Source organism: Panthera pardus, unplaced genomic scaffold (assembly GCF_024362965.1).
Source record: "Panthera pardus isolate Hobbes unplaced genomic scaffold, ASM2436296v1 HiC_scaffold_8, whole genome shotgun sequence".
In the NCBI taxonomy this organism is placed as follows: Eukaryota; Metazoa; Chordata; class Mammalia; order Carnivora; family Felidae; genus Panthera; species Panthera pardus.
In genome coordinates, this window is record NW_026527013.1 from 120,279,344 (window position 1) to 120,856,059 (window position 576,716).

The following is a 576,716-nucleotide window of genomic DNA, read 5'->3' on the forward strand; positions in this document are numbered from 1 at the left end:
CTTCTAAACTGTGGGCCTTAGGATATAAGGACAGCTACTGGCCAAGGAATACCTTTGCCCAAAATGGAACCACTTAAATGAAAACCAAGCTGAATTTTATGGTAAATAGAAAAATGAATCACACTCAAGCATAGTTATTAAAGATCAGGGTGTCGCCAAAGTGTTACTGGAGTTTTAACGACTTCAGAGGTATAAATTGCTACAACTTACAAAAACATCATTTCAAAGTTTAAATGTATTTTACACTTATTTAGTTTTGTGAATTTTGAGTAACACGGGTTTTTTTTTTTTTCGGTTTTAATTTTTGTTTCAGTTCCCCCGAGTGAAAAATGGCATACGTTGATTCAAAGGGGGAAAAAATGACATCTATTAAAATGATTAAAAGCCAAATAATAGAGTCAAAAGAAGTAAACTTCCAAATGACAGTTTTGTAAGTTTGTGGCATTTATACTTCTGAAGCTATTAAAGTTTAAAACTGCACTAACATATTTGAAGCACCCCGTATCTGTGGTGTGTAAGGTTTTGTACTAGGTACCGAAGCTTAGATTAAACAAAAAGGGGGGAGGGGAATAAAGAAGTGGTCTTCTTTAAGAAACTCGAAGTTTAGTTGGAGGGAGGAACCAGTTAAATTGATCCCATAATACAGTATGATAAGGGCTGTAATTGGGGCCTCTAAAGAGCATTGTAGGTGCAGAGAACAGGGACCAAGTGACTCTGCCTAAGGGGCCAGGGATATCATTCCTGAGGAGGTGCAGTGAAGCTGAGCATGAACAATGAATGGACATTGTGGGGAGAGGGTACCACGTGTGAATCGATGCTGTGTTCTGGGAATGATTGACTGTTCAGGGTCAAATACTAGATGTATTCGGGATGGGTCAGCAGTTGGCTAAAACAGAAGGAAATCAGAGTGGGAAAAGCTTGAATGTCTATCTACAAAGACTGATGTCATTCATATTTGAGGCAACTTTCTTAATGAAATCAACGTAACGAAATAGGTTAGAATAGAATAGAATGGGTTTATTAGTTTCCTCGGGCTGCTATAGCAAAGTACTAAATAACTGCGTGGTTATAAAGAATGGAAATTTATCGTCTCATGGTTCTGAGGACTGGAAGTCTGAGCAAAGGTGTCTGCAGGGCCATGACCCCTCTGAAACCTGTAGGGGAAGGATTTTTCTTCTCTCTTCCAGCTTTTAATAGCACTGGGATTTATGGCAGAATAATTCCTGCCAGAGGCATCTCTTCATCCGTCTTCAGGGATGTCCTCCTATGTCTCTTTACATTATCTTTCTCTTATGTGTGTCTTTCTCTGTGTCCCAACTTCCCCCTTATATCAGGACACCATCATATTGGATTAGGACCCACCCTAATGACCTTATTTTAATTTCATTACCTCTGTGAAGACCCTATCTCCAAATAAGGCTACGTTCTGAGGTATGGGAAGGAGGGGGGGTGAGGACCTCAATGTATCCTTTTTGGAGGACACAATTCAATCCAGGAAAATAGGAAAGAAAATAGAGTAAGTCATGCTTTGTGAAACTTTCTTTTTCGGGTGCATGTGTGTGTGTGTGTGTGTGTGTGTGTGTGTGTGTGTTAGGTCATTGTATTAGTTTCCTTTTGGTAGCACAACAAATTACCACAGAATTAGTGGCTGAAAACAACACATTTATTCCCTTATGGTTCTGAAGTCAGAAATCTAAAATCAAGGTGGCAGCGGGACTGCATTCCTTCTGGAGGCTTCGGGGAAGAATCTGATTCCCTTCCCTATCTTTTTCGTCTTCTAGAAGCTGCCCACATTCTTTGTCTCCTGGCCGCTTACTTACATCACTCCAGCCTCTTGCTTCTGTCCTCGTATCTCCTACTCATTCTGATTTTCCTGGTTCTCTCTTATAAAGATGGTTGTAACCACATTTGCCCCACCAGATAATCCAGGATAATCTTCTCATCTCAAAATCCTTAACTTAGTCACATTTGCAAAGTCCATCTTGCCATGCAAGTAATATATTCATAGGTTCTGGGGTTTGGGGCATGGACATGTTTGGGGAGTATTCAGCCTACAATAGTCATAATGAAAGCTTTATTTATTATATGAGATATCATCAAAATAGCTTGAAAGCCACTGCACTGGAAGTCTAAATTTTGATTAAGATATATTGCTTATTTTCTTATTATGAGCATAATACATGATCATTATAGAAATATGAGGATATACAAAAAGGTCATATAAAATTTTGTTGTGACTCCTTAGAGATAACCAAATGATGTTATTTTTGTCTAATCTTTTATCTATGCAAGCATGTTTAAAACAAAATTGGAATCGTATTATATGGTGTTATTTATCGTGCTTTTAGCAGTTAGCATTACATCCCAATTATTTTCACATGCCGTTAATTCAAAAACATAATATCAGTGGCTGTATAATGTTCAATCATACAAATCTACCATAATTTATTCAACCGTTTCCAACATTTGGTCATTTGAGTTGTTTCCAATTTTTCCTTATTATTAATTCACTAAGAAATAGTCTCATATAAATAATTATGTGCATCTAATCATTTCCTTAGGAAAGAAATCTGGAAAGCACGATTACTGAGTCAGAGGGTCTTTGGAAGGTTATCCAAGTATAAAGAAGAGAACTCTGTTGGCAAAGTAAAGTACATTGCAGGACGGGGTTGTGGATGGAGGTGACAGCCACAGACCAGACGAGTTGGGAGAGAATAGTACAAATGATCCCTGTAAAAGATGATGAGCCCTGGGGCCAAACTGTGTGTGGTAGTCCCTGTATGAGTTTCCTAGAACCGCCATAACAAATTATCACAAACTGGGTGGCTTAAAACAATACACATTTATTCTCTCACAGTGTGGGAGAAGTCTGAAATTAAGCTTCTGGCCCGACTGCTCTCCCTCCAGACGTGGGGGAAAATTTGCTGTGGGGGAAAATCTCCTGCCTCTTCCAGCTCCCAGAAATCCTTGATGCTCCTTACCTGGAACCTGCATCTCTCCAATATCTGCCTCCATCATTATGTGGCTTTTTCTCTGTGTTTCTGCATGTCCTCTCCTTTTCTTATAAGGACACCAGTCATTGGATTTAGGGATTTACCTCATCTGCAAAGACCCTCTTTCGAAATAAGGTCACGGTCTGAGGTTCTGGGTGGGCATACATTTTGAAGAGAACACGATTCAACCCACTAGAATCCCTATGGAAAGGAGGGTACAACGGTGAGAGGTATTTAGATGAACTGAGGATATGAGCACAGCTAAACCTGGGATGGGCAAAATGGATGAGTCTGTATATTTTCATTAAATAGTACCTACCCTGTCGCGTCTGGTGAATCTATGCACAGATTCTGTTCAGAAGCCGCCCTGCAACAGAGGAGATCATCTGTGCAGGCTGTGCAGGTACAGTTATCAGCAGCATGGCAGAGATGATTTTAGTGCATGTCTTTCCTTAGAGACAAGTGTATTCCTTCTCTTCACTACTGACTAGCATATCTTGGCATAATTGGCCCAATGCTTCTTATCTTTTTTTTTTTGTTAATGTTTATTTATTTTTGACAGAGAGACAGACAGACAGAGCATGAGTAGGGGAGGAGCAGAGAGAGAGGGAGACACAGAATCGGAAGCAGGCTCCAGGCTCCGAGCTGCCAGCACAGAGCCCGATGCGGGGCTCGAACCCACGGACCGCGAGATCATGACCTGAGCCGAAGTCAGATACTCAACCAACTGAGCCACCCAGGCACCCCTTCTTATCCTTTGAGGAGTGTTTCTGTACATTTCTCCCCAAATGACCATAATTGTAATCAGCTTAACAATTGAAGAATCAAAATATGTAACTTGCAGAGGAGAATCAAACTGCTGAAAATAATATTTTTAGCCTTTGTATTGAGTACTCAAAAGTGGGCAAAAGAATGGTTTTACAAAGAAATTGGTTAAACCTTCTTCTCTGATTGTCTTTTCTGAATGCAGAGATTTAAAATTGTTAGGTTGATTGGGGCACCTGGGTGGCTCAGTCGGTTAAGCGTCCGACTTCGGCTCAGGTCATGATCTCACGGTTTGTGGGTTCAAGCCTCACATCAGGCTCTGTGCTGACAGCTCAGAGCCTGGAGCCTTCTTTGGATTCTTTGTCTCCCTGTCTCTCTATCCCTCCACCGCTCACGCTCTGTCTCTCTGTCTCTCTCAAAAATAAATGAACATTAAAAATAATAATAAGTAAAATTGTCAGGTTGGGGCATCTGACTGGCTCAGTTGGTAGAGCATGTGACTCTTGATCTTGGGGTTGTGAGTTCAAGCCCCACATTGGATGTAGATATTATTTAAAAAGTAAAATCTTTAAAAAATAAAATAAATGTCTTCGTTTTGAACTTAAAAGCATTAAAAAAATAATAATAATAAAATTGGCAGGTTGATCAGACCAGGTGATTTCAGGGTTCCCCCAAGCACTTGTGTTCTCCCCAACCGCATATTCTGAGGAGACTCCGGTTTCTTAGGCCCTGATGGCACATGAGTTGGACCCAGGTTCAAATTTAGAACCTGCCATCTGGTGACCTCACGCAAGTGACTTCGTCTCAGTTCTCTCATCCCTACATGGCAAAAATAATATTAGCTACCTCAGTGTTTTTGAGAGGGTGGAGTGAGATAGCGTACGTAAGTACTTGTCATATAGAATGGGCTCGATAAATGGTACCTATAGCAATAATAATTATGATGACGCAGGCTTATAACTCATTCTTTTCAACTGTCTCACCCAAGGTAATGAATCGTATTCTCTCCCCCACTGGTTTTCATTGTATCAGGACACCACAGAAAGGCGTGCCCCTCCCTGACCTCTGGCCAGAGCACTGCGGTGTTCCTTATATTCCAATTAAGAAGACCCAGAGAAGAGCCCATTTACACATCTCTGGCAGGTAAATACAATTCCAATTGCCTAGCTTCGGAGCTTTGATTTCACATTAATAGCTGCTGCCTCCAAGATAAATGTGGACCTGTAATGAAAACAAGGGAAATTGATTAATCTTGTAGACAACCATGCCCCTCTTGGAAATGTCTGTGTCTCTCCCCGCACTTGTCAAGGCTTCTGCCGTTGTTCCTTTTAAGTGTTGTTACATATCTTCGACGGACACCTCACGGCTTTGGAAACACAGCTCAGAGGCACACCAGGAAGAAGAATGTCACGGCCCGCGCGGTGTATTAACTTGTCCAATAAACCATAAACCACGCTGCTTAAGAAAAGAAGTCAGATGTGTCACATTCACAGACTCGCAAAAATGTCATTGTGCTATTAAAAAGGAGGGCTAGGGGGTGCAGCTGAAATGACCTCACAGCTGTGCTGCACCTTAGCTGTAGCCTTGAGAAGTAGCCCCAGATGGCGGTGATACCCTGTAAGACACAGATGCGTGTCCTGAGAAATTTACAGAAGCGCATCAGTCTCCTTGCACTTGGTAAGGAAGGGCCACCTCCAGAGATGGGCTGCAGGCTACAGACTCAGGGAAGTTGTGGCTAATTACTTGGTAATTATTTATAACAAGTGCTTCTGCTCCCAGCATGATTATCCTTCCCTGGGTTGCTTGCCTCCTTGTGCCTGGTTTATGTAGGGAAACAATGTCCAAATTTATCTAAGTCTTTTGTAGATGAATCTGTTCTCTGATGATGCACCACCCTTCCGCAGCAGGTGTTAAGCCTTGCTAACAAAAGACGTATTTTCGGTTTCCCTTTGGCTATGCTGAAAACCAGGCAAGCAAGACTTTGGTGGATTAAGGATGAATTATGGGATTAATATAGACTTGGCCACCAAGGACAGTAGAGCTAGCCCTGTGGAAAACCATGAGAAATAATCACCGTGAGCTTTTGCAGGGTTTCATGGTTTGCCTAGCACTTTTCACATACGTCATGTCTTTAATTTGTACAACAGTCCTGAAATGCTTATGTTGATATTATGATGAAGCTGCCCATGTGCTCAGTACAATGTCTGATTAAGGGCACCGTGAGGCTTTAGGACTAAACTGGTAGGGATTTGAATTCCAGCTCAACCACTCATTAGCTGTGTGACCTTTGCCATATTAATTAACCTCTCTAAGCCTTAGCCTTCTCATATATGGAAAGAGGACAGTCCTACAGGGCTGATCTGAGGATTTAATGAAATTGCGTATAGAGCTGTTAGCACAATGCCTGGCCCATAGCGAGTAGGCCATTCATTTGTTGAAGGCAAAAATTTTGCAGAGGATAACCAGAGATCAAAGGGAGTAGGGGAGATACCATGTGGCATCGCTTCTTTTTTCTTTTATTCAGATTTCATTTTATTTTCCTCTAATGCAGACAGTGGTTAGCCCAGGTGCTCTACTTACTAATAAAATATTGTGCCTATGATTGATTGCATGATTCAAAGAAGTTGACCTAGAAAAGTGACTTTTCTGGTTCTGTAGCCTCTTGAGGGCTGTCGAGAACTTCAAGAACTAAGTAGTATCACCAAATAAAGGAATACAGGTAAAACAGGTGAAGGATAGTCCTGGGTAGGAAGACTTCGGCAATTACCTTAAACCATTTGTTGTGTTTTATGTGTGGCAGTTGAGGCTAAACTGCTGAGGACCTCCTGCTTGGCTGGCTTCTGTGGATTTAAAGGACTCTCCCTTGACTTTGAGATGGCTACCCCATAGGAACACACAGCAGCTGGGGAGAGAGAACACACGGGAGGACCAGTTCTCTCTTCCTTCTCTATTCTCTGTCCCTGGCTACAGCCTTTCTCTTAACCTTGGTTTTCTCATCCGAAAATGGAGGCTGTAACAATTGTCTTACCCCATCCACCCTAACCACCTTCCTCGCCCCAGAGGCTGGTGAATCCTAGGTGAGATGAGGGGTATGAGTGCAGGGGCTGACAGCACTATGCGTGTCCTGTGCAGCACAGTGGTCCCCAGTGCCATGTAAATTGCCTGTGTTTAATGTATTCCCGTCCACCCTACCCGGAGATCTATCAGTAATACGTTCTTTCTTAGAAGAACTCAACACTGAATTCTTAAATTCTGGGCTTCTTTGCACCATGATGGTTGGAAGAATTACAACCTCACCTTTCTGTGCACCTGTTTCTGTGCACCTGTTGTTAATTTCTCCCAGGAAATTTTTGACAAAAATGAGCAAGCAAAATAAAATACAGTCCATCCTCTTACTTGTGGATTCTGTATTTGCAAATTTGTTTCCATGGTTTGGATAACACGGTCCCTCAGAATTCCTCACCCAAATGACCACAAGCCTGCTGCCAGAGCCTGCATGGATGCATTCTGCCCCTGGGGGGTGGCCAAGAGGCATACTTACAGAGTTGGATGTGCAGGCTGGACTGTGCAGGCGGAGGACAGGCTAAAATGCTATCGAGCTTTATACAACCGTGTTCCAGACCATAACTTTAAGCAGTCTCAGAATTCTAAATTCAAATCCGGTTTCCCAGGTTGTTATAATGACATATTTTTTGAGCTAAGAAGGTAGAGCGTGTTTCTTTTCTTGGTTTGTTACCTTCATTTATAATGTTTAAATATTTAGACACATGGCATGTGGGCCTCCATTTATACTCTTATGCCAGGCCCCCCAAGAAAGAGGCAGGCTTGGAAAGAAATACACTTCTGTGGATTTTTAAAAAATTTTTTTTAACATTTATTTATTTGTGAGACAGAGAGAGACAGAGCATGAACGGGGGAGGGTCAAAGAGAGAGGGAGACACAGAATCTGAAACAGGCTCCAGGCTCTGAGCTGTCAGCACAGAGCCCGACGCGGGGCTCGAACTCACGGACCACGAGATCATGACCTGAGACGAAGTCGGCCGCTTAACTGACTGACCCACCCAGGCGCCCCACACTTCTGTGGATTTAAGCTGATAATATTTGGGGCCTCTTTGTTACCACATCATAACCTAGCTTATTCTGACTGTTGTTATACATCGGAAGGAGGGGGTGGGTTTTTCAGGTACAGAAGCTCTAAAGCCATATATTCTGGCATAGGAACGTCAACATGGGTACCAGGAGGGGCTCAACCCAACAAGGAGTCCTGGGAGCCTCTGTGAACATTCCTGTGATCTGTGATGTGGGCTACGTGAGGGGTGTCTACGTAATCTGCCTGGGGCAGGATGCCAACAGGCAAATGAGGGGCACTAGTCAGCTGCACTGAGTAAGTGAAGGAACAATAAGGACAGGGAATCTTGAGAATCGGGCCTCTTCCCATTTGTATATAAGGAATAAGCCCCTAAGGTGTTTGTCAGATCTAAATGAGAAAGGGATACCCTACCCTCCGAACTGATCGATCTTGGACTTCTTCCCAGACTCACCAAATGTGAGCTCAAATTGGATTCACTTTCAAAAAACTAAAAAGATATGGCATTTCTTATACTCCAGTATCACAGAACAGCACACACTTGACCAATATCTAAAGTGCTATTGTTATTACCTAAACTTGGTTTACACCATTTCAGAGAAAACAAATGCATCTTAATAGCCTAAGAGAAGCAGCAACTATCAAAAAAGTAAATCTCTTTCCAAAGCCAGAAGGAAAGACACGGTAGGGCACCCTGTCAAGGTCCTCACTCTGGATGATGAGCCCTGAACTAATGGGTCCAGAGGAGGCCACATGCTCCCACAGAGTGGACCAAAAATTCACCCTTTGGCTATTGGTTAGAAAAGTTATTTTTACATTCAACCTGTTTTTCTTCCCTTAAATCTCAAGAGGCCCAAGGGTTGTAGAACAACAAAGCAGGAAGAGATGGAGGAAAGTTTAGATAATGTGTACAAGATTATTCCCAGACCTCAGAGGGAAGCAATTTGAAAATCATCTTGTGTACTTTGAGTTTCTTTTTTATTTATTTATTTTTTTTTACTTTGAGATCTTTTCTATCTTTCCCTGTGCCCTGGTCTAGTCTGTATTTTCCTCTAGCAAAGTAATCACATCTCAGTATTAGGTTCCATGTTCTAGAAACGTCAGAACAAATCTCAATGATTAAATGCCGTGAATTAAGCTTGTTACTTACTTCTCTAAAATTGATATGAAAGATACATTTTAATTAGAAAATTATAAATCTAAGCTGCTATACCACCAAGCCACCTCCAAAATCTGTATGAAGTTCTAATTCTGAAAAAAAAAAAAAGTTAAATCCTATCTAAAGACAATGATCGTATTCAATAAATGGGGCTCAGCTTATTTCATTTGGGTTGAAATTTTGCCCTGAGGCATGTGATGGTAAGCTATCTCTTGTAAAGGTCATCTATGAGAAAACCTTTGAATTTTTTCTCTTTGGATGTCTATAAGCTCTAATTAAATATGCATTTATTGGTGTGATTTTGACCAGGGAGCTCTTCATTAGTATGGAAGTGACTGCTCTCTGACATAGCTTACACAGAACATTACACTAAGTTTTCAGATCTTTCTGTGCTGCAGAGCTAAAGACAAAATCCAAGAAGTCATAATTCTTTATCAAAACTGACAGTTGTTTCATGCATCTGGGGATTTGTCTAGAGAACACTGCTCTGCGTTTTCAGCATTCAAATCCTATGGCTGCCCCTAGCCCCATACATTTAATTTTAACGCAAGAAAGGATGTCTAGCAAACATCAAAACAAAAGCCACCCTTCAAGCTTAATTTTCTTTTTCACACATTTGGCCACCATACCCCCCCTTGATGTCAGCAGGAAGTAATCTCACCTATGGAAAAGAAGCCAGCACCCCTAACTGTGCTGACAAATTGTAGGGAAGTGAAAGGCTTGATGATTGCTGAATTTTATCCCTTTATATTTCCAAAAGAAGAATAATGTAGAGTTTTCTTTCCTCCCACTTACCATTCTAATCGCCCATGTCCGCAGTTCACACCGTGGCTCCCCACACTTCTGCATGGGAAGATAAAAAAAAGAATGAGATGTGACCCCTCCCCCACCCTGCCACACCCATTGGAACCTGTCGCTAGCGCATCCTTAATCAATCCCCAAAATCACTGTGGGACTGTACAGTCCTCCCTCATTCCATGCCCAGCTCCTGCTGGTATAGGAACTACACAGCTTGTGGTAAACTGCTATCCATTATTCCTCTATATTTAGAGCTTCTCCAGAGAATTTCGCATTATCTCAGCCACGAAGCTGAAAGCTGCTTAAAGTTAGTTTTTCACAGTTGTTTATTCAGTCTGCTTCAGGCACCCTTCATTTACCTTGCATTAAAAAAAAAATCAGATCGATGTCCAACTACAGAAATGCAAACTATTGAAATATCACCTCGTAGAAAATTGACTATGATTTGCATTCCGCTAATGTTGGAGTAGGTCAAAATGTTATTTCCCTCTCTCTTCTCACTAATGTTTCATTGAAGGTAAATTCTACTCCCTTCCACCAGTGAAAAGCCACTCAATGACCTGAATAAGATCTGGTGATAGGAAACATATTTTCAGTAATGCTGAAGTCATTTTTCTGCCAGAACAAATTAGTCAGTAGCTATGGAGTATGTCACAGAGGTTTTCAAGAGGCACTTAGGAGGATGCTAAAAAAAATATTCTTCTATGTAGATTATTAGAAATGTCACAGTGCTAATGTAAAAACGCTGTGGTAATCTTTCTGTTTCACTCTTCCCTACAAAAATCCTGCTTCTTGCTTGTAATTCTGCTCCTAAAAAAGAAAATGTCGTTTGAAAATTATTGCAAAGAGAACCAGAAAGGAAATTTTATAATTTAACCTGGAAAAGGCAAGATGGAGGGGTAATCAGATAACAGACGCAAAGACACAATTGAGCTATTTCTCTGAGTTCCCATCTCTACTGAGAACTGAATAAGAAAAGGGGACTTGGGCTGCATTTATGGGAGGCTTTCCGTAGAAGAAAGTGTGTCAAAAATAGAATGAGTTCCTGAATAAATGGATGAATAAATAAATGTATGCATGAATGAATGGATGGGTAAATGAATGAATGAATTGAATGAATGGAGGGTTATCGTCAAGGACCATCTTCCTTCAGTGCGCTTTGGCATTTGAAGGAAAGCAGTTTATAGCACACACATAATACCTTGGGACCTCAGTTTCTATCATCATATAATAGAACAAACAACTGCTACTTTTCTGAGCCATTGAGAAGTTTGCATAAGATAATGTGAACAAAGCGTCTAAAGGTACGTCTGGTTCATAATCATAGAAAACTAGAGTAAGATGTAAGGCTATGATGCATGTGTGTGGGGTAGGGCGTAGCTAAATCCTGAAGACTCAGGCAGAGAGGCTGACTTTATTTTATAGGGTAGCCTGGTCTTTACGTGATAGCATTACTATCAAAAGTTGCCAAAGAGGAAAAAGGGCCTCCTGAGCATCCTCTCTCCATGATCCATTTTCTCATGTTGACTCTATGCTATACGGGCGATGTATGCATTTCTCCCAACTCTGTTGCTATTTGATATGAGACATGACCATAGAGTTAACAGTTTAATGTCAAAGTGTTCTCTGGAATTCTCCCGGTTCCTTTTGGCTTCTATTCAAACTCAAAAGAGATCATTAGTAGTAGTATTTGTGACTTTACCATTTTAAATGTTACAGATGCTTACCTCTTAGGGGGAGACTTTGACATTCCAACAGATTTAAACTCGAAGTGTAAACATTCCTTTGGGGACTTTCATTTTGTTCCGGTGGTAAAAACTTCTGAGGAATGTGACTTACACCTGATTTTCCAAATGAGTTCTCCTCCAGCAATTGAAATATCCTATGTGCTTATTATCCCACTGGTTATTACACTTTACCCTAGGGAATGTGCTATAAGTGAAAATTAAAATCTAGCTGCCCGTATGAAAGCTCATGAAGTCATTGGGTGGCTCTTCAGTATTTGTGAGCTTGGTTCTCCTGCTGGGCTGCAGGGCACAGGGAGCCCTCCCGGAGCTGGTTGAGAAGGGCCTCCTGCAGCCTCCTGTAAACAGATCTCTTTATCCAGGAATCACAGAATTGAGACCTGCAACAGATATTGGGCATCATTCTCTTCAGTTCCCTCAATCCACAGAAGAGGGAACAGATCACACAAGAGAATCAATGGTTTTTCTAAGATCCCCAGGTGGTTAAAGAAAGAGTCAGAATTAACACCCAATCCCTGCAGTATTCTGAAATCACAGAACCCACCTGGTCTTGAAAGAAGGAATTGTTCTAGACAGATATGCTTTGGATGGTGGAATTGGGAAACTGTCCATGTTGATGGTGGCTTCAGATGGAATAAAATTTGCTTTTTTTAAAGTAGAGCATTTTACTTTGTAACATATAATGTTCTATCATTGACCCGGGTCCATGGTGTTGTGATGTACATTTCATGTGTATTTCATATGTTTAAAGAAGTACCATTGACCACTACCTTAAGACTAACAGTTTGGAAAGCATGGTGTTTCAAAATTATTAGTGCAACTCTTTCAAAAATGCAATTGGGACTGTAATAAAGGTCTCCAAAGAAGCAGAAAGTGGAATCTGTGCATGGCTTAGTGGAACTATTTATTTATTTAATTTATTTGTTAGAAACATTTTTTTTAATGTGTATTGGAGAGAGAGAGCACGAGCCAGGGAGAGGCAGAGAGAGAGGGAGACACAGGATTCGAGCTGTCCGCACAGAGCCTGATGCAGGGCTCGAACCCATGATCCGTGAGATCATGACCTGAGCTGACGTCGGATGCCCAATGGACTGAGCCACCCAGGCACCCCTTGATGGAACTACTTAGAGTCAAAGGATCTTCGAGCTGGAAGAGATCACACATACCAGCCAGCCCAGCCCTTCATTTTACAGAAAATAAAACTAAGGCCCACTGAGTTTACCAAAGTCATACGAACCAATAAGTGGCATAACTGTGACGTATGACATTCTAACAAGACTGTTTTCCTTTCCTATTTGACTGAAAAGTCTCACTTAGAGCAGGGTATAATCATGATGACTTCATAAATGTTTTCTAAATTTGTACAGAATTTATAACTTAAATCTTAAGTATAGTGCATTGATCCAGCCTACGAGTTAAGGACAGATCATCCTCATGGCATTGTCCCGATTACAGTTCTCACAAATGGACATTAACTAGAAAAGACCTATTAATGTGATAATAACCAGCAACAATAAAATTAAGGAGATTCATTCTTTTTTTTTTTTTTTAATTTTTTTTTTTTAACGTTTATTTATTTTGAGACAGAGAGAGACAGAGCATGAACGGGGGAGGGGCAGAGAGAGAGGGAGACACAGAACCGGAAGCAGGCTCCAGGCTCTGAGCCATCAGCCCAGAGCCCGATGCGGGGCTCGAACTCACGGAACGTGAGATCGTGACCTGAGCTGAAGTCGGACGCTCAACCGACTAAGCCACCCAGGCGCCCCAAGGAGATTCATTCTTAATGACTGAAATACAAGTGCTACATTTTGGTTTCAAGTGTGAAATGACAGTGAAATATCAAAACTCATACCAATGGGAACATTGCAAATAGGCCTACAGAGGTCCCCAAATTTGTTTCAAAGAGAAGCAATGGCTCACTTCCCTGAAATATAGAGATATCTCAAGGAAGGTTTGGGAGACCCATCTTTCTAGAAGGCTACAGGCAGGGAAGGTACCAATAATAAAGTCTCTATGTAGAGTGGGAAAATGGGCTGTCTAGTGTTAGGAAGACTCTTCCTAAAAATGTTCCCAAGGCTCTCCTTCACCTCCTTCAAGATTTTGCTTAAGATGTCCCTGACCACCATATTTAACCTATCCCACAGCACCCAAGTGGGGACTACTGATTCCTTTTGGCCTACTCTATTTATTTCCCCTAGCACTTACCATTTGCTCATTCGTATGTAATTCACTCATTATTGTGCTAAAAACATAAGCTCCTGAGAGCAGGAAATTTTTGTTGTTTTTGCTCACTAATGTAATGGAAGTGCCTAGAATGGTGCCTGACTTATAATAGGTTCTCAGTAAATATTCATGGAAGGAGTTAATGAATTGTCCCCAAATGGTATGCTTTGGACTGCCAAAGGTACATCATTTTTTCTTCTTCTGATCGGTGGTCACCTTCTTCTTACTGGACACAGCTGGTGACGGTCGGGCATGAGGGATACATTGTGGAGCGTTGCATAAAGCTCCCTTAATTTCCTGATATTCTCCCAGTCAATTCTACCGTACTTCTCTGTGGCAGACAAGATTACTACTTGCTTGTTCATCAGTCGTGCTTCCTGTTTGCTATCTCCATTTAGTTTGAGCAACAATGTGCCCAGGAGATGAATCACACTTGGCCTTAGTCATGGCAACCACTTTCCTTTCTGTCAGCGATTGTTCGACAAGTGGGTACATAGCCCAGTCTTGGTCAGTGAGATGTAATGAGAATTCCAGTGGAGGACTTGGGAAAGATTTTTCTCTTAAAGACTAATTGTCGATAAAATGTTCATTAGGAGAAGGTCGATAAGAAATTGTGATACACATCCAGTAACGTGATCTTCCATGGTATACACTGGAAAAAAGAATACCTTTTTATAGGCAACATGACTCAGGTGAAGTGACAACTTGAACCTTTCTGTTAAAAGACAGACTGAACGTCAGTATTTTTAAAAAACACACCTTGCAGATGTATTTGAGTGGCTGTTTGCACTTTGTAGAGTTGTGTGACCCTAGACCTGGGTGGAACAGGAGGAGACATTCGAGGTTCTCCAGGTGGGTAAAATCAGGGGGAGTGACTGAGATTTCTGAAGAGTCTTTGGAATGTCCTGCTGTCAAGGAAAATCTCAGGGCTGCTTGAGATGGAGGTGTGAGTGGTGTTTTGGTTGTGCCATGAATATTTAAGCAAATTAACCATTAGAGCTGGAAGAATTTCCAGGGGGGGCATCTGGCCCTGTTCATGGTATATGAAATATCCCATTGTTGTTTTAATTCGCCTTTTCCTGCTTACTTAATAAGACTAACCACCTTTGGATAGTTTGTTCACCACTTTTTATTCTTTTCATAAATTGCCCATTGTAGCTTTTATCCATTTTTCAATTGGTTTCTTTGTCTTTCTTTTATTAATTTATAGAAGTTCTTAAAACATTTGGATTCTCACCTTTTGTCAGTTTCATTCGAAATGTCTTTCCCTAATTTATGGTTTTTCTTTGAATCCTATGGCTCTTAAAAAACCTTTGCATTTTAGAGAATTTCAAGGATATGTAAAAATAGAGAGACTAATATAATGAACCCCCGTGCAGCCATTACCCAGTTTTCACAATTATCGACTCATAGCCAGTCTTGTTTCATCTGTGATCCCCACTCATTCCCCTTACCTGTGGATTATTTTGAAGAAACTGCGACATCATGTAATGTCATCTACATGTCTCTAAAGATAAGAACTCTTTGCTACTTGAAGACACAGCTCTGTGTTCTGATCTACTTGATAAAAATCAAAGTCCTGGTGATTGTTAGAGGAGAATGAACTCAAATTGTGAAGAGAATGAACTCAAATTGTGGCTTGATTTTCATAGATAATTCTATTGGCTATAAGAAGAAATTTATCTCATAGGGAATAAAATGTGGGCTTTTTCCTGTTCAGCTCACTTCCTGTTCAGCTCATTTTTTGTTTTCTTTCTTTAATACCTAGTCTAGGTGGTCTATGCATTGTATGTTCAGCACTGTTGTATTTTAAAGGTACTTAAGTCAAAATACATGGTTGTGCTATGGTAAAGGCACTGCACTCATGTTACAATTATAGAAGAATCTGGAAAGAGCATTCCATCATTCAGTCCCTGCAAATGTATCATCTTATCAAATTACCTCTTGTAAATTATTCATGTACAGGGTACTTTGTCACTCAGAGTTTCACAATTTCATTTGCATACCTCTCGAAAATGGTGTTTGTAATTGTTATTTTAAGCAACACTTCATTAGTGATTTCTGTTTTTATAAAAATGTCTAAATACAATGATTTTCTGTATATGGAAAAAATACACACAACTGTTTTATTGTTATACTATCTTTCACTTAAAAAGGAGGAAGAGAATATTAAGTAGCTGACAGTGTATTGAAAAGTAACTAAGACTAGCACATGACCACTGGCTTTTTCTGCCTTTTCTCCTTTGGTTTTGTGTCCTTTAGGGGGCTGTGCTTATTTGCAGCTCTGTTTCTTTTCCTCAGGGCCTGCTTGACACATTTGATCCCGAAAAGCTCCTCCCTTCCCTCTGATGCTGCTTGCACGCTTGCTGTGTTTATAGCTCGCCTTGTCCTTATTTCATAGTTGTCTGGCAGGGATAAGAATTGTGTCCTTTGGATCCTTGTATTTGACCTTGATTAATCTGGCACTTCCAGACTTCCAGCTGAAGCCCGTTCTCTGTAGTTGTACCGCAAGGAAGCTTATGGGGTAGGGGAGCTTCTCTGAGCTCTTGGACCGTGGTCATTTGGTGCTTTCTCGGCCACTTTATGTTTGGCAATTGATTGCTGCTGATCTAATGAAACTCTTCTCTTATTCCAATATCTTGACACATGTCTTTCCAATCTTCATTACCAGAGCAACTCTAGGGAACAGGGAATCTTCAAACAAGATTTTAATATGCCTTCTGTATTAGTCAGGGTTCTTCAGAGAAAGAAAAACCAATAGGATCTATATAGAGATTTGTTAGGAAGAATCAGCCTATGCAGTTATGGAGGCTGAGAAGTTCCATGATCTGCTGCCTGCAGGTTGGAGATCTAAGAAAGCTGGTGGTGTAATTCAGCCTGAGTCCAAAGGCCTGAAACCCAGGGAAAGTGATGGTGCATATCCCAGTCCAAGGGCAGAAGAAGGTGAGATTCTCCGGTTCAGCAGTGAGATGCGTAAAAAGGGGCAAGTTTCTTCTGCCTCCCCCTTTTGTTCTGTTCAGGCCCTCAGTGGTTTGGATGACGCCCAATCACACTGAGGAGGGCAGTCTTCTTTACTGGATTCTCCAGGTCAAATGCTAATCTCATCAGAAACACCCTGAGAGAGACACCCAGGAACAACGTTTAATCTGCACACCCCAGAGCTCACTCAAATTGACACACAAAATTAAGCATCACACCTCCCTTCAGATGTCTATCCCTTATAAAACATTTGTTCTATTTGATCCCAGAGACTTGCCCTTCCTTTAATTAATTTTGGATGTTATAAATATTAGTCCCCCTCCACCATGCATTGTTCATATTTTCTCCAATTATTCATCTGATGGCTCATTGAAGGAACGTCTGCCTAGCTCCGCTTTATAATGGCTTTGTATATTTAGTGAATATTTTGAAGAAAGACCATCATTCATGACCAATGTGTATCTTTTAGTACTTTTGTTTCCCAGCTCCATAGAATGCGTCTGACTGACTTTCTGTAATATCTACCCTCAGGCAAAAACAACTTGCACTGCTCTGTGACTCAGCTGGTCCATTTCTCTAATGGATACAAACCCACATTTCTCTTTTCCAAAATGACTGTTTATGAGGTTTGTCGATCAAGATAAAAGGTGCTGATGGGGCGCCTGGGTGGCTCAGTGGGTTGAGCATCCGACTTCGGCTCAGGTCATGATCTTGCGGTCCTTGAGTTCGAGCCCCGCATCGGGCTCTGTGCTGACAGCTCAGAGCCTGGAGCCTGTTCCAGATTCTGTCTCCCTCTCTCTCTGACCCTCCCCCGTTCATACTCTGTCTCTCTCTGTCTCAAAAATAAATAAACGTTAAAAAAAATTAAAAAAAAAAAAGATAAATGGTGCTGAACACAATGAACTGTCGATTTGGTTCCCAATTTTAACTCGTGATTGCAGAGTCCTGCTACTACTTATATATGCGTTGCTTCTTCACATGAAATAACGGACTGACACTACCTTGCAAGCTTCCCACTACATTCTTTCTGCCACACTCCTGGCAACTAAAAAGCCCTTAGGAGCACCCAGGGGATTTCACAGATCTGTAAGAAGAACAACCTGTTAATTGAGCTTGGTTATTCTGTGGGGAGATCATCCAACATAATACATGCATAATGGAATAACATACAGCATTAGCCAGCTTAGAGCCCTCAGGCTGAGCTTGCCTGAAGAAAGAGCACCATGTCATGAATAAGCAAAGAGGGTGGGGAATCCCAGAGGGAATGGAATTTGCCCAGAATCCTCCTCAGTTCAGCCCTGAGGTTTTTATCAAGGGTCTTCTGTGTATGGAGTGTAAGGTCAGAGACTTGTAATATTTCTTTCACTTGTGGGCAAGGAAGACAAGCTCTAAAACCTTCTGGGATGCTATTTAATCAAATTCCACAAACTAAGTATTTGCCGAGAGACAAACAATTCGGAGCATAGAACTTGTTACAGCCAAATCCAGCCGTGAGACATAATTAAGAAAATGATCAGTGTGTCTCCAAATAATACATTTTCTTTTCAAATAATACATTTTTATTTTTCCCTATAAACTACATGCCGAAAAGGAGGAGGCCAATATCAAGTTCAAATGTCAATATTGCTATTTTAAAGATGGTTATCCTTTGGGGTGCCTGGGTGGCTCAGTCGGTTAAGCATCCGACTTCGGCGCAGGTCATGATCTCACAGTTCATGGGTTCGAGCACCGCATCGGGCTCTGTGCTGACAGCTCAGGGACTGAAGCCTGCTTCTGATTCTGTGTCTCCCTCTCTCTCTGCCCCTCCCCCACTCATTCTCTGGCTCTCTCTCCTTCAAAAATAAACATCAAAAAAAAAAAAAAAAGATGGCCATCCTTTGATTTGGAAAATAAAAATATGGTTCTTTCTCTCACATGGCCATGGTGTCCTGTGTCCGTAGTATGACAGATTGTGTGACAGGAAAACAAATATGTTCTGAAAAACAGTGCAGAAAAGCAAACTTGTATCAGTTGTTTTCCAGTAGGAGTTATAAGGTTGTTGGGGTTTTTTTTTAAGGTACAGATACAGGGGCGCCCGGGTGGCTCAGTCGGTTGAGCGGCCGACTTCTGCTCAGGTCATGATCTCACTGCTAGTGGGTTCGAGCCCCACGTCGGACTCTGTGCTGACAGCTCGGAGCCTGGAGCCTGCTTCGGATTCTATGTCTCCCTCTCTCTCTGTCCCTCCCCTGCTCATGCTCATGCTCTGTCTGTCTTTCTCTCTCAAATATAAAATTTAAAAAAAAAAAAAAAAACACATTATCAGGTACAGATACATGATCAAGGCCCTGTCTTATGAATAAAGGGAATGATAATTATCTGAAATTTAAGATGTACCTGTAAAAGGATGCCCAGTGCAAAATATTTTCTCTATATTTATATCACAGTACCTGAAATTCATTATGCACTCTTAGGAGCTAGAGTGTCTCTCCAGTTTCAATTCCTAATAGGTTTTTTTTTTTAATGTTTATCTATTTTAAGAGACAGAGAAAGAGTGCATACACGCACAAGTGGGAGAGGGGCAGAGAGAGAGGGAGGAGAGAGAGAATCCCAGGGCTCAGTCTCATTAACCATGAGCTGAAAGCAAGAGTCAGACACTTAACCAACTGAGACACCCAGGCCCCCCTCAATTCCTGATAGTTTTAATGAGAAAGGTAACTCATGAGCGCATTAATCAACATTGTCATCCTATGTAGGGTTTTCCATGGATACATGTCTCCTTTCCGAATCCTCAGAGTTTGAGATTGGAGACAGGAGGATTCATCTAGAATGTGAGGTTTTCCTCTGGAGGGACCAAAAGATAAATAAAACTGATATTTGAGGCCTATTATTTTCCAGGCATTGTGCCTAAGGCCATCATGATCAGCTCAACAAGTATCCTTTGCAACCCAGGGAAACTGATATTTTATCAGCCAAGCCTCTTGTAGCGGCTGGGCACAAAACCAAACTTAAACAAAAGGTTGTCTTTGTTTATGTCTTTTAAGTTAGGTAACTAAAAAGTCTAGAGGTTCTTTGTTTCAGTTATAGCTGGTTCTGGATGCTTGAACTATGCCTTTAGAATCTCTTTCCTTTCTTTCTTTCTTTTTTTTTTTCTTCTGAGGTATCCTTATTTTCAAGCAAGTTCTTTCCACACAGAGGATCTCCAGGTTTACACGTCCCCCATTTTGGTTTGTCATCTCAAGTGAAGAAACTTACTCTTTCTCTTAACATCCCTGTCCACCCCAGATGGAACTTTTAAGGGACTTGGATGGGCCCTGCTTAATTAGCCCTGTGCTCACCTCTGTGGTATGGCTTCCTAGACCAGCACAAGAACCCATGAAGGCACAAGAATGCCGAAGCGGAGTCAATACTGAATGAAGCATGCAGTAGGCAATGAGAGACATGAAAACGGAGAGAAGCGTTAGTTTTCTAGTGTCACTGTAACAAATTGCCATAGATCTAATGGCTTTAAGCAACACAAATATACCATTACATACTTCAGTTGATGAGTCTGATATGGTCTCACCAGCTTAAAATCAAGGTGTCTACAGGGATGCATTCTTTCTCAAGGATCAAGGGAGGAATCTGTTTCCTTGCTCATGCCGGTGTTAGCAACATTCAGTCCCTTGTGGTTATAGGACGAAAGTCCTCATTTCCTTGCTGGCTGTTGGTCATGGTCTCTCTCAGCTTCTAGAGGCCTCTGCATTTGCTTCCTCGTGGCTTCTTTCATCTTCAAAATTAGCAACAGCGGGTCAAGTCCCTACCTTGTTTTGAATCTCTCCTGCCTCTTCTTCCATTGGCTTTCTCTCAGCACCGCTAGGAAAGGTTCTTTCTTTTTCAGTATTCACTTGATTAGATTGGACACATTCACATAATCACGGATAATCTTCCCATCTCAAGACTTACAACTTTAATCACACCCACAAAGTCCCTTTTGCTATGTAAACTAACATATTCACAGGTGTTGGAGGTTAGGAAGAGAGGCCATCTTTTTGGGAGACCATTATTTGGCCTGCCAGACAGGGGGGTAGGCAAATGCCAAAAATAGACTCTCAAATCCATCATTTTTAAGGAAGGAGGTAGTTATAAACTGAAGTTTCCAAGCATACCCTCACATATAGTTCCCTCAAATGGAACTCAGGTGGCTTAGTGGGAAGCCCCCAATGCCTATATCTTTGACTGTAAAGAATAATCAGTTCTATCTGAAAAGGTGGTCCCCTTTACCCCAGTAGTTGGTGTGCATAGGGGAAGAATCATGGAATGGTGAAGAAGGAAGGAGACAGCCATCTAGTCAGGCAGATCAGCCAAACCTGATGTAGGGTCTTCTGGAGCAGGTAAACATGTGTGGATAACAGTGCCTCCTGAATGGAACTCAAAAGTACCTAGGTTTTCTTATTTGGGGAATTCCTGTAATAATTCAGTCCTTTCGTGAAACACGTTAATGTAAGTCATTAAATCTTAGCATCACCTTCTCTCCAGGATCCAGGCTCACTGCTGGCTTAGTAGCATAAGTGCTGTAGGCACTTGGCTGATTTCTCTTAGTTGATGTGTCACATCTAATTGATCAACGTTCTGGCTCAGGAATCCTCTGACCTCTAAATTCAGGCTCACCTTTGGTTACGATAAGATCAGTGTCTAAAGTTCACATTCATATACTATAACAACGATCTGTTTATCAGTCTATCCATCTAGCTGTCATCATGTAACCATCCATTCATCCTTTGTCAAAAAAGTTTGTTAAAAATAACTAAGCTTTTGGACTCAGCAAAACTCTCAAAATCAATTTTATTTCTCTTGCAGTTGGAAAATGAATTTTAAATTATTCATGTTAACACCCTCCAGATAAATTGAACTTTTAGCGTATTTAAGAGTATTTAAGAAAAGCTTAGTAAAGTCAATCTTTTACATTAATGGATTTCATTTTTTAAATATTAATTTCACATTAACCGTTGCTTTTTTTTTTTTACTTCTGCAGCCGTCTCATCAACAATTTCAAGAATCATTAATGTTAATAAGTAAAAAAGTAAATAATTAAAATTTTAACATTATAAAACATTTTTTTTTCCAACATTTGTTGCTGGCTATAGGACTCACCGGCTGTCTGGAAGACGTTTTCTGTTATGGCCTAAAAAATGCTGGATAAGATAGTTTGTTTGTTTGTTTTTTTTTTTAAGAAAAAAACGTCTTTTTAAATGCATGCCTGAGCTTACAGGAAAATAAGAGAAATTCTCTCAGGCCAGCAAAATAAGAGAGCAGGAACCCGGAGAGGCAGTGAGCCCTGTCGCTGGCATTGGCCTGTAGGCGTCTGCCAGGGGCTTTCGGCTTTGAGCTCTGGCCTTATCTTGAGCTGTAACTTACCCCAAAACCCAGAGTGTTTGTGAAGTGCAAGGTGGTGCTGCTAATGATAATACCGGGAATCCCGCTCTTGCTTGGGATACAGAAAGCTGCAGGAGAAGGTCACTGCCATCTTGATAAGAAAATGCTGAACAATGTACAAAATCCCAACTCTCCTGAACTCATCAGAGAGCTGAGGCCACATAGGGCAAGCAGGAAGCTGAATTTCAAAGGGTAAAAATCCCCTCCACCCCAAGGAGAGTCAGGATGCGTGAATTGTTTTGCCTTTGACAGTGTCTGGGAGGAAGAGGTGGCTGCCATAGACTTGGGGCTGGGTGGGGGGTGGGGGGAGATATTTAAAAGAAAAAAAAGAATTTCTAAAGGCTGAGTATATGCCAGTGTATCAGTTTACAGTAACTGGAGGCCTCACATACCCAGACACAAGGGGGGTTTTACCCACCCTCAAGCTCCTCTCCATGGTCTCCACTGGGTGCTCTTGAGAAAGACTGGCGTTAAGTCAAAAGGCTGGAGAGAGCCCCTTTTGGTGGCGCAGGATATGGAAGGAGGTTGTCGCTGCTGTGCCTGCTTAGAAGCAGGATTCTAAAGCTGTTGGGGAAGAAGCAGCAAACTCTTTGGTCTTCAGTGCCCTGAGGAAGGGTGGAAGCAAAGCCATGTGCGTTTGGAGGGAGGACAGCACATCTTTGTCCTCATATCAGTATTCAGGCAACGATTTACTGTTTCCGAGGAAAGCAAAAGTAGAAACAAAAGCCATCTGCCCCTTGGGAGAAGCAGGGAAACTCTTTTGGGTCTGAACGCTGCACCAATAGCAAGCAGAGGTCTGCGAGTACTGAGGAGGAAGCAGGAACCTCTCTGGACAAGGGAACCCATCCGTGCCATCCAGCTGGTCAGCCTCTCAGGGCACAGAGCAGGGTAGAGTAAGGTGAAGAGTGGATTTAGAAGAGGCAGGAGGAAAATTTCCAGCACAACGAGTAAAGAATGTGGGGGGAGGGGTATCAAAAGTATGTTAAAGGAACAAGAAACAACCCAATAGGCTTGAAAAATAATGAAATTATAAAAATGAAAAATTAAAAAATCCAAGTTATATATTCAGTGCAGTTGATAAACAGCAGATTAGATAAATTGATACTTTAGTTGATGGATAACCAGCACAAGAGAAAATTAATGAAGGGGAAGATAAATTATCCACAAGAGAGCACAGGGAAACAAATAAATGAGAAATATGAGAGGAAGGTTAAGAAGCATTGAATGGGGAGGTTTGACATATGTCTAAATCACTGATGTTTTTGAATAGGTAATATTCAAAGAGTTAACAGCTAGTTTCCAGAAATGAAAAAAGATATAGCTCCTCGGATTCATGAAGCCAATGATCTTGAACAGGATATGTCACAGCTAGGCACACTGTAGGAAAACTTCAAAACCTCCAAACAGACCTCTTAAAAGCAGTAAAAAAGAGAATATAGCCAAAAAAAGAGCTAATAATTAGATTGATGGTGGACTTCTTTTTGTCGAGAAAACATGTCAGAACACAGTGAAATAATATGTTCAAAGTGCTGAAGGAAATTAACTGTCAGCTTGTATTCTATACCAAGCTAAATTTTTATTCAAAAGAAAAGACAAAATGAAGACATTTATAGGCAAAAATTGAGAGGGATTACTACTAAGAAATCCTCATGAAGACACTTTAAAAGCATATGCTTTAGGAAGAAGAAAAATAATACAGAAGGAAGGTCCAAAGTACAAGGAAGAATTGTGAGCAAAGAAAATCACAAACTTCTACTTAAATCTCTCTATATAGTTACAAACAGAGATGGAAGCAAACCATAAGGGTCTTTTAAATACAGAGAACAAGCTGAGGGTGGAAGGGAGTGGGGATGGGGCAGAGGGGGTGGGGAAAATGGGTGATGGGCATGGAGGGGGGCACTTGCTGGGATGAGCACTGGGTGTTGTACGTAAGTGATGAATCACGGGAATCTACCCCCAAAACCAAGAGCACACCATATACGCTGTATGTTAGCTAACTTGATGATAAATTATATATATAACTTCTCTCCATTCTGTGGGACCTTGGGCAAGTCCCTCAACTTCCATAGATCCCTTAGAGTTCAAATTTGCAGTACAGAGACTCTAAAAGTGACTGCTACAGTGTAATTGGGGAAAATAAGGAAGAACACGCCACCTAGAACTCTTGGTGCAGCTCTTGGGACTCGGTTCTCATTAGCATTTTGGCAAAGGATGTGAATAGGCAATCTGCAAAAGAAGAAATATAAATAGACGCAAGTAAAAATTTAAACCTCACTATGAATCAAACAGATACAAACGAAAACAGCGATGAGCATTTTTCCCCCACCAATCTGAGTTTAAAAATATCTCGAATTCTTAATTCTGGTACATGTGGGGCAAGTCTTGGAATGAGTAAAAATTGAGACGATTTTTCCAGAAGGCCATTTGGCAAATTGTATCAAGGCCTTTAAACATTTTCATAGCCGTTGACCGTGTTCAGCCGTTGACTTAGCCCAGCAGACACCTCTCAAATTGTATTTTGAATTTGTACCATTTATGTAGAACATACTGCGTCTGGGGCTTTCTAGAGTTGTACAGCTGGTGGCCCTACCATTGCCATGTTCAACTTAGAGCAATGAAGCCTAAGAAAATAAACAGAAAGCCACCCATAGATTGATGTGCAAGGATTTTTATCCTGGCATAAATCAAAAAAGCAGAATCGGTGGAACAATTTAAATTTCAATCAATAGAAGAATAATGAATTAAATTATTGTAGATTCGTACAGTGGAATTTTAGATAGCCATGAAAAACCACATTAGGAATATGTAATGACATGGAAAACTTTTAATACGACTTCATTCCAAAATGAAGGTAGCTCTCTTGTCTCCAATTATAAAAATAAAATACCATCATTAAAAAAATTACACAATATAGAAAAATTAAACTGCTCATAGTAATTTCAATACACAAAGATAGGCACTTTTTAAAAAATATAATTTATTGTCAAATTGGTTAACAATTAACATTCTGCACTTTTGATGCAGATCCTAACAAGTTTTTTTTCCACGTGTATGTTCATATTCCTACATAACATAAAATGCAAAAAGCAGACTACAAAAGTGTTAATCCCCACAGGGAGACAAACACAACTACAGCATTAATGTATTTATGCATGCTGGTGGGAATATGGACGGTTTTTATTTTACTCACCTCTCTTTTACTTCCAACATGCCTACAGTTAGCGTGAGTACTTACCTTCTAAGAAAAAAACATTTTAAGTAACATACAGGCAGTAAATGATTTGATATTGAGCTAACTTAGGACTATTTCTTTCAGTGCTTTGACTATAAAATATAGACATATTCCTTTTGCGAAATGAGAAATAACACTCATTAATCATGTTGCCGTCTTCCTCTTAATGAAGACATGCAAATGCATATGCAAACAAGCTGAACTTCTATTATGAGGCTGTGACAGGAAGCTCTGCAAAAGAGAAGGTAATGATACAGTTTGAAAAGTGGGAGGGCAGAGGAAGGTGAGTGGTGGCAAAAGATTTCCACTCTGAATGCCTTAAAAGTGCTGCATGAACCCGATAGTGGTCTAACAATAATAAAAGAAGACGGCAACCAGCATTAAGAAACGAAAGCTAGTCATTATGGTCTGACACACAGAGTGTACCAGGATGGGGACATGAAGACTCGAATCCAAATGAAAATGTAGAAAGTTGTAATACTGCTCAGACTTTTCCCTAAGACTTGCCAGATCATCATACTCAACTACTTGTCAAGTTCAGTCAATATTACCCGTGTATGACTCTAGGATATTTTTATCTAATATCACACATTTGGATCAAAACTGAGAAAGGCATTTCAACATTGAAACATTTTGTCTACACAATTCCATGGGCTCACATGTCTAGACATACAAATTGAGCAAACTCAGCATCCCCCAAGATCATTAACGTTCAGTAGGAAAGGCCTTGATGTCACAAGAGGGTATGAAGCATTAACGTTCTCAATATAACTGTCCCAGAGAGAATTGGAAGTAGGCTTATAGAAAATTAAATTCCTTGGACGGGGAGAAGACAATATCAGACAGCATCCTATTGTGTTAATTCGGCTTCTGCCCTTTTGTGTGGAAAATCAGGACAGCCTGCTGCCTTTAGATGGCTTGGGAAACCAGAACAAAGATAAACACTCGATTGATTCTACAAACGTTTTAAAAATTCTATTACAGGAAAGATTCTTGGGTTTGGGAAGGGGTGATTCTACAAATGTTTTTAAAATTCTATTACAGGAAAGATTCTTGGGTTTGGGAAGGGAGATGCAAAAATGGCAAAACACCATTGTTGCCCTCCAGAATCTTCTCATGCCATGAGAAAGCCAGGTGGAAAGACAATTGCAAAACAACAGAATTTTTAAACGGGCTGAATTGGTGGAGTAAACACAGGAAGACATTAAAAGACAGTTGCTTAGTAAGGGACTGTGATCTCTTACGATTATCATAGACCTTGCTACTCAAAGCAGGGTTCACGGAGTAGTAACACCCGGGAGCTTGGGAAAGACACAGACACTTAGCTCCCACCCCCAGACCTCCTGAATCAGAATCTCTGAGGGTGGGATCCAGTCTTAACAGGTCTCCAGGTAATGTTTATAAGGTTCTGAAGTTTAAGAAGCAACATTTATCTGAAGTACAGACATTTGTGATGTAAGAGGGCATATGAGCTTTCCTGTTGCTTGTTTAACAATGCATAATTTAAAAATCAATGATTATATATGCCCATTATAGAAAAATTAGAAAGTGTGGAGGGATACCAAAGGTGCCAAAAATCACCTTTATGAATTATTAGTCGGGTTTCTCCAGAGAAACAGAACCGATAGGATATACGTGTGTATATATAGGTGTGTGTATATATATATGGACGCTCATGCCAATATATACTGGCTCATGACAGTTCTTTTATATATGGAGGCACATGGTTATAGGGGCTGATAAGCCCCAGATCTGCATCGTGCATCAGCAAGCTAGAGACCTAGGAGAGCTGATGGTCTATTTACCATCCAGAGGCCAATAGACTGGAGACCCGTGACGAGCCAGTGCTTCAGTTCAAGTTCAAAATCAACAAAAGAACTGGTGGTGTAGTCTGAAAGCTGTCAGAAAGAGTTCTCTCTTACTCAAAGGAGGGGGGTCTGCCTTTTAGTTCTAGTCAGTCAACTGATTGGATGGAGCCCACCCACATTAGGGAGGGCGATCTGCTTTCCTCAGTCTACCGATGTAAATGTTACCCTCGCCCAAAAACACCCTCACAGAGACACCAGCCTACTCTTTGATCAGATACCTGGGCACTCCATGGCCCAATCAAGTTAACATATAAGATGAATCATCATGCCTGAATGAACCAATATAACCATTTTGGTTTATTTAACGTGCCACCTTTTCAGTTTCAACCCTGAGGACTGGGAGGGTATCCGGAGGAGAATAAAATCTTCGGATACAGGGAACCAGCTAAGATACTTTTCGTCTCTCTGAATCTGGCATCAATGGAAGTAGGAGGCAAATGCATTCACCTATGATACCACCTCTTCCTGTCCAAGATGAAGGTTTCACTTTCATATATTCATAACACATAAGAAGTGGAGGGTTTTTTTTTTCCCCAAAGCAATTTTTTTAGCTGTGGCGTGAAGTATTTCTCTGGCATAAATATCACCCTTCAACCCCATCTGAGCTGAAAATCCCATTTCTAATCTTCTTTCTGATTGAGAAATGATAGAGTGGATTTGCTGGCAAACATCTGCCTCACTGACAGCTGGCTGCTCTAGAGGGAGTGGCCCTAAAGTAAGTGCCTAGTGTTTATGCTTATTCATCGAGAAATGTATTTTTAAAATCATAACGCGGACAAAATTGAAAGACGATTCGCCCCATGTTGATTAAGAAATTTTTGTGCTAATGTTAGATTTTATTCTATTTTCTCACATCAAGAGGGCTATGGTTACATGATCTTATGAAAGATCTTGACAAGAATTTGATTCTCTTTTCCTTGCCACCAGAGACAGTCCCAGCAAAATCATGGAGCGACATTAACCCTTGCTGGTCCCCATGGGCCCTTTTGACATTATAATCCTATCTTTCCTATCAGTGATTCCAAACTTTAGCAGCACATTGAAACCACCTGGAACTTTCAAAAATACTAATGTTTGCGGGGGCCCCTGGGTGGCTCAGTCGGTTAAACCCCCGACCCTTGGTTTCAGTTCAGGTCATGATCTCACGGTTCGTGGGTTCGAGTCCCACGTCAGGCTCTGTGCTGACAGTGGGGAGCCTGCTTGGGATTCTCTCTCTCCCTCTCTCTCTCTCTCTCTCAAAATAAATAAACTTAAAAATAAACAAATAAAACAAAACACTGATGTTTGTTTCGTACCCACAGGATGCTGATTGGCTTGTTCTGTGGTGCATTCTAGGCATTGGGATTTCTAAAAGCCTTCTGGGTGGTTCTGCTGTGCACCCAGAGTTGTGAGCCATGCCCTAGGCGATTTGTTACTCAAAGCGTGGTGACATATCACCCACATCACCTGGGAGCTTGTTAGAAATGCAGGATTTGGGGCCTGTCCCACACCTGCTGAATCTGAATCTGGTTTTTTAATTTATTTCTGTATTTATTTATATATTTATGTATGTATGTACTTATATTTTAGGGAGAGAGAGCACGAGTAGGGAGAGGGGCAGTGGGAGAGAGAGAGAGAGAGAGAGAGAGAGAGAGAGAGAGAATCTTAAGCAGTCTCCACACTCAGCACGGAGCCCGAGGTGGCGCTCAGTCCCACGACCCTGGGATCGTGACCTGAGCCAAAACTAAGAGTTGGATGCTTCACTGACTGAGCCATCCAGGGGCCCCATGAATCTGTATTTTATAAGACCCCCAGGTAGCCTGTAAAAATATTCAAGGTTGCATACCACTGTTCTTTGTGTTGGTTTTTCCCTTGGTTTTTTTTTTTTTTTTTTTTTTTTTTTTTTTTTTTTTTAAATTTTAACGTTTATTTATTTTTGAGACAGAGAGAGAGAGCATGAACAGGGGAGGGGCAGAGAGAGAGGGAGACACAGAATCTGAAACAGGCTCCAGGCTCTGAGCTGTCAGCACAGAGCCCGACGCGGGGCTTGAACTCACGGACCGTGAGATCATGACCTGAGCTGAAGTCGGATGCTTAACCGACCAAGCCACCCAGGCGCCCCTTTCCCTTGGTTTTAAAATCAGCTTTTGGGAATTAGGAAACTTATTTAGGTGAAAATAATTATTTACTTGAATGTCTTAGGTCCCCTCAAAATTGATCGATTAGAACATGTGTCCATAGCACTGTTTAAATCAAAGAAGTGAAAGTTCTAATTTTGGAACTTCCAGCATCTGGAAGCTGGATAGGAGGGAGTTTTTTGTTTTTTTGTTTGTTTGTTTGTTTGTTTGTTTGTTTTAAAGTTTATTTATTTTTGAGAGAGGGGGAGGGAATCCCAAGCAAGCTCTGCACTGTCAGTGCGGAGCCTGATGTGGGGCTCGAATGAGCTGAATACAAGAGTCAGACGCTTAGAAATCAAGGGTTGGATGCTTAACTGACTGAGCCACCCAGGCGCCCCTGGGATGGAGTTTTTGATCAGGGAACATTCTTGGTTTCCTTGGGCAAACACCCTCTTATTCTCCCTAACACTATGCCTGTCACTGCCCAGGGTCAGAACACAAGTCCTGCAAAGCCTGCAGAGTCTGGCTTGCCCAAAGATTTGTTTTAGGCAAGGAAAATGACAATGTCCTTCCGGGTTCAAATAGAAAACCATGAATGTTTAAAGCAAAGAAGATGTATCTTAAAAGACTTCATTTCTCTCCTAAGTGAAGGCTCAAACAGGAAAGTATTTACTGAAAAAGCAAAAAGAAACTTCAAACTCAAACTACTGGGTAATTTTGTTTTGGCATGTTCTGAAAAGTATCAGCCAAAGCTGTGTTCAAATTAATGCCTGTATCCTTGATAGATTATTTACCCTCTCTCATTTTTGTTTTCTTCACTAAAGGGGGAATGATAATACCTACCACCAGGGTTATGGCACATTTTGATTAAGATGTAACACGAGTTTTTTGGCCTCAGTTTCCCCAAAGGAAAACGGAGACCGTGATTCCCACTTCAGGCTGGTTGTGAATAGATGATAAGGGCATACAGAGTGCTGAGCATGGTCCTGGCACATGGTAAGTGGTTATTATGTGGCAGGTGATTTTTCTGTATCGCTCGCGGTAGGGAACGTGTGGAGAGGGGTAAGGTAATGGCAGTATTAGCAAATCATCAAATGTTGGTTTCCTCCCCTTTATCACACAGGGGCCAGATGTGGCAGACAGATGAAGTAACCTGCCTGTCTCTCACTGTACCATACTTTCATATTCCATCAGGATTCTTATCCAAAGGTGCTGGTGGGGAAATGCCCTCACGGGAGACATTACCGTTTTGTGTGGGGTGTGTGTATGTGTGTGGTACGTGTGCATATATGTGTAGGTATGGGGGGGGGGTGAGAGGGAGTGAGAGAGAGAGAGAGGACTTGAATGTACTTTCTTATAGGCCACGCTCTACTCCCTGGGGGTTCTGAAACATTCTACCCTAGCAACATCCACCCATTCCTCAGGAACTGCTATAGTTAAAAAGTACGTGTTGCACATTAATATTATTTACTACGCTCATACACTGTCCTTTACCTAAAGATGAGGCATTACTGGGGTGCCTGGGTGGCTCAGTCGGTTGAGCATCTGACTCAGGCTCCGGTCATGATCTCACGGTTCGTGAGTTTGAGGCCCACATCGGGCTCACTGCTGTCAGCGCAGAGCCTGCTTGGGATCCTCTGTCCCCCTCATTCTCTGCCCCCCCTCCCAGTTGCTTTCACATGTGCTCTCTCTCTCTCTCTCTCAAACAAAAAAAAAAAAAAAAAAGAGGCACTATCATCTCCATTTTAACAGATAAGTAGACGAAGAAAGAGGAAAAGCCAAGTTCCCTGTCCAACCTCACCAGCGGTGTGTGGCAGAATCAGGATTTGAGCTGGATTTATCTCCAAAGCCCAGGCCTCTCTGTCTTCACATACACTCACACAAGTGATGTAACACAGGTAGAGGTGGAAGTTACTTTTGCATCAGATCATTATTCTCCCAGCCTGCTCTGGAATAGCAGGTGTAAGCACAGCATGTTGTGCTCAGAACTCCTAACTGGGCTTCTATACAGCAGACGCTCTATTACACCTATTATTTCATTTGGCCCGCACAAATTCTCTGGGGTATTATTACCCTATTTCAGAGATCGGGAAACTAAGATTCAGTAGCGGGCTCAAGCTCACAGAGCTAATAAGTGAGGAACTAGGATGGAATGGGGTCTGTCTGACTCCGTAGATACGCACGGTACTTTTCCAGAATGACTTCTTCACGCCTCATTTTACAAACCAATGTGGAATATTTGCAAAAGGCTAAAATGTGTTTCCTAACGCCAGAAGACTGACCCAGATATAGTGTCTTTTAGCTTTCCTCCAATGCCCACTTACTCTCCCTCCTTAAGAAAATTAAAGAGATTTTTCTGCTTTGTTATCAAATCTATAACTGCCACAGGGAAAGAAATGAAAACACTGATTCACAACTTTTTCTGGCGGCGGGGGTGGGGGGGGGGTGGGGGTGGGGGTGAGGGTGAAGGCACAGAACATTCAGAATATCTGCTTGGTTCTCTGAGCCGACAAGCTAACCCCGTGGATGAAAATATGCCAGTTATCTAGTCGACTTTGAAGCTTGGGTTTGGAGGTTTTATTTTATTTGTTTTAATCTGCTGAAAAGAAAGCGGATGCCAGCATGGATAATACCCATACTTCCCAATTAGAGATCATTTCTATAGCTTGAAACGTTGTCCCAGTAGAAATAGAAACGCCCAGGAAGAGGTGGAGGGGATCCTACTATAGGATAGCCCAGGGCAAGGATGCAGTTTTCTTCCCAGGGCCTAGTATACTTCCTGACACATGCTGAGTGCTCAAGAAACATCACTGAACGAATCAATGAATGCATAAATGCATGGACAGTTAGCAGGGAATAAATGCATTGGATACTTTTATGAAAGCAAGTGTTGACAGTAAAAGAGCATAAAGGCACAGACACTCCCAGACGACGTGAGAAACAAGTTCACTGCACACTTTCGCCCAGAGGAGACTTGGGGCACTCTTCACTTTAGTTTATCCTAGATTTCTCTTATGACATTGAAGGCAGAAAAGATTTTTGCAGTCGCAAATGTCAGAGAACAAAGCCAGAGGATCCAACATGCAGAAGAAAACGTATTCCGTGAGTTTCTGCGCTCCGTCGTGAGTTTCTAAACTGATTTTTCCCTTCAGAAAGAAAAGCTCCTGTTTCTCTCTCTGTCTCCATCTTTCAAGTCCAAGAGGTTGTAGCTGATAGCACGACGCAGTGTGTGTGTGTGTGTGTGTGTGTGTGTGTGTGCGCGCGCGCACGCGCGTGTGCACCACACATCTGATCCCCTCAAGTTAAGTGGCCAAATAGGAAACTCAGGGCCATACTCCAGGAGCCCTCTCCACTTCAGTGGAGAGCCAGGAACACCTGTGCTTGTGGCTTGTGTGTCGCCACTAGGGGTCCCCAAGCAGCAAGCGATGTGAACTGGGAATTGGGTAGCTGAGGCGGCCTTCCTTTGTCTGCACCCCAGGTGTGGACTCCTTTTGTTCAGAGGCCGGGCTGCTACCTGCAGCGTCTGAGCTGTCTGCAGGGTAACCCCACCCCGGGCCGCCTGCACACCTCTTCTGAGAATAGGGAAGTTTTCTCAGCTTCTGCCTTTAGTTACGCCCGATGTTACCCCCGAAGAGCCAGTGTTTCCCTTTAACAGGACTAGGAATCTTTGTGGTAGAAACACAGCTTAAACTACAAAGGGAAATATTTCTCACTACAACAAAGAGTATATCGATGTTGGGAAATTGATAGCGAAAAGACCAATTTCCAGGGTACAGTAGAGTATTCGCCATAAAATATTTAAAGCTAGTTGACAAATAGCCCCACTATTCTTCCTGGAATGCCGGCCACTGGATTAATCTTGAAAGTGAGGAGTATTTCATTCTGTGCTTAGCACAGAGGAAGGGAATGACCTTCACAAAGAAACACCCCAGAGTGCCTGAATCATGGGAGCCCATCTCCAACCACAACGGCCACATTCACCCTGTGGTGTTTTCTTGTCTGCTTTTAAACTTCAAAGGAGAGCAGAGCAAAAATAAACAAATTACAACAACATAAGAGCTACTCTGTAAACAATAAATTATACCAGTTGAAACAGCCGGTGACTGGGGGTGGGGATTATAAATATTTGCTCCATTGGGGCACCTGGGTGGCTCAGTTAAGCGTCCGACTTCGGCTCAGGTCACGATCTCGCGGTTTGTGGGTTCCAGCCCCGTATCCGGCTCTGTGCTGACAGCTCGGAGCCTGGAGCCTGCTTCGGATTCTGTGTCTCCTTCTCTCTCTGCCCCTCCCCCACTTGTGCTCTGTCTCTATCAAAAATAAATAAATGTACGAAAAGAAAAATTTTTAAACAAATATTTGCTCCATCAAAATTTTACTCTTATATTCTCACCGTTTCAGTTTTTCTTGTTCACAGCAAAACAGTGTCATTGCATGCCCGTCGACTTCTTTTTGTGCTCCAAATGTGTTGCCTGTCATCTTGTTGCCTGGTGGTCAGAGCTACTGATATGAAAAGTCATTGCTGAACATGAGAACCTTTCCTGGATTTCTTCCTTAGTTTACTCCCTTATTCCACAAATATCTCCTGAGCACCTACTGTGTGTAAAGAAAGCCTCATAGGGAATACAAAGGCTGGCCAGATAGGGATCCTGTCCCCGTCCCCAGGCTCTTAATGGAGTAGGGAGATAAAATATGTTCCAAAATTACCATCAAAACAAACCAGAGCGTCTGGCAAGTGAGAGGTACAGGGGGAAGACTGGAGGAATTCAATAGAAGAAAAGCTGGATTCTGGCTTAGGGATCAGGGAAGATTCTCCAAGAAGGTGATTTCTACTACACCTTCAACAGTACATAAGATGCTCAGCAGGGAGAGCGCAGGAAAATGTTAGTGCTGCCAGACCTGGGTGGTACTGGGCACAGTGAGAAGGGGTTACATGTATGAAGGGAAGAACAGGACATACGTTTGGAGAGGGAAGATGGGAAGGCTTTCAATGCTAAATTAGCTTTCATGCTAACAAAACGGTCATTGTTAATCCTCGATAGACCAAATTATAAACAAAATTTCTTTCGTTCCATGAGTCTTTTAATAGCTGAAGAAAGAAGGTAGACATATCTTTAAAAAATCCTGCTTTTCAAACAGACCTAAGATTTTTGCAGCACCAATATTCCCTTTTCCACTGACAAATTGGCATTAGCTAGAATGAATGCCCACGAATGAATGAATGAATGAATGAATGAATAAAATGTGTGAACTAATATCCTTATTGTTTCATTTGGAGAAACACTTTGGAAGGTCCACAATAGGTTCCTGAGCCTACTTCATGAGGCGGGGTTAGCAGCTTATTTCAGCCACCTGCTCCTAACTTACTGATATTGTAAACATTTTTTTTTTTTTTTGCAAGGAACAGCCAGCCTTTAGGCCCTCTGAATCTAAGTGATAGTGAGCAATCCTGCCTGCTGAGTTTTTCTCCATTTGTTGTGGCTTTAACAATCTAAATTATTGATCAACTTTCAGATTTTCATTCTGAACCTGGAGCTTTCCATTTGTTCTTCAGAATAATAGGCCTTGGAGTCACGGTCTGTCTCAGACCAACAAGCTAGGTTTCCCCAGTCATCCTGTTTTTATTCGGTAAACACGTTTGTGGGCCTTGCATCCTTCTTCTGGCCTCTGAACCCCGTGGAAAAAAGTTAGTCTGTGTTTTATTCTGCTTGTGTACAGCACAGGGTGGCCTTGGCCTGGTGCCTTCCCAGCAAGTGCCCTTTTTCCCCTTTCATCTGTCAATTTGAGATAATAGAAGTAATCTATTTCACAGGGCCATGCTTTACTTTCCCTAACTAAGGACTGCAAAGTTCTGTGAAGGTAAATGTTATCATCCAACTACAGAAATAGAACTTAACATCCTTTTGTGAGACTTCAGAGATGAATGATGACACCTGTTGTGTATTGCTCAATTTGGGACAAGCAAGACACAAACCCTGGGCTAACTATTAGACATTTCCCTGACAGAGCACATCACGGCTGATCAGTTATCTCCAGACGCAACGGAGAAAGCGGAAGTTGTTCAGATCATAGATGTGACCTTTCAAATGCACAATTTAAAGTCACTTACAGGGCGCAAACTGTATGCTGGGTACACTGTGGCTTCACACCTATCATGTCATTGAATCCTCGGAACACCCTATATTATCAGGATTCGGGCTGCCGGTGGAGGAACTGAGACTCAGTGAGTGCAGGTAATTTACTCCAGGTCACGTAACTAATAAATGGTGGAGCCATAGTATGAAATCATGTGCTGTCTCCCTTCTTCAAACTGACAGAGTGTCAACCCTACTAGGTGACACGGCCAGGTCAGTCCACCCGCCATCTAAAGATCTGGAGGGATCCATAGATTACTACTTAAACAACTAGATGTGCCTTTGATCAGAAGAACTTTGGGAAAACAGGAAGTCGGTTCTGATGGAGAGGTTAAGGTTGTGATGGACCATATACCCCTGAAGGACTCTCGGTTAGGCTGCTTGGGTCTCCTTAGAACAGGCAGGGATGTTCTAAATTCCATGTAGATGAGGGTCAGGAAGACTCCATGTGGCTGAGGAGGGCTCAGAAAACTGCATTTAAAAAAAAAAAAAGCCTTATTGGGAAGACATACTGGGATGGCATCCTGAAGGGAATGGAAAAAAAAAAAAAGTTTAAATCAACTAGAAAATGTGACATGAGTGCATATTATGATTATTCAACATTTATCATTCACGGTACATGGGGTGCACGGTTGATGTGGACCCCCTAGGACTGTCTGCTGTTCCTGTGTCACTCCTGATAATTTTTAAATTGACTATGTCCTTTTAACCATGTTTTTAAAAATTGAACTACCCCAATGCGAACACTTTCCACTTTGCTACATAATGAGAGTACTTTTCATTCCTTTAGTGTTTGCTTTTTCCTTTGATCTAACAATTTCTGCTCAAATTTCACAGTTTTCTGTTGCTTCAGGATTGAAAGAACCGATTACCCTGCTGGGAGCGTGAAACAGACTTAAAAAAAAAAATCTGTATATTTTCCCCTGGTGAAATTAATTTAGGCTTAAATACAGGGGGAAGGTACACACCTTGGGCTCACATCTCTTTCTCTCCCACACCTAAGCAATTCCTTATCCTGAAAGGGCACAGGCAGACCTGCTTCCAAGTCTTTTGTGAGGATCCTTCACCAGACAAAGTCAGAGAACCTCTCTCTCTTGACACCCGGCTTTGTGTGGGCCTGATGACATATTTGGAACCTATCTCTTTGAAGGGCGACCTCAAAAGCCCAACGGACCCGTTAGTCACTGTCCGTGGCTGGGGTACTTAAGTGCACCTGGCTTGGGCTTCCTAGGGTGTTTTGAGGGTGTTCTAGGAAACACACCTCCTTGCAGGGCAGGGACCATCATCAGCTCCGGAGTAACAAAGGACAATTTGGAGCGGGGTGGAAGGAGCGCTCCACAGCCGCTCTGGCATCCCAGGCCCCTTTTTACCTAGCATCCGTGTCCTTAGTGACCTCGCCTTCGCCCTCCGTATCCCCCGCCCCGGCTGGCTTCGCCGCTCCCTAGCCTGGCCACGGACAGCGAGCCCCACCACCTTCTCCCCACTCCCGGTTGCCTCCAAACCGTGGAGCCAGCGCGGCGCATCGCAGCCGCGCTAGCTCCGCGCCCCCCGGTGGCCTCCCCAGCACCTTGGGGTCCCGCGCCCCGGTCCAACGCCCCCGCCCTGCAGTCCTCAGCCTCCTCCTCCAGCCCCAGTCGCAAGAGCTGTCAAGCCCGCGGCAGCTGAACCAGCCCCGGAGCTCCCGCGTCTCCTCTCCTTCCTTTGTGTGCGCGCGAGCGGAGTTGGGGCGGAGGGAGAAGGGGGAGGTCGCTCTGTCTGTCTGGCTCCTGCCGCCTTTGCCCGGGCTGCTCGAAGGGCCGCCGGGGAGGCGGGAGCCCAGGGGAGGGCGCAGGAGCTGGCAGGGCGCCCCCCGGCCGCCGGGGCGCGGTGGTCCCAGCCGCGCGCGAGCGTGCGCGGACCGCGGCTGGGGCTCCGCTGGAGGCGCGATTAGTCCGCTCGGGCCGCCCCTCGGATCTCCCTCCGCTCCTATCTACCCACCGACACCCAGAGAAGAGCGTGCAAAGGCGCCGAGAGGGACGGAAACCACAAATAAATAGCGGCGGCAGCAGCGCGTCATCTGGTGGAGCAGGAAGTGCAGGCAGAGTCCGGAGGCTGGTGCTTTCTGCGCGTCCCCAGGACTTTGCCATGGGCTGGGGGCCGCGAAGGCTGCGAGCGGCCGGGCGAGGGCAGCGGCGGCGGCGTCCGCACCGGGGCTGAGCCAGCAGCGACGCGCGGGGCGCGCGGAGATGGCAGCGTCCAGCAACTCCAGCCTGTCCGGCTCCTCGGTGTCCTCGGGTGAGTTTCAGCCCGTCGGACGCGGCTGCCGCGCTGGGTCTCTCGCCCCCCGCCCTGGGAGGGGTAGAGCCTACCTGTGGCCGTCCTGCCCCCTCTCTCGGAGTGAGGGCAGGCGTCCGGTGTGGCACTTGTTTGGTTTGCCGGCACCGCGGGCGCCCACAGCACCTCTGCGCCTGACATCTGACAGCGCAGAGGTGGGAGAGCGGTGGCGCCCTTAGTGTGCGAACGGGAGCCTTCTGGGGACTTGGGGAGCAGCAGGCGAGAAGCGAGACGAGCAGGGCAGGCTCGCACTTTCTGGCGCAGCTGGAATCTGGGCTAGCGGGGCGCGGGAGGTTTGGGTGACGCTGGGCGCCCCGGCTCGCCAGCGGCGCGGCGCCCGCCAGGCTGGTTGCCCAAACCCCAGGCTGAGAGAGAAAACCCTCGCTCCTCGCAGACTTGATTTTCTTTGTTTGTTTCAGAAATTAGCTCCGTGGAGACACAAGCTTGGGGCATGGTTTGAGATAGAAGTAATGAAGGGATTCTGTCTTTCTGGTCCTGATTGAAGCGAGTTAGAGGAAGGGAGGTCGAGCCCAACCTCTGCCAATTTGTCGGTTTACAAGTGTGTGTGCGTGCGTGTGTGTGTGTGTCTGTGATTTTCCTATGTGGCCTCTTGAACATTTTCTTATGATACTCTCCGTAATTTCACTTTCCAGGCATACATTTTGTTTTCAGGTGTGGCTGAGTAAAGGGAGGGCTCCTTTCAGCTTTTTTTATGGTTGATCAGCAGGTCTAATTGAAGAGAAAAAAAAAACTGCTAATGAATCTGAAAGAATAAGAATCAACAGAAACAGATCCTCTGGTTTCTGTGTATGACAGATTTCTAATCAGAATGATGCATTAGGTAGCATTCTTCTACGTCTCTGGTCATTGAAAACTTTAATGACAAACCCCAAAGGCATAGCTGATAAGACCTTCAGTGTAGCGTGCAGTATTGAGGGGTCCAGAAGGTCTGGAAATGCTAAGGAAAATATTCAGTATGTTAATATCGTATTAATTCCTATTGTGTGTCTTTTGTTACATTACTTAAAAATTAAACTCAGAGGAAGCAACACCTCGGTGGGGCCATTGAACAGCAAGCCGGTCATAAATTAACCATATCTATGGGTGTGTAACTAATTTAACCATAAACGCAAGGTGAGTTTGACTACGGTGCGATTGTGATGTGGCACAAGGTGATCCCTTGAAAGCCATCTGTTATCTTTTTTGGCAGGTTTAGTTCCAGGGAAATGGCACTTCCTTTCTTCATCACTGCCAACTAATGAAAAGCACAGTGTTGTTAGGCATATGATATAGTTCAAGTTTCTGGTAGTAGCAGCCAATGGGGCAGAACAGTCATATCTTATTAAGAGCAGCAACAAGTTGACCGCCTGTGGTTTTAATTCTGAGAACTCAGCAAATGCTACGGCGTATTTTTAGTACCCCCAAACCACTGCTGCTGCTTTTCAATTCATTTTGGTTGACTAACATTGAATTTAAAATACAGTGATGTTGGCTTACGATTAGCAAGCATATGGTTATTCCTCTCAGAAACCCATCCACTAGGAAAGGAACGGGTGGGGGAGAGAGGAGGCAAGGGGAAAGAAGAAGAAGAGACAAGGAGGCAGTATTATCGCACGATTTACTGATGGCATAAGTTACAGATGTGTGGCACCTGGAAATTCAGCTGTTGGTGTAGCTGAAGAAACCTGATGAAGAAACTGAACTCAGCCTTAAGAAGGACACGTGGGTTTGAAGTCACACAGGAGCAGCTCTAGGTGGTGGTAATCGCCTTGCAGATTGGATGGAGATGCCTCTGATGGTTCTCCTTCCTGCTTTGGTTATCACTTTTTTAAATCCCAATGGGAACTGGGAAATTCGGTGGACACCGAAATTCAAAAAGTGAGCATGGATATATTCTTTGATGTGGATCAACCAGGCCCATGAGCTTCGATGGCTTAGTACACCAGTTAGACACTTTGTCTTGAAAAATACCAGAAGCCCGAGTTCTCTTTTTAAGCACACTTAACCATCATGTGGCTCGTGAATAATTCAGATGGTGCAAGCAATTCACACCTGTGAGAGGTGTTGCGCGTTAAAGAATAGAGCCTGTTTGTGGTGGCAGCTGTGTTCTCCCAGGCAAAGGCCAGAGTCTGAGAAAATAGGGCACTCTATCCCTGTATTAATTTTCGCAGAGGGCCTACTAGGTGCCAGGAAGTACATTATAAGCCTCAGCCGCAAGGAGACTAAGTGAGGAAGGCCATTTTAGGATTCCCAATAGTGCTGAAGTTCTGGGATGATTGTTCTTGAGTTCTGGCTACACCACTGCCCAGCTGGGTAATTTGAGGTGAGTTACTCCACCTCTCCAAGCCTCAATTTCCTCGTCTGTAAGTAAGGCTAATGCTAATAATGGGACCTACATATAGGAATGCTGTGTGGATTAAATGAGATAATGTGTGTATGGCGTTGAGCACAGAGTGTGGTACTTAGTAAGTGTTTGGGGTGAATACATTTTGCTCCTTTGAGGCATGAAATAGAAGGCACTTCATGGCTCAGACTTTAGGGGCAGAAGTAAGTCCAACACACGTAAAACTTGCCTCTTACATTGCATGTTAAATTTGATCTTGTGGTTCGAGGCCCATTAAATAAGCATTTATTAAGTGTATCTTAGGTTTCGGGCACCGTCCCAAGTGTTTGGAATAGAAAAATGAATCAAGGTCCTTTCCCTCACCATCCAGAGGCAGAGATGGACAATACATAGTGATCTGTATTCCAGTTGGATAAAATGAATTATGTGGAGGAGAGTACAAGGAAGAGAGTGATTCCTTCAGCCTGCAGGGGTCAGTGGGGGTGACCTCTGAGTTGAGGCTCAAAGGGTGTGTGGGATTTTTCCAGAGGGCACGGAGGGGGAAAGGCATTTCAGGAAGAGGGAAGAGCTTAGACAAAGTCCTGGAGATGGGGAAGTCCATGGCCTAATTTTTAGCTTCCTTTCTTAGGGCTAGTGATCCATTTTCGAGGTGGTGTCTCTTCTCCCGACAGTTCCGCTTAAGACCCATAAGCAGCATCCTGCATGGAGGTGCTATGGCACTTACTCTTGCTGCTGATGTGGGGGGTTTTCTTTCTGTTCAAGTAGCAGTGGGTTTGATGGAACAGCTCTGGAAGCCTTAGGACGCGTTTGGGCAACTGAGCAGTAAAAAAGGAACTGTCGATTTTGTAGTGAATAGCATATGGAGAGGTGAACTCGAATAATAGGGGTTAAACCTCTCTTGGAGGAATAGATGTGGAAGATTTAGGCTTGGTTGTGTTTGCACAGGGAGTAAAGAGCTAATAACTTACTCACTAGTAAGTTCAAAGTTATCTGATTTTCCTGAGAATACGTTCTCACTTGCTGGTGTTGAACCCCAACACCCGAGTGTGCCATTTATCCTCCGTTATCAGCTGAGACACAACAAATGAAATAATCAGGTTAAAATTAATTTTTAAACACATTTTCCAAGAACTGTTCAGAAATTTTCTTCTGGAATATTCAATTATGTGTAGAAGAAATTGCTTTGCCTTTGTTTTAATGATAACTGCTAGTAATTAAATTTCACAATCACCTAGATTGCCAGGATGGTTTGATTACCTTTATTATTTTAAATGGAAAAAAAGCCACTATCCCTATGCTTTTACTCTAGCCTGTGGTACTTGATTATATTCTGAAATAAACAATGGTTAATTTGCAAAACAGTTTTCTTAATAATCACGGGTTATATTTGCTTTTATAATTGAGATAAGAACTTTTTGCATTTTTAGTGATTTGATTGCCAAATGGTAATTTCACAGAGTTAAAAAAAAAAAACTGACATAAAGTAATAAATAAAGAAGCTCTGAGATGTTTTCCAGTAACTGAACAAGGTAAAAATTAAATATTAAAGGGACCCCTGGGATATGAAGTTGTTAAGATTTTGAGAACATAAAGACACTGTATTATAGAAATGAAATCAACCCAGACTTCTGAAATTAAAATGCAGATGGGAAAAGGTAAAAGGCAGTATTTATGTGCAGCATCATTGAAACCTTAATTGGGAAAAGAGCATTCCTGAATGGATTGAAGGATTTATTCCTCCAGATTTTGTACAATAGTAATGTGGGCCAAATAAATAATGTTATTTTCTGCTGTCACACTGGCTTGATCCTAGAAATGATAAATAGGAATTTTCATTACTCATTATTGGAGGGTCCGAACCAGTGACGTATACAAATCTTTCATATCCCCAGATGCAGAAGGTAAAGCTGAACTATAATAATGCTGCTAAGACATATCCATGTGATTACAAACTCCATGGATCCACTGCTACAAAACAGGGTATCTTTGTTGAAACAAGCCCTCTTTTGGATCCCTGAATGATTCAGAAATATCCTATTTTGTGCAAAAGAAATTTCCTTACCATTGCTTTAGTGAGATCTGCTGGTAATTTAATTTCACCATTACCTAGCGGGTCAGGAAGATTTGCTGATTTTTGTTATTTTAAATCCCCTCCCCCCCCCAAAAAAAAATTGCAAATAAAAAATCACAAAGCTAAAACTAATGTCCTGAAAGAAATCATTCGCTTCCATGGGGAGTATTGTTCTTTGCTATTTTTCTGGCGACCTTCCCACACCTCATTTTAACTTGTCAGATTTTTTTCACTGTCCCTTTGTGGTGATCCGGACAAACCCAGTGATAGAGAATCTGAAAGGAAAGACTTTCTTAAGCGTGACCGCATGTTTGCTGGGTTTGACAAGGGCCCACAGATAGGTGTGCTTTTACTAAAACACCAGATCCCCCCTATTCCCACAAACCCGACGAAGTGTTTTGAAAGACCCTGCCATTCGCTCAACTTTTGGGAGATGCAAACCCCAGGTATTTTCTGAGGCCAGCCCGTGAGGGATTTAAGTGGACAGTGTGTTCTCTGAGCTGCGCCCCGGGGCTTGGCCCGGGTGTCAGTCCCGCTGAGGGCCGTCTGCTGCTCTGCGGGGTCTCCTGCTTTTGCACAATGGTCAAAATAACCGGACGTTAGGTTTGGACAATCTGTACATGAGTAGTGTCACATGGGTGAGTTATGGAAAAGAGTTTTTTGCCAGAAGATCAAGATTCTTGCCAAGATCGTTAGAATTGGGGAAAGAGGAAGGGACCCAGGGATAGACGTATGATTAATAACACCCATCTATCACCCACCAATCATGTATGTTTTATGAATGTTGTCACATTTCATGGCTCCTGAAGTACGTCATTTAATTTTCACAATGAATGGCTTCCTTCCTTCCTTCCTTCCTTCCTTGCTCTCTTCTTTTTCCTTTTCTTACCTGGTGTTGTGTTGGTCAGTTTTCTATTCAGAATTTTTTTTTTCATAAATCCTGCCCTTGGTCAGCTCTACTGTTAATGGTTTCCAAATCCTCCCAGTACCTTCCTGCTCTTCTTCCATTTGCTCCGTGAGGTTGGAAGCTGGTATTCTGTTTCTCACGTGGATTCTGGTCGGGCAGTCAAGACGGACGTCTGTCTGTCTGGTGCAGGCCGATTGGTGTAAGAGTACACATTCCTGTGTCTCAAAATTACTAGCAAAAGCAGAGGTGTATTTAAAGTCTTCATGGCTAGAGGAAAATCCAGTTAGGAATGTGCCGGTCCCATAGGCAGTCTGCTCTGACACAGGACCCATGTGTCTGTTTGCTGGGATCTGAGCTTGAAGACCTGGCCTGTGTTCATTGCCAAGTCGTGATAAAACTTTTCAGCTCTGTACCCACGGAGGGTCATTCACCAGCTGCTCGGGCGAACAGCCTGCTTTTCCCCTCATTTGTTATTAATCGAACACCTTTGTGGGGGCCGATCTTCGAATATGGTCTTTACAGTATGGTCTAATTACAGCCTTGCCTTGCTTCAATAGTTTGGCCTGTCAAAGTCACCCAACCTCAGCCCGATAAAGTGTTATTTTAAATCATCCAATGTCTGCGTTCCCGTGGACATTCTCTAATAAAGGTGTTCGGTGAATAGCCTTATTTAAAATGTAATCCCTTCAGGTCAGAGGTTACATTGATGAGATTTCTGGAGTTGAGACATTGTCTACACATTGTACGATCACTCCTTGCCTTGGTGGGCCTGCTGGAGAGAACAGTTTTTCAGGAGGAGAGGCTAGATGCTGCTTGCCTGGCGGAATCCCCTAGATCTGGATAAACAGTCTGCTTCCTTGAGCTGGCAAGAATTTTCACATTCTGAAATGCATCTTCATTAGATGTTGCAGGAAGAGCCTTAAACTCAGAAGATCTGGACACTGAAACTTTTTTTATAAAAAGTTTATTTATTTTGAGAGAGAGAGAGAATGCAAGTGAGCCATCAGCAGAGGGTCAGGGACAGAGAGGGAGAGAGAGAATCCCAAGCAGGCTCCACACTGTCAGCCCAGAGCCCGATGTGGGGCTGGAACTCACGAGCCATGAGATCATGGTCTGAGCCGAAATCAAGAGTCAGATGCTTAACTGAGCCACCGAGGTGCCCCTGGACACTGAGACCTTTAACCAAGCCATTTAAACCCTTGGCCAGGATACCTAAACCCTTAACTAAGGCTCTTAAACCCTTGGTCAGAGGCTTTAAGCCCTTAACCAACACCCTTAAACCATTAACCAGGACCCTTGAGCCCTTAACCAAAGTTCCTAAACCCTTAATGTAGTCACTTAAGCCAGGTAGTTAACCAAGCCCTACAACTAGCTAGCTATGTGACCTTTGGTGAAATTAGCTTCTCTGAGCCTTAAATACCTCTCTCTGCAAATTACAGCTGTGGCAGCCTGTTTCAAGGAATAGATGTGAGCATTAATAGGGTGAGGGAAGCATTGTCTCCCACAGATGGGGCTATCATACTTGCTCAGTAGATGTCAACGCCCCTCCTTCCTTTTCTCCCACCCTTAATATCTTGGGGCTTTAGTTCTCTGATCTTTAAACCGGAAAGCATGCTATCTGATGAATTTATCCCACAGGATTGTCATTCCTGAAGTACTGTTTGGGGGAAATGCTTAGTAAATTATAAAAGCAACAATTCTGAATGGTTGCCCTGTGTCACTCTGTTTACATGCAATCCTCAGAGTATTCTCTGAGGTAGACAGAGTATCCCCTTTTTGCAAACAAAGAGGTTACGGTCAGACAGGGCACAGGGCTGGGGTTCAAGGTTGCCATGATAGAGCCAAGTGTACTTAGTTTCAAAGATCCTGTTTTTTTTCCTCTTGAAATGTACGCTGTTGGTTTTTGTCTCTGTGTGTTTAAAAGTGTCTGATATTAAGGTTTAAGGCTGAAATGCATGCTCATTGTTAACAGAGAACATACAGTAACACAGTTGTGCTTCATTCTGTTGTCCTCGGTATCCAGACCCACATCCAGCCTGACCAAAGCTTATTCTCACTGGTGTTAGGGACTGGGAGGTGTTACCAAGGTACCTAGGGGATTGGATTTAAGGATATCTGTACTTAAGAATGGTCTCCCGGAGTGAAGGGGATATAGGTGTTCAGTGCGCTATTCTTGCCACCTTTCTAAGGTTTGAAAATTTTCCAAATGAAAGAAAAAAGACAGAGCGGGGGTAGGGGAAGAATAGTACTACTGAGTAATTAAGTACTAAGTACTAAGAATAGTACTGCTTTGCATCCAGTTGATTTCTTCACTGGAGCTTTAAAAACATTCCATTTTGTGTGAGCTTTTCAAGTCTTGTGGTCACCTCATGAACCTCCCAGATTCTGCATCTTCAGGGGGAAGAATTCGTATTTCTTTTAAGCGAAAAAGTAAGGGAACTGAAATTACAGAAGGCGTTCAGGTAGACCGTGTGGAACATTTCCTACCTGAGAATGTTTTCTTTTGTTTTTTGTTTCATTTTGGTTTTTTTTTTCCCCCCTCCCAAACTGGTTTAACCTCACATTGCATTGGTGGTTTCAAGTGAGGAGGGAGCCTGCAGGTTGTTGAGCAGATTCCAGAATTACCGAAGAGAATCGGGGTCTGAGGAGCTCCGGGAACTGTCCAGGGCTGCTCAGCAGGTTGATAGTGGAGCTAGAACTGGAACTGACCTCTAGGACCCACATTCCCAGAACATTCATTCTCCATCCCCACTTGCTGACTGATCCTAAGGCGTAGCATTATCCTAAGAGATTTTCTTACAACTGTTTTTTTTTTTTTAGGGGGGGCCGGGGGTTGGCTTCATTGAGGCTGTTCTGTTTAATTATTTGATATTTTCAAAACAGAAGTTATAAAGTGCTTTGTATTTTATTTTATTTTTTATTTATTAAAAAATTTTTTTTTAACATTTATTTATTTTTGAGACAGAGAGAGACAGAGCATGAATGGGGGAGGGTCAGAGAGAGGGAGACACAGAATCCGAAACAGGCTCCAGGCGGTCAGCACAGAGCCTGACGTGGGGCTCGAACTCACGGACTGCAAGATCGTGACCTGAGCCGAAGTCGGGCTGCTTAACCGACTGAGGCACCCAGGTGCCCCAAGTGCTTTGTATTTTATTTTATTTTATTTAAAAAAAAATTTTTTTTAACGTTTATTTATTTTTGGGACAGAGAGAGATAGAGCATGGACTGGGGAGGGGCAGAGAGAGAGGGAGACACAGAATCCGAAGCAGGCTCCAGGCTCTGAGCCGTCAGCCCAGAGCCTGACGCGGGGCTCGAACTCAGGGACCGTGAGATTGTGACCTGAGCTGAAGTCGGAGGCTTAACCGACTGAGCCCCCCCAGGCGCCCCAGTGCTTTGTATTTTAAATGAGGCTTAAGTCTCAAGGCAATTGTGCCTTGAGCACAACTTAAGCACAGACTTAAGGACCTAGCGTCTGCCCTGACTATATATAGCTGTGCTGTCTAATATGGTAATCACTAGCCACATGTAGCTGTTTCAATTTAAATTGATGTAAATTCAGTTCCTCAGTTGCATGAGCCACATTTCAGGTGCTCAGTAGCACATGTGGTTAGTGGCTACCATATTAGACCACGCAGAAATACAACGTTCCCATCGTTCTGTGGAAGATTCTATTGGGCAGCCCTGGAAAGAAGGTGGTTCTAAGACAGGGATATTACTGATGTAAAATTAACAAGCTAAGGATAGGAAATGGTCTCCCATTCCTGTATTTGCTCTGTGTGCTACTTAGGTTATATTTCACTAACTTTGCAAATTAGCTTTTCTTTTAAAGTAATGTTTTCATAACTTTGAGGGGGAACAATGGAATGACAGCCAGAGGATGATGTTGGGGAGAGTAGTTAAAATATTTATAAACTCTTCTAGTCTTGCAAGCTTTTTAAAAAATGGTCTGCAGTTTCCCTAATGACAACTCCGTTTCTTTAAAAAAAAAAAAAAATCCTACAGTGAGTTATAATTTCACCCTCAACGAGGAAAAAAAAAACACCCATAATCAGAAGTAGATTGGATCTTATAATTGTAAATCTTCCAAAACATCATAAGGAAAATAGGAAAATTATCAATGTGTGGACTGAGGTTGCTAGGGGCATATCCAAGCCATGCTATTTAAAGGAGATTTTCTACCAAGTTGGCCATCAGCAAACCATTTGCCTAGAAGTATTTTACTTCTGCAGAAGGCCCACATATGGGGCAAAGCAAATGGACTGGTTTTTAGAAAATAAAGTTAGCTTTTGGAATTTTCGGCACATTTAATTGGAAGAAAACGTGTGCCAAGAAGATGCAAAACATGGCAGTTGCTAAGAAAAGGAAGCTGCCCTCCTCCTTGAACTTCTGTTGCCGTCTTCAAGTGCATCAAGGAAATGGAAAGGTAGATGGTGTCTTTAAAGGGTCAAACAACCGTCAAGAAATAGTTCAAGGCCATTGGATTCAAACATAATAGCCAGAGGACTATGGCATGTATGGCTTGGTCCTTATTGACATAACTCAGATCATAAATTTAGGGCGGTGTGAATCAAAGAATCACTTGATCACTGCCTGCAATTCTTTTCTCATCAGAGTCCTGGTACCTGGATTTCATCTTATCCTCTGCACCCTTGGGACTGGCTGAACACTGTGTTCTTCAAGGAAACAAAACCTGGCATTCTTTATTCATTTCACATATTTGCATACTAACAATATAAAGTAATTTTTCTTAAGTAATTTTGCTTCTAAGAAATACACTCAGGCGATCAGTGTTTGAGACAACAAGGAACCAGGCAGAAGGGAATAGGGCTTTACTGGTAAATCTTCTGTAGCAAATACTCGAACGTGCGGCTGCCACACTGACCTATCACAGTCTCGAGGCTGAGCTGTGCACTGCCTTATACGGTAGCCCCACGGGCTGTTTAGGTCTCGAAATGTGGCTAGCGTGACTGGAGCTGTGCTGCAAGGGCAAAATACCCAGCAGAGTTTGAAGACTTAGTAGAAACCAAACAGGACAAGAAGTGTCTCACGAACAACCTTGCTATATGGCGTATACATTGAAATGATAACATTTTGTGGATATGAAGTTTAAAAAAAAAAGGTATTTTGAAGATCGCTTTCACCTGTTCATTTAAACATGTTTGATGTGGCTCTAGACTATTTAAAACTGGAGGCACAGCTCATGTCATACTTGGATCGCCACTGGCCTGGATGGCTCCAGTGAGAATCCACTACACAAAACCTGCTGATTCACTACTCCATGGCTCCCATAGTTGGAGCCCTGTGCACTCTCTAAGCCAGAAAGGTACCCTCCCTTCCCTGAGGCCCCGGTCAGCCCCCATTCTCAGGTCCCTGTTCTGTTTTAGTGCCAGGCCTTGAGATATGTCCTTCCTTGTCTGGGTCTGTACAGAGATTTTGAAATGAAATAATACAGAGAGGAACAGAGTGGAACACCATCAGATTCTTACTGATACAGATTTTGTGCCTTGTTCTATGCTGGACTATAGCTCTAGACTTCGCATATTTACTTGTTAGAGTTCTGTGCATCCCTCTTTCCGAAGAAAGCTTGCAGTGCTAGGAAGTTGGGAAGAGAAGCCGAGAGAACAAGGGACACATTTTTCTCCCAACGTATGTAGAAAATTCTCCTGTGATCATGTTCTCCAGGGGCTCCTTGCCATGAATATGTATATGTGTATAAAACATGTCCGTGTGTGATATATGTCTGTAGGCATGTATATATGTCTGTGCGTGTGTTTGTGGGTATATGTATATACGGAAAGCAGAAGTGGATTAGGTTTCAAAAAGTTATTTCCACGCAAATATATATTATATAAGTTAATATCAAGGGAAAGGCAAAGTCAAGCCTAGCGTTACTTTTAGTAATGAAAATATTCACTTGGGATTATGCTAATGATGTGTAGATATTAATACACATAATTCGGCTGCCTAATGTTGATTTAAGTTGCTCATTCAAATTCACTTTATTACAGAAAAATTAGCCATTTGTTTTATAGTGTTTGTCCCTGCAGACAGTGAAACCGTTAAGCCATGTTTAGTGGGTAAATAACACTATTTTGCTGACTTTCATATGCAGAGAGAGCATTATCCTGTCTCCCACAGGAAGTGTCCTGTGAGTTATTACTTTCTGGCTGGGGACCTGGTTAGTTCAAGCCAGGTGTCCTCTCTGTTATCGCCCTGGTGATCAAGGTCCAAGGTTGAGGTACTGTCAGTGATCAGGGCACAGAAGTTTTTTCTTTTATGTGACGTTAATATGCCTAAGGCTTGAACTTTATCCACACGAGTGCCCTGTGCTTGTTTTAAGCAGCCAAACTAACCCACATGCCTTTTTCTTTTTTTCCAAACATGAATTCTTCCTCAGCGAAAAAAAAGCAATTGACAGGGACTTTGTAAACTTTCTTGCCATAATATCAGATTAAGATTAGGAACATAACCACAGCAAATCCTAGGCAATCACAATCGGAAGACATGATTTGGAATTAGACAATGCAGTTTGTCGTAAGAATATAATAATTGCCATAGTACTTATTTGGTTCCGCGTTCTAACCCCAGTAATAGCTCTAAGGATCTTCTGTAAAGATGCTCAGCAGCTTTTCAAGGAAAAGATGCCCTGCAGACATCTTACTTTTCACAAATAGCTGAGTGTAAATCTGTCACTCTGGAATTCATATAGACATGTTTCTGAGAGCATATGTAGTTTCAGCTTGTGGTCCCTCCTTATAGTAACGAGTTCCACCCATTTTCCACCCCTAGAGTGGACTGCTATTTCTTTTTATTGCTTTAAATGTAACTCTCTGAAACTTATTTCTAACATCCAACCTCGGGTTTTATAAATAAGTGTGGGTTCATTTGAACCCTGGACTTCAAGAATGGTGTTGTGTATGGGGGCGCCTGGGTGGCTCAGGCAGTTAAATGTCCGACTTTGGCTCAGGTCATGATCTCGCGGTTCGTGGGTTTGAGCCCTGCTTTGGGCTCTGTGCTGACAGCTCAGAGCCTGGAGCCTGCTTCTGATTCTGTGTCTCCCTCGCTCTCTGCCCCTCCCCCACTCACACTCTGTCTCTCTCTCTCTCTCTCAAAAACTAAATAAACATTAAAAAAAAAAAAAAAAAGGATGGTGTTGTGTGACAAGCGTTGGAAAGCTGGGGAGCTGGCCCAAACACCAGCACCAACTGGCTGTGTTAAATTTGGACCCCTCTGAATTTTCTCATCCATAAAATGGGCTAATAATACTTGTGAAAATCAAATGGGATAGTGTCTGTGAAAGAAATGTGAACATTGAAAACTTGGGAACAACACATAAAAACCTCTGGTCTCATGAAGTTCCATTCTTGTAGAGATGCTCTGTTGGTTCCTTTTCTGGGTGATCGATGATCACTCAGAGTTCATAATTGTCTACTGTAACTTGAAAAATCTCCTCTAAATATATCACCTTGCTCTTCACCAGCCTTTCAAAGCCTTGAAGGTAAGCCTATCAGTTTAGAATCTCCCTATTCGGCGCAGGATTCCACTAGGCATCCCACTTTCCCATAAACATTTTAAATTAGCCCAGACAAATCTCTCACCCAAAGAGACACCACTGTTTATACTTTCTGATCGAGAGGAGTGTCTCTTTTTGAAATTAAATTTGGTGTAATATTCAATCTATGCAAATACATCCCTGCAACAGACATGTAAGTTATAAAGCACAGCAAGAGAACTCTCGTAAGAGAGTCAGTCACTCAGTCTGGGAACATCACCTACTCTGGCATCTTCCTGGGAACTCTTCTCTTTTCTCCCTTCCCTCCCCCTGCCTCCCCCCCACCATCTTCTTTCACTCCCTTCCTCCAAAAGTAACCACTATGAATTTCCTGTTTACTGTTACCTTGGTTTCCCTTCTTTCTTCAAATAATTTTGTCACATCACCAAAAACCCATGCTTCCCAGACAGATGTTTCTGTCTGTTCTGGTCACTGCCAATCTTCAGTACCTGGAACAGTGTCTTGCATGCAGGAGGCACTCAATAATTGTTGAGTAAATGAATATGTCTATATCCCAAGCACTCCATCATAGGAATGCTGCAGTAGCCCCTCCTTTATCTTTTGTATGTAAATCAGCTCTGTGAGGACCCCATCACTGGTTCACATTAGCCACATGCCTTTAATGACTTTTATAAAGTTAGGGTTTCTTGTAAAAACTTGTAATGTGGAATATTTGCACTTAGGTGCAATAGAAGACTCCCAGCAAAATCACATGGACTTTTCTGAACCGAGACTGCTCCTCAAACCTGATGTGTAGTTCACAACTACTTTTCGGGAGTAAATAGTGAACCACTCAAAGAATATAAGCAGCAAAGCTAGAGCTCAATGGGGAGAGCTACAGAAAAGATTTTAGAAAGTGATATAGTGCATGTGCCACAGCAGTAGCAAACCTTGAAAACAGTATGTGAAAGAAGCCAGTTACAAAAGCCCACATATTGTATGATTCCACCTGTATGAAATGTCCAGAACAGGCAAATCATAGAGACAGAAAGTAGATAAATAATTTCCTAAGGCGGGGTGGCCTGGGGGGAAATTGGAGTGATTGCTAATGGGCCTGGGGTTTCTTTGGGGGATGATGAAATTGTCTGTGGTAAGGGCTGCACATGTTTGTTAATAGACTCAAAGTCACCAAACAGTATACTTTTAAACAGGTGAATTGCAGGGTATGTGAATTATACTCAATAAAACTGTTACTTAGAAGAAGCAAAAAAAAAAAAAAAAAAAAAAAAAAAGGGCAGAGTAGGGCTGAGAAGGTGAAAAGTTTGTAACGTTAGCAGACGGGGTGGCGGGATGGGATCAAGTCCTACAGATCAAGTCCTTCCTGGATGGATACTCATAATCACATAGGAGACATTCATTCCGTATTCACTGATTGCAACACGTGGGGGTGTGTTCATATCCTCTTCCCATTTTTATTTCCAGAGTTGTCTTTTTCTGACAGCCCCCGACCTCCTTAGAAGGTGTTCTCTGTGGTTGTTGGTTCCTGGGGTCAGCTCAGCCTGCACTCCACAATGCCTCCTTCCCCAGTGCCCCCCAAAGGCTGCGGTATTCTCTCCTTCTGGCTGAGGAATGAGGGCCAACAGCAGGTCTCCTCTGCTGATGCTGGACAAAGCAATTAGTGCATTTCTCATGACTAGTTAATTAGATTTTTGTGCAGCTTTTCAAGCCCCGGGCACAACTCTTACACCCTCAAAGCAGAACATGAGTCATCTGGGAACCAAGATTCCTACCGTGTAACCTTGGTACTGCTGAGTTGACTAGTCCTGTGATGCGTCTGCGGCTGCCTCCAGATGCCCCCGCTGGATGGATGCGTGTGTATCATCTGTGGGCTCTTTTGTTGTTAATAATCAAAGAACGGGCACGCTTTGATCATGTCAGATCACAGCATTGTACTGTAAATACTTTGTTAGAAAGACTAGAATATTACACGGGTACAGTTGTCTCAGATGTTAGTAGTGTTTGCTTTAACCCTGAACAAGCAAAGAAGCATGCATTTGATCAGATTTGATCCACGATAGGAACACTTCAAATATGACGTTTTTCAGAACCACATATAGTTCATGATAATAAATCTAATCCATATGAATTTTAAAAATACCTGCTGCTTTTCAGTGGCAGATTGTTGCAAAGGTCCCTTTCCTCTCCCCTCAAGGTCAGTGACTCGTGGGATAAGGTATACTTTCTGCTGGTTGGAGGAAGATCGGGCTCTGGTGGGGAGCTTTTGGAGCGTCTTTGGGGACCAGAGTCCCCGGGGCAGCCACTTTCACCGCCAGGCTGCAATCTTCAATGGCCCTCGGGAGTTTATAGCAAGGCTGGCACCACTTCAAACTGTTCATGGCTTATCCTTCTTACTCCTCATGGGACGACAGAGATGGGCACCTATTCATGGGAGTTTAATGGCAAAGCAAGTACTAAAACATCCTCTTCGGGTCTCGTTCAGAGTGTTTTTCTGGCAGCCGGAGGAGGAAGTGGGCATATGCACTACAGTGGATTTGCTGTTCTGCGTCCTCCCTCGGGGACATCCGGTTGCCTTGGGTTCCCTACAACAACACGCGAAGGCAAGGTATTGTGCCAGGTGTTGGCCTCTGCACCTGCTCTCACATTTCACCCCAGGGACGGATCTGACACCTTGATCCTCCTACAGCGCTCCTGCTTTCTCCGTGGTTTTGCTTTCTGCGGTTTCACTTCCCTGTGGTCAAACAGGCTCCGGTAGCAAACGCTCCTCTTTCTGATGAATCGGCAGGTCAATAGCAGCCTAACTCGAGCTGCTCACAGAGCCCAGGTCATTCACCAGGTCTCGTCACGTGGGCATGTCCTCGGCTCACATGATCCCAGGAGAAAGGGTGCACACGGTGCAGTATTTTGAGACGGAGATCGTATTTACATAACTTTTATTACAGCATACTGTTAACAGTTTTCTGTTTCATTATTAGTTACTGTTTTGAATCTCGTACCGTGCCCAGCTTACAAACTGAACTTTATTGTAAGTGTGTGTGTGTACAGACACTTATATATATATATATATATATATATATATATATGTGTACAGACGTATATATATATATATATATATAGGGTTCAGTACTATCTGTGGATTTAGGCGCCCCCTGAGGGTCTCCGAAGACGCCCTCCCCACCCCACCCCTGCTCCATAGATAAGGCAGGGACCACTGTGGTCTCTAATGTCACAGGCCAAAGTTTCCTTAACAAAAGCTGCTGTTTATGGAGCTTTTCTGGTGCTGACACCAAAATGCCTAACACATTCACACCTCCTCACTTCCTCTTTAGAACATGTCAGGGTGTAATTATTGTCTGGGTTAGGATGTTTCTGCTGCAAATACAGAAAACTCTGAAGGAGGTGAGAGATAGGGGAACCAAACCACTGTGGCTGTCAGCTTCTCTGCAGTCTCTTGGCGGAGGACCTTTGTCCTCATCACGGTCTGTGGGTCCAAGACCTGCGTCGGGCTCCGTGGTGAGAGCATGGGGCCTGCTTGAGATTCTCTCTCTCCCTCTCTCTCTGCCCCTCCTCCTCCCTCAAAATAAATAAATACTTAAAAAAAAAAAAAAAAAAAGAGTAAAGGAGTACAGGTTTCCCCCACTATCTGGAACTAGAGTCCCTATGAAAGCTTTTGTAAGCAAAATGACGCAAAGCAAAGAGGCATTTACCATTCATTTATATGGAAAAATTTGTGAGCATTCCCAGACCCCCAGAATAACCTCTTTTTGATTTCTCTGCTACCTTAGGACACATCTTGCTAGTGGTTGTCCAAAATAAATCACGGTAAAACACAGATGCTCACAGACACGGTTCAAAGCTATGTGGTCAGATGCTGGGACGCTGGGTGTAGTTTTGGGGAAGGAACTCGGTGGGACCACTCTCGCTGCTGGGGGTCTGCTCTGCCTTTGTAACTGCTCACTACAAAACTAATGCTGAATGCTATCTTTGCTTTTCAGTTTTTTTTTTTTTTTTTTCAAACTGCACAAAACCTTTTTGGATTTCTTTTGGTTAGTGGAAATGTAGGTTAATGTAGGTCTTTTGTAAAAGTGAAATGGCATCATGCAAACTTTTGAGCGGCAGGGGATATCTGTAGTCTCCTGCTGCTGGCTGTGTGAAAAGTGAGAGAACCTTTTTCAGAAGCTCCCCTTCCCCCCAGCAGACTTCCCCTTGTCTCCTGGGTCACAGGCTTGTCACATGCTCATCTGCAAGGCAGTCACTGGCAAGGAGACTAGGATTTCCGTGTTGCATAGTGTCCAGTCATAAGCTCCTTTCTGGAATGGGGGTGGGGCCAGCCTCTTCTAAAGGGGTGAGGACACCTGAACAGAACGGGGTTCTGTGAAGGAGGACAGAGGAATCTAGAGTGTCGGGCACAGCAACGTCACCAATGTCCTCAGCCCTTGGAATCTTTAAGGCCATCACAGAAATACTGAGAGTTCTAAGAAAACTGGCCTTTCCCATTCAAAGGACTCATTTTAGTCTAGTTGAGAACCAAACAGTTGGTGATCTTATTTAGTCTGTACTAATATTCACTTTGGGACCAAGATGTTTCTGCTTCCCTTCCAAATTAAAGTGACCAAACAGCTTTTACTGATGCTTTGCCTTTACTTGTTAGTGCCGTATGGACTGAAACACTTTGTGTTATGGTTATGGAAAAATACAGAGTTGATTCTGGATAGATTCTTTAGCTCTGACGAAAAGTTGGACCGTAAGGATTGAAGGTTTTGATTCTTGAGACTGACTTTAACTTCCCTGGGCCTGGCGTAAGTTGAAATTGTTTTATTAGAAATTCAGGGAATAATAGTAGATAATTCAACCACTCCTGGTTGCTATGGCAAGGAATTTTTAAAGCTTTGATTTATGAGAAATGGTGATCATTAGCAGCTCTTTGTTTTTAAAACAGAGAGCCCTGCAAACTGTCAAGTCTTGAGTGGAATAGATGATTGGCACCTAGTTGGAGAAAGAATCTGAGGTTATTTCCGAAGAAAAAAGAACAGGTGGAAGGATTTTGGAGAGCAGGTTTCCATTTTCCATTAAAAAATTTTTTTAATGTTTATTTTTGAGAGGGGGAGAGAGAGAGAGAGAGAGAGAGAGAGAGAGAGAGAGAGAGCAAGCGAGCACAAGTGGGGGAGGAGCAGAGAGAGGGGTAGACACAGAATCTGAAGCAGGTTCCAGGCTCTGAGCTGTCAGCACAGAGCCTGATATGGAGCATGAACCCACAAGCCAACCCACAAGCCATGGGATCATGACCTGAGCCCAAGTCATACGCCCAACTGACTGAGCCACCCAGGCGCCCCTCCCATTTTTCATTTTTATGGCAGGCCAAAGTGTGTAAAGATCATCGGACACGGAGTCATATGACCCAGGTCTGTGCCAGTTCTGTCTCAGCATTTGCTTTTCATGTGGCCTGGGGCAAATTACGTTATCATTTTGTAACGTTCTGATGCTCATCTGTAGAATTATTAGGTTGGACCAGATCATCTTGAGGGTCTTGAAAATTTTGTGATATTCTGACTCTGCCTATCTCTTCTTGTCAATTTATAGTGCGTTGGCGGTATCCCCAAGGGAACAAGCCTCCCACCCCATACACATACTTTACATAGCAATTACCATTGACATCATTGGTCCTGGGCGCCCAGGGTGTAAGACATCACAACCATTGGGTGTCTGTGCTGCACTCACGTTTCAACCCTCACTCTGCTGCATAAGCCCAGAGATCTTCCAAGTGTGCTCCAGGGCAGTATTATCCAAGCCTTTTGGAATGCAACTCACACTAAGAAGTACATGTTATATCACAAGTCAGCACATACACACACATACCATGCGCACACACACACACACACACACATAATTTAATGTGTATTTATTGAGTATTTACTGTTAGAGATGTTACTGCAGTGGACAAAAAAGACAAAAAACCCTGATCCTCATGAAGTTTCTAAATACAGAGAGAGAGAATAAGCAAAAGAAACTATATGTAATCTATGAAATATGTGTATCATTGTTTTGTGTATTTATAATGTAGATGAATACTAGTTTGTATAGTATATTAGGAGGTGATAAGTTCTATGGAGAAAAATAAAGCAGGAAGGGAGATAGGAGATACTGGGGTAGGGGTGGGGTGGGGTCTGATATTAAACTATGCGGCCAGGGACGGCCTTGCTGAAAAGCTGACATTTGATGGCGAGGGAGCCAGCGTGCAGATACCTGGAGGAAGAACATTCCAGATAGAGGGTAATTACAGATGTCTGGCTGCAAGACAGACTGGTGTGTTCCAGGAACAGAAATAAGTTCAGTGGGGCTGGGGTGAATATGAGGTAAATAGAACTGGGCAGAAATGGGTGGGCCGATCATGGTGGGCCTTGTAGGCCATGTTAAGGACATCGGCTTTTGCACTGGGTGAGGTAGGTTGTCCCTGTAGGGTTCTAGCAGAGTGACATTGACTTGGGTTTTAACAGAACCACTCTGGCTACTATAGTGAGAATAGATTAAACACAAACACTGGGTGTGTGTGTGCATGCGCGAACACATACACACACACACACACACACACACACACACACACACAGACAAAAGCTCCACACACAGGGCTTACCCCTTCCTGTGATGTGCTCTCCTATCTGCCTTTCTATTGCATTTCAATTGATTCATCTAAAAACTGGTCAGGGCCCACAAATTGATTTCAGAATCCGCTAGAGGGGGGCAACTGGCAACTTGAAAAGCAGATTATAAATTGGCCTAGAACCCCAAAGAGTAGATTAAGTCTCTTTGCTGAAGGCATGGTTGTGGGATACATGACACCCTGTCTCCATATTATTAAAGATTCATATTTAATAATAGTTTTCAAGGCGCTTTTGTTCATTTTTTAACTTACACCGAAGAGCACTATTTTGTTGAATGATCACTTAAAAGTTTCATCTTTTCCTGCAACTCGTATATTAAATAACTTTGTATATAGAACATTTCAAATGTATTTAAAGAGAAAAGTACAACACACCCTGTGTCCCCCGACTCCAACAATCAATAGTTTATGGCCTGGGGTCATCTAAGCATCACCTGCATCATTTGGATCATATTGAGGCAAATCTCAGGGCCAAGGTCACTTCATCTGTAAATATTTCAGTTGGTATCTTAAAAGATGAGGACTCCTTTTTTAAAAAATATGCCGCGTTACTATTATCTTGCACACGCACACACACTGGCCATAATTCTGCCTTCTAGTGTTATCACCAGTACCCGGGTTCAGTATTCTGAGGCGGGAAATACAAGTGACTTTAATGAAAGGAAGCTGTGGTCATGCTTCCTCGCCGATGATTCTGAAGATGGTGTTTCTAGACACTGCCAAAGCTTCTGTTTAAGAAACACTTTCTTTCAAAAATGAGTCCGTTTGAGCCTATTTCCCTTTTGTACTTTCACTTCTACTTAAATATGGCCTTTTCTGTGCCTCTTGACTAATCGACGGTAAGCAGTTTGCGAGAAGGTCTTGGTCTCCCGACTTTGTCCTGCCCAGTGGCTGAACACGGTTCCTGGCCCAACAGCCCTCACGCTTTTGTCAATGTTTGACTTCCTTCCTAAATGCTGCTTGGAGTAACCTCTCCTCCACCCTCTGGCCCATCACTCCTTTGGCCGTATGTTGCAAAGCCTGACTTTTTTCGGAAGCCTCATCTTTACCAGGGTGGAGAGCTTTCTGGATCGGCACTGACGTGTTGACTGGAGCTTTCAGTGGTCTCTTCTGTTCCCTGAGTTTGCTATCCTCAATCAGCAGGGCGTGGCATTCGTCTTCCTGTGGTATCTGCCCTAATCTCCACCAATTAACTGACCAGAGACCAGTTTGATGTGGCCTATATTCCTAAAAACATTGTCATTTCTGAATATGTGTAACCGGCATAATTTTGGATGGAGGTAAGGAAATATTTTTATGTTTGAGTATATGGTGTATACTAATCCTATGTTCAGTATCCCTTTTCACCTAATTAATTACCCAAATGTTTTCTCTCTAAAATTGGTAGGGATAGGTGGCACGTTCCGAGTCTTAATCTTCTCATCCTTGTTTTCCCCTTCCTTTTTCCATTCTCTTTTCAATGAAAATGGAGTGCATTATTTGGTGTCAGCCACCATGAATGGCTCTGGTGACATAGAGGGATAAGAAACAGCCTCCTTGTAACTTCTTATTCAGAGTGGGCTCCCAGTGAATTGTCACACCGTCAAGGCGGGGCTCCCAGTGAATTGTCACACCGTCAAGGCGGGGATCCTTAGGTCACCGGGTACTCAGCAGAGGGCACCTTCTGGGCGCACATCACACCTTCTTAACATTTTTGGATGAATAACTGCATGAATGGAAACATGGACTTCACCACAAGGAGTTTACAGTCCCAGGTGTGGTAGTGAATGTGGACTTTGTGGAACTTTATAGAACTTGTAAAGTCATTCTCAGTTATAATTATTCATAGTTCAAAACACTTTCCTTAAGTTGCTACCCGTCTTGACCACGGTCCTCTGAGTGTTTTGTACTCTCTTAAAGATGCCAGAAGGTTCTGCCTGCGGATCCTTATAAACAGTGGCACCTGTCTGGCCTCTAAACTGGAAACAAGCCTGTGAGGGGAAGCTGTCCCCTGCACTCGCTGTCTACCTCTCCTGTATGTGCAGTTCTGCCAGACGGGGCCCTCCCAGTTGCTTATTCTCTCCGGGTCTGCAAACGTCACAGTCTTGGGAGGCCTCCCGGATGTCCTGATTAAGGGTCTTGCTTAGCCTGGAGGCAGGCGTGTAGTTGTAAACTTTTTACCACGAGGAAAGCATTTTTAAAACCAGCACACGAGCCTAAGTCTGTTTCCCAAGGCTTTTTCGTGTGAGTTACAATTTTTTGTTTGTGCTCTGCTCGGAGGTATTTACTACTGGTTAAACAGAAATTAAAAATTCTTGTTGCTATGTCACCCCAAGGATTTGCTGTGGTGAAAATTAATGTCTTCAGTGTGTGTGTGTGTGTGTGTGTGTGTGTGTGTGTGTGTTTGAATGTCTGTGTTTATGCATGTGCCGAGTGTGTTGGTGCATAGCTGTATGCGTGTACATGTGTGCGTCTGTGTCTGTCTGGGTTTGTGTGTGTGTCAGCATATGTGTGCATCTTTGTGGGATGTGGGACGTATATGTGTGTGTGTGTTTGTGTCCTAAGGCAGATTTAATTTCCAGGGGAAAGAAAACTTTCAGAAGACCATAATCTGTGGGGCAAGTTTTTAGCTACTATCTTTTCTTTTGGTTTCAAATTATTTACTCTTCTTCTTTAAGTGACTGATTCTGAATATGAAAGTTCTTCTAGAGATTGGAAATGATATCATTTAACATTTTAATGGTTATATATAATTAATCTTATTATGTAAACCAATTATTTTTAACCCCCAGATGGAGTATATAACGCAGCCTATGTGTAATTCTCCAGGTATGATGAATGACAAGTCATAGGATCAAAATTTCAGAGAAGCAGCTACTTTGGGGGGCTGGAACATTTTTTTTAATAGACGTTTTAGTTGCTGAAAGAGTCCTTGTAGATTTCCCTCAAAATTAAAAAAGCAAGAGGAAGAGGAAATTACAATTAATAGTCTTAAAATTCCAATTAATCTCTCAAATAGTGATTAATTTCCAGAGACACGGAAACTCTGCAGTGTATCTGAGAGAAAGGAAAAGACAATTAGGATTGGGGAAATTGGCAGGACACTCGGGTAGGTGGAAATCCCATCAGGATTGAAGATTGCACCAGCACTGAGATAATTGACAAGGTGGGAAGCCTGCCAAAGCCGTGTCTCTTGTTGGTTCTCCTTAATGGAACAAATGTGCCCATTTTGAAGCCCACTGACCGTGTTTCCTAAAACCGTCTATTGTCTCTTCATGGAAATCCTCAAGTAAGATCTGGTATCCAATGAGAGTGCTTTCTTTGTCACCTTTTCACTCATTATTTGGCTGAGATTTTGTCCTCTGCCCTTTAAATTTCTGAGACTACTGGTGTAACTTGGGAATCACAAGGACCAAGTGATGCATCAACTTTTTCCTCTATGAAGGAAAACTTGCAAATTTTGGGGGTGCAAGTTATTGAGGGCAGGAGAAATTGGAACAGAGGGATAATTGGCTTGTTCTCATAGAGCTGGCTCTACTTATAAAAATAATACTGATTTTAACATGCAAATGCGAAGTTCGAATTATTGAGTAGGTTCAGTTTTAAATCCTTTGGAACCTAGTTGTATGTACCTCCGGGTTTAATTACATGTTAATGAAGATGATGTTAAGTTTTTACAGTAGCATGGCTTTGATCTGCTCTTTCTGCCCAGTCTACTAACAGTCCTCACTGGGTGGGAGGGGAACACCCTTCAGAGAACCAAAAACGTACCTCACGGTCCCTTGAGCTTCTAAACATATGCAGCACTTTACAGAAATAATGGGAGTAAACTCACCATTTGCGGTCAGCTGGAAAACTTAACTTTCAGAGAGATCTGACCAGCTACAGTGACCTAGAAAACTAAATAAGCACTTTGGAAAATCTGGTTTGTATGTATAATTATTTTTATATTATCTCAGGCTGTGCCTTGCAAAGAGCAAACCACAGTAGTTATCTGACCTATTGCTTTACCCTTGCCTTTTCTCCAACACGGTAATTATGTAAGACTTAGCATGTTTTTCACTAAGTATATGTATAGGGGACATTCCTTAGCTCCAGTAGCCCTCTGTCTGGAGGCTACTCAAGCACTCTGCAGCACCCTCTCAGTCTGAATGGGAAAGAAACCTTAAACCAGGACCGGTGGCGACATTTAGGGACAGGGAGGACCGCTGGGAAAATAAAAGCATTTGGCGCTATTAGCTGCCTTGAAGGTTGTGATGTGGCAGATATTTTTAATTAAAATGGAAAATTAATCTTCAACATGAAAGGGTCCTAACAATGCTTTTCATTTGAATATAAATATTTAGTTGGGATATAGGTAACAGGATGTCTGTAAGGCCCTAAGGTCTTTTGGGTTGACTGTTTTTAGTCCAGGTTCTTCCTCTAGTAACTTAGAGCAAACACGAATGATTTCCTTTAGATTGTATGCATGCTTCTAAGGATATCTGAATAAAAGATACATTTCTGATAATTTGCCATCTCAGCTTCGTCCCTTGGGCAGCAGGCTGGAATGCAAGGACCTAACGTGAATGTGAATTAATGTGTATGTGCAAGAAGGGATGTATCCCTTCCTGGATTTAAGGAACTGGCAGGAAAGCAGTTTCGTCAGGATACCTTGGATGGTTTATTATCCTGATTAGCTAGCATTGCAATTAGAAGGCACTTCACTTTTGTTTAAAACACGAAAGTGACTGGTGGAGTTCAGATATCAATAAAACAAGGCCTAGCCTATAACTTTAGCCCTCTTTATCTCACATTTGAAAAAAAGGCAGTTCAAGCAGAACAATGAATTGGAATTAATTACAAAGCTAGAAAGGGCCCTGGGCCCCGGGCCCTTTTTTTTTTTTTTTTTTTCATCTTATTTGGATTGTGACATCCCCTTCCACCTCCCCCCGCTCCCCCCATCCTTCACCACTGCCACATGGCTGCACCTCTGTTCTCAGCTCCTGACTTGGCTCCTTTTTCTTTTTTTAAGTGTGCACCACAGTCCTAAGTGCTAGAGAGTGTAAGTCATGCTTAGGAAAGGTAGGCATGAGGACTGGTGGGGTTACATAATATCTATATTCAAAGGTCATATCCCCAGAACCTTTAAAGGATCAGAGACTGATTCAGTGGTTCTTAATCCTGATTCGCTGGAATTGGTTTTGGAAAAAACAGTGGCCTAGACCACATTCAAGACCTAAAGCATTAGACAGAATCTCCTAGAGGTAAGGCTGAGTGATACTCCTGTGCAGCTAAGGTAATGAAACACTCAGTGTTTCCCCAACGTAGTGAACCCATGAGTCACCTAGAGCGTTGAACCGTCCAAGGATGGTCCTTGATGCCTGTACCCCGTGGACGTTGGTTAGAATTGCAGAATCTCAGGCCTACCCCATACCTACTGAATCCGAATCCAAGTTTTAACAAGATCCCCAAATACTTTGTGTGTACTTTAAGAAACATTTACTAAAAGCCATGACATAAATGAGAGGGAAATAGGATAAAAAAAAACACCAGTGATTAGGACAGGTGATTAGGATCAAGTGAGGAAAAACATATCCATGCAATGAAATTTTGCTACCTTAAATGAAGTCTGGGAAGAGTTTTTGACAACTTAGGAAATACTTATACTAGAAGCTGAAGTGAAAAATAGAGAATTGTATCAATAGTATAACAGTATTCATAAACATTAAAGAATTCCACTTTCGAAGTCCTGGAAGTGATGGTATAACTGATATTGGACCCAGCCTCTTGTGATGAAAGACTGTCAGAGCTGGATGTAGACCACTCTTTCAGGCATTGGATAACAACCAATACAGAAATACAATCATTGAGCAAGAGGTAAGATCTGGGAGATCCCATAGGCACACTGGCTTTCTCTCAGAGCATTTTTCAAAGCAAGATTCAGGAAAATAAAACCCATATCGAACTTCAGTCCCTCGAGGCAGAGGAAACAAAGATCAGGCGTCAAGGATTTGAGGGTCAGAGTTCCAGAGATGGGAGAGCGAGAGCGATGGAGGAGAAGCCCTAAATCCACATAAACATTTCTTTAGGCTTTTTGGCTCCCCCTTAAACTGTGCATGTTGCAGGGTGAAAGGCAGGAAGGTCTAGCAGAGAGAAGCCTGGTGAGAAGGCTGGGGGTTTCAAAGGCTGTTGATGCAATAAAGTACATATAAAAATAGACTGAGAGATGAGCCAGATGTTGGAATCACTAGAAATGGGCCTCAAAATACTTATAATTGGTTTGATGAAGAAAATGGAAGACCTGTATTAAGAAAATGTCTTCAGGCAGAAGGAATGGTCTTTAGTAGGAAAACATAATTACAGGAAGGAACAAAGACCTCCAGAAGTGGCAAATATGTGGGTGAGTATATATATTTTGTAAAGTTTATTTATTTTGATAGAGCAAGCAGGAGAGGGGCAGAGAGAACGGGAGAGAGAGGATCCCAAGCAGGCTCTGTGCTGTCAGCACGGAGCCCAACGCAGGACTCAGACTCACAAACTGTGAGATCATGACCTGAGCCGAAATCAAGAGTCAGACCCTTAACCGACTGAGCCACCCAGACACCCCTAAATAAATATTTTTATAGCAACAACAACAATAATTTTTGTTGTATTTATAACATCTATACAAGTAAATGAATAATAGCACAAATGATGGCAAGAGTAAATGAAGTTAAACTGTTACAAAGGTCTTGCATTGTTTAGGAAAAGGCAAAATTACTAATTTAACAAAGATGAACTCAAGGATGCACTTTGTTATCTTTAGGGTAACTATTAAAATAATCATTTTAAGAGGGTAGAACTGGGGGCGCCTGGGTGGCTCAGTCGGTTAAGCGGCCGACTTCGGCTCAGGTCATGATCTCACGGTCCGTGAGTTCGAGCCCCGCGTCGGGCTCTGTGCTGACAGCTCAGAGCCTGGAGCCTGCTTCGGAGTCTGTGTTTCCCTCTCTCTCTGCCTCTCTCCTACTCATGCTCTGTCTCTCTCTGTCTCAAAAATAAATAAATGTTAAAAAAAAAAATTAAAAAAAAAAGAGGGTAGAACTGGAATGCTAACAAGGGAGAAAAAATTCTAAAAACCAGATGATTGACTTAAAAGGAAGAGAAAAAAGTACAGGAGAGAAGAACAGATAGGACAAATGGAAGATAAATTGCCAGATGGTAGATTTAAAAGCAACTCTATTAGTAATTACATTAAATATAAGTGGTTTCAATATTCAATGAAAAGATAAAGATTGTCAGACTGGATAAAACCAATTGTAGAAGGTTTACATTTTAAGGCATTTTGTAAAGACACAGAAAGGTTGAAAGTAAAAGGTTAGAGATAGATATACCCTGCAAACAGTAACCAAATGAAAGCCTACATCAACACGTTACTATCAAAGTAGATTTATTTTTTTTAATTAAAAATTTTTTTAGTACTCTCTACACCCAACATGGGGCTTAAACTCACGACCCTGAGATCAGAGTCTCATGCTGTTCTGACTGAGCAGGCCAAGTGTCCCTCAGAGTAGATTTTAAAGCAAAAATTATTATGAGAGGTAGAGAAGGACATTTTTAAACAACAAAAGCAGGTTATAACAATCCTGAGTCTATAGGCACATAATGATACATCTTCAAACTATATAAAGCAAACATGGGCAGAGCTCAAAGGATAAATAGATAAATCCAAGGCCCACAGCCTTCTCATGTCACCCAAGTAGCTATAGCCAATCTACGTACGCTTTCCAGTGAATCAGTGTGTCGCTGATTCAGTGATTCACCGTGATTTGTCATTGCTACCACTCCACAAATTAACTGCTCTTCTGACTTTCTCATCATAGATTAATTGTGGTCTGTTTTCGAATTTTATTAAAAACAATTTTTTTTGGGGCGCCTGGGTGGCGCAGTCGGTTAAGCATCCGACTTCAGCCAGGTCACGATCTCGCGGTCCGTGAGTTCGAGCCCCGCGTCGGGCTCTGGGCTGATGGCTCGGAGCCTGGAGCCTGTTTCCGATTCTGTGTCTCCTTCTCTCTCTGCCCCTCCCCCGTTCATGCTCTGTCTCTCTCTGTCCCAAAAATAAATAAATTAAAAAAAAAAAAAGTTGAAAAAAAAAAAACAATTTTTTTTAACATTTATTCATTTTTGAGAGACAGAGCACGAGCAGGGAAGGGGCAGAGAGTGAGGGTGACACAGAATCCGAAACAGGCTCCAGGCTCTGAGCTCTCAGTGCAGAGCCCCATGTGGGGCTCGAACCCGTGAACCGTGAGTTCATGACCTGAGCCGAAGTTGGATGCCTAACCGACTGAGCCACCTAGGCGCCCCTGTTTTTGAATTTTATATGCATAGCATCTTACAGTATTCACTTCAAAACTCTTTTGTGCTGAGATTCTTTCACCCGACATTATGTCTTGAGATTCATCCACATACTGTTCCTACCCATAGTTCATTCTTTTTCACTATTCTGGAATATTGCAATTTCTGTACATTTATTTCCATACACTTATGTTTTCTGCTAATGATTTGGGTTGTTCCCAATTTGGGCCTACTACAAAAAATGATGCTATGAATATTTTGGTTGTGTATGTGCATACGCTGTCTATTACGTATATGCTCATATGTGGAATTGTTAGGTCATGGAATGTGTATATATTGAACTCTGTAAGATACTGCCAAACGGTTTTCCAGAGTAGTTTCACCAGTTGAGTGTTCCACCCAGCAGTGCATTAAAATTCCAGCTGTCATATATTTATACTACTCCCATGCCTCATTTCTTGTGGCTTAAAACTCTGTTGACTTGGTTCTCTAAAACTCTATGGGCAATAATATCAAACGTTTTTCTATTTTAAGAATAGGAAGCCTTTTCATCAAGAGAAAAGTAATTATATTTGACCAGAGTGTCAAAACCGTTGCAGTAGCCGAACTAAAAAACAGACATGACAGGAGAGACAGTCCCAACTGATATGCTGAAGTCAGATCATCCTAAGGCCACTTAACTGAAAGAGGCACAATTAGGTGAAATTACTGTCCCAATTAAGCCCTTACTTCTTACTCATTAACTTAATTCTTTTTCCCCCAGAAATGTTCCAATTATGAAAGATTATGAAACAATCTCTGGTAAAGTGATATTACATGTGAACACAGTAAATATAACTGAAAAGGATAGATTTTTAGGTCATCATATACTACTAAATTTTAACTGAGTTACATACATAATTGATTAATACAGTGAAGTTATGATGAGAACAAACCTCACAATACAAGCATTTTTTTCTGCGTTGAGTGGAAAAACTGTTCTTTTTTTTTATTTATGGTTTTTTTGTTTTTCGTTTTTTGTTTTTTTACACCCTGTGTTGTTACTTAAGGAGAGATCACAGGAGAGAAAGTCAGAAGCCATTTGTGTTGTTACTAGCTGTATGATCCTAGTCACTTAATATCTTTGTATCCGTATTTAAGCATCTGCAAAACTATGGAACATTATATCCTGTTTACCAAAAAAGATTATTGTGAGAAGCAATTGAGGTGCCTGTAACAGCTAATCCGTGTAGAGATTGAAAGTCAACAAAGCATTTTCCACATATTTTCATTTTTATGTTTAACATAATCTTATAGTTGATAAAGTGCTATTCAAATGTATTTTCATATGATAAGTCATATTTTTCATATGATAATCTTATTGTTATACATCTGACGTCACGAGCAGAACCCAACGTAGTTCAGTCTATAAGTACATTTTGCTCATTCTCCTTCGCCTTAGTATAAGGGAATGGAGAGTATGATTCATAATGAGTAAAACACGTATCATCTCCTGGAGATAGAAAATAAGGATAAAGGCAGATTTCCATTCGGGAGAATTTATTTGGGCTTTGGAAGTAATTTAAAATGGCTATTCCCTCTGTTGGCAATTTGTAGCCTGCCCGAGTTGACACCTCCATTTTCAATCACAGCAAGATTGCTTTTAGTTGCAGGGAATTGCTAAAGCCAGAGCTCTGAAACTCTGAAACGGAACCCTTTTCAAACTCCTTATAGATTTCAAGCTGATGGAGTAGGAACGCCATCTTCTTTCCTGCTTAAATGTTTCACGAATTATTTACATTAATCCAAGATTTGTCTCCATCAAGAGCGGGGGGGGGGGGGGGGGATGGGAAATGTGGCCTAATGGTAACATTGCCCTGTTATATCTGGACACGGTGGGTTAGCTGGAAAGATATGTTAGCTATCAAATATGCAAACTTTATTGCAAAGTAATTGCTGGACTTTTTATGTGCATATGAGATGGAAGACAATATTGTCTATTATCATTAAGTTCCCACATTAGTCAACCAAAACCAATATATTAAAAATTGTGTGTGTGTGTGTGCACGTGTGTGCACGCACACGTGCCTTCTGATTGTCCATCTGTATGGAGATAAGTACACATGCGTTTAGAGCAATACCTCCAAAGATTCTCTTTGTAACACTAGTTAGATTCTACAGGATATTAGTGCTGTAGTTTAGCATCCCTCTTGATTTCTGTCTTAATTTTCCATGATCTAGAGAATCTAGAAGTACAACAAAGCTGGTAATCTCACCACATCTCTAAGGTATAAGAAGCCTGAAGCTCATCACCAGCTGTAAGCTCTTTGAGACCCATTTTGAGGACTCACCATGAATCACGCTAGAAAAGGCAACTTACCTCGCGTAGGGGACAGTTATAATTACTGAGTGGGTGTTATAGTCACTGAGCTTTACTGTAGTTAAAATATTATTCTAAGACATGTCCTACAAGCCATGGGATTAGGTCTTTATTAATAAAACTCCCCAAATGGTATTTGCAATGTGTCATTCCACTTGAGAAGATAAATAGGGCGGAATTAAACTAACACAGAAAGATTACTTATCTTATAATTAAGAACATTGTACAAGAATGAATTTTGAATTTATAGCAGTTTCTGGGTTGGCCAGGGAGACATATTAAATAACCTTCCTTTTTAAAAAATATCTTTTGAGACATAAATTCTCTGTGGGGAAAAAACATAGAACAATGAGCTGTCTTTTCTCAACTGATTGCCTGTAGCATTCCAAATGCTTTGAAAAATGAAGGGAAATTCAACATTTTAAAATGATCTTTCAGAAATCTATTATTATGAGTGTAGAAAAATGAATTAAAGTCTTAAAGAATGTAGACTTTTTGGAAACTTCCATGATGTAAGCTAGGTAAGTCCAGGCTAGACCAGCCCACAGAGCATGATAGCAAGAAAACACAGAGGTGAGTCACTGATTTTTGTAGTCAGCTAGAAGAGAAGCACTTTCAATGTGATTTTTAGAAAACGAAAAATAGACACTATTTCCTGACATGAAGACAGTTACTATCTTAGTTTCTCCTTGGAAACTTCAAAGAGCTTTATCCTGTTTATTTACCATGCCCAGTGACGCTGAGCATCAGATTGGGTTTGTGATTTTTAAGATCTTGGCTAAGATGTCATATGTGGGTTTTTTTGAAGGCTTGATTTTTAAGTAATCTCTACACCCAACATGCGGCTTGAACTTACAACCCTGAGATCAAGAGTCATATGCTCTACTGACTGAGCTGGCCAGGTGCCCCTAAAATGCTGTATGTGTTCTTAAGCAAAGTAGCGAGTTGAACAGTCACTCAATTTATACCATTAAAGTAAAAATGTCCACTTATGCAAATCAGAATCAAATTCATAGTAATTTACCTATAGTATGAATTTTCAGGTTTTCTCTGGAATCATGCTGAGGATTTTAATTTTGCTTTTAATTTTCTCAATATATGCCCAGAACAATTAACATGAAGAAGATAATTTTATTGTAAGGCTAGAAGACAGATTTGGATGATCCAGTTTTTCCCTTTGTTCCTTCTGAAAGAATTTATTTTTTTTAAAGTGTAATTATTTTGAGAGAGAGAGAGTGAGAGTTCACTCGTGAGAGAGCGCACAGGGGAGGCGCTGAGAGAGGGAAAGAGAGAGAGAGAGAGAGAGAGAGAGAGAGAGAGAGAGAATGAATCCCAAGCAGGCTCCACACCGTCAGCATGGAGCCCAATATGGGGCTTGATCCCAGGAACCTGGGAGATCATGACCTGAACTGAAATAGAGTCAGACACTCAACTGACTGTGCCACCCAGGAGTCCCTAAAATGAATTTCTTAAGTTGGTCTTTACTTTCCCCATCTGTAAAACAATGAAAAAGCCTGTCTGATGCTGTGCAATACAGAGAGGGCATTCATGTTTTCAGAAGCAAATTTTAATGCATACATATAGGCAGTTTCTGTCATTTTGTGCTTATGGAAGGAATAATCGGAGTTCCATGATTTCAAGTCATTAGATCTGCTGTGAGATGTGACATGTTGTTGCCATTTTGTTAGAATATTCTGGAACTATGCCACCTCAGTGTTTAGTTCGGCATTAGCACAGACCATAACCGTTCTGGCAGAGTTTGTGGGTCTTATTTCCCTATTGGCTCCCACTATAACGGCATCCCACTGACAGCAGGCAGTTCCTTGTTTTTCTTTATTTTTTTAATATAATTTATTGTCAAGTTAGCTAACATATAGTTATACAATATGCTCTTGGTTTCAGGGGTAGATTCCCATGATTCCTTACTTACATACAACACCCAGTGCTCATCCCAACAAGTGCCCTCTTCAATGTCCATCACCCATTTTTCCCACCCCTCCAACCCACCCCCCCATCAACCCTCGGTTTGTTCTCTGTATTTAAGAGCCTCCTTGTCTGTTTGAAACTATTTTTTTTTTCCCCTTCACTTCCCCCACTGTCTTCTGTTAAGGTTTTCAAGTTCCACGTATGAGTGAAAGCATAGGGTATCTGTCTTTCTCTGGCTGTCTTATTTCCCTTAGCATAATACCCTCCAGTTATATCCATGTTGTTGCAAATGGCAGGATTTCATTCTTTCTCCTTGCCAAGTAGTATTCCATTGTATATATAAACCACATCTTTATCCATTCATCAGCTGATGGACATTTGGGCTCTTTCCATGATTTGGCTATTGTTGAACGCACTGCTATAAACATTGGGGTACATGTGCCGCTATGAATCAGCATTCCTGTGTCCTTTGGATAAATTCCTAGTAGTGCTATTGCTGGGTCCTAGGGTAGTCGTGTTTTTAATCTTTGAGGAACCTCCAGACTGTTTTCCAGACCGGCTGCACTAGTTTGCATTCCCACCAACAGCGCAAGAGGGTTCCCATTTCTCCACATCCTCACCGACATCTGTTGTTTCCTGAGTTGTTAATTTTAGCCACTCTGACCGGTGTGAGGTGGTATTCTCAGTGTGGTTTTGATTTTCATTTCCCTGATGATGAGTGATGTTGAGCATCTTTTTATGTGTCTGTTGGCCATCTGGATGTCTTCTTTGGAAAAGTATCCATTCATGTCTTCTGCTCATTTCTTCACTAGATTATTTGTTTTTTGGATGTTGAGTTTGGTAAGTTCTTTATAGATTTTGGATACTAACCCTTTATCCGATATGTCATTTGCAGATATCTTCTCCCATTCCGTTGGTTGCCTTTTAGTGTTGTTGATTGTTCCCTTTGCTGTGACGGGGCCCCAATAGTTCATTTTTGCTTTTATTGGGGCACTTCAAGTAAAAAGTTGCTGCAGCTGAGGTCAAAGAGGTTGTTGCCTATTTTCTCCTCTAGGGTTTTGATGGTTTCCTGTCTCACATTTAGGTCTTTCATCCATTTTGAGTTTATTTTTTGTGCATGGTGCATGAAAGTGGTCCAGGTTCATTCTTCTGCATGTTGCTGTCCAGTTTTCCCAGCCCCATTTGCCAAAGAGACTGTCTTTTGTCCATTGAATACTCTTTGCTGCTTTGTCAAAGATTGGTTCGAGCAGGCAGCTTCTCAGAGAGATGTTTCCTTGCATTTCTGGGGACTGTAGCCCAATAAAACCATCAACTTTTCCACCTTCATACTTGTTTTTTTTTTTTATTCAGAGTCACTTTCCCAACTCCGTGATCTTTTTGCCAGTAGCCACTCACACTCCTTTAAGTTGTTCTTTGTTCCATAGAAATGGAGGTATTGAGTTCTTTGATAAAGGTTATCTCCTGTCCAGCATTACTCCCTACTTCTTGTGGCAAAAGCTCCCCAGTTTTCATATGGGCGCCCACTTTTTCCTAACTTTCTCAGGTCTGGAGCTTCTGAGGGTAACTTACGTCCAGCTTCACTTACGTCCAGAAGGGCTTCTGGGACCAGGCTAGAAAGGACACATGACCCCACTGGAACCAGAAACTGTTTGCTCTGGCTTTTACTTTCTGGATTTAAACTGTGGTTATTTGCAGTTATCCCCTTGGGACCTGGGATAGACTTCACCCCTTTGGGGACAGAGCTGAGAGGTGGAGAATGGAGTCCCGATTCATGGTGTTTGAACCTGAATCCAGTAATGGCTGAAGTTCTACTCTTGGCCTTCTAGCTACCATAGCTTTCCCCCTCTGGTTTAAATCAGTTGGAATTGGGGCTTCTGTCATCTGTCATTTGCAAAAGAAATAATGCTAAGTGATACAAACCTAGAGTCTATTGTCCAAGTTCAAAAGAATTTCAATCCTTTGTTTTATCCTGGGTATTCCCACTAATACATCAAGGCTGCAAAACCTTTTCACACTCATGGATGCTTGCACCCACCAAGCTGATTATTGGATTTGAGGCCTTGGGTTGCACTACAGGTAAGTTTTCAGCTCTGAATATATTTGAAGTGCTAACCATGGTATCATGTTGCTTAAAATCAGGGTACCTACAAGCCATTGCTTATAATTCACAGAGAAGCTATCTTAAAACACACACACACACACACACACACACACACACACACACACACACACGTGTATATATGTATATGTGTGTGTGTTATACATTTAGAATGACTAGGCCAACAATATTTGATTAATTTCACCTATAGATTAGAAAAACCCAACCTTCCCACTGGGCAATACCAGGAAACAAATACACCAAGATAGAGAACTTGATGTGACCAAAGTCCAAGATGATTTAGCTGCAGGCAAAATAGGAAAGGGGGTTGTTTGTTTCCTATGACCCCAGGTTTCTAGGAGGCCAGTCCACCCACGCATGTCAGGGCAAGGTGCCAGGTGAGTGGGCCTCTGGCACTGGAGCCCGATTCTCCTTACTGCACTCTCGTTTCACGCCCTCTCTTCCGTTTGCTCCTACTCTGTTCCAATTTGGCCTGATTTCCAAGCAGACTGACGTGCTTTCCTTTCTGGCCCAAGAACTCAAGGATGGATTTAATATCTGGCTTTAACTCTTAGAGCTCCTATGCCCCCCAGGTGGTTGGACCAACGCCTGTCCACTCTTGACCTCTTCCCTGGGCTGAGGGTGCTATTTCTGTCTTTGCAAGCACACGGTGGGGTGCGGAAGAAGGTTGAGATGAAAAAGTAACACACAGAGGGACAGAGGTGGTATCTTCCCACACGTGTCTTCACCTGATCTGAAAATGCTTCCCATAGGCAGACAAGTGAAGCCAAGCATATGGCTTATGCTTCCTAGTGCACCAGACTGTAATATTATACACTTGGATTACAAAGTCTGGATATTACAGCCATAAACATATGTAAACATTTTAATGTGTTGTTAAAAAGGAAAAAAAATCACTATGACATATTATCTTAGTGAGCTGATTATGAAGATTCATTAATCATATTCCCAAGATCTAGGTGGAAAGAATGACACCCACTTCAGCATACAGCTTCAATAGTGAGTATGATGGTATTTTTTATTTGGCTTGCCTGTCACCGTTTGCTACAGCTGTGTTTTACAGATTAGGGTCCTAGGACTGGAAGGAACCTTTAGCTGAGGGATTGGAAAACTTGACAGCCTCCTGGCCCAATCCAGCCTGCCACCTGTTGTTGTAAATACAGTTTTACTGGAACCCAGCCACATCCATGAGCTTTTAAATATTGTCTAAGGCTGCTTTCACATACACCAGCAGAGCTGAGTACTTGTGACAGTGACTGTAAAGCCAACAGAGCCTAAAATATTTGCTAAAGGACCCTACCCAGAAAAACATTTGCTGACGTTGCTTTAGAAAGGCGATCTGAACTCATTTGTTCATTTTCAGGAATGATTGTATTTTTGTTGCCTCAGGAAAGTATTTTTTGGGGTGCCTGGGTGGCTCAGTCAGTTGAGTGTCTGACTCTTGATTGCGGCTCAAGTCATGATCCTAGGGTTGTGAAATCGGGCCCTGTGTCAAGCTCTGGGCTGATGGCATGGAGCCTGCTTGGGATTCTCTCTCCCTCCCCCTCCCTCCCTCTCCCTTCCTCCCCCTCCCTCCCTCTCCCTTCCTCCCCCTCCCCCCCTCCCCTTCCCTCCCCCTCCTCCCCCTCCTTCCCCTCCCTCCCCCTCCCTCCCTCCCTCCCTCTCCCTCCTTCCCCCTCCCCCTCTCCCTCCCTCTGTCTTTCTCACTCACATGGGCTCTCCTCTCTGTCTCTCTCTAAAGTAAAAAAAAAAAAAAAAAAAAAAGTATTTTTCCAGTTAGTAAAGATTCTAGGGATGAAGATTGAATTGCCTCGTTGTATTAGCAACCAAAAATTCTTTGTAAAGGTAATTTACCTAGATCCCTCATGATACAATGTAAACCCAGTTCCTCTTTTTATTTTTTTTTTTAATTTTATCTTTAGTTTGGTTGTTTTTGTTTTAGCTGCTCAATGAAAGCTTTTCATATATTTAAAGACGATCAAATGGCCCAATTTTTGTCTCTCCCCACTAACCCCTGCCAGAATGAAGTCCATCCCTTTAAACGTTCTCAAACCTTGGAACTTTTTTCTTCTGCATTCCTTGTAATGATATTTCTTTTACCTCGAACTGGACATTGTACTCTGATAACATTTACCTGTTACAAAGTTCATTAAGGCATATAATCCGTTTGCATCTTGGAACACCTTGGGAGGCCAACTAGTTTTTCCCATGGCCGTTTTGCAGATGCGGGGCAGTGAGGCTCAGCAAGGTTAGGTATCTGGCCTGTGATCACACAGCCAGGAATTGATAAACCTCTTCAAGTGAACCCCACTGCCTGGCAGGAGGCCCCATAACAGTTCCAAACTATACTGCATGTGTCTGACACAATACTGCTTGATTGAGGGGGAATTATCCTGTCCTTCATTTTATAGCTACTGTTCTGCGGCCACAGCGAACAGGTTATGTGTTAGCAGAGGAACAGGGCAAGAGTGGGGTTAAATTTGCAAAAATGCATCACCAGTTGGAGAAGAGGTGTGAGCTTTGGGGGAGGAGTGGCTCCATCTCTGTATACGGAAGTAATATTATCTACATGTCTTTTCAACATTTCCATCCCCATGTTCTGGCTGTGCTATTTGTTTTCCCCTTCTGATGTACTGAGTTTGGTAGTCTGCCCAAATTACTTGGATTTTGGAGTCTATCTTTGAAGATAGTCTCTACAGTTCTCTTTTCTCATCACCGTTTGGTGTTAATTCTCTTGGAGTCCTTAATGAAGATGTTAAGCAACAAAAACAAAGAGATATCTCCTTAATAATAACATATTGTTCTCAGCCAAGTACAAAGATGGCAATAGGGACACTGCTATGTAAGTATGAAAAAAAACAAAAAACAATCGTTATTGCACTTTTGGGGGTGGATGTTTCCTGACTTATTCACTTTAGCCTGTTAGATGTTTCTTTGGGGACCAAATTATAGCCCTGATACTATCATTAGCACTTTAGATTATTGGTTACAGGCTCTAAGGGAGATGTAGGCTGCTTCTTGAACATTCTGCATTTTTAGTTAACACTGCTTCCTTTTTTGGTTGTGTGTTGCTTATTGTTCACCGTTTATCATGGTGTATGATCATGATTTCTATATGCAGAGATCATCTTACTAATTGAATTCCTTATTGTATGTCTTCAGGTTATTGTAGTTTAAGTATTTATTTTTATTACAATATAAGTCAATCATTTGAAGCATAAACCACTTTTCGTTACACAAACAGCAGCAAAATTTCCCCCCAGTGTCTTTGTTTCTGAATCCTATAATTCCTGGTGACTGTAAGGAGCGGAAAGGACACGCTTTGACTACTGAGCCCCCAGTGTCCCCCCCTGTGGCTGAGAGAGGCCAGTGAGGAGGTTCATCTTTGGATTTGTAAGCAGATTTGTAGACCTAGGACATTTTATGAGGACATCATCAGGAGAGAATAGATTCAGGACCTTGCTGTCATTTTTACAGAATTAGAGTTAGATGGGACATTAAAATAAAAATTTCTCTTTTCTGACTCTTAAAAACCGAGAACAAACTGAGGGTTGATGGGGGGTGGGAGGGAGGGGAGGGTGGGTGATGGGTATTGAGGAGGGCACCTTTTGGGATGAGCACTGGGTGTTGCATGGAAACCAATTTGACAATAAACTTCATATATTGAAAAAAAAAATTTCTCGTTTCTTACCCTGTCTTCTAGTCTTCCTTTAAAAGCTACTTAAGCAAAACAAAACAAAACAAAAAACACCATTCCTTTGCATTTCCTTAACCTTCTCTCTAGCTTAGTGGCCAGCTCTTATTCTCATCTGGTCAGATTTCTTCTCATCCTTTTATGTGTACCGCCAGGAAGCCTTCCTAAATCATTCTCCCAGACTCACAGCTGCCTTCTCCCTTTGAGAAACAATGTACGCAGGCTCTGGGGTTTTTTTTTTCTTCCCTGTAGAGTTACATTCAACAGATACAATTTCCACCTCTAAGAAGCAGTCATCCTTAAATTTCACCGACTAAATTTCGTTCTGGAAGTTTCAAACCTGCAGGACGTGAGCGACCTGATATTTATTTCCATTTGAGAACAGAGAGCATCTTTTTCAAAGTGTTGGGGTTTGACTGAGGCTGTCTCTTTCCCTTGGCACTGACCGTGTGTCCCCTTTGCGTGCACTCACATATCTTAGACTTTTCGAATGTCCGTTGAACACGGATGCCCTTAAATTTTGCAGGCTTCTTTCTGAACTGTTATTTATGTGCCCTGTGAAAACTTCAGTTCTTTTTATGACAGACATTATTTCAAAGGGACAGTGATGACAATGAGTATTCATTGAATTATCTTCATGTATCTGTAATATGGTCAGTCTTTTTAACGTTCCTTGTGATAACTTATCTTAATTTCTATTATCCTTTTTTGCTTGAAGGTTTTCATTATTTCTACAATTTATATTGTTTTTGTTTACCCAGTTAATGCCCTTTTCTCTTTCATTTTTCTCAGTGTTACATTAAAGGACAAACGAATCACGGAGGTTCAGAGCTTGGGTTCCAGAGCCCCTCCTGTCACCAAACTAGTCGCATGATCTGTGCAAGAAACATTGTCTCTTTGTGCCTCCCTTTCCTTTTCCCTAAAATGGTTGCCATAAAATTACCAAACTCCTTCGGTGGTTGCAATATTGCATGAGTTAAGTTATATAATGTGTTTAGAAAGGAGCCTGGCATATAGTAAATGCTCGACAATGGCAGTTATTATCATTTATTTAGTTTTGATTATTTATTTTTGAGAGAGAGAATGAGAAAGAGAGCAAGCAGGGGAGAGGCGAGAGGGAGGGAGACACAGAATCCGAAGCAGGCTCCAGGCTTCGAGCTGTTAGCACAGACCCTGATGCGGGGCTCAAAATCATGATCATGACCTGAACGAAAGTCGGACGCTTAACCTACGGAGCGACGCAGGAGCCCCTAATATCATCATTCTTATCATTGTCTCCTGAAGAGTACGCACCTGGTCAAACACAGTGTATCTTCAAAATCCCTTACAAAACCTCATAATAGAAGCAGGTGCTTAAAGAATGTGTTAAGTAACTGTAATAGGCAGAACGATGGCACGATGTCTGTATGCTAACCTCTGGAACCCATGACTATGTTATGTTACATGGCAAGAGAGACTTAAGGCTGCCGGTGGAATTGAGGTTGTTGTCAGCTGACTTTGGGATGGGAAATTTTCCTGGATCTTCTAGGTAGGCCTGATGTATCCACGAGGGTCCTTTAAATGTGAAAGAAGGAGGCAGAAGAGTCAATGTTAGAGGGATTTGAAGTGAGAAAGTCTCAATGGGCTATTGTGGGCCTTGAAGGTGGAAGGGGGTCACCAGCTAAGGACTGTTGGCAGCTTCTAGAAGCTGGGAAAGGTGAGGGAATGGATCCTCTTTTCCCTAGAGCCTCCAGAATTAACACATCCCTTCCAACACCTTTATGTTAGTGAGACCCATTTCAGGCTTCTGACCACCAGAACTGTTATATAATAAATTTGCATTATTTTTTTTTAATGTTTATTTTTGAGACAGAGAGAGACAGAACATGAGCAGGGAAGGGGCAGAGAGAGAGGGAGACACAGAATGTGAAGCAGGCTCCAGGCTCTGAGCTGACAGCTCAGAGCCCGACGCAGGGCTCGAACTCACGAACTGTGAGATCATGACCTGAGCCGAAGTCGGACGCTTAACCGACTGAGCCACCCAGGCGCCCTAAATTTGTATTATTTTAAGCAACCAAGTAAATGGTAATTTTTTAGAGCAGCCAATAGGAAACTAACACAGCAACCAACTGACCAGATGAGAAGATTAATTGTTTAAGACAATGACACCAAAGAAAGATACCAGAGAAAGAACTTGGACATTAACAAGATGTAATGGCTAGAACCATTTCTTAAAGCACTGGGTTCTAGACCTTCCCCGGTTAGACTCACTCCTTTAAAATAGCTCACATGCACAGAGACATAAAATTTTCCATAAAATTTTATTGAGGACCGCAAACCACACAGAAGCCCGCCGTGACTCCGGGTTGTAAATGTAGGTTTGCTTGGGATCTAGTAAGACTTAACCAATGACGAGGCTTTAGCAATGAGTCTAGGAGCATTCACTTCTGGACTGTCAGAGTGGTCTATTGCTTTGAGGTTCTTCTGAGTAGCCAGAAGGCTCTATGAATGTGAAGGTAATTTAGAAGTTTGGGCTCCTTTTTCAGTCAAATTGAAAGCTTAGAACCTTATTCTCTGTTTCTCAGTCTGCCGTGACCATATTCAATCCCAAGTCACGTGGCCCTTCTGTACTCCTTGTCTCCTTTTTTAGGAAAAGTTTGTCGTCACTAGAGGAGTTTAACTTGGCGTTTAAAAAGTAATTTGAAAGCTAAGGTAACACGAGAGTGATCGTTACTATAATATGCCTTATTTCCGAGGTCTTGTTTGTTTTTGAGCAGTCATGAAGGCAGGTTCTATCCCCACATCCTAGGAAGCGCTGATGTCTCTAGAAGATGGCATACGTATTCTGTCTGCTAGCATGATTTCCTTCATTCATTCGGTAAGTCTTGATCCAAGACTGACTAAATTCCAGGCATGGTATTAGGAATGAAGGATGCCAGTGGTAAAGAAGGTGGATGTAGACCTTATTCTGACACTTACAATCTTCTTCGGATCCTTGTTAAAAAGTAAATACCCCTTGGAGGTATGGTTTAAATGTCACAGTCCCTGTGCCCTTGACAGTGAATGTGTTTATCAGATCTCATCCTGAAAATAAGCTTTCACTGAAGAGAATATGAAGTTAGAAGTATGATAAGAGCCTGAGGGAGAAGAGTGGGATTGCTGTACGAAGATAAGAAAGGATGATAAGAGGCGGGTAAATAATACCTTCACTCATCTTGGATTGCTCTTCCAGTGGATCCAGACTATTCTTTAAAAGTCCCTGTAAAGAGTGTGCAAGTGACAGGCCATGGAATGGTCACAGACCATCAGTATGACCCCAGACCTGGTTTGAAGCACGTCTCTGGGACTCGGTGAATACTTGGGTCACATAGCGTGCCTGGCATTTCTCACAAGCTTATGCTGGGGCTAGACATGGCTGTTGGTGAGGTTTCTTCTTTACAGAAAGATAAAAGCTGCCCCGAAGTGACATGTGATTTCACAGACAACTTCAACATCTTCCACCTTGGCCAGGTTGCGTGAACACGTAGGACATTCTCAACCATGATTTGCCAAAGGAGTCGATGAAGTGAGATAGTCTCAGTGGGCTCTTATAGGCCTTGAAGATGGAAGGACATCACCAGCCAAAGACTGTTGGTGGCTTCTAGAAGCTGGAAAAAGCGAGGACATAGACTCTCTTTTCCTTAGAACCCTCGAGAATTAACACATCCCAGCCAACACCTTGGTATTAGCCTACTGAGGCCCATTGTGAGAAAACAGAGCCTTGTATTCCTTTCCTGTTGCTGCTGTAGCAAATGACCCCAAACTTTGTGGCTTACAACACAAATTTCCTTTCTTAGAGTTCTGGAGGGTCACAATTTTAAACTGGATTGAAAGAGCTGCATTCCCTTTGGAGGCTCTAGGGGAGTATCTATTTTCTTAACCTTTTTCGCTTTCTAGAGGTTGCTCACATTCCTTGACTCATGGCCCCCCATCACTCTGGCCTCTGCTTCCTTTCTCACATTTTCTTTCCCGCCTTCCTCTAATAATGACTCTGGTGATTATATTGGGCTTACCCTGGTAATCTAGTATAATCTTCCCATCTCAGAATCCTTAACTTGATCGTATCTGCAAAGTCCCTTCTGCCATGTAAGGTAACATATTCCCAGTTTCCAGAGAATAGTATGTGGACATCTTTGGGGCCATTATTCTGCGTACCACAAGGCTGACGGCATCGAAATAGCCAGAGTCCTTGGCTAAAGGCCTTCAAACTAACACCTCAGCCCCATCCAGTTTTGGAGCCAGAAAACCTTTATAACCCCAAGGTGGACCATTTTTCCATTACAGTCTATGTGATATAAAATGTTTTAATGTGATTAGAATTAGCTATGTCTTATCTCACATTTGGCTCAGTGGGGGAAAGTGGGGAAACGGCAGATTTCCAGGCTCTGTGCCTTGCCTTTGCAGGTCTGTAAATTCTTCATCAGATTCCTGACTGTTTCAGTAACCCCTCATCCTCTTGCCTTTTAGAGTATACTGCACACTGCATTTTTTGGACAGATAGGACATACCTTTTCAATATGTGTTTTTCTAAAGCCCAAGATTTTAACTTCATGTTCTCATAGTTAGGTGTCATCATGGAGCTTTGTGTTTTCTTCCAGATAACTTCAAAAGTCTGGTAGCAAAGAGAAAAGGGGAAAATAAAGCATTTCGATGGAGCAAGGACCTTTGCCAAAACCGTTCCTGGGTTCTTTTCTGTCTAACATCTACCCTCTAGGCTTAAGCGGAGAGGAAAACAGGTCTCAAGGCCAAGCCTGGAGGTAGGAGATCAGCTTTGAGCCAGGAGATTAGGCAATGGGGCTGGCCTAGGACCAGACGAATGGATGTTTCAAAACCAGAGAAGAAGAGAGAAAAGTGGGACAAAGAAGGAGCTGAATAAAGTGGTACAGAATGGATACATCTTGTGCATGAAAAATTCTGACCACAGTGTCTTTTGAATGTGATTCTAAGGGGCCAGGGCAAGGTCTAAAAGGAGCGAACCTGAACTTTTTACTGCACAGCACAGCGTTGTATATATGGTGTTATAAGTTGCTGTCACTCAATCATTTGAATCTCTATTACTCACTTACATTTTGACACCCACCCCTTATTACACCCCTTTTATTTTATTCTATATATTCATTTATTTTTAAATTTACATCCAAGTTAGTTAGCATATAGTGCAACAATGATTTCAGGAGTAGATTCCTTAGTGCTCTTTACCCATTTAGCCCACCCCCCCCCCACAACCCCTCCAGCAACCCTCTGTTTGTTCTCCATATTTAAGTCTCTTATGTTTTGTCCCCCTTCCTATCTTTATATTATTTTTGCTCCTTCCCTTGTGTTCATCTGTTCTGTGTCTTAAAGTCCTCATATGAGTGAAGTCATATGATATTTGTCTTTCTCTGGCTAATTTTGCTTAGCGTAATACCCTCTAGTTCCATCCATGTGGTTGCAAAGGCAAGATTTCATTCTTTTTGATTGCCGAGTAATACTCCATTGTGTGTGTGTGTGTGTGTGTGTGTGTGTGTGTGTGTGTGTGTGTGTGTATACCACATCTTCTTTATCCATTCATCCATCGATGGACATTTAGGCTCTTTCCATACTTTGGCTATTGTTGGTAGTGTTGCTATAAACATTGGGGTGCATGTGCCCCTTCGAAACAGCATCCCTGTATCCCTTGGATAAATACCTAGTAGTGCAATTGCTGGGTCGTAGGGTAGTTCTATTTTTAGTTTTTTGAGGAACCTCCATACTGTTTTCCAGAGTGGCTGCACCAGTTTGCATTCCCACCAACAACGCAAAAGAGATCCTCTTTCTCCACATCCTCCCCAACATCTTTTGTTGCCTGAGTTGTTCATGTTAGCCATTCTGACAAGTGTGAGGTGGTATCTCATTGTGGTTTTGATTTGTATTTCCCTGATGATGAGTGATGTGGAGCATTTTTTCATGTGATGGTTGGCCATCTGGGTGTCTTCTTGGGAGAAGTGTCTATTCATATCTTTTGAGTTTTAGGCCTAATATGTGTATTATCCCCAAATTTAATGTTGTCAGGCAGACCACGCATTTTTTCCCCACTGGGAATGATATATAAGTATGATCTTAACATATATGTATAAATTCATTTATTTAACAAATATTTATTGGTCATCCAATATTTCCCGGACTGTGTACCAAGGATTCTTCTAGGCACTGAGGATACAGTATTTAGCAAAACACATTGATGTTCTCTCTTTGAGGAGCTCATATTCCAGCTTGGGTGACAGACAACAAGGTAAAATTTAGGGAAGGAACAAGAGGGCAAGAACAGAGATGGAGAGTGCCAAGGAGGGTTGAATTTGAGATAGGGTGATCAGAGAGAGCCTTTCTGAGAGGGAGACCTTTTAGTAAAGTCCAGAGGAAATGAGGAGGTTGGTTAGTGGGTATCTGGTGGGGAAGAACCTCCTGGACAGAGGAACGGCAAGTACAAAGACCCTGAGGGGCTACTCTGCCTGGAGTGTTTGTGGACTAGAAGAAGGCCAGCGTGGCTGGAATGGAGTGGGCGAGAGGGGCAGGGCTGGTAAGAGATGACAGCGGTGTGTGTGAGTGGAGTGTGGTTCGCAGGTCATGGGAGGTCTTGTCGATCACAGCAGGGGCTGTGTCACTCCACGTGAATGGGAAATCATTAGAAGGTGTTGGGCAGAGCAGTGGTGTGACCTGACTTTCTTATTCACTGGATCATTCTGGCCTCTGTGTAGAGAATGGACTGCAGGGTGCACGTACCGAATCAGGGGTGGCCTTTAGGTGGCCGTTCCAATAATCTAGGAGACAAATGATGGCTTGAACCAGAGCGATGGCAGTGGGGCTGGTGACATGGGATTGAGCTCTGGGAATATTTTGAAGGTAGAGCTGGAGCAGGATTTGCTGACGGGCTAGGCAGGAGGGCAAAAGAATGTGAGTCAGGGGTGCTGTCAAAGTTGTTAGCCTGAGCAGCTAGAAGAAGGAATTGGAGGTACATTTACTGCCGTGGAAAAGTTGGTAGAAAGAGCAGGTTTGGGAGGGACCGTCCATGGTCCAGTTTGGACATGTTTAGTTTGATGGTACTCATTGGACATATGAGGTAGGCATGCCAATCTATATATGGCCCTACAGTTCAAAAGAGAGGTCCTGGTTGGAGATATGAATTTATATTCACATATATGCACATACCATAAGGCCACCAGTTCTAGTCTCCACGATTATACTTCCTAAAAATCGTTAATTCAAGCTTTCACTTGTCACTGCCTTTCACAGCACCTTTACATTTGGCTTAAATAATAAAGATCCTATAAAAAGCTCTTGTTGGGGCGCCTGGGTGGCGCAGTCGGTTAAGCGTCCGACTTCAGCCAGGTCACGATCTCGCGGTCTGTGAGTTCGAGCCCCGCGTCAGGCTCTGGGCTGATGGCTCGGAGCCTGGAGCCTGTTTCCGATTCTGTGTCTCCCTCTCTCTCTGTCCCTCCCCCGTTCATGCTCTGTCTCTCTCTGTCCCAAAAATAAATAAAAAACGTTGAAAAAAAAATTTAAAAAAAAAAAAAAAAAAAAAGCTCTTGTCCCCTCGGTTCCAGGCTTCTGTCCATATTCTGGCCTGTTTCTTCCCGGACCCATCTGCTTCCATCAATGCTTAGCTTTTCTTGCTGAGCCTAGCCCCGCAGAGGCTATATAGCGTTCAGGCAGTGAAAGTTCTTGAGTCACATGGGGGAGGGGGCGTGGTAGACTGAAAAACACATGCCCCGCCTACAGAGGGCAGCCCTGTTCTGCTCCCACACGTGTATCCAACCAGGGATGGGGATCCAGTGTTGCCGGTTCTTCCAAAAATCAAGCCAGAAATCTAGATTTTTTTTTTTTGTTTTTTTAACGTTCAGTCTCCTAATATTTACACATTGGCAGCTAACTTCATACTTTTTTCAAGACTCTGGGCCAAACAAAATATATTTGGGGACCAAATCCAATCCACAGGGCAACCAGCCTTTTACCACTGAGGAGCCTGTTAGGCCAATGACTGCGTTTGGGGTTTGGACCCTGGACAGAACCTCTTGGATTGTCTGCCTTGGTTTCCCCCAGCACAGGCAGAGGACGTGACCTACGTACCCTGGGGAATTCCCAAGGGACGCTCCTCCTTGAGCCTAGCTCTTAAGGGTGCTGCTTTTCTGGAAAGGACAAGACACCTTCCCCAGGACCTCTCTGAAGAACATTTTGTGTCCTGTTCTCCTGCATCCCCTTCCCTTGTGATTCTGTATCTCGCTCACTTCAAAAGCAGAATGAGTATTGAGCCCATCTCATAGGTGAGACAGATAGAGACGACTGAATCAGCACCTCTGTCTCAAATGCCTGATGGTAGAAAGGATTGCAAAATAGTAGCTGAGAGACAATCTGAGGGAGAAAGTTAGTCTCAGGACGGGTGGAAGAAACTATATGTTTTTTTTCAACAATTATTTACTGAATACGTGCTGGGTGCCACTTCTTCCGCTATGTGCTGCGTGTGCAGGAAGAGGGTAGAACACAGTCTGCTCCTAAGAGCGTTGCAGCCTCGTCGCGGAGACAGATAACGACAAGAAACACATCGCAGCCCGTGCGAAAGAATCAGCAGGATGGAGGTGCCACAGAGCAAAGACCGGGGGTGGAGTGAGAGTCTGAAAAGGATTTTTTGGGGGCCAGTGAGAGCTGGGCCACGTTTTGAAACACGAAGAGGAGTCTGTCATGTAGACCACCGGAGGAAAGCATCCTAGAAAAACGAATGAAATGGGCAATGGTTGAGAGGTATGGAGCCACATGGAGCTATTAAGGAACTCTAGTCATCTCGAGAGCTTACGCTGTGAAGAAAAGGGGAAAGCCAGGTGTGGTGGGACAGGGTGGGAGAGGGTGCCAGGTTCCAGGTCCCGAAGGGCCTTGCCAAAGAGGATCAAAGAGGGGCCACTGTTTTCGCATCTTCGCTGGAGGCTCCTGTGGCCAGCTCTGTCTCAGTTGAGAGGTAAACCGACAAAAATCCCGTCTTGTCTTCCATAATTTATGTCAAGAGGAGAGCCACTGTCGACCTGAAGCTGTTGAAAAGGAAAGGTTGACGTAACTTTCACTAATTGCCTTGAGGCCTCAGGCCGTTCACCTAAGACATAGAACATAATAAAAGTATCAAGAGCTTATAGGGTGTTTGCTCTGCAAGGCATTGTTTCCGGGGCCCCATGTACAAATGCATTTCTATTCCTCTTTGAATTCTCGAAACCACCCTATGATGTAGTTGGTCCCAGTGTAGTTAAGTGACTCGTCCGGGGTCATACAGCTTGTAAGTGACAGAGCAGGCGTGGAACCCATGCCGGCCGCCTGTAGAGTTCTTGCCCTGACCTCTTCTTCTATGATGCTGTGTCTGCCACGTCCTGGGCTTTCTCGCCAGAGGCTTTGGAAGGTGAAGAGTAAATGTCCGGCAACCAGAGATGGGGCTGTTGTTGTTTATATAAAATCATCTCTTTGGCACTTGCTGATGGCAACAATTAAAAATGCAAATGATCAGAGACCCTGCCTTAATTCAATTTTTAAAAAATGTTTATTTTTGAAGGAGAGAGAGACAGAGTGTGAGTAGGGGAGGGGTAGAGAGTGAGGAAGACACAGAATCCGAAGCAGGCTCCAGGCCCTGAGCTGTCAGCACAGAGCCTGATGTGGGGCTCGAACTCACAAACCGCGAGATCATGACCTGAGCCAAAGTCGGACGCTCAACCGACCGAGCCACCCAGGCGTCTGGACCCTGCCTTAAGTCAAAGCACATTTAACTATGGCTGCCCCCCTTCATACTGCTGGCTTCAATGTTATTCCACGTGTATGTGAAATAGTGCAGCCCACAGCCATATTTTCTAAGGCAGTCCGCAATCTATCTTGATGGAAACAGAATAGGTCTCTTAGTAATTTGATAATTTTCTTCAAAAACTTTGGAGGGCTGGGTTCAGGTCGGTTGACTCTTTCGGTGGAATAAGTATCCATTATGTTCAGAGAGCATTGCAATTTCTCTTTGATGCTTATTGTGCATTAGTTAAGAGCCGTCTTGGATAAAGGCACAAGTTTAAACGCTGAAATCCCAAAGTGAGATTCTTTGACTGTTGCCTGAAAAAAGTCTGCAGCACTGACTTTTCTTCTTGGAAAAAAAAAGAAAAGAAAGGACAGAAAAGAGAAGGAGTCAGATGGCATTTCTATGAGGAAAGCAGTAATTTCGGTTCTCAGGGCAAATGCTTGTCTTCTTATGGCATGACAAAAAAATTTTTTTTTTTTTGCAAATGAACTTCAAACCTTCCACACACGTTAAAAGTATTCCCACATGCAGGGAAACAAATTTATTTTCATTAATGCCTTTACTGTTCATGTAATCAACAAACAGGGGCATGGAAAAAAAATACCACTGAGAGGCATTTGTAAAAACTTAAAATAGACGTATTTTGTGTTTTCTGTAGGGTAGCTTAGTTATTTAGAATTCCATTGTAATATAATCAGTTATTACTATATTTAAGAAATATGGTAAGGGGAGGAAATTACTTTTCAGAAAATGGAACTAGCTGATTTTTTTTATGCTATGGAGAAATGCAAAGAACAACAACAACAACAAAAAACCCCACAATCTTTTGTTGCTGCTGCTGCTTCTGTTCGTCTGTTTCATCTTTCATAGCACAAATCTGATTTCTGACATTTTTCATCAACCTGAGATCATTGTAGCCTACCTAATGTAGGTGCATTTCACTTTGGGTCCCAGGCACTATCCTCAACAGTTACGTACAAATCAGTTTCCTAAGTTGAATCTTTTAAAATGCACTCACATAAAAAGAACAGAGAGAAGAGAAAGAAAAGAGAAAAGAAAAGAAGAGAGACAGAGAGAATCTGAAACAGGCTTCAGGCTCTGAGCTGTCAGCCCAGAGCCCAACTGGGGCTTGAACTCAGGAACAACGAGATCATGACCTAGGCCGAAGTCCGATCGATGCTTAACCAGCTGAGCCACCCAGGTGCCCCTCAGTTTCCCTATTTCTAAAATCCAGATGTCAGTATTCCAGTTTGTCATAAAGTAGGCATGTTTGTATTGACAAGTGACATAATTTTACTCTGTGTATGTTATACAGATTCTGAATTAGAAGAATCTTAAAATACCCCCAGAAATTTGCTTGCAAAATATGTGTGGGTAGGTGTTATCACTTGTTGGGCGGAACAAATTACAACAGCGAAACAAGAATTGCACCAAGCCTCAAGGCTATCGAGGGAAGAGAATCTGAAGTTCCCACATTTTTTGTTAGTGTGCTTGCCAGAGTAGCCTTTCCATCTAAAATTCCATAATCTAAGTAAGTCTGAAGTTAACTGCAGTTCTTTGCGCTCACAAATCTATTTTTAGACACCAAAAGTACACCTAAGTCAAGCTACCAAGCAGGGTCCTGCAGGATCTGAACATTTAGTGCCTCCTTTTTAAAAAGAAGTTGCCCTGAGTAACGGCACACTGGATTGTTCTATTGTTAACATTAAGGAGGGAACTTCCTGATTTTTTTTCCTTCGTTTTTATTTGGTGGTTTCTAAACTAAAAAGGAAACATTGAAGGGTGCTTAATTTCAGGTCTGTGGGTTAATGTGTTATTTTCCCTCCCCACACCCACTTTCCCCTCTCCCTGCCATAGCGTAAGCAGTGAGTTTTCTTATTTATGCTGTTTTGCTCTCATTTCCGAGCGTGGGATTTCCCCTGCTCCTTCTTGGTTGTAGTTTTGACATAAAAGACAGGCTGCTGGGGAGAGACGGTGGCATGGAGGGCAGAAGGGACTGGGGTTACCTACTGTCCTTGGCTGGGGAATGAAACGTCTGTGCCTATGATGACCTAGTTCGCCTCCCACACAGCGGGATGCGTTAAGCAAGTGACTCTTGGAGGTGACTGAAACCTCCCTAGTCATTTCCGCTATCCTCTGTAAGAATTTTAAGGCAGACATTGGTACATGAAGACAACAAACGTGAGTCCAGCATGATGGCTGATGGGTCATGTCTCCAGGAGCAGTATAGCCTACTGACAACAACCGGGGGGCTGTGCCGAGCATGGTAAGGCTAGTCTGGACTCAGTAGGAAAGTAGGATTAGAAATGTCCGCATTGGGTACGGGAAAAGGAGATGGTGGTGTATACGCTAAATGTTATAGTCTGTCTGTGGTGGGGGGCGCCGGCTCCTGACTGTTAATGGGGAAACCAGCATTTTCCTCTCAGTTCCGCCCCTAATGAGCAGGGCAACTTTGAGCAAGTTAACTTCCCTTGGCCTTGCTCTCCTGGTCTCTCAGGGGGAGAGTAGACTCTCTGAACCTTCCAGGCCTCAAATTCTGTGATCCCAGGCCAGGCTGCTAGGGAAATAAGGACTCAACCTTCGTCTTGGCCTTGTAGGTCTTTCTCGGTCTGACCTAATACTACTTTTCAGGCTGTATCTTCAGTTTCCTATACGTATTGGCCAGGCCAGATACCCACGGTTTCTCAAACGTGCTTCGTATTTTCACACTGTGATCTCTTCTCTTCAGTAATCTCTCTACATATAATATCTGCGCCTTCCCCTCTTCTCTGATGATCAAAGTTCTACTCATTTTTTTTTTTTTTTTGAGACTCTGAGCCTGTAGAACGTTTTTCTTTGTGGAACCTTTACTACTTGACAATATGTGTCAATCGTCTACGCGCCTGCCAGGTTGCCTGCAGATTCGGCCCCAAATGCACGGTGGGCAGAATTTGCGTCTCGTGCATTCTCCTGTCCGTGGACTCTCTTCTGTGTCTGATTAGGCTTAAGAAAAGTAGTAAACATTCCTTTAAATGGCACAGCGAAAACCAGAGCATAGCAATAGAAATAAACTGGCAAGGAGAATCTTTTTTTTTTTTTAATTTTTTTTTAACATTTATTTATTTTTGACACAGAGAGAGACAGAGCATGAACGGGGGAGGGTCAGAGAGAGGGAGACACAGAATCTGAAACAGGCTCCAGGCTCTGAGCTGTCAGCACAGAGCCTGACGCGGGGCTCAAACTCACGGACCGCAAGATCATGACCTGAGCCGAAATCGGCCGCTTAACCGACTGAGCCACCCAGGTGCCCCAGGCAAGGAGAATCGTTTAAGTCAACACGCAAGTCCCTGTTGAATTGGGGCCAAACAGGATGGCAGGTACTTCAGTGGTCGCAAGTGAGAGTAAGAAATAGTCTCTGTCTTCAAGGACCTTATGGCTCATCATCCCAACATCGTCATCACCATCATTCATCATATCTTCCGTTTATTTAGTATGTATTCTTTTTTTAAAATTTTTTTTAATGTTTATTATTTTTGAGGGAGAGTGCAAGTGGGAGCAGGGGAGGGGCAGAGAGAGAGGGAGACACAGAATCCGAAGCAGGCTCCAGGCTCTGAGCTGTCAGCACAGAGCCCGATGCGGGGCTCCAGCTCACGGACCGCGAGACCATGACCTGAGCCGTAGTCGGATGCTTAACCGACTGAGCCACCCAGGTGCCCCTATTTAGTACATATGCTTTACCACATCTCTAACATACATCCTAAATTCTTAGAACAACCATACCGGGCATTATCACCTCTATTTTACTGGTGAGAGAGTTTACCCAGAGGGTTTAAGTGACTTTCTCAAGGCCACACAGCTGTGGGATGACTGGCTTCATAACCTGTGCTGATTCTAGAATACGCCACTGTCGCCCTAGAGGGAAGCATATGACGAGGACAGGCGGTTCACTGAGCATGCTTTCTACTTTCTTGTCTTCAAGCCTTTGCCCATGCTCTTAGGCCACTTGGAATGCTCTCTCCTTCCACACCTCTCAGCTTGTGCACATGCTTCCCACACTTCAAGTATGTCAGTCTCAGATATCTCCTTCTTAAAAAAAAAAAAGTGTATTTATTTATTTACAGAAAGAGTGGGGGAGGGGCAGAGAGGGAGAGAGAGAGAGAATCCCAAGCGTGGTCTGTGCTGTCCGCACAGAACCTGCCGTGGGGCTTGAACCCATGACTGTGAGATCGTGACCCGAGCCCAAATCAAGAGTTGGATGTTTAACTGACCAAGCCACCCAGGCGCCCCTCAGATATCTCCTTCTTGAAACCTTTTCTGCCTCACTCTTCCAGCTGGGCCACTGATAATGTGGGACTGTCTACACTTATGTAAAACGAATGGATTAATCCCAACTTCATCTCTTTTTTTTCTTACAAAGTTTCTCAGGGTGAGGTAAGAACATCTAATGAAAAGTGACCAGGGAAGTCTGTTCCATTGAACGAACATCTGTTGAGCACTTGGCAAGACCTTGGTAGCACATACAGGAAGACTCTCCCAGTATTAGAACGACTGTTCTCTGCTTTATAGAAGAGGCTGTGTTGACACCCATGATGAGATCATTGTCTGGGATTTATGTTGCACGGAGAGAATTACTCTTGCCTCAGGCAGAAGCAGAGAGGTTCCCAGAGTGCTCCTGTCCTCTTCCTGGTCCTGGTCCATGTCCATGGAGCCCAGAGGGGTGAGTGGTAGGCACTGGGGTGCAGTGGACAGCGTCTGAGAAGGAACTTATTTGCTTGGAGTTGCAAAACCAGAATAGGTTTCTGGAAGAGTTTTAGAGCTTCTTCCCTCCATCCGGGAGTGAAGGGTCAAAGTGAGGCCGCTGTTGGCAGAGTTTATATTCATTGATCTTCCTATGAGTAAGTGGTGAGGTCGGTGTGTGGTTTCTGCATCTTCCACGGTGACCATAGAGCCATTGCCTTTGCAAGTGCTGTGGATTCAGAGGTAAATAAAGCACAACTGGGGCCAAACAGCAGCTTACGCAACTTCAGTACAGTATGGCACCTCGCGTGTGGCTCATAATGGCAGCATGCATGAATACCATTGCAGCCCAGAGGAAGAGGCAGTCTGTTGTGCCTAGGAGCGTTAGAGAAGATTCCAGAGAATCTGGACCCCTTTGCCTGGACTTGAACGCTGAATAGAACTTTCCCCAGGCTGAGAAGGGGTGGGATGCCGGCTCTCCAGGAGAGGGGGAAAGCAATTGCAGAGAGGAGAGAAAACAGGATGACGTATCTGGAGCCGGGGGACTGCAGGTTTTTTTCTGTTTCAAATATTGCTGGTGTTTACGCAAAAAACAGAGTCACCCGGAGATACCCGAACAGGCATCTCCTCCCTGCTGTATCAGACACACGGGCATGCTGTCAATGCCTCCTTCCTCCCCTCTTCACCATTTATGAAAGTGGTTGCCCAACACCCGCCAGAGAACAAGTGCCCATTTGTCCTGTGCCCACATGCCTTCCCCAGCCTTCTGCCCATGGCCAGCCTGCCCTGCTTCCTGCTCTCAGCTTGCCAGAAGGATGCGGGCTGCTGCACCGTGCAGCTGCGGGGGGGGGCGGGGGGGGGTGCATCATGCCCACAGACCACCCTGGCGCCCCGGCATTGTGCGGTGCCTGGATGTGGCCTTGAAGGGGCCAGAACTTGTTTGTTTTGCTCCCTTACAATGACTGCCAGCCCCTGAGTTACAGAACACAAAACAGAACAAACAAAAGCTTTACTGGCTCCGATGGTGCATCACGAGTCCTGACCTTTTATTAGCCAGTCTTGACCTTCATCGTATCACAGCCTGATCCACTGAGACAGGAGCGTTGACACTGTTCTATTGTTTCCTCTGCCAGCTTTCCCTCGCCGTGGCTTTGCTTTCCAATTAAAGACAAAACAAAGCAAAACAAGGATCAAACTCCAACTCCTCCCCAACTTCTAATCCTCAGGTGGCCAGTGTTACACTTTTAGTTTTGGTTTTGTTTCTGCTGTCAGTTTTTAGTGGAGACCGTTTTTTGATAGAAAGAGTATTACTGCGTGCGGGCCTGTGTGCTTGCTCGGCCTTGTTCAGGCGTCCGTGCCTGAGATGAACCAGCACACCATGCCCGTGAGAGCAGAGCTCAGAGACCAGCCGGCTAACAGGGGATTTCAGGGGGGCCCTGGAGGGCGCCTGGAGCTTGGAAAGCAGACCCTGTCCACCGGAGGGAAGTGCACTCATTGGATCTGACTTTCTTTCAGGTGATGGGAGGAAGTCTGGCCGGGCATATGAAAGGTGCAATCCAGAGGGTCTGGAGGCAGTACTCGAGCAGGTAGTGGCGATGTCAGCAGGAAGCAGCATCTGATATCTATCCACCCGGAGACCTGAGCTTCAGACTGGCCACCTGGACCCTGGGCCCCGCAGTCAGACCTGCCTTCAGACTGCTCACCTGCCAATTTGTATCTCTGTTCTGCCTCTAGCTCATTACCCAAGTCCTTCCCAGTTCTCTCTCTAACACTCTCTTCTTCCTCTCGACTCTGCTGCTATGCCCTTACAGCAGTGCAGACCATACATTTTCCCCAGGTTCCTGTTCATGTTGCGGTGTTCCTGTTCATGTTGCGGTGTTCATGTTCATGTTGCAGTCAAGACTCCCTGACTAGAGTCTTTGCCCATCACATCTGCCCTTTGTTTTTTTTTATTTTATTTTATTTATTTATTTATTTTTCAACGTTTTTTATTTATTTTTGGGACAGAGAGAGACAGAGCATGAACGGGGGAGGGGCAGAGAGAGAGGGAGACACAGAATCGGAAACGGGCTCCAGGCTCCAAGCCATCAGCCCAGAGCCTGACGCGGGGCTCGAACTCACAGACCGCGAGATCGTGACCTGGCTGAAGTCGGACACTTAACCGACTGCGCCACCCAGATGCCCCACATCTGCCCTTTGGATACTGCCAGGCCTTCACCTGAAACACAGCTCTGATCACATCGTTCCCTCACCCATGGATCTCGGGTGGTTTCCATACTCTTAAGCTTGGCATTTCAAGGCCACGGGTGGTCTGTGTTGCTTCTCACTTCACCTTCTGTCTCATTCTCTACTTAGAATACAACCATGTCTTACGCCCTGAATATTTCCTGTGGACTTCTACTCTCATCTTTTTGTCCAGAGAATCTAATGGGAAGCTTGTTAAACATACAAGTTCTTGGGGCACCTGGTGGCTCGGTCAGTTAAGCATCCAACTCTTGGTTTCAGCTCAGGTCATGATGTCACAGTTTTGTGGGTTCAAGCCCTGTGCTGGGCTCCATGCTGACTGTGTGGAACCTGCTTGGGATTCTCTCTCTCCCCCTCTCCTCCCACTCATGCTATCTCTGTGTCTCTCAAAATAAATAAATAAACTTTAAAAAAAAACATACAAATTCTCCACCTTGAGGGACACACACCAGTAAATTGGGGACTGGAATCTGGATACTTCACGTTTAGAACTCTGGCCCCATGACCGGCTGAACCAGGTTCAGGGAACTAGCGCCTTTGTCCTATCTTCTGTGTCCTGGTGTGCCTTCCCCCATCACTGGAACTTGATCTGTCCTTCAGTGTTCAGATCAGATGTTATTTTCTCCTTGAAGAGCTTCATGATCCAGGTAGCCAAACGTGATTTCTTCTTCCACCCCATAGGTTGGTCCCGTGGCCTTTCTGTTCTAAGCCATCTGTCTTTCCTTGGTTTGATTGCAGGTTCCTCATGTAGAGAGTATATCTTATTCATCCATGTGTATCTTAAAGCATTAAGGAAACTAACTTATATTTAATAGCTGCTCTAATGTAAAAGGTGTTACGTACCCGGACAATCAAGTAAAAACACACAGATGTTACATTCATTTATATGATAGTTTCCATCTACGAGAGAAAAAAAAGGGACGATCTCTCAGGAGTGGTGGTGGCCTGAGTACCTGTAATCATCTCCATTTTTCCCCTAAATTTAGAAATGTGAGTTTAAACAAGTCACACTTTGAGTTGTCATTGTTTTGCTTAGTAAGAGAGTGTCAGGCTTTTGAACATCTGTATTGTCAGGCCTTTACTGATGTAACCTTATATACCACAGGTTTATGATCTTACTGTCCATCTGCAATCTTTATTTTTTTTTTCCTCTTATATCTGCTTTTGTTCACCGGCAGAAACCCCAATGAGCTCAGGTTTCTGTTAACAGGCGTACTTCTATGGCATTCTCTGAGACGAAAGGAAGATGATAGGAGTCAGCTGTTCATAGCTGTTATAGCAACATCTTTATTGATACATTCCCATGTTTAATATCCTTGTATCTGCATCTCAAAAATGAAATTAGATATCCATTACCAAAATTAGATAGGAGATTTATTGGATGAGAAGTGCTCTCTTCCTAATCCTTCAGTGAGCAAAAGGTACTTCTTTGATAATTCTATAAGAGAGTGAAAATTTCTTTTTTTTTAATTTTTTTTTTTTCAACATTTTTTATTTATTTTTGGGACAGAGAGAGACAGAGCATGAACGGGGGAGGGGCAGAGAGAGAGGGAGACACAGAATCAGAAACAGGCTCCAGGCTCCGAGCCATCAGCCCAGAGCCTGACGCGGGGCTCGAACTCACGGACCGCGAGATCGTGACCTGGCTGAAGTCGGACGCTTAACCGACTGCGCCACCCAGGCGCCCCGAAAATTTCTTTTTATTTTCAAATGTTACAGATAGGAGATTAACCTGGTTAGGCTTCACTGATATAAGGAGTGCATGTCTCAGGGAACCAGGGATAGCCAACGGAAGTTTCTGATTCAGGAACGTACAGAAGATGTGAGACTTGCATGAATTATAGCACGACTCATTAAAGGGTATAAAGGTACTTTGCAAATAATTAAATATTTTAGATTAGGGACTGAATTCCCATTAAACCCTGACATTTCCTACTATGAAGGCTCTTCCCTCTTTTGCAGGCCTGAAACTTCTTTACAATTCAGTAATATTTCCGTTATATGTTAATTATAGGCAAGGGTGGTAAAATTGAATGAAAATAATAAAAATAATCCAAAACCATTTGTTATTTATCTGTCTCCTGTGCAGGATACTTTACAAGGCATCGTGACTTAAAACACTTGCCTCTGATACGACCACTTTTTAGGGTTGTTCTAGGAATCAGATGTCATAAAATATGTAGCATGTTGAATGCTGAGTACAGGCTAGGTAGAATTTTTAAGATAGCTTTGTGTGACATATGTGCGGAAGGTAAGCGAATGAGTTAAGACAACCCACACATATTACTAATGTTTGACTCTGAACAGAGATTTCACTCTTTCCCCACATACCGTTTTAAGATTCAAGCGTAGGGGAATATATATCAGTAAGTGTAAACTGTGAACATTTATTTTCAACTAGGAAAGTGAAGCCAAATTTAGAACTAGTAAGGTTGACATCATAGAAATAGAAGTTAATTATATATAATTCAAGACAATATAGGACCTGGTGCATGACACTTATCTTGAAGATCTAAGCAATTAAAAATCAAGTGATAGTGGTTTGCTTTAGCTTTTTGTCGGTGTTTTAAATTTTATATGTCAAGAACCCTCCATGCTGGATGTACAGGTTTAGATACAAACTCATTGTCTTTAACTCCTAAACAGCTGAAGAAAAGCCCCGAGCGAAGGCTTTGCCGCTGTTGTGAGTTCAATAGCAACCCCACCCCTACCCCCCGCGCTACACACACTTAGAAGAAAAAAAAAAAATCATGTCCACCTGGAACCTCAGACTGTGACCTTGTTTGGAAATAGGATCCTTTTAGATGTCATTCGTAAGGTGAGGTCATACTGGATGAGTGCGGTTCGCGAATCTACTGCCGATGTTATCATAAGAGGGTAGAAGACACACACAGGCAAGAAGGTCGTGTGAAGACAGAGGCAGACACTGGAGCGACATTGTCACATGCCAAGGGGCACCAAGAGTTGTCCTTGTCCTTGTCCATCCGAAGCTGGAAGAGGCAAGGCAAGATTCCTCCCTGGAGCTGTCAGAGGGACCATGCACCTTTTGACACCTTGATTTCAGACTTCCAGCCTCCAGAACTGTGAAAGAATCAAGTTCTATTGGTCTAGGGCAGCCAATTTGTTACGGCAGCCCAAGGAAACGAATATGGTCACTTGTCAGGGGTGCGCTTAAAGGCACCGACACCCTCTTTTCTATCCTCAGGTGGGCACAGTAAAACCTGTGACACAGGATAATAGGAAGATTATATAAGATCGTCTGTGTACAAGTATTCAATACATGGCTTTTGGTCTTAAATTTCACTCTTGTGCACCAACGTGCTATCTCTTGTACAGGATCGAATTGTACTTTAGGGAGAGGAAACGCTATTTTCCACAAGGCCAACCAAAAATGTGAGTGACCGCTTCGGGCAGTCAGCTTCCCATCGTGGAAACGGTTTAAGCAGAGTCTTAGGCATTTAGAGTGTTGTCTCTATCAATTAGAGAATGCATTCAGTCCAAGTTACGGAAACCCAACCGCAGTGGCTTAACAAATAGGGATTAACCAACAAAATTCTCACATAGTAAAATTCCTGAGTGAACCCCCTCGGTTAGGATTGAGGCACCAGGGTACCATGAAGCACCCAGGCTCCCTGTCTCTTTCTGCCCCTGCCCTCCTTACGTGTCCTTCATCCTGGCTATTTGAAGTTGGTTGCCCTACCTTGAGCCACACATGCTCATTATAACAGGATGAAGAAGGTTGTGTCTAGAAGGGACAGCCCACATTAAGAAAGCAAATATTTTCCAGAAATCCTCAATACCTTAAAATTATTCCTCATTAGTGAGAACCGAGTACATGACATCTCCTAAATATGAAAGTACCCAGGAAATTTAGTTTTTTAGCCGGGTGCAGCGCTGCTTTGAACAACATAGGTCTTCTATTTGTAAGGAAGATGCCATGGATTTAGGGTAGCCACTTAGCAGAGTTAGCCATAAAAGAGATTCTGGAATTGGTAGAAGATTGGACTACATGAGCCCTTCCAACTAGAAGATTCAAAGACGCCGTTAGTAAATCATTCCCTACCCTCAAGGCATTTACACAGTTTATATTGAAGGGAAGTTCTGCAGTCTGTTACAAGATATTAAGAAACTTGAAGAATGAAGACTGTTCTAGAAGTTACTCCGTTGCTCATACTCAGCCTTGGTGTCACTAGGTAAGGGACGTAAGAATCTGCCATAGCTGCCCAGACAATCACACACACCATGTCTGTAATTAGAGCCAATCTCCCTGCACAGCCACGGCTCGGTACCTACTCCCTCTCAATCTCACGTGAATGTGTGTGCTTATCACAGTCTATGTCACATGTAGACCCGTAGCTGCAAGAGAGACTGGGAAATGTAGTTTTTAGCCTCTCAGCCTCTGTAGTCCAGGCAGCTTTGCTAAACGGCGATTGGACAGGGTGCTTAGCTAGCTAATGCGCAACGTCTAGCACGGATGTCGTTCTAAGCAGCTGCATGTAGTTGCCCCAACAAGACAGCCCGCAGGTCACAGAGGGGCGAGGCCATGTGCCGGAGGCATTGGAAGACCAGAGGGACGCAGTGAGGAGTTCAGGTCCACATACACCAGGAGCCTACAGAACAGGCACCCAGGACCAGACAGTGGGTTGCTAATGGGGGGCTGAAGAGAGTCAGGGGATGGGGAGAGGTGGAAGTAGATGTCCCTGGGTGTGCCTGTGTGGATGGGGTGCAGAGGGAGACACATTTCTGCATTTCCCTTCACCTGGGCCCTGTCCCAGCTGCACACAGAGCTCACTGCACACGGAGCTTTGGGTCCAGGTAGGGCCGGCAAGCTCGCCTCGCTGCCCGACCAGCCCCATACAGTCCAACAAAGCAGGGATGACAAGGGAGGGGCTCATGTGGTAGCTATGCGATGCTGTTCCCGTGCCCTGGCCTGTATGACCTTCCAGCTCATCCTAAAACATGGGCCATGGGAGGAGAGATCAGGAGGCAAGGAGGAGAAGCAGTGGCCTCCACACTAAAGAACTTTTTGTTAGTAACTCCCAGGCATGAGGTCGGAAGAAAGAAGCCGAATGATTTTTCGAGAAAAACCTAGAAACTTGATTGGAAGTGTGCTTTTCCTTCCTTCCTTTTCGTCTTTCTCTCAGTGTCAGTCATGTTTCGTAGACCGTGTGACACAGGCAGTGGGACAGCCTGAGCAGTTAGTTAGAATTGATCTCGTAGGGGCCCCTGGGTGGCTCAGTGGGTTAAGTGTCTGAATCTTGATTTTGGCTCAGGTCATGATTTCAACAGTTTGGGAGACTGAGACCCACGTTGGGCTCTGCACTGACAGCACAGAGCCTGATTAGGATTCTCTCTCTCCCTCTGCCCCTCCTTTTCTCTCTCTCTCTCTGTCTAAAAATAAATAAATTAAAAAAAAGAGAATTGATCTTGTAGACAGTCAATATGACAAGCTGGATGATTCAAGTTCAGAAAGGATCTTTTATAGAAAAACAAAAAAAGCCCCCAAAAACCCAGTCCTGATTTATCCCCACTCCACCCCTACCCCTTTTGCGTACTCTTTTTCGTAGGCCTCGTGGAGGATTTGACTGATTTCCCGACATCCTTTCTTTCTTTGCAAGCTGCATGCATCTAGGCCCTGCACTCAGGTATACCTCCTGTAAGGACAAGATCTATAAATGCAACTTGCGGTATGCAAACCCCATTTTCTAGAAGCAGATTCCGTGTAATGCCATTAAATGTAATCAGAAGTTACCACGCATCTTACTGGAACTCTCGTCCAAATGCACCTAATCCAATTTACCTTTCCTTTGGTATTTAAGTCCCTGACAGCTGGAGTGGACATTTCTCAGAGCAGTTGGGCTTGTAAAAGATGCCCCGTTTTTTCTTTCTCTCCTCTTCTTTGGTCACTTCCTGTTAACATCTCAGTGCACTGTTACAGCGAGCATGAAACCATTGGGTTACCGTCAGTTCTAGACACAGAGAAGCTGCCACATCAGAAATGTTCACTTGACTTCAGCGTCGTGGATGTGTCAGGTATCTGCTGAGTGAGTGAATGAGGCACAGTCCCGTCCTCAAGCCCCAGGCGACTTGTCATCCTATTTCAGAATTACAGAAGCTCGTGATCATGTGGGAACACTTTAATAAACGTGGAGTTTCATGACTCATTCGCACATGATTTTAGTGTTTCTTTTTCAGTTGAAAACGTTCTTTTTTAAGAAGGAAAAGTTTGCGCATGAACATTCGCAAGGGGGGGAAAAAGCCATTTCCCATTCTTTCAGCTTGAACACAATTACAGTATTTTAACTCTTACCTTATGGTTTTGAATTTATGTAGAGCAACATGCCCCCGGGTGATTTAATTATCTGCTTCTGATCTCATCACTGGGTAGTGGAAGCCTAGGGGGAAAATCTTTTCATTCCCCAATATCTTCTGTTAAGAAGCTGGTGCTCATGGATCATTTGTTCAAGGAATTATTTAAAAGCCCATTTTCTGTTCGACATAAATTATAGCTGCATCAGGCTTGGCTAGTAAGGATGATCTTCAATGATCTTTTGAGACCTGGACACATGAGATCTAGGGTAAGGGAACTTAGATAGTCTAGGAGCCAATCTTATGGCCTATGAGGAGAAACGGACATCCCGTGGACCTAAATCTACCTGTAGGACCCTCCATTAACCAAAGACTCTTTAATGGTAAGGAGTTGTGGCTGCACATCCCTTTTGTCATTGGGGAAACAAACCTGAAGGAATAGAGTACTTGCTAAGACTCCAAAGCCATCCAGATATAGGCATGGCTTTACCTTAAATACGTTCTGAATAGAAGCAGTCCATTTCCTTCAGAGTTTTTGACAGTGGCTGGGACTGTCAACTCATCTTGCCATTGAGAACCTACCCTTCTTTCCCGGACTATCTGGCCTGAAGCTCAGGCTCCCACTCTTCATTTATTCACCTCTGGTCTTTGCGTCAGACCTGAGCACCATGAGTGAGTAACACCTCCCCTCACCGAGGCCAGTCGCCAGAAATCTGGCAAACAAGAGAATAAGCAGCCCGACCCTCGTTTCCATTTGGCTCGGTTACATCACGGTGTCCTCTTACAGGTGTCTTTAAGTGGCCACCTCAGTGGCCTGCTGGTCATCTCAAACACAGCACGTGTAAAGCTAGCCTCACGGACTGGGTCACAGTTCAGCTCAGGCGTCTGCGTCCCTTTCATCCATCAGCGGCAGTAACTCTCCTGGCCTTGTCACTCGTGCTCAGCTATGCTGACTGTTCCCTGCCCTTCACCATCCCTTCATCTTGTTTCCACTCGTCCACATGTCCCTGCACCTAGACCGGAGCGAGAATCTCCTCGACCCTGGAGTGTTAGAACTGAAAGGGCCCAGGGGCGCCTGGGTGGCTCAGTCGGTTAAGCCGCCGACTTCGGCTCAGGTCATGATCTCACGGTCTGTGAGTTCAAGCCCCGCGTCGGGCTCTGTGCTGACAGCTCAGAGCCTGGAGCCTGTTTCAGATTCTGTGTCTCCCTCTCTCTGACCCTCCCCCGTTCATGGTCTGTCTCTCTCTGTCTCAAAAGTAAATAAACGTTAAAAAAAAAAAAAATTAAAAAAAAAAAAAAAGAACTGAAAGGGCCCTTTTGCGACTCATCCAATATCTTCAGTTTACAAATGAGGAAATGGCAGCTCCAGAGAGGTTAAGCAGATAGCTTTGTTTCAAACTAGTCAGGCCTACCGTCCTTCCTCCTGGTTCCGCATTCCTGCTACCCTGCCCGGTGACGTCCTGGTCGGCTGCCTCCTCCAGTCTCTGTCCCTTCCTCCGGTCTGTGTGTTTGGTACTCACGTTTATTTGGCTGAAATATTTCTTTTGTCATCTTTCTCTCTCATCCACAGATTTTTGATGGTCTCTGTTGGCAGGATGACTCGTTATATACTTTTAGCATCTAAACTGGGATTCTTGAACGTGATAGAGATAATAAGACAACAGACACCAACCGGGACGGCCCTGGGCAAAGCAAGATGGACAGTCCACCCATCCTACAGCCTAAATCAGAAATCCTAAATCAGAATGACCAAACTTTGCCCCATGGAACGTAAGGTCCTCCGCATTCGTGACCCGGTTACACGTCTAGGATCTGTCCTCAATTACCTTGCTGCAGTCCACTTGCCCAGCCTTCCCTGTGCACTTTATGTATATTTCTGCTTGCGAACCTGAAGGTTTTCCTCTGCTTACCTAGCACCTCTGCTTTCTTCAAGGGCCTCGTCAAGTCCCTTTTCTTCCATAAAATCTTCTAAGTCCGATGCGTCTGCCGAGAACGTCCAGCTCCTATACAGTCTCACACTTGCTGTCTGTACTACCGATTTGATCCTTCCAAGCAGTGAAATGAGGCGTTTTGATCTTTTTTGCCTTAGTAGTGAGGATATAGTCTCTGATCAGCCCCTCTATAAATATGTCTGTTTTCAAAGGACCCACACGATAACACAGAAGGAAAACATGAAAATGAGCAAAACCTTCAGAATGGAAATCAGAATTTTTTTTTACCCCGGAGGGTGGGAGGCTGGGCAGCCTCTGGAAAGGGGACCTCGGCATTATCTGGTGGAAATGCCAGTGCCACCGTACTTCCGGCCGCCCAGTGAAGCCACACCTGCATCGGCTCTTTGCCTGGGTAGTGCTGTAATCCTAAAAGGTTGGGAGCAACCAAGCATCCAGCAATGGGGAGCTAGTTGAATAGACTGTGATATGCACACAGTAGAGTATCACCTAGCAGGAGGGAGGGAGAGAGAGAGAGAGAGAATGAAAGAGACAGAGAATGAGAGAGAGAAAATGATAGAGAACGATGTCCTCATATGAATATGGAGAGATCTATAGGACATACACAAGTCCAAAACAAGGGACAGAAGAGCGAATATTGTGTGCTATCTCCCGAGTACCATTAAGTACTTTATTTTATGGAATTCTTTCTTTTATAAAGTGGAAAGTGTGATCAATGCTGCTTCCCCTCCTTGGCAGGACTTTCATGCTTGAATTTGCGGGGCCGAGTAACCATCCAGGGAGGGATAGCAGAGCTATGCTTTAGAAAACTCTTTCTGCCACGAAGGAGGGCACTTTGGAGCAAGGAGGGGAAGCCTGGAGAAGGCATGACCACTGTGTGGGATCAGCGCCCAGGCTCCCATCCTGCAGTCCTGGATTTTGCTCTGTGAACCAGTTTTCCTTATAAGAAGTTTATCCATTTTCTGGTTTCGTATCTCAGTGCACCCCTCTTATTGCCCTTGGCCTTCGAGAGTTTAGAGTTTGGGTTTCAGGTGAACATTTTATTCAGCAGTGTGATTTTCCAGCCTGATAATTTTGGACACCAGATTTGTTTTATTTAATGACTGATGAACGTGGTGGTTTCTCCCAGTAGCAGAGGCAGGGAGGAAATAGATCCTTTGTTCCTCTCATCAAATGTAATTTACAGCTTTTTAAGAATGTCATTTAGAAATAATCCCCAATTAATTAACCACCTTGCAATTGTATTCTATTTTCTTCTAATGTACTTTTTGAAATTGTGGGGAAAAAAGGTTAGGACATGATTTTTTTTTAAGGCAGATGTCTGGAATGACCTGTTCTAAGAGGAAATTATTATATCATTATTATGATTATTATTATGATTATTATTATTATTATTATTTAGGATATAATGATTCCTCACTCCCAACCCCCGCATCCAATCAGTTACCAACCATAACGGACATAGATGTCCTTGAGGAAGTGTCTTTAGGAACACTCTAATCAGCTGGCTTTTTACTTTTCTTCTATGTGATCTTATTCTTCCAACACCTCTCTTATGAAGGAAACTGAAGCACAGAGAGGTTTCGTAACTTGCTCAAGGTCACACAGCCTACTTAATGACAGGCTTAGGTTTGAATTCAGGTCCCTCACACTGTAGAGTTGATGTTTACAGTATATTCACTGCCTCCGTAACTCTTGTCACTTCTACCTTTGCTAGTACTTTTCACATCATTTCTAAATGTACTGAGAGCAGTTATAAGCATCATCATTAAATCTCTCCTGGAGTACTATGGTTTCCTCTCAGCCGGGCTCTATATTCAGATTTTCCCTCTTATAACCTGGAGATCGTCCTTACCACCCTGAGCTCTGTCTTTCTAAAGGACCGCAAGAGGGGTGCGTGGGTAGCAGTCGGGTAAGCCACCAACTCTTGATTTCAGCTCAGATCATGATCTCACCGTTAGGGAGTTCAAGCCTCATATCGGACTCTGCACTGACAGTGCAGAGCCTGCTTGAGATTCTCTCTCTCTCCCTCTCTTTCTGTCTCTCCCTGCTCATGCTCTCTCTCTTTCTTAAAATAAATAAACTTTAAAATCAGAATCATTCCTCTACTTTATACACATTTTCCAGAGTACCTACCCAAATTTATGGTGGCTTTTTTTCCCCTCAAAACATTATTCCTCAGAACATAGGACTTTGTTTTAAATTTGAGTCCCGCAAAGTCTTGTTTTAACTAGAATGAGAGCTCACTTACTTACCTTTGAACTACACATTGTTAGAGCAGGACACATTAGCTTAAATATGTGCTAAAATAAATGCTCATAGAGCTCATCTAATGGAATGATTTTAACAGGAAGCAAATTTAGGGGTGCCTGGGTGGCTCAGTTGGTTGGGCGTCTGACTTAGCTTGGGTCAAGGTCTCATGGTTTGGGAGTTCGAGCCCGACGTCGGGCTCTGTGCTGACAACTCAGAGCCTGGAAGCTGCTTTGGATTCTGTGTCTCCCTCTCTCTCTGCCCTCCCTGGCTCACACTCTATCCAGATTCAGGGGAGGGAGAGCGTCACTACCACATTGTAGGAGATCATGTGGGATGGGAAATATTGTTGTAGGCCATTTTTGGAAAATAGAATCTGACCTGAAGAACTTCGGATGGCCCATCTCTAACAGTAACAGAAGATAAAAAACACATTGGAAGTGGTGTGGAGTTAAAACAGAGTCATGGGTGGATGAAGCTTGCGCAAGGGAGAAAGGGGTAGGATGTGGACATTAGGGAAAGTATTGACAGCAACCAGATGTAGAATTCATGAGAACCAGGCAACTGGATGAGGGTGTGGGGTTAGGGAGAGAGATGGCTAGATATTTTGGAGTCTGGAGGTCAGGGAGTCGAGTGTGCCTCAGGCAAAACCAGGAAATAGAGGCAGACAGGCAAGCGTGGGAAGGAAGGCAGATGGGATCTGGAGAAGGAGGTCCAGTAGCTGTTCACATGAGCACTTATCATGTCCAAACCCCATCTCCTCATTCCTGCCCTCAGCGTTCTGGCCCTGCACCCACCACTGTCTGGGACTCCTCTGACATCTATACCTCTTTGCAGTTTAATCCCAATGGCTGTTTCCATTGGCCTTTCTGTCCTACTCACCTCTGTACATCTATGGTATCTGCCCTCCAGCCTGTCTTCCAACAGAGCATGCTTGATGGTTTCATAGGTCCTGCTGTCTCCTCTTGACCATCTCCAATGCCATTGTTTGGCCAGTTCATCGCATCTCACTCTGCACTACCCTTTTCTCTTAAAAATTCTCCCGTTTCTTGCCTTCAGTTGGCTCTCCTCCCACCTCTCTGGCTGCAGCATCCAGTCTCCTGGGTTGCTCAGCTGGCTCATTCTTTGTTGGTGTTCTCCAGGGTTTCCTCCTTGGCTGCTGTCCCTGCTTATTCCGCACTCAGCAGGTAAAGGTGGGCTTCTAGTGGACCAAAGGCCCCTGCAAAGGGATATGAATTTGGTGAGCATGTTTGAGTAGACATGCATTTCTAGGATATGATCCAAAACGTCATCACATTCTCCAAGTGGTCTCCGAATAAAGAGAAACCAGAAGGCTGATTTATGCATATTTACTCCATGGCTTCAAATTGATAATAAGCCCATATCACTGCTTTAAACTTAAGGATTCCTCCATGGTTGCACATGAGGCTCTTTAGGGAAGCTTCAAGAAATACTGGTAATCAATTGAATCAGCATCTGGGGCGTGGGGTCCAGCGGGGTAATGCCTTTCGAAGAGAATGTTAGCCCTGCTTTGCGTCAGTCCCAAAGATAACCCACATGGTTAATACTTGAAACTACTTTCTCTTTACTAGGCTACCATAAGTTACACCACCTTAAAGAGAATTGAATTATATGAGGATTAAGCTGTCAATTTCAATGACAAAGATCTGGCTTTTTTTTGTTTTGTTTTTAAACCTGTCCTATAGAGAATAGATTGAATATAATTGTTTTCTTTGGGTTGACTTCATTCCGCAAACTAACCCCTTTCTTCTTTGCCCAATTGTTTCTTTTAGTTTTGTCTATTAAAGGGAAACTTCCTGACTAAAAGGAAGGTACAGTTTTTAGTTTCTGACAAATGGAAAGAGGTTGGGAAACGGATGGTGGTAATGGTTGCACAAGAGTATGAATGTGCTTAATGCTACTGAACTGTGCACTTAAAAATGGTTAAAATAGTACAACTTACGGTATGTCTAACCAAAAATTTTAAAAATAATTGAAAAAATTGAAAATGGACAAGACCGTTGACTTCACAGGAAAACAACTAGAGTTGGATGGGATAAGTCATTGGCCTTTTAAAAAATGTCTTGTTTCTCAGCAAAAATTCAATCAATTGAGAAATGATACCGAATCTATTTCTCTCAGTCAGAGTGAAATCATGAGAGTGGAAAGTACCTGTTATAGAGAATTACACCAGCAGACAAAAAGACAGCAAAAAACCCTCTCTCTGCCTAATTCAGTTCGTGGTAACCAGACCATAATTTTCCTTCTTTCCCCGTGTGTATTTCCTAGACAAAAAAAAAAAAAATTGAAAACTCACATATTTAGTAAGCTATAATTTAAGCACTAGCATAAATCCTACAGATACTTTCAGTTGGGGAGTTGGGATGGGTATATTTTCAAAAAGTGATCGAGAAATTACCCAGAGGACTATATTCCCTGTGGTTTGTGTGCTGTTGTGGTTGAATTCACAAAATCTGCAGCCAGAATGCCTGGCTTTTAATCCAGATGCCACTATCAATTACCAGCGTGATCCCCCGCGAGTTAGTTTACCTGCTTATGCCTCAGTTTCCTCACCTGCCATATTGGTACCAACCTCAGAGAATTAAATGAGCTAGTACACGTAAAGCACTTAGGACAGAGCCCAGAGCATTTCTGTCCTCATCACTCTGAGTTTTAGGGCTTTCTGACTCAGCAAACATTTCCTGAGTGTTGACTGTATATTGCTGAAGTCACAAACCATACCCTGAAACAGACTCTCCCTTGAGAACCTCAAAGACCCTCCCCTTCCATCCCAGCTCTTTGCACCCCCGCCCTTCTCCTGAGGTGCCATGCCTATTTTTCCTGCCTAGTCCATGACATAGCCCTTACTCCAAGGTCCCCTGACTCCACACAGCATTCACCCATTTACTGAGCTTCAAGTTTTCTTTTTTTTTTTTTAATTTTTTTTTTTTAAATGTTTATCTATTTTTGGGACAGAGAGAGACAGAGCATGAACAGGGGAGGGGGCAGAGAGAGAGGGAGACACAGAATCGGAAGCAGGCTCCAGGCTATGAGCCATCAGCCCAGAGCCCGACGCGGGGCTCGAACTCATGGACCGCGAGATCGTGACCTGAGCTGAAGTCAGAGGCTTAACCGACTGAGCCACCCAGGCGCCCCGAGCTTCAAGTTTTCTGAAGGCTCCGAATTGCCTCCTGACTTGCTTCCTCTGGGCACCCTTGTCTCCCGCCTGGCTTCCTTACCCTCCTCCCTCGGGAAGCTGTGCTCTTTGAGCCCTCGATGTCCACTCAGCCTTACATGATAGCACATGTTAGTGTTCATCCCACTCCGTGAGTTTTTGAGTCTTAGGGTTTCTGACTGAAGTCGGTTGTTCCACTTTTCATCCACTGATGGTTTCAGAGAAAGTTTATCAAGGAGGGGCTCTTTGTCAAGATATCATGCAAGGATTCGCAGGATATTACTGCTCTTACAAAAATGTGTCTCAGAACCTAACTGAGATTCCATCTTGACAAAAGAGAGCAAGAATAAGAGAAGCCATGAAGTGACTGGGACACAGGTGAGAGGGAACACTATGCTTAAGAAACCACCCGTTTTCATCCAGGGACGAGGAGGCAGCAGGTGCATCTATACTCTGATACCAGAGGAGAGAGCACAACTCTCATTTGCTCTTCTCGACTAGACTGACCAAACTCACTGTCATAAAACCTCTTAAAACCTTGGTCTGTTCTGAGCACTACTTCTGCCTCCTTAAGGATCTTGGCTGTGGAGCTAGGCAGGCTGTTAATTAACTAACAGAGCTTTGTGTAAACTGTTTAGGAGATGTGGGTAGGCAATAGGGGCTTCTAGAACAAAGACGAGATGATTAAATAAAAAGCTTCTGTGATTAGGGTAGATGTACCTGCCTTGTCACTCCCTGAATCCAAAGGATTTTGCTGCAGCTTGGAGGAGTCTTCTTGAGGGAAATGAGATGAGGGGCGTCTGTCCGGGTCCAGGAGAGCGGGAGCCCAGGGCCTCTCTCGAGCATGCAGGGAGGAGAGTCTTGCAGCCTGGGCATTGAGCAAGAGCTCAATAGTGAGTAAAGGATATTGATGCCAACTAGACTAAGTACAATGACACCCTTTGCCATGGTGGATGAGTATGATGAGAAAGAAAAGTCTTACGTTTTGAGTCAACTGAATAGAGTCTGTTTTAAATGTAAAAAAAAAAAAATTGACTGCCACCTGAGTGAATAGTCACCTCAAAAATGTTTGATTCAGGTATTCTGCATGCCGTTGGCCTTGTGACACGTTTGCCAAAATGCCTGCCAGATGTGTGTGTCTTCTACAAAGCAAACTGCCGATACGTTTATTGTATGAGGTCTCCAAGCAGAGTTTCCTAGGAAACTGGGCCATTGGCAGGGCTTACTCACTGAGCACACACCAGAGGGGGACATAGTTCCTTTTCTCCTAAGTTCTCCTCTCTCACCTCCTCTCTATCCTACCACCCCCCCGCATCAAAAATGTCTAGAGAATGGATGATCCAATAAGATACTAAATAGGCACTATTATTACCTATGAATGGAAAGAATGCATTTGCTAAGTCTCAGGTTGGCCATATTGCCTGTCATATGGACCAACAAGATAAGAATTGTGAAATTAAGCATTTTCCAGAAAAATCCATGGCTGGTGATCCCAGTCTTTATTCCAGTGTGTGGCAAGATGATGTGAGAAGAGTCAGGTGAGATGTAACATTTATTAACTATTTGTACGCAAGATACTGTATTCCAGGATATACATGCATTATTTCATGCTAATGAGCTCCCTACTGTGACAGGCACTGCCCCATTTCACAGTCCAGGGAACTGAGGTTTGGGGACAGAGGACTGTAATTTAGCCAGGGCCACCCAGCCAGAAAGAGTGGAGTAGGATTTTTGAGCCCAGGTTTCCTCCCCAAGAGTTCCCACTGTGGCACATCTTCAGTGTGAGTGACAGGCTGGTTATGAATGCTGCCCTCCGGCTCCCTTCCTTCCGTCTCTTCCTACATAGTCAACAGCAAGAACCAGAACCCCTTCCTGAAGCCTCCACCTCTTCTAGCAGTGACATCCCTCACACCCAGCCTGGGGCTTCACGATCATCTTTTGCAAAACGGCCAGTTGACTATATTGGCCCTTCTCTCCATTTAATATGAGAAGCTAACTAAAGTCATGTTCTACTTGAGGCTCTGCTCCTCTCTTAAGGGAAGAACTCAGTGTGGGTCAAACGCCTCCTTTTCCTTGATGCTTTCCCACCTGGCTCAAGCCCCAACTCCCCCTGCAGCTCCAGGAGCACTTAGAACTTTGTAGGCCTTTGGCATTTCTCACCAAGTGCCTTCTGACCTCTTCTGTATTTCTCCCTGGCAGGCATGTCACTGGGATACGCTTCTCCATATCTCTGAGGGGACAGCCCAGGACCTTCTGCACATTAGGTACTAAATACACATTTCCCACAGGTCCTTTAACAAAAGGATGCAAAAAGCAAACTGCTTCTCCCCAGGGAGGAACTCGTGAGATGTGCATCCTAGCATCCAGAACCAAGCACCGGCCCCCTTTTGAATTTTCTGTAGTTTTCCACGATGTGGGAGGTCAGCGTGTTCCCGTTCCGGGAGTCTGGTATTTGTCACCTGTATGAACAGTTTGTGTTGAGTCAGGCCGCAGAATCTTCTGCCTACCTTAGGATAAGGAGAGACTCCAGAGCATTCTGTCTACATCTGCCAGCACCACCCAGCCTGTGTTTTGGCTGATCTGTAATTTGGATGACTCTCCTTGAAGCAGGACAGCCAAATCAGCATCCTGCTGATAACAGTAATCAGATTTTATAGCAAAGTCCCCAGTTGGGCAGGGCAAGCAGAGGCAGCCCAATCTATTGATGTGTGTTGTGGAAGGTTCTTTTCCATTGAGATGGCTGAATATTTTGTGCTAAAACCTTTTTCTTCCCTGCACCCTGCCTATTTCTCCTACGCATGTTATGGGACAGAAGTCATCCCGATTATCTTCCTTTATTTCATTTGCCTATTTAAAACCCTGGAATTAAGGTTTGGGAAACAAATTGCCCATATTTAATGTATGTGATTGCCTCAAAAGTGTCATTTATTTTTAGATAACATGGGAGGAAGTATAAATTATTGGATAGTGTAGCAGCATTTTCAGTGGTGCTTTTTATGTCTTTTGTATTTCATGCCATTAAAAAAAATAGTGTCTTTTTGGATACCAACATTGGCTATAGAGTGTGGTTTTTTTTTTTTTAATGAAAATTACTAACTATGCCATGCATTTTCGACTTCTCTTAATCTTTGCATTTGAAAGAGAATATTCTCTAGGTAGCTTTGAAGATAATAATAGCAGCGAGAATGCCTGGATGCGTCTGTACCGATTCCCAAGGAAGGCTTCTCCAGATGTGGAATGCCATGGGGAGTCGATCTGGCTTGCATAATTCACAGCTGCCAGCCTGTAATCCTCTGTGCTAAATTGGGGCTGTGGCCACAGAAGGCAACACAGCAGCTGGGCTGCTGGGAGTCAAGTCCCTGCACTTGCATGGCTTTCCTCCTATAACCATGTGCAGGGTCCCCGATCCTGAACACGGGGTGCACTGCTCTGGGAAGGGAAGGAAAGGGTAGGGAAGGGTGCCTGTAACTCCTGCCTGGTAGGTGGGAGGAAACACCTTGAGTCATTCAACTGAACCACAGTTGGATAATCGGGGGGTTAGCTTTTTATTGCATTGACTTTGGCATTTAAATCTTAAATCCTTTAGAGACTGGTTCTTAAGATGAGGCAGGACCATAAATTAGAAAGACTGAGGATTTCAGCCAAATGGAGAACACAGCTCCCTTTCACGACGGCCTTGAGCCACGTGGCTCCTGTTCTGGTCCACCTTGCTCCACTTAATGATGGTTAAGCCATACACCAAAACCATCTCAAGAGCTTTCTGGCCCTGAGGTGCCTGGGTGGCTCAGTCAGTTAAGCGTCAGACTTTGGCTCAGGTCATGATCTCACAGTTCATGGGTTTGGGCCCAACGTCGGCAGCCTGCTTGGGACTTTGTGTCTCCCTCTCTCTCTGCCCCTCCTCTGCTCGTGTTTGCGCTCGCTCTCTCTCTCTCTCTCTCTCTCTCTCTCAAAAATGAATAAACATTTAAAGGAAAAAAAAAGAGCTTTCAGGCCCTCTGTCTTGTCCTGGTTTATCGAGTGGGATAATGTCACCTGTTCTACCGACTTTCACAGGTTTGTTCCGGGGATCGGAAAAGTTAATGTAAGCGCTTTGTCCACTGTCAGGCCAATTTAAATAGAACACACAGATGGATTAACAACAATCTCTGGTATGTATGGTGTCTGTCTTTCTAATTCTCTTCCTCTTTTGAATTATGGCCTCAGTTGTAAATACTTCCTGATAATAACGATAGCTATCATTTGCCGAGCACTTTTCATGTGCGAGGCATTGAGGCAAATGCTTTGCAGGCATTATTTTTATTTAATCCTCATGGTAACCTTGCTGGTTGGCCCTCATTGCTTCAGTTCACGTCGACACTGGGTTCCGAATCCATCATGGTCTTCTAGAAAAGCCCTTCCCACTGCCCTTTAAGCTGCTTTCGAAATGAAGGGGCTACATTCTTCATTTCCAATTTTTAGTTTAATTTAATTTAATTTAGTTTTATTTTATTTTATTTTTTTTTATTTTTTTAACATTTATTCATCTTTGAGAGACAGAGAATGAGTGGGGAAGGGGCAGAGAGAGGGAGACACAGAATCAGAAGCAGGCTCCAGGCTCCGAGGTGTCAGCACAGAGCCCGACGCGGGGCTTGAACTCACGAACTGTGAGATCATGACCTGAGCCAAAGTCGGACGCTCAACCGACCGAGCCACCCAGGCGCCCCTTCATTTCCAGTTTTGACACTTTTCAAACAGCTTAAAATTTTATCGATTGCTGAATTTTATCAGCTTCTCCTGTTTGCACCGTAGGCCAATGGGCATGGAGTGCTAATGTGATCACTGAGCAGAGAGAGGGAATGAGAGGGTCTCTGGAAAGAGAGGAGAGAGTAAGAGAGGAAGGAAGAAAGAGAACATATGACCGCCAGGAAAAGATGTAGTTTTTTGTGTGTGAAAGGAATAGTGATTTTCTAATATTTTAGGTACAGCTAATCCTTAAAAACATATAATTCATTAGTTAATGGGCTTTTGATGTTCAGAGTACAAGAGATTTGGAAACACATGATCTTGATAAGCTTCATAAAAGATTAGAAGACGGTTACAGTGAGACCATTTCCAGCATCGAAAAACCTTGCTGAATGGAAATGATTGCAATCGAGGTGGGGTGGAGGAGGTGAGAGGCAGGGAAGTGGGCAGGGGAGTGAGTGGCAGGGAAGGAGATGGGTAAAACGGCTTCAGAGATGCTTCTCCAACAACACTCCTTGGGTCGTCTTCCTCGTCGCCACATACCGAGTGCATTAAATTTGGCTGTGGCGGGCCCCTGCGTGCTTCTAATAGCAAGCGCCCAAGTTCAAGGCACTGGTGGTCACGTGTATCTGGTGAAAAGCCCCCTGGTTGTGTGCTTCTGGCCATGATGAATAAACAGGTTACCTTTCGGCAGCCCATTTTAACATAGACCTTATGATTCCAGAGCCTGCTTTAAAGATGAAGCCCTTTTGCCATTCAGAAATGTTCCGGGTCCCTTTCCATCTCTCAGATGCCCTCTGGGCTGGGTGTCCCACTGGCTGGATGCCTCTGAAGAGCCACTTAGGGGAATCCTGCCTGGGAACCTGAGCATAACCAGGTCAAACATGGGAGTGTTCTAGCTTGGTAGTAAATCAGGTTGTCTCTGTCCAGGCCAACAGTGGAATGTGAGGTGAAGAAATACCATTTGTAAAGGAGAAACAAAGAGTGGCTACTTTTGCAGAATCATTGCTTGTACTTTAGACGTTGATTATCCAGTCTTGTGCAGTATTTAGGGCTTCAGTTTCTCCACTTTGTTTGGCTGCTTTGCCTTCTCACACTGCCTACTTTCATTCCCTCTAGAAAATAGACCAGGGAAGAGACAGGAGCTGAAACTCAAGTCTGATCATTTTGCTGCTAATAAGCAGCTCCATTAACGATTTTTTTCCTGCTCCTGGAGTGCAGGGAGAGAACGTTTCTTATTAATCTTTGCACTTCCTCCCGCCAGCACTTACCCAGGTGTCCAGGAGGAGCTCAGTGATTGTTTACAGGTGGATTAGGTTGAAGCGAATATTTTTCTGTGATTTGCAGGAGAGCGATGGAAGACAGTGCTCCAGCTTTGTTTCTAAGGGGGGTTCTGAGGTCCCTGGAACCAAAGAGAGAGTGGCTCTGCCTGTAGCCTTGCTCTGTCGCATGGAAGGGGACACTCGATCTGTGTGGTCCCGTCCGCCCACTCAGTGACGGGCCGGCATCTTGTGTCCGCCATCGCCGACACGGGGTTCCCTCTGTGGCTCAAGCTCAGGGTCCTCTCTGATTCCCCTGGTTCTACGTGCACCACCCTCCCATTGTCGACCCATAGATGTGCATCTATCACAATCCTTTATGAATCGTCACTTTCTCTCTGGCCCCTGTCATAGCATTTGTTGATTGAGGGTCCAGGCAAAATCGGCAGTCCTCATACGCATCTGGGCACTGCCTGATTGAGAGCTGAGAGGCTCTCGGAGAGGAATGCTACTCTCTCTGCCTTGCCAAGGAGAATGAACCACTGTGAACCTCCTGCATCCACGTCATGGGCAGAACAAAGGCATTTCATCAGTAAGGATTGGGGGTAAGGCAGGTGATAAGGCAATAAAGGGGAGAATCTGCACCCAAACCAGGAAGGTGGTGACCCTCAGGCAGATGGATGCTTGGCTGTGGAGCTGGAGAAGGAAGGCATGCTTCTGCCCAGAGAAAAATAACCCGGTTCTTCTAAGTTGGTGGTTCTCATGCTTTTTGGGTTCGGGACCTTGTTATTCTTTCGAAAATGATGGAGGGCCCCAAATACTTCACGTGGGTTATATCAGTCGATATTTATCATGTTGGAAACGGAAACTTCGAAATTGAAAACATAAAATTATCAGTTTATTTCAAACAAGATACCAACCGGATGTTAACAGACATTATTTTTATCGAAAAGTTATGTTTTCAGCAAAGAATTAGTCGAGAATAAGGTCGTTTTACTTTGCTGCAAATCTCTTTAGCATCTGGCTTAATGGGGGACAGTTGGAGTCTCTTACCCGTTTATGCATACGATCCGTTGCCATATCTTGTGTCATGTATGTTGTGGGAAACTCAACTATACGCTTGAGAAGGAATGAGAAGGAGCCAAACCATGTCATTGTGTTCTTAGGAAAATAGTTTTGACCTCTCAGACCCCGGGGCGGCTCTTAGGGTCTCCCAGGGTCGCCAGACCATCCTTTGAGGACCGCTTCCCTCGGTGTAAGTTCTCAGAAACTTGCCTCTCTCCGTGCCTAACACGTGGCTATCTTTAATCACGACATTTCTGCACTAGCAGAAAGTGGGTAATGTGGAGCCAAGTGGATAATTCCTTTCAAATCTTTTGCCCTTTCAACAGTGCATGTGAACATTCCACAAAGCATCACAGAGACGAGCCAGGGTAAGATAGACGTCAAATGTCCTGTTGGGCAGTCTGGACAAGTTTTTGCTCACTGACTGGCAAACAAGATAATCCAGACCAGGAGACAGTCTCCTCTCTGTGCTTTTCAAAACGCGAATCTCCAACCGTATGGGCTCCGCTTAGCTTGGACAGCACATATGTTTTTCCTCTCTACGATCACGAAAAGCTTTATAAGAGAGCGACAGCTGCTCCAGAGTCTCTCCGAGCTGTGTGTTTCCAGGACCCCAGGGCAGCTTAAATCTGCTTTCCAAGTGACCAGAAACTGGCCAGTTTACCGACTCATCTGGTATTTCCTGGGCAGCACAGACTCGTCTCACTTCATCTTGACTCCCTTTTTTCCTGCACTAATCAAGGTAGTGACAGAGCTGTGACACTAGCAGGATGAGCATGAATGGAAAGTGATGATTTATAGGGATTGTGATCTAGCTTCGCCCAGGCCCAGACTCTGCCCGCTGGGGAAGGACAGTGGATGCGGCCAGTCAGCAGCCAACGTGCAGATCAAAGAAAGGCTGCTAAAAGGCAAAACGGATCACATTTGTGTTCTACAGCAGAAACGTCATCTCCCATGTGGCTAGGAAAAGATTCAGCGTCCTTCTCTGTCCCTTGAGAAAACAGTAGCCTCGCCTCCCCGCCCCCGCCCATATGTGGTTTTGCTTTCCGAGGTTTCCGTTACCTGTGGTCAACCACGGGCCGGAAGCAGATGCTCCTTCTTCTGACATCTCGTCAGAAGCTCAAGAGTAGCCTCACTGTATGTCACGATGCCTATGATATTCTCCTTCCTTCGTCCCCTCACGTGGGCATTGTAGCATCTCACAGCACAGCACAATAGGAGAGTTAGACCACCTTCACATTACTTTTATTTCAGTACATTGTTGTAACTGTTCAATTTTATCATTAGCTCTTGTGGCCATAAGTCAAATGCTGTCGTAGGTTTGTATGCATGGGAAGGAACATAGTGCATCGTTCAGTACCCTCTGTGGCATCGGGCACCGGGGTGGGGGGGGGGGAGTCTCAGAACATATCCCCTGTGGATAGGGAGGGACTACTTACTGTTCATGCATCAAAGCTCAGGCCTCTCCAGAACTGGCATAAGGATGGTCTTTCTAGATTTTGCCATAGTCACAGAATTTTTTAGCGAGAAGGAGGGTTGGAGATTCGCCCTGTGTGGAGAAAAGGGTGTGTGTGTGTGTGTGTGTGTGTGTGTGTGTGTGTGTGAGTGAGTGAGTGAGTGAGGCGGGGGAGGTGCAGGGTAGGAATAGTGCCACCACAGCAAAGGGCCAGGGATATTGTGTTTCCTTGCCATCTGCCAAGCCTAGCGTGGAACTCAGGCACCACACTAGGGAAGTGGAATTATCCATTTCCCATTTTCTCTGTGATCCTTGCTCCTTAGGTGCTTTGTTAACCTCTCTGTGTCTCTGTTTCCCTGTCTGTGGAATAGATACAACAGTAACATCTATGTCGTGGGAGGTGCTTTGTTAACCTCTCTGTGTCTCTGTTTCCCTGTCTGTGGAATAGATACAACAGTAACATCTATGTGGAATAGATACAACAGTAACATCTATGTCGTGGGGTTGTTTTGAAAATTGAAAGGCAGTGTGTGTAGAAGTTTCTCCAAACAGGAAGCACAGAATAAATGTTACTTACCAGTTGTCGTTGTTGTTGTTATTGCTTTTGTTATTACTTGACATCTCTGAACCTCAGTTCCTCAGTTTTCTTTTTTTTTTTTCATTCTTTTTTCATGTTTATTTATTTTTGAGAGAGAGCGCGCGAGTAGAGGAGGGTCAGAGAGAGAGGGAGGGAGACACAGAAATGCAAAGCAGGCTCCGGGCTCTGCGCTGGCAGCACAGAGCCTGATGCGGGGCTCGAACCCATGAACTGTGAGATCGTGACCTGAGCCAAAGTCGTACGCTTAACCGACTGAGCCACCCAGGGGCCCCTGAACCTCAGTTTTCTCATCTGCAAAGAAAATTTTCCAAGTTGACGTGGGGATAAGTTAGAGAACATATGGCCAAGTCTTGGAAAAAATGTCAAGTGCCTTTCACAGTAATACACTGTATTTTGGGGGCGAGTTGACAGAACAAGTCAATTTTTGGACCCGGGTGTTTTTCCATGTGTAAGAGTCCAGTCCTTGAGCAATGACACATGGTTTTCTACCCTGTTGTGAAAATAGGGCAGCTAATTTTGATTAAGTGAATATATAGTACCAACCAGAGGAGAAAGCAGCAATATAATCCCACCCGGCAAGAGCAGTTAATATTTGTGGAGTGTTTATCCTCTGCCAGCACTGAGCTAAGTACTTTACATGTACTAGATTGTCTTACCGCCCGTCACAGCTTCTTGAAGGAGATGCTGTCACTGTCCCCGGTTTGCACATAAGTAATGTGAAGTTGATGGTTGACTCAGGGCCCCTCAGGGAGCTCATAGCCAGGCCACGAATGACCCCAGGCAGGCTGGTTCCCTGGTCAGTATAGCTCCCTTTAACCAGCATAGTATGAGAGCTGGAGATCCGGAAGGAGGTGAACAGGGATTACATCCCTGTTTGGTCTGCACCAGCCACGATGTTGTGCTCTGTACGTGAAAGAATTAGGTTTTCCGTTCTCTTTAGATAAAGGTAAAAGATATGATGTTTTATCTGCCATCAGTATTTCTGAAGAGAAGCCGTCTTAGCTGAGTAAACTGTTGCCCAAGCATAACCCAGGACTGGAGCCAAGAATAGATCCTTGAAGTGGAGCTCCGATGCAAGACTTTAAGAGCTCTGAGGGGGCCCTGAGAGCCTGTAAAAAAAAAAAAAGGCACACAGAGTCTAATCCAGGGCTAAGCCTCAGGTATGAGGTAGAACCTTCGGGGGTAGAGACGCAGGTTTTCTCAAGTTGACCAGAGGCTCTCCTATGGCGCATGGATATCATTTCCCTGTCTCAGTCCAACACTATTTGGTGGAACAGCAGAGGCATGTATCAGTAATATAGATATATAGCGGCTGTGTTAGTAATATAGACTGGGAGCTTTAGAACTAGAGAGGCCAGAACTTAAACCTCAGTTCTGCCATTTAAAAGCTGTGTGGCCTGGGTGGCTCAGTCAGTTAAGCATCCGGCTCTTGGTTTCGGCTCACATCATGATCTCACGGTTTGTGGGTTTGAGCCCCGCATCAGGCTCTGTGCTGACCGTGTGGAGCCTGCTCGGAATTCTGTCTGTCTGTCGTCTCTCTCTCTCTGCCCCTCCCCTGCTTGCTCACTCTCCAAATAAATAAATAAACATTAAAAAAATAAATAAATGAAAGCTATTTTATTATTTATTGGCTGTGCAAGTACTTCATTCTCCAAGTCTTCCTAGAACGGCTGTAAAGATTAAATGCAAAATTGGGGCACCTGGGTGGCTCACTCGGTTGAGCGTCTCACTTCGGCTCAGGTCATGATCTCACGGTTTGTGAGTTTGAGCCCTGCACTGGGCTCCGTGCTGACAGCTCAGAGCCTGGAGCCTGCTTCGGATTCTGTGTCTCCCTCTCTCTCTGCTCCTAACCCACTCGCATTCTGTCTCTCTCAAAAATAAATAGACATTAAAAAATAATTTAAATGAGAAATTACATGTAAGTAAATCCCTTAGCACTTCATAAGCCCCTAATAAACGAAAACCATTAGCATCATTGTTATCCATATAATAATAACTTCCCACTAGCTGGTTCCTGGATTTTCCAGTAGTGTTGAGGGACTGTCCCTTAACCATGGCTTGACCCCCAGCTGTTTTAGATCATCAAATGCGATGTCAATTTTAGGTACAGGGCGCCATGGGTAGGGGCTGGTATGGTTCTAGCCTCCCTTCCTTAATGTGCATTAGGCTCAGGATGGTGCTGGCTAGGCTTTTCTGGAACTGGCCACTCAGCTTGATCCTGTTCTCGCTCAAGCCTTAAACCAATGTGCAGGAAGAGATGTCCTACAGCAAACTGAGTCACGCCCCTGGCTCAGGCATAAAGGTCCTGGCTTACCGTTTCCTGATTTGGTGGGCCCCCAAATCCTGCCAGCGTTCCTGAGGACTCTGGTTCTGCGTTTAAGGGGCCACCCATGTTGACATCAGATAGGAGAGGTTACTAACTGAACAAGGCATATTGTGAAATGAACAGACCACCCTATCCGCCCGACACAGGTTATTAGCTGAGCAAGGACCCCTGGGAACTTTGTAGCACGAATGCCCTTGTTAATCGAATGGTCGAGGCACAGATACTGTGGGAGCATCTCTGGGGGCCAGAATGTCTGCCCGGAGGAGAAGTCCTCTGTGTATTGCGGACCGTAGTCCTCCTTGTGTTACCTGAGTATGAGTTTGGCAGACTGAGGCACACTGATATCAGACCCAGACTGGCATGGAGGCATGCAAAGGTGGGTAGAGAGCGGGCTTCTGCAGGACGGGCATCAGGCACGCACAAATGTGCCACAGCCCCGGTGTGGGATCCAAGCAGCAGGATTTGGGGTTTGGTCCCTAACAAGCACTCACTGGGAGCTACCAGAGCCTTGCAAGGAGGCAAAGTGCTTTTGTCCGGAATGCAAGCCAGGGCCGAGAATGGGGAGCCCCTGAAGCAGGGGCAGACGCGTGCCGAGTTTGGCCACGGGGCGTCTCTCAAGCTCCCCTGGACCGCACACCGGCCCACGCGGGCTGGCAGTTTGCTTGTTGCACCGTGGCTTTTCCCAGGAGCGTCTTCAAGATGTTGCTCAGCTTCTGACGTGAACATGCCTCCGTGGGCACCAGATGGGGCAGCTCTGGGAGTTCATCCAGCTGCTGTGAGCCAGGATGGAGTTCGCCTCGCAGCCCAACTCTTGCCCATCTCCCATTCTGGCTCCCTTTTACCAAGTGCGGTCATATACCACACCGCAGAGAACTCTACAAGGACGCACCCCTCTAATGCTGCCAGCAACCTATGAGGTAGGTGTTGTTCCTGTGCCCATTTGATAGATGGAGAAACTGAGCCGTTGGCGGTAGAGGTCTGGGAGGCAGCCTGGGCAGTTTCTGGACCAAAGGTTGGCAAAATTCTTCTGTAAAGGGCCAGATAATACATATTTTAGGGCTCGCGGGGCCATATGGTCTCTGTCACAACTACTCATCTCTGCCTTTGTAGAGCATTAGCGGCCGTGAGCATGGCTGCGTTCCAGCGAAACTTTATTTACAAAAACAGGTGGCTGGCCGAAATGAGCCTGCGAGCCCCAGTTTGCCAACGACTGATCAAATCAGGCAGTTCGTTAGTAGATTCTCCCCCATCGCCGGTGAGATTAGAATTCATCCTGCTTCCGAGGATCTGGTGTCTGTGGTGTCTTGGGAGAGCCCCCTGGGCACCCCCATTCCCTCCAACCCGCTGCCTGCCTGCAAGCTCGGTGGTGCCGGCCTGCTCTCCAGGACCGAGAGCTTTTACGGTGGTCTCTTTTTCATGGAGGACCTTAACTCCCCCCACATCACCCTCCCCACCCTGGGGTCTGAAATTCTGCCATGAACCATCACCTGTTTGGCGGGGGGCCTTTCTGGCTTGCTATCCCTTCCCCATGAGGAATCAAAACTGCCCCCCTTGATCTTGGCCGGGGGCCAGGTCCTCTGTAATTAGGAAGATTAGCAGGATCTGTGAGGCTGCCACCTGTTTGATAGGAGGATAGTCCCCGTATGAGCACGCCTCCTCTTGCTGGATGTCCCCGGGGCTTGGGCCCCCCCCATCCAGAGCCAGCCCCCAGGGAGGTCTGGCCCCCACCTCTCCTCATCCAGAGCCCCCTTCCTTTCCTTTCCATTTGACCTTCCACGTCTGCCTTGTGTTTGCAGCTTGAGTAATGGCATCATTTCGCCCGAAGAACTCGGTATATCAATTAACTTTTTTTATGGAATATTAACGTGGTATTCCTGAAATCGTGGGTTGTAATTATTTACAAAGTCAAAAGGGCAGCGGGAGAATAAAGCTGCTGAATTGCTTGTGGTGATTGAAATTATGCCCCAAGCTCATAAGAATATAAAAACTAAAGCATGCTTTCCTTATCTCCCCTCATATGTCAACTGTCCTTGGTAATGGGGTGTAGAGACACCACAAAAATGCCAGACTGAAAGAAAACAATTAATATAGGTCGCACCTAAGTTATTAACAGTCCTTGTACACGGTGTTTATAAGCTAATTGTTTAGACATCAGAATGCTTTTGTTCAACAAACCTTGAGACCGTAATTTGTTCCATGTGTCAGGGATACAGGATAAGGCTCCTGGGCTCACTAGAGAGAGAGAGAGAGAGAGAGAGAGAGAGAGAGAGAGAGACCCTCCTGTAAAAGAAAAACTACAAACCGTATCAGAAGTGCTGTACCAGAAGCATGTACACGGCTCTGTGGGAGAGAGAGGTTAGGGTGCAAGTCTGTGGTTTCAGGGAAAGCTTCTCCCTGGGGGTGACAGGCCAGTTGGTTCAATGAGGTTCCTTACCTGGAAAACAGGAGGAAAGGCATCCTGGGCAGAGGGACCCACATGTCCCAGGCAAGAATGGGGTGTGGTTATGTGACTGGAGCATGTGGTTCTGAGAAGAGAGTAGGAGTTGAATCTGGAAAGTGGCAAAGCGATGTGTAAGCCAGTCTGGGAGTTCAGGCTTTACTGGGTGACATGAGCCAGAAAGACCGTGTGTGTGTGTGTGTGTGTGTGTGTGTGTGTGTGTGTGTGTGTGACCTACTTGAGTTGTTTTCCACTAATTTAAGTCTGTCTAATTTAGCTAACCATATAAAGCCCAGCATGAAGTAAAACTGCGGTAAAAGTCCTCAAAATGTTTGTTGAGTGAATTCAGGAAGTCATTCCAGAAATTCCTTGTCTCATACATTATTTGTGTGTGTGTGTGTGTGGTGTATTTTTCTTGGTCTCTTACATTGTAAGGTCTCATCGTATCGATGATTGTGGGCTGAGTGTTTCTGAGTGAGGCACTGTACACACGGGCATGTTGCCTTTGTAGGGATTTTCTGTGGGGGGGGGGGGGTCCAAGGTGAGCCACCCATTTCACTAGGTGGCCTCCCATGCCCATATTTGAAGAACTTTTCTCTGGGGTTATTTTGTTTTGGTGGAAAAGAATCCCCTCACTCCCTGGGGGAACACGTTTTAATAAAAGGCTTTTAAATGGAGGGGTGATGCAATTCAGTTTCTGTTTTAGAAGGATCTCCTGGTAGCAGTGGGGATCCTGAGTCAGAGTGTGGAGACCGGAAGGAAGCAGAGGCCCTGTTGGGAGGCTGTGTTGTAAAAATAAAGAGGTCCACGGCTCAGAACGTGAAAGCTAGGATGCAAAGATTCAGGAAGTAGGATTCCTCTTAGGAGACAGAATTGATGGGGATCATGAAGGTGAGTGAGGACCACTTCCTGTGATTAATAATACAGAAGAAGAAATAGTGCTTTAGAGGGGGTAATGAGCTGGGTTTGGGGCCTCTTGAGTTTGAGGAGCATACATTTGGGGTTCCCCATTGCCTGGGGGTGATGCGGACTAGAATTCAAGAGGGAGGGTTGGAGGTGAAAATGATACACAGATGGTGATCCATGGAAGTGAATGAGTTAACCCCAGGAGAGTTTGAGAGAGAAGGGAAGGGAAGGGAACAGGTCTAAAGCAGAAACCCAGGGAACAGCAGGATTTAAGGACCCACTTGGAGGGAGAATCAGCAGAGCAGACAGGCTTTCTGGGCAGATCAGTTATGAACAGGGCAGCGTTGATTAACGCACGGGGACCTATTTCCACCTGGAACTGAAATAAGATGTACCACTCGATGAGCTACAGTGTGTTTTGAATACCCTGGGAACCTTGCCATTACTCCTACATTTAGGATGTAAGACTCCATTCATTTGTTCCCTCGTTAATTAATTGAACAAACATTCTACTGAGCACAAGACTCTCTGCTGGGCAGTGGGTATAGACCTAGCTCCTCGGCTTTATTCCTTACAGCTTAGCAGAGAAGACAGACAGGCAGCAGTAAAGTTGGAAACAGATGTTTGCATGGAAAACAGCAATAATTCCGCCTGGGGATCGATCCCTCAGAGTCCTATCTATCCATTGCCTCTAAGAGATATTTATCAGTGGGGGCGGAGGGGGGAGGTTTACACGGCGGGTGCTTCTGTGTCCTAATCTCCTCCGAGTTATGCAGATGGCCGTGGGGCCAGTGCCACTTCCTGGCATCAGCTGCTGGCACACGGACGGTGCTCTGCCCGAGTATGCTGACTATCAGGGAGGCGCCACCTGACAGCTTCTGCTGCCTGGGTGCCGGGGGTGGCCGGAGTGGTGGGGATACTCTCAACTCCCTCCTGGCCTCCTACATAAGCAGCGTAGAGACGGTCGTGTTGACTGCCAGTGGCATGATGGAACCGGTCAGAATGGGAGCTATGACCTCACCTGGTTTTTGCCGAGCACTGAAGATGTAACCGCTAGTACATGTCAGCTCATTTGTCCATACAAGCCGTCCGCGTCGAACGGTACTCATCACTACTGGTTCTTCTGTTTGTTTGGAAAAGCCTTTCATGTTGGAGTGAGGAATGAGGTAGAAGCAAGAGCACTGGTTAAACAGATTCATGGTTGTCGCTTCTTGAGACATCTCGACTCAGTGCAGAAAAGTTTTACTGAGAACCTACTGTGTGCAGGGCACAGGGCTCACACGTATCGTGTTTTGCAATCCTGCTGGTAGCCACAGCCCTGTTGGTTGTTTACGTGGCCTTTGGCAGACTGAAATCGCTTTGCCTTTTCCCTGCGCCAGCCTCTCATTATAGCTTTCATTGGCAAACCGGATCGCAAACCAGGAGCGATCCACTTTGCGCAATAGAAGCGTTCCTGAAAATTGTTTTCGAAAACGATTTGTTGTCAGATGAGTGACGTTTCAGCTGTACTGGGGGATTTTTCTATGAAAAGGAATTTCTGATGCTGAATTGTTTTGAAAGGTGAAACATTATTTTCTGATTTATCTGCTTGGTAAAGGAGAATTTTTAACCTAAAGGGAAAATAAGTCAAAATTTAATAACTTCAGGAATCTGAAACAATACCAAACCAAAAAAAAAAAGGCCAATTTTTAGGGCTTATGAGTGGTGAATGCTAACAAAAAGAACCAATGTCCTGTGGATCACACGATAGAGTGTTCGCTGATCTGAAGGAAAGATAGTCTTATTTGCTGGGCTAATAATAGCAAATCTTGCCAGTGCGGAAAAAAAAAAGAGAATAATGAGAGAAGCATCAGAGAAAGAAGAGAAAGACTGAGGAGGGACTAAAGCCGGAGAAAAGGAAGGATAACAGCAGGTGGTGGAGACACCCAAAGGGGCAGAGGAAATTACAGCCAAATGCTGAAAGTGACCGCGAAGAGAAGAGCTGGCCGGTGGGATAGAAGCTACTTCACGCAACAGCCCCTGCCTGTGAGCACATTGGACATAGGACATCTGGCTGCCCCTGGATTCAGTCATTCCTGAGGATCCCATGTATTCCTGGCCAGGTTATGTTCGAAGTGCTTTGTGGATTGACTCATTTAAGCCTCCTAACACCCTCTTGAGGAATCAATTATCCCCACTTGATGGGTTACAGAGAGGCTGAGCATCTCACCTGAGATCTGAGTCTATGCGTGGAAAAGCTATGTGTGACCGACAGAATTCTAAGACGCCCCCCACCCCCACCAAATTCCTCCTCTTAGTGTGGACGGGACGGGTAAAGGTGACAGGTTTTCACTTTCTTGATAAGGTTACATTATACGGTAAGGAGAAAGTGATTTTGAAGATAGAGGTATGGTCCCTCATTACTTGATTTTGAGTTAATCAAGAGGTGGGCCTGACCTAATCAGATGAGTCTGTTCTAAGAGGGTCCAGGCCTTCCCTGGAGAGAGCGAATCACAGCAAGTAATTCTTCTGCTGATCTTGAAGAAAACCACAGCCACGTTTTGAAAGCCTGCTGAGAGGATCACGTGGCAAGAATCAACTGGAATGGGCTTAGGAGCTGAGAGTGGTCCCTGGCCAATAGCTAGCAAGGAAACAAGGAGCTTAGTCATCAGCCTCAGGGGAATGAACTTTGCCAGTTTGGAGGAGGACCCTGAGCTCAAGAAAGAAACACACTCCAGCTGACATCTTGATTTCAGCCTTGCGAGACTCTGAGTAGAGGGTCCGCTCAAGCCCTGTCCCTACTTCTGTCCTATAGAAACTGTGAGCTAATAGGTGCCTGTGGTTTTAAACGCCAGGTGGTGTTGTGTTGATTTGTTGCACAGCAATGGAAAACTAATACGCAAAGATTTGAACCTCGAGATTCTGACTGCAGAGCTCCCATGTTTCCCCGCTACCCCAGTCTGCCTCTTCTAAGTCACATCTCAAAATTATTACTTCCTGGAACTTGAAGATTGAACAGGAACCTTTGAGATCAGCCAGGCTGGTTGCTGTGGGCCTTAGAGGACACTGTGGTTCCCATTGTTGGTCTCGGTCCAGCCACAGGTAATACAGAGATCCCATGGAGCCCTTCTTTCCCAAGACAGCTTATCATATCCTTGAAGACTGTTCTCACGTTTTACATCAACCTTCTGCTTTCCAGGCAAAACATCTCCATGCCCTTATTCTTGTCCCTCACCATAATGGTCACCCGTTTCCTACTGGCCCTCAGGTTGCCTGTGTTTTTCTTTTAGACTAAGGTCAGGGACTAAGCACAAAACTCCTGGTGTGGTCTGCTTCACATAAAATACAGCATGTCTTACACAAGCCACAGTCCAAATGTTCCGTCCCCATCAGGACAGCAGTAGACCACATTTGGTAACCACAGTGCCTTGCTGACTCATATCCCAAGTAAAGTCAACCCAAACTCCTTTTTGTTCACACACGAACCTGCTAGGCTGTGCCTCCACAGCCATGAACTTGTACATGTTTATTTTAACCTGAAGACAGGCTTAACATTCATCACGATTCTGTCTCCTTGGGGATTTGCTACACCTCTTGCTTGATCCTGATTATGTCATCTAACACTATCGCTCTTCTTCCCAGCATCCCTTCAACTCTCAATGATTTGATCAGTGTGCCATAAATATCCTCAAGGGATTATTGACAGAAGTTTGGAACTGGACAGGGCTGAAGTCAGAGTCCTCTGGCACCATTTTGATGGCCCGCTTCCAGTGTTTGGGTCCTCAAACAGCCACAAATGCAACTAATTGTATCATCTACTGGAAGTCATCCAACTCGTAAAGGTACCCCCAGAAAGGCAATGAAATTTTTCCTGGAGTCCAAGTGCAAGGTGTTGAGTCTTGTTGTCTGACCTCCCGGCCGGGAGGTCATGGTAGCTCCTAGTGAATGCTCACAAACACTTTGTAGTATCTGTTCCACGTTGGGCATCACCTGTGCTGACTGTGGTTTGGTCCCCCTCAGGTAAACAACATCGTCTCCCACAGCCCCATTCTCTGTCACCTTTTTTTTGGTTTGTTTTCACTCAGACAACCAAGGGAAAAGATCAAGATTGTTTAGAGGATCATGGTGGATCGTGGGGTGCCGAAAGGATTGAGGCTTCAGAGGACGAGCAGATCCTAAGAGTTTTATACCGAGAAGTAGGCTGAGAGCTCTGGTATGACAATTAGGACACATGGAGAGGCGTGCAGTTACAGGCAAGGTCTGCACATGGGAATGGGTGGGGAGGGAAATGAAGAGATAGGACTATGGTCCTGTGGTTTCCGTGGGGCGGAGGTAAAGGGAAATGTGTTCTGCAGAATCCCCTTTCTTTCTCCTGTCCTCTTGCCCTTTTTCCACCAGCCCCGCCTGACCTAAAAGCAGGAGAAAACGAGAAACAGACCCACCTTATGAAACAGAGGGCACGGTCCTTGGCAGCACTGGGGAACAGCCCATGCTCTGTGCGAGATCTTGGGATGGACGAGTTCCAGTATCCACCCTAAAGGGAAGATTCTCTGATTCCAGAGGTTCATTGAGGAATCATAAAACCAATGTGAATGGGCTTGGTAGAGATAGTCCATGATTATAAATATATCGTGACTGCCCTATCTTGGTTCATTTTTTCATTTATTTTAAAATTAAAAAAAATTTTTTTATAACATTTATTTATTGTTGAGAGACAGAGGAAGACAGAGCATGAGCACGGTAGGGACAGAAAGAGGAGGAGGCACAAAATCCAAAGCAGGCTCCAGGCTCTGAGCTGTCAGCACAGAGCCCGACGCGGGGCCCGAACTCACAAACCCTGAGATCATGACCTGAGCCGAAGTCGGACGCTCAACCGACTGAGCCACCCAGGCGCCCTTACACTTCTCTTTTATAAAAACAGAAGTTGCCACACGTCTTGTGGAATACCTGTGATTCCTAAAGACCAAGAGCTCCTATTGGATACTTGAAAAAGCAGTGTTTTAATTATTGTAGTGGAGTTTTACCCTGTTGTGTTTGCTGGGTTTTTTTTTACCAACCAGTATTCATTCGCCATCTCTGATAACTGTTTCAGTTTCTCGGGGTGTCTGGAGGAGTCTCCACTTTCTGCCCATGTGTTTTTGGTGGGGTTCCCTCCACATTCCGCTCCATAAGGGATCTGCGACCCGGGTTTGGTGAGTCAGAATGTTAGCATTGTCTCATGTTTGACTCAAGCCAGTGAGATGTGGGGAGACTTTTGCTGGGACGTAGGGAAAAGAAAGCCTTGGTCTCCTTGGCTGGACCTTGGAACTGTCAGGTTTTGAGACTTAAGCTGTTTCAAGCTCTCTTGCTTCCAGGAGGGGAGAATCTCAAAGAGAATGGAACCGTAGAGAACGGCAGAGATGAAAGATAGAGCAAGACTGGAGTCTGGTGATAGGAGGAGGCAGTGATGAACCTCTAGACCCTGGAGCAAGAGTGCTGGGTTGGAATTGCTCTGCCATGTACTAATGGAGTCGCGCAGGATAAGTTAGTTCCGGTGCCTCAATTTCTTCACCTGTAAAGTGGGAATCATTGTAATAGCTGCTCACAGAGTTGTTGTGAGGATAAGGTGAGTCGTGTGAAGTGCTGAGAACAGCACCCAGCATGGACCGTGCAAGTGTGAGTCACTATCTGAATTCTGCATCAAGCCATGCCTGAAGTGAGACCTGCCTCCGGATGTCTCAGTTCTTAGAACAATATAGTCTTTGTTTTGCATTTGCCAACTTGGGCCATGTTTTCTGTCACTGAACCTACAGGGTTCTAACGAGTAGAGCCAGTGAAATCAAATACTTACTCACTTTTACGCTTCGTCTTCCTTAATAAAACCAAGATAAAAATAATCCAAAGTCAGATATTCATTTTTTTGATCGTTCCCGATGGGGAGTATGATCTTGGAGCAAATTAATTCCTTCTCCTTCCCATCTTCTCAGTTGCATTTGTTTGACATTTACTCTTCAGAAATTCTTTTTGTTTTATGAAGTTTATATATTTATTTTGAAAGAGAGAGAGAGAGGGCGGGGAGCCAGATAGAGAGAAAGAGAAAGAAAATCCCAAGCAGGCTCCATGCTGTCAGAGCAGAGCCCGATGCTGGGCTCAAACCCACCAACTGTGAGACCATGACCTGAGCCAAAATCAAGAACTGGTCGCTTAATGACTGAGCCTCCCAGGTGCCCTGGTTTTCAAAAATTCTTTAAAAAATACTTTTGGTCATGATTTCCTAGGAAAACTCTGAACATTATCATTAGATTTCCCCAGTGAGCATACGCTTTATCTACTTTATCCCACAATCCATGCAGTGTTCTAAAATGTTGATATAATAGAAAACACTAAATGGGAAAGAGGGTAGTTGGCTGGGGCTACAGATAGGAAGGGGAGAAGATCAGAAAACCTGGGACTCTACCTTGGTCTCAGGCACTACCTTGCTGGGTGGTCTTGGACAAGCCCTTCTCCTTGGTTTCCTGGTCTGTAAAGCAGGCAAGATGATGCCTGAGCTTCCCCGCTTACTGATTTTGCAACAGATGAAGACTTTCTTAAGCACCTTAAATAATATATTTCATTTTCTCTCTGGTTGAAATGACGGGAAGGAAATTAGAAAAATAACAAATCTTTTGTATGTTGTGATTACCTTGGAACTTCTAGGGTATGTCATAAGGTTTGTCCTCTCTATTTTCCTTCTGTATCTGAAGGGTTTTGTTTTTCCTCCCCCCCCCCGCTTCCCCCCTCCCCCGCGCCCCCCCCCCCGCCGCTTTTTCCTATTTGCTTCCCTCTAAAACTCCCTGTGTTCTTCTCCCTGAGTCCTCTTCATCCTTCATCATCAACAAGGATCTTGGCTATTTAAACTGAGAATTACAGCAGAGGCCGTGGGCCTCTAGTCAGCTTTAATTAGCAGGCAGTTTGCAGAGAGAAACAATAAGGAACCAGAATAGAAAACAAATAGTAAACTGGAGAAAATGGAGACAAAGAAATGGAGACAAAGCAAATGACTAGAATTAGCTCGGGGAGCTGGGGAGGGGCAAGCCAGAAATGTGATTCTTCCTTTTTCTTAGAATGGGAAGCCAGGCCTGGTGTGCAGTGGACCCTGGTGGGTGTTTGCGGAGCGAGGGAGCGAGGAGGTGACTGATGAATAGACGTGAGTGAGCATTTGGCTGTGCGTGGACACGCTTGATCCTGCCAACTCAACCAGCCCAGGGAAGGCGGAGGAAGGAAATGACAAAAGAAAACTCAGGATACCGATGTACCAATGCGAAACAAATTTTCCACAGCAGAAGCAAAAACACCTAAGGCATCGAGTGAGGAACAACATGACATTTGAGAAAGCTTAAGAAGTTGCCTGCTACACTCGAACCAGTGCGTTTGTTTTTTTGAAGGGCGGTGCTGATTTGCCAGGAAGTATTCATTTCATGCCTCACTATTTGGCTTTTAGGTTGGACTTAATTAAAAAAGCTGTAGCATCTTTGAGTCCAATTTCCTCTTTTCACATAGCATCTGTCCCTGACAGCTTGCGTGAGGCTCGGCCACTTGTTGAGGCCGAGGCTAGAGGAGGAAATGACAGGGGAGAGGCGAGGTGGACAGACGCCTCTTGTTGGAGGTGGCCCTCTCTGATTCTGCATGGGCCCCATCACGTGCTTAGGAAGCTCCTTGCTTGAAGCAAGGCAACAGATGTCTCCGAGAGGGGGATGCTGGCTGCCTCACAAAGGCCAGCATGACTGAGGGTAGGCATGAGCACACTAGCGGGAGAGGGAAGCACGCAGGCTCCTGTCCTCTGTTCAGAGCCGGAAGATAGGCCAAAATCGGATACAAGCAAAGTCTGGAAGGGAACAGTGGGAAAATACTTGGAATAAACATCATCCCTGGGCAGGGGCGGGGTGGGAGTTGGGACCTATTGCCAAACACAAATACACCCTACTGTTCTCTATATTCAACTAAATGGCATAGAAGATAAAAGTCTATACAGGGGGTGACTTTGCCTCTGGGTAGGCGCTGTTTTGTTTTGCCAAGGGGTGTTTTGTTTTGCAAATCCTAGCTGCCTGTTTATGCCTTTACCTGGAGCTGCGGTTTTGAGTGTGACCAAGAAAGAGACCTGAAGCTTTCTCCCCTTAGATCTGTCACTCTCATTTATCAGGATAAGCCCATCAGTAAATCCAAACAAACTGGGATCTCATTTTGGAACCCAGTAATTGAGTTTGTGGTAAGCAAGCTCTTACAGATGGAGCATGCACTTAATCTGCTGTTTGATGTTTTTAGATTTGCTTTTAAAGCAGTTTGTTTGAAGTTCAAGATATTAGAATTTAGTTCTTTGGGGACTTCATTCTTAAGTTGAAGGAACCTTTGGAAATTGCTTAGGCCTTTATACTGGTCCTTATTCCTGAAATTACTTGGAATGTCCCTAACCGTGCTGTGCTGTTTTATAGCACAAGGTTCGTCCCACCAAGTAAGTGCTGCGTTCACCTTCACTTTCTGGGACTTTTGTCATCTCCCCTATGTGCCCCCACTGGGGCCACATTAGATACATTAATTCTATATCTAACTGCCGAAGATGTTCTGGCCGCATTTTGTTGCTGGACAATTCCTGTTGCTTTCATACAAAGGAAACCAACGTTGTGACCTATCTCACTTGAAGCTTATAGTTAAAGCCTCGTTTTTTTGTGGTTCTGTGGGTATTAGAATCTTCTGCTCTTCCCATTTCCTTGCCTTTGATGCCTGAAGAACCTAGATGGCCTGATGGTGAGCAGATTGTCAGAGATCCATGGAAGAAGGCCATCTCTGGGCCACATGAGGACTTAAACACTAACGTAATCACATGCCCAGAAAGCAATCCAGGTTAGGAGCCATAGAGGTGCATTTGGCCAGGCTTATGAGGCTTGAGTGTCACCGTGAATAATGTTGGGTAACTTTTACCGAACTTTTCCAATTACACGAATAAGAAAAGGATGCTTATAGAAAAATGAGAGCAAAATATGGCTGAGCCAAAAGGATGGCTTCCCTGAAAATCCTGTGTTTAGAAATAGTCACATGAACCTTTTGATGTTTATGCTTCTAATTTCTTTCCATATATGTATATACGTGTAAATATATATTTTCTTTTTCCAAAAATGTGGTCAGACCACTTATATTAATTCTATTTCAAAATCCACTGTGAATGCATTTCTACATCTTAAGTATTTGACATCATTTGTAATGGTTATGGATAGTTCCTTTGCATGGATGGAACTTATTTTTTTTAACCAGTCACCGATTGTTAGATAATTTAGGTTGATTCCAATTTTTCTTTTTAATAAATCATGCTATGATGATTTTGTTATTTCATGGCTGAATGTGTGTGTGTGTGTGTGTGTGTGTGTGTGTGTGTGTGTATCACTTCTTTTTTATCCATTCATCTATCGATGGACACTTGGGATGTTTCTATAGTTTGGCTGTTATAAATAATGCTGCAATAAACATAGGGGTGCATGTATCCCTATGTTTGAGTTTTTGTAGTTTTTGGGCAAATACCCAGTAGTGCAATTCCTGGATTGTAGAGTAGTTCTATGTTTAATTTTTTGAGGAACCCCCATACTGTTTTCCACAATGGCTGCACCAATTTGCATTCCCACTGATAGTATCAAAAGGTTCTTTTTTCCCCACACCATCGTCAACACTTACTGTTTCTTGTGTTTTTAATTTTAGCCATTCTGACAGGTGTGAGGTGATATCTCGTAGTTTTGATTTGCATTTCCCTGATGATGAGTGATGTTGACCATCTTTTCATGTGTCTGTTGGCATCTATATGTCTTCTGTAGAGAAATGTCTATTCATGTCTTCTGCCCATTTTCAATTGGATTATTTGTTTCGGGGTGTTGAGTTGTAGAAGTTCTTTATATATTTTGGATATTAACGCTTTATCAAATATGTCATGTGCAAATATCTTTTCCCATTTCATAGGTTGCCTTTTGGTTTGGTCGATTGTTTCCTTTGCTTTGCTGAAACTTTTATTTTGATGTAGTCCCAGTAATTCCCAATAAGTCCCAAAATAATTTTGCTTTTATTTCCCTTGCCTCAGGAGACATATCTAGAAAAGTGTTGTTATGGCTGATGTCAGATTACCACCTGTGCTCCCTTCAAGGATTTTATGGTTTCAGGTTTCATATTTAGGTCTTGAATCCATTTTGAGCTTATTTTTGGGTAGGGTAGAAGACAGTGGTCCAGTTCACTCTTTTGCATGTTGCTATCCAGTTTTCCCAACACCATTTGTTGAAAAGACTGTCTTTTTCCCCATTGTATATTCACTCCTCCTTTGTCAAAGATTAAGTGACAATATAATTGTGGCTTTATTTCTGGGCTTTCGGTTCTATTCTATTGATCTATGTGTCTGTTTTTATGCCCGTACCATATAGTTTTAATCACTACCTCTTTGTGATATAACTTGCAATCTGGAATTGTGATACCTCCAGTTTTGTTTTTCTTTTTCAAGATTGCTTTGGCTGTTCGAGGTCGTTTGTGGTTCCATACGAATCTTAGGATTTTGCAACTAAATCGCTATGCCCCTTTGTTTCTTTAATATCAAATTCTAGAAGCTTCGTTGGTCAAAAATTGCTATGCTTCTTATAAAAATCTGTCCTATATGCCCTTTAGGATGGCAGAGGACATCCGAGTGACAAAAATGAATAGCTAATGCTTCTCAAACCAAACGTGATGTAGTGAAAAAAGAGAGAGGGCTCTCTGCCCTTTACTCTTTGGGAAGCTTTGTGGGTAATATTCTCTGCTATAAATATGAAAAGAGGAACTGGACCCCTCATTTATTTTGGTTGTTCCAAGCCCTAAATATTAGATTCAGTGTGCTGAAAGTAGGCCTCATGAATGACCAGGCATGGGCATTTTTTGTAATGGTACTTTTACTGTGCTCTGCCTATGTATATGTCCCTGCTTTATCTGTGAGGGTATCTGTAATCGTAGTTACTGGTGGCAAAGGAGGGAGAGAAAGGGCAATCCTCTTAGTTCTTCTCTGTGTTGAGACACGTGTTTTTGATATGCTGAGGACAGTTACTGTAAAATGCAGACTAATAGTGTTTCTCTAGAGAATAGAAAATACTTAGTGACGATGGAGTGCTTAGAGCAACCTTTCAATCCATTTATCAAAAGAGCTTATAATGGAACTCTCATTTCAAGGGAGGTCAAACACTAATAAATATTGGGAAAAGAAAGTTAAAAGGACATCAAGTTAATATTTTACTATCCATTCTTTGATCTTAGAAAGCTTGAAATATTTTCCACACTAATTTTGTGATTTATGGACTCATTCCTGACAATTGGCTTATTGGAACACATACAGATGCCTTGCTTTTAACTACAGCTTCTACAATGCTTTATAATACCAACCGATTTTTATGCATTCATTGGCCTCGCTTATTGACATTGCCACAGATCTGGAATAGTCTTTGCTAGTTCAGAACTGGATTATTGTCAGTAAAAGCAGCTGACATGTTACTGCTTTTTGGTTCAAATGTTGTAACAACATCTCTTGGTTTTGTTGTATTCCTTTGGGTGGAAAAACAATAAAATACCCCATACTTCATTGACACTTCCACACTTAACCTTTCAGCAAAATATTCAGGATCTGATCATTTTCCCCCTTCCATTGCTACCACTGTGGTCTCTGAGAAAAGCCCACAAACATCTCACCTTCACCCTGGATATTGCCATAATCTCCTAACCGGTTGCTGCTCTGTTTCCACCTTTGCCTCCCTTCAGAACCTGGATGCCAGAGGGAGCTTCCAAAATGCAGGTCAGATCATGTCACATCCCCTCCTCACTCAGAGTCAGCACCCTGGCCCCTGCTTGACCTGCCCTTGTCTTCCTCTCTTACCACGTGCCCCCTGTGCTGTCCCTTTGAGAAGAGGATGGAGCTGCCAGAAGGTCTCCATGAGCTCCAAGCTCTCATCTACATCTCCACCTTGGTGCCCAGATGCCTTGCCTTCTCTTTTTTTTCCAAGCCACGAACTGTCCCTGTTGTTGCCTAAAGTAATCCCATTCACTTGTCTCCTAGATTCTCTCTCTCTCTATCAATTTTCCCTCTACTGGATCCTACTAATAGGCTGTTATTTCTTTCACTCAAAAAATGGGACAAAACAAAAATGATCAATCAAACAAAAACAACTTTTCTCTTCTCTTCTCTTCTCTTCTCTTCTCTTCTCTTCTCTTCTCTTCTCTTCTCTTCCCCCCCTTTATTTAGATATATTGACAAATAACATTGTGTAAGTTCAAAGTATACAATGTGATGATTGGAAACACACACACACACGTGTGTGTGTGTGTGTGTGTGTGTGTGTATGTGTATTATTAGCAGATGTAACTGAGGGGTCAATATTAGCATATATATATTAAAATCGTAACCACAGTAAGATTAGTTAACACATCCATCACCTAACATAGTTACGTTTGTGGGTTTTTGCCATAAGAACATTTAAGATCTACTCTCTTAGCAAACTACAAGTATATAATACAGTATTATAACTACGGTTACCATGTTGTATATGTTGTATATGAGTTCAGCTTTTCTTTAGATTTCATATGTAAATGAGTTCATGAAGGACTCATTTCTCTCACTCATCTCAATTAGCATAATGGCTTCAAGGTTCATCCATGTTGTTGAGAATAGCAAGATTTCCTTCTTTATGGCTGAACAACCCAACTTCTTTATCCATTTGTCCATCGAGGGGCACTTCAGTTGTATCAATATCTTGGCTATTTTGAATAATGCTGTAATGAGTGTGGGGTGCACACATCTCTTGGAGATAGTGATTTCATTTCCTTTGGATAGATACCCGGAAGTGGGATTGGATCATATGGTGGCTCTATTTTTACATTAAAAAAAAAATTTTTTTTTAAACATTTATTCATTTCCTGAGAGAGAGAGAGAGAGAGAGAGAGAGAGAGAGAGAGAGAATGAGTGGGGGAGGGGCAGAGAGAGAGGGAGACACAGAATCCAAAGCAGGCTCTAGGCTCTGAGCTGTCAGCACAGAGCCCGACACGGGGCTCGAACTCATGAACCGTGAGATCACGACTTGAGCTGAAGTCTGACACTTAACCCACTGAGCCACCCAGGCGCCCCCCTATTTTTACATTTTTTAGGAACCTCTATCCTGTTTTCCATAGTGGCTGCACCAATTTACATTCCTACCAACAGTGCACAAGGGCTCCCTTTTCTCCATATCCTCGCCAACACTTACTCTCTTGTCTTTTTGATAATGGCCATTCTGACAGGCATGGGGTGATATGTCATTGTGGTTTTGATTAGCATTTCCCTGATGATGAGTGACGTGGAGCACTTTTTCATGTAGCTATTGGCCATTTGCATGTCTTCTTTGGAAAGGTGTCTATTCAGGTCCTTTGCTCATTATTAAACCAGATTATTTGCCTTTCTTTGTTCCTTTCCTTGGCAGCATTTCCCCCTCCCATGACCACTCATTTCTCTGCTCCCTTTTCTTTTTTTTTATTTAAAAAAAAAATTTTTTTTTAAGTTTATTTATTTTTGGGACAGAGAGAGACAGAGCATGAATGGGGGAGGGTCAGAGAGAGAAGGAGACGCAGAATCTGAAACAGGCTCCAGGCTCCGAGCTGTCAGCACAGAGCCCGACGCGGGGCTCGAACTCACAGACCGCAAGATCATGACCTGAGCCGAAGTCGGCCGCTCAACCGACTGAGCCACCCAGGCGTCCCCTCTCTGCTCCCTTTTCAGCAAAATGCTTTGCTGTCCATTCTTTCCCCCCAGTTCTCCACTGAATTCCCTGCAGTCAGGCTTTTGTTCCCATCCCTCCACCTTATACCTTCTAGTCGGGGTCACCAGCCGCCTCACCAGTGTTGCCTTCAAGATTCCATTCTCAGCCCTCACCTTAGTTGACCTCTCAGCCCCGTATGCTAATATCGATCACTCACTTCCTGCACCATGAAACATTAGCTTCTAGCTGCTTCCACAGTCTGCACTCTACTAATTGTCCTCCTGCTCAGGCCTCCTGATTGCCGCTGCTTCCCTGTCCTTACAACTCACTCCTCTCTCCTTCCCTCACTCAGGCTTGGGCCTCCTGGTGTCCTCAACCATCTCAGGTGCATTTCAGAGCCTTTGCATTACTGTTCCTTCTACCACAGATGCTCTTCTCGTGGATATCTGCAAGAATCTCTACCCCTCTCGTTCTTCAAATATTGGCTCACATGTCACCAGTACTACCTATGTTCTTTCCCTACCCCTTATCTTTAAAACAATTTTTTTTAATGTTTATTTATGTTTGAGCAAGAAAGAGAGAAAGAGCGTGAATGGGGGAGGGGGTGGAGAGAGAGGGAGACACAGAATCCGAAGCTGAGCTGTCAGCACAGCTCCTGATGCGGGGCTCGAGCTCGTGAACCGCGGGATCGTGACCTGAGCTGAAGTCGGATGCTTAACCAACTGAGCCACCCAGGTGCCCCCCCACCCCCCACCCCTTATCTTCATAGCACATCCCATCATCCGGCTTACTGTTTTCCTTGTTTTATTTGTGTCAGTCTCCACCCACTAGCCTGTGAGCTCCATGGTGGGGCGGGGCATCTATTATGTTCTCTACCATATCCCCAGTGCCTAGAATGGTGCCTGGTACATGATAGGTATTCAGTAAATATTCGTTGAATAAATAAAGGAAGGAAGGAATGGTGAATGTTATTATTTTTAGCAATGTACTAGGGGAAATATATACTACAGTAGAACCCCTTGAGGCTCTTACTTTATAGGAGTTAAAAGATTCCTAGTTTTCTTCTAGTTATATGAATTAGGGGGGAAAAGGGGTGTTTGGGGAGGTGGAATGCCTTTCTTGTTTTGCCAGCCTTCCTGTACACACAGAGACACCTCCTCAGAACTCGAAATTCCAAGTATAATCCTCAGAGTCTATCTTGTAAGCACAAGCCATTTTTGTGCCAAACTGAATGACAAGGGCAGAAATCAGAGAAGGCGCTGAGAGTTTGCCTTCATGTGGCTCATTTTGATTCAGAGGCTCTAGGAGTGTAGGTTGAGACACTTCTGGAAACGTAGACGATCCCTCCTGCCCATCCGCGGTGCCTCCTAGCCAGGTAAAGACCTCGCAAGATACCAGTTTCCGTTACGGACGCATCAGCACGTTGGTATGCGTGGGATATGCTTGGCACCATCTCTACTCCCTGCCTTTTCTCAGATTGTTTTTCCCCTTTCTTTCAAAATCCCTCCTCCTCTGTTTCTGCTTGCCGAAGTTCTATTCCTATCAAGGCCCCCCCCCCCGCAAACACAGACTCGTCTATGAAGCCTTTCCTCTGGAAAGCCTGGACACCCCTCCACCCCCCGACCCCATAGACTGTGCTCCTTAGAACAGCCAGCTCTGGGGTACTTCAGCTTAGCTGTAAACACACACACACACACACACACACACACACACACACACATAGACACACATATACTTACAACACACAGACACGCACACAGACATATATACCAAATGTAAGCTCATTGAAGTCAGGGAGTGTATTTTCTTTTTGTGGTATTTTTAACACCTAGGACATGCCTTGGACAATGAAGGCACTCAATATAATTAGAATTATAATCAAATGGACACAACCCCTTTTTTGTCAGATAAAAATTCATTCTTATAAATGCCCCACCTGCTGTTTATTTTCCTTTTCCTCCTGTTTTGTGTCTGTTTAGACATTAGAGGCATTTTTTTTAATGTTTATTTATTTTGGGAGAGAGAGAGAGAGCACAAGCAGGGGCGGGGCAGAGAGAGAGGGAGACAGAGGATCTGAAGCAGGTTCTGCTCCTGGCCCGATGCCGGGCTCCAACTCACGAACCGCAAGATCATGACCTGAGCCGAGGTCGGAAGCTTAACCGACTGAGCCGCCCAGGCACCCCTGTTTAGATATTATAAAGAGAAAACACTTATGCACCACAACAAAGCCTCCTGCTTCATCCAGGGCATAATTGCACCCCTTGCCCGACACCACGTGCTTGTCCAGGTGCCCTCGGATGTGTCTGCACACAGAGGCCACTCTTACTTGGCAGAGGAAGAGACCAGCTAAGCCACTTACATGAGATCGGTTTGCAACGCAGGGCTGGATTTCGACTCCTGCTCTTCTGAGGGTCTAAGGATGATTTGGCATTGACACCATGCCCTCTCTGTATCAGAAACTACACAGGTGTAAATCTCAGGAGTCCAGAAAGGTATATAAAGCCACAAGACCACCCATTTGTGGGTATTGAGGCGTTTCTGCCGATGTTTTCCCCTGGTAGCGTAGGGGAAGCCCAGTGATGCTTGGCCCCCGAGGCTATTTGCCCGCGTCTTCCTATGTGTCAGTAAGATCAGGAGAAGTGAAGGCCTGAGAAGCAGATTATTGACTAACGCAGACCTGGCCTCAGTGGCATTGGTGCCTTTGCCAGCAGAAAGGATTAGGCAAATTAGCAAAGGGCCTTGAGCCAACAGGGTCTTGTGGGAGGCCTCGCTGATGTCTGAGATGTGGGGCACTGGGTCCCAGAGGAGGAAAAAAGTGGCATGATCTTGGCTGAGCTGTCTGTGGGCACCACATGCTAGAAGTAGTCTGTGTTCAAAGCGCAGGGCTAAGAAGCTCAAAGCCAGGACGATTCCAAAAGGGGAAGGTTTATGTTTAATCATCTTTTTAAAAGGCTAGATTTATCAAGTGTATTTTATTAAACATATGCTAGAATGCTCTGCTTCGAAGGATCCCCAGCTTGTATGTTGCTGAGTGCCATGGGGTAAAACAACAGGGAGCTGTTGGATGCTCGAAAGGTGGGGGGGGAATAGTACCTCCAAGAGAGTATTTGCCTAACAGTCTCTGCTGACTTCGACCAGGGTATTTGCATGTTACAGGGCCGGTTCCTTTCCATTGTATACTTTAAAAAAAATTCTTCTTTCTAATGGCTTATGCGTACTCCGTTGAAGAAATGAAGGACAAAAGAAATAAAGTGCCCTAATTCTATCCAGCAGTCCAAAGAGGCATAATGGGAGCCAGATATTTAACGAATTTCTTGCGAATTGCCTTGCAGGGGTCAAGAGTGGCTTATAACAGGTAAACGCTCCTTGGGATACTTTGCCACCTGCCTGATTCTGTGCACCAAGTTATCTCAGGGACGGGCTCTTGGCTGAAGGTGAGATTTGCACTCGGGAACAAGGCAAATCCAGGCAGATGCGCTGTTAACGGCTCCTCTGGATTAAGAAGGAGAATCTGTCCTGAAGAACAGTACTGTTAGTGATCCATGGTGATTGCTGACATCATGAGAGAACACACGCTCGTGTTTCATCTGCAGGCTTGTTAATCTTGATGATCCTCATAAATCAAGACATTCCTGAGCTCGTAGGTAGCGCTGTCTAGAGACGGTAGCAAAGGGTACACAGGCTGAGCCTCGTTTTTGTGAATGCTTTATGTTTTTCTAGCCCTTTCAGAAATCCCTGTCCATCTGATACAGCAACACTGGTTTTCCCTAGCTCTTTGCTTCATTTTGCTCATTTGTCAAATGGGAATGGAGATGTCACGTCTTTCAGAAGTCTTGCAATGATAGATAATAGACTTGGAGAGCACAGCAGGTCCTCCGTGTATTATTTTATTAGTATTGCACATAACTCAAGACTCTGACTTTTTATAAGAGTAATACAATTATGAAACAAGATTCCTGATACTGCTTGGTATCCCATGATCGTTCCTGTATTTTCACTGAGCTTTTATTAGATAGGAGGCACGAGGGACTGGGACGTAAACACAGATAACTGACACATGGGGTAGAAAGTGACAAGCATTTTAAGAGACAAATCAATAACTCTCCATGAGAGTACAGATGAGATAGGTTTGCAACGCAGGGCTGGATTTCGACTCCTGCTCTTCTTCGAAAACCTGAGTGCCCAAGGAGAAACAGGGAAGACAGGGAACATAGCATGGAGCAAAGATTTGGAGGCGGGAACCTAGAGGGAACCCAGAAGGAGTAGATTTCATTCCAATCCAGGGGGCACGAGAGACGAGAGCACAAGTTAGACTAGGAAAAAAAGATTGGGGTCAGATTATGGAAGCTTCTCCGTGTCAAGCTGAGGAGAGTGGACGTTAGAGCAGAGACCATGGCAAGCAGTGATGAGGGAGACCGGAGACAACACAGTGGACAGAAGTGGGTGATGTCTTGAACTAGGGCCCTCTGGAGAGAGGGAAGGAGGGCGAGGCAAGAAATACCCTGACAAGAGAAGAGGCAGGAGTTAGCCATTAATGAGATGGAGAAACAAAGGTGAGCTGGTGAGAGGAGCTAGGGAGAAGGTGAGGCACTTCATGAAAGCCTGAGGTGTCTCCCCGAGCCTTTGACCACTGGCTTCCGAATGGACAAATCTTGGAAAAATATTGCCTTTTTATGTTCTTTCTCAATTTTGAGCGATGCTCTTTTCTACATTCAAGGATGCTCAGAGTAGCCAAAGGTACAGCATGATACTTCGAGCCGACAGAACAATATGATGCGTCAACTTGGTCAAGTTTTAAAAAAAGAAAGTGGCGATTCATTTTTCCGACTTGAAGAATTTCTCTTTTTCAAAACCGCCAACACGTGAAATTCTGAAGTCCATAAATTCACAGGTCATCATTTGAGTAACAAAACTATATTTTCCCAAAGCTTTAGATGGTGAATTTGTCAGGTATATTTTGCCAAAAACCAACGTTTTAAGGACTCCCGGCTAAACCATACGTCTGTAGGTAACCCTCTTAGAAAAGTACAGTTGCGGTGGCCAGTTTGGAACAGGCCGGTGGCCTTACTCTTGCGGTCCTCCAGCCTGATCATCAGCCCCTTCCTCGGGGCTCCTCTGGCTTTGCCCCTGTTCCCCCCAAGGGAACTTCCGGTGCTACAGGTGGTATGACAGCGTTTCACCTCCCAGCCCTTGAAGTACCCTGTGCTAGTCCAGCTAAGTTGTCAGACGGTTCCAAGAAAGACAGTGGAAATACATTTTTGAGTTTGAGCTTTTATCAGTTTGTGCCCTCGACAGAACACATATTTGACGGACTTGAAGAGGAAGGAGAAGGAAACTCTACAGCTATGATGATAATAAGCCCTTCTTCCTATGCAGTGCATTAAAATTCATCCTACCGTTCTCACTTGACTGCAGTCCTTGGAGATTTAGTAGGTCAAGTAGTATAATTCATATACCGTGGGTGAGATGATGTGGGAAAAGCAAGTCTAAGTGATCTGCCCAAGGTCACCTGGTTAAGCTAGTGTCCACTCCCCAAGTCCAGATCTGCAGCCCTTCCCAGTGTATCATGTTGTCCTTTCACAGCAAGGATGAGGGGAGTCCCGGGCATGAGGTCTGGGTCATCTGGAGTGCAGGACCCCACAGAAAGCTGGGGAACATCTGAGAGCCTCTCAGGAGTGAGTGTTCTACTTGGATCCCAACTGAATCCGAAAATGGACCTTCTTTTGAGAGCAGGAGTGAGTGTGCTCCACTGGGATCCCAGTTGAATCCAAAAACGGACCTCCTTTTGAGCGCAAGCTCCAGATCGACCTCAGGACTGATGAGGCCTTCAGTCAGGTGAGAGTTCTGTGTTTCCAGGGAGCCAGGGGTTTCCTTCCGTCTGGATCAGACTCTTGGGGGCCTGTCTCCCACCTGGTGCCATGCCCCCGCTAAGTGCGATGTATCAAGAGGCAGTGTGCTTCGGGCTTATGTTAGTTCCCTAGGGCTGCTGTCTAACAGGGCAGCTTAAAACAGCAAAATGTATTCCCCCACAGTTCTGGAGGCTAGAAGCCCTAAGGTATCAGCGGGAGTGTGTTCCCTCCAAGGGCCCTCGAGAACAAAACTCCCTGCCTCTCTTCTGGGGTCTGACAGCTCCCAGCATGCCATCCATGGCCTTCCTTGTCTTGTAGCTTGCTTCACTCCAATCTCTGCCTCTGTATTCACAGGGCATTCTTCCCTGTGTGCCTCTGTTTCCTCTTTCCAAGGGTACCAGTCATTGGATCGAGAGCCCACCCTAATTCAGTATGACTTCATCCTAATTAGTTATATATGAAAACACCCTGTTTCGAGGTAACGTCACATGCTGAGGCTCCAGGTGGACATGAATTTTCGGGGCGACACTCTCCCACACACCACAGTGGCCAAATATAGGCTCTGGGGCCAGCGTGATTAGATCCCTGTCCCACCCCTCTTCCAGGTCTGCCCAGCTTCTGGGGGCCTCACCCAGTACCCTCATCAGGGGCAGCAGGCTGACTTCTCATTGCTGTCATGTGTTGATGCTGGTGTCTGTTTCCTCGTCCCCAGTCATCTGTTCGCCGGAGTCATTGCTGTGTTGGCCCATATTCCCCACAGCAAAACATCTTAAGATCGGCCTGTCTTCTGAGTTACTTTCATGATACACTTGATTCGTAGAAATTGTTCTTTCCAGAGGTGAAACTTGGCAGGATGTATGAGGCTTGTCTCCATTTATGTGCTACCTTTAGGAAGCCATTCACCTGTTCTTATGATGTGTTCTGGCCTTAGGGTCCATCTGGGGCTGCCTCAGTTACTTGCCCAGGCACGCCATGGGCACGTCACCCTGGCATCTCCTCCCCCCACTCCCCTTCAGACTCTACCTTCCCCTGCCCTCATCTTCCCTAATTCTACCAGAGGATTTTCTTTATCCGCTCCTCTCAGGGCTCTGCCTGGAGATGGGTGGGGTTTGGGGCTGCTTCTTAGGGCCCTCCATTCTCTGGCACCTTTCTACTGCCCTCCCCTGGTCTACTAGCTTCCCCTAGCTTGTGGGACTTGAGGAAAGCCTTAGCTTACGTAACACCCGTCCTTCCAAATCTTCTGCCCATTCCTGGGCCCAATACTGTGAAATAGAAAATAATCAATTTCTTCGTTTTCTGCCATTATGTCGTGTCCTCTTTTCTCTCTAAAGTAATAAAAGCAGCAGTCCTAGCTGAGTGCATGGGCAAGGGCCACTGGCTATAGGGACAAAATACAAAACAAACCCACAAAACACCACTGGAGGTAGTTCTGAAAAATATTCTCCTAACTCAAAAATTTCAGTTTCACAGTTTAATAAATGTTCACAGAGAAAGCAGAGGACATAAATTAGTGACCCAAACCCAATTTGCTGCTGATGAAACCCCGATCCTGTGATATCCCTGGGAGATTTGTATGCTGTGGGGTGTAGTTGAGAGTTAAGAACCCAAAGATGACTTAAGTAAAAAAACACACGCAGAGAGGCTTAGCCAAGCTGTGATTTGTAGAGAGAGAGAGCACTTCCTAACCAAACGACATGAAAAATTGTAAAATGTGACCAAGTGAACCATCCTTGTCTCGGTTAGTCTGCTTTGGAATTCTAGATGTTCAGATTTTAGCATCAGATGGAATGTTTTTGTATAATACTATGTGCAGAAGGGACCGTTTTAGTCTTGGTGTTGGCTGAGCACCCAACATAGTAAACGGGCTATTTCAAAATTTAAGAGACTGCCGCACGGAAGCGGAAAAGACATGAACGTCAATTGGCTTTGGTGACTCTTGACCCGTTGCCCACATTTGGGGGTGTGGCAAGCTGCCGAGTTAGAATTTTGAAGCAAGCTACGCACTATGCTCTAAATCTAAACCCTCTCCAGAAAAGGTATGGAGCTGCCTGCCCCTTTCCTCAAACGCAGGGAGAAGAGCTCCAACCAGACCTCTTGGAGGGTTTAATAAGTGCCCTCCGCACTTTGGGGGACACAGTTGACTGGAGCTTGACTCACCCCTAGGAAATCTAAAGGTCACGTTGCTCTCGGATCGTCACCTTAGGCCCATTGGGTAGCAGGAATTTGTCAGGGCAAAGGAGCAGATGTGAGCCAGGCCTGAGACAGTTGTTCCGGGAGAGTCACTTGGAGGCTAAAGTGACATCAAAAGGAGAGTGGGCCTCCAGATTTCCAGTGGCTGAGGAAGGAGCCCTAAGCAACCGGCATTTGTTACAGGTGAGAAATCCCTAGTAATTTTAGGGGAACGCATGAAATCACCCCAGGAGAAAAGTATGTTTTAAATGCTTGCTGGGCGAGCACCTAAGCCTTCTTTTAGGGGTACTAATCGAGTAGGACCTTTCCTACCTCCTCTCTCCCCTCCATCCCCATCTGAAAGGACAGTGGGCAAGATGGAGTGGGAAGGATAAAAGGGCAGGCGAGAGAAGAGACTTCTTCCGCCTCAGGAAAATAGCCAAAATCAGGCTGAGCCCAGAAGTGGGGAAGGTACAGCTCTGAACCAAGTTAGAAATATTGCACTGGATTGAACATGTTCATTGCTCCGCTTTGTGTTTTGTGAATTGGGTTTCTGACAAACTTCTTATTATCTAAAAGTAATCTGAAGACATGAGATTTGCCCTAAATTTCTTTCAGGGCAGGGGAAGAGTTAACCTAACAGAACACATGTGAAGGGACGATGTGAGACAAAAATAAAGTTGCTGAGAGCCCATGAATGTTCTTGTTCCAACAGTAGCTACATATATCGAGCTTTCAAAGAGAGACCTAAAACATCCATATCCGACCAATATGTTTGGGCCTTTACTATGTTGGGCAATAATACTGTTTTAGGAGCTAGGGCTAGAACTGGCTTAGAAAGAACATCCCTTTATCTGCTGTTCATTTTCTACATACTTAAAATCACAAAACAATTATTCCGCACACCCAGCATATCAATAGGGATAGTCTCCTCTGGGACAAAGATGAATTTTGTTTTTTATCTTAAAACAAAATAGTTTCACAACAGTTCTGGCACTCGCCCTGATTTATCACAAAGCTTGTGATTTGTAAAAAAAAAAAAAAATAATAATAATAATAAATAAAATAAATAAATAAATAAATAAATAAACAAACTGCATTTGTTAAATCTTAGAGGCATGATAAAATGGAAAGTTGAGTCAATAGCTGAATAATTTTTAGCGACCAAGTAATCAAAGCAATTGTACAGTTAGCTGTCTGGTTTGCAGAGAATGAAAAGTATGATAAAGTTTGCTTGTGTGGAAAGCCATATGGAGTGCCAGAATGTAACTCTTCAGGCCCAAATTTTATTCTTCTGAACGAGGAAGCACATCTACGTAATGGTGATCTCTCTTGACTTGCCTTCATCTCTGTTTCCCCCTCTCCTTGTTCTCCTTCTAGTCTGACTGTCCTCCCCTCCCTCATGTCTGTCTCTTCTCTTCCACTGCTCCCCTTCTCGCCACCAAACCTTTTTATTTTTTTTAATTAAAAAAATTTTTTTTACATTTATTTATTTATTTTTGAGAGAGAGAAAGAGAGACAGCGCACAAGTGGGGGATGGGCAGAGAGAGAAGGAGACGCAGAATCCCAAGCAGGCTCCCGGCTCTGAGCTGTCAGCACAGAGCCCAACGTGAGGCTCGAACTCACAAACCGCGAGATCGTGACCTGAGCCGAAGTCAGACGCTCAACGGACTGAGCCACCTAGGTGCCCCTCTCCCCGCCACCAAACCTTTTTAAATACATATGTACTTGAATCTTACTTGTGTATCAGATTTCAGTGTTCCGTATCCAGTTTGCCCTTCTAGTGGGCAAAATGCAGAATCAGTGTCAAGCAAATCTCTCAGAATGTTCCGAGTGTCGTGATTTGCCTTCAGTCCCGTGATGGGTGAGCTAGCCCTCCTTAGGATGCAGTGTGGAAGCTAGCATGTGAATATTCATTGATGTAGCCTGTGGTGCACGGTGTGAGTTGGTAAATCTTTAGTCCCTAAACTAGTTTTATCTTAATAAGCAGACTTGAAAGCATCCTATTTTGTTTTTAACGTATATTTATTTTTGAGACAGAGAGAGACAGAGCATGAACAGGGGAGAGTCAGAGAGAGAGAGGGAGACACAGAATCCAAAACAGGCTCCAGGCTCTGAGTGGTCAGCACAGAGCCCGACGCGGGGCCTGAACTCATGAACTGCGAGATCATGACCTGAGCAGAAGTCGGACGCTTAACCGACTGAGCCACCCAGGCGCCCCGAAAGCATCCTATTGTTTGATCGGTTTCCTGGGAGGGTGTTTCACGTTTTAAAACTATAGTCAATGTAAACATTTCCTGAGACGTTAATTACTAGTATCTCCTGTAAATGGACGTACTGGCATCATGTAAAAGAAAGAGGAATGTTCTGGTGAAGTAACTTGTTTCATAAACAATAAAGAGGATCCACAAAGGAAAAATATAGAAGGAGGCTAATGATGGGAACACAAAAATCCCTCTATGGAATGTCACTGCAGACTGTGCTGATTGCCAAGAAGGCGGGTGTAATCTCGGAGACATTGTCAGGAAAGGAGATCCCAGGCACTGGAGGAAAGAAGAAAGGGGTAGAGCAGGTGCCCCGTAAACTGCTGCATCCTTGACCTGTGATAACTTCATCCTCCAAGAACCAATGTCTGGGGAATCTTGTGTCCAAGGTAATTCTTCAGATGCTTTGGTTATCATTTAAATGTTATGGCAGACCACTCAATCCGGTATAATCGATGTGTTAGAACTGCTTCAAAGTCCCTCCTGTCCCAGCAGCTTTGTTAGCATCCTTGGGGGATGACATGGGAATGTAATCAGGTGAGTGCAAAGGGAGTTGCTCTGGGTAATTTGCATTCTGTGGAGGTGCCAGATTCCCGTCCTCCCACGCAATGATGAGCATTTCCCTCTAGAGGTGTGCAGTGTGTATAATAAGTAGTCCTCTGTGTTTTAGACATGATTGGTTATGTCCAAGCCTCTTTAGCACTAAGAATATAATTTTAGGAGGTCCTGGGTGGTTCAGTCGGTTAAGCGTCCAACTCTTGGTTTTGGCTCAGGTCATGATCTCAGGGTTTGTGGTTCGAGCCCCGCATCAGGCTCTGTGCGGACAGTGGAGAGTGTGCTTGGGCTTCTCTCTCTCCCCGTCTCCCTCTGCCCTTTCCTCCAGCTCTCTCTTTCTCCCATAAATAAATAGATAAATACTTTTTTTTTAAAAAAAATATAGTTTTATTGTAATGATATTTTTAAGGAAACAGCCCCCAAACCCCATCTTAAGGAAAACAAGAGGGGGATGGACCCAGATACATCTTATCACTGTTTATTGTTTTCTTCTTCTTTTAAATCCTTTGCCCAGACCTAGGAAATTGCAATTTGACAAGGCCAATTTTCTAGAAGTCTGATGGCCTCCAATTCAGGATCACTTTGAATATTTTTTAGGGGTCTGCAACCTCTTTATATGCATTTTGAAAAACCTAATGAAGAAATTTAAGTGAAAATCTTTATAAGTGATGACATAATAACTTCCCTTTGTTTTGGAAATCAAATCTTGTGAAACATTCAGTTTGGGGGGAAATATTAAGAGGGGTCTGTGAGTTACGCAGTTGGTAACTGTGGTTTAGTTGACTTCAGTTTACAATTAATGGCATTTCTCGTGTGGTGGGCAGAATAACAGCCCCCCAGAGATGTCCCTGTCTTCATCCCTGGAACCTGAGGCCTGTTGTTACATGGCAGGAGGAGCCAACAGATGGAATTCAGGGTGTTGAATCAACTGACCTTGAGATGAGATGATCCTGTGTTATTGGGGTAGACCCAGTGTAAGCATAAGGGTCCTTTTCAGTGAAAGAGGGAAGCAAGAGAGACAGTCGCAGAGAGATTTGAGGAAGCTATGCGATTGGCTTTTGGAGAGAGAGGAAGGGACCGTGAGCGAAGAATGCAGGTGGCTTCCAGAAGCTGGAAAAGGCAAGAAAACAGAGTCTTCCCTAGAGGGTCCAGAAGGAACCCAGCCCTGCCGCCACCTTGATTTTAGCCCAGGGAGACCCCTTGTGAACTTCTGACCTCTGGAAATACATGGTAATAAATATGAGTTGTTTTAAGCCCATTAAGTTTGTGGTTATTTGTTACAACAGCAATAAGAGATGAATACACCTAGTGCTGTATCTTTCTGGATTTGGGTCATTTAATTTTTGTTAATGTTTTTTTTTTTTTTTTTTAATTTTTTTTTTTTTCAACGTTTTTTATTTATTTTTGGGACAGAGAGAGACAGAGCATGAACGGGGGAGGGGCAGAGAGAGAGGGAGACACAGAATCGGAAACAGGCTCCAGGCTCCGAGCCATCAGCCCAGAGCCTGACGCGGGGCTCGAACTCACGGACCGCGAGATCGTGACCTGGCTGAAGTCGGACGCTTAACCGACTGCGCCATCCAGGCGCCCCTGTTAATGTTTGTTTATTCTTGAGAGAGAGAGAGAGAGAGAGAAAGAGACAGACTCTGAAGCAGGCTCCAGGCTCTGAGCTGTCCACACAGAGCCCGACACAGGGCTCGAACTCATGAATGACGAGATCATGACCTGAGCCAAAGTCAGACGCTTAACTGGCTGAGCCACCCAGGCGCCCCTGGGTCATTTTAAATAAACGAGTGAATAGTATCTACTGGGCACCCCGGCATGCAAATAACTCTATTGGCGAAGTTGTAAAGAAAATAGAATGAATCTAAATGTATACAAGTCTGTGGATCACCTGCCCCTTCCTGTTACTGCGACCTTACCTCGTGTTACTTCTTCGCTCACCTGGCTCCAATCCCTCCAGCTTCCTGTCCATTCTGCAGACTTCCTGCTTTGGCCCTTGGTTCATGCTTTTTGCTCTGCCTTGAACATCCTTGTTCCAGGTCTTCCAACAGTTGACTTCTGCACATCCTTCAGGCCTTGCTGTAACATTTCCTCCTCGGTTATTCACAATAGTCTATCAATCATAACTCCAAATCTTAGTGGTCTAACAAGGAAAAGACTTTTGCCTTCAGGTCATAGCCCAATGTGGTTGGTGTGTGTGTAAATCAGAAATAAGAATGGGGAGTCCCCTGTGTTCCCCATGGCCGCCAAGCCATTCCAGCGTGTGACCCCTTTCAACCCCTTGGCCTTCTCAGAATCCTCCGCGGGACCACCTGCTTTCACGTTGTGAGAAATAAGGAACGTGTCGAGGATTGTTTAGGCCAGGCCTGGAAAGTGGAAAGCCTCGTTTGCACCCACAATTCCACATGACCCCACCAACGTGCAAGGGGCTGGGCATGCGGTCTTCCTGTGTGCTCAAAAGGAAAACTCAGCTGGGTGACTAACAGCTCTATTGTGCCCCTTCCCAGAGATGCCTTCTGTAGCTACCTAAGCAGATCTGCCTTGTTAGTCTCATAATGGTAATTTATTTTTCCTCCGTAGCACTTTATCTTTAATAATTTATTTGCCTGTTGGCTAATTGTGTTCTTCCCGCAAGCCCAGAGCTGCATGAGTACGTGGTCTGTCCGTGACCATATGCACGATACCTGGCAATGCTGTGTCCTGCACAGAACGGACTACCAATCGATAGCAGTTGGTCGAAGTGTGATGAATGGACAAGCCAATGATCGAACAAATGAATGATTGCAAAATAGAGACCTTATCTAGAGGGTATCCACTCTTTTAGCAAAGACAGAACTAATAGGCCGCAGTCTTCCACAATAACAAATTTTAAAAAGCAACCAAAATCTCTCGTTGAGTTAAAAGTAACGGGCTTTGCGCCAGGATTCCAAGACAGTTGGGAATGACACTGCCCTTTTGCTTTTAGCCCAAGTTCGCTTAGGTTCAGTCCTCCAGATGAGCAGACTGAGGGGGAACAGTGAGTGCTCTTTGGTTTGTTTTTGTTTTCATTTTTGTTTTCCTGTTGGTTTACTCTTGTGTTTCTGAGTGGGGTGCAGACCCCTCAGATACTCTCCTGATTCATCGGCCCCTTCTCCACTCCCAGGAGCCAAACCATGTGACTGTCTCCTCCCCTCCTCTATCACTGTATTTATAGTGGCTCAGGGGATGGAAACACGCCATCTCCGATGACCGAGTTTTCCTATCTTGCTCCCCCTTTTCCTTCCCATTGTCACTGTCCCTTTTGGCCTAGCACGTGCTAGCACTAGGATATACAGCCGTCAGAAAGGCAGAATGCCCAGTCCAAGGCTACCTCTCCTGTAGTCCTTGCAGGGCTCTAAGGAGAGATGCTATGTCATACTCAGCTCCTTTGCTGTAAAGACTGGGCCATTGCCTGTCTCCTGGAGGAAGGCACAGGGGAAGCCCACCTTGTCTGGCTCATAGCTCTGTCCTGCCCCAGGCATGACTCCCAACTGGCCAAGCTCTGTGAATGTAGCGGAGTAAGAGGCCTGAAGGCCAATGCCTGGAATCACTGGCCAAGCGAGATGTTCCCTACTTCACATGGGTTCCTCCCACTCCCTTTCATCGCCTATGGGGCAGGCACATGGCATTTCCAGGGGGGAGGGACCAAAGACTTGTGGTTGTACTTTTCACAGGAATTATTCCAATCAACTACCTTATGTATTTGCTTCACTTTCCTTCCCTCATTCCGACATTATTGTGCGGATGAAATACATTAAATGAACACTAAAATCAAGGATGTGTGCAAAGATGCATCCACAGGAATGTTCAGTAATAGAAAAAAAAATGGAAGCAACTTAAATGTTCACATAAGGCAGTAGATAAAAATAAATTATGATACATCCATATAATGGCTTGAAAGTCATTAAAATTGATCGTGTAGAAGAATATTAAATGACATGTAATCATGTTCACATTTAATTTTTAAAAAATCAGGCTATAAAACAGGGGACACCACATGATCTCATTTTTGCAATTAAAAAACTTTTTAAATGTGTAGTATATAAACAATAAGAAGGATAAAGACCAAAATGGGGTGGCTATTGTAGTAAATGGGATAATAGGTGGGGTTTTCTTTTATTCTTCGTGCCCAACAGTATTTGTTAAATCTCCAGAAAAAAATTTTTTTTAACGTTTATTCATTTTTGGGAGGCAGAGAGAGACAGAGCATGAGCGGGAAAGGAGCAGAGAGAGGGAGACACAGAATTCAAAGCAGGCTCCAGGCTCACGAGCTGTCAGCACAGAGCCCGACGCGGAGCTCAAACTCACAAACTGTGAGATCATGACTTGGGCCGAAGTCGGACGCTCAACCGACTGAGCCACCCAGGCGCCCCATGGTATTTATAAAATCCTATGTAATGAACATGTATTTCTTTTGAAAAAGGATATAAAAATCTAAAATGTTGTTTCACAAATTAGATGACTACATCCCTAAATAAATACTTGTTTGTAAAAATGACTATTGACAGAAGAATAAAGCACAACACAAATCATTGAAACGCAATAAAAAGCCCAATAGCCTGATTTCTGTCTCTATTCCCCAACCTCTTCCTTGACCTTATCTCTCCCTTTCCATCCCACCCACATGCAACAGATGACTGAGGTGCCTCATCTGTACCCCCTCCCTCACATTCCCATCGCCGTTGCCTTAGTTTAGTGCTGGATCATCTTCTTTTTTTTTATTAAAAAAAAAAAATTTTTTTTTACGTTTTATTTATTTTTGAGACAAAGACAGAGCATGAATGGGGGAGGGGCAGAGAGAGAGGGAGACACAGAATCGGAAGCAGGCTCCAGGCTCTGAGCCATCAGCCCAGAGCCCGAGGCGGGGCTCAAACTCAGACCGCGAGATCGTGACCTGAGCTGAAGTCGGCCGCTTAACCGACTGAGCCACCCAGGCGCCCCGAGTGCTGGATCATCTTCTGATGGGACATCTTGCCTCCAGGAAGGCCTGTGCTTGCACTGGTCTGGACTGTGCTGTCCTGTCCTCTGACAGCCTAGCAAATGGGGAGCCACATTAGGAGACCCAACCCAAAGGTCACATTTTCTCTTGGAGTCTTCCTCCGACAGTGACTACTTCTGTTCCCAGAATCGATCCTTCTTTACACCCCGCTCTCTGTTCTGATGTTTTAATGTCTGTTGACTTCTTTCTTTTTTATAAATCAGTTTGCTGAGGTCTGATGAGTGTGCAGAAAGCTGCATTAATGCATTATGCATTAATGTATACAACTCGAAGAGTTTGGGGATAAGTCTATACCATCACCACCATCAAGGCTGCAGTCCTGTCCCAGAGTTTCCTCTTGCCCCCTTTATCGTTGTTACTGTTTTCTTCAGTTGCACTTCTTGGCATTTATTTTGTATCAGGTACTTTACAGTTCCCCCATAGTAATTTATGCAATCCTTGTGACATCCCTGTGAGAGTTATAGCCCCATTTTACAAATGAGAAAACGGAGGCACAGAGAGATTAATGTGTTCAAGGCATCACAGGTAGAAACTGACCAGAGTGAGGTAAAACCCAGGTAGTGTGGCTCCAACATCTCTATGCTTAACATATTTATGTGCTGCTTCTTCTCTTATTTATGTCTTTCACATGTCTCTCTCCCCCTACCACCTTGTGGAGGCAGGGACCATGTTTTATTAGGTGTCTTTTATTTTATTCTATTTTTTTATTTTTGTCTTTTTAAAAATTTTTTTAATGTTTATTTATTTTTAACAGAGAGAGAGAGAGAGAGACAGAGCATGAGCAGGGGAGGGCCAGAGAGAGAGGGAAACACAGAATCCGAAGCAGGCTCCAGGCTCTGAGCCGTCAGCACAGAGCCCAATGTGGGGCTCGAACTCACAAACCACGAGATCATGACCTGAGCCGAAGTCAGATGCTCAACCGACTGAGCCACCCAGGCACCCCTTTTGGTCTTCTTTTTATTTATTTTTTTTAGTGAACTCTATCCCAACCTGGGGCTTGAACTCACAACCACAAAATCAAGAGTCTCATGCTCTACCAACTGAAGCCAGCCAGGTGCCCCAATTTGAGATTTTTTTTTTTTTAATTACTCTGTGCTCATCAAGATAAGTATACTCTCAATCCCCTTTATCTATTTCACCCATCCCTCTACCCACCTCCCCTCTGGCAACCACCAGTTTGTTCTCTGTACATTTTGTTTGCCTCTTTTTTGTTCTTTGTTCATTTGTTTTGTCTCTTAATTACATATATAAGTGAAATCAGATGGTATTTGTCTTTCTCTGTCTGACTTATTTCACTTAGCATAGTTCCTTCTAGGTCCATCCGTGTTGTTGCAAATGGCAAGATCTCATTCTTTTTTATTGCTAATATTCCATTATATATATGTATATATGTATGTGTATATATATATATATATATACACACACATATATATATAAGTATATAATGTACATAATATTCCAATATTCCATTATATGTATATATTCCATATGTATACTATATGTATTCCACATGTGTGTGTATATGTGTGTGTGTGTATACATACATATATATATATATATATATTTCATATCTTCTTTATGCATTCATCTATCAATGGACATTGGGTTACTTCCATATCTTGGCCGTTGTAAATAATGTTGCAATAAATATAGGGGTGCATGTATCTTTTTAAACTAGTGTTTTCATTTTCTTTGGGTAAATACTCAAGAGTGAGATTACTGGATCACATGGTAATTCTGTTTTTAATTTTTTGAGGAAACTCCATAGTGTTGTCCACAGTGGCTGCACCAGTTTGCATTCTCACGAGCAGTGCATGAGGATTCTTTTTTATTTTTAATTTTTATTTATTAAAAAAAATTTTTTTAATGTTCATTTTTCAAGGCGAGAAAGACAGAGTGTGAGGGGCAGAGAGAGAGAGAGGGAGACACAGAGTCCAAAGCAGGCTCCAGGCTCTGAGCTGTCAGCACAGAAGCCCGATGCGGGACTCAAACCCACAGGCTGTGAGATCATGGCTTGAGCTGAAGTCAGACACTTAACTGACTGAGCCACCCAAGCGCCCCGAGGATTCTTTTTCTCTACATCTTCACCAACACATGTTATTTCTTGTCTTTTTTTATTTCAGCCATTCTGACTTGTGCAGTTTTGATTGGCATTTCCATGATGATGAGTGATGTTGAACATCTTTTTATGCGTCTCTTGGCCATCTGCATATCTCCTTTGGAAAAATGTCTATTTGGGTCCTCTGCCCATTTTAATAGTATTATTTGTGTCCTTGTTTGTTTTTGGTGTTGCATTGTGTAAATTTTTTAGGGAGTTTGACTGTTGACCCCTATTGGATATATCATTTGCAAATATCTTCTCCCACTTACTAGGTTACCTTTCTATTTTGTTCATGGTTTCCTTCCCTGTGCAAAAGCTTTTGTCATGTTTTAAATGTATCTTTATTTCTTTGATGCGAAGCCCAGGGCTGGCCTATAGTGATCTCATAATAAATATTGATTGAATGACCATTTAGGCAACAAGTATGTATTGAATACCCACCATATGCCAGGCATTGTTTTTAATCACCTGAAATGCACAGGTAATAATATAGATCAAGATTCCTGCCCTCGGGGGGATGGACAGTGACTTAGATTTTAGTGAAAATGTCAAGGGCAAGTTGGGTAAATGATTCAGGAATTATTTACGTGACATTTTCACTTCTTCCGTAACTGTGTTTCACTAGGGTACATTTTAAATCGGGGGCATAATTTGTGACAATATGGTGCTACATATTAATACAAACCCTTCCTTTGTCACATCAGAGCTCTGCACCCAAATGTAAGTGATCTGTCAGTGGTCAAATCATGACTGCCTGATGCTTCATGATGCTTTGAAACATATTTTTTGAAACTTCAATGCATATCTGAAAATATCACCTTTCTTTCATTTCTTTATGTTCTCCTTTGTCGCTCATCATTTTTACTTTTTTTCTGCTTTTCTACTCGTATTCTCTTGTGAAACCATCTCATTGCCCCCTGCTGCTTCCTCCCTTACTCTCTGCCTTCTCTGCTTACCTTCCTTTTCCCTCTACTGTGCCAAATTTGTATTTTTGAACAGTGGAGCAAAACTCATACGGAAAATATGATTTTCTTTTTCAACCTGAAGGGTAAACATGATGAGGAATTAATCTGACCAAATTTTGTGTCACCAAAGGCTGTAGATTTCATTCTAGAGGCAGAAGAAAGAAGAGAGAATAGCTTTAGCCATCAGAGCAGCCTTACAGGGTAGAGATTATTCCATTTTATTAATAACAAAACAGGGCTTCAAAGGGATTAGTTGTCTGTAAAAAACATGTAGAGAAGCATATTCTACAACATGATGCTTACCACCTTATACAGAGGGAGCTCTGGAAAAAAATTTGCTTCTCCTGCTTGAAGAATGCATTTTTCTGGGGTTTCATTTATTGAAATGTATTTGAGGCATTGAAAAACCCAGACTATTCCCAAATAATGGCATTATTTTAAAACAAATGGAGTCTTACAGGAATAGAGATAACCTATTATACTTGCAAAACACTAGCTTAAAAAATGTACCACCAGAATATGCTATTTCTTCATTTTTCCTCCCCACACTCCCAGTTTCCACAAATGGAAATTTCTCATTCTTTTAGACCCTATGTTCAATTCTAATGGCCATAGTCGACCACACAAAGCTTCTGCATTTATCAATAGTTTCCCTGTATATTGAGTAATTGGACAGCCCAGATTTTCTCAACATTATCTTTTGCAGACATTCTTTTTGTCAGACTCTGTTCCCAAACCATTATCAGCATCTTTAACCGTTTGCAGCTAGACTTGAGCCTCACGAAATCAGCTCACAGGTCACTAATGACGCTCTCGCTGCCGAGGCCAAGCCTTTCTCTCAGCCCTCGTGCTCCTCAACCTTCCTGACATATATTGAGTTGCTGGATGAATGCTTACCTTCAGGTTTTTCCCCAGGAGCAAATGATCACATCTTAAGAAGGGTTGGGTCCTGACCTCTAAGTTAGTGGGTGTGAACCCAAGCTGGAAGGACTCCCATGAAATAGAGGGACCGTGGAATAGTGAGAAAATCTTTACAGAGCAGGTGGGGCAAACGGTTTGTTGGCTGAGCCCCCAGAGCTGTCATCTCACTCTCAGAAAAGTGCCCCACCTGAGGCCTCACTGTCCCCATTAGTGCTCTGCCGAGCACTCTACTGACGGTAGAGCTGGGAGACCCATCATTTAGGGTATGCTACGGTCGGGGAAAGCGAGCATTTAGAGAAGTGCAGTCTTTAGGACCATGGTACTTAGCCAAGCCAGGAAGCAAAGATTAAGCCTTCTAAACACAAAATCATTCATTCTTATGATGCTTCACTTGGGAACATTTCTCCTAGAAACTTTTGTTGATACCTGATTCTTGATCGCTCCCTTCTCTCCCCTCGTTTATCCATATCCATGCCCTTATATCCTCCAGGGCACGATGGAGATCTTAAGGTGGTTTATGGGGCATCACTCACTGTGGGTGTTTATCTTTTTGAGAAATTGTACATGAGGCGAGAGCTTCTCGGAGTCACAGCGTCTCAACCTTCTGTCCAGGGGGTGCCATTTCCTATTCGATTATGAACACATTCTGTCCAGTGTCTTCTGGAAATCTTTCTTTTTCATCTCCTATCCCTAGGGCTTGTTAATCTATAAGCTAATGTTACTATTATCCATGGGCAATATGATCCAGCAGTTGCATTTCTAGGTATACATCCAAAAGAATTAAAAGCAGAATCTCAAAGAGATATTTGCACACCCATGTTCATAGCAGCATCATTCACAGTAGCCCAAATGTGGAAGCAACTCAAGGATCCATGGACAGATGAATTGACAAAAGGAGTTATATGCATACAATAGTATTCCTTTAAAAGGAAGGATATTTTTCTTTTCTTTTTAAAGTTTATTTATTTAGTTTTGAGAGAGAGAGAGCAGGGAAGGGGCAGAGAGAGAGAGAGAGAGAGAGAGAAACCCAAGCAGGCTTCCTGCTGTCAGTGTGGAGCCCAGTCTGGGGCTCAAATTCACCAACCAGGGGATTATGACCTGAGCTGAAATCCAGAGTTAGACACTTAACGTACAGGCGCCCCGAAAAGGGGGGATATTTTAACACAGGCTACAACACAGATGAATTCAAGAACGTTATGCTAAGTGAAACAGGCCAATCACCAAAAGACAAACGCTGTATTATTCTACTTATATGAGGTACCTAGGTAGTCAGATTCACAGATACATACTGTAGAATGGTGATTGCCAGGGGCTGGAGAAGGGGAAAAATAGGGAGGAGTTTAATAGGTACACAGTTTGAAGATGAAAAGAATGCTGGAAATCAGTTGCACAATCACGCCCTTAGCACCACTGTATTGTGTACTTAAAAATGGTTAAGATGGTAAATTTGTGTTATGTGTATTTTAACACAATTAAAAATAGAATGCAGTTTTATAAGTATTAACCTGAGAAGAGAGTAACTGGAAAGTTACATCACCAATAGCAAAATTCTAATAATTCACTTCCAACGAATATTTCCCAGTGATTACTATGTACGATACACCTGAGCTGAGAGCCAAGAAGGATAATGAAGATAAATACAGCGTGGTTCCTGTCCCCAAGGAGATGTTGGTGTGGTCTGGGGAATGGGATGTGCACAGAATATTAATTGACTGAAAATTCTAAGAAGTGGAAATTCATGTTAGATGGAAGGGAGAACATTTGAGATGACCATTTATTTTTTTTTTAAGTTTTTTATTTTTATTTTTTTTCTTTTTGAGACAGAGAGAGACAGGGCATGAACGGGGGAGGGGCAGAGAGAGAGGGAGACACAGAATCGGAAGCAGGCTCCAGGCTCTGAGCCATCAGCCCCGAGCCTGACGCGGGGCTCGAACTCACGGACCGTGAGATCGTGACCTGAGCTGAAGTCAGACGCCTAACTGACTGAGCCACCCAGGCGTCCCGACCATTTATTTTTTTTAACGTGCATTTATTTTGAGAGAGAGAGAGAGAGAGAGAGAGAGAGAGAGAGAGAGAGAGAGAGAGAACGAGTGGGGGAAGGGCAGAGAGAGAGGGAGAGAACCAACCCCAAGACGACTCCACACTCAACTGAGAACCCGACGCCAGGTTTGATCTCATGACTGCAAGATCCCGACCTGAGCCGGTATCTAGAGTCAGACGCTTAACCGACTGAGCCACCCAGGAATCCCGGGAGATGACCATTTGAAGTGAAGTGAGAAGTGTAGGTAGGACTCTGAAACCAAAAACAATTTTCAAAATTACCTGCACTTGCATTGAAGAATGAATAGTTAAGACTTTACTGCCCTTTATTTTTTTGCATTCTTATAAACTATTCTAAGACCGTAATTCCAGGCATCCCCGTCATAAAGCATCGCCTGATTAAAACAATGCCCCGGGCTTACGTGGGCGTGATAGTTCTAAGTGCCACCGGATCCCTCAGAGCTCATTCCGATTTTAAATACCAGCATTCTCAGTACAGAAGAGTCAGCTTTACAGTAACTTAGCATTCAATGGTGAAAATGTACCAGTTCCCAAATTGTTACGGAAGTACAATTTTTATCATATGCCTAGAAAACAAAACCATATATGCATTTCTACTTTTTTGATTACCTTACAAACAAGCATAGTAGATGAGATACCTCATACTGTGTATGCTTCTGATTCAAGGAACCTTCCATAGTTCTGAAATGCTTTACTTTGTAACGGGTGTATCCGAAAGAGAGAATATGTCAAAATTGCCTGGCAAAGCATACTTGTTTTGATCTGCTCTATCCTTCTCAGCTTTGGCAGGCTAGCCCCTAAATTGCAGGTTTCCTCCCATTTGATCCGGGGAAGCAGATTGCTGAATCATGAGTCCTAACTGCAGGCTGAAGGTGAAAAGGATTCCTTCGGGGAGTCATGTATATGTACAGTCTACAGAATTAAGCTGAGACGCAATGACATTGCGTTAGGAGATTACACTAATAGGATCACTTTAAATTAAGATCCCTGAATGAATAAAATAAACCTATTACTCTGAGGTTCACCTCAGCCTTGTAAAATGCCTAGCACATCAGAGGTTCTGGAAACATGTCAAACAGATGACATAAAAATGGGGTATTCTGATAATGCAGGGATATGTTTGAGGGTCATCATTTATGATTCCTTTTTTTTCACTCAACGAATATTTATTGACCTCTGTGGACACTATTCTAGGTGATATAGCAGTGAATAAAAGAAATAAGTCTTCATCCTTAGGAATCTTACCTTCTAGTGGGGGAGGCAGAGGATTGAATGTCAGAATGCTAAAAAATGAGGTAAAGTAGGAAGGGATTTCTGAAATATCAAGGTGGGTGTTGAAATTTTAGATAGGGCAGACCATACGTGAAGTATGAAATTTCTACAAATTTGAGCATTTAAAAGATTACGATATGTAATCCCATTCAGTCAGTACCGTGCAAAGGCCATTCGTGAGGGTATGTATGAAGAAAACTGGCTTCTAGGCCTTGTCACCCATTCATTGAGCAAGTTATTTCCTCCTCTGGATTCAGGACACAGCTCTCCAATATGCGGATTGGACCATGCGAGCTCCCAAACTCTTTGAGCTCTGAGATTCTCTAAGTCTTAATATTTCTTTGATGATCTTTCAGTTCCCCAGAGTTGGCAATTACTACTGACCACATTTGATTTGAGCTTTCTGGCCATTCCGATTGTCATATATGTAATGCATGATGGAATCAGGTTGCTATGGTCTGAATGTTTGCTGTCCCCCCCAAATTCACATATTGGAATCCTAACACCAATGCGATATTAGGAGCCAATGTGATGGGACCTCTGGGAGATGATTAGGTCATGAGGGTGGGCACTTCGTGGATGGGAGTAATGTCCATGAAAAAGAGATCCCACAGAGCTCCCTAGTCCCTTTTGGCCATGTAAGGATACAACAGGAAGTCTGTGACCCCCACTCTGGTCACGCTGGCAGTCTGAGGTGGGACTTCCCTCCTATATTTCTGTTGTTTATAAGCTGCCCCACCTGTGGCTTTTTGTTAGAGCTGCCTGAACAAAGAGATATTATACATTGTTAAACAGTTATAAAACTGCCATAATTTTGTGATCATTTTCTTCTATAATTTCAGGTAAGGCAATTTGATTTTCTTCATTGGAAATAAATACAGAAAGAGAGCAATTTATATAGCATGAGTTGATTATAGTACATTTTACTACAATTTAGTAGTGAAAAAGCCTAGTTAGAAGCACATATTCACTATGACATCTATTTTTCTGACACAATTCAATATCCTTAGACACTGTCGGAGGAGATGTAATTATCCAAAATGCTGAGATTACTTGGTTAAACTAGCCCACATGCTATGGATTCGTGGCATCTTTATACTAAAAGCCAGTTTCTAGGCAAAGTTGAATGTGGCCAGGGCCACTGTCCCAGTGTGATACCTAACTTTATTGAACTCATACAGAGAAATGCGATTTTTGCCACAATGTTGGGATTATACTTTGAACTTGCCAGAGTAAATAGCTCAGCTTTCTTGGGGTATGGAGTCCCTCCAAATAACCTTGTGCATTCTACCTCTTCTTTTTCTTATTTTGGGGGGGAGTAGGAATTAAGCTTGGGGGGGACAATCATGTGGTCCCTGGGGCTCTGTAAGCAATGATTTGCTCTGCTGATAAAAAAAAAATGTTTTGTTGCTATGAAAAGGGGTGTAGGTAGCTCGAAAATAGGTTTCGATTTGGTCATTGTATTCAAGTTCTGGGAAAACAGACTGTTCTTTTGAATTTTTAAACAATAATAATTTGTTTAAGACATTTGCACAATCATGATAAAGTAACACATCTTGATAAGAAAGCTTGCATTGGCACAGCAGCTATAGAAGGACCACTACAGAGATAATGAGCACAGTTATGTTTAAATTAAGTGGGCACTAAGGGATAGGAGTAAATAGGGAAGGAGGAAGTAATTGAAGCAGCAAATAGTCTAAGGCATAGAAATGGAAATGTGGGTAAACTCTGCAAATTGAAAAGTCATTTGGTGCCGGGGCGCCTGGGTGGCTCAGTCAGTTGTGTCTGACTTCCGCTCAGGTCATGATCTCACGGTTCGTGGGTTCGAGCCCTGCGTTGGGCTTTATGCTGACAGCTCAGAGCCTGGAGCCTGCTTCAGATTCTGTGTCTCCTTCTCCTTCTACCCCTCCCCCACTCTGCCTCTGTCTCTGTCTGTCTCTCTCTCTCTCTCTCTCTCTCTCAAAAATAGACATTAAGGGGCGCCTGGGTGGCTCAGTCGGTTAAGCAGCTGACTTCGGCTCAGGTCATGATCTCACGGTCCGTGAATTCGAGCCCCGCGTCGGGCTCTGTGCTGACAGCTCAGAGCCTGGAGCCTGTTTCGGATTCTGTGTCTCCCTCTCTCTGACCCTCCCCCATTCATGCTCTGTCTCTCTCTGTCTCAAAAATAAATAAATGTTAAAAAAAAAATTAAAAAAAAAATAGACATTAAAAAAAAGTAAATAAAAGTCATTCGGTGCCACAAACGATTTTATTAATTTCTCTAGAGTTTTGAATAGGTGCCAGTAATGATTTAATGAAATGGCCATAAAAATAAATCAACAAATGGATCAAAACTGGGGAAGAAATCTTTGTGCGTGCCACTTTGGGACCAAGGGGTATTTCCCAGATTCTTGCTACTCAAAGTGTGGTCCAAGGACCAGCAGTATTCAGCATCCTAGACTGTGATAGAAATGCAGACCTCCAGTCCTCATTCAGGATCTGCTGAATCAGAATCTGCAGTACAAAGTCTCCAGGTGATATGTATAGGGACATCAAAGTTTAAAAAGCATTACCCTACAGTTGTTATAACAGTTCATTGATTCATTGATTGATTCATTCATTCATTCATTCAACATTTTCCATGTGCCAGACATTAGATTAGACAATAGAAGGGAGAGATAGTCACAAACACGAGTAAGACATGGTCCCTGCACAAAGGGACACTTAATTGGAGAGGACATATGAGACGTATTAAAGCTAGAGTTAATAGAATTTGTGCTTGACCGTGAGATGCCAGGGTGAGGAATGTGGATGATGTCCTAGCGTTGTCCTGGGCACGTGAGTGTTGATGGTGAGTTTAAAGCAGACTAGGGGTAAAAGAGAACGTGTCTACCCTGAAAATGTGGAGTTTTGAGGCAGCTGTGGAGTTTACAGCTGAAAATATCTAATAGGTAGTTGGAGTTGAGAGCGGGGCTTGACAAACTATGGCTGCACAGACCAAAGCCTGCCCTCCCTTCATTTTTGCAAATAAAGTTTTATTAGAACACTGCCACGCTCATTGGTTTACATACCGTCTCTGGCTCCTTTCACACTAAAAAGGCAGAGTTGAGTAAATGCATCAGAGACCAGAGACCATGTGAACCAAAAAACCTTTCTCTTCAGCCTTTCCCAGGAAAAGTTTTCTGACTTCTGTCTTAGGGTATAGTGGAGAGATCAGGTTAGAGACAGCTATGTGGAATTCATAGCAGCCAAGGTGGGGATGAGAAACCTCCTGGGAGAATGTTCACTGAGGAGAGAAAAGGGCAAAGTCAGAACCCTGAGAGAGACGCAGCTTCACATGCTTTTTGTGCCTGGGGTAGCTCCCCTGGCTATTCAAATTCTTTTTTTGTTGGTTTGTTTCCCTTGGCACTTGCAAATTCATTAAGCCAAGAAACTTGAACTAGGTCAGTGAAGCATCCTGTATGTGATTTATAATCATAATGATTTAGCAGATCGTCTCTGGTAATAAATAATTATTACTTTTCAATGAAAGCTACAAGTAACATAGTAGTTTGGGCAGAAGTGACAGAAGAATCTCATCTCCTCGTGGAATAGAAAGGAAAAATATCATTTTCTCACAAACGTGTTTTGCCTGACTCTCGTGGATGGCAGGGCTGTTCCCTAAATATGGTCCCAGAGCCAAGCTGACCACAAACTGGCATGTTCTCAGTGCTCTGCCCAGTTATGAGGCTGCCATTCCCCTCAGATACAGGGAAGAGAGATAGAGGAGAGCTGAGATGGGGAGCAGGATGCCCCTGGAGCAGGGAATAGTTTAGGGCATAAACAGGAAACCGAGCCTGTGAAATCTACAAACTTAACATGCATTCGGTGCCATAAACTCTCAGGTCCTTCGCGGCAGTTCTGCATAGGTCTTTGCGCGTAAAACATTTTAATGGAATCGCCACAAAAAGGAAAGGACTCAGGCCTCAATTCATAGCCCACCTTTCTTGGCTAAATAACGTGGATAGTGTTAGATACGGGGCTCCGAGTTGAGGTTGAGTGATCTCTACGTGTTGAGGCGACGACGAGAGAAAAAGGGTGCAGGTGGAAGTCAGCTCAGCGCCTCAGCTCGTCCTGCGGAAATCCAACTAACTTCGCCTGATTGTCGTACTAGCACGAAGGAGTTCTTTGTATTCTCTGATGCCGGGCATGGCGGATGACTTCACAGACACCCCGGGGTTGAACATCCTTGTGGACACGATTCAGATGTAACAGAGCTGCCAAAAATGTCGATTTCAGTTTGAGGTAAGATACTTCTGATCCACTCCAGTGGTTCTTGGGATAAACCTGCAAGACAGCAGATTAGCATGGGGTTGCAGCGCCAGATTACAGGCACTGATCTTGTCTCCGTTTCCACAAAAAGACTTTATTTCCAGCATTTCTTTCTGCTCCCCATGAGGGCCTAAAGCTGTCTGTTCACAATATTGCAGTGTTGGGGGTTTCGTACAGGGCTATGGTTCATCTGGGCATTTGTTTACTCTGGAACCGAGTGGCACCAACCCCTCTGTCACATCTCGCTTTTTCAGGGTGAATGAGCCACTGTTGCAATGCCCAGTCCCTTTGTGCAACCTCCTCTCCCCTGCCCTCACCGGCCCCCGTCTTTTGGTTATATCTGCGTCTCTGCGACTCTCCACTAGAGGATAAAGAAGAGAATTAATGAGTAGAATGACGATCGTCAATATTTAGTGAGGAACTAGGCTCAGCACTTTACAACGCTGAATGCTCCCAGCCCCCCGCCCCCCCCCCCCCCCGACTCTGGGGTAGGTCCTATAGATTTCTCTATTAAAGAGGAAGTCATAGAAGTTGCAGGAAGTTAAACAGTTTGCATGGTAGAGCCAGAAAGTGATATAGAGTTGCGTCAGCACCACGTCTCGGCTGTCAGACCGGAAGTGGGGCTCTTCGTCACCATGCCAGTGGACAACACGACGTCACAGGCTGGTGATTGGAGGCCCAGAGCCACCAAACTGTGGCTTCTCAGTTTTGCCCTTTCTGCCTCCAGGGAAGATACCCATTTGTCACTCTCCTCTGCTGCGGTTTAGATGCACTGCTGACCAGGGGTGACAGAACCCTGCAGATCCGAACAGCAAAGGGCATCACAGAGGTTTGCCACGGTGACTTTTGGCTAGCGTCCCCAGATTTGTGACTATGTGTTTTCTGCAGCTTTATAAGATATTCCCTTCATTGGAAGAGCAAAAGCCAAGTAAATATTAAAGAAACATCAGGGCCAACAGAGCAATTTTCAGCAACGTTCCTCACTGTTCCTCGAACAGCCAGTTGGACCCCAGACCCCAAATGGAATGGTTATAATAATGACAGCTGTCAGATTTTAACTTATCGAAAGTGTCTTGTTGCATCTGGATGTGCATTTCCCTGAGGTCTGCCCTTTTCCGTGGCTCTCTTTATCTTCCAGTGCTCTGTGAATTATTCCTTCCAAGCTGAGGACGACAGTGTTCTGTCTGGTGGTCATCGCTTGGTCCTCTCTCTCCAGCCTTCCAATGTATACCTTCTTCTCTTTGCCTCACATCCTAATTTCAGGGGTGCATCTGCCGCAACCACGGGGACCACATGGATCCCATCTTTCCACGTTCTCAAACTTCAGACTCTAAATCCCTTAAAATTAGAGCCAATGCTGGGAGCAATCAGGTACATTTCTCCCTCGTGGCAGAGAGTGCCTTCTTTTAAAACTTGCATTCGAATGGCGTTTCTTCAGAACACCCTTATCGCTTCTACAAAACAGCCTAGGGAAGAGCTTTTACAGATTGTTAGCGGTTCTGGTGCAAAGCTTCATTGGTGGAAAATAGTGGGGATTTGGGGGGCAGAAATGAGACTTCTGGGTTATCAGTGCATTTCATTTATGAATGCTCTCCTAATATTGCTCTCTGGTGCAGACAGCCCAGGATCTTATGGCAGGCAAATGGAGAGTACATTGATTTTGACCACCAAAGCGAAGATTTGCTGTGCTCTGTAGTATACAGACAGGGCAGTGAAAATGGAAGCCAACACACGGGCACATCAGGAGCCGGGCACTCGGAGATGAGCTGATCTATCCCCCACAGCTCTCCTGTGAGGGAGGGCATACTCTGAGAAGCTCCATTTTGTAGATGGGGAAACCAGGCACAGAGGAGTTGACTGGCTTGCCCAAAGTCACACAGCTCGTAGGTGGTAGAGATGGGATTTGAATCCAGACAGTCTAGTTTCAGAGGCCGCACTCATCCCCCCTCTTCTATGCCTCCTGACGCAAGGACAGGGAAGATTTAACACTTCCTCTACAGATCATAGGGATTAGTCAGAGAAGCATTTGCCAATCTAATTTAAGGCATACTGTGTTAAATACCACAGTAGCAGCATAAAATAGGGTGGTCTTAAGCCCTAGACATTTTCATGTGATGTTAAAAGCCATTTTTGGAACTGCCTTCCATCCTGGAGAATTATCAACCGCTCAGATAATTGAGGAAAATGAGGCAAAGTAAGGAGAGGGGTCCTATCTAAGCCCTCTTTTTCTTGTAATTCACCACTAATAATGGTCAAATGGCTTTCCTCACACTGCTTTCTAACAGCTCTGCTTGTCTCTGCCAGTGGGTCCCTGCCTTTCCTGGAACCAAAAGTTCTAAGCCCGTCTCTGTTCACTGTTGCTTTCAAATGCTGCATAACAGGGACCATGTTCTGCAGAAAGGTGGAATGTAGCTTTTACTCATTAAGAGATTGGTAAAGAACAAAATTATAAATTCCAAATTTCAGATTCCCATCACGATGGAATAGCCCTTGCCAAATCTCCACAAGCTTCCCTGGCTACAAAATGAGCAAAATAAAACTTGGTTCCTCCTCCTCCTCACCTGGTGGGAGTGCTGTGAAGATAAAAGGCAATAATTGGTGTGAAAATGCCCTGAGCTCCGTAGATGAAAGCTCTGTATAATCCCAACGTATCATTAAGCTGGCTTTATTGGGATTTTGATACAGTTCTGTGGCTCAGAGAAGTAGGTCTTTCAGCTGGTAGCATGGAGTCCCAAGGCTTTATTCCAGAAAGAGAGTATTTACTGCAAATATAGTGAAGTCAACACTATCCGAAGTCGGAAACAGCCTGCAGTTAGAGGCTGGGTGCACCCCCCATTTGGGAAGCACTGTCCGCCATGCCTGAGAATCTCCTGTGGTGGGGAACTCACTGCCTTGTCACACAGCCCCTGGAGACCGTTAGAAAGAGCTTCCTCAGACTGGCATTAATTCTATTTCTCTGCCGTGCTGAACCACACAGAACACATCCGTAACTGGCCCTTCAGCTATTTGAAGGCCTACGCCGGGCTCGCTCAGAGACAGGGCTAACTCAGCTCTCTTCAACCAGGTCTTACATTGTGTGGTTTGGGATCCTCTTATCGTACTCATTGTGCTCCAGACACATTCCAGTTCTTCCCTAATATTGTACAGGGCAGCCTCCAGAGTTTTCCGGTAGTTTTGTTATACCATCAGAGCTACTGAAGTTACGCCAGTTATAGTCTCCGTATGTATATCATATATGCTAGGTTGTGTCTCCCCAACACCGAATTTTTTTAAATTCTTGGCAAAAAGTTACATTAAATTTTATTGAATTTAGTGCCAGGCTATTCAGATCTTTTTAAACCCACATTTTGCCACAATTTGAACTTCTGGATCTTTATTCCAGAAAGGATCAAGGGCATACTTCTTATAATAGGGCATGTAATTAAAACTCGTGTACACGGCCAGTTTTCATAAGAAATGTTTCACTTTTACTTAAACCATGAGTAAAAATATTGCATGGGCTGAGTCCAAGAAATATTTTTTATCAACTATTTTGTGCCCGTTGTAATTGTCAATCACCAAGGTGTGAAGCTGCCTAATGGCACTGGTCTCTCTCCTGTGTTTTGTAACCTTGTCCAAAATGCTTTGTGGAAATTCCTGCTTCATTGTTTTTTTCTCTCATATCCCAAACTCATGACTTGATTCCGGAAAGAAATGACTGGCGTCACTATGTCTTGAGTTGCTTTTAGTGAGACTGGGTTGCCTTTCTATGGCACCATCCTAGTCAATTCCCTTTGCAGTCCATCCCACTTATAATTTCCGGGATCAATTGACAGCTCAACCATCAAACCTCGGAGGATGTTCCTTTTATCTCTTAAAAAAAATGGAGACATTTGCCTAATCCCTTGCTTCTGGCCCCACTCTCCTGGATCGTGTCTTCCTCAAAGGCCTCTGCCACCAGGGTGTCCGTCCCACATGCACATTTCCCCTGAGCAGTTCGTCCAGGTAGGAGGTTCGAAGTGACTTGGAGCAGTTAGTTCTCCTCCCATCCAGTACATCACATCGAGGTTCTGTTTCCTTTTAGCAATATCCATTTTGTCCTTTGCCACGCAAAGACTGTCCTCCCTGGCAGGGAAGCCGGTGGCAGCTGGCGAAGGAATTGCATCTCTTTCGAACACCCATCAGCATCACACCAGGGATGCAAGGCAGGTGATTCAGGTCTTCTTTGATGTTCTTCCGAATCTAAGCCTCACCAAATTCTTTTCCAAGCTACGTGGAGTCTTATTACAATACAGGTATCTCTGAGAAGGGTCATTACGCTGACTCAACCACTCAGTTGCAGGGGTGAGGATAGGTTTTAAGGGAAGACAACCTTAACTGCTCCTTCATGGCTGGGCTGAAACATTCGACCTTCCTGGGACTTTTAACCTGGTGCCACTGAATAGAGAAGAACCCGAGCCTGTTTCATTTGGGGGGTGGGTGGTGCTCCACTCCTGGGGTATTGTTTGCAGGAACTAAAGGGAGAAGAGATTTTGCACAAAGATAAATGGATTAGGGGTTAGGAGACCTGGGCCATATTCCCACGATCTGCTTTTAAACAGGCTCAGCAAACTCTGTAGCCCTATCTATAAAATGAAAAAGTTGGATCCACTGAAATTCATCTGTAAGGTTGTCCCGAGCATGATTCTATGATATTTTATCCTCATCCATTTCCATCTTTTCCACCGTAGTTGGCTCTGTGTCCTCTACACAAGTTATGTCACCTCTCTGGGTCTTTGTTTCCTCAATTTTAAGGAGGGAGGAATGGCTAGTTCTGTGGGTTTCTGATTGAGCAGGACTCATGGAAACCTAGAAAGAAGTGGGATAGAGGTGGGAAAGAGGGACTTCCTGTCCTCCCCCCTCCCTGTTTAACCAGAACAACTCACTGTTTCCCTGTTGGTCTTCTGCCTAAACTTTCATTCAGAGCATTGTTGCTGCTTTGTTTTGTTTGTTTTTGACTACCAAATGGACCATATCTTAGTACATGTCCATATAGTATAATATCATAGATGACCTTGCAGCCTCCATCCAACTCAAAAATCAGATATTAAATTCCTTGAGAGCAGGGATAAGGACTTGTCATTATATCACCATTACCCTTCATAGAGCCTATAGTGGATGTTCAGCAAATGCTTGTTGGATAAGTATATAATGATAATAATGATCATTCTTAATGACCTCTTTTTGCATGCCAGACTTTCAGTGCTTTAGTGTGGATAATTAACCCTTAGCTTAAACGTATGAGATAGGTAGAATTTTTGTCTCCATTTTACAGATTGAGCAATGGAGTTCACTAAGACTTGAGCTGAATAGAGACGATCTGATATATATCAGAACCAGGGCTGTTAATCACCTTGTTACATGACCTCGTTTCTGTCTATTGGACATACTGAGTAAGCCTAGGGATAAAGAAGCTGAAAAGCAAGGCCAGCGGGGAGCGGAGGGTATCAATCTGAACATAACACGGGACAGGGGGTGTCGGGATGAGTCAAGGTGTATGGGAAAGTGCTTAGACCTGAGGCGAAGGTCAATTCTATAGAAGAGAGCTCCCTAGACCGCCAGCATCAGGTGCACCTTTCAGAAATACAAATGCAAGCACTTTTCAGAAATACAAAGCCACCAGCCCCATCCCAAACCTTTTGAATCTGAAAAGCTGGAGGTGGGGCTCAGAATCTTGTGTGTTAGTACACCTCCGGGGACTCTGATGCGTGCTAACATTTGGGAACCACTGCTGTGTACCAACTTCTGTGACTTTGGTTGTGCCACTGAAGAGTGGCGAAGCTTCTGGTTTTCTCACAGTTGAAGTGAAAGTTCTACATCGACACCGATATTTACCTCTTCGGTATGTTTAGAGGAGACTGGCCAAGGTGTTTCTCGGACTGAGAGATTCTCAGTATCAGATTCCTTGTCTACCTTCTGTTTAGTCTGTAAGCTGAGGCCCATCCCTTAACTCTTGATTCTTTGCCTGTAAAATGTGGTTCATGATGCCTCACCCCCTTATTGGGATAGCCGGCGAATTGTGTAATTAGTGGTTGTGAGGCACCTGAAGCGCCATATAAATACTGTAGCATAATAACCACTTCATGGCCTTAAATGCTGCCTACAACTTGACACATTTCACATTTCTTTCCTGAATTGTCAAGTTTAAAACGAACTCAACAGTTTGGTATGTGTGCTTAATTTTTATTCGTTCTTTAGGCCAAAATGTTGTGTTTGTGTGTGTGCTTCCTTCAACCTCACAAAAGACGAAGGTAGGAAGGGAAAAAAAAAAGGTTTAAAACATCAGGACCTTCTGAGAAAGTAACCTCTCCAAAGCATGGTGTTTGATTGATTGTCAGACACGGATTCTACAGAAGTTTTGAACAGAAGGCTGAACGAGAGAGTCTGTAGGCACAGAGGTAGCTGGTGCCTATGGTAATGTGGGTTCTTTGAGATTCTAAGCTGCGACTGTTTCAAGGCAGTTCTTGTGCAATATTTTTCCTTTACTCATTTTTTTAACAGTGACCCTCCTTTCCCTGTTTAGAATCTGAGAAGTCTGAATTATATCTTCTACGTGGTCATTCTTTATTCAACTTAGGCAAATACTTCCTTTTTTAGGCAAGACTGCTTGTCCTATGTATACACCCATTTTAGATTAGATTTACAAGAGTACAGGCTAGTCTGTCTTACTCTGGTGTCCTCTGTGCCCCCGCCCCCCACGCCGCCCTTAAGCAGATAACAGGCCAACAAAGACCCGAATGGAAACACAGCAAAAGCATTTCTTTTGAGAGTTTGATTAGGGCTGAATTTATATGGAGGATACCAATGTGGATAGATAAGCAGAGCTATATGTGTAAAAGAGGTGTTCCTATCAACAGTGTGGTATGAAGAAAAAGTTTAAAAGTTTATCTAAACGTAGCTTTAATTTTGTGTATTATAACTTCAATATCGGAACATCATTACCGGTCAGGGGAAAACCTCCACCCTTCTATTACCATTATTACCATTTCCTGACATCTTAAATTGTACAGTATTATTGAGTTTAAGAAAAAAAAAAAAAAAAAAAAGAGCAGCAGAATAGGAATCATCCAGACCATGAATCAACTCACTAATTTACAAACCAAGTCTCAAGTAAACAGGCTTGTTTCTCCTCATGCCTTATGCAGGAGGTCAAATGCTTACAATAACCTAAAATATCAAGTCGAAACATGTTCTCATAATTGGAAATAAGAAATTCAGCCATCTGCTAATGGAAAGAAAAGTTTTGCAATGAAGCTAACAGCTGCTGTCATTTCTCAAGAAACATCTCTAAATTCTTCAGAAGACAGTAATGGTGCTTACAACAGCTCAAAATCACTCAGGGCGCCATTAACTAATTGCGAATTACCTGGGAAATCGTGTTGGCACTTAGAAGGGCCACGTGGGATCCCTTTAGAAGTTGGTCTAACTTCATAACTGCCTGGGTTTATTCACTGCAGACTGGAGTGTTTCCTTTTTGAAGTTCAAATAAGTCCAAATGAATTGGACAACTGATTTCCCTGCAAGGGAAAAAGAGACTGTGCCCTCCCTTTCCTTGAAGCCAAGGCTGAACCCAAGCATGGCTCCTGTTTCCACCAAGTTGAATGGAAATTTGCTAAGCACTATAGTGAAATAGGATCATGCCTGGCAAATCATGAGGGTTGACTGCAAACACAGAGGAAGAGTTTAACTCCTCCCCCTCTTTCACACTGGCATTAAGGCTTCAGATAAGGCAAGAAAAATGGTCAGCCATAGGGAAGGTCTGCCCCCCATAATGGAAGATGATCCGGCCAGAGATATTTTCTCATTTTTTCTGATCACCTGTCTTCTCAGGGCCTGTCTTTTCTTATCGGGTGTAAATGATTTGTTTGCAGCATTTCTAAAATGGCTCTAAGAAGATCGATAGGAATGTGGTGAGGAAAGAGAATATAATTTTACTTCCCTCCCTTCGCTAACAGCTGCATATTCTCATATTGTGTGTGCTTCCTGCCAGTTTGGTAATAATTAATGCATAGTGTGTATTTAATCTGCAGAAACTTAGCAAGAACTAAGTGCATTTAATCATTGTTTACATGGTCCTAAAGCATTTTTTTCAATGTTTTATTTATTTTTGAGAGGGAGAGAATGGGGAAGGGCCAGAGAGAGAGAGAGAGAGAGAGAGAGGGATACACAGAATCCGAAGCAGGCTCCAGGCTCCAAGCTGTCAGCACAGAGCCCGATGCGGGGCTCAAACCCATGAACCGTGAGATCATGACCTGAGCTGAACGAAGTAGGACGCTTAGCCGACTGAGCCCCCCAGGCGCCCCAGTCCTAAACCATTTTAATATTATAGTGTTTAGTCATCAAACCTCTGCAATAAAGAAAACATGTTGTTTGATGGAATTAGGTAATTTAAATGTTCCTCTTGTAATTTTTTAGAACAGGAACTGTTGCTTTTCACGAAATGAATATCTTTCTTGAGGAATCGAAAGGCAGTTTTCTCTGGTTCCTTTCTTTTTGGATTCTCAGAGCCCTCACTATCCAGACTGTTCACTTCTCCTTCAGTGTCTCCTTCCATGTGGCGATAATTCGCTTTTTATGTCCTAACCTGATCAGACTATAAACTCCTTGAAGGTAAAGCGTCACCTTCCATATTTCTTTATTTCTCAAAGTGCCTAAATCCGTAGCTTGTCAGGCGGTTGTAAGCAGATTTTATGTATTTAATCACATTTGATGATCTGATCCATTGCCTATTAAAATAATGAGCTCCACCTCGTTCTATTTTAATATCGTAAAGTCATCTTGAAATGTAGTATGTGTTTGCCAGTCTCTTTTTTAGATGACCCTGGCTTTATTCAGCACAGTGATCTATAGTAAAATTCTTCATCCATGGGCTCTGGAGCTACGAGCTGGCCTGGGTATGATACCAGAAAAGCCTGATTTGAACCAACGTTACTTAATTGAATGAGCTTCATCCAGTGCACAGGGTCAGACTGGGTAATTTCTGTGCGAGGATAATTGGGATTTGTTACCACTCGGAGAATCTTCCACGACTGGAGAACATAAGAGAGAGAGAATGGCCCCTCTTAGGTGGATGTTTGTATACTTATTATAATTAATAAAGGGTTAATGACGTTGGCCTTTCTGAAACTTTGTTTTTGGAATTTAATTTTGGTCATTAATTGACCTTCAGGAGACAAACTCATGTTCTTGGATGTTGTGTATGTATGTTGTGTATGTATTCTTGGATTTCTGTGTGTATGAAAAACAAAGGAGTCAATTTAGTATCTAGGACGTGTCATTTAAGTTCTTAGGAACCCATAATTGCAGGTCTGTGGCATGCATATTATATAAAGAAAAGAAAAATAGCCCCCTAAACTTTGAGGCCTTGCTTAGGCTCAGAATACATCAAAAAAAGTAAACAGGGGGAGTGTTGGTGATGTTATTACCAGTTTTATTTTTAGAAGAGCCAAGAGCTCAGATGAGAGCTTCCTTGCATTAAGTCACTTTAGAAGTGCTGTATGGTATAGCCTGGGAAGTTTATTACAGATGTGAAATTATGCAGTACGTATCAAGGGTAAATGTTTATTCGTTTTCTAAATTTAACTCACCAACGTGTAAATGCTGCATTTGGAAGTGAATGTACTGTTTTGGCTTATGGATTTGAAAGTCCCCCTACACTGCCATGTGGAACGGAGGTGGGGACACTGGAAGGGTGTCCAAGCTCCCGCCTCACCTTTGGGCCACCTATTTGATTCTACTAAAATGTGGAGTCAAAACTCCCTATAAAAATACAGACTTTAGTCCTGGTCAGGTCTTGTTTCAGGGTAGGTTCGCCTTTCCTATAGTCCAGGAGATGCTAACAGAGATCAGGATCAGGGGCCTGAAGGACTTAACCAGAGGAAACCATGTTACTGGAGCCTGAGGAGAGGAGAAAGATCCACAGGAGAGGGGCCCAGACAGTGGTAGTGGTGGAGGGTCATATCTGCTGTCTGCACTGAGGTACCAGAACAGGGAGAGAACCAGAATAAATGTCCCAGTATGTCTCTTCACCCTCTTTCCCACTTCCTGCCCAAGCCTCCCATTAGCTAAACCCAGTTAGAAGCCAGAGGCAAGAGAGTCTGAGGGATCGAGTGCCTAGACCTTAACCTCCCCCCACACATCCACACTGAGAAGACCCCTGGGAGACATAGGGACCACTCCTGTCAGAGAGTCCGTTCTTCCTTTCAAGATCGGGGTTACCAACACAGTGATTTCTCGTTGGATTGGCTGAGGGATAGGGAATGCAAGGAATGGCAGAAAGACAAGAAGCGAAATGTCTCCTTCAGAGACCAGAATTGGGGTAGAGGGTTGGCTTGTATGACCTGACAAAAATTACGAATGGTAATTTATGATTTATGGATTTATAATATAAATTTATAAAATTTATAAAAATTTATAAAAATTTATAATTTATGGATATGATTTATACCCATAAGAAGGAGAAAATGAACAAAGAGCCACAGGGAGTCATAGTCAGGAATGCTTGCAAGGGAGTGAGGCTCTCCAGAGTCTCTTGGCCTCTCGCCATCTGGGCTCTCTGGGGCAAATTTCTCCTTGAGACTCTATTTGCCCATGTTTAAAGTATTAATGAGGATCATGCCTACCCCATGTTGTTCTTGGAAGGCTGAATGAAAAGGTAATTGTAAAGTTCTTGGCCTGGGACATAGTCAGCACTCCGGAAATACAGCTGCTAGCTGCTAATCCAAATTACAGAGAGGAAGGCTCAATCTTGGCTTGTGGTCCTGTCCCGGAAGATGTCCTTCCTTCTGCACCAGGAGGTCAGAATGTGGGTGAGGAAGGGCATGAGATAATTTATGTTTATTAAAAGGAAGCGTGGTCTGCCATTAGCTGAGAAGCACCCCCTCTCCCCGTCCTCCTTAGCGCTGAGTGAGGGGCTTGCTTATCTCTCAGATGGTGGTCACCTGTGGGGCTGGGAAGTAGGAAGCAGAGAAAGTAACTACAGAACGATGCGTGCTAGGCTCCTACCTGATCAGGGCTGGGTCCAGAGTGCACAGAGCAACACCAGAACAGGGGAAGCACACCCAGGGTGTGTGTCCACATTCTTCATTGCCTTCCCCCGCTGGGTCCTGACCCGCTCTTTTCTGAGCCCGTGGCCTCCATAGTTTCGCGGCGGGGCTGCTGTTGAAAGGCGTCCCAGGGCCCGGCCCAGAATCTTATTCTGAGAAAATGCCCACTCTTGGGAGAAGAGACGGCAGGGTCAGTGGGAGAGATACAAGCAGCTAAGAGCAGATCCAGAGGAAATTGGAGCCTCTTGGGAAAAAAGAATGCAATAGAAGAATCTAAAGATGGAATTGGGCCCTTTAAGTTAGCTGGCTTTCCATTATGTTTGCAGTTTTTAAAATAAAAACTGAAAGCAAGTTGGCCGAACATAATGGCACTTGCAGATTTGGGAATTAGGAGCAGAATTTTGCTCTAAATTTGTGAAACCATGGCATAGTTTCATACTGAACATGTTCTATTCCTACCACTAGCGTTTTCCTGGCTGATTTCTTCTCCAGCCCCAGACTTCTTTCTGGTTTTCCAATTTATGCCCCTCTTGCCCTCCCCACCCCACCCACAAGCCAGCAGCTGAAGAGACAGCACCTTTGTAGCAGAAATCTCTGGATTTTCAGCAGTGATGGTTAAGGGTCAAGGATGAGATGGGCGTGTGTGAGCTTGAGAAAGGACCAGATGATGATGCTGTGCTCTGGGCTGGCAGTCCTTGACATTTTGAAGATTACCGGGCCCTTGACAATCAGTAGATTTGACCACCCCGCTTCTAAGATTCAAACATGTCTGAAAAGCCATATGATAAGTACACTTATTCTCAGAGTGACTATTTCACCATCCAAGATGAGTGTAGGAAATTCTGACTGATTGAGTTATGGCGATTTGACATCCTCAAACTACAATGGTGAGGAATTAGAAACATTCTTCTGGTAATTCTACTGGGAAAGAAATGGTTTTAGAAAATGTCCATCAGATTTTCCACATATGTGTCTCCCCAGAGTAGAGGTTAAGGTCAAAGGACTAGAGTGGAGTGAAAAAGTCAAATGCAGAAATATGTCTCTGTGTGTATACAGGAAGCCCATGCTTGGGGGGAACTGTATGCATATTGTTTGTATTGTGTTTATTTATTTTTTTAAAACACATGCTTGCTCTTTTTTTTTTTAATGTTTATTTTTGAGAAAGAGACAGAACGTGAGCGGGGTGGGGCAGAGAGAGAGAGGCACAGACCCGAAGCAGGTTCCAGGCTCTGAGCTGTTTGCACAGAGCCCAATGCGGGGCTCAAACTCGTCAACCGTGAGATCATGACCTGAGCCAAAGTCGGATGCTCAACCGACTGAACCACCCAGGCGCCCCATGTTTGTATTGCGTTTAAAAGGCACTATTGACACCTTGAGTCATTTGCTATGTATGAGAGATAAGTCATCTTAATCAGTGGATACCTTTAACATACTGTGAGTGTAATAGCTTTGAAAATATTGGTGATACTAAATTCATTTAGAAAGGTATCGGAAATTCCGTAGTAAAAATCTCAGTGGTGGTCAAGATGAGAGTATACCTTCTTTCTGGAATTACCTATTCAATGCAGCGGGGTGCTCACAGGAGTGGGACAATGAAGTCGCTCCAGCGTCCTTGTCACTATGGAAGCACGTGAGGAAAGCCTATTATGGTGTAACTGATGACTTCTGAAAATAGAACCAATTCCTAAGAAGCCAAAGGTTGCATATGAAAAACCTACAGGCAGCTCCTGCTGTAGGCTGAGCCTCTTGACCTGGCAAATTATTACTAGCTCGGTACGAGTGGTCTGTTAGCACACAGAGGAACACCCGCTTCCTGCCAGAGGATGCAAGTCCCTGGACGTGGGAAGCTCCCACCAACCGCTTGGACCCAGACGCTGGAGATAAAGGATCTTTTGCTGCGTTAATTAGGGGCTCCAAATCTCGTCATTTCTGGCTGCTTTCTTTGCTTTTTCCTTTGCCAGTTTTTGAGCTCTGACAGCCAAATCCTAGCTGCACTAGTTAGTGGTCTGTATCCGAGGCAGGTAAGGCGCTCGGCAAATCCTGGCTAGGAAGGAGACTTCCAATATGCTCAATGGTTGTGGTCCTTTATTAATCCTGTCAGCCAGCTTGTGACGGGTCACGTGAGCACTGAGAACCGTGAAGACGATTTGCCTCACTTGAATCTTGCACTGAAAATGCAGTACTGCCGGCTAGAATAGACGTCCCTAAGGAGAATCGGATTTTTTCTCCCCTCTACTTTGGTAGGGGCCACTCAGTCAATCAAATAAGCATTAACTGAACGCCTGGTGTATACAAACCTCTGCTTCGGGAGGCGCTAAAGAGGAAGAAGTTGCAGGGGAGCCCTGGGGTTTGGGGACAGTAGGGTGGCTTTCCACTGGGACTCACACTTCAATTCCATGCCACCAAAAGCCAGGGACACTCACTTGGAGTAATCATGGTGGGGGTTCTGCCATGAGCAGTGGGGGTTCTAGACCTAGAAGACAACAGGAGGCAGGTTGCCCTTGAAGAATTTTCCTGTGACCCTCTCCTTGCCTCTTAATGGATTGCAAGCATCCTTTCCACCCAAAGTCTGCCCGTCCCTCTTGTATTTGCCCATGCCTTACAGGCGGGGAAAGATGGCTTTTGTTAAGGCACAGACTCCCGGTGGAAATGACTAACCAGATTTTATGAGAAAACACCTCTTTGTCAGAAATGCTCAGCACACAAGCCAAGAAGTCTCCATCCTTTCCAGGATGCCTGAAGTGAAACCCATGTCCCAATCATTCCCTTTGACCTGTACCTCCCTTGCCTTCCCCATAACACCGAGTCTGGCAAACTCCTACTCATCCTTCACCGCCCGGCTCCAGCACCCCCTTCCCTGTGAGGCCTTCCTCATCACTTTCACTCACTGTGACCAGGGGCCTGGCTCCTTCCTTTGGGCGCCCATGGCACTTGCACACATCCATCCTCTAGACGCCTTTTAACATATTCCCTCTAGAAGCGGGGGCTGCTGGACGGAGGGAGAGAAATTTGTCTTAACTCATCGGTGCGGACCCAGCACCTAACCGGGGCTCGGGAAACGAGCGGCGGGTCAGGAAGTTGACAAATGATCTTCCGTAAAGGCACGGGTGTGTAAATACACTATTCCTCCGTACGACAGTGCCGCTGAAAATAGGTAAACAGAGGTTACAAGTGCCGACAGCCTGAGACAGGAGGGTGACATTAAGGAAAGACGTGTTGGCCATGTTTGCTTTCTGCTTCTGGTAGCAGAACCAGGAACTGTCGCATACTGTGATTAGGAAGACAGACGCGGCGCTGTACAAACAGCAAGAGGATATGACCCTCCCGCCAGCACGTGGTGCAGCCGCCCAAGTGCCCGTGAAGCCCAAGCGGCAGGGAGATAACGGCGGGGCCCGGAAGGGGGCGGGGGGAGGGTCTATTCTTCTGGCTCCTTTACGTAACGTAAACACTTTCACCTTCAGGGATCATCGGGACCACTTGTTGTTTGCCTTAGTCTTCACCCTCTCATTAGAGACCTGCCACCCACCCTGCCTCAGCGGCGACAGGAAGGCTCTCCTTCCTGCATGCACGTGTTCACGCCCTGGGCGCACGAGTGATAAATGCATGCAAACTACCGCGGAGTTTCACGTCGGGCTTTAAATGAGCATCTTGTGGGGGGGCGGGGGGGTGGGGGGGATCGGCTCCAATGACAGAGGTCCCCGCTCTCGCTTGCCCTTCCCGGATGTTGCATTTGCGCTTCCTGTGCTGTTTTCGTTGCTTTGCTTTGCCGAGTGGCCGGTGAGATGTCTCAAGTGTCGCGCGCGTGTGTGTGTGTGTGTGTGTGTGTGTGTGTGTGTGTGTGTGTGTGTGTGTGTGTGAGATCAGTGATAAGACACCACAGAGCACTGAAAGCCAGGCGAGAAGCGAAACTTGAGGCTCCGGTTCTCAGGAGGCTTCGAGTATCAGCCAACCGACCACAGCCCCTCTAGACAACCGGCCTGGGCCTCATTTATTGAGGCTTGCCTTGCAGTAGCGTTTACATTGGTTATAAATGAAGACAGAATTAATACAGTCTCGGATCTAAGGAAACAGGTTTAACGTTGTGAGGCAAATGTATTTCATTCTTGTGCTCAACTGTGGTAGGTCAGCCTTCCCGAGGTGACCACTGAGGATGCATAGTATTATTTTTGTGGGGTCCAAATATGGTGGCCAACTTTGGGCAAGATACAGCCCTTTGGGTCCTCAGGTTCCCTATCTGCAAAATGGGGTGATAATGTCCACCTTACGGGGCCGTGTGGAAATCCTGTGTTCTAATATTTATGAAGGCCTGCACTGTAGCAGGGCTCAGTTGGAGAAGCAGGATTTTATCGTGGAGAAAGTACGGTTTTCAGAGCTGAACATACCTAGGTGGGAATACGCAGCTCTACTAATTAGCCATGTGATTCTGAATATCCTCACTATTCTTCAGTTTACTCACCAATACAGTAGAACTGATAATACCTAATTTATAAGGTTGTTATGAATGTGAAGTAAGATTGCACAGGAAACACCCAAGAACATGACGTAAAGAAAACCTGTCAATAGAGATTAGAATATTTTCATCTGTATTGATGATATATCCCCAAATTACCTTTCAGAAAGGAGGGTGTCATCTTAAATTTTATTTTATACCAAATCTCTCATAGTGTAGGGTTTCTCTCTCAATTACTTTATTTTGAATGCCCAACTACTTTCTGGAAAAGACACAATAGACCTGGAATTGCCATAATCAATGATAGTTTTACCCCTTGTAGAGGTCACTTAATGAAATCCTTTTTATTTTATTTTTTTATTTTTTTTAATGTTTATTTATTTTTGAGACAGAGAGAGACAGAGCATGAACGGGGGAGGGTCAGAGAGAGGGAGACACAGAATCTGAAACAGGCTCCAGGTTCTGAGCTGTCAGCACAGAGCCCGACGCGGGGCTTGAACTCACGGACCGAGAGATCATGACCTGAGCCGAAGTCGGCTGCTTAACCGACTGAGCCACCCAGGCGCCCCAGTGAAATCCTTTTTAAAAAGGAGGCTAAGGAATTTAACCCAGATATAGTCACAATTACAAATCTTAAATGTAACTGTACATAAACCTTTTAAAAGATTTGTCTTTGTCTTTGTAATCCTGGTGATATAAAGGGGTATACAGTGAAAACCAAATCTCCCTGCCTCTCCCGACCCTCAGTGCCTAGCTTTCTTCCTCGGACAGACCAACCTCAACCTCCAGCAGTTTTCCAAAGCTGTTTTGTGCTGTGCAAATACTGTGCTGGCTGTACTTCGCTTTTAAATGTGATATCTTAGCTTTCCACGTCTGTCACCTCATTCCGTTTAGCACCTTCGTATTTTCCCATACACAGACCTTTTAAATTTTTTTAATGTTTATTTATTTTTGAGAGGGAGATAGAGTGCAAGCAGGGGAGGGGCAGAGAGAGAGGGAGACACAGAATCTGAAACGGCCTCCAGGCTCTGAGCTGTCAGCACAGAACCCCATGCGGGGCTCGAACTCACGGACCGCGAGATCATGACCTGAGCCGAAGTTGGCCGCTTAACCTACTGAGCCACCCAGGCGCCCCTAAAGGTCACTTTAAAAAGCAGCATGGCCACCTGCAGGATGAATGAAAAGCCAGCTAGTTGCTCTCATGTCATGCGAACGCATGGAAGGGACTGAGATGTCCAGGGCCACATCGTACATGGACTTCTGCAGTTTTTGCTCTGAAAAGGCTAAAGAAAAAACAGTATGATGTGCTTTGGGGAAAAAGATGTCAAAAAGTGCCAAAGATACACACAGAGAATTTAAATAGACATTCCGTAAAGTGCGAATTGACGAAGGTGGTGTCTCTAAATTTGTGGATTATTGTATACCCGATTTTAAATATGCATGTATGCCTGATTTAATAATTAAATGTTATGAGTAGCTTCCTGATAACTTTATTGATATCTCTACACGTTTAAATATTCAGAAACTTTGGGGGGGGTATCTTCTCATTAGGAAAATGGAGGCTGCCTTCTGCAGGTTGCTTAAGGCCCAATATTTAGCAGGCCTATTATAAGTAAGCAGAAATGAAAATAAAGTAGGCATGGGCTACAGTGTCACCTTTATTGCTAAGGGCAGACGAAAGGGTTGTTAGCTAGCGGACCTGCTAACCACTGAACCCCAGCATTAAGCAGGCTCACCTGTGCCCAGGTACTGTGGAGCTAGACCTCCAGGAAGGCAGCTATCCACCGCCAGGGTCGTGCTCCCAAGGGCTGGCGTAAAAACCAAGAGACAGATCGCTTCTGGCTCCCCAGGACACGATACAGGCTCAGGTAGAGGCCAGGAATTCACTTACTGAGGGTCCTTCACAGGCTAGGATTGGAGAAGGAGCCTCCCCCACTGACATGGTATATTGGGGCATACAGTATATATATACTCCTTTAGACTAATCTTCGCCACTTCTCCAAGGCAAGGGATAACCAATGCTAAGGTTATTCCATAGCATGTCAAGGGTCCTCTTGTTCCCTCAGGGCAGGAAGGATATGGTCATCAGAACTGTTGGCATCAGCATGCTGCTTTTGACCCTCTAGGTCAACCGAACAGCTCTGATCAGAGAAGCCAGGAGTGGAGAGATTGCAGATGCTTCATGACTGAGAATTTAAGGAGTCCTGGAAATGTCTACCAGGAGAGCTTTCGTAGGACTTTCTAGAGCAACCTCTGTCTTTTCAGTTGAGAGAACTAAGGCCAGTCTGGGAAGGGGTCGGGGAACAGCTACAAATCACCCAGGAAACAGAGTTTCCAGATTTTCTGTATTACAACATTTCCATAGTTTATTTCAATTAGTTGTTTGATGTTTGCCTTCCTTGCTGGACTGAAGGCACCCGGAAAGCGGGGACTGGGCTTGTCTTGCTCACAGCTGGATCTTTATCATACAACACAGTGCCTGGTACATGCGTATTTGCTCAAGGGATGGATGGCTAGATGGGTGGGTGGGTGGATGGATGGGGAGTGTGTGGAGAGATGACTTAAGAAAATCGTAAAAATTAGAAATAATGTATATAAGGGACCCACCTCAGAATCTGGAATGTACCAGGCGCTTAAAGATTCCTTTCCAGGTTTGGTAGGAGACCTCTCTCCTTCTTCTGTCCCTGCACTAGGACTCCTTCTATTTGACTCCAAATATGGGATGGCCAAGAAATCTTTCTTTCCTACCCAGTAGCAGCATTGCCAAGACCATGATTTATGAGAAGCTTTCATGAGCATTTAGTCTGTCGCTGCCCCACAACCATTAGATATCTGAAGAGATGCAAACGCCCACAGTGAACTCAAAGAAAGATATTATTGCAAGAGGAGAACAAAGTGGCTCTTCTGAATGGTAGGAGTAGAGCTGGCCGGCGGTAGAGCTAACTTGTCTTCTCTATGGAAGAAGCCTTCTTCAGGAAGGAGAGGAATAAAAGAATAATTGTCAAGAAATAACCGAGTGTAATAATCTCTTTTTCTTGTCCGTTCCAACAACACTTTTTGGTCTAATCTTGCTACGTAACATGCCACTTTTCTGCCTTGCGCTATGGTTACCTGCACATGTGGCCAGGAGCTGCGTGCCCAGCAGGCAGGCAGGCAGTTTGCAGAATGAATGAACGATGTCTTTATTTCATTTCCTAACTGATTCCTTGTGGTTAGCTCCTGCATCTTGCCTTTATATCCACCCCAGTGTCTAGTACGGTATTTTGTGCCAACTAGGCTGTAAGCTGTAGGTAAATATTTGTTGGATGAATAAATGAATGCCCAAAAGGGCTTCTGGAGGAAAGCCAAGAAGACATTCCTCTGATGAAAAGAATTTGTAAAGAGGCAGGCAGATGCTGGAAGGGAGAATGTCAGGGCGGGGGCCAGAGGAGGAGAGACAGGCCTCTAGGCTGAATGGAGGTCGTGGGTGTGGGGGTTGTCTCTAAAGAAATAGCAGAGGAGGAATGATAAAGGAGGAAATTATCCACCAGGAAAGCAGCTCGATCATGCTGGGAGGAAACAGCATTTTTGTAGAAACATAGGGCGAGGAAGTAGGGAGAGGGCCCCGAGAGAGAAGGGAGAGTTGGGATGAGGCAAGCAGTTCGGCAGGAGGTAATGACAATGATATCCAAATTACAGCTCCTGTGTCTTTTACTTCCCTTGACCCTCGTCACTCCCCCCCGCCCACACACACACACCCCTTACTGGAAAGAGATGTTCACCTCCATATCACTGCCATACCACCCAGAAGAGGTATGCACACTCACAAGTTCTATTTATCTTCTTTCCTTCACCCTTCATCTCACTTACTCCCTCTCACCTACCCACACTCTACTGCAAGGTCATCAAAACCCCCCTCCCTTGTTCCTGAAGCAATGGGTCCTCAAGCTTATCTTGCTCAAACAGCTCCTGATACTACTGGCCACTTCTCCCTTTCTAATTGTTTCTGGCCTTGCCTTTGATGTCAGCCCATCTTGTGGTTTCTCCCTATCTCTCTGGTCTCTGTCATGCCCCTTTCACTTTCATGCTTTAACTGTTGGTGCTCCTTGGGGCTTCCATCAAACGCCTTCTTTCCTCCCTCTGAATGCTCATCCAACGTCATGTCGTCCACTTTAGCGGCCATCTGCATGTTGTGGTTTCCATTTCTAGATCCCCAGCCCAGTTCTCTCTTCTGAACTCCAAGCCTCCTAGATATGTTTACTTGGCTGTCCTATGGATGTCTCTTTCCAACAGGGAAAAGCCAAATGCATCGCCATCTGCCAAACCTGCTTCTTCTCCCGCCCGCCCTATTTCTGTGAATGGCATCACTATCCATCCAGTCACTTACGCCAAAACCATTTGTCTTCTTCTGCCCAACCCCAGCGTGATTTTCTCTCCTTTCCTTCTCTGTCCACATCCAGTTCATCACCAAGTCCTGTGGATTCTCTACCTTTTTGATGCCTTTTGAATCCACCCCATTTTCTTCATCTCCACTGCCACCATTCAAGTTGAGACCACCAATGTCACCTGCCCCACTTACTGTCTAGCTCCATGACTCCCCCCCACCCTTATCTTCTCTCCCTATCATCTTCTCTTCCACCAGTCCTGTTTCACACTGCAACTGGAGTGATCTTCTTAAAGTGCAAAATGGATGCTGTGTCTTCCCTGCTTGTATTTCCCCTTCCCTCCGGAGCAAAAGTAAGCCCTTAGCATGGTTTTAAAAGCCTTTAATTATCTGGTGCCTACTTATCTCTCTAATTCCTAGCTACTCTGAAACATGCACATGCACGTGCACACACACACCATAGTCTATATATTTGGCCAGCAGGCTGAACCACTTCTAGCTGTCAATGCCATGATCTGCTTTGCCTCTGGTCCTGTCAGGCCCTACCTTGGTCTGTGAGTCATACTCCATGAGCCCATTTGTCCAAAAAGGCACTCCTTGCCTTTGGCTACTGTAGTAGATGTCTAGGTGATAGAACATCTCTTTGACTAGGCTTAATGTGCCGTTGTACCAGAAGTTAGTTATGCTTCCTTTAGTCTTTGGAGGCTGTAAGCCTTGATGGTAGATTCTAGTCCCCTGGGACTACTCTTGAAGGAGCCCTGGACAGGACTGCTCAAGGCCAGAGGTAACTGGCCAAGGCATGGGAAATGCCTACCCCCACTCAGCCTTCCCAAGATTGGGAAATTCTGCCATGGACACTCCTCCTATACATCAACTGCCTCTTTATTTGTTGTATCCCTTGACAGAATGCAAGGTTTGAGTCAGGGAACAATGTCTGTCTTTCACTTACCCACTCTATATTAAGTATCTGTATATCCTGGGATACAACATTGGGGGCCATTCCTGTTGTACTGTCTGTGCCTGCCAAGGGATGAGTTGTGGCTGAACTCAGCCTGGACTCCCCTCACCATGTGCTCTGGCACGGGGGCTCTGCCTCCCAGAGCAAGCATCTTCCTCACACAAAGGTGCTATCTGATTGCCAAGCCATTGCCAAGCCAGATTGAAACGGGTGCCTTTTTCTAATTCACAAAAGGTACTCAATAGGCTAATGGTGATCCAGGCATCAGAGAACAAGATATGTGAGGCTCTTGCTCTCACAGCACTGTCTAAACAAAGAAATATATAAGCACTCAGTAAAAATAATTCAGATGGTGAAAAGACCGCAAGGAATGAGAGACTATCTGAGAGACAGCATTAGATAAGATGGTCCAGGAAGACATCGCTGAAGAGCCAGAACATTTAAGCTGAGATCCAGATGATAATGAGGCCAACCATGGGGAAATCAGAAGGAAGAGACAGTGTGAGATCTTTAAGACTGCAATGATCTTGATGGACTCAAGGATCGAAAGAAAGGCCAGAGTGGCTGAGGTATAGTGAGCAAGAGGGGACGACCAGGGAGAGGTGGCCAGGGGCCAGATCATACAGAGCTTTGTAAGCCTACTTCACTGAGGTGTCCCCACGGCCTGGCTCATTGTATGTGTTCACTAAATACCTGTTGAATGAAAGAATCTCATCATGCCTCTGTATACAGAATAAGTGCCCAGAACAGAAGCTCCGTGTGGCCCCAGTGCCCTCTAGTGACCACAGACTCCAGCCCAAGGCGCTTTGTAGCTTCATCGTCTTCAGAAAAATCTCAGCTTAGTTGTGTCCTTGGGGCCCAGCCAAGTTTCTGGAATTTGTCTTACTAACTTATTACTTTCTGTTAGTTTCTGGAATTTGTCTTATTAATTATTCTCTGCAAGGAGGACTAAATCAGCTACAAAAATCCCTGACGTATGATCCACTGTGAGATGCACCCAGGCCTCCATTCTCTACCCAAGCAGCAGTTTTAAAAGAGGATACAAGGCTGCCTGATTTCTCAGGGGGACACAGGGAACCTGTATAGATGGCAGGCATTAGAACACATTTTTGTATTCCCTAGCCAGTGTGACAACAAGAAATCTCTGTAGCAGCCTTCACATCTCAATGTGAAGCAGTTAGGACGATCTCTAGGTCATTGTGCAGCCCAGGGATGGCACCATTTGGCTGGAATGCCTGACGAGCCACAGGCTGCACACTCTGGCTTGCACATAACTTCTGAAGACCCGAGCTTGGGCATAGGGTGTGTGTCAAGGGCGTATTGCAGCAAGTGCACAAACGTGACATAGTACTCCTCCTGTCATTGTTCAGTTTCATTTGAATCCCACCCATTCTGGGCCCATTAAGCTAATCACCCAACAGATTTGCAACTGTGATCTCATTTCGAGGCCATCCCATGTCTGATTGAAAAACCCGTTTTCCACCCAACTTCCCTGGGAAAAAAAAAAAAAAGTCACCGACTGCAGCCCATTTGCAAATGTGTGCATTAATAAATCAAAAGTGACAGCAGAGACCTGGCCCTTCTGGGACAGGGGATGGCAGAAGGAGGGGCCAATCCTTTCACTCCCCGTCTCCAAATGACCCCCCCCCCCAAGCTGCAATAATTTATGCAGCTTTGGTTGAAGTATCCTTAAGGATGGGTCATCTCCAGCTTTCTTGGTAGATCATTCTCTAAATTGGTGAATCTTTCACTGCTCGCATTTTCCAAAGGCCCCGCATGTGTTTCTCTGTTGATCTAGTCATATACCACTGAGCCGACCGAAGGAATCTGGCTCTCCTTGATGTTTACAGGTATTTCCTCTTTAGTTGTCACTTACTCGAGTGTAGCACCTGGCGTTCTCTAATTTTTCTTCATTAATCAGTCCCCAGATTCCTTTACACTTGCTCCTCAGGTGATTCCATCAAGTGAATGTATTTCTGGAGCTGAAAATGCCTGGAAGAGTAGAGCCTTCCAGCCACTGCCACCAACATGAATGGGATTAGCGCGTTTCTACCTTACTCCGTGGCCATATGTTTCCACAGGTTCATGCCCAGGATCATTCTGTGCTTCTGTTTGCTTCCCTGCCAATGCATATTTAGGCTTATCTCTGTGTTTTCTAATTGAGTCTTGAATGCACAAAATGAAAACCTATGTTGACAATAGCTAGTGTTGGTGAAGGTGTGGGGACACAGGCATTTTTCCATACACTGTCGAGAGTTCCACCTTCTGAAGCCCATTTTAACAGCTTTTTTTTTAAGTTTTTTTTTTTTAACGTTTATTTATTTTTGAGAGAGAAAGACAGAGCATGAGTGGGGAAGGGGCAGAGAGAGAGAGGGAGGCACAGAATCTGAAACCGGCTCCAGGCCCTGAGCTGTCAGCAGAGAGCCCGACGCGGGGCTCAAACTCGGAAACGGCAAGATCATGACCTGAGCTGAAGTCGGTGGCTTAACCGACTGAGCCACCCAGGCGCCCCCCATTTTAACAGCTTTTCAGACAAAACATATGCAGATCCTTCAGCCAGCATTTAACATATGTATCATTGCACCTTTGTTTATAGTAACAGAAAACTGAAAATAGCCAAATAGTCATCAGTTGGAAACTGTTACATTAATGAATTAAATGCATTTGGGTATGCTCATGGAACGGAAGACCAAGCCACAGTTCAAAAAATTAGGACCTTACAGATCTCTGTGTGCTGACATGGAAAAATGCCTAAGGAATATCATTAAGGTCAAAAGCAAATTGCAGAACAGTAGATAGGATAAGAGACCATTTTTATAAATTTTTATTCTAGCCACTTACAGGACAAAATCTAGGCAGAGTCACATCAGTGGATTAAGGGTACTTTTTCTGAGTAGGAGGCTTTCTAAGACACACATTTTTTATTTGTTGGAACTTTTCTGTTTTTCACAAGTGTGTATTCCTTTTAAGTTTAGTAGAAACAGTAGTGATCTTAAATTATTTTTGTGATGCTCTTGGTCTAGAGAGGTGTCTTTTTATGACAAGGGCTCTCTACTGCCCCTGTTGTCCTCGCCCTGGGTCTCAGACATAGTAGACCTTTCCACGTGCCGACACCGGGATTCTTCCTCCTTCCCCCAAAGCTCAGAATGGCGGTGCTACTCTTCAAAGCTTTAGTTGCTTGAGGACATAAGTTTTCTTGATCACTTCCAAGTTTTAACGTGCACCTCCAGGCCCCTTTAACCAGCTTTGCTTTGCTTTGCTTTTTGTTTACTATGTTTGGATTCTCTATAGATGATTTCCTTTGAGTGGTCTTGTTACCTATTTTTGTAAGATTCTGATCATTTTCTAAGCATCTATACCTTTTTTCTCTCCCCCCACCCTGCCCCTTCTTTAATGAGAGGAGATACCTGTTTCCTGGCCTGCTTAGAATTGCTCATTAATCTTTATTTCACACAATTTTTAACAGAGGGCCAAGGGGATTGGGCACAGCCTTTTGCTACAGAAGCTCTTGTCTTGTTTCTTTTGCCCTCACTCTTTGCTCTTCCTGGACTAAAACTGCATGCTACCTGTGTAATTGTAAGAATTTTATTAAGAATTATATTAAGAATTGGGTCTTTTTACTTATACTTTGTGTTCAGGGTGGTGATTTATTTAGACAGCATGTTAAAAAAGAGAAACCACCAGGGTGCGCCTGGCTGGCTCAGTCGGTGAAGCATGCAACTCTTGATCTCAGGGTTATGAGTTCAAGCCCCATGTTGGGTATAGAGATTACTTAAAAATAAAATCTTAAAAAGAAGAGAGAAACCATTAAGCACTCCCATGAATTTATTTCTTATTAATTTAAATTTTTATACAAGCAACATGAACAGAAAATTAGAAAATGCAGGTGAGCAAATGAAGAGAAAAACAGAAATTGCCTAAATTTTCATTCTCAGGTATAGCGACTATTTAATAATTGGTTCTATAGCCTTATAGATAACTTCTATGTAGACAAATCTTTTCTAAAAATGGGATTAAATTTAATAAATTATTTTATAACCTGATTTAATACTTCACGTAGCATAAATATTTGTTTACGTCATTAAGGAAAGAAAATAATAGCAAGCAAAGAATTTACTCCATGCCAGGCGCTAGATTAAGTGTTTCATACCTATTAGCCTCACAACATGCTATATGTTGGGTAGCATGATTACTCCCATTTTATAGATAAAACAGCTGAGGCACAGAGAGATGAGGTAAATTGCCTAAGGTCATATAGCTATAATAAATGACAGAACTAGGTCTGGAACCTAGACTACCTCTAGCTGCAGAGGACGTGCTCTGGACCACAAAGCTCTGACCCACACTGTCATTTTCCATGGCTATGTTATATGATAATTTACCTAACCACTTCCTTCTTTCTGGGCTTTTGGATCCACTGTTGTACACAAAACAGCAATGAAAACCTCGTTCATATATTCATCTTTGTATGTGTGCTCATTTACTACCCCAGGCTAAATCCCCACGGGTAGAATTGCTGGGTCCAGGAGTTGGGATACCTATTAGTCAGTATTTTAAGCAATATATTTCCTACGTCTCTTTGACCCTTATAAATTCATTGTTCTTTTCCAAAAGCATACACCTGTCTTTTGGATTCAGCGATAGTTTTTTTTTTTTTTTCCTTAAACATGAAGCTTCTTGTCTTCTACTTCCTCTCCCTTCCTTCTGCATCATGCCCATGTCTCAAAAATGTTTCACAAAGTAATACACTTTCCCAAAGCCTTAGGCTTTATGTTGTCAGTACTTCCAGGACCTTCCACCTCCTACACTGTAACTCTTCGATGGGGTCAGGTACACAGATGAAATACTGCCCGCCCTTTGGCTTGATGTCAGTCCTTCATATGGCTATTTTTTTTCCTTTTCCCTGCTTTATTACGTCTTTCCAGATTCACAAGAATTGAAGTAGCAAACTTGATGCACGGCATGTTTTTTTTCTGGACTCAATACATGCAAATGAGGGTGGGCTGCCTGGCAAGGATGACTGATGTGTTCGAAGCCTGGAAGACAGAGTTTCCTGCTCTCATCCCACCTTGGCCTCCACTCCTTGTATGACCTTGAGAAAGCCACTTAATCATTCTGCATTTCATTTTCCTCATTTGGCAAATGAGGAGGGTGAACTAAATGACCTAGAAAACCTATTCCCGGTTTGAAAAAAAAAAAAAAAAAGTGTCAGGCTATCCCAGAGTAAAGTAGAGCTTTGAGAAATATTGTTTGAAACTGGGGCGAATGTGCAAGTTGGTGGAGCAGCGTTGGAGGCCGCTAAAGATTTGTTTCAACGTATTAAAAATATTTTGTGCCTTGTCTCTTAACCAAGGTTTCCTAACAGTGTGCTTTAGTGGTTTCTGAAACATGTCTCTAAGACCAAGGTAATTATAGTCGTTCCACCGAAGCATGACAAATGGCCTCTCACTTTGAATTCTTTAATGGGAAAGAAAAACCTTCCATGACAACAGCACTGGAACTTAATTACAGGCTCCAGATCCAGGGGCAAGACTAGAGATGGCCATGGCTGGGGTCAAGGGACAGAAGACAGCCTGGGAAGAACCGGGACAGGGCAGTGTAACAATGACAACATCAGTGGACCTACATCAAGAACTTGCTATTTGCCAGGCGCTGTCCCAAGAACTTGAGATGGGGGGGTCTCATTCAGTTCCCACAGTGACCCTAAGAGATAGGTTATGAGGTAGGCACTTTGACTTCTCTTTTACAGCGATGAGTATTGGGAGGCTTAAAGAATTGAAGTAACCCGATTCAAGTTATTCAGCCAGTCGTTGTGGGAGGTAAAATCTGAACCTTGAGGCTTCTCGTACATCACACAGGCTTTTTGCATATGTGTTACATGCCAGGCACCCTTCTCAGGCCTGGAGATGCACCAGTGAATGAAGTTCCTGCTTATATGGAGTTGGGCTATTCGTGGGATGAGCCCAGTAATAACAAGCCAACAAATCGATAAATAATTTCAGGGGGCAATAAATGCGATGAAGGAGAGTGCCGAGAGCTAGGGGTAGGTTACTTTACACAAGATTGTCAGGGGAGGCCCCCGGGAGGTGACCTGTGAGCCAAGCCCTACATAATGGAGGAAGTCAGCCATGCAAAGATGTATCGGAAAGCATTTTATGTGGACCATCCACAAGCGCAGTGGCTGGGGGCTCAGAAGAGCATGCCTTGCTCTGGGAACAGAGAGAAAGTTAGCCTTTCTGGGGGAGCGTAGAAGGGCAAAATGTCTGCAGAGATGTCAAAGAGGTGGACAGGCACCAGATGACCCAAGACCTTGAAGGCCACAGCAAGAGGTTTGTATCTCTTATTCCAAATGCAGAAGGAAGACACTGCAGAATGTCCAGCAGGGGCGTATTGTGATCTCCGGTCTCTGTAGGGGGCCTTCTTCACTTCTCCATAATACCGCTAACACGAACAACTGGCAAGGGGTAGATTGTTTCTGTAGCAGGCAGGGCAGCCTCAGTGAAAGTTATCAAGTTGGGAGTCAGTGTTTCAGATGAAACAAAATTCTGGGTTTTTCACGAAACAGCCAGATTGTGATGGACAGGGAGGGATCCTTGAGCCTAAGCTTTTGACTTCAGTCAAGAAGACCGTAGGAGACCCAAGGAGAGCATCTGAGCTATCCTTCAAACCTGCGTAAAGGAGATTCCTTCTCTTTGGGGACCTTCCCTTAATAGGCAAAGACTGGCACTCTAGGCACTGAACATTCTTGACCACTTCTTGGTCTGGGGATTGTGCTCTCGCCTCAGAGAACAAATCTCATCCAGAAGAGTAAGACGTCAGAGCTTCGTTGTAGATGACATCTCGGAGATTTACATTTCTATGCGATCTGGTCACTCTGGTGATCTAGTGGTGAGGATTCAACGCTCTTTATGCAGTCTCGTGTGTGTGTGTGTGTGTATCTTTGAAAAATATTTTTGAAAATGCCCTCAACATTTTAACGTACAGGACCTGGCTTTTCTGGTGAGGTGGCATTGTATGGATGTTTCTGTTTTATTGTAAACTCAGCAACTTGATTTATTTTATTTGGGTGCTTTTTATAAACAAATACCCCTTACAATTTAATTCATGGAAACTTAATTAAATTGAATTAATTTAATACAATTTAATTCATTAAAATTGGTTTCTGTCATATAGAGAGTGAAATTAGTGGCTTGTTTGGGTTAAAAGCTCACTATTCTAAGATATTGTTCTACTTTGGCAAAACTATTAAGAATGTCACTTTTATCAGCAAACTAAGTTTGAATAAGAACACAAACCGTTATTAATACACTGTATTTGTGTGTGCACTTACGTGGCTGATTATTCATAGATAGGTTCCTGGCAATGTGGGCCTAACAGTACAGATTTATGTGAATGAAAACTACATTCAGAGGCATTTAGTTGCCTCTGTGATCAGGTGGGCCCCAGAGAGCAAGACATTAATTGTGAAAGAATTTAATTTAAGCTACACAACTGTAATTAAGTAGGATTTGGGGAAGTTCACCACTCTTGAGTTAGTTTTTATATAAATAGCGTATTTGTTTCTCAGGAAAAATTCTCAAACTATCTCCACGCATGAGGTTAGAGAATTTCTGGTCCTTGGCATGAAACTCGTTTGTGACAGTAGCATAAGGACAAGGGCAGTGGGAGGATGGCTGTGTGATACCTTGGGGGTGCAGGATGACAAGAACACTTTCCTCGTAAAAGGTGCCGAATTCGAGGACTCTTAATGTTCCCTCCAGCTCAGTGTTCTGTGATTTGAGGGAAAGGATTCTCCCCTCTGGCTGCTTAAGTTACCAATGTTTAACCAAGGCCTTAGCTACATGCTCAGGAAGGCTGTAATAACTCCATCACAATTATAAATTCAGCTGTCAGCACTGGGATTGTTGAATCGACTGAACAAGCAGATTTTTCTCCCATTGTCTGTTTTCTAGATTGATGAATAACAATTTCATCCTCTCCATTTTATTGTAACTCTTTCACGCTGACACTTCTGATTGCTGAGAGGTGTTCTAGAAATTTCCTAAGTCACACACTGGAATAAATTCAAGGAGATAATGCGATTCCAATTGAATCATCAGTGTCTCTACTGTCAGACCCAGTCATTTTAGGAGTTCAGTTGGTTGAGTTGCACAACTTCCCAGATTTAATATTACATACTTGCCCCTTTACGTCTTGCCCTCAAGTCTTAATAAATGGGCTAAAGGTCTGATGGGAAACTGTGAGATAAATTATATGTTTATTATGCCAAGTTAAGTAAATACTCTTTGAGAGGATTACTGGAGGGTACAATCAAGTTAATTGCTTTAAAAATCTTTTTTGATTTACTGGGCTCTATGAAAATGGTTAAGCAATTGATTTCTGTCATGGTAAGTGATCTAAAGAGAGTGCTGTTGGGTCCACAAGGGTTGCCATGTACATTTCCTCCCTCATGGCTGGAACTGTCCCATAAATGAGCAGAGAGGGCCCCCTGGGACCAGAATGCAAGTACTGCTGACAGACTGTTGTTCCTCCGAAGGAGACACATGTTGACAGTTTGACGTTCAGGCTGACAGATTGATTTTTTTTCCCTTTTTTATTCTAGATGCTGAAGAATACCAGCCTCCAATATGGAAATCGTACTGTGAGTATTTGAAATGAGAATCTCTTCAGATGTCTTCAGTAGGCCTGCCTTTTGAACAATTCTTGCCTTTGATTTAATGAACACGAGCCGTCCTGCATTACAGTACTGAAAACCCAAATCTTGCTTTTTCCGCTAAGGAAGAAGTCACGGTGAACTGCACAGCCCTCTCCCGTGGCCAGGACCCTCAAGAGCAGGCTGCCTGTGACCTACTTCAGGAATGCTTAGAAAAAAAGAGATATACATTCTGACTCCCCACCTTTTGGGTTGGGGCTTTCCTTTCCTCTTTTTTTTTTTTTCACATTTTTTTTAAGGTTTATTCATTTCTCAGAGACAGAGCATGAGTTGGGGAGAGGCAGAGAGAGAGAGAAAGAGAGAGGGAGACACAGCATCTGAAACAGGCTTCAGGCTCTGAGCTGTCAGCACAGATCCCGATGCGGGGCTTGACCTCATGGACCACGAGATCATGACTTGAGCCGAAGTCGGACGCCCAACCGACTGAGCCCCTTTCCTTTCCCTTTTTGCAGACTTGCTCAGCAAGGATGAATGTGTTGACTTCCATGAAGTACATTCTTCGCTGATCATCCTATAGTTGTAGTATGATATGACATTTACCGCAAAGAATATTAACAGATGGCAAAGAACTGTTTGGGCACTACAGGTGATGCCTTTGAAACAGAGGTCATATCTGGTCATCAGTCAACAGTTCAGTTCCCTTCATGAAGGCAGGCAGTTGTCATCACATTGAGTTCATTTTCTCTTATTTTCTCTTTCCTTAGTATCATCTGCCTAAGTGATTCTCCAGCAAGCGAGGGGAGGCATGTGCTCGGTTGGAAACCCACCGTGCCGACAGCCCGGGGACACATGTCCTTGTTCGGGCTCTGATTCTGCACAGCAATCATAAGAATAATTATTATCATCGTTATCGATGCCACCGTTGTTTCTACCACCCGTGAGAGCTGCCCTGTGCTGGCCACTGTGCCAGCTGTGTGCCTGAACTCTCACATTCTCACCACAGCCCTAAGCGATGGCTGCCATTATTATCCTGTTTCACATGCAAGGAAACCACAGCTCAGGGAGGTTCAGTAACTTAGCATATGTTCTCCATCTCTGAGCACATCGGACTGGCATTCAGGGTGGAACCCAGAAGCAAGTCTGACCCCAGCCTGCAAGTTTTCACGATTGTTTTCCTTCCACTCAAAATGTTCTACCTAAGTATACATGCACACACGCATATACGCACATGCCTGTATCTCTCTCTCTCTGTTACAGAAGCAATACACAGCTGCGTAAGAGACAAACATTACAAAATACACAAGGTTGAGCGTGAATTTTTTCCTAATTGACAAGCCAGCCCCACCCCGGATTCCGTGTCTCTTTCCTGCTTCCCAGGAGCTGACCTCGGTCAGTTTTGGAAACCGTATCCTTCCAAGTGTTCAAAATACACACGGCTAACGTTAAGACATTTTTGCTGTTGTTCCCTTTTGAGAAAAATGGCGCTTATGCTGTACTTGGTGTCCTTCAGCTTGCTTGTTTCACTTCACAAATACCTTGTTTTTATCTTTCCATGTCAGCATATATAGAGGCACCTCATTCTTTATTACATGAGTCTGTTCTTCCATCTGTGAAATAAAGGGGCTGTGCCGGGTCTCCAAGGGCCCTTCCAGTCTAATGTTCTGCACTCTGATCTTCTATTTTAAAAGGCAGCGCTAATGACTTAGTAATTGGATGTTTTTGTTTGTTTGTTTCCTAATGGAGTGTGAAGAACTCTGACAGTAAATCAACAAAATATCTATAGTGAGAGGCGCTGGGTGTTCCATGACTTACTGTGCTTTGCACACCGCTTTGCACACAGCCTGGCATACATTAACTAGCCGATAAATATTTGTTGAGCGAATGTCACCGCAGAGAGCTTTACGGGAGCAAAACGATGGCATTGGCTCAAATTCATTTCGCCTTTTGCTAAGAGGCCTTGGGCCACCCAATATATCTCTTAAAAGTGCTTCTGAGTCCTAAGGAAGGTGGAAAACACGTTGCTAATGATATGTTTACACTATCAATTTCACCCTAGTGTGTCGGTTTTGAGTCTGGTTTGGGGGTCTCACCAAAGTCGTGCTTTTTTTTTTTTTTCATTTGCTCTGAAATCATACAACTTTCGACACAGAAGGGATAGCTGAGGCCGTTTAATACAAACCTAATGGCATATATGAAATTGCTCTTTATTACGCCCAACCGATAGTCATCCCGGCTCTATTTGAGGGCCTCTAGTGATGTGTAACTCTAAAACCGAGGGGAGTAATGCCACCAGATGTGCCGTCGACATCATCAGAACCACACTGCCTGAATCTATCCAGAGCATCACTGAGCAAGAACTCTTTTGGCTGTCCTGGACCCATAAATTATTTGAGTTTGGGTGCTGGGCCACTCCTAAGCTCACCGACCGTATTATCCCCAAGCTCATGCTACTCTATCTTATTCCCAAGACTACTATCCACTCATACGGTCTTTCAGCAAACATGCAGGCAAGACCTTTTGCGTGTCAGAGAACAAGGTTTAGGAATCAACAATGACTACCTTGTGACCCCTACTTTTCTCCAATGTGTGGTCTTGTAAGGGAGAAGATATAAAGCGATTAACTTAAAATGCAAATGGCTTCAGTCATAGTATCCTCCTCTTCCACGGCCTGAGATTAGAGAAGACTGTATAGGAGGGGTTAAATTTGTATATGAGTCTTCAAGGATGAATCGGAAAAGGAATCTTAGGGCCTTGCAGGGCTTCACGAGATCCTTCTTAAAATCCACATATGCCAGGGGCGGCCGGATGACTCCGTTGGTTAAGTGTCTGGGTCTTGATCTCTGTTCAGATCTTGATCTCAGGGTCATGAGTTCAAGCCCCGCATTGGACTCCATGCTGGGCCTGGAGTCTACTTAAAAAAAATTCAAATATGCTAAACCTGTAGCATTTTCCTGATCTGAAAGTCCAAAAAATTCCAGAGCATGAAATTTGCTTGGTTTTAAATAACCTGTTGTTAAATCCATTTTGAACCTGAGGAACCACCGAGGCCTTTTCTGTGAAATGTTCACAAACAGCCCTTTGAAAGATAATTTTAGGTATTGATGTCAAGCTCATTAGCATAGCATTTATGGAATGCACATTTTCCCATCACGCACACTTTTTTTTTTTTTTTTTTAACTCTAGTGACTTTTGGTACTTTTAAGTTGCTCCTCTATTTACTGAAGGCAGTACATTTTTGCCATGTTATAAGACGTGGTTCTAAAAATGTGATTTTTAATTGGTGTAGAAGTATATAGGTATGTCTTATCTTTTATTGATGATTATGGGACATTAATTTTGACTTATTTGGTATCAGATTCTTATCATGAGGCATTAGTCCCCATTATGACATTATGCCTAAAAGAAAATTAGCTTACCTGATAATAACACACTTTAAAAAGTGATTTCTAAGTTTCTTTTTTAAATGTTTATTTATTTTTGAGAAGGAGAGAGCACGCAAGCAGGGGAGGGGCAGAGGGAGAGGGAGACACAGACTCCGGAGCAGGCTCCAGGCTCTGAGCTGTCAGCCCAGAGCCCAATGCAGGGCTCGAACTCACAAACCACGAGATCATGACCTGAGCCAAAGTCAGATGCTCAACCGACTGAGCCACCCAGGTGCCCCGATTTCTAAGTTTTAATGCTAATTGCGATGCTCTTGGATGGAGGTAACAGAATATTCCACTCCATCACATTCAATGACTTTAGCAAAAGGTCCAGGGACTTATTCCAGCAGCTCAAGGGACATATGCAGTTGTGTATCTCTTTGTTTCTTGGCTCTGCTTTTCAGGTTGGGCATCACTATTAGGAGGCTCTCCCTTTGTGATCCCAGATAGCTACCGACAGCATCAGGACTACCTCCCTTATTCAAGAGCAGCAGGCAGACAGTTTACTTTCCGGATACCTTTAGCAAAGACTTAGGACCGAGTCTCAGCCCTGACCGACCTGCTCATTCTCAACCGACCTGTTACCCATTCTCAACTCCATCATTACGGTCAAAGAGTTGAATATGCTGCTGACCTGAACCAGTCAGGGACCAACCCTCTGTAATCCACATAACTGGAAAATTTGGAGTACTGTTAGAATGGAGAAGATGGAAATGGATGTGGGGAAGGCAACCACAAATGTCTGGCTTAGAAATTTAGAGGAATAGGAACCTTAGAAATCAACTCCCTCCATATTTTATTTAAAGTAGATTGTGCATTCATTCATGTATCACTCATTCAGCCAATCCATATTAAGTCTTTGCTTTAAGCCAAACACTGCTTCGAGTTGTGAGGCCAGCGGAATCGATCAGCCTGGGTCTTGAGTCAGAACCGTGATGTCACATGATTTTCCTTAACTACCTGAATTCTCCGCTCCCCTCCCTTTCTCGGAACCTAATGCTACCACTTAACTGGGCTTGTCTTGGGACGAGAATAATCTTGTCCCAAAGTATCATGTATCTGCAGCTAGTCCTTGATATTCACGATCAGACCCCAAAACAAAGCATTGACGAAGTCATCAAGAAAGCGTTGGTTTCCATTTTCGTAAAAAAAAAAAAAAAAAAAGCTATCTTTAAGTGCACTTAAAAAAATAACAATGAAGCCACGTTCTAAACTTTAAGCCGGAGCCACATGAACTGTATGCCCTAAGCAGACAAGTTCACAAGTCCATCTCCCTGAGTATACTCTGAGAGACTTTCTTTTCTAAGAGGCCAAGTGCCAATTAGGCAGCAGATTCTGGTGCCGACAGCTCTCCCAGGAGACCCCCCCGGGCGGTAGGTCAAACAGTCACAGCTTGTGCCTGTTTTCCTAAAGAGGAGTTGAGAACCTCAAAACCCTGACCCCCTGACCCCCTGCATCGGAATTGCCTGGGGAGAATATTTAGAATAACAAATCCTCAGCCCTAACCCCCAGATTTCTGAATCAGAAGAGTTGGTGGGGGAAATCTGCAATTTATCATACCCCGTCGTTTTTTTCTTTTTCACACTTACACCTGAGACCCTCTCATCATGAGGCTACATAGCCTCATCCCCGGGTCTCTCACTGTGCCATTAGACAAGAAAAGAGCTCGGTCCACATTAAGTCTGGACATTCTGCCAGTGAGGCAGGTTGGAGGTGAGGTTAAGCCAAGACGACCTCTAAAACACCTGCTGTTTTCTCACTCGCACCCATGAGTTTTTCCCATGAAGAATGGGAAGGACATGGGCGGTGAGCAGGGTGGCCCTGGCTCAATGTCACAAGCAAATGGCTGGCTTGGCCTCCTGGGTCTTCATGCCCTCTCAATAAAGAAGAAGCTGTTAAGAGGCCATTCCTTCAGGGTCTGTAAGGAGCCAATGGGTGTGGACAGGGCTTCAGTGTCACCCAGGCCACAGGCCTTCCCGTGGCATCCCCAACAAGTGGGGTGATTACTGTTAGAGAATGAACCCGCTTTTCTTATTGAAGAAAAAGTAAAACATTCTTTCAGTGAGTCCTGGATTTCTCGATGTGCTTCACGTTGCTTGGGAAGCAAGGACTCCTCTTCTCCACCTCCATGGACCCCAGTGGCCATGCCCCCTGCCGAACTGGTTCCAGTGCAAAGAATTCTCTGAGGTCCTGTAGAGTGCCCAGGGCGGGGGAGTGCCTAGAACATATTTGGAACATTGCTATAGCAGCAAGTTCCATCGTATCACCTCCTAGCCCACAGAACCACCCAAGAAGTGACATACGTTATCGTGTTTTGCTTGTGAAATGTGTTTGTTGAACAACAACAAAAAAGATCCAAGAAGTGACACTTTCAGATGATGTGACATGTTCCAGTTTGTACTAAATATGCCTCAGAGGTTTTTTTTCTTCTTCACGGATGGTTGTTTGGTTGTAGCTAACCTTGAAAACGAGTGCCTGAAACCCCTGCTTGAAGCTAAGATAGGATTTAGGGCCCATTTTTTTATAGGGCTATCATTGCTGTTGGTCGTCATCTCATTATCTTTATAGAGACACATTATCCAGATGGGAAACAGGCTTCTGTGCCTATTTGCCAACTTTTGTTGCTTGGAACAGCACCGAACAGATCGGTTCCTGAGACCTGCTCACTGAGAAACAGCGATCGGTCAGTGATGTGTGCTGCCCGGGGACCAGGAAAAAGACCCGGCGTTCCTGGCTTGAGGGTTTTGCAGGGACTCCCTCAAAGTCGCCCCTGGCTCAGACTGCTCCTGGTTTTTGAGATTGGTGAACGATCGCATTGCTCTTTACTAAACCTCAAAGGGTCCTTAGAGGGCACAGCGACCGACTTTACCCTGTCTGGAATGTTCCTTCACCTGTATCCTCTGTGAGTGTTAATGGCGTCTCAATCTCTCATGGTTTCAAGGTCCTTCCCTCCATTCAGTGTATCATTAAGCGCTGTCAGTTCTCCTCTGCAATCCATTTACCTTCCTGTCTGACTTCCCACCAGAGGGTTGTCTTAATGCACATTTTCACAATCTCCTTTAGGTACGACTAAAATACTGTTCTCTCTGGATTCCCTGCCTCCAAGGCAACCTCCTCTGATCCTCCTTTCAGTGAGGCAAAGGGCAGTGGCCCCACTCATGGCTGGGTATTAGAGTCTCCAAAGAACTTTTATAAAAGAAAAATAGGGGTGCCTGGGTGGCTCAGTCGGTTAAGCATCCAACTTCAGCTCAGGTCACGATCTCGCGGTCCGCGAGTTCGAGCCCCGCGTAGGGCTCTGGGCTGATGGCTCAGAGCCTGGAGCCTGTTTCCGATTCTGTGTTTCCCTCTCTCTCTCTGCCCCTCCCCCGTTCATGCTGTGTCTCTCTCTGTCTCAAAAATAAATAAACGTTAAAAAAAATTTTTTTTAATAAAAAAAAAAAGAAAAAAAAGAAAAGCAAACTGGGGGGGCTTTTCCCCAGAATGTCAGTGAGCATTGCCAGTGCTCAGGCCCTCTCCACCTCCTGCTTTAGGGAACTACTGGCGAGGCTGAAAAATCCCAAACCTTGGGATCTGGAAATCGGGCTTTAAATCTCAATGTCGTCATATTCTCTGTGTGACCTGGGGCTTCTTCAAAGCTTGGCATCTCCACTACTTTCTCAGTAAGGGTACTAGTTACCTTGGAAGTTTGTTGGGAAGATTAAATGGGAAGATGTAGATAAGGTGTCTGGCACATAGTAGGTGTCCCTAATTTGGCAACTTGTATCTTCTGGATAGTCTTATCCTTATTATGCTGAAACAGACCAGATCATGTCCTCTCCCTGCTCAAAAAATGTAGCCGTCACCCCCTTTCAGACAGAAGAATATCCATGATCCTTAGCGTGACCTTTAAGATTTAGCTTTATGTGGGGGCGCTTGGGTGGCTCAGTTAAGCGTCCAACTTTGGCTCAGGTCATGATCTCGCGGTACGTGAGTTCGAACCCCATGTCACGCTCTGTGCTGACAGCTTGGAGCCTGGAGCCTGCTTCGGATTCTGTGTCTCCCTCCCTCTCTGCCCCTCCCCTGCTCACACCCTCTCTCTCTATCTCTCAACATTTAAAAAAATTTTTTTTTAAAGATTGAGTTTAAATCTTTAAAACTCAAGAGAAGGGAGAGAGGGTGCCATTTGGGTACCCTGGGAAAGAGCAAGCCAGGTGGAAGGTGTAGCAAGTGCAAAGGCCCTGAGGCATAGAAAAACAAGCAGGGCTCTGGACTCAAAAGGATAGCCTGATGCCCCAAGGCAAATATTTAACTGTCCTGTGCTTGTTCCCTCATCTTAAAAATAAGAATGATAATAATGCAGCATTCTTTTTTCTGATTTCTCCTGAAGATTCAATAAAATATTGTCCCTGGCACATGATAGGCACTCGATATGCTTGTTCCCTTCCCTTCTCCCTTTCTCTCCATTTATCATAAAAGCCTCCATATAATGGTGACTGTGGTATATGGCCTATAGCAGATGTTCAAATATTTGCTGATATGAATTACAAAGGCACACTTAGCAACAAATGCTCCTGTCTTACAACATGTATACTTCCTTTGTCACCTCCAAACGAGGCATTAAAAATGGTGGGCAGCCAGCCGTACTGCCACGTATAACTGTTGGCTTCAAGAGGCATTGGCAATGAGAAGAGAGGAGGGGGCAGGCTTCTCTGGATGGAGCTTCTGCGATTCCCCTTGGGTCTATCACTCCGTGATTTTAGGAACTGGCCCTTTTGGGTCCCGTTACACTCATTAATAGCAGCACTGTTGGAAACCAGGTAGTAGGTATTGGGGGTGATTCAAGAGGTATAAAGGATTCCACGCAGCCTCTCCCATGATTTAAGGAGAGCATGGGCATTACTGGGATGGTCAGTGGAACGTCCACAATTATTTGTGTATCTTTGGCCAATTCTTCCTCGTGTTTTCTCTTTGACGAGAGGCCTTCTCTGTCTCTGCCATACATGGGTACAGTTGTCCTTAAGTGACACAGGCATTGTCATTAGCCTGGGCAAGTCAGCTTGGCAACGTGGCACGTTAAAACGTCTATACGAGGGTTAGATAGTTCCTTCTTTGTGCAAAAGCTGGGCAGTCTACACTTAATTAGGTAAGAAAATAACCACGTTGAGCTGCAGGCATTGAGAAGCCATAATTACAGAATACATCCCATCATCTCCATCGCTGTTTCCACATGACCATCTGCATCTCAGTTAAAATTTCTTTTTTTATTTTTAGACCTAAGAATAGATCAGAAATTTTTGCTTATCTTACTACATTTTCTAGAAATAGTTTACGTGACTGAATTGTAACTTTTCATACATTTATATGGTCTAAAATTAATTCTTCCTTTTGCAAGATTCTCAGCTTGGCTTTCAAAGAGGTAGAGCTCACAGGTACCTGCAGAGGGTAGTTTCCGTCTTTTTTTCTTTTGTCTTTTTTTTTTAATGTTTGTTTATTTTAGAGAGAGAGAGAGCAAGAGAGAGTGCACAAGTCGGGGAAGGGCAGAGAGAGAGAGAGAGACAGAATATCCCAAACAGTCTCTGAGCTGTCGGTGCAGAGGACGATGCAGGACTTGATCTAATGAGCCACGACATCATGACCCGAGTCAAAATCAAGGGTCTAATACTTAACTAATTGAGCCGCCCAGGCACCTGGGATAGTTTCCTTCCAAGAAAAATAACCGGACTAGCTGAACAGCAGAAAATCACTCACTGTAATCAGAAAAATCATGGATAATAGGCTGACAAATTTTATTTTTATATACAAACCTGCTTTCCTCCACACCCAAGCCTGAAAGGCTGTCTTTGAAGCAAGATATAAGAGGGTTACTATTTCTTAAGATATTGAGGGACCCAAGAAAGAGAAATGACAATGGGTGGGAATTAGTCATGTAGATGAGAATCCCTGGTGATGGGTGGGCCAAGAATGGCACTCATGAAAAGAGAAAGGACTTGGGGTTTTACCCACTCACAGAATCAGTGGTGTCTTTGTACATATCTGTGACATTTCAGAGAATAACACTCCTCTGCTAATGTCAGTCCTTCCCCGATGTGTCAGGAGACATCATGGAAAATCAGGAATCCTATTATGTGATCTTACTGCTTAGATACTCAAAAGTAGAATTCCATTCTTAAAATAGAAGAATTTTACTCCTACCTTCCAAGAAAGCCATAAAATGAACAATGCCAGTAACAATTATGAAACTAAATTGGCCTTGTAAAAGAATAAAAAAATCAATTTTGCCAGTTTACATCCATGGTAACTCATTTCCATATAAATGATCTGACTTTATTCAGTCTAAAAATGTGCCTGTATCCTTTTTGTTTTATTTTTTGTTTGAAATATTTGCAGTTCTTGAGATATACTTAGGTGGAACTATTTGAAGACATTTTGGTATGTGTTGTAGTTTTCTAATTATAATTATCTTTTTTTTTTTTTTTTTTTGGCAGTATATCAGTTACAGCAAGAGGCCCCTCGTCCCAAGAGGATCATTTGTCCTGGGGAGGTCAGTACTTAGCTATTTCCAACACACCTTGTTAAATATGATGAATTGTCAGCACTATGTTGACATAGGAGGGCTTTCCGGTTTCCTGGGAGTTGATTTACATTACTGTTTGTTAAAGCGTCACCAAATTTAACACCTAAGTAATCTATATTTTAAAATCGGGTGTTCTTTGAAAAATATTCACAAACTAATTTGAAATCAGAGGTCTTGTGTTTTTAACCATTGCAGAGGCAAATTAAGCCTCCATTTTTAAAACCCCCAAGACGTGTGTTTTGGTGTTTTCCTTGCTGTTTGGATTCTTTTATCTTTTTTTTTTTATTATGGAATGCTTCCAACAGAGAAAACACAGAGAATAATAAATATCTAGGTCCCCTCAACACTCATATTTAACAAACCTTTATGCTCTGTCACATTTACTTGACGTTAAAAAAAAAGTCCCTACAAGAAAAGTGACTGTTTTTATTCTTGGAGATAAGCTTAAAAATGTATCAACTCATAAAAATGCTCACAGCCCAGAGAACTATCGCCAGGCCTCCTTCACTTCTCTTATCGTCTGGGATGCCAGCAAGATTGAAAGGCAGGGCGAAGGTTCTATTTCCTAGTTTTATACTGGCACCAGTTTCTGTAATAGTCAAACTAATACCCTTCACCCAAAAGTCCGTGGGTCTTTGCTTATTTTTGATAGTATGACTTAGATTAAATATACAGTAGCAGATGTCACTTAAAGTGTCCCATATGCCTTATCGGGAGGAAAAGGCTCCCATTCCAACACCCTTGAGATTCATCCTTGAACATCAGTGCTTTCTGGCTACAAGACTGACGGGATCTGGTTTTGAACCTGTCTCAAAGACTTCGGTCCATAGATATCCACACCCAGAGCTGACTTATCACTAGTTAATAAATGTTTCTACATGAAATTTTACTTCTGTTGGATACTGAAATTCATCAACCGATTGTGTCCTGTCACCGACCCTGATGACTTTTGTCCTTTTGTTGTTCAACAATAAAGGAGAATAAGATAAGGAATAAGAAAGGAATAGGGTAAGTACAAAATGTTTAATGGGATGCTTGGCATAGAGTGTCTGGGGAGACAAGTAAGACACAAACTATTACAAATTCCTCCGATCCTACTTTCTCCAGCAGAAAAATCATAGCCCGTGCAGGGAGCTAGAGGGATTCAGACGTCTCCATGAAAAGAATGCTTTGTAAAATTAGAACACAACTAAGGACTTTTCCTAGGGGTATCGAGAAGTCTCTAGGCAAAGTTGTGTACCAGAACTTAAAATCTAAAGAGATTGTAAATGCTCATTTGTTCATTTATTCAGCAGATATATATGGAAAGCCCAGTGTGTTCTGACTTTGATCTAAGTGTTGGGACAGCAAAGAACTTGGCTATTGATACTTGGCATGTCATATCAGAAGAGAACAAAATCATGATGTGTGTAATTAAAGATCTACTATTTTGCCTCTGCATATGTACGCACATGTGTGGGTGCATGTGTGGGTGCACGTGTGAGAGGGAGCGCACTTCTTTGCTTCTCAAAATCTTTGGAGCCGTGTCATTTGTCCTCTAAGCCAGGTGCAACGTTAGCAGTGGAGATGGGTAGATTCAGATTAGCTTCACAGCTCTTCCTAGGATTCAGCTGAAACTCTTCAGATGTCCAGCGGGGTCTGAAGGATCCACAAATCTCTTTAATGTTGCACTTGCGTCAGGAGGCAATGCCACAGACCTCTTGGCAAAGCAGAGCTGTGTGCCACAAGCCATCACCGTGTGCTGTCACTCAAGAACATAGCGCATGCGTGGCTTTTTTATTTTTTTTTGTCCTCTCGTCTGTCTTTTGAACCAACTTTTCACCTTCCGACCTTTGTCAGTTTAATTCATTAATAACTTACCTGGTTGATGCTGGACTCATAGCTTGCTTGCCTCTAGAAATTCCACATCCCATTTCTACCACGAAACCTCGCCTGAAATGGATATTCATCAGCTCCGTTTCCTCGGCAGGCAGCATGGGGCCTGTGCAGCCAGCCAGGTGTCCGGCGGTAAAGGGTCGTGTGTTGCTGGAGGAGCAGGTGCTGCTTGGAGGGACAGTGCCAACTGGAGCGGCTTCAGCTCCCTTGGTCCTCCGGTGCGACAGGAGCTGCAGATCGTTCCTGCCCACGTTGCTTGGCATCCTGGGACGTGGCCTCCTTCAGGTGAAGGCACGGCCTCTTCTTGGATGCTGTGAAACCGCTGCCTCTGCTACAGGCAGTGTGTGAGCAAATGTCTCTTTGGCCCGTGCCGCACCTGCATGCTCAGGGGACATGCCTAATGAAGTCAGAAAGCCTTCAGTTAGAGTATGCGGCCAGAGAGACTGACGCTTTATTAGCACATTTACCTAACGCCGTAAGGGCTATTTCTTTTGAACCGTGAGTTACGATTTTTTTGTCTTTGCCCTCTCACCCCTTAGCCAGCTATTAAGAGGCCACGTTTTCCTTCTATATACAGTCCAGCCGCCCTCCTTCTTAGTCTTCAGCCTGTCTGCTCCCAGCCACCATGTCCCCGGCAAGCCTGCCCCGCTGTGTTACTCCAGCGTACCCCATTTCTTTTGTCTCTCTGGTGGCTCGTATCCTCCCGGGCCAGGGGCTCCTCTCAGGTTAGGCTCGTCCCGCTGAATACGATGAGGACTTACGTGAGAGCACCGGCGGGGTCTGTAGTCACGCAGATACGGAACACTGTTGCTCAAGGGTAAAGACACAGGCCAGCGTGACTTGGACGCTTGCTGGCCGTCAACAGATACCAGCCCCCTAACAGACTTTGCTGGGGACCTAGATGAGTCGAGGGGACCACGGGATTCAGCAGGCAAAATCCAGGGAGCCTTGGGAATGCAGGCAGAGGAGCCCAGCTACCGAATCAGCTGGCCTTGCTTTGGATTCGTGCTGTGCCACTTTCTGACTACTTAATTAGAGTCACGCACTTACTTCCTCAGGGAGATGAAGGTCTACTCTACTCCAGGGGCCAATATCTACTTGGCAGGGTGCTATAAATGGGATATATGTGGTAAGTGTCTAGAATAGGGCTTGGCACATAATAAGTACTCAGTGTTCCCGATTCAAGGCAGATTCAGAAACCTGTGAAGAAGAGGTTTGGACACAGTCATTAGGGACAGAGTCGGAGTGATGACCGTGTTCTCTGCATGGGAGAGTCCAAAAGACAGGGATCAAGAACAAAGCAAGATGCCTGGATCAGGAATTCAAAACCACCAGGAGAAAAGATACTGAGGATGAGGAACAGAGGGTGTAAGCAGCGAGGGAAATGACGGTTCCCTGCTTTCTCGAGATTCATCGCTGTGAATTCGTATTTATCGAGTAGCCACCGCACTTGGCCCTCTACTAACATTTCCTGAGTGTTCCTTGCCAGGAGATTCAAAACATCTTCTTGTATGCAAAATTCTCTCACCCTTTCCCTCCTTTATCTATCGGTCATTTTGAAAGCAGTTCATTGATTACCAAACAGGTGCCTGGGTGGTCAGGAAGGAACTGTGAATGTTGACTCCCAAATGTGTACCTCTAACTAAGACTTCTCCCTGGGCCCCAAACACCTTGTTCCATCTGTCTGCTTGACCTCCTCAAGGAGATGTCCCACCGGCTACCTGTAGTCTAACATTCAAAAGAGAACTGACCCCTCTCTCCCGCCAAGACCTAGACTACTCTCTTCCCACCCTCATCTCTCTCTCTCTCTCTCTCTCTCTCTCTCTCTCTCTCTCTCTCCATTCACCAAACAGGAGCCCAGATCATAATTATTAAATATAAATCAAACAGCTTCAGTGGCTTCCTGTCGCTCTTAAAATGAAAGCATGACTCCTTGCTATGCCTGTGGGCCATGGTGGGGCTCCTGTACGGGTCACCTCCCGGCCTACACCATTCTCCTCGGAGCGCACTGCCCTGCCTCCCGGCTAGCCTCTGCTCCCCTCCATCAAGCCAACCGCAACATTGCAACTACAGGATCTTCAGATCCGCCCTTTGCCTGGAATTTTCCAGTGTTCTCTGCATGTCCAGGTTTCAGATCAGAGTTCAGCTAATAACAGAAGCCTTCCCCGAACCCCGTGAAAATTAGCACCTCTCCATTGCAGTGTTCTCTCCTGAGCTTCGTGAAGGTGGCTCTAGGTGTTGCTTCGGCAACTGCTTATTGCCATTGGTGATTGTTCTTCTCCTCCTTTGGGGGAGTAAGAGGGAGAGGACACAGGCTGAGTGGTTAAAAAAAAAAAAAAAAAAAAAGGACCGCCCCAACCATCAGATCTCCTTGGTCGTATCACCCTGTTTATTTTGTTTGTAGCCCTTGATACGCTATCTAATATGCTTTCTCTTGTCCTTGTCTGCTTGTCACTTCTACGTCTCCCTCCAGGAAAATACATGCTCCAGAGAGTTCATTGGTCTTAATTGCGTGGACTTCCCTAGCATTGAAGCCAGCGCCAAGCTGCAGTGGGCAATCAGTAAATATATGGTAAAATGGTGGGGAAAAAATGGAGACCACTAATGTACGGAATTTAGAATTCTCAAACTATTACTAATAGCATATCAGATTTACCCAATGCTGTTATTAGGGTAGTGACTTGGGCTTTTGGCAGATGTTAAGGTTCTTAAACACAGACTAATATTCTTTTTTCCTGGAATATTCTAAATTTCTTTTGGCCTTTCCAAAAGGCCAAAACGTCAAGATTTACTTGCATGACTAGTTTAAAGTCAAGCTCTGCTAGAATTACCTAAAGAATATACAATAAGTAGAAATCCTTTTGTGACTAAGTGATTTGGTGTCATTTGTCTTTTTGAAATTGCTGGCGTGAGTATGGAATCATAAAAAGCAATTTCCAAAAAGGGAAATAAAACTGCGTACTATTACTTCAAATTGTTCTCCCTTCTATGCAGCTTTACTTTCTCTCTCTCTTGCTGTAGAATAATATATTTTGGGAAGTTTCTTGGTTTTTTTTTTTTTTTAATGCAAAAGTGAGTTGTAGAACTGAGGTTTCTAGCATTCATGACCAGAACCAGCTTTTTTCCTTGATCGGCCAAGTATAGATGATAATGACCAAGCTCAAATTGCGATAACACCTGATTTTACCTGCTAGTGAATTGTATTCACTTTGTAAATATCACTTTAAATGCCCCGTTTTCTCTAGTTTGGGCTGTCCCTAAATATCTGCCCATTTTACTTGCTTGTACCTTTATTTGTCAAAATTGTTCTTTTCAGTCTACAAAAGCATTTCACTTTCTCATTATGCTTTTAAAATTTTGATTCACCATACCTGGGCTTTACAGTCTTATAGTCTTGTAGCTTGAGGCATTTATCTTGTCTTAGTCGTATCTGGAAGATCTTAACAAGCCATATTGATTGACCATGTCATTCTCAACTAAGTCCATTTAGAATCTGATTTAAAGTAAACTCAGGAGGTTTTCTACTATTCTACAATCCTCCCCCTTTTCTTATTTTACTCATTGAAAATAAATGTTTTTAAACATATGTGTATTTGGGGGAACATTAAAACTCTACTGACTCAAGACATTTAGACAAGGTACGTCTCTAACATAATGAGATTGATTCTACAAGCCACAAACAAAAATCAATCCCATTACCTTTTAATTGGCTTAATGTGTAGTGATCAGAAAGCTGTTTCTTCCCTGGTAAGAAATATTTCTGTTCTTCTCATCCTAGACTTTCTCCATTGGTCTCCTTTTTTTCCCCTTCATATTGACGCAACCTAGAATAAAGGGCATTTCTCATCCTTATTTCTCCTAAGCTTTTAGTTCACTCTGTAATGCAGTCAGGCTCTTTTCTTGATATGATTCCATCTTGAGTTTGACTTGCTTTGGTTATAGACCGACCTACTGCAGTAAAGGGGCAAAGCTTTTTAATAAAACCAATGTTAGGGGCGCCTGGGTGGTGCAGCTGGTTGAACGTCCGACTTCAGCTCAGGTCGCAGTTGATGATTTCAGGTTGATGATCTCGCAATTGATGATTTCAAGCCCCGCGTCAGGCTCTGTGCTGAGGGCTCAGAGCCTGGAGCCTCCTTCAGATTCTGTGTCTCCCTCTCTCTCTCCGCCCTGCCCCTGCTCATGCTCTGTCTCAAAAATAAATAAAATATTAAAAAAAAAAAGTTAGAAAAAATTTTAGATAGGTGAGTTTTATTTTTTCTAAATACACAACCAAAAATTTGGAGCTTTTTTTTTTTTTTAAAGTTCTTATTGACAAGCACTGCCATCTACCAAAATACATAACCCTCCAAAAAAGAAGTCACTCTCTTTAGACTACTTTGAACTGCTTCTAATGTATTGCAGACCCTGCATGTTTGGACCTATAAATATTTAGTCATTTGCAAGGTGATATCACGAACAGAGGATAAGGGACTCCTGCTACAGAATGCAGAGGCTCAGGGGCTCCGAGCCGAGAGGACAGGTGGACTGGACTGGAGAGAGCCATCAAAGAACAGTTATCTATGCCGAAGCATAAATTGAGGCAAAGGCGGAAGGTCTCTTCTTAAAACCAAACAAGGAAGGTAAAGGGGAGATTAAACAGTGATTGATAATAAAGTAGCATTTCTTGAGAAGCTCCCTTGATCTCTCCGGGTGATTTTTATTTCTGAGAGTCAAACTTGAATGTGTGGATTCCTTAATGCAATTACTTGAGACGACCTTGTGTAATTAGTTGTTTTTAGGAAAACAGAAGATAGGGCCAAGCAATCTGTGTTTTAACGACGCCGATAGCGTCATGGGGTACAACACATGCTCTGTTACCCTTACCTAATCCGTGACAGCCGTAAGAACCCAAGATACGTCACTCGTTGATGAGAGGTGGGAGGGGGGCGGGCCAGACTGCAGCAGAGTGGTTATGCCAAAGTGCTGGATTTCGTAGGGCCAACCTTACACACCCGAACAGGAAGTAGATGTCTCGCCTCCTCAGTAGCTGGTGCCCAGTGTGCCTGCTTTGTGACTCAGAGGTCAGGTCCCGCAAGAGTTCAGTTGTGGCCAGAGTTATCCGAGAAGGAGAGCAGGTACAAAGCACTGAGTGCCCCAGTAAGGTTTTACAGACAAGCTTTGCATTTACTCACCTGGTTAAACGTTAACTGAGAAATAATGCTGAGAAAAGTGAAGCCACACTTCGCCCTGGGCAAGCCTAATCTCCTCAGGGAGTGTGGCCCGGCTGGCCAACCAGTGAGACGTTTGAAAACAGGTCTGTAACCTTGACTCTCCTTGCCGTCAGAAAAATGTGGGTGGTATGGTTTCAGACCATCCCTATTTTAAAAGGTCCGCCCTCAATGATGTTGCCCATTTATTTACTTCTTGTCCGTCTTTTCATTGCAAGCGATAGAAGGAACACACTCGGAGTGCCTGCTGTGCCCGGAGCACTGGGTTCGAGTTTTACCCATGTTATGCCTCACAGCAGTCCCGTGGGGATTGTTACCCTCTCTCACTTTACAAGAGGAAATGAGACAAACAGCGCAGGAGGGACAGAGTCTGAATCAAACCCAGACCAAACCTAGGACTGGGCTTCTAAGCCGGTGATTCGCCACTGTGGTCCCAGGACCAGTGGCTCCAGCATCCCCTGGGAACTTTCAGAAGTGCGGATTCCCTGGCCCACCCCAGACTGGCTGAATCACAAACTTGAAGATAGGGCCAAGCAATCTGTGTTTTAACGAACGCTGATGTCGTCTTGACACACGCTCGAGTGTGAGTGTTCTCCTTCCCTCTGATTTCTTTGTCCTCCTCCCTTCCCTGCACTCTAAGATAGAAGCCTCAGGATGCCTGTCCCCTCATGATGCTTCCTGTTTGGCTTGCACTGTGCTAGACTCCTCATGAACTTCGAAGTAGATGCCAAGTCACCCCGTAGCCTTCTGTTTTTCATCCGGATGTACTTCCTCCTGGATGTTATTTCCCACCCTTTAAAAATATTTTGCTTTTGCCTTTCTTTGCTATGTCTAGCTTTTCTGTACCTGGAATGTTGCAGAGGCCAAATATGAATTCTTGTATGAGTATGGTCAAGTACTTAATTTAGCCTGCTTTCCTATTCCCACCCCACTGCCCGGTTTGTTATACTTCTTACTATTAGGTTTGTATTACAGGCAAAAATATTTAGAAGCCCTGGGTGACTCAGTCGGCTAAGCACCCGGCTTCAGCTCAGGTCATGATCTCACGGTTTGTGGGTTCAAGCCCCACATTGGGTTCTATGCTAACAGCTCGGAGCCTGGAGCTTGCTTTGGATTCTGTGTCTCCCTCTTTCTCTGCTCCTCCCCTGCTCATGCTCTGTCTCTCTCTGTCTCTCAAAAACTAAACGTTAAAAAATTTTAAAAATATTTAAGTCCCATTCTAAGATGCTTCATATTCATGTGTGTTCATATTCGGTACGTACTATTATGAGTTCCAGCTCTTTTTTAGATGTTTTCCTTATCTTGAGGAATATGCACACATCTTTGATAATGTGCTCTTTCTTTTAATGGCCATTTGCGTTAATAAAAATACCAAATCCATTATCATTATGTCAGGAATACTTTGAATTATATTATTCTGTTTCTGTATCCCAAGACAGTAGTCTCTCCATTCAGTGGATTATCTGTGTGCCTAATGAGCATTTCTCAATTCGGGTTTGTAGATGACTAATTTGCTAATGAAAGTCAGTCCAGCACTGGTACTCTCCTGGCTCCACCTCCTTGCCTCAATCTACCACTCCCCTCATCGTTTCCAGGCTGACGCTGAGCCATTGGTAATCAATCACCTTTGGCTGTGTTCTTTAACAAATCATAGTCTCACTTGACATTGGCTCTAAATACACAGCATCCCCCTGTCTTGTTGGACAGAATAGCAAGCTTTACTTTAGTGGTGGTATCTCTTCCCTCCTCCTTATTTACATAGTCAGTGTCATCTCCCCGTTCACTGTGGAAGGAAATTGAAGAGCCTTGGTGGAGCTGAACAAAGGCATATTGGTTGCCATCCAGCACCTTGTGTCCTTCTAGGTGATGACACATCGATTGTTCGATGAATCGTTCTCACATCTCCCTGAGTATTTCGACCAAGTCTGTAATTACACTTTTCTGGTCTGTCCCTTTGCTCTTGCTGTAGCCCTCAGGGTTCCATGACTTCTCAAAGACCATGCTTAACGATGCTTCAGCAATACCTTTCAATTCAGGGACGCAGATCAGACCCCTTAGTGTTTTAGTCTTCTGAGTTGTTTAACTGAATAATTGAACCATTTTCTGCCTTAGCTCTTTTTGATTTTAAGTTGGCATCAGTCTCTCATAGATTAAAAATTAATGATTCTCTCTTCCCAGTACAGAAGAGTTGGAAGGGCACAAATACAAAGAGATGATCTGACCCACCATTAAACAAAAAGGCCTTTGAGCCACTGGCAAGCTCGGAGTTTTGAGCTAACTGTAAGTTGTTCTGACACCGAGTTTGAAGAATGGAGTTTAAAGAATGTTAATTTGTTAGTGTAGCATTGGTATTAGCAAACAATAGCCTGTCGACTGTTTTGGTAAATAAAGTTTTAATAGAACACAGCAATGCTCATTCCTTTCCATATTGTCTATGGCAACTTTCATGCTTCCATGACTAGTTGAGTACTTGAAACTGAGACTAGATGGTCCTCAACGCCTAAAGTACTTACCATCTAGCCTTGCCAGGAAACATTTGTCAACCCTTGGTCTTACACCAAAAGTAACTTGAAGAGTGAGTTAATAGATACAAAGCCCTTAACAGTGTCTGGCATTCATATATGGGAAGAATTGGTCTTTAATTTCTACCATCTCCCGAGCACTATACAGATGTTAGCAAAAAAGAGGGAATTTGAGTCCTGTTATTTGGGATGAATTTGATCCTGAGCCATTTTAAGAAACGTTTTGGCCTTCATATTTAACACGTGTAAATTGATAGACAAGGCCAAGGCAGAGACAATAAGCAGGTACTCTTTTACCAGCTTTCTCATGGCCACTTTTTTCCCCGCCAAGAAATGGGAGCCTGTTAGAAAAGAGGGCACGCTCCATAAGCAGGAAATTAAAGAGGTGTGTGGATTCTGTTGATCTCAGAATACTACCCGAACATGTCAACTAAATTCACTTTCTTTAATTCCAAGAATAACGCTGGTATTACCCTCCTATGAAAAGTTTATGTGTTATTGATTCTGATTAGTGACTTACGTGTTGACGCATTTGGGGTAAAGAGTGCTATGTCTGCAACTTACTATGAAATTCAGCCCCTAAAAATGTTGAATTAGTGGGCGGAGAGAGGGAAGAATGGATAGTTATGTCATAAAGCAAGTATAGCAAATATTATAAAATCTAGGTGGTGTGTATATGAGTGTTTGCTGTAAAAGGCTTTCAGTTTCTCTGTATGTATGAACATGTTCATAATAAAAGGTCAAGAAGAAAAAACAAAGATGGTCTGTACGAGAAGAGCAGGGGCAGGATGTGCTTCGGCTCAGGGAACAAAAACAATCTCTTGGGTGCACAGCCCTGAACAGCAGGAGAGCGTCTCATGTCAGAGCTGCTGGGGGACCATAAAGCTAGCTCAGGAATTTTTAACGTGGACTAATTTGTCAGGAAAAGGATTCAAAAGCAAGGACGATTATTAATAAGGCACTTTCACTCTTATTTATTACCATGTTGGGAATTATCTTAGGGGGATCGCCTGTTTCAGAAATGCTAAATTAGGTAATTTTTTAAAATAATAGGGAACAGGCTTCTGGATTTTATGGCATCATCACCGTATAGACAAATGAATACTAGAGCTGAAATCAGGGACTGGGTTTCAACCCTAAATCTGCTGTTGGCCCGGGGTAGGACTGTGACCAAGCTAATTTACCACTCCGAAGGGCAGCTTTCTTATCTATAAGAAGGAGCCAAAGATAGATATTCCACCTCCCTGTAGGAAGAACAAATGTTAAAAGCATTCTGAAGGCCACAGTGATCTCGCCAGACAATGAGTTCTCAGTTGGGGTCATATTGACTCCGAGGGGAAGGGGGGAACATCAGTTCTTAAGGGGACACAGTCTTTTTCAATGTGTAAAGCACAGATGCACATATAGAGCATAAACAGATATACAGTCTATCTGTAGTATTAAAATTTCATTTGGGAGAGATGATTAGGAAGAAAAAAAGCATGTAAAATGGCTCCAAAGAAAGATTATAATGCAGAAAAGATTGAGGACCTTTCACTAGACAATCTTTCATTTCTATCACCTCCCAAGTTCTGGCTGCCTTTCTTTTTCTTTAGGTAGATTAATTTTATTCATCGGTTGGAACACATGCATTTGAATACTTACACTGAATACTTATATTTAAATACTCTTACGTTTCTAGAAGGAGGGAGAAAAAAAGGAGAAGAAAGAGAATGATGGGTGTTCTTTGCCCTTTCCAAAGTATGTACAGGACCACTTAACCCAAATGCTATTCAGCTTTGAAGGAAAGAATTTACTAACAAGAATGAAGAATTAAATGGGTATACTCACCCAATCTTTTTCCCCCTAGAAATTTAATAGCAGCATTGAGTTTTCCCTTGATTCGATTCAGTTCTATTGGGTACTTCAAGCTTTTTTGAACCTAAGAGCTATTGGGAGAATTTAAAAAGAGTTCCAAGGAGAATAATGAAGATGAATTAAGGATTGGAAATAGGATCTGTTAGAAAAAGTTAGAAGAACAAGAATTATTTAGTGGAAGAACAAGCAATCAGGTGACATGGAGATGGCTTTTAGGAAACCTTATCCTATAGAGAATAGTCTCAGGTTCTCATCTGCACCAAAGGCCAATGGAGGGGAAGATGTATTTTGATGCAAGAAGAATATGAGATTAGATATTAACATAAAATTTCTATCTATGCTTAAGTCCCGAATTTTGTTTCTCTTTTATGGGATTTTTAAAAATATGATGCCTGTCTGTAGGAAGTATCAGGAGGATGGACAGATGGACCCATCGTGTTTGATTCTCCTGTGCTGGTGGGAGGCCAGCCATTCTGGCCAATATGGCTGACCTCCGTGGGGTTTGGCTTGATGGGAGGAAAGAGCCATTTTATGTGGAGCTGTGGCTTCAGGATGCCAAAGGATGAATAGCAAGCCCTAGCCAACAGTGCCAGGGCAGAGTCAGAGCAGTATACCTAATTGGGTTGTCCACACAAGGAGGGATCAAGGTGGGTGTTGGGGGCCAACACAGGAAGCCAAGAAATGAGTGCCAGGGAAGATGTAGCAAGGAAGACTGGGTCAAAATGAGCTGCTGGGAAGATGCTCGGGGCCAGTTGGAAAGGTGAGTGCTACCCATGGCTAGACTTTTGGGTGTTCTTGGAAGCCTACAGTGAGAGTAGGATCAAAATCCACATAGACTGGGTAAAAATCCATGTACAAGTCTTAAGAAGATATTGCAAGCTTCCGGGAAGGTATTCATTCTCTCCATGTTTTGGAACTGCTGCCCAAAGTTGTGCTTCCCAGTCCTGGAATGTGTCAGAACCCCCTGTGGAGCTTGGTAAACCTTACAGCTACCCTGGTTCCTGCCTTGGAGATTGGGATTTAATGGGAATATCACTTAGGATTCTGTTAAGAGCAATAGAAATCAACTTTGGCTAAATTTTGGGAAAAGAAAGAAAAGATGGGAGATGGAGGGTAGTTGGAAGGATATGAATCAATTACCTTAGTGGGGGAAAAAAAGCTGAACCAAGGGCTTTAGAAAGGGTATGTAAAGCAGGACATCTCCAGGGATCCGGGAAGCAGGACTGATGCAATTGTAGGCAATAGAGTGTGATGATTTAGGGCCCAAGCTCCAGGATAATACAGTCTGCTTTTACACTCTGCTTCTCTGTGCCTCAATTCACCCTTTGGAAATGGGTGTAATAGATCTTACCTACTGGGTAGTCATGAGGATTGAATGGGTTAAATATATGTAAAGACAGTGCTTAGGACAATGCCTGGCACATTGCAAGTTCTTAATAACTATTAGCAATTGTTACTCTTTATAGTACAAGATATGCTGTTGGGTACCAGGACAACAGAGAAAGACAGATGCCTTTCCCTCAAAAAGCTTACTTCTAGAGGTCATAAAGCCCACAATCCCAATTCCACTAAAATTATGGCCCTAAATCAGGCCTTTAGTTCAGAGGGAGGATAAGAAATAATACCTAAGCTGGTTTGAGGCAGTCAGGAAAGATTTTCCTGAGATGGCAGCATTTACCTCTTACTTACTTATATTTTTTAAGTATTTATTTATTTTTGAGACAATGCGAGAGACAGAGTGCAAGCAGCGGAGGGGCAGACAGAGGGAGACACAGAATCTGAAGCAGGTTCCAGGCTCTGAGCTGTGGACACAGAGCCCGACGCGGGGCTCGAACTCACAAACCGTGAGATCACGACCCGAGGCAAAGTCAGACGCTTAACTGACTGAGCCACTCAGGCACCCCTATTTATGTATGTGTTTTTATTGAACTATAGTTAATATACTATGTTACATTAGTTTCAAGTGTCCAACGTAGTGATTCGAGAAGTTGATCCATTATGCTGTGTTCACCACAAATGTAGCTACCCTCTGTCACCATACCACACTGTTAAAATACCACTGATGATTCCCTCTGCTATACCTTTTATCTCTGTGATTTATTCATTTCATAACTAGAAGCCTGTATCTCCTACCCCCCCCCCACACCCATTTTGCCCATCCCTCCACCCTCCTGCTCTGGCGACGACCGGTTTATTCTCTGTATTTATGGGTCTGTTTCTGCCTTCTGTTTGTTTGTTTATTCATTTGTTTTGTTTTTTAGATTCTACATGTAAGTGAAATCATATTGTGTCTTTCTCTGACTTATTTCACTTAGCAAAATACCCTCCAGGTCCATCCATATTGTCACGAATGGCAAGATCCCATTCTTTCTTATGACTGAGTCATATTCCATTGTGTATATATAATATATATAACAAAAAAATAATAAGCATTGGTAAGGGTGTGGAGAAAAAGGAATTCTTGTCCACTGTTGGTGGGAATGCAAGCTGGTGCAGCCACTGTGGAAAACAGTACGGAGGTTCCTCAAAAAATTAAAACTAGAATTGCCATGTGACCCGGTAATTCCACTATTGGGTATTTCCCCAAAGAATACAAAACACTAATTCAAGAAGATACATGCACCCCTATGTTTATTGCAGCATTATTTACAGTAGCCAAAATGGAAGCAAGCCAAGTGTCCATCAATAGATGAATGGATAAAGAAGAGGCAGTAGCTATACACAGTGGAATATTACTCAGCCATAAAGAATGAAACCCTACCATTTGCAACAACATGGGTGGACCTGGAGGGTATCCTGCTAAGTGAAATAAGCGGAGAAAGACACATACCGTATGAGTTCACTCATATGTGGAACTTAAACAAAACAAGCGGAAAATCCAGACTCTAAATATAGGGAACCGATAGCTATCAGAGGCAGGTGGATGGTGACATGGGTGAATTAGGTGAAGAGGATCAAGGGTACACTCATTGTGATGAGAGCACTGAGTAGTGCATAGAATTATTGAATCACTATATTGTACACCTGACACTAATATAACACTGCATGTTAATTATACTTTAAATAAATTAATTAACAAATAGAAAATTTACCTCTTCTTTTTAAGTCATTGAGATTTTGCCAGGTTAAGGCATAGATGGGTCGGAGAGCAAGTATTAGAATTCCACGTGGAGGAAATCTCCGGTCCAAAGAATGACCAGGATGTATGACTAACCCAGATGTGTTTCAGAAACTGTAGGTATCTCTGTGGTAGGGACATAAAGAATTGGGGAATAAGGATGTTCAGGGCAAGAGTATGTGTGATGGTAGGGACATAGTCTGGATACACAAGCAAGACCGTCCTAGGAAAATCCTGTATGCCATTCATTTATTCATTGAACAAGTATTTATTGAGCACCTACTCTGTGCCAGCTCTGTTCTAGGCTCTGGGGATAACAGTAATAAGCAAAACACAAAAGTTTCTGGCCTTGTGTAGTTGCCATTTGAAAGGGAAAGATTGGCCAAACACACACACACACACACACACACACACACACACACACACACACAAGTAAGATACATAGTATCTCAGATGACGACAAATGGCATGGAAAAAATAAGCCAGAAAGGAGACATCGGGTATGCCAAGGTAAAGAGGTACCACTTCTAAGTAGGGTGGTCTGGGAAGGATGCGCTGAGTGGTATAGGTTTGACTACTAGGCATCAGGGAGCCAATGAAAAATTTTAAGCAGAGAACTTGACGAGATTTGCATTTTCTGACTTCAGATAGATTGGAAGGTTATACAAGTATAGACAGGAAAACCTATAAAAATATTAGTTGAGTGCTTTGGGTAAATAGACACTACAGTGGACATGGAAAGAAAGAGACGGCTTCAAGAGTAATTAAGGAATCACATACAATGGACAGGATTTAGAGGCAGAGTCCAAGTGGGATCGGGAGAGAGGAAGGAATCTGGGGTGACAATTTCTGGCTTGGACACTAGGCGGATGATACTCTGGTGGTACCATTCAGAGGGATGAAGGGTAAAGGAGGTTGGCCATCAGCTGTGATAGAAGCTCTTCTGGTAACAGCTCACACAGGTCTCCGGAATGGGCACTTTTAAGAGTTTAACGATTTGGGGGTCAACCTATCTATTTATGATAGCAGAATCAATGTTCTTCATGAGTGCGTCCCCTCTGTTGTCCCCTGGACAGTTTCCCTTGCTCTTGGTGTAAAAAAAAGAATATGGAATTTGGCATCAATCAGATGTTGGTTTGGATCTCCTCCCCATGCTTGTGTGTGATCTTCAAGTAATGTAACCATATGGGCCTTCCTCTCCTCATCTGCAAAAAGGGAATATTAATTGCTGTGTAACTTGCCTTTTGGGAAAAGAGCAGCACACATACTGAAGGTGCCTTTTAAGTATTGGAGCCTCCTCTGCTCCTCCTGAGCCCTGCCCTTATCTGGATTCTAAGTCAGTGTCACTAGATCTGAACCTAGAGAAAACCAGAACCAGGAACAAAGGGCTGATGTGCGAGGTGGGGTGTTTGAATGTGTGTGTGTCTGGGTGTAGTTGCCCTTTCGTTATTTTTCAAATCCAAATATAACTAATTTGGGCAATTCACCTTCTTCTTTCATTTATTTATTTTTAACTTTTTTAATGTTTATTTATTTTTGAGAAAGACAGAGACAGAATCCGAGTGGGTTAGGGGCAGAGAGAGAGGGAGACACAGAATCCAAAGCAGGCTCCAGGCTCCAAGCCGTCAGCACAGAGCCCGACGTGGGGCTCGAACTCACGAGCTATGAGATCATGACCTGAGCCAGAGTCGGACGCACAACCGACTGAGCCACCCAGGAGCCCCACACCTTCTCCTTTTATGAAGATGATTTTGTATGGTTGCTTCTGTAATGAAACCTAGGAAATCAGGACATCACTCAGGCACTGGACAGCCACTCAGGCAATGCTTAGGCTCCCCTGGGGCGGGAAGGTTCCTCTGTGACTTGGGGAGCCAGGTGTGGTGGAAATTTTGTTTCCAACCCAGTAATCAGAGCAGAGTTTCAAAACAACATGCTGTGAGGCATGAAATCCCATAGCAGTAAGGGATTTAAACATTAGTTCATATGTATGCATATCATGGATGGTTACTCCCAGTAATAACTTAAATTTTTCCTTTAGTGTTTTTCTTTTTTTTGTATTTCAGATTGTTTACAATTTTTTCAAGCGAGGCAAGGGGATTTCCTTATTAAAGTTTTGATATGTTAGTCTGTGCAGTGTGGTAGTTACCTGAGCTATTTCCCTGAGTAGTTGGAAGTATGTCTGCCTTTTCTTAAAAGCTACTTTTATAAATTATTATTGTTCTCATAAACAAATATTTCCTTTTATTTTTCCTTTTACTCTGTATTTAAAGTATTTATTGCTTGTTAGTATTTTGGTCCAAATTTTTTTTTTTGAAAAACCTTTCTTGGGCATGCACAAGAGGACAAAATTCTTTTTTTGTCTAAAAGAGGGTTTCTCAGGGGCGCCTGGGTGGCTCGGTTGGTTAAGCGTCCGACTTCAGCTTGGGTCATGATCTCACGGTCCGTGAGTTCGAGCCCCGCGTCGAACTTTGGATTCTGTGTCTCCCTCTCTCTCTGCCCCTCCCCTTCTCATGCTGTGTCTCTGTCTCAAAAATAAATAAAAACATTAAAAAATTAAAAAAATAATAAAAGAGGGTTTCTCAGCCTTGGCACCATAATATTTGGGGTGGGATAAATTCTTTGTTGTAGAGGGTCTGTCCTATGTGTTGCAGGATTTTACCAACATCCCTGGACTCTGCCCCACTATATTCAGTAGCACCTCCCCTCATGACAGTCAAAACTATCTCCAGACATCACCAAATATCCGCCGGGAAAAAACACACCCCCCACCCTCCCAATTGAGACCCACTGGTCTAAGAAAATTCTTTTACTTCTTCTTTGTTCTAATATTATCACTGATTTTTAAATCACAATTCCGGGGAAAATCTGAAGGAAAAAAAAAAGGAGGCAGAAAACAAATCCAACGAGTGGGAGCGGCTTTGGTCCTGAGCACCTCTAATCTGATACACAGTGTCTGTCTATAAATTAGCAGAATATTTACACCAAAGTTACTAAAGTGCCTGATTTGTGTCTAACTTCTAGAACTTTGCAAAGCCGTTTGGTAACCTTTTAAGGAGGTTTATTACAGAAAGACTCACCAGTAGGTGTTTTTATAATATATTATAATCAAGACAGGAAAGAATTTACCCCATCGGTGTCCCCATCTGAATTTTGAAAGCTTTAAAGTAATGCCGTAAGGAAAAATAAGGCCTTAGGGGTATGTGGGTGGCTCAGTTGGTTAAGTGTCTGATTCTTGATTCCAACGCAGGTCATGGTCTCACATTTTGTGAGATCAAGCCCCGCCTCAGACTCTGCACTGACAGCTTGGAGCCTACTTGGGATTCTCTCTCCCTCTCTTTCTGCCCCTCCCCTGCTTGCTCTCCCTGTCTTTCTCTCTCTGTCTCTGCCTCTGTCTCTCTCTCTCTCTCTCTCGGTCTCTCTCTCTCTCTCTCTCAAAATAAATAAACTTTAAAAAAAGAGGAAAAATAAAGCCTTAGATTCTAGATGAAAAGAAACAGGAGATTTTAAAGTTTCCTCAATTTTCATTCTATACTATGCACTTTGACTACAAGAAGATAAATTTCAGGACTTGCATTTTCTTTCTCTCCTTTTCAATAAAGAACTTTGATTTTTAATTAGAAGGGAATTATCTATATTTGTTTTTTTTTTTCTGGATAAAATTCCCTAATATCACCAATACGAATCCCCCCGTCAAAGTCTTTTCTCCTGAACTTGATCTGTATCTCAGAAAATTCAGCAGTCTAACTGCCTGTGTAGGAGGCTGCTAAATTGGGTTTTAAAATTATTTCTATTAAGTAAAAACTTAACATATACCAGCTGCTGAGGGATTATAAAAGCTTTGTTTTTTCAATAATTGGAAACCTTGTTTACAGAGGACTCACGATATTCTTTAAATGTCTTTGTGTTGAATATAAAAGAACTTGTGTTTATCTAGGGCAATGATAATCTGACTATAAAGCAAACTCATTTAAGGATTAGGCTTCCTGTCTCTCACTATGCAGCTGTCACCCTCCTGTTCTCTCAAGCTTTGCAAAATGCTGAGAATTACTCCTTCAAATTAGAGGAGTAAATTGGAAACTAAACCAGGTAGCTTGGAATCCATAAAATTTTAAATCACAGGGAAATAGTCGAGAGACTCAAAATATCATGACACTATCCCCCCAAATTCTCATTTGTTACCTCGTTGACAGAATTCAGTTCATTCCAAAGAGATTTTAGAGTGTTCAGTCCTGGCAAAGAAAAGTTAAGGACAATTCAGATAATCTCATATTTAACCCAAGTGTAGAACTGGGTGATAGCCAACAAAGGCATCGGCATTGGTTCATGTGTGGAGAATGGCTTCTTCTTCACGCTGGAGAAGCTGGGAATCGCAGTAGTTAAAGGTGTCTGTGCTGGGTGCGAAGGCACTGACCTCAGTCGAGTTGTTTAGTCGCTGTCTGCAAAATAATAGCACTCACTTACCTCATAGGGCTGCTTGGGGACAGAAATGAGATAAACACGTAGAACCCTCAGGACAGCTGCTGGCACAGAGTAGCCCCGCGACTGCATGTGAACCGCTTACCACGATGTTCCGAGCCCCACAATTTCTTACACGCATTATCTCATCTGAGCTTTATTAAAATCGCACATTTTTATAACTCCGGCTTTATTGAAAATTGAGGGAAATGAGATACAAAGAAGTTTAATAACCTCCTCAGGGTCACACTGCAATTGAATTGACACCAGGGCTCTGCCTTCATAATCTTTGCCTCATTCTTTCTGCAAACATTTCATGAGTACGGGCATATACTTTGCTCTCCAAACACTCACTATCAGGCTATTTGCTATAGCAACTTAGCAGAGTTAAGTTTTAGCCAAAATCATTCTCCTGGCTAAAAGCCTGCTGTAACAAGTTCTCACCTGCTACCATCAGATGAGAAGCATGGCCCCATCTCAAACTTTAATGTGTATGCGAGTCCCCTTCGAAATGCAGATTCTGCACTTCTAACAAGCTCCGAGGTGATGCCAATGCTACGGGTCCCCAGATCGCACTTGGAGTAGTGGCAGGGGAGCTAGAAGACAGAAGAGGGCTTCTCTCCTATGTCACTGTTCTGACCGACCTTGTGTTTAAGCACATTGGATCCATAACTCTCTCCACTTTTTCCTGAGGGTTTAGCCCTTTGGTGTTTCTTTAGACCAGACACCTGGGGGCATTACCAATTCAGGTCTCATCCAGATAGTATTTTTTTATTAATAGTATCTGCTCAGTATAGGATAATGAGGATTCTCTTCTATTCATCAGGGGACTGCACACAAATATACCTGTTAACTATGCCATTAAGGGTTAAACAATTATGTAATTGGGGGTTAAGTATTTTATACTAGGCAGAAATTCTTGGGACACCTGGGTGGCTCAGTTGGTTAAGCATGATCTTTGGCTGAGGCCATGATCTCCCAGTTCGTGAGTTCGAGCCTCGAGTCGGGCTCTGCGCTGACAGCTGAGAGCCTGGAGCCTGTTTCAGATTCTGTGTCTCCCTCTCTCTCTCTGCCCCTCCCCCACTCATTCATTTTCTCTCTCTCTCTCAAAAATAAATAAGCGTTAAAAAAAATTTAAAAAAAAGAAATTCTTTTTTTTTCAATATATGAAATTTATTGTCAAATTGGTTTCCATACAACACCCAGTGCTCATCCCAAAAGGTGCCCTCCTCAATACCCATCACCCACCCTCCCCTCCTTCCCACCCCCCATCAACCCTCAGTTCTCAGTTTTTAAGGGTCTCTTATGCTTTGGCTCTCTCCCACTCTAACCTCTTTAAAAAAAAAAGACATTCTTAAACAGATTCTTATATAGTTATTTACAGGCATTTTAGTAATATTGGAGAAATTGATATTTTTGAACTTTTTTTTCTATTTAAAATAATGGAATATAGGCTTTTGCTGTTTGAACCTCTGCCGCCCAACACAGTTTTAGGAGTAAATTAGATTCAGAGAATGCATGCCTGCGCTCATTCTGTGCCAGACGTGGAGCTAAATCCTGGGAATGCAATGATTATGAAGACCAAAATTGCTGCCTCAGAAACTCCTAGTCAGAGAAGAAATGGACAAGTAGCTATTTAAAATCTTATAAAAAGAGTTGTAAGAGCACAGAAAAGAATGAGCCTTGATCTAAGACTCTAGTTAATTACACTTGAATAAAAAATTTAAAAATAAATAATTAAAGGGGGGAAAAAAAAAGAGTGGGCCTAACTTTTCTTTCTGTGCAGGGAGGCCCTTTTAGTTAGTAGTCATTGAAGTGCTCTGGGTCCCAGACACTGCTGCCAACATAACTCATTTAATTATTACAACAGCTCAATGAGGCAGTTACTTTTATTATCATCTCCATTTTATTTTACTTATTTATTTTTTACATTTTATTTATTTCTGATAGAGAGAGACAGAGCACAAGTGGGGGAGGGGCAGAGAGAGACGGAGACACGGAATCCGCAACAGGCTCCAGGCTCCGAGCTGTCAGCCCCGAGCCTGACGCGGGGCTCGAACTGACAAACCGCGAGATCATGACTGAGCCGAAGTCGGACGGCCAACCGACTGAGCCACCCAGACGCCCCTATCATCTCCATTTTAAAGACAAGGAAACCAAGGGACAGAGAGATTCGAAACTTGCTTAGGGATACACGGATTTGGCGTCAAAGCCAAGCAGCCTGAGTCTAGAGCCTGCCCTTTCAACAGTCACGTGATCTGCCACTATTTTATTAGAAGCGAGTTCAAGATCTGAAATCAGAACGTATGAAAAACAATGGACATATGGCAGAGAGCAAATTATGGAACTACAAGTAATTTCATTTGATTGGAACATAGGATGAATGTGGGGTGATGAGACCATTCGGCAGGGAAGCCGGACCGGTCTGCATTGGCTGTAGATGAGTAGGAACACGGTCTGTACCGAGTATGGACAGGACTAGACAGGACTAAACCCATTTTCAATAGTCACAGTACTGGCAATAATTATATTTGAGGTGTGACCATAAAGTCATAAGATAGATTATTCTTTAAAGACATATATTATGTGAGTTCGTGAGTTCGAGCCCCACATCAGGCTCTGTGCTGACAGCTCAGAGCCTGGAGCCTGTTTCTGATTCTGTGTCTTCCTCTCTCTCTGCCCCTCCCCCACTCATATTCTCTCTCTCTCTCTCTCTCTCCCCCCCTCCCCAAAATAAATAAACGTTAAAAAATTTTTAAAAAAAGAGAAATTCTTATCAGATTCTTATATAGTTATTTAAAGGCATTTTAGTAATACTGGAGAAGCTGATATTTTTGAACAAATTTTTTTCTATTTAAAATAGAATCCATCATCTTGGGAATCTGTGCTTTTATTTCTGCCGAGTTCCCATTGCTCAGAGCATGTTGGGAATGTCTCCTAAAATACCTTCAGAACAAGGCACAGTGCAGATTTTATTATCTTAGGGTCATGCCTCATTTTTGTCTCAAATGTATTTCCTAGTTGGATCACTTCCCTTTTCGCTGAATGTGGCTCGGAGTAGTTACTTCTGCCTGTTTGCTGAAATAACATCTACTCTCAACTCAAAACACAAATATATAGTTTCTATAAGCTGGTGACTCTGACTTTGCTGTATGCGTAAATATCACCTGGGGGATTAATCAAATAACACATCGCAGCTCCCCCACCTTAGTTCTGGTTCAGTTGGTCTGAGATACCGATCAGGAATCTGTAATCTTTACGAAGCGTCCTGAAGTTTCTGTTTTGAATGACCAGACCACACTTTGATAAAGGCAGCTGTAAGGATAGTCAAGAGAAAGGTAGTAAAGTCTAAGTCACAAAAGAGGAATTCCAAAAGTGCTATGGTCAAGAGTGACATCGATGGCAAGTATTGCCCACCTTGGGGGACTCTTCTCCCATAGATGATGCGCATGTAGAATAAAATCTTCAATTGCATTTTTAAAAAGAATCAGCATGGTTCCACCACACATACTGAATTCACCTGAACTTCGGAAGGACCCATGTCATGTGTTTGCTTGTTCACAGATCATCTGCGTGTTCTTCTGTAAAGAGAGGCGTTCCTTTCTGAACCTGGTAGATCAGCTACGAATCCAGTATTTTAGGGTTCAGCAATATATCTACAAATTATCAGATTTTTGTTTTGTTTTGTTTTCCTAAAATGGTGAGCTTCTTTCTGCTTGGAGTTAGAACACTAACTAACTAATCTGGCATTGCAGATGCAATTTCTGTGAATCGTATCCTCAGTGCCCAGGTTCCCCAAGATGATGGGTTGTCCAACTCGAGTTCTTATCCTGAGATAATCAGTGGCAGGAATGCTCCAGAACCAACCTTCTTTCATGTTGGGATATGTTACATTTTTATCCCTTCCTGAATCCATGTGACTACCTCAATAAGCCCTCTATTTTTTTTTTTTAAGCAAGTTCTTGATTTCAACAAACCTAATTTTCAAAGAGAATGTGAGAAGAGCTTCTGAGCTGCTTTCCTTTTTTATTTATTAACTGTCTTCTCTCTCATTCGCTGAAAAGAATCTCGTACAATTGGAAACTGAAATTCAGGTGCTACGTCTTTCTTAATAAATCCACGTTTCACGAGTCAGATCTGATTCCATCGATGGCTGACACAGAGCCGCACCTGGGGACTGAACCAGGCTTCTTCAGGCGTTACTGGGTCACAGTGTAGACGTTACTAGTCTATCTAGTCAGCGCCTTTATTCCTGGGAGTCCTGACATCCAGCTGACTAGTTTTGTCTGGATCTGAGGACCCAGTATTATCCACCTTGAAAACATGTGGATGTTCTATGATTTTCCCAGGGCCATTTCACTTAATTTAAGCTCTTGACTGGTTAAAAGCTTAGTGAAGTGTGGAGAGAGAGAGACTATGTTTAGACTCCTGTGAGCAAAAAGTTTAGGAAGAGAAGTTTTTCTTTGTTGTGCTTTTTTTTTGTAAATCCCAGCTGCTCTCTCTCTCGTTAACATTAATAAGGCCAGCTCTATTTTCTGTAAGAAAGGCAGAGACGACAAAGGGATCCAAGATTGAATCAGATTGCTATCAAAACAGCCCCTACCGGAGGCAGTGATCAGATGAATGACCACATCCTCTCTCTTGGCTGCCTCGGACCTCTCCACCTTTCCTTTCTTCCTATAGGGTTGCCAGATTTAGGGGGAAAAAAAAAGAAATAAAAACGGAATGCCTAGTTAAATTTGAACTTCAGATAAGCAAAGAGTAATGTTTTAGTATACATCCCGTGCAATATTTGGGACCTATTCCGTGGCTCGATTCCATGTGTGGTCTGTCCCTCACAAATCAGTGCTCTTGTATATTCTCGTGGTTCCCATAAGCGGATCTGTCCCTCATTTAGGTCAACCTGTCCTCTAACAGGCAGAATCTTATTTGGTATCCCGCAAGGCACCGTAAAGACTGACTTTTGTATTTGGGGGCCTATGGTAGATTTCCCACGTGTTTCCTCCTGCCACAAGAGCAGAACACTCCCGAGCTCCTCAGACCTTTCCTCTCCACACTTTTGAGGTTATTGTTTCATGAACAATGCAGGGCTGAGCACAGAACCCTGAGCATAATAAGCGTGCCATGTATTTTTATGATTGACGAGTGAACCGAAAGCAATTTGTTATCTTCTCAGGAGTCAAATTTGACACTCATGAACTACTTACTTACATGCCAGGAGTTAGCGGTAGGCTCTATCTTCCATGCTGTCCATCCTGAAAGTTAGATGAATTATTCTTCCCTTTCTGGGAGATAAGAGACGAGAACTGGAGGGTCGGGCTGGGAGATAACCCCAGATTTGCAAATGTCTATTATGGCACAGCCAAAAGGATGGAAATAAAGCTGTCCTTAGACATAGGGAGTCATTTCAAAGGAATGGAAAATTGACTCTCAAAGATCGGAGAGATATCTTGCCCGTTGTATATTATTTCCTTCCATTGATTTTTCTAGTCTAAATTTCTTCTATGGCATGTTGGTGTTGCAGATACCTAGGTACAGGATCATAAAAGTAAGAAAGAACTTTGAAAGCTAATAGAATGATATAAATGACAACATATTCAACTCCTATCAAAAAGCTTCCCAGCATGTAGAGTAATGGTACACATCCGATAACAAGGTGCCTTTTACACACTTTGTGCTTCTGTTAATGATATTATTTAGATCTTCCTTTGTAAATAACACAGAGCAGACTTCAAACCTTGAATGTTAAGAGTTATGAACGCCCCCTCTTGGTTCAGTGCTTTTCAAGTGTGAAATGCACAGAAGAGTGAGCATATGTTTAGACGTGTCTAGATGATGAGTTTTATACCAGTGAGGCTTGTCCGAGGCAGGCTTGTGAATGTGGTCCTCAACTCTCCCTTTCTGAACCTTTTCCTCTGCTCTATGGCTCCTGACTGCCCACTCAAATCCCCCTGCATCCTTTGGAGAGTGAAGGGAGGCCAAGAAACTGCCCAGGACCCTGAAATCCCTCCACTGTGCCGGTGAGCCCTGCTGAAAAAACTGCCCATCTGATTGTGGACAGAAATGACAGCAAATGAAATGGCTGCCAGACTCACACTCACATTCTCCTCTAGTAAATAAACATAAACTTGCTGTCATAACCATCAGCGAAAATCCATGACTTAATGTGGCTCTACTCTATTTTCAGTGTCCCTGGAGTTAGATTAGGAGAACAAAAGCTGAGCGTGAGAATTCATGTTAATTTCTTACCAATTCTAACACCACGAACATAAGAAAACAAAGTTCTCAAGAAAGTAGATTATCGTATACATATGTGCTAAAAACCAAACGAGATGATCCAACAGCTAAAAATGTGATTGCAGAATGTTTTCTGGGATGCTTATGATGTTTAGTTAAGCCGTAAATGTTGTCCTCTGTATCTTGCCTCTGGTGTCAAGTGCATTTCAGACCATTAGCCATTTGTTTAAAAATAAAGAGTATCGATTTGATCTGGAAAGAGACCAAATTATTTTTAAATACAGGTACGCTTCTTATTTTTATTATGACTACGTAATGAAACAATTGGATGAAGATTGAACTAAATGCTTGCGTTTTATGCATTTTCTTTTTCCGGATGATGCCTTGTAATATCTTTATAAAGTTCTTAATATTTCCCTTTGTTTCCTTTGAAAATTCCTTTATTGGGTGGTTGAGTTTAGGTGGGGAATGAGCTTAATGATTAGAGAAATATGATGATTCTACATCATTCCTATCCAAGATAGAGGAATGCACTGGTTAACTCTGTGGTCTCACGGATCTCTGATTTGAGGAGTAAAAACTGTAATAAAGTTACTATCAGGATTAGCTACGTTCGTGTGAACAGCATTTTTATCTATCTGATTTGAATTCGAATGCATTATTAATATTTTTCTTCTTTTTAATGTAGGTGGAGAACAGACCAAAATATTATGGAAGAGAGTATGTATCATGCTATTCTTTGTTTTAATAATGTAATAAGTGTCGTTTCGTGTGTCATTGAAATATTAAATATTAAAAATCTTCTAATATGTGGTCTTCATCATCAAATGTCCATTGTGCAAGTGTTTAATAATAAGGATAAATGCAATCAGGCCCCTTTGTATTGAATTTTCTTTTTTTATTAAAAAAAATTTTTTTATAACGTTTATTTATTTTTGAGACCGAGAGAGACAGAGCATGAACAGGGGAGGGGCAGAGAGAGAGGGAGACACAGAATCTGAAATGGGCACCAGGCTCTGAACTGTCAGCACAGAGCCCGACGCGGGGCTCGAACTCACAGACCGCGAGATCATGACCTGAGCCAAAGTTGGACGCTTAACCGACTGAGCCACCCAGGCGCCCCTGTATTGAATTTTCTTTATAAGACTCAGGTGCTTGGCTGCCATTAACGTGGGAGGGACAGTATCTCCTGCTATAGTTCTCGCCAGTAAAGCAGCCACTGAGTTTCTGGCAAGTATTTGAAACGTAAGGCAGCATTTTCCATGACTGAGGCTCTGTTCGTATTTTATTTCATTTTCTACCTTGGTACTGCATAAACATTTAGAGTGTCAGAGATTGTAAACTGCGTAGCTGAATTCTTTATTTTCATGTACCTCAGTAAAGGCAGCCTGGAAAAGTCACCTCATTTCCCTGTGGTCTCATAAAACCACAATGATGATTTCTCTGGACTTGGATGTATTAGCCAAATTGCCTCAATCCCATAATGATTATTTCCTCCCATCTCCCTCTTACTTTCAACTCGTGTTGTTTCCTTTTCTCAGAAGCCTACCGGAGACCAAATAGGCATGCCATAAAAAGAATTCTCAGTCTCAGGCTGCGGCGTATGGAGCAGCTTATAAAGCACAGACAGAGCAGCCCACGCGGGGGGTCAGGTGCACAGCTCGCTTGCTTCCCACGTCCAACCCGGAGGCCTTAGGAGCCGCAGTCTCTTTAGGAGGTCAAGTCCACCTCCCAAGCTCTCCTGACCAATCCAAACCTTCTTCCTCTATCCCCTTCCCCATCGGGACCTCATCTTCATGATGGATGACCCTCTTACATGTCCCAGCCTGGCAGTCACTTCCTAATGGCCACGACTGCATTTCTGAGCCTTACTTCCCAGCCTTGGGAATTCAACCAGCACCCTCGGCTCCCCGCCGGGGAGCACCGGCCTCTGCTCGCACATCCCCACATCCCTAACATCTAACCTAGTTAGTTGTAGGATGGCTCCTTACTTCAGTATACTGATTTGGATTTCTCAAATGGGACACTTTTGCATGTGAATTGCAAAAGGACCTCTGTTGTGCATTTTCTGTATCGCGTAACACTTTTGTTGGATGACCTTTTAGTTACTGTTTTCCAATCCCCAATCCACAAAAACTACGTAGTGAGAGGACAGCAAAGAAACATTCTCTTGACCACAAAAGAAAAAAAGAAGACTTTTGTATTAGAGGGAAATTAGCTTTAAAACTTCAGATTCCGTGTTTCCCTTTCCCTTTTAAAAATAAAAGGTTTTCGTTCCATTCGAAAAGTAATATATGCTCTCTTCAGGAAACATATATGCATTTTTGTTTCCTACTAGGAATCACAAACTGTTGACAACAGATACCTTGACGGAAAGAGTTTATACTCAGGACTGTTTACATGTTTACCTCTTTTAACTTTTGAATTGCCTCCCTGTGCATAAGCATTTTATTCTTAAAACATGGATAACTTAACATCCGCTAATTTGGGAAAATTAGAAAATATATAGCTATGAAAGGTAGGGAACATTCACAACTCACCACCAGAGAAATCGCTGCTGACTTTCCCCTTCAGCTCATTCCTTTGGTGTTTTCCTGTGCACGCTTTCTTTCTGCAAAGAAGGGATCATAAGATATATACATCATGGATATTTTTAAACCCATGCGTCAAGGGCATGATGAGCCACAACCTAGATTCACAGAACTGTAATTTTCTTCTTTTGAACAATTGAATTCAACTTGGTTCTTGACACTTGACGTCTGCTGCCGGGCTATCGCCTCAACATGTCAAGGGAGTTAAGACTGCATTCAGGCTAACTGCCTGTTTGGGGTATCTCTTGCCCGCCAAGAGTGACCTGTGCCCTGCTCTGTGTGTGCCCCATCCTCTTGTAGTCATCGCCTCCCCTGCCCTGGCCCACCATCAGGTGATGTCCTGGATGTCCCAGGCTCATACCTCTCGGGGAACCAGCTTTTGTCCTTTCTGACTCCAGTGTCTTCTGATGCCCGATGCCCCTCCTGCCCCTTAGCATGTCCTTGTCACCACACACACACACACACACACACACACATTGTCTCTCTCTTGCACACATGGTCTCATATACACACATGCTCTCTCTCACACACACACTTTCTCTCATATACACGCTCATGCACACACGTTCTCTCATACGTACACATGCTCTCACACACACACTCTCATGCACACACATATACTCTCTCACACACACTCTCATATATACACACATGCTTTCTCACACATACACTGTCTTTCATACACACACATACACACTCATATACACACATGCCCTCTTTCTCTCACATACACACTCTTCCTCATGCACACACCCTCTCATGCCCACACACACCCATTCTCTCCTCCCACCTCTGTCTCTTATCGACACACTCACACACGTGCTCTTTGCACACACTTCCACTGGCCCAGCACCTGCAGGGTTCCTTCAGGTCTGTCAGCCCAGCTCAGACTGCACAGGAGCCGTTCCCACAAGGGTCACAGGGTTCAGTGGCCGCCCGCACAAAGCCCCAGACCCCTCTGCTCTGGCTCCAGGGTCCCCGGACACAGATCCGTCAGTTCCAATCCTGCATCTGAGCTCTGCCCCAGTTCCTCTGAGTCTCCCTCTTGCAAGAACTGGGGACGCTGGTCTCTTTGGGGGCAGTCAGGTTGCTTTTATGCCACATCCGTGCTCCTTTCAGAGAGGTGCTGCTCCAGGGTCTCCACTTGTTGGCTCTTGGGATTTAAATTTAAAATTTCCAGGGGCGCCTGGGTGGCTCGGTCGGTTAAGCGTCCGACTTCAGCTCAGGTCATGATCTCACCGTCCGTGGGTTTGAGCCCCGCGACGGGCTCTGTGCTGACAGCTAGAGCCTGGAGGCTGCTTCGGATTCTGTGTCTCCCTCTCTCTCTGCCCCTCCCTCACCCTCACTCTGTCTCTCAAAAATGAATAAATGTTAAAAAAAATTTTAAAAAGTACAAAAGGCAAATAAATATTGAAATAGTTATCCCCCACCCCAAATATTATCATTCTACATTTCTCCTCACTTAATTTTCACAGTCCTGGGGAGCAAAGCCAAAACTTGTCTAGCCAACTTCCCCTTCCCCCCTCCCGACTCCAAGAAGGTGAAATAAGGATTCTCTGTGCAGAAAAATTTCTTCTCTAATTTATTCCCCCAAAGATCTTCAAGTTTGGGATTACCCAAATGGGAATAGCCTGGATCCCTAAGCACTGACCTCACCCCCCCAACCCAGCTCCCCCACTTTCCTATGATACATGGATTGATCAACTCTCTGATAAGTGATGGTGGGGGTTGTGGGGGAGGGGAAGCTGCCTTTACTTAAAGACAAGAGAGAAAGTGGTCCAGTGCCTGCCCCTGGCTCCCAGGAGTCACTGTCCACTCTGTGCATCTCAGACATCTGCCTCCAGAGCAGAGCCATCATTGGCCAAGCCTGCATTCTTTCTAGATACGCTGTGTTTTCTACATGCATGTGTATTACTTTTAAAATTAAAACTAATAATAAACGTTCTTTAAAAAGAAAAATACATACATTTTTGAAAACATATCCCTAGGCGATTGCTCTCAAAATTAAAAGAAATAGAAGAGTGTTGATTATAGTTGGCTATTATTTCCAGAGAATGAGTCTTTAAAATTAACAACACCCTGCACCTGAAGTGAGCAGGTTGATAATCGATAGTGTTCATTAGCAATCCAGACAATACATAGTTTCTGTGTTTGCACTGAGAGCTAAGTTGGTAATTGCCCTTTTGTTATTCCCCATGGTTAAAAAAGGAGCCGTCACCTGGCTTTTTGTTTTGACTTTAATTTTCAGCTTGAGAGCAAGACAGTAGCAGAAAGCCAGGGGGACTGGGTGTTTATTCCTTTGTTTTGCCTACCTGAATACTCCTTATATGTTTGGGTGCCTGCTGAGAAGTGGTTCCAAAGGCATCTTGAAGATATATGGTCGCTACTCCCCTCTTCCTCCAAGTCGGGGTCAGTGGGTTCTGCGTGGCCCCACCATCTTTTTTAGCCTCACTCTTTGTGGTGCATACTTTGTACGTGGTCAGTCGAGAACAAGGACGGTCTGTCTCTCCTCAGGTTTCATGGGATCATCTCCAGGGAGCAGGCAGACGAGCTTCTCGGAGGCGTGGAGGGCGCCTACATTCTTAGAGAAAGCCAACGCCAGCCAGGATGCTACACGTTAGCTCTAAGGTGAACTTGATCTCATCCATTGTTGCAGCTGCTTTATGAGTGACTTTATTTACTTTTCCCCGTTTTTTTTTTATTGCTGTAAAATATATGTAACATAAATTTTACCATCTGAGCCAGATTTAAGCGTACGATTCAGTGGCGTTAAGTACATTCTTAATGTTATGCAACCATCTCCGTTATTGCCTTTCCAGGACCTTTTCATCATCCCAAACAGAAATTCTGTACCCATTAACCTATCACTCCCCATTCCCCACTACTTATTTTTTATTTTTGCTTTGTTGACAGAGTATCAGTAGCATATGAGAGGCTCATACACTTCTTAGGCTACAGATGTTGTCAGTAGGATGGGCACAGAGGTTCTGTTTCTGCACACACAGTAAACTGGAAAACTATCTGGGAATTTAGTGCCCCTGTAGTCACTTCTGCCTGAAACTGAGCCAGCTGAGGGAGCGACACCCCTGCCTCAGTTAGTTCCCTGGAGCCCTTGTCATAAGTCTTCGCCTCACGTTGCGTATGTGCGTCTGGACCGACGTGGAGTTTGTCCATGGGGTTTTCTCAGGGATCACGTTGACCCATGGCTCCCATTGACTCCCAATGGCAGTCATGATGCTCTGTGCTAGCAAGCCGTGGGAGCTGAGTTCTCAGCAGCCTTTCACCACAACATCACAAGAACTGGAAAAAATCACAGTGCCCGAAAAACGTTGCATTTTCTGCACCTTTGTAAGCTCGATCCAATATGTGATGCCAGTTGATTCTTACGGCAATCCCATAAAGTTTGGGGAAAGCATCCAATTCCAGGATCGAATTGTCTTCTGGAAGTTCACTTATGACCTCTTTGGAATTGGGAAGACCTTTCTCCATAGCATGAATGGTATCATTTGGAAACACGTCCCAGCCAGCCCACAGTGGCGTATTCAGTGTGACATCTGAATATCGTGGCTGTGGAACACTTTCCAAGTTGCACCCAGGGAACATATCTTAGATGATGTCAATATAAGGAAGTACTTCAAAAGCTAGTAAGTGCCCGAGGTGTGCAAAGTATTTCCCTATCCCCCAGTCCCCCAGCTCTCCAGCAACAAGTGCTGGCAGCCCCAGTGGGGAACTAAGCAGGGGCTGTGCGATATAGGACCAAGGCCAAGAGGGGTCAGCCAGTACTAAAGGGGGAAGAACCTTATAGGTCCCTTATTGATCCCAGATCCCTAGGACCCTGGCAATGGCAGTTCCAGCGGGGAGCTTCACCCAACTCCCCTCACCTCCCTTCCGTGGCACTAACTATGGGGGGAAGTATGAGCTCCTCGACTGGTGGCGGTCAAAGATGTAATATAAAGGGCCCATCAAGGCCTTGCAGAGGCAATTGCCAGGTCATAGGGGAGGGGTAGAGGGGTGTGGCCAGTGTTCAACACGGAAGTTTGAAAGCAAAATATTTGTAGACCAGGCTCTACCCTCTGCCTTTTACAAATGAGGATGATAAGGGCCGAACGGCCGTCGTGATTTCTAGGGTCAAACGATACCATATGACCGCCTGGTTGTTAAATCCCACCCCTACCTCTTTCCAGGGGCATAACGTCAAGCAGGTACCCAATCTCTTCAGATCTCCGATTTCTCAGCCGTAAAGTGGGGGGTAGTAATTCTACCTGTCTCAAAGGCTCTCTATGATAATTTGATGGGGTGGGGGGGGGGGAGGAGGGCAGAAATCATGCCAAGTATCTAGTTCAGCACCTAGCATACAGTACACCCAAAAACTGTTAGTTGCTGATTTTCTTCACTGCTCTTGCTTCTGACACTGTTGTGATTTCTCATTCTCTTGGGGACAGGTTTGGAAACCAGACTTTAAACTACAGGCTCTTCTATGATGGAAAACACTTCGTGGGCGAGAAGAGATTTGAATCGATTCACGATCTGGTCACAGACGGCTTGATAACACTGTACGTAGAAACAAAAGCTTCTGAATACATTTCCAAAATGACAACAAACCCCATTTACGAGCACATTGGATATGCCACTCTGCTCAGAGAAAAAGTATCCAGGAGGCTGAGCAGGTCGAAAAACGAATCAAGGAAAACAAGCGTCGCAAATGAAGAACACACGGCGGTTGAAAAGGTAAGCACCGTGTGTGACAGAAACAGTCTTTTGTTTTTAATCTATGCTGAATAACGGCTTGATTCATTGTGTATGTGATTGACCAGAATGCTGGCAGAGACCCAGCCCCGCCCAAAGAAATCTAGAATTTTGTGCTAGAAGGAACCTTAGAAATCCTCCAGTCTAGGGGCGCCTGGGTGGCTCAGTGGGTTGAGCGTCTGACTTCAGCTCAGGTCATGAACTCACAGTCTGTGGGTTCAAGCCCCACGTCGGGCTCTGTGCTGACAGCTCAGAGCCTGGAGCCTGCTTCCGATCCTGTGTCTCCCTCTCTCTCTGCCCCTCCCCCACTCTCACTTTGTCTCACTCTGTGTCTCAAAAATAAATAAATGTAAAAAACTAAAAAAAATAAAAAAGAAAGAAAGAAAAAAAAGAAAAAGAAATCGTCTACTCTCACTGAGGCCCGGAAATATGGATTGATTTGCCCAAACTCTGACGGCCGGAGCCAGGACTTCACAAATAATTATTTGTCACTTTATTAATGTTTTGTGATGAAAATAGTCCTTGGTTTTAATGCCACTTGAGGCCTTCCTGGCTGCCTCTAGTTCCACCTAGCTACGCAAACACATGGTATTTGTGTCTTAGGACTGAGCGACCATGTGAGATGCACAGGTCAGCCCTCTCCTGAAGGTGGTCCTACCTAGATAACAGGTTTTACTGACAGAGGTGGGAGCCTTTATCGGTGATGATGGCTATCTCTGGGAGGCTTAAAAGACAGGCTGTCCTTTGCCCCAACCGAAGAGTTATCATGCCTCGTGAGGATTAGAAACTTCTAAGTGCGCGATGTTCAAGCTGGATGGGCGGTGGCAGGATGTGGCGAGGAAGATCTGATTTTCCTCTCCAGTAAGTTGCTGTTTATTTGAAAGGCACCACCACAGTTTGCTAGCAGGTTTTTTGGAAGTGCCCCTTTCGGAACCATCTGCTTTGCCTGGTCCTGTCTGTTTTCCACTGAAAGAAAGTGACAGCCAGTCACGCCGGTCAGCCCCCACTGAGTCTGTGCTGAGCCCACTGTCAAAGGCAAGCTTGGACTGGGACGGATATCAAGGAGCAGAGCAGAGTGGTGATTACTCATCCTTAATTAAACCGGAACGGCGCCCCCCACCCTCCCCCGTTGTCCAGTGTGGGCCTAAAGCAAAGGAACCTGAGGTTGACTGGCTGCCTTGGCTTTGGGACAGGGACGCACCAGAAATCACTGGAACGGGGAGGAGGGCAGAGGCAGGCAACGCGCGGTCCTGATGGCAGAGACGGGCACGATCTTAATTGATTTGCTGATTGAGTTTTAGAGCCTAGAAGAACCTTCCCCAAAAGCACATCAGCTGAGCAGCTGGCCCATGAAAAAATTATTTGCCATTTTCCTTTTTATAACTCCAGTGCCTCCAAAGCACCTGTTATTCTTTTACAAATAATTGACTTGGGAAATGGTGGGTCTTCTGACTGTTTACATTTTACCAAGGGGAAGGGAGGGGACTTGAGCCCTAACTTTCAGAGTTTGTTCTGGTTCAGGCAAAAGCCATTCCGTAGTCTGTTTGTAAAATCTGCTCAAAAGTAATTTAGAATAGAAAATCTGGAAGCTGACCTTCCCAGCCATGACAAATCAGAAGATGAATCATAAAATAAATCTCTGAAGCAGTGTTTATATTTCCAAGTCAGAGAGTAATGCCTCCAAAAAGGCAATCTGTTACAACTGCAGGCTTTACACTAGAATATTTCCAGGAAAAGAGGTGAATAGAAAGAGTGTCTCTTGTATGTTTGGGATGAGAGTTTGGGTTCTGGGTAGTTGAATTGGTAATTCTTGAGACTTGTCCTTGGCCAAGAGGGAAGTTTGGTCACTAGAAACTGACATTCCTAGATGCTATTCCCATAGGGAAACTTGCATGACAAAAGATGTCCTTCGTTGCAGATCATTTTGTATTTATTTATTACAATGAAATCTTGGAGGAAATGAATAATCAGGTTAATTATCACTTCAGATGAGCTTCCCAGCACACTTTCGCCTTTCTAGGGAAAGCTAAGCAAAGAAAACATTGAGAGAAGAAGTCCGAGTGCCGTGAAGGGTTTGATGGACAGGCGTGGCTGGTGTGGATTTTCTTGCCACTAACGATGCAATGTTTGGCTTTCCTGGGGACATTCGGAACACTGGGTCTGGTCACTTGCTGGAGGTTGCTCATTCTGTTAGAGAGTTTGTTAAGTAACTTGGTACAAATCCATCTTTTTCTCTCTGACCTGTATTGACAAGTGGAATTATTAAAAGTCTCAGTCTTGCCAGAAATTCTGTTTCCCTTAAGGGCAGGTCAGTGGACTGTTGCCATGGAGGCAGTGACTAGACAAGAGGTAGCGGAAGCTTAAATGGGTTGACTGAGAAGTGCCCGAGGCACCTGTCTGCTTCGATAATGGCGCATCTTCAAGGTTTTAATGAGTGAAATGGGTAGGTTTCCTAATAATTCTCAAATCCAGACAGCCCAGCATTTCATTTTCCAGAGTACTTAAACTTTGTTCACCCAATTATTTTATTGATCATTTCCAAATGAATCCAGAGAGAGTATGTTACCTGAAAATCCAAGAATATTATCAGTGTTAATTGGCATAAAGATATTACTTACCACATCAGATTTGAGTGGTTTCCAGATTTATCTCCTATCAAGATGGTTAGCAGTGAACTTGATTTTAATAAACTATAGATGAGGCGGGGAGGTGGGGAGGGTACAAAAAGAGTTGGGGTAGTTAGCCAGTAGTAATCCTTTCCTTTCTGATTCTTTACTTAATCGGTTTTTAAAATATTAGGATATTTAAGGGCCACCATTTTGGTGCATTTAATCAAAATGGTCATGCTCAGTGTCATTTCTTCTATGAAACTTATTTCAGAATTGATGACATAGATGGATTATGTACAGACCCTCAAAACCAGGACTATGAGCAATAGAACAGGATTTAACATTGGTTCAGACATCTATAGTTTAGAAACCAATTTCAGGGCTCCTGGGCAGTTGGTTAAGTGCCCAACTCTTGATTCTGGCTCAGGTCATGATCTCCTGGTTCTTGGGTTTGAGCCCTGCTTGGGATTCTCTCCCCCTCTCCCTGTGTCTCCCTTGCTTGCATGAGAGCACTGTCTCTCTCCCTCTCAAAAATAGATAAAAATATTAAAAAATAAATAGTTTATAAACCAGTTTCACACATGTGAAGTAATTTCTCATTTCATCCTCAGAACAACTGCCAGGCACATAGAGCAGGAATCATTGTCCCCATTTTACTGAAAAAGACACCCTGGCAGAGTACGGAACCAAACTCAGATTTCTAAGCCCCAAGTTCAGAGCTTCTTAAACCTACAGAGCAGTGAGGCCTCATTCTGTTCTCACTGCCCTGATTGCTTTAAGCACACACCCTTGGTTCTCACCATGCTAAGTCAGCTGATGCTAAGAATCACTCAATATTTACATGATCTGTTTTTTTTTAATTTTTTTTAACGTTTATTTTTATTTTTGAGACGGAGAGAGACCGAGCATGAACGGGGGAGGGGCAGAGAGAGAGGGAGACACAGAATCGGAAACAGGCTCCAGGCTCCGAGCTGTCAGCCCAGAGCCCGACGCGGGGCTCGAACTCACGGACCGCGAGATCGTGACCTGGCTGAAGTCAGACGCTTAACCGACTGAGCCACCCAGGCGCCCCTTACATGATCTGTTTTTAAAAATGCACTGCTGTTAATAGCTAAGCTTTCTTATGAAGGATACCCTGCTGAATCAAATACATGTGACAACAAATTTTCAATAGCCCATGTTTATTCAATAAATTCGGCCTGCTGCATTCAATTGCGTATATGTTTTACTGGATAAAAATCATCCGTACTCTTGACAGAATAAAAGCACAGTTTAGAATATAGCATATCTAACCAGCTTATTCATTTCATGATTTTTTGTAATGGCCGCTGTTAGGAAATAGGCTAAATGCCCATCAGCTGGGGACTGCTTAGATGAATTAGGGGACATCCATGTAAAGGAGTATCATGCAATCCAAGAAAAGGGTAAGCATATTCACATGTGCTGATATGGAAAGATTCCCCGGAGTTATTAAATGCAAAAAACAGCTTGCAATATAGTGTGTATAATGCGGTTTCGTTTGTGTAAACCAGGAGAAAAACAGTTTCGTGTATGTTTTTTTCTTGCAAAATGATAAACTGTCCCTTGACGGTACAAGACCAAGTGTCATTGGTTGTCTGTGGGGTGAGGAAGTGGGTATCTGAGAGGTAAGGGTGGGAAAGAGATTCTTCCTGGCTACTATTTCATACTCTTTGAATTTTGAACCATGATAAGTGAAGCATTCTATTCAAAAAATTAAAGAAGAAGGGGCCCCTGGGCGGCTCAGTTGGTTAATCGTCTGACTTCAGCTCAGGCCATGATCTCGGGGTGCGTGAGTTCGAGCCCCGCGTCGGGTTCTGTGCTGACAGCTCGGAGCCTGGAGCCTGCTTCCGGTTCTGTGTCTCCCTCTCTCTCTGCCCCTCCCCCACTCACACTCTGTCTCTCAAAAATGAACGTTAAAAAAATTTTTTTTAATTAAGTAAGAAAAAAAAGAATGCAATATGCTTTAAATTCACATATGTTAGAGCAAACCCTGAGTAAAACATCTTCTGTACTCAAGGCATCACATACACACATGCAGAGAGAGACCAAGCAGTTCCAGCCTCTGGACCCAGGCTGCTTTTTTCCACCCCTTGGCACGGGCCCTCCCCCACCCTGACAGCTCCCTCTCCACCCCCACCCCCCACCCCCACTTTCCCTTCATTTCTCCCTTGGATGGTTAACAAAGAGTCTATATGCGGCAGCCTTTAAACTAAGGTTGGGGACCAGAAGAAGATAACTATAGCACAGGACCAAAATCACCCAATGAAGACTTCCATGTGACGGTCCCGGAAATGGGTTGGATGTTGCTTCCTCGCTGGCATTGCTCCCCTGGGATCCTGCCCAGACTTCCCCCCATTTTTCATGCTCCCCCACGCCATGCCACCTCTGCTTTCTCAAGCAGTTCGGACCAACTCCCAGATTTCTCTTGCTTTCCTGTGGCAGCAAGGAAGCCCTCTTCGGTTTCTGTTTTTCTTCCTGTGAGATCAGAAGATTGACCTTTTCCCGGTTAAAGGGCTTTGAGCCTGGTTAGGATGTGCTCCTCTACAGATGCGTGGCTTCAAAGAAGAAGAATCTCTCCCAAACCCCACTCTGCCTATTTTCTTTTTGAAATAATTCCCTTCTTTGCATCCAAGGTGATCCTCTCGTTGTTTATTTTGCCGTTTCCCCCACACGAACCAGTCAGCCTGCCAGAGATTTTTGCCCAGCAGTGACATTACATTTCCCTCCACTGCCCTGGAGCAGGAAGGAGTGGCCACACCAGAGGACGGACCTCCAGGTCTTGCTGACCAACAGAAGCCTCACAAGTCAGTTGAGCTCAGACTGAATGGTTCTTTGTGCCACCCTCCTCCAAATCCCGCAATGGTACTTAGGAGCCGGTGGCCCTTGATGACATTTTGTTCATAAGAGTGTTGCTCTCACTGTTGTTGTTTTCATCTTGGAAATGCTATGATTTGCTTTGTCTGCAGGACAAAGTCCATATTCCTCAGCAGGACATTTGCAGCTTGTCTGAGCCTGGGCTCCCCTAGAAGCAGAGCCTGAGGCAAGGATTTGGTCCATTGGTAATTTGGAAAGGCATTCTAATGAGCGGGAAGGAGAAGTCAGGAGAATGAAACAGATGAGAAGCCAGTGGAAATGGACGTTATTGAGTTGGGCATGTTCTGCGGAGCCATCTGGAATTGCTCCTGAGAGGAATTGAAGTGGGGTGTTTACCACCGCCTGTCCTCTATTGGCTGAGGGGTGCTTGTGAGCTGCTAAGTGTCCTGCGCACCAGGCTGTGCATGTGGAGAGCCAGGTGGGTGCCCACGGGTATCCCAGACAGTTGCGTCAGAGAAGCAAGAGGTGCATGGCGAGGACAGGTGCTAACGGGCCACCCTGCCTGAAGGCAAGTGCTGCAGCAATCCCTGGGGCAGCAAGTGGTGAGGGACATTGAAAAATGAATGGAAACGCCCGTTGCAGTCCAGCCCCACCTCTCCCAGACTGTCTTCCACTGCTGGCCTCCCCCACTGGCCTGCAGTCCACAAATGTTCTTGTCCCCTCGCCTCCCCTCCCATTCCCCCTATGCCTGCCATCTGAAATGCCTTCCCCTCCTGTGATCGGTCAGTTCCTGTCCCTCCTTTAGCCTCCAGTACAGACTCTCTGGTAAAACCTGTTGAGGCTCACCCTCCTTCACAGACGCTGAAGGAATCACTCCCACCACAAAACAGCCCCAGAGCTTTGCACATACTCTTTATGATAACTTAAGAGGACACACAGCCCAATGGACAGCAGATGGCTAACTTTAAAACTTTAAAATAATAGACTGAACTCCCCCTGAGGAATGTGTATCCCAAATACACCAAGACGGTATCTCACAAGGCCCCCCCTTCCCTTTGGACAGCTTCTTCCTCCCTGGGCTGACTTGACTCCCTGAGGGCAGGAAAAGCCAGAGCCTGGAGGAAGAGAGTCCTGGAGACCATTTTGTGCAGTCCCTTCGTTTTACACGACAGGAAACTGAGGCACCCGTTAGTCGGGAGTATTTCAAAGACATCTCGAGGTCCTGAAGGCGTAGGTGGGAAAAAAAATGCAACTTAGAAATTCTCTTAAAGTTCAGATCTTTGAGGAACATCAGTTATACCTACAGGACTTCTATGTGAATGATTGAAAAGTGAAAAATGAATTCAGGTTACGGTTAGTCTAGAAGGTGTCCTAGCAATCAGAACCCAGCAGGAAATGGAAGACATAGTCACTGGGATGTTGAAGAGAATTTGATTAACAAGGGATTTTTCTCAGGGGTTGGGAATGGCAGGAAGCAGTTACCTCCCCCGTGCTGAAGGGACCAGAAGAAGACCCTGGGGTTATTGATGTCTAGTAAGAACTGGAGTGGGGTTTTCCAGACGAGGGGGACTCCCGTAAGAGAAGGGCTCCCACAGAAGGGGGGCTTGCACAGAAGGGGGCTTACTTAATTGGAGGGTTCCCACAGAAGGAGGGTTCCCGCAGGGGGGGCTCCCACACCGCAGGGGGCTCCTGCAGGAGGGGGGCTTGCAGAGAAGGGGGATTCACAATGTAGGGGGACTGTACAGGAGAGGCTCCCACAATCAGTCCAGGCTGCCATATCACACAAGAGGGAGGCGGTAGGGGAAGAAATAATCTGACTTCTCTCTCTCTCTTCTACCCTTGATCTCTTGCCTCTACCTTCCATTTGGGCAAACTGTACCTAAAGCCGTAGAGCAAAGTCGCTGGGGATACAGTCCACATGAGTCAGTCTCCCCACCGTGGGGATAGGCAGGACAGAGAATGAATTGAGAAAAGGGAGTAGAATATGGCAGAGGATAACCAACGCAAGGAGTGAATGCAGACCAGTTCCACTGCTCCCTGTGTTAGCGCCGTTCTAATTACTGTATAAAGTTCAAGTTCCGACCCCGTAATTGGCATTAATGCAAGATAACGAGGTTAGCTCTTTTCCTGGATGGGCTCCTCCCCTGTGCCATTGTGGAAAGGATCTTGGTTCTGGAGGGCGGACAGGCTTTGTGGCTTTGTTAAGGACAATTGATTCAAACGCCGTGTGGCTCATTGCCCTTCACCAAGCCAAAGAAAGAGCCTGAACTGTTCCTGTAGAAAGCATCAAGGCACTGAAAAGATCCTCTCACGTTCACAGGGTCTGGAAAACCTGTAGATCTGCCCCACAGGAGGGCCCTTGGAAATAATATGTAACTGACATAACCAGTCTTTTCTCAGGAGTGAAGGAAGATGAGTGTGACTTAGCTAGTAAATGTGACAGGTGCAGTAATGACTCTTCCTACCTCTCACACACAGAGTGATAAAATGGAGTGGGACATAATGCTGTAAGAATGGATTTGAACTTGGATTACATTTGCTCACAAAACCAGGTTTTACGGAGCACTATTTTACATTAGAATCCCCTAATGGTGTGGAATTGATCGTGCAGTCTGAAAGATAGTTGATTTGGCTGGGTCAGTGGTTCTCAAACTGGCTGCAGCTTAGAATCATCACCCTGGGAGCTTTAAAGAAGTACCCATGTTTGGCCTCTCCTGACTTCTTGAATCAAAGCCCCCAGCAGTGAAGTTCAGGCATCTCTATTTTTAAGGTTCCCCAGATGATTCTAAAGTTCTCATCCCCTGGTTAGGCAGAAGGCGGGACAGGAAGTAAAGGTTATCAGATACTTGAGGGAGCCTTTTCTCTCGGGGATACCTGTGCCACCTGCTCTAATGTTGCTTATACGTCCTAATTTAGATGTCTGTGTTCATTCTCTGCCTCTGCCTGCACACGAAAAGTCCTCCATGAAAACATTTTTCAGATAGTAAACCCCGGTGGTTCACAGGTTGGCTTTGCTCCTGGCTCCTTTTCCCAGATCACTGGCTAACATTTAAATGATGGGGGGAAATTAACTGGAATAGATTTAAAAGAAATTTAATGAAGGGACAAGGGAAAAAAAAAAATCCATGCCTCTTCCTTTTAGGCCAGCTGGTGGTTTCTTAGCAGCAAAGTTGAATAGAAGAATAACTAAATCCCCTGGGTTCTCTTCTATCAGAAAGCTGCACTTTTTACCAATTCCTCACTGTCAGTGATCTCAAGGTTAGAAATCTACAGGAACGGAAAGGAAAGTTATCCTGACCCAGTCAGTATTTGTCAGAGTAAGATGGGCCAAAGCCTCATTCACCCCCATCCAACATCTCTAGAATAAACAGCTCATTTAGAGACGCCTCGTCTGCACAAGTATTTTTATGTAAGCAGCGCCATCTAGTGGCTGAGAGTAGAGTTACATGCTGGTGACCATCTCAAAGGACTACGCTTAACAGATGTGGGAGTAATGAGCAAGAACAAATTTTCAGCAATGAATTCACTGAATCGTTCCCACTTCCTCAAGGTTTTATAGCACGAATCAGGCTATGCAATGGCTAGGGGGTGCCTTTTTGTAGTGCGTGCTCATTCTCTGTGTAAGCAGGTGGGCAGTTCTGCCAGCTTGGGACACTTAAATATAAAAATGGTCCCAGTGATCTGAGCCACTGGGATTCTGGTCCAGAGGTACCCAAACTTTTTGGCTTTTTTTTTTTTTAACGTTTGTTTATTTTTGAGACACAGAGAGACAGAGCATGAACGGGGGAGGGGCAGAGAGAGAGGGAGACACAGAATCCGAAACAGGCTCCAGGCTCCGAGCGGTCGGCACGGAGCCCGACGCGGGGCTGGAACCCACGGACCGCGAGATCGTGACCTGAGCCAAAGTCGACGCTCAACCGGCTGAGCCACCCAGGCAACCCCAGACTTTTTGGCTTTTTATATTCTCTTTAAAATTTCTGAGAACCCCAGAGAGATTTCATTTATGTGAGTTGTATCCACTGATATTTACTGTATTTAAAAGTAAAACTGAGAAAAATGTTACGTATTTACTCTTTTAAACATAGCCGTAATAAATTCATTGCGTGTTTATGTAAATGGCCTATTTTTTAATGAAAAATAACCCCGCTGTCCAAACAAAACAAAAACTGGTAGGAATATTGGCGTTATTTTACATTTTTTGTAAATCTCTTTAGTGTCTGGCTTAACAGACAACACATGGGTTCTCACATCTGCTTTTGTATTCAGTCTGCGATGAAATATTTTGTTTGAAGTGTAGGAAGGAGCTCTGGCCTTGTGCAGACCTATGTCATTGAAAAAAAAAAAGGAAGAATATGGTTTTTTGTAGCTGTTTAAGGTAAATCAGAGTTGAAAAAAAAAAAAAATAGACCAGGGTTGCCAGATGGCTCGGTTGGTGAAGCGTCCAACTTCGGCTCAGGTCATGATCTCCTGGCTTGTGGGTTCGAGCCCCGCGTTGGGCTCTGTGCTGACAGCTCGGAGCCTGGAGCCTGCTTCGGATTCTATGTCTGTCTGTCTGTCTCTCTCTCTCTCTCTCTACCCCCCCCCCCTTGCTTATGTGCGCTCTCTCAAATATAAATATTTTTAAAAAGCAGACTAAAACTTAACAAATGGTAGTTTCTAAAAAGCTAGTCACAATGTCAGTCCGTGGATGAGATAATTCATGAAAATAGTTTTGACCACATGGGGTCTCTGAAAGTATCTTCAGGTCCCTCACACTCTGAGAACTGCTGTTGTAGGCAGGACCTCTGATGGATGAAAAGTTAGAAAAGTTTATGTTTGTATGTCTCCAGGCAGGTGTTAAGGGAAATCAGTATGCCGTTTTCATCACCTTCGACTGTGGGCGGTAAATGATGCTGTCACCTAGGACTGCTCTCCCCCGGCAGAAACTGCAGTATTCGCCCTGATCGTGACCTCAGAGCTCTTCCCATTGGCCTTCGGGCGGGGGGGGGGGGGGGGGGGGGGGGAGGGCAGGGGGCAGCACAACTGATCCTGGGCCTGTGTCATTTGAAACAGCTTTCCAGGTGCTTCTGCTGTATGCTCCCAGTAAAGAACCACTCTTTCTGCAGAGATGAGAAATGGGCTCAAAGCTCAAGCTGACGTAGTGACATTGAACACTGGTGGGACGAGATACAACTTTAGGGAATCCCGTTATTTTCTTTCTTTGGCCCCCCTCTTTCTTACTCCTCCAGTGTTTCTCCTTCCACCCTTTGTGTCTCTCTAGTCAAAGCCTAGCAGTCTCCCCAGCGCCACCCCCATGGTGAGTAGCTCTCACCGTTGCCATCTAGAACCTAGGCACCATCTTCGGGAAACCGCACCCAGAGCTGCCTCGCCTCCCACGCTCCAATTATGTGCTTCTGGTGGAGTCGAACCCAGCCCCTGAGCCCAGAGGTGGATTTGTCATTCAAGGCAGACCCAAGGGGTACCATTTCCCTGGCCACTATGGTTGGTTCAAGGGTGGGCATGTGGTCAAGTCAGAGCCACTGAAACCAACAGACTTTTACTGTGAGTTTCAGAAAGAAGGCCTGCAGCCCTTTTTTTCTGCCAAGTTGGATTCAGCAGGAAGCAGAGTCTGGGTGGCCGAAGGCTCTTCTCTGAGCCTGAGAAAGTGGAGCTGGAAAGGGAGGGAACCTGAGTCCTCAGAACTTGGTCTGTGCCTCTACCTGGAGGCCTGGGAGGCAGGTCTGGAGCCTGCCACCCTAGGCTGGAGATTCCAGTCCTGTCAGTTACATTGGTCAATTAATTCCCGCATAGCCTTTTAGCTGTGGGAATGGGCGTGTGTGTTGAGTTTGGATGTCTACTGTCTTTGTAGCCAGAAGAACTCTAACTCATGCCACCCCCAGCAGCTGCCCGCCCCCCTTTTGTCCTGCACTTACTCCTCACCTTACTTGTCACCGTTACTGAGAAAGCGAAAGCTCTAGTCTTCGAATTCAGGTTCGTTTTCATTTTAATTGAGCGATCCACACTATTCTTCCTTGACGTGGAGATGTTAAATCAGAAAAGGGAACATCTCGTGTTGACCGAAGTGGGTAGGAATTATAGTACTTGGATGACCAGGTAGACATGGGAGATAACCCCAAAACCACTTTTGGAGTGCATGTCTCCATCTCTCACCTTCTGACCCTGCCCTAAGCATATCTCTAGACCTCGTCATAATTATATGCACTTAAATGAGATGAAGGCAATAGGTTAAAGAGTCCTAGTGAACTCTGATAAACCAGCCTTTTATCTATGCATGATTTTGCCAGGAATTTTTGTTTGTTTGTTTAACAAAATGGAAAGAAACACAGCTCCATCTACAGTGTCGGATCTGGCCAAAGAGAGCCTCTGTTGAACACAAGACCCCCCCAGATTATCAGTAAATTAGGAGACATAAGCTGGAAACCTCTAGCCCCTCCCCATTTTCTTGGAAGAAAAAAAAAGTCAAAAATCCACCTGTAATCTTTATGAATTAAAAGCTTAGTCTGTAAGAATTCATTTTTTTTCCCCCTCAGCTGTGGGGAAGAGGAAGGATTTTGTTCCCTGCGTAATTTCCATTGACATTCATGGAAATGAAATGGTCAAGGCTACATCTTGGGTTATTTGATTTCATTGCCTCTGGAACAGGTTGCAGAAGTGGCATTACTCATTTCTCAATAATGAAATGTCTGGCTGGGTTTTATGATGGTAATTTATAAATATCCCAATTGGTTTCGTCTTTCCTTATACATAATCACTTTGAAGTTTCCAGAAAGTTAATATTTCACTTTGTACCTAGTCTCTATTTATGAAGCTAATGAAGCCTGACCATCAGAAGAATAAGTTAAAGTTCACAAATGCAACTTTTACAGGTCTCATGTGACTTGGTGGCTTAAAAAAAAGAAAAAAACTATTAAGTCAGTTCCCTGTCACCTGCAGCAAATCTTTGGTTAACACTCAGACTGAGAGTCAGAAGTAAGACCCATAATTATGAGCTGTGCATGTGCTGACATGCCTTTAACAGAGTGAGGATAGTTATAGCACATGTATATAAATTACATGTAATACAATTCATGAAATAAGTGATTTCTATTATTTAGAATCCTGAATGAGTTTAGGAAAGTTACAATCACAAAAACCGCAACGAAGCATGGCTTAGTTTTTTGTTTTACTTTGTTTTTTAACGTTTATTTATTTTTGAGAGAGACAGAGACAGAATGCAAGTGGGTTGGGGCAGAAAGAAAGGGAGGCACAGAATCCGAAGCAGGCTCCAGTCTCCAAGCTGTCAGCACAGAGCCCGACGCGGGGCTCGAACTCACAAGCTGTGAGATCGTGACCTGAGCCTAAGTCAGACGCTCAACTGACTGAGCCACCCAGGCGCTCCAAGCATGGTGTCGTTTTTAATCCGTTGTAAACTGACAGTGTTTCACTTTGCTTTATACCAGTCTTCAAGTCTCAGGCTCCCTATTCTTTATCAGCCAGAAGCAAGAAAACTGAGGTTTGGAGGGGTCCAGTGATTTGGCCAGAGTCACAAAACCGGTAACTTGCAAGTCCTGGAAGTAGTTACTGGTAACTAGTAGTGGCTTGTTTGACCTCAAGGCTTCTGTCCTTTCCACTCTACCACACCGACAAAGGAAACCGATCTGCTGTGTGTCTAATATTAAAGCTTCTGGACAGAGCATGATATTGGGAATTGTTTCCCTCTTCACATATCAGTTCCCCATTCTCTCTGTGGATGATTCTAATCATCTCCTGCTCTTGACTGACTAGTTCTTAAGAAGAAATATGTATGGCCGAGAGAGTTCCCTAAGAAGACAAGGGCTCGTTACAGACAAGCATGCCTCCCTCTGCGATTTCAAAAGAACACCCTTGTGCACATCTTTTAGTCCCGAGCTCTGTGAGGTTGAAAGGATTTGGCAATATTGAAAAACTCCAGAGACTTTCGCCAGATCCCAAAGTGACGACTATGGTCTGCATGTTTTCCGTGACAAGCGTCTCACTTCCCACCGTGCTGGGAGAAATTGGGGTGAGAGGAAATTGAAACCACAGTTCCCCTCGTGGATGTTAGGAAGTAATGCGGGACCCAGTTCCCCCTCGTGGTAGTTGGTGAAACACCAGCTACAGTCCTGGAGTTGTAGAATGATTCGCGTGGAGTTTGTAATGAACTGGGTTTTTTTGTCCTCCCGTGAGTTGAATGTGGAAATCAACCGCGTCACAAGGAAAGGAAAGAAACACCAGCATTTGCCGAGCATCAACCAAGCCCCAAGGACTATAGGAGTGCTTTCAGCTTGTCATATTCTGTCCTCACAACAGGTCTGGGAGGGAGGATTGGGTGGCTCCAGTAACTTATTCATGACCACTCACCTGCTGAGCTGGGACCCAAGCCCTGGAGGTCCTGACTTGAGAGCCTCTTCAGGAGCCCCTGACTACCTGATAGTGAACTCCTTGGGGTGGCACGCATGGCCTTTCATGATCTTGTCCCCTTGCCCTCCTCTATTTCTTCCCACGAGCTGTGTCCCAGAGGCCAACACCTGTGAACCATTAATGCGTCCTGAGCAAACCAACTGATTTCATGCCCTTCAGCATTTACCCCGAATTTCCCCTCTTCAGGGCTCCTCCTCTGCTCCCACCCAGCCCCCTGCTTGACTGAGGGAATGCTACCTACCTTTCTAGACCAAGCTCAAGCATTTCCTGACATGCAAAGTCTTCCTCAACCCCACCCAAGCCTTCCGGTCATGCTTCCTTTGGCTGCCTCATTGTGACTTAGCTATAACTCGGATTGCGCTGCCCTGGAGGGGCTGTTCATTCAGTCATTCACTCTTAACTATTAATAATTAGTAATAACAGTCAGATAGTCATTGAGCACCTGATCTGTGCCAAGCACTCTTCTCCCCCTAGCTGACCAATCCCACTTACAAGGACCAGCTCAGGACGGGCCAGCATCAGTCACAGGCACAGTAAGTGAGCCCCTGGGTCTCTGCTAGAGCAATTAGGGAAGAGGCGTGTTCTTTTCCCTAAGAGGGTCATTTGAGCAGTTCCAGCCTTGGTCTACGAGCCAATACATTTCCCTTTCTTTTTTGTTCTAGTGCTAGTTTGGGTAGAGTTCCTGTTTCCTGCAGCCATAATAGCTCTAACAGAGTCCCAAAGGAAAGCAGGCGCATGCCTAGGAGAGAAGGACCTTCTAGCAAAAAGGAGGAGCGTGGCTTGGCAGACAAGAGGGTAAGGTAGAGTGAGGGAGGCTGATGAGATGGGAGAGCTTGAGAAGGGCCACAAGAGCAGGCTGAGAAGTCTGGACTTTCTGCCTGAAAGCTTAAGGAGCTACCAGAGACGTGACTTGATGTCAATGTGGCAGGTGTATTGGAGGAGAGAGAGACCGGGGCAGCATAGGAGGCGGAGGTGGGAATACTGGCACATCTCCAGGTTCAATTGCAAAAGCCAGTAGCTGTTGACAGTAGCTGTTGGCAAGTGTTTAAAGGCCAAGCTTTTCCGTTTTTAAATGGTGGTGCTATTCTCGAAGCTAATGATCATCCCACTCTTCCCGATTTCAGAAAACCTAAGTGTGGGAAATGGTTTCTCACAAGTTTCCCGGGGCGTGGGAGGCAAGGGGAGAACTAGAAACCTATTACCACACTTCTGCACATCAATTGGGCCCCACAGAGCTGCACTGGCCCAAAGGGCTTAAATGTTCAAGATGGGACCCTCTGTTCTCCAGAGCCCTCTGCCAGTGGCCCTTAAACATATGCTCTGAATTAATATTTGTTAAATGAATGAGTGTGTATTCATCTCTCATTCCATCGTCCATCAGCAAAGAAAGAAATAAAATGTGTACCTTTCTTTAAAGGCTGTGGACTTTAGAAATAGTCAATATTGAATTGGTAATAAAATAAAAATACTCATTAACCTGGACTTCACAAATCCTGACCTTTAATACCTACGAAAAATTTACCAACTAATTAAATAGTTTACAGCATATTAAAATGGAAATGGTTATTACTTAAGAGAGCAAAGGTTTTCTTCGAACTCAATGAGAGTATGTATATAGCTAGAATGGGGTAAAAAGAGGTCAGCAATGTTCATGCTGCTAATCACATTTTCTCTAATCCAGTGGTTCTCAGAGTTCAGTGGTTCTCAGAGTTCTCAAGAATCCTCTGGAAAGGTTGTAAACAGACAGATATCCAGACCTCACGTCCATCATTGCAAATACAGCAAATCTGTGCTTGGGCTCAGCTTCCCAGGAGACAAGGCTGCTGGTCCAGGAACCACACTTTGAAGCCACTGGTCTCATCATTAGAGTAGGACTGTTATAAACTAGATAAGGCAACTCCAGAAATAAGGCAACATGATAGTTGATTAATAGCACATATAATTATTAAACATCTAATAATTGTTATCTATTATGTATATTATTAATCAACTATCATGTTGCCCTAGTTCCGGAGTTGCTTTATATATTATATAATATATTATTATTCCTTAATAATATATTATGGAGAATATATACTTGTTGAATATTATGTGTAGGGTAGTGTGTGTGTGTGTGTGTGTGTGTGTGTGTGTGTGTGTATTCCCAGCATTCCTTTTTTTTTTTTAAAGTTTATTTACTTTGAGAGTCAGAGAAAGAGCAAGCAGGGGAGGGGCAGAGAGAGAGAGAGGGAGAGAGAGAATCCCAAGCAGGCTCCACACCACCAGCACAGAGCCTGATGAGGGGCTTGAACTCACAAACCATGAGATCATGACCTGAGCCGAAATCAAGGGTTGGATGCTTCGGGCACCTGAGTGGCTCAGTCGGTTGAGCGTCTGACTTCGGCTCAGGTTATGACCCGCGGTTCGTGAGTTCAAGCCCCACATCGGGCTCCCTGCTTCCAAGCATGTCAGTGGAGAGCCCACTTTGGATCCTCTGTCCCCCTCTCTCTTTCCCTCCTCCACTTGGGCTCTCCCAAAAATAAATAAATATTAAAAAAAAAAAAAAAGAGTCGGATGCTTCACTGACTGAGCCACTCAGGTGCCCGTCCCAGCATTCTTTATACCTACTCTCCTAGAATATAAGCAGATATTCTCCAAGTATTTACTGCTTTTGTGCGACATGTTTCCTTCTGTTATGAAACTCTCTTTTTTGGTGACCTCTGAAAGGCAGCTTGCTGCAGAGAAAGTGCCCCACAATGGTTAAGAGCATGGGCTCCAAGCCAGTTGGCCACATGGCCCCGGACAAGCCACTTAAATTCCTTGTGTCCTCTGTCCTCATGTGAGAAGAATTATGACACCAGCCTCATGTTTCTTCCTTCATTATGACCTCTGAACACCCCACGCACTTTCCGGCCGCCATGGCCTTACTCACCATGAGCCCCTCAGCCAGAACACTCTCCGCCTTCGTCACCTGCCTGTACCCCCTGCCATGTCTGTGATTTTCCTCCCAGCCTTCCTTCATCCCTTCCGACCCTGCACGGTGCTGGCACAGAGCAAGCCCTCCACCAAGGGAGGGCCTGTCCAGCCCACCTTGGCGCTGTCCCCAGCCCCCCTTTCCCTCCTTGCACCCCTGGCTGCACCTTCTAAGGGCCCCCAGCTGTCCTCTGCTGGGAGCTGTCTCATGTTGATCTCTGTGCTCCATTGTGAACGTTATAAAGGGCTGACCCCTTCAGCTCGGCCACCTTGCAGGACTTACCACAGCTAACGACTTGTGTACTTCCTGGGCACCTCACCAGTGTTTGTTGGGGGAAAGGAAGAGAAAGAAGGAACGAGGAAGGATGGAGGCAGGAATTCTCCCACACCGTTCACCGCTTATGTAACCTTTCCACCATGACTTCCGAAACTCGAGGAAAATCCACTAGGTAGAAAAACCTAGAAATGATTTAGCTCAAACCTTATGAAACGGTTGGTGTATTTGATCATTTTTCTCCTACAAAAAAAAAGGCAATTTCATGTGGCTCAAACTGATATCTATTTAATATGAGTGCTTTGATCCTAGTAAGTATAAAACGTTATACTCGCTCAGCCCATACTCAATATGCTGAATAATCATTATTGAGTCTACGGCAGGAACGCCGATGGACTGAAATCCTGGGTTCTGAAGGGCCAGACAGTATGATGTATCGGAATAAGAGAATCCATTGGCACTAGGTGGTAGTTCTTTTTAAATTTCCTAGGAACTGGTGACTCTTACACCATTCGTGTGTGTGTGTGTGTGTGTGTGTGTGTGTGTAAAACAGTTCTAGAAAACCCAAAAGCAGCTCTCAGGGTCAGACATCTTGAGGGTTTGTGTGTTCATTGGTGAGCCAGATGGCCCGAAACCCTCACCCTCGTTCTAGACCTGTCACAGTGCCCCGAGCCCACTCACGACCAGATTAAAACCCAATCTAGAGAAGCAGGTGGGTCCAACACCTTTCTTACACTTTCGGTGAAGGTCAGCTTGAGTTCATTTCTCTCGTACCGTAATTGCTGTTCTGCCATAATCACTAAAGGCTGATCCACAGCCAGCCTGAGGCCCCCCTGCACAGCCAGCACTCCTGGGCTGTTCAGATTTTCAGTCTGTTCAAGGGCGGACTCCCCAAGTTATAAATTACCCCCACCTTCCTGCCTTTGGGCTATTTTACTGCCTCTTAGAAATGTCACCAGAGGAAAGGCTCCGGAAAGAAGTGAAATTCAAGGCAGAGCATGTAAAAGGTTTTGTGCAAAGAGGAAGTTGAGGCCACTGGTTAGAAATCAGTGGGTTTTCAAGTCGCCGTGTTCCTACCATCGTAACTACAGGCCAGGCAAGTGAGGATCGGGGCAAACAAAGTTCATTAGTGACCGTGCCTTCTCCGGCTTTATTTCCTAAGCTCCAGCGCGCCTTGTTTGACAAGAACATTCTAATGCAGAGAGGGTGACCTAAAAATTAAAAATAGTAGCTTGTGGAGAAAGCCAAAGGGAAAAGTTCTCAGAAACAGGTATGGATAGAATGGGCGCAAACGACTCTAAAGGCCGGTATGCACCTGTGCATCTAACCCACTTGGGCAGGTGCCGGGAAAGGTCATCCCAGTGGGAGCATCAAACTTCTGGCCCATGGTTTGGACAAGAGCGCCCCGTCCTGGCCACAACCACATTGGAAAGAAGACAGTTATTTGAAAACCGGCCAGTATTCTGCTCTTCTCTTTCAGAAGGGAAGACCTGAAGAACTTTAGGAAAGTAGGCAGACAGCTTTCTCAGCGAAAACGCTGTCAGACAAGCAGAACACAGGGTTTTCAGTCAAATGTTTGGTGACTGTTAACCCGGAGACTACTCAGAAGGGAAGTATTTTTACGCCCCATATGGACATAAAATTCCCTGCTGTTGTAGAAAAATGGGTAGAGTTCTGCTTTGAAATATCTATCCCCGCTTTCATTTAACCCAACAAGTCTTAAAGGTCACGGTTCATATACATACTCTGTATACATTTCCCAAGCAAGGGTGTTTTAAGTGGCTTTTCCTTCAGGGGTATGTTTGCTAATTTTATTTTAATCCTGGTTTTAGTCCTTCCTTGTTGCTGTTGATCTGTTTTTTTATTGGCACTTATTTTTTTAATTTTTTTTAATGTTTATTTATTTTTGAGCAAGAGAGACAGAGTGTGAGAATGGGAGGGGCAGAGAGAGGAGGAGACCCAGAATCCGAAGCAGGCTTCAGGCTCCGAGCTGTCCGCACAGAGCCCGACGCGGGCCTCGAACTCCCAAACCGCGAGATCATGACGTGAGCCCAAGTCGGACACCCGGACAACTGAGCCACCCAGGCGCCCCTTGTTGATCCATTTTTTAAAAGAATGACGTGGCGTGAAGGTGGGGGATAGAGCGTGCCGTTAAGAGCATGGGCTACGGAGCTGTACTACCCAGGTCAGGTCTGTTCCTTCTGTCTGTGTGGCCCAAGGCATGTCACTGAACCTCTGTCAGCCTGAGCGTCCCCTTCAGTGACACCATGTACGTGAAGCACATTCAGGGACAGCAGATGCCCCCTGCTAGCTGTGCTATAAATTCCAGCCACTGGTATACTGCTAGTGTAGAAGGCATTTCCAGAATCATAGTTAAAAAATTAAGACTTTGAGTGATATTTCCTACATGGTTAAGTTCAAATTAAAAAAATTTTTTAATGTTTATTCTTGAGAGAGAGAGAGAGAGAGAGAGGGCATGAACAGGGGAGGGGCAGAGAGGGAAGGATACACAGAATCCGAAGCAGGCTCCAGGCTCTGAAATGTCAGTACAGAGCTGGACGCGGGGCTCAAACTCACGAACCACAAGATCATGACCTGATCCGAAGTTGGACGTTTAACCGACTGAGCCACGCAGGTGCCCCTAAGCTCAAATTTTAAAGTTGTTTCCATGTCTGCTAGATGGCCTGTGTCTGGCTGTTGCTAAATGTAACTGACTCTTCATAGCTAGAGAAATAGCCTCAGCCGAAATTGTCCTTCACAAATAAAAAGAAGACGAAGAAGAAGACGAAGAAGAAGACGAAGACGAAGAAGAAGAAGAAGAAGAAAGAGGAGGAGGAGGAGGAGGAGGAAAAGAAGAAACATTAAGGGAGGCAGGATACTTCACATAGTTACTGATGTTTTCAAAAAGGAATATTAATTTAGTGAACTGCTTGCTTTACACATATAAACACTACGGAATCATCTAGTGTTTCCATGAGATGTTAAGGCTATTGGCTGTGGTCGAATATTTCTATTTTACAAAGATAAATAGGTTTCTTTTGTGCAAGACTTCTCGATAAGATTATGTAGGAGAGGAATCACCTAGAAGGATCAGAGTGTGAGTGGTACCCACCCTTATTTGCCCATAGAATCCTTTCAATGCCCAGCATCTCTCAAGACTGATGCCCTGAGACCAGGCTTTGGGAAAAGTGGGACCAAAAGGAAATAAAAAATAGAGGCGGCATTCCCACATGCAAGGGTCTACTTATAACTCACAGTTATGGTTCCTTCTTACACGTTTGCCTTATAAACTCCACTTCCTTCTTTGGTCTGCTGCAGGCGATGTTCCTGACATTGGCCTGTCCCTACAAGGCTCCAGCTCTCAAGGTGTCAGACAAAATGTTACGGACAAGATCTTACTATTGAAATGGGAGCACCACCCGAATGCCTTGGTTCCCAGAATCATAGAACCTTGGCATGCAGAGGGGAGAGAAGAGAGCAATGATTCTCACATTCATTTTCTGCTGATCACATACCACCTGTGTGTCCCGTCAAGACCAAAGGGCCCATTCCTCAGTTGTGAGCGTGTTCCTGGCAGAAGCCCTCTGCTGAAGAAAGGGGCTTTCCCCAATGCCCGTCGGGGACAGCCCACATGCAATGAATGACCTGCTAATGTGGAGAGACAGACCTCAGTTTCCTTATTCCAATTCAGGACAACCCCGGAGGACCAGAACTCCCTGGGTCAAGGATTGAATCACAGCAGCTAGTGTCTCCCCTGCCCAGTCCTGCTTCCTTCCCCTGTCCACAGGTATTGATCTGGAGAGTGCTTCCCCGTAAACATTCTGTGCCTTGTGCCCACCCTGGAGTCGGCTTCCCCGGGGAACCTGACCCACGACAGTCTTACAGCCTCACATCTCAGGTTCCCTACTGGAGGTAGAAAGTAATCCCGCTGTCTTCTTTTCAATTGAATTTAACGCCCATCTCAAGCTTCCGTCCTTCCTAATAGTGATTCCTTGTAGTCTTTGTCAATTCAGGGATTCCCTCTCTCCTCTCACCATGGGGCTACATCTTCTTTCCGTGGACCTCAAGAGTTGTCATTTCTCTGTGCCGGCATCCACTGGGACCCGTCCGCTCACCAGTTTGTGGTCCACACCCCTGCTTCTTGGCTTAGCTGCCAGTTCTCTCCCGGCCGACCCCCTCTCAGTGCCACATCCTCGACACTTGCAGGTGCATGGGGAGGGACATTCTGTTGCCTCCCACCCAGGCTGGGCTACCTGGACACAGTGTGACGTGGCTGAATTTGCTGCTGTAGCAATCGTTCTTATAGCGGGGGAAATGTGCCATGTGTTTATAGTTCCACTGTTTAGCCTGGAAGGTTCTATTCAAAGTAAGCAATTTAGATTTGTGTGGAATGTCCTGGAAAAAAAAAAACACAATTATTTTTTGTTGTCCCCGGGTGAAAAGGGCCATTGCATGTGTTCTCCTTCTGCGGAAATAGATTTTAAATTAGTTCCATACAAACTTCTACATTCCTTGAACATAATGTTTTGAGCACCTTCCGTTGGCGGGACCTCCTTCAAGGTTCTGGAGACACAGTGGTAAACGCATACAGGCAAGTCCCCTGGTGGAGTTTAGAATCTCTTCCCCCTAGGATGCTTTTGGTAGGCGTTTGGTCCCTCTAGAGCGAGGACATCCTTAGCAGTGATCTCAGCATCGGGGCCACCAACTTGGTAGCATTTGCCCTTCATTCCCCCTGTCATGCTTATGTGAGATCTCACTTGCAGAGGCCCTTTCCCAAGGGGACATCAACACTTCCTTCTGCTCAGTTGACTGTCACAACCAATGACTCTGAGTAGTCAGCAACATTGAATTTCTCCACGAATTGGCAATCCCCAGGCCACATCTGGCTGCCAGACATGTTTTGACTGGTTTGCACACTGTGTTTTGTTTTTTTTTTTTTTAATAGCGTCATTTGGGAGATTTTACAAACCAACCTGGATTTCCGGTTTCTCTGTTTGAAAAAGAAAAAAAAAAGAATCAAAATATCTAGTAGTCCAAGGTGAACAGCCTCATACGGCACTAAAATTACTCAAGGCTAGAAGCCCCACCCCCCTTCGGAGGGGGCATGTTTTTTGCAGTTGGATACAGTTTGGTAAATGAGCCACCCCTCCCTCCACTACTAGGAACAGGCCACTGGGGGCCTTTCCTGGAGGATTTCACCTTTACGTGAACAAAGACTCACAAAGCTGCATCCTGGGCCTTATGACATTGGCCCCACCTAGTATGGTATTTGCCTGACCGTCCTTTGCATGATGCTTTCTACCTTTATCAAACTATTTTATGAGAAATGGTCGTGGGATGCTCACTCGCTAGGAACCGTGACATGGCACAGTGTGTCACACACGTTATAATGACCTCTCTGATCGTCATTAGCTTCCATATGAGATCTCTCTTGTTCGGGCCCCTTTTAGGCAATAAGGATGTGCACCTTGGCCCTCTCTTGGGCCCATGTGGCTCTTTTGGCCAATGACTTGTAACAGGAGATTATGGGTATCATTTCCAGATCATGATATTATCTGCTGGTTCGAGACCCTCCAGAACACTCTTTCCTCCCGGTATGGTAACCTGGCAACATCTGAGATGGTGCTGCTGACAACCCCAGTCCCCCCAAAAATGAGACATGGAACAGAGCCCCCAGCTCAGCTAAACAACGGAAGATGTGCAGCATGAATGAGAAATCGATGTTTGTTGATAACGAGGAACTGGCATTTGGGGATTCTTTTATTGCTGTAGCAGACCCGACCCTACGTTGAATGATACAGCCCACTGAGGAGATTTCTCTTGGAGAACTAGGAAAATTCTTCATCTTCTCAGTAGCTGGTTTTCTTTCGTCTTATGGATCCCAAGAATGTTCTTTAGCTTCTCAATCCCAGACCCATCTCCTACAGGGGTATAGGACCTTGTGACCTTGTGACCACAGTCGGTATTCTAGCTTTCCCCCTAAGTTTAATCTTATTTTTTTCTACTTCTTGTCTTATGGTAAGGAAGCTAATTTTTTTTTTTTAAAGAAAGAGCAAGGCATGAAAATAAGTAATGGTTTCCAAATAGTTTACTTGCAAATATATCTGTATGTCTCCCTTGAAAAAAAATCAGTTTGTATTAAACTAAAAAAAGAAAAGCCCTGAGAATCTGCTGCACATGTTTCACAGGGTCTGAGCATGGGAATGGTGTTTGATTCTGGGATTTTCTAAGATTTCCTTGTAAGAGTGGACCAGGAGAGAGGTTAATGGATTATAGGACTTTGGCATTTTTACATCAGAAATGTTGCCTTAAAATATGCCTTCACTTTTCTGTGGCTTATGATAATAAACTATTACTAGTTTTATTTTTATTTTTTTTTAACGTTTTTATTTTATTTTTGAGACAGAGGGAGACAGAGCATGAACGGGGGAGGGGCAGAGAGAGAGGGAGACACAGAATCGGAAGCAGGCTCCAGGCTCTGAGCCATCAGCCCAGAGCCCGACTCGGGGCTCGAACTCACGGACCGCGAGATCGTGACCTGAGCCGAAGTCGGGCGTTTAACCGACTGAGCCACTCAGGCGCCCCAGGATTACTAGTTTTAAAGTTGCCAGTGGTAGATTGAAAATGTTTATAAGGAAATAGGTGGTTTGGTTTTTTTTTTTTTTTTAATTCATTTTTATTTTTGTAGAAAAACCTGCTCGTATTTAGGACTGTTTGTTACGAGTTGCTAGGAATAGACACTTAAGAACAAGTCATTCTTGCTTAAGCAAGTACCCTGAGACACATACAGTCTCTCTTGCATTGCTCTATTAGTTTCCTATTGCTTTGTAACAAATTCCCATAAAATTAGCAGCTTAAAACACTCATCTATTAACTCACAATGCTGTAGATCAGAAGTACAAGCAGACATAGCCAGATTCCCTACTTAGAGAGTTGGAGGGCCCACAGGAGGTGTGGACAACCGGGTTCTCACCTGAAGGCCCTGGGGAGGAATTTGCTCCTAGTCTCATTCAAGTTGTTGGCCGAATTCAGTTTCTTGCAGTTGGGGGTCTGAGGTTCTTCCTTCCTTCGCTTGCTGTCAGGTGGGTGTGGTCTGTGTTCCTAGAGACCACCTTTACTCCTTCTCACATGGCACCTCTGTCTCCAAATCCGTCAGTGAAGTGCGGTCCTTGTCACCCTTCACACCAGACAGCAAAGGCATCCTGCTTTTAAAGGACTCATGATTATCCACCCAGACAAGTTCTCGATCTTAAGGGTAATCAATGAGTGCCCTTAATTACATCTGCAAAATCCCTTTCACCATATAACATAATCATGCAACTCAATGCCACGTAATATAATCGGGGAAGTGACACCAGGCGGCAAGGTCATGAGGCCATCTGGAATTCTGCCTGCCACACCCCCTGACCATTGTATCACCTCTCTTCTATAGTATTCAGGGACTCCTTTTCACCTATTTATTTCCTATCATCTCTCATATTTTCTGAACCATCCCCAATTGGCTGCTACCCTTATTCTGTTTCAAGCAAGCAAGTCATTGGTACAAGCAAGTATTCGTTACGCATGTCTGTGTTGCTTGTCTGGAGCCTACGTGGGAAGGTGGTGCTGGGAAATACTTAGGCAAGAGGAGTAGGCAGAAGGGTGAGCTCTGGAGCCAGACTTGTTTACTGGCTGTATGACTGTGTATAATTCACTTTACCTCTCGGTACCTCAGTTTCCTCACCTCCAAAATGTAGACTAGAAAAGTAACTACTTCATAGGACTGTTGAGAGGACTGAGTAAATTAAACAGCACCTGGCTCAGTGTTGCCACTACATGAGTTCATGTTTTCGTTAGAATAATTGCGAGCTGCGGTAACACATAAATCCCTAAACCTTAGTGGCTTAATGCAACCAAAGCTGATTTCTCACTTGCATTATGGTTCTGGGGGTGGGGGTGGGGGGTTGGGACAGGTTTCTGGTTGGGCAGCCTTTCGTGTAGTCAGTCAGGAACCAAGACTCCTTATATCCTGGGTGTCTGTCTTGCTCTAAATCACTGGGTCTCAAAGTTATGATCCAAGGACCCTGCGGTCCCTGAGATCATTTCAGACTATTTCCACAAGGTCTCTCCCCTTTTCTAGCTGTTTATCTATGAAGGTCTGGATTTTTTTGTGTGTTCTCCAACCCAAACAACACAACAGATGGAATATAGAAGCACATGTGAAAATCCAGCTGTCTTCTATTAAGTTAGACATTCAAGAGAGTTGCAAAAATGCCACTTTTGTCACTAGATTTTTTTTTGGAGGGGGCCGATGTGGTTAATTTTCATAAAAACATATTATCCATATCAACATTTAAGGCTTATAGTATTTATATGGTTTATTTTTATATTTATTTTTTACGTTTTTCTTTGTATATTTATAGTATGTTGTTTTTTATTGTTTAATGAATTAAGTTTCTTGGTAAGCCTTAAAAGAAGAAACCCATAGCAACAGAAGCTTTCTGGGATTCTACGTAAATGTTAAGAGCGTAAAAGGGTTCTGAGACCAAAAATTGGGATCCAGTGATGTGGATCATAGGAGAATCTTCCATTCGGCTGGCAGAATGAGCTCAGAGGATCACGCTGGGAGGCGCCTACAGGCCAGTCTTAGAAGTAGCACATTATCTCCACTCATATTTCATTAGGTGGAACTTAGGCACATGGCCACACCAAACTAAAGGGAGGCTGGGGAACGTAGCTGGCTGTTGCTCAAGAGAAAGCAGAAATGGGTTTGGTCACCACCTCAACAGTCTTTACCGTATTTGATTATTCATCAAAGGTTTATGTATCATAAGCATCTCGCTTAGTGTTTTCCAAGGGCGATAATATTTGTCTAAACATACTCAGGCAACTTCAGAAAAATTTAGAATTGTAACATGAGCTTAGTTTTTGCCTTAGCAGCGTAGAAGTTGGCAGAGACTTATCTGAAGCAGCAATGCATACACTTAGCCAAAGAAGCAAAAAGAAGAGATATCGGCCTTTTTAGAACCAAACCCAATCAGGTGATTAAACAATAACAGTGAAATGTTCTATAAACACTTGTGATCCCTTTGGAAACTAACAGTGAGGGATAACTGGAGCTAGACTGAGAGGCTCTTTTTGCTTTGTCTTGTCTTGTTTGTTTTTAGTTTGGTTTTCGCCTTGATATGTCACACCCCTCACACAAAATCTACTTTGTAGGTTGGGAAACTGACGACCTTCAACAGCCTACATCATGGATCAGCCATCTCACACTTTTTGGAACAAAGCATGAGTTACACACACACACACACACACACACACACACACACACACACACACCCTATCTCAGGGTTCAGTTGCTTGGAGCGTGTGATTGAGCTAAAATTTTTAAGAGCTAGACTTGGGTGGGTCCTAGTAAAGGCTTAGACAAAATGGTAAGATGGGCATTTGATTTTTAAATTTGTTATGACTAGATTAAATTTAGAAGTTTATAGTTCCTAGACATTTGGAAATTCACATCTAACATTATAGTATGTTTTTGTGATGTCTGTGGACTTCGTCAGATATTAGAGGCCCTTATATAATTGGCATGTTGTGTAACGATTTGTATAGCTGGATCTTTGCTTTGTTACATTGTTTGTGCTATAATTTTTTGGAGGTAGGAGACCTTGGTAAGGAAAGTAAGCGTGCTGTTCCTGGGAAAGCGTAAATCTACCTGAAGATTCTCCCCTTTATGAAATCACTTCCATTGGCTTTAGAAAGAAGCGAGCATTGCTTAAGATGCGGATTTTAATATTTTCTTAGTGTTTGAAGATAGCAATTCTTTGTTACAGAGTCCAGCTAACAGATTTAAACCTTTAAGACAGTTATTGCTTCCTTAGCAGAAAGACCAACATAGGTGGCCTTAGGATGGGTTGGGCCAGTGGTTTCATCTTGGATTCAGGATCTCTTTATTCCCCTTCTGCAAACCTTAGCACATGGACTTTCTTCTCAATTGGGTCAAGTGCCTAACAAGATCACTGTTCTGTAGCAGGTATCACATGACAACGTCCAAAGCTGAAGGCAAGGGAGGCGAATGCCAAGAGGGCTTCTCCTTTCTTATTTCACAGGAGAAAATGTCTCCCCAGCACTTCTGCTTTCTGTCCCATCCCTCGGACCAGCTCATGCCCCAGGCCCTCCCGTAGGCTAGTCATTAACAAAAGGAAACAAGATGCCAAAACTGGCTTGGACCAGTCTTGATTGGTTCTCTGGGTCTGGACACATCGCTGCCCAAACCAAATCAGGGTCCTGTTGGCAAGTAAGAAGAGGGGAAAGCCACTGTTGGGCAGAGACTCAAGGGGATCTGCCCCAGGAGGGAGCCAGCATAAGTGCGCCTTCATGCGAAACAAGCACACCTTGCAAAAGATGATCAAAGTGCAACTGCCCAGTTAGCAGCTTTACAGTTGGGGGCATTTTTATGCTGCTCCTGGATTAGAGTCACCATGCCCCCGGATGGTTCTAGCCACTTGTAGCTGCTGGAAAGCCCCACCGTCACTTCCAATCTCAAAACACAGTCTTGTTTTCGTAACTAGAATTCCTGATCCTGAATCGTTACAGAAAATCCAAGTTCGACATAGAGGTAAGTCTCTCTCCCCCTGAGCCATGGTTGACAGAGAGGATGCCTGCTGCCAGGCAGAGGGTCAGGATGAGCTTTTCTCCTTCTGCGTTCCTGTCGCCAGATCGCTGCCCATAGGGTAGGGATGTGAAGAAGTGGGAGAGCTCTTTCTTGACTGGTACTATCATAAGAACGCTTCACACCCACGGAGCCTGGTAGGCACACTTATGGGTTCTTAGGAAGTTGCCCACCCAACCCCCCGGCTTCAGCTGTTGCAACATGGGTAATGTGTAGATGACCATATAACTCCTCTTCCAAACCAGACAGTGAAACCCAGTGGAAACAGGGTGGGGACAGAGGAGTATTTGTAGTTTTATGAGGCCAGCAGTCAAGAACTGGGACCATCTACTCTCTGGGGCAATGGGGAGAAATAGTCAGAGGTCCACCTCAGCAAGGCACAAGTGTCTCCAGGGACCGTCCCCATCAGCCCCTGCTCTTCCAGCTGTCTCCTTCACCAAAAACTCCCTTAAGTTCACTTAACCTTCTAGATGATCCTGATGGCCTGAATTTGAAAAACTCCTAGATAATCCTCTGCTGTGTGACCCACCTCTGGTCCAAAGGTAACGTTTACCTCTGGTTGCCCTGAGTTAGATGGAAATGCTGTTTCTTCCCAGATATCCAGATATCATTCTGTGGGCCCGTAGCCACGGGATGTCACCTTGAGATGGCTCAGGTGGCATCGACATCTGTCAAATACCCCTCCATCACTGCAGGATTCAGGGGTGTGGGACTCACACCTGAGTTTGCCCAAAGCATCTCCTCATGAATCCCTTCCCACTCTGCAGTGATCTTCCATTTTCTTATTCTGCTGGTGTGCCTGGGGCAGAGGTGGGGGTGGGGGGTGGTTAACACTTATGAGCTGGTTTTCACCAGTTCCTTTGACTCTCTGCCTTCAGGTAGTGCGCCCTACTTGGAAATTCCACATCTGTTCCTAAGGAGAACTGTCCAGTGATAACATCTCCACCCAGGAACATGAATTGTGCTTTGCTATAACACTCGGATATCCCAAAGACTGTTGGAGTTCTGTAGGGCTGCAGGCTCCCTCAACAAACGACCCCAGGCTAGTAAGTTTCCTAGTCTGGTGTTTGCTGTTCCCCTCCTGTTGTCAGCTATGCCTTTTCCTCATAAATTCATTGTCTAGTCTACTGGCCAGGGCAACCCAGAAAGAAATGAAGCTTTTCAGGTTAGCCAACTAGAAGATTGTAACTCAGAAATCTACGTTTTACTCACCCTCCAAGTAGGAAGTGCAGCATATCTCATTCCTCAGAGCTGTCACCTCTTATTTTTCTTTTGGGTTCTGGGTACGTGAAATTGTTTGAACTCGAACCACCTCAGAACTGAGGCATAATTACAACATGATACCTTACCCAAAATGCAAGTAGGTCGGCAAGAATCTTGCTAAGATTTTTGTGTGTACAAATGTGCGCTGATGAATTCATTCTGCTCTTTAATTGGGAAGTCTACCAGAAGAAATGGAAGGGCTGTTTGTGTGAACGTGGGTGTGAGAGTGTGGGTATGTGTATGTCCTAGAAGGAACCAACTCTATTAGTAAACACATATGGAAATACGATAGATGTATCTGTCCCTGTCAATCAACCGGACCAACATTTGGCTAATATTTTTAAATTGAAGAACCAGAGACAAAAAAATATAAACCGATTTTATAATAGTCCCGGATAGTTTGGATTCGCTTTGCACCATGGGTAATCCTCGTTTATCTCTTGTTGTTGTTTTGTTCGTGGTTAGGGTATTTTCAGCTGCTATCCCTGGCCTTTTAGAATGTAATTATGTTTTCCTCGTGAGCTATAATTTGGCTGCTGCGACCAGAAGAAAAAGGCTTATGTGGAATCAGAGCTGACAAGTGGGAGGCTGTAGCTCCGACATTCCTCTGTTGGCTGACAGCTCCATAACTCCCTAGTATATAAAAAGACATTCCAGAAAATGGTTACCAAAAAGAATTGCAGCTCTTGCACCGATACAGTTTTTTCCACCAGAGGAACAGCTCTTACTGGCAGACGTGTTTTATTTAGTGTCACTTCTTGTATTTAGCATTTAAGTCAGCAAATATTTATTATGCGCCTCTGGTGCCGAATGCATGGTGCTGTGTGCTGCAGAGGTGGGATTTTTTTTTTTTTTTAAGTATACTTTGGCAAAAAGCGATGTGTGCACTAAGTGAAACTCAAGCTATCGTTGACTTATGCTCGATGGTTCATGGTAGGGTCTGGAAACCCAAGAAGGACCTTCGGAGTATCAGGGAAAGTCTTGCAGGTGAAATGAGATGAGGAAGATGGGTAGAACTGGGGAAGATGGGGTTGAGGGAATTTGCAGGAACCAACGTCATGCATGGGGGAAGCACCAGGTTATTTTCCTTGTGTTGACCATAAATGATCATGTATACTAAGGTGACTATTTAATGTATACCCAGACTTTTTAGAGTGGAATCAGACATGATTTGTAGGAGTAAACCAGAAAGAAGTATCCTTGACAAATCTGGATGTAGGGTCTCCTGATTTAGAAGAAACCTTACAGTTCTCTGTTAACCCCAACGACGAAAAGAGATACAGTGGGCAGCCTCGCCTATGTGTGCAGCAAGCATTGATTCAACCCTGGGAATACTTCCTCTTACCTGCCTTTTCTCTTTTTCAAATCTGGCACTCCTTTTTTTCTGGCAAAAGGAGAAGTGTCCTAAGGTAGATTAAGTGGTTAGAGTCTTGTGCCATACCAGAAAAGTCTCTGTAGTTTAACTTTCCTTGTTAGAGGTCTGCATCCCGTGCCCTCCATCACCACCCCAGTCAGCTGTGTGCTTCCAGTTATCCTGGCGGCTTGTGTACATCTTAGAGAGGTACTGACCATCTGGAAGCCGTATTCTTTTCCCTGGAAAATACAAAGCCCTGTATCACTTTCCTAGGGATGCCATAACCAAGTTCCAGGAACTGAGTGCTTAGAACAACAGAAATTTGTTTTCTTAAATTTTTTTTAACGTTTATTTATTTTTGAGACAGAGAGAGACAGAGCATGAACGGGGGAGGGTCAGAGAGAGAGGGAGACACAGAATCTGAAACAGGCTCCAGGCTCTGAGCCATCAGCACAGAGCCCGACGCGGGGCTGGAACTCACGGACCGTGAGATCGTGACCTGAGCCAAAGTCGGCCGCTCAACCGACTGGACCACCCAGGTGCCCCTAGAAATTTGTTTTCTTAATTCTAGAGGCTAGAAGCCCATGCAAGGTGCTTTCAGGGTTATGCTCTCTCTGAAGGACCCAGGCGAGGATCTTTTCTTGTTTCTTATAAGTTTCTGGTGGTTTCTGGCCATCCTTAACCTTCCTTGGCTTGTGGACACATCACTCCAATCTCTGCCTTCATCCTCACATGCCTTCCTCCTGGTGCATTTCTCTGTTCAGATTTCCCTCTTCTTGTAAGGACACCACCAGTCATCGTATCAGGACCCACCCTACTCTGGCATGCCCTCATCTTAATTTGATGACATCTGGAAAGACCCTATTTTCAAATAAAGTCACAATCACAAATACAGGGGTAAATATATATTTTAGGGGGACACAATTCAACTACAACAGGCCTAAAGACATAGTCCTTGTGCTCAGGAAACCTGCCATTTACAGTACTTGGAAAAGAGATAAGCAGACTATAATGAATGAATGAATGAATGAATGAATGAATGATAGAAACCAGTAAGTATATACATCTGTCCAATCAATTTTTTAAGGGCCACATGAGAGAAACCAAAAGCAAATGGTCTAGGAGAAGAGAGCGACTCCCAATCTGTGGCCCAGGGACCAACAACATCAGCATTGCCTGTGAACCCGCTAGAAATGTAGATATTCTGCCCCCCTGACCAGACCTGCTAAATCACTACTCTGAGGGTAGGTCCCAGAAATCAGTATCTTCACTCCTCCAGGTGACTCTACTGCAGGCCATGGTTAGGAACCCCTGGTCTGGGACTTCAGAGAATTGACGTTCCTCAAAGCTGGATGGATAGGACTTCATGCAACACCCAAGGAGGTCATTAAGCTGAGAGAATTCATGCACACTTCTCTAAATCCTACTGGAAGAGCCTACCACGTATTTTCAGGGTTCAGATCATGGTGAGGGCTAAACATCGGATCGTTTCATTCTAGGATAAAGTTAATCGGTCCAGCATGTTAATAAGATGTGCAGTGAAGTGGTCCTCTCTTGCTAGGTTCTGCTTGCCCTAAAAACGTAGCATCTTTAATGCCAGAGCAGCTCGTATGCCAAGCCGCGGAGTGAAGCTTAAGTTGGAAACCACGGAATACTAGAGTGGTGTACCTCAAGCCTTCATATTCCTACCAGACCTCAGATCCTGGGGATCTCCTAAAAGGACGGATTGCAATTTGATGGGTCTGCTCTGAGTCCGTGATTCTGAATCTCCAACCAGCTTCCAATAATGCTGAAGCTAACAGGTCCAGGGATGCCCCTGACTCTACTGTGCCTCTGAACAGTGAGGCTAAGCAGCATATGAAGGACCCCACTATTTATTCACACTTCTTAAAATGGGTAAATTAGCTTTTATGTTGCCTGGACTTGTATTTGAATGTTATGTTTAAATACTGAATTTTGTGTATTATATTTGAACATTGATGAAGAAAGCTATCAATTTTTAAGTACTCAGTAAGCGTTGGCGAAGGTAGAGTTTGACCCCAAGTTTCATTGCACCCAGTGCCAAGTGAGCGAGTCCCCAGTGTCCCCCGACTTGGCTCTGTGAAGGGCAGCCTAACCCTAGGATAAATAGAGGTAACCCTGCCTTCTGACTCTGGATGGCACTCATGTGCTCAGAAGGGTTGTGTGTGGATACACACCCTTGCACCATGTAATATACAACCAGAGGACGTCTTCAGGTCCCCCCGAGAGAAACGACAAAGAATAGCATTTGTCCCCAAAGTTGTTAACCAATTGTATCTCTACAGCCCGACAAGCTTCTAAGGCTTATGATCCTCTCTTCAGTGGGTAGATGGAGGATATTTGAATAAACTACTTTATTTCAAGTGGAGGTGCAAAGCAATAGGTTTCTGTGTATTGGGCTCTCAATACCCACTCAGAGTAAATTGCCAGGATTTCAGACATTTATGTCCCAATCCCAACTTTTGGTTTTTTGGTGAAAAGCACTTCTAATCTAAACTTTGATTTCCAATAGTTGCTTTTTGCAAAAATTCATAATAATAAGGCTTACTCTTTATTCCTCCTGTTAGGTAATATTTGCTCACTCAATAATAAGTAGGAAATACAGATAAACAGAAAAGATGGCAATAAACATTTTTATACCCCACCACATGGAGATACTATTTCTTTCCAATGCTTACATAAACAGGAATAATGTATTTGCTCTAGCCTTTAAAACTTAAGTTTAAAAAGGGGGCGCCTGGGTGGCTCAGTCGGTTGAGCATCTGACTTTGGCTCAGGTCATGATCTCACAGTCTGTGAGTTCAAGCCCCGCATCGGGCTCTGTGCTGATGGCTCAGAGCCTGGAGCCTGCTTCCGATTCTGTGTCTCCCTCTCTCTCTGCCCCTTCCCTGCTCATGCTCTCTCTCTGTCTCAAAAATAAATAAAAACATTAAGAAAAAAATTTTTTTTTTAAAAAACTTAAGTTTAAAAAGAAATTTTATTTTTTTCTTGCAAACTAATTTAAATATTACATTTTCACTGAATACAAACTGGAAAATACAAATTTTAAAAACATTTGCTGAGCATCCATAACCTGACCTTGCACTGTTTTCATCCACCCAGCACTTAAACCATTTAAAAACCATGATAGATCACAGTGGCTTCTTCCTGCTAAGGAGCTTAGCATAATTTCTCTCCTGAGTAGATAAACCTCTGTTTATAAAAATACCTTGACAGGTCATTTATGAAAGGGAAAGCCGTTAGGGAAGGGTCAGAAAAGGAAAGAGGCAAAGTATAAAGCTATCTTTAAGTTTTTGAAAATATATATAACACATACATACACTGTGTATACACACACACACACACACACACACACACACAATGGTTATGGATCATTATACATAGAGAAAGAGAGCTTGAGTACCTGGATTGCTGGGGGTGTGGGGGTAGAGCAAGACGTAGAGCCTCATGGGGGTGTCAAGGCCAATGAGAATGGCTCAAGTCCTTCAAAGGACACAGATGTCTAATACACAGTTCTGAGTGCTTTGCTAGGTGGTGCTTTAAAAACACTGCCTCCCTCCATCTCTTACCCTGCCTAACCTTCAATAAAATCTGCTCTGCATAGTTTTTAGACTAGAACATAAAGGGAATAAAGGAATTGTGGAAGTGCTATAGCATCACCTGGGAGCTTCTAAAAACCCTGACACTAGGTCATACCCCCAACCAACTACATCTGAATCTTTGGGTAAGGAATAGAAACAATGGTAGTTTTTTAAGCTGTCAAGGTGATTTCAGTGTATGCTCAAGGGTTAAGATTCACTATTCTAGATGAACTCTTAAGGCCAAGATAAGAGTAATAAGGATTAGATTTGCCTTCACACCTAAAACAGCCATGGATGGATGGATGGATGGATGGATGGATGGGAAGAAAGAAAGAAAGAAAGAAAGAAAGAAAGAAAGAAAGAAAGAAAGAAAGAAAGAGGAAGGAAGAGAAAGAAAGAGAGAAAGAAAGAAAGAAAGGAAGAAAAAGGAAGGAAGAGAAAGAAAGAGAGAAAGAAAGAAAGAAAGAAGAAATGGTTTTTAAGACACTAGACGTCAGACAACAAAGGACAGCGTCTGAAAACAAACAAGGTGAACCCTGTAATTGCCCCGGCTTACTGTCTTGAGTTTCCAGACAATGTACAAGGAGGAGAGGCTCAGACAGAACCCACAGGACTCTCTGAGACGAAGACATGGAGCTGAGAGTCCAGGAAGAGCAAAGAGCTCAGTTCACAGGACAGAGTAAGGGAGATGAGAGAGCTACGCAAAGAGAAAGCTGGAAATGTGGGTTTCTGGTGTGGGTCCCCTGGAGCATTCAGCAGGTATCAATGCAGCAGATTCAGTAGTGTCCGGGCATGTATGTGAAGAGACCAGCCGAGGCGAGGGAGAAAACCAGGGAGAAGGATCAAAGGAAACAGTGTGGTTGCTCACACTGGGCCAGGAATAGTGGCTCTTTTCCACCACCCAGAATGGAAAGTCTCATAATTCATGGGGCAGTGAGTTGAGTACTCAGGGTGTTCCTACCTCAGGAGTGGGGCATAATTAGACCTAGACCTAGACTGAGCCCTGCACCAGATGGACCTAGCAAATCATACAAGCAAGACACAAAAGGACCTAACTCCTTCCAAGTAACTTAACTGCCTCTGAGAACACCTGAAGAACAGTTTTAGGAATACTAAAATATCTAGCACCCAGAAAGTAAAATTCAGGATGAGTGTCATCCAGTAAAGGATGACAGATATGGGAAGAGACAAGAAAACATGACTCATAGTGAAGAGACTTATCAATCCAGAACTATCAGAGATAGTTTTTAAATTTTATTAATTTTTTGGGGCGCCTGGGTGGCTCAGTCAGTTAAGTGGCCAACTTCGGCTCAGGTCATGATCTCACGGTCCGTGAGTTCGAGCCCCGCGTCGAGCTCTGTGCTGACAGCTCAGAGCCTGGAGCCTGCTTCGGATTCTGGGTCTCCCTCTCTCTGACCCTCCCCCGTTCATGCTTTGTCTCTCTCTGTCTCAAAAATAAATAAACGTTAAAAAAAATTTTTTTTAATTTTATTAATTTTTTTTTTGAGAGAGAGACAGAGTGAGCAGGGGAAGGGCAGAGACAGAATCCCAAGCATGCTTTACATAGTCAGCATGGAACCCGATGTGGGACTCAAACTCACGAACAGTGAGATCATGACCTGAGCCGAAACTAAGAGTCAGACGCTTAACTAACTGAGCCACCCAGGCACCTCCAGAACTATCAGAGATATTAAAGTTACCAGATAAGGACTTTAAAATGGGCATTACAACTCTATTCAAACTATATTCCATATATTCAGAAAGTTAAGTAGGGAAATGGGATATATAAAAAAGATCCAAATCAGACTTTGAGAGATGAACACTCTAACACTAGAGAGGAAAAAACAGTACAGTTTTTTAGAAAAAAATTTTAATGTTTATTTTTGAGAGAGAGAGAGAGAGAGACAGAGCATGAGCATGGGAGGGGCAGAGAGAGAGGGAGACACAGAATCCGAAACAGGCTCCAGGCTCTGAGCTATCAGCACAGAGCCCAATGCGGTGCTCGAACTCACAAACCGCAAGATCGTGACCTGAGCTGAAATCAAATGCTTAACCGACTGAGCCACCCAGGCACCCCTATACACTACACAGTATTAGCAGTAGACTAGAAATTACAGAAGAAAAAAACAGAAAAGTTAAAGACAGAAATAAAACTGTCCACACACATTTTTTTTTAAGAAAATGAATAAAGCTTCATTTGTAGGACAACTTTAAACAGTCTGATATACGTGTAATTGGAGTTCCCAAGAGACAAATGGGAAAGCGAAGGCAGGTAAGATCTCTGAAGAAATAATGGCCAGAAATTTTTCAGATTTGATGAAAACCGTCAACTCAGGGATCCAAGAATTTCAACAAACCCCAAGCACCAAAATCTACACCAAGGCACATCAAAATTGAATTGCTCAATTATGGTGAGCTCGGTCAGTAGAGCGTGTGACTCCTGATCTGAGCATTTGGGGTTTGAGACCCATGTTAGGTATAGAGATGAGTTAATAAAATCTTTAAGGGGCACCTGGGTGGCTCAGTTGGTTAAATGTCCAACTTCGGCTCAAGTCATGATCTCACGGCTCGTGAGTTGGAGCCCCACGTTGGGCTCTGTGCTGACAGCTCAGAGCCTGGAGCCTGTTTTGGATTCTGTGTCTCCCTTTCTCCCTGCCCCTCCCCCGCTCACATTCTGTCTCTGTCTGTCAAAAATTAATAAACATTAGAAAAAAATTTTAAAAATCTTAAAAAAAAATGCGTAAAACCAGTGGTGAGAGAGGGATTACCAAGGAACACGTGGAAACTTTTGGGTGATAAACACGTTCATTTTCTTAAAAGTATTGGTAGTTTCCCAGGTGTATGTATATGTTTGATTGGTAATACGAGTGATAAGTAAAACATTTCCAAATTGTACACTTTAAATATGTGCAGCTTATCATATGTCAGATACATCCAATGAGAGCTGATATAGTTTAAAAAGCAAACAAACAATAACTCAACCCTGGCTGCACATTAAAATCACCTGGGGAACTTTGTAAAACTGGAAAGCTCTATCCTCAGAGGTTCTGGTTCAGTTATTATGAGGCCCAAGGTCTATATTTCTCAAAGCTTGGTAGACAGTTGTTATTGGCAAGCTATTTTGAAACACTGTGAGCAGGGACTTTCGGAACCATTAACCTGATCCAGTGGCGAATGGCCTTTGTTCTGAATAAGTAGCTTTGTATTTCAGGGACATGGCCCCCTGATACACAATGTTAATATCTGAGTTCTGGGTTTCCTCTGTCTTAACTTTTTACTTATAGGCACCTGATACCTTATTTTATTAAAAGATGGGATTCTGACAACTTCTTCCTTGTTTTCTAAATTTTCTGGGATTTTTTTTTTCCCTTGAAGAAATAAACAGCTTCTGATACTCCCAGAAATGGACCATATCATGCTCAAATTGGGCCCTTTCATTTTAGCCCTAAGAAGTGATTCCTTAGAAGCCTTTTTTTGGTATTGCGGGTCAGGAATAGTCTAGAACGAGCCACCTGAGGACTCTCAAACTCTCTTAAAGAAGCACACAACAGCTTTATCTTAATTATTTTATTAGTTTGTACCTTCGCATTTCTATAACCTACCATGCCACTTCTCTGCTTCAAGCCATCCTTCGCCAGCCACCCCACTCCAAACTTCTAGATGTAATCCAGTCTCCCTTGGGTATTCTGTAAGGATGTACATGATCTAATGAGAGTTTGCCGCCCTCCTTGACCTTCTAATTTCCAGCCATCCTCATGGGATGGGTCACCCTCTAACTTAACCTCCAAGTCTTCGCAAACGCTGTTCCCTTTGCCTGGAACATCGTCCTGGATTCATTCTCACTGCCTGGCTGTCTCCCTCCCATCCTTCAGATCTCAGGTGAGACATTGCTTGTTTGGGGAAGTCAGAGAGGTTTCTGGACTCCCAGAGCACACAACACCTACACCTCCCCCACCTTAGCTGTCTTTATGACTCTATAAATTATATATGATTATATATTTTATATAACATTTATAATTTATAATTATGTTATTTACACGATTTATAATTATTTAATTTATATTCTATTTACAGATAATATGTTATATATAAGTATAGATTATATAAATATAATTATATTATAATTGCCTATTAACTCCTGTTATGACCGACTTGACTGTAAACCCCTTGAGGCCAGGAACCAGTCCTAGCTTCTGGCTCATGGCCTGGACTGGTGATTCGTAAGTCAGAAATGCGAAGTTTGATAAAGTGCTGGGTCACACCATATCTTACAGTACTTTTCTGATTTACAAATCAGTCCCGGCCCTGAAGTTGCCGCTGAAAGCCAGCCCCGGGAGCTGCATACCACAAGAGAAGCTTGATAACTTTGCAAAGATATGTTTTTTGCGTGTAACATGCTTAGCAGAATAAACCCGGATGGGAAAGATGAACTTGTTCCCCACTATCTCACACAAGGAGCGAAGCAGACGACTGGAGAATGATAGGAAACATGGGAGTCTCTACAAAATTAAGTTCAATTAGAATTACTTCTTCAACTCAGTGAGCGTCTGAAAAATAACCTTTGTGTCAAGAAACCTGGTTTGGAGGGGTGATAATGGAAAGCAAATTTAAAGTAGTCCTTAAACCAACAGAAATGGTTAAACGTCTTGTGGTGGAGAAGAAGTCAGAATCTGTTCTTTGGGCCTAGAACAGGGCTAAAGAAATGTTGTCTCCTACATGAAGTTTTACTGGAACACAGCCACACCCAGGTGCACAGACTATGATTTCAGTACAGACAATGGCTATCTTCATCCTGCAGTGGCAGAGTTGAATACTCCTGATGGGACAGAGACCACATGGCTTGCAAATCGTAACACACTTAGCCACTGGCGCTTTGCAGTGGCTGGCCTTTGGCCTAGGAATGAATGAGATTACTTCCATTCATTCGGAATCACTCATGGCGCTCTGCAATGTGCTGAACACGGTACCCGGCACTCAGGTAACCCAAGTAAACACTGGATGTGATTGACAGTATGGCGGTTGGGCACTGGTGAACCAACGCTGGGTGCAGGTAAAACTTCAGCTGTCCTACAGAAGGCAGGAACACAGATGTTCCCGGCATGTGCAACAGTCTGGGCAAAGGCCAAGCAACGAGAAAAGGCCTACAGGTGGGTGGTGACCTAGTGTTTATTCTGCTCTAAAGCAAACCACTCTTGGGACATGTTTGTATCACTTCCTTTTCTCTACTTCCAGAGAAAATGATCGAGGGCCAAGTTCAATTTGTGGTTAGTCAGTATTCCACGCTGAGTTTCACGAAGTGGCTTCCAGGATCTTCTCCAGAGGATGTGGTAGAAATTGAAGAAATTGAAGGCGTGTATTTTACTTTTGTTTGACGGGTATCTTGAAGGCAAATAGGAAGGTTCATTTCGTCTGTTTGTGGTGCACAAGTCTGTTGTGAGCGCCGATCATGTCTCCTCACCGCGAAACCCTTCAGGAAGGTGGAGAGTGTGAGTGAGTGGTCAAGGACGTTGTGGTAGCTGGAATAATGGCCCCAAAGGCAGCAAGTCCTCATCCCTGGAACCTGTAAACGTTATCTTAGTTTGGCAAGAGCGTCTTTGTAGGTGTGATTAAATTAAGGATTTTGAGATGAGATCGTTCTGGATTCTCCAGATGGACCCCAAGTACCACCACAAGCACCTTTGTAAGCTAGAGGCAGAAGGGAATGCCACAGACAGACACAGAAGGGGAGTCAGTGTCAAGGGAAGCATGGGGAGATGTGAAGAAGCTGGAATGACACAGCCACAGCTGAGGATGTCAGCAGCCCCCAGAAGCTGGAAAAGACGAGGAAAGGCGTATTCTCTCTTAAAGGCTCTGAAGGGAGCACAGCCCCTTCAGCAGCCCAGAGAAACTGATTTCAGACATTGGCCTCCAGAACTGCGAGAGAATACATTGGCATCGCTTTAAGCCACCGAACTTGTAGTCATTTGTCACAGCAGCCATGGGACACTAATACAGATGAATTTATCAGATAAACAGCGTGCGTGTTATTGCATTACCTTGTGGGCCACAGTGAACTAGTGGGACAGAAGCAGTAGGCCCCCCCACTTTTTCTTTATCCATGCAGGTAGGGGCAGATGATATATAGTATGAGTTACTGAGCTGGGGTTGGGCCGGGGGGGAGAGCCCGAAGCAGAGAGAATCAGCAAAACAGTGGCAGAGGCCTGGAAGGAAAGGAGCTCACCGAGGCTTTAGATAACTGGGCAGAGATTCGTGGCTCAGTCATCCCCCTCTCTGCTTGATTTTATATATTTATATTTATTTTATATATTTGTAGTTATTTTATATATTTATATACATTTTAGATACATATATACATAAATTAATATATATTTAATATATAACACATAAATATATATTTATAATTATAATATATAAATACTTACATTTATATATTATAAATACATATATAATATATAAATACTTACATTTATATATTATAAATACATATATAATATATAAATGCATTTATATATTATAAATACATATAATATATAAATATGTATTTATATTTATGTTTATTTAGTATATTTATACATGTTTATAATATAAATTTACATCAGTTATATATATTTATATTGATATATATTAATATATAATAATAAATTATGGATATATTTATATTAATTGTGATTATATTTATAATTTTATAAATGCATATTAATTATAAATGTATATTTATAATTATATTTAATTTATATAATATATATAATATAATATATAAATGTATATTTATAATTATACATTTATAATGTATACTTATAATATAATAATATATATTATATTTATATTTATTTATATTTTATATAAATATTTATATACTTATTAATTATAAATGTATATTTATAATTATATTTAATATATAATATATATAATATAATATATAAATGTATATTTATAATTATACATTTATAATGTATACTTATAATATAATAATATTATAAGTATATGTTGTATAAAATGAGGGGCACCTGGGTGGCTCAGTCGGCTGAGCGTCCGACTTTGGCTCAGGTCATGATCTTCCAGCTCGTGAGTTCGAACCCTGTGTCAGGCTCTGTGCTGACAGCTCAGAGCCTGGAGCCTGCTTCAGATTCTGTGTCTCCCTCTCTCTCTGCCCCTCCCCCACTCATGCCATGTCTCTCTCTGTCTCTCAAAAATAAACAACCATTTAGGGGCGTCTGGGTGGCTCGGTCGGTTAAGCGTCCGACTTCGGCTCAGGTCATGATCTCACGGTCCGTGAGTTCGAGCCCCGCGTCAGGCTCTGTGCTGACAGCTCGGAGCCTGGAGCCTGTTTCAGATTCTGTGTCTCCCTCTCTCTCTGCCCTTCCCCTGTTCATGCTCTGTCTCTCTCTGTCTCAAAAATAAATAAATGTTTAAAAAAAATTTTTTTTAAAAATAAACAACCATTTAAAATATATATATATATATATATATTACATAAGATGAATATATATTTATTTATATATTTTTATATATACTTATATATATTCACTTACTTGTTTAATGTCTGTCTCTTCCTACATGACAACATAATTTCCATAAAGGCAGAGATTTTTTTCTATTCTGTTCACTGTGTTGCCAATTCTGAAAACAGTGCCTGGAACCTAATAGTCACTCAGTAAATAGCTACTCAACACGTAAATGAAATCAAAGCAGATAAGATTCCGGATTAATTGTAAGCTTGTAACTGTACTGAGACCCCAGAGAAATACCCTGTTAAAGAATGTGGTAGGCAACAGGTGTCTATCTGAGAACCATTTGTCACCAGTCCATGGCGATATCGGTACAGTAGTACAGAAGCCTCCAGAATTCCGTCTAAGTGCTTTTTTTAAAATCCACTGATTGAGGGGCGCCTGGGTGGCTCAGTCGGTTAAGCGTCCGACTTCAGCTCAGGTCATGATCTCGCGGTTTGTGAGTTCAAGCCCCGCGTCGGGCTCTGTGCTGTCAGTTCAGAGCCTGGAGCCTGCTTTGGATTCTGTGTCTCCTTCTCTCTCTGCCCCTCCTCCACTTGTGCTCTGTCTCTCTATCAAAAGTAAATAAATGTAAAAAAAAAAAAATTTTTTAAAAATAAATAAAATCCACTGATTGAAAAAATAGCAGAGTTGATGAAGAGCTACTATTAATTCAATGCTTTTAAATGAATTTGCATTTGTATTAAGCACAACATATTTACCTCATTTTAAAATGGTCACATATATGAGGAAGAGACAAATACTTTGAGGCGGGGAGCTGTATTTATTCTAAATATAGATGATTCTCCAACTACAGAGTAATCACGAACCCCTTGGAGTCTGTAGCCCGAAGGTTCAAAATTATAAGCCAACCTAAACAAGGAAACCAGGGTGTAAAGACACCCCGTGATTGGCCCAGGGCATTATGATCTAGTTAGTGTCTGAGACAGGACCACACCTCGGCTTATATCCCATCGGGGTACAATTTCAGTGGCCACTGATGAGATATCACCATAGATTTCTTAAAAGTCACCTCCTAGGCAATTGGATGTGTGCTCATAGCCGAATCTGGCTAAAGGAGAAGGCCTCCCTGGGAGGGCCACGCTTCCAGTGGAGGACAGCCGGGCAGTGAGGACACAGGGGCACAGGGCTGGCTTCATGGGCGTGAGGCCTGGTCCTGTCTGGGCAAGACAATGTGGATTTAACTGCATTTTATTTCTAGTTTATTTCTGATCTCATTCCGGAGATCTAGCCCCCACTAGTGCCCCTCAGGATCTGGCAGACCCTGGGCTCCGGTAGGAGGAGGCTCAGTATACCAAGGCTGAGACTCGGGTGAGGCAAGGGAGGGGGTAAGGCACCAAAAGGAAGGAGGTGCTCACTCTCAGGGTTGTGCAGGTGTAAGACCAGCACCTGAGGGTATGTGCCCCTTCCATTTTGCACGTCGCTCGCCTCACCCTGGTCCCACTCACCCTGCACCAGACCGTCCTCGCCTGCTTGCTTTGTCTTCGACAATGAGTGTGTGCCTCTGTGGTCACGGAATTTTCATCAGCTAGGTCGGGTGGCACACAGAAACCTACCCTACTGACTTCTTCATAGATTTTTCTGCAAAGTGTTCCTTATTTGCTCAGTCTTTGTTGAGGGAGAAATGGAATTCTTTCTCGGTGAGACTGGCCACCGTTGGCTGGGGCACGCTCGCCTGTGTAAATGTAATTTGATATAAAGCTGAATCGTCAATACCGGGAAACATTCGACGGGGAGAGTGAAAGAGTAGATGGCACTGGTGGTCACGTTCAGTGTGTCACCAGAGAGCAAGAGCCGTGTGGTGTGAAGTCAGAAAACCGTGGTTCTCATCCTGAGTCCTCTGCGTATTTGCTGTGGGGCCCGGGGTGAGGCTTCGTGCCCTCTCAGCCTCAGATCCTCACCTGTAAAATAGAGAGGGTATGGCTATCTCTAGCTCCCATGATGGGGGGGGGGGGGGGTGGCGGGGGGGGGGGGGTTTGTGTGATGAATTGACCCATCTGAACATGGTTTGCAAATCATAAAATAGTTGTCGACACAATTATTCAATTTCAGGAGGAGTATTGTTTTGCAAGATGGCTCCATTGTGAGTTACCAACTGCTACCCACCGAGTTAGGGGTGAATTCCACAAGGTCACACAATAGAAGTTAGGCCTTGCGATAGGCTTCCCTGAGGAAAAGAAGAAACTGGAAGCCAGCGTCGGCCAGAGAAGAGAAGATGGAAAGGCCCACTGAGACTGTGCACACTGCTAGATAGATTTGGGTGCCAGGGGAGGAACATCCCCCCGCCCCCATTTATCTCTCTTTTCACGGGGTGAGTGTGAGAGCAGTTTTGTTAGTGGGGAGATAACGAAACGACTTTGGCACCAGGTAGTCTGGATTTGGGTGCCCGTTGTTTATAGGAATTATCTGGGAACGCAAGTTCTTAGCACCTGGGGACCTTGGGACCCAAGCAATATGATTACGCTGGAGGGTGGGCACCACTTGCCCCATGGAGCTTGGGCACAGCCTCTCCCGCTGTGGGAGAGAGTTAGGACCCCACTCCCGTGACTCTTTAATCAGATAAACTAAGGTGAGCACCTGGAGGCATTTTCAAACCCCCCTGCTTCTATCACAGGAGCATCATGACACAAGGGAAACAGAGACCGTCATGCTAACCCCAACATTACAACCTAACTAGTTCATGTCAGGGTTTATTGGTGATCGGTTTAGATTTCATAGAGAGATCAGGATCCAACCAGGCTAAATCCAGAGCCGCCCATTAATGAACTATTTTAAGAGGATTCTGTATAATTATAAAAGACTCCCTGGGGCCTTTGGCCTAAAGTGCAACCACGGTTCATTCCCTCGAGTTCAACTTATGTTCCCTGCCCATCCTTCCTTCCTTATGTTGCCCCTCCTCACCACTTCCTTCCCGGCCTGAAATCCCACCCATGTAAGCACTGTAGCAGGTGCACAGTCCAGCCGTGGTGACAGGGCATGGGAGCCCCAGGAGTAGACAGATAATAACAGCACAGTGTGCATTTTTCACTAAGTGCTGTGGGTGCCTAGGGGAAGATATGAGAGAGGGAGTCAGGCCCACTTCAAAAAGGAGATGACGGTTCAGCTGTATCATGGAAGATAAGTAGGAAGTTTTGGGACCAAAAAGGGAGACGGATGTGCCGAGCAGACGATGCAGGGGGCAATGATGTACTTCAGAGGAGATAACTGTGGAGCACTGAGAACAGTGTGTGGCACATAGTAGCCGCTCGGTAAGGGGTAGTGGCGATAGTAATATGTGCAAGGAGTTTCAAATACTCAGGATGGACAGAACGCAGGAAGGGAAGGTCTGGAAACGAAACTGAGGAGGTAGTCGGGGGATCTTTCTTCATGAAGGACTCGGCACAGTATGATAAGGGAGTTAGACTTTTTTCTTCGTAGGATGTTTTAAACCAACCAATTTACCTGCTCTGTCATTCAGACACTCATCGTTGTCTCCATGGGATGGTCTAGGTTAGGACACGTTAACAAATAACCCCCAAGGGCCTAAAGCATCGAACATTTCTTTCTTTCTTTCTTTCTTTCTTTCTTTCTTTCTTTCTTTCTTTCTTTCTTTCCTTCCTTCCTTCCTTCCTTCCTTCCTTCCTTCCTTCCCTCCCTCCCTCCCTCCCTCCCTCCCTCTCTTTCTTTCTTTCTTTCTTTCTTTCTTTCTTTCTTTTCTTTCTTTCTTTCCTCCTTTATTTCTTTCTTCCTTCCTTTCTTTCTTTCTTTCCTTCCTTCCCTCCCTCCCTCCCTCTTTCTTTTCTTTCTTTCTTTCTTTCTTTCTTTCTTTCTTTCTTTCTTTCCTTCCTTCTTCCTTCCTTCCTTCCTTCTTCCTTCCTTCCTTCCTTCCTTTCTTCCTTTCTTTTTTAAATTTTTTTATGTTTATTTATTTTGGAGAGAGAGAGACACACACACAGAGTGCGAGTGGAGGAGGGGCAGAGAGAGAGGGAGACCCAGAATCCGAAGCAGGCTCCAGGCTCCGAGCTGTCAGCACAGAGCCTGACGCGGGGCTTGAACCCACAAACGGTGAGATCATGACCTGAGCCGAAGTCGGACGCCCAACCGACAGAGGCACCCAGGCGCCCCGAACATTTATTTCTTACTCATGTTCCAGACCCGTCACAGTACATGCCCAGTAGTGTCCTGTTTCTATGACCTGTGCTTCCAGCTTCTGTCTGAAAGCGATGCTCATCCCTAGTTCCATTTCACTGGCCACGGGAAGTCACGTGGCTATGCCCACTTCGAAGGGAACGAAGCAGGGCAGTCCTACTACACGGTGGTGGGTACGTGGTTGCGCACATTTGTCAAAGCTCACAGAACGGTGTACGTAAAAGGAGTGAATTTTACGGCATGGAACTTCTATGTTAACAGCTCTGACTTTAACAAACACTTTGGTGTATTTTTCAAATAGCCAACTTAAAAAAAATTGTTAAAGTCATGATCCAGACAGCTACCTTAAATCTTATTTGAGCTCTAAAAAGTAATTTTATGGATTCCCTTTAGAAACACCACAACCTGTGTTATGCTGCTACGTGTTTAACAACCGGGAGTGTTTTCCCTCTGGGAGAGGGGATGGAAACCTGATATTTGCCTACTTGTATTGTGTACATACTCCTACCGTGGCTGACTTCAGGCTCCCAACATGGTGTCACTGAATCAAGCTGGGAAGAGAGGCACACAATTTGAGCTAATTCTAGCATGCCACTAAAAATATTAAAATATGCTGTAATTGAATCATAGCATTATAAGACATTATAATAAGCAGCAACATAATGACTGCCTTCATGATGTTCCAGGACTGCCTTGTACAGATTCCCAGTTTGCTAGTAATGCAGAATTAACAATAATAATAATAATAATAATGCCAACTAGATACTGCAGTTTTGAAAAACAATCTGGTAGAGTCATAAATTTAGAGATAGATGGGGCCTTGGAGTTTATCTAGTCACTTCACCTTTGAGGACACACAGGAAGTCAAAGGCAGGCCAACTGGCCGGTAGCAAAACCAGAGTGAAAACACAGGTTCCTGACTTCCTATTTCATATCTGTGGGTGGTTTTCCCCATCAGTGCAGGAACTCTGGGAGTCCAGGTTTTGAATGGGTACCATTGTTCCTGGTCCGCTTTCTGATATCCATCTTACAAGTATTATTTTTAAGAGCTCAAAACATTCAGCTCAGCCGTGCCTGTGGCAAACAAGGGGCAGGGACCAGGGGGTAGGGAGGCGTGTCAAGTGTTATTTGACAGCTATTGGATCCAAACAATGCGTTTCACCCCAGAGAGAATGCAGGATAACCTGACACCTTGTCTGAGGGCTGTGGTTCACCCCCAGGCACATGGGAGCCAGGTTTCTTGGGTTCCACTGACAGTGTGCTGCCCTAGCCTTTTCCACCCACCCACCCCCCTTTCGCCCCACGTTAACAAGAGCAAGGGCAACCCTGTGCTCAAAGCAAGGCCACTAAACATTTTCCCATCTCAACTAAATTTGGGGGTAGCTGAGAAGAATCTTCAGAAGAATTGATCCATTCTGCAGGCCTCAAGGTAGAGTCGAAACCCATAATAATAAAACTCTATCATAATAATGACTCTTTGGGGGCGACACCAGACTTGTCCCCAGATCTGTTTCAAACTTGTGCGACTCTGGTCGTACACTTTTTAAATGCCCCTTTCTTCTTTCTCAGCCTAACAAATTCTTGCTCTTCCTTCAAAGTCCGTGTCGATGTCACTTCCCCTTCGAAGACTTTTCTGACCTTGATCTTGGAGTACCTCCCATCCCCCTCTCTAAATTCATTACTCCATCTACCCTGCTCCCGGAACGCTTTGTAGCTACGTTTTCTGCAGCTTGTATTATAGCGTTTTGTGATTATTTGGTCAGATGTCTGTCTCCTCAGCTAAACCAAGTGCTTGCTCCTTGAAGTCGAGACCCATGTCGTTTTCATCTTTCATTTCCTGCAGCCCCATAGTGCCTGGCCTAGACCATAGTAGACACCAAGGCGAGAAGATGGGGAGTGAGGGATAGAAGGACAGAACAAGGATCCTTCTGGACTGAGAGCAAACACCCTGGGAAAAGTGAGGTTTCCCTGTGCCCATTCATGCCCTGAGCTATCAGATGACTGTGTACACTTGGGGCGGGGGGTGGGGGGCGGGGCGTGGGCCAAGTCCCAACCTTACGGTGCACGAACATCATGAGGCACGTTTGTTTAAAATGTAGATCCCCGCCTCCCCTCCCCTACCTCAACTCTGACTTATAGATGTGAGAAGGGGGCCAGAAATGTGATACGTTCTTTAGATGGTCTGCAGGACACTTTGGCAAAGCACCGGTCGGATGATTTCAAAAACGCAGACGTGGTAGGGGCTGGGGGAGGGTGTAGGCTCCAGTCTGTACTCGCAGTGCTGTAGACAGTGCTCCACAGCCTGCCTTGTTTCTCCAGAAGCACAGGGAGCTGAAAGATCCAAGGGGAGTCGTCTATAACTCAACCCAACTCACTCACGCCATAGTCATACAGGAGCAACACTGGCATTCCCCTTGGTCCAGGATATCTGGCAGACTTTTTGGCTCAAGGGTACCTCTGAACATTCTTGATTCTCGTACGTTATTTGATTATGCTGGGCTGTGGAATAGCCACCCAGGGTCCTTGTCCTAGTGATGGTCTGGCTCAGGAGCGTGAGATGTGGCCCTGGGCTCTAAGACCTCTAGCAAAGTGGGTGACTGTGGCCAGTGCCACTGTCGGGCACTCTCTGGGCCGACCTTGGGCCTCCTTCAGGCCGGCCATCTTGTCCTGGCCACAGCAAAAATGGCGCAGTGCCCTCTTGTCAAGTCATGCATACCCTTGAGGCTGCCTCACACCCGGCGCCAGGAGCCACCTCTGCCTTCAAGGCTGGCTAATAACGGGACTGTCACCTTGTTGCAGAGGGCCGCTCCCAGCATCCCCAGCCCCCGAGACCTTTCTCTAAGCCCTTCACGCTCCTGCGGACCCACCTGAGCCGATCTCAGAACCGAACTCCGGAACGATCTGACAAGGGCTGAGCAGCGTGTGTGTCACACTCGTTCACATCACCAAGTATGTTCGTTGCCCAGAGGACGATCATCTTACATTCCTACTCATTAAGTTACTATAATTATACCCACACGGGGTATAATTGATTTTAATTTTCACTCTGAGGTAGCTCCAGGTTACAACCGTGAGTCTCTCACCTTGGAGAACTCTCTCCCTTTATTTAGCATTTAAACGAGTATCAGGAGGGAAACACAAGAAGTAATTACGAGGAGAAACCAAGTGTTGAAAGGGGCAGCGTTTGAAGCGCTTGGCCGTCCTACGTGGCAGTGCGTGGTTCCAGTTCAGTCCGTGGGAAGTCAGCTGGGTGGCCCCAGGGAGCAAGGCGCCCCGACGTTGATGAATTGTACAGCGGTACCCGAGTCGTTCTAATGCGATTCTTGCCCACGGCTCAGTAGCCTCCACTTACGAATTAACACGTATTTTAAAACTCACGCACGTTACCTAAAGCTTCCAAACACGTGGTAGTAAGGTTACAATTTCAACTGCCCACTCTTTTTTCCATTAACAATTTTAGTGGGCCACGTGGGTCATAGTCAGAGATCCACCTTTAACCTCTCAGAGTTCAGCCTCCTGTTCTTAGAGGTCCCAGAAGACACTGTAGATTTTCTCATTTGTGTTCAATTTCAAATTTTCCCCGTGACGGGCAGATACGACGAGGGGTTGCTTTCAACAGGCTGTGAGTAGGGGTGTTTGTCGGATAACATGGAAGCATGGGTCTCCATTTATTTTTAGATAGTGAAGGTGCTAGAATTAGTGGGGTGTGTTGGTTCTACTTGAGTCTCTAGGCAAATTACACAACTAAACAATTAGTTTACTAAGGGGGTGCCACCGTAGCTGATGGTATATATAACACACGCACACACCGACATGCTTCGCGCAGGATTCCGCTGTTGGCTGTCCCGTCTCTGTTCTCCCGTGGCTCCGATATTACATAATTATCTGGTTACTTGTCTCATCCCTAACTTTTAACTTTTCAAGGGCGTCCATTGGACTAGTGCTGAAGTTAATGTCTGTTGCACATTTGAAGATGGAACGTGGTTTTGGCTAAGCCCTCGTTCTGGAAGCAAGGAAACTGAGGCCTTAAGACATCAGGTTACTTGGCTAAGATCATAACACAGGACCAAAAAAAAAAAAAAAAATGCATGTGTCATAAGCAGGAGACTTTCCAATCAGATCGAGATATTTATCAACTGTCCCCTATCAAGAGTCTCAGTTTCCCTCAGTCACTTGGACATGTGAAAGGATGTGCTTTTATTCTGGCAAATACGCCCAAGAAGAGAAGTCATTTTGCTTTGGCCTTCCCCTTTGTCTATCTCATCTGCACAGTTCTTTGTGTAAGGATCCAAGGGTGTGGCGAAATATCAGAACTCGGGAACGGACGGATGTAATGCCCAGAAGACACATTTGTGAAATTCAACCAGTTAAGAACCCTGTTGCCTTGAATTGGACAGTGATTCCTTCACAAAAATGTCTCCCCTGCTTTTGAGTTAAGTTACACTAAACTGAGAGAGACCAGTTCCCTGTTCCCTTTCATGTGGTTTCAGGTTTTCCCAGGCATCTTGTGTCTCCCACAGTGATGCTCCTTGCCAGGACCGTGGTGGATCAGGAGTCAGGTTCACCCCCTCCGAGGGCTCTGAAAGGCTTGGGTCCACACGCTGTAACTTTTAAAAAATTTATTCTCAAGTATCTTTTGAAAGACTTGTAGGATTTTTTTTTTTTATGTTTTTTATTTTATATTTGAGAGAGAAAGAGCATGAGCAGGGGAGGGGCAGAGAGAGGGGGAGACACAGAATCTGAAGCGGGCTCCAGGCTCTGAGCTGTCAGCCCAGAGCCCAACGCGGGGCTCGAACCCACAGACAGTGAGATCATGACCTGAGCCAAAATCGGATGCTCGACCTACTGAGCCATCCAGGCACCCCAAGACTTGTAGGATTTTTAGAAGAATTGTCATACTTCCTCCTTCGTATGCTTTTTATCTTCACTTCTTTTTCACACGGTACTAATTCTCTTTCTCTTACTATGGCTCCCCCTCCTCTGGTTTCCCACGTCACTGGGAATTTTTATTTTCTTTTTTTCCATTTGAAAGGGGAATGTCACCCCAGAGAAATCAGCCCAAGGTGATCCTTGCTAATCCTTCTCCCCGTACAGATCAAACTTTCCCCATTCAACCCAACTCCAGGTTTCGTCATTAGGTCAGACCACCATGGATCAGCCAGAAAGGCCCCAATTGCCTCAGGACATGAAACATCGGATTAATTGTGCACTGGGAGAGGGAATGAAGAATTCCTTTCTGAGGTCAATCAGCCCATTCCAGGAGCAAACCCACTTCACAGAGCAGCCCACAGCAGCAGGGACCTCTGCTGGGAAAGCCGTATACACCTGCTAGTCAGGGTGACATCAGCCTAGAGCCCAGGAAGGTTCTGGCTCACCCTGCCCCCCCCCCCCTCCTAGCATGCCAGGCTCACAGACATCCAGAAAAGCAAGAACAAACCTCCAGCAAACTCACAGGTAGTATAGGAGAAGCCTCTGGAAGCGTGGATATCCTGTATTCAGAATTCTTCCGATTTTACCACTGCAAGTACTGACCAAACAGCCAATGAGGCAGCAGCAAGAGGAAGAGACCGGGAGGAGAGACGAGAGGAGATGGAAGGAAAGGAGCTGTCACACAACAGAATACACCTGGCAGATCAACTATGTCAGCATCTACCCTCGGCCTCCTCCCTCTGTTACTAAGACAAATCAAGTACAGTTGCCCCTTTTCCAAACCAGCAGCTCCAATCTCACTGCAACCCTTTGTGTTTTTCGAAGCAGATTTCTCTTGGCACCTGCACATTGGAACCACAGGGCATCTCTTAAAAATGTCAATGCCTAGCTTCCTCCCCTAGGTATTCTGGTGTAATTGATCTAGGGTGGCAAGTAGATATCTGAATTTTTAAAGACCCCCCCCCAAGTTATTGTAAGGTGCAACGTAGTTTGGGAACCACTGCATTATTGGCCAGGTCATTCCTAACGCCCATACCTCACATACCCCCAGAACAGAACTTGAAGACACCCTCCGCTTCCTCCAAGGCACCCTTACCCTACTGTAACAATAGAAATGTGAGGGTAAATTCGGATCCAGCCAGTGTTTACTGAGCACCTGTTATGTGCCATGCCCTGTGCCAGTTAGTGACTTCTTAGGCTTTGTCGTTAACCCAGCAGGAGCCTGTTTTAAAGGCAAAAAGTCGTCTTGTGAGAAAACGGTAACCATCTGATCTTTACGATCTGTGGCTTCCTGCTTCCAGGATGCTCCTCAGATAGAGTGATTTACAGGTACCTCTGTACTCATTTCAAACGTGAGAAAAGATGGTTTTACAAGGCCAGAAATGGGGGGGGGGGGGAAGGGGCGGTGAGAAGAAGTGAGATCCCAGGGGCTCGCCCCATCCACATTGAACTAACACATTTTACGATTACGATTACGATTTATGGTGAGCAAGACCGACATGACCATGTCGAATTTAGGGTTAAACAGTGCCAAAAGAAAAGCAGTTACGTAAAGAATGGTCTGAGCTAAGCCAGACACAAAGAAAAGCTTCCTGGAGAAAGTGATGAGGGGCCCAGGGGAGGTTGCAAGGATGAATAGGAGTCAGCAAGGTGAACAAAGAGGAAAGATGATGTCAGATGGGATGGAGCATATTCTAAGGGGTCCAAGTTTACAGCTATGGCCCCAGCTTACTGGGATTTTAGGCATATACTTATATAAACTCAAATTTTAAGTTATATACATAGCAGAAGAATCTCTTTATTTTCGGGCAATAAGGGTTTGTATTCTCAGGACAGTGCCAACTAGGGAGATGAATCAATACTGAAAATATGCCAAGAGGGAAAGGAACTTTCAGGTGTGCAATACAGCAGTGATGAACAGCAATGCCCTGCATAGGTAAAAGTTCCTGGGCGATAAACACTTTTCTTAGTCCTTAAACTGCCTTGAATGAGAACAAGGACTGGATACTATAGATTTCTATTATCCTATAGCGTAGAAATACTTTACTTTCCATACTCATTAAAACATTTGGGTGTCTATAAACTTACATTCATTTAACCTACCAATTAATGTTCTTGGAACTGTGTTTTTCTCATAATGGAAAAAATTTACCAATTGTTTCACTTTGTTTTATTTGTACAGAGAAATTAAAATACAAATGCACTATGCATAGCTCTCAGTACCGTATGTAACACTGCCTGCAACCAGGCAAGCAAGCTCAAAATAGCGGCACCCCCCTCCAAGGACCCCTCCATCCCACACATGTATTCCTTCTCCTAATGATCTTGGTAGTTGGTTGGTTTTGGGGCTTTTGCCAGAATGCAACAGTTTTTGGAAGGATACAGGAAAATCAGCAAGAGAGCAGTTTCCTATGGACTCATATTGTTTAAGATGTGTCCTTTGGGGCTAAGAGACTACTGTTCTTATCCATCACGGGGTTTAGAAAACAAGATGGGTGGATGCCAGGACCTTGTGTCTTGGGACTTCAGACTAACTGGCACCAGGGAGCTTAGAGGTCAGGATGTGGAATGCTAGGATTCAGATGACACCCTGGGCCCTGTCTATCGAGATGTCACAGCAACTCGGAGGGGCCCACAAGAACCAGCATGTTGTGTCCAATCTCTGCTGGTAGACAAACCTGAGAATGAGTGCCCAGAAGTCGTGCCTTGCCTGCCTGGAACCGATGTCCTGAAGTGCACTTTAGGCCACCAACCATCACCTGTGACCAGTTATCCTCTGCTTACGTTTCCTCCAGTTTCCTCATCCACTGGCCCTGGATGCCTCATCGTGTGGAAGAGAAAGGACACGCAGTGGCCATCTCTGCTCCCAAGAGTGTCACCCAGGGCCAGGTGGCCAGACCACTCCCGTTCTGCTTATGTGCGCCTCATTCACGGATACCGCGGGACACCACCAGCTACGTTTACTTAAAAAGTAGTTGTTATTCATAATAATCGTGGCAAACCTCTCCTGAGCTTTTGTTGCGTTTGGGGCACTGCAAACCCTGCGCGTGATCCGTTTTAATCCTCAGAACGATCCTGAGATTACGTGTCAAGTATTATAGTTTCCCGAACACTCGTACCACCATATACTCATCAGCCTTACGTGGTTACAACTGAGTGTGGAAAACGCTGATACTTCTAAACACTAATGTAAATGGTAAATCTCAAAGAAAGGGATATATGTAGAATTTTTTGCAGCTTATTTAACCATAGAACAACTAGAAGCAACTGATATTATAAGGAATCCCAGTTTGAAGCCCAAGTGATGGTAGAGAAAAGGGGGTCGGCACAAAATACGCGTCACGTCCTGTGAGTAGTCTAAGAACAGTTGGGAGGAAGGAATAAGTCTAAACCATCACCGCTGGATTTGGTGTGACTGTCTTTGAAAATGGTCACTCGTGATATACCACGGATGGCCTGGGGACCCCTGAAAGTAGCTGCGGGTGTGTTTTTGGAAATGTGCCCTCTGCTCCACAGGGCTCCAAAAAAGTCTGCTGTATCCCAGGAGCAAGGAACTCCATCCGCTCCCAACACCCAGTCATAATATGCAAGGCGAGGAAATCGAGAGTGAAGAGTTTGAGCCCGTTCACATGTTCACAGGCTGGCCTGCTTCCGTTCATCACAGTTCCCAAGAGCCCGAAAGGCTCTTTCCTCAGCGCAACGCTGGAGCCCAGGACTGAACTACCAGCCACGTTTCTATCCCAGGACCAATATAAGTTCTTCCTCCACGCGGTTTGCTTTCTGCGAATTCACCTCCCAAAATACACCCTTCGTCCCATTTTTTTCTTCTGCTATCGAAATATTTCAAGATGCAAGCCTGTCTCTGCAGCACTGACAGATCTTCGACGCAACCCCCACCATATGTCATGAAGAGCTGCCTTCGGTGATCAAAATACTTACGGCTTATGCTTAGCTCTCTCGTGGTCTGGTCGAATTAAAACGACCGTATGGTTTTAATTGTGGCCGGTCAGAAAGTTATTTTTTTGCCACATCTCTTAAAGGTAGTCTTAGTAATACTCGGATGTCAACGCCCTCCTGAGATCAGGCCTTGCTTTGAAAGCATCACCTGCATGATCACTAAAGTTAATTTATTCATTAGATTATATATGCATACATACATATAAATGAGGCCAGGCATGGATCTGAGCAATTTACAGCTTACAACTTAAATTGCACATTTAATCATCTACGGGGTACCTACAATTACCCACGCTTTGCATTTGAGGAAATGAGGCACAAAGAAGTTAAGTGACTTGGCTGGTGTAAGGTCATCTGGCTTGGGAAGGGTTGGAGCAGGAATTTGAACCCAGGCAACTTCGCCTCGAGTCTACTCATAACAAGGAATTCTTATCAAGCAAAAACTCGTAACCATTTTTATTTCTTTATGTGTATGTATCTATTTTGAGAGCGAGCAAGAACAAGGGAGGGGCCGAGAGAGAGGGAGAGAGAATGCCAAGCAGACTCCACGCTGTCAGCACAGAGCCCGATGCGGGCCCAATCTCATGAACTGTGAGATCATGACCTCAAGCAAAATCAAGAGTCAGACTCTTGGTTCACTGAGCCACCCAGGCACCCTAACCCTTCACCACTTTCAGAGTTTAACTGCCATTTCTATGACCGTGGGGTCTGAGAAGCGCTCAGCATTTTCAACTGTAGTGGCACATTGCCAATTACAGTGTTAGCTTCTTACACAGCTCTTGAGGAGATGGAGGGGAACCTTTACTTATTGATTAAAAAAAAATGGAGCCGTGTTTTATTTTTATTATGGCAAAACTGAAGTTAAAAAAAGTTAAACTAGGGGCGCCTGGGTGGCTCAGTTGGTTAAGCGTCCGACTTTTTGGCTCGGGTCATGATCTCCAGGTCCGTGAGTTCGAGCCCCGCGTCAGGCTCTGTGCGGACGGCTCAGAGCCTGGAACCTGTTTCAGATTCTGTGTCTCCCTCTTTCTCTGACCCTCCCCCATTCATGCTCTGTCTCTCTCTCTCACAAATAAATAAACGTTAAAAAAAATTTTTTTTTTAAAGTTAAACTAGAAAATAGAAGCTCTGCTATCCCAAATCATTATTGATATATTACAAAATCTAAATTCTCATAGCTATATTATACATGTCAGGATGTAATTTTATGGGTCTAAATAAGTTTATTTAGAGAAACAAACAATAATATCTATGATAGAAACAGTATTTTTCTTTTAAAACTTTTATTGCTCTTGGCTCAAGGTCAAAACTCTTCAGAGATTTAACCTAAGTCATGTCTTTTTTATGGAATAACGTTCTCATGTATTTTGGGAAGACTTTAATTCGTATCAATGAAGGCCATTAAATGGCATGTTTTAGGCTCCATGGAGAGTGAATCCTTCCTTAATACCTGTTAGGTGAAGAGTTTTCATTTCCAATAAGGTTACTTAACTACTTATTTTGTACATCTGAGAGTTTCTTTAAATATAGCTATGAGATCCACAGAGGACTCTAAAACTTTTATATTTATCCAGTTTCTAGTTATGTCTAAAACTCACCTAATCTGTTTCCTAAGATAAAGCCCTCCTAGTACAAAATGAAACTGATGCAAAATGGAAAAAAACATAGTTTTATATGTATATATTTATACACATGTAATAATAATGATGTATAAATATATATATTTCCATAGCAAAAGTTTGGGTTTTTTTCTCATTCGAATCACAAAAGTAATATAATTAAAGGAATTTTGAAACATAAAGAAAATATAGACATTGGTCTATTTCCTTACAGTGATTTCTGTATGAGTTTGGATTTTTATATATATGTATAAGCATAGCACATTTATAATTTTGTATCCTGCTATTTTTACATAGCATATTTCAGCCATGTTACTGTATATGTTTCACAAACATCATTTTTGCCTGTTGCTTGAGTGTCATACTTATTTAGCTATTTCCTAAAGTTAGCCTATGCACAATATATTCCATTTTTAGCATTGGAAATGATGCTGCTCTGAATGCCATTCTGTATTTAGGGTCATTTCCTTAGGATAGATTCTTAGAAATTGAATTAGAGAACTTAAAGATAATAATATTTTGAAACTCTTCATACACATGTCCAAATTACTTTCTAAGATGATTTTAACAATGTACATTGTCTGACAATTTCCTGCCTATGTTTGATGTGTGTGTGTGTGTGTGTGTGTGTGTGTGTGGCTTCGCTTGTGCATCCTGGGAGAAAATGATATTGACCAGATCTGGTGTTGCATACAGGAAAGAGCTTGGATCTCCAGTCAATGTCCTGTCTCTACAACTAACTGGCTGTGTGAAATCTGTGCAACTAACTTGCCATTATGCTCTTTGTGAAATAGGGAGATTGGACCAGACCAGGCACATTCACTTATTTATAAACCTTTGTTGAGTGCTCTTGAGAGTTCCTTTTGCTAAAGAGATTAGAAAATATGGATGCAGAAAATCCTTTCTCAGGACATTACATCCTACTGGGGGACAAATATGTGGAGGAAGAATCACATGAGATTTAGGAGTAGGAACTACAGAGCAGCTCTTCCCATGTTCCAGTCCGACTTAATAGTTGCACAACTTGAGTACTGAAAGCTCTCTTAGCTCAGTTATGAAATGGGGATGATAATACGTGTCATGAGACAGATTAAATGAGGCAATGGTTAATGTGCCCGGCACAATACGTGCTCACCAATTGTTAGGACCATTGTTTTCTGTTTCATTGCTGTTGTGATTCTAATCTATTTTGTAGGTTTCAAGTGGTGGGGAGCATATTGCAGAGGGATGGCTTCACAAAAGAATATCATGTGTCCAGAGAATGGGTCCCAGGTTCTGAGCATCGACAAAATGTGGGAAGCAGTAAGAGGCACGGTCTCCGAGCAGGGTCAGAGTCACGGCCACATCTAAGATGCTTTCTGGTCCTAATAGGCTATTGTGGTCACTTCACAGAAGTGGAATGGACCTCCCACCCAAAATTTGGTTTGGTGTTGAAATTGATGATGCCATACGCCCGTCAAGAGGATACAAAAAGTATAATTACTCACTTAATGAGGTTCCCTAGGGCGAGCAGGACAGACTTTCCAGCTGGTTTGAAGAGGGCTGGAGACAGCTACAAGGTACAACTTTAGGCTGGTTAGGGGGAGACTTGTGTTGGTTTTGACTTCCCACTGGCATCAAGGGAGGGGGCCTGCAAGCCTTCTGATTGACCTGAAAGCTGTCAGCAAATACCAAAAATGGAGTCAGACTCTTTATTACATGGGCCATGGTTTTATGGTGGACAAAGGAAATCTCAGTGGCTTTCTTCTCTTCTTACAAGGGAAAACAGTCTCTCTCGACCCCACCTCTCGCCACCCCTTCCTGCTGCTGTTCCCCTGGCTCTCCATGCACCCCCGTACCGTCTCCACAGCACCCCAAATGTGCTCCTCCCATGCTCTCTCAAAGTTTCTGCGATCAGGCTTCCCCTCTCCACTCCTTGGAAACTGCTCCTGTCAAGGTGACCACTCACTCTCATGGTGCTAAATCCTTTGGTCCTTTCTTAGTCCCCATCATACCCGACCTATCAACAGCATTAGATACAACTGATCCTCTCTTCAGTCAGCTTCCAGAATATCAAATTTGCCTTCTCTTTCGCTTTGGTCAGTTTCCTTCTGAATTTCCTGACCCCATAATAGTTGGAGTGACCCGGGGCTCAGTCCACGAGCCTCTGCTCTTTTGTGAGACTCCCTTACTATGAATCCATTGCCCCATGATAACTCCCAGGGGTGTATCCCCAGCATCTGTCTCTCCCTGGAGCTCCAGGTTTCCATGTCTAGCTGCCTCCTCCATGTTAAACACCCCCAATGGAGTTCCTGACGTTCTCCGTCACTTTTCCCCCTTTTGTGATCTTCTTCCTCTCATTCGATGGAAACTCTATCTATTTAGTTAGTCGGGTCCCAAACTGTGTCATCATCCTGGAGGCCTCTTTTTCTCTTGCACCTCACACCTGGCCTGTCCCTTCATCCTGGTAACTCCGCGTTGACAAGCTATCGAGAATCTGACTGCCGATCACCACCTCCACCGCTCCTACCCGCTTCCGATCCGCTGTGTTCTCTTCACCTGCATTTCCACAATAGCCTCCTAACTGGTCTCCCTGTTACCACCTTCGCCCTCCTATGGTCCTCAACGCAGCAGGCGGAGCAACGCTCGGTAAACGTCACTCAGATCACAGCACAAATCCACTCAAAGCCCTGCCGTGGCTGCTCGCATCCCTCCGAGTAAAGATGGGAGTCCTTTTCGGTGTCACCTTTTCAGTGAAGCCTCTCCTGACTATCCTGTTTTGAATTGCGCCCTCTATCTCTAGCCTGCATTCTCACTTTGCTTTTCTTCCTAGCACTTCTCCCCTTCCAGAACAGTATATAATGTATTTATTAGTTCTGTGTGTGTCTGCTCTCCAGGAGAACGGAGACCTTTGTCAGTTGTTCACTACTCTAACCCACTGACGTTAAACAGGGCCTGATATATAATTGGTGTCTAATAACTATTTGCTGAGGGAAGAGAAGGGAAGGGAAGGGAGGAGGGAGGAAGGGAAGGAGGAAAGGGAGGAGAAGTGTCTGTATCACCACACACACTCTGACATTCAATCTGAGAAGGAGCTACAGGGTCATATACTTGGCATAAGGCCGGTCAACACACAACTATGAGGACCAGTAGTGGAATTTGAAAATCCCAGTCACTGCTCACACAGGAGACCAGAAATAAACTTCGATTCGTATTCGGAATTTGCAGGCATCCGTGTTTCAGAACTGCTGGGTTCAGAAATACCCCCAGGAGCTATATCGGGGCAGTATGAGCTGCACAGCTGTGAATGGCGTCAGAAACTATTTTGTTTGGGTGATTGTTGGCTGTAAAAGCTCAGTAGGGGATTTGAGATATTTTTTGTGTGAAATCGCGGAAAAGCCACTTCATTGGAATCGTCATCGTTTGCAACATAGGAGCGTTCGCAAGCAGAAAATAGCGGGTCAGTTCGATTTTTTTCTTTCGATAAAGGTGTGCCTTACCCCAATTGCTTACCAAAGAACCTGGTGGAAAAGTAGCTTGAGGCTCTGTTTGGCGCGTTCTGCTCTGCAAATTGCCATACTGTAGTGTGACAAGAAAATATAATTCAGCAAACCTACAGCCTCTGGCAGGGTTCTCAGGGTCAGCTGCCGTGAGCGGCAATGGCAGTGAAAGGATAAGAGAGAACCACACCGGGGTTCTCCTCTTCAGTTGGGTGCCGTAAGGCAAAAATTGAGCATCTCTGGCTTTTGTGATAAAACCCACAAGTCAATCACTTTGAGCACCTACTTCTCCGGCCAGAACTGGGAAGGCACACGACAGCAAGGAAATACAAAGAAAAGGAAATGGCTATGGAATATGAGAAAAGAAAGAAAATAGCAGCTGAGAATTTCGCAATAGTGGCTTCTCCCTTAAAACGGGCACTGTTTCCCTGGGTCTTAGTTGTACACAAGGTTACCTAAAATATTCGAAAGCCGTGCTAAGGCACTCGATTCCGCAAATGCTCCTCTCTCTCAAAAATAACCCTGCCGGCCTTTCTTAAACTTGGCCTTTGAGAAACCTAAGGGTTTTGAAGTTCTCGTTTAAGCGAATGGATTACTACACCCCGATGCACAACTTTCTTCTTCCCCCTTTCAAGAACCGCACACAAAAACAAAGCAACGACAACTGCATGGTGAAATGTGTGAGAGGCTTCACATAAGCTGGAAATTCTGTCTCGCAGAGTACCTCCTGTGTCCACATCTAAGGAGTCCGTGAGACACATCAGCACTTAGGCAAAATTGTTGACCTCAGCCTCAATAAAGCAGCTGGAGAAATAGTATGGGAAGGACGGTGATTATACCATTACACGCCCACTCAACCCAAGAAGTATCCAACTATCTGTTTTCCTCCCAGTAAGGTGCTTTGGTCCATTTTAGAGCCCACACGGGTCCTTCCGTTTGGGGTGAACGTTGGCTGCTGCGCGTAAAGGGAAATGAGTCGTAAAAGAGGCAGGGAGACCAGTCCTTCGGCCCTTTGTGTCTCTCGTATTGAGAGTGGCCATCTGTCCCCGGAGAACAATTGGAGTGGCAGCTGGGTATGTTGTGCCATCAGAAATAAAACCCTCTTCTTCTCGGACCACGGCGCAGCAGGCTTGGAGGTCGCCAGGAGTTTTAGGAGTCGGCCAGGGCAGCTGTTGGTACCTGATATTTTCAGTGGACTCCGATAGAGCCAGGATCCTGCCTCTCTGATGAGGGCCTGGGCAGGAGGGATGGCAGGGTGCCCCCCCCCCCCGCCCTCTCTCGTTTCTTTAGCAGTCATGGGGATGGGTTTGCAGTTCCCTCATATCCCTGGGTTGTCTTCTTCATCTTTCAGGGCTGAAAACCACAAGCAGAGAATACAGCAAACACAGGGCAGTTCTGAGGGGGAGCAAAGAAGATTCATCTGGCCCTAGTAGTTTTCAGAGTTCATGGGATCAGTTAGGCTGGGCTTAGTGGCATTAAGAAAAGAAAACCGGCCCTTTGGTTATCATTCAATAATTGGGGCTACTCTTCACTTAGAATTTCTGGTTTTTTCACTTACCAACAGGAATAGAGAGGCAGATCTAGGATGCCCCAGCAAAAACCATATTGCCTACCTCTTATCCACTAGTCCCATGTATGTACATGCATATGCATGTGTGTGTGTGTGTGTGTGTGTATGCATGTATATATTTTTTTTCATTTCAAGCTGACTGAATGCCTGCAGCATCTTAGCCGAGTGTCTCTGGGCGGGACTTCATGTTTTGTGGCTTTGAAGAAATACCGTGCAGTCCAGACTCATCACCCAGCTCCAGAACCCCAGACATGTGTGTGGGAAGTGAACTGAGGGTCTAAGAAAAATACGAGAACGCGCTGACTCTTGTAAAACTTGTAAGTCGTTTTAATGGAAGGCAAGAAAAGTAGAAAGATGCAAAAAAAAAAAAAATGAGTATTCACTTTTCATGCAACAAAACTTTCATGAGTGCCAAGCTAGGGTTGGTGTCCTGCTAATCCCTCGAGATGCGTTAATAGAACTGTAGGGAGTGTACCATTTTAAAAGTTTTTCAAGAGGTCCCTGGGAGCAGAGAGGAGAAAGGAGTCCTTGTGTCAGTGAGCAGTTAGCCACCGCTGTGGATCCACTAGAACCAAAGTGTCAGGGATTCCCATGGAAAGAAAACCAAGACACTGGCTTCTCTTCCCCTGGACATTGCCTGTTAGGACCTCAGTTTCCTTAACTGTCAGATGACGACAATGACACCCATTCCACCTTCCTCGTAGAGGAAAGATATCATATCATACAATGTACCCCACAAATATGTGATGCTACTTTTAATTCTATGCTCGTGCCAAACCTGGTCGTGTCCCTTAAGGCCTGATCCTGCAGGGTCTCCCTGTTTCCAGGGCCCCATCTTGTGACACCAGAAGTCCGACAACTTGGTCAAAAGGAAACCTAAAGAGCATGGCACCTGGATTTTATTTATGTGTTCATTTATCATTCATTCATTCATTCATTGCATGCAAGCAGGGGAGGAACAGAGGGAGCAGGAGAGAGAATCTTAAGCAGGGTCCACGCCCAGCACTGGTCGGGGTCAGGCGACTCAGGGCTCTATCTCACACACCATGAGATCATGATCTGAGCCGAAATCAAGAGTCCAACGCTTAACCAACTGAGCCACCCAGGTGCCCTGACCCCTGGATTTTATGTCAAAGACTCGCAGAAGTAAAATGACTAGGTAAACCGACAGTGATGTGGCCCTCTGACATCAAGATATTTTATAGCCATGGACATTCATTCATTCATCCAGTAAAATTTACTAAGAGCCTACTTTGTGCCAGGGGCGAAGTATGGCCCGGGGGTCTTATTTGTGATGAAAGCACACGCAGCTCCTGATGTCATAAAGCTAGTCATCTAGAAGGGGTCATGGATAATAATTTTAAAAGCATACTAATAGCTTATGCTTATAACTTCTCAAGGTGACAGGAGGAAAGGGATCGGAGGCAAGGCTGGAAAGGTGGCAGGACCCGACGCGGGCCCTGTAGGTCATGGTATGGATTTTTGCTTTTAGCTTAAAAATCCATGGAGGTTTTAAGTAGCACAGTGGGAGGTGGGGGTGGGCTGGCATAGAAACATGATCACACTTTGTGTTTGAAAAGGTATTGATTCCTTTGCGGGAGGGGAGGGCGTTCACTAAGCATTTACCGCGTGGATATCTCCATCTTCTCTAACCATCCCCTGGGTTGAAGCACTTGGGATTAGTGCCTCGGCTTTCCATGCCGGGAGCGTTTTAGAATCCCCTGGAGGATTTTTTAAAATCCAGGGTCCGTCCCCAGAAATCTGGATTTAATTGGTCAGAGATGGAATTGGAACATGGCTTTTGTTTCTTTGTTTGTTCCCAGGCGATTCTAAGTATCTTCAAGGTTGAGACCGATAGGTTCAGTGGAAAGCACAAAATGGGTCCTCAAAGTGTGGTCCCAACATCAGCATCACCTGGGAGTCTGTTAGAGATGCAGATTCTTAGGCCTGATCTCCCATTGATGGAGTCAGAAATGCTGAGGCTAGGGCCCAACAGTCTGTGTTTTAACAAGCCTTCTGGGGGTTCTGAGGTTTACCCCAGGGTAAGAAGCACTAAATGGTAGAGGGGTCACAGGCGAGAGAACCCAGAGCAGGATCTGATTCTAGATCTAGCTGTAGAGAAGCCCTGTGATGGGATGGGAGCGAAGAGCACACAAATCATTAAACTTCTCTGACCTCAGTTTCTCACCTGTGAAAAGAGCAGGCAGGATTGGACGAGCCCAAAGGTGGTCTATGATGTTAAGGATTTATTATCTGGGCACACTAAACGCAAGAAAGTTTTTATAAGGTACTTTTACAAAATCTATATTTTTTTTTCCTTTTTTTCAAGTTTTATTTAAATTCTAGTTAGTTAACATATAGGATAAAATTGGTTTCAGGTGTAGAATTGAGTGATTCATCACGTACATACGTACATCACCCAATGCTCATCACAAGTGCCCTCCTTAATACCCTACAAAATCTGTCTTTCTATATAATGGCGGTAGAATGTAGTCATTGTAGGAAACTCAAAAAGTACAGAAAAGAAGAAAGAAGAAAGTAAATGTCCTTTAAAATATCTTCACCCAGAGATGACGGTTTCTTTCCTCCAACAGTAAGGTATGCTGGAGATATTCTGGTGTGTTTTCTTCGGATATTCTCCGTGAATGTACTTAAAAAAGTGAGAATCATACTAAATATGTTTCAAGAGGCTACTTCTTACCCAACTATTATCTCAGGAGCATATCCCTTCATCATTAACAGCTACTTTAATCATCTTTGTTAGTGCCTACGTGATAGTCCATTACATATTTTTACGCCATAATTTAACCTCTCCCTATCGTGTGTGTAAGTCTTTTCTCATTGCTTGATACTATTGTTACGATGAGTATCTATCTCTTTACCTATGTATCTTTTCTACTTAATTCTTGGTCTGAAGATCTTCTTAAGAGAATCCTGGAAATACAATCATTGGATCAATACACATGAGACATTTGATACGTTGCCAACTTTTCCCCCCAGACTCGAGCTACTTCACGCAGACATAGCCAAGTATCAGAGAGCTCTCCTCACGACCCCCTCGCCAGCCTTAATAGTATTGATTTTCATTTCCTATACCTCCACGAGGCAACAGCTGCCTATAGCTGCAGGGTAGTGTTTGCATCAGGGGCAGAGGTCAGTCTTTCTCGCTCCCTAAGGGGGACTCAGACTCCAGGGACAGAGAAGTGAGAGAGGCCCCAGGAACGTAAGAGCTGGGGCTGGAAGAGTGAAGAGAGACTCTCCAGGGATGGATGGTGACATTTTCAATGAACCCTCCTAAAAACGCAGAGTGGACTTTACTTGAAGTCTGTGGAAGAATTGCAGATTGGTGAGAAATCACCTTTTCTAGAAATTGGTACTAAATGAGGCAAAATGTCATGGTCCCCAGAGGTGGGCTTGCCTGAGCCAAGGTGGAGAGGGGCTATTGGGTGGATGAATTCTGAGGTCCCGTCTGGGTTTATGATGCTAGGTGACTAAAGTCAGCACAGAAGGAAGGGTATGCCTCTTTCTCCCACCATCTTTCTCTCCTGGGCACTTTACATGCACACAAGCACCCCAGTGGGTTTCGTTTTCCCACGTCTTCCTGCCCACCGACCCACCATTGCCCCCCCTCTCTTCATCTGACACCCTTCCTTCTGCCTTCTTGTTACCTGATTCTTTCTTGGCTTTGGGATCCAAACCATAGAAAAAAGGACAGTGAGAGGCCATAAAAAATAGAATCCCAACCCTTACTTATAAAAAGGAAAAAAGGAAGTGGTAAGCTTATTTCACTATTTATTTATAGTCCCACCTACTTCCAAAAGTATCTTAAGTAGTGCCTGCTTTGGAAGAAGCCTCAGGGAAAACAACATTCTCCTCTGTAAAAACCAGACCAGGAACACCAGGCCTGGGAGTTGCTAATGGTTAACAAGGGAGATGAGAGTAATTTTGGCATTTAACCCCTGGATGTTTTTAAATGTGGGCATTATTTGAATGAGGCTGTTTAGAGGGTGATTAAAAGCATAGATTGATTATTTACCCAAAACAACTGAAAATAGGTGTTCAAGCAGAAACTTATTAGCAGCATTATTTACAAACAGCCAAAAGATGAAAATAACCCAAATCATCAACAAATGTATTATATCCACACAACGGATTGTTATTCAGCAAAAGTCAGTGAAGTACTGATACATGCTCTGATACAGATGAACCTTGAAAACATTTTCCTAAGTGAGGGAAGCCAGACACAAAAGGCCATATATCGCACGATTCCATTTATATGAAATGTTCAGAATAGGTAAATCCATAGAGATAGAAAGCAGATTGTGGTGACCAGGGGCCTGAGGACGAGGGGAACGGTGAGGGACCGCTTAATGGGTATGGAGTCTCATGTTGGATGATGGAATGTTCTGGAACTAGATAGTGGTAATGATTGCAGAATATTGTGAATGTACTTAATGCCACTGAATTGCTGAATTGTACACTTTAAAATGGCTAAAATGGTAAATTTTGTTATGTGTATCGAATCACGATAAAAAAGAAACGTATTCTCAGCAAAAAAAAAAAAAAAGCCCAGACCTAGTTAGCTGTGCCTGGGTTCTAATCCCAGCTGCCCAGTTCCTCTCTGTAAAGTGGGGATAAGTATAACAGTACCTACCTCATAAATCTTAAATGAGTCAAGGTATGTAAAGTACATACGTGCCACATGGGAAGCGTACTGTAAATACTTGTGTTATTAGCCTAACCCAGCTATTCTCCACTGGGGGCAGTGCTGCCTCAGAGGAAAACTTGGCAATGTCTGGAAAGATGTTTGATCACCACCGTTGGGCGTTCTGATGGCATCTAGAGGCAAGGGGTGCCACTCACCGTCCTACGATGCACAGGACAGCCTCCCCCAACAGAGGATTATCTGGTCCCAAGTGTCAGTGGTTCCAAGGTGGAGAATCCCTGATTTAAACAGAGCATGCGGGGAAATGTGCTCCCTCCAACGGCCGTGTGGCTAAAAATAGGTCAGACAGAAATTTTTGTTCGAAGGGACTGCCCGCCAAAGTGCGGCGTGCCCACCATGTATAGAGAACATGTATTAGTCGTTGTGGGGGATATAAAAGAGGCCAAGGCACCGTCCTGGAGATACTTGGGTGAAGAAAAGCTCTGTGCGATGGAATTATCTGAGAGGGAAGTTTTACCAAGAGATGTTTGTAATCATTTTTCCTGTAGTAGGAGGGTGATCTGGGGTCATCCACCCTACGCACAATAATGCTCACTCAAATGCCAGCACTTCTGGTTCCTTCTAAAGATGCATCTTAAGTGACCAGTGTGTGCAGCTCCTTCACGCATCTGAATGGGTCTTATGTTTGGGTAAATCGTATGGAACCGAGATCTGAAAAACAAATCACTGTCACGAATAGAAATCAAAATTTCTTGTTGGAAGGGCACAGACATGAGAAAGTATCAAATTTCCTAATATTCAACCGCCATATCCCAAAAGGAGAAAGGAGACCCGTTTTCCCACTTTCCATTTAAAGAGGTGTCTTCTCAGATTCTAAAACCGTACCCCCGTATAATTAGCCTGGTGTAGGTCACAGACTCAGTTCTTACACAGAACGGCTCACCGTCTAAAGGTCTCTGTGGACCTGCCAGCAGTGAAGACTTGGGGAAGGACCCTTGTTCCTTCTGTCTTTTTGCCTCTAGGCTAAGGATTACAAGCCTTTCAAAGACCTGCCATGCCTTCACGCAACCCTTGTGGATGGCAGATGTCCTTTCCAGGGGGGCAACGGGAAGGAGGAGTCTGGTGGGGCCCATCAGGAAGGCAGATCCCTGGAGGTTCAGGCCCTTGGAAGCTACTGCATGGTGATGGGGGATCACAGGTACATCTTGGCAACTTACCGTCACTGCCTACTATGGCAAGGAATTATATTAGATACTCTTGACGGTGAATTTGACATAGAACGTGTCACAGTGACTTCTCAATAGGGCAAGGACAGGTATAAAGCACTCTAATGTAAGACAGAAAGGGACGACGTGCAAGAAGGAAAATGTGGGGGAAACCCTATGGGATCTCAGAGGAGCGTGTTGGCTTCTGGTGGGGAGTTTGGAGAAGCCCTTTTCGGAGAGGGCGGCATGTGGGTGAGAATGCGAATGTTTTGGGGCACCTGGACTTGTAAAATGATACCGCAGTATGCTAAAGAACGGAGCCGGTCACCCAGGTGAGTGTGTCAGAGATAGACTTTGTAGGATTTGTGGAGGGGAGTGGAGAGAAAGGCGTGAGCTGGGTAGAAGATGAAGATGAGCTCGTGAAAAACCCCCCATGCCCCAACACCATTAGGCCGTGGAGAGTCACTGACACTTTCTGAACAGGTATAAATGGACTAGGAAGACGACTGTACAGCTGTGTGTGAGATGTGCTGCGGAGAGAGCGTGGGGCAAGAAGGGGAAGAGGGGGCAGGCTTGGCCAATAGTTTAGATAGAGCAGGACACAATGGCAGGATGTGGCACCACATCGGCTCCCTTGGGCACCAGGACTGGGTGTTCGAGAACCCAGGTGCTGGACACAGATACTCTGGGCTCTAGTCCCGGGCTGTGCCCCGTAAGCCAAGGGCATGTCCTCAGGCAAATCGCTTCACCTCTCGGTGCCTCAATCTCTTCATCCAAAAACATGGGAAGAGGGGCGCCTGGGTGGCTCGGTCGGTTAAGCGTCCGGCTTCGGCTCAGGTCACGATCTCGCGGTCCGTGAGTTCGAGCCCCGCGTCGGGCTCTGTGCCGACAGCTCAGAGCCTGGAGCCTGTTTCAGATTCTGTGTCTCCCTCTCTCTGTGACCCTCCCCCGTTCATGCTCTGTCTCTGTCTCAAAAATAAATAAACGTTAAAAAAAAAATTAAAAAAAAAACAAAAACATGGGAAGAGAAGTCTTGTCTGTCATACACATGAGCTGCACCGTAAATGAGTAAGGGCATCTAATACGTTCTGAATATTGCCTGGCCCAATAATGATATTGTGCTCAGTGGTTCAACATAAAGTTGGCTCTTATGATCCCTGAAGGTAACAAGGGTGACCTGGAAGGATGCCCTTCTGAACCAAGGTGGAATGACGGTCGTTGTCAGGAATAAAGAATTACACGGGAAAACACTGACCTTGCATGATTCTTCACAAGGCTGCTTGGAGGGGCTGGGGTGTGGGGCCATGTGTCAGTAGAAGACAGGATGGCATCCGTGGACTGTATATCTACATGACGGTCCAGCCCTCTGCACTCTCCTTGCGCCCTTGTTCCGACAGCATTGATTTTACCGTCAGGCATCGGCTGCATTAACTTTTGTCAGCAGATCGGGAATACTCCCAAGACACAATGATTTCCTCACTGCTCTAGTGGAGAGACCCGGGACTAAACACTTTAGTCTCTAGTGAGACCATCAAACAGATGAAGCTTGAAAACCCATCGGGAGCATCAGGCTTAGGCCCTAAAAGAATGAACATTGAAGGGGTTATAGTTCAAACAAAAGCGACTTTGATGTTTAGGTTTGAATGAAGGAATAGTGACTTGTCTGCATGCGTGCGGAGATGGGGGGGGGGGGGGAAGAGAGACTGGAGGGTGCTTTGGAGCAAGACACCCTACCTTTTATGCTGAAACTGTGGCTGTAGATGGAACTCTGTGCTGAAGTGCTATGCTTTTTCTGTGACCCATTCACTTTTTAGACTCTTCTAATTCAATGCACACAGACGAATAAAAATTAAGCTTCGAGTGCTAGGGCAGTTTTTTTTTTCTAAAGGGAGGCAGGCTTCATCCCTATAAGATTAAACAATCATCAGGGTTTAAAAGGTTTAATCTGCCGGCGTTCAGCCCAGGATGGGGCTCAGAGCCCCCAGAATAATTGGATACAGCGTCGGGCTTTGAACATCAGAACTAGTTGTGTGTGTGTGTGTGTGTGTGTGTGTGTGTGTGTGTGTGTGTGTGTGTGTGAAAGAGAGAGAGAGAGAGAGAGAGGGAGGGAGGGAGAGAAATGTGCAAGCAAGCACGAGAGGTCTCTCCCGTGGCAGGAGGAATAAAGCTGCCTGCCCCTGCCTCCTCCATTGAGCCCTCAGTGGCGACAGGATACAGCTTCTGGGGACTGCTGTGCTCATGAATGTGTGCTATTGTTCCAGGCACACGTCGGCCTCAAGAAATAGCACAAAACAGCCCCGTCCTTATTCACATGCAGAACCCCCTCCATCACTCAAACCAGCCTTTCCAGGTCACATGCCGGAGGCCTCTGCAGACAGGACGCAGCTGCCTCAAATCTGCTGCCTAACATTAGCCGCGGTTCAAAAAACCTGACGGCTCTGAGCTTCACGGGGGAAACTAGAAAGATGTGGGGTCCAGGCGCTAGGTTCTCCGAGGAACTGTGGCTGGAGAATGAGAAAAAATGTGCTGTGGTTCGGAAGCCTAAGCAAGGCAGGAAACGCCAGGAGCTGTTGGCCGTGGCCTTGGGGGTGAAGGTGGGAGTCAAAGGCAGTTTTCTTTGGCCCCCTCTCAGACTCTTTGCCTGTTCACAGATCTCGTCCCTGGTCCGAAGGGCCGCCCTCACGCACAACGACAACCACTTCAACTATGAGAAGACACACAACTTCAAGGTAAGCAAGCCTCTGCGCTCTTTCTTCTGTTACTAAAGGGCAGGTGGAGAGGTGCGGTTGATGGTCTCCGTCCCCTCTTTGATTATAAAGTAATGAGACAGCAGATTGCTTTGCTTTCCACATCTAGTTGCGTGCACAACATGAGACCTTTGCTTTGCGTCAAACTGGAGACCTCAGACAGCCGTTTGCCTGATGCCTAGAAACACCTATATGTATGTTAACTTAGTCCTGGAGACCCGGGCTCATTTCCTCTCCATATCCCCCCGCCCCGTCCAGCGGGAGAAGAGCAGAGCACGCCCGATCTCTGCCACTGGGAGATCTTCTGATGAACATCGAGCAGTACTTTTCCACTCAGAGTGGCTCTAAAGAATATTGCTGTCTCTGAGGCACAGAAAACCATTGCCCATTTCACATTCTGTGTTTTGTCTTTGTTTTCAGGGATGCTAGCTCCTCTGGTTTATGTGTAGACGGCTGTGAATAGGACAGGAGATGCCATCCAGTAGCTTTTGCTTGTGCTCTGGGTACGGGGTGGGGGTGGGGGGAGCACCCCAGCAGCCTTGCCAGGCTTCCCTCTCGGCACAGCCTTGATCCTGCTCACCAGACCAAACAAAAAGATATGGGAAGCTGGTGGGAGCTTTAGTGCATACTCCCACGTGTGTTTGTAAACTGGAAATACTGCTATCTTCATTTCAGACTAGCCCTTGTAGAAAAAGAAAAGAAAAAAAAAAAAAACAAAAAACGGCCTACCATCAGAAATCACGGCCTATTTCCTTTGCCCTAATATGTTTTCCAAGAAATGGCTGGAGGAGATTCCGATGCCAAATTGCCTGGCCGGAGATATAGTTGAGTAGAGGTGACACAGTGAGAGGTTTTGCCCCAGCAAATGGGCTGACGTTTAGACACTGGTGAGAGTGGAGAGTGAAGGATCCAGGAAGAAAAGAAGAGGCGGGGGCGGCAAATTGTGAATTGTCTTCTTTTAAAAAAAAAAATATTTTTTTGTAATGTTTATTTATTTTTGAGACAGAGAGAGACAGAGCATGAGCGGGGGAGGGGCAGAGAGAGAGGGAGACACAGAATTCGAGGCCGGCTCCAGGCTCCGGGCCGTCAGCACAGAGCCCGACGCGGGGCTCGAACTCGTCAACTGCAAGATCATGACCTGAGCCAAAGTCAGATGCTCAACCGACTGAGCCACCCAGGCGCCCCGTGAATGGTCTTCTTTTTTTAAACTCGTTTCCTTTAGGACCAGTAGCCCAAGTAACTGTTGAAGGAACTAGATAGCCCTTCACCAGAAGTGACCAGGAAAACCTATTTTATTCTGTCCATTTTCAGTTCTTTGTAAGGACAGATATGTGTCTATTAAGTAAACACTCGTGTCTGTCGGGTCCGTTTGCCCTGCTGCTAAAGCGAGGGGCTTGGGCATCTGCGTGCTGTAATTGAGCTGAGGAATGGAATTATTCAGCCCTCCATATTTAGCCTGAGGATGAAGACTTGTATTCTATAGATCCTCACTGACGCCAAGGCTCTAGATATTTCTCCTGTGGCCGAATAGTGACGGCTCTCATGGGGAGTACAGAAAGCCTCGTGTTTTTTTCTCTTTCCTGTTTTCTGTATTTACCCTTATTAATTTTTTTGTCTTAAGAAAATGTTTTTCTGACTTTGGGCAGAAATCCTGGTTCTTTGCATCCTATGGATATACTACCACGGGTTGGGAAGGTGGATCTTCTTGGACTTGGCAAATTCCTTTCCTTCCTCTTGAACACACCAGCGCTTCTGGCTTTGAGATGGAATTGGAATTCTGCCCTCACCGCGATACGTGCTTGCATGGGGATAGCTTCTCCCTCGGCGTACGGTGCCTGGGCTTGTGTCTTGCGACAACTAAATGTTTGGTCGATGTACACTTCCAAAACTGATTTCGGTTTTTTTAATCTTAGATCTCTGATTGGGAAAGGAGGACATTTGAAGCAAAAAAGGTAGCTGAGACTTAGTTTCCTACATAGTGCTGTTGCTAACACGCGCTCTGTATTGATTAATTATTTACCACTGGAATCCATCAACAGCTCTTTCAGTGTTTGCTGGAAAAGTCAGTATCTACTCGGTGTGATCCCTTCTAAATTACAGCTATCGAGAGAAGAAAAGGTAGAGAGCAGACAAGTTGTTAGGGGAAAGTACGCAAGGCAGACAGGAGCGTTTCTCTTCCGCGTGTAAATAGACATCTTCAAGACACGGCAGACCCTTGAGTCTCTGTGTCCGTTGACCGTGGCTTTCAATGGTACTGCCCGTGCCACTGTCCTGAAGGATGAGTGGCAGGGCCGGGAGGGGGTGGTTTCCTCTGTCACTCCTCACCCCTGCCACCCTCATTCAGCCCTCTCCTCACCCCCAACCAATTTGAAGTGGAAATTTTGCATGGTCTTTAGAGGAATACTCCAAAAGCTGGTCAGTGCTATAAATAGAGCAGTGGGTTTTTAGTAATCACCAGTGAATCAACCAAACAAAGAAAAACTCTTATCAAAAGGCCCCTGCCATCTGCTTGAAATCAGCATAAAATTAAGACATAAAACACAAACTTGTTCTTTATGCTGACATCTAAGAGGCTTTATGCAGAAACTCTTGATTTGTAATTCGGGTTATTATTTTCGAGTACTACGTGATTAGTATAGCGTAAGTGTTCAATACAAAAAACAAATAATCACATTTTCACGCTCATCAGCAAATAAGGTTTGCTAGACCCTGGCTGTGCTCTTGCCTAGGGGGTCCTACGAGAGATGCCAATCTGCCAGCGGATCTAAATGCCTCACCCCACAACCAGATTTTTTTGCCCCAGTAAGGACTATGCCTCCAGGTAAAAAGCGGCCTCCTGGCTCTCTCCAGAAACTACTTGAAGAGGAATGAATAGAAACTCCCACCCCTATACACGTTGGGAACTTAACTGCCAGAAAGTCCCCAGGCACTGCTCCTAGGTGCCTACCTACTGTCCTTGCTGTTTAAACAAAGCATGTCTAAAAAAAAATTTTTTTTTAATTAAAAAATAAAAAAAATAAATAAATCATGTCTAGGAAAAGACAGAATTTAGCTCTGGGAAGAAAAGCTTTTGGAAGCAAATTAAAGTTATACTTCCTCTCATGCAATAATTATGTACTTTTCATATGCAGATATAGTCGTTGCTCATTTAAATCCTAAATTCTCTGGGATTACTTGCACATACTGGGAATTAGGAGGTATTTGTTGAAGAAATTATGAAATTGACAGGATCTTATCTAACATGAAAACCCTTTGATAAAGGAAGAGACACTCCTTTAACTCATTTTGTATCTGCATCTCTGTTTATCTAGTAGAGACACTCTCCTGTACGTAGAATATCTCTCTTTGAGATGGTCTACCCTAATAACACCTTTTGGCTAAGCTCCAAAATCCCCAGAGCCCCAACAATCTGGATAGCTGTCCTTCCTTCCTTCCTTCCCCACTTAGCACAGCGATGATGTAGCAATGGTCAGCTTAGTACTCCTGGCCATAGCTTGACCTTTGGAAAAGAGCTTAGTTCTATGAGCCTCAGTTTCCTTATCTATAGAATGGGAGTGTTGTAAGGCTTAAAGAATACATGTAAATCACTTACAGTCCGTGGCACCCAGTAAGGTTAGCTTCTATTATTATTTTACTATTCATCTTTTTGTCTCTCTCATCTCTTGCGCTGTAATGTTCAGCTTTCTCTGTCTCTATATTTCTTCTTTTCTTTTTTTCGGATTTATTTAGAGAGAGAGAGCGTGTATGAGTGGGGGAGAGGCAGAGAGTGAAAGGGAGAGAAAGAGAGAGAGAAATCCCAAGTAGGCTCCGTGCTGTGCTGTCTGTGTAGAACCCGACTCGGCGCTCCATCTCACAAACCATGAGATTATGACCTGAGCCGAAATCAAGAGTTGGACGCTTAATCGACTGAGCCATCCAAGCACCCCGTCTCTTTTTTTCTACCCTTCTCCATGCCCTTCTTTCCTTTTTTCTATCGTCTGTTTCTTCCACTCTCATTAGCTACATGTAACAGAAAAATGCAAGAGTGCTCTGGGCAATGCAAATGACATGAACGAAAACTTGGGAGTCAGAAATGAGCCAGGAGTGAACAGGGTGCTCCCTGTTCGGGAGACCATCGAGGAGGGAGGTGCTCACTTCACATCTGGGGTGGGACAGACCCAGGGAGACGGATGACCCTGGGCATTTTCTCCACTCATCCCACTCGGTGCTCAGCCCTCCCAGTCTGCACGTGCGCATACATCACTCCTTCCTTCTACTGAATTCTCTCCCTCCACCCAAACATTGCAGGACCACTCTTCTCTCCTTACATGGAATATGGATGGAGAGCAGAGGTCCAGAAAATTCTAAAAGTTGAAAAGCAAACTACTCGGCCCCACCCCACATTTCCCATCCCCTGTCCACCTCCCCGCCCTTGCCCCGTCCCTCCCCTTCCATCCCCTTCCTGTCCCCCACCCGTCCCTCGCCCAGCCTCCTCCCAGCTTTACTTTTCTCCATAGCACTGACCACTGGCACGGTACGTATTTACTTGTAGGCTCGCCTTCCCCTTACCAGCCGGAAACACTCACCCCTGGCGCTAGGGACAGGGGTTCGGGTCTGTTTTCCTTTTGCAGAAACCCCAGTGTCCAGGACAGGGCCTGGCCCGGAGCAGGCTGTCAGTAGATATTGGCTGAAAGGACGTGTAGCAGACATCTCACGGCCCTGTCTACCTAAGACTGCACGTTCTCTCCCCACTGGCCACCCCACCGCACGGTTTGCCCTTGGGCGTAGCTTATTACACTTGTGTTAGCTGTGCTCAAGCCCTTGCAGGTGTGGGCCCTTGCCAGGTCCACTAGGCTGTGCCAGAGAGACGGATCGTGTCAGGGTGTGCCAGGCCAGCCCTCCTTCCCCATCTGGCCAGCGGGTCTGGCCGGGCAGGGCTGCCCAGTGTCTTATACAGGGGGGAAGGGGAGGAGACTCATGCCCGGGCTCACTGTTGTTGTCCCAGCTTCTTGTGTGGCGACTCTCAAAAGTGGCCCAGTCTGGACAGAAGTTAAATGGTTTCTCAGCGTACCCTTTCGTGTCCCCCACTCTCTGTAGACCAAGGCTACATCAGTAGCACCCAGCTCCCACGTCCACCAGGGATACAAGCAAGCTTGTTCAGCAGGCTCCTTGTGCACCTGCCTCCCCAACTCGTAAGATCATGGGATCCTGCACCAGGGTTCAGGAGTGGAGCTGTGGCCAGGGCACCTGTCCAGGGGCAGCACCACCACCTTGCCGTTGGGGTCATGTGGCCCATTCACGGTTTCTGTGCCTATCATTCCTTTTTGCATTCTCATCAGTCAGTGGTCATGTGCTTTGGAACAAGGCATCTGTGCTTTCCATATGCAAACCCCTTTCTTTTCCTTGTCCTTGACTTCATAAGAACATGTGAGCCCTTCTTTGTCCCTACTACTTTGCCTGTCTTGTGTTCTCGTGGGCACGCAGTGGCCCAGTGCCCTTTGCTGCCCGTGCCGATCCCACTTCTGTGTGCTCCAGCAACGGGGCCAGTTGGATATTACACCTGCAGGAATCCGCTTCAGAAAAGGCCATTTGGGCAGAAACGAGTGTGGAAGGAACCACTCAGAGGAAAAAGGCAGACTTCATCACGTTGGATATAAAATGAAAGGCCCAGGGGCGCCTGGATGGCTCTGTCGGTTAAGCATCCGACTGGTTTGGGTCATGATCTCGCAGTTCATGGGTTCGAGCCCCACGCTGGGCTCTGGGCTGACAGTTCAGAGCCTGGAGACTGCTTCAGATTGTGTGTGTGTGTCTGTCTGTCTGTCTGTCTGCCTGCCTGCCTGCCTGCCTGCCCTCCTCCCCTGGCTCACACGCTCTGTCTCTCTCTCTCTCTCTCTCTCTCTCTCTCTCTCAAAAATAAATAAGCGTTAAAAATAATGTAAATGGGTCCTCTTGAAACCAATAGCACGGTGCCTTTATCCAATGCAATTTCATTCATGGCAGGGATTTCAGGCAAGAGAGGAAACCATTTTTGGACACGGTTCTCAGATAGGCGAGGGCCTTCTCTGCCTGCCAGGGTCTGACTAAAAGCTTGTCTTATTCCTCCTTGACCTGTTTTCATGTAAATATTGGAACACCGTCATTGTAAATCCTTTACAAACCATCGGAACCTGGTGGAAAGAGGATAGATTTTGACAACAAACCCTTGCTTAGGCCACACACTAGGGCGGTGGCTTGATCAAGCTGTTACACAAATGTAAATCATCTACTCATGAGTCTGACCCATATCAAGTGCTTAGCTGTTATGAATTTTATATTTTGTTTTATTCCAAAGAACATATCAAAGGGGCTATTCTAAATGACTAAATGGCTGATTCTGGCATTTTAAGTCCAGAGAAATACTCCTTTTGTGTTTTGTGAGGAGAAAAAGAAAAGCACCAATGATCACTGTACATATTCGTTGGGTCTTTTTCAAAGTTCTAAGATGGGGAAACTATTTAGATACGCAGTTTCTTATTCAGCGAATATGGACTGAGGGCCAACCCTGTGCCAGGCACTACCAGGTACAAGAAAGACCAGTGGAGACCTAAGAATGTGAGCTCTTCTTCCACTGGGAGGTGTTCAACCAGAGTGCTTCTCGCCTAGACATCTGGCAGGGTCTAGAGACATGTCTGATCCTTATAACTGGGATGTGCTAACAGGCTGTCTAGTAGAGGCAAGAGATTCTGCTAAACTTCCTGCGATGCCCAGCACGTCCTACAAGTCCCGACCACACAGAGTGATCTGGCCCCAACGTCAGTGGTGCTGGGACCGAGAAAACACGCACTAGACCATGGAGAAGCACTAGAGGATTGGAGGGCAGGGCATTGTCACAAGAATATCGGTGCTGATACCCTGATAAACCTGGGAGGAAGTGACCACTAGCTCATGTCACTTTATGCAGTGGGGAGATACCCGCAAAACTGTGGCAATCAGTGTCCTAGAAATTAAATCCTTTTTTAAGGCTATGAGAACAGCTGCTGAATAGACAGATCTGGGGGTGAGTGGTATCTCGGTTGACACACCCAGCCCTCTGGCACCTCTACTGAGCAGGCTTCTGGGGGAGCGGGGTGGGGGGGGGGAAGTCCTAGTCGTCTGTCACAGACCGAGCGATTCCCCTCGGATATTTACATTACATCTGAAAAGGTTCACGTCAAGGTCATTATTTCATCTGATCTTGCAAGAGGGAAAAGTCCAAAGTTTAACCTAATTTCTCATGAGTTAATTTGTCACATGATTATGAGAAAAGCAGTAAGTAGATGACAGGAAGAACCCTTGGCTGAGCCCGGGAGGCCAAGTGCAGCTGACCCCCTGGGTGACTACAGACAAGCCCTTGGGGTAACTCTGGGCAGAAGCTGGACTACATGACCCCCAAAACCCAGCAACTTGTAGCTGGAAGTGATGTTAGCCACCTCCAGCCCTCTCTCCTATGCTAAGACAAAGCTGCCTTTGACCCAAAGAATCCTTTTAAAATCAAAAGAATAAAGTTCTCATTAAAAAAAAAAAAATTTTTTTTAATGTTTATTTTTTAGAGACAGACAGAATGCGAGTGGGGGAGGGACAGAGAGAGCGGGAGATACAGAATCTGAAGCAGGCTCCAGGCTCCCAGCTGTCAGTCAGCACAGAGCCCGACGCGGGGCTCGAACTCACAAACTGCGAGATCATGACCTGAGCCAAAGTCGGTTGCTTAACTGACTGAGCCACCCAGGCGCCCCTAAAGTTCTCATTTTTCATATAAACAATAAAGACAACCAGCTGAGGCGATGTGGTTTTAGTTTATAGCAATGAGTCTCTATCAGGGTTATTCTGCCCCTTGGGCACATTTGGCAAAGTCTGGAGACATTTGTGGCTGTTCCAGCTGACGGGTGCCACTGGCATCTAGTGGGTAGAGGCCAGGGATGCTGCTAAACAGCGTACAGTGACGATGATTTATCCAGCCCGAAATGTCCCTAGTGCCAAGGTTCAGAAATCTTGATGGCTGACGGACACGGAAAAGCACAACTTTCTCAAGTGTAGCGCGTCACAAAAAGCACTTTCTCTTTCTTACAGTCTAGAACCTGATCTGAGCTGATTACACACTTGGATGGGGTCTGCGCTGACCCATCGAAACACACTAGTTATGAAACCACGAGGGAATACTGCCTTCCAGATTCAGCAGATGTGAGACAAACAACATCCTGCTCATTTAGAGTCAAGTCAGGGGATACTCGCTGAACGCCTGAGATTTTTCTTGACAAATCTGGCTCTTGTTTGCACTAAGTGGCCATTCCTGGGCTACTTGTCAAACACACCTTATCTCCCGTAATATCATCTTTTTCTGTTTGGTGTGGTTTTGGAATCCCAGGCAGACCATGCCCAGTATAATGGTCTTGGACCGACATTCTTCCTGTCTGGGGTATTTTCTTCCTGTCTAGGGTATTTTAGTTACTGCCTTAAAGTTGGCAAAATGTCCTTTTTTCTGAAAAGATATTCTTGAAAATCAATAAACTTCACAGAATGGAAAAAGCTGATCAGTGATTTTTCAAGATACGGGGTATTTCGTTGGGAGAGTAGCCATCATAACTCAACCCTAAACAGAATGCGTTCAGAGAGTGACCTCAGCCTTACATCTAGTCTACTGTTTAGAGATTGCCCTTGCGGACCCAAAAGAAAATTGAACAATAGATCAGCCATGAAAATAAACAGTGGCCCATCACAAAGAGGAAATTAGGCAGTGGGCCTAAAATAATGTTTAACTAACTTTACGTTCCCCTCTGTCCCCATTTTGTTTTATTTCTGTGGGAATGTGCATTTGTGGGGACACAGAAGTTTTTTGCTATTCAAAAAATGTCTGTCTGCATTTGTTTGGCTGAAGAAATGAGATCAAAGGCGGTGGGGATGTACTGATGGGAAAGGATGTTGGTAAATATGGGCAGGGCCAATAAGCATTAAATGCAATTTTGATATGCATCATTTTTTTTAATATTGCTAAAAAGTGAAATTTTAGAAAATCTATGGCTGGAATATCCTGTATTTTCCTGAAGCATTCATTAGGCTGGTTTCTATTTTGTCTGTGTAAAGTAAACAGACAAATTTATATAAAATTATACATATAAAATTATATATATATGTGTATGTGTATATATATATATATATATATATAAAATTATAGCTAGTCTCCTAATTTCTAAATATTCTATTGTCTTTATTTTTTTAGACATTGTGTCTTCATTTTTACCCCAAGGTATGGAGATATTTCCCACGCAATTTCTTACCCACTGGAGATATTCCAGAAAAAAAAATTGTCACCCCTTTTTTGCATGACCTTTCAAAAACCAAGCCCACCCTCACTGGCCTCTGGCGATGCTGTTTCCTATTCTTAGAATGTCCTCCCTAAGCCATCTGCCACCCCAGTCCACACAACTTCCCCACTAGATTCCGTCTTTCCCAGTCTGGTGAAGTCTTATCCATCCTTGAAAACTCCGTTCAAGTATCATTTCTCCCCCAGACTTCTCAGGAAGAATCTATTGTAATCTCTGTTATACTGCCATAGGATCATTATTTATGTTGCCTATTTATTCTTACAGATGAGATCTTTGAGCGCAGGGAGGTCTTTCCTCCTCTGATCCATCAGACTTTGTATCTCCAAAGACTAGTACAGTGCCAGGTTCAAAGTAAGCAGTCGGCATGTAAGTCTGAGATACACGAGTGAATGATGAGTGGGTGGACAGGTGGATGACATAGGAAATAATTCATCTCTCTGACCTCCTTTTCCCACTAATTTGTAAAGCCACTTCTGAGATACACCAGTTTTCCATGGATGTGTGACTTAGTGTCTGCCCTTTCTGCTCTATGCTACTGGTCTGGTGGCCCATCCTGCAGTGTTTTACTTTTTTGTTACTGTAGAAGTCTTGGTGTATGGCCAGAGGTATTTTCCTACATTCTTTTACTTATTCAAAATCATTGTGGCTAGGGGCGCCTGGGTGGCTCAGTCGGTTAAGCGTCCGACTTCGGCTCAGGTCATGATCTCAGGGTCCGTGAGTTCGAGCCCCGCGTCGGGCTCTGTGCTGATGGCTCAGAGCCTGGAGCCTGCTTCAGATTCTGTGTCTCCCTCTCTGTCTGGCCCTCCTCCACTCAGGCGCTCACTCACTCTCTCTCTCTCTCTCTCTCTCAAAGATAAACATTAAAAAAAAAATAAAAACAAAATTATTGTGGCTAGCCTTTTCGACTTTATTCTTATGAATTTTAGGACCATCTTGTCACGTTTGGTGAAAAGTACCATGGAGATTTTGACTGAAATTATATTGGATTTATAGACTTTTGGAGGAGAACTGACATATTTATCACACTGAGTATTGCTGTGCAAGAATATAGACTATCTCTCTTCTTATTTATGTCGTTAATGTCTTTAGTTATTTGCTAACTATTTTAGATTTTGTTGTAAATGGAGTCCTTAATTTTATTGTTCAATAAAATGAGGTATTATTTATGCATAGTAATGCTTCTGATTTCTTTATGTTGCTCTTATATTAAGGAAACTTGATGGCCTGTTTCTTCTTTCAGTTATATATTTCTTTGTCTTACTTTATTATGCTGGCTAAATTCTTCAGGATAATGCCCAAGAGAAGCATTCATAGACCGCCCTTTTTGCTGACTTTGAAGGAAATTATTCTAATATTTCATCTCTAAATGTGATGACCATTATGCGTGTGTCAGAGATACCTTTAATCAACTATTTTTAGGAGAGTTCCCTCTATTCCTAGTATGCGAAGTGCTATTGTTGTGAATGGATGTTGAATTTTATTGATTGTTGTATTCTAATTTTTGAAATGATTATGTGGTTTCTCTCTCTTGTTATTGTGGTGAATTCTAGTGATGTGTTATCTACTTTAAATCCCTGAAATAATACCCCCTTGATATGACATTTTTTTTAAATATAACACTACATTCAGTAAGATCTTTTTTTTAAGGATTTTTACATTTATGGTCATAATTGAAATTGACCTATAATTTTACTTTCATGGTCTGGTATAGTATTTGAGTCAAGATTGTATTAGCTCATAAAGCAAATGCTGGACCTTTTCTTCTTTTTTTTTCTCCTCCAATCTGGAATGGTCTATGTTAGTTAGAGATGATGTATTTGTTAAATAATTGATAAAACTTAAGAAAATCATTAGGGGGGCACCTGGGCGGCTCAGTCGGTTAGGTGTCTGAATTCAGCTCAGGTGGTGATCTCACAGCTTGTAAGTTCGAGCCCCGCATCGGGCTCTGTGCTGGCAGCTCAGAGCCTGGAGCCCGCTTCGGATTCTGTGTCTCCCTCTCTCTCTACCCTCCTCCACTCATGCTCTGTCTCTCTCTGCCTCAAAAATAAATAGACATTAAAAAAAATTAAAATAAAATCATTTGGGTTCATTAACTATTTGAGGGTAGATGCTTTACTACAGATTCAATTACTTAATGGATATAATTGAATTTGGGTTTTCCATATTAGTTTGGGTAATTTTTGATAATTTACACTCTTTACAAAAATTATCCATGTCAGGGGTATCTGGGTGGCTCAGTCAGTTGGACATTGACTCTTGATTTGGCTTCGGTCGTGATCTTATGGTTCGTGAGTCCAAGCTTCATGTGGGGCTCTGCACTGACAGTGTGGAGCCTGCTGGGGATTCTCTCTCTCTGCCCCTCCCCAGCTTGTACTCACGCTTTCTGTCTCTCTCTCTCTCTCTCTCTCTCTCTCAAAATAAATAAACAAGCATTAAAAAAAAGTATCCACATCAAAAAAGAAAATTATCAATGTCACAAAACTTTTAATGTTTTTAGTATAAAGCTAGTATTCTCAAGATTTATATTTAGTATCTTTACTGCATTTGCATTTATGTTCTCTTTAGCACTTGTGTTTTTCTTCTTGACCAGTCTTGCCCAAAGTTTGCCTATTTTATAAATCCTTTTGAAAATCACCTTTGACGGGCACCTGGGTGGCTCATTGGGTTAAATGTCCGACTTCGGCTCAGGTCATTACCTTGTGGTTCATGGGTCCAGCCCTGTGTCAGGCTCTGTGCTCACAGCTCAGAGTCTGGAGCCTGCCTCAAATTCTGTGTCTTCAATTCCAAATATTTGGTAATTTCCATTAAGATTTTTTCTTTGCTAATTTTTTAGAATTATTTTAAATTTCCAAATATACTGGGGTTTGGCTATTATTGATCTTTGATTTTATTGAATTATAGTCAGAATATGGCCTGTATTGGGTCAGTTCTTTTCTGTAGGTTGAGGCTTGCTTTGTGGTCAGTTTGTGTACACATTTCTTGCATTTTTTTAAACAGTACATATTCTATAAATTATTGGATATGAGGTCCCTTTTGTATCCAGTATGTTAACTTAACCTATTTGATCTATTAATTTCTGTGAATAGATGTTAAAAATCATTATGATTATGGGTTTGTCAATCTGTCTTCGGTTTCTTTCCACTTTTACTTTATATTTTTTGAGACCATGTTGTCATGTGCATAATAGCTCAGGATTATTATATTATATCTTTAGGGTAAAATTAAATCTCTAATCATTATATAATGACCATCTTTATCACTAATAAAAAAAGTATAAATTTTATATCAGGACATTTGTTTGGGATTTCTGTTGGCTAGCATTTGCTAGGCATGTTTTTTCTATCCCTTTACTCTCAACATTTCCATTACATTATGTTCTGAGTGTGTTTCTTGCAAAGGCTTTTTGAATATCTGCAAATTTCGGGCTTTTATTTGGTGTTAGAGCCATATTTGTTGTGATTAGAGATAAATAAGGATTTTTCACACACACCCCATTTACTGTGCTTTTTTTATTGCTTTGTTTTCTTCTTTCTTGCTTTTCATTGGATTAATCAAATCTTTATTTCATTTTCCCTTAGGCATTTTATAGATTCCATTCCACCATTTTTGTGTATACTCTAAAATCTAATACATGTGTAATTAACTTAAAATCTTCCTTACTTAGTTAATGAGTAGCTCTAAGTACATATCCCAAATGATGAGAACCATAGAATGCTTTGACTTTTTAAAGCCCCTTCTATCTTCCATGCCATTTTTTCATTCTGTTTTTCAGTGCCCTGAAATTAGTCATCTTGTTATTGTTTTATGCAGATAGAGCTTGATTAGATTGACCCCTTGCTCACCATGGCTTCTGGAATCCTGTTCTTGCCACTAGGTTCAGTATGCTTCCTGCAGACGTATATACCCCCTAGTATTTCTCTGAGTAAGGATCTGTGAGTGAACAGCCTTGGCATTTGTCTGGAAAATACTTTTATTTTATCCCCACTCTGGAGTACAGAAGTTAGGTTGGCAGTAATTTTCTCTGAGCTCTTTGATGAAATTTTTCCATGACCTTCTAGCTTCTTTGTGCTGAACAGAACTGTTTTCATCATAATTGCTGTCCTTTGGCAAAAATAACTGGGTTTTTGTGTGTTTTTGTTTTGTTTTGTTTTTAGGATTTTGATTGTTCTTTGGTATTCTGCAGTTTCTTTAAAATCTATATAGGTTATATTATCTTTTTAATTTACCATGTTTGAGACTCAGTTAGCTTTTCTGAATCTGAAGATGTTGTGCTTTTACTGATCCTAGAAAAACCTCAACTCTTGCTCTTTTTGCATATTGCTTCCATGTATGACCTAAACCTCAACATCTCTCAGCTTTTCAAGATCATCCTTCCCTCACTCCCTCTGCTCTACATTTCCAGCCTCTTGTACCTATTGAATCAATCCCGTCAGCAAGTGACCATGCCCTAATGTCTCCCATTTTTTACTTAAAAAAAAAAAAAAAAAAAAAAAAAAAAAAAAAAAAAAAAAAATTCTCCTTGACCCAAATCTCCCAGGGGTCCCTGGAGCTATTTCGTTGCTCTGCTGGACATCATAGCCAAATTTCCGGACAAATTTGCCTACACATTTCTCCACTTCCATACCTCCCATTTATTCTTCGTGTCACTTGAGTGTAACCTTTGCCCTCACCGATGCAACGAGACTGCTCTCACCGAGGTTACTAGTAACTTCGTGTGTCTGAATCAGTGTTGAGTCCTCATTTAACTGGACGTCTTCCCAGCATTGAACATGGTTGACCACTCCTTCCCTAAAATACTGTTCACCCTTTGGCTTTTGAAGCACTTGACTCTCTTGGTTCTGAGTTTTGGAGCACAGAGGGCTTGGGTTGAGCTCTATTTTCTTCACTTTCTGCTCTCCATCCCTAATAGTTTTTGTCCATTTACACAATTTTTTTTTATTTATTTTTTTTTTAATTTTTTTTTTTTAACGTTTATTTATTTTTGAGACAGAGAGAGACAGAGCATGAACGGGGGAGGGTCAGAGAGAGGGAGACACAGAATCCGAAACAGGCTCCAGGCTCTGAGCCGTCAGCACAGAGCCCGACGCGGGGCTCGAACCCACGGACCGCGAGATCATGACCTGAGCCGAAGTCGGCCGTTTAACCGACTGAGCCACCCAGGCGCCCCGATTTACACAATTTTAATTACCATTTATTTGTCAGGGGTGAGCCAAATGTATGCCTCCAGCCCTTACTCCTCTGAGCTATTGAATTATGTGTGAATTCCTGCTCTCAGGAATTCAAAGGCTCCTGCTCGCCTTTGAACTTAAATTGTCCAGAGCTCAGTTCTTGAGTTTTTCCCCCAAAGGGGGTCTTCCTTATCTCAGCAAAGGTCATCACCATCCACCTGGTTTCTAAAGCTAGAATCTAGGAGTCATTCTCCACTCCTCTTTTCCTCCAAGAGCCACGTTTATTCTATTATTAAGTCTTATGAATTCTGTCTTTGAAATACATCTCCAATCCATCCACTTCCCATCTCCACCTTCAGTACCCTGATCTTGGCCTCGACCATTTCTCAACTTGAAGAAACTACTACCTGGTTTCTGAATCTCTTTCACTACAAATGTTCTCCCATCCGTTTTCAAGATGGTGGTCAGAACATCTTTTTTCTTAAAAAATCATCTTCCTACTTAAAGTCCTTGAAGAGCTTCGTATTGGACCTAGATTAAAAGAAAATCTATACCCGTTACTAAAACCTTTAAGGCCCTTTCCTACCTTCGGCGTCATCCGAGTTCTCTCCCTCGCTCTGGTGTTCTGGCTACCCTGGCCTTTAGTCCTCAGTCACAGCAAGCTCTTTCTCTTGCAGGGCCTCCTAGCTTCCTTCTGCCTGGAATGTTCTCCAACCCTGCCCCCACCAGACCGGCTCTTCCCCTCTTTCAAGCAGCGTGAGGTCACCTTTCAAAGAGCAGCCTTCCCCACCACTGTGGATAACCCTGGGGCCCCTCTTAAGTCTCTCTAGTCACAACCTTCCTTTTTCTTTTATAGTCCTTTCCACACAGTTTATTCTGTTGATCTGGCAATTGCAACAGTATATGAACAGCCGACTAACTTTGTTGCCGTTATTAACCACAACGTCCCTTTAGAGTCTTTCTAGTAAATTATGAAGAATCCTTGGATTGCTAAATTTAGAAAATGCTCAACTACCAATAGGGTCGACCCCCCTTACTGAGGGATTCTGTTAGCACCACATTGAATCTGAGCGAGCCTCTGAATGAACCGTGGCATTGTGGCTCTGCGAGAGGACAAGCACTCCCTGGGATAGATTCTCTGCATTCCTACAAGGAGGCCTTGTCATATCTTAGCGTTGTTTCCTTACAGCACATTTACCCATTTTTAGTAAAAACAATTCCGAGAGGTGGTTTGTTTTTTTTTTTTTTTTTCCATTGTTTTTTCAAAGCAGAAATAGTATACTGGGCAGTTTGCAAGTGATAAACTAAAATACCAAAAGACTATTATAACTTAGCTTTGTTGCATAGAAACCATGGTCGTAAATTGTTCTTTTTTTAATTTTTTTTTTTTTTAACTTGTGTGCACTCTCTCGGCCTTTACAAATCTGTGAGTTCCAGTAGAATGGAACCAGATCTGTTTTGTTTGCCATGTTATATATACCCAGTTACTGGCATAGATAAATAAATAAAGATCTCAAAGTGATGCTTTTTTTCAATTTCAATTTTAATTTTAAATAAACCCTGGATTCAACATGGGGCTCAAACTCATGACTCTGAGATCAAGAGTTGCATGTTCTACTGACCAAGCCATCCAGGAGCCCCTGATGTTTCTTCTTCTTCTTTTTTTTTTTTTTTTTTTTTAAGTAGGGCTCTGATGAGCATCTTCCCAAACGGTATCCGTAGTTGTCATCCTCCTATCTTTTCGTATTAAATAAAAATAGCATACTGGCCTCCCAGTCTGCTAAAGGAATAATATCGTCTGCATTTCTTTTATTTGTCGATGGAGGCTTACAACTCGGAAAGTCCTTTGCAATGTCTCCTAATATTTTAATTTTGTAAAAGTAGATGTATATCTCCAAGTAGACTGCCTGTGGTGGGTTTTGGCTTACCATGGCCACGTCTGCTTTCAAGGAATCTCCTGGTTCTGTGTCTTGAAGTTCACTGGTGTTAGAGGACAAGTATTTTTGTTTTGTTTTTGTTTTAAATCGAGACTTCACACACGGTCTAGTCGCAAGAGGACCTGTACCTGAATAAATAAAGATAAAACCATCCTTACTTCATCATATTCAAAATATTTAACTGTCTGGGGTGCTAACCAAGAAGACTTGTGCCTTGGCCAATCAGAAAGGGCTTTCGGTTTGCACACCTGTAGGCCACACCTGGCCATGCTGAATCCAGACCCTGTCTCTGGGGAAGGCAATTCTATAGACCCAGACCCTACTGGTAACCTTCATGTTCAGCCACTCCTCTCTTTTTAATGCCTGGTTTGGGGGGTTGTTTGTGTGTGTGTGTGTGTGTGTGTGTGTGTTTGTGGGTTTGTTTTTTTTTTTGAGGGGGAAGTGGCTCAAAGACTTCGAAGCTTTTAATCTTCCCATAATCATGTCTTATTTATACCTGCCTGGATATTCTACAGATGGAGCAACTTTGGTCAAAAGGACACAGTAATTGAGTTCTGCTTTCCAGAACTTGCTGAGCTAAATGCAGGTTACAGCGACTGGCCCCGGGCTATCTTGGGTTTGTCCGCGCGGTGCCTTGTTAGGGGTGGTGAGCGTGTCGTTCCTTAGCTGATGGCACGGCCCTATAATCTTACTGGTGCTGTACGTTCCTTTCTGACTCTGGCCTAGGGCATGGTGGGTCATAGAGGATTTTCAAAGACCGAAGCATATCTGTTTTCTCCAGTCCGTTTGTAACTCCGCCTCACTGGAAAGAAAAGGCCCAGTTAGGGAAGCTCACTCCCACCGAGGTCGTCGTTTCTGGACGTCGTCCACGTGTGTCACGTCTGAGGCCACCTGCCTTCAAATAACTCAATGTCCTGACATTTTTCTTCTTTTGGGATCACAGGTCCACACGTTCCGAGGCCCGCACTGGTGTGAATACTGTGCCAACTTCATGTGGGGGCTCATCGCCCAAGGGGTTCGGTGCTCAGGTAAACAGGGAACGTCCTTCATCCTTTTCCATGTATATAAAGGGTCGTGATGTTGAGCTGGAGATCATTTCTCCAGAGTTGGGAAACAGACTCCGGTGAGCTCAAAAGTCTAGCTTTCTGGAAGGTTCAAGGCATCTCTCTGCTTAATGGAGAGACTGTTCTAGGTGTCTGCTGGAATGAGAAGGAACATCTCATGTTTGTGTAAGAAAAGAAAAAGATCCAAGCAAGTCCATTTTCTTATGCACCTACCTGCCACCCAAAATAGGCAGTAGCCCTTAAGTAGTCCAATTCCAATGGAATTGCAAGGTAGAAAAACCACATTTCCTTCCCATCCCCACTTTGCTACAAAAGGCAGGGCATAAAAATAGACATACTAGTGTAAACATTTACCACTTACTAGGCATTGAGCTAAGCACTTTCTGCTGATCATGCCACGCAGCGTCACCAAAAGACCTTAAGGAGTTGCAATTATTCTCCCCATTGAATAGATAAAGACACCGAGGCTTAGAGGTATATGTGTTAATTGCTCTCGGCCACATAGGAAGTGGCGGAAAATGGATTCAGCTCCGGAACCCATTCTGTTATCAGATTAGCAGTGCAACTAAAGAGCTTGATTGGACGGCACGTATGTTCAAAGCACTCTGAAATCCTCGGTATTTTTCCACCTAGAACTGGACACACACGCCCAGTACTGACACGTAGCTAGCGTATAGCAAGTCTTACTACAATACGGCTAACAAAAGAGCAAAGAATTGCCAAAGTAATGTGTAAGTGGGTCTCCTAATTCGTCTCGCCACACTTTTTCTGGCAAGCAGTTCTGCCAGGAGTGAGAATAGCCTCTTGTGGTATTCTGATTGGGTTTACCAACACCATGACTGATTTCTTCCCTTGCTAGGGCATGAGTTTTAAAAATAATTCTTATGGGGCATTTAAAATAACATATGCTAATGACACTGTACTTCGCCATCCTGCCCATTTTGGTTCACAGGACTGTGGGAACTTCCATCCTTTCTCTCCTTTGCTTCTACTGTGTAGATACGACAATCAGTGGTAGTGTACCTGGATGGTTCAGGTAGTGTTTGTGTAAGTGGTTTAACGCTACCTGCCCCCCCATCAGAGATCCATGCAAGCGGCAAACAGGCTCAGAGGCAGCCTCTCCAGGAAGTTTCCAGATACCCCACTTCATACAAAAGTCTTACTGGGAGTTACAGAGCATCTCACGGCTCAACCACTGAGCAAAGTGGTGGAATATCTAAATTACTCAGTGGTCATCAATTCAGGCTGTCCAGATTATACCTACCAGAAATATCCTAATTGCTGGTATTATCCAATTTGAGCAGCAAAATCCGTCCAAAGTCAGTATTACAAGAACACAACTCTGGAATTTGGAGTAGCTGTGAATTGCAACTTTCTCTGGGATAAAAGCGTTTTGGTTTTTTTTTTCCTGTTCTTTTTTTTTAATAAAACATATTCTGAGGTTAAAAGGTTAATATTCTCCAGTGGCCACTGTTTGGCCTCGTATTTCCACTGAGCTGCAGGAAAACTCAAAACTGCTCATTAAAGGTTAGGAATAGCCATCACTGCCTCTCAACTCTCTGTATTTTACATGTTTTAAACGTTTTTTAAATGAACTAGACCTCATTTATAGCATCTGGAATTGTAGTCGTTTGCAAATACTGAGTATTTTTATATGTTATAAAACATCTTAATTTTAATAAAATCTCCGATTTAACTCTACAGAAACACACTGTTGCTTCAGATCTTAAAAAGAGGTTGATAAGGAAATTACAAATAGGATTATCATGTAATCCAGCAATTCCCCCTCTGGGTCTATACCCCACAGAACTGAAAGCAAGCATTCAAACAGATATTTGTACACCTGTTTTTATAAGAGCACTATTTACAATAGCCAAAAGGTAGAAGCAACTCAAATGTCCATCAAAAGATAAACCAAATGTGGTGTGTCAAGACAATGGGATAGTATCCAGCCTTAAAAAGGAAGGGACTCCTGTCTTATCCTGTAATATTAATAAACCTGAAGGACATCATGCTAAGTGAAAGAAGCCAGTCACAAAAGGACAAATGCTAAGGATTCCACTTATATGGGGCATCAACAGTAGTCAAATTCAGGGGCACCTCAGTGGCTCAGTCAGTTAAGCATCCGACTGTGGATTTCAGCTCGGGTCATGATCTCACAGTTTGTGGGATTGAGCCCCTCGTCGGACATCATGTTAACAGAGCAGAGATTGCTTGGGACTCGCTCTCTCTCTTTCTGTCCCTCCACCCCGCCTCTCAAAATAAATAAAATAAACTTGAAAAAAAAAGATAGTCAAATTCCTAGAAATAGAATGTGGTGCCAGGGGCCAGGTGGAGGAGGGTCTGAGAGTTAGTGTTTCATGAGTGCAGAGCTTTAGTTTTGGAAGACGGAAGTTCTGGAGATGGGGAGTGGTGACAGCTGCACACAGTGTGAAGGTACTTAATGCCCCTAAACTGTACACTTAGAAATGGTTAAATGGTGAATTTATGTTACGTATATTTTATCACAATGTTTGGACATTGTTTTCTTTTTTTTTTAATTTTTTTTTAATGTTTATTTATTTTTGAGACAGATAGAGGCAGAGCATGAACAGGGGAGGGGCAGAGAGAGAGAGGGAGACAAAGAATCCGAAACAGGCTCCAAGCTCCGAGCTGTCACCACAGAGCCCGACGCAGGGTTCGAACTCACGGACCGTGAGATCATGACCTGAGCCAAAGTCAGACGCTTAACCGACCGAGCCACCCAGGTGCCCCTGGACATTGTTTTCGATGAAATTTATAAGAATAGAGCAAAACTTACTAAGTGAAATAATAAGAGCTGGCCAGGTAGCCTTGTATTTTCTCTAACACTTGCCATTTCTTTTATTTAATTCACATGTAGTGTTCACCACACTTTAGAGTTTACACAGATTAATTTAGGTGCTTCTAATGATAATCCTAGGAGTAGGTGCTATTATCGTCCTTATTTTATAGAAGGGGAGCCAAACAAGAAAACAAACCAATTCTGTTTGGTTCCATTTGCTCAAATTTACATCCAACTAAATAGATCTGTCAAAATATTATTGAAGTTTACTTGAGCTTTGATGAATTTCTCATGCTGATAAAGCTAAGATGATTAAGAACTGTTTTGTTTTTTTTTTCCTTTGGAAGGAATGTAGATAGAACTCAGCCTAAAAATTACATGAAAATCATGTAATGCTTTTCAAAAATCATTCAAAGTTCAGATTTTCTCAAATCCTTGGTGTGGTTAAGTGCTTTTTTTGTTGTTAAACAGCTGATTATAACATTCATTATTATGTATGTGTATAACATATATGTGCTTTGACTAGACACAAAGCACATCAACTTTGAACAACTTCAGCGTTAGATTTTTATTTTCCAGAATGTAGACTGTGCCTTGTTAGAGAAATTCTGTCAGTGGATACCAACTGCTAACAAAGCTTTTAATGTGTTCGTTGAACTTAAAAGTACCTTTTCAGCTTTGGATCTTGATATGAGCTTTATAAATAATTACTCTAATCATCACATTACATGGCATTGTTCTAAATTGTAAACTCTCAAGTACTCCCACCGGTATCTAGTTAGACATTATTTCTACTCACAGATGTCAAAATAAGGTAAGTAGAAAGAAAAATGGCCTACCCAAACTCCCAAGAAGGGGAAGGTACTAAAAGCTATGGGCAACTCTCCAGGAAAGGGGGAGAAGTTGCCAATGGCCATGGGTCCACAGACCAAAGATCAGAGATTCCTTCAGAGAGAGTAATCATGTCTTCCACAAAAGGAGCATCCAGAACTTTAGGAAAACAACCTAGCACAAGTCCTAGGTGCCCTTTATGAGCCAAGACGAGCTCTGGGAATTCAAACCCAGAAGTCCACACATGGACCCAAAGGTTCCAGCCCCAAAAAAGAAAAAAAAAAAACAAAAAACCAAAAACCACACACACACACACAAACAACCTAGCTAATCACCAAAACCAAACAATCTCAGCGAAATGTTCTATTCTGATGGTCCAGCAACAGAAAGGCTAAATGAGAAAAATGGAATTCTCTAAGAGTTTTGTGAGTAAAGGTGGATTTCATACTCATGTTGTAGAGAATATCACCTCCAAATGGGATGGGCGTTCCAGAAAAATACAGCAAACCCTTGGGTGTTTTCATTTTTATTTTTGGTAACATATAATTTGTGTCGGGCTTTTACAAAAGGGCCAGGCAAGGCTAATGTGGCTTCTTTGTTTACAGACTGTGGATTGAACGTACACAAACAGTGTTCCAAGCACGTTCCCAACGACTGTCAACCTGATCTCAAGAGGATCAAGAAGGTATACTGTTGTGACCTCACAACACTCGTAAAGGCTCACAACACTCAGAGGCCCATGGTGGTGGACATATGCATACGGGAAATCGAAGCAAGAGGTTTGGAAAAAACTCCTTGTTATGTGATTTTGTTTTTACTGTTTGTTTTTACTGTTGTCAAGGAAACCTTCTTATAGTTGTTAAATTGACTCTCTCTCCACTGTTGAGAGAGCGTGTTGGGGAAATGGCCTACCCCAGCACACACACACATACACGTGCATACACACGCACACAAATAAGCCAAATCCAGCCAACCGCATCAGTGCTGTTTTGTACCCAAACCTTGTATCTATGCATTCAACATGTTTGCTAAGCCATTTGTTATGTACTACACATTGATATAAAAGTCACAGTTCTCACCTTCCGGAAACTGACACTGTAGTATGCAGATCAGAGGGGTAGGGGCGCCTGGGGGCTCAGTCCGTTGAGCGTCTGACTTCGGCTCAGGTCATGGTCTCATGGGTCATGAGTTCAAGCCCCGCATCAGGCTCTGTGCTGACAGCTCAGAGCCTGGAGCCTGCTTTGGATTCTGTGTCTCCCTCTCTCTTTGCCCCTCCCCACTCACACTCTGTTTCTCTCTCTTTCTCAAAAATAAATGTTAAAAAAAAAAAAAAGAATGAGAGGAGTAAATAAATCAATGTTGCAGGTGTGTGTATTCAAAACACCATGTAGTCTCAGAAGACATTTCAGTGTTATTTGAGGACAGTCCAGGAAGGGTTTATGACAGAGGTGAAGTCTGAATGGAGTCTTCAAAAGTGACCCCATTAAATAGGTAAAGAAACTGTTGATCAACACATATGTTTCTTACCATATAGAAATTCACCGCTCGTATTGCTTCTGTTTATTTTAAAGAGGAGAGTGAAAAGATTAAAAAGATCTATGATCTAAAAAGATCACTCGAGTGAAAACTCAAGAAGGCAGAGAAGATAGAAACATTTCCGTGAAAAGGTTTTTCATAGTATGATTGAGTCCTATTTTCCTTTATTTGTGCTTTGTTGGGCTACTTTGCAGTTACCAAAACTTCAGTGATATGGTGGATCAAGTCTGGTTGGAGAGAATTTGGACTGCTGGGTGTAACGTGGATAGTTGGACCAGGTATAAAGCCCAGAGGCTTTAACCATTTTTGCCATGTAGGGGCTCTGCTATTGTTGGGATCCGTTATTGTGTCCAAACTGGCTTAGTGTAATCTACAGATATTTATGCATTGGCCAACTATCCCATTCTTTCCCAAACAAAACAAAACAAAACAAAAGAGGACATTATAGATTGTTCTCCCAAGCCTTTTAGAGAGAGGAAATCATTCCCTTTTCCACGCAGGATGAAAACTATAGCTACTCTGTTCCCTTAAGACTAGCTCATTTAATCTCACATTGTTACGAAATGGCTCCTGCCTTTGACTGCTCTAGCTGTCAGAGTTCATTGGGTGCTTTGGGACCTGGTGAAGGTATTGCTGCAGGGGCTGATCTGGATAAGAGTTGAGAAGGGGGTGCCCTGACTCTGGATGAGTAGCTGGGAAAAGCATCCCTGGGTCCTGTTGTTCAGAGGGCTCTGCAAGTTAGGGTCAGAGCACCAGCCTCTCTGGAGCCTGGACTCAGGACCTCAGCTTCTCTGGAGAAGCTGGTATCATCCCGTAGTGATCCTCGTCAGAGGTGACTGATAACACGGGCAGAGTTACCGCCGTGTCTGATGTCTGAGGTGTCCGTGGGGAGCATAGCACTAAGCATGCCTAGTACAAGAGTTACAATAGCACAGATTAGGACTGTAAGCCCGGGGAGCCACAGCAAAGGAATTGGAGCCGCAGGCATTGGCATCCTGCACGTGTGAACAGAACCAGAGAACGGGCTGGAAGAAATTCACATGACTCCCATCCCCAGCTTTGCTACCACCTCTGCCAAAGTCTCATCTCATGCCCCACCCGTAGCAAATTCCATATTGCAAATGCTCTTTCGTGGCCATTTGTTTCTGCGTGATGTGGCCAAACAAGAAGGCCACGTGTCATCGCCTGTGTCACGTGCAGATTACAACCACAGTGAGGCATGCTAACCTGTACCGCCAACTAGAACACGATGACTCCAGTCCTCTCTCATCTTGTGGACCAACCCAGTTAATCAGTGTGGCAACCTGGGCAACCGTACTGAGTCAAGTTCTGAGACTGAGTGGGGTTCGGTGGGAGGCGGAGCTGAGGTCAGTGAAGAAGGTCTCTGACAGTCCGGGGAGAAGGACCGGCAGGATACATGTCATGCATTTGTTGTCTCTGATGCGGACCTGATACAGACCCTTATATATGGCAGAGAGCATATACTTGATAAATATTTCCCAAATGAAGAATAGGAAAGTACATACTCATACGCAGCGAAGGTTCCTGTTATCAAGACCTTGACAGAGTATATTGCAACAACTGTAGAAGCTATTTGTTCGCTTATTTTTGCTGTAGTTATAGTTTGATAGCAGCTAGTTTCTTACATGCAAGGTCTGAGATCTGGCCCTCCCTCCTTTTGGATACTTTGGGGACCTGCCTGGGCCTTAGAACATATCTTAATAAGATCTAGGAGCAGAAACCACATCTTTTTCTTAGCCCAAATATACGGTGATCAAGTTTCCAGAATCATCACTCAAATTTTATTTTTCGGCACCTGTGCGTATGATCCTTTATTTGAAGGTATAATGATGAAATCGATTATATTTAGTTAAACATTGAACATATAATATTTACGATTAAACACAAAAGGCTATAAAATTTAGACCGTTTGAATAAGATCAGGACAATATATATCACACAGAGGTGCCCGTGGATGTATGTATACCTAGCACAGCACTGCATGCAGTATGGCACATGGGTTAAGATGATGCTGGGGAGACAGCGGGTTGCTGCCTGAAGCAGTGAAATCAAATCCACAAGTCTGATGAACAAAGGAAGCACCAAGGTTGATGAGAATCTGAAACAGGGGTTCACTTTGTGAAGCCAGGCAGGAAGAAGACCAGATCCCTGTGAGGTTTCCACTGCAGCGCAAGCAAATGAAGACAGAGTTGCCTGGAAACTGAGACGGGCAGGTCCGGCGACAGCATCGTTCAGTGTGACAGTGTGTAATATACAAGAGCACTGACTGTATTTTTCTCATTTATAGCACACGGTGTATATATGAAATTAGAGTCCTCTGCAGATGTTTCAGGAAGTTAAAGTCTCTCTGTTTCCTTTTCCCCCACAGGATTGAAGTCGGAAGGTCTTTACAGAGTCTCTGGGTTCACCGAACACATTGAAGATGTCAAAATGGCATTTGACAGAGGTGGGCTTTGTCTTTCTTGAACGCCAAATGACGCATCCTTAGCGTCCTTTCTTTTGGAACCACATTTTATTCATAGTGGGAATGGGTTTCAGAGCTACGGAGAGTTGTTGTTCAAGAAACCAAGGAGTAGTCGTTTACAGATCACATAGTTCTCTGCCTTTCTGAGGGAAGCGTTTCCTTAAAAGTTGTGGACTAGCGATCCCACAAGTTTAAAATCTTTCTTGAATGGGCAGCCAGCGTTTGGTGCCATTATGGCTCTTGATTTGATGTCCAACATTCACAGACAGTCCACATGGCACCAGGCTGTCCTTCTGCATCCTCAGCTAAGGATTTCAGTGGCTCTTCTCTTTCTCCCAAAACTCCAAAGAACAGAGCATAGGGATGCGGATGTGCCCAACACTGAAATAGGGGAAGCCAGTGGAAGTTTAGGAGGTAACCCCTTTTGTTTATAACTGTGACAAATGTTCTCTAGGCCACATTCTCTCTTAGGTTGGAGAAATTGGGAGCTTGTTAAAAGTACGGATCACCAGGGTCCACCCTGGGGACTCACTGAGAAAGCTAGGTGAACCCATGAATCTATATTATTAATTTTTATTCATTTTATTGAAACAGACAAACAACAACAAAAAACCGTTCACCCATTTTTCCCACCCCTCACTGCTCGTCTCCTCCAATCACCAATATGTTCTCCGTATCTATGAGCTTAGTTTTGATTTGGTTTGGCTTATATCCCGCGTATGAGAGAGACCGTAGGGTGTCTCTTTCTGTCTTATTTCACATAGCCTAATCCCCTCAGGGTCCATCTGCATTGCCACAAATGGCAAGATTTCATTCTTTTTTATGGCTGAATACTATTCCTTTTGGTATAAACACATCTGCTTTATCTGTTCATCCATCAGCGGACACTCAGGTTGCTTCCATGTCTGGGCTTTTGTGAGCAATGTTGCAGTCCACGTGGGGGTGCACGTTTCTTTCTGAATTATGTTTTCATTCTACATTTCTACCGAACAGTCCAAATAATTGTAGTCAAGCCACTCAACGGCTGGAACCCCTGGCCTACCAGAGAGAACCTTCTCTCTGTAGAACAGACAAGGTCTCTGATGATCCGGCGGCCATATCTGTTCAGGCTCATGGCCCGTTGCTTCTCCCTGTATACTTTATGCCCCAGCAATACTGAAGTGCACCTGTTTTCACGAACAACTGCCTTGGCTCACGTGGTTCTGTCCATCTAGAATGCGTTCGCACCTCTGCCTGGCAAACGCTTACCTATTAATCAGGTGTCAGCTCAAGGGTTTCCTCTTCCATGAATCCTCCCTGAGCACCCCATGCTGACCTAAGAGTCTGACTGCCCTTTCCTGGGCCCCACCCACCCCCATGTTTTCACATGCCTCCAGCTGAGCAAGCTTCCCACTTCCTTGTAACTACTGAGTTGCATGCCTGACTCCCACTCCGACTTAGACCTACAGAAAGGGAATATGTGTCTTTTTCTCTTTGACTCCCCAGGGCCTAACAGTGCCTAGCACATGCCAGATTCTCAGTAGATATTTGTTAAATCTGTAAATAATGGGATCAGGTGACCTATCTGCTATACTCCCTGTTTTCTGTTCCTTAGCAGCTTTTTTTTATCCTCAGAACCAAATGTGATGAGACATTTGTTCTTTCGGTTCTCTAAGTAAAAGAAAATGCTAATCGTCTCGAAATGATTGTAACTTTAAGTCAAAAAGTGTCTTCAGAATGATTGTCAGAGGGGCACTTGGGTGGCACAGTCAGTTGAGCGTCTGACTCTTCCCTCCCCAGCTTGCACGCACTCGCTCAAAAAAAAAAAAAAAAAAAAAAAGAATGATTGCAAAAAAGGTTAAAATATAACATTACCTATACATGAAGGAAGGTCAGAGTTTCCCAGATTAAAGTCCTAGGGGCAGAGGAGACAGAACCAAGAAAGAAGAAACGTCACAAGCCTGAAAGAGACAATTGAAACTGAAGATATTCAACTCTTCCTGTTGTGTCTGTGATCTTCAAACCCAAATCCAAAGAATCCTGGTGCAGCTATATAAAAGCTTCTTGATTTTTAAAAAATTATTATTTCAGATTAGATTGCTATTCCATTATGAACTTTTGTGTCTGGAATATTAATTACTATGTTAAGTTTCTTTTTAGCAAATTACCAGAGGCTGGGGCCAAAGAACGACTTTCGGTCAATTTTACTACCCTTGGCTACACTTGCGCTCAGACCCAAAATCGCTCTTCCCAAACTTCTGTTACTTCCTGCATGTCAGTGTTCTTAGAAGCGAGAGTAGTCAGCTGGACTTGTACGGGCACGTTGCATCCACGTTGGATCGTTTCTTTCTTTGTGGGCATGCGTTAACTTGGCAAAATAGGTCCTAATTAGGAATTGGATCGTTGATTGTTTTTCAGACGGTGAAAAGGCAGATATATCTGCCAACATCTATCCAGACATAAACATCATCACTGGAGCCCTTAAACTGTACTTCAGAGACTTACCCATTCCTGTTATCACCTATGACACCTATCCCAAATTTATCGAAGCAGCGAGTAAGTATCGAGAGCTAATCTTTTATTCGTATCAAACCGTTAAGTATCATGCTTTTCACTTCGAGAAAATCGGACTCGGAACTCTTTAAATTACTGCCTGAGCACCTGCTCTGCCAAGAGAGGGCACAATGGTACAGTTAATAGAAAACCAGGCATGGGGCACCTGGGTGGCTCAGTCGGTTGAGCGTCCGACTTCGGCTCAGGTCAAGATCTCGTGGTCCGTGAGTTCGAGCCCCGCGTTGGGCTCTGGGCTGATGGCTCAGAGCCTGGAGCCTGCTTCCGATTCTGTGTCTCCCTCTCTCTCTGCCCCTCCCCCGTTCATGCTCTGTCTCTGTCTCAAAAATAAATAAATGTTTAAAAAAAATTTTTTTTTAAAGAAAACCAGGCATAGTTCACCAGCTGAGTTGAACCAGTACCAAGCCAGCCACTCAGCTGAGAAATGGTGCCAGGCAGTTGTCTCTCCACACCGTCGTCACTTCTCTCCTGGGCACCCGCACAGTCAGGGACTGTTCTATGTTGAAAGCAAGAATGTTCCGATGTTCTTCAGTGAGGACTGTACGGATTAGCTACGTTCATCCGTGAAGCAGACCCCCATTGCTAATCGATTGAAGTCATGCCCCCAGTTTGACCCGCTGGTGGTGTTCGAAACTGATCATACACCGAGAATCTACTGTGTCAAGTACCGTGCCGGGACCTCTCGATAATATCCTCTAGTTTAAGCTTCTCATCCACCCGATGAGGCACACTTCATAATCCCATTTCACAGAGCAGGAAAGCTAGGCTCAGGGAGCTGAGGTCACGGGGCCAGGGAAAGAACACCATCGTCCTTGGTCTCCCTTCAGCCCACGGTTGCTCATTTAGCGTGTGGCACGCGAGTTGACTGGTGTCAGGAGAGAGGACCATTCTGGGGGGAGGAGGGGTGCTGCCCTCTGCCCAGCAACATAGGAAGGGGAGGTGCAGATGCTAGAATGCGTGACATAGAACCCAAACACACCGTGAGGAATTGTTCATAAAAACTGTAACATTTAAAGGTAAGTATAATAATAAGATGCCTGATGGGCACAAAAGTGGGCAGGCTGGGATTAGTGCAAGATGTCCTTTCCTGCGGAGCTATGGCCCTATTTCCTGGTAGGAGCATTCTCCTACCCAGGAGAATTCTCCACGCTTACCCAGGAGCATGGGTCCTGGTGGTCCTAGGTGGAGAAGGTTCTGGCAACAGAGTGCCCTCTGCCCCAGGAGGAACGGCAGGGGAACGTCTCCTTGAATGGCTGCCAGTACCTATTCGAAAGCAGAAGCATGCACGTTTCCTCCCTTTCCTGATGGACCTAGTATCTACTTCCTCACCTGGACTGTCCAGCGGGGTTAGCCACGCCAGCGCTTGGGTGAAAAGTGCCACTGGTGCAGGCTGAGCCGGCGGGCTCATCGGCCAGCGCCCTTGTGTTGTAGAGTGTATTCAGTTATGGAAGCCTGCCAGGAAGACACTGTCAGACAACCTCAAGAGAACACTACCATGGGCGATCCAGCTTAAATCAAAGCTCGTGACAGCGAGCTCTCTCGTAAACCCAGCTTTCAGAGGACGGGCAAAGCGCCGTCCCTCCCACCACGAAACACGTACCCGACTGCAGACTCCAGGTCCGGCCTCCTGTCCCCCACCCAGTGCACACTGAATACATGTGTGGTTCCCACCCTCCAGGCCTTTCTGGAATAAGGCAAGACACCAACGAGTCGCTTAGTTTAAGTGAAATGTCACCTGAAATTGCATGAACTTCTTAGACTTCCCCTCCATCTCCAACCAGAACAAACCAGTCTTCTGGTTACTTCTCTGAAAACGCGAATGTCTCAGCACTGCACTAACGCCTCACATGGGCCGTTACAGAAATCTCCAATGCAGATGAGAGGCTGGAAGCTGTCCATGAAGTGCTGATGCTGCTGCCTCCCGCCCACTATGAGACCCTCCGGTACCTGATGATCCACCTCAAGAAGTAAGCCAACACCCCCTCCGCACGTCCTCCACAACCCCTATCTGCCTGGGATGGTGAATGCATTAGCAAGGGTTCATAAACTTTCTCCCCAACCCACTGAGGGGACGGACCCTCTTTTGGCAGGTGGGGGGGGGGGGAGGGTCTAGCGAAGGCAGCCCCATCTGTAACTGCTAGAACCCTCTCTGTGCCTGGAAGTGCTCCACACACTTGACGTGTGTTATCTCTGTGAGGTGGGGGTTCTTAGGGGCCTCAGGTTACAGATGAGATTGTGGACGCTTAAGGGGGTAAAATAACCGATGTGAAGAGGTAACGTGAAACCGGACTGAAATCCAGGCAGGCTGATCCAGAGCCCACAGTCTGCCTTAGCCATTTGTCCACACTGCGTTCCACATCTGCACGGGGCCTCCCACACCAGCCCTATCCTCTGCGTTCTGTTCTTTCTCTTTCGGCTCATTCTATTTCTGGACTCCTGAACTGCCTTGCTTCTGGGCAGGCCCATTCCCCACCGTGATCCCTTGTTTTTCTTGATGTATTAGTGACCGATCACCAAGTAACCAATCGCCCCAAAAGTTGTAGGCTTAAAACAATAGAGATTTATTATCTCACAGCCGCTGTGATCAGGAATCAGGTGTGGCTTAGTTGGGTGCCTCTGGTTCAAGGTCTAGAATGAGGCTATGGTTGAACTGATGGCCAGGCTCTCTAGGGGAGCATCCATTTCCACACTCACTCACAAGGTTGTCGGCCGGATTCAGTTCCTCAGAGGCCGTGTGACTGGAGCCCTTTCTTGCTGACTGTTTGCCGGGGGGACCCCCTCAGTGCCCTGCCACTTGAGTCTCCCCATGGGCAGTTCACAAAATGGCAGCTGGCTTCCCTCAGAGCAAGCAACAGCCCCCAACATGAAAGATACAGTCTCTCTGTAACCTCATCTCAGAAGTGACATTCAATTGCTATTTGTTGGAAGCCACTAGGTCCAGCCCATACTCCAGGGGAAGGGATTAGACAAGAGTATGAATTCCAGGAGGCAGGGATCACGGGCAGGGGGCCATCACAGAGGGTACGCACCACAGACAGCTAGGCACTGCATTATCTGTGTGACAGCACATAAGACAGATGGACATGTCTGGGTATTTACAGGACCCTAGAGCTCTGGTTCCAGACTCTCCTTACTTCAGCTGTGAGTCTCTTTCCTTCACTGTACATATATAGCAAGGTCAGTGAGTTCGTCTCTGAGATGTTGGAGGGATCAGGGCATTTCTGTGTGCCGTCCTGTGTGTTTTCGGAAGACCCGTGGCAGTGGCTCATTCACAGATAAAATGAACCACAAATTGTCTACGCTAATTTACAGATCCGTTCAGTAAGTGAAAGGAAGCAAGTTGAGAATACTGTATAAACACTGGGTGTTGTTTTTATTTTTCTACCTTATGAAACATATAAATATTGTTGCTCAGATGCATGGTGATCAGAGATGTAATAACATTTAGCTTAGAAGGTTTCTGTTTGGAGTAATTTATTAGAGTATGAGTAATTTTTGGATAAGTAAGACTATGAAGGCCAGCCTGGTCTTTAATTAGCTAGAAATTATTTCTTTAGAAAGAAATTAGTTCTAATTGTTGTAGTTTGGAAGGCAAAGTGTCATTATTAGGAAAAATGCTGATATGTCCCATTTGAATCTTTAATGCCAATAATTTAGTATTTTTATCATGGAGGGTTTGCTAAACATCTTGTTTGGCCAGGCATGGTGCCTGACTTAATGGGAAGATGTGAGCAGTTTGATAGTGAAGAATGTTCCTCTTTCCTACCTCCTTAGCTTTGTAACATGAAAGTCCTACAAGCTGAGTTGGCCTTCCTAAAATGATGCTAAGTGGCCGACCTCATTAGCTCCAAGAGAATAAAAATAAACGCATGGCCTTCTGCGCAGAACCTAAACAGGGTTTCATCGTATTTTGCCTTCTTTCGAGAACCTATTCTCTTTTAGTTCCATTGTGAACACCCCAAAACCTCAATTCCTTAAAGGAAGAATCCAGGAGACTGTAATTTTATTCTACTAGGAAGGTAGTGAGCCAACTCTGGAGTTTGAATTTTATTCTGAAAGGCTTTGCTGTTCTCATCTGGATGTTGAAATGATGATTTTCAATTCCAACAATAATTACTGCTCCAGACCTCATCCTGTGGGAACCAGAAATAATGTCCAAGTGCTTTCCTGTCTGGCCACATTCCAGCCTTTCCTCTATCCCGTGATAATGGTCTGGCTATTCCTACACTCGTGGCAGCCCCATCCTACAGTAACCTTGCTCCTCCGACACTAAGCCTGCCAGCGGGCCAGGAATCTGCCATCAGCTTCCCTGATAATGAGCACACAGACCAGTAGGAAGCAGCTACAGGGGGGAAAAAGACTTCCATACAAGCCTAGACTAAAATCTGCATGCACTGTGGGCCAGCTAGAAATCTGCTGCCCCTTCTAACCAATATTCCCTACTCCGTTGCCACATCTGTTTAGTAAGAAGGACTGATTTTCTAAGTTTAAAGAGGTGTCTGTACCAGATTCGCTAAGTAATTCACGTCTGCCGGCTGCAGGCAATGCCAGCAACCTAGAAGGAAAAGCAAAAGCAGAAAATTACCTTTCTGAAAACACTTTTCTAGAACTCTGATTCTCAGTTTCCTTTCACAACTTCCCAAAGCAGAGACATTTCTGAGGGCACACGTGCACAATCAGGATACACGTCTGTCTGCAAGTCTGTGTAACGTCTCTGTGTATATGCTCGTTCCGCAGGGTGACTTTGAATGAAAAGGACAATTTCATGAATGCTGAAAATCTGGGGATCGTGTTTGGGCCCACCCTGATGAGGTCCCCTGAGGACAGCACCCTCACCACCCTCCAGGACATGCGGTACCAAAAGCTGATTGTGCAGATTTTAATAGAAAATGAAGATGTTTTGTTTTAATCCACCGGGGAAATGAGCTGAATGGCCCCGGCCCCATCTAAGTTGATAAGGCTAAAGGAATAAAAGCATTTCTTACGCTTGATTCGTTTTCCAAACAAGTGGCAGAATTTCCTGGACCGCAGCGGGTTGTCAAGTCGGCTCCTGTGTCTCATAGACACTCGCCTCGTCCACGTGAGAAGAGCAGGGGTGAGAGTGACCAAGGACCTTGTCTTGGGTCTTTGCCGTGCCTCCTACGTACATCTGTTTTGCTGGAAGAGTGATTAATAAATCTTTCTTTAACTTATTAAAAAACAACAACGTAGACCTTTAAGCTTCAGTCTTATCAGTAATAAAAGGGAATTTAATTCATAGAGGTACTTGATACAGTTATACGTTTTCCACTTACAAAAAGAAGACAATTCTATGTTAAATGTTAAATGAGACTTCTATTGTAAAATGTATTTTTATTTTAGCTGCGAGAATGTTACTTTATTTCAGCAAACAGAACTCAATGCAGTGCATTGATTATGACCCTGTGTACTTTGTCCCGCTTCTTGCTGTGATCCCTGAAAACGTTTACCATGAATGCAGTATTATCTTGACATACCTCTGTCCTTATCAGTGCTTTGCAATGAAAGTTCACCGGCCACCCATGTCCCTGCTTTTGATAGTTTTTGCTGTTAAGCACACTGGCAGCTTGCTGTCGTATGGTATACGTTTATAGCAATTGTAGGATGGCCTGAAACATCCACGCATCTTGTTTCCATAACAATGTTGTGGAATCCCAGAGTATGTTTTGGCATTGGCTGTAGTCTTTCCATATCGTGTGTGAATATCCCAGAATATGCAGAATGTGGTCATTTTACAGAAAATGATTTGGGAACACTGGTTGAATCTGGGCCATGTAAAAAAGTGAGCACTTTCCCTGTTTTCAGGCCAGCATTCTGACTTCATCGATTAATGGCAAATTGTATTTTTGTCACATTTCTGTATTTATGAAAAGTGAATCTGCAGAATAATTGTTGATTTTTTTTTCGTTTTTGTTTTATAAACAAGACTATTTTTAAAAGTAAGAATGAGTAAGTTGGGTTTTTACAAATATTCCTCCTTGATAAGAGTAGCTGTGTATGGATCATAATTTAATATGACTTTATTACTATAGCTCCATCTTATTGGTGATATTTATCTTAGCATGGGCTTTTCACGGCAAGATTTCTATATTTTGTAACATAGGTAAAATATTGGAAGCATCAAAACCTGTAAATCTAATTTTTTTCCCTGCAATCCAACTACAGCGTCTTTTCCTCTGATTGAGCTGATCCACGTACTTACTCGGTAGTCTGGTTTTGGAGTGACCGGAAGAGAATTACTGTGTGAGAAGTGAGCCGGAAGGAGGAGGGCGGTGCAACTGTTGTCCTGCATGGGCTCTGTTGGCACACGGCGGGGTCAGAATGGTTCTGCTGGGTCCCTGCTTTATTGTTCCTCCCAACTGTACAGATTTGTTTGTTGTAGCTTCTGTACTTCTGGATACTGTCAAAAAATTATCTGAAAATGGTTTTATTTTGTGAAGTGAATAATACTTTGTAATTTATGATAGCGTAAATGGAAGGAAAAGCATTAAATGTATTAAATTCTTCTGTCTATCGTTTCGGAGTGTGCGAAGAAAACTGGTGTTGGGGAGCGGCAGGGTCCAGTAGGGGGAGAATGTCTAAAACACCGTTCCCAGATGGGTTTTGGCGACAGTTTCTGTTGTCACCAAAACATGGGGAGGAAACAGACACGTCCCACTGAGTCCCCACCCTGTTGCCCACCCCTCTTCCAGTGTCCACTCTGGAGGGCCTGCTTGGGATTCTAATGCTCTGCCTTCACTGTCCCTAAGACCTGTTGCATTTATGTTTTTCATTAAAAGACGTAGGGTTTATGGGTGCCTGGGTGGCTCAGTCGGTTGAGCATCTAACTTTGGCTCAGGTCATGATCTCACAGTTTGTGGGTTCGAGCTCCGCATCAGGCTCTGTGCTGACAGCTTAGCCTGGAGCCTGCTTCAGATCCTGTCTCTCCTTCTCTCTCTGCCCCTCCCCCGCTCACGCTTTGTCTCACTCTGTTTCTCAAAAATAAATAAATGTAAAAAAAAAAATTAAAAAAAAAAAGATGTAGGGTTTAGAGCAAATCCCCCCTAGGTCATCCTCAGGAGAACAGAACAAGAGTTTCTGAGCCAGAAAGACCTGAGTTTGAATCCTAGATCTGTCTGTTCTCAGCTGCATGTGACCTTGGGAATGCGTTTGCTCATCTGAAAAACTGGGCAAAATGTTCTGGCTGTGACATCTTAGATGAAATGACCTAAAGCCATTAGTAACAGTTATTTCTTATTATCATTATTAAGAGTGATGACTTCACAGGGAAAGAGCTATAACCTAGGGTGGGAAGGCAGAAGCAGGAGAAGAAAAGGGTTTGTCCCAGGTTAAATCCAAGTTCGAGTAGTAATAAGGGATATTATAACAGGGCTCTATACTGTGTAATGAGGGTCACCTGACTCCTTTTCTTGACTGTGATTACAACACCCGATCCCCTCTCCCTTGCTTTAGTCTGAAACTTGCTCGCCCATATTTATCTCCCCCACCATCTGGCAGCCTGGCATGGCTCCTCTTACCCAGCTTGAAATTCCTGCCATTGGAATAACTCTAGTAGTGATCACCTGAGAGGAGGCAGCACTGTTTCCAGAAACCCACTGCTGTCTACAAGTGGGTTGTGGGAGGCGCAACAGGGGCAGAGTGGGTGGAAGAAGATCATTCTCAGGAGGGGAGAAGACCCCTTCTCTTTCTCCCATTAACATAAATGGGCACCTGGTCTCCAGAACTGGGAGGGGGCTGGTGCTGAATTTCAAGGATAGCAGTCTGGAGGGCAGAGACAGGGAGGAGAGGACAGCATAGGGCAGTCGCATACCACACAGTTCAAGCATTGCCTGGGCTGTCCTGATTCCTACTAAAAACCCAACTCTGGTTTTAAAAATGTTCATTAATTTTCAACAAATATTTATCAAGCATTTATTAATGGGCCAGACACTGAATACTTGGAGGCAGGGAAGAGGCTTATCTCACTGGAAGAATTAAATAAGTTTAGTCTGGCTAGAGAGAGAAAGCTGGTCATGTTGAAGATTTGGTACTCTGACCTCAGGGAAATCGGTGCCATTTTTTTTTTTTGAATAAACTTAATTTCGGAATAGTTTTACATTTACAGAAAAGTTGCAGAGGTACCACAGAGAGTGCCTGTGTACTCCTGACCCACTTTCCCCTAATGTTAACGTCTTATGTAACCACCGTCCATTAATCAAAACTAAGAAACCGACACTGGCACACTACTATTAACTCCAGACTTTATTCAGATTTCATGGGTTTTCCACCAATATCCTTTTCCTGTCCTGGGATATGGTCCAGAGCGCCCCACTGCATTGGCATTAATGGGTTGTAAGGGACAGATGACAGAATCTAGTTTACATTTTTAAAAGATCACTTACCTGACCGTGGATCCATCGGAGAACACGTGGGCAGACTGGGGTAGTGAAGGTTGATGTCGTTAGATGTTCTCCTTGTCATGCAGGACTGCGGGGATGTAGCCTGCATCGGGTGGTAGAAAGGCAGAGACAGCTAGAATAGTCATCTTGAGGAGGCAGAGTTGAAAAGGTTTGGTTACAGGTTGGATTAAAGAATCGAGGATGATTCTTGGGGGGCTGAATTTGACAACCGGACAGGATTTACAGAAAAGAGCACAGAGGAGCTGGCGGTCTACAGGAGGGGTGGGGAAAGAATAGGGAAGATGGCGAGGTCTACTTTGGACATGGTGAAATAGAGATCACTGTGAAATTTCCAAGCAGAGATGTTTCACTGGCAATGACAGGGACAGATCCCAGCTAGAGACACGGATCTGGGAGGTAACAACTGAAACCATGGGAGTGAATGAAAGTACTCAAGGATACAGAACAGAGAAATAGGTGACAGTCCCCATTCGGAGTTCTGTGAGCACCAACATTCAGGAAAGAGAGGAGCAGGCAAGTGAAGTCTGTTTTAATGTAGTAAAATAAAGAGGGTCTCAGAGTGCAGTTCAGAAAGACTCTCTCCCTTGTATTCAGGTTTGTTCTACAATGTCCTAATCCATTTCTTTGTCCCACTTAGATTTTTTTGCTACACGCAAGGTACCACATTCAACCCTGTGCATTGGAGGAGTTGCTTAGTTATTCTGTAAATGCAAATGAGCTGGCGTCATTTTGCTTTTCTAAGTTGAGTTGAAAAGATGTTGTCATACTCACAGACCTCCTTCACTGCCTTCCTGCAGTTTGTACAAAGTGCTCATCCAGCAGGCATCACAAAGTACCTCGACTGTGTGTATGTCTGTCTCCATTGAAATACAAACTCCCTGAGATCGGGAGTCGAGGATCCCACTTGGCCAATCAGGCACCCTCCTGCACAGCCTGCAAGTCTCCACGCAGGCTCCCCTGGCTGAGACCTCCCCTAGCTTCCCCAGACAGAGAACAGAGCAGATACCAGCCATAAATATGTGGAAGCACAGGAAGTTTAGGGAACTGCAGATTTGGATTTAACCAGAACACAAAGTGTGAAGGAAGAGGAGGGGAGTGAGATTAAACAAGCAGGACTGTGCCAGGAAACAAAGAACCTTGCAAGCCAAGCATAAGCCAAACTCAGAAAAGTCTGTCTAGGGACACAAGAAAGACCAGAAGACATTAAGAGTAGGAATATGGGAGCTAATCAGGAAACAGAGGCATTGCCCGTGTGGCTTGGCTCCCCAGAGGAGGGATGGAGAAGAGTCATGGATAGGAGAGAGATTTAAGAGGTTGTTAGGACCCACTGATTTGATGCCAGAATTGAAAGGAAGGAAAGTGTCACAAATATTACCCTCCATGTCTGGTTTTTGCAACTAAATGAATATTTAAGGAAGATACGAGAATATGAGAAAGGGAGCAGGCTCAGCAGGGGAAAATCATGGGCTCAGTTTGCAGGATGCACTATGTGCTAATAGTTCACCCATGTGGAAATGTCCAGTAGGCAGTTGGACAGGTGGTTTTGGAGCTCAAGAAAGGGGGATGAGCTGGTAGATATGACCTGGTCAGATTGCGTGGCCAGTTGAAGCAAAGAGAACCAATAGTAGGTCCTAAGAACAAAATCCAAGGGGCAGGCAGAACTAGAGAACATTGCAAGGAAGGTCAGGAATGGCCAGAGGAGGAAGGTGAGGGTCAGAGCCTAAGATGAAAGGAAAGACAGAACGTCAGGGACAGAGAGAGAGGCCATCAGGGTCAAATGCTGTTCCAAGATAAGTTAATGAATCCTCTTTGGATATGGCAACTAAGGATTCCCCGGTAACTTAACAGAAGACTTTTCAATGGGACAATGCAGTGAAAGGCAACTTGCTGAACCTTAGGGAGCGAATGGGGGTGAAGAATGAAAATAACACCTACAGTCAGAAAAACAGACCAAGTTCTCTTTCCATGGGCTTGTGCACGTCCTATGTATGATAAATCATCTATGGGAGCACATTTTTTCATTGTCGCCAAAAAAATTATTACCTTAACATACTTTCCTGAAAAATTATATACTTCAAAATCTTCATAAAGAATTAAGTGAGTATTACTGGAACAGATTTTTGGTCACTCCAGTTACCAAGCATGAAACTTGTTTTGTTTTGCCTACATCTTAATTTGTAAAATGGGTATAATCCTGGTTTTGTTCTAGTTCCCTAATCTGAAAATGGGCATAATAACATAATATCTGCTCTCCCCTCCCTATCAGAGTGGTTCTAAGGATCCACTGAGATCCTGAATGTGAAAACAGAAGGCTCACTATAAACTGTATGGCAATGTACAAATGTTAATTACCGTACACAGGACCATGGTTTCAAAACCAATCCCCTGCCAGGCGGGGCAAGCTCACGTTAGTTCATTAACTGGCAGGGCTAAAGGATGTGGAGGCATGGGATGGAGTGGAACATTCCTGTCAGGGGCAACATGGGGCTGCAAGAATCAGAGATGCAGGCCAAACAGCCCCTCAAGGAAAGACTTGTAAGACCCCAAAGTCCATGAGGTTCCAGAGGACTTTCCACACCCATAGACGAAGGTCCCCCCGAGCCTCACCCCCATAACTACTGAACCAACTCTATCTCTAATAAAATATTATCTAAACTGAAAGATTCCTGAGGGCAGAAATCTGGTCAACTTTGCTCACCACTCTACTCCAGACCCCAACTGGCACGGTGCCTTGCATACAACAGGCACTCCAACCTTTTTGAAATTAGTGGCAGAATCCTTCCACAAATCCTCAAATGTCCTATAATATTTTGGTGCAATGGAGGAAGGGGTAACTCCAGAAGCAGAAGAATCTGCAAATGCATTTTGATGGGCTTTTGTCCACCATTTGGAGCTCTGCCTAATATCTGAAACTTTTAATTACTGAAGCTTGCCAATTATCCTTAACTCACCTAGTTTTTACCATAGTCCTTCTTCTTTCTGGTACGAATGATTAAGCATCAAAATAATTCAGTTTGGAGAATCTGAAGATCTAAGTCTCTAACTCAATTGTGGGTTATACAGCAAGTGATAGCTCTACTGGGCTAGGATCGAGTACAGTGTAGACTAGAAGAAGGTCAGGTGCTGGATCCCCATGTCCCCCGTGGTTACATCCAAGCGTTACCACTTTCTGAGAGTGTAACTTAGGGAAAGTTATTTTACTGATTAAGCCTGTTTTCCTTGTCATTATAATGACCTAATATCAGTACCTCTTTCCATGAAGTTTATGAGGCTTAAGATAATCTATATACAGCATTCAATACAGTAATTGGGGCTCAGAGTAGGGACACAAATGTTTGTCTAGAAACTCAAGAGCTGGGGCGCCTGGGTGGCGCAGTCGGTTAAGCGTCCGACTTCAGCCAGGTCACGATCTCGCGGTCCGTGAGTTCGAGCCCCGCGTCAGGCTCTGGGCTGATGGCTCGGAGCCTGGAGCCTGTTTCCGATTCTGTGTCTCCCTCTCTCTCTGCCCCTCCCCCGTTCATGCTCTGTCTCTCTCTGTCCCAAAAATAAATTAAAAAAAAAAAAAAAAAAAAAAAAAAAAAAAAAAAAGAAACTCAAGAGCTTAGGGAAACTCTTACAAGAATGCTTAGACCATCGGTATTCTTTCATCTATGCTATCAGGCATCACCACTTACTGCTGCCTAGCAAATTAGAGTTAAGGAGTTTTACCCATTTACCGCCCGGTGGGTTTTTAAAGCCAAGCCACACCCGGCCCATGGTGGGATGTGGTGGAAAGGCAGCACGGTAGCCCTGCAAGAGCCCTGGATTTAGAGCCACAAGACCTGGCTCGGTCACAGATCAAGGCTTTTCACATTTCTGAGCCTCAGGTTTCTCCCCTTTGAAACGTGAAAACTAATGCCTGCCTGCTTGGCCCGCCAACCTCACAGGGTTATCGCTGAGGCCAGATGGCGTGGGAGCAGGTGTGGGGGTGCCGTCACACACCTTTCCACCACTCGGTCAGCTACGGCTGCTGCTGCCCCCGAGTGCTCCCCCTGGAGCCCCGCCGACCGTCCTGCGGCTTCAGGTCTCCGCTTACTTGGCTTCTCAGTTGCTGGCCCAGCGGACCTCCCCTTTCTTCTCAAACCCCTCTCTTTCTCGGCTGCTGGGACACCACCCACACCCCCATCCTCTGCTCGATGCTTCTGCCCGTTGTCCTTCCATACCTGTCCAAATCCCCTGGCACGCTCACCAATGCTGTTTCTTGCCCTACTTTATCCACAGGCGATCACAACCTCTCTGGCTCTGAATGCTATCTGTCAACAAATAAAATAATCCCTAAGATTCAATAAGCTACCCAGTGCCCTGTAACAGATCCCTTCTGCTAAAACCAGCTAGCACGTGACCTACTGCCCACAGCCAAGAGTCCTGATGAACACTCCAGGACTCCACCACTCCGCTCTTTAAAATTTTCACATCTACCGTATTTGCACTGCATCGGGAGAATTTAAAACTTCAGAATGATGTGTACAATATAGTCCTTCAACAATTCTACATAACTCTGGGGCGCCTGGCGGGGCGGGGGGGGGGGGCTCAGTCGGTTGACTTCGACTTCAGCTCAGGTCATGATCTCGGGGTCCGTGAGTTCGAGCCCCGCGTTGGGTTCTGTGCTGACAGCTCAGAGCCTGGAGCCTGCTTCAGATTCTGTGTCTCCCTCTCTCTCTGCCCCTCCCCTGCTCACACTCTGTCTCTCTCTTTCTCTCATTATTTATTTTTGAGACAGAGAGAGACAGAGCATCAATGGGGGAGGGTCAGAGAGAGGGAGACACAGAATCCGAAACAGGCTCCAGGCTCTGAGCTGTCAGCACAGAGCCCGACATGGGGCTCGAACTCACGGACCGCGAGATCATGACCTGAGCCGAAGTCGGCTGCTTAACCGACTAAGCCACCCAGGCGCACCCCCAAAAAAAATTTTTTTTAAAAACCACAATTCTATACATTACTCAGGGCTCATCACGATAAGGGTACTCTTAATCCCCTTCGCCTATTTCACCCATGCGCCCCGCCCTTTCAACCTCTCCTCTGGTAACAGTCTGTTCTCTGTATTTAAGAGTCTGGTTTTTTGTCTCTTCTTTGCTTGTTTTGTTTCTTAAATTCCACATGTGAGTGAAATCATATGGTTCTTGCCTTTTTCTGACTGGCTTATTTCACATAACATCATACCCTCTAGATCCATCCCTGTTGTTGCAAATGGCAAGATTTCATTCTTTTTTATGCCTTCATTTTGTATATATGCCACATCTTTTTTATCCACTCATCTGTTGATGGACACTTAGGACACTTCCATAATTTGGCTATTATACCTAATGCTGCAACCAACACAGGGGTGCATGTATCTTTTCAAATTAGTGTTTTTGTATTCTTTGGATAAACACTCAGTAATGGAATTACCGTATCATAGGATAATCCTATTTTTAATTTTTTGAGGACCCTCCATAGTGTTTTCCACAGAGGCTACCTATATACTTTTTGGAAAACTTTTATCTAGTCATACCCGGTACGCTATTTAGTATGGTGCCTTAAAGAACGGTGCATTAGCTCACTCTTTGATTCCGTAGAATCTTATGTCCAGCTTTACATGTGACATTGAAATCGTCTATAATTGTCTTTGCCTAAACAGTCCTTATTCAGTTTGTCTCATAAGTAGAGTGACACTGCATTCTCTATTCTTCTTGTCTCTGGAAGCATCTGAATAGGATTGGTAGTTAGGGTTGGTTTCGGCTACAAGTAGTGGAGGACCCAAATTACAATAGATTAAACAAGGTAGAAGCTTATTTCTTGCTCATTTAAAATTCGGGGCGGGGGGAAGCTATGGGTCTAATATGTAGTTTCATACTCACTGGGGTCCCGGGTTCCTTCTGTCTGGCTGTTCCAGTGGGGATCTCCCAGTGCTTCCTTCACAAACCACTGCCTCCTCCTACAGGCTTCATTAAACTCTGCACAGGCCTGGCTTCCAAAGGACGGCCCTCCCCCAATATCCGTCTCTGCTGCTGGGATCACCCAACCTGGCTTGGGTCCCGTGCACGTCTAAGCCTTCCTGGGGTCCCACTTGGCTCACAGTAATGCATGTACATCTTCCACTCATTGATAGCAGCTCCGTCAGTCCCCCACCACAGTCCTCTCCTTTTGCCTTTAGCATGAAAATAATTATAAGTCCCCAGACTCTAGGGGACACACATAAAGCTCTCAGAGGGGTTCTGTGAACCAATCCCCACCCCCCCCCCGCCCGCCCCGCAAAGCTTAGGCTTTCCTTCACCAAAGAACATTCTTACAGTACTCAAAAACTCTCTAAAAAGAAATCTTTTAAGCGTCTTGCTCAATCCTCTATATCCCCCCCATATTTAACCCCCAAGGTGGGCGGTAAACTAAGGGTCACAAAAAAATGTCATACTCTTAGCATTCTCTGCACCTTCGGGCTATGAGCTAGTGTGCTCAGTCTTTGGGGCCTTGTTTGAAGCTCGGTGACAAGAAAAGTCTCATTTAAAATCCTTTACATATATATATATACATATATATGTGTATATATATATATATACACATCTAGATGTGTATATATATATACATATATATATACACATCTAGATGTGTATATATATATATGTATATATATATATATGTTTTTTTTATGTTTTTTTTTTGAGAGAGAGAGAGTGTGAGTGGGGGAGGGGTAGAGAGAGAGGGAGACAGAATCTGAAGTAGGCTCCAGGCTCTGAGCTGTCAGCGCAGAGCATGACGTGGGGCTTGAACTCACAGACTGCGAGATCATGACCTGAGCCGAAGGGACGCCCAACGGACTGAGCCACCCAGGCACCCCTGTAACATATATTTTTTAAATAAAGATGTATTATTCTGGCAATCAGGAAGAAAAAAAGTAGGTTCTGAAAATAAATATTTAGGCAGTTTACAATAGACTATCTAGCTGTAGGAAATGAACAGAAGTGCAGACTCACCTGATAGATTATTATCTATTGGCCAAGGCTATCAGACCATTCCATTTGTTCCAGAAAACCAAACGGAAAAATAATACAACGTCTATCAACAGTGGATTTCTTAAATGACTCATGGTATTGCCACATAATAGATACCAAACATTAAAAGGAGTATGTTTCTGTATTAACTTGGAAATGGTTCACAGTATGCCAACTTTGAAATAGTTCTCAATATTGAGTAACGAAAGAAAATACAGGTTATGACCCTATAACTATTGTTTAAAAGTCTACCCAGTGCATCTGGCTCATGCAGCACGAAGGAGTAGGCTAACACTGTCATCCTCGACTCCTCCATTTTTCTTGCCCACTACCAGCAGAATAGCAGTGAAGCCTATTGGCTTTACACACCCATAAACACCTCAGAACTCAGACTTTTCTGCCCTTGCCTGCCCCCCACCAAGCTCCCAGAAGTCGATCCCAACACAGCAAACAGAGGGATCCTGTGAAAATACAAGTGAGATCTGGTCCCCACACTGCCTAGAACCTTCCAGTGCTTCCTCATATCACTCATAATAAAATCCAGCCTTCACAGTGGCACACGAGGCTTCCGTACATGACTTACCTGAATTCCTGTCAGTGCTCTGATCACCTCTCCAGCTACTAACGCCTACACTCAACTACATTTCAGACTCCAACACCCTGGGCACACTCCTGCCTTGGAGAGTCTTGGCAGTGGCTCTTCTTTCTGCCCCAATTATCCACCTGGTTCCCTCCCTTTCCACCTTCAGGTCGGTTGATCAAAGGGGTTGGGCACACACCACCATGCCTCACCTGGAATGGCCTGGAACTCATGGTGAGAAGGATTAGCAGGAACAGGGTCACCTTCTTCAAGTACTCAGTAGACAGCCATCTTGAGCAGGGGTCTAGATGAACATTCCAAAGAGGCTGAGCTGTAAGAGACCTTTTAATAGGGAAAAGGTGAGAGCGGCCTTGCAGGAGAGGAATGAAATTTTTAGATTCAAGGTCCAGCTTGCCCAAATCTTGGACTTCTTGTAGGCCCCTGGTCCCATGAGAAACTGAGTCATGGCAAAGTCCCTCCTACTGCAGGAGAGAGAAGGAGCCCAGGAGCCATCAACCCGACAGTCCTGCTTTTCACTCCACTGGACGGAGTTTAACTTTTTAAACTTAAGTTTAACTTTAAACTTTTTATTTTGAAATAATTAAAAGTTAAGAAGAAAGTATAAAGAGTCCAAAGTATCATTCGCTCTTCTTCCCCAATGGTGACATCTTATAGAACTGTAGTACATTACCAAAACCAGGAAACTGACCAGTTAAAAGACTACAGACCCTATTCAGTTTCCACAAGTGTCTAAGCCTACATTCATAGTCACATATGCATGGATGTGAATGTTGTTGTGTGCAATTTTACCCCATGTACAGATTTGGGTAACCACCACCACAATCAGGATACAATCTATTACCACAAACTTCTTCCTATGGTCTCTTTGTACCCATGCCCACCCCTACCCCACTCCCCATCCACGTCCCCTGCAAATATCTGTTCTCCAGATCTATAATTTTCGAGAATGTTATATAAATGGTATCAAATAGTACGTAACTTTTTTTGACATTGGCTGTTTTCACTCAGCACAACTTTCTGGAGATACATCTGAGTGGCTGCGTGTATCAAGAGTCAGTTCCATTTTGAGGTTCCTCAAAAAATTAAAAATGGAACCACCCTGTGACCCAGCAATTGCACTACTAGGTATTTATCCAAGGGATACAGGTGTGCTGTTTTGAAGGGGCACGTGCACCCCCATGTTTATAGCAGCACTATCGACAATAGCCAAAGCATGGAATGAGCCCAAATGCCCATTGATGGATGAATGGATAAAGAAGATGTGGTGTGTGTGTGTGTATATATATATACAAATACACACACATGCACACACATATGTACATATACATATATATGTGTATATATATACATATATACATATATACATACACATATATACATATACATATATATGTGTACATATATACATATATACACATATATGCATATACATGTATATGTATACATAGACACATGTATACATATACGCGTATATGTACACATAGACACATGTATACATATACGCGTATATGTATACATAGTATATGTATACATAGACACATGTATACATATACGCGTATATGTATACATACACACATGTATACATATACGCGTATATGTATACATGTGTGTATGTATACATATACGCGTATATGTATACATACACACATGTATACATATACGCGTATATGTATACATAGACACATGTATACATATACATATGTATACATAGACATATGTATACATATACATATATATCGCTAATACTCCCATCATTCATATATATACATATACATATATACCTATACATACGTATGTATAGGTATATATGTATATGTATATATATGAATGATGGGAGTATTAGCGATCAAAAGGACTGAAATCTTGTCATCTGCAACAATGTGGATGGAACCAGAGTGTATTACACTAAGACAAATTAGTCAAAGACAAATATCATATGACTTATATGTGGAATTTAAGATACAAAACAGATGAACATAAGGGAAGCAAAAATAACAAAAACAGGGAGGGGGACAAAATGTAAGAGACTCTTATTTTTTTTCTTTTTCTAAATATAATCTATTTTCGGGCGCCTGGTGGCTCAGTCGGTTAAGCGTCCGACTTCGGCTCAGGTCATGATCTCACGACTCGTGAGTTCGAGCCCCGCGTCAGGCTCTGTGCTGACAGCTCAGAGCCTGGAGCCTGTTTCAGATTCTGTGTCTCCCTCTCTCTCTCTGACCCTCCCCCGTTCATGCTCTGTCTCTCTGTCTCAAAAGTAAATAAACGTTTAAAAAAAAAAAAAAATTAAAAAAAAAAGTTTTAAATATAATCTATTGTCAAGATAGCTAGGCTACAGTGTATACAGTGTGCTTTTGGTTTCGGGAGTAGATTCCCAAAAAAGAGACTCTTAAATATGGAGAACAAACTGAGGGTTGCTGGAGGGGTTGGGGGGGGGGGGGGGGGGAATGGGCTAAATGCGCAAGGGGCATTAAGAAGGACCCTTGTTGGAATGAGCACTGGGTGTTATATGTAGGGGATGAACACTTGGATTCTACTCCTGAAATCATTACCGTACTACGTGCTTGGATGTGAATTTTAAAAAATAAAATTAAAAAAAAGAGTTGGTTCCATTTTTATTGCTGAGACGTATTCCATGGTATGGTATTCCCATGGTTTTACCATTCACCCAAATGAAGGACATCTGGATTGTTTCCAGTTTGGGGCTATTATGAACAAAGCCATATGAACACTCATGTACAGGTTTGTGTGTGAATGCATGTTTTCACTTCTCTGAGATAAATGCCCAGGAGTGCAACCGCCGGCTTATGTTTGCATGTTTAGCTTTTTAAGGAACCACAGAACTGTTTTCCAGAGAAGCTGAGCCATTTTACATTCTATTACCGCCAAACGTTTTCTTGTGGCCTTTGTAAATCTCTCTCCCATCTCCCTCCCTATCCACCTCTACCTCTGTCCCCGTACAGTATGTTGCATTTCCTAGAGTTTTAGATAAATGAAATCATATATGGTATGTATACTTTTTGGTCTGGCTTCTTTCTCTCAGCATCGTTATTCTCAGATTCATCCAAGTTGTAGCATGCCTATAGGTCAATTCATTCTATTGTTAAGCAGTAGTCTATAGTAAGGATAGGCCACAGGCTGTTTATACATTTACCTATTGATGGACAGTTGGGTTCGTTCTTTCTTTCTTTCTTTCTTTCTTTCTTTCTTTCTTTCTTTCTTGACAGTTGGGTTCATTCTTTCTTTCTTTCTTTCTTCCTTTTTCGTTCTTTCTTTCTTTCTTTCTTTCTTTCTTTCTTTCTTTCTTTCCCTTTCTTTCTTTCTTTTGGCTGTTACCAATAAAGCTGTTATAAACATGCAAAAACAAAAAGAAAAAAAAGTGATTCCATTTCTCCACATTCTGACCAGCATTTGGTGTTACCATTATTTTCTATGTTAGGCATTCTGGCAAGCGCCTGTTGGTATCTCATTGTGGTTCTAATTTGCATTTCGCTCATGGTTAATGATGCTGAACATCTTTTCGTGTGCTCATCTGTCATCTGTAACTCCAGTTGAGTGAAACATCCATTCACATCTCTTGCTCATTTTATAATTGTATTTGTTTACTGGTGAATTTTGAGAGTCTCTTATATATGGTAGGTGTAAAACCTTTGTCAGGTATGTGGTTTGCAAATATTTTCCCCTAGTCTATAGTTTGTCTTCAGCTCCTCTTAACAGGATCTTTTCCAGAACAAAAGGGTTTTTTGGGTTTTTTTTAGTTCTGATGAAGTCCAATTTAGCAATTTTTTATTTGATAGATCATGCTTTAAGCCATGTCTGAGAATCCTTCACCTACCCCTATATCACAGAGGTTCTATCTTTCATTCTAAAAGTTGTATCGTTTTACATTTAAAATCTGTGATCCATTTTGAATTAATTATAGTGCCATGGTTAAGGAAAAGTTTACTTTGTTCCTTTGCACAAAGGAACTCTCCAGAATAAGGGTAAAAGGAGGTCCCAGGTGGATAGCCGTGTGCAAGTCACGGAGGATAAACAGCCCAGACTGGAACCGTGTGATGAAAGAGACAGCCACACTGGGGACTGCCACCACCCAGCCCTCTGCTGCAGCACCTTGTGCAACAAGAAAGGGGGAGGCTCAAATCTAGGAAATGCAGAATCCGACTCAAGGCATTCCCAGGAAGAAGCTAAGCAGCAGGCCAGAGAGAGAGAGAGAGAGCAGTCCATAAGGAAGGAGAAGGAAGTGTCTGGGAGTAATACTTGGGGGAAAACTAAAATGGAGCACATATATATTGGTTTGACTGAACTTGTAGAAAAGTGTACCGAGAAGCTATTGGAAGGTGTAAGAAAGAACTCGAAAGAGGACCAGTTGAAAGAGGGGAAGAGGGTCATTATTAACTTCAGGAAAAGAAAAAAAGAAAGCAAATATAGTGATCTGTACACTATAATGCTCAGTCTGAACAATATTTATACAGGCACAATAATATAAACATGGAGCAGTCAACTGAACAAAGGCTGTAATATGACTCTAGTGGGAAAACTGGAGGGGGAAGCAGAAGGCAAGGTATAGGAGAACCAAATCCTCAAAGACCAGAGTAGGTAATTAAAGGAGAACGTCTAATATTGATAAATCAAAGGCAAGTCTAATACACATTTTTAACCTGCGTGTGCATACATTGCTTTCATAAAATAAAAACTAATTTTTGAAAACAAGTAGTGCCATGTTGTCTAACACAGCAGAGACGTGATGCTCTCGTTCTTTCCCTCCTTTGGGCACAATTCGCTGATGCAGGTTATGTATTAAGATTCCAGGAACTAATGGGGCAGCACATGTGAAACCTATTCCTTGGCTTGCGCCCTAGCCACAGTCTGCTAGTGACCTTACTTCCAAGGATTTTGTCTTATGATTTGTTAATCCTTTTCTGGTAACATTGCTTCCAAGCTCAACTGAGTACACTTCCTCCTTAACTACAGGTAATGCAATTTCAGTGCAGACTGGATAAAGAGCATTCTTGAATCGCATGCAAAAAAACTTCTGCTTGATTTGATTTCATCATTAAGTTGTTCCTGAAGAAAAGTCAGATTCATAGCAAATTGTTGTGTATTAAATACTCTCCAGTAAATTTTAACTTTATGTTCTTGCAGGGAAAAAACTGACCCCAACCAACAACAATGACAGTGCTCTCTTACGACTCTCTATCATTATTTTCAAAAAGCCCTTGGAAGTGATTGACTTGTACAGTTTGTTCGCATAATTTTCCCACACAGCCAATGAAAGAAATTAGTCAAGGAGAAACTAACATTTACTGAGTGCCTATTATGTGTCAGGCACTGTGCTAGGGACTTTGACAAATGTATTGTCTACTTTAATCTTGGCGACCTCCCAGAGAAGTGGTATTATCCCCCACTTTACATTTAAGGAAACCAGAGCCTAAAGATATTAAGTAATTTTCCCAAAGCCACACAGTTGTAATTCAAACCAACCATCAAGTCTTTTCACAAGAAATGTATGTAATTACAATTCCCAGCATTAATTTGAGCTTTGAGTGCTCTGTGATTCCATAGGGTTTTAATATTTAAACAGCCACATATGATTTAGCATTGTTCCAAGTAGGAAACTGAGAAGACACTGACCTCATCAGAATTTTTAAAGTATGACGATCTCTTTTGATATAACGGTTGTGAAACCAACAAATGTTTATTGATCTAATGATTAATTAAAAGGCAATATGAGATTCAAATAGCTACATGAGAAGAACACTGTATTAGGGACAGAGTAACTAAATCTAAATAACTCCACCTCTTAAAAGTCTTGTGACCTTGAGCAAATTGCTTCAGCTTTCTATGATAAAACTGTCAGACTTACAGTAGCTATCTCTCTCAGGGTTCTTCTACCATTAAAAAAAGTGAAAAGAATACGATTCACTTTTGGATAAGCCCACAGTAAAGTGAAAAGCACATAGTAAGAATTTTAAATTTGCCATTGTTATAAAAGGTTTATAGCTGCAGCTGAAGCAATTTCTCCCACTATGTAAATGAAATTACATCAAATAGATAAACCTAAATGTTCATTAAGAATGTACAGGGTGGGGCGCCTGAGTGGCTCAGTTGGTTGAGCGTCCAACTTTGGCTCAAGTCATGATCTTGCAGTCTGTGAGCTCGAGCCCCGCTTCAGGCTCTGTGCTGACAGCTCAGAGCCTGGAGCCTGCTTCTGATTCTGTGTCTCCCTCTCTCTCTCTGCCCCTCCCCTGCTCATGCTCTATCAAAAATAAATAAACATTAAAAAAAAAAAAAAAAAAAAAAAAAAGAATGTAGAGTGTGAGGGGCGCCCAGGTAGCCCAGTGGGTTAAGCATCTGACTTGGGCTCAGGTCATGATCTCATCGTTTGTGAATTTGAGCCCCACGCAGGGCTCCCGTGCTGGTGGCCTGGAGCCTGCTTCAGATTCTGTGTCTCCCTCTCCCTCTGCCCCTCCCCTGCTCTGTCTCTCTCTCTCTCAAAAATAAACGTTAATTTTTTTTTTTTTTAAAAAGAATGTACAGTGTGAGATTTACCTATGGTTACACACGAGCAGAGTTGAACACCAAAATTTTGGTGACCTCCCCTGACAGACTAACACTGATAAAAGCAGCTATTTCTTGGAGATTTCTAACTATGTAAGTTTGACATTGGCCTTGATGCAGGTAGGGAAACCAAAAGATTCACTTCCTGCATTATATTACCCTCCCATTAGATATCCGCCTTCTACCTCTACACACGTGACGTAACAAACGGACACACTGACAAACACAAAAGAGAAAATATAACCTGGCAAACGGAGCATAACCAAACGCACCCCTTGAAACGAGAAATTAACAACTGCAGATAGGAGGCCGCCTTTTAAACGAGCTGGTTTACCCCAGCTCTGACCCGGAACCAGGTGGCCAGCCAGAGAACATTACCTTGGATGGGAACACGTGACTTTTCATTTCCATCGACGATGTCCTAACAAACAATAAAGTTGAATTACCTTTGTTTCCGGAGTCAGGACGTGCCGTGGAGACTGGTTTCGAGATGCCGTGTCCTCTGGATCACTCATTTATTCCCTAAATACAATATTGAATAAAATCTCAGCAGCCATCCTCTGCTATTACGTTATTCCGCCCCCTCCACGTCTCCCCGCCTAATGTATCTCCTTCGTAGGGCTGAGACAGGATAGTATTCCTTCCAGTTTCGTAACAACAAACACAAAAACCTATCAGATAATTTGGTCCACTTACTGTACCCGCATCTCAGAATTAAAATCTGGCTATTATTACATGTAATGACAGACTGAAATTTTAGGTCATTGCCATTTTCATCACATTTCTTTTTATAAGCCAGTCATATTATAACAAAGCATTTATACTTATGCATCAGATGGTCATTTATTCAAGAATATTGAAGAACTGTTATCTCCAGGTAGCATGCCACGTCCTAAGGATTCATTAATGACATGTCTTAGCACTCATGGAGAGCCACACCCCAGAGTGATTAGTTAGGTCCCTGGACTCTCAAGTCAATTTCCCTGGGGTCAAATGCCAGCTCTTATACCAACCAGCTGGGTGACCTTGGACAAGTAACCTAAGTTCTTAGTGTCTCAGTTACCTTAATAATAACATAACAGTGCCCATTTCACAGGGCTTTTAGGATTAAATAAGTTAATATTTATAAAGCAGAACTGTACCTCATCAATAGGAAGTGTTATGATCATTATATAAAACATCATTCAATAAAATGGAATTCACTTTCTAGTGAGGCAGTCAATAAACAAGAAAATTATAGCTAATCGTGGGACAAACACCAAACAAACAATTTACACTCTTAATTAAAACACACCCATTCCTGTCACTGGCAGGCTAGGTTATCTGGATGAACTCCCCTGATGAAAACAATTGGGAATCAACACAATTTCAGTTTCTGAGAGCCTCCTGGAACCAATGGAGGGATTATAAAGCATCGGGCTCACCCAAAGAGCCATACCCTCAGGCCTCGGACTGCTTAGAAGTAAGTTGTACCCCACCCCCCTTCCCACCCTCCACAGGTCTGCAAGGACAATTAAGTTGCTTTAGAACAGAAATGGTCTGGAGTTTAGGAGAATAATGAGTGGATTTGTTCCCGGAGGGTGTGGCCATGGGCGGGTGCTCACATACATCTCGTTTTCATTGTCCCACACTCCTCAAGCCATGAATGTAGTGTATATAAAGTGATCATGTGTGGTAGTGCCCCTGAACTCTTGAAAATCCTTTCTAGAGTAAGTTAACTTTGCTATAGGCCTTAAATCTTCATACAGTTGGTTTTTTTGTTTGTTTGTTTTTAAGAAAAGGAGTAAAATACAATGACATCCAAGAATATGAAGAAACACATCAGCAAGTAGGGGCAGGAAGTTAGGAAGAGTCAGCTGGTCTTGCTTGAACTTCAGAGAGGCTGCACTGTACAAATCAGCCTTGCTCAGGTCAAGTGTAAAACCAAAATGATTAGTAGTATTTTGTCACTTGCAATTTGTGTACTTGTACACACACATTCATGTTAACCTGATGTGGGTTGGGGATGTGATGCTATAAAAAGCAGATCCCAGATTCAGGCATGGGTGTAATGCTCAGTCATGAAGTTTATAAACTAAATCCAACAACACGATGTGAAAACACAGAAAGGAGAAAAGGAATATCAAACGACCCATACATTGATGACAAGAAAGGAAAAGGCCACTGGAGATCAGCGTCTAATTTGCAAAGAATGGAAGCATCTATAAAAGAGAGGAATAAAGGAAGGGAGGAGAGGAAGGAATGGAAAAGACGAAAAGAGTAAATGTAAAAATAGGTGCAAAAAAAAATAGAAAGACTAACCCTCCAACGTTAACTATAGGTATCCCTGGGTGAAAAGAATATAAATGATCTTTATTTTCTTCATTTTGATTAGCTGTGCTTCTTAAATTCTCTCATCATGTGTTTTCTATTGCCCAGTTCCCACTATAAATGCTTTAAAAGAAAATAATCTATTTCCCAGTCTCCAAAGAAACGCCAGGTTTAACCTTGAAAGTTCTTATTTTAATTTCTAGTATGCAAATCTTGCCCTCTAGGAATTCATTCTCTTTTGCCTTTGAGTGTTATCATTTATTGCACTTAAAAGTGCACCTAAGAGGCCAGTGAATTAGGAAGGGAGGAAGGGAGGAAGGGAGGGAGGGAGGGAGGGAGGAAGGGAGGAAGGGAGGGAGGGAGGAAGATAGGGAGGAAGGGGGGGAGGAAGGAGGGGAGGAAGGGGGGGAGGAAGGGGGGGAGGAAGGAAGGAAAGAGGTAAGGAAAGAAATGTCCTAATTCAAACTATCTACACATTTAAAAAAATAAAATATGACAAGAAAAAATATTATTAAGAAATGTAAGCACTGCCCAATCTAAGCATATTTAAATTCTGTAACATTAAAAGCCACCTGCTATTCACTGGATAAATCAACTTTTCAATGTAGGTGGCTTACTTCTATAAACTTTCCCATCACTTAAACATTTCACTAAATCCTCCTTCAGTGAAGAACTTTTCAGATTGGTCAGAAAAAAATGTGGCCATACTACTTTTTTCCCCCTTTGAACAATATATTTTTCTATAACTCTGATAGATTGTATCAAAGGGAAACACTTTTGGCTGCTAGTAACAGGAAACTGTATTTAAATCTGTGATGAAATCATAGGAATATATATTATCTCACTCAACTAGTAGTCTGGAGGCAGATGGTTCCAGGGTTCTTTCAGGGGCTCATCAATATCATCAAGACCCAGACACTTTTCACACTCCCATGCCATCATCCTTAGCATGTTGGTTTGTATTCCCATGCCTGTTGACTCACTGTTACAATATGGCTGCTGCAACACCAGACATCATATCCTCATGCTGTGCTTAAATGTAAAAATCAAGGGTACAGCAAAAGATTTTCTTCTCTCAGAAAGCTCTGTCCTTTATCCAGGGAGGAAACATTCCCAGACATCTTCCTTATGGCCCCATAAGTCAGAACTGGATGGGTACTCCTAATTACCAGAGGCTGTGAAAGTATCTATGGTTTAAGCCTTCCTCCTTGATCCAGTGTCTTCATCTGTGATGGAATGGCACTATGAGGACTTGTCCTGTCCTCGCCTCCCAGGGGGTGGCCTGTCTTTGTTCCAGTCCTGGTGCGCTAATTCAAAGTTTACTCTCTAAAACTAATCGCAACAAATAAGTGAAATTACACCACTTTCAAATACACAGTTGTGCATATCATTTAAACATCCACGAATGCTAAATTAAGAAATTAATGATATAAAATATTCATTTTATATTTCATGCATTAAAATACTCTATAAAAAATTCTTTCCACTAATTCTACATTTTAAGCTGAGACAGGCATCATGTCTTTCACTATTTTTAGGCTTCAGAAAGTCCTAGGCGCGCCTGGGTGGCTCAGTCGGTTAAGCATCCGACTTCAGCTCAGGTCATGATCTCACAGTCTGTGAGTTCGAGCCCCGTGTCAGGCTCTGTGCTGACAGCTCAGAGCCTGGAGCCTGCTTCCGATTCTGTGTCTCCCTCTCTCTCTGCCCCTCCCCCGCTCATGCTCTCTCTGTCTTTCTCTCTCTGTGTCAAAAATAAACATTAAAAAAAAAAAAAAGTCCTAGAACAATGATGCTCAGATGTCAGTTGCTCTATGCCCACTCCTTCCGTAGAGTTATTCATGACATCAAGGAACATCAAAATAGTTCTTTGAAAAAGAAGAGCATCCTGCAAGATGAAGCAGGTTGGAATTCTGCTTTCATTAGTGAAAATGGCCTATGGCAACTCCTTTCTACCCAATCAATAAAAAGCACGCATATGTTCCCAGGAGCACAAGCCTGAACCTGGCCGAAATCCACTGGTTCACATCCTCTAGTGGCTCAGGGTTGCCCTGGTACTCCCCAGGTGGAATGCCTGTCCACTGGACCTCCAAACTTAAGGGAAGGAAATTCGCATCTTCACTAAGTCCCTTAAGGGCCCAAGACTGGCAGGCTGTGGTCTCACGTGCTAGTTAAGACCCTGGGAACTGGAGTCACACCTCCTGGGTTCAAATCCGGCTTTGCAACTTACCAGGCATGCAACTTTGAGCAACCATTTACCTTTCAGTGCTAGGGTCTCCTCGCCTGTCAAATGAGGAAACAACAGCACCTACATACTTGGGTTCCTGTAAGGAGTAAATGAGTTACCCCCAGAGAGCGCTGGAAACCGCGCCTGGCAGGCACACAGAGAACTTGTTAATATTACGCCTTTCAACTAAGGGTGCCTGCAACTCTACAACATTTTGCCTGGATATGAAACAGTTCCTGTGAATTACAAAACTGGACCCCTGGGAATTGAGTGGCCATGGCTGGGGACCCGGAGAGAAAGAGAAAAAAGAAATCAGGGCAGGGGAGAGGAAAAGCTGCGGCAACATTTACCCTGCGGATCCCACCTACAGCCTCGGTCTCCTCTACTGTTTCTTCTTCTTCCAGAAGGAGTCCGGCCGGCGTGCGGCGCAGCTCAGCCTTTCTCCAATCAGACACCCCAAGGCCGGCGCCACGTACGTGACCTGATCCAATCTCCTGCCCTGGAGGGCGGGAACGCAAAGTTCCTACCTGCACCTGCGGCAGCTGTGGCCGCCTCCTGGGTTGGTGTTCCCCCCGCCCCTTTCCCGAGGGTTCTGGTTTCTCGAATACTTGGCGAATGACCAGCAGGTGGGCAGACAGATGTCTTTCCCGTGCAAAGGACCGACGTGTAGGAAGGTTCAGTACACCAGAGTGAGCAGCCGAGGTCCCATCTCCCGCGGCTGCCGGGGAGTCGCTAGCAGGGAAGAGGGAGGCGCGCGAGAATGAAAGGCTACTAACCGGGAGAGCCTATCTGGGTATTCACCTGGGGCAGTGAGCCTGGCACCTGTTCCGCCGCGGAGCCCTCACGCCGGAGCCAAGCGCGCTGCGAGCCCAGAACTGCCGCCACCGCTGCGCCGAACAGAAGTTGGAAGCGCCAGGGGAGACGAGCAGCAGCAATCGGCTTAGCTGGACTGAAGACATTTCGGCAGGCACACCTTCCAGAAAAAAAGCCCGACCTCCCCAGGTTGTCCCAAGCGCACCTCCTCCGTTCTCTTGGAGGTGTGGTCGGCTCAGAGTCTTGGGATCTTCAGAAGCCCGAACAGGTGAGCAATCAGGGTGGTTTTGCATCCGCCAAGACAGAGCTCATTCCAAGGTGTCAACCTGGGGTGCTACCCCGGCTCCGGAGAGGTTTCGAGCCACAGGCGCTCTGCGTAAATTTGCGTAATTTGCAGTGTTTTCCTTGCGCAATTAGTGCTGACCCTTTCCGCGCACACGTCGGTTGTGGAAAAGAGAATGTAGGGTAGAAGACAGAAGGCAGCCATAGGCACACCCCACCACCTATGAATAACTTGGGGTGCTTCGCTGATCCGTAAAATACAGGGAGCAGGAGGTTTGCAGACCCAACTGCAAACCGTGCCCTGGGGAGACGGTGCCTTTTTAGGGGAAGAACCTTTGGCGGTTTCATCTTCTATTGTTTTGAAGTCGTGGCCCGAGTGTGCCCTCGGGGCATCCTGGGCAGGAGCCGGGGCCCGGGTCTCTGCTGCGGAGGCCGCTGCGCCGCCTCGCGTAGGCGCTCAAACTTTCCCGGCGGTTCCGAGAGCAGAACTTTTCCAACAACAAACACCGCTCAAGTTTTGCTCCCCGGCGCGCCGGCAACTCCCGCGAGCACCAGGCGCGTGGGCTGGGACGGAGCCCAGAGGAAACCTGGAAATGCTCCCGGGCGCAAGCGAACCCTGCGCGTTCGTACAGTTAGTGCCGAGCGCGGAAGGCGCGCACAGGTGTTTCGCTCCCCATATTAGCACCTTAAGTGCTAATAAACAGTCTTTTCGGGCCGCAGTGCGCTGCTTTAAAAGCTGGGGAGAAGCAGATGGGTTTGGAGTTCCTGACTGCGCGCAGCAGGTTTCTCTCCTTTGGAGGAAGGAATTGCGCAAAAAAGAACAGACGCCTTTAATTTGTAACTAAAAATTTGAAGAGTTGCGCTGCCTGGTACAAAGTCGGTGCATATGTTGATACAGAACTAAAAAGAGGACATTTGCCGCTTGGCCTCATCTCAACCATCGGCTGGGGTGGCTTCGAAGAGACGTAAGATTGGTGTCCGGGGAATAAAAGGAAGCGTGGGACCGCGGTTTTCAAGGGAAATTAAGTCTAGACCAGTTTCTCTGAAAGCGGCAAGGCAGAAGTTCTGTCAAAAGCAGAATTTAAAAGAAACAACACATCCTGAGCTTTTCCCTCGCTCTTATCGGCATGTAAATTCCCCCCCTCCCTCCAAAAAATCACATCGAAGAGGATTCTGGGACAGAAGTCTATGGAAAAACACCTTTAAGGGAAATTTCGGAACTGTTGACAGGAGTCTAATATTCAGTGCTCACCCATAGCACACCCCCTTCCGAGCGCCCTCCGCTCAGGTGCTTATCCAAGAGGAGGCCCCGCGGGGCCGAGCTGGGTCACTTTGGGGCGTCCCTCTACAATCAGGGTAACAGGCCAGGCCAGCTTCCTCTCGGGCCGGCTTAATCCGCATGCCCGGGAACCTCCCCCGGCGGCCCCCGCGCAGACCACCGCACCGGCCCTGGAGGCCAGGCGAGGGTTGAGGCGGGGAGTGCCAAGGTGTCTGGAGACCAGATGGTGGCGCCCTGGAGGCCACCACTCCTCCGCCCGCGCCCCCGGGGACGCGGCGGTGCCCTCGGAGGGCCGCGTAGCTCCCGGCCTGCGGGTGCTCGGACCCGGGCCGATCCGGTGACGGGCGGAGCGAGGGGAGGAAGTAGGGTTGGGGGCACGTGACTTGGACAAACCCATAACCACGTTCTGTTTGCTTCCCGGGTACAGGCCGCCGCCTAGGCTCCCACCCCGTAGCCTGCTTTCCTGCCGCGGACCGCCGGCCCCACCGGGAAAGAGGGCCCTTCCCCACCTGCCGCGCCCCGCGCCGCCCGGCCATGGCCGACAGCGGCGGCACGGGCAGCTCTGGGTCCTGGTGGAAATCGCTAACCAACAGCAGAAAGAAAAGCAAGGAAGCCGCGGCAGGGGCGCAGCCTCCCGCCCAGCCTGCCCCCGGGGAGCCCGCGCCGCCCGCGCCACCCAGCGCCGACTGGACTGGCAGCTCCCGGGAGAATCAGCACCCCAATCTCCTTGGGGGCGCCGGCGAGCCCCACAAGCCGGACAAGTTGTGCGGGGAGAAGTCAGGCAGCAGCCGCCGCAATTTGAAGATCTCGCGCTCTGGCCGCTTTAAGGAGAAGAGGAAAGTGCGCGCCACTCTGCTCCCCGAAGGAGTCCGGTCCCCTGAGGAGGCGGGCTTCCCTGGTGACCCCCGCGACGACAAGCAATAGCCACAGCGCTGCGGGACTGTCTTTCTCCCCATCACTCCTCCCTACCCTAGCCCGAGAATTGCGGCCCGCCCCAGTACCTGGTTCTAATCCCACCAACTTCTGAGTATTCACACAAGGCCTCCACGATTTTAATTTCCTGGAAATTGAAGTGTCGGTTAAGTTTTCAATATTTCATGGCTCGAGGAGGCACTGAATATGTATTTGTGGTAAGCGAAGATACCTGCCACAGAGGAAGTTGGCATAATCCTTTTTTTCCCCCAAGAGTGGCCCCTTGTGCCACCTGGGGAGTGAGAAGGGTACTTCTCTGAGTGGGTCACTCAACTGGAACTGCACAGCCCCTCCAACGAGGAAGCAGTGCTCCGATTCAGGACTCGCTGTTGGAGAGCAAATGACACTGCTGTTTTTAACGCCAGAGAAATGCACTTTAGAAGTACTTGTGTAGACTCGTACCTAAGGGAAGGGCTGAGAGGGAGCAGGAAGCATTCTTAGGTAGAAGCATTAGAAGTAAGGCAAGATTGCTTTTAATGTTGAACTACAAAACTGTACTGCCTGTTTTAGTGTGGACCATTAAACCTGCTGCACCCTAAGCCTTAAGGTGACATTTGTGTTTTTTCCATTGCAAGACTGAAGTCTGTCATACTTAAAAGCAGGCATACGAAATCCAAAGTGACAGAGTTAATCATTTGCCACACAGTATAACAGCTACTCCTGGAAAGCTAGGGGAGGGGCACGTTTCTCAGAACTAGCAACACCCCGACTGGCACCAGTTAGCCGGATGTCTCTATTTACTAATTAAATTTGAGGAAGGGAAGGGGAAGTACTAAATAATTCTTCCTAAATTCTCTTTGTTACTTCGGTACATCTTCAGACAGTAGAGTAACTCACAATGCTAGTAGTAATTCTTTTTTGTATTGTTAACCATACTAACAATTCTCTGAAAATCCTTAAACAAATGGACTGGACCCTTAGTTTGTGCAAAGCCGTCTTCTTTTCCCACCCCTTTGCTGCAAAAGCTTACTTTAGTCTGATTTATGCATTTATCTAGTTTCAAAGCCTTTAGATGTACTAATCTGAAGATTCTGAACAAAAATCCACCTGTTTGCTTTTGTTATGAACTTCAAGAAAAGGAGTAAATGAATACCGCTTGCTTTCAGCAAATTACAAGGAGTTATTGTAGTGGTTAAGGGCCACTGGGCTCTTTCCACCACAATTCAGTTCATTTATAAACATCCAGAAATACATAGGGAAATTGTAGTGGTCAAAGTGTGTGTGTGTGTATAGTTTAGATAATTACAAGCAAGAACTTGATTGGAGCTTCTAAATGTGTTCTATAGAAAGAGGCAGATTTTTGTTTCTCTCAAATTAGTAATTTATAAAATACCAAAACATGTTCATTGGCTAAAGAGATTGAGCAATGAAACCTGATGAAAATGGCTAACCTCATGAATCAAGCTTGGGTACCAGCACAATAATAGAGTTTACCACTTGGTATATGAGTTTCCACATACCAAAGATTACTCCAAAGGAAATTTTTTATATGAGGATTATGAACACCTTACATTAAAAGAGAGAATGTTTGAGCTTTTTTTTTTTTTTTTAATCTTGAAAAGACTTTTTTGCTGTGTATTTAGAACTGGGAATAGGTAACCAAAGAGTCATCAGGGTGAGCCTCCTGGATGAGGAAGACTTCAAATCTGTTTTAAGTGGGCCTCCCCTCTCTGATGCAAAAGAGGCAGAGGAGAGCATGCTGGGGAGATTCATGGTAAGAAGGGACACGTGGGCTTGACAGATCACTGGGAGTAAAGCAAGTAGAAACTGTCAAATAAAGCCTTGGAACACCCTCATAAAGCATTTTGATTTCACTTTGTAGAAAGTAGTCAAAATTAGAATGAGCATCCCAAATAGTTTTCCCCTCCCAGGAGGACCAATAGATTAGGACCATACCCATTCACAAAATTAAGCCTGCAATTGCATAATTTAAAAATTTTACACTCATTCTTTCATCCATAGTTTTATTGTTTTAAAAAACATTTTTTCTTCTTAAGAACTTTTGCGTTCGCAAAACATTGGCATCTTCCCAGGTTCTGCATCTAGCTTGGGATCCCATCCAAGTCTAGAATTGCTGCAGATAATCAATAGCAGACCTATAGCATGGATCTTATCAGCATGGTATCTTTACCTCGCTGTTCTGGAAGAATCGAAAACCATGCTAATGGCAGTTATGACAGCGAATGCAATTCACAATCTATGGTTGCGGTTTGTAATTACAGAGTTTTCAAGCAGTCCTAATTATGCAGTGGGAGGAATGCACTGATTTAATCCCAACTCAGTGAAATCAGAAACCAGGCAAAATTGGTGGGATAAAAAGATCATGGGTAAGATGAGATAATTTGACAAAGTGTCTTACTGGGATTTGTACGCTTTACAGATGATTAATTACATTCTCATATATACAGACAAATTTTTTTTTAAACCTCATGATAATGTATAGTAAATCAAGGGAAGGTGTTGAATTAAATTTGGAGTTAATTAGATTAGAGACTTTTGCTTTCTTTAAACCCCTTTACAAATGAAATTTCAACCACAAGTTTGGAAACCATTAAAAAAATGTTAATACCACGCTTCCAAATGATATGGGGGGAAAGGGACAAAAATCTAGTTGTGTGTTTGCTAAATTCTTTCACAACCATGATAGTTATATCATGGATATATGGAAAATCACAGGATGGTTTTCCCCTCTGCGACTCTCCTTGCAAAGTCAGTAGCCAAGCAGTGACTCATATCATCGGTCACCTGAACGTCCCTTTGTGTTCATGCTTTCATTGTTCAGCCCATTCTGACTTGCATCTCGAGAGCGGAGATTCTGTTTTGTATATGCAGTCAGGATTTTCTGCTTCAGTATGACACTGGGAAGTATTTATTGTGCTTTGAAACATAATGTGAACTCAGCAAGCCTGATTTTGCCACATCCTTAGAAAGAAACTGTAAACCCAATGAACAGTAGCATTGGCTAAAGCATTGTCAAAAATCACACTCCTGAGATATTCAGAAGAAAAATTTTGGTGCCTTCAAATAATAAATAAATAAAAATATACACAGAAATAATTTCAAAGAAAGTGAACCAGAAAGGAATAACTCAGAGTGGGATAATAATATCCAATGACCACCGGACCCTTTTATGAGGAAAAGAGAGCAAGATTTTTACTTCTCCCTGGCTGAGTAGTGTCAGCCAGACTAGAAACTAACACACAAAAAGCTGGCCTGATAGATCCAGTAAGGGAAACTGATCTTTTCAAAATCTATTTCAGGGGCACCTTGGTGGCTCAGTTGGTTAAGTGTTTGCCTTCAGTTCAGTTTGTGATCTCACGGTTTGTGAGTTCAAGCCCTGCATCGGGCTCTGGTGCTGACAGCTCAGAGCCTGGAGCCTGCTTTGGATTCTATGTGTCTCTCTCTCTACCCCTCCCCTGCTCATGCTCTGTCTCTCTCTCTCTCTCTCAAAAATAAATAAACATTTAAAAAATTGTTTTAAATCTATTTAAAAATAATAATAAAAGTCCATTTTATTCGTGGAGTGTTTTATTATAATTATACAGAAATGTAGGAGATTCTTTCTTGGGATAAGCTCAAGTGTATCTCCATGGTAAGTAGAAAGTGGGACGAGAGATATTTTATCCCTTTCCAGTGTCAACATACAAGTACCTTAGACTAGAAACAAGTGTGCAGCCCCAGGCAAACTTTGTCACTGATGAGCAGGGTGGCCATTAGGTATTTTTCTTCCCACCTCTTCTTTGTATTCCCGCACCCCATTCTCACTTGCCTCAGAGCCATGGCACATGCATTCCCATGAAGCTCAGAGTTGAAGAAGAAGGGGTACCAGGAGGCACAGAGGCCTTCCCTGGCCTCCTGCAGGCATGGCATATTCACAACCACTTTGTCAAAAGATGGCCCTGCAGACTGGGAATTTGGGAAGAATAGCATTCGCGATAAGAGAAGATTATCACTAAGGAGATAGGACATAAGGAAACAGCACAGGCCTTCCCTAGCAGAGGACAGCTGACCATTTGTACAGAAATGGAAACAGCTATAGACCACAAGAAATAAGAACACATAAGCAATCCTTCTGGGTATTCAAAGCAAGGGAATCAGCTGTGCTTCCAAACTGAACTGTGCTACGGAGGACAAAATCATGGGCTCATAATTGCCATGTCAGAGTTGTTGATAAACCTCATGCAATGAAAAGATCCATGAGGGAGAAAACACTGATCAGAGGAGGAGCTAAGGTGGCAGAACAGCATGGAAGTTATTTTCTGTGTCTGGCATTGATGAAATACAGCCAGATCAACACTAAACCATCCTGCACACCTAGAAAACTGATCTGAGGATTCACACAACAATCTGCACAACCTGAACCACAGAATTCAGCAGGTACATGGCACGGAGAGGTGAACTGGGGGAGAGAGAAGCCACAGAGGGCAGGGAGCTGTTTTTGCTTGTGGAGAGAGGACAGAGACGGAGGGAGAGTATGGGAAAAGCACCACCCCACACAAAGCAGCTGGAGAGAAAGTGGAAAAGTGGAAACAGCCACAGGGACTGAACAAGAAAGGGAGAAAGGAGAGGGTTTAAATTCCATTAAGTCTCTATAAATAAGGGGAGCGCAGAGTCTGAAACTGTGCAGCTGAATACCTTGTGGTGCTCTGGTGGGAAGGGCAAATCCCCAGGAGCAGAGTGAAGTTGGGGGGGGGGGGGGGTCCTCGGGCCACGCAGGGAGAAGCAGTTCCCCTGCTGGGACAACATGTGGTAGAGTCCTTGTGGCCACCCCAGCAGACCCCAGAGGTCCCAGCAGACTCCAGAGAACAACCACATTCACTGGTTCTGGAACAAGGTCATTAAGGGTGAAGCCTGGTGGCAGATGTGTGTCATGATTTTCCATAATCCCTGAAACACTTCTGCTACATGATCACGTGAACTTTTCTGGGGCGGGCTGGCACCCAGCTGCAGTCTCTGGGCCTTGGCAGCAGCACGGACCCACAAATGTTCTTGGGTGTGGCCTGCACGCAGCCATTGCTCAGTGAGACCCTCCTACGGAGGGTCAGAACAGGTCAAAACTGCAGTCCCTCAGAAGTCAGGGATCGGGAAACACAGCCAAGTCTGAGATAAAACTCAGGAGGGAGGTGACACCTGGCAACCTGATGGCTTGGTCACCAACAGTGTAAAAGTGGGGAGTGGACAGAAGCCAGAGACAAAGGATGGGTGCACAATTACTGATCAGAGAGAACAGAGTTCTGATAGTAAAGACTGGGTAGTTGGGTGACGCCATTTTCACCACTCCCGCACATGCCCATACACACCTACAAGTGCCACAACAATCCACCCCAGTAAGCTAAGCAGCACCATCTAGTGGAGAACGGAGCCATTACACGGAGCCACGCCCGACGGGACCAACCTCGATTTTCAGGAACAGAAGTCTCTCCACCTGCTTAGTTTACTGCTATAAAGTGCTTCACAGTTTGACTTCTAGGGGAAAATGATGTAATTTCAATCATATTTCAGTCTGTTCACTGATCCATCTACTCAATTTTCTTTTTTTCTTTTTCATTTTTTGTCTTTTTCTTGAATACAGAAAGAGAAAAAATTTATTTTTATTTTCAATTTATTAAAAATACTTTTCTTTAATTTTTCCTACTATATTTTTTACTTTAAAAAAATTTCAAATTCTATTTTACTTCCATCATTTCATTTTATTCTATTTCATTATATTCATTTTCTCAAATTTTCAAACCTTTTCCTTTTTTTTTTCTTGTTCCCCTTTTTTCTCTAATCTAACAGGCCCCTTTCAACACCCAGACCAAAACACACCTGGGATCTAGCATCACTTATTTGATTTGTGTGTGTGTGTGTGTGTGTGTGTGTGTGTGTGTGTGTGTGTGTTTTGTTTTTAATTTTTTAATTTTATTTGTTTTTACCTTATTAATTCCTTTTCTTCCTTCAAAATGACAAAACAAAGGAATTCACCCAAAAAGAAAGATCAGGAAGAAACGACACCCAGGGATTTAATCAACACAGATACAAGCAAGATCTCTGTACCAGAATTTAGAATCATGATAATAAGAATACTAGCAGGGGTCAAAAATAGATTAGAATCCCTTTCTGCAGACATGAAAGAAGTAAAAGCTAGTCAAGATGAAATAAAAAATGTGATAACTGAGCTGCAATCTCGAATGGATACCACGGGGGCAAGGGTGGATGAGGCAGAACAGCAACTCACCAGTATAGAGAACAAACTTATGGAGAATAATGAAGCAGGAACAAAGAGGAAATCTAAGGCAAAAGAGTACAATTTAAGAATTAGAGACACTGGTGACTCATTAAAAAGGAACAACATCAGAATCATAGGGGTCCCAGAAGATAAAGAGAGAGAAAAAGGGGTAGAAGGGTTGTGTAAGCAAATCATAGTGGAAAACTATACTAACTTGGGGAAAGACCCAGATATCAAAATCCAGGAAGCATGGAGGACTCCCATTAGATTCAACAAAAACTGACCATTAACAAGGCATATCATAGTCAAATTCACAAAATACTCAGGCAAGGAAAGCATCATGAAAGCAACAAGGGAAAAAAAATCCTTAACCTACAAGGGAAGACAGATCAGGTTTGCAGCAGACCTATCCACAGAAACTTGGCAGGTCAGAAAAGAGTGGCAGGATATATTCAATATGCTGAATCAGAAAAATATGCAGCCAAGAATTCTTTATCCACCAAGGCTGTCATTCAAAATAGGAGAGATTAGAAGCTTCCCAGACAAACAAAAATTAAAGGAGTTCATTACCACTAAACCAGCCCTGCAAGAAATTTCAAGGGGGACTCTCTGAGGGGAGAAAAGATGAAAAACAAACAAACAAACAAACAACAAAAAACAAAAAGACCAAAAGCAACAAAGACTAGAAAGGACCAGGGAACACCACCAAAAACTCCAACTCTCCAAGAAACATAATGGCAATACATTCATATCTGTCAGTACTCACTCTAAATGTCAATGGACTAAATACTCCAATCAAAAGACATAGGGTAACAGAATGGATAAGAAAACAAGATCTGTCTATATGCTGTTTACAAGATACCACTTAAAAAAATTTTTTTAATGTTTATTTATGTTTGAGAGACAGAGACAGAATGTGAACAGGGGAGGAGCAGAGAGTGAGGGAGACACAGAATCTGAAGCAGGCTCCAGGCTCCAATCTGTAAGCACAGAGCCTGACCTGGGGCTCGAACCCACGAACTGTGAGATCATGACCTGAGCGAAGTCAGAAGCCTAACCAACTGAGCCACCCAGGGGCTCCTAAGAGACCCACTTTAGACCTAAAGACACCTTCAGATTGAAAGTAAGGGGATGGAGAACCATCTATCATGCTAATGGTCAACAAAAGAAAGCCAGAATTTATCAGACAATCTAGACTTTAAAATAAAGACTGTAACGAGATGAAGAAGGTCATTATGTCATAGATAAGGGGTCTATCCACCAAGAAGACCTAACGCTTGTAAACATTTATGCTCCAAATGTGAGAGCACCCAAATATATAAATCAATCACAAACATAAAGAAACTCATTGATAATACTACCATCATAGTAGGGGACTTCAACACCCCACTTACAACAATGGACAGAGCATCTAATCAGAAAATCAACAAGGAAACAATAGCTTTGAATGACACACTGGACTAGTGAAATATATATTCTTTTCCAGTGCACATGGAACTTTCTCCAGAATAGATCACATACTGGGACATAAATTAGCCCTCAACAAGTACAAAAACACTGAGATCATTACCATGCATATTTTCAGACCACAACGCTATGAAACTTGTAATCAACCACAAGAAAAAATTTGGAAAGGCAACAAATAATTGGAGACTAAAGTACATCCTACTAAAGAATGAATGGGCTAACCAAGAAGTTAAAGAGGAAATTAAAAAGTACATGGAAACCAATGAAAATGGTAACACCACAACTCAAAACCTCTGGGATGCAACAAAGGCGGTCATAAGAAGGAAGTATATAGCAATCCAGGCCTTCCCAAAGAAGGAACAAAGGTCTCAGATACACAAACTAACCTTACAACTTAAAGCTGGAGAAAGAATAGCAAATAAAACCCCAAAACAGCGGTAGACAGGAAATAATAAAGATTAAAGCAGAAATCAATGCTATCGAAACAACAACAACAACAAAAAAAGTAGAACAGATGATGAAACCAGAAGCTGGTTCTTTGAAAGAATTAACAAAATTGATAAACCACTAGCCAGTTTGATCAAAAAGAAAAAGGAAAGGACCTAAGTAAATAAAATCAAGAATGAAAGAGGAGAGACCACAACCAACACAGCAGAAATACAAGCAATAATAAGAGAATGTTATGAACAATTATAAGCCAATAAAATGGGCAATCTGGAAGAAATGGACAAATTCCTAGAAACATATAAACTACCGAAACTGAAACAGGAAGAAATAGAAAACTTGAACAGACCCATAGCCAGTAAAGAAATTGAGTTAGTAATAAAAAATCTCCCCAGAAAACAAGTGTCCAGGGCCAGATGGCTTTCCAGGAGAATTCTACCAAGCATTTAAGGAAGAGTTAACACCTATTCTCCTGAAGCTGTTCCCAAAAATAGAAATGGAAGGAAAACTTCCACACTCTTTCTATGAAGCCAGGATTACCTTGATTCCAAAACCAGACAAAGACCCTACTAAAAAGGAGAACTATAGACCAATTTCCCCGATGAACATGGATGCAAAAATCCTCAGCAAGATATTAGCCAGCCAGATCCAACAATACATTAAAAAAATTATTCACCACGTCCAAGTGGGATTTATACCTGGGAGGCAGGGCTGGTTCAATATTCGCAAAATAATCAATGTGATTCATCACATCAATAACAGAAAGGACAAGAACCATATGATCCTCTCAATAGATGCAGAGAAAGCATTTGACAAAATACAGCATCCCTTCTTGATAAAAACCCTCAAGAAAGTAGGGATAGAAGGATCATACCTCAAGATCATAAAAGCCATATATGAAAGACACAATGCTAATATCATCCTCAATGGGGAAATACTAAGAGCTTTCCCCCCAAGGTCAGGAACAAGACAGGGATGTCCACTCTTGCCACTGTTATTCAACATAGTATTGGAAGTCTTAGCCTCAGTAATCAGACAACACAAAGAAATAAAAGGCATCCAAATAGGCCAGGAGGAGGTCAAACTTTCATTCTTTGCAGATGACATCATACTCTATATGGAAACCCAAAAGATTCCACCAAAAAACCTGCTAGAACTGATCCATGAATTCAGCAAAGTGGCAGGATATAAAATCAATGCACAGAAATCGGTTGCATTCCTATACACCAACAATGAGGCAACAGAAAGAGAAACCAATGAATCAATCCCATTTATAATTGCACCAAAACCCATAAAACACCTACGAATAAATCTAACCAAAGAGGTGAAAAATCTATACAATGAAAACTATAGAAAGCTTATGAAAGAAATTGAAGAATACACCAAAAAATGGAAAAGTATCCTATGTTCCTGGATAGGAAGAACAAATATTGTTAAAATGTCAATACTACCCAAGCAATCTACATATTCAATGCAATCCCTATTAAAATAACACCAGCATTCTTCACAGAGCTAGAACAAACCATCCTAAAACTTAGTATGGAACCAGAAAAGACCCCAATAGCGAAAGCAATATTGAAAAAGAAAACCAAAGCAAGAAGCATCACAATCCCAGACTTCAGGCTGTATTACAAAGCTGTAATCATCAAGACAGTATGGTACTGGCACAAGAATAGAGAACCCAGAAATGGGCCCACAAATGTATGGCCAACTAATCTTTACAATGCAGGAAAGAATATCCAATGGAATAAAGACAGTCTCTTCAGCAAGTGGTGCTGGGAAAACTCGACAGCGACATGCAGAAGAATGAACCTGGACCACTTTCTTCCACCATACACAAAAATAAACTCAAAATGGATGAAAGATCTAAATGTAAGACAGGAAGTGATCAAAATTCTTGAGGAGAAAGCAGGCAAAAACCTCTTTGACCTTGGCCGCAGCAACTTCTTACTCAACACGTCTCTGGAGGCAAGGGAAACAAAAGCAAAAATGAACTACTGGGACCTCATCAAAATAAAAAGCTTCTGCACAACGAAAAAAACAATCAGCAAAACTAAAAGGCAACCGATGGAATGGGAGAGGATATTTGCAAACGACATATCAGATAAAGGGTTAGTATCTAAAATCTATAAAGAACTTATCAAACTCAACACCCAAAAAACAAATCATCCAATGAAGAAATGGGCAAAAGACATGAATAGACACCTCTCCAAAGAAGACATCCAGATGGCCAACTGACACATGAAAGAATGCTCCACATCACTCATCCTCTGGGAAATACAAATCAAAACCACAATGAGATACCACCTCACACCTGTCAGAATGGCTAACATTAACAACTCAGGCAACAACAGATGTTGGCAAGGATGCAGAGAAAGAGGATCTCTTTTGCACTGTTGGTGGCAATGCAAGCTGGGGCAGCCACTCTGGAAAACAGTATGGAGGTTCCTCAAAAAACTAAAAATAGAACTACCCTACGACCCAGGAATTGCACTACCAGGCATTTATCCAAGGGATACAGGTGTGCTGTTTCAAAGGGACACGTGAACCCCCATGTTTATAGCAGCACTATTGACAATAGCCAAAGTGTGGGAAGAGCCAAAATGTCTATGGATGGATGAATGGATAAAGAAGATGTGGTATATATATATATGATATATATTATATCATATATATATATGGTGCATATATATATATATATATGGTGTATATGTATGTATATGGTATGGTGTATACATATATATCACATATATATGGTGTAAATATATCATATATATGGTGAATATATATATGGTGTATATGTATGTATATGGTATGGTGTATACATATATATCACATATATATGGTGTGTATATATATATATATATGGTGTATATGTATGTATATATACCATATATATATGAGATATAGATATAGATATAAAGATATAGATGCAATGGAGTATTCCTCAGCAATAAAAAATAATGAAATTGTGCCATTTGCAACTATGTGGATGGAACTAGAACTAGACGGTATTATGCTAAGGAAAATTAGTCAGAAAAAGACAAATATCATATTTCTTCATTTATATGAGCACTTTAAGAAACAAAACAGATTAACACAAGGGAAGGGAAGCAAAAATAATATAAAAATAGGGAGGGGGACAAACCATAAGAGACTCTTAAATATGGAGAACAAACAGAGGGCTACTGGAGGGGTTGTGGGAGGGGGGGATGGGCTAAATGGGTAAGGGGCATTAAGGAATCTACTCCTGAAATCATTGTGGCACTATATGCTAACTAACTTTGATGTGAATTTAAAAAAAATCATAATAATACATAAAATAAAATAAAATATCCATGAGGAAGTGGTTTTGATTCTGAGATGTATAACAAGATTGTTACCCATAAGACAAAATGTCTGGCCCTAAAACTAGAGAGGGTAATATTGAAGAAGCTAAAGGTACCTAGCCATGAAAAGAGCCACTGATTGACCTGTCCATTGAGTGGGCAATATGGGACCCATCTTGGACCTCCTGGGACATGCTTTTTTTGACGGGATCTTCCTTGAGTTACAATACCCTAGACTATTAATTTCTTTCTAATGCCAGCCAACTAGTGTAACTGCTGATTCATACCCTACAAGAATGGCAGGAAAAAGTTCCCACACAGTTTTCCAAGACCCTTGATCATCGTTCTCTCTCTGACTTGTTCTTGCACGAGTCTTTGCAATCTGGTGTCCGTTGATTATTCTGTAAATTATGGGATGGAGTCTATATTCCGGCTCTAAAACTCTCTTTGAGCATTCTGCAATTTTGAGCAACTGATTGTAAAAGTTAGTTCACATAATGCTCCTTGTTTACTTTAAAACACAAAGGCACCACCTATTCAGTACTGATGGTCACATGGGTGCCAAGGAGGAGAATTATAAACTGTAATAAGGCTACAACCTTATGGTGTGGTGCTACCAACACCATGTTGTCATCTGACCCAACAGTTGGGGTAATTCTGCTCTACAGGAACATCAGGCTCAATATTCATGTTAGAAACAAATAGCTAACAGTTTGCCCTGTTACCTCTGCTTGGCGTATTCTTGGCCCACCTGCCTGGAACAGCCTCAATCTACTTTCAAGATTCAAGAGTCTCCTCCCGGGTAACTGTCAGGGACCTCCTTCTCCCAAAACATAGCTACTGGGAACATCTATGAGTGGTACCTTCAAGCCTTGTTACCCACCACCACTGGCCATGTTATGTGCATATGATCCCATGTCTCTCTGTCCCTTTCCTTGGGGAGCTCAGGGGAATTCGAGGGGGCAATGCTTATTTTTCATTCCCCTGCATGAACTCCTGGCTAATCTACTAGGATATGGACCCTCCAGATAGAACATGCAGCTAGAAGGCAACTCCTCTAGGGAAGCAGGCTATGGCTGGCTGATAGAGAAATGTCTGAGGGTTGTGAATCAGCCACAGTCTGATCAGGAGAGAGAAAACACATAGTAATTTGAACCGGGAACACGTTAATATAAAGAATTATTATCCATAACAGGGATGGCTCGTAAGAAGTAATGAGAGACTGGCCAGCAAGAAGTAAAGAGAACCTGAAAAAAAGAGGTATAGAGGAAGATAAGGGGTGGCCACTACCCTGGAGGTAAGATCGATCGCTCAAGGAAGGCCCTCTCTTGCCACAACTCCTCCAACCTTGCTGGAAAGGGTACAGCCATGAACTGCTGATTGGCAAAGAAGTCACTGTGGTGCCACACCGACAGGACTTACTGGAAATGTACCTTCTAGAACTGGAACCATGTGCCAGTGGGCTCTAAAGCACTAATCACTAAATTATTTGAACCCTGTGGATAAAAATATAGGAAATATCACTGCGTGAATAAGAATGGGAAGAAATTTAGATTTCTGTAGGTTGGCTATGTTAGTTTCAAGAGGGCAATTGCTTGCTATAAAGTACTTTTGCAAAGTGGGGAAAAGGTGCTTCTTCCTCTGGGTGGACTTCAGCCCTGATCCGTTCCCACAGCAGATACTCTTGCACAGTAAACACCCTACACAGCCTGACACAGCAGGTGCGAGTCCATGAATAGATGGAACTATGCCCCAAAGGTGATAGGATTCAGGAAAGGACAGACTGGCCTGCCTGACTGAAAACCCAGGTTCTAGACTCAAGTTTCTAACCAGTAGTTGTGTGATTTCAGGCAAATCACTTACCTGCTCTGGGCTTTCATTTCTCACTTATAAAAGTTCAGACACTGCAAGGTCAAAAATCCTATTACTGTAACGTATATGTAAAAAAAAGCAGTGTCTACCTTTCTATTCAAACACAAACCAGATTTCCAATACCTGCAACAAACTCCAGACTAGCATTGCAATCAGCATGGTGCCCCTCACCATTGACATATTCTGGGGAGGCTGTGATCAGATCCACCCATAACAGCTCTTCTAGCTACTGGAACTCTCTTTCTTTGTATACAGTACACATCATGATATAACTCCTACTCTTCCTTTCAGTTTCAATGATGACTTTGCTTGCTCCAGTAAGAGCCTCCAGATGGAGTTAGGTCCCCCTCGTCTGGGTTCCTGCAGTGGACTGTGCAGGAATATTGTCCCTTCCTCCACCAGCAGATGGTAAGTTATTTCGGAGAACGACTCTGATTCCTGCTGGCTCTGCTGTGCCCAGCACAGTGCTCACTGCTGGGCCAATGAAGATCTAAATCCAGTTTCTGACAGGAATAGTATAATAGTTAGGACAGTGGGCTCTGATGTCAGATGGGTCAGATTTTATTTTAATGTTCATTTGTTTGTTTGTTTGTTTAGAGGGAGCATGCATGAGCACGACCAGGGGAGGGGCACAGAGGGAAAGAAAGAGAGAATCCCAAGCAAGCTCTGTGCTGACAGTGCAGGGCCCAAGGTGAGGCTCCATCTCACAAACCGAACCGTGAGCTCATGACCTGAGCTGAAATCAAGAGTTGGATGCTTAAGTAACTGAGCCACCCAGGCGCCTCAGGTGGGTTAGATTTAAACTCTGGCTTTTCCATTTACTGTCTGGGAAGCTATCTGAGTCACACAACCTAGCTGGGCTTTAAGTTTTTGTTCGTTTGGTTTTTTGTTTTGTTTGTGGGGTTTTGTTCTTTGTTTTTGTTTTTCCCCCAGTTGTATTGAGACATAACTGACACCTAACATTGTATTTGTTTAAGGTGTACAACATGATTCAAGATATTTGTATGTTGTAAAATGATTACCACTTTAAGTTTGCATAACCTTAATACCTCATACTGTGACAGATTTTTTTCTTGTGCTGAGAACTTGTGAGATTGACTCTCTTAGCGACTTTCAAATGTACCAGAGAGAAATGTTGATGATAGTCACCATGCTGTACATCGTCAGAATCTATTAATCTTATAAGTGGAAGTTTATACCTTTTCTTCCACCCATCTCCCCACCCCTTACCTCTGGAAGGTAACCTGTTCTGGAAGCCACCAATCTGTTCTCTGTGAATTTGATTTTTTTTTTTTTTTAAAGATTCCACATCTAGGTGAGATGATATAGAATTTGTCCTTCTCTGTCTGATATTTCCAGTAGGCTTTAAATTTTTTTCATCTTAAAAAAATACAATTATTTGGTTTGTTATGAAGGTTTGTTATGAAGGTTTCATGGAAAGTATATAAAACTACTCCACACAGGGTAAACCTTTAATAAATATTAGCCATGCTTATTATAACCAAGCTTCAATTCTGTTTATGCAATATTTGTGCAGAGGGAGGAAGGGGGAGCGTAAAAATGTGGCTTGCCCCAGGCCCTGTATAACTTTGAAGAAGACCCTGAAGCAGTTTAGAAATTCAAAGCCTTTCCCATAAATTTTATACATCTCGGGGAGCTCACACAAGCTCACTCTGACGGCTGATCATCTAAAACAGTGGTCATCTTTAGAACTGTTTACGTGTTAGGAAGAAGTCAGAGGTGTAACGGACCTTGCTGTTCTATAAGGAAAAGCTGTTCTCAGAATGCAACCACAGTCTTATTGTGCAGTCTTCAAAGTTACTGTTTTCGTCCTGCTGATTTTTCTTATCATGCTATTAATACAAATTCATCACCAATCCTTTGGAAAATACTAAATAAAATTGTCTAATAACACTACCACCTCTGAGTGTATTTTCTTTTTTTTAAAGAGTTACTTTTATTTATTTATTTATTTATTTTTGAGAGAGAGATTTGAGCAGGGGAGGGGCAGAGAGACTCTTAAGCAGGTTCCACACAAGGGTTCGATCAGACAACCATGAGATCCTGACCATAAGATCATGACCTGAGCTGAAATCAAGAGTCAAACACTTAACCAACTGAGCCACCCAGGCTCCCCATCTTCCAGTTATTTTTTAAACCGTATATTATATGTATGAGTCTGTACGTGTGTTTAAAAGACTTAAGTAGGGGCGCCTGGGTGGCTCAGTTGGTTAAGCGTCTGACTTCAGCCCGGGTCACGATCTCACGGTCCGTGAGTTCAAGCCCCGCGTCAGGCTCTGGACTGATGGCTCAGAGCCTGGAGCCTGCTTCCGATTCTGTGTCTTCCTCTCTCTCTGCCCCTCCCCCGTTCATGCTCTGTCTCTCTCTGTCTCAAAAATAAATAAACATTAAAAAAAAAATCCTTAAGTAAATCTTTATTGTTAATTTTCCCCCAGCTGGGGGAGGGGTGATAGGGAAGGAGAGGCAAGCATCAGCCTAAAATGACTGAGATATGACCGTTGCTTTGTCCCTTTGGAGACGAAACCGTACGAAGCATCTGAACAGCACTGAACCCTAATGACACGTCCCTCCTGCCTGCAAACCTTGTGTTAGCACCTGTCACTCAGCCTGCTCCAGAATTTCCTCCTCCCAGTCACTTGAGCCAGAAAACTGGAAGTCGTTCTTGGTTCCTCCTTCTTCCTCACTCATTACCTCTCTTAACCAAATTCATCGGTCTGTTCTGTATTTCTAATGCACTTTTTCAGACCGGAACCCCTCTCTCCATCTCTCCTGCCACAAAGTGAAACCGACCACCAGTTTCTCGTGGCTGGCCCAGCCCAGTGGCCAGCTCTCCGGCCATCTGTCTCCACTCCTGCCCCACTGCAATCTGTCCCCCAACCCACCACCAAACTGAACTTTTAAAAAAGCTGAACACTTTTTAAAGATCTTTAAAAAAGATTTCAAAAACATTTCAAAATGGAAAGCTAAACTGAGCATCCCCTTCCTCTGTTTAATGCTCTCTGCTGAGACAATACCCTCAGGGAGCCATTAAAAGTGCCTTAAAGGGGCGCCTGGGTGGCTCGGTCAGTTGAGCATCCGACTTCGGCTCAGGTCATGATCTCACGGTCTGTGAGTTCGAGCCCCGCGTCGGACTCTGGGCTGATGGCTCAGAGCCTGGAGCCTGCTTCCGATTCTGTGTCTCCCTCTCTCTCTGCCCCTCCCCAGTTCATGCTGTGTCTCTCTGTGTCTCGAAAATAAATAAAAACATTAAAAAAAAAAAAAGTGCCTTAAAGCACTGGTCCCACAAGGTCCAGCCTCTGTCACCTTCTCCCGCTCTCTCTCCTGCTGTCCCTCCAAAATCAGCCTGTTCGAGTTCATTGAGCCCCATTCTCTCTTCTACCTCCACGTCCTGGACCATGTTCTCCCTGCTGCCTGGAAACCCTTCTGGGGATCAGGTTGCTCAAGAGCCCATGAGCTTGATGAACCCCCTTAGACCTGTCTTTTCTTTGCAGACCTCCAGTGCTTTGGAGGACACTTCTGCTGCTTGAGTGGCCACATCGAACAGAAGGTCAGTGGGGTTCTCTTCCCTCTCTGGCTATTTTCCTTATGAGTATATGGAAGTGACAATACCACTTCATGGGGTTTTTGCGTGAACTAGGTACACATAAAGCATGTCACTTACAGATAAGTTGCATAGCCCAGAGGAAGGCCTCAGTAATACCAGCTGTGTTATTCTTACTGCTGAATAATGTGTTGAGATGGCCTGAAGGCCTTACTGCAGCGGTCTTCTTTAGCAACTGTCTGAAATGTGGAGGCTCCATTCCCTAGGGCAATCCTGAGAAGTCTGAATTTTAGAAAATTGTGGTTATCGCCTTGTTCCAAAAACTCAAGGACAGGTGGACATGGGCGGGGGGGGCGGTGGTAGCCAGGAGATGGGGAGAAAGAGAGGATCACAGGTCCAGACCCTGAGGTGGGGACTCTGTGTCACCATCTTTATATTCAAGGATGTTCCCTCACCTGAGATTATTTAGTGAATGCATGTAAAGTATTGCCAGATCCCCCAACAAGGGGGGTAAAATTGGAAAAATAAAGAAGCAGTTAGCTTGGTAGTTAGATGCAATGGTAAGTTTTGAGAATGCCTATGGTGAGGCAACTCTGGAGATACCACTTTGTGAACACAAAGTCTTTAAAGCCTGGGGAGTGACCATTCTCCCTGGGCCTCTGATCTAGGAGACTGGTGGAAGATGAAGAAGAAGCTTTGTCCCCATGTGCCACATGGTTTACTCAAGCTGTCCTCTGCTGTGCGGGGTGGGGTGGGACAACCTTTCCAAAGATGACGATGCTGGAAATTTAAGGCAGGCCTCAGGTAGCTCACTGGTAGTTCCCTGGAGGCTTTCAATGCCTCTGGGCCTTGTCAAGAGGTCTGTCCCAATCTGATTTGCAGAAGGATGTATTTTGATAGAAGGCAGCTAGCTGTTCATATGTTCACCTTTGAACATATTCTAAGTTTCTTTTACACTGAGGCCAGTTCTGAGGAATGAGATGGAGAGACTGAGGGGGAGGGAGGCAGAGACAGCCCCAGATCAGGACATGCAGCCTAATGAGGGTCCCAACTGGCATAAGACTTCTGGAAGGAAGTGCCCTGACATCCTCCAGTTGATCACGATAAGAACACTGGCTGAGCCCACCTCTGATCAATGCATCACTGAGACTACAGACACCAGGAAGTATTTGGAAGGAGGAAGGCAGTTCTTCATCTACAGGGGCACAGAGATATGGCTTTTCAGGAAAGAAAGGTAGAATTCTACCCATTGGACCCTCTGATTGTAGGGGCACTTAGCTGTCTTATTTTTGCAGTATAATATTTAATCGAGGGAATCTGTAACTTCGGCACAAAGCAACAACTATTTATTGAGCACATACTACATGCAAATTCTTGTATAGCCCTCGGGACAAAAAATGAGTAAGACACAGATGTTTTTAGTGGTTCGCATACTTCATAAGTGTAAGCCCTGGTTGTGCCCTTTCACTAATTAGTTGGTTCAACAGACATTTATTGAGTTCATTCATTCTTTTATTTATTCAGTGTGCCTGTTAGGTACCAGGCAGTGACCTGCAGGAGAAAATAGGATCTTAATCTATACCTATTTACAATCTTACTGTAATACAGTGGAGCACAAACAGTAATAGTTTGGAGACTGGTGTTGGATCATTCAGGAGCCATGCAGGATATTTTGATGAGTTAATTCTCAGGGGTTGTGGGCGACCTGAAGGCGTTAAACACATTCCCAATCCTGGGCAACTAACCCCCTTTGTGTCTGGATTAACATGTCTGCTTACTTGAGCCGATACGTAGGAGATGCCACCAGCAGAGCGTGATGTTCTGCCTCCTAACCCCTCAAGTGGGTAGAGCTCCGGAGGGATCAGAGTCTGAAGCAGTCTTTGATGGGAGGGGGTCTTCTGGGAGATTGCATCCCCTTTGCCTTCTCGAGATGCGCGAATCCGCTTCCTGGGAAGCCGTATGCCTCTCCACCGGAACCAGAACCCACGTCTACTCTCACCAATGAAGGAAGATGAGCTGTGACGTGCCGTATGGTTTAACCTGTTCCCAGTTGGACCGGAAGCATCGGTCAGCCAGACCACGGGTTGCCACAGAATTAGCTCTCGTCACCGCAAGCGTCAGTGGAGGCGCTGCCTTGTGGCTGCGCAAGGACAAGAGACGGCTAGGGAGATGACAACGTGCTCTTCCCTTGGCAGTCGGTCTTCATGGGTGAGGGCTCGTGAGCCCAAATGCAGTCTGTGGGACCCAGGGGCAACTGCTGGATGGGAAGAGAGTCAGAGGCTAGAGCACAGAGCTGCCTGCCCAGGCCCCGGCCTGCCTGACTCGATAGCCTCCTTTTCCCCTTGGTCTCTCAGGGAGATGATGAGCATGGCTAAATTCCCTGAAGCCAGACTGATGCTCATCTTTCCTTTCTGCTATTCATCCAGCCATCAAACTCCTTGTCCCTCAACTCATTGAGTGGGGTACTCCTTCAAATATTTATTTTCAGGCTTTTCAAGCCAGGCAAATGCCATCTCGCTTTCCCAAACCATGACCACTTCTCAGGTTAATTGTAAGAATGACAGGACTCATTCCTTAGGCAATGGCTTTCACTAACTCCCCAGGAAAAAAATGTACCACCCGGACACATCTACATAACCACATGACCTCGTACTTAAGAAACAGTCGCGAGTGCTGCAAAGCCGGACACGATGCTGGCCATAGTCAGCATTTATATAGGGCCTTATCATCGAGGAAGCGCTTTCGTATCCATAAATTTCACGTGAGCCGTACAAAAACTGTGTGTGGCAGATGGTTTAGATTATTATTCCCATGTCCATGCCCCTTTCATATGTGACTTTGCAGCTCCTCCCATCAAGATGGGGAGTCTGTTTCCTGCCGCTTTGTCTTTGGGCTCATCTCTGGTGTCTTGTTTTGGCCAATAGAATATGGCAGAATAGAAACTCTGCCAACTCCACGTGTATTAGCCTGCTCAGGCTGTCTTAACAAAATACCATGGCCTGGGTGGCTTCAACAACAGAAATTTATTTTCTCACCCTTCTGGAGAATTGAAGTCCATGATCAAGGTGCCATCAGGATTGGTTTCTGGTGAGATCTCACCTCCTGGCTTGCAAATGGCTGCTTTCTCACTGTGTCCCCATGTGGCCTTTCCTCTGTGCTCCTGTGAAGAGAGGAAGATCTCTGGTATCTTTGCTGCTTCTTATAAGGATAGCAGTCCTATCGGAGGAAGGCCCTGGCCTCATGAACTCACTCAACCTTTATGGCTTCCTTATAGGTCCGATCTCCAAATAGAGCTGCACTGGGGATTTAGGGCCTCAACATATGAATTTAGGGGAACATGATACAGTCCATAGCGCCAGGACTACACCACAAGGGGCCCTGTGAGCTTGACCCTCTCTCAGGCCCTGTTGCCAACTTGAAATTAGTCTGGGATAGCCCGTTGGAAGAGACACGTGACATGGAACAGAGATAAGCCGTCTCCCTGAGGCCACCCAAGACCAGCCCGCCACCAGCCAACCAACTGTAGATGCAGGAGGGACCCTGGATGAGACCAGAACCACCCAACCGAGCCCAGTCCCAAGTGGTGACCTACAACTGTGCACAAATTGGCAGTTGTTTTAAGCTACTCGGTTTGAGAGTGGTGTGTTAAGCAGCAAAAGCTTACCGATTTGGCAGGTGTCACTTTTGTCCCCAATTTATTGAAGAGAAATGGAGTTTCAAGGAAAGAGACACTCAAGGTTTTATGGCTAGTAAATCCTAGAGAATAATAGAATCTTCTGAATTCAAATCCTGTGTTTTCTCCATGTCCTCTGATTCTACTCCAGGAAGGAGGGACTGAGTCTGGAAACACAGATATACTGATGTGGGCTTTTCCTAATAAATTGGTTTTTAATGAGCTGAACTTTAGAGTGAATAAGCATGTGTGTGAATGTATGTGTATTGTGTGTGTGTGTGTGTGTGTGTGTGTGTGTGCATAAATATACCTGTAATTCCTCTGAAGGGTACAGACTGTTTATCAGGTGTTCTTTTTTTTTTTTTTTTTTTTTTTTTAATCCCAACTGAATAGCTTTATTAGCTATGATGAATCCAGGCCCTGCATATTTATGTCAGCCTGACCAGAATAGCCTCTGGGTAAAAGTGGGCATGTGCTTCGATATGTCCCTTTTCTATGGACTTCAGAGTGTTTTGCGACCCTTTCCATGAACTACTGGAGACTGTTGTAGAAATGGAGGTCAGAAAGAGAGCAGGGCTGAAGAGAAACACTAACTGGGCTGGAAGATATTTGCCGTTTGAGAATGATGGGCAAGGGCCTTGAAGGGGGGACTTGACTCGTGGGGCCCCCACGAGGACTTCCTCAGTGTTGAGCTCTGTCCCTTCATTGACAGCAATATTCCCCAGTTTTCTAATACAAAATCATTGGTTTCTTTCCAATATTTTGCTCTTTATGACAATGTGATATAGGATAACATCAACATAGATCATTTCACACCTGCATAACTTTTTCTGTAAAATAAAATCCTAGAAGTAGGCATTCTGGGTCAAAGAATATGTATTCCACAATGTTTTTATAGACAAGTTTTACAGATGTTGTCAAATGGCCACTGTAAAGGTTGTACCAATTTACACTTCGCCAGCAATTACGAACTGACTGCTTCTCCATAGCCTCGCCAAGAGAACATTGGCTAACTTTTGGGTTTTAGCTAAATAGGTAAGAAATGACATACATATCAAAGTAATTTTAGTCTGAATTTCTTCTGTTATGAGTGAGCTTAGCATCTTTTGGAATATTAATTTGCATATTTTATGTGAACTCTCCGTTCATATCCTTTGCCCATTTCTCTATCATGTTATTGGTTTGACTGTTCTTTAATCGTGAAACATGCTAGTCTTGTATCGCTAACCAGATTGCCTTTATTTACATTTTCACGTGATATTATTGAACTATTGTATTATTTGATTGTCTTGAGTTATGTTGGGTTTTTGTGGAATTGTTGTGGGGTTTTTGAGCATTTATTGTGAATCTACAATCAGACTATCAGTTCGCTAAATACAGGACCCATGAACTGCATTTACTTCTCACTTGCTCTATTCTAGTGTGAGGCTAAGTAATAGTTCATCGCCAGGAAGTGTTTGTCTTACTGAATGTGGTCTGGAGCTTGCAATTTCACCTATCATGAGTTGAATGGTGGCCCCTGCAAAAGGTATATCCTAACTGTCAGGATCTAATGAATAAGACCTTGTCTGGAAAAAGGGTCTTTGTCTTTTAAAATGAGATCATCCTGGATTATCCAGGTGGGCCCTAAATCCAATAGCATCCTTGAGACACACAGAGGAGGAACACACACGGGAAGAAGGAAAGGGCCACATAAAGAGGGAGGCAGAGACTGGAGGTGGCCACAGCCCAAGGAACACTTGGAGCCTCCAGAAGCCAGAAGAGGTAGGGAAGGATTCTCCCCAGAGCCTTCAGAGTAAATGCAGTCCGGCCACCATTTTGATTTCAGCCTTTGGCCTCCTTAACTCTGAGAGAATAGATCTGTGTTATTTTAAGCCACCAACTGCGGTAATTTGTTAGAGCAGCCACAGGAAAGTGACCCGCCCACCCTCACTTCTTTGATCTGCTCTCTGCCACATTCAGGAAGGGCATGTTCCTCAGGAGACTGAGACAGGAGAGAGAGGACTGAAGGGGACAGAAAAGCACAGGAAAAGAGGGAGCACGCAGGGCTAGCAGTGGTGGGTAGAGAATGAAGAGAGGGCAAAAGAAGGAAGCGCAGAAGGAAAAATGAAGCAAAAGAAAAAAATGACGTGAGGATGAGTTGGCCTCTGCTCTCAGACGCTTGCCTTTTTCCTCATCCTTATCTTTCTCCAGTCCCTCCTCCTTCCCTCCCTCGGCAACTCCCAGCCTCCTCAGGCATCCTGCCACATTCACTAAGCATGCTGCTTAGATTTTCTATCCTATCCCACATTTCTGGTTGTAATCTGCAGGCACCAGGGAGTGGGTTAGAAGCCTGAGCAGAGGCCCATGCCCACCCAGAGAGCTCCCCCTCCCCCAGTTCACGCTGACCGTGAAGCTGCATGCTTGCATTCAGGGTCTCCTGGGCCCAGGCAGGGCCTTCAAGCACCCACTTGGAATGCTTCTGGAGTCATGCCGGCCCAGCCCAACATGAGTGAGTGAAACAAAGGCAGGAACCCAGAATTGCAAAATGTGCCCTCTGAAAAAATTCCAAAGGCTGGAAGGAGGTCTGATCATTTTTGCTCTTTGTCTTCTGGGTTGGACTCAGGGGCTTTAGTCGTCTCTGTGCTGCCACTAGTGGTCACCAGGAGTAATGTCCTCCTGAAGGACCTCGTACCCAAATTCCTCAGTGTTTTTTTGTTTCGTTTGTTTGTTTCTGAGAGAGAGAGACACACACAGAGAGACAGCAAGCTCGAGTGATGGAGGGGCAGAGAGGTGAGGGGGGACAGAAGATCTGAAGTAGGCTCTGCACCTACAGCAGAGAACCTGATGCAAGGCTTGAACCCATGAGCTGTGAGATCATGACCCGAGCTCAAGGCAGATGCTTAACCTACTGAGCCACCCAGGCGCCACTTCTCACCCCTTTTTGAAACATTTTCTCCGTTGTTTTTATTTAGGATTCTTATTTAGGATTATTTTTACATAGGCAAATTGCTTTGTTTTATTTTGTTTTGTTTTTTTCAATATATGAAATTTATTGTCAAATTGGTTTCCATACAACACCCAGTGCTCATCCCAAAAGGTGCCCTCCTCAATACCCATCACCCACCCTCCCCTCCCTCCCACCCCCCCCATCAACCCTCAGTTTGTTCTCAGTTTTTAAGAGTCTCTTATGCTTTGGCTCTCTCCCACTCTAACCACTCTTCCCCTCCCCCATGGGTTTCTGTTAAGTTTCTCAGGATCCACATAAGAGTGAAACCATATGGTATCTGTCTTTCTCTATATGGCTTATTTCACTTAGCATCACACTCTCCAGTTCCATCCACGTTGCTACAAAAGGCCATATTTCATTCTTTCTCATTGCCACGTAGTACTCCATTGTGTATTGCTTTGCTTTGTTTTAATAAACTTTTGATTTTTGATATTTTAGATTTATAGAAAAGTTGCAAAGGTAGCGGAAGGCGTTGCCATATACTTTTCACCAGGTTCCTCTACATTACCTTCTTATATAACCATACATAGTACGTTCGTCAAAACTAAGAAATTAACGGCGGCACATTACTATTAACTAAACAATAGACTTTATGTGGGTGTCACCAGTTGTTCCCTTAATGTCCTCTTTCTGCTTAGGATGCCACTTTGCATTCAACAGACTTAACAAGACATAGACTGAGGTGGGAAGGAAGCTGAGGAAGAGGCTGAACAGTAAGCAAAGTGAAGCAAGACTGAGCAAGGTCAGAACTGCTCCCAAATTTCCCGTGGGAAGACAGACTCACTGGGGTGGTCATCTTGCAGGTGGCACGCTCATGACTCCCACCATTGAGGCCATCGGCACAAGGGTCTATCTCTGTGCAGCTGTGGCCATCCTCCTTGTAAGCCCTTCTGGCAGCTGCAGGAGACCTTCGTACCCTCCTGGGATACTCGGCGGCCTTTGCACAGCCCCCGTTATTCTGTGTGCAGAAATCCACAACTGCAGGAGCAGAGGGGAGGGGGCTCATTTAAGCACAGTCTGTGTAATGGGGGCTTCGGATGGGAGGTATGGATCACCCTGGGATCAGTGGCACTGGGAAGTCAGTGGGCCCCAACATGTTGGGGTCTTCTCTCCCCACACCCTATGGCCTCTGTGCTAGCCTTTGCAAAGACTAGTATCCCGTGGCTGATATCCTCATAGACCAGGCCTGATGGCATCTGTCCTCGTCTCAGCCCCTTTGTCATACACATCTAGGCTCCGCTTTGGTAGTAGTTTTGTTTTGTTTTGTTTTTCAGTTTTTCAATATTTTTTTTTTTTTTAGATTCAAGTTAGTTAACATATAGTGTAGTATTGGTTTCAGGAGTAAAATTTAGGGATTCATCACTTATATATAACACCCAGTGCTCATCCCAACAAATGCCCTCCTTAATGCCCATCACCCATTTAGCCCATCCCTCCACCCACCTCCCCTTCATCAACCCTCGGTTTGTTCCCTGCATTTAAGAGTCTCTTATGGTTTGCCTCCCTCTCTGTTTTCATCTTATTTTTCCTTCCCTTTCCCTATGTTCATTTGTTGTGTTTCTTAAATTCCACATATGAGTGAAATCATATGATATCTGTCTTTCTCTGCCTGAGTTGTTTTGCTTAGCATAATATACTCTAGTTCCATCCACATTGTTGCCGATGGCAAGATTTCATTCTTTCTGATTGCCAAGTTAATATTCCATTGTATACGTATACCACATCTTCTTTATCCATTCATCAGTCGATGTACATTTAAGGCACTTGCCATAATTTGGCTATTGTTGATAGCACAGTTATCAACATTGAGGTACATGTGCCCCTTCGAATCAGCATTTTTGTATCCTCTGGATAAATTCCTAGTAGTGCAACTGCTGGGTTGTAGGGCAGTTCTGTGTTTTATTTTTTGAGGAACCTCCACAGTTTTCCAGAGTGGCTGCACCAGTTTGCATTCCCGCCAATGGTGCAAAAGTGTTCCCCTTTCTCTGCATCCTCACCAACATCTATTGTTGCCTGAGTCGCTAATGTTAGCCATTCTGACTTGTGTGAGGTGGTATCTCATTGTGGTTTTGATTTGTATTTCCCTGATGATGAGTGATGTGGAGGATCTTTTCATGTGTCTGTTAGCCATCTGGATGTCTTCTTTGGAAAAGTGTCTATTCGGGTCCTCTGCTCATTTCTTCACTGGATTATTTGTTTTTTGGGTGTTGAGTCTGATAAGTTCTTTATAGATTTTGGATATTAGCCCTTTATCCAATATGTCATTTGCAAATAACTTCTTCCATTCCATCGGTTGCCTTTTAGTTTTGTTGATTTTTTTCCTTCTCTGTGCAGAAGATTTTATCTTGATGAGGTCCCAATAGCTCAATTTTGCTTTTGTTTCCCTTGCCTCTAGGGACATGTCTAGTAAGAAGTTGCGGCAGCCGAGGTCAAAGAGATTGTTGCCTGTTTTCTCCTCTAGGATTTTGATGACTTCATGTCTTACTTTTAGGTCTTTCATCCATTTTGAATTTATTTTTGTGTATGGTGTAAGAAAGTGGTCCAGGTTCATTCTTCTGCATGTCGCTGTCCAGTTTTCCCAGCACCATTGGCGGAAGAGGCTGTCTTTTTTTGGTTGGATATTCTTTCCAGCTTTGTCGAAGATTAGCTGGCCATGCATTTGTGGATCCATTTATAGGTTCTCTATTCTGTTCCATCGATACATAGGGAAGTTTTAAAAGCATTTTTAGAACCAATTCCACTTCTTTTCTTTTGTGATACCCCATTATCTTTAAAAATTATTTTTAAATTTACATGAGGTAAAATTCTCCTCCTTTGGTGTTGACAAATTATAACATGCTATAACAGACATCACAGTCAGGGTACAGTTCCTTCACTCTGAAAAGCTCCTCCATGCTGAAACTTTGTAGTCAAAACCTTCCCCCCACCCTTAAATCATAGTAAACAACCTTTGATCTTATTTCTATCCCTACAGGGTGATTCCCTTCAGAATTTTATATAAAAGGAATCACACATTACTTTTTGAACTTTGCTTCATTCACTTAGCATAATATATTTGATTGGCATAATGCATCCACGTTGTTGAGAGATCAGTGTCTCATTCCTTTTTATTCCTGAGTAGTGTTTCATGTAAGGGATGTACAATTGTTTATCTATCCATTTACCCAAAGTAGGATATTCAGGTTTGGCAATTATGAATAATACTGCCACAATTATTTGAATACAGGTTTTCGTGTGAACATAAGTTTTCATTCCTCTGAGATAAATACATAGGAATAGGATTGCTACATTATATGGCATATGTCTGTTTAATTTTACAAGGAATTAACAAGCTGTTTTCCAGAGTAACTACACCATTTTCATTCCCATGAGTGATGTATGAGACGCTCTACAGTCCTCACCAGGACTTGGTACTATTAGTTTTTGTCTTCGTATTAAACATTTTAAAAGGTAGGTAAAGATATCTCATTGTGATTTTAATTTGGATTTCCCTAATGACTAGCAATGTTGAGCATCTTTAATGTGCTTATTTACTATCCATATATCTTCTTTGGTGAGGTGTCTGTTTAAATCTTTTGCCTATCTTTTTAGGGTTCGTTTTCTTCTTGTTGAATTCTGAAAGCTATTTTTATATTCTGGCTACAATTCTTTTGCAGAGTTTTTTTCTCCCAACCTGTGGCTTGTCTTAACAGTATCTTTCACAGAGAAAATTTTTTAATTTTGTGAATTCCAAGTTAGTTAGCTTTTTTTTTTTTTTTTTTTTTTTTTTTTTTTTTTTTTTTTTAGTGTACTGGACCTTTGATGACTTACCTAAGAACTCTTGACAATCCAGGGTTATGAAGGTTTTTCTCTTATGTGCTCTTCCAAAAGTTTAATAATTGTATGTTTTACCTTTAAATCTGTAAATCGTTTTAAGTTACTTTTTATGCAAAGTGTGCGTTGGCATTCATTTTTTTTAGCATATATATATTCAATTGTTTAGCACCCTTGGTTGAAAAACCTGTGCTTCCCCCAGTGAATTGTCTTTTCATCTTTGTCAAAAATATATTGGACATACTTGTATGGATCTATTTAAAGAATCTATATTCTGCTCATTTGTCTATGTGTCTCCTTTTGAAAATGCCACATGGTCTTGATCACTGTAATTTCATAGTAAGTTTTCAAATCAGGGAGCATGAGCCTTCCAATCTTGTTTTTCTTTTACAAAATCATTTTGTCTATTCTAGTTTATTTGGCTTTTCATATAAAGTTTTATATGTAAACCTCTTTACATAAATAATTATATCATCAATAACTAAAAGCGATCTTGCTGGGATTTTTATTGGGATTGTAATAAATCTATACATCAATTTGGGGAGAATTAACATCTTAATATTTAGTCTTCTAGTACAAAAACACAAAATATCTATTCTTTATTCCTCTCTGATTTCTTTCATCAGTGTTTTATAGTCTTTAGCATGCAGATTATGCAAATATTTTATTATATTTATACCTAAGTATTTCATTTCTGGGAACCATTATAAATGAATTTTTTTTAAAAAAATTCAACTTCCACTTGTTTGTTGCCAGTATATAGAAATACGATTGATTCTTTAAAATACTGACCTTGTAGCCTCTGACTTTTTTTTCAATTCATTTACTGGTACTAAGGAGTTGTTTGTTTGTTTTTTTTTAATATACACTCCTCAAATTTTCTGCTTATAAAACCAAGCTGTCTACAAGTATAACAGTTTTCTTCATTTTTAGGATATGTAAGTTTTATTTCTTTTCCTTGTTTTATTGCATTGGCTAGGACTTCTAATATGCTGCTAAATAGAAGTGGTGAGAATCTTGGGTCAGTCTTGAACTCGTTCCGATCTAAACACAAAAGTGTTCAGTCTTCATTATGCATAATTTATAATATAATTTCTAATGTCTAGTAATAATTTAGCATAAAATTTTTAGTAGATGGGGGTGGCTGGGTGGCTCAGTTAAGGGACTGACTTTGGCTCAGGTCACGATCTCACGGTTTGTGAGTTGGAGCCCCATATTGGGCTCTGTGCTGACGGCTCAGAGCCTGTAGCCTGCTTCAGATTCTGTGACTCCCTCTCTCTCTGTCCCTCCCCTGCTAGCACGCTCTATCTCTCAAAAATAAACACTGAAAAAAAATTTTAATTTGTAGTAGATGCCTTTTTATTAATATTGAATAATCATTTAAAGAAGTTAAGAATTTATTTAAAATGTTATCCTGTATTTATACCTATATTTGCCATTTTCAATGTTTCCATTCTATTCTGTAGGCCTGGATTTTCATCTGGTAACATTACCTTCCACCCCACTCTAACAAAAAATGTTAACTGGAGTTCCAGAAGAAGGTAAAAAGGTAAAAGGAACAGCTTTTATTTATTTGAAAATACCCCTATTTCACCATTGAAGGGTAACAGAACAGACTGCCCTAAGATGTGCCACTTTGGCATGTGGATTGTTCTCAGCTGAACGCAGTCAAGACCCAACAGATTCAAGGAAAACTCTCTCCCTAAACTACCTAAAAGAATTTAGAGAGGGGACCTGGCCCAGAAAGGGACCTGGGGGTAACTTTTTATCTGAATGACCTATATGTATGGCAGGGCAAACGTCTGATTTCCAGACACCTGCTCTTTTTCCCTCCTATGAGTCACCCTCCTTCCCTTTGAAGCCATAGGACCCTAACCCATTCCTTAGCTCAGCATGGCATACAAGCCTCAATGGCCTGGCTTGTCCTTGAGTCTCATGTCTTAGAGCTCCCGTATATATGTAATTAAATATGTTTTTCTCCTGTTAATCTGTCTCATGTCAATTTATCAGAGCAGCCAAAAAAAACCTAGAAGGAAAGAAGGGAAAAGTTTTTTTTCTCCCTTACACCATCATTTTAGAAAAATATTTTCACTGGATATAGTATTCCAAAGTCTAGTTATGGGGGGTTTTGTGGTTTTTTGTTTTTGTTTTTGTTTTTGTTTTTTTAGTTCTTTTTCCCTTTCCTTAAAGATGCCGTTTTGTTATACTTTGGCTTACATTTTTAAAAATTATTTTTTGGGGCACCTGGGTGGCTCAGTCGGTTGAGCGTCCGACTTTGGCTCAGGTCATGATCTCACGGTCTGTATGTTCGAGCCCCGCATCGGGATCTGTGCTGATGGCTCAGAGCCTGGAGCCTGCTTCCGATTCTGTGTCTCCCTCTCTCTCTGCCCCTTCCCTGCTCATGCTCTGTCTCTCTCTGTCTCAAAAATAAATAAAAAAAACATTAAGAAAAATATTTTTTTAAAAAAATTATTTTTTTAATTGTGGTAAATACACATACGTTAAATCATTAAATTTACCATTTTAAACATTTTTATGTGCACAGTGCAGTGGCTTTGAGTACATTCACATTGTTGTGCAGCCATCACCACCAACCACCTCCAAAACTTTTTTCATCTTCCAAAATTGAAATTCTGTGCCCAACAATCACCCTCCATTTTGCCCTCCCCCAAAGTGCTCCCCCACTCATGGAAATGGCCATCCTACTTTCCGTCTCTACAAGTTTGACTATTCTTAAATCCCTCATATGGCTGACATTAGATGTATTTGCTCTGTTTTGGTTGACTTACTCCACTTAGCATTAGCTTTGTCTTCTTGTGAACTGTTAATAACCATTCTATCTCTGTCCCGTGTGTATAATGCCTTCCCCTTTTCCGTGTATGCTTGGTTTTCAGTGCTTTGACTCTGATGTTCCAGTTGGGGTTCACTGAGTTTCTAGAATCTTTAAGTTGATGTTTTTTTTATCAAATTTTGAAACATTTAGCTATCGCTTCTTCAGTTCCTTTTCGTGTTCCTTACTCTTTCTTTTCCCTGCTGGGACTTCAATTTCAATTTGGTGAGACTGATTAGTTCCACAGGTTACTAAAACTGTGTGCGTTTTAAAGATCTTTTTCCTGTCTTCACTGGATAGTTTCAATTAATCTATCTTCAAGTTTACTAAGTCTTTCTTCTTCAGTGCTCAATTTTAGATTGATCTTATTCAGGCATTGTAGGGTGTTTTTTTTTTTTCAGGTATTTATTTGAGATATTTATTTCAGATATTGTTTTCAAGCTCTAGAATGTCCATTCCATTTGAGAATTTCTCTTTTAGAGTTTCCATTTTTCTCCTAAAATATCCCAATTAATCACCTCTTATTTTTATCCTTTCCTTTAAGTTCTTTGACATTTATTATAGTTGTTTTACATTCTTGTCTGCAAATTCCAATAGCTGAGTCTTCCATTTATCTACTTTGATTGACCATGTTTTCCCTTGATTATAGGTCATATTTTCTTGGTTCTTCCCATCTCATAATTTTTGTCTTATTCCAGACATTGTTTATATTAGAACAATGAAGACTGAAGTTTAATATTGTTTATTTTGTTCCTTCCCAAGAGTAAAATCTTTTCTTCAGTGGCTAAAGTGAGTGACTGACCATTCTGATTCCCTCTAGAATTGAGTTGAGCTGGGAAGCTACTATGGCCATCTACTCATTTATAAAGGTTCCATTTCTCTCTGAAATTTAGTTCACCAAGTATTTGTTAGGCCAATAGCTCTTCACGAGCCCCACAGAGAAACCGTTTTTATTTTGCCTCGGTTTTTTTGTGTTTACCATGAGAGCAAAAGTCTTTTGTATCCTTCCACACTCTAACTGGAAGTGGGAGACTGTATTCTTTATTTTTAATTACCCTCCTTTTGATATCTCTGACACTTCTGAAAAGTGGCAGATTAAGATATTAGTCTTGCCTCCCATCTCTTCCAAAATCACACTAGTGGGACTGGAAAGTAGTGTAAGAGGGAATAAATTCATACTAGTGGTAGAATGGGAGGAAAAGATATATTTACCAACCAGAAATTGTGATAGATGTCTGGAAGACCAAAAAAGGATATGATTGTATACTTATAGTAGAGGGAGCTACCACCCCAAGTAGAAATAAGAAATGTAAATACTGTCAGTTCCTTATTCAACATGTTCTCAGGGCCTCTCCTTCTTTATATGAGTCAAGGATACTCTGAGATCAGACACTATACACAGAAAAACAGCAATAAGAATGAGGACAATTCATCGGAACACATGTAAGCCAGGACACGGTGGAATAGCATCTTTAAAAAGACAGGAAAACAACACTGAAAGTTGGCCACATCCCCAGATCGAGGAATGGGTCCTGATTAGCATCTAAAACAATTATAGGAATCTCATTTCCTGTGCCAATGACTAGTTCAGAAATCTAGGCTAAAACCGAGCCCTGCAATGTATTTCCTTGCCGCATATTACTGGTGCCATGTAAGCACATGGACTTTCATTCCATAGTCAAAGGAGAGCCTCTCTGTGCTCACTGTTGGGACTTGAGCAAGAAATCCTGCAGCTCTAGTTGCTACTGGGAACCACTTTTATGACCACCAGTTTAAGATCACTTAGTGCTGTGGATGATAGTACTGAGTCCTTGAAAACACTTCTTGATAACACTGTTATATATGAGAACTAAGCATGCATTTCATTATTTTCTTAAACCAGGTGAATTTGGGGTTTCTCTTACTTGCAGCCAAAAAAATAATTGAGACACTACCTCAGGACCCACTTGCCATATTTTCCTTCTGCTTGAACTGTTCTTCCTCTAATCTTAACATAACTGCTCCCTCCTGCCTTTCAGATCTTAGTTTAAATATCACTCCTCAGATGGCTTGATCCGAAGTAGCCATCCAGTCCTCTCTGTCCTGCTAAAGTTCTCTGCATAGGACTTACCACCATCTGGTATGTTTGTTCATCCTCAGTTTATGATCTGCCCCTCCCATAGAAAATGTGAGCATACTAGGAACAGGATTTTGTCCTATTCACTGCTCTCTCTCAAGTGTCTAGAGCATGATCTGGCCCATTGTCATCAGCAAGTACACGTTGAGTAAAGGAAACCATAGCAAGAAAACAAGCAAAAACACTGTTCCCTTGTATAATTTAAGGAAGGTGATTTGTAATGATAGAATTTTGAAGTATTTTGAGCATATGAAGGAATTTGAGATCATCTGGTCTAAGGTTATCAGTTTTTTTGGTTTTTTGTTTTTTTCCTCTGGGCACGTCTGAAGGATACAGCACAAGATAAGGCTGTGAGCCTCCACTAGAAGGGATGCCCTTGCTGGGCGGGAAGGTGGGGGAGGGTTGGGGGGTGGGGGGTGGAGTTATCAAAATGGGGAGGGAGGAGAAAGACTCAGGGAAGAGTTTATGGTTTGAGAAATCCTTCCAGGTGATAAGCCTTTTCCAGGGGAGCATGTTCATGCTCCTCTTTGCCTGAGCTCCTTCCATTCCTACTCCCAAGGCCCCTTTGAAAAATCCTGATCTGATCGTACTACTTCCCTTTAGAGACAGTGACCCTGAAAGGTTAAACATTTGCCCAAGGTCAAGCAGTTAATGGCAGAGCTGAATAAGAATGCAGTATTCTGACACTGTCCTATAGATTCAAATAGGGAGCAAGGAGAGCACAGATTGCCAAGATCCATGTCTCTGGAGAAGGGTTCTGTAGTGCTTAAGAGCAGGGAATCTGGAGCCAGGTTATCCTGGGCTCAAAGCCTGTCTGCGTAACCTTGAAAAAGTTATTAACCTCCTTGAGTTTCATTTCCGCATCTGTAAGTTCTGGGTTCGCTTGAATACCCAATGGCCACCTAAAACTCAGCACATCAAAACTGAATGCTGTGTTTTCCGTCACCCCAAAAACCAGCTCCTCCTTCTCTCTTCCCAGTGTCATTAAATGCCAACCTTAGCCTCCCCAGAAATCTAAGGCTGCTCTTAGCAGTACCTTTCTTCCTCGACTTCTCTCACTAACACCAAGGCCTACCAAATCCGCATCCTAAAAGCCTCTCCAATCAAATCACGTTTCATCCATTCCCACTGTCACTCTCCTGTGTCAGGCTACCATCATTTTTTTCCCCCATATGATTGCAAGTTGACTGACTTGCTTTGTTGCCAAGGTTCCTGCCCCCTCCCATCCTTTACCTGCACAGTAACAGCATAATCCATGTAACGTACCTGTCGGATCATGACCCTCTCCTCTCTGATCCCAACTTTCCGCTCCTCGAGCGTGGCTTCGATGACCAGCTCCCACTTCCCTCCCCAGCTTGCATTTCGTCATTTCCCAGTTTGCCTTCTCTGCTTCTCCTATCGTAAAATTTTCAGCCCTTTGAAAATGGCATGCATATTCTACCCTCTGGATGTTTTTTCATGCTTCAAGATCTCGTCTGGGAAAATTCTTGAGCTTTTTGCGGCCAACTCATACTGTTTTGATATCAGTTCGTCCAGAGGGTCTTGTGTGACACACACCTTCTCCTTCTGCCCCCAATAACATCTGAGTCAGGCATCACTCCAGTGTGCTTCCTTGGCAGCCTATACTGCTCCCATCACATCCTCCACCACACCCTATCACAAGTGTTGACCTATCTACACCTTGTCACTAACCTTAACCTCTGTGAGTTCAGGAGCTGTGCCTCATATGTGCACTCTTGTATCTCAGGTGCCTAGCATGGTGTATGGTTGATAGTAGTGAATAGCAGTTTTGACTATTTAATATTCTTCCTCATTTTCTTCACCAAATTTTAACCTTTCTGAGCACGTCAATAATCATAGAACTCAAAGCAAAACACGATCACATCTCTTTGGTATCTTATCATAAATTAACAAGTAATAAACAACCTAAAATACTTAGCTTCCAGATATATACATGGATGTTCCAGTGATATTTTCTCCCCAAATTCACTGATGTTCTTGAGGAAGAACAAAAAAATTACCGGGAGCTCTCTTGTACCTGTTGACTCTATCTAGAAAAGGTCAAAGGTTACTCTATGTGTTTAAAAAAATCTTTCTGTGAACAAATCATTTAAACTTCAACCACGCCTTAACTATCCCAAGAACAGAAGCATTCTTACTTGATAAACAGCTGGTGACAAGCATCCGTATCTTTCCTAATTCTGTTCTTTGAACATAGCATTGAATGGCAAAGGTCTTACTATAAGGATTACTCCCCCTTGTATACAGTTGGGAGAGGCAAGTTAATTATGATTGAGTTTGCAGATAATGCAAGATCACAGACCCTAAGGCACTCCATTTAAGATGTTGCCTTTCTGAAGCAGAAAAAAATCAGCTAAGCTGTTCAGCGAAATTTTACTTTCTTTAGGCTCATTTTAGAAATATACTTAAGGCAAATGATCTTGTTTCTATGGGGGATTAAAAACTTGAAAAGACCATTCGTTTTTCCCTCTGGATACATTTTAGAAGGAATGGTTGATTTTGGATTCAGAGTAAATGTCATAGTGGTTTTTTTCCTAATTAGCAAAACTAAATGAGAACAATGCATCATAAAAAGCACCACTTCTATCAAAATTCACTTAGTTTATTTTATAGGAAAATTAATATATGTTGAATGTTAATATTATTTTTTATTAATTTAATTCCATGAAGTAAGTTTACACAGATACGTGGTCTTGGTCTTATTCTCTCATACCTGGCACCTTAAGCAATTAAAATATTTCTATGGTAAAATCTGTATTTCAAGACTCCCAAGAAACACTACTTACCAAAGCTGTATATTTCTAGGTATGCCCCAATGTAATAAACTATAAGTTAAGAAAAGTCTGAATGGACAAAGCAGATGAAAACTAATAGTTAATTAAAAAATTAATTTTTATTACCAAAATACTCTATAAAAAGATTTGCCGGCAACCTTCTTTCATTCAGAAATAAGTGTTTATAACAGTGTTTGTTAAGTGCAGAGAAAATGAAGGGGAAAGACTGAAGATTTGAAATAAAATTGAAGGTAAATTTATAAGCAAACAAAGATGGTTTGACTTTGGAATGTAAACTAATGGAAAAATATGATTTGCTTTGCCAGACACTGATTTATATGGGAGACAGTACAAAATCTAATAAAGGAGACATGCAGTTCTTTACTTAGCAAATTATATATTTGGAACATTTTGCCTCTCAAAAAAAGAATCACTTTTGTCTGGGTAAAACAAAAACAGATACTAGAGAACATTAGCTATTCAGTGCATAGAAATGTCACAATGTTAATTAAGCTAATCATTTATTTCTGCCTTGTCTCATTTCACAAAGAGTGTTGAAGAGCTTATAAAAATAACAAAAGCAATAAAGGGAATATTTAGACACCCAGAGCAAAAGTAATCATAGCTTTATAGTAAGTTACCTAATAAATATTATAATACATTTTTAAACTTAAAATTTTAAACTTATTAAACGTTTTCTGAATTATTTTATAACTGATTACCAAAAAGAAAAAGAAAAGGCTGTAATTTCCAGGACTGAAATGCAGAGGTGAACCAGGGTAGCTGCTTGGGAGGAGAAGGAGTCATTTTTATGGTCCCTAAAATCTTTCTAGAAGAACTAAAAACATGATCTCAATTAACTCAGCTTGCCACATACAATTTATCACATGGTAAAATTCAAGTAATTCTTTATCTTTGAATTAAATATGAAAATATTTCTCTTCATTGCTGACATTTCTCTCACTGCTTAAAATATTGTGCATATTTTTAAAAGAATATAATTTGATAGGGTATTGAATTATTAACCTCCCTAGAGCACAGAGTTATTATCAAACTCTAGGCACCCACATATCTTGGTTTGGCTTAAGAATAGGGACCATATCTTGTTTTCTATGTGCCTACCACAGTGCATGGCCTCGGTAATATTTGTTGAGTGCATGATTTAACAAATTAACAACACCTATGATCTCTGAGAATGCCATGAAGGAAAACTAACATCTTCAGCCAACTGAGACCGAATGGGACCATTGTCAGGTTGAATACAAGGTGTTATATCTAAAGCACATAGAAATCTTTCTAATGTCAAGATGATCTAGATAGGCCCCCAATACTATCCTGAGTAGTCCAGCTAGAAGCATAGAGTCTAGGTATTGTTCACCGAAAAGGGACTCTCAAGACTACTTTTTACAACCTCCACTTTTGCAGGTAAGGAAATCTAGGCCTAATTGAGTCCCTTGCCCAATTGACATACATAATTGACATTATCGATGGAAATAATACCCCGTTTCCCAGTCCAGGGTTCTTTCCAGCACACTGGCTGCTTTTATAATTTAATTAGGGAGATGATCATATAAGAAATGGCAACTTTGTCTTAGTTTGTACTGTTTCTTTTTACTTGATTTCTTTCTTAAAGTCAAGAGGTCTCGAAACTGGATCTGAGCAAATGTGGAAAACAGGGAGATGCTGGGAAGGTCCTGGAAGCAACTAGGGCAGCAAGATAAATGAAACTGACAAACGTCTTGCCTCGCTCCCACTTGGTAGCAGGAGGGGAGTGGATGGGGGAGGATTCGGCCTTGTCTTTGACAGGGTCTGACTCAGTCAGTTGTTGTTGGTTAGAAGTACTGTCTATGTTGACATAGCCAAAGAGATTTGGACAGAATACTATGTCCAAAAGTCCGTTTATCAACTAGATAACAAACTCCTGGACAGATTATTCTAGAGTAAAAATGTTGCCTGGAATGTAGTTATATTCCAAGTAACTGTTTTTGCAGTAACGCTTGCCACCCATTCTAGCCCCTGTACCTCACTCCTCCAAGCAGTAGCTAAGCAACATTATCACCCTGATGCCATCAAATTATTGCTGAGCAAAATCAGTGCCAGCAAAACAAAAGGTCAATTATAGGGGCTGTAAGCCCTAGTTAAGAAAGATGTACTTTATTGAATGGTAACAGTTTTCTCCAAGTATCATTTAACTCTTAAATTTTTTTTAAACATTTATTCGTTTTGAGAGACAGAGAGAGACAGAGTGTGAGTGGGGGAGGGGCAGAGAGCGAGGGAGACACAGAATCTGAAGCAGGCTCCAGGCTCTGAGCTGTCAGCACATAGCCTGACGCAGGGCTTGAACTCACAGACTGTGAGATCATGACATGGGGCCCGAACTCACAGACTATAAGATCATGACCTGAGCTGAAGTCAGATGCTTAACCAACTGAGGCACCTGGGTGTACCAAGTATCATTTAACTCCTATAGCATTAAGTTTTCAAAGCCTCAGTGAATTAGGATAAGGTACTGCACAAATACACACACACACACACACACACACTATGTACACTTATATACGCTATATACATATATACACTATATATACACTATACACTATATATACATGTGTATATACACTATATGCATATATAGTGTATATACATAGTGTATATACACTATGTATGTAAGTATACAGCTGGTTCTTGTTAGTCACAGTAGTTATGGTCTATAGAGTCACCATGAACACTGAATTAGCAAGTATTGAACCACTGTTCCTTGGGGAAATACAGGGGCAGGCTCCTGGGTGTCTCTGGTCACAACACTTTCTTAAACTGATTAATACATAACCTTGTTTTCTGTGTGTTTCTGTGTAAAGGCACTTTATTTGATATATACTGCAGCCTCATTAATATACTGAACTCATGACCAACAGCATTATTAAGTCATGCCTGATGAAGCTGGCCTAACACAACGTATTTTCTCTGGAGGGCACATCACAGCCCCACATGTGCTTAGGAACACGAGATAGCACTTCAGATACTTGGGAGCCATTATAAACAGCAAAATCATCAGCAAAAAGCCCACAAAAATGTGAATTAACAAGGCACTAAATAGATCACGAAAAAGACACCTGTTTACTGTGTGAGAGCTAAAACAGGAAATCGAGGTGTTGCCCTGTTCAGCCTCAGCTGGGAAGGAGCCTATCGGTGACTCAAAGTTTTCACTGCTCTGTGCCTGTCTGTGAATGACTGCCAAAGTGCTGTGAGTATGGATTTGGGGGTTACAAATAAATTTTAACAAATAGGTGGGTTCACAAATGTGGGTTCTGTGAATAATGAGGACCGACGGGACACATATATAGTACATGCATCCATGTGTCTGTGTATGTATTCATGTGGACACTTCTCTGACGATCAGCTACGTCGAGGCCAGTGTTTTTGGCAGTTGTGACTGTTTGCAACTATGATGTCATTTCTAAAATGTAACAAGACCATGTTATTCCTACACAGCAGGTTAAATGTATAGGTAGTGCTGTGTTCTGGGGTGTTTAGGCAGCTATAAAATTTCCATCCTTCTTACTCCTTCTCTTGAGCCTTTCAAAAACCACCCTATTTCTCTTTGTTATGCTTGAATGAGACAATACTAAGGTTCCTATTTCGATGAAAATAGGAGGAAATAGGAAACCTGGGAACCTCCCCTATCTTTCTGGAGGAGGGAAGAGTGTAAGCCTACAGTTTTGCCCTGGTCGGGAGCAAACAGGGCTCTTTGTGTTACTTGGCATGAATTCAGGTGAGAGGAAGGGGTATATGGACTTCAGATCTATTTACTGCCTGGCTGTCTTATTTTCTGTGTGATCTTTATCTGTAAGATGAAACTAACAATGTTCATATCATGGTAGTGTTATGAGAAGTGGAAATCATTTATGTTAAGCACTTTGCATTTTGTTCACATTATCATTAATAACCACAACAATAATCATTCTCGTATTAAACATGGAGAGTAGAGGAACGCCTGGGTGGTTCAGTCGGTTAAGCATCCAACTTTGGTTCAGGTCATGATCTCATGGCTCATGGGTTCAAGCCCCACGCCAGGCTCTGTGCTGACACCTCAGAGCCTGGAGTCTGCTTCAGATTCTGTCTCCCTCTCTCTCTGCTCCTCCCCCACTCACTCTCTGTCTCTGTCTCTCTCTCAAAAATAAATAAACATTTAAAAAAAAAATTTAGGGGCGCCTGGGTGGCTCAGTCGGTTAAGCAGCCGACTTCGGCTCAGGTCATGATCTCGCGGTCCGTGAGTTCGAGCCCCGCGTCGGGCTCTGTGCTGACAGCTCAGAGCCTGGAGCCTGTTTCGGATTCTGTGTCTCCCTCTCTCTGACCCTCCCTGTCTCTCTCTGTCTCAAAAATAAATAAACGTTAAAAAAAAATTTAAAAAAAAATTTAAACATCGAGAGTAGAGCGAATTCAGCCCCAAAAGAGCTACAAAGGCAATTTAACAAACATCTGCCCAGTCATACTAGCTTTGGGATTGCTGGATTTTAAAGTACAGCATGGCTGCATGTGTCATGACTAGCTTGAGCCTGTAGCCGAACTACTTTCTCCAACACACTTCTGTGCCAATCACTCTGGGCTGTCAAAGCCATCAGCTGTCCCAAGAGCATTAATTGTTTCCCCACCCTGTGCAGAGTTCTGGTGTTCAAGGTCCATGTAAACGATTCCACAAGAGAGAGGAGGCCTCCACACCCCTTCTGTCTGTCCTTCACTCTTCCTGGTTTCCATGTACCTTTTGCATCCACATCTCCACCTCCCAGCTAGCGATTCCCATCTGCTACTGCTAACGCATGAAAAATAGAAAAGTCTTGAGGCCAAGGAGTTGTGATAGGAAAAGAAAGTTGCCTGCAAAGAGACAGAGATCAGAATAGAAATGTATATAACAGACATATGTTAACACATATGTTACATATCTAATACTATATGTGTAATATATAGAGATCCAGACGTTTGCTATAAACATTTATTAGTAAACAAAAGCGTAAAATTACTGGAAGTCACATTTTCCCACACGAAAATGGGACAGATCCACAAAATCGCCAGCTGCTTTACATGGTAACGAGTTACCTAACACTCGGTATGATGAGAAAAGGCTAGCTGGCAATTGGTCAATGATGCAGCGATGATTGCTGGCTTGTTCTCTCATTGAACCCAACAGGTCATCAGTCACGGAGCATCTGCGGGGTGACAGTCACTGCAGGAGGCAGTGTAGGCTTTGCATCTGAGGAGCTCACTGTCTGGAGGCATCATTCAGATGACTTTTTAGAGACTGCCAGCATCTCCCAACTCAGCAATTCTATAATTCTGTATCTCTACATTCTGGGCTGACACGTAGCAGGTACACTCTAAACTATTAAAATATTCAAAGCCTACTGGTTACTAAAATACGGAAATATTTCCATTCTGGTTAGTAAACAGCCATCGTGGCAGCACCTGTAACAAAGGACTGAATGAGAGGACACCATAGGCTCTAGAGTAGGAGGGGGAGAGCCTTGCTGTTTTAAGGACTCTTTGTTGTTTATGCTCCTTACTTTAAGGGAGTAACTGTAGAATTTTTCCTTGGGAACGATTTTTTTTTTTTTTTTTTTAATGGGAAATGCTTTAATAGACTTTTGCTTACACTTAATCTGGGCGGGTGCGATTTGAATAGAACAAGGCTAAAATTTCCCTCCATAAAAAAGGAACCTTTCGTGGACAGCAACACACATTTGTTGTGCCGTGGGCTCTTGGGGATTCCCCCAACTGGATAGGAGACAGTGTGGGGGACCAAGAGGTGGGGACTCAGTGAGAAGCAAAGATGGGAGAAGATGCTCTAGTTTACAGGAAGCAGATGCCCGCAATTTGCAGAAAGGCCTGCCGGGCCCAGGAGAGAGGCAGTATTTGTGATGGTCTTATGCTGATACCGTGCTGTCTGCTGCCTGTTTTCTTTTTCTGCACCGCAAAGCCCCACTGCGAACCTCCAGTCTTCAGTCAACTCTGTTATGCCAGCTGCCACGCTTAGGGATCCCTGGGGGATTAGGAAGGGACCCAGAGAAGCCTCCGGCTTGCAGGTCATGGCACTGGAGATAACCAATGGGAAATCGGGAGTCCCTGAGCAAAATAAGACAGGGTGGACAACAGGCTCCCGGGAAGACCTTCTGAGATGAGGGCTGAGGCACTGTATTTGGATTGAAAAGGCTGGAAAATGTGTGGAAACTTGAAGTGCCCTAGAAATAGTCCCATTTTATTCATGACTATCAAGCTGTAATAATCTTTCATAATTTACTTAGGAGATAACCTATTGTCCATAACAAGAAATTTACATGCAAATGAAATCCTCGGAAGTACGTATCAGTCACCCGCAAATACCAAAACCAAACCGGAACCAAAGGATTTGCTTTGGTTTGGATCAGTCAGTGGCCATCAAAGGACCCGTAGGGCCCCCACCACAATGCGGCGTGGACCCACTGGACCGGACTGACTGCCAGCTGCCTGTTTTCTCTGCACTCAGTGGTCTTAAAGACAGTTCTGTCCTGACTTAAAGAGCTCGTGTGTTAATAGATCTCAGGTCCCGGCCACCAGTGCCCTTAAAGTACAGAACAGTACAACTGGCAGAGGTCAGCCATCATCACAAAACCATAGCACTTCTGCTCTTTGTGATGATATAAGGAACCATGCTTTATAGTAATTTTGGAAAATACTAAAATTTATGATGGAAGTGTTAACATTACCTACGATTTCACCTCCTCAAATCACATTCATATATGCGTGCATTTCCCCCCAGGCTTTTTTTCATGAATTAAAAAAAAAAACAAAACAGTATCATACATTATATACACTTTTATATTCTGTTTAATTTTCACTTACCAGATAATGGCTTTCCATCATCAAAACTCTTCTGAAAATATAATTTGTAATGACTATATAATATTTTTATATGAAATGTATGAAACGTATTAGACAATTCAGTTATTTCCAAGTTTTTCGGGTTACAAACACACCCAAAAGAAAAATGGGCAAATGACACGAACCAGGAGCATCTAGAATTTGAGGTGCAAATGTCCTGCAAGCATGAAAAGCTATCTCAGTTTACAAATATTAAAGACCTGCAAATTAAACACAGTTAGATATTATTTTCACTTATAAATTGCAAAACATTTAAAACACTTGATAAGCCCTCATATTGGCGAGGGCATAGACAAGTCAACATTCTCAAAAGCGAGATGGAAGTGTAAATTAAAAATTGCATCTTCTATGGGCATTATGGCAATTGCAGCATTGTTTGTAATACAGAAAACTGGGAACAACCCAGATGACCATTAAGAGGGGATTCATTTGATAGATGCTAGTAGGTTAATACAAAGAAATGTTATGGAGTCTTTGGAAAGAATGAGATAGACTGTACACATGCTGACATGAATGATGTCCCGAACGTATGGATGTTTTATAAAGTTAAAAATATTAAAATGATGCTGGTAAAATACTTCGTACTTTATACACATGCTCTGGTTAGTGTGGGGGACTGATTAGCTCCTGGAAATGGAAGCTCTAGCTGAGTCAGCCCGTGACGCAGGCACTGCAGCCCCGTGCTTAGGGAACTGCATCCTTTACCTCCAACATGGGCCATTGCTTCGCCCTGGTCCTTAAATTCCTTGAAATAGTTGCATGATTCCAGCTGCCGTTGATGTCACCGTAGGCCCATCCTTCCAGGCTGAGGTATTATTTATGATGAACTTCATCATGTCAAGGAGTTCCCACAGTCACCAATCACCTGTTAATCTTTATCCCCTGTTTCCCAGATCCTTGCTGTTACAAGTACCATGGAAGTTCAATGCTTTCATTTTAAGTTCTAGCATGATTCTCTTCTTTTGTTCCTTTGGGCCAGGTGCAGCGCTGTGGAGGCCGGCAAGTGTTTAGGCACGGACTGCAAGTATTAGGCACCAGTAAACCCTTTGCTAGCCAATAGGAGGTTAAAGTTTCTTCCAGAATTCAAAACAAAAAGTAGAAAGAAAAACCACAGGAGCACAAATGACATGTATTGCATAACAACCTGTGAGAGACTGAGGAACTCTCATTGCTTAAGGGCAGTCGCAATGGGGAACATAAGCCCTCGTTGACCAAGGATGTGCAATCAGATCTGCTCTTCTGGTTCTCATTAGGCTGAGACTGTAGAACAGTATACAGTATAGAGAGAATATATGGCAGTAAACAGTAACAGTATACTCACTGAACGCATATTTTGAATAGCATTCAAGAGACAGAAGATATTATCTCAAATCAACATCATCATTTAGGTGAATTAAATGAGATGCTTCTGTAACCCCATTTTTATAAAATGAAAAAATGATTATGTTAGTAATAATGCTAATATATGCAAAGAAAACTGTTTGGAGGAAATTATAGCAAGGAATTAACAATGTTTAAGTCCGGGATATGGGAACATGAGACACTTTCAGTTTTTCTGTTATATGTTGATGTATGCACATGCAAGTCAGGATAATATCATTTCTGATTCCGTGAAGAAGAAAAGTTATTACAGAGGAGTGAATCAGATTCATCATAGAGTTTTACTTCTGTTGCACTAATATCCATAAACAATAGAATTCTTAGAATTTTGAGGTTGTGAGTGAAAAAAATGTATATCTAGACAAGTTGTCATTGGTCTGGAAAGCCATAGATATGCAAGAGTTCAGAAAATATCTCAACTGAAATAATTCTTTGGAAATGATGCTCTGAGAGATCACAACTGAGAACTCAACAGCAGAAACTCTTACTATCAAGAGATTAGTGGTGACCTTCAAAACCCATGAAATATAGCATTGAATCAAAATAGCCATTGTACAAATAGGTTACAAACACAAAGGCCTAAATCAGTTCTTCATAAAGAAGATATATAATTAGGAGGGCCTGGGTGGCTCAGTCAGTTGAGCATCCGACTTTGGCTCAGATCATGATCTCTCAGTTCGTGAGTTTGAGCCCCGCGTCAGGCTCTGTGCTGACAGCTCGGAGCCTGGAGCCTGCTTCGGATTCTGTGTCTCCCTCTCTCTCTGCCCTCCTCCGCTCACATTCTGTCTCTCTCCCTCAAAATAAATAAACATTAAAAAAAAAGAAGATATATGATTAAAAGATAGCTTACTAGCAATATCCTAGGTTCAAAATACCAGTATACTTGAACAAATAAAACATGAGGGAGAAGAAGATATGATGAAATAAAGGGGTAAAAAAATGGTTTGTCTTGATAGAGCCAGTGTCAAAAAACATCATTTCAAATAATGAACTTAACAATTTAAGAGATATGAATTAAGTAATATTGCTACTAAAATTCAAAGATGCTACATTAGATAAAAACAAACAAAATACAGTTTGTAGAGTAACATGACCATAAAGAAGAGAGAGGTATTAAAGAAAAGCATTAAAACAGGATGATAGAAATAAAAGTAACCCGAATAATTACAACAATAAATACAAACGAATTAGATTTCTACATTGGGTAACAGACACTGTGAGTTTGAGTTTTAAGATGCAATCACAGTTATTGCTTCTAAGAGACTCAAAACAAGATGATACAGAAGAAAGAAAATTTTCTAAAGAACGAAGTTAACAATATGAAGAAGCCAATATTATGGATGCTGCCAAATTTCTCACACCTTGTGTATGTTTTTCTTGCACACCACTGCTGCATCTCCGGCCACCAGGCCTTATCCTGACTCTTGCTGCTGTTCATCTAGTAATAATTGTGCAATAGAGAGACGGCTGCTCAGGTTTCTCCTTAGTAAAGGCTGTTTTTCTGAGCTGGGGCCAAAGAGATGGGACCCTACCTGAACTGCTTTCCTGCTTCATTATAGGCTTGCTGTCTGACTCCTCCAGATAGTAGAGCTCCAAGAGGCTGTAGTTACTGTATATGTTTGGCCATTCTGGCAATACTGAGACTAGTATGCTTGGTTTGGGGTCATTTTCTAAGTTTGTTTTTGTTTTTGTTTTTTTTTTGGTCTAGATACCAAATGACTTTATTTGAAGGATGGTACAAAGGAAAGAACTTACGGAGACGTTTCAGTCATTCCCTAAGTTTTAACTAGTAATGGAGCAAGGTTGTATCAAGGATTTCTATGCATTTTAAGTCAAAGGTTCTTTCTTTTGGTTTGAAAGAGAACCGATCACCTCTCATCTGAATTGTTATATCTGTCCTGGCCCCCCCCAGCGGCCTCAGAGTATGTTGGCATCCATGGATTTATCAGTCACAGATTAAATATCGATAGTTGCAGCTTCTCTTCAGTCATCCCAATGGTACATGACACACAGAAAGCTGTCACTTGACCGGGGCACAAATTTCACTTGTCTGCTGCCGGGCTGGTGTGTGGGAGCAGTAATACAGCCACTGAACAAACCGGGCAACTGCCCGGCACTCACATCCCCCGTGACTTTGCTACCTGCCACTCACTAATGCACACCCAGCCTTTCTGCTGAAATGACTTTTTAAATTGCTTTTCTTCATGGAAAAAGAAACTGCCGTTAAGTGAAAGAGAAAAATGTTAATGATGGTGGAACTGGTCTGTGATGTGAAGTAGGCAAACAGAGTATGTGAAGGAGACATAGTGCATGGGAAAAATAGGAGCCTGCCTCAACGTCTTTGTTTGTGCAAACTTAGGTATTAGAGAAAATCTTGGGCCCAGATAAATGCCAAGGGCCCACGACGCTGTGTAGCATAGATCAGTTAAGTTCCTGATTAGTTATTTTCAGGGGCGGTAATGGGAGCTGTAAGAATTTAGATCCATTTCCACGGTTGAAGAACTGAGGCTGCAGAAAACAACCTGAGAAATTAGCAGTTTTTACCACTATTTCTCGTAGCCATCAATTATTGAGTCCTTGCTAAGTCCACAGCATGTGTTAAACACATTATGTACATATATATCGCTTAAAATACAACCATCCGGTTTGTATTATTATCTGCAGTTACACATAAGGAAACAAAGGCTCAAGCAAGTGAAGTGCCTTTCCAAGGTCACCCAGGCTGTCAGGAACAGAGTAGAAATTTGAACTGTTCTAACCATGATACCTCCTGGCCTCCATCTGGTGTACTAAACAAGCCTCCTTAAACTATATACTCCTACTTACTTATGGGGAAAATCTGTAATGGGGGCTCCATTTTATCCACAGATCCAATAAGAGTACAGTAAAATGTAGTGCTTCCTGAAAGTACGGTAGTCTGTCCTATTCAGGCTACTTTGCATGGGACCAACAGAACTAACCAAGCAACAATGGCCTGGAATGATATTGCCCTTGCAGAGCAAAGTCTTTTCCTTTCCCTTATCCTTATCCTATTACAGAACTGCACCCGCTGCTGGCTCACAACACAGATGTTGAGAATTATAGAGCTGGGAGCAAATTTAGAGCTCCTCAGATAAATTTAGAGCTCCTTTTCATTTTATAGATGAGAAAACTCAGGGACAGAAATATTAAGGAGCGTGGCCAAGGCCACAGGGTTGTTAGTGAAGCAACCAAGACTAGAATTCAGGTCCCCTGACTCTCACTAGGGCTTCTCCCCCAGTACCACGGCAACAGTTGTGCAAAGCAAACTTTGCTTTGTTCTACCTTTGATGCTCTGATACAATCTGTGTGTCGAGTTAACGCCTAATTGTTTCACGCTTCTTTGCTTCAGGGAGCAACATTCTACCAGGACTACCTTCCAAACTCACAAGAAGTAAATGAGAGCAATAGAAATGGAATGTACGACTTAAAATGAGACGTGTAGAAGAAAAAGACATTTCTCATAAAACTCCGTAAAGGAGCACACACCTCTAGCACACAGGGTGACTCAGAGGGCGTGGTGAGGGAGCAGAAACAGAAAACTGATAATCACCGGGCAAGCCAAACAAAGCGAATGCCAGGGAATCTCCATTCTTCTTGCTCAGGGACAAAGGCTAATAGGCATCTGGCGCTCCGAGGCTGGTAATACATCCCCTGCAAGGAGGAGGTCATGAACAGAAGAGCTGAGTGCACGGTGCTACGAACATTGCACCCATGCGCTCTGTTGCCCTCCCCTCCACCCTTCGACCCTGCTTTGGTGTAGGCCTGGGCTACCTCAGTTGGAAATGGCCTCCATCCACACTATTGACTGCGGGCAGAGATTTGTCAGATTCATGCTGATTTGTCACATCAAGCCAGGTGGTTACTATCTCTCTCTATCTTACAGGACAGAGCCTGAGCTCTTTAGCTTAAGACCTGCAGTCATCCAGACCTCGGCCAGGCTGGCTGATCTCCCGTTTTCCCCTCCTTGAGCCTCCAACCTCTTGGTTGGTTTCTTCTCAGTGTGCCTCCAATATGCATTGTACATTCCTCCCTTTACTCCCGCTACCTGAAATTCTCATTCCTTTGTCTCCCTCTTCGCCATGTTTCTCTGTCCCTCCCAAACCACCAGACCCTTCACGAAGATTTCCTGGAGCATCCCAGTCCACCGTGTTAGTGACTCTTGGTGCTGCCACTACAGATAAGACTCATTGTGCCTTCCTAGGCTAGGCACTGTCCTAAGTGCTTCCCCCTGGATTAGCCCATTAATCTACACAACAATGCCTGTGGTAAGCATTGATTTCTTGGTGGCGAGTGGTAGGGACTCCAATGCAAACAGGATTAACACATGAAAAAGTTATTGTCTCACTTAAATGAAAAGTCAAGGGAAAGAGATGGCTCCAGTGATGCCACCGGGAACCAGTCTTCCTGTCTGGCCTCAGCTTCTACAGAGGGGCTCCTTTGTGAGGCTCCAGGAGGGGCTCCAGAGCTTCAGGCCCTCATCTCTCTCGACACCCAGTCCAGCAGAAGGCAGGGGGAATCTTAGCCAGAATACCCAGCAAAGATCTCCTACCACCTCCGTGCTATGACTAGGTGGTCTGGCCATCTCTGAGCCAACTCTGGTCACAATCTACGTGACCGGAGGACAGGGATAATGAGACTGGCTGTGCCCAGTCTCGTGTGCCCCTTACCCCCGCTCTGGGCATAGGGGCCAAAATTGGGAAAGAAATGAGTTGTGAAAGGAAATCGAGTCTCCAGGAAGTCAAAAACCACCCACGTCGCATGGCAGTCTATGAAACATTTTGACAGTGAAAAAAATTATGCACATTAAAAATCAAATAGGTCGTGCTTCTCTAGGCAACATGGGAAATCACCTTATTAGTGAGTCTGAATGACAGAAAACCATTTGGAGGTTGGCCATCAGCAAGTATCCTCCGACATTGCCTTTGGTTGGACCAGAAGATGAAAAGCATGACCTCAAGTTTCCAAAGCATTGTGTGACATCTGCCAAAATAAGATTGTATTCTGTTGTGGAAACAAATGCAAAAATGGACTGAAAATCGGCTCGTTTTTCTCAAAGAATTATTGGACTGCTAATCTGAGTAAGTTTGCTGTCATTGGTTCCAACTGTCTCAGATATTGCAGTAGCCAAGGGCCTGTTCAACATACATTTTCACGTGGAGCATGGCTACGGAGCATGCGATGGTTGTAAAGCAAATGTGCCTGCCTTGGGTTTTGCTGCTTCCTCTTGCCATGAGATAGCAGCTCATCCTTCTCTTCTTGTGTGTGCTTTAGCTTCTTGCTATGTCAGTACTTTGTCAGTTGAGTCTGTTTTAATCTCACTGTACAATTTCTTGTCTCCACTTTGCAAATTGCCTTTCAAGATCAATAGTAAATCGACCTCTATAAGAAAGCGTACACATGAATTCACATGTTCATGGCCTGGTATATTCCCTATGCCTCCTTTTGAAATATTGCAGAACTGCAAAAGAAGTTTCCTACATCATGATAATGTGACACTAATAGGTCTGTGCCAGGCACTGGACTGAGGTCTTTTACATGATTTCATCTACTTCTTACAGGTGCTCGGTGAGGCATCTAACCAGATGAAGGAACAGAGGTTTGGCAAGATTACCCACGTCAGTTACCCAAGGCTAGTGGCCCAAGATTCAAATCTGGACTGTTTGTCTTCAAGCTCCTTAACAGACATTCTAGAAAATGTGTTACTGACTACTAAGCAAGCTTTCAGGACAATGAAAATCAGTATAATGGTGAGGACAACAGTGAAGAAAAGAAGCACTTTGATTATTCATGTGCTGGCACAGTGAGACATGGCCCCCCCCCCCCCCCATCTCAGCAGAAGAGGTACTCATGCTCTTAGCCTGAGTCAATTGCAAATATTTACTTAAATGGTCACAACGGCATCACATTCTCAAAGTGACAAGTTCCCAGTTTGGATCCCTTTTAGTTTTTCCCCTCAGTGGACCCCTCAGTAAATGCCAAGCTCTCCTCTCCTCCTCCACCCCGATACAGAGGAGGTGAAATCTGCAAAGGTTTGGGTCTCAGAGGCAAGAATGTTTACATCTTGCCTTAAATGGTTGCTGCCTCATTCCCAGTACCCTCCTGCAGCTCCAGACTCAGACAAAGTGGGCAGGATGTGGGTAAGGAAGGCCAGGCAGCCTGCCACACCTAGTCCAGTCTTTCATGTTTTCGAGAAACAGGCGCCATCAGAAGGAATTCTAAGGGTCACCTGGGAGACCCTCTTGCTCAGTATAGGACCCCTACCCACCCACCCCCAGCGTCTACACAGGTCGTTATTTAACGCCTGCCTGACTCCTCCCAGTGACAAGCCATTCACTGTCTTGGAGAATTAACCTGGAACCTAAAAAGTGCTCATGTCCCATAAATAGCTTTATCCTCAGATTATCAGAGTGAAAAACAGCAATGATGAGTATCTCCCCTCGTACTCCAAACCTCTCAGAAGCCCTGAGCTCTGTTCCCTCTTACCCTCCCTCTGCAACTCAGGGAGAAGACACCTTGGACAGGTGGAAGGTAAGTGGGTGTGGTGCCAGTGTCTTCCCAGGTTTTATGTATCTCTGGACAGCCGGGTGCCTTCACCTGTTCCATGGACACAGCCCTCAAAGTCTCTTGGTTTACAGAGGAAAGGACGTTATCTCGTGACTTCAATATGTGAAACAAAAGTAAAGCCCTCCACTTTCTGGTCAAACATTAACTCGCTTCCCCTATCTTTCTCCCAGTCTCAGGTAAATATTGAGGAAATGGCATGGTAGTAAATTCCCAAGTGTTTTTACATGGTCCAGGACAGATTCTCTAAATTAGTGCCACCTGGTGGTTTTCTGGAGTAAGGTCTGCAGCCCAAGTTTCTCCCCAGCGTCAAGGGCAGAAAGGGGACAAGAAGGTCAAGGTATTGCTCACTGGCTCTACAGCCCACACTGTGCGGGGAAAGATAAGGTTCCTCATTGTCTTGCTTAATCCTCACAAACCTGAGGTGTAGGTATTATAATCTCTCTGAATGAGGTGCCGAGGGATTAAACACCAGTTTTCTGGGAGTCCCTAGCCAAGTGATGAGAAGGGTCTCAGAGAGGACTTTGGTATGTAATGAAATGGAGGTTAGTGGGTAACTTCCTTTGCCTAATCCCTGTGAAATCCAGTCCTGATTTTTTTTTTAATTTTTTTTTTAATGTTTATTTATTTTTGAGACAGAGAGAGACAGAGCATGAACGGGGGAGGGTCAGAGAGAGAGGGAGACACAGAATCTGAAACAGGCTCCAGGCTCTGAGCCGTCAGCACAGAGCCCGACGCGGGGCTCGAACTCACGGACCGCGAGATCATGACCTGAGCCGAAGTCGGACGCTTAACCGACTGAGCCACCCAGGCGCCCTACCAGTCCTGATTTCTTAATGATCCCGCAATGTCTCATTTCAGATTAACTATGATATTTGAAACAAAGCTTTCCAGTGTCTCGCTAGGGTATCAGGAAGAAAGAGAGAGAATCCAAAGACAATAATCCAACTGACTCATGAAGTCCAAAGAAAGTCTTTGCAGGAATGAGCATGAAGAGAATGTCCGGCCCCTTTCCCAATCCTCTAGGTGACAGTTGCTGCGTGTTTATGTTGAGCATCGAGGGAGACGGGTGCATCTACCTGGACACCCGGTACGTCAGCAGCTCTTGAGCAACCATCAGGTAAACCTTCCAAATGCCAAAGTGGCAGAGAGAGAGCAGGGGAAGAAAAGCGACAGATGGGAGACATGGAGGAATGGAGAGGGGGATGAGGGAGAGGGGTTAGGAAAGAGGGAAAGAGTAGAGAAAAAGAAAGGAAAATATGAAAGAGAAAAGGAGGAGAAAGAGAGAGAGCTGAGAAAGAAGACAAAGGGGAAAGGAGAAGCAAGGAGAGAGCCAAGGCCCCTGGTGTCTATCCTTCCAGCCCCACTTGACAAAGAGACAGTCCCCAGAGCAGTGCTTGCAGCAGCCCTCGTGCAGGGCCGGGCAGAGCCCTAATTGCACAGTAATGAAGCCAGGGGGCTGAGAGTCTCTGTGTGCACGGCTGGGCTGGTCTTTGGTTTCACAGCCTGGCTGGCCAAGCCTGGCCACTGGAGGCCTCGGAGCAGGCATGTCACCTGGCACCTGCTGTCATGGCCTTCCCTTGTTCCGCTTGCGTGCCGACATACCCTCCCGGACTGCGGGATGGCCAGTCCATGGGAAAGCAGTGGGAGATCCCCCCGGGGCTGGGACGTGGGTTCCCACTAAACTGTCAATGTCGTGAGAACCTTGGTACAAGAGAGTGTCGGGTATCTAGCCCTTGGGAGACGGCAAAGAGGGGGAAACACAATGGGGAGGCTGGCCAGAGGGAAGCTTCTGTGCTTTGCCGTTTCTGTTTTCTTCCAGTGAGTGAGAACTCCTTTCTCCCCTTTCATTTGCTTTGTCCAAATCGGGCCAGATGCTGCTCCGGGCTGGTGTGTGTGGAAACATGAGCCTTTCTTTTTCTTTTTCCTTCCCATGCCCTCCCCCTGAAAAGTTACAAGAAAGCTTGACTCAAGCCTTTAAGAAGTTTATAGAAACCCAAAGTTGACTATGAATCAGAGGAAACAAAAGACATTAGAAAGGAGAGAAGTTAATTAGAAACAGAAAGGGTTTTTTTTAACACAGGTTACTTACATTTCTGGTACCAGTGTTAGCCACAGAGAAAAAAAAAGTAAGAATAGGGGCGCCTCGGTGGCTCAGTCGGTTAAGCGACCGACTCTTTGTTTCGGCTCAGGTCATGATCTCCTGGCTTTGTGGGTTCAAGCCTCGCATAGGACTCTGTGCTGACAGCATGTAGCCTACGTGGAATTCTCTGCCTCTCCCTCTCTTCTGCCCCTCCCCCACCTGTGCTATCTGTGTCTTTCTCAAAATAAACAAATAAACTTAAAAAAAAAAAAGAAAGCAAGAAGAGAGGGGGCACATTTTGTCCGTCTTGTGTCTCTGATGTGCACGAAATCTCCAGCAACTCTCCCGTCAGAATCACAACATTTCCAAGCCAAAAGAGATCTCAGAGATCATCTTTTCAAATCTTTTCGTTTTCAGGATGTAACAAAGGAAGCCAATGAATTAAATCCCCTGTCCCAGGCTGGCCAGCTTCTCCCTACTGCTGGCGGTTCCGTGGCAGACTCCTTGAGCTGCAGGCAGCTGCCCAGCTGAGTGGGTCAGCGTGGCAGTGACAATGGGTTGAATTCCTACAAAGACCACTTTCTGTATTTGATACAGGCAAAGGGAAGGGGGGAAGGGATGGCCTGTTCACCATCGGCTTTTCTATTTAATAGCAGAGCATCATGAGAATCTGCCTGCCCTTTTGTAGTTGAGCCGTATTATTTGACCCAACATTGTATCTGATGCTAATGGAGGTACAAAAAGAAAACAGGAGGCTTCCAGTGCTTTGTAGACCCCTCGGCTGCAAAGAAAATACTAGCATCACTTTCTGGGGCATCTGACCTTGGGGAAGGCGCCTAACATTTCTGGCTTCAGTTTCCTCCGCTGTAAGAGGAGGCCCTTGGGATTCCTACACAGACAGTACTTCTTTAAATTGATACTAATCCAGGACGTGGCGCTATAACTGTTACATGAATACTAAGCATTTCATCTTGGTGCTGCTGCCTGAATCAGTGCTGTAAGGGCGGCTGTTTTTACTTCCTGTGATCAATAAATGAAGGAATGAAGGAAGTTTAAAGTTCTTAATGCCAAGTCATTCCCAATTGTACTCTACTGCTTTTAGAGACCTTGGCTATAACTAGTATTCAGCTTTCAGTGTGTCCTCACAGGAAAATCTGGCATACGGCAAAAATGCTTATAAAATGGGAAGAGAATGGAGGGCAGCTCAGCCTCCACTGACTCCTAACTCACTGAGAATAAGAGCCGAAGTCATGAACATGACTTATAAGGCCCCACGTGATGCCCAGTGCCCCCACCCTGCCCTCTCGGCCTTCTGTTCTTCCCCTGTACTCATGCTGTTCCAGGTCACTCTGGCTCCTCGGGCACCTCAAACAGGCTCCCCCATCAGGGCCTCTGCTTTCCCTCTGCCAGAAATTATGTTTCCCCATTTGCTCTCCCTCACCTCCAAATGTCACCGTATCAGTAACGCCTTCCAGGAACACCACCAGATTTAAAATGCTTCCACTTTTCCCTGCCCCCGGCAATTTATTTTCGGTGGAGGGTCTCCTCTCCCTCTGATACAGTCTATACTTTACTGTTTCCATTTTGTTGGTTGTCTGTCCCTCCCACCTATCATCTCACTAGAGGGCAAAGAATTTTGTCCACTTTGTCACCGTCATTTACCCAGCACCCAAGTCGATGTTTAGTGGACAGTGGACACTTAATACATATTTGTAGAATTAATAAATCTTGTAATTGGGGTGCCTGGGTGGCTCAGTCGGTTGAGCGTCCGGCTTCGGCTCAGGTCATGATCTCACGGTTTGTGAGTTCAAGCCCCACGTCAGGCTCTGTGCTGACAGCTCAGAGCCTGGAGCCTGCTTCGGATTCTGGTCTCCCTCTCTCTCTGCCTCTCCCCTGTTCACACTCTGTCTCTGTCTCTCTCTCTCAAAAATAAACATTAAAAAAATGTTTTTAAAAAGAATAAATAAAATTAAAAAAATAAAAATAAATAAATCTTATAATTAAATATAACTTTAGGTCTCACTCATACCCTTAGGGGATCACATTGTTAAATAAACAAAAAAATAAGGCTCTCATTTACTAAGCACTTCCTAGGTGCTTGTTCTAAGTACTTTCCATGTGTTCATTTATCCCTTAAGACCCATGAATTAAGAGTCCTATGAATTAAAGTCCATTATTTGCATCTTCTTGGCTGGTCCTTCTAAACACTTGTGGGCTTAGGATCAGTCTCTGAGATTCTTCTTTTCTGTAACTATACTCACTCCCATCTTGCGTCCTCAAATATCTTCTACATCCTGATCAGTACTAAGTGTACATCTCCCACCCAAGACCTCTCCCCTAAACTCCAGACGTGTTTATCCAACTGGCTACTCAGTACTCCTCTCTGGATGTCTAATAAGTATCTCGAACTTCAGGTGTCTTAAGTCCACACCCTTGGACTGTAGCTCCCCACCACTAACTCTCTTGCTCTGAGAAAGGCAATTCTATTCCTATGGTTTTTTAGGCAAACATTAGAGGCTGGTAGAAATATACTTTATCTTGACAAGTGGTGATGGGTTTACAACTATATGCATTTGTCAAGACTCATAACAGCTGTAGAGTAAATAGAGTGAATTTTTCTGTATGTAAATTAGACCTCCATGAGCCTAACTTTAAAAGGGGGGTTGTTGAAAAGTTATTATTGAAAAACATTCTTTGGAAAATTTTGCTCCTGTCTTATACTGATGGTGGTTTCTGTTGTCCTGGAGAGAACTCTACCAGTGTGTTTCCTTGCTTTTGTGGTGGGAGGGAGCAGCCATGGGGGCTGCGTTATGACTGTCGTGGGGCCCCCTCCTCCATTAAAAAATTGTTAAAGATGACACTTTATGACTGTGTCGATAGAACTTTTTTCTTCAGATTTTAAAAGAAATTTAAAATGTCTCTTATTTAAATTTAATTTGAAATTTGAAATTAAAATTAAATGATATTTTAATTAAATGTAAATTGTAAACTTTATTTCTTACATTTTCTTCAGATTTTAAAAGGGCTTAAAAAGTTCTTCGGTGGGGGGGGCCCTCAAAGCGTCACAAGCCCCCGGCACTGTGCCTAAGGGAAAAGATGGCCGCGGATGAGATCCAAGCCTACCAGAAAGGAAAATCAGGCTAATCATTTCCTACAAGTGAATGACCACGGGTAGAAATTAAGTATTTAGTTCCCAGTGTTGTCATTGCTTTTCCAATAGGTTGAAACAAGTGAGTTATTCTCTCTGGGTCTCAGCTCCCCAACGCATGAAAAACAGGATAACAAACTTAGCCCTCACTTAAAACCTGCTCCTAGGGTCTTAAATATTAAAAATTCATTCAGTAACAGTTTGTTCTGTACCAGACACTGTGTGGTGACTGAGGAAACCTGAGATAAATCCCATACAGCTCCTAACCTTGGGGTGTGGCTAAATTCCTATTAAAGAACATTAAGCATGCACAAAATAGAGGCACTTAACAAGGCACAGGCTTTTCCTTTGTCTGTTTTTTAAAATTATTATTCTTTTAAATATCGATTACTCTGCGTATATAACCAGGGAATGGCTTGTAAGCACAACATTTGTAATTCCAAATACAGATTCTGAAGAAATCATGCATTTCCAGCGGGAGGTTTCTATCAACAATTCAAGTAAGATTTCCTACAATGTTATGCGTCCGTAAACCATTCATGAAAGTCTCCCTAGTCCATGCCACTTTGAACTTTTCTTTGACTCCACTCTGAGAACCAGGTTGATGGTGGTGACGGTGGGCATGATTCAAGGAAAGACCCCTCACCAAGAAACAGTTCCCCCACTAGCCTTCTCCCCATGCTTCATGACCTGCTGCTGACTGTTCCTTCCTTTGGGTGAAATGTTGCCTTTCCCCTATAAGATCTCTTTAAATTTTCAAGTACTCCCTTTATTTATGAAGTCAAATGGTTTTCCACAGGGGCAATGCAATGGGAATCAGGGAGAGAGAGGAAGACTGAAAGAGGAGTAAGTACATGGAAGGAATCCTTGAGACAATCTCCCACCCCACTCAACTACCATTACAATTCTACCCTTGTCTTGAGATAATATTCATCCAGTAGCTTCTGTGCTGAAGGCGTGGGCTGTGAGGAGAAACGCCTGTGTCAATCTCGATTAAAACTTTGCTGTGAGGGGGCACCTGGGTGGCTCAGTTGGTTAAGCGACTAGCTCTGGATTTGGGCTCAGGTCAGGATCTCACGGTCGTGAGATGAAGTCCCGCGTAGGGCTCTGCACTGAGCATGGAGCCTGCTTGGGATTCTCTCTCTCTCTCTCTCTCTCTCTCTCTCTCTCTCTCTCTCTCTCCCTCTCTCTCTGCCCTGCCTCTGCTCACTCGCTCCCTCAAAATAAATAAATAGATTTTTAAAAAATGTGTTGTCAGTGTCACAATAACAAAAACGACCTCACATGTCGTCATATGTTGCTCTCTTTTTACAAATGCGCTATGTATGCACTTCTTTCCCCCACTTTGTTCCTGATTTTATTCTAGCAACCACAGACTCAGAAGTGGTTTTAGCAGCACCACTCAATTTCCCAAACAGGCAAGTCCTTGAATAGTATACTCATAGTGGACGCTGTCATTATCCTAATTTTCTATTAAATTATATTTCCCTTGACAACTGATCTTTTTTAAACTAATAACTTGGATACATCAATCACTCATTTTAAAATTATTCTTTTTTCTGCCCATTAGTTCCTCCTTCCTTGACTCCTAGAGGCAAAACAGGGTGTGGCTGATGCCACCTCTGAGACATTTTTAAATGTTTATTTATTGGCAGGGGAGGAGGAGCAGAGAGAGAGAAGGAGAGAGAGAATCTCGAGCAGCCTCCATGCTCAGGGCCAGCCCTATGTGGGGCTCAATCTCACAACCATGAGATCATGACCTGAGCTGAAATCAAGAGTCAGATGCTTGACCTACTGAGCCACCCAGGCACCCCACCACTTCTGAGAGTTATTTATTACACATTCATTTTGTCGGGAGTAGATGTTGAAACTTTTATTTAAAAAAATATGAAAATAATATTTTTCATCAAAAGAGTTTTATAACCTTAACAACTGCAAGAATACACATTTAGCTCTTTCTCCTTGATATAATTCTATATTTATAGAATTATAAATTCTCTATGTTCTTTATATTTCTTTATGAAGAAATATATATTTCTCTGTTCTTTATATTGTATTTCTCTATGTTCTTCCAACCTGCACGCATGTGCGTAGTTTTTATTTCTGTAACCCAAGCTTCCCAGGTCAGATAAGACTGAAGGTATGACTTACTCTTACAATAGGGTCCCTTACAATCATAGCCCTGATTTTGAGCTTCTTCCCACTCCCTTCCCTCCTCAGCAGAATCACTAGATACTCCAGCCCTTCTCCCTAAATCCGTTTAGTCTCTGAGAAGGGTCCAGGGGTGAGGTTGATCTGCCGCGAGGTCTCCCTTCTAGGACTGATAGTGCCAATATTTGTTTTCTTGGTCTGATAACTATGAAGGGGGGCAGGTAATGATACTTTCAGCTGCAGGTGAGAGGCTCATTGACTGTTGAATAAGACCAACAGCTAAAGAGGTAAGCATAGTTGGGGCACCTGGGTGGCTCAGTTGGTTAAGCCTCCGACTTTGGCTCAGGTCACGATCTCACGGTTCGTGAGTTTGAGCCCCACATTAGACTCTGTGCTGACAGCTCAGAGCCTGGAGCCTGCTTCAGATTCTGTGTCTCCCTCTCTCTGCCCTTCCCTAGCTTGTATTCTCTCTCCCTCAAAAATCAATAAACATTTAAAAATTTTTTTAAATAAATAAAAAGTAAAAAGGTAGGTATAGTCAATGAAGGAAGGCCTAGACCACAAACAGGAACAAAGCATCGATCTGAGCTTGAAGGAGGAAGGACATTACGGCCTGGGACGCTGGAAGACTGAATAGAGGCACTAGGTCATTGAGTAGGTCCTAGTCAAAAGGATAAACTGGGAAAGACCACTGTAGGCCAGTAGTTCCCAACCCTGGCTGAACCTTAAATTTACCTGGGGAGTTTAAAAAACAAACGAACGAACAAACAACAACAACAAAAACAGTGGAGGCAGAACCTCCAGAGTTTCTGATTTAATTGACTTGGGTTGCGGCCTGGACAAGGACATTTAAAAATGTTCCTCGGGAAAGGCAAAAACGAGGCCTGTGGTGGTGGATTAGAGTTGAAGGTATTAGTATGAATTTGTGTTTAGTTTCATATATTCACAGGTGGGAAGATACAGAAATATAGGTATATGTGTATTCTTGGATTATTGTGTGTTTCCTAGTCCTGTCCACTGAGAGGGCCTAGAAGCAATGAATACACCTAACATGGGACCTTAGGTTCTAAACACCATTATCCAATAAAAACAAGCAGAGCTTCCCAGAGAAATGACGAATTCTGAAGCAGGGAAAATGTAAGATAGACCCGGTGCATATTTGTAGTATCAGAATAAGAAAGTGTTGTCTAAAAAAACCCAAAAAAGTGAAGGGGGGGCGGGATGAGGGGAGCATATCAAAAGGACACAGGGGCCAGCCTGCAGGATTCCCCAGTGGCCAAAACTGGAATAATTTGAGCAAAAAAACAAAGATGATTTTAGATTATAACCAAAACATAAAATAAATACCCACAAGTTCATACTGATAAATACACAGTTGAATAGTTAAATAAGTGGGGAGAAGGGGAAAATCTTCCTTACATAAAAAAAGTCCGATTAATAAATATAGAAGAAATGAGGGATACAGAAAATCACCTGGAGAACATCAGAGTGACAATTGCTAGAGGCAAGACCTATAGATGAATGTTAAAATCAAGGGCAAAACTTTACAGAAAAATGGGATGTTTGTATAGCCTCTAAGTATCTCCCTCAAAATATTTTTTAGTTACTGTGGTGGTTTTAACTTATCTCCACATTTTTAATGTACTTTTGCTTCCAAAAAGTGAGGCTTAATTCCCTTCCCTTGAGTACAGGCTGGCCTTAGTGACTTTCTGACTAATAGGTATAGAAAGAGAAAAACAGTAACTTCACAGTGGAGAAACCTTGAGTAAGCGATCAAGGTTAACATCACCAGAAATAAGTTATGTAGCTGTATCATGCGTCCCCTGATATGAAACAACAAGAGGGCATACAACCTCTATGATATCCTTCCTTCAAATCCATAACCCCAGTTTAATGCTGAGAAAATATCAAACAAACCCGAGGAACTTTCTACAAAATACATGACTAGTGCTTTTTAGAAATGTCACACTTCAGAGAAGCCTAGGTGTCTCTGTCAGTTAAGTGACTGACTCCTGGTCATGATCTCATGGTTTGGGACTTTGAGCCCCGCATTAGGCTCTGCACTGACAACATGGAGCCTGCTTGGGATTCTCTCTCTCTCTCTCTCTCTCTACCACTCTCTCTCTCCCCCAGTAAATAAATAAGTAAATACATAAACTTAGAAAAGGCTCAGGCTCCAAAAAAACAGAGAAAGAGGTTTTCACAGATTGAAGGAGACAAAGGAGACATGTCACATAAATATGATGTGATTTCCTAGTTTGGATCTTTGAACAAAGGACATTAGCAGACAACGGGTAAAATCCAAATGAGGTTGATATTGAGTTATTAAATTGGCACTGTTGATTTTTTAGTTTTGATAAATATAACACGGCAATGTAAAATGTTAACGCTGGGGGGGTTAGTGAAGGGCATATAGGGACTTGATGTACTATCTTCATAACTCTTATAAACATAAGATCATTTAAAAATTAAAAAATTCGAAATATAAATAAGTAAAAGTGTTTCACTGTTCTCCAGGTGATGTTAACGGGCAGAGTTGAGAAGCCCCTACCCTAGGTAAAGGCAGAAACTTCAGCTGAGTCACAAAGTGATAAAACAAACATCATGAGCCATTTGAGGGAAAGATGAGAAGTTTATTATGGTAACATTTTTCTATAGTGTAAGTAATAAGGGATGGTAGAGAATGAGGGAAGAAAGGTAGCTGGGTCAGATTGTAAACAGTCTTTTTACCCCTCAGGATAAGAGATTGGTCCTTTACACTATAGGCCTTGGGAAGTCATTATAATTTTTTAAGCAGAATAAAATTGGAAGTCCTATTTGGGGTTAGTTTTAGATAACTCTACTGTTACTTAAATGCTGTATAATGATAGCAATTACTTTAAAATATCTTGCAAGTTTATTATTTAAAGGATGTGAAATGATGTGTGGATGCCATGCAAAAAGGTGTTTTTTTTTTTCCTTTTTTTAATGTCCATGTGTGTTCCTTTGTTCATTTCTGCATTATGCCACATTCTCCCTACTTAAGGACCCTGGGCAGGAGCTGGGAAGAGCTCAAATCGAACAGCAGAAATGCAATGGGAAAGTAAGAGTTAAAAGTAAGCTTCCAACACGCAAAGCAGAATTTTGCAGGAAGTAATTTGAAAACCAGGTTCAACCAAGCCTGATGGGACAGACCATGGAGTTCCTTGCAACATAACTCCAGACTGGAAAGAAAGAAAAACGGCAAGCTCAGCCCTTTAGCTCCGGGAGTGGCCCTTCAGTAGTTTTAAATTTTTCCAGAAGTAGATCTTTATGAGAGGTGGCATCTTCCTCGGAATCTTCAGGACAATGTCCTTGTGGGGAGAGACAGGCAGGATTGTCTGATCAGCGACCCTGTGAGCTCAGGTTGCCCAGAGTGGGCTCGTTGGGGCCAGGCAAATTCATCTTCCAGAAGGAACAAGGGCTCTCTTTCCTCGGGCAGCTTGAATCCTGTTTCTTCAAGGGTTGCTGAAAGCTGAAAGTTGGTGATGTCAGACAACCCCCTGCCCAGAGTGCTTGGTGCCTATGTTCCAAGAGCTTATTACCTGTATGCAAGGCATTCTCATCTTTGTACTAAGGGATCTCCCTAAAAAAACTAACTCGCAGCTGCATTTGCCCTGCCCTGTCTAATTGAGAAAAAATATCCATCAATGGGAAAACAGTTAACTAAATTGGGGGGCAAATAGGCAAAGAATCCTACGCAATCATTAAAAATGATGACTGGGGTGTATAATTTTGACTTGGAAAGATGTCTATAAATACCTTGAATGACAAGAAATAAACTCAGCTTGGGGCACCCGGGTGGCTCGGTCGGTTCAGCAGCCAACTTCGGTTCAGGTCATGATCTCACGGCTCGTGAGTTTGAGCCCCATGTCAGGTTCTGTGCTGACAGTTTGGAGCCAGGAGCCTGCTTCAGATTCTGTGTCTCTCTCTCTGCCTCTCCCCTGATCACACTCTGGCTCTCTCTCTCTCTCTCTCTCTCTCTCTCTCTCAGAAATAAATAAACATTTAAAAAAGTAATTCAATTTTTTTTTAAAAAGAAAGAAATTCAGCTTAAGCATGCTCTAGTCCATGAAAATAATATTGCATAAGTCTGTGTGGAGTGTGTGCCTGTGTGCATGCAGAGAAGACTATATGGAAAGATATTCATTGACTTAGCACTGTTTATCTCTGACAGCTGGTGTTATTTTATTCCCTTTTGCTTTTTTGTTTGGGTTTTCTGTGTTCCTCTGTTTTTTTTTTAATTTTAATCATGTATTTTATTTTTATAATCAGAAAAATAAACTGTTTTCTTTTTGAACTAGAATAAAGTATTTGTTACACCTCAAAAAGCTCATTGTTCTCTGAATATGCCTCATGTTGCTGATTACAGTTTCATGTACCCATCAACAATTTGGAAAATTAAATTAATTACAGAAAAAGATAAATAGGTAAAACATTTTTTTGGCTATCATTTATGTAAGATTTCTCTAAGTGTTGGGGCATTGGGGTCATTTCAAACTTTTGATAAAGTGATGAATAATATCTTGATATATGAATCCTTCCATTTCTGACTAGTTCATTAGTATATGGAGGAAAATCTACTAAAGCTAAGTAAAATTGGACAAATATCCCAAATTGCTCTATCCAATGATTACAGAGTATCAAGTGACACTTGTGTATCATCTTTTAAAAAACTCTTTGCCTTTTAATAATTCAAAAGAAACAATCTTGTTTTCATTTAGATTTGGTTAGTTCCTAAAGAGGCTGGGCATTTTAATTTATTATTTGCTATTTACATAAAATGTTAAATTTATGAATTGCCTTTTCATGTACTTTGTTCATTTTACATTAATTTGGGGAGAGAGGTTCTTGTTAGAACAATGAGCTCACCTCTTTAATAATTTTGTAAATATTCACTCAATTTTATACTTTTGTTTGTAGTGGTTGTCAAATACATATACAGAGTAATGTGTTTTCTGTGGTCAAATCTATTATACATTTTACTTTTTAAATATTTTTCCATTGATTTTTGTAGGTGAAAAGCCTTTCCCCATCCCAAACTCAGATAATTCTTTATAGGTTAATCATTTACATCCAGTTCTTTAGTTCATCTGGAATTTATTTTGATGTATGAGATGAGATGAGGATCTAAACTATTCTTTTTCCCAAATGGCTAACCACCTATTGAGATACCAAGTTATGACATCCGCTAAGATCTGCTACTTAATTGTTGAACCAGTTAGAAGGTTCCTTCTTCCAGAATAATTTGAGGTCGTTTATAGTTCATTGCTTGCTAAAAGTATTTATAGAAATGAAGACCTCTGGCGACTCCCACTCCCCCCACCTTCCCTGGTTTTACACCTGTACTCCCTTTCCGCTCCTGGGTGCAGTGAACCAGTGCTCCCACTTGCCCTCACAGCATTGCATTACTGATATTGCAGCCCCGGAGTACAAGCAGAGAGGTAGGGATTGGGGCGAAATGGGCTTCACTGCCTCGCAGAGTTGTCGCGTACTATAGAGACGTAACCAATGGTGGGTCACCTGTGAGGACCCCGTATCTCTGGAGCCTGGGATACATGGAAACATTCTTACAGCATCCTGATCAGGAGCCTCTTAGACACTTAGTTAATAAAACTTCTCCTGGAGTGAGACAGACGGTTGACCAATGTGTTTCATCCCCAGGGCAGTTGCAATTTATAACTGATTTCACAAATAGTTTTAGAAAGTTTGTATATGGGGGGGGGGGGGGGGGTGATAAATCAGATATCAGGTATCTTGCTACCTAGCAGCTTTCTTAACCCAAAGGTCTAAGTAATTATTTCCATACTTAAATGATGTATTTCATTGGAATCAACCCTTTAAGGAGGACTTCATACTTGCCAACCCACTGAACATGCAATAAATTTGTAATGTATATAAAATATGTAAAACATCTTACAGTTCTTTACCTCATTATTTGTAAGCTTGGATTTTTTTTTTTACCAAGTATTTTTACTTAAAAGATAACTACATTTTAATCCTTGCAACCATTGTAACATATGGCTAATTATAGCAAAGAAAGAAAAGGGAAGAGTTTCGAATCAAAATTATAGTATGTTTTATCTCCCACGGCTTTCTCTTACCCAGAACACTCTTCACCATAAACTTTCCCCAAACTTTATATTTTGTAAAAAAAAAAAAAAAAAAAAAAAAAAAAAAAGTGTGCTCTGTTTTAATGCAGGTCTAATTCTTCATGTGTCTTCAATAATTGCACCTCATTCCAAAATACTTGCCAAAAATAACCCATTAGCAGCGGAGGCAGCTTTGTCTCAGCAGTCTCTCCTATACATTATGGCTACTTTTATTCTAAGAATAGCACACTCTTCCTTAGTATATTAATCTTTTAATGGAATTTCTTCTGCAGTATTTAGCAAAATGACCCCACTCAGGGCTAGCCCACTCTCTACAAGTAATTAGAGATAAGTATGTTTAATGCATTTCTGAATATTTTACTCTAATACATTCTTCAAGCACAGATAAGCAGCTGTATGAAACTACCCTTGGGGCTGTTGAGTCCAGATTTAAAAATACACAAATAATTGTGTGGCACCTGGTTCACCTGACTGTGCAATGACTCAAATTTACCTTCCAAAGGGGCAGAAAATAAAACAGCTAACAGGCTCTCCTGACATTTCGGATCAGTGGTGTCTTTCCTTCTTCCTCCCACCAAACGTTAAGAAACTTACCTGAGTTAGAAAAGTTGGTTCAGCAACGCCCTCCGGCAATGTTCTATCCTCCATAGCTCCTAATTAGGGCTCAACTTGATTTTTTTTTTTTCTCCCCAGCTCTGGCTCAAGTTGCATCTCTGTGACTCCATCCACCCCCATTTAAGCACATGTATCACTGCCTCTGTTCCGGAGTCTAGCTAGCCGTTCATCCTCCCATTATAGTCTGGCTCTTCCAAGGTCAATGCAAGCACTGTGAAAGAGGCCAGAAAGATGCTAATGGACTTGCTGCTGAGACCACAAGGCATGCTGGAGCTAGACCAGGATTCATTTTAAAAAACAGATATGTTTACTTTCCACCATTTAGAAAAGAAAGAAAATTCAAAGTGTTTCTCAAACAAAAAGTACACCCTAGCTTTGGCATTAAAAGAATCCATAAAAAGCTACAGAACTAGACTTGCCTTATTTTCATCTGCTTGACCCAGGGGGAGCTTTCTGTTAGATCCCGTTGTTCTGGTGGGGGATAACCAGAGTGCTTAGCTGTTTTCTGATTCATTTGGGATATTTGGGATCATGGACGTACTCTTGTGAAAGGCCTGGAACATTCCTGCTCAAAGCATGGTTCACAAACTTGCACTTGTCCAAGTTGAGGTACGTACAGAAATTGAGACACGATACCCACTATTGCCGAGTTTGTGGAGGGCTCTCTCCTACATTGTTGGTGGGAATACAAAATATGGCAGCCACTTGGCAAAACAATAAGGCAGCTTCTTACAAAGTTAAGAAACTTTGTACACTGACCATACAACCCAGCATTCCTACTGGAGGTAGTTACTCAAGGGAAATAACAACGTATATCCACACACACACTTGTAGGTAGCAGCGTTAACAGTAGCCAGAAACTGAAATCGACCCAAATTTCTATCTGTTGGTAAGTGAATAAACAGATTGTGGTGTCAACACATTATAGAATGTTATACATCAAGAAAAGGGAATGGAGGTATGTATACAACCACATGCATGAATACTGCAAATAGTATTTTAGGAGAAAGAAGTGAAACACGAAAGACTACACACAGTATGATTCCATTTATGTGAAATTCTACTACTAGAGGGATGACTATGGTGAGTGAGTTCTGAGCTTCCTTTGTAACCCCGGGTGCAGGGGGACAGGGCCCGTACCTGTATGTCAGCTGCTGAGTCAGGAAGCCTCTTTAGACCTGGGGTTAATCTGAATCTTTGCGGTAATGCGTTACACACACCTTCATATCAAGCCTTCAGAGTGTGGTCCACTTTCTCTAAAGACAAAATGTCATTCTTAGTGTAACGTCTATCCTGTTTTCCTTTTTACCAGCACCTCAGAGAATAGCATCAACAGCTTAATGTTTACATCAGTGAATCAAGGCTGTTTCCATGGCAACACCTCTAATTCTCTGGAACTGCCATTTTATGTCACTTTACTATTAATGGAAGATGAAACAAAAGAAAGCACACAGAACAGAGAAGGCTTAGTGCCTAAGACTGACAAGCAGAACAAGAGGGAAGGGAAGTAAATGTATCATTTGCAAGACTTTTAATACCTAGTGGGCTATGACATTATTCAGCAGTTAACCATTTCTTTTGCTTGGATTTATATAATGATTTCATAGGATCGAAGAGTCTTTGAGCTAAAATGGCCTTAAAAGTCATCTGCAAATCTTTATTTTTTTAATGTTTATTTTTTAGAGAGAGAGACAGAGCACGAGCAGGGGAGAGGCAGAGAGAGAGGGAAAGAGAGATTCTCTTCCAGAGAGAGAGAATCCGAAGCAGGCTCCAGGCTCCGAGCTGTCAGCACAGAGCCCGATGCGGGGCTCAAACTTACAAGTCGTGAGATCATGACCTGAGCCGAAGTCAGATACTTAACTGACTGAGCCACCCAGGTGCCCCTGCAAACTCAGTCCAGAAAACTCAGTCCCAGAAGAGGTAAGGGATGTAATGAAGGCCATTTGGCCAGTAATGGTCAGAACCAAGAGTGGAACACAGGCCACAGAGCCAAAGTCTGGGGCTCCTTTTAGGCACAATATGATATGGTCTCTTTCACCTGTTAGTCAAATAGCTTAGGCTCAGCTAAATACTTTTTTATGGAATCCATTATAATGAATACCAAGAGTTTCACTACCTGGCCTACCAACAATGGAAGTGAGGCCATTGATTATGGCTACCAGAGCCATGGCTTGTGACTGAGAAGTAAAATCAGGCGCCATGTCGCAAGCACGTCTCGTTCAGGATCCAATTGCAAGAAGCAGAGACTACCCCGGGGATTTTATGCAGAATGTGATTTAATATAAATCAAGATTTAACGGATGTAATATAAATCCAAGAATGATGCCCAGAACAATGCAGAACTCACCCCCCAGGGAACCTTTCATGTCTGTCCCAACCAGGAAGGTAGAAAATCAAGAGGCTGCCATTGGAACTATTGAGTCCAAGAAAACATCAGTGCAGATGAGATTCAGAATCGAGTAGCTGGTATCCATCCGGAAGTCACTTGCACTCTCACCATCCACACATCTGGACACTGGACACTGGACCACTTTTGGGGGGAAGAAAGCACTACATTCCATGACCACACGTGACATCAGAAACAGCCCCAAAAGCAACAGGAAGGTGCCTCCACGTCATTTCCACCTTTACATTTCCAATGAATGCATCTCATTGGCAAGACCTAATTTGCACCCAGAACATTACCCATAAGAAAGTGGAAAAATGTAGTTTGTTTTAAAAGCTTTCCAAGTTCTGCTGTCCTGGAAAGTGTGCTGAAATGAGGAGGGACGGAATGCTGAGTGTCAGTTGGCTGTATTCAGGTGAAGGAGCTCATCAATGCAGTTGGTTAATGGATGTCAACACACATCGACAACAGGGGGTGCATTACACCAGGAACTAGGAGAATACTTTGGTGAAAGCGGGTAAATGAGCACCCTCAAACACTGCCAACGGGAGGGAATGAGAGGTGCAGCAGTCACATTACAGAGCATTTAACAGAAACATTTAAACACGTGAAAGCATACAGCCCGTGACTCAGTAATCCCACCCATCCTTTTCTAGCTCAGAAAAACAACTACACGTATGCACGAGGTGCTATGTATGAGGATTTGATTTCAGATCACCTGCAGCAGCACAATACTTAGATGAATACTTAATATTCATCACCAAGATAATGACTGAATAAACTATGGAAAAAGCCTTCCTAGGGAATTAAATATAGCAGCTAAAAAAAATAAGATAGGATGATCTGTACTGTCATTGAAGGATCTCAAGGACATACTGTAGAAAGTTTTCTGGGTGCATAAACAGCTGCCAGAATGATTGAGAGACAAGCCCATATGAACAAGAAATGGTCTGCACCAGTTTCCAGGCTTTTGACCCCCCTCAGACCAATGGAAGGTATAAAAAGAGGTCAGTGTAATGAGAAAGGGGATTCCTGAGATGTCTTCAGGAAAGATTTCCAGAGGAGGGGAGTATTTCTGTTACCTTCTGCTCAGGCCTAATGAGAGGGGTTCTAAGGGAAAACCTGGTGAAGTTGAGGAGGGGACAGAATGGACAGGGCCTGACTCATTCCCAGGAAATCTAAAGGGTAGACAATGGCTGACTTAGTGCTTTGTGTGGGAGCCAGAGAGGACCCCTGCCCTGAGAAAGACCATCTCTCTGAGTATGTGAGAGGTAGACGATGGGTGAGGGCTTCTTTGGACCAAGGCAGCCATGTGGGACTGACATCCCCAGGTAGGTGGCCTCCTGGGAACCACCAGCTGGAGCAGGTAGTCCAGGGGATCAAACACATTACATGCAGTAGAAGGGGAGCATCCCTAAGCTGGGAACCAAGATGCATTCCTTTTTTGGGGCCGCTGTGACAAAATGCCACAAATCAGGTGGCTTAAAACAACAGAAGTGTATTATCTCACAATTCTAGGGGTTAGAAGTTCAAAATAGGGGCGCCTGGGTGGCGCAGTCGGTTAAGCGTCCGACTTCAGCCAGGTCACGATCTTGCGGTCCGTGAGTTCGAGCCCCGCGTCAGGCTCTGGGCTGATGGCTCGGAGCCTGGAGCCTGTTTCCGATTCTGTGTCTCCCTCTCTCTCTGCCCCTCCCCCGTTCATGCTCTGTCTCTCTCTGTCCAAAAATAAATAAAAAACGTTGAAAAAAAATTAAAAAAAAAAAAAAAAAGAAGTTCAAAATAAAGGTGTCAGCAAGGTCATGCTCCCCTCAAAGGCTCCAAATAGGAATACTTCCTTACTTTTTTTCCAGCTTCTAATAGTTGCCAACAAACCTTGGCATCCTTGGCTTGTGCCAGAATTCCAATCTCTGCCTCTGTCTCCCAGGGTCTTCCTCCTGTGTGTCTCCTCTGTGTTTTTAAACTTCTCTCCTTATAAGGGCACTAGTCAATGGATTTAGGGTACATCCTAATCCAGTATGACCTCATCTTAATTTGATCATATCTGCAAAGACTCTTTCCAAATAAAGTCACAATCACAGATCTAAGGGTTAGGACTTCAACATATCTTTGGGAGTGAAGGGTAGAAGTTCAACCGCAACACAAGAAAATTGACCAAAGCCATCAAGAGTCTGCTTTAAACAACCAAGGAAAGAGCCCAAGACCCTCCAGTAGGTGAAAGCTGTTTAATCCCCCACCCCACCCCATCTCACTTCCTGTCTCCTGCCTGGCCTTGGGAGGCAACAGTCAAGAAAGGGGAGAAGGTGGGCAGCAAGGAGCAGGACACATCTTCCCCCAAAAGCAGACAGTCACTACCTAACTACAAGCTTTAGTGGGAAAAAGAGGACCTATCTTTGAATGAGGATTAGGGTGTTGATCAACATCTTGGACTGTACATTTTAAAAATTTTCTATTTGGAAACCATCAAACATACAAAACATAGAGAAAATATAATAATGAATTCTCTATGTACCCACTTCCCAAATTCAACAATTATCAATTCATGACCAGTCTTTTTTTTTTTTTTAATCTATACCAATCTACCCAAGCTCCCTCTTCCCCAGATTATTTTGAAGCAAATCCCAGATGTTATATAATTTCTTCCAGAGATCTTTTAACATCTTTTCTCTGAAAAATAAAAACTTTTAAAAAATGAAACACAACCACTCTACCATTATCATGTTCTCAAAATTTAAAAACAAACCCTTAATATCAACAATTTACTAAATTTTCAACACTCTCCATTTGTTATATAAAAATTTTCATATACTTTTTAAATTCACCTGAGCATCCAAAAGGAACTATATATTGCAATGAGTTGCTATTTTTTCTAAGTCACTTTTAATATATAGGTTTCTCTCTCCTCCGCGCCTTCTTTTTTTTCTTCTTCTTTTTTCCCCTTATAATTTTCTGTAAAGAAACTGGGTTTTTGTCCTACAGCATTTCCTAAGGCCTGGTTATTGCTGATTGCATCTCCATGGTGTTATTTAACATTTTCTTCTGTCTCCTGTATTTTCTGTAAATTGGAAGCTGGATCTAGAGGAGTGGTTCTCAAAAGTAGCCCATGGGAATCATCTGGAAAAACTTTTAAAAATCCTGAAGCCCAAGCAAGTTCCAAGCCAACTACATCAAAGACTCTGGCGGTGAAAGTGAGGCACTGGGTTTAAAAACTTCTCAGATGATCCCAATATGCAACCAATATTGAAAATCTCTTCTCTAGAGTTCTGCTCATATTTAACTTTGATTTTTCCCCTCTTTAATTTTTTTTAAGTTTATTTATTTTGAGAAAGGGAGAGAGAGCACACACAGGTGCACATGCAGTTGAGCAGGGGAGGGACAGAGTGAGGGAGAAACAGAATCAAGGAAGCTCAATGCTGTCAGTGCAGAGTCGGATGCAGGGCTTGAACCCATGAACCCTGAGATCATGACCTGAGCCAAAATCAAGAGTCTGACGCTTAACGAATGAGCCACCCAGGCACCCCCTCCCCTCCTTTATAGGAGATGCTTGTCGTATACTTTATACTGGATATTTTAAATTTCCAAAGTGACCTTTTGTTTTACAACAAAGTTTACAATGTAGAAATGTCTGTGACCTTGGAATGATTACAAGAGTCTTGAGAATGGCCTGTTTTTCATCCAGTGCAAGAGATGATTATCCCCAGTGAACAAATTCTAAATGGACAATGGGAGGAAAAATAAAGTGTGTTGGATCGTGTCACAAATTGTCCTTGATCCATGGGTCAGTAACAAGTAACTGGTTAGGAAAATATCTAGAAGGGCACACGCAAACCTCAGCAGTGGTTACCTCTGGGAAGTGACTGAGTTTGGTGTGGCAGCAGAGTGTGTGTGTCCGTGACAAATTTTAGTTTTATTTCAAATTTTAGATTGAAAATAAAATCATGTGTTAATTATGTAAGCAAAGTTAATAAAAAGAGAATGGATGGTGGGTTTTTTAACATTAAAATTTCATATTTTTCCATTATAAGAGTAGTATATACTCACTAAAGAAAATTTTAAAAAATCAAGGAAGAAGAGTAAACTATAAACTATAAATTCCCCACTTCAGACTTATTTTTATGTATTTTTGAAATTAGTTTATTGTGGACAAAATGTCTTCACCTGATTTTTAAACTTCTTCCCACTGGCCTGGTTAGAGTCACTAAATGCCTATCTATTAATGTTTTCGTGGGGACCTTTTTGCTTGGAACATTTCAATCATACCTTATAATAATTATTGTATTATATGTTATAACAATTAATATTTCTCCTAAGTGCTCTACCAGCTATAATTCTCACAAGACCTCGACAATGTGAATTCTTTTATTGTTCTCATTCTACAGATAATAAGGGGTTTAAAGGAGATAAATATTTTCCCAACCATGTGGCAATGTCTAACCCTCTTTTCTTAGCTAAGAGGCTGGGACGAAGCTAGCTAAGACAGTGTCTCCTCTGAGAAGTTGCAAATGTTTCAAAATCAAGAAATTCCTACCAAGTCCTCTGTTAAGCAGTGAGCCAAGAGTAATAAACTGGAGAAGTGGAAGAGCTCAGGAGCTGATTCTGGAAGCCCCAAAACAGAGCCAGAGAATCTGCAAACTACAGAGATGTAAGCAGGGATGAATGCATGGGAGGGGTGAACGTTTCCAGGCTGACACCTGGTGGGGGCAGTACCACTCACGTCTATATTTAGTTTGCCAAGGTGGGTCAGGTATGGGTGGGCAGTCAGGATCTGGGACCAATCCATTTCATGTACAACTTAGTACAGAATATCAAGCCAACGCATCCTTTATTTTCTTAAGTCATTGATGCCGTGGAGTTGTTGGAGAGTATTAATCAGTCTGCTCTCCCCACCCCACCTCCTGACTACAATCCCCCGAAATAGCCAGTAGAGTTGGTTGTAAAAGTCAGCACTTTTACTTTTCCCAGGTGCTCTGGAACAAGTAAAACCATTTCCTCCTGCTGCTGTGAGGAGTTGTTCTTGATGGCGAAATCATGGCCTCTGACTTATGGATTTCTGCACCTAGAGAGGGATTTACTTGATTCAGGTAAGTGTTTGGAGTAGATGATCCTAATTGCATATTGCATCATTATCACATGTCTCTGTTTCTCAATTATATTTGTGTTACAGTTAACCACTGAGAAAATAAAGTCCAATAGAAAGATGTAGCAACATGGCTTTCTACAACACAGAAGAAAATCTTAAAGATATTTGAATAAGCAAACGTGTTATCTATTTAACTCCAATTTTATTTTTTAATGTAATTTTATCTCTTCTTATAGACCGCAACCTGATAGCTTAAAAACCTTTTTAACATGTTTTTCTTGGTATTGGCAGACAGGAAATCTATTTCGTGCAGGCCGCAGCAGAGGGCGCTCTTCCTACAGATTCGCTTCTACGAGAACTTTTCTTACAAAGGAAAACTATTAAAATGTCTTTGTTCTGTTATTAAGATTATGACTTCTCCTAAATATATACATATAATTTTATTATGGATATATGTATAATATTTATTTATGTATTTTTATAAATATATTTTATGTAAATAAATATATATATATTTGTATATTAAATTATATATATATTTAGAGCTATAAACTTAACACACAGAAATACAGATAGATACATAGATAGATAATTTTTATGGTTTCTCCCCATCCATTAATTCTAAAACCACATGTAATTATGTTCCCTTAAATAATTACCACTTTGTTCTCCTTAAGCATGCTAACTTCCTGTTTCACCTTAGGAACTCAGCCTTGAGCGCAGAAAGTTGGGACTTTGGGGTACTGCCCCCCTCATCCTCCAGTGTATGTGCTTCTCTTAGAGTCATCTCTAGAGAACCACAAACCATTTTTGGAGCATGTCCAGGAGAGGAGGCAGATTTAGTTTCTCATGTGATGGCTTTGGTTTTTTTGCTGTGAATGGGCTGCACACTGCTCCAACCCTCCTTCCTTTCTCTTTTCTTTGTCTCCCACATTTCTACTCCTCCAAGCTGTTGTTCGCTATTCCACGCTTCTATCCTTCTCCTCCACCTCCAAAGCCATAAGCGTCACTGTCTATCTAAGCTACCCACTTGCAGTAGTCAGCCTCCAAGGTGGCCCCACGGATCCCTGCCTACTCTGTATGTAGATCCGTAGTGTCCTCCTTCATCCAGCAGGGCTGATCTGTATAACCACTAGGATACTGTGGGAATAGCAGTGTGTGACTTGTGAAATCAAGGTCACAAAAGACATATGGCTTTCACCTTGCTGTCTCTTGGATCACTGAGCGGCTGCCATGCTGTTGGAGGTTCAAGTAGTCCCACGGAGGGTCCTTGTTTCAAGGAACTGAGCTCTCCTGCCAACAGCCAGCAGTGCCTGATCAGCTATGGGAGTGAGCCTCTTTGGAAAGCAAATCCTCCAGTCCTAATAAAACCTTCAGAGCACGCAACCCTGGTGGACATTTCATGATAGCCTCGTAAGAAACCCTGGGCCCAAACCATCCAATTAAGTCACTTCTGAATGCCTGACCCACAGGAAATGTGAGATAATAAATGCTTATTGTTTTAAGGTGCTAAGCTTGGGGTAATTTCTTATGCAGCCATAGAAGCTCATACTCCTGTCATCGTGCCTGATGACATGTTTAACACTATTTTACGTCTTCGTGGTATAAGCCCTCTGAAGGCTCATCACTGGTTTTAGAATAAAATCCAAGTCCGTGACATGGCCCAAGACCGAAAGAGGACTTCAACCAACTCGATTCTGATCTCAGTCTGTACCTTCTAGTTACGTTCTGCTTTCCAGTTTATCTCTTAACTCAGGCAAAAGACCCTGAAGGCAAAGCATCTTGTGATGGGAATGGAAACTAACCCCTCAAGCAATGTGAACTGCCCTGAGCCTGCAAGATCCCACCTGCCAATGACCAACCTGACCTTTGCTGCCCACCCGCATGTACTCAAGAAACTTTGTCCCACATTTTCCTTACATAGGCCCCATGGAAATAAATTCCTTTCTTGTGTCACCACCACTTGTCTGTCTTTGGATTTTGTCAGCAACGAGTGGCCGAACCTGATCTGTGTGGGCCCCCAGGGCCCGGTGCTTTGTCACGATTACAAGATCTTCCACGATCTGGCTCCTGGACGCCTCCCAGCCTCATCCACCCTTCCCCCAAGTCCAGCTACCTGGAAACGCCTTCATTTCCCTACGTGTGGATGGACACAATTGACAGATAAGATACAGATTGCCCTGCTAAATTTGAATTTTAGATGAACAACGAATGGATTTTCTTGTTATAAATATTTGCGACATACTTATACTAAAAATATTGCATGGCATGTACTCATTCTAAAAGGTTCTTTGTTGTTATTTTGAAATTCAAGTGAAATGGGGCATTCTGTATTTTTAGTTGCTAACTCTGGGAACCCCACAGATGTGAAATGCTTTCTCTCAACTCCTGCTCTCCCCTCTGCCTGGATCCCTCATCTCCCTCTGGCTAACTTCCTGTCCACCAAGACTCTCGACCCAGACGTCCATGCCTCTAGAAGGCCTGTGCTGACGGCCTCTGCCACACACATACCCAGAACGGGTTAGATGTGCCTGCCGTGGGGTTCTGCCCAAAGCTGTTGGGTCTGTCGCACACTGCACGCATTGCAGTTATTAATTTGCCTGCTCCAGCACTAGACTCAACTTCTGGAGGTCAGCCACTGTCTTATTCATCATGTCACCTCAGTGCCCAACACATAAAATGATCGCAACTTCTACTTGGTGACCACTCACAGCAAGCTAGTCGCTCTCCTCAGACATTTACATACATTCACTCATTAAATCATCACAGCAACCCCAAGGAGGGTACTATTAATATCCCTTTTCCAAAAAAAAAAAAAATGAGGTTAGAGTGGGAGAGAGCCAAAGCATAAGAGACTCTTAAAAACTGAGAAAAAACTGAGGGTTGATGGGGGGTGGGAGGGAGGGGAAGGTGGGTGAGGGGTATTGAGGAGGGCACCTGTTGGGATGAGCACTGGGTGTTGTATGGAAACCAATTTGACATCAAATTTCATATATTGAAAAAATAAATAAATAAAATAAAATAAAACCTTCTTTGACATAAAAAAAAATATATATATATATAAATATATATATATATATTTATATATATATCCCTTTTACTTTTATTGGTGAGGAAACTGAGGCAGGAAGAGGTCATGCAACTTGCCCAGAGTCACTAAACAATGGAAGTGAGGTTGGATTCAAAGCCAGGAGTCTGATTCCAGCTTAGATTCCAGAAGCCCTAATGGTGAGCTAGCAGCATTACTTCTCTGCAGTGTTGGAGGAGTGGAGGGTTTTTTGTTTGTTTGTTTGTTGTTTGTTTGTTTTGGATGTTTGCAAGAACTAATTACGTAGCTAAGTGTTTTGAAACTAGATCATTTTCTTCCAACAGAGACCATGTTAAATTCGGTCCTCTTGATCTTTACCCTTCCTGGCTCTCTCTCCAGCTACCATTACCTAGCACAATGCATGGTGCTTTCCTCATGGGCCAATAGCAAAGAAGCATCCAGATTTGTCGTTCCCTCTTCACATCCTGACCACAAACCAAGGGTGCCAATGTGTACTGCATTCCGTAAGGAAGAACAGATGTGGCATGTGCCTTAGGAATAGAAGCTGACAAAGCACTCTGGTTAATAGCATGAGTTCTAGAATAAGCCTTCCTGAGTTCTGATCCCAGCCCTACTGCTTATTAGTTGTGTGGATTTGGATGAGGTCCCGAGACTTAGGTTCCTCATATTCAAAAGGGAGATAATAATAGTTTTCAATTCATAGGGTGTTGTTGAGGATTAAATGAGATTAAAGGGGGGAAATGTGCAATGCCTGAAATACAGCATGTATTCAATAAATGTCAGTTATTACAACTGTAATTATTATTCCACTCATCCCAGTCATAAGCACATTAGGCCTGCCCCCCCCCCAATGAATTTTTGTGACTTTCTCACCCCCCTTCCCCTATATAACATTTCAGATAGGGATTAGAGAGGTAGGTCTTCACTGATATCCTCCAGGGTTTCAAGTCCCAGCCTCAGAGATCTAAATTAAGAATACAAAATCAGAGGAGGAAAGCTGGCCCCATAGCCCAGAGAAAGCTAGACTGAAGCAAGAATATACCCACTGACCCTCACTTCCTGTCCTACTGTGTAGAACTGGGTGGTTGGTGTCCCAACTCAGGTCAAGAAGCAGCTTTGCTTCTGGACAACTACGCCAAGAGAAGTCATCGTACCCTCCAGGAAATAATGCACACTCATCCCCAGGGTCTGCAGCCCATAACCCCACACATCTCAAAGGCACCCGTCTGAAGAAACACTCTTTACTTCCCAAGTGTCCAGAAATACGCAAGAATTTTGGTATCTTTTCAGGGGGTGGTCTAAGCTCATTTACTTGTAGGGGTGACCATGATGAAATTGATGGCTGACTGTTTGAGCACTTAGTACATGCACTGCGCTCCGTGCATTACGTATGTTACCTCATTTAATCCCCAATACAACACCATCAAGTTTGGTACCATTGTTATACTTATTTTACAGATAAGAAAACAAATCAGTCTGCCCCAGTCACACAGCAAGTAAGAGAAGAACCAGATTTTTAATTCTATGCTGTGGTATGCAAATAGACTCTTCAGCTGCCCTCATCTCTATGGTTCCAGGGCTTCTGTTACGGGACTAGGTCAACGCCTCCAGTAGATCCTTATAATATAATTAATACCCTTAGGACAGGGGTTCCAACTGCACATTCAAATCATCTGGAAAGCTGACTCACTAAACCCTCGCCAGACCAATGAATTAAATTTTCTGGATGGTAAAGCCAAATCATTGGAGGTTTGGGAAGATTTCTCTGGGGGAGCCTGGGTGGCTCAGTCGGTTAAGTGTCTGACTTCAGCTCAGGTGATGATCTCATGGTTTGTGAGTTTGATCCCTGCGTCAGGCTCTGTGCTGACAGCTCAGAGTATGGAGCCTGCTTCAGATTTGGTGTCTCCCTCTCTCTCTCTCCGCCTCTCCCCCACTCATTCTCTCTCTCTTTCTCTCTCTCTCTCTCAAAAATAAACATAAAAAAATTTTTTTAAAAAGTTTTCTCTGGATGATTCCCATGGGCAGCCAGACTTAAGAACCAACCCCCTAGGGACACTCTCAATGGATACATTAAGCTTTAAAAAGAAATTCCTAAGGCTCTCCTATCAGAAATCCATCTCCAATAGTGTTTGCTCCTCCCTCTCCAAGGAACAATCTCTGAACAAACTGGAGGTGAGGACACTTCATGGAAGGTTTTTAGAAATTTTGGTTACTCATCTACGATGCCTGCATTATAAGGTTGGTTCACTTTCATGCAGAAGTAAATGCTGCCCTTGGACCCTAAAAGAAAAATTTTCCCTAGGTGCCTGCCCTGCTCTTGAATGAACCTGAGAGTGAGCACCTCCTTCAATTTTCACCCTAGGGATCACCCTTGCCTCACCCAAAGCTTGATGCTGGGGGAAGTTCTTAGCATACAACTATTCTGCAATGTGTGAAACAAACAGGAAAAAATGAAGTGGCTCACACCAATGGATAATAATAGTAATCTACATTTACACCTTGTACCTGTTCTAGTTGTTTGTTTATAAGCAATAGAAACCAAGACTGGTTAAGAAAATAAACATGTGAAAACATGTGCGTGGGTCACAGATTCCAAGGAAAACCAGTGGCCTCAGAAAAGACAGGAACCAGGGTGCCTATGAGGATCAAGGATGCAGAAGCTCTTCGGGAAACCACTGTAGCCATGTTCGCTTCCACCATTTTGAGAGAAGATGATCCTTGTCTCGAGATTCAAATCCTTTGTAAGAGGTTCTAGCTGGAACATCTGACTGCTGCTTAGTACCTTGACTGACAGTTCCAAGAACACTACTTTCAGTTGGCTAGTTTCCTAAAGCAAAGCTGGCATGCTGTTACAGAAGGGGCGGGCAGGGGGCAGATGCCGGGCGGGCAAAGCAGCAGGTGTTCACTCTGATACTGTGCCAAGTGCAAGGTGTTTTGCATCCAGAACATTCGATGTGATAGTTGATGCCTGATATCTGGATTCCAGGTGAAGTCCTTTCCTAACTCCACCATTTCTTTAATGTAACTACTTGGTAAATATACAGTGTATTATTAGAGTCTACTTTCTGAGAAACGTGGTCTTGGAAATCAGAGAGCTAATACCGATACGACTTTCCTACCACACAGCAAGGAGATATAGCCAGATAGGACCTTCAAGTGTAGCTCCTGTGTATGTCACCCTTATCAACTTCTCGCAGAGCATTTCAGATCAGACGTTTGTTAGCAGGCGGTCATACGCTGATAGACAATACAGCTAGTAGTTAAGAGCATAGCTCTAGAGCCACATTGCGAGGGCTTAAATCCTGACTCAGTTATTACTTGGTGTGACTTAGGGAAGACGCTTACCTCTGGGCTCAGTGTCCTTATCTGTAAATTAGGTGTAATGATAAAATAACACCCACCATATGGAAGCGCTGTAAATATTAAGAGTTGATACGTATAAAGTGCGTTGTTCAGAACCTGGCCCATAGTAAGTACTTAAAAGCACTTGCTATTATTAGTATACCATGGTTGCAAAGTTCTTATTCATGGAAAGAGCTTCTGGAAGCTTGAAACAAGTGGCCTATTCCCATTTATAACATTTGGATCCCCTTCAGAGCAAGCCCTTTCCCCAGGTCATGTAATGAGGCTCTCCGGGAGTGGAGTGTGGATTTGCACAATTGCTCTTTCCTGTATTCTTTGCTCACTTCTTCAGCCCATTCCATCCCCCTCCTTCAGCAGCAGAACTTGAAGATCCCCAAAGCTGATCCGAGATGACAGTTCACAGCACAATCTGCTTATCCGTGAAGATCAGCTGCTGGCCTACTAATGTGGCCAACTTCTTCTGTCTTGGTCCTTTCATGACTTAGAAATGCAAGTACCCTGAGGCACCCTGAGGACTATTCGTCCTCACCTCCGTCATTGTGCAGCCCACGTTCTTGCCCAGCATCATCCACCGACAGTTGCCGTATTCGATGAATGGAAATACAGGATACCCGGTTAAATTTGAATTTCAGATAAACAGTGATTGATTTTTATTTGTTGTGCTGGTATCTGGCACCCGCCCACCATGAGCATACTCACCACTAGGCTTCCTGACAGCATCCCTGCCTAGCCCCACGCCAGGATACAAGACATGAACAGGTTTGCTTCCATTGAGCCATATATGCCAAACCAAACACAAACTACATTTCCTGGCAACATAAACCCACAAGATGCTTGCAGATTACAGATTTGTGCTCAAATACATTTGGGAAACTGCATTCCCTTCAACTCCAATCACTTCCATCCCAGTTTAGGGATAATTCTTGTCTAATATTTTGGTTCTACCTTTTTTATTATCTACATAATATTATCTATAATATATTACATGTAAGACTATATATAACTTCATATATGCCATATTATCTATAGAATAAATTCATGTCAAATATTAATCTTATACATGGAAGTTTATTTAGATTTATCATATTTTTAAACGATTTCCTTGCTCACCATTCCTTCGTATATCTGACACCTTTCTTCTGGGGTCAGTTTTCTCCTTCCCTAAAGGATGTCCTTTTCATGAAAAAGAACTAAAAGTTCCTTTTAGTGAAATCTGTTGGTGGCAAACTCTCAGTGTTTGTGTGTCTGAAAATGTCTTTTTTTCGGCTTTTTATTGGAAGATAGTTTGATTGAGAATACAATCCTCAATCCTAGGCAGAATCTTTCTCCCAAGATTCTACTCGATATCCCACTGTTTTCCAGCTGTAGTGTTGTGACTAAGAAATCTGCTATCATGCTGTCAGTAACAGACATTTCTCTGTATGTAATCTGTCTTTTATCTCTGACAAGATAAATGACCTTTTCTTTGTCTTCATAGACTCATTATAATAGGTTTAGACATGAACTTATTTTTCTTAATTATGCTTAGGATTCATTGCAATTCCTAAACCTATAGATATATACCTTCCATAAATTCCATACTATCTCCTGCCATTATCTATGTATATTATTACTCCTCCTCTTTTTTTCTGTTCTCTTCTCCTGGAACTCCTAACAGACATAGTAACATCTGCACATTTTCTGTTTATTTTGAACTTTCCACATTTGTCTCACTGTGTTTCCATCTGAATAATTTCTTCAGAATTTACCTTCTAGTTCACAAATTCTGTTTTTAGCATTAGCTTACCTGCTACTTAATCTGAACATTGAATTTTAATTTCTTTTTTTAAATTTTTATTTATATTGAGGGAGGGAGAGAGTGCAAGCAGGGGAGAGGGGCAGAGGGAGAGAGAGAGAATCCCAAGCAGGCTTCATGCTCAGTGCAAGCCCATTGCAGGCTTGATCCCACAAACTGTGAGATCATAACCTGAGCCAAAATCTGGAGTGGGTCACTCAACTGGCTGAGCCACCCAGGTGCCCCAAATTTTAATTTTTTTTAATCTTTATTTTTATTTTTGAGAGAGAAAGAAACAGAGTACAAGTGGAGGAGAGCAGAGAGTGAGAGAGACAGAGCAGGCTCCAGGCTCTGAGCTGTCTGCACAAGGCTTATGCAGGGCTTGAACCCACGAACCGTGAGATCATGACCTGAGCCGAAGTCGGACACTTAACCAACTGAGCCACCCAGGTGCCCCCTGAATTTTAATTTCAATAATCATGTTTCTTATTTCTAGAAATTCTAGTTATTTCTTTTTCAAACCTACCTGTTCCTTTGTAAAAGCATCTTATTCTTCATGTTTTCCCTCTTTCTTTTATTTAAATAATCTAAATACTTTTATGTTTCATATCCAGTAATTCCAATATCTGAAATCCTTGTAGATAAAATTCTGATGTTGTTTCTGCAAACTCATAATAGTTTATTTCTTTACATGTTTTGTAATTTTGAGTTTTGAACTCATGTTCAGTGGGCTTTATCTTTTTTTTTTCTATATATGAAGTTTATTGTCAAACTGGTTTCCATACAACACCCAGTGCTCATCCCAAAAGGTGCCCTCCTCAATACCCATCACCCATCCTCCCCTCCCTCCCACCCCCCATCAACCCTCAGTTTGTTCTCAGTTTTCAAGAGTCTCTTATGCTTTGGCTCTCTTCCACTCTAACTTCTTTTTTTTTTTTTTCCTTCCCCTCCCCCATGGGTTTCTGTTAGTTTCTCAGGATCCACATAAGAGTGAAACCATATGGTATCTGTCTTTCTCTGTATGGCTTATTTCACTTAGCATAACACTCTCCAGTTCCATCCATGTTGCTACAAAGGGCCATATTTCATTCTTTCTCATTGTCAGTAGGCTTTATCTATGGAAATATTGAAGGGCTTGGGTGGAGAATGAGTCCCTCCAGAAGGTAATGTTGTTTTCCTATACCAGGAACATTAGAGCATCATAATCTGAAATTATAATAAGTTAATTTCTTACCTTGTAGTTTCTTAAATGATAAAGGGACTCTGTTATTATGAAATATAATGTGAGACTTTTCCCACATAAATATCATAGCCCAAGATAGAAGTATCCCTTATCATCTCCCTTTTCTGGAATGGATTTTTTCTGGTTTTTCCTTTCATCCAACCGAGTAGACATTTGAGGATCCAAACTTAATGGAGGTGTCTCAGTTCTAACTTCTGTCTCTCACACAGCAGCTGTTAAAACTCAAAGTATTGGGGCACCCGGGTGGCTCAGTTGGTTAAGCCTCTGACTTGGGCTAAGGTCATGATCTCACAGTTTGTGAGTTCGAGCCCTGCTTCCAGCTCTGCCCTGACAATGCAGGGACTGCTTAGGATTCTCTTTCTCTCCTTCTCTTTCTCTTCCCCTCCATGGCTTGTGCTACCTCTCTCTCTCTCTCTCTCTCTCTCTCTCTCTCTCATAATAAATAAATAAACTTAAAAAAAAAAACTCAAAGTGCTGGGTTTCTAGGATTGCAAAACCCTCCCAGCTCAGGTGTGGCTTCACTGCTTGCTTACTGGCCTCCTTTCCTCCTTTGTATTTTCCCCCTGGGGATATCCCCAGTTTGCATAGCTGTGCATTTTACTCCTATGTTTTATCCAGAATTTCTAGGTGTTTTGTGAAGAGGTTTTTTAGGATGTCTGGTTCAGAGTTACTAGAAAATGGGGTCCCAGACTACATTCTCTAGCTCACTCTTGGAAATTCACATTGCATATCAATCAGCATATTCTGAGTCTTCAAGTAAATAAACCAATGAATACTTATTTAAATCAGTATTTCTGGATTTTTTTTTTACGCTGAAACCCACTGTTCAAATAGTACTTATCCTTTAGAGCTAGTAATTCCTGAATACTCTTAGGGAAACAGTGGTGTAATAATTTGAATTGTGATAGTGAATGAGAGTCTGTCTGCTAGTGGACACAAGCCATTCTTGATAAGCTTGGGGAGTGGCCAAGGACAACTGTGCAAACCAGTCCTCCTTGTCTTGCTGAGGGGTTTTTTCTCTTTGTTTCGGGTCCTGTGTGGAATCCAGAAACCCTGTCTGTTTGCTCTTCTCCCTGCCAGCACACAGAACTAATGCTGTCTCTGTTTGCACAAGAAAAGAAAGGACGTACTTTCCATTCTAGCCCTTGTTTTCATGCCCAGAAGTTTCCATGGTATTATTCTGGATGCCAAAACTTTCCAAGCCCAGTGACATGCAGTATTTGGGTAGAACAGTTGTATAAAATCTGTTCTGCCATTTTTGAATAAGGAAACTTACTATATTTATTTTTAGACCATAAAGTGTCTATTTTTCTGACAGCTCAGGAACAACCAACATTGAAATAGAACTTTGCATGGAGCTACTCCTGACTGAGGGACAGAAGTTAAACTAGTTCTCCACAAGTTGAAAAAAGTTTAAATGAGCTGCCTAAATGGAACATAATCCTATGATTATGATGTTGAATTGAGTCACAGTGAATTAAATGGACAGGTCATAAATTTCTTTCACACTGGATTATAGACAGTCCATGTGCTTCTGGAACAAAAGTTTCCTGAATTGTGGAGTTTCATAGTTAAGAAAACTTAATCCTGTGAATATTTTCAGAGACTAGAAGAATAGTAGAGCACTGTTATGGAAAATATAATAATGCAATGTTAAAATCAAACTTTATATAGACAATAAATAGAAATAAGATTTCTCTAGGAAATATTTTTATTGTTTGGTTACAGTAAAAACTTTATCAGAAGACCGGGGTAAAGAATTGAGTCTCTTCCAGCCCTAAGGTCTGTCTTTAAATTTCCTTTACTGACTTTAGGACTGCAGATTTACCAGATAGGCTTCTAAAACAAATAATCCAGAACAAACAATGGCTGTATTATTGGCAATATCTCTCTAGGGTGACTGGAAGATGTTTTACCATGTACTTGGAAAGAAAACCTGAGTAAAATGGTTAAAACTGTGTTCTTATAGTCCCCAGAGAATTCTTGACATTGGTAGCAGAGGCTAAGGACGTTGATGCAGCCATTGGGGCTCACGGTCTTGCAAAGGGTCATATGTGACTCCCAGGGAACAAGCAGTATTAGTAGGTTCAAGGGAAAAGCAGGAAAGGACTTGCCAACCTCAAAGAGAAAGAGAAAGCGGTCTTGATGTCATACGGTGCCAACCTGAGTCTGGTTCAAGGTGGACTTTCTGCATCAATTTGACATTGACATCATCTGCCCAGGGCATGAGAACATGATTGTTTAAGGCCAGGGTAAGCAGATGTACCATTGCTAGGTAGAATCAACTCCTGTACCATTGGCTGAGAGAGTAGAATATTGATTAAAATCCTTTGTGTCCTGTTCAAGTTAGAGATGATACAGAGATAGGTTTACACCTGAGGCCATTGCCTGAGACAGCCACAGAAAGCCGTTCTCCATTCCCTATCCATATCTGGAATTGAATGAGAGAAAAATAATTCATTCTCTAGTCCCATCATCTTCCTGGGTTGGACATGTTTACTTCCAACCCTACTCTGGGTTGACTCAGACTGTCTGAACTTTTCCCTCAGCAAAAGCCCCCTGGGAACAGGGAGGCATCATTTTGCTACCAGGCTAGCTTCACCAACTTACAGAGAAAAGGGGATCTGCTACATAGCACTTATGTCATAGCCATAAACTATGTGACATCCTCACATCGCAGGGAAAGAATATGATGGGAGCACAAAAAACTCAACACAAACCAAGTGTCAGAGCTGTCTGCCTTGTGGCAATAACCTTGAGATGATTTCACAGTGGCAGAAAGCAACCAAATTCACATCCATGAAAGTGTTCCCGAACCAGGCAACGCCAACTGCCAGACCACCCAAAAGGGTCAAAGTGGGTATGAAGAAAGAGGAAAGTGATTAGGTATAGACACTTGAGGGTTCTAACATGCCCAGTGGGCTCTTCACACCTGCATTTCTCCCTGTTTCCAGCTCTGTGAACTTTGTCCACCAGCTGTGAGCTGGTTTAACATGGGGACACTATGCCACATTCATCTCAAGCTCCCACATAGGAGCTTATGGTGCATCCTGACTGCCTTGGACATAGTCTCATGACTTTAAGTCCTACAAGCACCCAGGCAGGAAAAAAAGAATAGGTAAAAATAAATAATGGAAAGAAGGTTTACTTTAAAAGAAAAAAAAAGTTAACTTTAACTTGTTTGCAATTCTTAATTCATGAAGCTAATGTTATGATGTTTACTAAATTTTGTGCAGAAAAAGCTCTGTAACTGACAGATTTTATAGACAAACAACAGGAAGGCATGTTAAGAAGCACTTCAAATTCAACAAAGGTAAACGGGATTCATCATTTCCTCTCAAAATCCCACAGTTCCCGGAGTTTCTCTTCCATGAATGGCATCACCATGTATCTATTTCTCCAGACCAAAGATCAGAAAAGGTTTTTTTGCTTCCTTCCCCTTCCTCATGCCCCACATTCAAGTACCGAGCTGTGTCATTTCTGTATTCTAACAAACTTTTTCTTTATCCCCAGTTTCTCCTCCTTAGTTCAGGTGACCATCCTCTTCCACCCATACACCAGCACAGCCTGATAGACTGTCTCCCTGATTCTATTCTTGCCTTCCCTCCTTCCATCTATCAATGCAACCAGGCTCTTTCCTCACCAAAAACCTTTCCATAACTCCTTAATATTCTTTCAGGAGTATGTAAACACTATCTCTTGGCCTATTGGCCCTACACCATCTAGCCCCTGCCTTCCCCCAAGATATTTTTCTTGCCCCTTTCCCGCTCCTTCTACATTCTGGCCATGCTGTCTTTGAGGGTCCAAACACACTGTGTTCTCTCCCATCTTCGCACATGATTTCTGGCTAGTTCCTATTCAACTTCTGGTCTCTGCTTAGATATTCCTTCTTTGAGGAAGCTTGCTTGAGCCTATAAGTCAGGTTAGATGGTACCCCATGTAATTCTATAGGACCCTGTATATCTATCAGAACACAGCATGTTTATTGCAGGTTACTGGCTTATCTTTTCCCCAGAAAGTAAGTGCTATATAGCACCAATGCCTAGCAGATGGCGACCTCAATGAATACTTTGAATGAATAAATAAGTGAATGAATGAATGAATGAATGAATGTTCAACTACTTATACGAACAACCTCTTTTAAATGCTTTTAAGAAAAAAATATTTAGGTGCACCTGGGTGACTCAGTTGGTTAAGCATCCAACTATTGGTTTGGGCACAGGCCATGATCTCAGGATTTGTGAGTTGGAGCTCCATGCTGATGCATCGGGCTCCATGCTAACAGTGCAGAGCCTACTTGGGATTCACTCTCTCCCTCTCTCTCTCTCTCCCCTCCCACACTCTCTCTCTGTCTCTCTCAAAAATAAATAAACCTAAAATTTTTTTTTCATATTTAAAGATATATCTGGGCCAAATTTGAGATGATAAAAATTAGCATAGCAAGGGGTTCCTGGGTGGCTCAGTCAGTTAGGTGTCTGACTCTTGATCTCAGCTCAGGTCTTGATCTTGGAGTAGTGAGTTCAAGCCCAACATTGGGCTCCACGAGGGGTGTGAAGCCTACTTAAAACAAAACAAAAAAAAAATCAGCACACCAAGAATAGGAAAATTGTAGTTCAAAAGGATAAAAAGATCTCCCCTAATTCAGTTTTCACACCAACCTCAGGAATCCAGTTGAATTATTTATTTCCAAGTGGATCCCACAGGGTCAGGGTAAAGTCTGATCTGTGTTCTTTTAAGTAACTAGTCATCTCATTCGTCTCTTCCTTCCACAGTGTAATGCTTCTTGAACCATAATCTCCACATAACCAATCGGATGGAATCTCTTGACTTGTTTCATGATTATTTAAAACAATGATTGCTATTGTTCTTCCAGAACTTGCTAACAATGGCTAAGTTTTCCTTGGTTGGCACACTGTGCCAGAAGAAATACTTAACAAAAAGCTTCTCCCCACCCCTTTATAAAAGCAGAATTACATGGAACAACACAATGGACATTTTTGTGACTGAGCAATTTGAATAATGGCATTTTGGACCCTTAACTCTTATTTTAAATGATTCTGGGAAGTTTTTTTTTAAATTAAGAAAATCTAATAAACTGCCCAGGGGTAGATACTACTCACCACATCTCTCTTCAGAGCATCAGGACCTGCCTATAGTCCTGAGTCAACTGGACTTTAAAATACGTATAATGTGACCTTTACAATATGCTCTTGATCATGTAAAGATATGTGGAAAAAAAACTACAAAGAAATATATCAAAATATAAGGTGAGATTATTTCTATATATTGGGAATCTGGGAGATCTGAATTTTCTATTTTTTTCTACTTTTCTGTATTTTTGAGTGAGCATTTTTTTTGGTAATCATTTAAGGTGGACATTATTTTTTTAAAAATCAGAGCAATTTACATATGTCCATAATATTAACTAAGTGAAAAAGAAATGTTTAAGGAGAAAAATGACCAAGAGAAAAAATACCAGAATTTAATAGTTTCTGTATGATTTCTGTTTTCTGGCTTTTTATGTTTTCCAAATTTTGTATAATTAACACAGCACATACTAATTTTTAATGCAAAAAAAATCACTCTATTTTCTTAAATTAAAGGTAAATTATTAATACAAGGCAGTAAATTCTACAAAAAAAAAAAGTTGCAATAGTAAGCAAGATTATTGGAGGGGAGTTCTCTATGAGCCATGTATTAGGAATGGCCTCATGGGAGACAGAGATTTGCAAAGCCTTAAAGTATGGGCAGGTGTGACTGGGTAGAGAGGAAGGGCGAAGGCACTTCAGGCCAGGAAAGGAGCCTGCTCACACAGTGGAGGTAGAACCTTATTACTCGAACGAATAGCTCATATAGGGCAGTAGTGGGTGATGGGCATGAAGTTGAGCTCCACTCAACTAGAGAGGACTGTGAGTGTCCAGTGAAATACCTTGAGTTTATTCTGCAAGCAAAACATCGGCACTTTTTACCATAAATGCCCAAAGCAGCCCAGGAGTTGATTTGCAATTACAGTTGACCGTGGAACAACACAGGTTTGAACGGCATGGGTCCACTTATACACAGAACTTTAAGAATAAATGCAGAACAGTACTATAAATGTTTTTTCTCTTCCTTATGATTTTCTTAATAACATTTTCTTTTCTGTAGCTGACTCTATTGTAAAAATACAGTATATAATATATATAACATACAAAATAGGTGTTAATCAACTGATTATGTTATTGGTTAGGCTTCCAGTCAACAAGAGGCTATTATTAGTTAAATTCTGGGGGAGTCAAAAGTTATACATAAATTTTCAACTTCACAAGGGTGGGGTCAGTGCCCCTAACCCCTGTGTTGCTTAAGGATCAACTGTGTATTCAAGTGGTTGTTTCCACCAACCATTGGCCCAGTTCCAAAGTCAACAAGACCTTCATTGATGCCATCCCATTTCATTTTGTGGCCTGCATTCCACCTCCTACTGCCTTCTCTTTAATATTCTTCTTCTTCCTCAAAGGTCTTGATTTCCTGGCTACTACCCCAACCTCTCCCATATAGTGAGTTCCCTACTCTACAAAGCCATCTTCCTCCCATCCACTCCCATCCAAGAACATTGTTCTTCCCTTAATTGATGGTGGATAAGAAATTAACTAGCTCGGGGTGCCTGGGTGGTTCAGTCAGTTAAGTCAGTCATCTGACTTTTGATTTTGGCTCAGGTCATGATCCCAAGGTCATGAGACCAAGCCCCACATCAGACTCCTCACTGAGCATGGAGCTTACTTAAGATTCTCTCTCTCTCTCTCTCTCTCTCTCTCTCTCTCTCTCTCTCTCTCTCTTTCTTTTGAGGCATCTGAGTGGCTCAGCCAGTTAAGCGTCTGGCTTCAATTTGATCTGTGCTGACAGCTCAGAGCCTGGAGTCTGCTTCGGATTCTGTGTGTGTGTGGGTCTCTCTCTGCCCCTTCCTGGCTCATGCTTTGTCTGTCTCTCAAAAATAAATAAACATTAAAAAAAAAAAAAAAGATTCTCTCTCTCTCCCTCTGAGGCTCTTCCCTGTTTGCTCTCTCTCATTCTCTCTCTCTTTCAAATTAAAAAAAAAAAAAAAGAAAGAAAGAAATTACCTAGCTCTAGTAACTCATAATAAAGGAGAAATTACTTATAAATTGTAACATTTACTTTCAAGTGTGTACGCATTTTAAAAGAGGTCCTTGTTAACCCATTGTAGTTGGAACAACGGAGGGAGGGAGGGAAGCTTTTTAAGATACGTGTCTCATTCTCAAACAAATAAAGCCCCTTCAACTTCCCAGAGCCAACAACTTTGGAAAAGTTGTCAATCATTTTACATCCTTTTAAATTCAAGACTGAAAGCTGCAGGAAGCAGAATCCAGGTGATCCTCTGAGTTCGGGCCAACATCAGGGAGTGTCGGTACTATCACCGGATGATGCTCTCCTCACACTACACAGCTGGCCAGTGCCGGTGAGGGACACAGGTGAGTGGTGGCTGGACCAAGAAATGCCTGCCGTCTCAGGAACCCAGACAGAACCAGGACTTCCTTTGACCCCTGGAGTTGGATCACATGTTTTCCTGTTTATCCTACTGCCCTCCTGTTCAGGGCACACTCAACCTGAGCCCGTGCCCACATCCAGGAAGGAGAAGAGGAGATAGATATGCGTGGGACAGCACTCTGTGAGCTGGAAGGGGGGGTGATGTGTGGAACAGATGTGAGGGCTGGTTATTATTAGTGCCCTTGGTAAACAGGAGAGCAGCTTACCCGGGGATGCAATCAGCTGTTTTTGTACTGGGGCGAGTTCCAGACATGACTGCCTCTGCTCTCTTCCCAGCTTCATCTGACTGTCTCTGAAATTTGAAACTGCTTTTCCTGCTTCTAGTTTCTTCACTCTCAGTGTACTTGCTGAGGTCACGTATATAATAAAACAACAACAACAACAACAACAACAACAACTGTTGTAACGAACCATCCAGGAACATTTCTAAGACTTCCTGTATTAAACTCAGCCTTCTTTATAACCACCCATCATTGTTACTGTTTTAAAGATGAAGATCCTGAAGCCCAAAGAGTTGGTCAAAAACAAAACTCGACTAAAAACATTTAAATATCTGACTGGCTCTATTGAATCACTTCATGAATCCAGCAGCACCCCATCTAGCAGATAGAAGGGAGATCTAAAGAGCTACACGGAAGGGAAGGTTTTAAAGGCTGACGAGGAAGTCATAAACGAGAGACAGGAATATTCCAGGCAAGGTCTGCCTTCCTCTGCAGGGAGGGCAGGGATCATGGAGATCACCTCACTAGAGCTGATCAGGTAGTTCTCAGTTGAGGGTTTAAAGGTCACATCCCCGGGAGGGGCTGAAACTGCAATTAGGTTACTATGTCTTGAGTGGCTGACATAGCACTTAGCACAAGTGACTCCATTTGGGGTCTGTAGTTTCTTTTTTGACAGAGTTTAAGTCATTATCCAAGGTCACCCAGCTGGTAAGTGGCAGGGTTGGGATTTGAACCATTCTTAACCACTCTGCTACACTGCCTCGTTTACCTGGCAGCGGAACCTATCCGGTCATTTTGGTTACTGGCTTCTTCCAGTGATGACTCGGTGTCTCACTGTAACCCACATTACAAGCCCCTCTGCCACTCGCCTGAGTGTGGCTGGGTCAGCGTTTCTCAGCCTTCAATGTACTTCCGGATTGCTCGGGGGATCTTGTTAGCATAAAGTTTCTGATTCAGTAGTTCTGGGTGGAGCCTGTGATTCTGCATTCCTATCAAGCTCCGAGGTGATGCCAAGGCCGCTAGCCTGTAACCAAACTTTGATAAGCAGACTCAAACTCACCCCTGACTTGGTACAACAGATACAGATTCCAGCTCTGTTTCCTTCTCTGCCATCAGCGCACACTCACGGGGCTGCCTCCCGGGCACATGTGTCACCTCTTGGATCCACCTGCTACACCTGTGAACATCTTCTCATTTGCAAAACCAATCTACGACCCCCGTTGCTGCCTCATCCTTCTCCTCCAGCTGTTTGTGTCTTCTCTCTTTCTGCCTCGTTCTCTCTCCCTCCCTCCTTCCTTGTCCCCTCTCTCTTTCCCCTTTGTATTTTTCTTCTCTCTGACCGGTAACAGCCTCAGCTGAGTAAACTTCACTCTGGTTCTTGTTATTGGACTGCTCAGCAAACAAACGCAGCATGTGTTTCTTGCTACCCAGAGATCCTGTGATTATGATAATAAAGTCTACCACAATCTTTAACCAGTCTGAAGGCCGCTCGCTGCCGTGGGATGTGCGCACAACACACAGAGGAGAAACATGTGGGAAGAGAATTGGGAGTAGAGCTTGGGAGAACATTCTGTACTGTATAGGATGTTTACAAGGGGCCTTGATTATTTATTATGAATGTTATTATTCTTCCTTATAATCACAAGAGAAAAGAAAACATATCGTTCAACTTCAGGGGTATTGAAGAGCACTGGGAAGCCGCCAGGAGTTCACAAACAGCCTGAGCAGCTAAGGAGGGCACCCAGAGCTCCCACCACCGAACCTGGCTGCCCACGCCCGACGGCCAACACGGCCACCACAGGGTTCCCCCTTTACCACCATCCAACACTGCAACTTTTTTATTTCGTGGAAACCTCTGATAATTAGAACCTGGTGAAAGGGAGGGCCTTTGTGCATATAATCGCACGAGCAAACACCATCTCCTTTAAACTTCAAGGCAGCACAAAGGCATGTGAAGGGGACCTTAGATTAAAAACTACCCATCTGTTATGGACTCCATGTTTGCATCCTCCCAAAATTCTTGTGCTGAAGCCCTCACCACCAGTGTGGTGATATTCGGTGGTGGGGCTTTTGGGAGGTAGTTAGGTTTAGATGAGGTCTTGGGGGCGGAGCCCCTAGGATGGGGTAGGTGCCCTTATAAGGGAATGAAGGGAGCACAGCTCTCTCTCCTCCGGGGGAAGATACAGAGAAAACTCAGCTGCCTGCAACCCAAAAGAGGGTACCAGAACCCAACTCTGCAGGCATCCTGCTCTGGGACTTCCAGCCTCAAGCCTGTGAGACAGAAATTGTTGTTGAAGCCACCCAGTCTACGGTGTTCTGTTAGGGCGGCCTGAGCTAAGATATCATCTAAGAGAAGCATATTAAGAAAGATTAGTGCTGAAGAAATTGTACAGAAATGAGAGGAAGAATCGTTTAGTGCAAAGAAGGATAAAGAACATTCGATATGGAGTTAGAAGGTCTGGATTCACATGCCAGCTCTGTCATCATTAGGACTGTGAATTTGGGCACCTCGCTTAACCTATCTGAAGTAGTAACACTTCTCTCATGGGCTTGCAGCAGAGATCAGACGGACTGGAGCACGTGAAGGGAACTTCCAGGAAGCAAGCATGCACTAAAAATTGGGGGAAGGTACCACTCTGCCTTAGAATACAGCAGGGCCTTTTAAAAGGGATGGTTCTTTCTCAGAACAAGAGAGATCCATGTGTCTGCATCCAAGTAGAGAAAACTTGCCCCTGCCCATTCCCATGGCTGCTGACCAGTTGAAAAGAAGGGTTGTCTGCCTCACTTGACAGGGCAGCATGCCTCCCACAATACCCCAAGGAAAACACACCTGTAGAAGCTGGAAAAAAAACCAAGGAGCCTGAGAAGCAAGCTTGTAAGTTTGCTTACAAGCACAGTTGGAAGCCCTTGATGAAAATAGAACGGAAGGACAGGCGTATTTTTACATTAAAGGGTTTTTTAAAATACTTAAAATCAGAAGGTCAAGGCTTCAAAATGCAGGATGACTGGATGCCTACCTCCACTCCCATCTGCTTCTGCTACTTCTGTGAACATGTTCTGACCTCAAACTGTGGGTGGAAATGCAGGAAGGATGCTGTCTGTGCGTGAGTGTGAGCCTTGGAACTTGCCTAGAGTGCTTCTGACACCCTGCCAAGAAGACACAGACAGACACAGCCTCCCTATGCATCTCAACTCGCTAACGACACTGTAACTCTTGGAATGGAAGGGCCTCCGCATGTTCTAAATCACATGTCAGGTGTTACTAGAAAGAGAGCTCGTGATGATTAAATGAGGAGAGTTTGAGGCAAATCACAGACTTCAATACCAAGCTCCTAGAAGAAAATAGTGACCAGCTTCAAGACCTTGGAGTGAGCAAAGATATTTCTGAAACAGAGCATAAAGAGAACTAATCATAAAAGAAAAAAAACTGATAGAAACATTTCTCTGTAGTATTAAGAACTTGGTGTCCATCAAAAGACACCATCAAGAGATAAGAGGCCAATTATGAAGTGAGAGGCGATATTTGCAGTACATGTATCTAAGAACTCCTAGCCCACGGTGATAAAAGAGTACTACAAATCAAGTTCTAGAAGGACAAAACCAAAACTTCAAGTGATCCAAAGTCTCGAACAGTCACTTCAGAGAGGACGATGCCCAAATGTCCACTGTGTACGTAGAGAGGTGCTCGACATCGCCAGTCAGCAGTGAAATGGAAGTCAAAAGTCACAGGGATACACCACCGCTCACCCCCCAGAAAGGCTAAAATAAAAGACTGAGCAGGGAAGAAGAGGATGTGGTGCAACGGGTACCCGCATATCCCACTGGTGGGAATGTAACCTGCTTCAAACATCTTTACGGGGGACCCCTGTGAAGACAGGCACTCCTGAGATACAAGACACCTAGTGGAAGGGATAAAAATAAGGCAAGTGTGTTTGGGGAGATGAATATCAGAGCTCTCTTATACCCTTGAGGCCACCTTTATCTACTGGTTGGTGCCCTTGGGGACTCCGGCTGGCCTTCACACAGTTCTCCTCGTTGTATGTTTCTTTCTCTCTTTCCCTTGGGTTTTTTTTGGATCTCTAGGTCTGGGACCATTGATGTGGCTCCACTCTCACCACCACCCACACCCACACTCTCACTCCCAGTTCCAACATTTTTTTTATGACTTCGGGGGGCTACACAAAGGAATAAGCAGCAGTTTCATAGATGTACTTCCTATTGCTGCAAAATGCGTGCCTATGTCGCCCCTTCTCATGCTGTTAAGGTTTTGTCAAAAGATACTCAGGTTTATTGTACACTGAACTATAGTCTTTTCCTGTAATTATTCTTTATTAAGCTCAAATGCTTGTGTTTGTCATCTTATTTAGTAAATTATCCTTGATCCTTCTTCACGCCCGTTGCTTGGTAATTCTGTTGTGTTCCTGGTGCCTGATTCCTGCTCCCCCTCCTGACGCCCAGCCCTCCTGCCGGGGCCTTTTCAACTTAACACTGTTCACAGTTTCATGAATTTCTCATTTAGCCAATGGCATCATTTTCCCAGAACAATTTGGGAATATTGGATCACAGCCTTCTTTCACAGCCTGTGAACATTTCTATGCTTGAAGTTAACGATACAGTTTTAGGGTAAATGTTTAAATCCAGACTAATCTCAATTTTCCTTAGACTTAGTACATAGTATACTAAGATTCATGAGAATTATTTTTCTGGATGGAGTCTGATATTTGGGCCACTAAACGCTTTCATGTGTTTAATTCAAGTGGTCAAAGGAAGGACAGATTTGCATGCAAGACCATTGCTAGGAAATTTATCCTTGAGGTTCTCAGTAATTTTTCTTCAGTGTCATAAACTCTGCCGATCTCCATCAGTAACTGGAACTTGCAGTGCAAAAGAGAAGTTTCTTTTGTTTTGTTCTATCCAGAATTACAGGGATGGGTTCTCCTTCTGTTGCAGCCACCGCTTATTGCCTACTCGGTATTCATTTTCCCCTACCACCACCCCACTCCTTTTCTGAATGCAGAACCCTGATTTTGCTCCAGGGAATACTCAGCAATGGATCTTCACCAGCCATGGCAATCTCATTCCTGATGGCCTGTGATTGGTCTAGAGATGACCGTCTGCTACAGTTCATTCAGCCAATGCCATGTAAGCAGACATCTGGTAGGCGGAGCTTCTAAAAAATAGCTGCCTTCCTGGTAAAAAAGTACAGCCCAGCTCCTCATGGCCCTTTAGTTCCTCCTTCTTCCTTTGTCCTGCCTGGAACACAAGCCCGATAGGAGAAGTGCAGTAGCCACCTTGTGAACAAAAGAGAAAGGCCAAGAGAAATGCAGAGACATTGGCTTTAATGTTGTTGAGCCACTGTATTAATATCAGGCAACTGCCCACCTCTGACTTCTTGTTATGTGAGAAAAATAAACCTCTAAGAGTTTAAGCTTATCTAATTGGTCTTCTGTTACTTGCAGCCAAAGGCATTCCTAGCAAATGCTCTCCTTTATCATGATGAGCTAAAGACGAAGTAATACTTTATTAAGCAGCTTCTGTACATCAGAGATTAGGCTGCTTTAAATATGTTAGCTCATTAGCTCTTCAGACAACTCTATAGAGTAGCTCTTAGCATCTATAGCTACAGATGAGAGCATCGGGTTCAAAGAGGTTGAAGAAAAGGCAGATCCAGGATGAAAGCCAGGTTTGTCTGACTCCAGTGTCCCAGTTCCTGTCACCATCCTGCACTGACTGCCAACAGCTGAGTAGAGCAGATGGAAGCTTGTACTATTTTAGCTAAAGTATGAGCCCTTGGTAGTTTAAAGTAGGAGTATCTGGTTGTTTGTTTGTATTTGTTATTGTCTTTTTTATTAATACCCTTAAAACAGTGTTCTACAAAGGGCTGGTCTAGAAGAGGCTTCCACTGCCTTGGTTTTAGGTTCAAAAGTCAGGTAGAGGAATGTATGCCAATGAAAGTAAGCAAAGCCATAGGTTTTCCACTGGAAGAAAAATGACACAATTGTGTGTCACTCTCAGTTATTTCAAGCAATTTCATGGGAGAATGAAGGAGTCCAGTTTATTAAACACAAGCAGAGTTAGCCCTTCTTCCCCACCCACTCCGTGTAGGTAGAAGGTAGGATTTAGAAGATCCCAGCCCAGAAATATTCCCCACAGCCTGACATAGTCTCAAACGTCCACCATTAAAGCTACAACAGGATGAGACAACAAAAACCTCAATTATAAAAAAACACATCTTCTTATAGGAATTTCACCTCCCCACCCCTTCTCTGGCCCCTACTCTTAACATATAGCCAGCTGGTTATTCCATTAGTAGTCATGAGCCCAAAAGGAAAAACAGTGGGCAGGAAATAAGAATGTGTCATAGTGAACTAAGGTACAAGTGCATAAGGCCACAGAAGAAGGAGATAAGAGATGGAACACTGTAACATTAATAATATCTTCATTCATTCATTCCACAAATATTTGAGGCACTATTTTAGGTGCTGAGCACAGATCTGTGAATATGACAAAGGTCTCTGTCTTCTCAAAGCTTACATACTAGAACAGAGATAGATATTTTTTTAAAAACCTAGGTAAATCTATTTTATGCATATGTTTTTTTTATGATCTCAGTGATAAACACTATGAAAAAAATTGTAAAGTTTCCACATAAAGAGTGAATGGAGAATGACCCTAGTAATTTCAAGTGAGAGAGTCAGAAAGTCTTCTTTGAAGAGGCAATATTTGAACAGAGTCTTCAATAATAGGAATGAGGCCACTATGCAAAGATTGGAAGTAGGGGGTTTTCAGACAGCATGTGGGAACAGCATGTGCAAAGGCCCTGAGATGCAAATATACCTGATGTGTGACCATGATTTGGGACATGTTAACTGGGAGGTAGGAGATGAAGTTGGAGAGACAGGAATGCCAGACTGCATAGAGCTTTGTGGACCTTGGAAGAAGATGGAAGGCATTGGAGGGTTTTACACAGGTGAGTGACCTGATCTGATTTACCTTTTTAAAAGACTACTTTGTGGCTCTGGAGGATGGACTGTAGGAAGGCCAAGCATGGAGGCAGGAAACCAGCTGGGAGGCTGTTGCAGGAATATAGTGAGAGATGATGCTTTGGATTCACTGTAGGGGTTAAAGGAAATAGGAATCAGAGACCATTCCAAGCCCCTTGTGGGATGGTGGTTACCTTTTCCTGGGAGAAGGCCAAGGTGGATGACCGGGGAAGGATACTGCAGGAGAGGGTAGGACTTGCGAACCAAGAGTTCCATTTTGAACAATTTACATTTGAGAAACTTAGGAAACATCCAAACAGAGTTGCTGAGCGGGCACTTAAATAAAATGGCAGCACTCATAGCAACCATCACGATCATTAATTAGGCACCAACTATGCACAAGTGTCCTCACAAATGTCACCATGCTTGGCACTCCTTATATAATAGGCGTTACCACTGTCATAACCCCAGAAATCCAAATTAGGAAAAAGAGACTTTCCCAAAGGTCAAGCTACTTGTCCAAGATCCTACAGCAGGTAAATGGCAACCAGGTGGTGAACTCAATGCTTATGATCCCCTGAGTCCACTGAGCAAGAGGGTCCTTAGTGAGAACTTTCAAGACCCTTTATAAAGCTATGTGTGCAAATCTAGGGAAGTGAGGCAGGGGTGGGACTTCCCAGGGAGGCCACTAAACTTCCTTAGGGCACATTCCCTGGGCTACCTCAATCCCCTCTTGAGGAGAAAGGGAAGAGATTTTTCATGGACTAATAAGATGTCAGTCACCCTCTAAGTTTATTAAATCTGAAAAGCTCTCAATTTTAGTGCAAAGATTGATTCTTTCCCATCTCCTCTCTCAGGGCTTTTTAAAAGTCTGACATTACTTGACCACATAGAAAATATTCTCAGATGCACTTGTGAAGGGGAGAGGGACTGCTCAATTTCTGGGCTAGAGAAAGGGCAGCCGCCAATGAGAGTGCATTAAGAGCTCTGCCTCTGGTTATTTAACCTCTAACGATTTCTTTAAAAGCTCCTAGAAACCTGTGTGGTGGAAAATAGTGAATCCTGTCATCACTCAAACTGAAAATAAACCATGATTCCATTTTCTAAGGGCAGCCAAGCAGCGACATAAGCAAAATAATGATGGATGGCAGATCCGGGAACCTCTGCCGAGGTCCTCACAGGAAGAAAGAGGAAGGTCAGACTCTGTCTTCTTGTTTCTTCTCACAAGAGGGTGCAAGCAAGTTCTTGTGAGCTTATAGGTCCATCAAAGGACACGAGGACATACTTTATACCCACACGGTACAGTAGATATTCCGGTCCGAGGTCTGAAAGACACCAAACGTGCAGCGTTAAATGTTCCTTAGTCTCAAGGAACATTTTCTTTTTCAAATCCACATGGCGACACAATCCAGATTTCCAACTTCTGCCTCTCTTTCTCGGGTTTTCTCCCAGATAATTTAAAAGGGAAAAAAAAAAACCAAAAAACAGCTCCTCCAACAGATTGTGATGAGTTGATGTTCTGAGCTTGAACAATGCTTTCTTTGGCATCCCCCTCCCCCTCCATCTTGCCTTTTGAATTATATTAAACCTGACATTATCCAAGGACTTTTGCATTCGTTGAGTTTTCAACTTGGTGCAATCTGCGGCCAATTCCAATAATGTGTCTGATTCATTTGTGCTGGAATCATGAGAACCCAGCCCACTGGACACCCCTGAGGCTGCTGCTCTGTGGATCTTTTCTCTTTTCTCCCCCTGCCCTGTTTCCTTGAGAAAAGGGGTAAAGACTACACCTGACTACTTACTGGGTTATTTGCCTTATCTCTCCCCACTCCCCTGCTGCCAGTGAACTTCAAACTCGGGAACAGTCAAGCAGCTTATAAAATTTCACTGGCTCCTGTCAGCTCAACTAAGTAAACCTTCCTCCTGGAGGGGGAGCAAGGGAGGAGTAGACAAAACTCAGTTATTTCAACTTCCTAAAGCAGCTGAGCTTTATGGTGTCTGGATTATTATTTGCAGATCGGCATCTTCCAAAACAACTGTAAGTGTGTTATTAAGATAGAAGCCTAGAAGTTTCCATCCTAAGTAAGCACTGGTGCTTTAGAAAGGCAAAGTGGGACTATTGGTTTAGTCAGCTAATTAGCTGTTGCCTCCTCACCCGCTTAGAATTTTCTCAAGCCACTAATTCAATAACCTAATTAACATAAAGATATATATATGTATTTCATAATTAACATAAATATATATATATATATTTCACATATGTTCTCTCTCATTTCTTTATCACAACTGTACATGAACTAGCTTTAGTATTACCTTTATTGTCTAGATGGGGAAAACAAGGTCCAAGAAGGTACTGCAAATTAAGGCAGAGACCAAATTTTAGGCTCTGACATTGAATTCCACATGCTTCTCCATTACAAGGGAGCAGCCAAATATAGTCTTAAACTTGTCTTAAGATTCTTTACATTTTTAAAGTTTTTAAGGTTTGGTTTAAAAAGTTTTTAAGACTTTTTAAAAGCTCAAACCAATAGCATAATGGTTGGTTTTATTCTTTAGCAGGTGGAATCCTCTGAATGCTTGTCTACAAAATACTAAATACTTAAAGAATATGAGAGAGGAGAGCTGGGGGGTTTATCCCACCCAGAGATGAGCACACTTCCCTGCGTATAGTGGAAATCCATCCACATTTAATAAATGAATCAATTTCTGGGTGGTTATTACAAAATTTGGTGAATCTATTTTAAAACAAAGTTGGGATAAAATTATATGCCAATTTCAAAAAAAAATGTGAGTATTAACATATGCATAAGGAAAGTAATCGAGAAAAATATGTGCCACGTGTATATTGTCTGACACGAAATAATTAAAAAGAAAAGAAGGAATAAAAAAGAAAACACATTCTAGCATATTTGCATTATAGTTACAAGGGAAGCCAGACAGACCTATTTGTAAATTCCAGATCCTCCACTGTCCACGGTATGATTGGAGGCAGGTTACTTAACCTGCTGTGTCTCCTTTTGCTCACTTGGAGGTGATAATGATGTGTACTTCATAGTACTACTATAATGATTAGATGAGATAGTGCCTGGCATTCAATGAACTATTCTTACTATTGTTACTCTCATCCTTATTATTATTTCTCCCCAATTCACATTTCCGTGAGCTGAAAAACACCATGTCATGACCCCGCTCTATCAGCAGATATCATGCAGACCTGGTTGCAATCGTAAAACACAATAGCATTCATCACATGGAATATGGAACTAGAACTTTGTGTTCCCCATGCTTGTCTCTCAACTCACCATTCATAATACATTCGTACATACATTCATACATACATACAGTAAGCCAAAGAATTGCGGAGACAATAGTTAGATGAAAGAAAAAAAGGCAACCTGGCTTCAACCCATCTGTCATGAACCAATGGCAGAGGGAGGGATGGCACAAGGACTTGTTCTGTGAGTCTCCATCCCTGTCTATTTATTTTCTGGCTTAGTTTGGGGGAAGGAGAAAAGAAGCTGTCCGCATTTTCCCTACCAAGTACACTCTGAACATTTGATGGTAAATCATTGTTCACTAACTTCCAGAGGCAAATCAGGAGAGAGGGCAATAACAAGATTTAGGTTTTGGGTTGTTTTTTTTTTTCTTTTTTTTTTTTTTTTAATAGTCAACCAGAGACCTTTCATCCCTGAGACAACAGGCCCCGTGGAGGACAGGGGAGACAGTCAAGGACTGAAAGTTGCAGGATTCTATGTAAATCCGTATACTGAACAGCAAGATTCCCTTCCCTTACCCAGATCCCAGAATTTCCACAGCCAGGTTTAAAATCCTCACACAGGAGTTCGGAAGATCCTTCTTTGGAAAAACTCAACAAACGTGCCCAGGGGTCGGAGCAGCTCGGCGTCTGCACTGAGCGGGGTGGGAAGTTGCTACTGAAACAAATTACCACAAACTTAGTGGCTTAAAAAACATAAATTTGTGAGCAGGAGCCAAGATGGCGGAACAGCCTGGAAGGTTTTTTTGCGTCTCTCGTCATGAACTACAGCCGGACCAACACTAAACCATCCTGCTCACCGAGAAAACTGATCTGAGGATTCACACAACAGTCTGCACAACCTGAACCACAGAACTCAGCGGGTACGCGGCGCAGAGAGGTAAACTGAGGGAGAGAGAAGCCACGGAGGGCAGGGAGCTGATTTTGTGTGCGGAGAGAGGACGGAGACGGGGGTGGGGGGGGATACAGGAAAAGCACGCCCCCAAAAAGCAGCTGGAGAGAAAGTGGAAAAGTGTAAACAGCCGCAGGGACCAAACTAAAAAGGGAGAAAGGAGAAAGGAGAGGGTTTAACTTCCATTAAGACTGTAAACAGGGGAGGGCAGAGTCTGAAACGCCGCAGCTCCATACCTGGCGGTGTTCTGGTGGGAAGGGCGAATCCCCAGGAGCAGAGCGGGGTCCGGGCGGTCCTCGGGCCACACGGGACAGGCGGTTCCCTTGCTGGGAGGACATCTGGCGGAGACTGTGGCCGCCCGGTCCCAGCAGACCCCAGAGAACAACCACTTTCGCTGGTGCTGGAACAGGGTCGTTGTGGGTGAAGCCTGATGCCAGACGTGCGTTGTGATTTTCCATAATCCCCGAAACGCCGCCGCTACACTGTCTCGCGAACTTTTTCTGTGGCGGGCTGGCACCCGGCCGCAGTCTCGGGACATCGGCAGCAGCACAGTCCCACGAACATTCCTGGGGGCGGCCGGCACCCGGCCATTGCTCGGTGAGACCCTCCCCCAGAGGATCTGAGCGGGTCAAAGCCTCAGTCCCTCGGAAGTGAGGGGTCGGGAAACACAGCGGCATGTGAGATAAGACTCAGGCAGGAGGTATCGCCTGGCAACCTGCCGGCTTGGTCACCGACAGTGTAAAAGCGGGGAGCGGACAGAAGCGGGAGACAAAGGACGGGTGCATAATTGCTGATCATGGAGAACAGAGTTTGGATACCAGAGGCTGGGTGGCTGGGGGACGCCATTTTCACCACTCCCGCGCATGCGCATACACACCTACAAGCGCCACAACAATCCCTCCCAGTAAGCTAAGCAGCGCCACCTAGTGGAGAATGGAGCCATTACACTAACCCCCACCCAGCTGGGCCAACCTCGCTCTTGAGGAACACAAATCTCTCCGCCTGCTTCGTTAACGGACTATGAAGTGCTTCATAGGTTGACTTCTAGGGGAAAATGATGTAATTTCAATCATATTTCAGTCTATTCACTGGTCCATCTATTCAATTTTCCTTTTTTTTCCTCTTCCATTTCTTTTATTTTTCTTGAACACGGAAAAAGAAACATTTATTTTTCGTTTCAATTTTTATTAAAAATATCTTTCTTTAATTTTTTTCTGCTATATTTTTTAATTTCTTGTAAATTTTTCAAACACTACTTTCCTTCCATCATTTCATTTTATTCTATTTCATTGTATTCATTTTTTCAAATTTTCAAACGTTTTCCTTTTTCTTTTTTTTCTTTTTCCCCTTTTTTCTCTAATCTATCAAGCCCCATTCAACGCCCAGACCAAAACACACCTAGGATCTAGCATCATTTATTTGATTTTTGTATGTGTGTATTGTTTTTAGTTTTTTAATTTTAATTTTTTTACCCCATTAATTCCTTTTCTTCCTGCAAAATGACAAAATGAAGGAATTCACCCCAAAAGAAAGAGTAGGGAGAAACGACAGCCAGGGATTTAACCAACACAGATACAAGCAAGATCTCTGAACCAGAATTTAGAATCACAATAATAAGGGGTGCCTGGGTGGCTCAGTCGGTTGGGCATCTGACTTCAGCTCAGGTCATGATCTCACAGCTCATGAGTTCTAGCCCTGCATTGGGCTCTGTGCTGATAGCTCAGAGCCTGGAGCCTGCTTCGGATTTGTCTCCCTCTCTCTCTGCCCCTAACCCACTTGGATTCTGCCTCTGTCTCTCTCAAAAATAAATAAACATTAAAAAAATTAGAATCACAATAATAAGAATACTATCTGGGGCTGAAAATAGTATAGAATCCCTTTCTGAAGACATAAAAGGAGTAAAAGCTAGTCAAGATGAAATAAAAAATGCTATAACTGAGCTGCAATCTCGAATGGATTGAGTGGCAAGGGTGGATGAGGCAGAACAGCAACTCAGCAATACAGAGGACAAACTTATGGAGAATACTGAAGCAGTAAAAAAGAGGGAGACTAAGGCAAAAGAGAATGATTTAAGAATTAGAGAAATCAATGACTCATTAAAAAGGAACAACATCAGAATCATAGGGGTCCCAGAAGATGAAGAGAGAAAAAAAGGGGGTAGAAGGGTTATGTGAGCAAATCATAGCAGAAAACTTTCCTAACCTGGGGAAAGACACAGACATCAAAATCCAGGAAGCACAGAGGACTCCCATTAGATTCAACAAAAACTGACCATCAACAAGGCATATCATAGTCAAATTCACAAAATAGTCAAGGAAAGAATCATGAAAACAGCAAGGGAAAAGAAAGTCCTTCACCTACGAGGGAAGACAGATAAGGTTTGCAGCAGACCTACCCGCAGAAACTTGGCAGGTCAGAAAGAAGTGGCAGGATATATCCAATGTGCTGAATCGGAAAAATATGCAGCCAAGAATTCTTTATCCAGCAAGGCTGTCATTCAAAATAGAAGGAGAGATTAAAAGCTTCCCAGACAAACAAAAATTAAAGGAGTTTGTTACCACTAAACCAGCCCTGCAAGAAATTTCAAGGAGGTCTCTCTGAGGGGAGAAAACATGAAAAAAAAAAGACCAAAAATACTAAATGCAACAAAGACTAGAAAGGACCAAAGAACACCACCAGAAACTCCAACTCTACAAGAAACATAATGGCAATACATTCATATCTGTCACTACTCACTCTAAACGTCAATGGACTAAATACTCCAATCAATAGACATAGGGTAACAGAATGGATAAGAAAACAAGATCCATCTATATGCTGTTTACAAGAGACCCACTTTAGACCTAAAGACACCTTCAGATTGAAAGTAAGGGTTTGGAGAACCATCTATCATGCTAACAGTCAACAAAAGAAACCCGGAGTAGCCATACTTGTATCAGACAATCTAGACTTTAAAATAAACTGTAACAAGAGATGAAGAAGGGCATTTATCATAATTAAGGGATCTATCCACCAAGAAGACCTAACAATCGTAAACATTTATGCTCTAAATGTGAGAGCACCCAAATATATAAATCAATTAATCACAAACAGAAAGAAACTCATTGATAATAATACCATAATAGTAGAAGACTTCAACACCCCACTTAGAGCAATGGACAGATCATCTAATCAGAAAATCAACAAGGAAACAATGGCTTTGAGTGACACACTGGACCAGATGGACTTAGATATATTCAGAACATTTCATCCTAAAGCAGCAGAATACACTTTCTTCTCCTGTGCACATGGAACATTCCCCAGAATAGATCACATACTGGGACACAAATTAGCCCTCAACAAGTACAAAAACATCAAGATCATACTGTGCATATTTTCAGACCACAAAGCTATGAAACTCGAAATCAACTACAAGAAAGAAATTGGAAAGGTAACAAATATTTGGAGACTAAAGAACATCCTACTAAAGAATGAATGGGCTAACCAAGAAGTTAAAGAGGAAATTTAAAAGTACATGGAAAACAAAGAAAATGATAACACCATAGCCCCAAGCCTCTGGGACACAGGAAAGGCAGTCATAAGAGGGAAGTATACAGCAATCCAGGCCTTCCTAAAGAAGAAACAAAGGTCTCAGATACACAACTTAACCTTACACCTTAAAGAGCTGGAAAAAGAACAGCAAATAAAAAAACCAAAACCAGCAGTAGACAGGAAATAATAAAGATTAGAGCAGAAATCAATGCTATTGAAACCAAAAAAAGCAGTAGAACAGATCGATGAACCAGAAGGTGGTTTTGAGAGAATTAACCAAATTGATAAAACACTAGCCAGTTTGATCAAAAAGAAAAAGGAAAGGACCCAAATAAATAAAATAAAGAATGAAAAAGGAGAGACCACAACCAACACAGCAGAAATACAAACAATAATAAGGGAACATTATGAGCAATTATATGCCAATAAAATGGGCAATCTGGAAGAAATGGACAAATTCCTAGAAACATAAACTACCAAAACAGACTCATAACCAGTAAAGAAATTGAATTAGTAATCAAAAATCTCCCAAAAAACAAGAGTCCAGGGCCACATTGGTTTCCAGGGGAATTCTACCAAACATTTAAGGAAGAGTTAACACCTATTCTCTTGAAGCTGTTCCAAAAAATAGAAATGGGAGGAAAACTTCCAAACTCTTCCTATGAAGCCAACATTACCTTGATTCCAAAACCAGACAAAGACCCTACTAAAAAGGAGAACTATAGACCGATTTCCCTGATGAACATGGATGCAAAAATCCTCAGCAAGATATTAGCCAGCCGGATCCAACAATACATTAAAAAAATTATTCACCACGTCCAAGTGGGATTTATACCTGGGAGGCAGGGCTGGTTCAATATTCGCAAAATAATCAATGTGATTCATCACACCAATAACAGAAAGGACAAGAACCACATGATCCTCTCAATAGATGCAGAGAAAGCATTTGACAAAATACAGCATCCCTTCTTGATAAAAACCCTCAAGAAAGTAGGGATAGAAGGATCATACCTCGAGATCATAAAAGCCATGAAAGACTCAACGCTAATATCATCCTCAAGGGGGAAAACTGAGAGCTTTCCCTCTAAGGTCAGGAACAAGACAGGGATGTCCACTCTCACCACTGTTATTCAACATAGTATTGGAAGTCTTTGCCTCTGCAATCAGACAACACAAAGAAATAAAAGGCATCCAAGTCAGCCAGGAGGAGGTCAAACTTTCATTCTTTGCAGATGACATGATACTCTATATGGAAACCCAAAAGATTCCACCAAAAAACTGCTAGAACTGATCCATGAATTCAGTAAAGTTGCAGGATATAAAATCAATGCACAGAAATCGGTTGCATTCCTATACACCAACAATGAGGCAACAGAAAGAGAAACCAATGAATCAATCCCATTTATAATTGCACCAAAACCCATAAAACACCTACGAATAAATCTAACCAAAGAGGTGAAAAATCTATACAATGAAAACTATATAGAAAGCTTATGAAAGAAATTGAAGAAAACACCAAAAAATGGAAAAGTATCCCATGTTCCTGGGTAGGAAGAACAAACATTGTTAAAATGTCAATACTACCCAAGCAATCTACATATTCAATGTAATCTCTATCCAAATAACACCAGCATCTTTCACAGAGCTAGAACAAACCATCCTAAAATTTAGTATGGAACCAGAAAAGTCCCCAATAGTGAAAACAATCTTGAAAAAGAAAACCAAAGCAAGAAGCATCACAATCCCAGACTTCAGGCTGTATTACAAAGCTGTAATCATCAAGACAGTATGGTACTGGCACAAGAACAGACACTCAGATCAATGGAACAGAATAGAGAACCCAGAAATGGGCCCACAAATGTATGGCCAACTAATCTTTACAATGCAGGAAAGAATATCCAATGGAATAAAGACAGTCTCTTCAGCAAGTGGTGCTGGGAAAACTGGACAGCGACATGCAGAAGAATGAACCTGGACCACTTTCTTCCACCATACACAAAAATAAACTCAAAATGGATGAAAGACCTAAATGTAAGACAGGAAGTGATCAAAATCCTTGAGGAGAAAGCAGGCAAAAACCTCTTTGACCTTGGCCGCAGCAACTTCTTACTCAACACGTCTCCGGAGGCAAGGGAAACAAAAGCAAAAATGAACTACTGGGACCTCATCAAGATAAAAGCTTCTGTACAGCGAAGGAAACAATCAGCAAAACTAAAAGGCAACCGATGGAATGGTAGAAGATATTTGCAAACAACATATCAAATAAAAGGTTAGTATCCAAAATCCAAAAAGAACTTAACTCAACATCCAAAAAACAAATAATCCAGTGAAGGAATGGGCAAAAGACATGAATAGACACTTCTCTAAAGAAGACATCCAGATGGCCAACCGACACATGAAAAAATGCTCATCAACATCACTCATCCTCAGGGAAATACAAATCAAAACCACAATGAGATACCACCTCACACCTGTCAGAATGGCTAACATGAACAACTCAGGCAACAACAGATGTTGGCGAGGTTGTGGAGAAAGAGACTCTCTTTTGAATTGTTGGTGGCAATGCAAGCTGGTGCAGCCACTCTGGAAAACAGTATGGAGGTTCCTCCAAAAACTAAAAATAGAACCACCCTATGACCCAGCAATTGCACTACTAGGCATTTATCTACAGGATACAGGTGTGCTGTTTTGAAGGGACACATGCACCCCCATGTTTATAGCAGCACTACCAACAATAGTCAAAGTATGGAAAGAGCCCAAATGTCCATCGATGGATAAATGGATGAAGAAGTGGTACGTATATACAGTGGAGTATTACTCAGCAATCACAAAGAATGAAATCTTGCCATTTGCAACCACGTGGATGGAACTAGAGGGTATTATGCTAAGTGAAATTAGCCAGTCAGAGAAAGACAAATATCATATGACGTCACTCATCTGAGGACTTTAAGATACAAAGCAGATGAACATAAGGGAAGGGAAGCAAAAATAATATGAAAACAGGGAAGGGGACAAAAACATAAGAGACTCTTAAATATGGAGAGGGTTCCTGGAGGGGTTGTGGAGGGGAGGAATGGGCTAAATGGGTGAGGGGCATTAAGGAATCTACTCCTGAAATCATTGTTACACTATAATGCTAACTAACTTGGATGTAAATTTTAAAAATTTAAAAAAATTAAAAATAATAAAAACAAAAACAAACAAACCAAAAAAAAAAAAAATACCTGGGGGTCAGCCAACCTCATTCACAAACATAGAGCTTCCAATCAGGGATGAATTTCTAAAACATGATTGGACAGCAAAAGATCACTTGGTATTTGAGGAAAGCTCCTAACATGAAAAAGAGACCAAAGCAAACAGCAGAAGGAATTTGAAGACTGCAGAAGTGGTGTCAAAATCAGAAGAAAATTCCCCCCCAAAAATACAGAGAGAATATATTGTATCCATGAAACAAGAGTAATCACAGAACAAGGAAGAAGTCTTGGAAAGAAAGAAAGAAAGAAAGAAAGAAAGAAAGAAAGAAAGAAAGAAAGAAAGCTAAAATTTTTAAAAAAAAATTGTTTTTCAAGTGAGACTCCAAGATAGTTTAGCAAAAAACAAATGAGAGAAAACAATACCAAGATTGGAGTATTGATCCAGAAGGTCTGTATCAGATAAGATTAGGTTTGGCTGCATATAACAGAAAACGTAAAATGCTAGTGTCTTAAATGTGCAAGGGTTTATTCTATCTTAAATGGAGCTAGGCATAGTAAGGTCAATATGGCAGCTCCACAGAGACCCCCCATCTTTTTCTGTTTAAGTTTATGTATTTATTTTGAGAGAGAGAGAGCATGAGCAAGGGAGGGGCAGTGAGAGAAGGTGAGTGAGAAAAATCCCAAGCAGGCCCTATGCTGTCAGTGCAGAGCCCCACGCGGGGCTCAATTTCACAACTATGTGCAAAAACCAAGAGTCGGACGCTTAACTGACTGAGCCACCCAGGCACCCCAAGACCCCATCCTTTTACTCTGCCTCTCTCAGCATATGGCTCCCACCTTCAAATTCACATCATGATCCAAGGCAGCTGTACTCCAGCAACAAGAAAGCGGAAGCCAGGAGGGACAGAGGGCACTCCTCCCAGCTAAATCAGCTCCAAAAGCAGTGTTCCAATAAATCCCACACCAGCACTTTCACTGATATCTCATTGGCCAGAACTTAGCAACTTGTTCTCATCTAGCTACATAGGAATCTAGGAAATGTGTTCTTTTATCTAGGCACTTTACCACAACCAACCAGTAAGTGTTTTCCTACCAAGGAAGAAGGAGAGGATGCAAATGTTTAGAGAGTCTTTATTACAGGGTCCGGTTTCTGGACCCTGTAATATAGTGTCCAAAGAAATGGAGAGAAACAGAGAAATGGATAGGCGGAGATTACTCAGAATTAGTACAAAGACATCACGTCTTTATGTTGATGGACTGCCAATTACCAAGCATAATGAATGGGAAAGGACCCCACGAAGGCCCATCCTAAGATTTCAGATTCCCGGACATAAAGAGAAGATCTAAGGTAAGTTCACAAACAAGTGATCGGGGCTAAGAAAAAAAGTGGGCTTGTCAACCGCACCCCTGGGACCTGTAAGACGGTGGAGCGGTGCCACTGAAATTTTGAGGAACATAATCTTCATCCTAGAGTTCCCTACTTGCCACAACTAACAATCAAGTGTGTAAAGTCTCAACCATGAAAGAATGTGGTGGGCAAGAAACCAAGAAAGAAGAAAATGTGGGTTCCAAGCAACAGGAGATCCAGCATGAGAGGAAGGGTAGGAGAACTCCCCGGACGGCCGCTGGTTAGAAGGCCTGAGGAGCAAACAGCCCAGTTTGGAGGAGGAGAATGAATGGATGGATTGTCTGAAATTTGTACTGAGAACCCATGGCGGCGGGAGGGGGGCGGTGTAAGAAAATTTAGCAATAGACACAAAGAAAACTAAACAAATGAAAAATGAAGTCATTATAAAAGCTAAATCCTTACCCACCATAATGGAAGTTAGGTGGTAATGTCTAATTGAACTATAGCATTTCATGCACATTACTAAAGTACGGACAGAGGGGAAAAAAAGAAAAAATCTGTAGGGGCTGGAAGTGGTTGTTTCTACAGAAGAGGGAAATTGGAGTAAAGAAATTCTTCTTCATAAACCTTTCAGCATCACTTTTAAACTGATGTATACTATCACTGTGATTTTAAAAATCAGGTTTTGAAATATGAAAACAAATAACCGTGTTGTTGTCCTTTTCCTAAATTATCCAAATGTAGTGGCATCCTTCACTGGAATTATTAAGAAGAAAAATATTAACTGAAATAATTTACTAGATGGATATGAATTAATTTTGTCTTTATTAGGAACTTGATACCTGTACCAAGTGATCCTATGGATTCTAGAAATCAAAGTTTCTATATTCAAACTCAATCTCAGCACCTACAAAAAACTGCCATTTTATTCAAGAAGGTCAACCCCAGACACACACATACACACAAACACGGCATTTCTGTCCATGTTTCACTGATTCAATTTGAAGGCTTTAGAACAAAAGATCCACAGGAATGGCTTACCAAGTACCAAACTATTAAGTTCCTGGGTCCTTGGAACACCCATCTAACTGTTGATTAAAAAAAAAAAAAATCCAGGGGCACCTGGGTGGCTCAGTTGATTAAGCATCTGACTTAATGTCGGCTCAGGTCATGATCTCAGGGTTTGTGGGTTTGAGTCCCGCATCAGGCTCTGCACTGACAGCACTCTCCCTCCCACTCTCTCTCTCTCTCTGAAAATAAATAAATAAACTTTAAAAGAAAAAGCCAAGAAGCGTTAATGAGATAAATTGTGGAAGGAAAGAATCTGTCAAACTGAACCAGGAAAGGAGACAGCTAACATAACATCTCTGCAAAGATAAGTATTATTTGAAAACTCATTGTGCAAATTTGTCATTGAGAACTCCAACTGCTTCAAAGCTGGTTCCTGGGCTGATGAAGACAAAGGAATGTATATGCGCCGTGTTAATTTTACATGTGCCCAAGTACCCGGATGCTCGTTCTCTCTCTCTCGGAAAGACGAATTGATTGAAGGGTCCCAGGAAGCTTTTTTCACCTTGCAGATAACAACTAGAAGACTTATTGGGCCTCTAAAGTGCGTATGATGAGACGGGCAAAATAAAAGCCTCCCTCCTTGAGTGAGTTCCTGCTGAGCCCAAGCAAGAGAAAGAGCAAGGAGGGTTTGATTCTGCCTTACCTGAGCTCTGTGCCTCTTCTCTCTTGCAATTTCTTGTAATTTTCTGTCTTGTAATTTCACTCCTAGTGACATGTCTTCTTATTTTCCAGATGCAGACTTTTCATGTATTAGCTGCCGCTAGTCCTCAATCTCACTCCAAACAAACACTGCATTTTGAAACCCAGTTGCCCTCAAGAGTAACGTCACTCCTGGGTAGACCCATCAAACGAGGAGTGAACCACAACCAGGCTTTAGATGCCTGGGCCCCTGCACTCTGACCACTGGACTATGTATGTAATGACGAGGAAATTCGCTCACGAGGTAATGTTAAGTGAAAAAAGCAGAACATTTGTGTGTCCACATGTTATATTATACAGATGGGTGTGTGTGTGTGTGTGTGTGTGTGTGTGTGTTTCAGAGAGATACATTAAAATATTACCTGTGCTTATCTGTGCTATAGAATGATTATGGGTTATTTGCAAATTTTCTTCTTTGTGATTTTCTGTGTTTTCCAAGTTTTCTCTATTGGAAGCCAAGAACATATATTACTTTATCATTAAAAACAAAATAGGGGTTCCTGGGTGGCTCAGTCAGTTAAGTGTCCGACTTCGGCTCAGGTCATGATAATCACAGTTCCTGAGTTCGAGCCCCGCAATCAGGCTCTGGGCTGATGGCTCAGAGCCTAGAGCCTGCTTCGGATTCTGTGTCTCCCTCTCTCTCTGCCCCTTGCCTGCTTGCACTCTGTCTCTCTCTCTCAAAAATAAACATGAAAAAAACTAAAAAAATAAATAAATAAAAGAAACGTTGAATAGAACTCTTTTTTTCTATTTAAATTTTTTTTAACGTTTACTCATTTTCTGAGAGACACACAGAGTACAAGCGGGGAAGGGGCAGAGAGAGAGGGAGACACAGAATCTGTAGTAGGCTTCAGGCTCTGAGCTGTCAGCACAGAGCCTGACATGGGGCTCGAACCCATGAACCCTGAGATCATGACCTGAACTGAAGTCGGATGCTTAACCGACTGAACCACCCAGGCACCCCTCTTTTTTTCTTTTTAAAGCCAAAAGAACTTCTAGCATATTTTCCACCTGCTTGCATCTTCTATGTTGTAATACAAATTCTGGATGTGTGGAGATATACTAGGAGTTACACCCTGAAATTCCTATACATTTTTTTCTGGGCTGGACCACATGGTCTTTGGTATTATAATGAGGTTCCATTCTTCAGCAGACTTTTCTAGTGCGGTGCCTTCCCCCACCTTCACCACGTGCTTCCTGACTATTTGTTTGAATAGCCAAGAAGGATAAATATTTAAAGCTGATTAAGACGCACTTTGATTTATGAGCATCTCTTTTCGGGTGTTTTCAGGATCCAGTCCTTTATTCTTGCTAAGGAGTAGAGAGTTGATAGGCAATGCCATTAGACTAGTGTGCTATTCCTTTTTTTCCCCACATGACGCAATATCTTCCTTCAACCTTGCATTATCTCAGGTCAATAAATCCCAACACTGGGGAAAAAATAGGAATACCAGTCTTTTTTAATGACAGGGAAGCTCAGCTACTCTGATATTTGAACTTGTCACCTTCTAAATGTGGAAAAAGGGGGACTAAGGTTTCTTTTTTTGAGAATTGACTGACTGTGTCACCTGGTTGCCTGACCTCTCAGTCAGAGAGGCTGTCACTCTCCTTTGCCATTAAGTGGCAGTTTAACACCATGTCACCTGCCACCCTCTCGTTATCATCTGGATATGCAGAATTCCAGGGCTTTTGAGAACAGTTGCTTCTTGATCGTCCTTGAGAACAAACAGGGTGTCTCTGTTTCGGCAATACGAATGCAACGAGCCCAAAATGAAAGGAAAATTTAAAGCATGTCTATTTAATCTTGGGCTGCTTTTTTTTTTTTTTTTTTTTTAACGTTTGAAACGTATTGCTATTATTCAGAAGCTCGCACAATTTTAAACAAAATAAACAAAGCTACAGGGTTGAGATCTGACTCAGGAATTGTTCCAAAACTGTCTTTCTTATTCTATCACTCTGGTCTGCCCTGCTCCATGATTTCACACCTTGAGGGTTTAGCCAGAATTCTCTCTCACCAAGACAGAAATAAAGCATCCATTTCAGCTGACTTGTCACCCCTAAGCTGTTATCTTTCTGGTGCAGAATATTCCCTGGACAGATGACAAAAAGAGGGCTAGATATTTTTTGGTAACTAATTCGTCAGTTCAACATCTATTGAGTAGTGACTTATTATACGACACCTAATGTGCCAGCTGCTGGTGGTACTGAGACAGTGACACCATTCCTTGCCCTTAAAAGATGAAAACAAATAAACCAACAGCCGTGACACCACGATCTAAGTGCTGCTGTACAGACGGAGAAAGAAGGTGTTAGATATTCAGAAGAGGGGGGGCCCCTGGTCCACGTTGAGGGTTCAGAAAGCTCTCCTAAAGTAAGTGGGCATTGATACTGAAAGGTGAAGAGGAGTGCTTTCTCCAGGTAGCAAAGAGGGAAAAGGGATTCTGACACAAGGAAACGGCTCCGGTGAAGGCAGGGTCGGGAGCATGTGGTGAATCCAAGGGTCCCAAGTCCCCTAGGATAGCGGTAGCCCGGTGTAATACGGACAAGGAAGATGAGGAGGGGAAGATGATGTGGGGGGGGGGGGCAAATCTTGGAGGCTTTATAGGTAAGACTAAGTTATTTAGCCCTTATCTGGAGATCAAAGAAGAACAATTGAAAGATTTGAAGCAGGAGAATTAAATGATTAAAATTTCCCTTTAGGAAAATCACTATGGATACAGAGTAGAGAACAGTTGGAAGGAACAGGAAGAACACTGGAGCCAGAAACACCAGTTTGGAGATGATGGCAGGAGACCAGGCCTGCACTAAAGAAGGCACCTGGGAGGCAGAATGGACAGGGTTTTGTGATGGGTCAGATGGTGGTGGTGGAAGCGAGGGGAGAAGGTTAGGATGAACCGGGTTTTGGGCTTGAGAGAATCAGTGAGTGATCATGCCATCAACAGAAACCAGTCCTCCAGAAGGAGGATAAATTCTGCTTTAAAGGGCTTCAGGATAGCTTTTACCAGGACGGAGGTTGCATTGGCACAACTACGCTGCGATGGTGGTGAGTCATTCCTGTAGTCGTGCATTCAATGAATGTGCTCTGCGCCGGGCGCGATGCTGGCCAGTGAGACGAGGGTCCTACAGCCCAGGATCCACTGCTGTCCACGTGCCACTCCTTCACCAGCCCCGAGACTCTCCCGAGCCCATTACCTTCTGAGCTTCCACGTCATCATCTCAAACGTGGTGACCAAACCCTCAGCTGGTTCGCCTGACCGTTGTGATAACATTGGGGAAAGCCCTTGGTAAACTGTACTCGCTAGAAGCTGAGTGACAATTTCACCTTGTAGATGGTTGGATCATGTTGGCCACGGGAGAGCCGAGAGAAACCAGGTGAAGAAAACTAATCTTCCCAGCAATGTGACAGACCTGGATGGAAGCGAGGAGGGAGCTCAGAAAGCCCATGACCCCCTTCCTACCCTACACTGACTGTCTCCTTCCCCCACAGTGTACAGGGAGGTAAGCTTGGAAAGAGGGACGTACTCTGAAACGGCGATGGGGGAGTTCGTAAAACTGAGAACAGTTGTCAGTGAAGTCACTCGTTTTAAATAACAATTCCTTTTAGTTGGTGTTTCCGGTGAGTACAGATTAAAATATGATTCCGTAAACCAGGTGAAGTTCCTTATAGTCCTGTGGTGCTTGGTAGTAAAACACAGTGCTTTCAATTGTGTGAATTTCACAGAGTTCGCCCCTTGGTGTTCTGATAAGGACTCTGAGGCGTGGCAGGAATTGTTACGCTCATTTTGTAGATGGAAGGATTTATATCTGGGGGATCCGACAAAGCTATAAAGTAGTGAACGTCACACAGCTAGTTGATGAAACCTTGAATCCACACATCCGTGGTCTCGGGGATGAAGGATTTTTTTGGTATTATTTTATATATTTACTTAGAAGGGTCAATAGTTTTGAAAACTGTGTGAAATACTGGTCGGCAAATCCCTTCCCAGTTTCCCAAAGAACAAGTCTAAGAGGGTATTTTGGAGAGTTCCTGGTTCTATTTTCTGCTCCCTTTCTTTCCTGAATCTTGAAACCCATTTCTCTACTGGTTCTCTTAACCTACAACACGTTAGAGTCTCCCTGATTCTGTCTCCTCTTCTAGGTATGATGTCATCTCTCTCCTCTTCTTGGTCAAGATTTCTGGGGGAAACGTAGCTGGTCTACACTCCCCCAGCTTTCCTGTATTTCAACCCCCAAAGATTGGACTTCTGCTTGGCCTATGGCACTGAACTTGTAGTTACCAGGGTAACTGATGACCTCCCATTGTCACACGTTTTGGCCCTTCAATGTGGCCACCAGGCGGCATGACACTGTTGACCATGTCTTCTCTCTCCCTGGTTTCTGTGCCCCCTCTCTCCGCACTCCTTCCTTGCTCTCTCCCTTCTCCCCCCACCTCTTTTGTGAGCTGGCTCCTCTTTCTCTGACTGTTCAGTAAAGCCCTGTATTCTCTATACACCTTGATGATCTTCGTCTCTCCTTGCTCCGGACATGAGAAAGGTAGATCTCAACCTTTTTGTGTTTGCAGCACATTCTGGAACAGTAGAATTTGTGGAGACAGCATGATGGAATTTAACCACACCCCCAGATAGTGAACTATATCCCCTTGTTGCCCTTTGGCACAGTGTGGCTGTTTAATGGCATCGTTAAAACTGTAATAAATAATGCAACAGAAGGTTACATAAGATTATGAACGCTTATTACAGGAGAAGTTAAGGTAGTCAAGATCCAGGTTAAGTGATGACTGATCCAGGTTAAGTTCCATGGAGATCTGAAAAATGAAGAGGTGTTCATTTGGGTGATGTTCGCTACAAAAGGGAATAGCATGTGCAAAGGGCCTGTAACCAGAAAGAATGTTACCTGCTCAAGGATCTGAAAGCAGGCCCACAAGGCTGGAGTGAAGAGACTGGGATAGAGGCCTGAACAAGTAGTAGTAGAGACTGTGAGGGCCTCCGACAATGCCCGGGATCTTAGCTGTTATCATCAGAGCAAAGGGACAGACAATGGGGGTGAATAATATCAGCTTTGGGTTTCAAGATGATCTCTCTGGCCACACTGTGAAGAAAGGCTTGGAAGAAGAGACACAGCATGTTTCAGAGTGACCAGTTGGGGGGCTGCTGTGGACACGCTGGAGAGGGGCCGGGCCCCAGGATCAGGTGTCGCACTGGTGCCTGTGGGTAAGACCAGACAGATCCAAGAGAAGAAATCCACCTCGGGGAAGAGTGAGGAGGGAAAGGTAGCTGAGGAAGTTGCTGGGTGGTCCAACTGGACGGTTGGGCAGATGAGCAGCACCCAGAACGGGGTAGGTTTGGGAGGAAGACTGTGAGTATGGTTTCAGACTTGTGGAGTTCGAGGCTCCCGGACTGCCAAGCTCTGTCAGACAGAAATGGCCTCCCTTCCCCAATTTCTGACAGGGAAAATTCCAGTTCATCCGTGGAAGCCCAGCCCAGGTATTACTGTCCCCCTCCTTTCCCACACCCGACAGAGCTCATCATTTCTTCTCTTCTATTACCTCACCGTCCAAGGCAAACTCCTCTCTTGCACGGAAGTGTAAAACTCCATTTGCAAGCTCGTGTCCTCTACTAAGCTGTTTGCTCCCTGGAGGCAGGGCTGTGAATTCATCTTTGCACTCCCAGAGCCAGTACATTATCACCATCTCACAGCTGCTCACAAACACTTGAAGAATTGATGTGGATACATGTAGAACACGCTTAAGATCTCTATAGCACCCGTCTCCTGACAAGCTCAGGAGGTCACAGCAGACGTAAACACATGTTTCCAAGCCAAAGGTGCGAAAGGTGAGCTATTACAGGCGTTTGTGAGCATTTGGAAGAGAAGAGGCGTTGCCCTTCACTGGGTCACTGTATCAGCTGGGGTTACATTTGGCTGCAAGGAACAGAAAACCCAGCCTCAGCTTAAATAAACAGGGACTATTTTTCTCACAGAGCAAGAAGGTCGAAGGCGGGCTATTGCTGGAATTACTTCGAATGCCCAGCAGTGCCAGGCTGACTTTGTTTCCCGCTCTGTAATCCACATTGGCCTTGTGGCCTCATGCTCCTTGTCTCTCGGTTGTCATCTGGTTGCAGCGGCCCCAGGTCTCTCGTTTGCGTGCAGGCATAAAGAACATGGGAGAGGGAATGACAGAGCCAGCAGCCTATCTGTTTGACTGGCTCCCGCTAGGGCCGCTCCACACAAGACCGGACGGGAACTCTCTGGGCTCATGGAAATGTCTTCTCTGCTAATTTATCTTCTCTTCCTTTTTGTATTATAATTCTAGTCATCACGTGTCTGTTTAATGAGAACAAGCATTAGGGACTCAGAGGAGAAGCGTCTGGTTATGTGTCAGATTTTTTTTTTTTTAAGTAGCGTTCACCTGTGCACAATTGTTTATGAATTTTAGGTTTCAGATTTCATGCCCGGGATCATTTATTATGGTTCTCAAGGAGGAAAGGCAGGAGAAACACAGGACAAACAGGCAGGAAGCAAGTACCTCATTGGCTTGCACTGACTACCCATATGCCCTTATACACCTAAATCTAACAGAAACCCATGTTCTTGACAACCCAGGAGTGAAAGACAGCCAAAGTGAATTATTTGTCCTCGCTATGAACATGAGTAATTAAGAAACCAGCTAAGGGCTGCGTGGGAACATACTTTGACAGCAGCTCCTACAGAATCTGAACCCAAAGACAGGTTGCAAACCATGTGTGAGATCCTTCCTGCTGCCATTAACTGCTGCTTCCCGTGTTACCATGCATTTCATATACGCCTGGGCACACCGCTGAGCGCAGGTGTCTCCTCCACCCCAGATCAGAGGTGCCTTTAGTGTTAGAGACCCTGCCTCCCTCCCCGGCACATCCTCAGGGCCCTGCAGATAGCCCAGCTCATAGCCGATGTTCAAATACCGCAGGGCTGACTGAAGGGTCCATGAGTATCCTCTTAGCTCCTCCACTAGTAGGAATGCCAGGACTGAGGTAGGGAATCCTCACAAAGGATCACTGTACCTGAAGGAGTACATCCAGCTCCACACACAGACTTTCTGTGGGTTCCAAGAGGCCTCAACATGAAGCGTCACTGGGATTTGCTGGCCACACCAAGTTCTTGGGGCTCAAACTTATTTCGGTTTTCAAACACAGTCGGCCTTCGCTTCCCTTGCTGCACCAGGGACAATCTACCTCCCACGGCCACTCTTCCAGCTGGCTAATTCATGCTTATCTTTGTTAGCTGATGTATCCTAGACCTCGCCTCCTGAAGAAGCTTTCCCTGACTCCCTCCCCGCCCCCCCCCCCCCAAGTCTGGATCAGGTGCCCCCTCTACGACCACACGCTCTTGGTTCTGGATCGTAGCTGCCCATTACTTTCTTTGTGGACCGTGAACTCCGAGAGGGCAAAAGGCGATTTTGTTCTCCCTTTTGTCACCACAGCTTATGCCGCCTCCCGGAGCATAAGAAGGGTTCCAACTATCTTGCGGTACACTGATGAAGCAGTGGCGTGTTCCCAGAGTGGCGGTGCCTTAGGCCCCCTCTCTCCGCAGCTCTGACTCCGGACGCGGACCGGGAGTGGCGCACCCGTGTCGCTGGGACCCGCCCCCGGGCTCCGGAGCCGCCCCGCCCGCCCGGCCGCGTCCCCGCGAGCTGGGCGGAGGCGGCTGGGGCAGGAGCCCGCGGAGCAGGTGGGGCGACGGCCCCGCCTCCGCGTCCCGGCAGCACCAGAGCCGGCGGCGGCGAGGAAGCCGGGCGCACCGAGCGCAGCACCGAACGCAGCGTGGTCGCGGGGGCGGCGCCTGGAGCACGGCCTCTGCTGGACTGAGCCCCGAGCCAGGAGGCGGCGGCGGCGGCGGGGACGTCGCCCGGGGCTCGACTCCTGTCCGGCCCCCGGCACGGCTAGCGGCAGGTGGCGGTCCGCGCGCGTGTGCAGGTCCGTGCCTGGAGGGAGAGGGGGGACGCGCTGTCGCCGCGGCCGCTCGGGCCGGTCCCGGCGCGGAGTGGCCCGCGGCGCGGACAGGGGTGCCGCGCGCTCGCCGGTGTCCGGGGATCCCCGCCCCCCACTCTGCCCGTCGCGCCGCGCCTCCGGGGCCGGGCCGTAAAGGGACCGCGGAGGGAACGAGGTCACCGCGGGGTTGCCTGGTGACTTCCCCCCGACCCGACTGTCCGGTGAGCGGCCCCTGGCGCCCAGGCCGCCTGGCCTGGTCCTCGCCCAGCTCTCCCTTGCTCTCTTCCCCGCTTCCCCCCCAGAACAAAAGGCTGGGGTCTCGCTGAGGAGGGGTCAGTCGCAGGAAGAGCTGGCGCGTAGTAAAGAGCTAGGACATTGCAGGGCTGGAGGTGGCTTTGGGAGTACAGAAGCAGCCCCCAACGAGGAAGCCAGTCCGGAGATGTGAAATGACTTGTCCAGGGTCACACAGCTGGTGCTTAGTGACCCGGCTGGGGCCAGACAAGCGAGTCTGGGGGACTCCCCTCCCAGCGCTCATCTCCAGGCTCCTGAGGTCGGTAGTCTGTGCTCTGGCGATTTAGATCTGGCCACACATGGGCTTTGGAGTCCTTTGAAGGGGTCAGAGAAGGTGGTAGAGCCTGTCCCTCCCACCCCCCCTCCCCAAGAGGCGCAGGGCTGCAGGAGAGGGCACTTGGGAAGGGGGTGTGAGGAACGAGCCCTGCCCCCGTGGGCAGGCGGGCACAGGCTCGCAGGAACAGTGCCTTCCGAGCGCCGCGTGCCAGCCGCGTGGGTGTGCCTGTGGCAGGAGCCCGAGCCGCGTGGGGACCGAGTGCACGCTGCTCCCTGGAAAGAAGTTCTGCTGGGAGAGGCCCGGGGGAGCTGTTCCCGGCTGGCCGGGCTGCCCAGATAGCATCCCTGACATTCAGGATGTTGTTGTGTTTTGTGAAGGCAGTATTTGGAAGCAAAGTTACTCTGTAGCAGGAAGTTGGACTGTCACTTTGCCTCCCCGAGAGAGCCTGGGGTCATTGGCTGCAAAATGAGGGCCTTGTTCTGCATGGACTGAACGATTGAGAAAGTTCATTCCCCATCCCTTATTTCCAAAATCTTTTATCTCTTCAGGAGAAGGATTGGAAGTCTATTCTTATGGTCAGCCACAGGATATCACTGGGACCCCGGCCTACCCTGGGTTGGGTTGTTTGGGTTTGTTTGTGGTTTTTTTGGTAACTTCAGGCAAAGCTAATCATGGCAGTGCAGGAGCATCGCCCGTATTAGGAGCAGGGTTGCCTTTGGGCCTTGCAATGACCTGGACAGCACATGAGGGGGGCTTCTTGGGTGTTGGAAATGCTCTCTACCTTGCCTTAGTACCGATTCCACGGTGTAGACATATAGATGTTTATAAAGTCATTCCCTTGAGATTTGTGCACTTGGCTTGTGTATGTGTTACCTTGATAAAAAAAAAAGTAAATAAAAATTTAATGCTAAAAATCCACTCACTGTGGTAGCACACAGATTAGTGCAGTTTTCCAGCCAGTGCATTTTAGAGACACATTTCAAAACCACAAAAACCGAATCAGAAAAGAAAAAAAAAAAAAAAAAAAAAAAGGACAGGGGAACGAACGAAAGTGTAGAAAAAACGGGAAATGAATTATACGCCGCAGAGACCTTCACCACATCACCCCGTATGAGTCAGTTCTTTAAGCGGGGGAGAGATTGTTATTCTGCCAATTTTACAGATGAGCAAATAAAGTCACACACATTTAAAACGCCTTAAATGCCTTACTCGGGGGAGCCAGGGTTAAGACCCTGGGTACACAGACTTCAAATTCTGTACGTATGATGAGAAACAGGCAACTTTTGGCCACCTGAAGCAGGAAAAAGAGACTGGAAGGCTGGCTTCCTGCCCTGCCCCCTTTTTGTTCCTTTCCAGGAGTCTCTGTTGTTTTCATATAATTGTGCGTGTGAGATTGTGTCACAGGCTGAAGTTAGCCAGCAGCAGAAGGGATGGAAGAAGCGTGTGTGTCTAAGAACATACAGTTTTAGAAACAGGAGAAAGCCAGCTGGCCTAGCCTGCCAACGCTCTTTTAGGGGATGTATTGTTCAGAAACCATAAAGAACAGGTTGTGATTTTGCAGTTACTCAAACACACACACACACACACACACGCACACACGCACACACACACACACACACACACACACACTAAATAATATAATCTAGAAAAGTTACGAGAAACCAAAATGTAGTGAACTCTAGAGAACACATAGAGTTTTCACCAGGGAGGAACAGTCAACTTTCCCACATCCTAGAATTTATAAAGATATGTTTGTTACCCCTTGAGTAAAAACAAAAACAGAAAAACCACACACTCTACAAGAATAACTCGGCAGATGAAGAAGAGTTGTTTTCTAGCCAACGTGTTATAAATAGACGTCAAATTTGGTGCAGAAATATTTGAAACCTGAAGGTACAGTAACATCATGTCCAGAGAGAAATCTTATCCTCATGTGTGGTCTTCTAGCGATTTGATATTTCTACCTAAAATTCAGAACTTAAAGAAGTAGAAACGTGTTTGTTTTACCAGCCAGTTTCATACTGAAGAGTTGGGAGGTTGGTCTTATTCTTGGAAGTACAAAGTTTTGGGTTAGAGCACATGGGTTATGTGGAGCGACCAATGAGGTATCTCTAGGTGAATCTGCTTAGCCGAGTGCCATCAAGCATGATTATGCATCACAAAGTTATCTTTAGGAGAGTTTTGCCTTGTCACAGTAGTGTTCCTGCCATCTGGCTGCTGGAATATTTAGAAAGGAATCGTAATGTTTGACTGACTTTGCTGATAGTATGACAAAACAAACTTTGAGAGGGAACTATTAAATATGAGTTAGGATCGGTGAGAGAATGATTGGTGACTTCTCATGTAGTCACTGTGACAGAACTGAAGAGACGTACTGTTCCCTGCTGATGCCCAGCAGGTACAGCACGTATGTTTTCTTACCGGCTTCAGCCAATAACACACTTGAAACTCCCCTTTTGCAATTCTTAAAAATTTTTTTAATGTTTTTCTTTATTTTTGAAGGAGAGAGAGACAGAGCATGAGCGGGGGAGGAGCAGAGAGGGAGGGAGACACAGAATTCGAAGCAGGCTCCAGGCTCTAAGCTGTCAGCACAGAGCCCAATGCAGGGTTCGAACTCACGAACTGTGGGATCATGACCTGAGCCGAAGTCGGACACCCAACCGACTGAGCCACCCAGGCGCCCCACCCCCTCTTTTGCAATTCTAGTTGGGTCTTTCCTTAGACCTGTTCAAGTGGGAACCTGACCCAGTGTGCAGCAAGGGAATCGTGTAGTTAACTGCTGTGGTTAAGTGCCAACGAGATAAAGTGAAGCAGAGCAAACATGGGAAAAATGCCAGGCGGACGATATGTGGAGCAAGTACTGTGTGGACGATTTTCAAGTGCACCTGGAAGGGACGTTGATCGTGTATGGGTGATGTATCCCAATGAGACACTGAATCTGAGATGGTGACATCCAGGAAAGAGTGCTTACGGAATGTAAGCTCCTAGGGAGTAGCTACGAGGAAGTGGCAGCCAGCCTCAGTTCTTGAGCTTATGAGGACATGTGTCCATAAGAGTGTGTGTGTGTGTGTGTGTGTGTGTGTGACAAAGCAGGATTCCTGGGGTGCTGTCCACTGTGCCTTGGGAGCTAAAAGCTAACAGGTGCTCCACACTTACTATGTGCCAGGCTAGACTAAGACCTTTCTATGTATGAAATCATCACAATAGCCCTATAAAGGAGCTGGTTCTTCTTACTTTCATTATCAGTTGTGACAGAGAGACCAAGGGCTAATCTGCTCTTAGAATAATCATGTCACACCCTGCTCTCAGCAGTCGGCTATCAGCCCATTCATAACCCCAAGACACCCTCTACCTCCCTGACTCTCCCTTTTTGCGACTGAGCTCCTGAAGGGCAGGTACTTGTCTGCTTCGTCTCTGTTCCCAGCACCTGCACCATCATGGCGTATGATGAGTACTGCATGAACAAGAAAGTGAATGGATGAAAACCCTTATGTTCTAAGATCATAAGCCAATTATTTTTGGATTATCTGTCCTTTTGACTTTTACTGTCTCATTCTCCTCAGTTGATATGGATCGTCAGGCATGACTTTATGGACAAGATGTATAATAGATAGCTCCTGTAAAGCTGTAGGATGGTAGGGGTCCCTGGGTGGCTCAGTCGGTTAAGTGTCCGACTTCGGCTCAGGTCCTGATCTCGCAGTTCACGGGTTCGAGCCCCAAGTTGGGCTCTGTGCTGACAGCTCAGAGCCTGGATCTTGCTTCAGATTCTATGTCTCTCTCTCTCTCTCTGTCTCTCTCTCTGACCCTCTCCTGCTCATGCTTTGTCTCTCTTCCTCTCAAAAATAAGTAAAAGTTATTTTTTAAAAAGCTGAAGGATGGGAAACTCAGCCTACAAAATCAGAAGGCCTCTGCTTCTTTTAGAAATTCAATATTATTATTTCTTTTTTGTAGAAATTGTATAATTCAGAATACCTGGGTCTGAATCTTGTGTTCATCACTTGTTTGTTATATGATCTTGGACAAATAACTTTGCCATGCCTCGGTTTCCTCATCTGTCAAATGGGCCTGATAATAGTAGTTATTTCATATTTAGAGTACATAATATAGGTTCAGCGCTTAGAATGGTACCTCATTCATAGCAGTGGTCAATAAATTAGCTATTGTTATTATCATCTGATGCTTTTGAAAGTTGTCTGCCTTGGGGCGCCTGGGTGGCTCAGTCGGTTAAGCGTCCGACTTCAGCTCAGGTCATGATCTCACGGTCCGTGAGTTCGAGCCCCGCATCGGGCTCTGTGCTGACCGCTCAGAGCCTGGAGCCTGTTTCGGATTCTGTGTCTCCCTCTCTCTCTGCCCCTCCCCCGTTCATGCTCTGTCTCTCTCTGTCTCAAAAATAAATGTTAAAAAAAAAAAAATTAAAAAAAAAAGTTGTCTGCCTTAAATGTTCCCCATTCCATAAACATTTGAGGAGCTTACAAAAATAGATAATAAACAGAAAATTAATAGAGCATGAAACCAGGGTAAAGAAAACACAGATTGGAAAGCAAGATAAAATCAGAGGTAACTTAGAGAATAAGCCTGTTTCATAAGATGCAGGTAGTTTCTAGAGATGAGTCTACTATGAAGTCTAGTATGGTTTCTGGAGAGAAGGTTACAAATTTGTCAGAGCTTCCCAGTGGCCAGAACACAGAGGAAAGAAAACACAAATAGTTACTTGATCCCCAGTGACCATGAGATTAAAAACAGATCAGTTGCACAGCTTTTCCTGGTCCCGAAACCTGGGATAACTTTCTCCTGGTGGGTCTTCAAAGCAGTCATTGCTGCTGTAGGGATCTAAGTGTTCAACATAGTCCCTACTGTGAACACAATGGAAGTTTTGTGGTAGAAGGGCAATAATAAGTGTTTCCTAGAATGTTATCGACTATAGTTCTGGAGACCTAATCCCGGAGCACAGCCCAGTAAAAGCTCTTCTGTGTAGGACCAGCAAGCTGTGGTTTGGGGACGTGCTATTTTCTAAGCTATGTTTATTGAGGGCCCAGGAGAGTAGAAAGATTCTTTCTTCCAAAGATTGTAATTCTTGGGAGAGTCAGGTGAACAACCCCATCTTTAAGAACATTCATTTTGACTGAAGCCATTTAAATATGCCAGATCAGTTGACTTCATCCAGAAGGGTGTTTCATGCACATATGCTCATTAATAGAGTATGTATTCATGAATTTTCTTAACGCGGATAGTCCCATAATCTCTGTTTAGCTGCACATTTTATCACAGTGTTTGGAAAAAGAAACATCCAGTGCTTTGTACTACCTCTTAAACCCCTTAACGCTATCAGTACTTCTTGGTAGTAAGAATAAATACTTTGGTTTTAAGTTTTTTTAGTAATCGAAATAATGGTCATGTCTTTTTAGTCTGACTATACGTTATATGCTAATATAATCTAATATGCCTAACAGTCAATATATATATTAGTCCAAATATGACTTGTATCCATTAGGATTGCATTCAGTCGCCAAGCCAACCAAACAAAACAAAAACAACACACGCATAAGAATCTGACTTAAACAGATATGTTTATTTGTCTTGTGGAAATAGACTCCCAGGAAAGGCAGTCCAGAGCTGATGAAAGAGCTCAGACAATGCTTTCAGAGAGTCTGTCTCTTTCCATCTTCCTGCTTCACCCTCCTTAGCCTATAGGACCTCGTCTTACATCTGGCTGCTTCATGGTCACAAGATGGCTGCTGTGTCTCTGGGCTTACGTCTGTAGTACAGTCAGGAAGAAGAGGAAGGCGTAAATATCCAAAGAGTGAGAGCCCTTCTAGTGCGAAGGTGTTACCTCTTTATTCAGAAAGTGATGCCCTCCCCAGCTGCTCCCACCTATATCTCGTTGACCAGGATGATGTCACAAGGTTGCTCAAAATATAGGGAAGTCTGAGAAATCAAATATTTTTAGCTGAGTAAATTGCAACCCCTACCCCCACCCCCCACACACAAATTAGGGGTTTCGCTATGAGGAAGAAGAGGGAATGGTTATTGAGTAGACAGCAGTACAGCCACCTGACTTGCTGCCTTTATTAGCCATGCCCTTGACTTAATTAGAAATTACAGAAGACAACTCAGTAGTTTAAAGTGTTACGCATTTCCAGATCTTCATACAATTAGCACGCGAGAATGAAGCATACCCAACTGCCTTATGTAAAGATTCCTGAATCGCTCTCACCCGTCCCGATTCTTTTCTAAGTTTTCGATCTAAATTTCCATGTGCTGAAAGCACTTCATATGCTTCAAAGTAAACCCACTTCTCCCTGCCCATCTACCCCTGGTGCCCCCATCCACACACTTTCTCCCATCTTCCTTATTTAACCCTAGATTGTCTTGGCAAGGAGTACTGGGGTTATCCTGGGCTGATTCTTCTCCCCCATCTGAATATGCAAGCTAATATCCTCCTTGCCTGGATCCCATTACCATGATGCTAATTCAGATAATGTCCATCCTCGCTCGTATGGATCCCCAAATTGTTCCACCTGTTTGCTGCTTCTCCCTATAATTCATGTTCCTCACGTGGCCCCAGGGTGCTGTCTTTGAAACACAAGTATTTTAACATCTTTCCTGTCTTTAAAAGCCTACAAAATGAAGTTCAAATTCCTTGACAACCTGGCTCTGTGAGCGCTATGCTGGCTGTGACTGGTTTCCACACACTCCATACGTGTGCGCGTGGCAAAGCTTTGCTCGTACCCTTCTCACTCCCTTCCACCACACAAGGCCTGCCTCAGGGTTTTCTTATGCTTTTTACTTGTCGTTACCCAGGGGAGCAGTTAATTCAAAGCACTTTATATTTCTATTAATATTTTTTTTTACCCTGGGGGCGCCTGGGTGGCTCAGTCGGTTGAGCGGCCGACTTCGGCTCGGGTCATGATCTCGCGGTCCGTGAGTTCGAGCCCCGCGTCGGGCTCTGGGCTGACCGCTCAGAGTCTGCAGCCTGTTTCAGATTCTGTGTCTCCCTCTCTCTCTGACCCTCCCCCATTCATGCTCTGTCTCAAGGATAAATAAACATTAAAAAAATTTTTTTTTTAATATTTTTTTACCCTGGATTCTGTTTTCCCTGATATTAATCATGCTGCACCAGTTTTTTCAATAACAGCCTTATTGGATTGTAATCCACATACCATAAAATTCACGCTTCTCAGATGTGCAATTCAGTGGTTTTTGGAGTATTCAGAGTCACACAACCATCACTGTCATCTAATCTCAGAACATCTTCATCACCCCAAAAAGAGACCCATTAGCAGTCACTCCTCATATTCCATCTCCTCAGCCCTGACAACACCCATCTACTTTTTACTTCTATGGATTTACCTATTCTGGATACTTCAAACAAGCGGGACCGTACGGTTTGTGCCCTTTTGCGACTGGCTTCTTTCACTCCGTGTAATGATTTCTGGGCTCATCCAAGCCAACGCATGGATCAGTCTTTCATTCATTTTTATTGCCGAATAAGATTTCATCCCCTGGCCATTTTGTTTATCCACTCGTGGGGCGATGGACATTCGCATTGTTTCTACATTTTGGTTCCGATGAACGACATCACTAGAAATATTCACGTATAGGTCTTTGTGTGGGCATAAGTGTTCATTTCTCTTGGGTAGATAGCCTGGGAGTAGAGTTGGTGGGTCTTATGATAACTGTTGGACATCACAAGAAACTTTCAAACTTTTCTGTGCCATTTTACATTCCCCGCCCCAGCAACATACAGTTAGCTCTGCCTACGGTAGGAGGAAGTCTCTGCAGAGAACCTGGCACCCGAGCATGTTTTAGAGAATCAGTAGTCATTTTCCAGGTGGCAGAGGCTGTCATATGCAGCCTGACTAGCATGGGCAAAGACACAGAGGTATAAAGAAAAGGTACATAAGAAAACGTCCCGGGTGTGGTGTGGGTAAAGTATAGGATGCGTAGAAAAGAGTGGAGGATGAGATCTAGAACTTGCCTCCGTATTAAGGAGCTGTGAAAGGTGGTGTGTTAAATCGGGGAGTGATGCCCTGTGGTCTGAGAGGCGTGGCCTCTAATCACTTGGCTGTCACTGAACTGTGCTTGCTGCCACGGGAAGGGATCTCCCTGGCGAGAGATGAGGTGGCTCCTGGAAGCAGACTGTTTGACGTTCTAGCAGAGCTTCAGGCAGGACGTGAGACTAGAGGTGCTGGAATCTGCTGGGCCCTTCTCTGGCCCAAGCTGGAACAGTAGGAATAAGGTGAAAATACTTAAAGTCTCAAAAGTGACCCTTAAAAAGAAAGGATTTGTCTCTCAAAAGTTTAGGAGGACTCACCATCCTAAGTGAAAAGTTACCACCTTAGCCTTAGAAAGTAAAAAGCACCCTCCTTATAAAATCTAACATCATCAAATATGTTAATTAAAGAGGTGGTAATTTATTTTGCAAAATGACTCATTATTTTATAACACTGATTACGGGCTTCCATTGAATAACAAACTCCTTTTGTATACTTAAAGCATACCTCGATTTTCCAAAATTAGAGATGCCGTTTTTCAGAAGGATAGCTGTTGTATAAAATGAGACTTACTTATAAATGTGTGATTAATATCATGTATTTTTAATAAGCTTTGTTCTTCTTTTAGCTCATTCAAAGGCAGCAAAAAAAAAAAGACAGAAAATCAATATTTTCTGCTTTCACCCTTAGGAACCTCACACACAACGATTTTTATGGCATTTAGCTATATATATATATATATATATATATATATATATATATATATATATATATAGCTAGATATAATATGGCATATCTAACCATATTAGATTGTGGTTAAAGTATGTCTTCATTGTGGAACTCACATAGACAAGTCTGCATTAATCCTTTAAGCATTTCAGCAGATAATTAACTACAATCTCCGATGAGGGCCGAGCAGATTCAGCCCCAGGAGCTATTGTCATCAGCGCTGGTGTTTCTCAGGTGTTAAAAGTCCTCCAGATCACAGATGTGAGAGGTGAGTGGGCACTCAGCTTAGTTTCCCTCTCACTTTTGTGCGTCAATTCCAAGTCCGGTATGCCATTTTCATGGATCCAGACTGTGGAAATTAAATGAGTCTATAGAAAGCCTTTCAGTAAAGGCTCTTCCAATGGTGTGGGACAGAGAGTTTCATCATGCTAGATATTCTGCGACAGAGCTTTTCAAACTTTCGCGGGCACAAAAATCACTTGTTGATAAGATATTCCCAAGGATTCTAATTCAGTAGGTCTGGGGCGGACACTGTGCTTTTCTTACATGTTTTCCACATTCTAGAGCCGCTCAAACTGTGGTGCCCAGGCCAGCAGGGTTGGTCTCACCGGGGAGCTAGTTAGAATTACAGAATATCAGGCCCCACCCAGATGACTGAATCAGAATCTACATTTTTACAAGATCCAAGATCCGATGTGGGGGCTCGAACCTCATGAACTGTGAGATCATAACCTGAGCCGAAGTTGGACACTTAACCAACTGGGCTACCCAGGTGCCCTGTATTTTCAAGTGACTTAAGTTAGCATGGTGCTTAAGAGCATGGACTTTGGAGCCAGGCACCCCAAGTTTGAATGCCAGCTTCCCCACTAATTTCCTGTGTGACTTTGGATAGTTTTCTTAACCTTTCTGTGCCTCCGTTTCCTCCTCCGAAGAATGAGGATAATAGTAGTTATCTATCTGACTGGGCTGTTATGGTGCTTAAATATACAAATATTCAAATATACCAAAAGCCCTAAGAACAGGATCAGATACATAGTAAGGGTTATGCTACGTCAGAGCTAACTTGTTTTACTATTACCTAGAACTCAAATGTTCAAGGATTTTTCTATGTGGTTTATATTCCCCCCCCCCCCCCACGTCCCCCGCTTCCCTGCTTACTTAGGCCAACATGCCCCAACTCCTCCCAAAAGGCTAAATACCTCCAGGACTTGTATACCATTAAGGAGAGTGAGGATATCAACTTTCATTCGGCCAGAAGAGGACAGTGTTAAGTGGGAGAGGTGGCGTATGGGACAGGTGGGAAGTCCCAGGAGAGGGCTATGCCCATTTACTCATCCAACAATGAGGAAGTGACAGCAGAAAGTGAGCACTCATAGATGATTTTCACCATCACCTGGAGAAAGGGGTGTTTTTTTTTTTTTTCCTTTATCCTTTTCCTTACAGCTTTGGCAGCTTTGCCACATGCTTTTCGAGAAAATGTCTTATTTGTGCCTTATGTGCTCATGGGCTTGTGGGTTATGATTTCCTGGCCGCAGGGCACCTTTGATAAATAAATGACTGATCTGTAGGGTGGCGGGACCCGGCTGAGACCATAATGCAAGCAATGGCTTGTCCCATGGGGCTCATTCGCCTTTATTAGTTCAGAGGTAAGAAATCTCTGTTCTTCTGAACCCCCAATTCATAGGCAAAGAAACAAAGAGACTCAGTGGAACAGTGACAAAACATAAAAAGTTATGAGTACACAGAGAACCTTATTTTCAGATTCCTATTGAAATGTATTTTAAGAACCAGCGAAAGAAGCTTTTGTCAAATAGTGGCAATAATCCTTCTTCCTTATGTTTTTAAAATAGGCACACATTCTGTTTGTGAGCAACTGTAAACTACCCTTGGGGGGAGAAAAGTGAGTGTATCGTTTTGACAAAAGCAGCTAGCGTGTAAAATCCCTTACTGTAAGTGATTTCTCCCTGAAAAAGCTCAGTTGGTGTACATATATATGTAACTTTTTATATTAATGACATAGGCAAGCCCAGTCCACATCTCTTTCCGAATCCAGTGGGGCAGGAAGGGGAACAGAGGGGTAGGAGGGAGGGTTTACCACCTACCCCCCCCCCCCGACTCCCGCTAGCTCCTGGTAAAGGGATTGTACTGTGGCGGTCTGTGGATCCTGTGGGACCTGCAGATGTGTTCTCTTGGCCCAGTGATTTTTAAAAGTGCTTTCTGAATTAGTTAGCCACGTTTCAAAACTGGATTTCACACAAAAATCTGGATTTGGGGCCTTTGAGCGCAAACTGGGAGGATGTGGCCCATACTGGTCTTGCGTTCCCACTGAATATCAGTCAGCCAGAGCTCAACGGGGGCCTCCACCTCCAGACCCGGACCGTCACTCCCGGGAGCCAGGGTTCCCACACACCTTGCCCATCCACTGTTTCCTCACCTCTGAATCAGTGGTCACAAGTCGGCTCCCTGCGCAAGGGATGCTGGGAAAAGGAGCTCCTGGCTTCTGGCTGAGGGAGGCAGGACTCCTGGGAGAAATTCCTCAGGCATAGGAAAAGTGTCCAAGAGGTGATGGATGGCCACAACAAGACAGATGTCCACCCGCACCCGAGAGAAGAGACACTTACAGAATGGTGTGTCATTTCAGCCCCTCTGTGGTTCCAACCTTTCCTTCTTCTCCACCACGCCTACAGCGCCCCCAGACTGCTCGCGTTCTCCCACTTCTGTATCTCTGCCTCTGTGCCCACAGCCCTCCTGGAGCCACCTCTGCACCTGCAGAAACACGCAATAGCTTCTACCAAAACGTGTACCTATTGACGCCCCCACCCCCGGCTCTGAATTAAAGGTGACATTCCTCGGCACTCCCCAGCCCTCACGTACCCTACTCCACCTTTTATTGTAGCTCTTGGTGGCGAAGGAGGTGGTGATAGTGTGATGATAAGTACAGTTTCCAGTTACACGTCTGCTGTGTGTCACGGCCTCCCTGATGTTCTTCAGGTACCGTCTTTTAGTCCTGATAACGAACTAAGAGTTAAGCATTAGAATTGTTTCACAGATCAAAAAAATGAGACCCCCCCCCCCCCCCGAGGCTAAGTGACTTGGCCAGGGGCCACACAGCTGGGAAAAGCAGAGGCATGAGTAGGGCCCGGTCTGTCCGACTCTCAGAGCCGCACGGTCCCCTGTGCTCAGGGGTCTCATGTGGACGTGGCATCAGTCGTTGCCTGGACACCCTCTAACACTCGCTGCTTGAACATCTAACCCGCATCCCAACGCTATTTTCTAGAGTTATTTTGTGAGTTGGGAGGAAATATCAAGGCCTTTCAGAATCCGGCTTTTTTTTTTTTTTTTTTTTTTTTTTTTTTTTTTTTTTTTTTTTTTTACCCTAGACACTTTTTAATACATTACAGAGCAAAATAACAGTTTTAAATGTGTCGGAAGAGCACAAAGCTTCAAAGAGCTCATGGGAACAGCCTGTGACTTCCTGGAGCTCTGCATTCTTCACTGTCAGATTTTAACAACTACTTTTCTAGATAATTACTTAATTATTTTATCTGTCAGGAAAAAGCCTTCACAGCCATCAAGTACCGCATGTAAAAATACCCTTTAATCCTCAAGTTTGAAAAAAATCACGCCGGCGATTTCAGCGAGCCGGAAGCCCCGTGGCACCTACTTACGCTCAGATCTCTCAGGATAAAGCTAATGGACGGCAAGCGGTGTTCAGGTTCAGGGAGAGCAAGTGGGAGAATTATACTTCCCTGTATCTGGTCCTTTCCACTTGAGGGTCTCAGAAATATTTAAAAACCTTTGCTAACTGGAAACAGAGAAGTCCTATGACCTGAATTATGCCAAGTTACTGAAACAAAGAAATGAGGTCTTGGATCCCAGAGGCTAGAGCGTTAACTCATCTCTGAAATTCACCAGAAACGAAGTAATGTGTCTGAGTCAAAATCCAGTTCTCCACCGTAGGAAATGCCAGCGTCCCCCACAGAGTCGTTGAGGGCATTAAACAGAACGGTGTATTATAAGTACCTACTACGGTGCTGAGCACATACAGGGGGCTCAAAAAGTTACAGCCAATCCTTATTACTCACAGATTCCATAGTTTGCTAACCAACCCCAAAGTCAGTATTCACAGGCACTTCCATGGTTGTTCAAGGACACGCACAGAGTAGGGGAAAATCTTGAGTCGCCCCGTGCACGGATGTCTGTTCCCAGCTGAGGTTGAACGAGGCAGCCCTCTGTATTCTTGTTCCAGCTGTCCTACTGTAAACAGGCGTTCTTTCCACATTCTCTGTAGTCCCATGTTTTTCAAATTTTTGTGCTTATTGCTGGTGAGTCTGTCTTTTTTTAAAAATTTTTTAATGTTTATTTTTGAGAGAGAGAGAGAGAGAGATGGGGAAGGGGCAGAGAGAGAGAGGGAGACACGGAATCCAAAGCAGGCTCCAGGCTCCGAGTTGTCAGCACAGAGCCTGATGTGGGGCTCGAACTCACAAGCTGTGAGATCATGACCTGAGCTGAAGTTGGACGCTTAACCAACTGAGTGTCCGGGTGCCCCTGGTCTGCTGTTTTAAATGTCCCCTCTGGCATATAATGCTGAAGTGCTGTCTAGTGTCCTTGAGCACAAAAAGGCTGTGATGTACCTTATGGGGAAAATGTGTGTTAGATAACCTTCATTCAGGCACGAGTTATAATGCTGTTGGCATGAGTTCAAGTTAATGTACCAACAATATATATTAAATTAGATGTCTTTAAGCAGAAACACTCATAAAACAAGATTACATATTAATGAATTGACAAAAATCTTGTGACTGGATGTCCAGAGGGGTCCAATCCTATGTTTCTGCTAAGAGCAGAGGTTCAGTATTTGCTAACTCAGTGCTTATGGCAACTTCAAGAATATAACTACCACAAATAATGGGAATTGGCTATATTCTATTAGGTTCCTATGTTAGGTAGCTTAAAAATTAATGGCTATAATAGATTAACTCCAAACCCTCCATGACTTAACACAGTAGAAGTCCATTTTTCATTTATGTAAAATCCAGTCAAGTGTTTGGCACATGGCCTTAAAGAGGGGAGTCAGGAACCCAGATTCCTTATATCTTGTGGCTGTGCCCACACATAGGACCTTTGCTTGCAGCCAGTGGTTGGAGGAAGAGAGGAAAGCTGTGGGTAGAAGGTCTTTATGAGCCAGCTACAAGTGGAGCCCATCACATCTGCCTTCGTTCTCTTGGCCACAGCTCAGTCACATGGTGACATCTAACTTCAGAGGAGGCTGGAAAATATAATCTAGCTTCGTGCCGATCGGTTACATGAATAGTTTTGCCACAGTTCTCCTTAATTATTTCCTATGGTCATTTTTCCTTAGATAAATGACAAAACCTTTATGTAAGTGACATTGAAGCTCCTTTTTTTAAATGTTTGTTTGTTTAGAGGGAGAGAGACATAGAGAGTGAACAGGGGAGGGGCAGAGAGAGAAAGAGAGAAGCCACACTGTCAGCACAGAGCACACCACAGGGCTCGAACCCACATGCTGTGAGATCATGACCTGAGCCGAAACCAAGAGTTGGACGCTTAGCCAACTGAGCCACCCAGGCGCCCCGACACTTAAGTTTCTGAAGTTGCTTTTCTAATCCCTTTTCAGTTCTTCACCAAAGGAAGCAGGTCTTTCTCCTCTCATCTGTTCTGCTTAAGAGATGTAAGCCTCACATAATGAGACCTCTAGATTTTCTCTTGCTCTAGAATAGTTCAGCCAAGTCTTTAATCCCTACTGTCAATTTCGGAATGAAATTATTTTGCCACTGAATTAAGGATCATAATAAAAACGTATACCCAGGGCCTTTTATGAAAGAAATTGTTAAAATACAAATCACTGATCATTCATATTTGCTCCAGCTAAACTGTGGGCTCACATCCAACTCGCTTTAGCATTCAGCCAGTAAAATGCCAGCTTCATCTGACTCTCCATTATTGTCTAGTGACAATTGACATTTTATTGTGTAATAAAATGACATGGCCACTACCTGGAAGGAGTACCAATGACCACCTGGGGTCTCTGCCCAATTTTAGTATAGTTTTACTCTCTGGACTTGGATGAGTATTTTTTTTTTTCAGTCTTTCTGTTCTTGTTTTACTGTCAAGGGAAGAAACGGTGACACATAAATTACCAGGCGTGAGTAACTTCCAGGGGAATACTTTATAAGACAATTGCGGTCTCCTACGGTGACCAGCTCACGCATCTCTTTGGAACTCTTACAAAAACTATCAAGGGTTCTTGCCACATGAAAATTGAACTTACATGTATAGCCTACACCATGTTAAATTTTGCACAGTTTTAAGGGATTCTTTTTTTTTTTTAAGTTTATTTATTTCGAGAGAAAGAGAAAGAGAGCACAAGCAGGGGAGGGACAGAGACAGAGGGAGAGAAAGAGAATCTCAGGCAGGCTCCACACTGTCTGCACAGAGCCCCACTCAGAGCCAAACCCGTGAACTGTGAAATTGTGATCTGAGCCAAAATCAAGAGTCAGGTGCCCAACTGACTGAGCCACCCAGATGCCCTTTAGGGGATTCTTAACCCTGCTGAAAACAGGGTAGTACCATATGATCCAGCAATTCCACTCCTAAGTATATGCCCAAAAGAATTGAAAGCAGAGTCTCGAGGAGATATTTGCACACCAGTGTTCACAGCAGGATTCACAGCACCCGTAAGGTGTAAACAACCCCAGTATCTATCAACAGATGAATGAGTAGACAAAATGCATACACATACAATTAAGGAAAGACATTCTGACACGTGCTTCAACACGAATGAAGCTTGAAGACGTTAAATGAAATAAGCCAGATACAAAAGGACAAATATTGTATTTGAAGTACCTAGAATAACCAAATGCACAGTAATATGCAGTAGGATAGAAGCTACCAGGGACTGGGGGGGGGGAGTTATTACCTAGGGTGTACTGTTTGGGACGATGAAAAATTCTGGGAATGATAGTGGTGTTGATTTCACAACATTGTGAATGCACGTGATGCCACTGAACTGTATACTTTAAAATTACAAAAATGACCAATTTTACACTGTATGCCTTTTACCACAATAGACAAAAAAAATCACACTGAGAAGAGGCCGGATTTAGAGCCTGGGAAGCCTGGGTTCCAATCCCAGGTCTGCCAGTTGATAGCTATGTGGGACTTCGGGCAGGCTATTTGATAGCTTTCAATGTCATTTTTCTTACCGATAAAACTGGGACTACACTACTCACCTCAGAGGCTTGTTGTGGAAATTCATGTGATTAGCTGGTCGCATAGCAGCCACAGAGGTAAAGAGAATGCGTATTAAGTAAGCAAAATCCTGTGGACTAGATTAAGAACAAAGTACCAGGTTACAGAATTGCTTCTCGCCTCTAAGAGATAAGAATATTAACATTGAATAGTACAAATGCCGCAGGAGTTTAGAGCTAAAGAAACAGGCACAGGCCTTGTTCTGGCCTTCCAGTAACCTCAGAGACAGAAGGAACACAGAAGTACCCCTGCCTAAGTCAGATGTTTATTTCTATTTCCACTTAAACTGTTGTTAGGTTCTGACATAGGTTTCCCTCATTCTTCTACATGGTGGGAATTTTATCTAGTATAGGCTTTAAGTATAGTTTATCTAGTATAGGCTTTTTTGGCGTGTCTTGATGCGGATTCTGAGACACACACAGACACACACACGCACGCAAGTGGCCCTGCTCCACAGAGAAATACACTTACTTGCAGATCAGACATCCTATAACGTTAGCTGTTTGAAACAGAACCGTATTTGCAGATCTGTGCTCCAAAGCCCTCTATGTGGCACATACCAGACTGTATAGAAACAACAACACAACAACAGAAAGAAAAGTAAGAGCTGACAGTAGAGAAGGAAGCAGGAGAATGATTAATGCACGTGGTAAGCCTGGTTCAAGGCTGGCATCATGAGCAACGTTGAGCCCGTGACATTCAGAAAGGTGACATTTCATTCCATTTGTTCTGCTTAGGAAAACTAGAGCACGTACAGAATATTTTTAAATTGCATCAGAAATGATTAAAAGTGTGATGCTAAGGAGATCGAACGCAGTTGTTTGGAAAAATCATGATGGAGTGAGGTATTGCCGTTGACATATATTCTACTGACATTGAGACATAAATAGCTAAATTCTACCAGTTTTATCACATAATTCTGTCTAAAATCTAGCTACTTCTTTTGTGTCTAGCACTTGACACAATGCCCGCCTCACGGTGGGCATTTAATATTCATAGAAAGCATGAATGAGTGAAAGAATGAATGAATGCACAAGTGAAAGAAAGAAGCCATCCATTACATGCAAGTGTCTGCGTGTCACATACTAACCTGTACATGGATAAAGACATCCGGATTCGAAACTATCTCTTTCTCCCTTTCAGGGCAGAAACCATTCTCCTGGGGACCATTCGTAAGCAAGAGACACCGACGCTGTGACATATGCCAGTGCCACCACCACCACCACCTCCTCCTCTGCCTCCACCTCCCCCACCTTTGGGGGCTCCTCCCCCTCCCCCGACACCAGCGCCCCCGGTAAGACCTGCTGTTTTGCAGTTTGTCAGTCTGGTTCACTGTTGAGTATAAGCTGCTTTGAACGCACTTGAGCAGAAGGTTTTCAGTGTTCAGAACCACCTCCCCTGTGGCAGGTGGCATTTTCGGGGCTGCCTCTGGGGGCTCTGGGGTCCGATTCCAAGCCAGCCCGGCCAGGTACTTCTCTCCCCACTCCTCCGGAACTCTCCCACTTCTGTCTCTGCGCTGTATACAAACATCTGTGTAATTTCTCTTCTGAGTCCTGCTGCGCAATACAGCTTCCCAAGACCCCCTAACTGAGGCGAAGTGCACCAGCCGATGTGGGGTGCTGCTGAGTCGGCTTCCAGTGTGCCCTTTGGGTGGTGATCACATTGCTTGGGCTTCAGTTGCCTAATTCTGGGTGCAAAGAAGAGAAGTGTCGTGCGAAATGCCACAATGAAACATAAATCTCTAAAGGAAACTTCCCTATCTACACAAGACTGAATTCAGTCCATTCCCGTTTATGTTACTGGACACTCTTTTTCGGTGTAATAGTTTGGGTTTAGAAAAAGAGGCATAGAGGACAGTTACTTCGTTTTAGAGAAAGGACTTCTCAACCTTGGCACCACTGACATTTGGGGCCAGATAATTTTTGTCGCGGAAGGCTGTCCTGTGCCTTGTAGGATATTTAGGAATATCCCTGGCCTCTACCCACTAGAGGCCAGGAGCACCCCCAGTCGTGCCAATCAAACGTGTCTCCAGACTTTGCCGTATGTTCCCTGGGGGTGCGATCATGCCCCCTCTCATCTTAGAAGAATATCAGTGCTTAATGCTGACAGTGAACCTTTTTTGGGAGGAAAACCTGGAGCACTTCTCCCCACTGAGCCTCCACTCCACGGGCCACTGCAGAAAGCCAGGTCTAGCACTGACCACGCCTCCTGTTTGCAGTGGGAAATGAAAGATACGATGCCATGGTGATGTGCACGCAGAGACAGGGCTGCCTAGGGATGATATGAACCAAGTCCGCAGAAGCCAGGAATAGACCCTCGCCTGCCATCCCCCGCCCCGGTGAGAGTGAGGGCATGCCTGGTGCCACCCCCGGGACGTTTGCTTTCCGTGCTGACCATATCTAACATGCCAGGGACGCATCCTGAAACGTGGCTCTTGCCCTTGAAGGGAGTGGAAAGAAAACACATAACGTGAATTATATCTAAAAGCTCTCCAACCAGTATAGGAAGAATAGAAGTAAGTGTTGCAGTTCCCCTGCTGAATTTGATCCCACAAGGGATGAAGGAGATGAAGTTTATAAGTGAAGGAAACATACATGGGACCGTCACGTGGCTCTTGTGTGGACTAGCCAGCACTGAGGAAGTGCCACTTTTAACAAGTTCAGATACCACAATACACAACAGTGTAAACTTAGCCAGAATAAATAAACTTATCAAGACCCATATCATTGGAGATTGGGGAAATAAGCCCTTTTAAACACTGCTGGTGACACTCCAATACTTGGGACTCAATAAACGTTGAATGAGTCTTTCTGGAACATTCTCTGGTGGGAAACCATAAAAACCTAAACGTATCATACTTTCTCCTCTGGTTATCGAGTAGTTTTGTTTTTGAGAATGACTTAAGAGTTTAACCCTAAAGGAACCATAAAGAATTTATACAAGGATGTGCACAGTAATGCTGTGTATTCTAGTGAAAAATTAGACCTTAAATGGTTTATAAGAACTAAATGAGATTTAAGTCATGCTGTTAATTAAAAATTGCATTTTGTCATAGAGTTAATTAAAAATTACATTTATAACTGTGCTTATTATGGGAAGTAGTTATGGAATGATGGGTTAGAAACAATGCACATTTTGTGTGTAATGAAATCAGCTAAATAATATGTATAAGTAACCAAGATCAAAAGAGAATTTTGAATGCATCAGAAGAGAATTTTGAATGCTGATAATTTTAAATTTCATTAGGCAGTTCTTTTTCTTTAAAGATGCTTAAGTTCATAATAAAAATAATGCTACATTTGGTTAATTTTTTGCATTCCCTCCTCCATTCCTAATTTTTTTGAGGAGGAAAATAACCATGTAAATTTTAATAATTTTTTATAATCACATCTTTCTACAATCTGGAAAAAATATACCCAATGAATATTAAAGGGAAAGAATTAACATCCTTAGTATATAAAGATCTCTTACAAATCAATATGGAAAGGATAAGTAGAAAAATGGACACAAGATATGACCAGGTGGAAGAAATACAAATATTCTAACCTCACTACAATTGAATAAACGCAATTTAAAATAAGAAGAAACTTATTTAAACAATTTAAAATAAGCCCCAACACGGGGCTCAAACCCACAAACCACGAGATCATGACCTGAGCCAAAGTCAGACACTTAACCAACTGAGCCACCCAGGTGCCCTAGTGATGATACTTTTTAAATGTTGGCTCAGGGGCACCTGGGTGGCTCAGTCGGTTGAGCGTCCGACTTCGGCTCAGGTCACGATCTCGCGGTCTGTGAGTTCGAGCCCCGCGTCGGGCTCTGTGCTGACTGCTCAGAGCCTGGAGCTTGTTTCCGATTCTGTGTCTCCCTCTCTCTCTGCCCCTCCCCCGTTCATGCTTTGTCTCTCTCTGTCTCAAAAATAAATAAACGTTAAAAAAAAAAATTTTTTTTTTAAATGTTGGCTCAAATATCAGGAACCAAGCACTTATAATTTTTAATGGGAACAAAAATTGATATAATTCCTTAAAACACAATTTGTTAATATAGATCAAAACCCTTTACAAAATGGCTATATTCTATGATACAGTTTCACTTCAAGTAATTCTCCTTCAGAAACGAATCATAGATGTACGAAATATTTAGCTATAGGATATAAATGAAAACATGACTTGTAATAGCAACCAAAAAAGAAAGAAAAGAAACAATCTAAAATTTTAATACCAGGCAAGTTCATTAAAACCTGATTATGCAATCCACAAAATACTAGGCGGCCATTTAAAGTCATATCAAAATTATTTTGTAACTTCCAGTGTAATGATTGACTCAGGCAAGGATCATCCATGAAAGCTAAAAACACCTCGTGAAACGTTTTGGGGGAATACAACGTGCATAGGATCCCAAGGATCACCCAGATTACTTCTAATTACAAAGGGGGAAATGTACTTTTAAAATGGTAAACTTAGCATCGCCTACAATGGAATGATCTTATGTCACTAGCCTTTTGCAGTCATGCGACAAGAAATGCATAGCATCGCCCTGTAAAAATCACCTGCCAAAAATGTACTCTGAGCAAGCAATTACACACACATCCGGATGTGGGATCTTCTCCAGTAGAGGTTGGCAAACAAGAACGGAACCTACGGTCCGGTTTTTGTACAGCCCGTGAGCTAAGTAAGAATGGCTTTCACTTCTTCAGATGGTTGCAAAAAACCCAAAGAAAAATATTTCATGACACATGAAAATTATGTGAAATTCACATTTCAGCTCATAAAGGTTTATTGGACTGCAGGCATGCTCTTTTGTTTATGTTGTCTGTGGCTGCTTTCATGCTACAGTGGCAAAACACCAATGAAATAACTTGTTATTCCCCCCGGAATGATTTTATTTTCTCATTCATCAGACTGTAGTTTTGAAATTACACTCCATTATTATTATTATTATTATTATTATTACTATTATTATTACATTTTGAACTTCGTCAGTAAAAATGTTGTGGAAATTTTGTTCTCTTTTTTTGGTTGTATTTTACTTACGTAACACCGATGATTTTGCCTCTTGGCCCACAATGCCTAAAATATTTACTCTCTGGCCCTTTACAGAAAAAGCTTGCCAACACCTGTCCTACAAGCCAGCTGGCTTCATTCAGCCTTCTTTTGGTCACCTGCAGCCAATGATCTTGATACACTTGCACTGGATCTTGTCCCTCCCCTGTGCCACTTTGCAAGGACTTCCCGTCCCTCTCTTAACTGTTGCCCATCCCATCTCTCAGACCTCTGCTGTGCCCCTCCTGCCATGTCTCCTACTTTAGGATCTCAGCGTTGCTCTTCCTTTTGCCTGGAAAGATCTTTCTGTGCATCTCAGCTCAGATGTCACTTCCATGGAGCACCATTTCCTCACACCCACGGTGGCATTTGTAACCTACTTTGAACCCCTCCTTCATAGCAGTTATCAGTTTTTAATTTTGTTTCTATTTGACTGGGGGCCACATTGTATGTTTTGTGTGGTCCTTTAGTTCTGTGTGCCTGGCTCATAAACAGGCACTCTGCTCATTGAATGAATGAGTGAATATATATGTATGCATGAATTAATATCTGCATGGAAGGGTTGAGAAAGGGAGGTAAATGTCTTCCTAACCGGTGGTCAGGACTTTAAACATACATACTCATGGAGAAACGTGGCAGGTTGTTCTAGATGTAACCTTTGCAAGGACCGAGGGCATTTTGTGTGTTTTGTGGGATCCCCTGTCATGGAAAGCGTCCTGTCAAGCTTCAGCTTAGCTCTGGAAGATCTGGGGATCAAACCAGGGCCAAAAACTTTTTGGTTTCTTCCTCCCACCTCTCACCTCTTCCCTTCCTGTCCCTCCATCCTTGTCTCCTCTTCTTGGGTGACGTGCAGCTTTTCTTTTTCCAAAAACATGAGCGTGGAACCAGGAAGAGGGCAGATGGGACTTGCTAAAGTTTTGGAGCAAGCTTTAATTAAAAGCCAGACAGTCTTCACCATCTTGTTTCCCTTCTTTTCTTGCCCCATAATCCTGTCTTTTGTCTTATCCCTTTAAAATCCAGTAACAATATCAAAATTGCCTGCCTGGTGTATTGGTCCACTTACAATGAAATTATTATTGTTTCTTTGGTTACAGGATGTAACTTTAAAAATCTGAAGAAAATATGATGGATTTGATTTTTGAAAATGCAGTAGACTTTTACTGAACTTTTGTTTTCAAATCTACTACGACCCTTTTGTAGTGTCCAATATGAGAGAATAAACTCCTTGAGGGCCTATGGTTTTTTTGTTTTCTTGCCATAATCACATTACACTGTCTACTCAAGAGGAAGGAAATATATATGTCTCTGACCAACTGATAAACTGTTTAGAGTTGGGTTGGCCAAGGGAAAGCCTGATGGTAGGGTCATGGCCACAGCATGTGTTTATTTAAGAAGCAGGTTTGTAAATTCTTGCAGCATTATTTTTTAATGTTGCTCTTCAAGCTTAAACATCTTTTTTTTTTTAATTTTTTTTAACGTTTATTTATTTTTGAGACAGAGAGAGACAGAGCATGAACGGGGGGAGGGCCAGAGAGAGAGGGAGACACAGAATCTGAAGCAGGCTCCAGGCTCTGAGCTGTCAGCACGGAGCCCGATGCGGGGCTTGAACTCACGGAGCCCGAGATCATGACCTGAGCCAAAGTCGGATGCTTAACCGACTGAGCCACCCAGGCGCCCCTCAAGCTTAAACATCTTAAGGAAAAAACAATTCCCCAAGAACTTGTATCTTATTATTTCAAAACAAAGGGGAAACTGGCTTGATAATCATTTATTTACAACGAAAAGCAAAACTCTAAGTAAGAAAACATCATGGTGCCATATATTTCTGCCTGTCCGTTCTGGAGATAGCACTTACTAAAATGCTTCAGGGAAATTACAGTGAGAAGCATCTTGTGGCCCCGCGCTTTTCTGTCCCTCCTTACCATTTGCAGAGTCTTTGTTGGCATTCGGGAAACCCTGCGTTATTTTTTTCTCCTTGCAGTCTAAGGATTGCATGATTCACAGGCAAGGGGGACTTTCCAGCGTCAGGAAATATCAGCTGTGGCTTACATTGGGAGGTTTTTCCCACCATCTCTAGGATGCAGGAGCTCACGTGGTATAGAAAAACATGTCAATCTAAGAAAGAAAACGTGGAAAATGGAGTGGTATCTGAAGTCCCATGAAAGCCTTTTTCAGAGTTTTGTGTTTGCTGTGGCTAAAAACAATGCAGAGTTGAGGGGTGCTAGGCGGAAGGGGGGCTTAGTAGAATTGCATATTACCCTATATTCTGGAAAAGGTCATTTGCATGTCTGCTGGTGTATTTGGAATAATGAGAGGTTAAAAAAAAATTCTTAAACACTGTCACTCCGATTCTCATGACGCTCTGACACTTTGATTAGTGTTGCTAATAAGGGATTGAGAACACTTAACCCTGAATTCACAGTGACCGCTGGGACAAGGAGAAGGCGTTTGCATTAGGCCAAGCTATTAGGAGAGTATTAAATTGACGTGTGGACTCTGCTTCACACGTTGCAAAACTACACCTTTGTCTTCAAGTAATTTTAAAAACTTGATTCTCCCTCTCGTGCCCATTTGCACCCACAAGGAGTAGCACTGCTCCAGTGAAAGCGGAGAGCCTGTCTTTGCAACAGATCTACTTGGTGTGTGAGCGAGAGAGGTGTGGCAGGACCTGCCAGTTATCCTTCCAAAGGGCCATTCTGGGCGGTATTTAAATGTGTTTCTTGTTTCTGCAGCTGTGAGGTGGGAGGGGTGGCAGGAACAAAAAGGAAAAGGCTTGCAGGGGTGTGCTGGAGGCCAGGATTATGCACTAATAATGCCTGGGACTTGGCCAGAGAGCCTGCAAGCTCTCGTGAAAGGCTTTTATCAAATTTCATAGGAGCCCAGGAGCGTAAGTCACTCTCCTGCAGCACCTGAGCTGAGGGCTAAGGCAGGAAGGTGCCATGGGAGTGTGAGGCCAAAGGGCCACTCGTGAAAGCCTCAGCCGTCTCTGTAGCCATCCCTAACCAGAGATCCATTTTATACCCCAATCTGCTGGCCCTTTGCCTTTGAAAGCTTTTTAAACTACAGCGTAACTAACAATTCCTAAAAAGCTGCAAGTGACCCATCATATGTACCCTGTCGTACTTAGGAGCGCCACTGTGGTTTGGAGCCTGGGATCTTTGGGGGTGGGGGGTGGACCCCCTTCCCCCAAACTGCTCCTTCCTTTCTTGCCGTAAAAGGAGAACACTACCAGTGTCAGGTTATCGCTGGCAGTTAGAGATCCAGCCCAGACACACTAGAGAAAACTGTAGGAGGGGAGACGGTGCTGGGACCCGCCAGCACATCTCTGCATTCGGGTGTTGACGACCGGTAAAAGTCACATTTTCTGGAACGTTTAATGAAAAGACAGGTAGCATGGCGTGAAAAAAGCAGGCTACCTATAGGTAGTGTGGTCCCAACTATACAAAACAAGACGAAACTGTGTAGGTAGATGCTCACTCATGGTCTCATGGCTCGAGGTCTCTGCTGCTCGCAACACTGGGCACACAGTGGGGACTGAGCTCTGTGACCGCAGACTGTGCCCTTAACCTTGACCAAGCCATTATGCCAATTTGTGGAGCTTTCGCTGCACAGACTTACCCACTCTCTGCCTCTGAGGAGCCTAGAGCCTGAATCCGGAGAAGTCCGGTCTTGTCATTGATCACTGCTCCGTCATGGTAGGACTGAGTGTGCAATTGGTTGTTCCCAGAGCAGAAACTTTGTGCCTTGAGTTGCTGCCTCATTATGTGCTTCCTGCATATGGGATCCTTGAGATCTCATCTTTTTTAAATTTTTTTTTAACATTTATTTATTTTTGAGACAGAGAGAGACAGAGCATGAACGGGGGAGGGTCAGAGAGAGAGGGAGACACAGAATCTGAAACAAGCTCCAGGCTCTGAGCAGTCAGCACAGAGCCCGACGCGGGGCTCGAACTCACAGACCGCGAGATTGTGACCTGAGCCGAAGTCGGACGCTTAACCGACTGAGCCACCCAGGCGCCCCTGAGATCTCATCTTTAAAGAGCCCCGTGTCCTCTAAATTAGTCACCTTTCATCCTAAGCTTGCTTCTCTGAGCATCAGGCACTGAACGTGTCCTGCTAGTGTTTTGAGATCTCTCTAGAACAGACAAGTTCAGAACTGAAAGGATCACGGGGCCGGTGAGCAGTTAGTGAGTGGCCCTGAGACCGTGCCTAGTACTGACCTAGGCACATAGTAGGCACTTAATACCTAGCCTTACTTCCCGAACTAGTGAGTTTTGCGAAAATACAACTTGCAAGGCAAACCCGCTGGGAGCTAACCAGCCAGCACTTTATGTCTTATACCTGCATAAGTCTCGAAAGCCAGAACACGTTCTCTGTTGTGTCAGAACAGCCTCAACACATTCAAATTTCAGTAAGAATGTTTTATAAGGCGAATGCAGTTCTAGCAGAAGTAACACATTTAGGGATAGCAAAAGTTAACACCCAGTTATTATTTTAAAAGCCATAAAAGCTCTACCCGTTCCAGTTTGTTACTCTTTTCAAAGAGAATAGACCTTGCTCCTTTCCTTTACATAAACACATTTCAAAACTCCAGGAAGGCAACACGATGTACCAGTTTTGGACATGGGAGCCGTAGATTTCCATTTTAATAAGGTCTGTTCACAATACAGGAGTTGGAATGCGTTTTCAGGCTGGCGAAGGCAGGATTGCACCTGCTCCGTGTACAGTACTTAAAACATAAAGGTGTAAAAACATGTTTGTGCTCTCCATCGTCCGTTCAGCCCTCGCTGGGCCGAGCCATCAGGGTCAGCAGGGATCATGCAGTGATGCAGTGTGGTGTGTTAAAAATAAATGAATTAATTCAATAAATAAAATGAAAACATGTGGGCTTTAGAATTGTGCAGATTGGAAACTGAACCCCTGCTGTGCCACTTGCTAGCTATATGATGTCGAGCAAATTCCTTAGTAACTCCGAGCCTCACCTTTCTCTCTGTAAATGGGAATAATAATACGACTTCGTAAGGCACACTGCCCATAGAGTGGTAAATATGTGTAGAATGCACAAATCATGGGGCTATTATGAGGATCCAAGTAAAATACTGATAGAAGCTGTTGCTTATCCAGTGCCTGCTTAGTCAATGGTAGCTGCTATTATTTCAGGGACCAGGAAACAGCTGGGCACGTAACCAGATCTGGGACTGGGAAGTTGAGGGCAAGGGTCCCTGTGGCCAGTGTGGAGCAGGCGGTCACACCCCAGAAGTCAAGATCAAGGTTGGAAGCCTGAGTTTTTCTTTAAAGTGGGGAGTTAGGCCAGTGGTCGGAAAATAGTCCAAAAACACAGGGCAGAGTTCACCACGTCCAGGTTCTCAGGGGCTCCAACTCCCGTGTGCCGGTATCTGCTCGTGTAGCACGATTCCAAGGAGGTGAATGGTTGGCCTCCTCTCCTCTCTCGTGCCTCCCACGGAGCTGAGTGGCCTGTGACCAGGGGTGTAGCAGGAAATACCTGAAATCGGCAACAGAGCCCTCAGCCATGCAACCGGGGAGGAGGAATAAGTGGAGATGTGGCTCGTCCTTTAGGACGATCCCGTGGAATGGAAGCCGGGTCCAGATATTTCCAACGTGTAGAGGAGGCTTTGTTTTCTCAGCTGCTGTTTGGTTTGTCGGTTTACAAGCAGCTGGGCAGTAGCAGACCAAGAGGCTGCCTGGGGGAAGGCACACATTTCCCTGGAAGGTTTCACGGTGATGCTCGTGCAAGAATTCCAGCGCAGCTGGGGCGCCTGGGTGGCTCAGTCAGTTAAGCGTCTGACTTCGGCTCAGGTCACGATCTCGCGGTCCGTGAGTTCGAGCCCCGAGTCAGGCTCTGGGCTGATGGCTCAGAGCCTGGAGCCTGCTTCCGGTTCTGTGTCTCCCTCTCTCTCTGCCCCTCGCCCGTTCATGCTCTGTCTCTCTCTGTCTCAAAAATAAATAAACGTTAAAAAAAAAAATTTTTTTTTTAAATAAAAAAATAAAAAAAAAAAAAGAATTCCAGCACAGCTGGCTGGCTCTGGACCCCTATCTAAAGAAAGATGTTCTCTGGGCCTTGTGACAGCTCCGGGAGGCTGTGATTCAGACGTTATGGTGTGGTCTCTCTCTGCCTGGCCCAGACTTTCATTTAAAACTCTACCGGCCAGGGGGAATTTGAACACTGATGGGATACTGGTTGATATAAAGAAATTCTATGCCATGGAAGCATAGAACGTCTGCTTAAAATTCTCTGTGTTGCCTCCTCCCCACCATGTAATCTGGCTCCTGTTTTTCTGGGGTTAATGTCACAGTTTTAGTGCCACCTCCCTACAGCAGATCTGCTGTCTCTATTCATTGGGTCACAGAATGGCTTGTTTTTTCCCTCCTAAGGCTGATCCCTGATTCCAGTGACTCTGAAGGGGAATGTCGGAGAAGCTGTGAGGCTGGCCATCACGATATCCCTTGCTACTTTTTATGTAAATAAGCCTTGAGGCCTAGTGCGGACGCCAGATAACAAACAGTGGTTTGTAAAACTGTTGCCTTTACCGTCCTGTGCCCAGGGACAAGGACGCCTAGCACTAGCTGGTGTTTTCTGCTCCGAGCACGGAGGACATTGTGGGAATTACTAAGGCAGAACTTTCCCAGCCGGCAACCCTTCTCAGCACCAAGGTCACCCCACCCAGATATGGAAGAATTTTCACCTTCGACATTGTCTCCTCTCTGACTGCATGCCTCTTGTGATTGTGTTGCGGAAGGATTCCGGAGGCGGGTGAGGGAAGAGGTACTTTAAAACCAACTCTGAGGCAAAAACTTTGGCCCTCGAGGTAGCTTAGAAAATATGTTATAGCATAAACAAAACAAAACAAAACCTTGTGGGTTCGGGAGCAGGTGAACAGCGCATCTCAAGAAGTCAGATCGCAGGCATCCAGGGACTTCTTTAAATCTCACAACTGGGACGCCTGGTTGTGCCCCAGTCACTGGTTGTGATTTCGGCTCTTGATTTTGACTCTTGATTTGGCTCAGGTCGTGATCTAACCGTTTATTGGGCAGGAGCCCATGCTGCACTGACAGCACAGAGCCTGCTGTGGATCTTCTCTCTCCTTCTCTCTCTGCCCCTCCCCTACCTGTGCTCATGCTCTCTCCCTCTCTGTCTCTCAAGGAAAATAAATAAACTTTAAAAAATAAAAATAAAAAAGTAAAACCCACAACTGTGAAATATAGACATCTGCCCTTTTGGCCATGCAGACTCAAATTTTTTAGAAACTACCATTGGTTCCACTGGAGGAAGAAAAAGTACAATCATGCTGGGGGTCAGATCTGCGACAGGAATAGAGAGCCCAGCTGCCCCTCGAGGCTTTGTCACACAGGACAAAAATGGCCCAGTAAAACCCATTCCTTTGGCTCAGGGGGCCTTTGTGCAAACACAGACCAGGACTGGTAGGTGAGTTACTTTTTTTTTTTTTTTTGGCCATTAATCCATAACTATTGCTTAAAAATATGCACCAAAAGCCCTTATCGTATCCAAAGGAAGGATTTTTAAAACCTAAGGGAAAGCTAAGGGAAAAAGCCTCACTGGAAATGTGACGTGTCCTTGCTCACTTCCTCAAAGGCCACCATGGAGATTTGCACCCACCGAGGGGAGCATGCACCCTTCCTTCCCCCGTTTCGAGCAACTGCAGAAAGCTAGGGTCAGTATGGGTACAAGCAGAGACTCACCACCAATGGTAATGGTTGTTCCCAGGGGGCAGAGAGCACTGTGCCTGCTGCACACAGGTTACCACCACTCCCGACAGCCTGGCTTAGAGCACGGCCTCACCGGCTTGCACACTCGTCTCTCCGTGAGTACAGTAAACCCTCCTGCATCGGTTCGGCTATTGCCAGGCCCTGTTGTCAGTTGCACTCACTTTAGGGGCTTTGGGTCCAGGGGCCTTCTGTCTCTGTGCCAGGAAAGGCTGCCCTCAGGAGGATCCTGAGAGTGGGGGTCAGGAGACAGAGATTGATAATCTTCCTTTCCCCCCGGGGCCCGACAGAGCAAGATGTGAGGGTCATTTCCTTGTGTCCAAGATTTTCTCTTTGGCACACTGGTTTTCCCGTTTCCATTCCAGTAATTTCTAAGCAGCATGCAAACTCACACATCAGTTCCTCTTTCCCTCTTTGGAGATGTCACTTTAGCTCAACCTCCCCTTCCTTATTTTGACCAAATACTTCATGGAATCCTGACCCTCACCTGGGCAAAACCATGACTGCTTCTCCTCACCAGGGCCATACAAAACCACCTCCTCCCTCCATTGATTTTACGTGAACGTGAACAATATGATTTTGTGTTCGAGGCGCATAAATATTCCATTAGTAACAGCGCCAGACTTGGCCTGTTTGGCTTGGATAAGAGTAGTGGTCAAGTGACTGACGTGGAAGGCTTGGCGAACTTTCTGAAATTCAATGGTGTTCCTTCCTGCTGCGCTTTGGCACAGAGAAGTGGGTTGGTGAGACCAGCCACGTGTCCGTGCCGGTTGGGCTGGCCCCGAGCAGGAGTTTCAGGAGCCCAGCTTCCCGCTCATCTGCTTCACCCGTGTCCTCTGTGTGACCTGGGGAGTCCCTGCCCTTCACCCTCTCAGGCCGCACAATGGGGACCGTCCTCTAGGGGAGAGGCAGGGGGTCGCTGTTGATTTTATGTCATTTGGCTTTGTCAAGGACTTGCTTCATTTTGTTTTAATTGTTGCTAGGTAATGCCTAAAGAGTAAAGCTATTCTAAATTTTGAAACATTTGTAGGGGCGCCTGGGTGGCTCAGTCGGGTAAGCAGCCGACTCTTGATTTCCGCTCAGGTCATGATCTTGTGGTTAGTGAGTTCGAGTCCCACATAGGGCTCTGTGCTGACAGTGCAGGGTCTGCTTGGGTTTTTGTCTCTCACTCTACTCCTCCCCAGCTTGTACGATAGATAGATAGATAGATAGATAGATAGATAGATAGATGTTTAAACATTGTCTTCAAAGACTGGATTCTCAAGTGCAAAATGGGAAGAGGGTGAGCAAGGAGAGAAAAGTATCCTAGGGAGGATTTGAGGAACCAATGAGATTTTATTTGAAAACTCTAAACTCACACAAAAAGCACACTCTCCCTTGGTTTAGCTTTTAGGTGAAATGAACAGCTGTATTAGGATACACTATTCTGGAATGTTACTCTAAATTTTTTTTTTAATGTTTATTTTTGAGAGAGAGAGAGACAGACAGAGAGAGAGAGAGAGAGAGAGAACGTGGGGTAGGGGAGGGGCAGAGAGAGGAAGACACAGAATCCGAAGCAGGCTCCAGGCTCTGAGTGGTCAGCACAGAGCCCGACGCAGGGCTCAAACTCACAAACTGTGAAATCATGACCTGAGCTGAAGTCAGATGCTTAACCGACTGAGCCACCCAGGCACCCCTGGAATGTTACTTTAAGGCCTTGACCCCAGGAGAACCAAGACCAGCAAGAATCACCCAAGCACCCAGTTCCTTAATTCTTCTGCGTTGACATCCAGAGCACTACTAACCTGCAGGACCCCTCTGACCTGCTGTAACTTCTTGTATGTCGTCCCCTCCCTGGTGGCAGACCCCCTTGCCCTCTTCATTGGAGGAATCAGTGTATTTTGCCAAACCTCTGTGTCTGTTTGCTACCAGATATTGTTGCCTCCTGCCCCGAACTTGGAGCTTTTGCCACAGACCCACGGTGATGGCTGAGTTACAGGTTTTGAGGACAAGTTTGGGAAAAAACGGGTGTGCATCCAAAATCATCTGCCATGGACATTTTTCCATGGCAATTATAATAGTACCTTTGGATTATTATTGAAAATAGCAATCCTCTAATATATTACTGTAAACAGCTTGACAATTTCACAACTTCCCATAGAGCCTCATTGGATCTTTCCTTATCCTCTGTGAGAAAGAAAAGAGCTTTATCTAATGTGGGTTCCCCTCAAAGTAGACTTGGAGGAAAGGGTCTCTAGGTAGTGTATTTGAGAGGTGATGCCTAGAAGCCCTGGCAAGGGAACGAGGAAGCAAAACAGAGGAGAGAGGAAAGCAGGTGAATGGTGTGTGGGAAAGTGGGGTGTCATCCTGCAGGGGACCCCTGAGAGACTCTAGAATCTGCCTGGATTGTGCTACTGACGGGCGAGGGGCTAGGGCTTTATCCACCGACCCTCGTCACCCTTGTCACCGTGGAGTGCACGCCCCTGAGGGGAATCCCTCTGACAGAGACCCACAAGCAGTTAGCATGTCGGGGCGCTGTCTGGTGTCAGCTTCCGGGCGAGGCAGAGCAGACAGGTGATGAGACCCAGCAGCATCTACTGGAATCATCGCCAATTCATGGCGGACGAACGGCGGTCCAGAGAGATTAAGTACTTGCTCAGAGTCGCACAAAGGGTGGAGTCTTTGCACTTCGTCACCTGCATGCTGTCCCTTGTACCGGCTGGCCTCCAGGGCTGCAGTTATGGCAGAGATGGCTGGGACATGCCCTCCAAGCCCAAGACAGCCAGTGTTAGGAGGCCGGAGAGCAGGACTAGCAGAATTTTTTCTCTGATGTGCTTCCCCCATTTGCATTTCCACAGGGATCTTTGCCCGACTAGTGTAGCTCCTTCTTTAGAGGTAACACAGCAAAGTGATGGAGATTTCCGAGCCAGCCTTCCTGTGTTTCTATCCTGGAAATTTAGTGGCCTTGGGCAAACTATTTAAACTTTCTGTGCCTTAGTTTTGTTCTCTATTTAAGTACTACCTGCTTCATAATGGCTGATGCAAAGACTGAATGAATTAATACATGTAAAGTGCTTAGCAGGGAATAACAGCCATAAAAGTGTTAGATGGTGTTGTTATGGTGCATACAGACGGTCTTTTTCCTTTCACTGGCTTTAGAATTCATGCGAACTCATTATGAAACGAAAGCTCACAATTCATCCCGCATTCACATCTTGGTAGCGTCTTGCCAAGTTTAAACGCCATTGCACTTCAGACAATTTGTGTATCGCCTGTCTTTACCCTACTTTGATCAACTCCCTAAGGAGGGAGGTCATGCGGCCTTACCCTTCACAGCATGAGCAGCGCCAAGGGTGGGTCCTGGCCTTGGGAGCTTCTCCGGAAATTGGTGTTCTGTGAATGAGAGCGCACCCTCCCAGGAGTTCGCTGGTGACACAAAGCTCATGTTACACAGGCAAGCCACCTGCTGGTGGTGACATCAGCATAAAAAGAATTTGAAAGGTTGAACCAGAGATGTACTCCTCCCAGAATTTTCTCTATATTTATAGAACACTATTCTGAGGCCCTCAAAAGAATTTTCAGCTGTGGCTCTGTTCTTTAATCCTCCGTGAGATTAAATTGGAAGCGAAGATACGGAGTGGGGCGTTCTGGTGTGCAGTATTAACATCCACCAGCAATTATGGGTATTGTTGTTTCATTACAGATAACACTGTGTGGCAACAGGTGGACTAATTTTAACATCCGCTTGACCTTGACACACTGTTCAAATGGGTCAGGGTCAAATTGGGTGTCCTGTTTTACATATGAGGACCTCAGACCCACCGCGGCACGCAGAGGGCCCTAAGGCAGAACTGACCTAAGCCACGGTGTTTGTTCACAATTACCAAGTTCTTGCTGGTAAAGGTTGGAGGTGCCCAGTGGTGGGAGGTGGGTTATAGCTACACGACCTAGACACCGAGTCACAGATTCAGCACGGTATGGGCTGTCCCCTTCCAGTTCGTTTGTTGAAGTCCTAACCGCCAGGACCTTAGAATTTGACTGCTAGGGTGAATGCAGAGAAAAGTAAGGTTAAATGAGGTCATTATGCTGGGCCCTAATCCAATAGACCCAGTGTCTTTGTAAGAGAGGAGATAGGGATACAGACAGGCAGGAGACGGCCGCCTGCAAGCCAAGGAGAGAGGCCTCACAGGAAACCAACCCTGCAGACACCTGGATCTCAGACTTCTAGGCTCAGTACTGTGGGGAAGTAAGTTCCTGTTGTTTAATAAATTCCCAGGCTGCGGGACTTGGTTACGGCCGCCCTGGCAAACGCATACACGATGCCTTCATTCGTCGGCCAGTGCAGAAGCCCCAGCACCTCCACCATCTCGGTGACGCCCCCCTCAGCTACCCCACCGCACCTTGAGGACAGGTCACTTGGGGCAAATCTGGTCCCAGAGCCAGCCACCCCCAGACAGAATCTGCAGCTTGTTTCTTCACTCCCCTGCTGCGTATGCACGTCCTTCCCCCCAACTTCTTGTGCTTTTATCGATCGCTCTGTTCTTGCTTTCTCTGTTTTGTCTTCTTTTGTCTACTGTTTAGAAACACGCAGAATCTCTGATTCGAAGGGGCCTTCTGCCCCTAAGACCTCGTTTAAAGGCCTCCAAAGCCTTTGCTACGAATGACATAAACTGTTGAGGTTGCTGCAGGAGTCATGCATTTCAGAATCAATGGACAGATAACTTCTATTTCTGGAAGCTCGGATCAAGAGTTGTGTCGATTCCGTGCAACCTTAAATCATTTTAGCATCCATTATGGGACGGTCTTCCAGCCATCACGAAGAAAAGCACTCTGCTTGCTCACTGCATAGCCTTTGCTGGCTCCCTTCCCAGGACCTTGCTGTTACTAGCTGATTTCCTGCTGCAGCGGTGGGGTTCAGTTATGGCTGGAGTGCATGGGTGGACCCAGGGTGAGCCTTCGCAGGTCCTGGTGTAGACCTAGCCTGGCGAAAGTACAGAATGGGTTCGGGTCTTTAATGGCACCAGAGAAACCACAAAAAGTGAACGTCAGTCCTCTTTTTTTCTTTTTTTTCCAATCATCTCACTCTCTCTTTTCTTGGTCTCCTTCACTTTTTTTCAGGCCACCTTCCCTCTATTACTTTCTCTCTGTTGCCAGAGTTAGCAGATAAAAATACAAGACGCTTAGTTAAACGTGAATTTCAGTTAAACAGCTGTACTACAACTAAAACAAATCATTGTTTCAGTGTAAGTAGGGAACAGATACGGACATACTTAAACTTGACATTTTTCTTGTTTATCTGAAGTTCAGGCTTAACTGAGTACCCCGTTTTTATCTGGCAACTCTGTCTTTGTCTCGGAATATGTGTTCTTTTGTGTGTTTCTCTTATATATAGGTATGTATGTACATAGAGATGTAGCTGGAGAGAGATATCTCCCTCACAGGCTTTCCTTTTCTGTGTTTTTCCCCTGAAAACCCTACAGGCATACCCCCCACCTTCATTCATATGCACAGCAGTGGTTATATCCATATTTCTCCTTCCACCTTTCTTCATTCTTCCACATCCTTTCCCCTGTTATATATCTCCCTTATCTATCCTTAAAAACTATAGTTTTCCTTTCCCTAAATCTTGGTCACACTTAATAAATAACTTTGTTTCCTTCCAACTTTAAAATATTGAGAAGTAGATGGGGCGCCTGGGTGGCTCAGTCAGTTGGGCGTACGACTTCGGCTCAGGTCATGATCTAGCAGTCCGTGGGTTCGAGCCCCGCGTCGGGCTCTGTGCTGACAGCTCAGAGCCTGGAACCTGCTTCAGATTCTGTGTCTCCCTCTGTCCCTGACCCAACCCCGTTTGTGCTCTGTCTCTCTCTGTCTCAAAGATAAATAAACATTAAAAAAAAGTTTTTTTAAATATTGAGAAGTAGAATCTTTGATAGCTCTCTCTTTAAATATTGGTAAAATAAGGTCATTATCAGCCTTGGTATTCTAATTTGGTTTTTTTTTTCTTCTGATTTATTTATATTTGTTTTGCCTTGCTGGATCACTGGACCTAAACACGAAAATGGGATCATACCCTCATACGGAAGGGTGATGGCATAGGATACAGTCATGTAAGAACCTCATGGGCGGCATAAGAAGTGTGAGGGATTTTTTTTTTTTTTTTACTTTTGTTACCTTTCATTAGTAAATCTTAAAACCTATCAGTCAATAGGCATAAATCCCTCTAATGTCTGTTTTCTTACAAATCATTATGCTAGGCTGTGGGATCGCTAAATCAGTGAAGTCCTTCGGTCTTCCCCCTTGGATAAGACACATGGAAAGATCAGAATCCAAAGTAATATGTATTCATTGCAGCAAAGAATAAAGAGTGTACGGAGAGCCAGAACTGAGTGGCCGCAGACCTTCATCATTAAGGGATTAGGTTAAAATGGCTGCCGGGCTCGCCAGCGTGGAAGACAGAGCAGGGGTGATGAGGGCGCTCACCCTGGCCACTTCCACCTTCTCTCAGTTTGCACCCTCAGCACCTCCCTTATCTCACCCTTGTCCTGGCTCTGCGACCTAGCGCAATTCAACTTTGCTCCCTCATAACCCAGCATTTCAGAAGGGAAACCAAACTGTTTCTCTTTCAGAAGCAATCATGGCACCATTTTTTCCAATTTGAGCAAAACATAAATAAGTGGATTTCTTTTTCTTGATTTTTGTTTCATCATGCTCCACTTCATTCCACAAAAAGTTGACACAGCCGTTGTTTAAAATTCCACAAACTTTTCCTCAGCCCCTTTCACAGTGGTTGGCTTCTGTGGTCTGTTTGTTTGTTTTCCTTTTCTGGCTTATCAGTTGTCTAAATCACTTGTTTGGTAACAAAAAAAATTCAAAAAACTCTGTGCGGGCGTCCTCCAATGGTATCATAAAACACACTTTCTAGATTTCCAACTCTTGCGGACCAGCTGTTGGCCACCGATGGTATCTGGGGCTTCCAACCCTTCCTTGACCTCACCCCTACCCCATGACTTTGATGACTAGAGTGCTTTGATATTATGATTTTCTTTAAAGTGTTTCCATTTAAATACGAGAATCTGAAATGTTTTTGTGCGTGTATGTGGTTTATTTTTAACTGACCGTATTATTCAAAGCAATTTTAGGTTCGTAACAAAATTGAGTGGAAAGAATGGAGAATTTCCTTATACCTCCTGCCCCTGCACATGTACAGCCCCCCTCCACCCCCCCCACTATCAACATCAGATTTTTCATCAAGACTTCTATTCCGTGTTTTGTTAAAGATTCAGCATCTTTGAAACTATCTCTTTGAGGGCATGGTTACCCAAAACGAAGAGAATAACCAAAGATTAGTAGTTTTTAAGTGCTTGTTTAAAAAAATGTTTGTGTATTAATGTTTTACAGTGTCTTACATACTTTCTGCCTGTAGAAGAATTATTGGTTCCTAAAATGGGATTAAATGTACCGGAGATCAAGTGGTAGCTGGCACATCGAAGGCGGTTGACGTTTGTTGACTGTATTGACATTCTATTCCTTGACGAAGCTTGTGACTTCCAGATGCTTTGCCATCTGAACAGTCTTTGGCCTGGGAGCCAGTAGGTTGGTGGTCTTTAAATGGGTTTTCCTGGAGCTGGAGTGCAGCCCCTTCCTTAGGGTGCAAAGGTGACTTCACCGAGTTGCCAAGGGGGGCAGAGCTCCATCAGTGCAAAGGAAGGACGGTGGCTGGGATGTATCTAAATTTGCAGAAGGAATTGTTGCAACAGCCTACCTCACTCTGGTTACATAGAGCCTCATCAGTAGGCCTAATTTTAGGAGGTGTAAGACGAAAATACAGTTGAGAGGAGTGAACTAAAAATAGCCCCCCCCTTTATTCGGCTACAATTCACTCCCTCAGCTGATAAGTCTGTTCAGTTTATGCAAAATTCTTCCCCCTGTCATAATTGCATGAAGACTTTTGACAGTTATTAAGCACAACGCAAACCTCCATCTCGTTTTGATTCAGTGCAGCTGTCATGACCTTCAATTTATTTCTGCCGTCCTCTGGAATTGCTGGCATTCTGTTCAACAGATGCTACTGTATTTTTAAGGGAGCATTTGAGGTGGCCCCATTTTATTAAAAATACGCAGGGAGCGTCATTAATAAGAGTACGTTGTGTGAGGCTCAGGTGGGCCCCTTCTGTGATTCTCATGACAAAAATACTTTTTGCAAAAAAAAGTGGACGCTGTATTTTCATGTTAAAGAACCTAATTTTATTTTAGTGAATATTCGGAGTGTTTATTGTATGGAAGACATTGTGCTGAGCACTGGAAGCGTTGATGAAGACATAACTTCTGCCTCAAGGAACTTGGGGAACTTGGGGAAGACAGAGGTATGTCAAGATGTGAAATATGTGATCTCAGCAACTGGAGTCAGAATTCTTCTTAAGGAAGGACCTGTGTTGGGAACACATCTTGATAAACCCTGGACGGGTTGTGGGGGTGGGTGGAACTTGAAAGCAGGAATGAGGCAAAAAATAAATAAATAAGAATGGCTATACCGCACCACACAAAGCCAGAGGAAGAATGTGCTTCATTCATAAGTAGTTGGGCAGAAGGAAAAGATAGTTAAGAAGGGGGATGGGGGGAAGGGGCCAGAACACTGACTTGAGGTAGGTGGCTACGGAGATGCTGGGCCAGATGAAACCCTTCTGTGTTGTGATGAGCAAAGGCCATTTGAGGGCCAGGGATGCCCAGGGCTCAATGTGGGGTTGTTGATTCTTGGATTGAAAAACCCTCCTGTTCTCCACCCACATTTCAAATAAGTCTGCTAGGTTCTTGAATGATGTGCGTGTTTAGGGGTTTCCCTGAGGGGGTGCAGGGGGGTGGGGTGGAAGAAGAAGGGGAAGGCTCATAGAAGACTTTGACCTGTGTTTCTGAGACCATAAGGAGTAGAGCAGAGACATGATGTGTGAAAGAAGGAACCTGGAAGCAAATGTGCCCACAAGACATAAATTCCCCTGAAACTGCAGAAATCTTTGGGAGGCTTTGGGCTTCCCGAGGGCATCAAGAAGGGCTATGAGCCAGTCTCCTGTAGATCTCCAGGGCTCAGGAACCCCCAGTTGATATCTGCTTATCTAGGTTAAACTTCTAAAATGCGTGGCTATTATATGGTAAGTGGATGAGAGTTGAAATACAGTCAACTCTGACTCTTGGAGTAACTTAGGCTTCTCTGTGAGAGGCTTCATAGCTAGCCCTTGGAAGATAGTCTGATTTTAGTTGGCAGAATAGGAGGAGAAGAGTATGTCCTGCAAAGAGAATGCATGAGTATTAACAATGAGATACCAAGTGCAAGACCCATATAGGGAATGGGGAACAAGGCAGGCACGGGCAGTGGGCAGCATATAAAGTGTTGGGGGTGGGGGAGGTGAAAACATGGAATGTGGTCAGATTCTGGACAGCCTTGAACACCAGGCCTAATGAGTTTTATCCTCATCCTGTGGGTGTCTCATCTAGATCGAAAGAAAATTGGACAATCAATGTGAAAGTTTAACTAAAGAATGAAGATTCTGAAAGCAAGAGGCCCATTAGGAGACCATTTAAATTCATGACTCTCGGGGCACCCGGGTGGCTCAGTTGGTTAAGCGTCCAACTCTTGGTTTCAGCTCAGGTCATGATCTCAACAGTTTGTGAGTTAGAGCCCCGTGTCAAGCTTGGGGCCTGCTTGGGATTCTATCTCTCTCTCTCTCTCTTTTTCTTTACCCTCCCCTGTTCATTCTCTGTCTCTGTCTCTGTCTCTTTCAAAATAAATAAATAAACTTTAAAAATGCATATCACTGAAATAAACAATAAATAAATTCATGACTCTCAGACTTCCCACCTCCTCCTACACACCTGAAGGTTGACGTCCTCCCATCGCTAAGAATGACGTCCTCCCATCGCCGTGGTTTAAGTGGTGTGGGTGAGAAGTGAAGAGTAAGCTCAAAATGTGGTGGTGGAACTAGAAAGGGTGGTAGGAATTAGATATGTTTTGCAAGAGAAGTTGACAGTCAGTGAAACTGACCAGCTATAGAATGTCAAGAGTGTGAAATAGGGAGTCTTGGCTTTGAGCCTATGGGACTCCAAGGAGAGTGCTGAGATCCGTATCACAAGAGGTGTAAGGAGGGCAGGTGTGTGTGTGTGTGTGTGTGTGTGTGTGTGTGTGTGTGTGTGTGTGTGTGTGTCTACACACACGCACACACGTCTTTGGGGGGTGGATGGGACAGAATGAGTTTTGGGGGGATGTGTTGATTTAAGATGTCAATGGAGCCCTTGCGTGGAGATGTTCAGCAGCCAGCTGGAAGCATATGCCTGGAGCTACACACTCAGCACATTCTGAAGTGACCTGTCTATGTTGCATAAATGCCAGCAAGGTGGCTCGAGTAGATTCCAGGTGTTTCTGCTCTGCTGGCACCTTTCTGAGTCTTATCCAGCCAGTAATATGTGGAAGTATCTGGCTTTCCCACTGCTGCTGCTCTGTTCCTGCCCATAAGAGATGCTCAGGGACTGTGTGTTGTTGAATGAGTGAGAGTACTAAGCCTCATGTTGACAAAGCTAGAAGAGTGAGAACAAGAGTTCATATTTTTCTTGTGGATTATGGCACGGAGACAACTTCCTATATTTACTTCTATTTGGCTCTTTGTCCGTATACATATAAATGTGTCAAATGTTTTCCTGATGAAAGAAATATAACTTTACAAAAGAGGTTTAAAAAATATAGGGGCACCTGGGTAGCTCAGTCAGTTGAGCATCCACCTTTGGCTCAGGTCATGATCTCATGGTTTGTGGGTTCAAGCCCCAGATAGGGCTCTGTGCTGACAGCTCAGAGCCTGGACCTGCTTCAGATTCTGGGTCTTCCTCTCTCTCTGCCCCTCCCCTGCTCATGCTCTGTCCCTCTCTGTCTCTTAAAAAATAAAACGTTAAAAAAATTGTTTAATATATACGAAATATATAGAGTCTTAATTCTGCCATCCTGCTTATTTCCTTTTTTCCTTTGTTTTGACCTGTTAGCATAATATTTTATGCCACTTTCTGATTGTCATTTATTTTAGATATTGTTTATCACTTATTCATGTTGGATATTGTCCCCCTAAAGAGCAGCAACCTGAAACTGTCTGTTTTTTCTTTTCTTTTTTTAGAGAGAGAGGGAGAGCACAAGTGGGGGAGAGGGAAAGGGAGAAAGAGAGAATCCCAAGCAGGCTCCACACTCAGTGCAGAGTCCGACACGGGGCTTCATCCCCATGACCGTGAGATCATAATCTGAGCCAAAACCAAGAATCAGACGCTCAACCAACTGAGCCACCCAGGCGCCCCCTGAGGCTGTGTTTGTCGAAAATTTTAGACCAAAAGTCAAACAAATACAAATTGAATTCCTGGCATGCAGCAGCCACTGGGTTGAAGTGGTGAAAAATGAAGGCATTCACACTTACCCCTCAGGGTTGCTGGGAAGGCACACATGTCAGAATAGGTATAGACAGACCAGTACACTGTAAATATTCGTAATTATAGGACTACATTAGGCACAGAGCAGGCAGGTGAGAGAAAGACCCACTGGGGTTTTCAGAAAGTACTTCATGGAGAAGGTGTATTGAAACCAGCGGAGCCACTGAACATTCTCACCCAGAGGAGGGACTGGTGAAAATGGCGTCTGGGAAAGATTTTCTGGTTGTAGGGTAGGGGGTGGTGGGATGGGACAGGGAATACCCAGAGTGTTTTGTAGGGATTGATTCAGCCATGCAGTAGTGGGGAGAGCCTGGCATGGTTGCCCAAATGGGAGGGGATGTTATTCTGGCACTCCGTGGTTTCCACAGGCCCCCTGGGGGTTGTCATTCGGAGTGCTTTATTCTTCCCAGGATGTGTTCCTGTTGGCTGCTTTGCACGCAGTACCTCCTGGCCGACTCACCTGATTCCGTGAAGGTGTCACACACATCCAAGCTAGACGGTTCAGAACTAAACTTAAGTTCAAGATGAGGCGGCAAGGGTGGCGGGGGGGGATGTCAGCCTTTCTTCTTAGGAGGAACATGAGACATGGTTGTTTCTGGGTGTTCAAATTTACTCGTATTGGAAAAGAGTCGCTCTAGGGCCATGAAGTGATAAAGGGTCAGAGAGTCCCTCGGGGGGTAGACAAGCGTGGCCACTAGGGCTGAGAAGCACCTGGTCTCTTGTTGCCCTCAGGATATGTTATCTCTGTTCTGCAGATGAACAGAAATCAGAACTTGGTGAGGAGCCCAGTGGGCACATCAAATTAATACATGCCCATGGTTTAGAAAGGAACCAGTGCAGAAAGGCAATGATAACAGAAGAGCGGCAGCATGAGTCCCGAGTTTAGTGCTCACTTTTTGGTGGGGGAAGTAGGAGAGATGATAAATCTGTTGGGATGTGTTGAGTTGAATGGAGGGAATCCTCTGGAATCCTTATTTTTAACTGTAAGGAAAGGCTGGCTCCCGCTGATGCAAGTCTGATGGCTTCCTCCTTGGATGACTCACTCTACCAAGATCACTTAGCCACTGGCAAACTGAACTCAGATGCTTCCTGAAGTGTTAACTTGGCCAGAAGAGAACAGTAGCTTGTAGAACCTGCCATCGAGCCCAGCCTTTTCCACTATGCCATACTACCTTCTTGCCAACATGCCGGTGACGATGCTCTTAGCGGCCCAACAGCATTAAAAGAAGTGGCCCAAGGGAAACAAAGGATGTGAGCAGCATGGACCACAGAGCTAGCAGGCAGGGTGTAGAGAATCACCTATTGGACAAAGAAGGATTCCTTGGTTGCCCCTCTTCATCGACAGGGCCCAGAAGTAGAGTGCGGTCCTAGGGTGATGACAGAGCTATAGAAGCACATACCCAGAGCAGCTCCGGTCTGGTGTCCTAGGGGCCAACCAGAGAGGTGGGGAAGCAGCTTCTGGAATGGATGAGAATATCACCAGATCCTGACGTAAGACCCTCTCGGTGTTGGTCTAGATCCATTTACATTATCATCTATGACAGGTACAAAGCTTTGAGAACATCTTGAGCTTTCCAGAAATTTCAGAATTTCCCCTCCCCCCCTTGGTTGTTATTCGTGCCCTTTCATATTTGAGCAGTGTTCAAAATCTTTATCCGTTTCAGAGTCAGCAGAGGGAGGCCAGAAGCTGAAAACCCCTGCCTTTCGCCCTGTAGCCAGCAGGGGCATGGAAAAGGAGAGTAGGGGGCTGACTCTTAGAAAGAAAGAGGTGGGCCAGTATGGTCCACCCACAGGAGGTTCCATGTTACCTGACGAGGGAGTTTCAGGTACAGGCTGTTTACGGTTGTGGGTATCAGCCTCGGAGCTAGGGTTACCCTGTGCAGTTTCCATTTTAAGTGCCCTCCATCGTACTCCTGCCAAGACTGCCGCTGGCTCACGTTTGAGGCACCAATCAGACTGCTCTGAGTCCATCACTCAGCCCTGGCAAAGGCCTAGCACTTAGCTCTTCGGGCCCCAGCCTTCTACGCAGCAACACCTGCCCTTCCTTTTCCTTCCGATACCCCCTCCCTGCCCCCTTCTTCCTGCGCTGGCTGTCACACTCCTTGTGAAGCAACATCTACCGCGGTCACAGGCCAGAGGATAATCGGACCACTCCCCCACCCAGCTGCGAGCTTACCATGCATTCCTGGGTTTTCACCTTCGCTATTTGCCCGGGTGGTGTCATTACTAAGAGACTGTAGGGCCTGGTGGCCAAGGGACCCTGACTTGGCCTGGCCTCACCTTTCCACTCTGCCCTCACTAGCAGTAAACAGTGCACCTCATCTGTAAAGTGGACATAATACCCTTAACAAGTACTTACATCATGGGGTGGGCGGGTCAAGTGCCTTTTACATGAGTTAATACATGTCAAGCCCTCGGAACGATGCTTGGCGCGTGCAAATGCCTTCCCGTTTCTTTTCCTCATTGCCGTTGTCATTGTTGTCACCCTATGCATGCTGCGGCCTCTGTACCCAGACTCCAGAGTGACCCGTGTGCACAGCGGAGTAAAAAGAAGGAACCAGGTCTCAGCGAAAGTTGTCTACTTCAAAAGGAAGAGAGGAAGGAATCCTAGGTTTCAGCTGGGGTGAATGAGAGAAAGCCTTTAACGGAAACAGGGATGCCGGAGTGATGTGCTCCCTTTGACAGTGGTGTTAATTTATTAGTTTGCAGATAATCTGGTGGGACGAGAGCATGTTTCTTTTTGGTGGTTCTTTTTGTCTGGAAAAAAAAAAAAAGGAAGGTATGAAACCTCAACCTGTTTTTGAGACACTGTTCAAACTATGATTTATTTATTAGCAATTCCTTGTGCCAAGCCCTGGACTCCTAATGCTGGCCTCTTTGTTTTTTTCTTTTTCTTTTTCTTTTTTTTTTTTTTTTAGTTTCAAGGTTGTTGTTTCCGGGTCCGGCCATGGTTTTAAAATCAGGTTTTCTCATCATTTAAATTTTAGTCTTAAAAGCCTGGGAATATGGGCATCATTGAAAAAGGGAGATGGGTGCTGAATTCAATTCCCATCTCTCAGGACAGAGTAACCAAAGGTTAAAAGGGGTGAAGACAGCTTGAGGAATAGGGGCTTCAGCATAAAGGCAGCAGCTTCCCTTCCTGCCCCTGCATGAGCAGACAGATGTCAGAGAGCAAGGGGCTAAGTTTTATACAAAGTTCATTTGAATAAAGTACTGATAGATTACTCACACGGTTTAAAAAAAAAATAAAAGAGCTGGTGGGGCGCCTGGGTGGCTCAGTCGGTTGAGCATTCCACTTCGGCTCTGGTCATGACCTCGCAGTTTGTGAGTTCGAGCCCTGCATCAGGCTTTGTGCTGACAGTTCAGAGCCTGGAGCCTGCTTCGAATTCTGTGTCTCCCCCTCTCCCTTTGCCTCTCCCCCACGGTGCGCTCACTCACACTCCTCTCTTTCTCTCTCTCTCTCTTTCTCAGAAATAATAAATGAGTAAACTTTAAAAAATAAAATTTAAATTAAAAAAAAAAAAAGCTGGATGTGCCCGTACTAAAAGGGGAACGGCTTGGTTTTTGCATGCAAAGAGTTTCCACTCAAAAATAAGGGGAAATGCAGAAACAAATGATCTCACTTCCAGAGAAGTGACGGTTGGTCTTTTGGCTCTTCTGTAATTAAATCCAGATGCACCTTAAACAAACCTTAAGACTGTGGTGGTAAGATGTTTTCCTCAGGGGAAAGAGGCGGGGAGCAGAGCACCTGGAACTCAAAACGCAAAGTTCGGTGACAAAACGTGAGATGTCCAGATTAGGAGGTTGGATGAGTTTCATGACCATGTTCTACAGCAGCTGGGACAGATATCTTATCAGTGTAGCCACGACATGGGTTTCCAGATACACAGATTTCCAAGAACTGTACCTGGGACCTGAAGAGTTTAGTAGGATGTGACGGGAACTCTGGCGCTGGATATTTTTATTGTTTGAATTTGGGTACCGCTGACCTTGTTGGAGAAAAGAAACAACAGCTGGGCAAGCACCGCCATCAGCACTGTTCCTGGGAATTCGGAGACCCAAGCTTCTGCCAGACCCTCCGTGCAAATTCTGGCAATGCTCAGTCCAAAGTGAACTACGTCCTGCACCTCCTCATTGCTGGGTGTTCATCTGGACCTTCAGACATTTTCTTCTCGCTTATCCTTAACCTCCTACTCCAACGACCAGTTGGCCTACAGCCACCATTTGTCACCGACAAACTGTCCAATTCCAGGACACCAGTATGCATGGATAGCAGTTTCAAAATGGCTAGCCACTCCCTCTGTGGGAAATAACACTATCATATAGAGTCCGGGATTTCTATACAATTCATTGACCTTAATTCTTAAAAGTTTTGATTCATTTACACATTTACTTGTATCACTGTCTTTTTTTTTTTTTTTCGTATGATGCACGGTGAGATTATTTCATTCATTTGTAATACTCTTGGATAATTTTGTCACATTCTGCATTCTTTCCTGGGATATCCCAACTTCTTAAATGACTATTTTTATTTGTGTCCGTACGGTTTACTGTTTACGCCATAAGAGTTTGTGGGTTTTGACAGATGCGTAAAGGCAGTTGTCTGTCATCAAAGTATCTGGGAAATGTGTCACCGATTGGGCCTCCCTGCTCCCAAGAATGCCTGATATGTTTACCTTGACCTTGTCTCTAGTTTTGCCTTTTCTAGAACGTCATATGAATGGAATCCCAGAGTAAAGGTAAATAAATAAATGAGGGGAAAGAACAGTATACAAAAACTTTAATATTTGAGGGGCACCTGGGTAACTCAGGTTAAGCGTCTAACTCTTGATTTGGGCTCAGGTCATGATCTCCCAGTTCGTGGGTTTGAGCCCCACATCGGGCCGCATGCTGACAACATGGAGGCCACTTGGTGTTCTCTCTCTCCCTCTCTCTGCCCTTCCTCTGTTCATGTTCTCTCTCTCTCTCTCTCTCTCTCTCTCAAAATAAAAAGATAAAACTTAAAAAAAAAATTGTTTAAACCTTTAATATGTGAAAGACCTGAATAGTGCCATAGAGAATTACAGTGTGCTTTGGAGAGGATGTGTGGATCATATAAGGAAAAGATTGATTTGGAGAAGCTTACAAGAAAAAAGATTTTGTAAAGTAAATGTGGTTTTGATATAGAGTTTAAAAGAGAAACACAAGGTTGGGAGGTAGGGCAGGGCTGGGGCCAGGGGTGCATGCCCAGAAGAGGCAGAAACGTGAGCAGAGCCTTGGAAGTAGAAAAGGAACGCGGGAGAAATCCGGAGTCGTTTTAATTCCTCGAGAAATACAAAAGAAGGTTGAAAGATTCCTTGGAGGAATGTGGCTGGATTCCTTGATTTGGGGCAGAATGGAGAGTCACTGAAGCATTTTGAGGAGAGTCAGACAACGGGTGCCTTAAATGCAATTATCTGAGGGCAGCCTTGAATAGACTGGGATCTGAGTTGTGGAGACCAGAGGATCACATCCAGAAAATAAATAACAAGGAATGCAGTTTTACCCCGCTATCCGAAGGTGGAGTTCCTTCGAAACATTTTGTAAGCCAAAATGTTGTAAACTGAGGCACCAATTACCATTCACGTATATAGGGCCACTTTTGAGCATTCCCAGACCCCAAATACAACCTCTCTTAGGCTTTTCTGATACCTTAGGACACGTCTGACTAACGGGCACACAAAATAAATCAAGACAAAGCACAGGTGCTCACAGGCACAGTTCAAAGCTGTGGCGGCTGGCTGCTGAGATGCTGAGTGTGCTTCTCAGGACGGAGCTTGGCGGGGCGGTTCTCGCCGCTTGGGGTGCGCGCCGCCTCTGTAAGGCTTGTTGCAAAACCAACACCGCGCGCTGTTTTCGCTTTTCACCTTGCTTCGTGGAAGCAAAAATCCTTTTCCGATTTCTTTCATTTAGTCAAAGTAGGCGCTAATGTAGGTCTTTTGTAAAAGTGATGTAGTGGGGACTTTCAAACAGTGGAGATACCTGTATGTGTATGTGTACATGTGTGTATGCAATACGTGTGTACATACGTATACAACCATATATATACACACACACGTAAACACACACACATAGACACACTCCCTGACAACAGGATCCTGGCGGTCTCACCCATACTGCGTCCCCAACTCCTAATCTAATGGCACAGAGTCGGCACTCAGATCTTAAATATTATTGAGTCACATTAATAACCAACAGGTTTGCTCTATTATTTCTGTTTGCCCTCTTTTCAGGGTCCCTCTCTCCAGCAACTTCTGTAAACTACTCACAGATTCATTTTGCTGTGATGTGGATAAAATAGCTTTTTATTTTATTTTATAATTTAAAGCTGTGTTTTTGCCCAACGTCCAATCCACAATCCGTCTGTCGGCTGCCTTTTTAAATGTATGGCTCCCGTGTAGTTCAATATCTACTCCCTGCCTCTGAAACCCATCCCACGGGCCCTGCTGATACATGCCTCAGATCCCTCTTTCTCCATATTTCTTTATTGCTACTCTTTCCTTTCCCAAACTGTATTCTTCTGTTTTCTTCCGATTATTCCCTACTGAAGGAACTTGGAATTCATATTACAATCAAACTTATCAGTGTTGCCAAAACAAGCACCAGAGGTAAAGCTTATAATTAGGGAGGGACTGCCATATAGTGGAACTGCTTAGCTGGTGTGGGTAGGAAAATGCTGGCATTTATAGGTAAACTCAGCTTACAGAAATGCAGTTAAGCCCAGCAGAGCATATTAATGGAGGCTTTGAATTTTTTGTCCCAAGTGAGATGGAAAAACACTGCAAGTTTTGAGCAGAGTGACATAATCCGGGTGGCAGGTGCTCTAAGGGTGAGCATGTGGCTCTAGGAACAAAAAAGGACTCTTCACCTGGCCTTCCAGGATCAGAAGTCCTCCTGGAATATAGCCAAGAGACAAGTGTAAAAAGAGCAGAGAGATTAGCTCAAGCAAAGGCCCAGGGGTGAGCTCCAGCAGGGAATGCTGGAGAAGTGGAGGGCCTCGCACAGTGTGAAGGTATTTGAACTTGATCCTGAGGGCCGTGGGGAGCCAGCAGAAAGTTTTGTGGTGGGGAAGGCCATGACAAGTGACATGTCCCTTATACAGTTCATTCGGAGAGCTGAGTGGAGGAAAGCAAGAAAACAGGAGACATGAAGACCAGATGATGGAATCCCAAGGTGATGGTGGCCTGTGTAGGGGTGAGAAAGTTTTCCTTTTTTCCCCCCCTCTAGGTTCTTTGGCTGGTGTACTAATTAAGTTGACGTGAGACAGACTAACGGGAGAGAAACGAGCTTATTTTGAATGTACAGAAGCTCATAGAAATAGGAAATTCAAGAAAGTGGCCAAAGCAGGCAGCTTGTAGACCTTTTATTTTATTTTTTTTCAACATATGAAATTTATTGTCAAACTGGTTTCCATACAACACCCAGTGCTCATCCCAAAAGGTGCCCTCCTCAATACCCCTCACCCACCCTACCCTCCCTCCCACCTCCCATCAACCCTCAGTTTGTTCTCAGTTTTTAAGAGTCTCTTATGCTTTGGCTCTCTCCCACTCTAACCTCTTTTTTTTTTTTTTTCCTTCCCCTCCCCCATGGGTTTCTGTTAAGTTTCTCAGAATCCACATAAGAGTGAAAACATATGGTATCTGTCTTTCTCTGTATGGCTTATTTCACTTAGCGTAACACTCTCCAGTTCCATCCACATTGCTACAAAGGGCCATATTTCATTCTTTGTCATTGCCACGTACTACTCCATTGTGTATATAAACCACCATTTCTTTATCCATTCATCAGTTGATGGACATTTAGGCTCTTTCCATAATTTGGCTATTGTTGAGAGTGCTGCTGTAAACATTGGGGTACAAGTGCCCCTATGCATCAGTACTCCTGTATCCCTTGGGTAAATTCCTAGCAGTGCTATTGCTGGGTCATAAGGTAGGTAGGCAGCTTGTAGCCTTTTAGACGAAGAAACAGTACGTTTGTAAAGAATCAACAAGACAAGGAAGTTTAGGCTTGGGGTAGTTAATTGGAAAAGAAGTAACAAGGTTTGTTTACACAGCCCTCTCAGCCTTGAATTCCCTATCGATGACGATAAGGATGCCTCCTTTCCTCCTGGTACAAGGAGGATACTATTCACATGGGAAATTTATCTCCTGCTAACAGGGGAACAAAGGACGGTCAGTGTCCTTGCATTGGCGATTTCCTATATCCCTTTAATTCAAAATAATCAATATGCCAAAGTGGTATATTTTGGAGCAGCCTGGGAGGAATGCCATCACCTGCATTAAGTCAGCATTGCAGGGATGCAGAAAAGGAACCAGGTTCCAGAGAGATCACTCAGGAAGAATCCGTAGGAGCTTGGGACTTGAGTAGCTGTTGGGAATGAGGAGAAGGGAAGGGTCTGAGATGGCCTCCAGGCCCCTGGGCCCAGGCCCCTGGGCCAGCCTACAGCAGCCAGTCATCCTGGGGAGGAGATGACTGTAGGGGATGTCCTTCACTGAGGGCGTTGAGAATAGGAACAGATACGCCTAGAGCCCCAACAAAAGGGCCTTTAATTCTGCTTTCCCGCCTGTTAAAACACAAAACTCAACTGAGTAAACATAAAGATCTAATACGCTTTATTCAGTGATTCAGGAATCAAGGAGCATCCCTTAGAGCAAATAGAAAGGAGATCGGCAGAGCTATACCAAGTGGTAAAGACAGAAAGAGGGTGGGACAGGGAAGTCATAAACAAAGGAAAGGAATGTTTCAAGCAAGCAAAGGGCGAAGGGAAGGGCAGGGATCAATCACACAAATTACCTTATGGGTGCTGGTAGGATAATTCCAGATCCAACTGGGGAAAGTTCACATTCCCGGGAAGGGCTGAGACTGCAGTTTTGTCTTGGTCTGCTCTCTTGGGGACAAGTGGCTCCGTTTGGGACCTGTTGTGCTGTTTTAGCCCTCCCTTTAAAGGAGGTAGCCCTGCGTGAGGTAGCTCTGTCCTCTAGGGACCAGTCACGGTCTGCATGCAGTGGTTCAGGAAACCAGGCTTTAGTAAAGGAGGTTAGAGGGTCCATTCTTCTTGCTTGTGGATTTTAATTGCCTATTTGGATTTCTGAAAACGAGACCTACCGCTGTTGGATCCCAGTACACCTCCTTCTGGAACAGCCTGACTTATGCACATTTGGGGTGTCAGGAATATTGTGTCAGTTAATTTTCTGTGAAAATATTTTGTGTCTCTCTTTGGGATCCCAGGCTCTCTGTGTTCTCCCACATAAAGACGGTAATGGCAGGCGGGAGGCAGTGCGGGCTGTCCTGGGGGTTCAGGTTTGGTAACGGGATCCCAGGACGCTGGCTGCCCCCAAGTTTGGAGAAGGCGGGAGTGGGCTGAGGGCCGAGGTAATGGGCAGGCTGTGTGCCTGGACACCTGAGAACTAATTTTAGGTTTAGCAGCCACATTGGAGAATGTACCTTTAGGAAACTGCGAGGCTGACATTGTGCGAATACGATAGGATTTAGAGCATCCTTGAGATAGACAGCCTGCCAGATTTGGATTAACTGGCTGGGGTTTTTTTAATTGGTGTTTCTCACAGAAATCGGCATGAATCAGACAGATGCAGTAATGGCATATGGCAGCAAAACGACAGACAGCAGGACATGCAGCTCAAGGTTTTGATCTGGGCTGGACTGCCATCCCCCACCCCATCCCTCCACCCCCGTCCAAACCCCACTGGAACATGATGGACTCATTTGCTGAGATGACAAAGGGACATGCAAAAGCTTTTCTAATTTATCAGGATGGGAGGACAGACACTTCACCACCTTGGCCTGGTCAGAACTGTCTTTGTTTTTGTCTTTGTGATCTTACTGGCTCACTTGGGTCCTTCAGCCTTTGCACGGCTCGGGATGGGCTAATTTGCATTGCTGTTCTGCTACGTGGCATCTTTTTGGGGTTCACGCTATTGCATTTGGAGCTCACTACTGGGGAACTGAGTCCACAAAAGGTTTATGTGGAACTCAACAAATTGCCACACTCAATAACAAGGTTAAGAAAGAACAAGAGCAAACATCGAAGGAATGTTTTGGTTTCGGGTGTGTGTGTATGTGTGTGTGTGTGTGTGTGTGTGTGTGTGTGTGTGTACACACACATGCACCCTTGCACATGCACGTGGGGCGAGGGGGACATGTTTGGTAGCTATATTTGTCACAGGACAAGTGTCCAGGAGTGGCTTTCTCTCTGTTGATTATATTTTTAGTGAGTTGCTAATAACCAGGATTTGCATAGAATAAAAGAACCAGTGAATATTTGGAAATCTTCCCTCTTCTGTTTCTGTGCCCTGTAACCACAGTAACAAGACTTCATAGGGTTTTTTAAGAAGCAAATTATGATTGAATTGCTAATAAAATATTGCAGATGGCGTAGAAATGACTGCCACTGAGTAACACAGTTTTCAGTGTGCACATGAATATGTCCTTAGATGTCCTTTTGTGCAAAACCCATTAAGACTAAATCTACGTGGTCCCCTTAGCCCTGAAGTTATTCATTCTGGACCTCACCAGAGAGGACGGACTGATGCCATATCCATATCAGGGGAGGGAGAGCCCTCTAGTGGAAAATCATCAGGGTAGACAGTACAGCAGGAAAGAAAGCCAAGAAGTCAAAGAAGGAATGTTCCATTTAGTCCCGCAAGTTGAACTGCAGCATGTAAACATGATGTGACTCGCCATGTCCTCCTGCTGACTTGGAAAATGTTTATCAAAAAATCTTGGCATGTGGAATCATCAAGAATATATTGAGGCCTGTGCTAAGTAGGTACTCAAAGTCATTATCCCAAGGGCTCTTAATGTTCTTCATAGCCCTCACCTAAAAAGTTTGGGATGGGCAAGATCAGGGGGTAGGGGATACATTTTGGTGATAAATTAAAAAATCAAGTTTAAATTAGATGAGATGATCGGGGGCACCTGGGTGGCTCAGTTGGTTGAGCGTCCCACTTCAGCTCAGATCACGATCTCGTGGTTCATGAGTTCGAGCCCCACATCGGGCTAGCTGCTGTCAGCTTGTCAGGGCAGAGCCCACTTCAGATCCTCTGTCCCCCTCGCTCTGCCCCTCCCCAGCTTGAGCTCTCCCAAAGATAAATATTTGAAAAAAAAATTATATAAGATGACCCACTTGCCCGCGGTGGGATTATTAGCGACAAGGTTTGTTCCTGGGTCCAGCTACTTCTTTGAACAGAAGAACACACCGTTCTAACCCTTGCCGTCCCCAAGGCTGTCACCTGAGTTGAGCCATGATTATCATTATAATGCACTGTGTTATTTATCTTGTAACTAGGAAGAAAGCTCCAAAGCACTTTCTCTCCCTAACCTCTGAAAATAATACATGTCTGAGATTGTGATGCTAGATTTTTGCAAAAGTTTTCATACCCTCTTGACTGGGTCATGATATTTCCCTTGGCCTTTTATTCCTGCCATGAACTACTTGTAAATAAAATGAGAGGAAACTTTAAAAGATTTCAAAACTTGGCATTTTAAAAGGATTTATGGATATTAATGGTTTCTATTGATAGACTTTAAAAGCATGTTGTGTGAGAAATGCCCTGCTGTACGTGTGCATTAATAATGCTTTCTAAAAACGTGTATCATCAGGGCTGGGGCCCCTTGCTCAGCTCTGTTACTGACTATTGTCCATGGGCCCCCGCCCTTCAAGGGTTCAAAAAGCTTGTTTCCGGGCAGCAAGAACCCAGCTTTGAAGCTTATGTCCTTCAAAGCCCATGGAAGATACATCACCAGGGCAGTAGAGGCAGCCAGTGAAAACACACCCTCAGCACATTTTAGCTAAAACCACAATTGCCTTTGTTTCTAGTCTGTGACACTGGAGAGTCTCTGACTAAATAGCCAACAAAGCTGGATTGTCCTTTTCTGAACGGAAAATGGCTACTGCAAGGATTTGTAAATCCTGTCTCTACTTCGAGGACCATCTCAAGGTCTCTTATCTTCCTTTGCAGCCTGGCAAATATGGCCACTTCTGAACTCTCGGTGACCTTCCTCTCTGTGGGACTTGCATCATATGTTTACGATGTCATGGCTTAATTCCATGCATGTGCGCCCTGTCCCTGGCACGCCCACAATGCCCTTGAAAGCAAGGTCAATGTACTCTACGTCCTGGGTCTAGTTCACGCGCTCATTCATTCGTCTGGTAGTCGCTGCGCCTACCTGTGGCCAGGTCCTGTTATACCCTCTGGAAATAATTTGTGAACAAAACGAACAAGGTCTTTTTCCTGACAGAGTCCTCTGGGGGTGGTGAACCCTCAACTCGTAACCACAGATGGAAATTTTCCGCAAGGAGAGACAGATACAAGTTTACGTCAGGCGATAGAAGTTAGCAGAGGAAAAAGGAATAGGGTACCCTTAGAGAGAACACCGGGTGGCCTTGCTTAGATTGGGGGGGGGGGTCAGAAAAGGCCTCTGAAGTGGTGCTATTTAAGCCAAACACCGAAGACACATGGTCTCCCCCAAATAGCAAGAGCTAAGAAGTATTTCTGGCTTTGAGAAATGTTTAACTAGGTCTCGGTTCACATGGTATAAACCTTCTAACTGTGTTTCCTCCGGACTCTATCTTCCAGCACAACCCAACCCCTCCTCTTATTTGCCACCAGCCTACATATGTTCTTTCTGGTGCTCCCTGGTTCTACAAGCCCATGGAGACCCCTACCATGTCAGCTCACGCGAAAATGGAAGTGTTTAAAAAAAAAAACAAAAAAAAAACGAGATTCAACAGAGTAAATGTTAAAGATCTTATTTTATCCAGCGATCCATGAATTGGGCTGCATCCCATCCAGCAGAGAGAAGAGAGCCCCAAGAAGCTGTGCAAATCGAAAGACGTTTACAGGCAGAAAGGAGCCGACGCAGGAAGTTACACTAGCAAACAGCGGATTGTGTTATTACATGCGGTTCTAATCAGATCCCTCTTATTCCCTTACAGGTGGGTACAGACGCTTCCAGCTTGAGAAAGGCAGACCCCAAAGGTCGGAGCGCTCTGTTGGCTGATATCCAGCAGGGAACTCGCCTACGGAAAGTCACACAGATCAATGACCGCAGTGCCCCACAAATTGAGAGTAAGTGAGCGGCGGGGCTAGGCCTGCTGTGAGGCAAGGGCAGGCCACGGGAGGCTCAGCCAGGCACCGCTGGCCTGCTCAGGGAAGTTACCCAGCGCCCACTTTGGGCCATAGCAGACTTGCTCAATGCACAGGCCACGTGGGTGAGAGAATCGGAGCTTCCTTTTCAGGTCGGCAGATGATCCACGGTGTATCTTCTACCCCTGTTCAAACGCTAAACAAACAAAAACGTGGTGGGATAGCTTCTTTTGAACCGTGACAAAATCCACATAATATAAAATTCACCGTTTTAAGCACCAAAGCGTCCAATTCCGTGGCATTTACCCATTCACAATGTGGTTGCAGCCATCACCCCCGTCTCCTTTCGGAACGTTTTCATCACTCCACAAGGAAACCCCACACCCGTTAGCAGTCACTTTCCATTCTGCCTCTCCCCCCATCCCTGGCAGCTACTAAATCCACTTTCGGTCTCTATGGATTTGCCTCTTTGGGCTATTCATATAAATGGAATCATACACCCTGTGGCCTTTTGTGACTGTCTCCTTCACTTAGCACACTGTCTTCAAAGTTCATCCATATATAGCACGTGCCAATGCTTTACTGTTGACTAATATTCCACTGTCTGGCGATTTCACTTTGCGTTTATTGACCGTGCGATAACCTCTAAAGATCACCTACCCTGCATCCTCATAGCCCTCAAACTCAGTGAGAGAAAAATTAAAGTGTCATCATTAAAATATGCCACGTTTTTGTTTTCACGAGGAAAAAGATGTGCTCAGAATTCTCTCATAGGGTCAGATGACTGCAGCTTTCTATGTATAGAGTAGAGATGATCCAGGCTGAGGCCTGATTCTGCTACCCGGCAAATCTGGGGATTTCTCTGAGGTTCAGTCTGCTTATCTACAAGATGGGGGAAGATGATCATACCTGCTTTTTTGCTTTTTTTCATCAAGATTGCTGAAGGTAGAAATAATACATGCGGAACTATTCACCAATGTCGTCTCTTATTATGTCTTCATGTAGTTTTCAATGATGCACGTGATGGTAATTCCCAAGGATAGTCCTAAAAGTATAATTGTATCTAGTATCTGTAACTATATATGTTAATACACAAGGATAGACAAATTATTTTAGAGTATTTTCAGCAGTTGCAATAAAAATTAGTTTCCAGTTGGACCCGCTATCTAATTGGTTAAGCCCAGTTACCAGACAAACCCATTTGATCGGAACACTCGTTTCCTAATCATGCCAGTGAATAGGTAAATGTATATTAATACTCAGAATAATCTAAACCCATTCATCCACCAGTGGGCACTGTGCCCTGATTTCTCTGTGCAAGTTAGCTGCAGGCTCTGAACATTTCTTGCTAGGAACTCTTCCCTAAGCCGAACGTCTTCTCATCGTACACAGTTGGTCATCACACACGTCTGGAAGGCTGGAATTAGTGACCCTTGTCCCCCAGGGTTTCACGAGCTTTCTCTCCTGTAGAAGAAAAGATTCAGGGAAGGGTAGGGGGCTCAGGGAGTGAGAGCCAGGGAGACAGAGAAGGAAAATGCCAAAGCACAAATCATTGCAGACTTTCACTTCCTGCTTGCCATTCTGGGCCAGACTCTGTGGACAAGAAGTTAAAATTACCGGCTGAACTGAATCTCTGGGTTTTCTCTGTCTGGTCCTCCCACAACAACCGTCGAGTTGAAAATAGGGCCGGCGCCACACCTGCAGTGTGTGAGCGTTCTCATTCGAAAGGTGCTGCCGGTTCCCCTGCCGGCACCTACGGAATGGCAGCGTTTAGGCCCCTTCGTTTCGGCCACTCTTCAGGGTACTCGGCTGCTGATGGTCAGTTGCGTGGTTAGGTCCAGAGGGAACAGCAGACAGCACGAGCTGCAGGAGTCTGCGGGGCATCCGGGCAGAGGGCGTTTGGGAATGATGCCCACTAGAAGGGGAAGGCTGGAGGTGGGGGAACGAACGGAAAGGCTGCCCCAGGCGGTGCTGGATCACGGTCCCGGGATGAGAACTGGCGGCTCAGCTCTGCTCACAAGTCCTCACCCACCTGCCTCTTCTCTGCCAAGGTTCTAAGGGAGGCAACAAAGAAGGAGGAGGTTCTGCAAACTCTCGAGGCGGAAGCACACCCCCAGCCCTGGGAGATCTGTTTGCCGGTGGCTTTCCAGTGTTGCGTCCAGCAGGCCAGAGGGATGCAGCAGGTAAGGGACAATTCAGACTGGCTGCCTCGTGGTCTTTCCCTCCTTAACGTGTGGAACCAACGGGGCGATCCTCACGTGCCAGGAGGGTGGTGACGTGTTTTTAGTGAAAAGTTGTCTAGCAGTAGATCATGGATTGGGGAGCACGTACTGAAAGTATCCAAAGCATCATGCTCAAGGGGTCTTGGAAGTCATCCCTTTGTAATTACTGAAGAATGATTTGCCATTGTGTGTAGTGTTTTGCAAAGCTGTGATTGGGGCTCAGACGGCAAAGTACAGATGAAGGGTATAAATCGCGTTGGAAAATCATAGTGACATCACTGTAATGTGAGTCATTGTATCAGTTAGGCATTGCTGTATAACAAAATAGCCTAACACTTACGGGCTTTAAATAGCCACTTATTTCGCTTATAGTTAGTTCTGTGGTTGGCCATTTAGGGTCATCTCAGCTTGGGTAATTGGCTTTGGCTAATCTTACAGTTCTTGTATCTTTGGTGCCTCAGCTGAAATGACAGACCTGACTGATCCATACAGTCTCTCAGTATCTAGCAGACTATTTGGGATTTTGTGCGTGTCGGTGGCAGGGTTCCAACAAAGAGGACGGAAGTGTATAAAGTCTCTTAAGACTTAGTCTGAGAATTGGCACAATATCTCTTCCTACCGCATCCTCTTACCCAAAGCAAGCCACAGGGCCGGCCCGGAAACAAGGGTGGAGAAAGACACTTCGCCTCTTGATGACAGGATCTGTAAAATCACATTTCAAAGATACAGAATCAGGAGGGAGTGGACAAGCAAGGCCATTTCTGCAACCAGTCTACTGCAGCCATTTGTGTGTTAGTGGATATCAGATGTTTTGAAAGCATTGCATTAAAATTGGGCAAATATATACTTATTGTGGGTAATGGGAATATTTTTCCTATTATTGTTCTCTTTAGCCAGCAAGCTGAAATAAACTCCAAGAATTTCATTAATCAGGGAATATCAAGCCCCAAGCATTGCTGGTATAGAATCTTCTACCATGTGTCTTTGCTAATAACCTTTGGCTGGTGGTAGGGGGCGGCGGGGGGGGGGGGGGCGGGGGGCGGCTCCGTGGCTGTTTGACATAAGGAGGTGCATTTGCTGCTGTCACCTACTGATAAAGTCCAGCAAAGATAAGGGCACTAGGGTGCTTTGAGGTCCAATTGAAACCCTCTCAGAAGCCATTTCATTTCCTCTTTTCTGCTAAGGGCTTGGCAAAGAGAGTTGACATTTCTCAAGGCCGCTTTCTTTTCCCAAATTCCTGAGTGGTAGCAAATAAACATCCTGTAGGGTAAAAAATGTCCACTAGTTTCTCTTCACAGAAGAAAAGATAGGAGAAATACCCAGTCAGGTTTAACAGGGACCGGCCAAAGGAAGCCAGGTCGTCTCCATTTCTACCTGTCTCCTGTAGGACACAAGTGAGTGGGGTTTGAGCCACTCTGTGAAGACAAGCATTGATTTCTGTAGAGGAGATGGAAATCCATAATGAAGTGACCGATGATGCATGCTACAGGATGGAATCTCAAAGACAGAGACAATAAACAGATGCATGGGCTGGGTGCCATGTCAGAGTAAGACCGACCATGGCTCTCCTCTCTCAAAACACTTCCATCAGCTTCCTGGCCATTCAGAGAGAAGGGCTCTAGTCTTTGCTACCTCTCCATGTTCTTGCCTCCTGCTCTTGCTAGCACACGCCCTCCATTTCAGCCACATTGTCCTCCTTGCTTTCTTGCACACACCAGGCATGCTGTTGCCACAGGGCCCTTGCACGGACTGCCCTCTTGACCGGAAACACTCTTCCTCAGGTGTCCACATGGCTCATTTTCTCCCATCCTTCAGGTCTCTGCTCATGTGGCACCTGATCAACCTATCAGTGAGGCTTTATGCATCCAGCCCACAAAAAATATCAGTCCCACCCCCTGACTCCATATCCCCTCTACACTGATTTAATTTTCTTGTATTAGTTTTCACCATCTGATATATATTTACTCGTTAGTTTATTTCTGTTGTCTCCCTCTAAATATAAACTCTGTGAAGGCAGGAACTGTGTTTCTTTTCACTGCCTTAAAAATGCCTGATGTATGGTAGGTGTTCAGTAAATATTTGTTGAGTGGAACGTATAAGTAGGTAGCATGGTTGCAGAGAGCCATGAGGCCCAGAAAGCACAGAGTCTAGTGCTCACAGTACTTTTGGGAGTCCGTGAAAATGTTTGGATTTCTTTTAAAATCACTTTCAGGGTCAAAGATTCTATTTGTCTTTATAGCAACACGTCCCTAAAATGTCTTCCGAAGTCATAATGTGGCCTTGGCTTAGCGCTCTGAAGGAGTGGCCGTTAAAATAAGATAGGATGAGTAAACTGGGTACTATGGAATGTGTAATGAGACTTCCACGCAGTCCGAGATCTTCTGGAAACACCCACAGATTGAAGAAGGAAAACGTATTTCATCTGTTTAAAATTTATGCTTTTTAATGTTTATTTATTTTTGAGACAGAGAGAGACAGAGGATGAGCAGGCAAGGGACAGAGAGAGAGGGAGACACAGAATCTGAAGCAGGTTCCAGGCTCCGAGCGGTCAGCACGGAGCCCGACGCGGGGCTCGAACTCACAGACCGTGAGATCATGACCTGAGCCGAAGTCGGAAGCTCAACCGACTGAGCCGCCCAGGTGCCCCAAAACATATTTCATCTTTTGATACCCCCCCCAGGCTCTAGATGCACTCAAGCTGGCCTTTCCCCACCTGCTTTGTGGCCTCCTTTTGTGTTTCTGTTTGGATTTCCAGGGTTAACGTCTATGTTATGAAGGAAAACCTCCTTCTTCCTTCCCTTGGCACTTACTCCCCTTGGCTCTCTCCACAGGCCCCCTGCTACCTGGCTTCCTGGCCTGCACGCAGGCTAATTCCTCTCTCCTGGGGGCCTCACCTTACACATGTGCTGCCAGCTGTCTGCTTCATCCTGGAGTGGGCATGAGCATAAGCCGAATGAGGATTTGTGCCTTCCTTGCCTCTGCTGTTCATGTCACAATAAAAATAGGTTTGCCCACGTCTCATTCGCCTGGCCACTTAGTCAGCAGAGGTTCCTGTGCTTTTAAATGACTCATTCTGAGCGTTTTTGAATCTCGGAGACATGGTGTCCTTAGTCACTTAGAAAGTCAGGATTGGTTACCCAGTGGCTGAATCTGCTCCTCCTCAAACTTGTTATTCCTTTAAAGTTCAGGGAGCAAGCAGACCTATAGGGAGGCCTCGGCCTGGCTAGGGACCTGCCTTGGTCCTCTGTCTTCATCTCTGTGTGCTATGGGAACAGGCTTAAGACCTTGAAGGCAGGAATCCCTGAGCCTGACACCTGCCCTAGTCCTCACATGAAATGTCTAATGTTAGAATCGCAGGGGGCGGTAGGTCCCGTCCTTGGAAAGGCCAGGCGGAGGCCTTCACTCCTGGCCACGGTCAGCCGGGTGTCATGGCGGTGCCTGCCTCAGGCCCCGAGGGAATCCAGTCAGCCAGGGTGGATGCCTCGGTGCGAAGACATTGTCTCTTCCAGAACCACCCCCAAAGGAAATCCTCAGCAGAGGAATAATGGCACCACCACCCTGCCTTCAGAGCAGCCATCCTGTAGCTGAGACTTGTAAAAAGCAGTGCTGCCCAGGTAACTGTCACATCATAGCCAGAGGAGGGTCACCATCCTTTTGGAAAGCCCGATACTGTCATCCTGCCCACCGAGTTTCAGCCCCAGCGTCGCCGCCACCACACCTTGCTTTGAATGGCCTGGCTTTTGGGGTCAAGTGCGTTGGGGTACCATCTTGCACCTGGTTGGGTGAACACACCCAGGGACGCACCAGCAGGAAAGCTCCAAACCGCTGCCAGATGCTGGGGTTTATAATCTGAGTCGGCAGCTGTGTTTCCTATTCTGCAACACCCAGGAAGCTGTCTGAGAAGCAACCATCTTTTCAGGTGTTCGCCACGTGTTTTCAAGGGGGTTGTAAATTACAGGGGTGCAAGAATAGGAAAATATGGCTTCCCTGGAATTCCATTAGGGAGAGCACTATATTTACTTAGAAGGAGTATTTTAACGAGCCTCCTGAGGGGACAGTGATGCTCCAAAGACACATTAGAGCAGTGGCTGCAGAATTTCCATGCACTAAACAAGGAGAGGAACATTTTTGTCCTCGGGGAGGGACAAAAGGGTAAGAAGCACAGCAAAAGGGCGCACAGAGAGTGACAAGGCCCCTCCTAGGGAGCACCTCCACCCCAGTCTTCCATGAAGTATGCCAAAGACACGTCACTGGGAGCAGCATGCTACTCCAGATTTGTTGACTTCCAAAGAGGCATTGGGTTTCAAGTTGGGGTTCGTGGATCTGTGCGGTGAGGAAGCCAGGAGATCAGGAGACCGAGAGCCCACTGGAAATGGACATGTCTTCGGAAAAAGAGGCTTTGAAATTCCAGAGCCGTGGGACTGGGAGGTTCAAGGTCGTCAGACCTGGATCCCCAAGGCTGTGTGTCTTCCCACTGACTTCTGAGTTACTTATATATTGGAGGGATGATGGATCTTCTGGTCTTGATGCACAACCGAAGTCCTTGTTCACAAAATGCTGGAAATGAGGAAAACCTACCTAGCAAGGAGCTTCTAGTTGCTACGGCTGAGGATCCAAACTAGGATGTAAAGGCTGGGTACCCGGCTGGATTGACCTAGTCGGTAACGGTGAATGAGTGTGAGGGTGGCCTTGAGGTAAGGGAAGGCAGAGAGGGTCAGAGCAGCCCTGTGCCCTGGGCTGGGAGACTCATGGGCCCTTGGCAGGTGCGGGCAGAGATGGGCTGGAACAGGAAGGCTGGCACTTGCAAGGACCTTGGGGTCGGTCCAGCCAGCCCTCTCGTGGGACAGCTGCCGCACCTGAGGTCTCCCCGTGAGCGTGCAGGAAGAGAGCGTCCACCATGCATTTGGCTGACATCACGCTGGACGGCATCTGTCACAGCCGCCCACATACTCGGGTTCCTCCATCCTCTGTGGCTGACCTAACTCAGAGCTTGTTTACTTCCAGGTGGCAAGACAGGGCAGGCCCCTGGCTCCCGGGCGCCTTCTCCCCGGCTTCCTATCAAAACTATCAGTGGCCCGCTTAACCCCCCTGCATCTCCCAGGCTAGGCAATGCCTCTGAGGTGCACGGCGCTGCCAGGACAGTCCCTCCTCGCCCCAGCATGCCCGCCCCACCGCCTCCTACCCCACCCCCACCTCCTCCGCCCCTGCCCCCACCCCTGCCCCCTTCCTCCCCCACCAAAACTCCACTGGTGTCCCCACCTGGCCCACCCACCAAAGGGAACCCCCCAGTGGCTGTACCCCCTCTCCCCTCCGTACCTCCCCCTCCCCCTCCCCCCCCCTCCCCCAACTCCACCCCCCCTTCCCCTGGCCTCCGTTCTCAGTGACAAGGCAGTGAAGCCTCAACTAACCCCCTTGCACCTACCACCCATCCCACCCCCACTCCCTCTCCTCCCACCTTGTGGGTATCCAGGGCTCAGTGCAGATGCTACCAGCCCCGCCCAAGATGCGCGGGAGCCTCCCGCCCCACCTCCCCCACCACCCCCACCCCCTCTTTATGCCTCCTGTACCCCGAGGTCCTCTGTGCCTGCGCCTCCTTTGCCAGGAGCTAACAACAGCAGTGAAGCCCCACCCCCGCTGCCCCCCAAGTCTCCCAGCTTCCAGGCCCAGCCACCCAAGCCCAGCGTTCAAGCCTTGCCTACACCTCCAGCCCCTCCGGGATCCCAGACGTTCGTGCAGAAGAAGAGGCCCGGACGAGGCCCAGGTGAGCACCACTGTCCCGGTCCAGGGTGGCCATATCAGAGGATCACCCAGCCCTGCCAGTAATTATGGAGGTGCTAGGGACACAGCCAGAGGCCTGCCTCTAGGAGCCACTTGGGGTCACCCTGAGATGTCTTAACTCTTAGGATTTTGTTTTAGAACCGAGCTATCAATGCCCCTCGCGGAGCACGATGAAACTTGCTGTATGGGACTTTATGTTGTATTCATGTTAGAGACAGGAAACCAAGGGGGAGAGGGGTTGAAAGATTTGTCCAAGGTCGTGCAAACCCCTCGCCAGGCATTCTGGCCTTAATCACCTTGCAATTACTAGCTGTGTGACCCTGAACAATTCCTTAGCCTCTCTGTGCTTTCTTCTCCTCATCTGTTAAATGGGGATAGCAATAGTTCCCACCTTGTGTGATTGTTGGACCAGGGCCTGGCAACATTGAGCTCTAGAGAAGGGTTTTTTTATTCTTACTCTCATCGCTCATTTACCCAAATCTCCTCTCTGCGGTGGAGGGGGCTGTGGATGCAGTTTGTTTCCAGAACCAGGTCTCTGGTGTAATTTCTGCCTGAGTTATTACATGCTGGCCCCCAGCCACAACCCGCACTGGCCCTCCACAGACTGTATTAGCATTCTGCCTTCTTTCTGGCAGGTTCTCGTGCTGACTCAAGAAAACTAAAGGTCTGCATTTCAAGCCAAATAGTAAAACTAATCCCTTCACATATCTAGCAGAGAGGATGTTGGATTGAGTATGCGTACCCTTAACTGATGTCCAGATACTGGGGAGGCTTCATTCACCTCTGGTGTCCTTCTGAATGGAAAGCATACGCACATACCCACACATACACACACATGCACACATGCTCATAAACACCATCCACACACACACGCCAGCACACATCCACACTCACACATACATATTCCTCGGTCTTTAAGAAAATCTTTTGATGCAGAAGCTTTCCGAAATATGTTTCCTCGAATTAGAAATAAGACAAGCTCATTGTGGAGCAAGTAGAAAGCAACTGAAATCACCAAAATAACATCACCCAGAAATAAAAGCTGTCCCATTTCAGTGTACTTCCCATCATTTTTTTTTTCTGAGTATGTCTACGTATTTACAAAGTTAATACTATTTTGAATATATGATTCAAATATTTCTATTCTCTTTCTGTTTAATGTTCCATCGAAAGCAGTCTTGTCAAACCAGTGAAGTTTATTCAGAAGCATATTGATATGATCAGCAGTATATACCAGATTTCTAGTATGAAGTTGATTCTATTTTTTGTTATCGTAAATAATATTGCAGGAAATACTTTTGTAGTATTTTGTATATTTTGTATATTTTGTATATTTTGAAAAGACAGGTTCCTAATAAGGAATTCCTGATACAAAGGGCAAGAATATGTTTTTTTTTTTTAAGTTTATTTATATATTCTGAGGGGAAGGGAAGGGCAGAGGAGCCTAAGCTCGACTTCTTGGAACCATGAGATCATGACCTGAGGCGAAACCAAGAGTTGGACGCTTAACCCACTGAGCCACCCAGGCGCCCCAGGGCAAGTGTATGTGTAAGGCTCTTGGTCATGAGAGAGAAGGTTTGAAGCATTCTGTTTTCAACTGAGTGGTCACCATAAGGCCAGCATTCCTAGTAGTGAGACAGCCACCCATGATTCATTCATGGGATGGTGAAAACAACAATGCCTTAGATTCAGAGACATCTGAATTCAACCTGGCCTCCCCATCCACTCCTGTGTAACCTCTTGCCAGTTTTTAAATGTTTGGAACCTTGCTTTTATGTGGGGGGGTTGGGGGGGGTGGCAAATGGAGATAACATCTTTCATGGAGGATCGTTACGAATATTCAGTGAGAGAATGTGCCTGAAGTGCATTGTGTAGAGCAGGGGCTCACTGTGTCACCTCCTTACCATAGGAAGGGACAGTTTTTCCTCCAGAAGAGGAGTCAGCAACCACCGTAGCCCCTTCACCCCTTTAGTCTGCTTATGGGAGCCAGTAAATCCTAGTGGGTCCTGATTCTGAGAAAGGGAAGACGGGGGTGGTAAGCTCAAGGCCAGGAGCAGATGCTGTTCTGGCCCATCTCCTTGTGTCTTTGGATGTGGAACTTAGTTTTCCACAAACAACATGAGGGCAATTTCTGCCTCAGGCCAACTGGGGGGCAGAGAAGGAGGTTGTAATCATGGGCATTTTGTCACAGGTAATAGCGGTGTGGTGGTCATCGTTTCAATAGGTGAAGAGTAGAACACCCACACTGACGTGCTCCTTCTTAATTGCCAATGAGTCATTCAACAGAGTACTGACAAGGGAGAGCGAGCCTCCCACAGGCATCATCAGGGCCTGGTGACGGAGGTGGGACTTGAGTTGGGCCCTGGTGGGTGGGGTGGATTTAGGTATTGACTAGAAGGAGAAAGAGTGTCTGCCGTGCAGGGGAACCCCCGTGAGCAGAACCCCGGGGATAGGAGCAAGCCCCGACAGCTTGTTCGTCCCACCTCCCTCTGCACCTCACCCACAGACAGTCCCTCCCTTTCTTTGGACTGGGCAATGGTTTCCCCTTCTTTGAACGGTGCTGTCTGATACTGAAGGTTGTTGTCACCATTAACATTGCCACAGCAGCTAACATTTATTGAGCCCTTCCTACACTCCAGTTGACTTCACTCATTCAACCCTCTCATCAAGCCTAGAAGGTGGGTGTACTGTTATCCCCATTTCACGGTTGAGGAAACTGAGGCGCAAGGATGCTGTGTCATTATCCCTGCAAGAGAACTGGAATTCGGTCCCGAGCAGTTTGGCACCTCTCACCGAAAGTTATAGCCTCTGCCATTCCTGTCTCTGAATACTCTGGCATCTTTTCTATAAGGGACCAGTGGGGGAAAGCTAAATCCACCCCCAGCACCGCCTGCGAGGTCACCCACCACGGAGCTTTCCAGCAGAAGCCAGCAGGCCCTAGCCTGGACCCCGACACAGCAGCCGGGAGGTCAGCTGCGGAACGGAAGCCTGCATATCATCGGTAAGTGGGCCCGCCCTTGGCCCGTGCTGGCTGCCAGCGAGGAAGGGGCTTCCCTGGCCCCTGGAGGGAGTTTGCCAGCCCACCATTTCAGGGTGCATGCTTCAGGGTGCAAGCAGGAGCTCACTCTAGCACAAAACAGCCCACAAGTTGGGTGAAATAGGGTTTCTCGTGAGGCTTTCTGGGAGGTTCCAGAACCCATTCCTCTAACCATCTATCTGAGATGAGAAAGAGGGAAGAATACCGACATTTAAACTGCGCATGTCTGCGTGTATGTGTCTGTCTCCACGGAGAAATCCAGGCATGTTGGATTAAAAAAGAATAGAGTGATCTGGAAACGGCGAAAGAACGAATAGAAGGCCTACTAGATAGAGGGAGAGGTAGGGCAAAAATTTGGACATAGGAAGGAAGGTTCTCTGGGCTCAGATACAAAGCCTAGATCACAAAGCAGGGGCTCAGCTCATGAAAGGGCCGAACGCCACCTGTCCTCTTGCAGTCAGGAGCTCAGGGAAAATCCTGTTCGCTTTGGGGAGCCCACGTCCCTGCCTGGGGAGCCCGCGTCCCCGACTAGACACAGGCCGTGCTCCTTCCCACCAGCTGGGCTGCGGACTCCTGCTCTGCTCACCCCTCCCAAACAAAGGCCTCCCCAGGGGCTCAGGGGTAGCTTCAGGCCACAGGGACTCTGCTGGTGCCGTGTTGCTGTCACGTTCCCCACCTCTGACTCTGGACCCTCGATAGCCCTGTGGCACTTCTGCCTTTAGAAGCTTCCTTAAGATGTTGGTCAAAGCAAACCGGAGTGGGTGATCAGAGAGAGTCTGTTGACTTCGCTTTTCCTGATTCCCCTTGTCCGAGCTAAAGAGCAAATACGGAGAAGTAGATGGGTGTCTTAGGGGGCAATCGCCCAGCCATTAAAACCCTTGCACTGGGCAGGCAAACCTGTGTGCTCCTGGAAACTTTCAAAACTTGGGTCATCACAATAACTAGAGTAATTTTGCTGTTTTCCACGTGGGCAGATGACTTTGAGTCGAAATTCACGTTTCATACTGTGGAAGACTTTCCTCCTCCAGATGAGTATAAACCATGCCAGAAGATTTACCCCAGCAAGATCCCCAGAAGTAAGTACCACCTTGGGAAGCCTCTTGGTTTATACCCAGAATTAAGTGCTTAGTGTGACTGATGGGCTACAGGCTGCCTAAAGGATGACGTCATGATTTCACTACTCAAGGGTACAGTGCTATCCGTGCTTCTGGAAGTGTCAGAACATTTCCTGCCCCCCAAGGATTCATTTAGAAGCTTTTTATTCCAGCATTGATTGTTTGGCTTCGGATTTGAGTGCCTAGATTCACCACTTGTCCCTCCCCGTCTTAGGGCTTTTGACAAGGGAACTGAATACCCCGAGAAGACAGCAAAATGGGACACAGGAGCTTTGTATTAATAACTAGAGAAGATTCTTAAAAACCCCAATTCAGAACTCTAGCAGACTGTGAAATGGGGAATGTCCTTAGGTCAATGATTCTCAACCTTGAATACACATTAGAACAACCCAGAGAGCTTTTAAAAATCCCAAAGGCCAGACTGCACCCACACCAACTAAATCAAAATATGCAGGGTGGGATCCAGGTGTCCATATTTTTGAAAGTTGCCAGGTGATTCCAATGTCCAGCCAAGGCTGAAAAATCTCAGCCTGGGGAGAAACTGCCTTCTCCCAATTTCATCGTGTGGACAGCCTCCAAGGAGAAGCCTGCACTCTGCTTACCTGTTTAGCCCAAAGGGTGGAAGAGAAAGAGTCTGGCCTGCCCCTCAGGGCCAAAAGGGCAGGGAGGCAAGTACTTTAGGAAAACAGGAAGCCAAGAAAAGCAAGATGGGTTGTGAACCACACAGTGATGCTGCCTGTCAGTTAATATGAGCCAGTCCTGGTCCAGTGCTGAGCCAATCCGATTGGGCAGGAGCTGGTAAGAGGGGACAGAGACGGCAACATGGGGTAAGGGTCATATGTTTCCCACCCCACAGCATGGGTGAGGCCCCCAATCCCAGACATCTGTAGACTAGCACGGAAAACCGTCAGTGTCCTGGGTTAGCCCAAGACCATGAACTGGGCTCTTTGACCTCTTCCTTCAGAGGAACTTTTGGTAAGGACTCTTCTCCAGCGTTCATCTTCCTGCAGGCAGACCAGGGAGCTCGAGCCTGTGCCCTGCTCAGGTCACAGGTGCCCTTGGAATCAGCCTGGGCAGGTCTTTTTCTGCTGGCCTGTGTGATTGCACATTTAGACAGAAGTGGCCTTGTGTGTTTTTTAAATAATATGTAAAGACTACTGCTGTGAACTTAAAGAGAAAGAGGAGGAAGAGAAGAGCAAGACAGAATGGAGGGCCAAAGACGAAGTCAGTACAAGGCTCATTTCCTTTCCCTAAGCAAGGGTTTGCTCACCGGCCACCTTCATGCCCCAAATCCCACCGTTCTTTGTTATACCCGGACTGTAACACGTGAATGTGACACGTGGCCCCTACCCTAGACCAGAGGTCAGCAAACATTTTCTCTAAAGGGCCAGAAACGACATATTTGAGGCTCTGCAGGCCACACGTTCTTGGTCACAACGACTCGATTCTGCTATTTTGACCTGAAAAGAGCCACGGACCACACATAAATGGATGGGCACGGCCGTCTCCCAATAAAACTTTATTAACAAAAACAGGTGCTGGCTGGATTTGGTCTGCCGGCCATACTTTGCTGATCGCTGCACTAAATTGTTCCAGAAAAGCGGATTCTTCGCAATCTCCTTCTTTTATGCGGCCTTTCTCAGTAGCGTGCTGTGCAGTCCTTCGACCTTCAGACTCAGCAAGTTCTAAAGTTAGCCGTACTTTGAGCCCTGGGTGCCCAGTCTCCTCCCTGAGAACGGAAGAGAAGCCACCACAGGAGGACACAGCTGGCAGTCTGCACTGCGTTCCTCTCGTCTCAGAGAGAGGGTCAAATCAGTGCCCACGCACAAAAAAGATAATCTGAGGCTCAGGAAGATGCAGTTAAAAAAGAAAAAAAAAAAAGAGGAAACGAGAAAGAAAGTGAACTGACATCCCACAGACCGGAAAGGGTATTTGCAATTTCAAAAATAAAATATGGTTTTAGGTTGATGAGGCATTGACGGGCATAAAATACTCCCGTGGCTTCCTAGCACAATTAAATTAGCATGTTCCTGCCATCCCTGTGAGCGGTTAGGGTAGAACCTTGTTAATTCTATCAGTGTGAGTCTGATACAGTTCATGCCTGTCTGGTTACGTCTCTCCTTACAGCTTTCTTCCTTCTCCCCATTGACCTGGTTCCCCGAGATTCGCGTTCTTCATGTCTGGGGGACGGTGTTGGTTCTGTTTCACACTCTTTTGTAGCAATTCTGGCTTTGTCTCCTCCCGCTTGCTCGCTTTCTCTCTCTGCTCCTGACACACACACAGCCCACAGATCCCCTAATGCTTAGCTTTTCTACCTGTTCTCTTCACTGTCTCCGCCCTGCAGGTGTTAGCTGTTTTCTTCCTTTGACAGGGTGATTTTACCTAATTTCTTAATGTTCTCAAAATGCATTAGTGGGCCCCTGGGTGGTTCAGTCAGTTAAGCGTCTGACTCTTGGTTGCGGCTCAGGTCATGATCTCGTGGTTTGTGAGTTCGAGCCCCACACTGGGCTCCACGCTGTTAGGGTGGAGCCTGCTTGGGACTCTGTCTCTCTCTCTCTGCCCCTCCCCTTTCATCCTTTCATCCTACAAAACCGAAGCTTCGTACCCAGTAAACCCATTAAAATCGCAACCTCCGTTCTGCTTTCCGGCTCCAAGAGTTGGACTACTACTCGGTTCCTCATATAAGTGGCATCCTCTAATATTTGACTTTTTGAGACTGGCTTCTTTCATTTAGCACCATGTCCTCAAGGTTATTCACTTTGTACCATCTGTCGGAATTCCCTGCCTTTCTAAGGTTGAATAATATCCCATTGTATGTACGTATGGCATGTGTTCACCCATTCATCCATCCACGGACACTTGGGTGGATTCCACCTTTGGCTATTGTGAATAACGCTGCTGTCAACATGGATGTACAAATACCTCTTTGTGTCCCTGCCTTCAATTCTTTTGTGTATATACCCAGAATTGCTGGATCATATGGTAACTCTATTTTTTAATTTTCTGAGGAACCACCATATTGATTTCCATCTTACATTCCCATCAACAGCACACAAGGGCTCCAGCACATCCTCGCTAACGCTTGTTAGTTTCTGGGTTTTGTTTTGTTCTACTTATTTATTCATTTTTTTTTTTATAGTAGCCATCCTAACAGTCGTGAAGTGGTACCTTGTTATGATCCAGTTCCTATTTTAAAAGAGTTACTGGGGTGCCCGGGTGGCTCAGTCGGTTGAGTGTCCAACTTTGGCTCGGGTCATGATTACACAGTTCGTGAGTTTGAACCCACGTTGGGCTCTGTGCTGACAGCTCAGAGACTGGAGCCCGCTTTGGATTCTGTGTCTCCCTCTCTCTCTCCCCCTCCCCTGCTCACGATGTCTCTCTCTCTCTGTTAAAAATAAACATTAAAAAATTTTAAAGAATAATACATAAAAGAGTTACTTTACATTTATGGCAAAACTAGCCACCACGATTTCCATTAGCAAAGGAACTTCTCCACCAAGTGCTGCCCTAACAGTACTGGGTGGTTCGTGTCATGAAATCAAAGGATTAGATGTCCCAAGACAGAGAATCCGTAGACTCTGCCAGAAGCTGAGCATCTATTACTGCCTTTGCAGAGGGCTGCAGGGCGGTGAGGAGCCTGCCCTGGGCTTAATCTTAGCCGTGCCTGATCATCACTGTTGACCTCACTCGTTCATAAGCTATCTTCCAACATCCCACTCTGTTACCACTACTCCTGTCCTTCTAGATTATTCCTTTATTCCTCTGAACCGGCAAAGGTGTTATCGTGCCTATAAAGCGTCTCCCTTGGCCTACTCTGGTCGTTGGGCTATGTCTCCGCTCACAGACAGTGCCATGCCTTCTTCCTCCCCTTCTGCCCTTTCAGGCATTTTCCCCCACCCCTACCCCATGGAAAGAGACCTTAGCAAGGCCTCCAGGGGACCTCCATGTCACCAAAGCCAGTGGTCAGATGTATTAGCCACAGTCCGTCACACCCTCCTTCTGAAGCACATCTTCACTTAGATTTTCTGGCATCCCTCGCTTTCTTCCCTCCTTCCACTTTGTGCTTGCTGCCTCCCCATTTTTTGGCACACCAAATACTTTGGAGTCCTCTCTGGCTTCTTTCTTTCTCTCCTGCTCCACATCCAACTTACCAGAAAAATCTTGGGGCTCCTCCTCTGAAGTATATCTTCGATCTGATCTCTGTGGCCTCGTCTTCAGCCTCAGCCCGGCCGAAACCACTGTCATTTCTCATCTGGAGACTGCAGGCGACCTACCAACAGGCTTCCCTGCCCCATACTGCAGGCCCCATGATTTGTCTAGAGCCCAAGTCTAGTCAGGCCACCGTCTGCTTCAAATCCTCCACTGAATTCCTGTCTCGTTCTGTATCCATTAGAAATTCCCACCTGGCTCATCAGACCTACGTGAAGTGCCCACACAACCAGCCGCACTCCCCACAGAACCTCCTTTCGCTTCAACAGCACAGACAACTTGGAGCTTGTAGAAAACTCCAAGCACACTCCCACCTCTGGGCTCTGGGTTCTTTGCACTTGCTGTTCTTTCTGCGGGACGCTGTCCCCTGATATCCATGAGACTTCCTCCCTGCCTCCTTTGGGTCTTTGATCTAATGGTGCTTTATCAGACGCTTCTTCCCTGACCACTCTTTATTTGATAGCCCTCCCTGCCCCGTCACTTTTGTTCCTTCTGCCTTATCATCTTCTTCAATTAAGAAATGATTTTGTGGGGGCGCCTGGGTGGCTCAGTCGGTTAAGCGTCCAACTTTGGCTCAGGTCATGATCTCACGTTCGTGGGTTCCAGCCCCACATTGGGCTCTGTGCTGACAGCTCAGAGCCTGGAGCCTGCTTCAGATTCTGTGTGTGTGTGTGTCTCTCTCTCTGCCCTCCCCTGCTCACTCTCTCTGTCTCTCAAAAAAAAATGAATAAACATTAAAAAAAATTTTTTTTAAATAGAAATCATTTTGTGAATCTATATGGAGAGGGAGAATAAGTTGTTGACCAAATCAACAGAAGAGAGAAGAGGCCAGAAGCATATACACTAAGTGTTGAGAGTGGTTAGCACTCAGAGGTAGAATGCTGGGTGGTGGTTATTGTCCTTATGCCTCACTGTTTTGTCCAAGTTTCCTGTAACAAATACTTATTACTTTTTGATCATTAATGCTAATTTTAAAATTCCAGTTTATTGGGAGGGACGCTTGGGTGGCTCAGTCGGTTGAGTGTCTGACTCTTAGTTTCGCTCTGGTCCTGATCTCACAGTTCTTGAGTTGGAGCCCCACGGGATCTACACTGTCAACGCAGAGCCTGCTTGGGATTCTCTCTCTCCCTCTCTCTCTCTCTGCCCCTCCTGCACTCGTGCACTCTCTCTTTCTTTCAAAATAAATAGGGGTTCCTGGGTGGCTCAGTCGGTTGGGCGTCCGACTTCAGCTCAGGTCACGATCTCACAGTCCGTGAGTTCGAGCCCCGCGTCGGGCTCTGTGCTGACGGCTCGGAGCCTGGAGCCCGCTTCCGATTCTGTGTCTCCCCCCTCTCTGCTCCTCCCCTGCTCACGCTTTGTCTCTGTCTGAAAAAGAAATAAAAACATTAAAAAAATTTTTTAATAAATAAATAAATAAATAAATAAACTTAAAAAAGAACTCCAGGTTATTGGGGGAGAGAATCTGATTGGCCGGTCCCTGGCCTGAGCACTTGTGGAGGGGAAGTGTGGCCCCACGGTACACAGGGTGACCCCACTAAGTTCTGTACAAGCGGATGTGGTCCAGGAAGGAGTGGCGGGGTTCACACCAACCTCAACCATGACGTCATGGCGGGGAAGGAGAGGAAAGGCCAGATATGCACTTTCTAAGGTTTAAATCTGGCAAATACTAGAATTGTCATTTCCAGCGAAACCTGTCATTTGCTTTGGTTGGAGACTGTGAGAGGCCTCCAGCATCGGAACGAAAGGGCCCTTTGAGGTCATTCAGACCAACTCCTTCACGTACAGCTGAAGAAACCCGGGCAAAAATCGAGTGCCCTGCCCCTGGTCACAGCTGGGGCTCGCACCAAGGTCTCTGCTCCGTGTCCGGTGTTCTGCACACCTTCCTACCTCTCCCCCTGGTGCCACGTGGACCTCAGCTTGGAGAGCCCATCCTGGCCCCAGGCTGCCAGTTAGTTGTGCTTCTCCTAGGAGTCCACCCTTGTGCTAACCCACCCCCCTCAGCATGCTGAGTCGCTGCAAGGCTGGCCGGAGTTCTGGAAGGCTCTCAGAGAGACCCAGCTTGAACGGCCAGCCCCGTCTGTAAATCCTCCCTGGCCCTTCTCCAGGTCTTGCAGAGTCCAGCCTCCCGTTGGCTACAGAATGACTTTTTTCCCCCCTCTGGCGTGAAAGTATTTCTGTGCCGAAGGCATCCTTCCTGAAAAATGTGACTTTCCTGGGCCTCCCGAGCTATACTGGCATAAATACAGCTCCGGGAGCCCGCTCTCGAAAGGAGAATGTGATGGATTGAATTGTATTTTGTGAAATAATAGAAAATGTATATTTCACCTGTGCCCTCAGTTTCCGGCACAAAGCTCCTAGAACCCTTGTCATTTCCTAAGGGATAAGAGTACTACCAGCACCTTTTGTTCAAATATTTGGTCTTTGACCCCGGTTCCTGACACAGAGCTTCTGAATCCCTTGGAATATCCTGGGTGATAGGAACATGTTTTGTTCTAATGAGGCAATGCCTGGTGGGATCCTGGGTGGGGGTGGGTCGTCAGAAAGATGAAGCCATCATTAGAAGCTTGGAACTTTGAGCCCCAACCCCCTTCTTCCTGGAAGGGGAGAGGGACTGGAGGTTGTGTTAATGAACGATCACGTCTACCTACAAGGTGAAGCCAGCAATAAAAATCCCAAACGTAGGGGGTTCGGAGAGCCTCTAGGTTGGTGAACACATCCGTGTGTTTGGAAAATGGTGCATCCATGGTGCACCCAACTCCATGAAGACAGAAACTCTTGCTCCCTGGGCCCTTCCTGACCTCATCCTATATACATACCTCTTCATTTCACTGTTCATCTTTATCCTTTAGTATACAATAAACCAGGAACCACCATCCCCCCCCAAAAAAAGACAAAGAAAGTATCTCTATGCCTGCAAAAAGGCACAGGCTGGCTTGGTTTATGAAATAAACAACGCTTTGTCAGTAACTTGGGGGCCATCTCTTTGCTAGGAGGCCTCAGCAGTGGTCACTCAGGCTGCTCTCAGGCCCTAGACGCATGGGATCGGGGAGGGATATAAACTAGTTCTTTTTTTTTTTTTTAATTTTTTAAAAAATCTTTTTAATGTTTGTTTATTTTTGAGACAGACAGAGCATGAGCAGGGGTGGGGCAGAGAGAGAGGGAGAGAGAACCCCAAGCAGGCCCTGTACTGTCAGCGCAGGAGCCCGACGTGGGGCTCAAACTTACGAACCGTTGAGATCATGACCTGAGCCGAAACCAAGAGTTGGACACTTAACCGACTGAACCACCCAGGCGCCCCCCAAAAAACCTGTATCTTAACAGATTCTTAAAATGACTTACATGTTCATTGTAGAAAACTTTAAAGTATTTTCAAGAGATTCAAACAAAATAGTACATCCAGGAGGAATCAATATATCATTTCCATTTTTAAAATAGTTCCGGTCATCCTATTTAAACAATTTCTAGCCTGCTTTTTTTCTCCTAAGTTTCAAATATCACCCCAAATTACTTGGGCCTTTGTAAACATTCAAATGGCTACTTCATACCCTGTCCGAAATTGTGAACCCTGGATTTCCTAAATAGTTTCGTTGAACACAGGGTGTTATCAGTATTTCACTACCATAAATGATCTGTGATGAGTAGTTCTGCTTTTCAGTTGCTTTGTAAGTAGCACAGCAGCCTGGATTGTTTGGAGGGACAATGCCTGTTTAATTCGGAGTCTGTGACAGAGGCAGGACAGAAAAGCCTCGTACTTCATGCAGCAAAGAGGCATCAGGGACACCATTTGGAACACGTGACTCACAGGAAAAGTCCCGGAAGGCCTGGGAATGTGGATTTAAAAGCAACCCATATGTATGCACATACACACATATATGTAAGTCAATGCCAAAAAAAAAATCTAGCGGGATAAACACCAAGCGTTAAATTGTGGTGACTTCAGGATAGAAAATGGGATGAGAAGGAGGGCAGGCAAAGACGCACTTGAGGTTGTTTTGCGTTTTTATTTCCTATTTCCCTATATTCTTTGAACCTTTAATGAGAATATATTTATGTGTAACTCGTGTAATATTTAAACAAAGTGTATTTTAGAGAACGAGTTGGATCCTCACGGAATGGAGCCTGATTTATTCAGCATATACTTACCTTTTGCACCTTTTTTTTTTTTTTTTTTTTTTTTTAACCAACCCCAGCACGGTGCTTGGCACATTTGGGCTACTGGACAAATGAGCGAGTCTGGAGGGGGTGGCTCGTTTGGAGCTAAGAAGCGCTCACGTGCATTTAGACGACAGGCCTTAATAACCTCTTCTCCTTCCAGCAGACTGGTCGAGATGCCTGGGCATCCGGTCTGTGACATGGAAGCAGTGGGTGGAAACGCAGTCTAGGGCCAGGAGCCCGAAGGTTTCAGGTTGACGGGCTCATGTTACCCTTGATTCCTTTGCTGTTGCTCTAAGCGCCCGTGTAGTCTGCGTTTCCTCCGTGTAGCGCACGGCGGTCCCCGGGCCAAGAGACGGTGAGATCGTTCTTCTTTCAGGCCGGACACCTGGTCCCTGGCTCCATGCCGAGGCGGCAGGGCAGAGCTCGGATGACATCAAAGGCAGAAATTCTCAGGTAACGCGTCCCTCGGGTCTCTGAATGTAAAAACCGGGAGCCCCCAGAAATGCTGAGCGTGTGCTTTCTCCTTGAAACTTGACATCTTTGCACAGACTCTTTTTTCCTCAGGGAAGACCATTTGGTGCACCTTTGCAGCTAGAATGAAACGCTTACAGTTTCAAGCTCTGAAGAGCGAAAGGGGGAATCCCCATCACATCCAGAAGCAAGGTTGACAACCCAGAACCCCCTGCGAGTCATTCTGCAACAGTGCCCCCATTCACCCCCCCCCCCCCCACTTCATTCTTCCCTGGTTCCAATGGCTTGAGAAGCCTGGAGACAAAACCCTGTGACATGTATCCAATTGAATTCAGATTCTGTATTGTCCACAGAACGCAGGGTATCTTAGCGCACCCATCGGGGTTTTTCTCCCATTGACAAAATAGCTTCTTTTGGCCAAATTTAGTCACAGTTCAAGTCCTGGTGGCTAGAGGAAAGCTGGGAAGAGAACCAGACAGGTTCTTGTGGGATAAGAGTCTTTGACAAAATGCCCTCCTTCTCACGCAAGGCAGCTTGGACAGACTATCTCCTGCCCCTGGGCGGAAGTGACATCTCTCACTGCCCACAACAGGGTCTCATCATTAAAGGCCCTTTATCACTTTGCAAACAAGCATTTAGTCCTGCCTTGGCCTCCTCCTGTTTCACAGTTCTGTGTGGCAAAGAGGGTGGCCTCCTGTTAAACTGGCCCCTTCTGCAGCCACATGGGACAGCATGGCAAGGGACGTGAGAAGGGGAACAAGGTCCTGGATGCCAGGATGATTTCCTTGCAGGAGGACGAACACCCCCTTTTCTAACCAACCACGGCTCGTCTAAGAATTGTGATAACCACTCAAATGATCACAGGCTCAAAACCGGGTGTATGGTTGCAGTTAAGGGAGAAGCGTATATGCATAGGACAAAAGACAGAGGGAATAGACACAGAATTAACAGGCAGGCACTCTGGGAGATGAGAGTTGATTTTTTACTTTCTTCCTAGCGCATTTCTGGAATTTCTGAAGTTTCTGCAGAGAATACATTACTCTTGTGGTCAGAAAAAATATAGTAATAATCAAAATAAAAGCCCCCACATTATACAGTTCTTTACATTTTTTCAGATCACTTGCATATGTGATCTCCTTTGATCCTTTTAGGTACCTTCTGATGTAAGCTGGAGAGATGCCTTTAATGACATTTTTTTTTCAGGCAAGGAAACTGAGCCCCAAAGGGCTAAGGAACTTTCCCGAGGTCACATGCCCAGACTTCTGGCTCCTTGTGCGGTGCTCCTCCCACAATACCTCTCTGCTTTTCCTGGTGTGTTCAAATCACCAGGATAGGAGTTATCCTCACCCTCAGGCACAGCCAGAATGATTAACCATGGTGCAGCGTCCCGTCTCTGGCCTCATGGCAGGCACACACTTAACTCACCAGAGCCCATGAAAGTCTAGTCCAGGATGGATTGTGAAGTCTCTCTTGGGCATCCCGTAGTCAAGATGATCTTCTTTTACGTCTAGCTGGACACCGTGTGAATTCCTTTTCACTTCAGTGAGACAAAAAGCTATCACCCGGAGGGATCACAGGGTTGTAGACAAAGCAAACTGCCCCAGTGGGCACTCTTTTCCGGCTAGGAGGCCTGAGTGATCCATGCGAGGGTGGGAGACCTGGGCTGGAAACCTGAAGGCCTGGGGCCCTCTCTCTTTCCCATTGCCTTGTGTTGGGATCTCCCAGAAGTTCTTTGCTTTTCTTGAGTTTCTGCCAGGTACTGGTGTTTGGTCCCATAAATGTAAGATGGCATTAAGCCTTCATTTGCCATCAATTACATGTCCCATTTCATCCCGCGTCCACCCACAACCCCCTTGGTAAAAATCAGCCCCTTGCATATGACACATCAGGCCCTGGCAGCCTTACGTGGATGCAGAAAGGCTTTGGTGCCCAGTCCCAGGGTGGGTTGTTTGTGTGTGAGGCGTCTTTTCGGTCCACCTGGTAATGTTCTTGTCTTTCCGCAGTTATCTCTAAAGACCCTCCGGTGAGAAGGCAGATGAAGCCCATGTCCTGTGAGCCACCTGGGGTTCCATACTGCCAGATGGGCATCCCCAGGAGAACGTGTCTGTCCTCACCACACTCGAGTTGTAATTCGGTTGACACACAAGCTCAGAGTGGAGCATTTATTTATTGTAAATACGTAGTTTGCACAGGCTTTAAGTCAGTATGGTAGTCGACTTTTGAGTAATTTAAACACACACACACATTATGTTTCTCCAGTCTTTTTAAGACGCATCTTGTCCTCCATCTGTCGGTACAGACAGAGCCCTGTCCCCACCCCGTGGTGTCCATTCCATGACTGTACATATGCGTGCAGGCTGGCCCTTCCTAGATTCTGAACCGTTTCTAGAAGATTCCTTAGTTTGCAAGTAGTCCCAAAGTCGCAGTATCCATGACAGCTTCTTATTGGCATGATTCTTTATTCTCATCGTACAAACCGCAAAATCAAACCAAATAATGCCTTATAAATGATGCAGCTCAGAGAGAGTAGTGTATCCCCACACCCAGACAATGCCACACAGCCTCCAGTGAACGAGATGCCATGTCTCGCTTCGTTTTGCAGTACAGGGATTTTTTTTTTTTTCTGCCTAATGTAAATAAAACGCAAAATTAAGGCAAGAGTGGGCGTGGCCCCTCCAATGCCAACCACAGGGCCCTTTTGTAACTGAATGACCCTACAAGTAGCCAGTGCTCTTTACCGTTTACAGTGCCCCTCCCCACCCACGTTCCCATTCCTCCTGTCCCACGAAGCCCCTAGCCCCAGTCCTGGCAGCCGGGGTAAGGCGAGATTTATGAGATTTTGGTATTTTTTTCTGCAAGTTGGAAACATACGTGACTCCTTATTATAGTCAGTTACAAAGTCTATCTCAGAGATGTTTTTGTTTTTTTATCTTTCGCCCCGGGAGCAGGATTTCCACGGAAAATATGACACGAGAAAGTACAGACCGAAGCATATTAGCAAATATCTGCCTCACATACCTGGTGCCTCACCCCCACCCTTAGGGACCCTGGAAGCACCCGCCAGGCTTCCCTTCCCTTCTTCAGCTCCCTTCTGAGCTCAAGAGGACCTGACTGGTCTGAGAGCAAATCCCCCCTTCCCTGCCGCAGGCACTTCTCTGTGGGGGAGAAGGGTGGAAGTACAGCGGCCCCCGAATATGGAACTGGTCTGGACGGGCTCTGACTGCTGTTCTCGCACCCTTTTTCTTGAGCTGGGAAGAGAACAGAAGTGTGTTTTTGCTTGCACCTGACCCCCAAATGCCCCCTGTCCTTGGAGGGGAAGCTATACCAGAAGAAGGACAGAACATAGAAGGAAACAGACTGACCCCGGGGTCCGTGCTCAAAACAGGTGGAGATGAAAGGAAATCGAGAGGGAGAGGCGGGCAGAGCAGTGGAAAAATTAATGTCCTTTAGAACAACCCTCTCAGGTGCTCACACCTGAAGGACAGCGTGCCCAGACCAAGCCATCCAAAAGAGGTTTCCGGTGAGGAGGGTTTTGGCAGACGTGAGTGCATACGCTCAGCTGTTGTCCAGAGTAAAGAGTAAGATGGGGTCCTACAAGTGAGCAAGGTCAAGTGCCCTTCTCTGGGGAATCAATCATGCCAAACTGTAACTGCTAAATCAATGGAAAAGCAGCTTTTGCAGGTCATTGGCTCTGGGCATAGCCGATTTGTTTTACTGGCTCCGGAAGCTTTCCAAAAGGTCAGAATTTCTTTATTATAACGGCATCCCCTCCGTCTCCCTCCCGGTTGCGTAAAGTAATTACAAGGGTTTTAATGATCACGATTAAGAAGGCCAAAGACAAAGACAATTCCACCTTCAGAGTAGACTGACTGCCCTGATGAGGTGTTTATACATTCATGTTCCACGCCACTGGGACAGAAATGAAAAATAAAGCCATCAAGGACAGAGGGAAGGGATGAGCAGAAACCAAAAATTGCAATTAGGGAGAAATCTCAGGAATCTGGCATCACACCTCTCCTCGAGACCTATCACTGAATTTCACACCCTTCGAACTCACGTGGTGCCTGCCTCTGGCAGGACAGGTTAAGCCCCTTGACCGTAAACTTTTGCAGAGGCGACGACGAATCACAGCACCCTCACTGCTCTCAAGCGTCTCGCTAACACTGTCGCCTGTGCCCCACCCCCACCCCGTGTTTCATATGTATTTTGTATTTATTGATGTGCCCTCCGCAGACTCCTTTCTTTGTACCTAATAAACTTTAATAAGTGGAAATGCTTCTGCTCGTGTCCTTGTTAAAACCCGTCGAGGGACACCAGTACCAATCTAGGCCAACCATTTTTAAGGGTTAGAAGGGCTTCTAAGAATGGCAGGGAACGGGAGATACTCACACGGGAACCAACACCTGCTGCAACATGTTGTGTCCGAAATGGGGCGTTTCTGTTCTGAGCTGACGCTTTTCAGTAACCTACGACATGGTGTTTTCCTAGCTTTTGTGGCTCAATGGAACGGATGGGTATTTGGGAAAAGCAACCAAGGGAAAATCTTTCTCAAATGTATTTTCCCTTTAAAAAAAAAAAAAAAAAACACTGCTTATTTATTTATTTATTTTGAAGTAGAGAGAGCAAGCATGAGCAGGGGAGCGGCAGAGAGAGAGAGAATAACAAGCAGGCTCTGAGCTGACAGCACAGAGCCCAACACAGGGCTCGACTGGTCTCACGAACCGTGAGATGGTGACCTGAGCCGAAATCAAGAGTCAGACGCTTAATTGACTGAGCCACAAGGTGCCCTTCAAATACATTGCCCTAAAAAATCGGTAACGCTCTATTGTTTTATTAATGTAAAATGGGCAGAGACCGTTGCTTATGGAATTCCTCTGATTCGTGTCAAAACGAAACCACTTTTGCTCTTAAGTGCACTTCGTGCCTGCCCCCAACTTCACAAACCCCTCGCAGAATCTTTACGAGGCAGTGTCACCTTGATGTGCCCTGTGGTGTTTTCAGGGGGCCTGTGGCACAGAGGAGATGCGGTTCACCTGCTAGGTAAGCTGGCCTGGGGCCAAACAGAGATCTGAGTCTCTATTTTGCCTGTTACGAGTTGGAGGATGTAAGTTATGTGACCCCATCTGCCCCTTAGTTTCCTCACCTGTAAAATGGGGGCACAAATAGGTACCTAAGCATACAGTGGTGAAGTGAAGTTAGACCTAGACAAGCCCTTAACCCCTGGGTCCCAAGAGACCCAGGTACCGGCACAGCCCAGCTCTAGGGTACAAGCAGTGGGCTCATTACATGCCGAGTCACAAACAGAGCCGTCACTGGCTACCCACACCCCAGCCCTTCGGCTTAGATGGTAGCAAAGAAGCTCAAAGACCACACTCCACTGGCTCTGCCGTTGGATAACAAGGAGAGCGCAGTTGTTAGAATTCATAGACGTTCCCAGAATAAATCTCATCTAGAAGCGAATTTCAAAGCTAGCGGCTACACACACTTTGCATCTGAATTAGTTAAGGACCTGACTTGTTTTATCTGCCCTCTTATTAGCAGAGGTAGAGATAAGCCCTTTAATGACCCAAAGGGCCAGCGTGAGTAGAGAAGGAAAGCAGTGGCCGAAGAGACTTGACAAAGGGGATGATGAACTTCAAAGCCATGGGCTGCAGAGGTGAAGAAGCTGTCGTTTTAGGCACCTCTGATAGACTTAAGGGTGGGAAAGGTGGTACCTAGAAGGGTGAGGGAAGCAGCTTCATAGGAAGGGCTGTGGACTCCAGAAGCAAGATCTGAATTCTTAACACCGCATCCCAGAGTTTTGGGCGTCCTTCATCAACCTGTTCTGTTATAGGTTGAATGATGTCTTCCAGAAATCCATATGGAGGAGTCCTCGCTCCCTCATCTCTGGTATTGATGGGGGAATCAGGTAGCAGATGTAGCTACTGAAGATAAGGGGGTACCGAAGCAGGGCGGGTCCTAATCCAGTATGAGCGGTGTCCTTGTAATAACAGCAACGTGGACACAGACACATACACTGGGAGAACGCTGTGTGAAGACGAAGACGGAGACTGGGGCGATGCTGCAGGCCAAGAAATGCCAAATGACCCCCAGCAAACCCCCAGAAGCCAGGGCGGAGGCACAGGACAGATTCCCCCTCACAGCCCTCCGAGGGAACCCCACCCTCACCGACACCCGGGTTTTGGGTGTCTCACCTCCAGAACTGTGGGACAATAAACTTCCGTTGTTTAAGCCACCCGGTTCGTGGTGGCTTTGTTACAGCAGCCGTAGCAAACTAATACGTGCTCTGTCACCTTGGAGCTTCGCAGGACAATGTCGCGTTTGTGGGGAAGACGAGAGTTGGAGATACAGGTTAAAGAGCCAGTAGTCCCTTGTATCAACGAGGCAGTCATCTACTCTGACCTTGACACAGGTCACCTTGTGACCGTGACTAAGTCCTATTTTCGCAAACAAGACACTCAGTTGCTTTTTGCCTGTCACGGCGGAGACCAAATCATGGAAGCAACCTGGCATTTCTAGGTCGCAAGAGTGGAGAGAGCTGGCCTTCCTCTTACGTGGCATCGTTTCCTCTTTCGGGGCTGCTCTGGCTTTAGCCTTGAAGATGCTCGGCACAGAAGGCGGCAGCCGTTCTAACGAGCTCGACTTCCGTTTCTAGTGTGGTTTTGTTGAATTGTGGTAAAATATGCGTCAGGGAAACTTACCGCCATAACCACGTTTAAGTGCACAGCTCAGGGACGCCTTGGGGGGGCTCAGTCGGTTAAGCGTCCAGCTTTTGATCTCAGCTCAGGTCATGATCTCACGGTTCGTGAGACCGTGCCCTGCAGCGGGCTCGGCACTGACAGAGCTTGGGATTCTCTCTCTCCCTCTCTCTCTGCCCCTCCCCTGTTCATATTGTCTCTCAAAATAAATAAATAACCTTAAAAAAAAAACTAAATTAAATTACACTAAAACACTCTACCTCTCAGACAACAATCCTCATTCCCCAGCCCCTGGCAGCCGCCCTTCTACTTCCTGGCTCTGTGAGTTAACTGCTCTTGGGACCTCACGTAAGTGGAATCATACGATATTTGCCTTCTTTTTTTTTTTTTAACGTTTATTTATTTTTGAGACAGAGAGAGACAGAGCATAAACAGGGGAGGGGCAGAGAGAGGGAGACACAGAATCCGAAACAGGCTCCAGGCTCCGAGCTGTCAGCACAGAGCCCGACGCGGGGCTCGAACTCACGGACCGCGAGATCACGACCTGAGCCGAAGTCGGCCGCTCAACCGACTGAGCCACCCAGGCGCCCCAATGTTTGCCTTTTTGACACTGGCTTGTTTCACTCAGAATAATCTCAGTGGATACTCACATTGCTTCCACACCGTGGCTACTGGACGTAATGTTGCTGCTGTGAACACGGGCGTAAGAGTACCTCAGACCCGGATTTCAGGTCTTTGGGGCATATGCCCAGAAGCAGAATTGCTTGGTTATATGCTAATCCAATTTTTCCGATTCTTTGAGGAACTGCCATACTGCTTTCCACAGCGGTTGCACCATTTTTTATGGCCAACAGTACCATACAGGGTTCCAATGTCTGAGCATCCTCACTGACACTTATTTTCTGCTTTTTGATGGTAGCCAACCCAATGGGTTGTGCTTTTGTGTTTATTTGCAAAGAGTGAAGTTACTCACCAAACAGTATACCATGTTGGAAACACTGAGCTGACTGGGTTTGATGACGAGTCCGGTCAGAAAAACACATCCCCCTTCATACATTTTTCTCTTTTGTGACCGATGCCCACATTTATTCATGAAACACAAGGACATTAATTTCAGTATTTTTTTTTTATTGTATGCTTGATGTATTTAGAGACAATTCCAAGGGCAAGCACTGGATAGGGAAGTTATCTGGTTTGTTGATATTTGTACAAAAGGCTGTTAAGACTACACGGTTGGTTCCCACTGCAGGAAACAGAAAGATTTTCTTTGTTAGTATTCCCTGCCAATAGCATTTTCCAGCTCACACATGGAACTTCTCACAGCACGATTGCAAACACATACGTAATGCATTCCCATGAGAAATCTGCAGGTGACATCTCGGAATGTTGGGAGTCGGTCAGATACAGCACGTTTGGCACAAACCGTAGGAGGAGAGCTGGGGCTTGGGACCGTGCAGAATGAAACGCCACAGCCACAGGGAGGCACAGGGTGGTCCTGGGACAGCAGATGCATGTGACCTGCCACCCCACCCCTTCCGTACGGGAACGGCCAGCCAGGGGGCTCCCCCCCCCCCTCCTTCCTCCGTGTGCTTCCTTCCTAAACCTGCGAGCTCAGCTGAAGACCTCCCCGACAAATGACTTGACTGTTCTTTAGTCAAGGATGCAGTGAGTGGTTTCATTGCAGACACATTGGTCCCACCCGGCTTCCCTGCTGGGGCCGGCCAGAGCTGTGTGACACCTGTACCAGTGCAGGATGACATAAGTTAGGGAGCAAAGTAGTTTGCCTGGTTGGCAATTCTTTTTTTTATACCTAGCAATTCACCCAATAGTGAAGGAACTTCACTGCTAGTATCTACTAGGCACACACCTGCTCTGTTAGCCTGTAAGGAAAACCGTCTAATAAGAACACTGTGTCTTATGTTATTGGGCACTAAAGAATCACCAGAATTTCAAGTATATGCTTATTCTACTGAAAGTTCCAAACCACCTCCAAGAAGGAAGAGTACTACCTCTGCTTCGCTAATTTACTTTTACTGGAGCCTCTGCTCCCTTAGAGGATGAGGGCTGTCTTCATCTACGGCAATGCCATCTACTAGACAAGACTAAGCGGCTTATGGTTGGTTACGGGGCATGGGATTGGGGGAGAAATTCCATCCTTTACAGCCATGTCTTCTTGCTGCACAAAGCACGCACACCTCCCCCGTCCAAGTCTTAAGGGACACACAAATGGTTCTTTCAGGAAGCTATTTACACACTGACCTTTAACCATTGTTTTCTTAGTTCCTCTTGAATATTCATTTTCTCCATATTGCCTTTAGAAAAGCAATCCCTGGTCAAGAATTCATCCATGTAATGATAAGCATTTTTCAAAAGCGGGGTCTGTTTGGAGAATTTAAAAAGACACATACCTTCCCCCAACAGCCTGTTCAAAATCCAAGAACGAATTTCAAGCAGTGGACGTAAGTAGAAAGAAGTCACTAGAAGGGGGTCCAGCCACATCAACAGATTCTCTACTCTCTTCTCGTCTTTCTCCACACCGCCCAAATGCGCAAAGAATTCACCCACGCTATTATTGGGGGTTTGACTGTACATAGACCCCCTCTGTGCCTGACAGAAGTGTCCCAGCCTCCGTTGAACTTCTTGCCCGGCCTAGCCATGGAGGGCTGCCATGGCCCATGGTGGCCCAAGACTGGGGCACCACAATTGTGATGCACACCATTAGCCCAGACAATTCTCATTTAGGGTTGGCCCTTCTTTGAGACGCTGGACAAAGGTCAGTGTCCCCTAAGAGAAGTAGCCATTGTATTTCCCACTTCATGGTGGTTAGGAAATCACATAGACTGGCTGGCCCACAATAATGTTTGGCCCATAATAATGAAAGCGGACCCCCGTGTAATTTATTCTCACCAGACTTCTTTTGGTAAACCCCAAATCACCTTGGGTATCTCAGGCACGTCAGGTCTGATGAGATGTTTCTATAATAGGTAGAGGTGAAACCACCTGGTGAAATCTTGGGGTGGCTTAACACATCCCCTTGTTTTAAATAACCACCTAGCAGGTGGACTTGGGCGGGGTGAGGCACCGAAAACGTCACCTCCAAACCTCCCCCTCCCCCAACTTAGCACCTGTAGACAGATGCTCTGAGAATGGCTGCTCCATCTACCAGAAGACCCTGAGTTCGTCACCCGTGAAAGCCCTGATTGGGTCACGGCAGCTACGAGCCGCCACGAATGGCCGTGTTGACCCTGTCAGCTCTCAAACGTCCCTCCCATCTCCCACCGCTTGTCGTCTGTGATTTTACGTACAGAACTCACAAAACTGCCGGACCAAAAGCTCGTGGTGCCTTTATACCTACACCCTTGGAGGGGAGCTGGTAGAGAAACCAGCTGTGTCCCGATAAAACCCGTGACCCTCCGCGTCCGCATCTGTGTGTGAGACCCACGTCCCCTCCGGCCCTTATTGCCTGTCGTGCACCGCTGTCGGTGCAGAGTCCCGAACCCAAGGTCACTTCGAAGATTACTGACACTCCCAGTATTTCCACTTGCAAATTCCTACCAGTGACGGAGCACGACGGGGCCCCAGCGGCGGGGGTGAGGCTGGAATAGTGGGGCTGCCCTTCTTCCAGGAGCTGCTGACCCGCATATACGTCCCTTCGTCATCTCTGCCCCCTGTCCATCTCCGGAGTGGGTGAGAGTTTCGCTAGCTGGAGGGGAGCCCCCCTACCCTTGCCCCCGCGGCTGCCTTCGCCGTGAGGGCAGCTACCAGGTCACGGGGCACGAGGAACAAAGAAAGGGAGGGCCAGGGAGAGCCAGGTGCATCGTACACAGCCTTGTGGGATATAACAAGCCGGGCAGGAAGGCTGGGGGTTGGATCGCTACCCTGCGGCGACCTGCTTCTGCCTCCATCTGCCACCTCCTTGCCCTCTGTCTCCCCGATGCCCGGCCCATCTGGTCTTCCTCACATGCTCTTCTGTGCTCTGGTGGTAAGTCAAATACTTCGTGTGAACGCGACACTGGAAACAAATCAGTTTAATTAAAGTCTCCGCTGAGATAATGTAGTCGCTGCTCGGATTCCAGCTACTTTAGCTAGCATCTGAACAGCCAACGGTCTCTCCTTTTCTCTCCCTCATTAGTGGAGAGATACGCAGCTTTGGGGGGGGGGGGGGGCGAACCACGCCACAGGGCCATTTAATTAATCCCGGAGTAGATGGCCATAACCAGGCCCGAAATCGTTTCTACGCAAGGCCAAGGGGTGGGCGTGCTGCTGTACAGCGAGAGCCTCGGGCCTTTGGGGAGAGCCACGTGGGGATGTGGGGAGGCCACGCGCATGGCTGCCTCGGAATCTCCAACACGGGCAGTTCTAGCTAACTCCGCTAACCAGCTCTCCCGTGCTCAGGAGCCGTCTGTGGGTCCACTGCGCACAAGCGCAGCAGACAGAGGACAGGCCCCTTAGAACCACGAGAATCAGGATGAGCTGCGACTAGAGAGGAGCCCCCTTTGTTCCTTCCCATTGGTTGTGTCCTTCAGCAGACACATCTGCAGACGTTCTGCACGACGGGCTTGCACTCGTGTGAAGGGGAGGCCGGGAAGCTTCCCGCTCAAGTTCACACACAAAAGCCCCGGGCCTTTTGGTAACCTGAAAGGAACCATTACTGAAAGAAAGACTAAGACTTCAATAGATTTTGCTTTTCTTACACACTCAGCACTGTGGAGCCCCCGTGAAGGCCTGACAAATGCTCGTCCTCCGTGAGAAGGCTAGTGTGTCCACGGTCACTGAAATACAACGATAGCAGCTGAACATCCACAAGTAGTCACACAATCGAAAGACAGGCAAATGGATACACGTTACACTGCAAAGGGGGAGCTACGTTGTAGAAGAAGGGGACGTTGCTGGGATTGAGGGCAGAACACAAGAGTGTGACTTTCACACGTCTGAACTTTCTCGTTTTACTCAAACAGGAGAGTGGTTTGTTTTGCTGGTAATTTAGTAAGGTGGGAACGTTTAAATAAGAAGGGGAGAGGGAATGCTTACTTCACTTAAAGAACTTAATCTCAGTGTCAACACAGTCATAGAAAAGATCGCCCACTTCAGTGGGGTCCAGAGGGTCAGAGCTGGTCAGAATTTCTTCCATGGCTTCCAGGCCTTGCTTCTCTAGTTCCAGCATGGTCTTCCTCAGCTTGCGACCTTGCTCCTGAGGAAGGGCGGGGAACAGCGAGAGTCACTACGATGGACAAGAAAGCCTCTCAGGGGCCTACCCACCCCATTCGATCTGTTTCCCCAGGGCTGCCGCAGGGATCATTCTACAATGCCAGTGCGGTTATGGTACTGCTCTGCTTGGCATACCTACCTCCTCACTGCCTTTAGGATAAAATCCAGACTCTTGAGTGATATTCAGGAAAGGCCTTTTGTAACCTGAGTACGAGGCTCTTGCTTGCCTCACCTCCCGCCAGGCCCCCCAGAGTCTCCCTTTCTCTTTAGCCAAACTGAATTAATTGCATTCTTCCAACCCATGATACTCCACCTTGCCCTTCCTCGGCACTTGGTCAACAGGCACCCATCTCCGGGCCTCTTTGAACCTTTCCTCTGGGCTCCCTGTCCGTGCCTTTACTTCTGCCGTGGTTGTTCTCTTCCTGTCCTGTAAGGGTCTGTCTACTTGCCCGTGTCCCCCATTAGACCACGATCTCCCGGGAGTGAGAACTGGGCTCATCACCAGGCTTCAATGCCTGGGACACAGGAGGCATGGGACACAGGAGGCACCCCCAGTAAATGTTTGCTGAATGGACAAACGATCAGTGAATAAACACGTGCCGTGTCCATCGCCCGACGTACTTTCTTCTGAGCTGCTGAGATTGCTTCTTCCACTCGCTTAGAGTGTGGGACAGTGAAAAGCTTCCATTTGCCCAGTTAGTCCCAGAATGGAGAAGCCGCCGTCAGCAGCCGTCCCCCACTTTCTAACACGGCCTTGACGCAAAGCAACGGTCATGTCTCAATGTCAGAGCCCACCCACCCTCGTCCGTCTCATCTCCGTGGCATTTTGTGCAGAAGGGCTCAAACACACGCCCCTCTCTCCCTCCGCCTTCTAGTTGCCAGAGAGCCCCGAAACGACGCACCGAGTGGCATTTTCACTCCGGGCTTACTGTCATCCACCTGGAAGACAGGCACTGCTGGGAACCGCAATAGACAGCCCCGGACAAAAGTCAGTGCGGTGGAGCGGAAGCACTCACGGTTCCACGGAAACATCCGGCAGGGAAGACGGAGGTGAAAACACCAGGTGACTCTGACATGTCAAAATGGACATTTCTGTGGCACGGAAGTGCAAAGCCTTTGGACGGTGAGACTGCCCTTCTCTGAGATGCTTTCTGAAATCCCTTGGGTTTACTGCTGATGGCACCCTTCTTTCTATGTTTTTTATATAGTCCACCATGCCAAGCACAAGAAAAAAAGCTCACCCGGTCCACGCAAATGCAAAGCCGATTTCCCTACAAGGTGTCCCTTTCTTCAGGACAAACTAGACTCATTGCAAGTTGGCAAATACATGCTTGGGAAGTAGATGGGCGTCTAACTGCCACGTTCCTTCCCCTTCCCTTCAGCAAAACGGAGTCTTGGATTTTATACGCAACCCATCACTAGTGGCTGCTGTGGGCATATACTGGGTGTAGGTCTCGTTTGAATTGATGTCTTGTAACTTTATTTGCCAAAGCTTTGCGGGGAGGGGTGGGTGAGCTGCACCTTGGAGAATAACTTTTTTTAAAAACTAGGAACCTGGGGCGTCTGGGTGGCTCAGTCAGTTGAGCGTCTGACTCTTGATTTTGGCTCATGATCCCAGGGTCGTGGGATCAAGTCCTGTGGAGGGCTCCAAGCTGAGTGTGCAGCCTGCTTGAGGTTCTCTCTCTCTTTCTCCCTCTCCCCTGCTCGTGTACACACTCTCTCAGATAAAAATTGAATTCAATTTAAAAAACTAGGACTTTGAGAATCTTTTTTGAAAAACTCTTTTAAAATTATAGTAACATACGCATAACACAACGTTTGCCATTGCAGCCATTTTTAGGTGTACAAGGTCAGTGGCATAAGGACATTCGCACTACTGTGCACCGTCCCCGTCCCCCCCCCCCCCCCCGGTCTGTCTACAGAACTTTTTTGAAGGATTACTTTTTTTTTTTAAACAACACATGATTGCGTCTTTAAGGTATTGCCATCTCGTACCAACGTTTTACCCCCAAAAGTACACAAAGAATTTTAGACAGCAGGAAAGCAATTACCCCCACCAGAACTGCACACATCTATTATTCCCAGGGAACATCCCCAGGGAAACAGTAAACGAAAGAGGGATATTCCCAGCCCACTGAGTGCTAGGACAACATTAGACGTGGAGGCTTCATTTCGTTACGTTTCAGGGGACTGGCCAGAAAAGTGAACAGCAGCCTTCTAGGAAGGCCTCAGGTCCCCGGGTTTCTGGAAGGAGGCGTACAGGCAAGGAGGGAAACGATGTGCGGGATTAACGCCTTCCTGCCTCCTCGAGCGCAGACCGCACCCCCCTCCGCCAGCCCACCCCTAGGCTCACCTGGTCACTTTCGATGACAGCGCGTGCCCACTGGTGGGCCTTGTAGAGCTCGTGCCGGCGATCTGGCTTCTCCTGGAACCGAGGCTCCTTTTTGGCAGGGTCGTCGTCCCCAAAACAGGGAGATTGTGCTTTGGGGACAAGTTTCACATCATCCACAAAGATGAAGGGCTTGAATATGGACCTGGAGGGAAAGGAGAGGTGCTTCAGCCCAACTGAGCTTGAGGCGTGAGGACATCAGAGGCTGTCCTTTCATTAGGCCATCGCTTCCTGAGCCAGCTCCTGGCGGCTGGCGGGTGGGGGCCGAGACAGACACAACTGCGTATTTTAGTAAATATTTTAGTAAAGCTGTCATTTGCCAGCTGCAAGTTCTTCTATGAGCAGCAAGGAGACATCAAAACAGACTTGCTTTGTTCCTGGAAGAACATTTGGGAGGCCCCTTTCGGCTGTACAAAGTAAGGCGAACGGACGCGTGGCGTTTGGAGAAAAGGGTGCAACGGGCCATCCATCTAGGCTGAAAGGAGTCTGCCTTTCTCTACCCTGGGGCAGCACCTGCAATAACAATAGGAGAGAGAGGGCTACAAACACGCCCCCAGGTGTACGGGTCGGATCCGGGTTATTTTCTCTCCTCTACGCCGGTGCCCTGGCCACCATGCTTCGAGTGGGTTAGCAGTGAGCTGGGATATTGACTCCTTCAGCCCTGAGGTGGCGGGGCTCGAGGCGGCCAGGGAAGCCCTGCCAGTGTGCCACACAAACACGTTCAGGTGCGCCACAGTCTGAAAAGAACTGGGAACCGGGGACCCTGGCTCCCCGAATTGTGTCCTTGGACCCGGGGCTTCGGCATCACCCTCAGGCCCCGCCCCCATCCTGCTGAATCAGGATGTGCGCGTCAACAAGGTCCCCAGGGGATTGGCGATAGACCAAGTCTGAGGAGCAGGGCTACAGGGACAACAGGACGGGCTCTTCCCCCATCTGAAGCACCCCCCCCCTCCAACCACCCCACGCCCGCTATCTGGAGGTAGAATGTTCTGTGAAACTTCTCGTAAGCCAAAATGGTACAGAGCAAAGAAGCAGTTACCATTTCATAAGAGCGAGAAGCCTCTTGGGATTTCTTTCGGTTAGTGAAAACAGGTACTGTACTAACGCACGTCTTTCGTAAAAGGGACGTGGCAGAAAAAGAACTTGCGGATAGCGGGGGAGATCTGTCATGAGAAGTAACCTCTTAGGTTAGTTCCCTGAGGAGGTCACGGGAAAGAGGGCTCAAGAGAGTCAAGACACAGAACTCACTCTGCAAGACCGGGCTCAGGCTAAGTTGATTTGATTATTACAAGCAGCGAGACCTTCATACTCCAAGCTGGGGAAGTGGGGTGGGCCTGGTTAAGGATGGGCACCAGGTACCCTGTTCATGGACCCCCCCCTCCCCAGGACATGGGGGGGCTGCCTTTCATAGAGGGACCACGAAGTGCCACCTCCTACAGCCTCTTGAACATCCATGGGTCGTTGGCCCTTCTACCGAATGCTCAATACAATGCTGCATTATCCAATTAGTCATTCAGTTGATTCTGCAAAAGGGCTGCAGGGTGAGGGGTCCCAGGAAAAGGGTAACAGACGGGGAAGGGTGGGGAAGCGGGAGGAAAACGGGGGGGAGCAAAGAGTCCGGCACAGACATGGCTTCTGGGGCCTTCTGGTCTCTTACAACACAGCGGCCTCACAGGAGGCAAGCATCCCATCCTTCAGGACCCGATAGCACAAGGGGTTCCTGAAAAGTTGGCGCCCATCGTGCCGCCTGCCAGCAGACGTTGATCTGCAGCCTCCTGGCCCGGCGCAGAGACCCTTCTGTGGGACCCTGGCTCTGAGGCTCCTGCTGTGCAGCCCCAAGCCCACACAGTTCACGTCTTCTGGGCCGCAGGGTCTGTGCCGTGGCCAGAAAGGGTCAGAGTCGTGACCTCCACAGGCTTACGCTGGGCAATGAGGTGGCCAGGCTCAGTCACTGGGAGGGCGTTACTTTACATCTCAGGACCATTCTGACGCGGTGGCCCCGTGGGCGAGAGCCACGGTTCTGGGGGGCCAGGAGGGGCACAGTCTGGTATCACTCGTCGGGCTGAGCACGGATCCCAGATCTGCCTGACTCATGACAGCAGCGGCGGGGCACTGGGCTGGGCCTCAGAATGAGGGTACGCGACTCCTCTCTACTCTGACCAGCTGTGGGGGCACTCGTGCTCCCTGTCTCTGATTGGGACTAAAATGATCTCGAAGTTCCCTTCCAGCTTCCAAACCTATAAATTTCTATTTGTATGTCATGCAGTTCATGAACTTGTGACTCTGACTTCAAGACGTTCATGCTGGGGCACTTGGGTGGCTCAGTCGGTTGAGCATCTGACTTTGGCTCAGGTCACGATCTTACGGTTCGTGAGTTCGAGCCCCGCATTGGGCTCGTTGCTGTCAACACAGAGCCTGCTTCAGATCCCTTGTCCACTTCTCTCTCTCTCTGCCCCTCCCCTGCGCTCTCTCTCTGTCTCTCTCTCTCGGATCCTCTGTCCTCCTCTCTCCCTCTCAGGCCCTCCCCTGCGCGCTCTCTCTCTCTCTCTCAAAAATAAACATTAAAAACAAGAAGTTCATGCTAAGCACAGTCATGGTCTTTTGCATCCAATACATAGGATAACAGTGTAGTAAAAATCAGAACATTCCAGTTGATGGAACTGCCAACCCACTCCACCTCAATAAAGGTGCCCAGTGGCTTTTCTAAAGCAAGAAAGTACCGTATGTTTACTAGTTATCCCATCTATCAGTTTTCTTTCTCAAAATAAATAACAAATACGATGGAATTCCCATAATACTCTAATGCAGCCAAAGCTCTCCAAGGATTTTTCCCCCAAAGTCTGTAAGGAAGTCAGCACCCTCAACTGCTACAAACATGAAGCACAGATTTGTCGAGTGGTTAAAGGGAGAGTTTTTGAGACTGAATAAATAAAAAACTACTGCTGATAACAAATTGCAATAACACTAATAATTATTTAAACCTGAATGTGGGAATTATAATTCGGGGTTTATTTGTGCCTATGTATCCAAAAAAAGCAGAATGTGGGTAACTCAGTGGTTCCCAAACCTTCTGATTTCTTGCCAAGCCTTATAAAAAAATCACACGAACGATACAAATAGGTGAGGAGAATTTCTGACATTTTCCCACACTTGAAGTTCAGATCGAGGGGGGTGCCTGGGTGGCTCAGGCGGTTAAGCTTCCAACTTCGTTTCAGGTCATGTTTTACAGTTCGTGAGTTTGAGCCCTGCATCGGGCTCTGTACTGGTGGTTCGGCGCTTGCTTGAGATTCTCTCTCTCTCCGTCTCTCTCTCTCTTCCCCTTCCCCACTTTCTCTCTCTCTCTCTCTCAAAAATAAACTTTTTTTTTAAAAGCCCAGATGGTAGCTTCTTAAATGCCACTTCATCAAATGTATGCTAAGTAACGACCCGGACATTAAATGACTTGACCAAGGTCACATATGCAGCCAGCGGCAAAGCTGAAACTGTCATCTGAGTCACAAGGCACACCCCTCCCAGGCCACCGGGACAGGGCAGGGCACACTTTGTCACACTTGTGGAACCCTCCCAGAGTGTCCCAGGGATGGCCCTGACGTGAGGCACACCTGAGAGGGCTCCAGAAAGCTGGTTCAAAGAAGCCTCCTAACCCGGAATTCACCCCGGGTCACTTGGCCCCTGCATTGCGTGCCGTGACACGAACACAGGATAATAGGCCCAAAAGGGGAAAGTGCTTCCGGCGGCAAAGAGTCTCCCATCAGCTGGTTAGTGAGGAGGTTTAAGGCCGGCTGAGCGACTCTACAGGGACAATCCACCGTCAGGAGGGACGATTAAAGGAAGCCATGAGCGACATAAAGGAAACCGTATGACCACGACCCTCAGCTCTCCCTGAGACAAATCTAAGGCATGGTCTGATGACAGGGACCAGAGCGTGCTCTCCCACGCTCTGTCTCAGAAGTCTGCAGAATCTTAGCCTTCGAGCCCAGAGACCTGCTCCCTGGGAGGCGTCCTGGCCTCATCTGTCCCTTTTGTCTTCCAGAATCTTGTGACGCACGCGCCGAGCCAGTGTAAAAAATGTTTCCCTGTCATTTGTTTTCTCATTTGGCAAGAGAGCATAATTACCATGGAAACCCCTGACGTTTTATAGCGTGTCATAACTTTCAAAGTGCTTGCATTCAGTTCTCCTAGTACCCCTATTTTTCTATTCGCTCACTTTTCTATTCTATCCATACAACACGCAAATACGTGTTGAGTAATGATTGAGTACCCGTCACCATTCTAGATACTAGGGACACAGCAATGAACAAGGCAGGGAAAACATTTCCATCCCATTTTACAGATGAGAAGACTGAGGCTCACAGCAGCTAAGTGTTGGGTCCAAAGGCATATTCCTAGTAAGTGGCAGACGGAGAACTAAATTCAGGTCTTCTAAACTGAGGTCAGTTTTCCGCCCACGACCTCACACCATTATATTAACCTTCTGTTGGTTCTTCATACACACTGTGCAGAAAAATAAAACCCTTTTGGTGCTTTGGGATTTTATCATCAGTGGCCAGCCGGCACTTCTGACCTCAAATATGGCTCTATCCTTAGGAAGGTGCAGAAACTCCCCAAGCCACTCAGCCAGGCTTATCCCGTGCCCTGGAGTCCCCCAGATCCACTGAGGGGAGTCTGGCACAGAGCGGGGCAGCACAAGGCTCCTGCGTGGGTGAATCTCCTAAACGTTCAACCAAGCTCAAAATAACCCAAAATAACCAGTTTTCTCTCAATTGCAGGTGTCTCTTGAATGGGTCGCTCCAGCTTCACTGTCGGTCACTTTAATCACACGATCTCAGCCGCATCTGGCTGAGGGCAGGACCTATCAGTGAAGGGCCTTTCTATTTTAAAGGGAAAGAGAACTCGTACATTTGGGGCATAGGATGAGCTTCGGGCTGGATCCAGATGTTCTGGAAGGTTGTGAGGTCAAAGGGCAGAAGAGAGGAATCTGGTGCTGTACGCATTCAGAGTGAAATTGACGGGGGTGCTATTTCACACGGGGCCCTCACCTCTGGGTACGTCTCTGCTGGCTGTTCCCTGAACAGTACCAGGGATCGTATTTACCTACGCGGCCGCGTCTAAGGTTTGTTAAGTGTTATCTCCACCAACAGACAGGCCGCTCGTCACTACATTTGAATTAACCAGATGAAACAGTCTCAGTTGACTCAGCTTAGCCTCTCAAACTTAGCACACTGGGAGAAGAGAAGGAAACACACACACACACACACACACACACACACACACACCAGGTCCCCTGCAACTCCCCAGCTATTTGCCGCTAGTTAAATTAGGCCCAACATCCCATTTTCCTAGAATTTCTTCCCTATTTTCTGTTTCCTGGGCCGAAGTCCACAGCCTCATACAATGAGAGAAATGGGTTGGGACACAGCCTTCTGATATTTAAAATGGAAAAATTTTTTAATTTTCTCCCCCTCTTGGTTTCTCCATCCTGTACACCGAGTGGACTTTCTGTGGGCTTTCTCAGATGTGGGGGCCTCTTGGCGATGTGCCGGCTTGGCAACCGTATCTGAAAAAAATAAGCCCCGATCCATGGCGTCTGCCGGCTTCTGTGGTGTGAACATGCCCACTGTGACCCGTGTCACGTTACCAGTGTGACGTCACTGAACACAGGGTTGGGAAGAGACGTACCTGCTCGGCTCTCACGGGCTCCAGGACCCCGAATTTCACAGTCTCAGTGTGCTAAGGTACCTCTCTCCCCTTTCCCTCTCCAATTCTTCACATCAGTGAGGCTTTGGCAAGTGCCAGCTTCCACGAAGGAAACGGCTTCCAAAGGTCAGAACCAGAGCACTGAAGTCAGTCGCTGTCACCACGTGGATAACTGAGGCACCAGCTGACTCAACGGAATATTAATAGGACAGAATCTGCCTCCTCAATAAAATTAATTAAAGGTCTTTTGCATCTCCCTCTTTAGCTCTCAAACTCTGACTTTTGCACCTCCATCCAGCCCTCAAACTTGCACAGAACCTGGTCCATCCTGGAAGGGGCGGAGAAAGAGGAAAAGAGCGCGAGAACAAGTTATTTCCAGAGAAGGATCTGTAATGAGTCCACCGAGCAAAGGGCAGAGACGTGTCGAAGCAGACAGAGCAACAGTCAGATGGTGTCCTTTGGTTCCGAACATTAATTGGGAGGGATAAAGAACACAGTCCCGCTCTTAAATCATAATCTTTCGCGAGCCCCCTGCTTTGAAATGATTTCCTGAAAACATCTCTCTACTGTTTCCAGCGTCAGCAGAAGCCAGCTAAAATTTCCCCCATTTACTACCTAAAAACCCAAGAGGAGGTAATTATGCTTCCTGCTGACAAAATAGAAAATGTTAAACATGCCCAATTACAGAGAAACACTGAAATGGTGAATAGGAGAAAAGACTCTGTGACAGTTCTAACAGTCACAGTAGGAAACGCAGCTCCCTTAGCCCTGAAAGAAAAAATGAATGCCTTAATCTTCTTTAAGGTCTTTTCAATTAATTTAACCATGAATAACTTTCTTTTAAAATTACTTGAAATCTTCCAGATTAAATATAAGCAGGCTATTTCCCAGCCCATTTTTAGAACCGTACTGGGCCATGTACTTCAGTCTAGGAAATGGCATTCCTTTCTGTTAGTGTCCTGGCCTCACACAGCCCCGTCTTCTAAGCACAGCTGGGGCCGGTGCCTGAGACATCAGGAGCAAGGCGGGTACTTCAGGCCTTCCTCAGCTCAACCCACTCCTTCAAAGGCTCCTGCCCACTAAAGAACACGGCAGGGCATTCTAGTCACTCTACAGAAGGGCTCTAAGTGCCCATGTGTACCCCTGTGGTGCGGCACAGAGCGCTCCCAAGAGGCAGCTGAGCCACCAGCGTTCGGGGCAAGCTAAGTCGGAGTCCATGAAGGGAGGTCCAGACAACAGGGAGAGGAAGGACGAGCCCCAGAGCTGGTGGATGGACAAGAGGGCGGGAGCAGGGCCATCCATGAGAGCAAGCATCCAGAGCTTTGAGATAAGGTCAAAAGGAAGCAGCCGGGTCAACCAGGAGTGCACCCTGGGAGGCCGACTGGAATACCATGGAGAGGAGGTTCACCGTGGGAGGCCATGAGAGGGTGGCCAGGCTTGTTTACTGGAAGAGTGGGGGGTGGGGGCTGGCGGGCAGAGGAGAGATGGAAACATAATCTACAACAGGGTACCGTTTCATGGCTCTCTGCATGCGTCCATGCTGTCTCTCTACCCAAAAAGTCATTCCTGCTTTTCATTCCTAACAAACTCTTCCTCTTCCCACAATGCCCGGCGCGCAAGAGATCCTTCCTCAGTGAAGCGTGCTCCTTCATCATCTCCTCCAAGCCACCTGTTACCTTGCATACACTTCATCCCTAATACCCAATCAGCATGATATCTGGTACACAGTAGGTGCTTCATACATGCTTGTTGAATGAATAAATGAGTGGACGAAAAACTAGGAATAGCTTATACTGAATTTAATAGTCAGGTCCTGCTAGAAGGATCTACTGATATTGGCAGTAATTTACAAGTAAGTCCGACAGGTCAGGAGAGGTACTCGGCTTTTCCCCTGAGTCATCTAAGAAACCATCCCTAGCTAGACACCATCATTGTCTTCTATTCCTGAAACAGTAAGAGGAGAATAAATATGTTTAGCTGAAAAGGGAATGAAATTGAACAGCTGCAGATTTCCTGATAGCAGTCAAAGATCTGACACCCGATATACAAACAATGATGAGTGTTTTCAGCCAAGAGAACCCCTAAAAAATACCACTGAAACTATCAGAATAG

At 44.2% G+C, this 576,716-nt stretch overlaps 4 protein-coding genes, 2 long non-coding RNA genes and 1 other non-coding gene across 12 annotated transcripts in view; 4 read left to right on the plus strand and 3 right to left on the minus strand.

Moving 5' to 3' along the window:
* The first annotated feature begins 37,631 nt into the window (after positions 1-37,631).
* CHN2 (chimerin 2) lies at positions 37,632-338,085 on the plus strand. 2 transcript variants are annotated; one of them, XM_019443693.2, is made up of 13 exons: positions 37,632-37,741; positions 191,469-191,507; positions 201,406-201,461; positions 227,454-227,485; positions 231,871-231,984; positions 233,799-234,084; positions 303,770-303,847; positions 321,231-321,315; positions 325,591-325,764; positions 328,911-328,988; positions 331,404-331,541; positions 333,418-333,523; positions 336,294-338,085. In XM_019443693.2, exons 1-13 carry the CDS (start codon positions 37,693-37,695, stop codon positions 336,463-336,465), a joined length of 1,407 nt encoding a protein of 468 aa, XP_019299238.2. In that variant the 5' UTR covers positions 37,632-37,692; the 3' UTR covers positions 336,466-338,085. The 2 variants fall into 2 exon arrangements, with proteins under 2 accessions (XP_019299238.2, XP_019299239.2); XM_019443694.2 differs by lacking the exon at positions 303,770-303,847.
* Positions 205,489-205,693, plus strand: LOC128775828 (small nucleolar RNA U3). The gene has a single exon (XR_008420788.1). It is a non-coding gene; the product is annotated as a small nucleolar RNA U3 (small nucleolar RNA).
* Positions 334,904-348,375, minus strand: LOC109263901 (uncharacterized). The gene is made up of 3 exons (XR_008420369.1): positions 347,770-348,375; positions 336,542-340,055; positions 334,904-336,111 (listed from the first exon to the last, which is right to left on the minus strand). It is a non-coding gene; the product is annotated as an uncharacterized LOC109263901 (long non-coding RNA).
* A 3,975-nt stretch (positions 348,376-352,350) lies between these two features.
* LOC109263905 (uncharacterized) lies at positions 352,351-359,557 on the minus strand. Its single transcript, XR_008420373.1, has 3 exons — positions 359,469-359,557; positions 354,580-354,655; positions 352,351-352,639 (listed from the first exon to the last, which is right to left on the minus strand). It is a non-coding gene; the product is annotated as an uncharacterized LOC109263905 (long non-coding RNA).
* PRR15 (proline rich 15) lies at positions 359,125-362,552 on the plus strand. Of its 4 annotated transcripts, none has more exons than XM_019443701.2 (2): positions 359,125-359,293; positions 361,469-362,552. In XM_019443701.2, the coding sequence occupies exon 2, from the start codon at positions 361,576-361,578 to the stop codon at positions 361,963-361,965; it is 390 nt and encodes a 129-aa protein (XP_019299246.1). In that variant the 5' UTR covers positions 359,125-359,293; positions 361,469-361,575; the 3' UTR covers positions 361,966-362,552. The 4 variants fall into 4 exon arrangements, with proteins under 4 accessions (XP_019299246.1, XP_019299243.1, XP_019299244.1 ...); XM_019443698.2 differs by having other exon boundaries at positions 359,126-359,748; XM_019443699.2 differs by lacking the exon at positions 359,125-359,293 and adding an exon at positions 360,269-360,727.
* A 116,860-nt stretch (positions 362,553-479,412) lies between these two features.
* Positions 479,413-558,885, plus strand: WIPF3 (WAS/WASL interacting protein family member 3). Its single transcript, XM_053896831.1, is given in 10 exon segments — positions 479,413-479,709; positions 497,431-497,581; positions 533,475-533,607; positions 535,677-535,808; positions 540,852-541,177; positions 541,179-541,608; positions 544,477-544,626; positions 545,637-545,738; positions 554,518-554,594; positions 556,616-558,885. Coding segments are annotated over 9 exon segments (1,467 nt in total). The 5' UTR covers positions 479,413-479,709; positions 497,431-497,488; the 3' UTR covers positions 556,640-558,885.
* A 6,437-nt stretch (positions 558,886-565,322) lies between these two features.
* The window catches only part of SCRN1 (secernin 1), a 60,165-nt gene continuing 48,771 nt past the window's right edge, over positions 565,323-576,716 (minus strand). For both annotated transcript variants that reach the window (XM_053897655.1, XM_053897654.1), the window contains exons 7-8: positions 568,872-569,052; positions 565,323-566,501 (exon numbers count right to left, since the gene is read on the minus strand). In XM_053897655.1, coding sequence (XP_053753630.1) covers positions 566,343-566,501; positions 568,872-569,052 — 340 coding nt within the window. In that variant the 3' untranslated portion in view covers positions 565,323-566,342. The remainder of the gene's footprint in view (positions 566,502-568,871; positions 569,053-576,716) is intronic.

What these genes read in the sequence shown, in the direction of transcription:
- PRR15 (XM_019443701.2), top strand. Translation starts at nt 361,576, where the DNA reads ATGGCCGACAGCGGCGGCACGGGCAGCTCTGGGTCCTGGTGGAAATCG.
- CHN2 (XM_019443693.2), top strand. Translation starts at nt 37,693, where the DNA reads ATGGCAGCGTCCAGCAACTCCAGCCTGTCCGGCTCCTCGGTGTCCTCG. An exon ending in CCAAGGGGTTCGGTGCTCAG is followed by an intron (nt 321,316 to 325,590) that starts GTAAACAGGGAA and finishes CTTTGTTTACAG; the next exon opens with ACTGTGGATTGAACGTACAC. An exon ending in CAAAATGGCATTTGACAGAG is followed by an intron (nt 328,989 to 331,403) that starts GTGGGCTTTGTC and finishes ATTGTTTTTCAG; the next exon opens with ACGGTGAAAAGGCAGATATA.